The following is a 412,408-nucleotide window of genomic DNA, read 5'->3' on the forward strand; positions in this document are numbered from 1 at the left end:
TCATCCGGTAGAAGATATTAATCATTATTTATGATTGATGTAATCATTGTTCAGGGTGTACATGTGGTCGTGAATGGCCAGGCAGAGACGGGATAAAGATTTCAATAAGTTGGATTTCCCTCCTCAGAATCACTATCGACCTACCATCCATCCAACCAACCAACCACACACTCACCCACTTTTCAATTTATATTACTTAAAAATTCCGGGATTTGGACGACCTTGCGACATTTTTAAACGGGTAGTTACTGTATCAGAATGCATTTTAATAATAACACTCCCAACCCTGTGCTTAATTGACAGTCTTTGTCATTGTTGGTGGTAGGGAGACAACTCCTACAATTTATCTCTTTTTGGTTTTGCCTTGATGCTATTTTTTTTTTTTACATATACTGTATTTTAACATCGGACGTACCCCCTGAAATGGCTTCACATATTTCTACCTTATTGTACAGGTAGACGCTGAGTGTCCACTTGTGTAACGATACAAAACGTAACCATTCCGTTTCATTTTTTTTCCTCCAAGTATTAGACAAGAAATTGCTTTTTCTTCCCCTAACCAATGTGTAACTCCTCTGTTTGTTGTCTACCCGTGTTGAAAAGTCTGCGTTCATAGTAAAGAAAGGGTCAACAGCGCCATCTAACGACGACGTGGGTGACTGCGAATCGAGGGGGCGGAGCTCCTCATCCATTTCCTCAATGTGAAGTTCTTTTAGACATTGCGCATAGTCTTGGAGAAATCGGGAGACGTGATGAATGAGGAACTTGTGGTGCGTCTCAACGACAAAGAATACGCAAACTGGCTGAAAGCGGGACAATGTCTGTACATCCTGAAAGACGCCCTCCATCCCTACACCGATGAGCAGATGCGAGTTTTTCACCGAGCTTTGCTCCGTGACAACCCTCGTCTCGGTGAACAATGCCCACGATCATGTCAGTCCGGGGACGTTAAGGTGTGAAATCACTTTCTTTTTGGCAGTTTAGAGTAAAACGTAACATATGCATGACTTACTTATCGCGGTCTCTGAGGTCACCGTCGTTTGTTGAGTGTATTGTTTACAACAGTCGTGGCAAAAGTACTCGCACGTTATGTGTTTAATATACGCTGATCTCTACAGCTTGAATATTCAGGTAAAGCACAAATAACTGAAAAATCTACCAAGGTACACTAAGCCAATGTTTTTAAATCCTATGAAATGCCTGTGCAGCTTTCCAGGGCATGCGGGCTGTGTTTACAGTGGAAGTCTGAGATCCTCCGGCACCACAGACAACCCGGTTCCACCCTCAACTGGGACAACTGTACTCCTCCTGCGTGGAGGACAAACCACTGGGAGTTGGCCAAGGTACACAAAGCACCGTCGAACCGAAATATTTGATCGGTGACATGTCCCAAAAAGCAGAGTTTTCGGCTCCCTGTAGCTTTCTAGTTGAGAGTTGACTGGGCTGTCCACCAAGGTTGTGATCCTTCAAGGTCTTTCATGTAATTTCTGGTGCAACACCTTCTACGACATTCCGCGTCTGTTTTTTGACTGTTTTTAAAGTGTTCCATTTGAAGTAGAAGCAAGTTCGCTGGCTAAAATTCCATCATAAATTGTCCACTGTTTTTGGTGTTTGTTTCTCCAGGCTTACATGCCACGAGGTCAGGCCCACATCAATGCGGCACATCAGTGCGATCCTTCTGCGCTGCTCAACCTCATCAACTTCTGTGACCTTTTTGCCTCTGTGGGTGTCCATTCGTCTCATGTGAGAGAGGTAAGCATCTGCACGTTGATGTTTTTTTTAAAAATATTTGTTTCATTTCCTGATTCATGAAACCTAATGCAAAGTGTCACTTTTGTATTCAATTGCAAGTAAGATACATGCGTTGATATTATATGTTGATCTGCGCATCCATGATCGGGTGAACATGTTTTTTTGGTCCACTTATGTGCAAAAAAAAAAGTGGGGGGGGGTGACCACATATTGTACATGGCTGTGATATAAAAATTGGAGTTTGGAATTGATCTGCCGTAATCCATGAGTAAGTGTAATGCATTTGTGAGTAATGAAAACTCACAAAAAACATAGCCCCTGGATTGGGCACCAGTGGAAGGGCACGTATAGACAAACAAATATTTGTGCTGTCATTGAGTGGGAAAATTGAAGTGAGGTGAGTAAACCGCTATGCTCATATCATATCTAATCACATATACCGGTAATAACAGAAATGTGTATTTTACAGGTGACATTATTATCCACATTTTGGTAAAGAAAAAAAAGCAAATAAAAGCTGGTGACATACCACCAAATTGTCTTTCTATGTATTTTGATAAGTTTTTTTTTAAATAATAATAATACATTTTATTTATAAGTGCCTTTAAAGCGATTTTTGGTATAGTGGTTCACATAGCAGACACAGGCTTGATTCCATTTCCAATTACAAAATGAATGGGATATGTTTGAAGAAGAAAAAAAACTATATGGATTGTTGAAATTTGTTTATGTACTGTCTAAAGAATCGCTTCTGTCTTGTGTGTGTGTTGCAGCTGATCAGATGCAGGAACGATCTGATGCATTCTCCTGACCTGCGTGTGAAGGAGGCGTGGATGAAAAAATTCAAGGTTGTACTGCGACGTTTTGTGCAGCTGTTCAGCCAAGTACCCAGCATGGCGCAGGTTGAACCAAAGCTTGCTCAGGTGAGCGTGTCCGTCCGTCCGTCTTTGTGCAGCACTTTAGTGGTTGCGGCATAGGACACATTTCGACTCGCGCCTCACACCTTTGTCTTGTAGATGCTGGCAGTCGATTTGTCAATATGTGCTATGGACGCTGTGGATTATCATGGCATGGCACTAGCTGCTGATTCTTTGGATTGCCATATCCATCTGAGGCCTGAATCAATCGGCCAATGGGAAGCTGACTTACTCCAAGAGAGGCTGCGGGAGTTGCGGCATCTGGCTGAAGATGAGACCGTGGTGAGAAAGTGAAATCCAGTCATTTCATTTCTTCATGGCGTTCTTGGCGTCTTGCTCTCCAAAATCTTTGCTTCATATGTGTTTTTAATCCGACAAATCATGTAAATGTTCATCGCCGTCGTCTTTTTACTGGACACCGTTAGACCGGTTTAAGAATTGCTTTTTCTTTTCCCAGGACACCGAGCAGCTGCTGATGCTGGACGGTTTCCTGCAAGAAAACAAAGATCTGGGCCAGAGGTTTTCTGCGGAGCTGCAGGCCATCAGCACACTGGGGACTGGACAAAAGAAGAGCTGACCAACCGTCCAGAGATTTGGGCCAAAAATGAAGGCACGTTTGAAGGTTTGACTGTCAATGATCTCTACATTACGTTTTTATGTACTATGTTCCTACTTCGGACATTTTTTCTTAAGGTTGAGAAGTACCATATGCGACTTTTACAGGTAGAAACTCCCAAAAGGCAGATTCTGAAATGTATTTTGATCCATTTTTAAATGAGAAGTGCTTTGGCTCCTTTCTTTATGTTGCTATCAATATATCTCTTGCACTATTGTTCATATTGTATCGCTATATTTTCTTGACTGTTATAGTACATGTGTATTATGCAACAAATAATGTTCCTCAATACCATCGCTGAAAGCATGAACAACAGTATCCTGGAAAAGTTTCATTTCTGTTAGATGCTGGAATTGTTAAAAAAAAAAAAATTGGGGCGTCAATTGGATGGGAGCCATTACATAGTAATAATGCCTGTGATTGAAATGATTTTGACTTGACTGTGGAAATGGAGGCTCATTCATTTTCAGGTCCCTTTGAGAGAAGCTCAGATTCCTTTTGATGGCTAATTGAGGATGATCCTTTTCATGGATAATTAAAACGTAAGGCTGAAGTTACTGTACCATGACATTTCCGAATCACTTTGTGTGTCATTGATTGTGCAAATGGCGACACTGCGATCCAAAGGAGGAGAATGAGCTCTTGCACATAGATTGCTTGCATCTACAATGTGTATTCAGGCAGTGTTGTTGGCCAACGGCGCGTTCATCAAGCGGACAAACTGAAAATGAGAAGAGTATAACGCAGTAAAGGGACATCCATCACCGGTGTTCTGTCATTTGTGTCAAATTACAAAATCATATCAGGACCCAAAAATAAATAAATAAAATCTCACGGTGTGATCCGCCGACAGGGACATGTTGCAGCTTTAAATCATTTTGACAAATAATATCCCAGGCTGCAGTTTCACCAACCACTTGACCTTGGCAGTGCAGGATAGTATTTCAAAATTCCTAGTCTGACTTGTTTTAGCCAAACAGCACATTTGACAATAAAGTTGTATCCAATCCAATCCAAATGTAAACAAATATGCAATGCCCTCAAATCCCTTTAGCGGTCTTAATCCATTTCTTCAATCCAATTTATTATTACAGATGCAACATTTGACCTGATGCCTTTATTATACGCAGTGTATGTATGAATAACCACAACAATGTGCATTTCAACTCTTACACTAGCGTGCCTTTGCGCCTGACTATAAAACATTTTATATACGTCAGTTGTCGTCAAACATCAAAAAGTCAATAAAGTGAAGTCTTTGGCGATTGCATTACTGAAGCACAAAAGCTGCTTGCTGTTAACAGCCCGCTAACCTCTCAAGGTCACCAGCTAGCTGGATAGCTCACCTGGTAAAAACCCCGATTTTGATGAAAGGATTTATTATTGTGAAAGATTAATTATGACAATGTCATAATAATCCCTTTGTTACAATGATTTCATCAACTGCTTCTCTGTGTCCTCCACCACTGTGATCTCCTCCTCATACTTCACAGATGGAGTGAGATGATAAAACTGCAGAAAAACAAACAAACACGAAAGTCAAAACATGTTTCTTGTTGATCATTCGATATGAGAGGGATTGCTTGTCCAGTGTGAGAACAAGTGTAGTCATGTCCTTACATTGAATACATTATTTTCCTCCAGGAAATATTTGTACTTTAATGGGGGACGAGGAATTGTGGGATACAGAACTTGTGTCACCCTAAAAAAACAAACAAAGAATAAAACACGCAATGCTTTACCAGAGTATGTGAGGGATTTGATTTTGGAACTTGTTTTCAAATGAGTGACATAAAAGAGATACATTCAGTCAGAGTGTGGCGTTTGCATGTTCTCCCCAGGCCTGCGTGGGTTTTCTCCGGGTATTCTGGTTTCCTCCCACATTCCAAAAACATGCACGATTGAACATTCATAATTGTCCCTAGGTGTGGGTGTGAGCGTGGGTGGTTGTTCATCTCTGTGTGGCTGGCGACCGGTTCAGGGTGTCCCCCCTGCCTAGTGCCTAAAGACGGCTGGGATGGGCTCCAGCACGCCCCGCGACCCTTGCGAGGATTAAGCGGATCAGAAAATGTATGGATGGATGGATTCTTAATGATGAATTGATTACGATAGCTATACTGTACCTACAAGGAACCATATTTTAGTTAACTCATTCTTGTCACTCATTTTAGAGTCCCATTTTGAAACCAAGACACAATACCTCTGATTGCGGACAAACAGCAGCAAACTCAGGAGGATCATCGGTATTCCGACTGCAATTGCGACGATCACCGTGATGTTGAGTGTGTAAAATGACTGTTCTATTGCTGTAAAAGAAAGATGCATGTAGTGAGTGCATACTGTACACGGAACTGAGCTGATTGCACTTTAGTAGGATTGATAGTGACAACTAGAAAATACAGGCGTAACCCCAAAATCGGACACCACAAAGTCATCCAATTTGGGAATAAATTGGCAAAATGTTCAGAATTCAGCACACCTCACTTGAGTTCATCGTGCTTGGCAGTTTATACCACTGCATGTGCCATAACCACTTATTGACAAGGGTCATTCAGTGGTTTTATCAAGCGCTAACTCAATGACGAAAAAGACAATTGTTGAAGGTTTGTACGTATTTAAACCCCCTACTCCCATCGTTAGTTGTCAACGCCAAAGCAGTTCTCAACATTGGCCTAGTCATAGGTGTGGTGCAAATCGGTCAGTAAGTTTGGGGCCGTGCTAAAAACAGAATGTTGGTGTTGCATTAACACCACTCAGTAGTAAAATAGCCTGCGTAGTCTCAGATGTAACAGTGATACGTTGTTAACGTATGAAGACATCTCGGAAATATTTCAAATTGGGAAAATGTGTAATGTCTCTTCTTAGGGGTAACAGATTTGACAAGGACATGGTGAGAGACGAAATAAGTCAAGCCAACATGATGCCGTGAAAGAAGCACAATGTCGCCGTGACAATAACAGATCTTATTTTCCTTATTGCATGTGTGGACAGGCAAGAACAAAACGACAACACGAGCGCTGCCGTGATATTTTAGGGTCGAATGACTTCATACTTACTAACAGTGTTACTCCAATCACTCCATAATTTTGGCCCAAAACAACCATCCGTTTTCCTGGTTCTGACCCTCACATTGTAGGTGGACTCTGGATTGGCATTTGGGATTGTATAAAATAGATCGCATCTCTGGATTGGTGATTCTTCCTGTTCACCAATAAATCACAGTCATTTATACCTAAACTGTGTTGTAGATTTTATCTACAGGATAACATTTGGATATACAGTACAGTGAATTCATACAGGATAATACCTGGTGTCCCATATCCAACTGGTATTCAAAGCATGAGGGTTGGTAGTTAGCACGACCGCGGGGCATGTCCCAAGTCACCACGAGGCCTGAATCTTTGACTGAAGCCGAAACGTTTCCAGGTGGAGGCAAGACCTCTGTCAACACAATGCAATAAAAATCGGTTTGATCCAAGAGCGACTTGCACTGTTTTGGTTTTTTTTTTTTTTTTTTTACCCATCATTTCTGTGTCGTATACGTAGTTGTAGACAGCCCATTTACGGTGCAGGGACACATTGAATCGCATGATGACATACAACTTCTCATATTCCCTCAGAACAACAGAAGTTGATCCAGAATGTTCTTCAGATATAAGACTGAGGGAGTGAACTGTGCTGTTATTATCACAAATGCTGCAGGGATAGCAAAAAAAAAAAGTTATGAAATGCAAAGGTGTCAACATTTTGAAAATCTTCATATGCGCCACAGGGTAATGTGCAAGTACTTTAATAAAGACGCTAAAGATATAAACCTGATATAAATAGAGAGCTGAGCCTCCTGAAGTGAAGTGGGGAAGTTCCATGAGCAGTTGAGAAGATTTGTTGGGTAAAGGAAGCAGCGAAAGTTGTCATCCTCGGCAATATTCACAATGTCATACTTTTGTTCTGAGAAACTCGACACTTGGAGCTAGAACATAAATAAATGTCCATTTGAGCAAATTGTATTCACACAGATTAGGAACTTAGAAGTTCAAGCATGTGTTTCATACATTATCAATTGATAGTTCATCTTGGCAGACCTCTCCTTTGGTGGTCTCTGTTGATAAAGAACATACAGTAAATTAGTACGGTATATTTAATGCACACCATATATATAGAGAGAGATGCACCATCAACATTGTTGTTTGCTTGCTTGTTTGTTTGTTTCGGTTTCTGTGCAAAAACATATCCATCAACTGCTTGACAAACAATAGGCCTATTCTCCAAAATGTAACTTGTAAATAAGATCATATGAAAAGCGAAGTGTAAACTACGCCGCCAATTTTTTTACGGAGTGGTGTTGATGAAACTGTTTTTCACGATGTAGAGCCACAGTACCCCCCGTCCCCAAGTTTTACCTCGAAATCAGCTTGAACGTGCCTAATGTTTCATTTGAGCAGAAGTATTCAAATATATGGCTGTCGGGTGTTCATTTTGTAACCGGAGTGTGTACTCTTGACATTGACTATATTCAATCATCTATGCTCATTGGCACCACCTAGTGTAGATAAACGGCCATGTCAGTTTACGTTCATCTGATGACGATATAAACGGAAGACACAGGGTAGTTTCTCATCCCCGCTTTTTATTTCACGTTTCGATGAGCGTTTTTTAGACACAATATGCGTCCATACGGTGACGCAAGATTTTGAGGATTGTATTTGGCTGCCAGGCCCTTTCCGTGTGCGCATGCGTAAAATCTACCTTCGGCTCGGTCTGCGCTCATCGTCTGCGGTCTGTATCGTCCTGTCTGTTTTGACAGCGCCTCCTGTGCGTATAGGTGGCTGTGTTTGTGAGTGATCAATTGTTATTTACCGCTTTGAAAGGCCCACAGAATCAGCAGACTCCAACAAAGTAGTGGATGAGTTGGACACATCTTCATGGGCAACCTGCAACTGCACACGCAGAAATTAAAGCAAGCAAAGAAAGTGAATCGATATTCTTGAGGCCACACTTCTCATTTAATGCAAATGCAAAATACTTGACCGACGTCTGAAACTTCCTCTTTGTCACAGAAAGAAGCGGTCATTCAGGAAGCAACTAAATCCGCACACTTTTTATATATATATGATAGAAAATTGTCCTTCTAACCTTCCAGTTACTTTCAATTGCGGGTGCCATTTACGTAAACGTGTCTAATGTATGAAATTGTTCAGCAACAATACACCTAGGAATGCTTTGTCAACACATCAATTTGACTAATGGCCTCTATTGTCAGGATGTATGATAAATGTCTCTTCTTAAAATTTTAATGTGAAATGTTAGCGTTAAACGATCGTAATTTGAACAAAAAAGTTCTTACCTCCTACTTGGTTGACATTCCTTCGTTCTCTGTCGGAAGAATGTCACATTTCTGGAGAAAGAAGAAGTATGATGTCACATACTGTTATGAGCTTCAGGGAACTGCCAGTTTCTTGTATTCAATATTTTTACAGTAAAGTAAAGTATTGCAATGTGATTTAAGAATAACTACAATGCAAACTTGTGAATTGAAAAGAAAACCGAAGCAAACAACAATTAAATGACACGTTTAAAATAAATTCTTTGTGAATTGGAATGGCTAATGACATCATGCTAAATGCCCACAAGTATTCAGGATTTGAAGAAGGGGTTTTTCAACATGTTTTTTTTCAATGAAACCAAATCGTTTCTTGTGCGACCGTTTCTTTCCAAATCGGCCTGCCCGCTGACACGCAACTTTACGGCACTCGAGCCGCGGTTGCCGTGACAACTCTTGACAACGCGTCTGTCGTCTGATCTCGAAAACGTAAAAGACGATTTACGACCGAGAAGAGGAAAAGACCCGCACATACGTCGTCCGTCGTGTCACACTGTCGACTGTTCCCATCGCGAGTGGGAGGTCTGTTTTCAACGCAGGACAAACATGGAGTCCCCTGAAAGGGTTGAGACTCCACCGCGCTCCCCGGCGGGGGCCAAGGCTGGCAAGGACGTTTCAGAGATGGTGGCCTCCGAAGAAGCGGTCGCGTTCATGTTAAGCATCGGTGAGTCCACTGGCGACCAAGTTTATCGAAGACCCCCCCCCCCCCCCTCCTCCCGAGAACACGACCACCTGTTTTTGGCACGCACCCGTTGAGACGCTCACGCCACCACCAGACACGTTACTGGAGAATTGGAACGAGATTTCAAATAATCCATGCACAATAAATAAATAAAATAATGCCCACATTTAAATTCAATCGCCTTTGGGTGCTACAATGTCCTTTCCCCCCCTTTTCCTTTCTGCTAGACGCCTAACAATAGCAGACAAAATAAATCTGATTTGTTTGGTATGATTTTGTTGATATGTTGTATTGTGAAACATTTTAATGTTAATTGTTGTGATTGTGTCTCAAAGCTGTTTCTCACTGCATATACACAACCCAGTTACTAAATGAAACCTTTTGTCTCGAACATTTTATGCCCAGTATCAGCTAATTACTTAGCTCTCCAAGTACCACCATCATGACCACCATTAAAAATACAGCGGTTGCAGTAAGGGAAAGTGCTGTTTGAAAAGTAAGAATGAGCAGCTGATGTTTTTTTTTTAACTCAAAGGCCTAATCTTGTCTTTGCCAGAGCCCGTGGAGCTGACCAAATGTGTCTTTGCGGACTCTCTGGTGACCATGTCAGAAGGGGGTCGAGACTTGGGGAGGTTCTGCGTGTCAGTGGAGTTTGCTCATAGAGCTCATCAGCCATGCGTGCTGCTGCACGCACAAAGCCAGGGGGCTATCGACGACTCCCCATGTGGAACGACAGTGACAGGTGAGTGGGGGCCCTGCCCAACCTTTCTGCACATGAACATTCTGGCCACACCCGGGCCATGCCTCCACGGGGCTCTCAGTAAAAAAAAAATGTTCTCAATTTCTGCCAATAGTATTAATTATTGATCATTCATACACCTGCTATGAGGTCAGTAACACTGCTGCAACTGTGCAATTCTGGCATGATCCATTTTTGTCAGCCTGAAAACGTCATTACCCCCAAAAACTATTTGCAACATCAGTCTGAACAAGGCCACATTTCTGATGCAGGCATTTGGATGTTATTAATTCTAATGGTCTCTGTGTTTGGTTCACCATGTTAGCTTACCTAACTGCTGACCTGGAGGTGCTGGAGGAGGATCACCACGAGTATGTCAAGGCAGGTCACCCACCCGAATCCGTTCCAGGAAATGCATTCATGGCATGACCCCCCTGATACCGTTAAAAAAGACGTGACTTTCTTTTTAGCTTGATGACCATATTTTGGACAAGCAATGTCACATGGTGCAATGTGATGGAGAGATGATTATTGAAAGAGTCACCACTGATGGAAAGGTGAGTTTCGACCAAAGTGTAACCAAAGAGAGAAAGTGGCAAAAAAAATGTGTACAAATCAATACAAATTTAATTATGTATACATGTGTTAGGTTTAGGCACTCTATTGATGGTTTCTATAATTGTGACATGATAGTATTGCTATTAAGAGGTAGATTAAGTCGGGTAATTCCCCACGAAAGACCAAGGTCCCAAATGCACGACTCAAGCCGGCGCAATATAATAAAACTCAAGTCCTAAGACAGTGTAAGATTTTGTGTGTGTGTGTTTGTGTGTCCAGGAGGTGACAAAGGACAGTGTTACATATTCCATGGCTGCCCTGAGAGGCCTTGTGACTGAGGGTTCCAACTTCTTGCTCATGCGTCTTCTTGCGTTGAGGAAGAAAATCCCAGAGCACATGACTTGCATCTCCTTTGACCAGAAGTTACACATCAGCTGCACGACTTTTGTAAGTGATGATAAAACCACCGAATGTGTTTTTGGTCCGTTCACATAATATAAACATCCTTCCATTCACATACACAAACCCTGTCATGTAATCCTGCCAAAATCCTGTCATGGTCTGTTTGTCCATTCACATATTGTAAACCTCTGTCCATATGTAGACAATGTAAACATCACTTTCTATTCACATGCACACAAATTGAAAGCATCGGTATGAAAGCAATGTACTTCTCTCTGGCGATTCACATATAATGTCATTGTCTGTCCATTTACAGGCAAATACACGGTAATTTAAAAATATGTGGGGGGGGTGGGTTGATTCAAGTGATCATGAGTTCCTGATCCCTTTTTTTAAATTATTCTCTCTACCTTGGGATCTGAAATAAATGATCATGTATAGAATATGTTGGTTAATGAAAAGAACTGTTGTGCAGAACTACTTAAATCGAAAACAAACCTCTTTGACGTTGGGGTAAAAGACGGCGTAAGACAAGGAGCGGATGTGGCGACATGTTCCGTCCATTTTGTAGACTCCTTTGTCCTCTCTATGGGTTGCTCAGATGGAGCCTGGATGACTTTGGGCGAGAGGCAGCTGCCAATAAAGTTTTTTTTTTCATTGCGATCTTATGTTTGTGTGTGCCCAGCGAGGACTGGAACAGGAACAGATGGAGATTGAGGGAGAAACCGTGGAGGTATTTGGAGTGGAGAGGATTGTTCATTCTGTGGATGAAAGCCCGACTACATGGCAGTGCTACTTTTTGGCCGATGGGTAAGAGCCATTCGATCAATGCAGATTAAAACGCTGAAGAAACGTTTCACAGATTCACAGATTAGTATGCCGTGGGGACAGAATACAAAACTGTGGGTCCACACGAGTAAATTGAGGGAACATATTAGCTTCTTTTTTTTTTTTTTATTATAACCTGCCACTCGAGGGGCTCCGTACATTAGCACTACCACATCTATCCTATATTTATGCACGTGTGACTTCTGTGCTCTTCCAGTGACAAAAAGCACCGAATGTCATTGATTATAAAGTACACTGGAGATTCTTGTTTCTTTAGGCATCTTGCTCGCAGATCGCAGATGGGATCTCCGGTTACAATGAGGTTACTGCAACTCCCATCACAGAAAGAAGAAGGTATTAACACCTGCATTATGTATAGAATACTATTCTGTCATGTAATGGGCTTTGTTTATATGTAAGTGTGTTTACATTTTCATAGCTTATGATAAAATCCCTCTGGTTTGGGAAGAAGACATACAGATGCGTTCTAAGTTCTTGGACAGAAAGGTAAGAAAAAAAATGTTCAATTAAAGTACCGTAATGACACCATCACTACACGTCATCAAGTACACAAGTACCAGCTAACTGTATACAAATGCAATAGTTTTATTCAAAAATATATGCCTTTACAATTATGAGTACACCAGTGTTGAACACTGAAACCACAAGTTGCAGGGTATGTTTCTGACCCGACCATAATAGGCTTTCATGGGGCATATTGGCGGCAATGAACTATGTTGAAGTTAATTGAGAAGTCTAATTTATATGAAAGAAGTGCTTTTCTACCACCTTGTGGCTTACATAGGCAATTTTAAACCTTTTGGAGGGGCATTGGTGACTCTGGCATTTTCGCTGGAAGACATGTTTTAGTCCTTATCCCCCGTGACTTGTGGGGGAATGTGAAAGAGCTAAATAAGGAATCCAAGTGATTATAAACGGCGCCATTGTACTGCTATACATCTATTGCTAAATTACTGTACCTTCCTAACTCTCACTATCAAAATGGACTCTTTCAAAAGGTCACAGTATTTTCTACAGATCTTCTGTTGAGACTTACTAAACCGTGACAGCATTCTGGCCGGTATTCTGGATCATTCTGAACATCTGAGTGTGCCTTGTTAATTCCTCCAAATCGATTTGAACATGGTATGTGTTTGTGGCATCGTTGCAGGAGGAGTTGAAAGCTGACCACGCGTCATATTTAAGAGCGCACCCAGAGATCCGCGCACTCATATCTGACTTCCTGCAATTTTTGCTCCTCAAAAAACCAAATGATGTCTTCCAGTTTGCCAAAGAATACTTCCTCCCCTTCACCTCAAACACAAGCCTAGATACCTGATTACGTTGATATCTCACATTTTCACAATCACAAGTTTATATAACAGCTGTTCATTCATCAACACTGGCTACCTTTATTTTATTTTAGTGACATTTGGCATTAGTGTTTGTGATGAAAAGAAAATGTGTTTCTCAGTGTGACGTTGCATGCGATTGGATGGCAACCAATCCAGGATATAGCCTGCTTCTCACACAAAGTCAGATCGGATAGGCCCCAGCACTCCATTCACCCTTATGAAGATAAGTGCTATAACAAATGAATGGATGGATGAATGAAAAGAACACGGAAAAAGAAAGGTGGCCGGGGGGGGTGACTGGACAGGGCGGTTGGTTTTCGGAATTAAGCGAATAATTGGACTTGGATAATTAATTGACTGGACAAGACACCTTTCATAATAGGAACGCATTCAAGAAAATGTCATTGAAGACAAGAAGAATCACCAGAAGGAATTAATTGATAAATGTGCCACGGAAAGGATTACAAATGACAGATCCTTGGAAAGAACGAAGAATAAAAATATCATGTTGTAAAATACTGCAAAATCCAAATTAAATGTAATTAATATGCTGTATTATCCACACTGGAAATTAAGTGTACGACTTTATTGAGCCATCCTTGACGTGTTTTTTCAATGCATGTTGTGTATTGTAAACTGCTGTTGAATAAACATAGCTAAACACTTCTCACTAGTGGGTAGCGATAATTTACCTAAGCACATTTGACAACCACCATTAAACACCGCCAGATCGGTTTTGTGAATGTTGACTGTGTAACTTAGTTTAGGGGTGAATATTAAAGATGAAGTGAGTTTGTTGATTATTTATTGCTTCAGAGTCGTGTACATTTGGTACGTTCGGTCTCGAAACTACACTCCAGGACAGCAGGTGGCGGTAACGCGTTGTTCGTCAGATGCAACCCGACAAAACGAGAAGTAAGAACTTCAGCAATAAACTCTCAGGTCCCAGTATCGATGCCTAATGGATAATGGAAGTTTTTAAAAAGTAACATTTTTTTCTACCGAGTAGCCGCTGTACCTATAAAGAAGTGTGTGGGTTTTCTCTACTGGGCTTCAAAAGACAACCGTCCCAACAGCGGTAAGTTTTGGCCACTGAACTCGATTGGACAGTCTTACTTGAATAAAAGTGTTTAGTTTTTTTTTGTCATTCGGCGTTAATGTTACTTTTGTTGTAGTAACGAGAAAATAATCGTGTATCATTTCATGGTCTCAAACGTAGTTTGGCTTTTGCGATACTTTTTGTTGACTTCACGCCGTTTCGAGAAGACGAAGTCAAACCAGCAACTCCATCGACTGTCATTAATCTGCGTTTATACGCTGTCGGAGTGCGCTGAAAAATAAAACCATGGACATCGATATTTTTTATTTACATTTTTAATGGAAAATAAACTTATCACGCAACCACTACTGGGAGATACCTCGACGAGACGCTGCAAGATCGGGCCACCATCCACGTAGCCCCAAAGGACTTCATCAGTAGCCCGCAGGCCTGCTAAGAATGTAGCTCACCGGAGAAGGGACACTGTAATTTTCTGGGAATGTTATAGGCGTGACCCTCGGTCTATAGACAGAATTTCAAAGTTTAACTTTTGTTTTGTCATATCTTTGTTAAACTTATCAAATCAGTCCGTTTTCTCTCAGACCTTAATGGTAGTTTATGATGTAAGCATTATTTTGGATTTGATCTTTTTCCCTTTTTTTAAATTGTGAAACCTAATCTTTACCTTTCGTGTTTATTATGTTATGCTTTCCCAATTTCTCTTTAACAACGTGTAGAAGTTTCCCTTCAAAGCGGGGTTGGGATGGAGAGGCAGAAGTTGATGGAAATCTCCGAGGCCCTGGCTTCCTCTGAAGTGGCCGCACTCTGCTTCTTGTGCCGTGATGTTCTTAACTGCCAACATCTCGAAGGAGTGAGGATCACATCCAGTATTAGACTGTTTTACACTTATTTGGATCGCAAATATCGTGCAGATTAAACATTGTAATACGTTTCACACTTTAGCGAAGCACAGTATTTTCATTTGTAAACACTTTTCTAACTTTTGCTGAAAATTGTGTAATTTGTCTTTCTAATACAGGTCAAAGACGCAAAGGTTCTGTTCAATAGATTGGAAGAAAGAGATTGCCTGAACCCTGAATTTCTTCATCAGTTACTGCGCACAATCGGACGGAAAGATCTCCTCAGCCTCTTAAAGGGGAGCAGACAGAATGTGGAGGAAACTGATGCCAATCCTGTCGGCAAGCTGTCAAATTACAGGTAAAAGCAGCAAGAATATTTAGTTTTGTTTTTGTTTACCTTGTGCTCTGCACTCATCCCATTTTCCAATCCTCCACCATGCTTTGTGAATAGGGTGATGCTGTATCAGATATATGATGAAACGACGAAAAAAGATCTCCAAAAGATGAAGTTTCTCTTAAACAACACGCTTGGTAGGAGAAAAATGGATGAATGCAATGTAAGAAAACCCACTTGAGATTTGCGCAACCTTATTCACATTCAAATTTTATATTGTGCACTGACAACATAGTGGAACTTTGTTTGTATTACATGCTTGACCACACGTGGGTGTGCTCACTCTTCTATTCACTCCAAACGGTTCATACTTACTGATGTATTTATTTTTCCTGCAAATTTCCAGACGGCGCTGGACGTCTTTGTTGAATTAGAAAAAGTGGGTTTACTGTCTCAATCAGATCTACAAGAGCTGCGTTCAATACTGATGGAAGTGAATCTACAGCTGGCGTCCACTGTCGAGCAATTCACGCAAGGTACTGACTGGGCATTCTCTGAATGACTACTCTAGCTTACAATACCTGTATTTATGTTTGACCGATCACTCGAGTTGAGAAAGCGATACAAAATGTGTGTAGCCTTCACCTGAATTCCGGGGTGCCCGAACAGAGAGTCCTTGTGGAGGGCTGGGGGTGTCCACATCAAACCATAAGACATGCCATCATAGCACTGTGTTCTTTCCAAATTCATCAAATCCTTCTCACTTGTAGGTGCATCTCTGGAGGGAGCCAGTCCACCTCCTGCTCTCCCCCTCAATGGTTTCCAGGTGCGTCTCTGTATGCGTCTGTTTGCTCGGGAATGCCAAGAGTAAAATTAGCCACTCGACTGAGTGTAATTTCTTCCTGCAGCATGTCAACAACTCCCCTCTTGAGTCCATATCTGAGACTGGAGACAGCAGTATGTATTGAAAACTGTATTGTTCACAAGCCATGGCATTTTCATATATAGCCGCTAAGTTATGACCGTTTTGGTAGGTTTTTTTTACATTTTATTTTTTATTTTTTCCTTCGATGAAGGTGGCCATTTTCCCTCCGGTGCAGAAACAAACCCCGAGCCTTCTTCGCTTTCTGATCAGGTATCCGTTTAGATGTGCGCTGGAAAATTGACCAAACAAGTAAAGAAATACTGAAGAGATTTTTGTCTCTAGAAATATGGGGACAGAATCTGCCAATTGAGTTAAGTTTTTTAAAAATAAGATTATTTTCCTGGTGCAACTTGGAGGTTGATTTTGAGTTGTGAGCCACTGGTATTTAGTAACATTCTTTCTTTAAATTAAACTTAATTTTTAATGATTTCTTTTTAAATATTTGATTCAAAAAACTAAGGTCTGACAGATATTATTTTTTTTGCCAATTCTCATTCTATATGGCAGAAAAACAATCCAGGAACTGGCGAGAGTAACAACTCAATTATTTTTAGGCATTTTTTAAAAAATACAATAAAATGGCAACATACTGCACATCCAAACACAGGCAGCACAGCAATGCTTGTGAGAAGTGTCAAAATGAACTCTGGGAGTTGTATTGTTGACAAAATGGCGCCCTTGTGGGGCTGACGCTGGAAAAAAGTCACAACTGTTCAAGTAAGTGCAATCAGATGTTTTCACTGGAAATAAGAACAATTAATTTTTTTAAGAGAGCTTTTTTTTTTTCACTGTGCAGCCGAGAGGTCATTCATCCGGTAACTTTCATGATCATCTCAATTATTTCTATTTGTTTGTGTGCTTGTGCTGCAGACTGAGTACTACGCAATGAATCGCATCCCTCACGGTCTGTGCATAATCATCAACAACGAGGAATTTTCGGGAAACGAGCTGAAAAAAAGGGGTGGAACTCAAGCGGATGAGAGTGCGTATTTTCATCAAGTCACTCAGCTCAACTCGATGAATGAACAATGTGATATTATTGGTGCGAATTGCAGAAATGTTTTACTGTGAGAAATCCTGATCCGGATGGCTCCCTCACCTCCAGTGGTTTTGCGCTTAACGATGAAGCTGTTATCTGCATTGCTGCCCCTCCAAGGAAAAGATTCAAGATAGTCATCAGGCCATTAGAGTCAGCACATTGGATTAGTGGTTTGCACTTTCTCCAGGTACTCCAGCCGGCGCCCACATTCAGAAAGCAGTACGGTGATATTAGCACTCTAAAATGTCGTAGGCGAGTGAGAATGGTTATTTGTCGTTAAATGGCTGGTGACCAGTTGTGGTTGTAGCCCGCCTCTCACCCAAAGTCAATCCTGGTTTGGTTACAGCTCACCTACGACCGTCATAAGGACAAGCTCTGTACAAAATGAAAATAGTTGCCATGACAATCAACACGCCAATTCAGAAAGTGGCGTCAATGCAATCACAAGGCCGTTTGTCCAACATCCAGACAAAGAATGTTCAACTTTGGTCAAAGGTTGGAAAGAGCGCAAGTTATGGGCTTTCATAAGAAATTTAAGCGAGCATCAATCTGTGTTCTTGTTACATTGACATTGATTGTGGGAGGAAACCGGAGTACCTGCAGAAAGTGCGTGCAAGCGCAGAGACAACGAGCCGACTCCAGACAGGAAAAGGCCAATACCACAATTGAAACCTTGAACCTCAGAACTAAACAGGATAAGATTGATAGAAAATGGATAATGACCCAACAAGTCAAAACATTTTTTTTCCCAATTCCACAGGGGCTCTTGACTCACTGTTCTCCAAATTTGGCTTCCAAGTGATTGTCCATAACAACTTGACAGCAGAAGAAATAAGAATGGAGCTAAATACCATTGCTACGAGAAACTTTTCTGAGGATGATGCTCTGGTGAGCAAGATGGCACATTTTTCTTTTTTTTTTTACTCATGCTTTTTGAGGCCAACATTGTTGGTGGAGATACTTTTTTTTAATCTTACATTTACATGTGATGCCAAGATGAACAATTGTCATCAGTATGAAAAGTACACTCTTCATTTTGTTTTTAGGTTGTGTGTTTGCTCTCCCATGGGGACAATGGCTGTGTCTATGGGACCGACGGGAAAGTAGTTTCTTTACGAGAACTGACGCAGCCCTTTACAAGTGGATTTGCCCCCACCTTGGCAGGAAAACCTAAACTGTACTTCATCCAAGCGTGTCAGGGAAAAGCCCTTCAGACTGGATCCTTGCCATGGTCCTCAAAGCCAAGAGGGGTTGCTGAGGACACACTGAGTCAACTGGAAACGGATGCGGGCCCCATCCAGGAAGAGACGGTGGCCTCGGAGGCCGACTTCCTGCTCGGCATGGCCACTGTGCCGGATTGCAAGTCCTTTCGTAATACTACCACGGGTTCCATCTACATCCAGGAGCTGTGCAAGCAACTCAGACGATCTGCTATGAGGTGAGACGAATGGACTGCAATCGCTTTTGCGATTCATTCAAATATATGCTTACATTTGCTCTCTTGGGCATCATGCCAGTAATCCGCAACACTCGTCTCAAGGTGGCAATCGCAGAGTTACTCACAATAAGATATTTTTGCAACATTTATCCTTTGACACCATTATTAATTCACTATACGATAAAAACATTAAGCAGTACTGAAATAAACCTTGGAATTTATCAGACATTGAATTGAATTAAAATTTAATTCTCATTAAATGAGAATAATTTAATGTTTAAATTGAATTGAATATACCTTCATTGTCAAATGTGCTGTATGTGGAACATACAGCACAGATGACATATGGACAGACAGACATATAACACCGTCCCTTTTAAATGGAAAACTTCATTTAAAAAAAATCAAAACACACCTTCACATCAAGCACATGGGGGGAAAAAGTGACATTGTGCACTGGCGTTTCATTTATTTTACTAGTGTTCCTTCAAAACACTGCACTGCTGTGGTATTATGCTTGTTGTCCTCGAAGTATGTCCCTTTTATAAGTTGTCATGTCTTGTGCTTGATGTTTGCAGCCCACAGGGGAAAGATATTCTCACTGTCTTGACACGAGTCAATAGGGAGGTCAGCAGAGGAGTGTTTAAAAACGGCAAGCAAATGCCTCAGCCCAAATACACCCTCACTAAGACATTGATTCTAAGGTTTGTTGATGAGGACCAAGTGAAACTCTCCTAAAGTGCCATATTGCCTGATTTCCAATAAGACTGCATCGTATTATCACTGTGCCTATGAAAATTATGCACTGATGCTGATGTTTACAAAAACCTGAAAACAACTATTGTGATTTTGTCTTTTTTTTTAATTCCTAATCGTGGATGAATTTGAAAGTATTCTTTTTTTTTCATTTGTCACTCAATATGAAATATGTTGTTTGGAGAATTTGCCTGGTGTGGAATATATATTTATTGTCGTGGCCGAAAGAACAAGTTCCCAAATGCAAGCGGCCGAAATGAGTTTCCTCCGCAGGGTGTGTGGGCTCTCCCTGACAGATAAGGTGAGAATCTGGGTCATCTGGGAGGGGTCAGAGTGGAGCTGGAGCCAGATGAGGTAGCTTGGGCATCTGATAAGGATGCCTCCGGGCCGGTGAGGTGTTCTGGGCATGTCCCACTGGCAGGGGGACCGGGGACAATCCAGGACACTGGAGAGACAACAGTATGTCTTCCGGCTGGCCTGGTAGCGCCTTCGTATCACCGGGGAAGAGCTGAAAGAACAATATATTTAAAAAATAAAATAAAATCTGCACGAGTGTTGGAAAGCGATGCAAATAAACCAGATTCATCTTGGGGTTAAATCCTTTAAAATATTTTATCTTTTGATGTATCCAATTTTATGTAACTCGGAATGCACCATTAACTACGGTGTTATCTCAAAATTACCTGTAATATTTTTATTAGGTCGCCATGAAATGAGAAGCTGTTCTCAAATGTATTTCCCTAGGACAAATACAAGTGATAAAAATAAGTGACCGCGGCGCCTGTTATCGCACCACAACAGAGCAAATAAGTTGACCCGTTCGCAACCCCAAATGACGTTATCACCTTAAACCGAGGCCCCGGTTGAGCAAACGTACCCCGTCGACAGACGTCATGAAGGCGGTGTTTGAGTTGGAAGAAACAATGCTTTAATAAGAATAATAAAAAGAAGCAATACATGTACTAGTTTGATTAAAATATTTACTACGTTCAAAGAACAATCTGGGGGAAAATATTTCGCATTTCTGATAATGTTCAGCGAACGTGTTCTAAAGTGACCTCATACAGAGGTGTTTACGCAATAAACTAGGAGCGTGAACTATAGAAAAACGATGACATACGTTACGCGGTCTCGCAATGTCTTTATTTTCACTGTTATCAAGGCCGGGCTAGTCCGCATGAGTGGATAGTGGAGTGGGTGTGGGAGACAGATTCCCGTGGGCTCCACCCAGCTGCTCGGGATCGGCTCTGTTCCGGGAAATGTTCGAGTGCAACGCGGAGTCTCGCGGGGCCCAAGACCCACTCTGAACTAACTCCTCTTTTCCACGACACAAAGGACGGAATTCGCGTTTTGAACTCTCCGTGGGACCCTACACTCGGTACGTCGTGGTCCATGTGTCGTTGGGTTTTGATAAAATGTCGCGTAGCGTTCAAAGACTGACTGTGGATGTATAATGTTTAGCTCTGCGTAGTTTGTAACCCCCCCTTTTTTTGTTCGAGCCTCGCGGATAGTTTTGTGAGTGGACTTTTAAGTAGGAGGATTAAAAATGCATAGATTTCAAGCAACTGCTCCAGTTTGCTCAGATTGAAAGTTACACCGACACTGGGCCATCGGGGAAAATGTTACATAAGGGGGAGGGGGACACGAGTATTTAAAAACAATAAAAAGAGGTTTTGAGAAAATGTAAATGTGTTCTTCGAGACATGTGTTTTAGGGCGTATGTACAGAAAATAGGTCTTTCTTGTCTTTACAACTGTATGATTGACCCGATTGGGGGGAGCGGGGGTACACTCGCATACTGAAAATCGAGGTTCTAATGTTAGCATTAGAAGCACCACTTCCGATTATCCTGTGGTGTGAGGCGTTTAAAGTGACCCCCCACGCCCTTTAGGTTTTGGCAAGGAGGATCACAGTTGTCAGTGGGGATGCAGGGACGATTACCGAGTCTTTTCTCTCCCGGGGCTAAAAGGGGGATTGAACATACAAAGGGGCTTGACAAAGTAATTTAGAAATGTATTTAGAATATCAAATAAAATATTGGACCGTCTTACCTTTGGATACGTAGATTACATAGATGGATTATTATGCACATGTGTGGATGTATACAAGTGTGTGCACAATAGTCTTAGAGTAGTAGTCATTCAAGTCAAATTTACAGTGCTGCCTGCTAATGGCAAATGAACTTCACGTGTTCTCATCTAATGTACATTAAAGACCATCTATTATGGTAGGGCACTTGACGACCACTTCGGCAAACTTTTTTTTTAATGAAAGTTGTTTATTTCTCACTCCACACGATGCAAAACTGGCATGTAAAACAATTAAATGAACAATGAATGTCCACTAGCTAAATGCTATCATTCAGTAAAAGGCAGACATGCTAATCAAAACTAGCACAGAAGCTGTGCTAAATTATAAACCTTTAAACAAAACGCAGGGTCCAGCACAATGTGCTGTATGCTTAGATTTTGTATGATAACTATTAACGAAAACACAAACAAACGGGAATTGGCGATTTCTAGTATGAGTCCAGCCCCTAAGCACTATAAACGACAACAAAAATGATCTGGCGTATCACTCAATAGCAATATGATATTACTTCCGCTAAAACATGGCACCTTGCGTTAAAATTCACCAGGGGTCTTGTTTGGGTAAATACAAGACTAGATTACAAAGATGGAAACACCGGATATTTATCAAAGCTTACATTTTTGTTCCCTTTCACCATCAATACTTTGAAATGGGCCGTCTGTAACAAGTTGGTAAATTGAGTTTTGAAAACTGGGAAATGTCATGAAAAAGATCAACAAAAAAGTACTGTAGTGTTGGCAACACCCAACCTGTTTAACTGTAAATGGCCTTCGAGTATTTTCACAACATGTCACTTGATACGAGTCACTTGGTATGTCACCTAACCTGAGCTGTGCATTTATGGCGGCAAGGCCAGAAATGTACAAACATGATCAAAGAATCTGGTGAGGATGTTCTGAGGTAAACCTTTAACTGGCTCAGTGTCACATGAGTTGGATAGGATGACAAAAATATGCAAACGTTTAACCATTTAGACAGACCGGCAGCTTTAATGTTCTGCCTCTGAGCATGGCGAGCCTTCTTCAGCAGTCGCAGAGAAGTGGTACTCTGTCGGGCTTCTTTTGGGAAGCGCTTGCTCAGATAGGAGGAAGCACTTTTTTTTCCACTCGGAGAGTGTTGTTGCTTGTTAATGGGGATGTGACGTCATGGCAATCCAAGGTGGGGCCTCCTCATGAATTCCTTGACTGTGGATTTCCCTAAAAGTCACAGGCAAAATGGCACGCAGGGATGCCCCCCCCCCCAGATCCCCCACCCTCGAGTAATCCTGAGCAAATTTAGACACAGTTAGCCAGTTATAAAATTACCCGCGTGTCTGGTATCATAACTGCAGGTTTGTAACAAACCAATCTGTGTCAAAATCTGCAAAGAATTTGACGGCGAGAGTCCAAGAGTACTAAGTAATTGTGTAAAATGCAACTTTATCATTTTTATTATTTTTTTTTTTTTTTAATGTATGGGATCGGTATGGGAGTGGGACTCATTCATCATGGGATGAATGAGTTCTCTGAATGTTCTCCTGTTTCAATACAGTGTCATGCTTCACGAAGGACTAGCCATAACAAATGAGTTTGTTTTTTGTTTGGCGAGAAAAATGTATGTACTGCAACATCTGGTGTGTTTTGATGCCGTCAAGCTTCCGTTGACGGGATGTCGGATTTGTGTGTTTTCGCTTGCGCGCATCGGGATGCAGATGAAAAAAAAATAATTTTTTACACATTCTGAAGGGGTCTTCTATCTGTTTTGTTTTCCCTTTACGCTGCCATGACGCAGATTTCAATGGTGCCATTTGAGAGCAAACCGAATTGCCGCTTGAACCAGGCCGTGTAAATCCAGCCTGGATCGATTTTGTCCGTAAAGACGAGTGAACGTTCGCTTCTCCTGACAGGCAACATGTCCAGATCAGACTACCCTCCAGGGTACGATGACTTCCACGGCCCACCGTACGCACCCCAGGGCGGCGGTTACCCAGCACCCCCTGCGTACGGCTTCCCGGGCTTCGGCGGACCTCAGCCGGGCCAGCCTGCTGCTCCCTACCCCACCAGCCCAAACGAGCCTCTTTACCCGGGTCAGCCAGGCTATCCTCCCGGTATGTACCCAGGACACCCTCATCCGGCTGGGCCTCCCGGAGCCGGCTATCCCGGTCAGCCCCCGATGCCTCCCATCGTCCCACGGACCATCCCTGCGGATGTGATCAACTCTGGTAAGACGGGAACTTTTCATGGGTGAAAGCAGCGTACCAACTTACTATATAAATTTTTTTCCTCAATCATCCATCCATCCATTTTCAACACCGCTTATCCTCTCCAGCAAGTGGCCCCCCAACCTTTTTGGTGTCACGGACCAGTTGAGACAAGCATACGCTAGCCAAAACTGAAAATGTAGCGTAGCACAATGTGAGCTTGGGGACAGGAAATGAAAGGTTGTTTGCGCCGAGGCAGAGCAGCAGTGAAGTCGTTTTGTATCACCGCCATGTTTAAAAAAAAAAAGTCACCCCTCAACTACATTTCCTCCCGACTTCTTGGTGCATGCGTTCCTACGCGGCCGTGTTGGCTGTCGGACTTTTATCATCAAGAACGCACACGACGTCATTCGGAACATAACGCCAACCGCCCAGCGCTCATTTCTCCCGCTCTTCACGACAGATGATGATTTTGCCGCCCGGGGGAGCGACTGGGACAGTCTGAGCATTCGGCACGCCTTCATTAGAAAGGTAAAAGCCGAGGCGTCCAAACTGCCGTCCGTACGTGGAGAATCTTTCGTGCCCGCGTCGGATGATCATCTGGTGTGCGGCGATATCTGGATGATCCGTTGATCCAAGTGTGATGTGAAACGTTCTTGTGTTGTTCGTTCAGGTCTATTTGATTCTGGCCTCGCAGCTCCTCGTCACGACGGCCATTGTGGCCGTTTTCACCTTTGTGTGAGTCTTATTTTTTTGTTGCTTTTGATGTTTTGTCTTACCCGTGACTTTGTGCGCCACGTTTCTGTTTCTCACAGCGAACCGGTCCGATATTTTGTACAGCGGAACCAGGCCATCTACTGGGCTTCATAGTGAGTTGCGACACCGTTGAACGTATAAACAAGGATCGAGTGAGTGCGTGAATAAGAATCTTTGCTGCTTGATTTTTGCAGTGCTGTGTATTTCATCACCCACATTGTGTTGGTCTGCTGCAAGGGCCCCCGGTGAGTGCGCCTTCCTTCCACAGCTTTGAAAATCATTTTGACACCAATAACTCCAATGAACCTGCGTGACGTTGTGTCATCTCCACCGTCTCTTTAGGAGGAAGCATCCATGGAACTTGATATTGCTCTCCATCTTTGTAAGTTGAATAGCTGCCATTAAGTTGAATTAGGAAACGCTGCACGCGCGTTTTTTTTTTTTCCTGCATGCAAATGACAAAGTGAATAGAACGGTCTCCGGGAAAGTTTCCATTTGGGTGGCGTCTCTGTGAGACCGCGGCCGGAGGATTGAGTCAGTGCACCTTGGCCCAACGCCCTCAGTGACACACATACACAAACACACACATTCATTGTGGTTTTGGTTGTTGGTTCGCTGTTGTGTTATGACTTGATGTTGCCGTTGGCGCGTCATGGACACGATCGGTTGTTACTCGTGGGTTTTTTTTTTCCCCGTGATCTCTTTGAAATTGCTTTTTTGAAAGAGATCCATGACAAACGGCACGTCAAAACCCCCGACTCCAGACTGATGGTCATTTTTGCACGCTGTTGCACTAGGAAGTGATTGTGCACTTTACTGAAAGTTGAACCAAGAGACGCTTCGTTGCAATGTGCGTGGAAAGGGATCCGCAGTGGAGTGTGTTTAAACGATAGCAGAAGTTTTTTGGTTGTGGTTTTTGAAAAGTTCCGTGTAACAGATGACAACGCTAAAGGGTTGTCTTTTGTTCCGGCTGAATCGTTTGCGGCGGCCCGGTAGTCCAGTGGTTAGCACGTCGGCTTCACAGTGCAGAGGTACCGGGTTCGATTCCAGCTCCGGCCTCCCTGTGTGGAGTTTGCATGTTCTCCCCGGGCCTGCGTGGGTTTTCTCCGGGTGCTCCGGTTTCCTCCCACATTCCAAAAATATGCATGGCAGGCTGATTGAACACTCTGAATTGTCCCTAGGTGTGAGTGTGAGCGTGGATGGTTGTTCGTCTCTGTGTGCCCTGCGATTGGCTGGCAACCGATTCAGGGTGTCCCCCGCCTACTGCCCGGAGACGGCTGGGATAGGCTCCAGCATCCCCCGCGACCCTAGTGAGGATCAAGCGGTACGGAAGATGAATGAATGAATGAATGAATCGTTTGCCTATCGTCCCCATTTCACAGTATAGTCTGTTTTGTCTTACGGTACTTTATAACATGGACAAAAGCGTAAAATATTGGAGTTGGCATTTTTCAAACTACAAATGACACCTTTTCCCGACTGTCTCACCCTCCAAGAGACACCAAACACTTGGCCAGCCCTGAGCGATAGCATTCTAATCAAGTACGCATTTTCCAACGTTGATTACGTCTGGTATTGAGAATGAAGCCTTTCGAACCACAAAATAGAAAAGTTCACCCTGCGGCCGTTTGCCACTTTGCTGTCATTCCCAGATAAAAGACATGTTTTTTTGTGTGTGTTTTCTTATTCCTTATGCAGACTCTGGCGCTCTCTTACATGACTGGCTCCATATCCAGGTTACAAAATAAAATTTGTAAAAACATTGAAAAGTCCAACTTGATAGTCCATTTTGCGTCAATAACTGTTCATTTGTGCTTTCAGTTACTATGATACAAAGGCGGTGTTTCTCGCTTTGGCGATCACTGTTGTCGTCTGCATCGCTGTCACCGTCTTCTGCTTCCAGACCAAGGTAGCTGTGTGTGTGTGTGTGTGTGTGTCTGCGTGTGTAAGCGCCAGAGCTCAGCAGTATCAAACTCTTTTCAGCCTCTGGGCTATTTGCTAGCCATTTCCAGTATGTCAACCTCCTTTCCTTTTTTGGAGCTAGTTTAGCTGTGGTCACACGCAGATGTAATGGCACTTCTGAAGTGGGGGGGAGGGGGATTTTTGTATGATTTTTGTCATGTCCAACTTTAGCTCTTCATCATTAATGTAACATAAAAGTACTTTTGGCTAATCCTAAACTGTTGTTTTTTCTTTTACCAGTTGTGGACAATTTCTTCGAATATTCTTAGTTTCGGGGGGTGTGGGGGGGGGACAATGTTTCATGGGTTACTGCATGACAATGGAGTAACCACCCCTCCCCCCATTTTACACTGCCCATTGCAGAATCCCATTTTGATTTCGAAAGGACGCTCCCTCTGCTAGTTGATTCTGTACAGTACTAAGCAACGTGAGCAGATATACAAACTTACATTTTGAGGTTGATTTACAACCTGCACATTGTGCAAAGTGGGATTAGAAGATGTCATTTTTTAAATTGATATTCAATACGAACGAGCAGAAATGGAAGTAAAACGGAACGAGGCCAAGAGCGTCGGTCTCACATGAACCGATTTTGTCTATGCAGGTGGACTTCACCAAATGCCGCGGCTTCTTCTGCGTGCTCGGCATTGTCGTCTTTGTGACGGGCATCATCACCGTCATCGTGCTCTCTTTCAAATATGTAAGCTTCAACTTCTCCGCCAATCAGAGTTCTGACGCCAACTTCCACGTTGGCCTCATTTGAATGACCCTTTTGCTCTGGCAGATCTACTGGCTTCACATGCTTTACGCCGCTATTGGAGCCATTGCTTTCACTCTGGTGAGTATTATTATTCATGATGACCCCCCCCCCCCCCCCCAAAAAAAAATCAAACTCGTTACAATCTGGAAATGGTTTGTTTGCTTCGCAGTTCCTGGCATATGACACGCAACTCCTCATCGGTAACAGGAAGTACTCCATCAGTCCTGAGGAATACGTGTTTGCCGCACTTAACATCTACGTCGACATCATTCAGATCTTCCTCTTCCTGCTCCAAATTATCGGTTCGAGCAAATAAATCTTTGGGGATGCGCGAGCAGTCATATCGACATAGTTGCTGCAATACCGCCCCGTGCCGTGTAGAAAGCCTTTGCTTTATAGCCACGCGTAACTCTCGAATGTAAATCAGGTAAATCATGCTGCACTCAACGAATATTACTTAAGGGCTGAATTTTGAGAGTTGATGACTGTGCAAGACATTCCGACGCACTCACATATAGTATATTTCTACATTTATACGCCTATTTAAAAAAAAAAGAAGAAAAAAAGTATTCCAGTGTGAAATTGTTGCCATTTTTACTGGCTTGAAGTAAACAACAACTGTATTTTATATCGACTTGTACAGATGTAGAGCTGAAACGTCTCTATGACGTCTGTTGATGTTTCGCCGGGTTGTTTGGAACTGTTACGCGCCAGTTTAACCTGTGCTTGAGGGTCGGTTGAATAGAAGAACCGTTACTGGGTTACCTGCATTAAATACTACTGTATGTTTAGCGCATAGCGTGTTTTTGCCGGTCTCTTATGTCGCTTGTTTCAATACGGAATGACAAGTTTGTCCACGCCTTGCTTTTCCACACTTTTCAGAAAGTCACACCTAAGCACAGTCATGAGTGTGGGGCCTGCAGGGGTCACCAGGATGTTGTAATTGCCGAGGAGTGTTGGTTGGTGGGATCGTTGGAAAATGTGAGCATTTGTGAAAAGTGTTACGAAAATGTACACGCCTCCAGAGATTTGTGAAGTGTTACACTTTGGTGCCCACACACTCACACCATTTTGTCAAATCATTAATTACTGTGAGAAATTAGTAGGGTCTTCACATAGATGAATACAATACCATACGTTAATTACAGGTTATTTAAAAATTGCTCAGATCTTCCGGAAGGTTGGTGATCCCTGTGGTGTAGCTTATAAATATATTGCTCGGCTTTTCATATATAATAAATAATTTTATTTGTGGCCGTTGTGTTTTTCATGGACATTTTACAGAAGTGAAGTCAACATAGAATTCTCTATTACACTGATGAAACACAAAAACATTTACTATAATTCCTTTAAACAAGCAAATTACTTTTACTTGAAGTTCCTTCCCTGTGGGACCAGGGATGTTAGAACAAGGTCTGGAGAATCAGTCTTTGGGCCGAGGGTCCACGGCATCATTGGTCAAGTTTAACAGTCTCGACACTCTGTCGGTACCGGCTTCTTTCATAGTCCCCCTCATTGGACCTTCGCATTCTCTGTCGAACTTTCAGTTGCTTGAGACGGTTTTTGTCCACTTGCCTTTTGGCCAGCAGGAAGCCAATAATTCCAGCGGGGAGGCCGATCATCCTAAACAGGGGCCAGAGAGGAAATGCATGTCGTCATAAGGACATAGTACAATATTAAAGCATGCATCGGCATTGTTACTCGGTCACCGACACGCAAAACTCACCAGGCATACCCAATCTTCATCATCGGATTCTTGGCCTTTTTGAGGGGAATGTACGCGGGACCCTCGCTTTCCCTCTCTTCCTCTGCGTTACTCTTTTGACTCATCTGCGGCTGCGTCCCACGACTGCAAAGCGATGCAGTCTGCAGCCTCAAACAACGGCCAAGTATCGGCGAAAGGTAGCTTGTCACCAACCACTGACCACCAGGAACGAGGGCGGCACCTGGTATGGGACAAATAAGGTGGACTTGTTTTGAGCTAGAGGGGGGGAAAAACCTCAGCACTTGTAGCGTACATTTTAAAGCGGCACAACAATTCTCAAGACATGGATACAGTACAGTGGATATAAAGTCTAGACACCAAGCGATGGATTACGTTTATCCTCATCTTCATCCTTATTTATAGAAAGAAGTCTGCAGACGTTTTGTGCTAGCACTGACAGGTATTTGGAACGTTCGTGATTCCTTTCACGGCAGAGGAAACGTTTCGTAGACGGTTCGATAATAACACAAGTTGTATTCGGCAAATTATAAAGTAACAGATCCTCATTGGTTATTAGTTCTCAACATACAGCATATGTCACATAATTTGTGTTTTAGTGACGACACCTGAAAGCAGCAAATGTACCTTTACATGCTATGCCAGCGACGAATGTGCTGTACGCCGCCATGTTGTTGTGCACATGCGCAGTTGCCGCTGGTTGATACAGTATAAGCCCGACAGCCAGAATTGTATGCTGCCGCCTACTGGACTATGTCTGTCGTGTCACCCATTCGCTCAGTCAAGCGCTTCAAAACCTTTTTTAGGGTTAGTAAACAGGAGTCCGGACGAGAGAATGTTTACTGTAGTAAGGCGTTTAGCGACGAAAAACCCGTCCATGGATAGTAAGGACTTTTTCGATGAAAAAAATGACCATGTATAGAAAGGCGTTTTTAGCCGAAAAAACGACCATGTAGAGTAAGGTGTTTTTCAATGAAAAAAAAACAACCATGTATAGAAAGGCGTTTTTAGCCGAAAAAACGACAATGTATAGTAAGGCGTTTTTAGACGAAAAAAACGACCATGTATAGTAAGGCGTTTTTCAACGAAAAAAAACGACCATGTATAGTAAGGCATTTTTAGCCTAAAAAACTGACCAAACCGACAAAAAAAAGTTTTCAACCGAAAAAAAAACGATGTTTTTTTTGGCTAAAAATGTCTTACTATACATGGTCGTTTTTTTTTCGTTGAAAAACGCCTTACTATACATGGTCGGGTTTTTTTCGTTGAAAAACGCCTTACTATACATGGTCGGGGGGTTTTTTCATTGAAAAACGCCTTACTATACATGGTCGGGGGTTTTTTTCATTGAAAAACGCCTTACTATACATGGTCGGGTTTTTTCATTGAAAAACGCCTTACTATACATGGTCGGGGGGGTTTTTTGTCGAAAAATGCCTTACTATACATGGTGGGTTTTTTTCGTTGAAAAACACCTTACTATACATGGTCGGGTTTTTTTCGTTGAAAAACGCCTTACTATACATGGTCGGGTTTTTTTCATTGAAAAACGCCTTACTATACATGGTCGGGGGTTTTTTTGTCGAAAAACGCCTTACTATACATGGTCGGGGGGGTTTTTGTCGAAAAATGCCTTACTATACATGGTGGGGTTTTTTCGTTGAAAAACACCTTACTATACATGGTCGTTTTTTTCGTCTAAAAACGCCTTACTATAAATGGTCGGTTTTTTTGGTCGAAAAACGCCTTACTATACAAGGTCGTTTTTTTCGTTGAAAAACGCCTTACTATACATGGTCTTTTTTTTTTACAAAAACGCCTAACTATACATGGTCGTTTTTTTTCGGCTAAAAACGCCTTACTATACATGGTCGTTTTTTTTTTTTACAAAAACGCCTTACTATACATGGTCGGGGGTTTTTTTGTCGAAAAATGCCTTACTATACATGGTCTTTTTTTTTTACAAAAACGCCTTACTATACATGGTCAGGGGTTTTTTTTGTCAAAAAATGCCTTACTATACATGGTCGTTTTTTTTTTCGTTGAAAAACGGCTTACAATACATGGTCGTTTTTTTTATCGAAAAACGCCTTGGTCGGTACATGGTCGTTTTTTTCGGCTAAAAATGCCTTACTATACATGGTCGTTTTTTTTGTTGAAAAACCCCTTACTATACATGGTCGTTTTTTTTCGGCTAAAAACGCCTAACTATACATGGACGTTTTTTTTCGCTAGCACATGAAACAATTTTATTGGCGAAAACCTACATAATTCAGTACAGTTGTCTCAGATGCACAGCATATTTACATCAAATGTGACAAGTAAACCTCAATTTTTTTGATGAACAGCACAATCAAATCTTTGTACAAGAGTTGCCACGGTCAATGCTACCGTTCCATAGTCTGACATATAAGCAGATGTTCAACACCAGGGTAACAAACAAAAATTTTCTGTCAGAGCTTGCGGTTGTATAACGGAAACGAAACTGCAGGAGGGCAAATAGGAGTTCAGTCTTCAAGGGTGTAGTTGGGATTGACGACCAGAACCGCCTCTTCTTCTGTGCTTGCCGGCTCGGAGCCCTTCAGGCCGGACTGAGACAGCTCGATGAGGATGTGATCCTGCGGAAATCAAAACACGCTGGATGAAGAGATGGAGCCAGACCCTGCAACCCAAATCATCAATTCCTCGTGCGGCGGGTCGACTCACAAAATGCACCAGCCTGTGGATGACCTTCTCGATCAGTCCCTTCTTGTTGATGAGCTCCTCCTCCGAGTCGATCTCGGACTCGATCTCCTTCAAATACCAATTGATCACTGCGTTTTTCTTCAGTTCCTCCTCTTCCTCGGCTGCGGGGAAGATCGTGCAAAACAACATTCGTTGCTGTAGCAGTTCATAAAACATGGGAGGAGCTCTCACCCGTTTCAAATCCCCTTTGCGGCTACGATGCATTTAACTCATTCACTCCCAATGACGTCTTTAAACGTCTTTTCAGACTTGGTCCAGAATTGGCTGGTACTGAGTGAGTTAACTTTGGAAATGAAAGTCTGCATTTAGAACAGTTGAGATGAAGTACGGCAAGGGCGTTTTTTTCACTTCTCTACATGAAATGCATTCGGCTCAGGTGATTCGGGTAGGCTGAGCAGGTGCAAGTGTGGTGCAAAAGCGCCTTTGGGGTAAAGGGCAAAATACCTTCTTCTGATCTGCGCAGATGCAGGACGAGCAAGTTGGAGATGCGCTGGTACTCGGCGAATGACAGACGCAGGGACGGTTTGGGCTGACTGCCAGCTTCAGCGTGGCCGTTCACACCGTCGACGAGCCCGTTGATGCCATTGACGTGCCCGTTTATTCCGTTGACCTCGCCGTTCACTCCGTTCGGGATGTTTCCTGCATTTGAAGGGGTGAAAATGAGAGCATCTCTTATAAAGGACACAGCGGGGAAATCTATTCTGCTGACTTTAGACCAGGCATGTCCAAAGTCCGGCCCGCGGTCGAATTTCATCCGGTCCTCGGCCCCTGTCATAAAATCAGTGCCGTCTGGCCCGCAGGTTGGGTGCAATGGAACACGTGTTGCATTGACTGAGGTCTCGTAGACTGGTGAGTGATGTTTCAGAGTACTGCTTCCCTCTAGTGGCTAAATGAGTAATAGCATTCACTAAATGAGTAATAGCATTTAGACACTAGAGGGCATCACTCACGAGTTAACAAGACACCACTCCGATTTGTTGAACAATATTGTTGTTCAATGTAAAGAATGTCAGCCAAGGTCGGCCCCCGACATTTTACCACATAAAATGGCCCCCTTGGCAAAAAGTCTGGACACCCCTGCTTTAGACTAAAAGCCGAGACGGCAGGAATCGAGTGCAAACTAAGAATGGATTCCGTGGTCAAGGTCACTCCAATGACATCCGATACAAGAACTTGCCGTATGTACAAATGTCTTTATAATGAAAGACATTTGGAAACAGCTCGTGTTTGAGCTTGATGGCACACGTTTTCCTAATATCACAGGCACACTGAAAACAATTTCGAAAAAGAATATTTTGAAAATCGGCGCCATAGCAGAAGCGCAATTGATATATAGCCCCGGAACACTTAGACTTGGTCTTCAATATGAAGCGAGCGCAATGGAATCCTCCATGAAAGCCATCCATACCTTCCTCTGGGTGCTCCTCCTCTTCCTGTTCGTCATCTTGCTCCAGGTTTATGTCAGGCGTTTCCACTCTGATGATGGACTTATTCAAAAGACGGAACGCTTCCTTCACGTGTTTGGGCTGTACCTGGATTTATGAAAGGGACGACGTTATACTTTCGAGCTCAAGTGCGTCTCCGCTTTGTCCTTTTTACGAGAGGCTTTTTCTCCTCGGACCGACCTCATCGCAACAGTGCATCCTGGCCATGCCCTCCGAAAGGCGGATCATGCTCTCCAACTGGCGCACGGTAATCCTCCAGGCCGACTTGGTCACGCCGCCCGAGCCGTCGCGCTGCCGCAGCCGCTTGTACTGCTCGACGATGAACTCCTCGGATTCGCTGGAAATCTGCGGAAAGGCAGAGCGCCTCGTTTTACTCCGAAGAAATGGCCGGCTCGACAGACGCTACGATTCGGCCGACGCACTTTGGGTTTAAACTGCCTGGCAAACAGCAGGTATCTCCGGATTTCATCCAACGAGTACAGCCGGTCCACCGATTCCTCCACTCGCGAGTGGAGATCGACGATGCGCCTGGCGATGGCGTAATCCGTCACCTGCAACGCAACGCAGAGCGGTCCTCGGTTGAACCGGCGCGCCACCTGACCGAGGTCAGACGGTCACCCCGGGACCAGGAAGGCAGCAACCGACCTCATTGCAGTCATCCACCAGAATGAAGAAGAGGTCGAAGCGGCTCATGATGGGGGCGGTCAGGTTGACGTTCTGTTTCAGACTCTTGCTGCGGTCGTAGCGTCCGTTGACGGGGTTGGCGGCAGCGAGGATGGATGTGCGAGCGTTCAGGGTGGCCTGGAGACGAAATCGGATTTCAGGTTATGTTGTAATGTAGAAAAAAAAAAAAAAAAAGAATTCGAGATCCTGGGTTCGTATCCCTAACCTGAATTACATTTGTCAACGTGTGTTCATCAAATCCCGCTTGGCGTTGGCTTAAACGGCCGCTCTCACCTTGACTCCGGCCTTGGTGATGCTGATGGTCTGTTGCTCCATCGCCTCGTGAATGGCCACTTGGTCTTTCAGGTCCATCTTGTCAAACTCATCAATGCAGCACACGCCCTTAAAACAGGTCAGCACGTATTTAAGATAATTCCATTCAGGAAGTCTACTTGGGTTACAATCGATCCCACTGTAGATCACCTTGCTATAAATTTCAAGGACAGAGTCCCGTATACAGTTGACCGTATTTTCACAACTGCACCTTATAAAAAGGCGCCGTGTCAGTTACGGCTTCTATCTCTGCCTTTCACACACACACACTCGAGACGCATTGTATTAGGGGACGCAGGAGCCCCCCCCCCCCGTGCATTTTGGAGAAAATACAAGACTTTTAAGGGCGTCTTATAGTCGTTAAAATACGGTATTCATTTGTCTCATCTTCCAACAACTTGACAAAAACGTCAAACGCAATGAAGAAATCCAAATGGCGCGCTTTTGACTGAAGTGTCAATTCAAATGTACGTTCCTAGCAGCAGACGAGCGTACTAAATCCAGCGTCTTGATGTCGGAGACAAGAAATCGCGCCGCGGGGGCTCTGCTTGATTTAAAAAAGACGAAAAGAGAGAAACTCACGTTGTCAGCCAGCATCAAAGCTCCGGCCTCAATGACAAACTCGTGAGATTCTTCATCTCGGACGACGGCGGCTGTTAGACCCGCAGCGGTGCTCGCCTTGCCGCTGGTGTACACGGCTCGGGGGCTGAACTCCTCCACATGCCTACAAACACAAGCGCATACAAGCGCTCAGGGCAACGTCTGTCTACAAGGGAAGCCATTTAAAGTTATTGGAAGACACTTTTTGGTTTGTTTTTTTTTTAAACACACAACGTAAAGGTATTTGAACCAGGGTTCAATTCAATTCAAGACTTTTTAATGCCACTTGAAATAAAATTTAAGATCAATTTCACAATGCTCCCAATGTGCCATGTCGTCCAAAGTTGCATAATGAGGTGCAGCTGTTCTTATGAGTCCCAGCTAAAAATTAAAATAAAAAAAGACATCATTTGGTCATCACAAGTACGGTGGAAAATTATTTTTTTGAAGATTGTTCATCTATTTTTGAGATTTGAGACTATATAATGCATATTAAAATAGCGAGACTTTTGAAAGCTGGAATAAAGATCGTTTCATGCCAACTGGGGCGGCCCGGTAGTCCAGTGGTTAGCACGTCGGCCTCACAGTGCAGAGGTACCGGGTTCGATTCCAGGCCTCCCTGTGTGGAGTTTGCGTGTTCTCCCCGGGCCTGCGTGGGTTTTCTCCGGGTGCTCCGGTTTCCTCCCACATTCCAAAAACATGCATGGCAGGCTGATTGGACGCTCTAAATTGTCCCTAGGTGTGAGTGTGAGTGCAAATGGTTGTTCGTCTCTGTGTGCCCTGCGATTGGCTGGCAACCGATTCGGGGGATACCCCCGCCTACTGCCCGGAGACAGCTGGGATAGGCTCCAGCACCCCCCGCGACCCTAATGAGGATCAAGCGGTTAAGAAGATGAATGAATGAATGAATCATGCCAACTGAGAAACCGACGCAGGTCACAAGCTAAACCCATTCACTCCCAAAGACGTTTTTAAATGTCTTTTCAGACTTGGTCTAGAATTGTCTGGTACTGAATGAGTTAAAAAGGTACAGAAAATAGTCAATGTGGCTTTAAGAGGCGGGGCTTGGACAGGGGGCGTGGAGAGGAGTGATTAAGCATCTGTTGCTCGTCTTGTTTATATGAGATGAATAGAGATTCATCTCATATAATGAATATGAGATTCATAAGAAACGATTCTTATGAGATACACCGAGGAAGAGTATTTGAGAATATTAGCGACTATTTGCACTGGACCTGATTGTGCACCTACTTGAGGAACTGGCTCTTGGCAGTACTGGGGTCTCCCACGATACAGACGTTGACGTCTCCTCTCAGCGAGGTTCCCTCCATGGTCGTCTTGGGGACGCCTCCGAACAGCATGAGAAGGATGCCGCGCTTCACCTCGTCATTGCCTGCGTAAATTGCAGCCGCGTTCAAAACGACGCATCTTTTAGCGAGCGCGTTTGTTGTCGGGTTCGTTTGGCGGCGCCGACCATGGATGGTGGGGAAAAGGCTGGTGCACAGGTTATGGTACAGGTTCTTGTCTTGACTCATCTCAAACACCTTCTCCCACTCTCGCTCGGTCATCTGGCTCTTGATGCTCTCGGCCGTTTGCTCCTCCTCCCGCACCTCCTTGCCGCCAAACTACAAATAGAAACGTCACCTTTAGAATCCGGCAACGGCTCAAAAACCTCAACGCCGCTCACGGTCGCGCAAATCGGAACTCAAACGTCGTCATGTTCGAGTTTCACAAAAACTCTTTGACTTCAGTCAAGTGAGACCGTAAAGCGGTCAGGATCGTTATCAAGCTTGCTGACCCAAGAATTTGGGTCTCTTGTTGCGTTTTTTTTTTTTTTTTACTCTTACCCGAGGGTTGGTGGGCGTGACATTACAGGCCAGGAAGGCCAATCTGTAGGACAGCTCTCGAACTCCCAGAGCTTTCAATCCCCTCAGACCCTCCAACTCGGAGCGCTGAGGTCCACCTACCCTGGTACTGGTCTCAGCTCGCAAACCTGGGAAGGGAATCCACACAATTGATTAAAAAAAAAAAAAGTCCAAAAGTAAGATTTGAAACCATACCAGGAGTGCTGAGCTGTGAAACGTCCGGCACCACAATAAGCGTGCCAATGAAGTCGCATCGGTCGCCGGCCTGAGCGGTCTCCACCGCCTCGGCTCTCAGGACGATCTCCAGCGAGCGCGGGATTGAACCGCGGGGCAGCTCGGCCTGCGTCTCCTGGATACGCACCTGAACGTAGCCAAAGACAAACCGCATCATCAAACGACCTTGTGATCTTTCACACACACGCGCCCGTGAACTCCAAGTTACCTTCTGGAAGTCGATGAACTTGGACTTGTGCGTGTCGAGGTGGAAGCGCGAGCGGTTGCTGCAGGCCGGGTTTCGGCAGATGGTGGGTGGCGAGTACTTGAACTGCTGAGGGACGTCTTTGATCACCGCCTGACAGTCCATGCACAGGAAGGTGCCGCTGACCTGAAAACCACAGAGATGGTCAGGACCAAAAACGGCGCCGGTCACCAGCGAACCGTGCGAGCGGATGACTCACCAGTTCAGGGTGGACGGGGTGCGTCCTCACAACCTGACCACTGATCCTCACCAGGGTGCCGATGCGCATGGATGACAGCTCACGAATTCTGAAGTACACGGCAACATTGATCAGTGAATCTTGCAATCACGCAACGGTTTAAACAAAATCACCGCCGGGCCATGGTAAAACAAAAGGACCTTTTGACTTCTATAGCCGTCAATGGCAGTAAATGAGTTAAACAAAACAATGCTGGTTGAATACAAATTGGAAGTAAACCGGGACATGCATCCGTCTATTCATCAACAGTTGAAATCTGTATTGACTCCGTTGTAAAGGTTCTGGTGCATCTTGGACTCATCCTGAAAACTCATCTGAGAGTTTAGTATCGCTAATTTTGTGCGAGTGGTGTAAACGAATCTCACTTGTGTCTAGTTGGCAGATCTTCAAGTGCCACGTAGAACTCTTTTGTGAGAGGAACATTGCCGTGATCCCTCGCAAAGTTGCGGACGGCCCGACAGAGGAAGGGGTACACTCTGAAAACAGGAAGCAGTCAGAATCACTGACACACATGCATACAATTCCTACTTTACAACAAGTCTTCATTTTCAAAACATCCCTAGCAGTGCGCGCTCTTGTGACAAGACTGATCTCTCCCCTGGGCCTTCAGTTCGATAGCGGACTGAGCAGACACAACTTCAACGTGAACAATGCAAATTCAAAGGCTTTGCACCTGTAATATTCCTCTTGGATGGTGGTTGCCAGCTCCTGGTTGAAGACTTCGAGATCAATGAAGCTAACTAGCAGCGTGTTCCTCTCAGGTCGGATCAGCTCCTCTGCCTCACGGACATACTTCACTTCTCCATCCGCAGTCTGGAACCTGAACACGTGTCATTATTATTATTATTATTATTTATTGCAGTGGTTAGAAGTAGTGAAGTCCAAATATTTGAAAACATGCCTTCTACTCTTCTGTCAAATGGCTCGTTACTTTTTCCAGTAACTTCCACTCCATTAAAAAAAAAAACTTTCACTTAAGTAACAAGTGAATAGAACACAATACTTTTACCAGTTTTGTCTTACACTTCAGAGCCCGAGTACTTTTGCTACCTGTTTGAATGCATAATAGAAGCGTACGAGCATACCCTTTCGCGAACAACTATGCATCGAGCGTTTTGCTTGACTTACTCCTCCAAAAAAGCCTGGAACAACTTCTGACACTTGTCCGCCAACTCGTCTTTCACCATCTCCCCGACATTCTCTGCGGCCGCTGTGGCAACATCCATGCTGATGTGATTCAAAACGAGTGTATTAAACTCGAAATACGAAACAATGCACCCACAGCACCGAACAACGACGTCCACCAAGGAGGGCAGAGTTTCGCGCGAAAAGTTACATCACGTGACGTTTGGCGCGCCACTTTCGCCCAGTCAGAACTGGTATGTAAATACGGCAGCGTTTTTAACCAATCAAGAATTACGCTCTCAAAAACGCAGGAAGTCACGTGTCCTATCGAGTCCAATGACGTTTAGGGAAAGATCATTTCGGCCAAATACTTTTGATTGTGTGCTATTTTCTACATTGTATCCACTTGAGAAGTGCATGGAACATTCTCGTTTCATCGCTGTTGTTTTCTGGCAAATACAGTTTAAACTATTAATTAGATTGTCAGAAATTGAGTTTCACATGTGTCCACGAGAGGGCAGTGAAACTCCCAATTTTGTTTTTCACATCATTTCATTTTTTTTTCCAGCAGCCTGACAGCAGTTGGTAGGAACGAGCGGCGACTGCTGTCAGGCTGCTGAATTAAAAAAAAAATATATAATATATATAATTACAACCTAAATTCTGAAATTTTAGACATGAAATTGTATTAAATTCTCCCAACGGACTTATTTCCTCTTCACATAGGCCCAGTTAGCTTCAAAGAGGTTATTTTTTTTTTCACTTAAGAAATAAAATCACTATTAAAAACAAACCTTTATATTTGCAAAGGTTGGGGGTTTACTTCACGTTGTCTAATATTTGCATTTGTTTGATGATCTTAAGTAATAAAGTGAGGAAAGTATGCAAGAAAATAAAACTTTGAGAAGCGGGCAAATACTTTTTCACAGCAAGATTAAATGTATCATCATTATTATTATCATCATTGCTTGAATCCCTTCCGCGTCCACATCAATTGTCCTCAAATATCCCCAACAAAGTTGATACGTCCTACACAACTGCTTTCAGCTGACTACTTGTTTACACAGCAAAACTCCACAATGCGCACAGGAACACAAGGCCCCTGCATATGAAATCGGACCGAGGCAGGGTTCAATCTCAGCACCATCTGCGAGATGAAACACTTTATTATTTCATTCCCTTCTCGCGCCGTTCCCATATCCTTGCCGGCTTTCCATCTGCACAAGGCGCTCATTATGAACACTGTCAGGAGGCAATCGGTTTCACCTGTCACATTGTATTAATCCACAAGGAACAAAGCAGGAAGTTGTTGCACGACATTTGGACGACTTTATTTCTCCTCCTGTCTTGACCTCTGCTTTTCCCACGATTGTTCAGTCACAGGAAGCTCAAGACAAACCGCGTCTGAGTATGAGAGAACCTGACCACCTGTCGGCAAACACTTTGAGACAAAACAGGCAAGCAAGCAAATGCCCCCCCCCCTCCTGCACACCCGTGCGCGCTTACATGCCCCTTAAGAGCATCCTGAAAGTCAGCATTAAGAACATTCAAACATTTAATCCCGAGAGCAGTGCAATTGTTCCGACGCTCTCGGTAGTGAAACCACAAGTGAAAAACCTCGTCCTGCTTGGATGCAAACAGCAAAGCAACCAATTTCGAGCCTGTAAAAGAATTCCTGCAAGCAAAATGGTGCCTTTGTGCTGTGAACCGCGATAACATCACAATAGTACATGTCGTGAAATGAAAATCCGAAGAGTGCGGGATTAATAAAATGATGTTGTTGCTTAGACATCTGTCCATGTCAAAATACAAAACACAAACTCCTGTGACTAAAGTTCCTGAGCGGAAGAAACAACGATAAACAGGATAACTGCCGATGGCCTGTTCTGAGGGGGGGGGGGGGTCATGCATTTCCCACATGATAAAAACGGTTGTGCAAAGCAAAGATGTGATCATTTGGTAGTCACCGCTTGTGAAGAACTTGTCCTTTAAGAAAAAGCGTGTGTGTGTGTGTGTGTGTGTGTGTGTGTGTGTGTGTGTGTGTGTGTGTGTGTTACAGCTGCAATCCAATAAATATATAAACATCACAAATATGAAAACAAAACTCATCTCATCTCCGGTCCAATAAAGTACTTTGGTCTTTAGTTTATTGCTTTAGTTCCCCAACCCCCTCAACATTAGCATTGTGGTTGAATTGAAATAATGTCTAACACGCTTGTGCCTCGTCATGAAGCAAACATTTCTTTGCGCTAAACATTTCATTTAAATTCTCATCGTCCGCAGCAAGAGGAAGCGGAGAGAATTCTATGATGATTGGTTGGTTGATCAAGGAAGCATCATCTGGATTTGTGCCGCTTCCACGTTTGCAGGCGGTTTGTGCGATTTCAGCATCCTTTTCTGTCTCCTTTATTTTATTGGCGTTGTCAAGCGCAGTGCTGCTTGGTTTGCCTGATTGAGCTGCTTGTTTTTCCTAAAATGAGTTGCAGGAAGTCTTTCCTGTTTTGAAGGACCTATGAATAGAATGGGGGGTGAGGTGGGGGGGGGGGGGGGTGCTGGGATGTGAGAAAGAAAGGCCTGCGGGTTGAAGGTGGAATTTTACGTGGTGCCCCACGTTGACACGCGACATTTGGACACAAAACTCTTTTTGGGGGGGGGGGGTGCAACCTTCACCCAAACTTCATCAACCGTCTCCAAACTCTCCTCTTCATCTTCATCTTTTTCTTTGATCCAGGAAACCGGGCACAGTAAACTTCCAGCTTCTGTTTCGCTCGCTTCCGGGTGGAAGTGGTGATGCGGGGAACACTCCGGTTGTGTGTGTGTGTGCTAAAATATTCCCATGAGCACCAAGTAGGATAGCAGATGAATCCACATATTTACCAGCGACAGAGTTGCGGGTTCAAAAGCGTTGACTTGCGGAGCAACGTGCAAAAGTAGAAGCTCACGACGAAGCTCCCGACGAGTTCCGTCTTGCCACTGAAAATCAGATCGAACGACGAAACAAAAGTCAACGGTTGCTTTGAAAAGCACCGTTCGATTTCCAAATACAAAAGACGAAAATCAATACCTACGAAATGGCTTCCGTATCATGCACGCGTAGCTCAACACGTTGCTCGGCCATCATCCATTTGTGAAAAGACGTCAACTACCGTTCGTGTGAAATGCTGAAAAAAAAGGACGCTAACGCTTGACCTTGATGACGTCACCGCTTGACATCCTCAAAACACAAACATTAAAAAAAAATCATCAGATCACCGCCACAAAACTTTTCATTCAGACAACGGCTTTTTTTTTTATGAGCGTGACGTAATTTCTCGATTGAGTGCTTTTTTTTCTTTTCATTCGATGGCCCACAACCTGCTTACGAGAACATATTTGCGTCTTCACCTCCCGACCCCGCGTTGCACCTTTTGCTCACACGCAACAAAACCATCATCGCACTCACACACAAACATGTCCACACACACACACACACCGCCTGGCTGATTCACCTGTTTTCACACGTCACTTCCCACAGCCATTTGATTGTATCCACGCTTTGGATCAGTGGCGACCGAGCGATGTTTGGTTTCAGCTGGTTGATCTTGAAGTCACACTGTACTGCGAAATGATTGCAACATTATTATTTTTTTTTCTGCCGCCCTAAGAAGCAGCGAAGCATAAGCCGATTCACATGACTCCAAAGCATATTGTAAGTACGAAGCGCTTCAGTTCAATTGAAAGGAAAAATGTCGCAGAATCGTTAGCGGCTTTTAGTTCTCTGAAGAAGTCCTTAGGATGGAAGTGATCCAAGAGGAGCCTTGGAAATCAGGGTCGGCCGCTGCGTGAACCTTGGCGGGCTTAAGGGAGCCAAACTCGTTTTTGCAAAGACGGGAGGAGGCGGCCGGCGATAAACTGTGATGAGCGGCGGTTTGGAAACTGAAGACATTATAGCTAAGTGCACGTGCACAGGGCATCTCCGTTGTCCGGAAGTGGAAGAAATCAAGGGCCTTGTCGTGTCAAACAAGATTTTGTTTCGGGAGTAGATCAAACATACAAAAATGTGTGCTTTGGAAGGAAACTTCTAGTTAGACGCCAACTAGTGGGCTTCCGTGCTGTGTTACAAGAATCGTCAGATTCCCGCGTCGCTCGCTTGAGAAAATCGTGAGCCGAATCTTTTCTGTGTTCAAAAAGCGATTTCTTACTCCTGAGACGTGACGTGAAAATCAATTTTTCAAAAACTCAAATGCCCGAGCGAGTGAGAATGAAGAACCAACCGCGGTGTCATTTTCTGCACGGTGGGCACAAAACGCATTTAACACGTCGGCACGCAAATGATGACCTTTCCAGTTTTGAAGCGGGCCGCTCATCGCGCTTCGGTGCTGTCAACTTTCCGACTTCGAGTGGCAATTGCGTTGGAATGAGCTCAGGAAGAAGACAGTGACGCAAGAGTTTTTCTCCATGTTTATTATCCACCGTTCCAGCACAGGGAAAACACAGCAGCACCCACAAGAAATCCGTGAAAAAAATATTTACATGAGAATTGAGAGAAGACTGCCAGCAGACTGATCATTAAATTCTCCGATTATTTCTGTTACACACACACACACGCCCACACACACACACACACAGGATAAGTTAGCCCTAGCTAGAATGCAAACTGGACGACTCGGACTCCGTGGTTGTGGAGGCCCCGTTGCGCCGTCGGGGTAAAACCTTCAAACTGGAGACCCGGCTCAAGGTCAAGGCTCTGCGGGCGGAATTTTTGAACCCCGCCCCCAGGAAAGCGTACAGCAGCGGGTTCAAGCAGCAGTGCGCGAACGCCAAGGGCTCGGCCACCGCCAGCCACACCCCCAAAACGGCCTCCAGGCGGCAGCCGCGGGGCAGAACCTCCAAACGCAGCAAGGCGTCCGCGGAGATGCCGGCGCCGTAGGGAAGCCAGCACACGAAGAAGCAGAGCACCAGGGCGACGGTGGTCCGCACCGCTCGCCGCTTCTGCCTTTGGCCCCCGAGGGGTCCCCGGGTCAGCCTGGTGACGATGACGCAGTAGCACACTAGGAGCACCAGGCCCGGGATCAGCAGGCCCACCAGGACCAGCTGCAGGTGAAAGACCGCCACCCAGAGAGGAGCCTTTTCCGCCGGGTAAAACCTCTGGCACAGGGTGCTTCCATCGCCTCCTTCTTGAGTTCGGGCAAAGATCAAGTCGGGAACGGCCAGCAAGCCGGCGGGCAACCAGGCGCCTGCGAGACAGGCCGGTCAACAAAAGGGAGAAGACCTCGTCAAAACGCCAAAGGGGGCGGGGGAGACACTCACCCGCGTAGACCAGTCGGTGCGCCAGCATCTGCCTCAGGCCCCCCGCGTTGGTGTCCGTGGCTCGGACCACCGCCAGGTAGCGGTCCAGACTGATGAAGGCCAAGATGAGCACGCTGCCGTACAAGTTGACCGTGTAGATGACGTGCACGCCGACGCAGGCGACCGCGCCGAAGCGCCAGTCGGCCAGCGCCGCGTCCGCCGCCCAGAACGGAAGCGCCAGGACAAAGAGGAGATCGGCGGCCGACAGGTGCAGTCGGTAGCGGTCGGTGAGGCTGGATTTGGACCTGAAACCCAAGCGAAGGGCAAAGGGAAGACTCGCTAATTGAAGGAGAACGTTTCCGAAATGGCGCCGCTCACTCACCTACGCTGGCAGCCCAACACGAAGACCACCAAAGCGTTGCCGGTGATGCCCAGGAGGAAGATGAGGGCGTAGACCACGGGTAAAAAGACCTGCTGGAAGTCCGAGGTCATCACGTGCTCCACCTGGCAGGGCTCCTCCAGATCCGCCCCGACGTCGCCGGAACCCGAGCCAGAACTGCTGTCGTTGTATTCGTAATCTAAGAGGAAATGCTGGAGGGCGACAGGGAGGATGATGAGATGCCGCGTGAAGCTGGACGACAAACGCTTCGGACGGGGGCTGACCTACCTCGTAGTACGACATGATGGACTCGTTTCTCCACCCGGTGAGGTTGGGACGCCGGCGGCCGGGGGTTATTTAAGTCCGCCGGCGCTCCTCCCTCAAAAGGTTCCGACCAATCCGCGCTGAAACGCTTTTCCTGTTTTCCGAGGCGTCAGGTGCTGATACCGCTTCTATCGCAGGATGCCGCCCTGCGCTTGAATTGTTTTGGCCCCCGTGACCCCCCCCCCCCCACCCACCCCGGCTTTGTGATCACCGAGGTCTATTGGCAATCGGAAAGAACGCAGAGGAGGTACAGACAATGCGTGTGTGTGCGTGCGTGGGGAAGTGGAGCGAGCCCTCTCTGCGTCACTGATGCTCATGTTCCAAGTTTGCCAAGAGATGGGGGCTGATAATCTGGGGGGCGGGGGGGTGGTGAACGGCTTTCACACGTTATTCGACACCCAAAAATGTGAGTGTTTATCCCGCAATTTATTTTTCTTCCTCCTCCTTCCGCTTTTTCTCCATCCATTCAAACGATTCCATGACATCTTGGCGATGTTTTTCTACATTCCCGGAATGGCATTTTTCCCCAAAGAAATGACCAAATGTGAAAGCCCGCATCAAATAACATTTTGCTCATCTTTCCCTATTTCTTGAATGAAACCATTCCGCACTTAAAAAGCTCATTCAAGATATCACACTCCCCAAATTCCGAAATGAAGAGCTATTTGACACATGCACCTCCTTCCACATTTCTTGATTGATCAAATTTTTCACAGGGCAGATTTCGATGGTTTAAATGTCACGGCCAATCCGCGTGCTACCATACGGAAAGAGTCACCGTTCTCAATTGTTTTCAAACACGGCAGCTTTTTTTTTTTTTTTTGCACCGCGCGGCGTGGAGCGAGTCTGCAGACGTCCTTCCTGTCCCAGCCCTGAATGTCCATCCTCTTCCAGCGCACAAATCCCGTGAACAAACAGTAAAGCAAAGCCCAAAATCCAAAGCGTTCCACTTTCTAAGGAGTGCCGGTAGCTTATCTCAACCTTGCCTTCCTCCAGGTTCGGCACTATCAGCCTCAAAAATCTCAGAAACAACATCACAGAGTAAAACACGTCGATGGACACCCGTCACTGATTTTTGACGGGCTCCAGGGCGGGGCTTTTTCTTCTTATATTATAGCTCAAGCATTGACGCCGTCTTGTCATTCAGTACGCCATTTGTAATGTATTTGCGGTCAGCGCGGAAAGGAGACTCGAATCCAAATTTGAAGAAAAATCATCTCAGGGTGTCCCTCATCAACAAGAGTCAAGCCTTCGGTCTTTGTTGAAGGAATTGGAGCGCAGCTACTCGTGGCACGAAAGCGAAAAGTACAGCCATTTCGAGTAGAATTCTAACTTAGAAAGACATTTATTCTGAAATCTCGCCAACTACGCTTTTGACGGCACTGCTAAGAGAATAAACCGAGTAATTCATTAGCGGTGGCTAAACAATTTGCGAAACTTCCTTCAGCCAACTTGAACAACGCGCCGAGCCGAAAGTGTCTACTGGGTCTCTTTGAAAATCATGCTGCTGTTGCCACGTAACTGGGCGAGCAAGTCTTGGAATGCCATCTTGTTCCTCGGCGCTTTTGGCTTAGGTGGGAGGGCGGCCCCCGCCTCTGTGGTCTCCGAGGTGAACGTACAGGGAATGTTGGCGGTCACGTTTGAGTTGTTTTCATTGCTGCTTTCTACCCCGGAACATCCGTCAACATCAAGACCGGCACGAGTCCAGTCAGAGCTGTTCCTCTCGTGACAGTAGCCGCTGTCGTCCTGCAGGAGGCTGTTGCCGCGGAGATGCTTTTGCTTGACAATTTGAGGATCCTGAGAGTCGTCTCTTGCCCTCTTCCTTTGGCCGCTATTCCTTTCCTTTTTTGCCAGCACTTTGGGAGGCCGCCTGAGGTTCCTGACGCGCAAACACATTCGGCGGATTTTGCGGAAAACAAGTCAATCCAACGGGCTTTTTAGGGAAATGGGCAGTCGGAGGTTTCGAGCGTTACCTCCGAAGGAAAACATGCAGCCTTGAGCACAAGTTTTGATGCTCATCATCCTTTGCTTTTTTCTTCCCCTTCAAACGTTTGTGAACAAGGAGGACACTGCGGGAAAGTTTCCTGACAAAACAAAATCAAGTGTCGTCATTTCTGCTCGCGCGCCACCTTCGGCATTCGGGCCAAAGGTTTGACTCACCCTGAATGAGGTAGCCGACTTGGCTTCCACTTTTTCAGCAGGACCCAGTGGTCGCACGTTAAGGAGGTGGGATCTGAAATACAAACCACAAGAAGGATAGGAAACGCCCTTGCAATAAGCAAGCACAGCGACACTTACCATTATCCAAAAGTTTATCTTTGATGGGAGTTTTCAACCTCTTTGCCCTCTGATAAAGTTTTCGACAGGAGGGGCAGAGGCCACTCGGTGGTCTTCTCTTTTTGTTGGGAGCCTTGACCATCAGTGGGGGAGGAGGAGTGCTGAAGCAACACTGATCATCTGAATCATCTAATCCTCGATCAACCACTTGTACGCTCCTACCCTCTTCAGGCTCCTCCTCCACATGACTTTTGATGACATCCTTGCTCTCGTTCTCATTATTAATGTCGCCGACATCAAATCCCATCCTTCTCCTCCTCCTCTTTGGCCGAACCCGGCGTTGGATGACATCTTCACTTAGGTTGGGATTTTTTTCTTGCTTCCTATTTGCTGTTGTTTTTAACCTGGAAGAGTGTCTAGTCTTCATGGTGACTCTCCAATTCAGATTGTACACGAAAGAGCTGTAACCAAATAAATACAACAGTTTCATCCATCAATGATGTCACACTACGGATACACAAGGTTTCAAGTTAGACCTCACCTATGAAGGAAAACCTCCAGTTGTTTTGATTTGTTGGATGATTCAAAGCAATCGGATTCATATTCGGTGCTACCCGGAGTTCTGTTGAATAGAGGACAAACAAAAACACTCGAACAAAGCCAAATGAAAACAAGCTTATTCTTATATTTAAGACCGAATATTATCAAATTCAAATCACATGTTCATGAACTCTCCTCTCCGCTTGTCTATCGCTAATTAAAACATTCTAAAATGTAGCTAGCTAAGGGCAAGAAGCTTCCCCCCAAGACGCGGGCTATCAAAACTACGAACTGGAAGAAGTAGCGTTCATCTTACTTAATCTCAGACGGCTCACGGCCTGCTTGTGTTGGCGCTTCCATCGCCGGAGTCAACATCAAACATGAAATGTGGAGCCACGTGCCTGCTTCTTAACATTATGCCACATAAGCTCGAAAACTTTCTTGTTTTTCATAACAACCATATCAATTCTTTCGAACCTTACTAGAACTCAAAACCGGCGTCCTTCTTTCTTCTTCGTTCACGCCGTATCAAGCTAACTTTGGTACACACTGCCCCCTCGCGGTCACATTGTCGCTCTATTACAGGAGTGAAGAAAAACAACCCTAAATCATGATGCAACCTTTGTGCTTCACTTTAAGTGGGGTGGGGTTTTTTTGGGTGCTGCGCATTGTTGTTTGTTCCCAAACATACTTGTTTTTCTAAATTATGGCCAAAAACTATTTGGTGTCATTGGACCTGAACACATTTTCTCACATTCGTTTGGGAAACTTCAAGTGTATTTTTGCAAAATGTACAAAGTAAATTAAATTATATCTGGTCCCAGTCTAAACAGAGCAGGATTGAGCAATATAACTTGCATATCTCCGCTGTTAATTTTTACTTCTTGAAAAAACATATTTTTAAATCTTCAAATGAAAATTTGACTTTACTAAAAATGTAATTTTACTATAGATGCATGATTCACTTCCAGCATGGAAACTTCTTGGCAAATTGAATTCATATTCGTAAAATCTCCTTTGCGTTACATGAGAGGATATCAATGGTGCTACATTCCCCACGCTAAACACGGTTGACTAGGCCTTTGCGATAAGCGTGAGAACTCATCCACTTTACTTCATCCAGGGATGATCCTTCCACATTGTAACGTAATTAGTTCACATATTTACAAATGCTCCTTGGTGTGCTAGGTTGTCCAGCATCCCGCAAAAAAAACTTGCGGCATGATGAATCTTTTTAAATTCTAATCATTTGGACCTACTGTAGATTTCTCCTCACACCTCTGTAGAGTAGAGTGCACCTCATAATGTTGACGCCTTGTACTTTAGATTGAAATAGTGAACCATCCATTCGGAAAGTAAATGACTGATCCTGCCTTATCAAACAACTCACTCATCTCACAGGGAGGACTTTGAACACACACAACGCTTGGAATTCAGCAAGCAAAACACAGGAAGCAGACGCCTCGGGGAGAATTTTACTTCCTCATTTTTTTTTTCGCGCAGCGTGCGCTGCCCAGACAGGGAAAGACAACAATGAGGGCGTTAGTAGTGTGGACGCTCTTGCTGCTAAACATGGCTGATATCGTGCATCAGGCCAGAGGATCTGAAGCAAGAGACAACATCCCTGCAGGTCACTCCGGGGCTTACGTGGGGAAACTGCTGGTGGTACCGATGGATGGGAGCCACTGGGTGGGTATGAAGGCCATCGCTCAGGAAATGGGTCGGCGCGGGCACCGGGTTACCGTTGTGATGCCAGAGATCACCATACTGATCGGTCCGGGCGAGCACTACGAGACGCTGACCTACCCACTTCCATTTGACAAGGCTTTTGTTGACTTTGTGATGTCCAAAAACGAAGACGTGCTGGGAAAAGCTTCGCAGCCTTTCCTGGAGAGAATTCAGGAGAAATTCTCGCAGATAAAAAGAATTACAGAATTGCTTCACACCATCGCAGAGAGCCTTCTGTTCAATTCCAGTCTGATCTCGCATCTGGCTCAGCAGGTGAGTGCCTTCCAATACAACCTCATATTGAGTTGTTGTGATTTTGTATTTGTGACGTGTCTGCCAAAACTCATTTTACTGTACTTATTAATACCCTACTCATGAAAGGTTAGCGGTATTGGGTTGTCGGGTGAAATTTCAGGATAAACCTGTACTATTAACTATACAGGTGAATGTAATCTGACCTTTGGTGAACTTTGGAATGTCAAACTGTGCCATTTTGCACTTGACATCTGTTGACATCACTGGCCAAGACAGCGTCTAACATTCGGTCAAAAGCAGCCCGCCACCGCGAAGGGATGATAAGCGAAGTGGCTTAGAGGAGAGAGACTGGAAGAGTCACAGAAAGGTACAGAGGTGGACAAGTGAATGGATTGATTCACGATTCCCGTTGGGAATTTTGCTGTTCTGCCCTTTTGTCAGAGAACAGCAAGTTTTGCAAAAAAAGTACATTAACAATTGACAGTTAGGCACATGCATTCCAACAATTTAGAGAGGGTCAAATTAAGTTCACAAAGGTTAGAGTGAATTTTAGGTTGAAAATTCCAACCTAAATCCGAACATTCCTAACTTTTTGTGAGTAGCATTTTTGTCAGCCATATCAAGTTAAGTACAACGGTGAGGATGGTGGCAAGGATTTTGTCGATAGCGTAACTTTCATGTGGATAACTCTTCAACTCCTCCTTATTCCACAGAGATTTGACGCTGTCCTGACAGACCCCATGGTGCCCACTGGCTCTTTGATAGCTCGGAAATTAGGTGAATGCACTGAGATACGTTCCATCCATTTTCTAGAACGCTTGTCCTCAATTCGGGTCACAACTGGAGCGGACTGCCCGTTCTCAAGCCAAACACGGTGCACGTAAAAACAAGACGATCATTCACACACCTATGAACAATTTAGCTTGTTTTTGCTTTGTGGGAGGACCCGGCGGATCCGCAGAAAAAAAAATTGTTTTTGATTTTTCTCATGACGTTTTTCTGGATCCTTTTCAGGTATTCCCACGGTTAATTTACTGAGGGGAATTCCCTGTTTTTTGGACATGCAGTCTGCAGGGTGTCCTTCGCCGCCTTCCTACGTGCCTCGCTTCTTCACGGGCCTCACAGATAAAATGGACTTCAAACAAAGAGTCATCAACACTCTGGTGAATACTGACGCCGTTTTCAACATGTCTGGTCATATTTGTTTTGGTTAAGAGTGTCTTCTTTCTTTGAAACTACGTCGAGTGAAATGTGGAGCGCCAGCTTGTTTACCATCCGGTGATTTTCAGGTGAGTGCTCTGGAGCCTCTCCTCTGCCGAGTCATCTATTGGCGCTTTGACCAAATTGCTAAAGAGTTCCTGGAAGAGGACGTGGGTGTGGCTGAGGTGCTTTCAGACTCGGCAATCTGGCTGCACAGGTAATGTGCCAGTCATTCCATTCAACCGTTAACAGAATTATGAAAAAATAAAAAATAAAAGGGCCACACCCCTCATTCTGCAAGTCTCTGCTCTAAACAAATGTGTTGGAACAGGATTGACTTCACAATGGAGTTTCCACGCCCATTGATGCCTAACATGGTGCCAGTCGGGGGCATCAACTGCAACGTGAGGAATCCTCTGCCTGAAGTAAGGCCCGAGTATGTTTACAGGCACCTGTAATGCTTGTCAAATGTCAAAGAAATGCCCTCACCGTGTCTTTGTCCAAGGATTTGGAGCCCTGGGTGTCGGGAAAACAGGGATTTGTTGTGTTCACGCTGGGCACTTCGGTGAAGAAAATGCCAGATGAAATAAGCCAAGTCTTTCTTGAAGCATTCAGACAGATTCCACAGAAGGTAGGCCGTCGTCATTTTGGTGATGAATTTCTTCATGATAAATGACAAATTGCAAAAAAAACAAGCTTGAGGAAAAAAAAAACAATTTTCTTTGTTAGGTAATATGGAGATATTCCGGACTTGCTCCTGACAATACACCAGAAAATGTCAAGATGATGAGCTGGGTCCCCCAAAACGACTTACTTGGTAAATAAACTCCTGGCTGTAACGCTATAGTAGGATGGTTATCAATGCACGTTTTCTGATCGAGTCTACGATATGTCATTGCTCAACCAACTTTTTTAGCTCACCCCGGAGCTCGGGCCTTCATCACTCACGCTGGCTCACACGGTCTCTTCGAGGGACTTTGTCATGCCGTTCCGATGGTGATGGTACCGATTGGCGGGGACCAGCCTGACAATGCAGCAAGAATGGCGAGTCGAGGAGTGGGAGTGGTGTTGGATATTTCATCCATCACTGCAGAAGACCTGCTACAGGGACTGAATGAGGTCATAAATGACACTAGGTAGGGATTTCGACACCCCCCCCCCCCCCGCCTCCTCAGTGTGAACACATTGCAATCCAACTAAAGGTCATTGTTTTAGGTACAAAGAGAACATCAAGAGGCTGTCAGCGTTACACAGGGATCGTCCCATTGATCCACTGGACCTTTCGGTGTACTGGACTGAGTTTGTGATGCGGCATAAAGGGGCCAAACACCTTAAAGCAGCCGTCCATGACCTCAACTGGTTCCAGTACTTCTGTCTGGACGTAATAGCACTACTTGCTACAATTGTGCTGGTTTTAATAGTCTTGACAGTGAAATGTTTGAAGTTCTGCTGTCGGAAACTGAGCAGAAAGAGAAAACAAGACTAGAGTGGCAGGTGAGATATCGGATTTATGAATGAAACAAAATAAACCTAACGGTGTGGGAAGAACCGCACGTAATTGTGTAGGAGCAAAAGGTTAAACCATGTGGTTGATCAAAGAGACATTTAATGAATGAATGAATTCAGAATGACAATAGATTCAAGGAGGTGATACAGGGGACAAGAGTGAGGAATATAATGTGCATTAGTGGGAGCCCTTCTTTGGTGGGAACAGGGCATATTCAACAGCTAGGGCAACAGTAAAGGCAGCAAAGCCCCATTTGAATCCTTTCAGCAGCACACCGGAGAGAGTGACAGCACGCGCAAAGCCGCCAGAGTACCTCCATGCTTCGTTACTAAACAATGAGAGATAGACACAATTGAGTTGGCAATCAATGCGCTATTAGCGATTTCTCAAGTACTGTATTAAGACATTAAGTTCTATGTAAACGCTCACCGAGCCCATGGGTCCTTGAGGCCCCTGGCCGCCAGCCTTTGCTGTGTAAACTCCAGTGGAGTGCCCTCAGTCTTCCACTGTCGCCAGTCTGGCATGGACATCTTGCTGTGGCCATGGTCACCTCCCATTCTGACGAGTGTATGAGAACATATTTCACTTCCAAGCCCAAACTCAACATACTGTATTTCCCTCAAAGTCCAGCGACCAAATAAACTGCTCTGCATTTTTTTAAATGAATGCTGTTATAAAGTTAGGGAAACACGTATTTGCATTTTATAAAGCCTCACTGAAGTCATTATTGCTCCCACCCTGAACAGATCTAATTGTCAAACATGCAGGCGAACAAGGATGCATGAATATAGAATATTGTATCTCTCTGACCTCGAGTTCGTTGTACTTGGCCATCTGGCTACGTTTTAACGCCAAAGTACACAATCATAACACGACTAACTGTATGCAGTAATTCTTTAAGGCTCAAAAAATAATTAAGGCACTCAGTTTTACTCCTGTAAAGCACCTGTGACAATAAGCAATAGCCAACACTACCGTCGAGGTGATTTCATAAGTATTGTGACAACTAACACACATGATAATTGATATTAAGTTAATGACACAACATTTTGTGCATAGATACTTGTTTGATTTCAATAATGTAAATAAATAACACCGCAATCCATGGCTTTAAATACACTAAAATAACATTTTGCTGAACCTAGCATAGCTTGTTACTTGTGACTAATCTTTAGCAATAATTGCAACATATTTCCGGGGCACTAAACAATCATGTATCAACAAACCATTCCTGTTTCATGTGGCTGAACAACGATATCGTTTATCAGAAACATCGTTTTATAAAAATAATAAAAACACTGTACCCGGATCCTGTGTCGTGACCTCTGCTTCTGCGCAATTACGACAGTTTCGACTGCAATACGGCAGAAGTATGGCAAGCGGTTCAGGACAAAAACAAACGCCAACAGCAAGTTTGTTATTCGTTTTTATTTAAATTTGGAAAAGTAATAATGCACTGTAGTGTGTCAATCCAACGTATCACAATCAACCACATTGAAAATAATTAGGGAACTTATCACCTGCCATTTTTTTAAAAACATAATTAGGCATACCGGTAGTTTGCGTGCTGAGCAAAACGTTTGATACTGTTGACATAGTAAAATATCAGGCACAGTGTATCACCTAGAAACAGCAATTACATTTATACAACATGTTACACATTATAGTAATTGTCACAGATAATTAGTTATTCACATTCAAACGTTTCCAGCATTACAAGAAACCCCACAATTGTATTTTCATAGCATATCTGTGTCTTGTCTAAATAAGACGGCATTGTATTTGATTATGACATGTTTTTGTGGTATCATCATGGGACGAATGAGTTACAGCTTGCTTTGGGGATTGAGTAGGTCCTTGAGTGCATCCAGGTTCTCCCCATCTGGACTTTCGGGCCACGCACTATGATCTAGACACAGAAACACAGCAGAGCAAAACAAAATTGTATGGAGCGGAACAAACAGTACAGAAGGCATGTTGTGACAAAATTCAACATACTGGGTATCTCCCACATGGAGTGGTACAGACTCTGCCCTGCATCAACCCTCAGTGTGGCTCCAGAAATGTAGGAGGCGGCAGGAGAGAGCAGGAAACAAACTGCAGATGAAATCTGACCACACAAACAAAGTATGGACAAAAACAATGCTTTGTTTATTGTGCTTTGGATATTTGTCAAATATTGCACAAGAAAGCAGCGGTGACTTTGTCGAGCTGTTCTGACAAGACCGCATTACTGAATTTCCATAATCGTAGTCTCTGCCTTATCTTGATATTCAATGAAAAATTTCTACCTGAACCGCGGTTGGAGTGATTTGGGAAGCTTCATTGAGGCAAAAGTAGTGCTCTGTTGCCATTTTGTGCCATATAAAGGAAATTATAAACATATTGAATGATGGCAGACATTTTGACTATTCATTGAAGGGCTTGGTCCCTCCCTCCCTCCCTCCCGTAGATAGTGGGGGAACAAATGAGTGTTATGGTATCTTTAAATTGTCACAACTCACACCTCTTCTGGTACTCCAAGTCTCTTTGCAGGACTAAAAGGGACAGACCTCTTGAAAAGGGTTGGTCCGAGCTCCTTGTAGTTCTCCATTGCCGATTTAGAGAAAATTGTGCCCTGCAACCAAACGTACACCAGCTTGAAACACCAAAATATCAAACATTGATGGAAATGGAACGAGACAAGCGTTGTGCATACCGGGGCAACAGCGTTGACCCGGACACCTGAGGCAGCCCACTCAATGGCCAGGCTCTTTGTTAAGTTATCCACTGCTGCTCTGGCTGCGCCTGTGTGGCTGTCGGTGAGACGACGGCTGTGTTCGGAATTATCCATTCATTCCCTACTCACTATCTAGAATTTTTGGATTAGATGACTAGTGGACCATACACTGTATTATTAGCATTAGTAGTAGTAGTAGACGGAGGGGCGTATCAAATATTATTTGTAGTGTATGCTTTGGGTCATTAAAAATGGACCTTAATTTGAACGTCCCTGATGTCGGGTAAGAACTTGACTCACTGCACATTCAAAGCGTGGTTGGTGAGATGACTAAGTAGTGGATGAAGATGGATTCCAAACACGGTCGAGGACTCTATTTGAGGTTTGGACCAGTCTACATTTCAGGGATGACTACTTACGCCATGCCCGGAAAGCCTTTCCACATGTCAGCAATAATGTTAACGATCACACCTCCATGTTGCTTCATCCATGTCGTGTACACTGTGGAGTGCAACTCAAGGTTATTGGAATGAACAAAAATGAAATGATCAAAATTAACATTAAAAAAAGAAATATTTCCACTAACAAACTAAACGAAGAGCAAAAATGTCCTTTGTTTTTATCTTTGTCAATGAATTTCACACAAGCTTTATTTCTTACTTCTGTACATCCGTCATTACAGAAGAAGGAAGGTCAGTCATAAAACTAACTGCATTTAAAATACAAAAGTCAAAACAAAATAAAAACAAACTACAATGAAAAACCTCAAGCGATGATAACTCTGGTGCAATCCTCAACCCAGTCATGTATTATCTTCAAACACGGAGCGGAAATGCGAGTAAATGCTTCCTCACCCTCCTTGCAACAGTGGAAGGTGCCAGTCAAGTTTGTGTCGATCACAGCTTTCCATCCTTTCGAAGACATGTGCTCTGCTGGACTGCTGAACTGACCACCGCCGTTGTTCACCAAAAAGTCGATGCGACCATACTGCTTCAACACTGAGCGTACGAGGGCCTTCACCTGGAGTGGAATCAAGACAAGCACCGTGGATGACTAATTTCAATTTAATGAGGTCGCTGTCATCAAGGTCAAAAGGAGTGTGCAGTGCACCTCATCCTCGTTACGGATGTTGCAAGGTAGAGGAGTGACACATGCGGGGCTGGAAGCTGGAATTTTTTGTCTCATCTCCTGGGCAGCTGCCTCCAATTTCTCTGCTTTTCTGCTGGAAATCACCACACTGCAACCTGAAGACAAGTTTGGGAGGGATGACCTATGACTTCAAATGTCCAGGCATGGCTCCAGGAGTTTTTCTCTCTCTGGATCTTGACCGATACATGGGGAGGATGGGAGGTGGGGCATGGGGGTTATGAGGGATCTTTAGAAAATCATTTATGATACTTTTGAATATCAAATGAAATGCTGTGGGGGCTAAACTGGGGCTACGCAGATATCTGGTGGAGCTATGACACCCCCGTCCGGTCCCATATGTATTAATCATTAGAGAACGGTATTTACAAAGAAGTACAGTGCAACCGTGATAAGGATATTTTGCCTCGCAGTTCTCAAACTAGGGTTAATTCTCTGCTTTTCTGCGTGGAAGGCTTCAACTCACCCGCAGAAGTCATGAGGCCAAGCACTACAGAAAAACGAACGGATGGATATGGATATTTGAAACACTAAAATGATTCTGTGTATCCTGTTAGCTACCGACGAGTAAACGCTACCAGGCCATATTGAGCATGCAAATACAAAATAATTCTGTACTATGCTTAAATGTATGCCCCTTAAAAACATGCTGACGGCGTCCAGTATTTACTGAGCAGAGCTAGTTTGTCGAACTGGCGTAGACTAAGTCAGTCCGCCAACGTTTCTTTTAACGAGTTGGGACGACTGGAAAGGAAAAAAAAAGACAAAACCACACGACTCACCCAATTCCACTAGCTCAGTAGATATTGCCTTTCCGATGCCAGTCGCTCCACCGGTCACTATTGCAACTTTATGGTGGAATAAACCCGGTCGAAAGACACTGCTGCGCGCAGCCATGATTTTGTCTTTTTTTCCTGGCAGTCAACCCGCGCCACCTACTGTCGAGTAGCAGTATGACAATCATTCTGTACTTTGACCTATGACCAGCAACTGGCGTACCAACTCAGTTATGTTGAATTTATGCAGAATCATTTGTTTTGTGTGTTTTTTTTGGTTCCGTTTTAAGTGCGGTATTTATAAGAATTCCACTCACAAAATTCTACCAACCAGCCCAGTCACAACTATATCTTAACACAAATATGTATATATTTTTTTCAGAAAGTCCCATTCAAGTGACTGTTTGGCAGATTACTCAAATTACAATCCCACTCAAAATAAATGCTAATTCAGTGACCCGATGTAGAAAGAAAATGTAGACCCTGAACAAATTCAAGACATGTCAACCTATCACGTAAAAAATTAATCCACACGTCTCTCAAAAGAGAACGAGATTCCCATGTGATACCAACACTTGACAGTAGCAATGGCTAAACCAGCAGAACATATGTTAAATTATAACTTTGTAGAACCCGTGCTTCAAAATAGAAGCCTAGATCTAGGAATTTCTCCATTGTGAGACAAATAAAGGTTTTGTTATCTTATCTGCAGATGATCCAACCCTGATCTGTCATTAATTGCAGCGTTGGTACATGGTCAAATTTGAAGAGGGGCAACCGCGTAAGACATCTGACACAAGCACATTTTGATTTCATTTATATTGAAAATGATCATGGACACAGAATTCCACTCCAGACAGCTTTATTGTTGGATGTTGAGGCCAAGTCCAGGTTGGTTCATTTTTGAAAACAAAGTCCCAAATCCTCCAGTGATCATCCCACTAGTTTACTGTTCCTTCAACTCCTTCAGCCTCCTGATCGCTGACTTGACTGTGACGGCAGAAGTTGTGCTGTAGGGGAGGGACGGGGGGAGGAGTAAAATAAATTTATGTTACTTGTATTCAGGCCAAAGCATTAAACTTCTTCAAGTTACATGATATGAACAAGTGATACTTCTAATGTCTAAAGATGGTGGCCATTGTCAGTTTCAAATGACATTTTACTATGTTGTATGATACAAGGGTGGAACGATTAATTGCATGTGCAATATAATTGCAATTTAATATAATGTGATGTGGTAATGGCAACCAGTTCAGGGTGTCCCCGCCTACTGCCCGAAGACAGCTCCCCCCGCGACCCTTGTGAAGATGAAAGCGGTTCGGAAGATGAATGAATGCAAATTAATAATTAAAAATAATTGCAAAAGCTGCGATTTAAAAAGTCAATGAGACGCGGAGGAAAAGACTCATACAAGTCTCCTAAATGTTACATGTCTGCAGCACATAGTTCCATTCATACTACATTTTACCTGTGCACGTTCAGCACATTTATTGGGTTGCAAATCAACTTACTTGTAAGTCCAGGCTCCTCCAGCCACTGTTTTCATGCAGGATCCGCAATGCCAGATACCCACAGCCCTCCTCTTCATCTTGGTCTTCATGTAGCATATGGAGGGGAAACGTTAGGATTCCAAACAAGGACAGCCCGAAATCCCATTAATTATGTCATGAAGTAGCCATGGCACTGTACATCAGTTCCATGATAAACCCGGTTTAAAGCTTCACACGGACACGCAGCCTTACCTTCCCACAGAACGAGCAGGTGTATTTAGCGTGCTGGGAGATTTCAATTTTCTTCACCATCTTCCTCAACGATGCACCATAGCGGGTGCCATATTTACCAACGATCCCCACCTTCTTGGTGCGCTTGGCCTGAGTAGGAATATACAACACGTTCACAAATGAAAATTACAAGTATTCATAAATGTGTATTATATACAAGCAGGCAAATGATACGTATGTGTACACCCGAACTGCTTATGGCTATGGAGAGAATCGTGGTGCTAATTTAGCACTAGCCGGGCACTGTGGAGGTTTATCATGGAGGCAGCCATTTGTAATACAAGACACGGTAGCATCGTTTATCTGCCAACAGTGGGTTTAGGAAGCAAAATTATGATGGCATAATGCGGGTTAAATTGGAGGGGCGGCTTCGGATACATTGTTAAGTAATATTGACTCAGGAAAACTTTAGATTGACATGGATTCAGAAGGGAACTTTTCGGCTCACCATCGTTTCAGTTAAGACGTAGATCCAAAGAGGAAGTAGGGAGCGCGCAGGCGCGATTTACCAGCCTCGTTGCGTTGCATTGTGGGAATGGGAGTTTTTCAAGGTGGCGCACAACACACAATGTAGATTTAAATAAAGGAAATTCATTTCACTTTTACATATTTGAACTTTATTTGAGATGTTAATACAATATTTAAACAAACTCAAATATTGTAAATGTTTCTTTGTTATTCTGTAACTAAGGAAGCTGACTATATGCGCATGCGCGTTCCTGTGTCGAGGATGTTTGCGTCCCTTGTGCTGACAAGAAATCTTTGTTTTTCAACGCATCCTTTTCTCCTTGATAGACTATCTGTGTTAATGGGAGGTATTACTCATCAAGATATGTGGCTGAGTCTATGATGAAGCTAACACGTAAGCATGTTCTCACGGAGGCAAAGGCCTCCGACTTGGAGAGCGTGAGGAAACTGAACTGCTGGTGAGTGGTCAAATTTGACCAAACATGCCACAGATGTTTGTCACCTTAGTTAAAATGAGCTTAACTTTATTATTTCAGGGGATGCAAGCTGACTGATGTGAGTACAGACCCTGCATTCTGTCTCAACTTTACTCCTTTGGCCTGTCTGCTTCGTAACTCAATTATAATACGTTGACTTAAAGGTAAAATTATGCCATTCTCCCCAGGTTTCTATTCTATCTCAAATGCCAAACATTGAAGTGCTGACACTAAGGTTGGTTACGGCAACTTTCCCTACAAAGAAAACACAACTTAATTCTCAATTACAAATCACGTGGATTTATAACTTCAAATGCAACATGGGTGTTCCTGTCCAGTACCAACAGCATCTCATCCCTTGCGCCTCTGGCTGGATGCTTGTCTCTGTGTGAGCTCTACCTGAGAAGGAACATGATCGCCTCACTCTCGGAGCTTTGTTACTTGCGTCCGATGACACGGCTCCGAGTATTGTGGTTAGCTGACAACCCTTGTTGTGGGGAGAACTCCAGTCAGTATCGGCTGACAGTCCTGCGCTGCCTACCTGGGCTGCAGAAGCTGGACAACCAAGGTCAATACATATGTTCGTTTTGGAAGCAGCTTTAGCATTATTGTCGCGCATAACTTTGTTTTGTATGCGTGTACAGTAGTGACAGAGGATGAGACTGCATTAGCTCAGTTGGAGGGCAAGGAGATCAGTGCACCACCAAACGCAGCTCAGCAACAGCTTTCTACCAACGGACTTACCAACACAGCGAAAGAGAACACCTCTCGCAGCCGTGAAGTGGAGGAAATCAAGTAAGCCCTGGGTGTCATGACACTCTCTACAACATGAAACCAGAAAAAAAAATCTTTTGATTTTTGTAATGTCAGAGAGGAGTTGCGGGTGAAGCCCCAGTCCAAAGACCAGTTCCCCTGTCTTCATTCTCAATCAACCAGATCATCCATGAAAAAGGTAGCATCTTCTTTTTTTTTTTTTTTAGCAGGACTAATGAAAAAGTTGATATTTCTCATTTGACTTAAACACGTCCTCGCAGACACACACGCTTGATGCAGTGCTGCTTCTCCTGAGGGACTTGGATCACGAGGAGCTCCGCATTGTGCACGCGGAGGCACAGAACCGACTCAGGACTTTCACACTGGACTCATTAGAAACGTTACGAGATTTGCAAGCATCGAAATCCGCTGACATCCAACACTGAAATGATTTTTTTGCATACATTGAGTCCTAAGTCTCACAATTAACTGTTCATGACTTGAAACGGGGTCACAACAGCTGCCCCCGCCCCTCCCTTTTGCACAACTGCATGCATTTACAACATTCACATATGCTCACTTCATGCTCTACTAAACATCTGATGACTTTGTTGTATCATGAATACCTGCCTTACACGAAGAAAATAATATATGTTTTATGAAAGGTTAACCTATTTCTGTATTTAAAGAGATGACCTGCAATTTGCCTGTCCATTTTTTTAATGGTGCTTTCACACATCATATATACACTTCAATATCAGACAACCCATTTTTTTTTTTGTCAGCCAGAAAAAGAAAATCAGTCCAATTCACAGCGATCATCTCAGTCAGCATTTTCATTTTCCAAGTAGTCCAACAATATGCTTGTATTCACGGCAACCATCAGGTACTCCACACCGTCTGCACCCTGGGGAATTAAATAAATAGCCGTAAACATGAATCGCTTGGCCCATCCGTGAAAATTGCTGGAGAAAAGCAGTGGAAGCTCTCATTTTGAAAGACGTAATTTGATGCCAGTTTTGTTTTTTTGAAGTCACGCGAATGATTCTCTTTGCTCAGTGAACGCTTTGTGTTGTCAGAATGCGTTGGACGTAACGGGGCTTCCACAACACGGCAGGACTTTACCTTGCGTGTTCGTATCAGTTTGTGGTCTCTGAACTCGGTCAGCTGAGTCCTCAGAGTGAGGTCAGAGTTCACCAAGAATGACTCCCGACAACGCTGGTAAAAATCTTGGAATGACAATCCTGCACGGAAAAAGAAAAGCAAAAACACATACAGAAAATGCTAAACAAAAAAAAAGTTCTAAACACGTAACGAGCGCCTACCTGCGTATGAAGGATTGTCTTTGTTTTCCAGCTGAAATTTCACCAGCAATTTGAAAATACCTCTGCAAAAAAACAAAAACGTAAACATTCAGAGTTTTGAGACTTGGTTTCCACGGAACTACAACGGAGGCGCGGAAGGTACCGTGCATTTGGGGTCAAGCTGCGGAGAACGTGCGTCAGCGAAGACAGAGCCAGAGCCCCCGTTTGCTGCACCAGCAAAGAGTTTTCATACGACGTCTCTTCTGTGTAGTGCTTGAATGTCACACACTCCCACCACAACCAGTTAAATTGACTCTGCTGAAACTGGTCCCACACTGGGCATATGGAGAAAAACGGCGGTCAACTGGAGAGCAGGTCCCCCCCCCTCCCAATTTTTTTTTTAATTTGACCAAATGTTCACAACCGACCAAGAGGAGCGTTGATGTGGTCAATAGTAGCCACCAAGTGAATGTTGGGGAGGGATGCCAGTTGCCCCAAGGCACTCTGGGTCCTCTCTCCTCGCAGCATTGGTCCATCAATATTATTGATCAACACGTAGATGTGAAGTTGCGGCCCTGCGTCAGGGATTCAAACGTCAACAAATCCTGCAAACATTTTTACTGAAATTGAAAGCAGACGAGGCAAATGGACTCACGGTCTCGAAGGGTTTGGGCGATGTACTGGATCTGGTCGGACGGCGTTCGGAAACTCCCCTGGTGCTCAAGGACCTCGCATGTCAAAGTGTTCAAAATCTGCAATCGCAGCGGTAAAAGAAAGACAATGTCAATCGCGTCAACGTAAATTCAGCAGCCGAGATGATTTGGAGTTTTCTCTCTCGGCGTCGACTCACCGATTTCAGCGTGATGGAAGGGAAGAACCCGTTGATCACGAGGTGGATCTCCTCAGACAAGTGAGAAGACCGAAACTCCTCCAGCAGATCTTTCTTGCTGCCCAAACCGTAGAGCAGCACGCCGAATCCCAACCTTTCGGACACGCACTCGCGTCCTTATACTCCGCTCGAGATGCAAGAACCGCCGGAGAAAAGGCGCTCGCTCACTTACTGTAGCTGCAGCATCCATTTGCTAAAGTGCTTTTTGTGCTTGTCGTGGAGGTTCTGGATCTCTCGAAGGTAGCGGGAAGGTTGTCCTTCTAAAAGCCGGGTCAGCGTCTCCTAGTAAAGCAAGCGACATATCGGGGGATATTCGGACGGCGCCGAAGGCGAGCGTTAACGTGGCCGATATGGACGTACCCTGTCCAATTTAGGTGTGTGTAAACGCTCGAGCGTGCGGTCCGACGTTAAGACTTTTGAGCTGCCGTGGGCCTCAAAATAGTCCTCAACCATGGTAGGCTGGTTTACACGTTCAGGTGTGCCCTTGCCCTTTTTGGCGGGGGTCTTGTAGAGTGCTGCCGATAAAGCTTTGCGAGGCGTTCTTGGAGTCTTGGTCCCTTTGTTGTCTTTCTTGACTTTCCCTTCTTCGTCCACTGCGACTTCATCCCCATCCTCTTCTTCCCCGGAGTCGGAGGGTGAAAACTCACTGTCACTGTCCGATCGAAGGCCGGGATCTGAGCATGGCATCGAGGTTGATAAATTACAGGTGTGAAATTTTGAATACGTCTCCATTTTGTGTTTGTTTAGCTTTACAACAAAAGAAAAAAAAATCTACAAAAGGTAGATCTCGCCGTTTCAACCGTTACGCTTACTTGTCATTCTCTTCCTCAGCCTGTGTGGCGTTGTGGAGACAAACTGCACCCTTTTGTGCTGTCAGAAAAAGAAACAAGTGATCAAAACAAGCAGTGTTTAAAAAAAAGAGAGCGCAAGACTCACCCTCTGTGAAGTTTGTTTTTCATTTCTCTGGGCTGGACAGAGAGAAAAACTGCATTGAAGGGCGAGTGGAAAAATTCTAATCACGAGTCTCGCTACGAGGATTTGCTGAACTTACTGCGCCCTGCCCGAGTGGGTGTTGAGGGCTCGACGCTGGGAGTGGTGCTGAAGCTCACACATTTCCCCGGGGTTCGGGCCAATTCATTTGCTATGTATAACAAACACAATATACGATGTTAATGGGGAGTTCCATTTGACAATAAAGGGATGGATGGAGGAAGCATAAGTAGTCTAAGCTAAACACAGTAATATTTGCAAACAAGACTTGCTATGCAACGCAAACATTACTTGTGTGACTTTCGAAGATTATGCAAGCCAAACCGTGATCGAGGAGGATTAATGGACTCACCAGTCTGGGCCATGCTATGGCTTCGTTTGTTTTTCTGAAAAGTGAAAATGGACGATCCTCCAACTCTGGACATATCTTCGTCATCTTGAACAAGAAAAACACATAATTTAAGAAAAGGGTACCAAAGAAACCAACCACTGCGCCCATTAAGCCAAAAAAAACAACTGTGAGCAGCCAAAGTCAGCTGGCATAGATTCTACCAAGTTACCCCGAAAAGGCTAAAGCACATTGCAAAAAAAAATGGATAGATGCGTTTAGAATTGCTAATCACCGTTCTACAATGTCACAAAGTGTCGTATCCCCTTACCTTCTGTGTTTCCCGCACAAAGAGCTTGAACATAGTTCTGCTCATCAAGGAGGCCACGTTCATCCCCCTCCTTCACTTCTGGTTCGTCGCTGGATCGCCGTCCCATCGGGCTCTTAAAGGTGACCATCTTCTGAACGGTGCCAGGACCGCTTTGCACCTCTTTAAAACGTCAACACAGAACTCAAGAGTCAGACCGTCATGCAGAGAAGGAAATTGACCTTTGCATAACGTCTCAAACTTACCCTCCTGTTTGTCCACGATGTGCTCCAGAACATCTCCATCCCCAATAAACTTCACCTCCAGCACACTCATGGCTTGCAGAAGATCGATCGATTACGTTATAGCACAACACACGGAGACGTACAAACGGTGAAACTCGATGGACATAAACGAGCAAAAATCGGAAGACTTCTTCGGCAGGAGTAAATGAATGATAATGACTCTACCGGTCAAAATCAATTAAAACCGTGTGCTATGACAGGTTTCCGCGCCATCACGCTGAAGTTTTAAACCACGTGACAGGTCAAAGTTCCCATTTTGACCAATGAGAATCTGTATTCTAGTTAAACAGCATGTCCCAGAATGCATCTCGGTATGCTGCATTCACGATTACATGGAAATCGTAATATTCAAACTTCAAATTTAATAAGAACACACTTACAAACGTCGCACTACGAAGAAAAACCAACAAAACACTTCGCTTATGTGGTACTGGCGTTACGTGAGAATGTATAATTAGTGTTTTTCAAAGTGTGGCTAGTAGTACACAGGCTCTCTTGTGGTATGTGAAAGAATCACAAATTAAAAGCTAATCAAAATAACAATATTTTAAAGATGAAATAGAACCAACACATTAGAACAAAACTTGTACCCTTGCATATAGCCCGTTTCAACTTTTAGCTTTATGTTACAGTATTTCTACTTTAGCTTTTGACTTCAAATGGCCTTGCACCCACTAACCTCCTCCGCACCTGCCTCAGGTCTGCCGACCATACACTATTAAATCCATCCCTCTTTTTTTCTACACTGCTTTTCCTGAACAGTGTCGCGGGCAGCTGCTGAAGCCGATCCCAGCTGATGGACACAAGGCAGGCTACACCCAGAATTGGTCGCCAGTCAGTCGCACAGAACACAGAGAGACGAACAAACATTCACACCCACACGCACACCGTCACTGAGTGGAAACCACGCTGCCCGCACACAAGGCTGGCGAGTGTGGCACTACACCATCAGCAACTTACTTAAATACAAAAGTAAAAATAAACGATTACTCTCAATAATTGATAACAATAATTATTTTGTAAATTGGCACAATGAAAAACAGCAGCTTAAATTCACACAAATTGCTAAATTTATTGTCTTGCATAGTGTTTGCACTGAGGAAAATAAAATCTATGGATTGGACTCAATTTTGCTGCAGGCTGAATTCAGTCTATATTTCCATCTTTTCACCATCCACGTGTTGGTATCCACTTGTCCACAAGAATGCCCTCCGAGTGTACATGATACACAGGATGCATCATTGCCGTTGCACATGACTGCAAAAAAAAAAATTAAAAAACTGAGTCAAACAGGAGGAAAATTGACACAGAGATTAAACAGGACACTAGGGACACTAACGTGGTAAGGAATCAGTGTGAGCAGAGAGCCCAGCGGGTACATGCTGTAATCGAGTTTCCCCGAGATAGGCTCCACTCTTCCATGCTCCTGAGTCATGGACAATAGCCTGCGTGAAAACATTGATTGTCACCCACATTCAAGTTTGCAATTGGTAAATCAGAGATTCATTAAATATATATATATATATATATATATATATATATATATATATATATATATATATATATATATATATATATATATATATATATATATATATATGTATATATATATATATCGGCAATTACTTGAGATTGGGGTGGCCTTCAATGACAGCGTATCCTGTTGGAAGTTTTCCAGCCCCATCCAAACTTGAGTGATAGGCAAAAGTAGGGATAGAAACAAAAAGCACAAACGTGAATTTACACTTAAATACTTTCACAACTGTATTTTGATACAATACAAAACATGGCCATCCGACCAAATTGCCCCTCCCCTCTGAAAAAAAAAGGAAGCAAAATCGTATTTATCCAAAATCTGAGTCATGGATATTTAAATGTTTCCATTCCATCTACATTTAAATCTAATTATTGTTTCCATTTGGAGAGCCTAGATCTGGGTCCAATTCAAGCCTGTGTATGAATTTAAGCCCGGATGTAGGATGTACCTTAACCCAGTCCATCCACAGTCAATCAGTAGCTGGTTCCTGTGAGGGCAGTGACCTATGACTCTTGTCAAAACCCGCACAGCCACCTCTTCAACTCCGCATGAGCCAATGAGAGACTGCTGCACATCTAGAAACAAGCACAGGCACAAGATTTCAGAGCGGGCAGTCACACATATTGCGGGTACAACATCTTTTGTACAAGCGCCCACCATAGAAGACAAAATTTCCTGGATGCACCTCACTAAGCTTTGCCATGTCCTGGACTGGGTGACTACAGGAGGGTGTGGAGCCAATGCTGGACTTGCAGGTGATGCCAACAGCCTTTAACCTGACGGAAAATAAAGACTAGTTTCAGACAAAATATCAAATACATTTAAATATAGTCAATTTGTAGACTTGGCACGTTGTCCCAAAATAATGACCAAAAAAAGTTAGCCGAGCATAGCTTTAACTCCATAAATGCGTTCTAGATTCACTTTTCCATGAACTGCAGAGTGAAGCTGGTCGTCTCCTTTGCGACAGCCTGGATTTCCCGGACTCCTTTGCAGTTGTAGGTGTTCCCGCAGTGAGCGTACACTCCCGTGAGCTGCACACCGGCCGCCTCGGCAATGGCCCGCGCCAGTCTGAGCGCTTCGGGTTCCGAGTGCAGGATGCCGGCTTTGACGAAAGAATCAATGCGACCAGCAGCAGTTATAAAAGCAGTACCGTCTGCCCCATTCTGGCATTTTCGCTTTCTTACCTCTACCGTTGCCGCAGTCCAGTTTCATCCAGACATGCCACAGTCGCCCGTCTCTCAACGGTCTCTTTTTAAGCTGTTCTAGAGCATCAGGATGGTCCAGTAAAACTTGAAAGAGTTCCAGTCTCTCTGACAAGATGGCACAACGCTCCACCTAGGGGGAAAAAAAGTGCAGAATTAGTGTGTGGATAGCCAAAAATAAATAAATGAATGAATAAATAAATAAAATCTAATCACATACTACTTTCTCGTGTATGCTGCGACTTTACCAGATTTAGTTCTCACAAATGGACTGATTATTTTGATGTAACATACATTAACACATTTAAATTTGACCAACCCTGTTAAGGTTGCCTATTTACATAACCACAATTACATAATTTGTTAGCACATACAAGCATCGTCTCGGTTTATATCTTGCAGATTTTATTCGAGAGCTCATGTTTGGTTGTTTGTAATAGATCAGGGATGGGCAACTTTAATGATGGAGGCGAGGGGGGGGGCATTGCTGCAATATAGATCATTCTGCTACGTGATCTGTAATATCAAGTGGCTGGTTGAGAGAAAAGGAAGAACCTTATCAAAAGGAAGAGAATAAGCATAGAGGATGTCATCAAATCCGTGGTCAGCATAAAAACAGGCCTCTGCCAGGGTGGAAACCACAATGCACCGTCGTGAACCGCCTGTCATGATGTCAGCACACTCACTAGAGGGGAGCAAACACACACACACACACACACACACACACACACACGCACACACAAGTTAGCATCCGAGCGTACGTGATTGAGCTACTCAGTCATACTAATGCAAAACCAACTTTGTTGGTATCTTTCTGTATTTTAATAAACAAAATATGCTGCCTTACAACCTGTTGTGCTCCATTGTCAGTTGTTCAATATGATTTTGATCATGTCTCTTCAAAAAAAGTCTTGGTTTTTTTTTGTTTGTTTGAGGAAGAGGTTGTGCACTTCGAAATTCCTGCTATGAAACATACAAACACAGATTTGTGCAACACGTGGATAACGTGATAGAGACGAACACCCAATGCATTTAAGCTCAATAAATATGTTCATGGAAACATAATGTTGAAGTCTTTGGTCATGGAAATTAGAAAATGCAAATTGCTGGGCTGTTGACACCTGGGTTAGGATATTAGTCCGAACTAATTCGGCTGTTATGATTTAAAAGGTAAAAAAGCCAAAGTGCTGAGCTGTCGCCGTTCGAGTGTCAAGGGGAGAGCGTCTATAATTGAGTTCATCTGTGTATGTGTGTGGGTTCGTACAGAGTTTTGTGGGTCTTCATGTGAGGGCGAAGCTGCACTCCGAGCTTCTCACAGCGTTCAATCATCCTCTGAGCATTTTTCTTCACTTTGTCCACATCGACCACCAGAGCAGGCGTACACAGGGCTGAGAGGGGCTCCCCATCCATAGTGACAGCACTGAAGACCCCAAGACACAGTGCAATTAAATTCTAATGCATGACTGATTTGAGATCACACACTGGCCCTAAATAAAACTTCGGATTAGATACGTTAAATTACATTTGTGGACTGGCCCTTTATTATGCCGAATTGATGTGAACTAAGAGGAATGAAAACATTTGTCCACATGTTTTTTTAGGTTAACAAACGCGCACAAACAACCACCACAGACTCGGGCGCCCACACCCAAATCATATTAGTGTACTTCACGATCAGTTTGACCCACCTTGAAAAGTCTAATAGAACTTCTGTGCAACGACTGTCTCACTCCGCACAAGCAGCGGACTTTAACCTTACCAGTCAAACAAGCAGTCGAGGGAAAAAAAGCTGCCGAATATTATTTTGACGGGAGGATTGGAAGGCTACGTCTCAATTCAAAATGAATTAATGAGACGAATCCTCATATGTAGCCTAGCCTCAATCGACAGCGGCTAACTAAGAGTTTTCATTAATGGCTCAGTCTCAGTTCTCGTCTTGTCCTGATATCGCCCTACGGTTAGCGTGTATTAGTGTGTATACGTGTAAATATACAATGTCTACTATATACGGTACAGTATACGATAAAAGAGCGGGAGAGAAGGACACAGAGAGAGAAAACAAAAATAAAAAGTTCAATTTCAATGTTTGATTTACTTGTGCTTGTATTTATAATGCTATGTTCTGCCCCTTGTGCTGTTCATATGTCCATAAAGTACTATTGAAAGAAATAAGAAACAAGACAAGATACAGATTCGGTCCCGAGGCCTTGCTGCCCGCATCTGCGAAAGGATGGTGCTCAAGGAAGACAACAATTGTAATTGCTGCACCGTGAATACGGGGGAAAGTAACTTCCTTGACCTCAATACCACGGGTGACAAAATGAGTGAGACGTGCGTTTTAAAACACAAAAGACACAGTAGGAGTTGCCACATGACTTTATTTGAATTTCGCGTTTACAGATGTGGCTGTTTTTGGATTTGTATCAGCGTGTGGTTGATCCTGTGGCACTCATGTGGGATATGACAGATTTTTTTTTGTATTCCCCTGGCAAACGATTGTACAGTTTATTATAATCATGTAAAAAAAAAGTCCTCAGAACTACAAATGGCTTTGTCCTTTTCTCTACTTTAGCACCTTTCACGTAAAAATACTGACTTTGTGATAACTGTGAGTGAGAAAAAGAACAACCTCAAAACAAAACCTACCATTAGCTTCATACAAAAATGCATATCATACAAATCTTTGATGAGTGTTTTTAGGTTGGACAGCTGACCATAGATTTAGAATGAATAGAACAAACTAGTGACAGATAATCGGCCGAACTTACTGTAAATGTTCTTTTTTTTTTGTAGGGGGAGTCAAACAATCTCCACGCATACCAGTGGGATATCAAGCTGCATCAGTGCTTTTACATTCGGTAACGATCATGCTCATAGAGGTTGGGTTGGTGCCTTTGTGTTCACGAGTACCTTGAAGGACAGCGCCTTCTTTCATTCTACGAATTCTAATTCTATGGCGTGGAGCGTCGCAGTTCCTGACTAGCACATCCAGCGGAGGAAACGCTCAAAGAAAGACGGTTTGTTCAACACGGCGTAGTCGTCGCCTCTGAAGATGGACGACATGTCACCTAGCGCCACCTTCCGCAGCACCTCCTCGTCCGTGTCACTTCCCAAGGCGATGACCGTGGGAACGCCCTCGGCTCGCTTCATTGAGGACACGCCCTCCTCCAGCTGGTCGCTGGATGTAATGCCATCGGTGATGAACACGAAGGCCAGCTCGGCGTTGCGGCGAGCCAAGCGGTTGCCCTGCAACCCAAACGAGCAATGGTCAAGATGGAAGTTCAAATGGGGACAATTTTCTACTCCACAGGCATTGTACGCATCATCACATGATAAAAATCGAGAGGCCTTCATTAAAGTCGCAGGAATGACGTGTCCTGATAAAATGCAAGCTCGCGCACGGGAAAAAAACAGAACCAAACGGCTTGCATTCTGTTTTTACTTATTACATGTAAATGATAGGCGAGTTGCTCCAACCAAACAGCAAATCAAAACTACAGCCGAAGCTGAGAGACGCTTCGACTGTGAAACGGAGAAAATGAATACGGCTGCTCTCCAATTGACAGTCAGAAGAGGCCACTCGAAATGCCACTCGTCACGTTAAATATCAACCGATGCGCTCTTGCTCTCCGCTGTTGTCACTTCTACTTTTGTACTGGCTCGTAGTTTCATCTTATGCCCATCAAGTCCTACCCCACAACCTGATGATTGATGTTGGATAAAGTATGTTCAAGCCAAGATGAGTCGGAATCCATTTCATGCTCGGTTTGGCTTCACATGCGAATGAATATCTTGTCTGGTGGGTTTAAGGGGGCAATTTGGACTCCAGGCATTCTGGACTCCAGACACTGTCGTGACCTAACCGCCAATATTGTCAGAGGTTCCCGGCTGAGACGTGAGGTACACGAGGGCCATGAACGCGTCGGCTGCTGTATGAGCAGTTCCCTCAAAGCCAGCGCGTGCGTGCGTGCCGTTTACCTGCGCGCCCGCTCGATAAACCACATTGTTGACAGCGTGGATGATTGCGTTGCCCAGAGCCGAAGAAGAATCCATGAAGGTGACTCTCGCCAACGAATCCGAGATCACCGTCAAGTTGTGCGTGAGCGGGAACTCGACGCGCTGTTCTGTGGGGCTGCCGTACTGCACCAATGCAAAACGGGCGTTCCTCTCATCTGACGGGCCGTTGGCCAGGGTGAGGCGACGAGCCATGTTTTCAATGAACTCCTTGGCCCGGCGGTGGTTCTCCAGTCCCATCCTCTCGGAGCCGTCCAAGAGGAAGACCACGTCGACCGGCCGCTGCACGCAGCTGGCCACGGCGGGCTCTGGAACACACACGTACAAACACGTTAGGTCTTAAACGTCAGCTTCCGTGACCGGCGAGCACTTGTTTCAGGTGTCGTAAAGCCGTTACCAGGAAACCGCCGTTTTTGCTCTCGACTCAAATTTATTTGGTTTCAGTATATAACATCATCAATACATCCGCTTTCTATACAAAATTCACATTTGCAAGACGCGATGAAAGCCTGTCACCGACTGTCTTTGTTATTGGACTACAAGCCAAGCCACGTGCAAAAAAAAAAAAAACATGCACATATAAAAACCATAAGTGGTTCTAACTCTGTTAAAAAAAAAAGATGAAGGCACCATCATGACACCCCAAATTAAAAGAATCAAAACAACATCATACATCTTCTGATTCATACACGACATGATATGTGTAATATGATCTTTGTGGCGGATCGGGGCCAAAAATGAAAGGTTGTAACCACGGATGTGCGCAAAACGCCAAATAATATGAAGTCATTTGGAGTATTTCCGCAAGCCAGTGATTCACTATGGAAAAACGGCATCGTCACCGAGCCACCTTCCTCGGCGCAAGCCTGAATGGAACGGAATCCACGATGCGTCATAATTGAAGTCCGAGGCGAGGTACTTCACCAAGAAAGAAAACTTTGTTTTGCTTCTGGGAAGCTTGACACAAAAGTCATTCGCGCTAAAAGACCGGCGTAACGTCGATGTGACTCTCTCACGTTGGACCACGTGGGATATTGCACGTATGTGGATGAAAAGGTGCGAGTGTTGTTAAGATCTCAAAGGCCAGCATGAAGCAGATCCATGAGGTAGCAGGGTTAGCATATTAGCATTAGCAGAGCCCTATCGCTTTCTCGGGGTCTCCCATGATGTCTCCGTAGACATATTTGAAGGAGTCGATGAACAGCCGGGTCCACTCCTGCCTGTCTGCTCCCTTGGCCAGTTTTGCTCGTTGGGCGGTGTACGCCATGGTTGCCACGCCGACACCATATTGTTCCTTGCCCAGTTGATTCAGAAGGCCGGCCACACCCTCCAAAGAGGTGGGGGCGGCTTCCTCGGCCAGAGGCCTCCACGCGGGAGGGCCTCGCCACGGAGTGAAGCGCCCTCCTGCAACAAGGGGGGGCGGAACGACATTGTGGGCGGGGGTCCCACGAACACCACGCGGAAAAGATGACGCTGAGGGCGCACCGAGTTTCATCTCGTGTGCTCAATTTCCAAGGTTAAAGGTTATTTAAAGGATTTCTGTGTCATCGAGTCATCAGGAAACGTCAAATTTCATAACACTGTTTTCTCAAGGAATTGTGTGTTTTTTGTTCGGTTGCAGATAGTCGGGGTAAAATGGTTGTTTGGGACTTGGGTTGAAAAAAGTTTGGGAAAACTCTTTTTACTTGCGTTTAAGTTCAAATTTTGAAACCAATAGCATGGTAACCTTCCTATAACATTTTTTTTTTAAATATTTTTTTTTAAATTCTTTTTTTATTCATTCTAAAGGGCAGCCCGGTAGTCCAGTGGTTAGCACGTCGGATTCACAGTGCAGAGGTACCGGGTTCGATTCCAGCATCCGGCCTCCCGGTGTGGAGTTTGCATGTTCTCCCCGGGCCTGCGTGGGTTTTCTCCGGGTGCTCCGGTTTCCTCCCACATGCCAAAAATATGCATGGCAGGGTGATTGAACACTCTAAATTGTCCCTAGGTGTGAGTGTGAGAGCGAATGGTTGTTCGTCTCTGTGTGCCCTGCGATTGGCTGGCAACTGATTCAGGGTGTGCCCCGCCTACTGCCCGAAGACGGCTGGGAAAGGCTCCAGCACCCCCCGCGACCCTAGTGAGGATCAAGCGGTTCAGAAAATGGATGGATGGATGGATGGATGTTGTTCTAAAGTTTGTTTCCTTCATACATACGAACTTTGCCATGCAGACAGTTGTTGTGAAATGTAATTGGTGGTACGGGCTCGTGTGGAGTCAACTCAATCAAAGGCAAAGAAGCAAAAAGATGAGTGGAATGCAAGCGTCAAACAAATTTCACAAAAGCTTCAAAAAGCTCACCTGACTTGCACGGCAGGTCGGGGCATACGACAACGGGATCTGAAAGAAAAGACGGACGCGGAATTAGCAAGGATCGACTTTCGAAAGCTCTTGCGCCCCGTCGACGTGCACGCGTACCCGGGCAGAGGACGGTCTCGATCTTGTCAATGAACTCTTCAGCCACCAGGTCGGCAAAGCGCCTCATGCCCAGCACCCTTCCATCCCTCTGGCAGGCGATGCTCTTCAGAATTTCATTCTCCTCAATCTGGTCGAACATGTCCCCAATTCCGATGGCGCTCACGTCTACGCTGGGATCGCTGCCCCCGCCAAGCCCCGCCCCCACAATAAACCATTAGGCTCCATTTCCGTGCGTTGACGTCAATGCTGATATCTCCAAACACATTTCTAGTGTGGGGCACCTGCACAGGTAGGTGAGCAAGGAGTCATCATCTCTGGGGTCGAAACGTCCGTCGGTGATCACCACCACGGTGACGTTGGCTTTGGCTCTGCGGCTGTCCCTGATCAGATTGTCGTAGGCGTACTTCAGAGCGGACGGAGTCCACGTTCCTCCGGCGATCCACTCCATGCGCTTCACTGCATCCTGGATTATAACCCCCCCGCCCCCCAAAAAAATTGACAATACAATTTTCCAAGGAAATCAAACACAGAATATTGCCGACAATACAAATGCAATCTATAGCTTGCCATCTTCTATATCGTGATGAAAATGTTCAAATGCAGAAAACCGTCCAAATTTGGGCCGAGACCTTGAAAGCGGAGAGTGAATCAATTTTGGGATCGTCGAGGCGGATGGCCTGGAAAGTTCCGCTGTGACTGTACTGAACGACTCCCACTCTTGTGCCTGGAAACAAAATGGAGTTGCGAGAGACGAGTTGCGGGACGGATCGGAAGCTTGAGCTGACCCGGGATGACCTGTTTCGGACTCGGGGTCTTTGGCCAGCGATCCCAATCGGTTGATGGTGTTGATGACAAAGTTTTTCTCCAGAGTGAAGTTGGTCAGGCCAACTGACTCGGAGCTGTCAATCACAAACACAATGTCCAGAGCGCCACATCGTTTTTCGCAATCTGCAAACGGAAAGACGACAAAACGATAAGGACGTGACGTTGGCTCGGAGGATTGGAACGAGATGGTGGGCGGCGCCGGAGGCTCACCGCAGCAGCCGCATGTTTCCCTGATGTAATTCATGACATCGCATTCCTACAGAAAGAAGCGATCGTTACGTACCGTCAATCACGTCTTTCACACATTTGAATTGATGTGATCAAAACGAGAGACTTACAGTGAGGCCGGGGTCTCCCTCGGGACCAGAATCTCCCTTAAAAAAAAAAAAAGATTTGAAGGTGTCATCAGATGGGGCCTCCAAATGACTTTGCTGCGGTTTTTGGTTGACTTACATCACGCCCAGCGTCACCTCGGGGTCCTCTGGGTCCAGGCTCACCCTGAGGTCCCGGTTCACCCTTTTGAAAAAGAAACCGTGACTGCGCGTACGACGCCACGATACAAAGACTCCACGCCACCCAAAAGGGAAACTTACGGGCTCTCCCGAGGGCCCTTTATTTCCGGGCTCGCCCTTGGGCCCGCAGTCTCCTCTGCTGCCACGAGGTCCACGATTTCCCTTCTCTCCTCTCTCGCCCTACGAAAAAGCAGTAAAATGTCGTGGCGCCGCTCGCGCGCAAACATACACTCGTGAGAGATTTTGGTACCGAGGATCCTCTTGGTCCGGGATAACTGAAGCCCGGTCTTCCGGGGTCTCCCTGAATCGACGTGAAAGAAACACTCATCACTCATCACGCGTCATCATATGCGATTGAAGACGGAGCGACATTCACCTTTGGCCCAACTTGACCCGGGTCACCTCTCGGTCCAGCATCACCAGGGTCACCTCGCGTACCCTACGATTTAAAACAAACTCTAGCAGATGTCGAAAAGGACAGCTTTGGGCCATATTCCCCAATAGATGATGTGACGTACATTGCGTCCAGGCTCTCCTGGTGTGCCCGGTGGTCCTCTGGGGCCTGGAAGGCCATTGTCCCCCTTGTTGAGATGAAAGATGATCGATAACGGGCACAAACGCCATTGAACCGAATGGCTCCCGTTGAAAACCATTTGAGAAGGTCTTCTTACCTTTGCGCCTTTGTTTCCTGATTCGCCCGCAAGACCCCTCAAGCCCTCTGATCCCATTTCACCCTGAATATAAAGGACGCTACGTTAAGAGTCAAGTAATGTATAACAAAAAACACAATGAATCAGGAAAATTGAACCCGAGTTGGTTTCAAATCAATTTCAAGGGTGCTGTTGTGAAGGCCCACTAAATCATACCTTGTCCCCCCTGACTCCATCTGGTCCTTGAGCACCCTTTGGCCCATAGTCTCCTCGCCTCCCCTAGAACACACCAAAAAAAAGTGCAAAATCCTAAAACGGAGAGAACCCCCCCCTCGCCCCCCCTCCCCAATAACGATTGGATTGTTTGGCCTTACAGGCTCTCCTCTTGATCCAGGAAGTCCTGGAGTGCCCTAAAAAAAAAACAACGCACAGATGAGTAAAGGTGAAACAATAAGAGATTTTTTTTTTGTGGGGTGGGGGGTGATATTTGGGAATCTTACAGCAGATCCTTTCAGTCCAGGCAAGCCGGGCGATCCGGGACTTCCCCTTTCTCCCTGCGAACAACGCGCCACAGTTGTTGAGCATCTTTCAAAGTGCTTTCGTCACTGACGTGAGTCTTGATCATTACCTTCGGTCCGCCTTCACCAGAAATGCCAGGAGGACCAGATCTTCCGGGACGTCCGGGATCTCCCTACGGGCATCCCAACAAGTATTACAAATGATCCATTTGATTTGATCGGAGTGCCGTGTGTTTACCTTGTCTCCGGGAGTTCCGGCAAAACCACGTTCACCGACATCTCCCGGGTGACCGTCGGAACCCTACGGGGACAAAACGTATTTTTTTTAACAGCTCAGAGCACCCGTTTGAAGGCTTCACCGATAAGGTCATCGTACTCTGTCTCCTGGATCTCCTTTGCAGCCGGGAGCGCCGATCCGTCCAATTTTACCCTGTAAGAAAATCACAAGTGGATCAAACACAGTCAAGAAGGGTTCTTTGGGTAGACTGTTGCAAACTGTCGGTGTTTTTTTTCCATTTGCGATGGACAATCCAAAGGTACCGATCCCAGCTGTCTTCGGGCAGTAGGGGGGGGGGGGGGGTTGGGCACCCCGAACGGGTTGCCAGCCAATCGCAGGGCACACAGAGACAAACGGCCATTCGCGCTCACACTCACGCTAAGGGACAATTTGGAGTGCGCAGTCAACCTGTCGTGCAAGTTTTTGGAATGCGGGTGGAAATTGGAGTACCCGGAGAAAAGCCACCCAGGCACGGGAATAACATGCAAACTCTACACAGTTAGCCCGGAGCCGGAATCAAACCCTGCATCTCTGCACTGTGAGGCAAACCACTCGACCGCCGTGCCACCCCGCGGGTATCTTTTTATTCTCACCTTTTGTCCGTCGGTTCCGTTACGTCCCGCGATTCCAGCCACACCCTGATGACAAAAACAAGATTAACACACGATCAGAGCCCAGAATGGCTGAGGGATCGTTCATCTTGATCATCCCAAAGAAGAAAGTCTTACCTTTTTCCCTTGAGCTCCCAGTTCTCCCTGTAGACAACAAACAAGTCATTAATGGTCACTCGGCATGATCCGTCTATGCTCAGCGATCGTGTAACAGGGAAAGACCAAAGCCTCACCTTCTCGCCTTTCAGTCCGGGCTCTCCCTTTACAAAAGTAAAAAAAAAAAATTAAAAATCAGAGATACCGCAAAATCCACAATCTCACCTCGTCAATGCGGACGGACGATGCGTCTTACTTTGATACCGGGCTGACCGATGCGTCCTTCGATACCTGGGTCGCCTGGACGCCCCCTCAGTCCTTTAGGACCTGGATCACCGTTGTCTCCTTTAGCACCCTACCGTGAAAAAGGAGGCGGGGTTAAAGTTGGACAATAACAAGCAGGGCGTGTATGCAAATCTCACTTTCTGTCCTCTGTGACCTTTTGGACCCGGTGGCCCGGCTGTCTCCAGGCAAGACACTTTGTAGCACTGTAGGCGATCGAGAGACGAATCAACAATCATCAAAAATCGAATTGGCAACGTGCAATTCCGGAGAGTCGTTCTCATTCATCCTTTTGACGTTACCTCAACAAACGATTGATGTTTCTGTGAGAAGACAGAAGAAACAAGGTGTTATTAGTTGAGCCTTCTCGCGGCTGCATTTGTCGCTTTTGAGTTTTAGTCACCATGGTCTGAATGATGCGGTCGATGGTGTCCGTCTGGATGACGGCTCTTCCCGAGCTCAGATCAACAGCCAGGAAGTCCCTCCTGTAGACCGACGCCGGAGCGTTGGCGATCTCCCTCAGTCCGGTCTCGTCAACGTTCCTGGATGCCGCCACCACAAAAATACGGATGCCCTCGTCGCGCGCCTTTTCCGCCGCCACTTTGATACCCCCGCAGGGGTTTCCGGTCACGTGACCGTCGGTGATGACCACGGCGAATCTCAGGGAGTTGGGGTATGAGGGCGAGCGCAGCATTTCCATGGTCATGTTGGTGAGGGCGCAGTCCGTGTAGGTGCCTTTTCCCAGGTAACGAATTCCCCTGACACCCTGGAAAACCGGCAAAGGTCTTAGCGCCGATGATCCTTTTGGATTTCTTTCGTGTTTTCATGTCCGACACCAAACTTGTTTCTGGATGAAATGATTTCTCGGGTTTGGAATGAAACGGTTCGGTGGCGTGGACGCATACCGATAATCGAGCCAAATTCGAGCCTGATTCCGCCGTTCCAATCAAAGTCAGCAAAAGACCGATTGTCGCATGTTTGCTAAAATATGATTTTGCCCGTTTATCCCGTGGTTTTGAATATTCATCTTCCGAGCCGCTTGATCCTCACTAGGGTCGCGGGGGGTGCTGGAGCCTATCCCAGCTGTCTTCGGGCAGTAGGCGGGGGACACCCTGAATCGGTTGCCAGCCAATCGCAGGGCACACAGAAACAAACAACCATTCGCACTCACACTCACACCTAGGGACAATTTTAGAGTGTTCAATCAGCCTGCCATGCATGCTTTTGGAATGTGGGAGGAAACCGGAGCACCCGGAGAAAACCCACGCAGGCCCGGGGAGAACATGCAAACTCCACACAGGGAGGCCGGAGCTGGAATCGAACCCGGTACCTCTGCACTGTGAAGCCGACGTGATAACCACTGGACTACCGGGCCGCCGGTTTTGAATATGTTAACATGAAATCCTTTTTCCTGGTCATGGAAAACATTTGTGTGCCTGAGTTCAAAGGCAAAGAAATGGTGTACTCGAGTCCCAATGGAAACTTGTGTCAGGCCATTTAAGGCGATGGTGTTGTAGAACTTTGAACAACAGTCAGACAATAGAGCCTATCAAATTTAAATGCAGTGGATTAATGACATGCATGGAAAAGACAACGCGTCTTTTAACAAATAATTGGTGTCCTGAAAAGAACACGGCCATGTCAGCTGAAGTTGAACGACCCCCGTTTTAGCTAATCCTCACATGTGCTCAATATAACACTGGCATCCAGACAGGAGTTCAGAACCGGTTTTAAATATTTTTTTTTCTTTTTTAATACGGGCGGGAAGTGTGAGCTAACGGCGCTTTTTCCAAAGGAAGCCGTTTTAAACCCCTCTAGTGACCATTAAGATGTCTTCATCCGCCCCTGCGGCTGGATGGAAAACCCAAAAGCAAATGACAGTAAGTACTTGAACTTTCATCAAGATGACACAAATCACGGCGTGTGACTTACAGAGATGAAATCACTCTTGGATCCGATGCGGCTGAACACTAGCTGTCTCTGGGAGAAGTGCAGTCCACCGATATTCCAGTTGATTCGCACAGCGCCTCGGAGTTCGGCCGCTTCCAAACGATCTGCAAATTGCTCACTGAAAAGCTACGGTAGAAAGACGCGGCACAACAACAACAATAAAAAAAATCAATTTGGAAACACAGTGTTGAGGTGGAACCCACTGGACATCATTTGCATGTAAAAAGGTCAGTGGGAGACAACGATCCACTTTCTAAGGTTGAGTTGTCAGTAAAAATGAACCTTAATGCTCTCCACGAGTGATCCCGGGGGAGTCTCCTGCAGGGCGATGGTCTCAGACGTGTCAATGGTGAAGTACACATCAATAGGACATTCTCTCTTTTCTGGAGCAAAAGTACAAGGGCACGACGAGGTTCAAGCTATGCTGCTAATGTGCTGGTTAAACGCGGGGAAGACATTTCGCGATGGGACTTTTTCCCATCGCAAAGCATGCAAGTGTAGCTGCTGAAGGTTTCGATAAACATCCACTTACTGCTGCATTCAGGTATCTGGCCGTTACTCAGGGCACCAAAAAAAAGGCACAGGGCAATGACCTTTAACCCCTCCATCTTCTTGTCCGTTCTGTTGTATAAGAGAAAAACACACACACATACACCCATGAGCCGAGCAATTCAAGATTGTTAACCAAAAACGCGAAGAAGAAATGTTAAAATTAGACACTGATTAAAGTGAGTTTTGATGGTAGACAAAAACCTTTTTTATACTTTGGGCCTTTTCTCCGTGAATGCCAATCAGTGGCAGAACAAGTCCACAAAAAGATGAGTTTGTCATGTTGACACATTGATTATGACATAAAATTATCCATTAATTTTCTGTTGTCCTCCTTATTGCCATGTGTGACATGAGACGTGATACACCCCAGACTGGTCACCAGTCACTCATATCGGGTACATATAGATAAACAACCACTCACACTAACGTTCACACTGATGGAAAATTTCAGTTTCAGTGAACCTCACATGCTTGTCTAGGGAATGTGAGAGACAGTTACTTGTAGAAAACACACACACACTCACACACACAAGCATGGGGAGAACATGCAATCTCCTCTCGGGAAGAGCTGAACCATGAAACTCTCAACTGTGAGGCATATTGGAAGTACCACTTGTTCACCTTCAACGTCGATAGTATATATATTTATTTACTTTGTTATGATCCTATAAGGAGAACATGTCTGTTACTGTGTCGTCAAAGCAAGCAAGAGGGTTATGGAAAGAAATTTGGGCACCACAGCACTTTTCGGGAATAACTCAAATTTTTATTGTTTTGGACCCCCCTGGAAAGTCCTTTGACCCACCAGATAACTGACATGTCACGGCAACCGAGCGGCGCACGTCTTGCAAAATCTTGATCGTTTGCCTCTCTATGGATGCAGTTATATGTCTGTTAGCGGTGGCACCCTCTACTGGTTAAAACTTGAAATAACATCTCATGGAAAATCGTGTGAACGAGCTCAAACTGGAGGTGCCGCCAGCCTCGAGGTAACAACAAAAGGTGGTGGTAAGGGAGTTAAGATGAGTGATTTCTCAAGAGAAACAACATACATTCAAGTTTAATGTATTTCTTTTATATGAGAGCAATTGAAAGTTAATTGTGGTTCCGATATTCTGCCAATGGAAAAAGAGCATTTCAATTCAAGCAATTCAAGAAAGACAAAGCAGAAATCGAGAAATACTGTACATTTGCTCTAGTGGGCAACATAGAGTCCAGCGATTCACCGAATCTGGCAGGCGGGCCTTTGGTTTGACACCTGTGCCTGACAGGCCTGACTGGATCAGCTCTACGAATCCACCGGTTGGGGGTACAAATACTGTAAAGTACTGCTGTACTCTGTGGTTTCAATCTAGAGGATGTGAGGTCAATTTTGGCAAGATGCCTGCCCATCATGACAGCCATCCATCCATGTCTATGCCTACCACTTGGCCTCATTTGGGACATGGGTGAGTTGGAGCCAATTCCATGAGAATTTTTGGTGAGAGTCAGGGTCACCACCCTGGACTGGTTACCCGTCAAAGGCGGGGCACAATCAGTAGACAAACAGCCATTCACACCCAAATTCACAACGATGGACAATTTGGAGTCTTGAATTAATTTAGCGTGGATGCTATTGGTATGTGGGGTGAAGGAAGAGTACTCGTGGAACATGCAATCTCCACATCGCGAGGCCGCAGTTGAGATTTCGTTAAACGTTAAAGAATTAATTTGAAAAAATAATTCCTTCAATCGAAACCCCACATTCAACTAAATACAACTTTTCGTTATTCGTTAAGAATCACGTTTCACGCCTCGTTTTGGGCCTTTGCATTTCTGACGACCGACTAATTGTGTCTCCCTCTAGCGGACAAAAAAAAATAAAAGGATGCGGAGAAGTCGCTCCTGCAGATGTTCCCACTCTATGCACAAACCGGAAAAGTTACGCTTTTTTAAAACTCAACCTGTAAAACCTCGCAAACGTATATGAAGTGATAATTGAGACGAAACAAAGAGTTTTAGATTCTGTGAAATTCAATTAAATTGCATAAACCAATTTTTGTTCTGCCACAATTCCGTTCAATTTTATACATCTAAAAACAAGAGTGAAACAGATGGCGAAAAGGGCAGATGAGTAGAAATAGGAACGTTGTTGTGCATTCAAAAAGTACCACTTACCCGAAATATTTCCAACTTCAAAACTTGTGCACCGCTGGTCCAGTGTGGATTATTCCCTCATTTCAGTTCAGGGGGAACACAGACAAAAAAAGAGGGGCGAAACGGGAAATAAAGTCCTGGACACGCGTTGACTTTCCGCAGAAGAGCCGTCCGTTCGCTCTCCTGTCCCGGTCCAGCCCCAACCGAAATCACTGATCCCTCCTCCCGTACGCGTAGCAGGCGTTTGTAAACATCCACTTGGGGGCGCCCTGGCTCTGCAGGACCCACCGCGCGCGTGCGCGTACGACAGGCCCATTGGAACACCGGCCACTGTGGCAAGGAAAAGTGCCAAAGCTTGAGCTGACTGTAGTGTGATGTAACAATGTACGTTAATCTTACTGTACCTAAAATGATTTTTCAAGTTTTTGCAGTTTCCTTTTATGGCCACTTTTTACTTTTACACCCTATATTTGAAAACAGACATTTGTCCTTTCGATTGCTGACTTTGTGAAAATAGGCGAGTTCCTCTTTACAGGTACGACCGATCTTGACACTACGGAAAAAGACAATAAAAAGCGGTAAAGACAGATCTTGGACAAGAATAAAGTGGGAGGGGAAAACAGGGGCAGCATGGACATGGAGAAAACGGAAACATAAACTACGACCACGGTTCGCGGACCGGTACTGGGCCACGGCCCATTTGGGACCGGGTTGCACAAAGACAGACCAGCGAGCTTTGAGCAAATTGACTCCATCAGACGTGGCGGAAACGAGCGCGATTCGAGCCCATCGCAGTCCCCCGTCTAACATTGGTTTGCCATTTGAATCAAACGGAATCGGCCAATAAATGAAAGAAGAAACAGAAAACAGAAAGTTATCGTAATACATTGACCAAACGTACAGCTAAACGCGCAGCTGATGGGCGGCCATGACTTTCGAAGATGAAGTTATTTGGACAAGAGAACTTCCTCCCGTAGCGGTACTGTATCTCCACGGCGACGTGGAGGAAGAAGTTGTTGAGCGTCGTTTATCGTCAAAAGCAAGACCAAACTAGAACCCATTGAATCGTTTGAACAAGTAGCACCCAACTGGTCAAGTGGAGGGCATGAAAACCGCGAGCAGAGTTTGCACAGTGCCCACGTAAACATTGGAGCAGTTTAGTCGCTAATACCTAGCCGCTACCCAACGGATGAAAACAGCAATCAATCGTGTCATATTTCGATCAATCACATTTGCAAGTGGGAATGACGATTACTTTAATTTATTCAAAATTTGTTGTATAGTAAAAAACGATGTGAATGACATGTTTAATTAGTCTATAATTATCTTTGCTGTCAGTACCCTAAAAAGTGACAATTTAAAAAATGGTCGTCAGTCCGTGAACTGCATGTACTTGTCTCAACTGCTCTGTGGCATAAAAAAGGTTTGGGACCGCTGGTCTAGAGGACCCAAATTGAGGATGCATCCCCTTATTTAAAACAACTTCCAGACGGTTCAGCACAGCACATGTGGTGAGAGAGTGAATAAAAGTAAACAGGATGAAAAGCAGACTAAAGAACTCCCACACTCGTGGTGTCTGTTCGAAATCAGTTTGTGAAGTTGGAGGAGTTTATACACGGCGTAAACAACGTGAGACGCCCCTCGGGCCTTCTCGCCGTCTTTCCGTCCGTGTATCGGTGCTTTGCTCACTCGCCTACGTGTTCGAGACAGACTGAGAAGTTTCCTTTTGTGTCCACGTGAATCCCGATATCCTCTTGACTTTATCGTGGCTGTGGCAGCTGCTGCAGCACATGTTCTATCATGTCAGTTTGTCCAATTTGCTAGAATTTCTCAGGGGTCTTGTGGTGGCTTGTAGCCACTAATGCTTTATCCAAGCTCAAAACACAACGGGTCAGAGGCTTTTAAAATGCTGCTCCACATCTGCTACATGAATAACGGCCAATCGGTTTAGAGCAAGGGACGAAGGTCTCACCGTACGGCGGAACTGGTAAAGTCGAACGCAGCATTTGTTTACTGATCTGAGCTTTCCTCAAGTGCTGACGATGCGTTGATTTGGTATAAGTGCTGTGAAAAAATTCCCAAAGCCGCTTGCTGATGAACAAGATACACGGCGCGGGATTCCCCTCCGTTGCCTAGCAACTTGACTGTTTGACTCGTACGTCGTATGTTGTACGTCCGGAGGCGCGGCGCGCATTATCTCAGAACACGTCTGGTAAACAGAAGCAAACTTTGTGGTCTGCGAAGACCGAAATTGTCCCTCCCTTTCCAAAGGGAGTCTCCCAGACAAAGCTCAACCGTTTTTGACAATCATCTGTAACGGCACCAAAATGGAAGCCAACAGATTGAAAGATGACCATTGACGGCTTCGTGGCGTGGCTCATCCGGAACGGGAGAAGGCACCTTTCATTTGCTGACGGAATCTTTTCAGAGATGAAGTCAGAACACGACAGTTGCTTGTTTCGCGTCTTATAAAATCATTTTGTCTTCATATACACGTATATGCGATTGACACGTTCACACCGTCTTACATATTCATGTTTTGACTTCGACAAACGTTCCTATTGCATTATACATCATCGGCGGCGGCCATTTTGGTGGAAATAGTTACAATGAATCAATTTATAAATGTCAATGATGGGAAAGCAGAGCGCATTATGAGTCTGTATCTAATTGGAGGCGAGGCTTGGCTGCATTTTACCAAGGAAACGGAGGAGGAGAGGGGATGAGGAAAAAAATGGGGGGGGGGGGGTAATGGGTTGGGGTGGGAGCCCATCTGGTCACCAATGAATCTCATCTCTGTCTTAGCCATGGAAAAGTTTTTCCTTAAAAAGAGAAGAAGAGGAGTGGAGCTCTGTGCATGGGATGGCGGAATAAAGTGTTGGAGGGGGTGTTCTGGTCCCTCTTAAGAGCGTGACTCATAAAACAGGAATGGCCCTCTCCCCCAAATAGGAGTAAAGCAGCCTCTCTCTCTCTATCACTACCGCCGTAGTTCTCACAAATGCTCTCTCAGACTTTAATTTTTTTTCCCCCTCCTTCTTAATTTCTTTCACATGGACCCAGAAGACTTTTCAGTCCAGAGGGAGGTGTGGGGGGGGGGGGATTTCTGCATAATCTGTCCCAGAATCCTAAACAGTTCCAGTATCACTGAACATTTTCCAAAGAACTGCAAGTTGGCTTGAAGCCGCAGGCTCCCCGAGCACCGATGAAACATGACAACGAAACACGGATGCGCGCCGTCACGCGCTGATTGACAGTGAAGTGACAGTTTTTTTTTCCTTTTTGGGTCGGGGGGGGGGGGGTAAAGGGGGGTGACAAGATGTTTTCCAGTGCAGCTCCCGTGTGCAAAAGGACCAGTTTTAGCCCGAGCAGACCGTCAATTCTGATAACATCCACTCCACTCTATCGCGTTTCTCTTCGGAATCTCTGATCTCACTTTCTCCAGATGTGCTTTCCGTTGAGGCAAAGCAGCTGAGAGTCGTTACCTCGCCGCTCTTCTCGGCGCGCGCTGAGCTCTGACACTAATCCGAAATGCCTCCTTGCAGCTTTCGAAAACAGGAGGTAGGAGGAAGTGCAGTTTCAGAAAATACTGCTGCCAGCCAAGACAAATTTCAAAGGAACAGCCCTCCATACACCAACACAAATGCAACCAAAACATCACACACAAACTTTGCCGAAAGATGTGATTCGACGCTCCGGGTCATCAAAATATCGAAAACTCAAATGAGTGCCGTTAAACCGGCTCACACGGCAGTGATCCAATCGGTGGCTCGGTATCAAGTCTGAAAACAGAACCCACGCTGTGATGGTTCCACTGGAATTGTTCAGTAGGCCAAGAGTGAACTTTTAATCGAAAACAGGCGTCGAGTTTTTGGATTGACGCGTCAACGCGCGGTTTCTATTTTGTGTATCCATGAACTTGAAGATGACAGAGGCTCTTTTCGAGTTGCGTCTGTTGTCCGCAAGAGAAACTGGTACTCTCTGAGCCTTGCGCGAGGAAGTCAGAGGCCCGCCCGTTGCTCAAGGGCACGTCCGCGGGCAGGAGTTAACTTGAACTGCTGGGAGTTGCCCACAACATTTAGTTTCTATCCAGCGTTTTTTTTTTTAAAAGCGCTTGTCCTCAAAGGGGTCGCGGGTCATTTGGGCGTCACTCAATTGACTTTGGGGAGGGCTAAATCCTCAAATGGTCGTCAGACATTTCCACGGCAAACAAATTCCCTCGTTCGGTTACTGTATAAAAATAAAAAAATAAAAAATCAGTTCCTGCACATTTGAAATGACTGAAATTTCCCATGGAAAAATAACGGTAAGAATGTAAACCAAAAAAAAAGTAGAAACGAATTCAGGGAAAGTTTTAGAAGGAGCTGAGGAAGTCTTGTTTTGACAATGACAAACACGGGAATAAAAATGGCAGGGGAGTGATTATCATTTTCCTTTTTTCAATTGTATCTTTTTTTTTGTCATTTTGGTCTTGAAACCTGATTTTAATATTTTCTTTTTTTTGTTGGTTTCGCGCTCTACAGTATTTGCTGTACTTTGAATGGCAGATAGCAACTAGTATTTTCCGAAGTTGGAATAAATTTAATTTCTGGATTTTAATATTCATCATCACACTTTTATATCAATCTTTACCAACACTGGGGCCATTTTGTGGTCACAAAAAAAAAAAAAAACCCGAGAAGACACAGAGCAAAGCAAAGCACACGTTGAAGACTTCATCCTTGACCTGCTCCCAAAAGATTTGCTGACGTCTTGAGTGATGTAACGCCTCATGACAACTTGAACTTATTCGATGTTTCAGGTCTATTCTGCCGCCATTTTTTTCTTTTCTTTTCTCGAAGACGACTTTTGGGCCGTTTGACTTTGGAGCTGTGGTTCTTAACCTTGTTAGAGGTACCGAATCCAACCAGTCCATGTGCCCATTCACCGAACCCTTCAATACCGAAGAAAAAACTAATATTTTTTTACAAATTCAAGATATAAAATACGCATTTATTAAAAACAGAAAAAGTAAACACAATTTGTGTAAATGTAAAATACAGTTTTTTTTAAAAATCATGCATAAAATGAACCAGCCAGTGATGGCCAAGCGGGCGCGTCATAACTAATTGGCTCTGTCGAACCCCTGAGACTGATTCAACGAACCCTTTGGGGTTCCATCAATCAAACCCAGATTAAGAACCACTGCTTTGGAGACTCCGAAGAAGAATCGGAATGGTTTACAAACGCAGGTTCTCATGCATGTGCGTAAATAAGAGTGAGCAGAGACATTTGTTTTTTTTTGTGTGTTGCAACCTTTATTGAAGAACCACTTTGGACATTCCTGAGGTTGTTGATCCTCAATGAATAATCTTCTTGACACATGTAAAGGCTGACACACAGACTAATAGCACCACAGGGAATGACAACTGTACAGTGACTCGGTGCCACCTGTTGGCAATAACATGAAAGGTGACGGACACTTTTTTTTTAAGGGTTTCTCCTCGGTGGGTGGCTTCGTGGGAGGGCACAGGGGGGGCGTTAACTTTTTTTCCAGCCTTCAAACATGGCAGATGTTTTTCTAGCTCACTAATGAAATATGAAGGAGTGCTTGTGTGTGTGTTTGACGGAGTCATCTCAAGCTGCGCAGAAATTATACAGCAAGTTTGTGTCATTCTGTCATCTGAACCGGTGGGCCGGGACGGAATTGTTTATGGAACAATCATCCAAGGCTACGAGTATAAAGAAAGCACCTGGACAACATGCATTTTACATTTCGAACGCAAACCGAGGGGACAGAAAAAGGCGCGCGGGTGCGTGCACGATGGCACATGTGGCGCCCAGCTGTTGCCATTAGTCACAGGTGAAGCGCTTGATAGGTTTGCGTTCGGAGGCCCCGTGATGTCACCTCCTGTTTTCCGCTTCGGTTAATCCAATGCACGCTTGACGTCATTTGCATTATTCGGCTCAAGAATGAGTTTCATTTTGTCATTTGCGCACTTGCGGCATATGACATTTTCAGTACTCGAAAGGTTAAGTAGCGTGGGTGTGTTTTCAATGGACATCAGGATAGATGACGATAATTTAGAAGCAGATATGCAGACAGAATTAGTATTTTTTTGGGGGGGGGGGCATTTTTGCAAGTTTTTAACGATTTTTATCAAAACCAAGGCCAAACGTCTTCAATGACTCGGGTTAAAATGCCTCACAGGCAACAATTTCCCTACATCTGAAAATCCGACTTGAAGTTATCATTGCTGTTATGGTCTAATGATCCGACCCCATGATGCAGCCCCCATGGTGGTCTACGTTTGAAATTCCTCTCAAAAACAATCATCATTTGCTTTGTGACATTCTTTACAAAAAAAAACAAAACAGTGTATGGTAAATGAGACTGACTATTTCATAATGGGACTAAAAATCGAAAGGGTTGTCAGTCCTGCTATTCTGGGCCCCGCCCGCACTCAGGGCATGGACACTCTTCGGGAGACGGTTTGGTGGAAGACTCCGCGGAGCAGCGAGGGGTAGTCTGCCACGCGGAAGAGATGGCGCTGAGCGTAATTGATGTCGTCACGCTGTCCCCTGCTCACCAGCGTGCGCAGGTTGACCTCGTTGACTTGGCCGCCCACCGCGATGACAAAGAGCTCCAAGCCGGCGTCCGCCAGCTCGCGGACGCGCTTCTGCAGCACGGCCTCGGTGACGGCCTGAGACCTTCCGTCCGAGAACAGGATCACCTTCTTCCTGTAGCCGCTGCCGTCGCCGCGGCTCGGGAGCGACTTGATGGCAAAGTCCATGGCCTCTATGACGTTGGTGCCGTCGTTTTGGAAGGCCATCTCGTGGATGTGATGGGACAGCAGGGTCGCGTTTGTGGTCAGGCCTTGCTCCATGCGGGCGGCGCGGCTGTACTGGCCCACGGCCACTCTCACGTTCACGCCCCTCTCCTTCTGGGCGCTCAGGAAGCGATTGACCAAACGGTGCACGAAGGTCTTACTTGTGTCAAAGTTCTTCTGGCCCACGCTAGCCGAGCTGTCCATCATCAGCAGGAGGTCGTGACTTTGAGAGAAGGAGACTGCAACACGGACGAGAGACCCGATGAATAGGAGAGTGACGATGGGACGAATCTGGACCGACAGTTTTCGCAAAGACCTCTTCCATTATTTTGACGAGAGCTTGAAATGAAGCATCTGCTCAGCTTTATTACTGTGATTCATCGAGGGGGGTTGGGCATTTTCAATGTTTTTTTGCCCCACAAAGGGGAATATCTGGACGGCATCTGAGGACTACTCGGATATGAAAGTCCTTCAATTCTCTTTGATATTTCAAGCTTGGAGACAACATGTCCAGCGTTTGTCCCTTTTCCTGTTCAGGGTCGCCGGGTGCAGGAGCTGCTGCTATCCCAGCTGACTCGGGGTGAAATTTGGACTACGCGGGGCACATCGAGCCACTAACAATCATTCAGATTCTCATTCACACCGGCGACGAGCAGGAAGCAAACCCACGTTGCCCGCGCGCAAGTCAGACCGGCGAACCCCGACGCCATCGGTGACTGTCTCCGTATTATTGTAAAATTTGTAAAATTGTTCTCGAGAGAAAAAAAAAACAAAGAAAACAGACTTACTTGGGCACTTGTAGTCCGGGCACTTCTTATCTGCAGGTGAAAACGACACATTCTAGGTCAGTTTACTCAAAACTGAGAACAAAATAAAATGTTTTATGGAGGGTGGTGGCGTTCTGTGTTTGCATGTGCTCGCCAATCAAAATACCTTGGCAGATTCTGGATGTGAGGTTCTGCAAGAAGGAGTCATCGAGAAGCTCGGCAAAGTTGTCCAGCACGAAGGAGAATCCTGGCTTGGGATCGCTCTTGCACACCAGATCTCCAAGCTGCTCCTGATTGGGCTGACGGCCCGAGTAGTCCTTCACGCCCAAACCTCCCACCTGCAGGCCAACGGATTCCTTGTTAATTTTCCACTGGCACGAGGTCACTCGGGCCGCACCGCACTCGGTGCTCCTTACCCTGATGTTTTTGCCGCAGAGAACATTGAGAGGAACCCTGTCCCTGAGAATGTCAGAGCGTCCGTCGGTGAGAACCAGAACCACGCGGTTCTCCTGCCTCATGAGCTTAATGGTGTTTTCCAGAGCGAAATTCAGGGCCTCGCCGGTGTAAGTGGCCTCAGCCAGCCACTTGAGGTCTTTCACGGCCCTGCGCACAAATACGGACATTTAAGAAGACACAAGTGACAATTAGAGAAGACGATTCGATTTTATTCCCAATTCCAGACAAATGAACCAAATGAGAGTTGTTGTGCAGCCATTTTCTGTTCTTTCTGTTCAACCCTGGTGGGGGGAGGGGCTAAGACTCCAGCGTTTTGTCCAAGTGGAACATTTATTTTATTTATATTTTATTTGTTTTCTCCGCAGGGTGTCCGGGCTCTCCCTTAGAGATAAGGTGAGAAGCTCGGTCATCCGGGAGGGGCTCCGAGTCGAGCCGCTTCTCCTCCATTTCGAGAGGAGCCAGATGAGGTGGCTTGGGCATCTGATTCGGATGCCTCGTGAGCGCCTCCCCGGTGAGGTGTTCCGGTCATGCCCCACCGGGAGGAGACCCCGAGGAAGACCCAGGACACGCTGGAGAGACCATGTCACCCAGCTTGCCTGGGAACGACTCGGGATCCCCTGGGGAGAGCTGGACGAAGTAGCTAGGGAGAGGGAAGTCTGGGCTTCCCTGCTAAAGCTGTTGCCCCCGCGACCGGATAAGCGGTAGATGATGGATGCATGGATGGATGGATATTTTATTTGTTTCAAAATGGAGAAATTCACATTTCTTTGGTTTGTTTTAAGATTGAATGTGTGTGTGTGTGTGTGTGTGTGTGTGTCACTCAACTGTTTAAACTCGGTGAGGGTAGCAACGTTGGTGCCCAGTTGGACCACTTCTTGGGCTTTTGCACCACTGTACTGCACGACGCTCACCCTGGACTCATTACCTGCAAACTGGGGAGGGGAAAAACAAGCTTGTTTTATCAGTTTTGTTGTGCCTCCAATTTTGTTTTCTTCTGTCAGCGTGGCCGCGTTCCCAGCCCTCTTCCTGACTACCTAATTGCGTCCAAACAGGAAGAAGCGAGTCTTTGGAGAGACAAATGAGATCCCGTTCTAAAACCCCCAGATGCAAACTTTTTTTTTCTTTTCCTTCACATCTTTGACGATCATAGCGATCATTATGAAGCATTCAGCCGCACAAATAATATGAAATAAACGCATGAGAGAAGGACATTACCTTGACCTGCTGGTCTTTAATCAATCTGTCTACAACGGTGATGATGAAGTCCTTGGCGAGAGCAAAGTTTGAGGAACCAATACTCTCTGAGCTGTCCACAATGAACGCCAAATCCAGAGCGGCGCATTTACACTCTGATGACACAAAAAGTCACGCAACACTTAATTCTCAAGCCACGGGGGTAAGACGACACGTTCCGGAGCGAAGAGTTTGGAGTTTGAGCATGCACTTACCGCAACAGGCTGCGGCGAATCCACCCCGAATAAAAAGCAGAGAAATAAAAACACATCACAGAAGAAAGTTAGGTCATAAATTGGGAAGAAGAAAAAAAACCCTCCAATTTTAACTCTGTTGGGTTCGATTGCACATTAGCACTGATTAGCGGTACGTTGAAAAGGGTTCAGAGGTTCAACTTGATGAAAAGTTGATGCACGTGTGTGTTTGTGTGTAGCAATGTTACAGTTTACAACTCACAGCAGAGCTTCATGATGATATCCAGAATTTCACATTCCTGAGAAGAAGGGCGGAGTGCACGTTACTGTACAGCAATGCACTCCTCTAAATAGCATCAGATAACCATTGAACACGGCCAAGGCAGCCTTTCAAGTTACTTTAACATTTAAAAAAAGGAAAACATGATGATATTTGACTGTTTGGTGAAAGGTTGCAGGATTTGATGTTCAGGAAATTAGATGTGTGGCTCAAGCCCGAACGCATGGGTGTCATATTCAAATGGAAAAACTCAAAGTCTCTTGGCCAGCGTATGGGATCAGATTCAATCTTTTTTTTGTTTTTGTTTTAATAGACTTACATCAGTTCCTGGTGGTCCGGGAGGCCCAGGAGGTCCCTAGAAGAGAAAAAAAAGAGTGATAGAGACAGGGAGACAGTCATTGTACTAATAGATGCCAACTGGAGAAAAAAAATCAAGTAGACAGCTATAAATTTAAATAAAATATAAGTTCCTGGAATCATTTTTTCTCCCCACCCACCCACTCTCTGGTGATGTTTCTTCAGAAAACCCACCACTATTCGACTGCAACTGCACTGTGGGATATGCTTGAGCAACATGCGAATCCTACAATCGTTCCTCACCACGACATTTTATTCTCTCATTTGGCCGCAGAAACGAAACATCTGTTATCTTTTAACAGATGATAAACTCGGTTTAAGAGCTTTTTTTTCTCTTTTCTTCCTTGCTTGCATGTGTGCACACAGGAACTCAGACAGACAGACAGACAGATGAGAGACGAGAGACAATGGGTCCACACACATGAAGACATGATGCTGGGTCTGGAGGATATGCTGAATACATGCAAATCGGAGGGGAGGCGAAGCCTGGACGGTGTGGAAACTAGCAGGCGTTGGAAGTTTGAGGGTTTTATTTGCGGAACATGCATCCAAACATATGGTTATATTTAGACATTCCTCTTTTGTTTGTTTTTTTGCTCCCACATTGTCGAGTTGGGAAAAGGCGCGGGTGTTACACAGTTTTTCCTATTTAAGATGACTGAAACCAGGGTGGGTATTTTCTGTATGTCTTTGCGTGTGGTTTTATATCGTGCAGAGCGGTGAGAGGAGTTGCGCTTCACTCGGCCACTGAAGCGAGCCCGCAAAGAGAACACCGCAATAAATGCAAGGCCGATGACAATACTTGTGCTCAATCATATATTCATAGCCGAAAGGCAGTTTTTTTTTAAGTGGTCCCAGTCAAGCTGAGATGCAGAGACAGACAGAGGCCACACGCAAAATTGAAACGGGCCCGTCGACAACAAAGTAGAAGCAGACTTAAGTGTTTCCTGCCTGCCTTGCGACATCTTAAGTATTTCCTGCCTGGCATTCACCATCATCTGGCAGCATGCAAGGGAGGAAAATTAAATAGAATTAGAACTCTCTGACATCAGGCTCAAAAAGATGAACAAAGTGCATGTCTGCTGTCTACCTGAAGAGATTCGCGTTAGCATTCATGTCAACAGAATCCCATCTTACTGATGCTGATGACATACAGTCAACATTTCAACTCTGAAAAGAATTATATGGCTTTTTTCTTTGTATATCCTAAAAACAAAGCACCCGCGCGCACACACACACCCATACTCAAGCAAGGTAAGTCACCACTTGCTTGAGTATGGGAGGGGCCTGATGACGTGAGGAAGGGTCGATTGTGCGTGTGAGGAGAGCAAACTACTCAATGTCTCAACTTGTTCACTCAAAAATTCGGACTGTGGCATACTTACCGCATTTCCTTCAGGTCCCCTGTGACCTTTGGCCCCTTTTGGTCCTGGAGGTCCTGGCTGATTGTTCTGTTAAAAAGGAAAAGCAAAGGGTGTTTTTTAAATTTATTTATTTAGCACTAAATTAACCCTTCGTGGTTTAAATGACAAAATATAAAGAGAAAGGGCAGATTTCGTAAATCCGGGAGTCAACATGCAGGGAAACTGAATAGTCTGGCTTCCTTTTTGTTGCCCTTTAAGTCAGAAAGTCGTATTTGTAAACCTGAGCTCACTCGTAACATCACATGTCACATTTTCCCAACAGTTGGTGTCGCAGTGAAACGTTTTCAACAGGTGATGTCACTGTTTTTCCCTAAAGCCTCTTAAATCTTCGGTCAGGTCTCATTGTTCGCGGCCAATCTTTTGCCATAGCGCTGCAGCTGCAGAGAAAGACTGCCTGTGAAACTGCTGATTTCAGTGAGATGATGGCCAAGATTGAGGAAGAGCGACGTCCACGGCGCTTAAATCAATTTCAGGAAATGATGTTCCCACAGATTCCACTTCAAAAGGGATTGTGGGGAATGTTGGCAACACGAGATTGAGTTTCGATGGCTTATTTCCACGATTGGAAACGCAGTTGAAATGATTTGATTGTATAATTTACACCGATGCGCAGTGACAGAAATGCAACCGTTGGCGTAACATGGAACAAAACGACAGAGGCAGCAGCACATGCGGTGCAACGCCACGTTCTGATTTGATCATGAATCTTCATTTGCAGCCCAACACGTCAGACAGAAAAGAGACGTAGCTTTGGGGAAAGGGCGGTCTGGCACTCTGGAGCCACAAATCACACGAAATCGACTCTGCTTCTGGTGACGTTGCAAGATCATTTGGACAACTAGCAGTGCAGCTACATCTACATCGGCACCTGACTTTTACGATGCTCACGCTGACTGGAAATGTGACCAGGGATAGCTCGAAAAGCCGATGTGATACAATGCAAGAGATGTGTACAAGAACACATCTCACAAAAAGAATAATACGGCATTTGTTTATGCGACAGTTCATGCACAAGTACCAGAAACGTTGTTCAGTATAATAATCCAACTATTATGAGTTCACAAAAGTAACAAAATACTCCGATTTGACTGACGTTATGATTAAAGTGCTACCTCTATTTACGAACGCATCGTCATACGAAATGTTCAAGTTGGGAAACGTCTCAACGGGGAAATATTGCGTCTTGTTACGAAAGAAATTTCAAGATACGGAAGATAAAAATGTAGGATGGCTCGCCACTCGCAGCTCCGAGTTCCCTGAACGCACCACCGTTAGAGCTGCTCTGCCATTGGCTATTAGCTGGCATCATCCTGGCAACCCATTGGCTAAGAGGGACCCCCTACCGTACGTGTCGAGTGTCACCGACAAAATTGTGAAATTAAAGAAGCAAGTCAACATTTTGCGTCTGAACGATGCGCTCTCCTGTAACAGCGGGGAGGAAATGACATCATAAGGCTCACCGCCCATGACTTGGGAGCTAGGCTGAGTGAAGCTCCAGGGCCACATTGGAGTAGACGGTCGGAGTACATCAGCCTGACTACTCTGTCCGAAGCAATGTCTCCTTTAAAGCTGGTCTGACGGATGTTTTCCGTCAGCACGTATTGTACAGCGTAAAGCAGCGCATGGATGCCGCAAACAAGGAACCGATTCAAAGTCAAATATTTGCTGGGGAAAAAAAAAATCCGGTGGCTATGGTTACATGTGGAATGTAATAAACAACAATACATAATATGGCGCAGTCTCGAATGAGGCACAAGGACTTCATTATGAATCGAGGACAACAGAAAATTTGGCAAAGCCGGTTGATCAAATGCTCATCAATATGTCAAGAAGACATCCGCGCTTCCAGTAGCTCGCCGTCTCCTTTTTGTTACATCATGAAGCAGAGTTAAAAAGACAGCTTCATTCTCCCTTCCTGTATTTATGCTGAGAAAAGATAACCGGACTCCAGATTTCAGTCAATTATTTAGGGGCATAATTATGTTTACGAAACTTCAAACAAACACAACTAAATTACAGAGTGCAATTTATACAAAGGAAAGCTTGTGTCAAGGCAAACTTTTTTTTTTTTAACAAACCCCAAGTACAATAAACGGATTGCGTTCCTGCCAACTTTTTTTCTTTTAATGAGGAAAACCACATTTTATGTTCTTCATGCATGTTTAGCCTTCATTAGGAGAGACAGTAATCGAATCCACAGCTGTATACATTGGCCCACCGTCACATAATTAAACGCAAACAAATACTAAAACCTGGACCTGATTTTAGTGTGGACGTGAGGCACATGCCAAATCTTAACATGAAGCTCAATTAATCTCAAAGTGTAAATCCCAAACGATCCAAGAATGTGTGGTTTGTGTGTGACCTGTCCTAATGACAACGCGCCTCAGACAGAGCGCTGAGGGAAAGTTACAACGTGCAGAAATTCCACTGAAAACCTGAACAAGTACAACTGGAGGTTCACGTTTTAAGGCTGGCATGCTATATGGACGTACACTACCCCCCCCCCCCCACACACACCCACACAAAGAGTAATGTAGTCCCTTCATCCTCCACACTCATTTCCTGGTATCCTTGACGACGACATATACACAGCTGCATCAGCTCAAAGTTCCCTTCCCCAATGACACACACACACACACAAACTGTTCAGATCTACATTAGAAATTATTTCCAGCTGTAATCCAGAACGACAGTGTGCGAACAAGATGGATGGACAAAGAAACACCAACACGCTGCAGCCTAACGCAAAAGAAAACCGTCAAGACGGCGAATAAAAACCCCCTAAGTATGATTCTATAGAATTCAAGGTGTCAAATGCCATATGTAAGTGGCATCACGTGGCTCACAGCACTGTGACAGGCGACCGGTGTGGAAATAAAAGAAGAATGAGGAGCAAGGCCGACAGACTCACATCAGGGCCCGGGTCACCGGCTTCTCCGTCGTCTCCTTTGGGTCCGGGGGTTCCCTTGCTGCCCTGATGGCGGTGTCACAAGCGAGGTTACACAAGTGAAATGCTTCATTCGCAATTTGACCAAAATAATGTCAAATGAAACTTACAGGTTCACCAGCATCTCCGCGAGGGCCAGGATAACCCTGAGAAGAAGATCTCAATATGACTTTTCTATACGTGTACGGAAGAGCCTTAATGTCACACATTCGTTTGCAGCCCAACAAGTACACACCTGGAAGCCTGGGCAACCTGCAGTACCATTTCCTGGTACGCCGTCCACACCCTGACAACGGCAAGAAGAACATTTGCAGAGTCTTACGCATCAAAAATGTTGTGATGGATGGCAGACATCTTCCTCACTCACCCTGCCTCCCATTGGGCCTCTGTCTCCGGCAGACCCTTTGATTCCTCTTGGTCCTTTGGGTCCCTGCGAGAAACAAGGCACCACAAGATGGCGAAACGCACGCAATATGAAAAGACGTGCTCATGAAAAAAAAACATTCGGATGTACTTAGGATGCTTTTGTGGGCGTGCATGTTCTCACAGTCACAAAATCTAGCTGCTATTCTTGTTTGGGAGAATATTGGCTGGTTAAATAGCACACGATAATACAAAGTGTTGTACGTGCAGCAATTTAACATGCACAATAAACAATAAGACAAATCGGTAATAAAGGTGGTAGAAAGTGTGTATTTTTGTAGAGTGGGACTGACCTCTGGTCCAGGGGGGCCTTCATCACCTCTGTATCCGGGGGAACCATCCCTGCCAGGCTCACCCTGCAAAAAAAAAAGAAAAAAAAAACACAAATTCAGAAACAGAGTTTTTTTTTTAGTTTGTTGAAAATTTGAAAACATGTCTTCAAACTTCAGAAGCGATCGATGCTTTCCAAGTTGTTGTGGTCTAGGAGTTGCCATCAGCTTCACTTCCATTAAAAAATAAAAAAAAGGCGACAATGACCTTTACGTGCCTTTCTGGCAGTATCCACTCCCATAATACGATCCAGATTTATTGATGATATTTTTCCAGTTGCATGTTTGTGGAGAATTGAAGTGACTCTGCTCTTCAGTCTTTTGGCTGACCCTCAAGTAACAACAGAGAAGCTGAACATGGATGAAATGCTTCTCAAGCGTGATTCAAATAAAGTCATAGAATTGATGGCCGTGTTGTGCCATGACCATGAGTGGGAAATCGCGAGTTCTCAGGGAGGCTCATTTAGTTATTACACTTGGAGTGGCGTCAACCAGCAGCTGGCCTCAGCTGCTACACGAGCATTTGGTCCACTTTGGAAAGGATTGCTGCGATATTACACGTTTAGGCATAGAAAATCCAAACTTGACTGCAGGCAGTGATTTATGTAGCCCGACTTGGCTCTAAGGACTAAATACACACCACTAAATATGGGGGGAGGGACATGCGAGGAGTGCTATTGCTTAACTTTCAAACAGTAGGCAGTTTGACGTGGTCAACTTTAAAATGTAGGAAATAGGCGGGCGTAAGCAATGACATCCATTCCATTAAGGTTTTAGAGGCAAGTTGCTCCCCAACATTCGTTATTCAATTGTCTGTGTCTTTGTAATAGTTGACTGTTTCATACAACTGTGGAAATGCTAGTTAGCTAGGATGCTAGGGGCGGGGCAAAGTATGTATATGCTAACAAATATTCATAATGTTACTAAAATAGCTAATCTAGCGGCGACCTTGTATCGTACGGTATTATTTTGACAATATTAGTATTTTAATGACTCATAATTCCAAAAGGATTGGATCATTTCATGTACTTTGCTACTGCGTGTCTCGCTCGCTAAAATAGCGCTATACAGCGGTGACCCAACATGTCCGTTCTCTCGACTTTGAACGGTATTCTTGACACTCCCGTCAGTTCTGATGAGGGAGGAAAAAAAAAAATAGGAGCACAAAGGATTCATTGAAAGCTCTGACATCACACCGGCTACCGCAAGTAATCCATGTCAAGCATTATTTTTGATCCGCTGCCTGGAGCCTTATTAAGAACCGTACTGAGGCTTTGGCTGCAGGAGATGGAGAGAAGAACTGAGTCAGAAGGGAAAGAATGAGCGTCGATGTTTCCCGGGAGGGGTTGAACACTCAAACTGGGAGGGGAAAGCATATGCATGAGTGAGTGGGCAGCACTCTGGGGCCGCGGCCAGGTTCAACACTCTTGAAATGTCCCGTCCCAGTGTGCTCTCCCGCACATGCGCATTGGAAATAAAAAGCGGCTGAAGTGAAAAGTGGCTGTTTTATGGGGCCGCTGGACCAAACAACAAGCTGAAAACAGTCTGCCACTGTATTTCCCCGAGTGTACGTATGATTGTATGCGTGTGCGTGTCGGTCTCACGGGGTCTCCGTTGGGGCCAGCCGAGCCCTCTCGTCCCTGCTCTCCACGGGGTCCTGGCTCCCCCTGGCAAGGAAAAGAACAAATGTAGAAGACAATTTACGGGGGCTTGTCATAATGGACGATAAAGCGGCTGGAGTCAAGCATTTAAAAAAAAAAAAAAAAAGCATGATGCAAGTTGAATGGTGAGGAATTCCGTTGAAGTGCAATAAAATCGTCGCGAAGCTGTTAAGGTTGTGGATTTTGGAATTCAGTCAATATTTTTGGAGATAATACAGTATAGCCTCTTCGGTTGCTCAGTGACAGAAATAAAATAGGACCTAAGATGGGGAAAATGCGACCAACGTGTCTCTCCGAGCTGCTCCGCACAAAAATAATAAAAGAGGAATGAAAAAATACGGGTGCAGTGAAGCAGAGCATCGAGATGAGTTATTGGAGCCAGTTCACTTCCTGGCCCTTGAGCAGGGCACCAAAGCCCCAACTGTTGGGCCTGACAAATTCTGACTTCTGTGGGGGGTTTTTTTGTTTCTTTTTCTGCACGACGTGCAGCTGTGTATTCTGGCCTATGAGCATATAGTCTGTTCGGGGGGAAGAAATCAAATGTTGGTGTCTGTTCACGACGCTGCTGAGAAGTTCCACTGCATTTCCGAATCATCATCATCATCATCATCATCATCGTCATCGTCACTTACTGGCTCTCCTCTTGGTCCTCGGTTGCCACGGGAACCTTGCTCCCCCTTCTCTCCAACTGCTCCCTACAAGAGATTAGCAACCATGAAGACTTTATTGCCCAACGGAGCCACATAGCAGTGATCCGAATCAACATTATTTACGATCTCGCCACGAGGTCCGTCCGGTCCCGGCGCACCCTGAAACACACAGGAAGTGAAATGAAGGCGAGCCATTTTGGGACCAAAGTTGGATATTTCCGTCATACTTACATCATCACCGCGCTCGCCTTTGTCCCCGTTAGCTCCACGAGGTCCGGGATCGCCCTGTCGCAGCAAGCGCGTGATAATGTCAGAACTTTAGATCTCTCGGTTTTGGTGGTGGGGGCGTGGGGGTCTCTCTCTCTCTCTCTGTTGGTTTACCTGAGGTCCTAACGGCCCATAGTTTCCAGGTCTTCCCGGTTCGCCATCTCTTCCACTATCTCCCTGGAATAAGCACCGGGCGACTTCATCCACCGTGTTCGGTTCAAAACCCGAAAAACTCACATTACAATATCATCTCTTACTTTTTCTCCTTTTGGCCCAAAAGGACCAGGGTCTCCCTTTGGCCCAGGCTCACCCTGTAGACCCTGGAAGGAAAAAAAAAACAGCAACAGCTGAAACCACAACACTGAACCGTTGCAACATCCGAGCATGCATGCGCATGTGTGTGTTTGTGTGCAATATGTCTATACGGCTTCATTTAAACAAAGCGACAGCAAGAATGTAAACCTAGCAGTGATTAAAGAGCAAGGGGCCCCCCAGGTTTCGAGGCCCGATAGTGGTCAAGGCCTCTCAAGGAGTAATAACAAAACATACAACTGTAGCTAATGGCTAATTTTGAAACAACATGTTTAAGCCAGGGCGGCCCGGTAGTCCAGTGATTAGCACGTCTGCTTCACAGTGCAGAGGTACCGGGTTCGATTCCAGCTCCGGCCTCCCTGTGTGGAGTTTGCATGTTCTCCCCGGGCCTGCGTGGGTTTTCTCCGGGTGCTCCGGTTTCCTCCCACATTCCAAAAACATGCGTGGCAGGCTGATTGAACACTCTAAATTGTCCCTAGGTGTGAGTGTGAGTGCGAATGGTTGTTCGTTTCTGTGTGCCCTGCGATTGGCTGGCGACCGATTCAGGGTGTCCCCCGCCTACTGCCCGAAGACAGCTGGGATAGGCTCCAGCACCCCCCGCGACCCTAGTGAGGATCAAGCGGCTCGGAAGATGAATGAATGAATGTTTAAGCCACAGGCAGGTAGCAGTGCTCGGCATACATAGTTTATAAAGTTACACTGGATATATAAGACAAAGAAAAATACATAAACACTGCGTGGAAATGCAGCGCCTAAGCCTTGAGTCAGTGTGAAAAAAGATTACGTAAACATCTCATGAGCTACTTCCCTTATAAAGTGATTATTGGTGTCAGCAAAGCGTGAAAGGCCGCACATGCATCAAACGTGACTCAGTAGGACCATTGCGAGAATAAATTACGGCAGGCGACTTTTCGGCTCATACGAAGTCATTGAGCGCTGCATATACCGACACGCTGAAATGAAAAGCCTGCATTAGGCTTTGAGGTGGCATGTAAAGGAGGCTATCCTGTCTTGTATTCTTCTTTGTTATTGAACTCACAAAACATGTCTGCCAATTGGCACTCATCAATCGGCCCATTGACAGTGACAGAGACTCTCCACGCTTTGCTTTCTCGTCAGATACATCTGAAATTATCTATGGACGAATGTAAAATAAGCTCGGGATTTATCAGGTCGGTGTGTATAATTGTGGGTTTTGTTTTCGTTCAAGAATTTACATTAAATATTAGTTGGGCTAAATATGATGCATGCCGGACTGGTTGGAATGACTCGGGCGGCACCAAAGGTCGGGAGATGACGGCTGGGCTCGCCCAAGCGCTCGCAACACGTTGATTGAGATCTTGAACTCACATCTGATCCAGGAGATCCTTTGCAGCCAGAAAGGCCGGGGTAACCAGCCTCACCCTAACAGGAGAAAAAAAAATTGTAATCACTTGAGCGCCCCCCCCCCACCAAAAAATAAAGACTCTCATTCATTTGCTTACATTCTTTTAATTCCTCAAATCTCATTTTTAGTAGACAGTTGTAATCAAATACCGAATATTATTATTTTGAGATTGGTCATAGGTCGGCCACTGTTTCTAACCCACCTTGCGTCCATCGATTCCATCATTTCCCCGTAGACCTTTGTCACCCTGTTGATGAGGCGCAGACACAGAAGAGAAAGTGAAGCGAGCCGCCAAACAATCGAACACAGCGGATGCTGGCAGAGATTGAACAAACAGGGGGCTGGGCATGAAAATCAAACTCACCTTGTAGCCTTTGTGTCCCCTTTCTCCCTGCAAAGAGCACGAAACATCAGTCGGTTGTGTCCAACCCAACAGTTAAGCGGCACACGTGTATCGTATTTGGGATTTTATTTGGACGACTCCTTGATACCTTCACGCCTCGACCACCTCGGTCTCCCTGCAAAGAGAAAAGCACACGTTGTAACACATTCAAATGGATTTTTTTCACATTTTGTATTGCTTTGAGTTGGTTTTTAATTATTTCATGCAAGTGCGCTGCATGAAATTCCAATATGACCCAAGAGGGTCAGTCGGGTCTTGGTGGAGGTTTTACCTTCATTCCGCTGTATCCAACAGGACCGGGATCTCCAACGCTTCCCTGTAACACGGCGGCAACAATGGATAGTTGACGATTAGTATCCTTACTCAAGTCCGAGGAGACGATGTCATGGTAGAGTGAAAGACTGAATGGCAAAGGTCACCTACCATGGCGCCAATGTCTCCTTTCTCTCCTGGCATTCCGGGTCTGCCCGTTTCGCCCTGTGGAAAGATCATACAAGAACATCATCCAAAATGTTGCGGCGAGACTCCTGACGAGTCTTTCATCTTGTTAAAAGGTCTACGATATCATTCTAACAAACGTTGTATCCCAATATTGTGTCAAATGCGCCACACTCGGCGTCCATCACAGCTCGGTCATGCTGGAAGGGGGATTCTCCCATCTGCGGCCCCTCCTCAAGGTTTCTCATTTTTCCCCGGATGGGCTTTTGGGAGTTTTTCGTTGCCCTCCTGGGAATGACGGTCAGGCGATGTCGTGAATACTTTTTAACTGTGGGCCTGCTGTGAAGCCCTTTGAGACTGTTTGTGATTTACGACAATAGAAATAAATGTGACTTGACCTGACTGTGATTCAAAAGAAGTTTGCCGCACACTTGTGTTTTTTTAACAATTTGCCACAGATTCATTCTTCTGGGTCAAAGTGATTTTTCGCATTGATAAACCTAGAGCGTAAACTTGTATCATCGTACCATGCCGCCAGCATCTCCATCTGGTCCTTTGGGGCCTCCTGGAGCCTGTAGCAAAGCAAAATGACAGGTGATGACATTGTTCACCGAAAATGAAACAGCAAATATGCGAGGAGATCTTCAGAAAGTGTCACACTGGCTACTTACATTGCAGTCAAATGAGCAGCACTGTGGGGGGTGGGGGGGGGCGAAGAGACACAGCATGTCAAATAAACACTACGCCATTTAAAGTGTAGTTTGAGGTACAAAAACAGATGATCAGACATACCACGTCCTTGGTCTCATTTGTCTGAAAAAGGAAGACAAAATGTCAATAAGATCCAAATACAAAATTCTGTGAAGTACAAAAAGTGGACAATAACGAAAGAGAAGACAACACATACGATCATATCGATGATGGTTCGGATGGTTCCCATCTTGGTGGCTCTGGAGTCATCTGCGGCTGTGAAGTTCTGCCTGTAGTTCTGGTCAGTGGCGATGATGGAGAGTCGAGTATCCTAAAAAGACAAACGCAAAACGGGAAATCTTTAACGCACATCTCACACTAGATGTCATGTGACATTCGCAAAGTGAGCATGACAGCAAGTGGCAAAATGGCCGCCCCCACCCCTGAGATGGACACAAACAAAGTGGATTTTTTGCATCAGAATAATATCATCACAATAATTATGTGCAGGCTGAAGTAGCAATATATTTGATAATATTTATGAATTAAGGAGATGGTTCAGCAACAGGTGGATTTTTTTTTCCTGAAATGTCATCGCTATAAATTCTAGCGCAATAAATAAAGTCTGAAAAATCTGATGTGCTTGAAAAAAGTCAGTGTCAAAATAATGATGGTCACATGATGCTATCTCTGCTCAAAAAAATGCTGTTGAGCAGACCCTCCCAAAATTAATGAATAATAATAAAAATACTTTACACTCACATTACCACTAATGGGAATTTTTTCAGTCTTCAATTACCAAACGTCCATGTTTTGGGATAAGGGAGGAAGCATTGGCAAAGAATGCTGAGACATGATGCAAATGAAGTGGTTGCCAACCAATCAAAAGTGGTGCACGTACCTCCTGATCAGGTGAGATGGCGACGGCGAACACCTTGACGCCATGTAGCCTAGCTTCATTCGCAGCCTCCTGCACACCTCCGCATGGCTCCTTGTAGCCAGTAATGGGATGGCCGTCAGTCACCACCACGATGTACTTGTTCTCGTGGTAGTGAGAACCTCTGGGGAGAGCACAAGACGGTAAACGGGTGAGCTTTTCAGCAAAAACACGAGGATAGGTTGCCCTCCAAAAAAAAAGTACATAGGTCAGTGCCAAACTCAAATAGGCCCGGTTCACCGTATTATTCTTAGGAGTGATTATTACGCAATGAGCAGCTCGGCAAGTCCCCTCTTGATGGCGCAGTCCGTGTAGGTCCCTTTGCCGATGTATCTGATGGTGTCAATGTCATTCTTCAGGGCCTGCCGATCGGTGCTCATGTCACTCAGTTCGCGCACCAGGATGACGTCGTCACTGTAGTGCAGCGCCCCCGAGTTCCATGTCAGGTAGCGATCGCATCGATGGCGCCTATGGGGAGTAAAGCTATTGATGAGACTGTCCCTCGAACAGGCCACCTAAAGAAATTTCAAGCTCCGGTTCCCTGTGCGTGTTCTTACATGTCCTGCAGTTCATCTATGAAGCGTTTGGTGAATTCTTTGATCTGGTCAATGTAAAAGTTGGGAGGTTTCTGCCGGAGGGCCACACTCTCGGATGTATCCAATACGAAGAAAAGGTCAACCGGACATTCTGTTCACATAACAAAGAAATAGGCAATGATCATGTACACCACTGCGCCACATGTGCCCCCAAAGTGCTCTCAATTTTTTAAAAAATGCAAGCTGCAAAAAAAAAATAAAAATGTGTCTAAGCATTGCATGAAAAAAGAGGCCCGTGGTGCAGCACTGCAGGCCTCAGGTGTGACACCCAAGGGTGTCATGTTGTCTGTTAGCAGACTCCTGCAGGCCTGCGGTATAAGCAACGAGGCTCGACCACTTGTACGAACACCGCAAAATGGGAACAATTCCGCAGTGCCATCTTCTTTCGGTTTCACCAATCTCAGTCAGTTAGTGCATTAAACTCTTCATCTCAAATTCACCAACATGCACTGAAAGGCCTTCAAGTTCACACATTCAGTCTTGTAGATTTTTTTTAGTGTGTGTCGAATCTAATATCATTGGACATGTCCATCCATTTCGTGAGCCTTCTTGAATTTGGCAACAGCGCACATCTGGATCATCGCTTACGGGAAACGTCACTTCGGCATGCACCACGACGAAGATGAAATTGAAGACTTTATATGCGATACAGTTCGTTGCACGGAGAAGGAGCACAGCCTTCCCTTCGAAGAAATTAAGAATCTGAAACTTACCCGCGGACCTGGGTCTTTGGATCTGCGTTTGCGCTCTGGCCAGGAGGACGCACAGCAGCACAAGGAGCCCTCTCAAAGTCTCCATGGCTGAACTGCTAAATATGAAGTCAAACAAATAATTCCCCGGAAGAAACAAACGCGAACGCTGCCCGATTCCCCAAAGGCGGCTCCCGTTTGACTAAATTCAGGCAAAACCTTTGGAGTTCCACCGCCCCGCCGCAGTTCGTCCAGGCGAGACCCAGAGCGCGCACAGGAGGAGGACGCGCGCGACGAGAGAAGAGGGGGCGTGCACGTGCCCTTTTTTTTCAGTGCACGAGAGGCACGTTTGGCGAGAACGCGCATAGACTCAAAGTTTACACAAAATCTCAGATGGAGCCGTTTCCATATAAGGCCGGTCGAGAGAATTATGGACGTACGAAAAACGCGATGCAGACAACAAAACCTGCCAGCGCCCTCATACCGTTTGTCCCCACCCCCTTTTTTTTAAGAACTAAACCATCACTCGAATCTTTGATTTTTAGGACTTGAATAAATAAAACCAGGTCTCACATTTAATAACAAAGAATGGCTGTACGAAATCATTTGTCATTAAAAATCACGAAATTGATGGGCGGTGGCGTCATTTGTGTCGCAAACGACGAATTGAATACAAACTTTGGGGGCTACTTTTCACTTTTGTCAAATGTTCCCTGGGTGAATACATCTGGTTCAACTTTCCAGACCAGATATGAACTTTCAGAGAGAAAATGGGGAGATGCAAAAGGAGGAGGGAATTCTTGGCGCCCCTCAACCAGCGCAGCAGAAAGAAACACAGTGCCACCTAGCGGACGTTGTGGGCATAACTTGGAGAGGCCGCACGTTCACTCCCCTGGAAGAGCGGAAAACGTGGAAGGCTCCACTTGGCCAGGTGATGAGTGATGTTTCATGGTTGCTGTGGACATACGTGTGGTGGGACTGTTCTGCACTCACTTTTTCCACTGAGCTCACTTTTCTTGGAGACGCCGTCGCTCACAGTGAGCAGATGCACGGCGGGAGCAGGGAAGATGAGTTGGGGTGGGCGCGGGGGGAGAGAGAGAGAGACATCTGGTAATGATCTGTGTTTACGATCCAGTCCTCATCATAAATCAGTTTAGTTCCATGGCAGCCTGTTTAAATGGTGATGCCTGTGTTTCGGGATGTCTCCGTATAGAATTTCTCTCGAATCCACATCAAACTCCATTTTAAGAAGGAAATTGGAAGTTGGCTTTGTTTTCAGTTATATAAGAATTTGTGCTCCGAGGGAGAAAGCTGTGCACTTTTTTTTGAAAACTTCTTTACAAGCATGAGGGCGACAGACAGTTTTAAGATCGCACAATGAGCTCACTCATGTTGTCATCATCACCCCAAGGGAACTAAGAACACGGTGCACCCACAAAGCACATGGAGGCCGACATGCAATGAATAGTCGCGTCTGGCCAGCATATTTGGCAAAGAAAATGAGTTTCCACAAACTCGACGTTAAGTAGGCAGGACTAGTAGCAAATCTGAGTCAGAGAAACTGAGCATGATGGGCTGAACACAGAACCGCTTTTTTTTTTTAATGGCGTTTAAGTTAGAAAACGATGATGAAGAAATGATTCCAAAGTAAATACCGCTCTGTGGAACATTTACATCAAACTAATGAGGGGGAGGGGGGGAACCTTACCAAAAAAAAGGCCACATCTGGAAGAGATTAATCACCACGACCGGGATATAATTCCAGCGAAGGCTTCATTTTCATGCGAGTCAATGTACAAATAACAAAAAGTGATTGGTCATCCCGAGAGTTTACTCCGCTAGCAGATGCCACAAGGCGCCGGGTCGGAACTGCAGGAAATTGCAGCGCGATCAAGATTCCGATGTGTGCCAAATAAATGAAAATGACAGGAAATGGGCCAGATGAAACCTGCACAATATCAGCACCCCACCGAGCAGTCGTCTCCCTCGTGTCTATCGGTGAATATTTCAAAACAAGCGAGTCATTCAAGGATAAACAGTCCGCTCTTCCTGATTGCAGCTGGTGGACGCCAGCTGCACGAGTGTCAAATGAGGCTGCTGCCATCTTTTTTTCTTTTTTTCTCCGAAGGACAGCAAATTCACACCACATTGTAACCAATGTCATTTAATTTGAAGTTGTCAAACTCAGAAAACCATAAAGGGTAAAAAGAGACAGCTGCTGACTTGACATGGTTGCCTTTCAGGAAAGGTTACGGAACCCAATGTCAATACTTGTCCTTCAAAATGGAGGTTTGGGGGTTTAGTAGCGCAGTCATTTCAACCGTGCTTGACAATAAAAAAAATTTAAAAAAGAAGAAGATGCAGTCCTTAGGATGAAATTTGAGGACGAGAGGGTTTACATGATCGCAAATATTGATGACTTTGCGGAGTAACACTTCACCTTTTTTGCGTGGCGCGGGGGTAGCCGCTCCATGTCAGTTCACGGCCGAGTGACTTTTGAGGTGCCTCCTCAGGTGGTTTAGACAGGTGTACGTCTTGGGGCAGATCTGACAGTGGAAAGGTCGCACCCCCGAGTGGTTGAGCATGTGCTGCTTGAGCACGCTTCCGTCCGAGAAGGCCTTTCCGCACTGGGAGCACACGTAGGGCCGTTCGCCGGTGTGGACGCGCATGTGCACCGTCACCTTGTGCGCCATGGTGAAACCTTTGCCGCACACCGTGCACTTGAAGGGCCTCTCGCCGGTGTGGGTGAGCCTGTGGGTGCGCATGGCGCCCATCTGCGAGAAGGCCTTGCCGCAATCCGGGCACACGTGAGGCTTCTCGCCGGTGTGAACCCGCGTGTGGCTCCTCAGGCCGCCGGCCGTGGAGAAGCACTGCGAGCAGCGCGTGCATTGGTAGGGACGCTCGCCCGTATGCGTGCGCATGTGCTGCTTCAGGTCGTAGCGGTTTCGGAAGCCGCGGCCGCAGACCGGGCAGCTCTCCGGCCGGTCGTCGTTGTGGCGCAGCTCGTGATTGGACAAGCACTTTTCCGACAAGAAGCATTTGCCGCACTCGCGGCACTGGTAGGGTTTCTCGTGGTCGACCCGCTGATGATACTTGAGCTCGCTGATCCCGGGGAAGGTCTCGTCGCAGTAGCGGCACCTGAAGCGATGGTTGGGGCTGTAGGGCAGCTGATGCTCAGTCATCTGATGGTTCCTCAGCAGGTGGGCCATCTTGAAGGTCTTGCCGCAGTGCGAGCACTCGTATTTGGTCAGCAGCTGCACGCACTGGTGCCGGACGCACTCGTGCACGGACCTGAACTGACAGCCGCACTTGGTGCAGATGTGGGCGGCGTTCTTGCACTTCCTTTTCCGGTGGCCGGACAGGTGGGCCTCGGTGCGGAAGGCTTTGCCGCACTGGGAGCATTTGTACGGCTTGACGGCCGTGTGGAAGCGCTGGTGCTCCAGAAACTCGAAGCGGTACTTGAAACTCCTTCCGCACAGCGGGCAGTTGTGGGCGACCCGTCCCCGAGGGTAGGCGGATTTGACGGCCAGTTTCCTCAAGGCCAAAGAGGAAACCCGGTTAGCCGCGCCGCATTTCTTGCGCTTGCCTCCGCCCAGCAATTTGGAGGCCTCCATCGCGCCGACCTCGTCGTGGCGCTGCTGATGCTTCACCAGACACTTGGAGGAGATGAAGCTCTTGCCGCACTCTTTGCACCGGTACGGCTTGTCGTGATCCACCTGCTGGTGATACTTCAGATCGCCGATGCCGGAGAACCCTTCGCCGCAATGGCTGCACTTGAACAGGCGGCTGGGAACGTGAGTGAGCAGGTGTTCCTTCAGGCTGCTCGATTTTTGGAATGTCTTTCGGCAGTGCCCGCAATCGTAGTTCCGTCCTCGCTTGGGGCAGTGGTGTCGGAATTTGTCCAGGGACGAGGGAAAACTGTTCCCGCATTTGATGCACAGGTAGGCCGCGTTTTTGCATTTGCGCAGCCGGTGGCCGGCCAGCAGAGTGGCCGTCCTGAAAGCCCTCCCGCACTCGGAGCAGTTGTAAGGCTGCTGGCCGCTGTGGACGCGCCGGTGCTCCACCAGCGCGGAATGATGCTTGAAGCATTTGCCGCATTCGGAACATTTGTGCGTCGCCGCCTGCGCTCGGTGACAAGGGGACGAGGACAGGTCCGTTCTTTTCGGAGAGTCGGCAAAGTCAGTCGAGGTGGAGGGGTTGGTGGACAGTTCTTCGTCAAACATGACGATCTGGGGAACGTTGTGGTCATCGTCACAGGCGCTCGGGTGGGAGGCGATGGCCACTTCCAAAGAGGGGGGCAGCGACAAGGACGGGATGAGGAGATCGTCCGAGTGAAAAGGAGCTGCGTGTGGGCAAAATGGCTGGTGTCACTCAATCTCGCACGACACGCAACATTTACTGAGAATATGCAGAGACCATACCGACGGTACTTTTTGCCAATTTTCCATGACATTCTTTGCTTTGGAGGAGAAATTTGAGGTCTTCTCCAGTTGACACACACTGGATGTACTCCTCGAGGACAGAGGGGGAGGCATTAAGCCAAGACGCGGTCTTAAAAAAAAAAAAAAAAAAAGACGACATTATTTCAACGGAAGAAGAACAACTTCAAACTTGCAGAGCAACCTTCAAGGGCGATGAGGACACTTTGGTCATTTTTGCTGGCGCACCTGCTTGAAATCTGGGATTGGCAGCAGCTCCTCGAGCCTGGTGAAGAATTCGCAAACAAGCGTCTCCAGCGCTGTGTCGAAATCAGGGCCGTACTCCACCGGGAACACGTTCTGTGTGGTCAGAGAATAAAAGGTTGCCACTGTGACGCTCGAAAAAACTGGAAAAATTGGACGATAGGTTGAAGGAAATCACTTGTGTTGTCAGGTGAGAACATGATGCCAAAGTATGAATGATGGTTGTCCTTGATTTGTGTGCGCCTTTAATGTCCAGATTTTTAAAAGTAACTATAAGGGTAATTTTTTTTTAATTCAAATTTAAGATTAAGGATCAACACACACGCTGGAATGATGAAATGTAGCTCAATATCCGGTCAATTTGTCATAAATGCAAACATTTAACAACACCGGTCTTAACGTATAAATGTATAGAAACGGCGCGGTCCAATCTACCTTGAGGAAATGTTCCCTGCCGTCGGTATCTTCAATCAGGCCTTGAACCAGCTTCATAAAGTTGGCCTCTGGTGCTTCAATCGCAGGATCATTTGTCTAGACATCAGAACACAGAATGGCAGTAAGCGACGGCGTGTCACACTCTCTCTGGAAGCATGAAACTGACATCGCTCACCTCTTCAATGCAAGACGATCGGATCCTGTTGAGGTGAGTTTCCACAGCTTTAAGATCGTCCGGATGCTCAGAATGTAACAATTCAAGAGTGGTCTGGTGGAAATCATACAAGAAGCGGATCACACCAGTTTCACACAGGCAGGCTATATTTACACAAGCGTGAATTGCAACACAATACAGCACAGGCCCAGAGTAATATCGCTAACTTTTTGGGTGTAGTGGAACCAGCCACGTCAGTCACACATTGCAAAGTTTTTTGTTTTTTTTCCCCCAGAAACCTAACGACTAATCAAACACATTACATCGTCCAGTGAAGTAATCTGACAACAGAAGAAGACCATAAAACGACAAATCAACTGACCTCAGAGATTTACTTTTCACCACCAAGGGAAAATACAGTCAACTGCCTCTTGGGTGCAGCAGTGAGAAACATTTGACAAGCCTTACATAGTTAATTACGAACGGTGTCGATTCCAGGCAGGTTAACCATGGTCTTCAATTCAGGCGCTTCATCTACTCTTTTCATCTTTTCCCTTCCTCAATGTCACAACAAGTGATCAAATGGAGTGGTTTTCACTTACCCTGGCCCTCAGGCCGAGTGACAAAAGTCTGCCCTCTCTTTTACTCATGAGCTCGGGAACAGCATCTGTCACCATGGTTACGAACTCCTCCAGCTTCCCATAATGCTTAATGTTCCTCTGGCGAACCACTTCCCACATCACCGCTGACATCAGCCTCAGTGGTGGCACCAGGAGGGCCAGTGATGACAGAGGAACGTTGAATTCTTTCAAACACACAGTAGGAAGCGCAAAATGTCATTCAACCTGGCCACCTTGAACACTTTAATGACGATGTGCAATGCATCTACTTTCACTGGAGACAATGGGTCCGTTAAGCGTTTATCAATTGGAGCTCCATGTTATATCCAGACCAAAATAAAACTGAAAAAGAAAGGATCGCGTACGATGTAGTCCGCACAAACCGCACACGTCTGGCATTAACCGTGCATTTAGTGAGTCCAGCTTGAAAAAAAGCCCCGTTTGTCCTGTGGCATAGCCAATGTAGCAAAACAGACGTTCGCGGTATGCTACAATTTAATCAGGATGCCACTAAATACTCAACAATTGCACTTTGTTTTCAACAAATGTGTTCGATTAAATATCGACGATGTTCGCGAATAAAGAACCAACGTGCTAGCTCTTAGGCCACTAATGTCAGCAAGCTAACCTACTGGTGAGCAAAACAAGGCTCGCTCCAGGGATTAGTCGAGGCCTGTAGAGCCGATGGTACATATTTGCATTTTCTGAAACATAAAAACATTTAGGTACATATTCATCGGGTTCGTCGATCGAATGCATACCCATGTCACTCATTTTCGATTTCTTCAACTGCGACGAAGGGCAAAATTTCTACATGGACGAATTTTCACTGCTTTCCCAGTTAGCCTTCAAGCTAACTGTTTATGTAGCAAGGGCGCCAACTTCTTCCTGAAACATGCTCTTCGTAAATCAGTTGGCTCAGTTTGCGTCACTCTGTAGTTAGGGCGTTCGTTTTGGTTTACATGGCGGCCCGATTTTAACCTTGCACGGAATTTACATCGACCGCTCACCCGAACGCCGGAAAAAGAAGCGTAGTGACTAAAAGTGACATCGCAACCACTCCCGATTTGCTTAATTTTATAATAATTTACAGTAATACAAAATGGGAGTCGTTTACATTTTTCCCAAACACTCCGATATTTCTGACCACATATGTACAGCCATTCCATGCAATGAATAATTTTAAAACAATTTGGCATTTAGTAGACCTTACACGTAAAACAAAGAGCCGATTATTTGTCGGTTTCATATTGAGTGGTGGAATGTAACAAAGTACAAATACTTAATAACCGGAGGTTAGTTAAATTGATTTTTCAGGAGTCTGTAATTTATGTTTAATTTTTCGGAAGTTTTTTAACTTTTATTTTACACTTTGGCTCACTACATTAGTGCAGAAGCCTCTCGTCTAAACTCTATTATTTAGTCAAACTAGGCTTTTACTTTTTTCATCCTCCGCAGATGATCACCAACTGTGGGGAAAAAACTGATGAGTAAAATCTACAGCGGTTGAGATTATGGGGATTTATAGATGGAAATAAACAGCAGTCACATGGAGGATATTAACGAAGGAGCATGAACGGCAACATTTGAAGACGCAAGATATTCCACATCGATGGACTTATTTAAAAGAAGTGGTCGCTCAAAGAGTGATTGGGCAGGAAAGGATTGTCTTGTCCAGTCCCAAAAACCACCAGCTTCTGGCATTCCAAAATTCTGTTGAATCTGGACAAAACATTTCAAGAAAGAACACACACAATGTTATATTTTTTTTCCAGTTAGCATTCAACATTTAGCAGTTCATAACAAGAGCAAAGATATGGGAACACATTCTTTTAATAGTATACAAGTGGAACCAGCCTAAACTAGGTCTGTAAAAAAAATGGAACATGTATGTATAATGGAACTTTGTTTTATTTCTCAGCAGAACAAAGTAGTCGTAGCAAGTATTTACACAATTTAACGCAGGAAAAATAAACTGTTCAACCTCCATGGCGGCAGCCCGGTTAAGTACAGGCAAAACAAAAGCCATTTGACGCGATGGGCAAAAGATCAATAAAGCATGGATGTACATTCGTTAAGGACCGTAAACTTCCCGTGAGTAGTTGAGTAGGGTGAGTAGTTGTGTCTGCAATGCCTGTAACTGACTGAGAACCGGTCCTTGGTGTACCTCGCCCAAAATGGCCCGAGATAAACTCCATCTCATCTGTGAGCCGAACGGGGACAGCAGCAGAGGAAATGGGTGGATCGTATCAGACTGACGGTTCTTGGATGCCGTGAGATTTCAAATGCCTCTTCAGGTGATTGAGGACCTTGTAGCCTTTCGGGCACAACTGACAGGGGTAGGGTCGGACTCCCGTGTGGCTCATGTTATGAATTTTCAACTGGCCACTACTCGAAAAGCCTTTTCCGCAGTCGGCGCAGACGTAAGGGCGTTCCCCGGTGTGAACGCGCATGTGGCATGTTAGTTTGGCGGCCATAGTGAATCCTTTATCACACACGTTGCATTTGTAAGGCCTTTCCCCTGTGTGGATGCGTCCGTGTATCTGCAGCTCGCCGGCCGACGCGAAAGCTTTGCCGCAGTCGGGGCACAGGTATGGTTTTTCCCCGGTATGGGTGCGTATGTGGACAGTGAGGTTCGCCGACATGTAGAAACGTTTCTCGCAGTACGGGCATTGGTATGGCCTCTCGCCTGTGTGCATGCGCTTGTGGCGAGTCAGTTCGTGTTTGTTCCTGAAGGATTTGGCACAAACCGCACAAGCATGCGTTTTCTGTTTTTCGTGGCGCTCCTCGTGAGCTGCCAGAGACGCCGCGGAAGGGAGCATTTTGCCACAACGCGTGCACTGATTGGACAGCCCCGCCGGATGAGTCTTCCGATGAAATTTCAGCTCGCTCATACTGGAGAACTTCTCCCCACACTGCCTGCATGTGAAGAGCCGCTTCCGAGTGTGAATCAGCTGATGCTTTTCCAACTGGCACGTCTTCTTGAAGCTTTTTCTGCACTGAGAACACTCCAGCTTTTGTGTATTGTGAAGACAGCGGTGTTTAAATTTCTCCTGTATGGACTGGAAGCTGTTGCCACATTTGAGGCAAATGTAGGCCGCTTTCCTGCACCGTGACCGCCGATGACACGACAGATCTGAGCTTCTCCTAAAGGCCTTCCCGCATTGAGTACACTTGTAAGGCAGCTCTCCAGTGTGGATGCGCTGATGTTCCAGGAGTTCGTAACGATAAATGTAGCACTTATTACAGTGAGTGCATTTGTGTGCAACCCTTTGCCGCCGACGGCCGCCGGATGTGACGGGATGGGGGGCCGGTGCGTCGGGAACTGACGTGGCGGCTGAAGGTTGGTCATCCAAAACGAGCTCAACTGTTACTTCGTCTTTGTTATTGTTCAAAGTGGTGAGAACGGTTTCTTCCTGAGAGCAAATCTCAAGGTCCTGTTGGATGACGTACGTCCAAGTGATTTCTTCGGCATCGGTGGTGCTCTGCCGAAAGCATTCCCGACTGTTATCGATCACGCTCTGACAGGATGAGTTGTTCTCCTTCGTGGAGACGGGGACAGTCAGTGATGAGAGGAGCTGTTGTTCTGAGGAAGACGTGTCTGTTCATAAAGAGAATGGAGACAAATCGTTTCATTATGTCCGTATTGAAGGGCTCTTAAGTGGCTCCATTTTTATTAACCTTTACAGTTTCCTTTTATTTCCATTATTCTCCATGGAGAAAAAAATGCCGATTTTGTGATAAATTATTCTTGCTGAAAGTGTACGCGCTTGACTCATGTTCCCTGTGGGGCAGGGAGAAATCAATTCGGAAAACAAACAAAAAAAAAAACTGTCGTATCACATCCAATCAGATTTACCGTTGGTGTTTATCTTGGCCAATTTTCCTCTTTGGATTGTGCGTCTGAGCAGTGCTGGGAAGTCTTCGGCTTCACAAGCGTATTGCTGGTATGCTTCCAGCAGGGTTGACGCATCATTGCCAACCCACAGTGAGGTCTGTTAAAAAAAAAAAAAAAAAAAGAAATATGAATTTGCAGGGCTGAAACTCTTTTCCTGTACAACACCTGTGATGATCGTACCTGTTTAAAATCCGGAATAAGCAGCAGCCCATCCAATCTGTTGAAGAAGTCAGACACCAACGTTTCCAGTGCGGTGTCAAAGTCTGGCCCATAATGCACCGGGAACTCATTCTGTGAGTTCATGAGAAGAGTTAAATGTCGTGTCTGCTGTTTGAAAAGTAAATTCCTTTGGAAAATGGCATAATCGCACCTTTAGGAAATGTTCTCTCCATTCATGGTCATCCACAAGTCTTAGAACAAGTGTGGATAAGTTGCTCTCAAAAGGATCGTTTGTTGGATGAGCCTGCCATGAAAAACACATCCTTCAGTGAGCACCGGCTTGGCAATCCGTGATGTTCATTAATGAAGACCCGACAACGTACCTGCTCTGAACTTCTTAGAAGAATGCTCTCCAGGACAGTTTTAACACATTTGACATCCGGCTCGCAACTTAACATCTGCAAAGACATTTGCAATACAGTGCCCTCAAACAATATTCATGCACCTTCACCGTTTGCTGATGAGTCATTAGAATTTCTCGAAACGGATCAAGCACATTTCCATCACTGTCCAGACATGATCACCGTTACCTTGAGTTTCAATCCCAGCATAATCAGTGTCCACTGTCTGTGAGTCAAGATATCAGGGATGGCTTCATTCACCAAGGTGATAAACTCCACCACTCTCCCATAATGCTTTGTGCTCCGCAAGTGAACCACCTTCCACATGATGGCTGACATTACCCGCAAAGGTGGGGCCAGGAGCCTCAGCGAAGGCAAAGACAGGGAACCTTCTGAAAGGCCAAAGATGTATCGTTTACATGCAAGGTGCAGTTATGAAAACTACTTCCATAAAGTTTGGTATATTCACTTGCAGGATGGACCTAAAGTGCGCGATAACCTTTACGAGTGAATTAGTCATCCTTTAATTTTTTTTTAAAGGACTTGTTGACGTTCAGAGTATCAGTTTTTTTGCACACGTTGCTGTTCTCCAAGGAGCTGACCAGAACAATTCACGTAAATGTGTGTTGATCCAGAAATTGTGCAATGTATTTGCAGAGGTTTCAAACATGTTCTCAGAGGGAAGAGGCCACTGACCTTAGTGTCACAAAGATGTCATCTGCAGGTTGCAGTGATAACGGGGAGAATCGACATCTCTGGATTGAAGGGGGCGTCCTTGGAATTTTGACGCCGGTTGTTAATTTTGAGGTTCAGTTCCTTGTAAATGAACAATACATTGTGCAAAAACTACTGAAACAGCTGGACACGGGTAGTCAATTTTTTTTAGGTTAAATTGAGTTGAAGTGTAAAGGCATTTGAGGCCATTCTGAAATTTCACCAGAGGCAAATAGTCCTATTTTTTGTAAGTACTGAAAGAACAACACGAAATAGACAGATGTCAGTATGACAGCCTAAATTAATCACCACTGTGTTTATCCGTCAACTGCAGTGATTCCCAACCCGGATGTTGAGAGATCATCAGGAGTTCTGGGGTAATTTATCCCATTTCACTCAATTTCGCCCAAAGTTGTAAAATCCGGCTACTTTGAATCAGTGTTGGGTAACATCGGTCTAGTTCTATTACGTGACATAATCAGAATTAACACAGTTGAAGTCAAACGATATTGTCACATGTGTAATATGCTAATATCGATCTTCACTCTTACAGTTTACGTTTAGACATTAGGGCATACTTCCAAAACTTTGTGTCGCTTTCATCTCGCTCATCTTTCATGAATTTGACTAGAAGCGTCTGTCACTAAAGAGTTAGCAACGTGTACAAACACCTTCAAAGCAAGCGCCACGCAAACTTTACCCATTTAATTCCAGCGAAGGTACACGACGTTTTGAAGTGGCTCTATTTAAATTGTTTCACCCGATAATATCGTGAGCCTTTCTGACTCAAAACCACATCCCATGCCTCCGAGTAGCAAAAACTACGAGGAAAAAAAAAGACCATCTTCTTCTTTTCTTCCCTTCGCGTTTAATGGTAGTTGGCAAATAACGTTTAGGTACAATATCGCCAACTATCGGTATGGATCGGGCAGTACAGTATTAAAAAAGAATCCACAAAGTACATATCTTACTCACCACATATAACATGTTGACGATAATTTACTATTTTGCATCTAAATTAGATAAGATAACCTTTATTAGTCTCACAATGCGTGGGTAAAGTTGGATCATTTCAACAGCAATTACTGAAGAAACGAAATAAACAAAAGGCATTCAAAGAGAAGGGGGAATATTTTCTGAAGTGATTTTCTTCTGAAGATGAATAGTAAAATTGCCAAAAACAAGATTGAAAACCCAGAAGACTAAATAGACGTCCGTACAAAAATAAGCAAATTGGCCTGCGCAGACACACGCATTCGATGAAAAAAAACCCCAAAAAATCTAAATCTAAAAATAACAGACGATTTCAGCTCCTTATAACATTCAGATTATTTTCTCTCTTCAACGGGGTGACACACCCATCTCATTCTTAATTCCACAAACATTATGTATCAAGACTGGAAATAAAAGAGTACAGTACAAACAATACTTCCCGGAGGCGTTCCACGATGTATCATATAGTTATTTAATATCTCTTTCGTATTCAGTTGCCTATCCTCGCTCTATATAGTCCCACAGTGTGTCAAGCTATTAGTTTTTCTGAACGTCCCAAAATAAATCTGTAGGGAAATAAATGTCCTGGTGGTGGCAGTCGACTCCTTTATCCAGTGCAGTACAGCAAGGGCTTGGATTCGTTGATGCAACATGATTTGAATGTACAGTACTGTACTGTAGCTTTACCGCTTGTCCAATACTTAATTATAAACATTTATTGTATAGTCTAATAAAAAAAATCTCACGTATCATTGTATCATGATTGCACAATATATTTGAGTTTTTAGAGCACATCCTATTAAAAGTGGGCATGACTAAAATAATTCGACAAAAACAAACAAACAACGAAACAAAAAGATTAACTACAGTTTTAACATGCTTGGGAAACAATTGACTTATCCAATATTACATTTGCCCACTATCACATTTTAGAGTACAAACTAAAATTGTCAGACAGAAGACTGCATCTCAAATATCATGTACTGTACACGTCAGTGGCAGTCGAGCACTGTGAATGCAGATGATCTTTAACGTATTAAATTGGGCCCATGTCCGTGTAATTAAACATAGTGCATTTTTAATCTCTGCCACATGTCTAAACAGCAAAAAAAAATCACATCAATTGCAGTCACATTCATTCACGTTAAAATTCTCCGGCACTTCACTTAAAAACACAATTTAAAATAATCTGAAAAGATGAACGACACAACAGGATAGCACGTCTTTGTATATACTACATGCATGTGTGCACGTGCTTGTGTGTGTGTGTGTGTGTGTGTGTGTGTGTGAGTATGAGAGAGGGGGCATTTATGTCACCATTTGTATGCTGAATGTTTGTGTAGGAGACAAGGAACAGAGAGAGAGAGAGAGAGAGAGATTGCATTAGTGTGCCTGTCCTGTGAGTGTGTAATTAAAAAAGTGTCTTTTTTTTTACACAGATTATCCTTCCATCCCAGCTGGTCAGAGTTGGATTTGACCACCCGGAGAACCAGAGAGAGGAAATCTGTTTGGGACTAAATCCAAATTGGCACCCTTGTTGATCGCCCCCCCTACCCACCCCAAACTCATAAATGTGGGAGCACCATCCGGATTTATTACAAAAAGACGTGACTGAATATTCTTTGTGACCTAAGTAACACAAGAAATCAATCGGCGAAGACCGAAAATAAATACAGTAACAGACATGCACAGTAAAATAATCTGTGCATTCAAATTAGCACATGGCGATGCTAAACACTTTCTTCGCAAATAATTGAACAGTACATGTAATACTATTTTGTATCCTTAGTGGAAGTTTTAACAGTTAAGCATCCGTCTGCACCATCGTGTGAATTCTGTTCAATCTCGAGAAAGATTGAACTCCATGAATTATAGATACAGATAATTTCAGCGATCGTTCCGAGAGATGATGGCACTGCAGTTGTTGAGGCACAATAAACGAATGTAAGCTTTAAAGAGGCAACAGGCTCACAAGGACATAAAGCAGGAGTGACTCAGAGGCTTGTGCGCATCTGTCTTGTTTTTTTCTCCCCGAGACGGCTTTGCAGCCTTAGAATGAGGTCAAATAAGATAGCTGCAGGTTTCTCATGGGAAATTCTCCCCAAGCGTCGTGTCAGAAAATGTGCACACCAACGCATGGCGTGGCAATACCGAGCGATTACCTCGTTCAACGAGTAATCCAACGCGCCAGAATGAACAAAAGGACGGCGGTGAGAGTTTGAAAATGCACAACTGTGGAAAAGATGTTTTATTACATTTAGTCGATACAACCTAAATGCAATACAAACAAGCAAGTTCTTAAGGAAAATATAGAAAAATTAGCATATGAACAGAATGTATGCATATAATTTGATGTTATGTGACAGCCATGCATGTCAATTAAGTGTTATTTATATATACATAGTACACATTAGTTTAATTACAAAATTATTACAAATGTCCTTTATATGTACAACTGCTATATATATTTTTTTTTACATGATTAATATTACAAAATTCGCTCTTAATGTCATCCATGCTTCTCCTGCAGCTGCATCCAACGGTCCAATAAAACGGCCTCAAAGAGATTCAGAGAAGTGTGCGGACAACAGTCAAAATCAGGCACATGCTTTTGGATTTTTTTACACCCTGATCTTTGTATTGGGCACATGAACTGAGCTTGTGATGTGCATAGCGAGAGAAAATCTAACTGCTTTAGGAGACAAAAATTCTGATGAAGACCATTTCATTGAATTTCTGTTTTGGTTGTTCATGGAATCCATTTGAAAAACATTGTCTTTGGAGTCTATTTATGCAGTAGACAGTACAAAGCGTGTCATTTGACAAAGGGCTCTGTAAAATACACACCCAGGTTTTTTATGAAGTAATTAATCATCAATCAACAGTTTAGGTGTTTTTTTTTTTTTACATTGCAACGAGGGGCAGGAAAAAACTGACTTCAAAACAAATTCCATTTTGTATTAAATTGAGGTGGCCGCGTAGCCACAATGTCCGCATTTGTCCTTTTTTTTTTTTTGGTGCTTGTTCCTCGGCCCATTGCTTGCTGCAATGCTGCATGCGCTGCCTGGGTGAGAATTCCAAAGTTTGGCGAATAAAGAAAGAACACATCCATTAAAAGAATGAAAAATAACGACAAAGTACAACATTCTCTATATTGCTCAATTGGCAGCATTTGATTCAATCAGCTTTTAGCTAGTCGCTAATTACTCTACAAAGCATTGTGATCTCTAAAATAGACTAGCGGATAAAATAAGACTAACTAATAAACAAACAGTGCTGCACCGCATGGTCAAAGCAGTAGAAAAAAAAAAAAGAAATGAAAATATTATCACAAACCAAACGATTGTCTTGAGTCTCAACCTGTACTTTTTCCTACTGAGAGGTGTTTGTACTATTTCGGTGAGCAACTTGACCTCATGACCTATCAGTATGATGCACATCGACAGTGTTTCCCAACCTTCGTTGAGCCAAGGCACCCATTTACAAAAGAGAAATGTCACCGCACGCCACCAAACACAAATGTCACAACATGTATGAACATGGAAATAATTTTGTAATCTCAATTCAATCAGTTGCTCCCAGGCATTGTTTAAACCAAGGAACATTTCGGCAGTATTTCTAGGAGTAAGGCCCTCAAACTCCCCACCACGGTTTCAATATGACAATATACTCATTTCAAACACAGTCTAAACTTGTGCATGATTCAGATTAAAACAGGCAAATCTCCTTGGACCTGAATGGCTTGAAGCGTATTTTTGCGGGGGAAAAAAACCCTAATAATATCCCTGCAAACATACCCGACTTAAACTGACCTCAAAGAAAAGTTTCTTCGTAGTTTTCATGCGGATCCCCCAGTTCAGAGTCCGCGGCTAATAATCCGATGACATCCGAAAGGTCACCGGCCGCCCTGGTCACGCTGTCATAAGAAGGTGGCGAGGACATTAGCGAGCCGTCTGTAGTCTCTAAAAATTGCCCTCCCGGGGGCCCGTAGTGATGGATCATAGTTGCTATGAGCCCCTCTGTCTCAGGAGCGTTTTCCACATCTACGACCGACTCATAGTTGATTTGTCTGTAAAGGTAAGAGGCCTGCTTCATCTGCCGGCGCACCAGATGCCTCCTGTAACACCTCTGAATGATGACGGCCGACACCTCCTCCAGCTTGTGCCGCAGCGTGGAAGTGATGGGCTCGTGGGAAACCTTGGAAGGGTTGGTCATCATGAACTTCTCCTCCATTTGCTGTTTGAGGGCATCCATCTCCCCCGACTCTCCCAGCACTCGCTTGGTGAAGGCAAACAAGATATCCAGGCAGTGGATTCTATTGCCACTGACCATGGGGAGGTCCATGGAGATCAGTTTGAGCTTATTGGGCTTGGCGATGCGCAGCGGCTCCGACAGAGTGTCCGCAAAGCTGCACAGCGCGGAGAACTCGATGAACTGCGTGGCCTCCGAGTCGAACTTCTCCCAGACCTCGTAAAACATCTCAAAGTCATCTTCGCTCAGCGGATCTGTACTCTCCTCCGTGGCGACGCTGAAGTTCTCCAGAATGATGGCGATGTACATATTGACCACAATCAGGAAAGAGATGATGATGTAGCTTACAAAGAAAGCGATGCCCACGGAGGGGCTGCCGCAGTTCCCTCGGGTGTTTGTGCCCGTATTGACAAAATCAACGTTGCATTCCTCCGGGGAGCTGGACATGATCGGGCTCAGGAGGTTGTCCCAGCCGGCCGAGGTGCTGATCTGGAAAAGGCAGATCATGCTATTCCCAAAGGTCTCGAAGTTGAACATGTCGTCGATTCCGTCTTGTTTTTTTACGTAGGCGAAGTTTGCCATGCCAAAGATAGCGTAGATGAACATGACGAGGAAAAGCAGGAGGCCGATGTTAAACAGGGCCGGCATGGACATCATTAAGGCAAACAATAAAGTCCTGATTCCTTTGGCCGCGCGTATCAGCCGAAGTACACGTCCGATCCTCGCCAGGCGGATGACTCGAAATAGGGTTGGAGATACAAAATACTTTTCAATAATGTCGGCCAGAACGATCCCTGTAACGAGAGGTCGGGATACAGAATGCTTGGTTTGGCGGAACTTCAGCGTATTCTGCCAAATGAGCGCCTCTCTACTCACCCACGATGGAGAGGATGATCACCACAAAATCAAAGATGTTCCATGCAACCGTAAAGAAATAACAGCGCAGGGCAAAGATCTTGATCAGGCATTCCGCCGTGAAGATCACAATGAAGACCAAATTGATCTTGTTGAGAATGGACTCCATGCGCTCCGACTGCTCGTCCGTCTCCACCATCATCGTGAGCATGTTGACAATGATCAGCATCATGATCATGATATCGAAGGCTTGCTTGGACACCAGATCGAAGAAGAAGGCTTGGAGAATGTTCTGATTTGCGGAAAGTCAAAAAATATCGGTCATTTATCAACAGTCCTTACATTGATAAAAATAATGGGCCCTATTTTCATGTCCAGTCAAACGCAAAGTCCAGTCTGACTGTGTGCTTGAGTGGATCTTGCTTTCGTTAAAATGAGCGTTTGCGCAGTTGTGGGAGTGAACACAAACGACTTGATTCCCGGCCAACCGAAGTGGCTCCCCTTGTTCCCTTTAAATTCAGCGTGGGAGAGGCATGCGATCGACATTGTGGAAGCACAGATTCGCCGGAGACCATGCGGGAGACCGTCCTATGCAAAGTACGTTTCTAAGGATCTACAGGAAGATATACACTGCAAAGGGGGCACTTGGAGACCACCTCCCAACCCTGACGGAGTGTCTGTTTGTGATGCTACGAGCGCACACACATCTGCTGTCCCCTAATTGATTTCTACGATGATTCAGAGGGCTCGATGCATGCCGATGTCATCGTTATGAATGAAATACGATGACATCCAACACACATATCAAAGCAACCATGTTAGACTGGATGGGAAGATGTGCCAGTTTTTGCGCCTTTTCATGAAAATAGGGCACACTAAACAAATTTGTGATCGACACTGTCATGAAGAATGATGACGGAAGAATGATGGCTACTTTACCGTCGGTCTCGGTATTGGCTTTTGTGGCTTCTTACTTCCTAACTTCTTCATAGCATTGTAGTATTTCTTCTGTTCCTCAGTCATAAAAATATCCTGTCCACCTAAGTATAATCAGAGTTACCTGATATTATTTTTGAAAGGCAGCAATATTCAAAACATCAAAGTCCAATACAGTAGAACTTTTGTTAGACAACAGCTCAGAGCTGTATACAGTTGTGTATACGCGTCTGTCCTGCTGAGTACACAACTAGCAGAGTTAAGAATGATAAAATCTTTAAATTGTCTCAACAGTTAAGAATGTGTACGTGGGTGTTGTGATGCCCGATTTCAAATCCCATACGAGTCCCAATAATACTCATCTTTCTTTTCTGCTGATTGAAATTGTCAATAATCACTCCGATGAAGAGGTTGAGGGTGAAGAAGGAACCAAATATGATGAAGACGACAAAGTAAATGTACATGTAGAGGTTGATTTCTCTGATGGGTTGCTCCTCCACCTGAACAACAAATTCTTCAAGTCAGACACTTCCTGTTGACTTTTAGCCCGCCCAAGTTCAGAGACACACTTACCCCTCTTGAATCAACAGCCGCGTGCATTATTTCCATCCAACCTTTAAATGTTGCCTGTAACGCCATAAGAGACAACATTCATGTCGGGATGGGTCAATACGTTTGAGAATTATCCAAACGGACACAGTACAACCAGAAAGGACGCTGCACGGGAAACCTACCACTTGTAGAAGAGAAAGGTAGCCCAGTCCCACGTTGTCAAAGTTGACCTTCACCTTTGTCCAGTAGTACTGAGTGTCATTCATGGCCAAGCAGTCCGATTTGTTGTTGATCACAAGGAAACTGTGGATGAAGCCGGTTCTGTTGACGCACTTTCCAAACTTGCCCGCAAACAGGTTGACTCCCATGATGCTGAAGATGAGCCAAAAGATGAGGCACACGAGCAGCACATTCATGATGGAGGGGATGGCTCCAATCAGAGCATTCACGACCACCTGGTGAGCCACACAAAGAAGTCAGTGCAGTCAAAACGGGGATGGCTGTTTTCATTTCTGGTGATTACGGTCAAATATGCCTCAAACGCACAGCGTAAAGTATGTAGCGCTGCCTCTGATTTGATTGTCAACTCCCACAGACAGACTTTATACTTGAGTAGAAAACTTCAATGATGTCACAGAAGAATTAAGGCGCAGATTGTGCATACCGTCTCCCCAGTACATGCCAAAAAGCTTCAGTGACAAACTGGGGCCCCGTCCACACCAATCTACCAACCAGAATGAATTTTTGGGGCTGCATGGCCGCTGGCGATCATGTATTTGCGGGCATGGTGAAGTGGCATCCGCATTGGATTTAGGGTCGTTGAATTGTCTAAAGATTCATTGCTTTCAAATACAAGTAAGTTTTCCAATTGAACACACTTTCCCAGCTTTCCCTGCCATGCCTTCAGGCATTCCTGGCGGGATTCCAGTGGGATGCTCCACGGCTCTGTCAATGACCCCCTTAAGATTGGGGAGAGTGAAATAACATGCAGCTAGGTTGGATGAGTAAGGACTGTTGTGACAGCGACACAATGTTTTTTTGGCAAGGAACTGTCAGATGCGCAGAGCACCGTGGCCGATTCATTAATAAATACATAGAAGTGTTTTTACTCTGCGTACGAGTTCAGAAATAAATAAATGAATGAATATATAAATACATACAAAATGACCGTCGGAATGATGACACAAGCGCATTGGCCAATCCTCTCACCACCGTGCGTGTTGTTATTATGACTGACTTCTTGAATCGTTACAGAATGTGTCACTCAAAACATGCATTGATAAAAAAAAAAACCCAAACCGTTTGAGTCGAGAATGAGCAAACACGAAACAAGTTGTTAAATTCTGTATAGAGTAAGGAATAAAAAAGAGATTTGTTCCGCGGTTGATCAAATTCATGAAATTAGCATTGGTTAGCGTGACATCACAAGAAATCCGTAGCAAATCAGTAGCAGGTCAACAATGACTGAATCAATCAATTTTCAACACATTTTGGAGAATCGTAGAAAAGTATCACGGAAACGGATGATCCCGATGACCGTTGCGTCGGATATAGATAGACCATGTACGGACAGTCTTGCTTTTGTTCTCACCCGCATGCCCTCAAATCTGGATAGAGCTCTGAGGGGCCGCAAAGCCCGGAGCGTCCTCAGGGATTTGATTGCAGAAAAGTCGGAATAACCCAGTGAGTTTGCCACCAGGCTTATCAGGGACACCTACGACAGATAAGAAGGCAAATATATATTGGACTGTGATTCTTAGAGGGAAGAAATGTGGCGGAAAAAAGGCAGCCAAGCCCTTGCAAGTAAAGCTAGACAAAAAAAGCAGTCTCTCTTTAAAAGAACTGAGTGAGAAAAAAAATGACGAGGAATCATTTTCGAGTTTCTGTGATTTTTGGGACATTCCACAGTTAGGAAAATACACAAAGAATTTGTGAGGTTTAGATTTGGTTTGGTCGCTGCAGCAACTTTTGCAACATTTGGACTTCCACTCTATTCTACATCCAAAAACAGACAAAACAAAATGACGCTCCGCTGTTGAATGGCCCTTGAATGAGTGCGATTAAACGGAAGGATGCCAATGAGAGCGACGATGACAAAACACAGACAAGTGTGCACGCATGCACGCCACGTGTCCATGCGTGCAGACTCAACTATATATGCATATAATACATACATGCATATATATCAAATAGAGTGAGTTTTATAAAGAACGTTTAACAAATCGGCCAAATTTTTTGCCAGTTTCAGTCAGTGACTCCTTCGAAACAATTTAGAACTCAGAAGGTCCCGGCGGTGTGAATTTCTTTATAAAAGTCTATTCACGGATGTGTTTGTCCAACATATCTAAAGAAGATACTGATGGTTAATAGTTGATACACAACAAGGTTGGTATTTGCCTGACTCCCAATTTCAACTGTAAAAAAAATATCAAAGCACTGACAGATGTCATCAAGAAAAGAAGATAGACCGTTTCATCAAGTAAAAAAGTTGACTTGGCCAATGTACAAATAAAAAAAAAAGCAGAATGAACAGAATAGAATAGCAGTTAAACGTGCATCTCTTATCATTAAGCAGAATGAATAGGCCGAGTGAGTAGATTTGATCTTCTATAGATAAACCTTAAGAGTATGTGGCACTGAAATTGTTTTGATACAAAAGCCAAAGTCCTGAAATGTCATCAAATGAAAAATTGAAGAGGGCTTAGTTTGTTCGGGGTTTTTTTTTTTTTGCCATGAGAAAAGGCTTCTTGGAAACAATGGCTTTTGACATCATAACAAACTGCAACGTGGAAATAAAACAAAAACATTTATGAAGCAGATGCAAGTTTTAGTCCTCGAGCTCATACTCACCTGGGATCTGCTAACTACAACTTACCCTAACAATAGAGTGGTCTGTTGCGATCTGTGTAACGGTAGGTAAAATCACAGGAAGTCAAGTCAGGCCACGGGCCGCACGCGTCGGGCAGCGTGGGTGCCATCACGACTTTTATTCATTTACTCACAAACTCACAATCTGCACACTCAAAGAAAGTCTCAAATGACGGAATCTCAGTTGGAGAAATATTTATATTATGCGCCAAATCCTGCTGTAGGAGCAAAACTTTTAAAACACGAAGAACAGAAGCATTTCGGTATGGCAATTGAGGCCCTCAAAATCCCTGAAAAGTAGTCAGAGTTCACAATCTGACAAGTGCCACTGTGTCAAAGCCGAAAAACATGAAAATCAGTCAGCCCGGGACGGGGTTTGATTTCAATTCCATTTCATATCGCGCCTTTTTTGTTCACTTACATCCACAATGAGAAAGTCAAGCCAGCACCAGTAGTTGGTGAAATACTTCTTGAAGCCGTAAGCAATCCATTTAAGAAACATCTCCAGCACAAAGATGTAGGAGAACACCTTGTCCGAATACTCCAAAATCACTTTGATGACTTTTCTCTTCTCAATGTAGATGTCCTCGAAGGCCTGCGGTCAAGAAACAGCAGCGTGAGATATTGTCAAGAGCTACAATGTTAGCATCAGATATTATTTTAAAAAAATAATAATAATCATAATGTCTTGCCGTTAGAAGTCTGTCCTTTTTTTTTAATGCTTTCCACACGGACGGGGAGAGTGCAGTTTAATAACACGCCCTACAGCGTGAATGTAGTCATAGTTAGATTTATTTATTTTTGTACATTATTTTGTGACGTGATGGCATTATTAAGAGGTGGATTAGCTCATGAAATACCCACTGAAGTCCGGAAATGACCGCCGGCCATTGCAGCCCACACAACACTTGTGACAGAGCATCTGCGTTTCCAGTTAAGAATTTCTCATCTTTGAAAATGTACTCATGTTATCCAAAAACTGACAATGCTAGAATTCCACTCTACTGTATCACTATTTGGACCAACACATCCAATTGCAATTGTATTCCACCTTTGATGGTGCGGGCAGGAAACAAAGGAGTCAAAATGCCGTACCAGAGCTCCACTGCTGAGCAGGATCATGAAAATGATGAAGGTCTCAAACCAGCTGTGTTCCACAATCTGGTAGCAGGTCTTTCTCAGTGTCCACCACGCCTGGCCGAGACCTTGGCTGATATTGATATCGCAGCACTGGCAGTGTTTGACACACACTGGGTGAAAAGGTGAAAGCGTGACAAAAACAGACTGTGAAACATGCTGTGACAAAAACAATCAAATAAATCTGGAGAAATGTCACACGGAACGGTGAAAGAGTTCAATTGGTCAGATTGGAACGGAGAGGAAGTTCTCTACAAACTTTCTGGGAAGCATTCCTCCGGCTCCATGCACTCTTCGGCCAGCTCCGATAAATTATCCAGTTCCTCACCCGGCTTCCTCAGATCGACCGTGCTTCCTTCTGAAAGGCTTATCTTATCCTGAGAGGTAGGAAGTCTCAAGGTTAGAATTTCACAGCTAAACTGTAAATACGGGCTGACAAAGTAACTCTAGTCCAACCAAGTTATTTGACCTTCACAATCAAATGTAATCTAATCCGAAAGCCGGATCAAATCATTCACCAAGATGAAAGTGTTTAGTTCTGATTTGCATTGTTAGGTTCCTAAGGTCTGCCGTTGTCTGTCAGCGTCTGGTTAAATGGTCCGTGTGGGATTTATTTGCAGTCTCGTAGCACAAGGGTGATCATGTCCTGCTCTTCAGGGAGTCTCGGAATCCACATGAGTCCCCATTAAAACTGCAAAGCTTCTCAAACTGTTTTGGTTATTATTATTTATTTTTAGGAGGGGGGGGGGGCTGTGGTTAGAAAAGATACCTTCGCATCAAAAGGCGACAAGTTGAAGCAACGTGTCTCTCGTGATGCTGCCATTCTTTCTCCCTTCTGTCATTTGACCGTCGAATCTCAGAGACCTATTATGGTGACACCTGTAACTGGATGCAGTCGTGTTTGGTGCCATGACATTGCACAGATGCCATGAAAGAAGCTTCCACATGTGTGCATACTGCTGCATGACAGTTATATCACATATAATCTGCAAGTCATTATCATGTCTTTTCCCAAGGAGAGTGGCTGCAGGATTTTCAATCCACCGTCGGGCATGATACCTCCCTCACCTACGTGCCCTTTCAATCTCCTTTATACCTTAATGCTTTTTTGACAAGATTTGACATTGTTGTAAAAGCAAAGCATATTCAACATAATTGGTGGGCCAGAGGTCAGTCTCTATCCTATAAAGAGGTTGAAAGTGGTCATCATGGGTACCATCTAGGGCCTCCTAGATTCTAGGCGGTAGATTATCAGAATACACAGGAATATTAACTCGACGGGGATACCAATGCATACACTGGAGACCCGCTTCAAAGGCTTCTCCGTCATAGGTGGGCCGTGCAAAAATAAACTGTGTAATAATGGATGAAAGTATGGAAAAGGTCATAGGGAAACCCCTCTGAGCCAAGCATTTTCAAGTACGGACCCTGAAAGCAAAGCTAGCGATTTCATTGACCTCATTGGAGGGAGAAAGGAATTAACTGTATTCTCTAAATACAGTGATGTGTCAAAGGTCTACTGTCGGCTTGATTTCTCGAATGACTGTGGTAGGACAGATACAGCTACTGTAGGTGTCCTATATGTTGTGCGCATATGTACAAATTTAAAAACAAAAGAAATAAGGAAATAAAACAGCTGGATTTTCTCGACGGGACAATAGTCTCCATGATAATTTATTTTGTCTGATCTACAGATTAACAGATTATGAGAGCATCAACATGGCTCATGCGCATCCCCTCCCCCCTTCTCGAGCTGTCAAGCCGACGCTGTATGTCACTTCTGAATGATATTGCCGTCGTGAAACGGAGCCTCACCAAACCGTAGATGGAGTGCTTTAATAATAAGTGGACGTTTGGTTGAACCGCGTCATGAAACCTCTGGGCATGAAAATAAAGCCCCTGGTGTACTTTTTTTTTTTTTAATGAGTATTTGCCGACCCCAGTTCGAGAGAATCCGTACAAAGACATCACATGAAGTGTGGCTGCGCAAGCCAATGAGATATTTTTCAGAAGCCCTTTCAATAAAACCTTCATTAAAAAGATAACTGTGCTCATTTTTGATGATGACGGACTTTTCTTCTCTCATGTTGCTCAATATAATTAAAATATGAGTCAGTTAAAATGATAACTATGACATCATTGAATACATCTCTTGTATTAGATCCAGCGATGGATCTGGAGGCTAGCAAAGCCTTTTCTGCTGAAAAAAATACGATCAGAAGGCAAAAGCAATAACTTAGATTGACAACATTTGTTTCATTAAATTTCATTAATATATCCCTTCACTACGTATGTTGTTTCTCTCGGTTGCATTATGTATAATATGTGTGTTCGACTTTTTTGGGGGGGAGGTGGGGTGGGATAATTAGATTTCAGCCTTTATGTACGGCCATATAAATCTAATTTGACCAGGGCCTTCAGAATAAATCGTGCTGGCCAATGTAACGAAAACTACATTAGCAATCGGAAAAATTTCTTTAACCAATCATCGGACTTTGATGTCGTAGACAATTTTCCGACCTTTGGACATTGATACAGCCAACTTTACTTATAACTTTATCGTATAAGACGGGAAAATAAATTGCTTCAAACTTACTTTGTGGTCTTCATCCTCCGATGACTCCGATATGTCCTCCTCCTCCATAAATTCCACATCGGATTCTCCCGGTGCGATTGGAACGATAACAGTCAGGTTTGGGTTCGTCATGTAAGTGTCCTCCTCCGGTATGACGTACTTCTCTCCGTAGCGTCCATAAATTCCGCCGTTGCTTTCCAGGTGATTGGAAACCAGCGCCATGGCCTGACAGTTCTCTTTGGCTTTCTTGCGTCCGCATTTGGAAGTGCGGTTGAAGAGGCGGACGATGCTTGTGGCAAGCCAAGAGAGACCAGAGTGGATGCGAGCGATGGCAATCTGGATGTTATTCAAATCACCGTCCTCATCCGGAGCGGAGAGGTTGTCAGAGCTGAAAGAGCTGAGCAGCAAGGCGAGGAAGAGATTCAGTACCTGTTGACGCACACAAAATATGGACAATGTGTTTGGAAGCCTCAGGAAGCAAGGAGATGAACTTTTCAGCTCGCTGGATTCTGAATCTTTTAGCTCATTATTTATTCGTGCTTTCGACCACGTTATACTTTTTCTTTGCCAGCCGATCACAGGGCATCATTCGCACTTGCATTCTTTGATGAGCATGGCATCGATGTTTTTGCAAGATCACCAAGACCTATTCCAGTTCATATATGATGCAGTATATACTGTAGATGGACAGTATGAGATGTCATGGTCAGAAACTATTTTATACTGCTCCTGCTCACTGTACTCATTTGTCCGCCTGTATGTGTGTGTGTCTGTGTGTTTTAGCTCGGTTGTTTTCTCGAAAGCCATCGACTGGCAAACTCCCCTGTTGCACAGAAAAACTGTTAGGGCACAATCTCGCAATACAGGATATTCGACAGCAAAACACCGCGACACATACAGCGCGACTTTGTGCGCTTTCAGCTAGTCTAAACTCAAGTTTCTGAGCATCCAACTTCCAAGTAATCTGTCTACAAGCTTAGAGATCATCAGTAGGAAACACACACACACACACACACACGTCGTGCTGTATGTACAAGTTCATGTGCGCATATGTGACGCGCGCATTTGGTGCACACGGCTCTTCTCGAGCCAGTCAGAGATGGAGAGCATGAGCAGTTGATTAGTGATGAACGATCTTTGACTTTATCGTCCCTTAAGCACCGCGGATAATCTCTTGGATAACCAGCTTTCCCACGATTCGTGTGCTGAAGACGTTTTTGTTCACTAAACAAGACATACCATAGTCATAAGTTTTTTGTCGTAACAAGGTTACTTGTGCAGTCCCGTGGGTGAACAACAGAGTGGTGCACACGTATTTTAAAATCCCAAACTTGAATTGGTGTGACTTTGCGATGAATTTGACAATAAAGTTTCGGAAGGCAGAGCAGACAGTTGTTGATTTACAGTATTGTGATGCCTACGAATTAAAATACATGCCCTGCGTCTTGCCCAAAGTCAGCTGGGATCGGCTCCAGTTGACCCGAATGAGGATAAGCAGTATTGAAAATGGACGGATGGCTTTAAAATACAAGACTCGCCTGATCTCTGGTTGACAATTTAGGGCTTCATTCACTTGCAGTGACTAAAACATTCAGTTCTGCTGGACATGAGCCACGACGGTATCGAACGTGTTTATGTTGTGACTACATTTTGCATGACGTGCGAATAATATACATACAGTACGCGTTATACAACTCAGAGAGGACAACAGATGGTTGAGGTCATCCAGACTTTTGAATCTATCAAACTATCCCACGGTGCTGGCGATTTTTACCACGGCTTATACCGTACAGAGTCGCGAGGGGGTGGGGAGATGTGGGGGCTAACTTGGCATCCTGAACTGGATGCCAGTCAGTCATAGGACACGGGAGGGGGAGGTTGGGTGGGGGGGGGGGTGTTATTTTATTGCAGTGTTAGAAATGTAGATTGAAAACTGTAACATATCAGGTTCTCTGTTTCCTGTCACATTAAAAAAAATAATAATCCTGAAACTAGTGATCGGTCCTCTGCCTCTGGTTCCTGATTCCCTCACAGGCTAAATGCTACGTGGGCTGGTATTCCGAAAACATCAAAGCTGATGTACTCACCACTAAGTTCCCAATGACCATGACCAGCATGAAAACCAGGATGCAGAGAGGTTGCCCAGCTACTTGCATACAATCCCACATGGTCTCAATCCACTCGCCACACAGCACCCTGAACACAATCAGGAAGGAGTGAAAGAAGTCCTTCATGTGCCAGCGAGGAAGCTGACAGTCATGAGAGATCTTGCACACACAGTCCTGGTAGTTCTTGCCAAACAGCTGCATGCCCACTACAGCGAAGATGAAGACGATGATGGCCAACACCAGCGTCAGGTTTCCCAGAGCGCCGACTGAGTTACCAATGATTTTTATTAGAGTATTGAGGGTGGGCCAAGACTTTGCCAGTTTGAAGACGCGCAACTGATGGCGAGAACAAGGTGGGGGAAAACGTGACATTAGAACAACCGACTGAGCGTGAATGTAAAGCGCGACCGCAACCTATCAATGTTGTGGCAGTCAAAGACAAGAATTACCAGTCTGAAGGAGCGAAGAACAGATAGCCCCTCAACATTGGAAAGCCCCAGCTCCATCAGACTAAGGCAAACAATAATGCCATCAAAAATGTTCCAGCCCTGTTGGAAGTAATAATAAGGGTCCAGGGCGATCAGCTTCAGGACCATCTCCGCAGTGAAGATCCCGGTGAACACCTGACGGCACATATAAAAATAGCATAGCATCGTCAGAAAAAAAGGAAGAAAATATTGATTTTTAGCACCACCTGATTGCTAAGTGATGGTCTGTATATCTCATTATTTCACGATAGACCTGGGTTGTCAAACATACGGCTCGCGGGCCGGGAGCGACCCCCAAGGAGGTTCAGTCAGGCCCGCAGGATCATTTAAAAGTGAAAACATGCATAAAAAACACGGAATGAATATTTTGAATAAGGTACAATTCATTGAGTATCCGCTAGGCGGACACACAGTTTTGAGTACAGACAACATTGTTCTGATCAGAGAAGAAGACAACCGCTGTCTCAATCTGTCACTGAGACAGACCCAAAACAGCAGACGTTATCAAGGACATGTGAATCCTTTATTATTTACGCTTTTAATAGCACTCTCCTTAGTTTGTATGATGTAGGCAGGGATTACATTTAGATTTTTATGCACATGTTTAAATGGTTTGTTAAAACAGTTTGAATGAAGGTACAATGCCCGTTGATCCTCACCAAATTTCCCACTGAGAGCATGGTGTTGAACTCTTCGGTCATGGGGTAGTGTTCCAGGGCCATGAAGAGGGTGTTCAACACAATACATATGGTGATGCCAAGGTCAAGGAAAGGATCCATCACCATCAACTTCACCCACTCCTTTAGTTTCAGCCACCAGTTGCAGCAGTCCCATATCAGGTACTTCTTGGCAAAGGTGTACCAACCGGGGTTGCACTTTTGTCGGGACTCCTCCAGCTCTGCAAAGGCAGACCCGAGTCAATCCTGAGTCATTTTTGTCATGATACCGTGGCCAACATTGGAGCTTTTTTATTTTTTTGTGGCCCTGGAGAAAATGCTTCCTCAAAACTAACCATCCATGGCATCGCTGAAAAAGCTGACAGAGCTCAGTCCTCTTTTTCTGTGCACGGGAGGACGCTCCGTCACTGTCGGGGACGGCTGTAGGAGAGGCTTTTGGACAATACCCCCTTCATTGGTGGGCTTCTGTGGGACACATACTGACAGTAAAAATCTTTTCTAATCCTGCCGATGAAGAAACATTAGACGCTCACTGTGTCCTCCTTGATCCCCTCCATGCTGTAAGCAGGGAGATAGCTGAGGGTGTGCGGCCCCGCTGCTGTGACTCCGTTGTGGTCTAATAACACGTTGAGCCGTCCGTTTACTGTGAGACTTGGGGTGAAGACTTGGGAGCAGTGGCTCCTCACACTGCCCGCTCTCCTCTTCCAGTGTGTTGCGGTTGAACTGGCGCGGCTTCGGAAAGCATCCCCGTGGATGCTGTACTCATCATCCCCGAAGTCAGCCTCCGAGTTGTTGCGCACCCGAAATGAGCTGAAGATGCTGTTCTGGCTTCCTCTTCTGGTGCTGAGCGGGTGAGAGGAGAGCGTGGCCAGAAGGGGGTGGGCTGGCAGGGGAGACAAAGTAGGCTACACATACACACACACACAGACGTTTGTTGTCATTAGGAATGGGCATGATAATCAATTGCTGATCGTCAGGAATTCTGTCCGGCAATTGATGCACCGCTTGGTTGCGTGAGGTACCTTTGGCTCGTCGAGAGGGTCAAGCTTTTCTTCGGCTTCCACTGCAGTTTCTTCTGATAACGTCCTGTGAGATCGTCTTCGCTTAGTGCTACATCGCCTCAAACTTCCTATCTTTGTACAGAACGGAGACAACTCGGGCGATAAGATGGAGTCCGTCTCCTGCGCTTGCCTTTTTGCTGCCAGCTTCATACGGAGAAGAACGATGTTAAATCGCAATTACGTGCAAATCCTCTGTCACGCTTTGCACGGGACGTACTCTTTGCTCCCGACGAAGGTGCTCCATGGCCATTTGAAACTCCCTCTCCTTCTGCCAGGCCTCGGCAATGGTGGCCTGATTCTGCTCCTCATAGGCCATGGCGACAACAGCCAGGATCAAATTTACCAAGTAGAAAGAGCCCAGGAAGATAACCAGCACAAAGAACACCATGTAGGTCTTTCCAGCTGAGCGCAGAGTCTTGAAGATAGAAAAACACAAATGCATTAGAAGCAAAGGATCAGGTCTGATTTTTTTATTGTCATTCATAACAATGAGAACGTAATGATAGACGTTTCTAAATTGTCTATGTATAAATCAAATAAACAAAACATTGTGTACAGAATCTGTAATTCATTGTTTGGCAAGATCAAATTAGTATTTTTATTATTATATTATTATTTTAGTCATTTAAAATTGGTCAACAAGAGTCTTATTGTAAACCATGACTCCATATTGTCACGGAACAAGATATTACTGCAAGTTATTGCTCGAAAAAGAGTAAGTCTCGCATTTTTTTAAAGACGAATGACAATTGAGCAACATCAGTACATGCGCAATTGTGCTGCTAAGCCTGAACAAATGACACAATGAATTGAACAATTAATTTGGCTGCGCAATGTCTAATTAGAGAACAATGATGAATTGAAACGTGAGATTGAACCTGGTGAAATAGTTTCTCCCAGTAGTCTTGGGTCATGAGCCGGAAAAGTGCCAGAAAAGCCCAGCCAAAAGTATCAAAGCTGGTGTAGCCATAGTTTGGATTTCTTCCAATTTTCAGGCAGTCGAATCCTTCCGGACACTTCCTGTAACGGCAAGTGCACATGATGACTTTAGGACAGTCTGGATCGGCGGCGGCATGGCACAATTCAATCAAACGCATCTGACATTGAGCGAGCTGTGATGGCGTGTGTGCCTCCGCAGCAGGGTTCAAAACATCTCGAGCGTCAACGTTTAGCCTTGTGACCTTTGACTCGGCAGCACAGAGGAGCGGGCGACTCAATAAGTCCATGTGGCCGCTATCATCGCCATTATTTGCACTGAGAAGGGCACTTGAAATTCATCCCACTCTGCCGCACTAAAATGCACCGCAGCAAAAGGGGATTATACGCCAAGCCAGATGGACGCCAAACAGAGGTTCAAACATTTAGCACTTGGTCGCCTCCATTGCTGATCTTCATTGTCAGCGCGGCGGCATTACAGCAAATATTTAGATCTGGCAGCGGAGAACAAGCCGGCCTGTCATGTCAATCTGAGTGCAGAATAATTTCATAATGACAGGGAAACAGCTGGGCACAGAGTGCTGCTGCGAGAACAGCTGGACCCTCTCACCGACAACCAGCCGGCTGGGGAGGGATACTCACTAATATGCGGGCGGTAAGGACGGAAGAGCCTTCATCCTCATCGCCGTCATCATCATCGTCGTATATCCACAGTACCTTTGCTTCAATGCTCAACACGTGAAGCGCAAATAAGCTGAGCCTTAGATGGCATGGGGAAAATTCAACCACAAGCCTGCCTGCCGCTTACATCTCCCCACGAAATGTTTCGGACGTAAGCAGGCGTGGCACAAGATACTGTATTAAGATATCTCACGGTCAACCTGCAGTCTAACGGTTACACGATCTGTATCAAACAAAGATAATCGTGATTAGCTTTGAATTACATCATCAGAGGAGTATTCATGGTGCCTAAGTTGGCTTTTCTTTTTTTGTCGTTTATTGATTATCGGTCTGCGAAATAAATGACTAAATGTTTCCACGCAGCCCATGCGTTCTGCTCCTATAAGCCTGGTTGGGAAACAATGTAAGACACCGGATCACAAAACAAAGAGTCTTTCTGCTAGACACCTGTACAGCAGTAACTACCATGGAGACCAGCCGTACATATATTTAGTGGTACACCCGTGTCAGGTATACATCGCAAGGGATTTGATTTGCTGCCATACGAACAGGAGCTAAGCCCATGCTGAAGTTTGACACCAGAGCCTTGTTTATATCATAAAACAATCATCCTTAACGTATCTAATGAGTAAATCCAAACAAATTCTCTCAACCTTTTTTTTCGTCTTTTTGGAGATATCATGACACTGTGGAAAATTTGGATGGAAAGTTCTCACACACACGCACACACCATAGCTATCTATCTATGAAATGTATATTTTTGTCATGCACACTTGGGCCTTGTGGTGTCTCTGCAGCAAGCTTGGCTGCGTGTGTTTGTGTCATCATACCCTATCCAAAGCTTTAATTTGGAAATCTACTCAGGGATTACTTGTTGGAATACACTCAAAAGATTAAGCATCCTCTATGTTTTACGTCCTCCATCCTGACCTGCTTAATATCTTGTCTCCGCAGCCAGCCTTAGGAAGTCCCATCAAAACCTACAATAGCTGATGATCGTTAAGGTCAATTAAGTAGTTTAGCTAGAGGAGAAAAAAATCTAAATAAACAAACGAACAGAAAAACATGATGCTTTCACTACTTTTTTTGTAGGGGTCAAAACTTGAAATACATTGAAAAAATAGTATGCAATCAATAACTTGCCTGTGACAAATGAGACGCATCCATTTTATTTTCCCACACAGTGTTAAAGATATGCAAGCAAAATGGAATAGCGGTAAAAGGTCAAAACTATGATGTGCCTGCCAGATGAGGCGTAAACACACTAAACAAGAAGGGCACAGTGGTAACTTGTAGGTAAAACTGTCGAGCATCTGGATGGCTCTGATCTTACTGACCTAAAATGATGTCGTTTCCCCTTTAATGCCCTTAAGCATATCTGCTTTTCCCTCTGAAATGAACACAAGTCACTGAGTCAGATTTGACTTCTTAGGGGATTAAAGTCCCTGTGCTTTTTTGGAGGTTAGGTGAGTGTGGGGCCGGGGGGATTAAAAACAACAACATTCAAGCCTGACTGATCCCCAAGAAAACGCGGTAATAACCTCGGATGCCGCCATGCCTTCAATAATCATTGATCGAAACCTCTCTACTATTGTTCATATCGGCTCTCAATGAGTTTAGAATGTTCAACGAGGCCCTTATCCAGGGTGTCGAATATCAAATACAGTTCTTCGGATAATAGCACAATTTTTATCCTTCCGCTTGTGCCTGTCACATACAATGCATGTGATGCCCAGTACTCAAACTTAATGGACGAAACTAAAACCAGTTGCATCATTCATTTTAAAACATGGGCTAGTTCAAGATCAACAACCACGAAGTAAGGGAAATACAGTACAGTCGCCTACGAAAGAAAAAGCTTCCTCTTTTTTTGTTCTTGGTCCTTTCTCCGATCGCGAATAAAAACACCTTCCATCACAGAAGGCATTTGTTCAAGCGGGAATTCAGATTGCCGCAGATGGGTATTTAGTTCACTATAACCCCTGAACTGGGCCTGGCGTGGGTCGAACTCATCCTGTTGTGCTTGTTTCAAAAGCATTTGCAGATTTATAGGATTATTCCGTATGTAGGCTGAGTAGCAATATTTGGATTTTCTGTGACAGGCCCTGTGTGATACCAATGAGAAAGTCCCGCACTGCAAGCAAGATCTTTGTATATTTGAACTGATCACTCATCCAATAGCCACACGTTTGTACTTATGCATCGCTTTGATTTGATAAAAATCTTTTGATTGCGTGTCTGCAATCGGGTCCGACGCACTTGACAGAAATCCGAGGGCAGGACGTGTCTTTTCTCAATCATAGTGGCAGAGTATCAATCAATCCAGTGATCAGTCCACTCTGGTTCAACCTCATCACAATGTGGAGCTTTTGAGATGATGAAAGACCCCGCTGCCCTCAACCCCCACCCCCCCTCACTGTCTCTCTCTCTCTCCGTCCAGCTGGCAACTGCATGCCTCTCAGTGCAGGGTGCCAGTGGCACTAGAGTGATAATCCACACTGCATGCCGTCTTGTCTACTGCCTCCCTCACGCTACAACACACCCTCGCAACCCGCCCCCTCCTGTGGAATCTCTCTATACATTATGTCACGGACAAAAATATAGCGCCGCATCCTCTTGTCTTTGTTTCTCTTTGGGCCGGGTCTGTAAAGACTATTTGCACCAAGCCCGGGGCCCGTAAACATGACACGCATGTGATCAAAAGCCGCTCGATTTTTTGATAATTATATAACGGCATGCAGATGAGTTACAAGTCGCAACTTACCCTGCATCACTGCCATATCCACATATTAAAGCATCCTTTGCTCCTTCAACTTTGTAAAAATTATCTAAAGGAAATGGAAACAAGAAGAGTATTCATGTAATGTCATATTCTATATTGAGAAATAACTATTGCGTGTCCCAACATAATGATTTGGACTGACCTTCACTGGTGAGAAAATCATCCATGGAGTTCCAGCTTCTGTTGTTGCAGGTGAATGACATATTCGGACTATAGGAGGAGTCGACGCAGTGCGTGAGGCTGCGAATGCACTTTTGTCGCAAAAGCCCCATGAAGAGCTGCAGCCCAATCAGTGCAAACACGCTGAGGCAAAAGACGGTCAAGATCATCACATCTGCTAGCTTCTTCACAGATTGGATCAGAGCTCCTACAATGGTCTTCAGACCTGCATGGTGAGGAGATTCGACATCAGGGGAGTTGGCGCACATCTACTTTTGTTCTTTGATTGAGACTTTACCGGGTATAACTGAGATGGTTTTCAGGGCTCGGAGCACTCTGAAGGTTCTAAGTGCCGAGACGTTTCCAAGGTCTATAAATTCTGTCACATATCTGGAATTGGATGAAAAGAGCAGAGAGATAGGTTGCTGATTTCTATGTCAATTACAACAGCTGAAATCAGAGGATTTCGACGATTTCAAGTTCAAGAATCGCTCAAAACGATTACTCCATCTGTCACTGCATGTGATGATCGATTAGTTGTCTATGACTTGATTTCTTTGGACAGCTCTGATTTGTAGACATAATTTGCAAACTGATGGGTTCGGTTATGTTTAACTTGGAAACATTTTTGTGGAGTGCATGGTGTATATCACTTCAGGTAGAGCTGTCAACGTGAAAGGAATTACGTAACCGAGATTTGAGGTTTGCTTCTATGACGTTCCCTTAGAATTTCCAAATGTAATCTTCTCAAAAAACTTTCCAAAGCCATGACAGCACCAAACGAATTATTCACAGATTATATATACCCTTTCACATGAGCATGACATCTTCAAAAGATCTGATCTGCAACCTGTACCATAGAAAGTCAAAACATGGCCACTGACATGGAACCGTAAAAATGATTTTTGTTGTTACTTACGCCATAACAATGACGCTGAAGTCCAGCCAATTCCATGGGTCCCTCAAAAAGGTGAAAGGAACTGTGCAGAATCCTCGAGCGAATATCTTTATTAGTGACTCGAAAGTGTAAATGGCGGTGAAAGTGTATCTGCAAAATCAGTGAACAGGAATAAACAGAGAAGGCGGTTTCATGAATGAATGCCGTGCTGCACCAAAATAGAAATATCACACACTAGGTCACGCGTTGCTGCACACTGACAATTGGCTGAAAAAAATGATGAAAACACAAAATTAATAACAATCTTGCGCAGCAACTAAAATGGTGTGGCGAATGGGGAAACGTTAGCTATTTCATTTGGAATATTATGAATAAAACATACATAAAACCTTGAAACTCTCGTCTTTACTTTTACTTTGCCGCAGAGTACAGTCGAGCCTCGTTTCAACATACCCCGTTGACAACGTTTTCACCGCTATAACGTTCCCATTTCTACATCCCAATTTCACGTCATTCATTTTCCGTTTGCCGATTTTGCTGACGACAAACACCTGCATAGCGTAAACTTCATTATAACTCCCAGATTTTACCCACGAAAAAAGTGAAAACGCCGTCGGTACGACGAACGAACGGTCAGAAGCTAACTGCCAGAGAACCGCGGGAAGCTAACTGACGCCGCAACCTCGTTTACGAACAAAATGGACAGCGTGGAATTCCCCTCCGTTGCCTAGCAACACTACTGCTCGACTCAGTACGTTTTGTTCAGAAACAAGGTCGCAGCTAAAGATACACGAGTAAACAGTCACAGTTCGTATTTAGTAAACAGATGAGAGTTGGCCGCCTTGTTTCGGCAAACTCAACAAATAGCGATGGAATAGAATGGAAACGGATATTATCTTTGGCAGGCAAAGCTGCATGCAAAACATGCTCGTTAACAGTTCAACAACACCTGCTGCCTCAGGCATAGCCTAGCAAGAAATTGACCACTTGCATTCCATATTGCAATGTGACAAATTGCATGTGGGGTACGGCATGCACTATACTGTACATCATATATTGTACATACGTACATTCTTCCGTTACGTCTGGACACAGCTGTATATTAGAACATACAACATCTGAGTTTAAATTTTGCGCTTTCAGCCCAAGGATGGAATTTATAAATCTGTGGGGACTTACTCCAGGTGCTTGGTCCACGGTGCTGGGTCCGACATGGCCATGAAAAAACAGTTGGTCAGAATGGTGAACATGATGAACAGGCTGAACAATGTGGAAAAGAAGTTCAGGAAAGTCTAAAATAGGAATTGACACACACACAGGTTCAGGACTACACAAACAACATAGAAACAAGGAAACAATGTCATAATCCTATAGGCTATCCATCTATCCATGAGGACAAAAGGACAAACAATGGTGTGTGCCAATGGCATTAACACAATACTGTAAACGCAGCTTTGAGGAAGTAAACTACCTTTCATTTCAAAACCATGGATTGATGTTATTTTCCCTTGTGAGTAAAAAATACGGTTACAAAAAAAAAAATGCAGACTGACCAGGTTCAACGATGAAGTTATATATTTTGAAGGCACTCTCAAAATGTTTTTAAATTTGATTTTGGTATATACTGCAAAAAGCGGAAGATTCCTCGACACAAAGTTCTCTTTTCTGACCGATGAATAATAGGCAACGGTCATGATGCAAAAATCTTGCTCTTTTTCTATATCAGGGATTAAAAGAGGGATCTCGGAGGGGATTTAGTTTGTGATGCTATTACAAAGCTGTATCAAAAATGTAACTTTCGGGAAAAGCAATCGCTAACATTCACAGAACAGTTGGAATTATTTGGAGCTGGCTTATTCACAATAATAAATGGGATATTGGGCTCCCTGACATTTTATTACTTTGCACTTTTATTGCATAGCATGTTATTAGCACCAAGTTACTATTCTACGTATGCCACTGTTACTATGATGATAACAATAACAATAGGATTGTATCACTAAATTAAGTGTAAGACTAGTTTGGAAATCAAATTGCTGCCATGTCTGATAAGAAGTCTTCCGTTACTTATTATTTGAACCCCTAATTAGTTTTATTTGATCATAATTATAATTCAGTATAATTATTCATATAAGAATTTAAGTGCAGTGTAACACAAGGCATTTTCACACAACACAAAAAGGATATGAATGGACCAAAATTTTGATGGCGATCGATCTGATGAAGTGGAACGGACTGAATATGTAAAGAGCGGACGTGGCACTGAATCTGAAGATAGCCTTCCCTTTGTTAAGTACGATAAAAGTCTGGGGAGGAAAAAAAGACACAAATCATTATTGATTTGTTAATAACATGAAGTAAACAGTAAGACATGGATCATCTGCATGCATTTTGAGTGTATTTGAAGTACAAAAAACCCCCGAGGAGTTCAGTCTACCGTCTGTATAAACTTCCATGCGAACCACATTTGCTTCCAAGAAAGCATCATCCAGCACATAAAAGCAAAACCAGTCGAGATAATGGAGGCAACTCCAAAGCAAAGCAACCTGAAACCTTTCCCCCAGCAGATGTGGCATTTATTTCAACATTTTGTCATCTGTGGATAATCCATAAGAAGCCCATTAATGGCTCAGATTTGCCAACAAAGCAAGTCAAAATCTAAAAAAAAAATAATAATAATGAATTTAACAAACTGCAGAATGAGATTCAGACACTAGTTTTGATGGAACGTCTGTAAAATACTTCCCAGAGAAGAACCATAACTCATTATCATGGTCATTTTGTTTTTGTTGACATCTGATTTCAACGGCATGAAGTGAGCACTCTAAAATTGTCCATAGGTGTGATTGTGAGTGTGAATGGTTGTTCATCGACGTGTGCCCTGCGATTGGCTAACAACCAGTTCAGGCTGCACCCCGCCTACTGCCCGAAGTCAGCTGGGATAGGCTCCAGAACACCAGCGACCAACAAATAGTTGGGGCCCACTACAAATCTGGTTCCTATAAGGACAGAATTGCCACGCACGGTACTCACCCTCTTGTTCTTGAAATAAAACGGGTCGATGTCTTCCAGTGGCACCCCAACAAGTTCCGAAGGGATGTCCCCGAAGATGCGCGGCAGTTGCTTGCCTGCCTCCAGGTCGAGCCTGGGTTTGGATGAGTCCAAGTTTTTGTGGGCCTCCTTGCAAACTTTGGCATTCTTGGCCTGCTCCTCTGCGATCCGCCGCTCCAAGGCAGCCAAGGATTCACGAGTAAACAGCCGCAAGCCATCAGGACCCGTTGGTAACAGCATGGCTGCCATCTTTTCATCCTGATTTTTCTGTACTAGAAGTGACTTACAGCTAGAGGTAGGCAGGAAAAAAAAACACATCCACACCAAAACAGCATAAGTGTGTTTTGTTAGAAAATTTATAAGCACTTAGTGAAGCAGTTGGGAAAAAAGAAGACAAGCAGGTGGCTGAGAGGGGAGACCAAAAGGTGACACCATGGGCTGGGAGGGGAAGGGGGGCGGGGGGCGGGGGGCACCTCCCCGGCTCGTGCCATTAACATTATAATTCACCACCTCCGAGCTATTTGATATTGGCACCATCTCCACATTTGGAATAAATGTCCATGCACCCTGAACACACTCAGTGCGATGCATTCTACAAAAGAAACTTTGGCTGGATTTCGGGCCAGGCTGCGTTAACACGTGTTGGCTAAACACAGGCTTAAAATCTCATCCCGACATCTTTCAAGAGGCCATCTGTAGTCCGATTTCGTTTCCCTGCTTCTGTGTTAACAAAGTTGTTGTTTGTGAAGCACTTCTTTCTTCCACTGCCTGAATGAAATGTAAAGAGCACAGCGTAGCAAACTCTAAAGACTCAACTATACTGCTGCATTTTCCTGGTGGAACTTTTTAAGCCTGTTGATGTGTTAGTGCTCAGGTGACCAAACAATGTCTAGAGGTAAGGTAGTTTGAAGATTTGATAACCTTCACACTTTATTTGATGCCTTATATACTATAAGTGTAACTGTCACACCACTTTAATTACCGTGGACTTATACAGAGTTTTAAACGGGAGGTCAAATCAAAAATGTTCTTTAGAATATGTTCACTACCATCCAAACACAACATTCGGATTAATATTGGTGTTGTGGAATATTAATAATTTGTGCGTCACGGTGGACAACTGGTTAGCTCGTCTGCCTAACAGCGTAATATTCATGAGGATAACTGAACAAGCCAAGAGCACAAACAACATTCAAATCTTTCTGAGCAATGTTGAATAAGAACGACTTTCTGACCTGCCAAATGATGACCCACTTCCTCATCAAATCCTTTCAACGTAACTGTAGTACATATGCTTACAGAGAGTCAAAAAAGTTATATATAATCAGACCGTATTTAAAGTCAGGATATAAGACAAATATACAGTATATATATATATTTTTTTAGAATATGAGACATGCCATGAAAGTGAGTTCACATGATTCACAGTACATCATCACTCTTGTACAGTAATTAATGAATTAGATTAAAACTATGTTTTTAAACCATGCTTGAAAATATGCATGATTTCTTGTACTTTTACCAACATTAGAAATCAGATTATGCATGAATATCATCAATATGTAAATGTTGATGTCCAATGGGGGGGGGGGGGGACGCATAGTTCTGTGTACTTTTTCGAATAAAATAACATACTGTCTTAATAAATATTACTTTGTATTAATCAGTCAATCATTTTATTGTAAATTATTTTTCAAAGTGTCAAAATGAAAGTAGACAAAGGGAACAAAGAGGCATTTTACTTACCAATGAAACTCTGAGATTTAAAGCATAATTTCCAGAGTCAAGTTGGAGCGTTTTCAGAAGAGGTAGCATCCAAACCCTCCGTGAAAAATCCATGTCTTGTTTTTTAGGGTTTATTCCGCTTGATGCGCAGCAAAACTCCAGAAAGCAGGACGGAGGAGTGCGTGTGCAATCCACAGTTTGGCGGTCGAAAGTAACTTTCTAGACTGCCAGTGCACTAATCACCTTATGATTGGCATATTAAAAGCGGCCACGTGCGTAATGCCAATGTTGTCATGTTCCGTTCCATTCGACTGCTCCTTCCACAGCAGTCATCACAAGTTTGTCTCTCCACACAACGTGGGCAGGATGCGCGGCTGTAAAATGCCCTTGAGCGTGGGAGACTGGGGGTGGGGTGGGGGATGCTGCTGGGACACAGAAGATTACTGCATCTATAGGCAGGGTGATTAGGCGGACGATTCCAGGTCAATATAATAACTGACAGTGCCAGGGGCCGCAGAAAATTGTGTTTTCACTTTGCAGTACTGCATTCACACGGAGGCCGCAAAACCGATTCAAGTTACGTTCATGCAAGGTTATTTTGAGTGGCGCTGCCGTACTGCGCTCTCTAGTGGACAATACAAACATAGTCGCACAGTGTAAAACCAAAATCACTCAAAGACCCCGGCGAAAAATTCGATAGTTTAACCTGCAACGCGTGTTTTGGGAAAGTGGGAGGACACCGGAGTACCAAGAGAAAACCCACGCCAGGGGGGAACATGCAGACTCTACACAAGAAGGCAGGGGTCGGAATTAAAGTCATGATCTCTGCACTGTGAGGCTGGGTGCTAACCAGTCGACCACTGTGCCGCCCAATCTTTTTGTATAATTAATTATTTCTTTCTGTCTTTTAATTTTCAAATAGTTCTAGAGATACCGCTACATGTTTCATCCATCAATTTCACCGCTTATCCTCACTTAATAAATCAAACACTGATAGCACAGCACTCTGATTTAAATATATATTTTTTCAAACCCGAAATGCGTTGCGCTGGTAAAAGTCTGGAAAAAAAAATTTCACATGGCGTAAATAACTCAACAGACGTTGAGACGCATTACTGCCATAAACACGTTACCCATAGATCTTAGCGGCACGCTTTCTTTTTTTTGTGTCCCGGATGTAGCATCACATGAATTGACTGTCAACAAGCAAGATGGCCACACATCACAGGCAAAATGCTGCTGGGCGGAGAAAAGTACAGGTAAATTCGAATAGTTGCTTCATCATCACGCGCTTGGCAGCGCCTCCAGCATGGCGGCCCGTTTAAACGAGTCTTTCGCGGATAATAGACGACCATTAATAAGAGACATGAAATTGCAGCATCGCTGATCTGACTCTTCAAAGTCGAGCCGGCTAATTTGGCTAGCTTAGCTTAGTATAGAGCATTTTTGTGCTAACGTCGCCTCCAAAATCGATATACTTTTGCCTGCTTTTCTACGTGTCAGATATTTGCACACTGTACTACCGCCCCTGTCAACTATTACCCGTGATGTGTGAGCTGTATTAGTTTCGTTATTTTTAATAGCCTGGCGTCACTCTCACTAGGCTCGGTCTAATTGCTGGGAGAACTGACGTTAGGTTGCCTCGATGTACATTAAGTGCCTCCCATCAGTATAGTTTAATTAAGTGAAAGTATGCTGTCGATCCCCTGTAGGTATCGTTTCGTATCGGATGACTTACATTTATTTCTCATTGTACGAGTCGCTCAAATAAGCCACAATTCCCCCTTCTTGCTACCTCCTGGTACGGGACATCTCATGTAACGTAAATTATTTTTTAGACGTCTTCTTGAGAAGTCGCGGAAATCAAAGGTCACGGCACGAGCAGCGTGACCTCGGCCCTCACCTCCCTCTGCTTACTGCTTCAGGTATCTTACGTCATTAGAGATGAGGTGGAGAAATACAACAGAAATGGGGTGAATGCTCTCCAACTCGACCCTGCGCTAAATCGGCTCTTCACAGCTGGAAGAGACTCAATCATCCGGATATGGAGTGTGTACCAGCATAAGGTATTGAATCCCACTCTGTTGTCACACATGACAATGCGAATTTCTAGGTAAAGGCCTGCGTTTATTTATTTTGTCCTCTTGTCATTGTAGCAGGACCCGTATATTGCTTCGATGGAGCATCATACAGACTGGGTCAATGACATAGTTCTTTGTTGCAATGGGAAAACATGTAAGTTTGATCATCAACATCTTAATACTTTAGCCTGGTGCTGGCTGATGTGGGGGAAAAAATCAAATTAAAAAAAAATCAAATGATGAGCTCTATTGTAAGGTTTATTATTTTTCAGATGTCAAAATCAATACTCGGGGCATAATTGTAAAAACAAATCACATGAGTGATATTATATGTATTCAGCATCCTATATATGTATTCAATAACCTATATACATCGATTTTTTTTTTAATTGCCCCATATGCAGTTACGGGTTCGTTGTTGTAAATTAATTAGATGAGATTCAATTTTGCACCGTAAATCAGGGAAGTACGGTTACCCTGCAATATGATTCACTTCCTTGTGTTGCTACTTAGTCTGCGGCCGTGTGGCAGCCGTCTTGCATAATATTGATGGGAAAGATTTTATCAACCCAAGTTTCCGCTGACGTTCTTGCAACTCTCATTTTACTGCCGTTAACAGTGCAGGCGATAGATGACGATAGGCACAGTAGTACAAAAGTAACACAGCAAACACTATGAGATGTATATCGTCATATCGACCAGCTCCGTTTTGGCCTTCATCGATAGGCTCCACTTTCAGCTTTTCTCTCCAAGACAGACTGACTTGTTGGTTATGTTTGTTTTCAGTGATATCTGCTTCCTCGGATACTACTGTCAAAGTATGGAATGCACATAAAGGGTTCTGTATGTCAACGTTACGAACACACAAGGACTATGTGAAAGCCCTAGCCTATGCTAAGGACAAGGAGTTGGTGGCATCTGCAGGGCTTGACCGGCAGATTTTTCTCTGGGATGTCAATACTCTTACAGCGCTCACTGCTTCCAACAACACTGTAACAAGTAAGTTGCGGCTTTGCCCTCTCAAACGCGGACCATCGGTTTCGTGTGTCGTATTTTGTTTGATTAACGACGCACGATGACGTACATTTTGTGTGCATCAGCTTCATCCCTCAGTGGGAACAAGGATTCCATCTACAGTCTGGCCATGAACCAGATGGGTACGGTGATAGTGTCTGGATCCACAGAAAAGGTGAGGCTCGTCTTGCCTCTTTCACACTGTCTGTCTTCAGATTTTTCACACTAAATTATGATGACCTTCGTCCGTTTACATCCATCACCTCGGTGGCACAGTTAGGCTTGCACGAGTCGGATTTCATCTCCTCTTGGATTGCAATGTGTGAGAAATACCATGGGTTTTTCAGCTGGACACAAATTGTTATGTCAGGCCCACTGAGAGAGTGCAGTGAAACTGGTTGATGACATTGAACATTTTGGATGATTTCCTGGATAATGTCATGAATTGTATTGACAAGCATTCCTGCATTTAAGTGCTAATTGTCTTTCCCAGGTGCTGAGAGTGTGGGATCCACGAACATGTGCAAAACTGATGAAGCTGAAAGGCCACACGGATAACGTAAAGTCGCTGCTTTTGAATCGAGATGGTACTCAAGTGAGTTACGCTGTTAAAAATTAGATATAGATTTTTTTCTTTTTTTTTTTCCTGGGCCGATACCCTCAAAAACGTATCTCAAAAACCTGAAGTGCGAAGAAAAAAAGTAACGAGATTTTTTAAATCAGTGCCATCTCCGCATGGGTTTTCTTTGGGTACTTCTTTCACATTAAAAAAACAAACAAAACAAAAACAAGAAAAAAATACATGCACGGTGTACGTTAAAAAAAACACCCTGAATTGTTCCTCGGTGTGATTGTGAGTGTGACCGGTTGATCTGTGCCCTACGATTGACTGGCCACTGGTTCAGGGTGTACCTCACCTACGAGAAAGCTGGGATGGGCTCCAGCACGCTTGCCACCCTTCGTGAGGCTAAGCAGCTCAGATAATGGATGGATGGTTGATATTTGACGAATGTGCTTTGCCACCCTGCAGTGTCTGTCAGGCAGTTCGGATGGAACAATCCGTCTGTGGTCCCTCGGTCAACAGCGATGCATTGCCACGTACCGTGTGCACGATGAAGGCGTCTGGGCCCTGCAGGTCAACGAGGCTTTCACGCACGTCTATTCTGGCGGTCGAGACAAGAAGATTTATTGCACGGACCTGCGCAACCCAGACATCCGTGTTCTCATCTGTGAAGAGAAAGCCCCAGTGCTGAAAGTAAGAAGACACTTACCTGCACTTTGTGAAAAAGCAAGGAATCCTAACAATAGTGTCACAGAAACGCTGGCGAGTACGCTACACGCTGGATCAGCGAATGCCATGAAATTAACACATCTTTATAAAATACTTACATCTGTCTGTCACTTGCACAGATGGAACTGGACAGATCTGCTGACCCACCTCCTGCCATCTGGGTCTCCACCACCAAGTCATCTGTTAATAAATGGGTAAGCATGCGGAATGCAACGCCCCTGTGAGCATAACGACTTTCAAATACAGCATGGTCAAATTCAACGTCCACCTAGTTTTTGGGTTAGAAATATTCTGTCTCATGGTAATGTGGTCAATACAAAGAAAATTTCATATGCTACAGTGCTTAATAATGTGTCGTGTATATTTGATAATGACTAACGTGCATGTCTGTACAGTCTCTCAAGGGAATGCACAACTTCAGATCATCAGGAGAATACGATAATGACTGCAGCACGCCTCTAACACCACTGTGCACGCAGCCAGAACAAGTCATCAAGGGTGAGTAAACATGTTGGTGTCGTAAGCTTGAGGTCCTTCCGAGGCTTTCTTTCCCGGTGTAATGGTGGGGGTAACATCTCCACTGCCTTTGCAGGAGGGGCAAGCATTATCCAGTGTCACATTCTGAATGACAAGAGGCACATACTTACCAAAGATACCAACAACAACGTGGCTTTCTGGGATGTCCTAAAGGTATAAATAAAATTTATTATTATTACACAAGAGCGGTCAAATATGTTCAACAAATCACATCCGAAACATATTCCAATCAGTCTTTTGGGTTTGACCGGGGCCTTTGTGTGATCTACAGGCTTGCAAAGGTGAAGACCTGGGCAAAGTGGAGTTTGACGAGGAGATTAAAAAGCGCTTCAAGATGGTCTATGTGCCAAACTGGTTCTCAGTTGATTTGAAAACTGGGGTAAGTCAAAATCTTGAGTGGACACATCTCGCTACTTCTTGACGCAAACTGCTGTTTCAGAACTTGTATGGTAAATGTGCTTTCACTGGAGTAGTTTTACTCTCTGGCTGCCGTACTTGGAGCTGCTCAACGGACGTCATTTCATAAAATCTTATCACGCCGGTTGTGTTCACGGGAAATAACAAGCTACAATTCTTGCGCCATTTCTTTTGAATATGGGCCATGATGATGAGATCAAAGTATCGCTCTGGCGCCAACTAGTGGCATCTTTGTGCCATGAAACTATGTTGAAGTGAGTTCCGCTTTGGCGTCATCTTGTGCTAACCGCGTGAAACCTATTCAGGAGGTCATCGATTACTTCAGATTTCCGATCCCCTGTGAATCGATGGGCAGCGCTGTAGTCGAATAAAAAGTCACAAGTCAAAGGGGTGCTTTAAAAGCGGTGTTGTTGAACAGATGCTCACCATCACACTGGATGAGAGCGACTGCTTCGCCGCCTGGGTGTCTGCAAAGGATGCCGGTTTCTCCAGCTCCGACGGATCCGACCCAAAATGTAGGAAAGGCCCTTTCTGCGACAATCATCGCAAGTCGGATGGTTTGTGTCATGTTCCTCTTTGTCTCCGCAGTAAACTTGGGCGGACTGCTGCTTCAGGCTCTGCTGGAGTTCTGGCCCAGAACTCGCATCAATTCTGTGGACGAGGAAGAGAATGAAGTCAACCACGGTGAGACGGTCTGACAGCATTGATTATCAACAGTTAGCCTACAGTATAACTACTTTCCCTCTTCCTCGATATGCACAAATATTTTTTTGCTGCATTTAAGTAGCTTGTGTTGGGATTGACTAAATGTAGCCGGATTGGTTGAGTAAACATGTTGTATGCGATATCCGCCTACAGTGAATGGAGAGCAGGAGTCCCGTATCCAGAAAGGAAACGGATACTTCCAGGTGCCGCCACATACACCGGTTATCTTCGGGGAAGCAGGTGGCAGAACGCTTTTCAGGTAACGTTTGCGAACAAAGGCCCTTTTAGTCGAATTTTGTTTTAAGCATACAGCCTTTTCTCCTTTTTATAAAGTAACAGAAATATTTTTGAGCTTGTGCATAAGTCCAGTTGTCTTGAAAAATGATGTAAAAAGTACTTTACAATCTGACTTTGGAAAAGGAGAATGGCAGCTGCAGACGGTTTAAAAGTGAGCAAACTTCATTGCCGGTGTGGTTTCGCTTCAGGTTGCTTTGTCGAGATTCAGGCGGAGAGACCGAGTCCATGTTGCTGAACGAGACCGTTCCTCAATGGGTCATTGATATAACTGTAGATGTGAGTACTGTGGTCATTTTCAGTTAGGAAGTCATTGACATTGATTTGATATACATCTAGTTTTTCCACATATCATTTGACATTATTTTCAGAACTGAACACTTTGCAGAATTTGGTTATTTTCTTGTCTGCAGTTGCCGAAATTGAATCCATGTGTAACATTAACGGTATTCAAAAATATTAGCCATTTAAAAATAAGTATACATTTCAAAGCGTTATTAGTCAGGATTTTTTTTTTTTTAAGAAGCATTTCACGTGGTGCCTTTTCTTCTTTTTGCCAGAAAAATATGCCCAAGTTCAACAAAATTCCATTCTACCTCCAGCCTCATTCATCCTCCGGTGCAAAAACTCTGAAGAAGTGAGTTTTACCTGCACTCTCTTGGCTCCCGGGGAAGGCAAACGCCTTCTCTTTGTTGAACGTATGTGCCCCTTCGAACAACGCAGGGACCGTCTGTCGGCCAGTGACATGCTGCAGGTGAGGAAGGTGATGGAGCACGTCTACGAGAAGATAATCAACCTGGACAACGAGTCTCAGACCACCAGTTCCTCTGCCAACGACAAGCCCGGGGAGCAGGAAAAGGAGGAGGACATGGCCATGCTGGCTGAGGAGAAGATAGAACTCATGTGTCAAGACCAGGTACATGTAATCACTTGAGTTTTACACGCACACACCCCAAATGCATTGATCACCCAATAAGCAATGCCTGATTGAAATAAATGTTCAAACGCCAAATTATGTTTCAATAGCCTAAAAATTTTCATCCTGTACAGCAATACATTTGCATTGAATCTTTTCCAAAATCTTCATTGCGATACAATTTAATTTAATGTGCCGCACATTGAATTGAATCATGATATAAGTACGGGTTTTCATTTTCTCAGATTTAAGCACAATGTGAAGACAATTAAAGCTGTGCTAGTGTTTGAACACTAAAATCATAATTAGGATTTTTTTTTTTTTTTGGCAGTAGTTGGTGTAAAAAAAGTTTCCGAACCACTCTTCTAATAACTGGTCTTCCTCTCCTCTCAAGGTTCTGGATCCCAACATGGACCTGCGAACAGTTAAACATTTTATTTGGAAAAGTGGTGGGGACTTGACACTTCACTATAGGCAGAAGTCCACGTGAAATTTAGATTTGGAAAAACAAGAACTTTTTTTTTTTTTTTGTCGTTTGCCAATCGCCACTCATTGACATGTAACATCCCGAAGTCCGTTCATGGTCAAATGGTTTGTAGTATCCGCAGGAATGCAGTGAGCTCTTTCCAAGGACGAGTCATAGGGAACATACCAGGCCGGCACAGCCAAGAGACTAGATGATTTTTTTTTTTTTTTTTTACAGTTTGAAGAATGAACTCAATTTTATTCTGCAGGACTGAAACCATTTTTGTTTGTCTTTCTTTTTTTTTTTACATCTTTGACTGCTATGTTTATGATGAACTGCTGTACATGTTTGTGGGCGTGTGTGTGTGTGTGTGTGTGTGTGTGTGTGTGTGTGTGCGTGTGCGCAGAATGTTTAGTACATTCCAGACCTGTCCTTGTTCTAAAAACACTCCACAGTCAACAGTATCTCCGGTTTGGAGCACCCGCGCTTTCTGGAAGCGTCACAGTCGCCCATCCTCACTTGAACATAACCTCCACTTCTAATTATGAGAGCGCTTGAACATCATCATACTTGTCTTCGTCTGTTTTAACTGTGCTATTCTCAGTGAGCAGAATGTTTTCATGTTAACCTTGTGTACAATATTTTTGATTTTAAGTGACTTTTTGGGGGGAGGGGCGGGCGGATTTCATCTGTTTTGTTGTAAAGTTTACCTAATACCAACAGTTATTTTTCCAATTCCTTAGAGCACATTCATGGCTGTAATTTTTCATGGATGATACAAATGGCATTTGTTGTATTCATTACAACCTGGAAATTGCAGTTTACTCTTTAAGAATGTTTGTAGTTGTCTAAATCAACTTATAAATTTGAAATTATATATATATATATATATACAGTATATATAAATATAAATATATTAAATCTCACTGTGCTTTGGTAATCAGCAATGACCTTGGTCAAAGTGAGAGCTGTTCCTAATGTATAGTTTATTTAAATAGCTCAATGACATATGATATAGTACATGATTTGTCTTTACCGAAACGAAACAGTGGGAAAAGTTTTTTTTCCCCCCCCTTGGTATCACCAAGCAGAACAGATCTTTTTATTGCAAACTTGATGGTATTCATTTGGCCAGAAGGACTGGCTGATGTGAGCACATCAAGCGAGCTCTCGTTGGCCAAAACAGGATGGTTACCCCCCAATTAGGTGATGAACTGTAATATCAATTGTTGTAAGAATTTGTGAAATATGTATATTTTAGGCTTCCAAAGAAATAAATTGGAATGGTTTAACAATGACACTTTTGTGGAGATCGTGCAAGTACATGGTTTGACGTCAACGTTTGGCAACTAAGTTTGAAAGTGTGAATGAGGGGCTCATGCTATGTTTGTGGCAAATATTCAACCATCTGAGAAAACATTTGTGTTCATTCCCCACAAAAAAAAAGACTTCAGTGATATCTGTAAAAGTACTTTTACTGAACTATTTAGACATCTCCCAGAAAAAGAAAAAATCAACGCCATAACTATAATTACAACTACAAACGTCACCTCTTCTATTGTCTTGTTCTTCAAGTAACATTGCATAGATCACAAAACTGAAGGAGGTGGTGTCTAGCCGACTGGGTGAATGAATATTTCGCTTCCCAAACAAGAAAGTAAAACAAGAGGCAGGGGTAAAACATGTTAAAATGATCTTGTCAAAGCTTTTGTCAAACTAAAGCCAGAAGTGAACAGCATCAACAGCACAGGCGGCTACATACAAACTATTGCAACGGTTAGCCTGTCGTTTTATCAAGCAACGTTGATTGTTTTCAACTGTTGTGATATACCCGATGAGATTTCTGTCATCTTTGAAAGAGTCCCCTATAACATCTGGGATGTCAGAATCAAGTTTTGCAACATGTATCCACTTGCACTGGGTGACAATAACATGATCAAATCAGTAGTAACTTGTTCTCACATATAAAAGCAACGTTAAGGGATTATAGTACATTTCCAGGTGTATCACTCAACTTTGTACAAACCCAATTCCAATGAAGTTGGGATGTTCTCTTAAACATGAATAAAAACAGAATACAATGATTTGCAAATCATGGCCCACCTATATTTAATTGAATCCACTTCAAAGACAATGTATTTCATGTTCAAACTGACACAATTTGTTTTTAGCAAATGATCATTAACTTGGGATTTTATGGCCGCAACACCTTCCAAAAACACAAGTGGCAAAAGAAACGGAGAAAGTTGATGAAAGGTCAGCAAACACCTGTTTGGAACATGTCATAGGTGAACAGGCTAACCGGGAACAGGCGGGTGCCGTGACCGCATCTAAAAAGGAGCTACCTGAAACAACCTCAGTTGTTCCCAAGTAGAGATGGGATGAGGTCCACCTCTTTGTGAACGGCCCAGGAATCTGGGATTGCGTCATCTACGGTCCATATAGCGTCAAAAGATTCAGATAATCTGGAAACATCACTGCATGTCAGCGGCATGACCGGAAATCAACATTGATTGCCTTTGCCATTCGATCCCTCAGACGGCACTGCCTGAAAAACCGACATCAATGTGGAAAGGATATCACCAGATGGGCTCAGAAAAAAAAAACTTTAGAAAGCTAAAGCATCTCTGGACAAAGTGGAAAAGGGTGCTGTGGTCTGACGAGTCCACTTTGCAATTTTTGGGGGGAATGTTGAGTAACTGTTATGGATACAAAGCTCAAAATCGTCTGTGATGGTCTTGGGCTGTCTTAGTGCCAATGGCATGGGTACCTTACACTTCTGTGAAGGCACCATTAATGCCGAAAGGGACATGAAAGTTTTGGAGAAACATATGCTGCCATCCAAGTCACATCTTTTTTAAGGACACCTTTGATTATTTCAGCAAGACAATGCCAAATCACCTTTCCACACGTGTTACAAGAGCGCGGCTTCATAGTAAGAGTGCGGGTACTAGACTGGCCCGCCTGCAGTCCAGACCTGTCTCCCAATGAAAACGCATGGCTGATATATGAACCACAAAATACACAAACGGAGGCCCCGGACTGTTGAACAGATGAAGTTGAACATCAAGCAAGAATGGGAAAGAATTCCACCTACAAAGCTTCAACAATGAGTGTCCTCGATTGCCAAACGTTCATTGAATGTTGTGAAAAGAAAAGGTGATGTAACGCAGTGGTAAACATGACCCTGTCCCAACTTGATGGGAATGTGTTGCAGCCATAAAATTCAAAGTTAATTATTATTTACTAAAAATATAAATATAAAAATATTTGCTAGATTATATCTCAATGGCCCACATTTGTGGGAGTACCAGTACTTTTTTTTTTTGGTATTGCGTGCTATAGGAATATAGATTGTCTTTATTGCCTGTCTTTAAAAACAAAAGTGATTGGGGATTGTTGGTGGCTTTTTTTTTTTTTGCTTTGTTCACTCTCCATCTGGCCTGAAGCAGTTTTAGTCCAACTTAGGCTCTTGCGGTTGATGATCCTCAGCGTCCCCATGCTCGCATTGATGAGCATGAGTCTCCTCTCTGGACTGATCTTCAGTTTCCTGAAAGGGTGACTCATGGATTTGGGACTCACCTGGATGCCCATCAGTCGCAGGCAGACATGGTTGTTGTTCATCGTACTGCTCCAATGGGTCTATGCAGTGAGATAGCGCACCTAGTGGTGGACTGTGGCTATGACGGGACTCGCAGAGGGAGCCTGCGATGTCAGTGGCGTTGAGGTCACAATGCTCTTTGACTGAAACGGCGGAATCGGACTGACTGCTCCTGAGAGCAGAAGTGAGATCCACGGAGGCCGGGGAGTTGTGCTCTTGATCGATAATCCCTTTGGAAGAATGCAGTTCACTTCCATCTAGCGCCTCTGCAGAATCAGAATTCAAATAGTTACTGGAAAAGTACTGTTAACACATATTCCAACAGTTTCTTAGCTTCATTTACTACATTTTGCCATTTTCTTTGCTGTGGATTTGCTTTGGTGTGTCTCACAGGCTACTCCTATCTCATGTAAATATTACTTCAATCATACTTTGTTCTTCTTACACACTGCATCAAACAATCCTTCAGCCATATCTTCGGTTTGCATACGCTACCCTCAAGACCCCGCCCGACAATAACAGTTTGTTGCATCCTAACTTACCAACACCGAAGATCTCGTCCTCTTTGTCACAGTTCATTGCAAGGGAAGTGTTGTCCATGTCGACAGACGACATGGACAGATCCAGCTTGTCTATCAAATCAGCAGTTACGGGACTCGTGGCGGCCATTTCAGAATCAGGCGAGCCTGTAAAGACGATTGCAACTACTCGAACATTCGAAAGAAGTCTCACACGAGGGTTTCTTGACTCAACTCACTGTGATCCCTGACACTCTCCATTGGTGGAGGAAGAGAAACATCCTGGAAGGTGACCTGTCTCGAGTCTAACAATTCATCGCTTTGGCTTGAAGGTGCCATCAAGGGTGCCTAACATCACACAAAGAGGTTCTAGTATCGATCACGACCACGTCATACGACTTTGTATTGAGCATGAATGAACCAAGCAGTTCATGTATTGGAGAGAAGCTCGTTTTCTTGTCGGTGGTCTGTCTACCTCTGTGAAGCCGTGGTTCGGCACCTCTGGGGGTGGCCTCTCATCGGGAGCAGGGGCCTCGGGGCTCTTTGGCATCGATATGTCAGAACGTGCAGGGATTCGGTGCAGGTAACCATATCCAATGCCGCAACCTAAACTAAAAGTCGGAATCAGTAAAAGCAACAAAGTCATGATGAACTAGTGCTCATCAAGGAGATGTTGCATCAAGGAACCAAATGAGCGTTGCTTCCATGGAGAATTAAGTTATAAATCTTTTGTGAAACTTCGGATTCAGGTGAGATACAGAGTTCATAAAGCCCTCTCAATGGATGAAATGATAGAATAAACATTTTGCAAAATACCTTCCTTCGCCTCCCCATGCGCCATTGGGTGTGACCACCACTTCTCTGCAGTTGTCCGTGAGGGCGCTGTACACCAGCAACTTCACTTGCTTCCCTTCATTGGCCTCAATCAGCGAGAAGAAGTCTTCTGACTGGCAGTCAAGATGTTTTTCATGAAGAACCTCGTCTCGTTATGCTCATTTGGCTCATGGCCACTTTAGGTTGAACATGATTTGCAAATCAAACTATCGATATTTTTTGAATAGTTCTATCTCTACTTACATCTTGCAACAAATGATCTGCTCCAACAATGTAGTCGGTGTGGGGATGGAGGCCAGCCTGTGCAGCAGGTGAACTGGCTTCCACATCCTTGGGGAAAAAAAACAAATGTCATCTTTATTGAATGAGAGACAAAATTTGGACATTTAAGCTAACCGCAGGCAAGTGTGCTGTCATCCTCACCAGGACATGCCAAACATTTTCATTGGCTCCTTGGAAGCTGCAGAAGCGAACACTGGCACCCAGCAGGCCTTGTCCGTTCCACATGTTGCTGGGCGTCACCTCCAACTCACGAATCATCATGCTCTTGGTGCTGTACACTTCCATGCTCACCACTTTCTCCATATTGGCTTTCAGGACCTCCTTCAGCAGGTCATTTTCTACATTCTGATGCAGAGCAAGGATAATTCAAATGATGTTCCAAGGTGTTATATTTTGTCTGGCACATATACATATATAAACACAAGTGTGCCATTTACATACAAGTCTTTTGTGGTCCAGAGACAAAATGAAGTCAAAGAACGGTTGCAGTCCACATTTTTCCGCAGGAGAATTCGGTTGCACCTGCCAAAACCCAGGTTAATTTGTATAAAAATGAAATGTATAAAAATAAAAAAGTCAAAGACAGGAACTGCATGACAAATACAGACACCACTAGCACAATATTGAAGTAACAGTATGTTTATTTACAACGTGGCAGGAAACCTTTGGTTCAGTATTACTATTTTAACATTCTTGTGAAACGGAATGACCATCTGTCCATCAATTTTGTATTCCGCCTATCCTCACTTGACAGCCCAGACGTCTCAGTTACTGGACACACTTGACCAGTCGCCGCCCAATCGCAGGGCACATCTATAACGACAAACAATCACATTCACATCCATAGACTATTTATAAGATTGTCTCGGCATATGAATCATGTTTTTGCAATGTGGGAGACGGCCGGAGTCGCTGGATAATACCCATGCAAGCAGCGGAAGAACATGCACACTGTACAGGAGGGTTAGAGCTTAGATTCAAACTCCACCGACCTCAGAAAATGTGACGAAGACGAGACTGCCCCCTTGCAACAATTACAGCAGCGATGCAAACTACAGCCACAACAATAAATAACTACCCCGCGACAGTGTCAATAAAAACGTGAAAATGTTAATTTACAAAAGGTGGTTGCGTATTTAAAATAGGACGCTTGGGGAAAATCTAAATACGACCACAGTATATTATTTGACACGAATGCTTAGTTACATTTAAAAAATAAGTGCTATTTCAAGCGCCAACTCGACATGTTCGACCGGTACAACTACTTAGTTAGCGATAGCAAAGAGAGATAAGCTGCGATTCCTTCGCCAACCACAAATAACTCAAAGCAAAACGACTGGGTCACTCAAATCTTACACCGTGGACGTGATATCCATAAGTTCCTCCGTCGGACACCTCCGAACTCTGTGTCAAACCCATCTGACGAGGAGATTTAACAAATAAATGTAAACACAAATTAGACACGTAATAGATCACACTTGACAGTGCGTGGCCATATTGTCAGCAGACAAAAACAATCGAGCGGAGCTGCCATCGACCGATCGAACGCTCTTCGCGTCTTCAACGTTGTATCTGTGGCGATTTGCCGCCCTCCTCAGTCCGATCTTCTCACTGCGAGTCGCTTTTTGTGAGGTCCCCGCCTAAGGTGGCCAATAAGTGATCAATCACTCTTTCTTTTGAGCTTTTCGTGAATATTTGGAGCACTGTTCCCCATCTTTCCACCTGGTCTTCTTATACTTGTTTTAATTGGGTCTCTAATGGTTTGCCCTCTTGTCATGCTTGACCAAACTAAATAAAATCCATCTTTGGTGAAGACATTATCCAAGGCAGAATAGGACTACAGTATTCTGAATTTCCTACACAGTCGCGCTCGGTCCAAGGTTTGTTGACCTTGCCTGTACCCTCAGTCTGGTGGCTTAAATAGGCTCCACCTCAGCTGCAACCCTGATGATAATCGGTATTGCGAAATAATGGATGGATAATGTCTCTCAAGGTCTCTGGACTAATTCTTGTTGGCAAAAAATTGAGCACCCTTGAGATCAGTGATTTAATAAATAAACAGTTCCATTTATTATGACAGTACATAAATATATTGGAAGGCATGTAAAGAGCAATTCATTTCCGGGCATGACATTGACTAACCTAATCGACACAACGTTTTTTTTCCATAGCTTCATATATAAAGTGGTGATGTGGCCAGTTACCAAAATATTTATAATAATTTGTTTATATTTTAAGACAGATGCTCATGCTCCAAGTGGTTCATAAACATATGGCCTAATTTCCAGAATGGGAATCATGTATTTTCTGGCCATAGTATACCTGTAAATGGAAAGTAAGTAAGTCAAACTTAAAAAAAAAAGTATTAGAAATACAAGTGTATGAACTTCACTGAAAGATTACAGTAATAGATAAAAAGAAAATGGAAATTTTACCATTGTTGAAATCATAACAACTCTATCAATTGCTCTCCAACACAATCATTTCAATTCAAAGTTGGTGATCATAAACCTGCTCTGGGCTCGGCTCAGTCAGGCCAATCAGAGACTCCAGGAGGGAGGTGCTTGATTCACACTGTGGCAAATAAACAGAGCTCATCAGCTGGGGGTGATGAAAGCTGTCTGCGTGTCTGTGCTCTTTGAACGAGCTGCGAAATGGCCCAGAGGGATAGTCGCTGTCAAAGAACTCCAGGTCAGACTCCGAAGAGAGACTCAGGTCCATGTACCTGCTGGAAGAAAAGTCCACAGTAGGGGAGGGAGTGTTTGGATAGTCTTCAAGGGAATCCTCATTGTCAATGGGGTTTCGTGCTTGGTTTGCATTTTCATCGAGATAATCTGTCGCTGCGACTGAGCTTTGATTGTCTGCGAAGGACTTGGCCGAAAGTGCTCCCATTCTGTCAGTTGTCCCGTTTGACTCACAAGAACTGCTGCTGCTGCTGCTGCTGCTCAGGGTCAGCGGTGCTGCCATAAGTCTCAGTTGGTGACACATCGAGTAGTTCTTATTTTCAGAATCACAGATGCTGAGGCTGCAAGGCGCACCTCCATAATTGGCAGGAAGTTGCCCACCATTGCAATCTGTAGAAGAGCTGGAGGACTCGGTCATGTCACTACTGCAGCTGTTCTCTTCCACCACTGTTCGCGCCGGAAGGAAATTAAACGTCGGACCGGTGGCAATGCTGAGTGCAAGATCATCTTCTTCCAAGGAAAAACCAAAAGGGTATGTCTTGAATGGTTCATTGTTCACAGGATGAGTCTCACTCAGATCCGGAGGCTCCACAAGCTCTTCTGAAAGTATCAGCTGGTCTGCGAGGCTTGTAGTTTCAGCTCGCAGTCGCCGCTCTAAATCGAGTCGCATGACGGTGTGGATGTAATGTGTCCGCACACGTTTGGAGTCAAACTCCACGTATCCCTCGATGTTTCCGCAGCCGTCCTTAGTGCAGCCACATGGAAAGCTGAAGCGGTCCACCTGATGGTGAAAGAGATCAAGAGTGATGAACCCAAAATGGACTCAATGTTGTCTCTGGTGGACTCTGCCATTAATTTGTTCCAGCCTCATCATAAAAAAAACAAAACAAACAAACAACAAAAAAAACAGCAACACTTTTTTCGGTTTGTGTTTTAGTAAAGACAAACTAGCACTGTACAGAGAATGAAAAAAAAAATTTTTCATAAAATGATATTACTGTAGGAATTGTGCCATTTGTAAGTTGGATGTGTGCCTTTAAGGGGCGTGGCCTAGCGTGTGGTGCCGGGGAGCTGCAGTCGAGTTGGCCCGTTTGTCTCAGGGACTGGAGTCATCTGGAGTACGGCCGAGGGTTTTCATTTTGTATTTGTGCGTTTGTTCTGTTCAATGACGAGCTAAAAATGCAGTGCCGACTGCTGCAATCCTTGCCCGCATTCATTGCAGTACCCTAATCACTTTTTTTTTGAGTGAAGATTGTTCCTTCCTCAAATATTGCTTCACCAAAGAAAGCGGAAAAATGTCAGTGGGTCTTTACCTGACACTTGATGCCCGCCAAGCTGCAGGCGCAAGTCTCGGGCTCACAAAAGCCTCGGCAGTCACATCCGCACGCTTCCCTGGACAAACGCAAAGAATGAAGCTGCTTCTTCTCCTCCTTGTCGATGCGCTTCACCCCAGATGCCAGGAGGAGAGCCTGTCGCTGCCTGGACGAATATGGCTGCACGTAGCCTTTTTCGTAAAGCTCCACCTCGCCGATGTGGACGTCACCGTCATCAGCGGAAACTTGGGGGTCTCTTGCGAGTGGACCCGCTTCATCCTGGCCGACAGCCTCATTGGCGATCTGCTATAAGCAAAGAAGACAAAGTAAGCTGAACTACAGGGTACAAGTTGAGCTCAATCGCGGCTAATTTAGATGAACTCACATTTTGTTTGGATGCATCAAATCTCTCCTCTCCTAATCTGAGCAGGTGCCTTTGCTGACGCCGGCGCCTTTGCTCCGATGCGTGCTCTGCTACCGTGTACTTGTGGAGGCTGCTGTGCTGCCGCATCATGCCCAAGGTGGCACCGCCGTGACTGGGCACGCTGGTGAAGCCCTGACAGCGAGGGAAACTGAAAACAGCGACTTGGTCGAAGCGCACACGACACTGCCTCTTGACCAGCCTCGGCTTCTTCACAATGGACCCGACTGAGAGAGGAATGGAGAGAAAAGCAAGGATAATAATAATAATAATAATAATAATAATAATAATAATAATAATAATAATAATAATAATAATAATAATAATAATGTATTAATGTATGTAAATAATAATAATAAAATGTATTATTATTATTATTTGTAATTAATGTATTAATGTATGTAAATAATAATAATAAAATGTATTATTATTATAATTATAAAATAAAAGAGAACTAATGGAAATCTTTGGAATGGAAATCGGTGAGGTCATGCTCCCGTTGACTGCCTCATTTAACAGTTTGGTTTCAAAGAGGTCTTCTGACCTTCACACATAACTGAGGATGAATTCTTCTCCCACCAGTCAGTAAACAGGCGAAGCCAGCTGACTAAGCTAATCTCAGGCCGTGTGTCCGCGTGTCTAAAAAGCGTGCTCTGCACTCAGCCTCTGCTTGCAGCGTGACTCTGTTGTGCAACTTCAAATCAGGAATGAAACTGTTTTGCACGGCATCGTTTTCACTGACGGACACAAAAGTCAGTTAATCATTCGGTAAAGTCCACAGCATCCTACTGCTCAAACGAATCATCGTCTGCCACAGAGAGGACAGGCAGTTGAGGGAAACATTTCTCCCCGCATTGTCAAAAAACAGCCCCGAGGTCAGCGTTTTCATATCAGTAAGTCATAATAGGGCTGCTGCGGTCCGATAAAAGACGCTCCTGCAAACCATCAATGGGACGTGGTCCGATAAGGAAGGGGCTCGAGACGGCTCATCGGCTCGGCTACTCACCGGGTAAGCTGGTGGGCGCGGAGGGGCTGTAGGGCGTAAAATCCTGCGTCTCGGAGGAGCTGCTCTCCCCGTCGGACTCGCACTCTGAAGATGTGGGTGAAGAGGATGGTGGAGAGGAGGAAGAGCCCGAGTAGCTGGGGCTTTCCTCAACCGCTGCAAATTTCCGCTTCAGGACACCTGCCATTGTTTTGGCGAGGGTGGTTATACATTCTGCAGGAAAAAATAAAAACAACAACAAACAGACGATTAAAACACGCACTCTAGTCATAAACAAGAACAAATTCTCCATTGAAGCGAATTGAATTGCCATGAATCCAATCCAATATAATACATTTTTTATTTATATAGTGCTTGAGGTTCCCTGGACTGATCACCAGCCAATTGCAGGGCACAGGCAGCGGACCTCGAGGAGGCGAGGTTGACACCCATGCTCCTTGTCAGTGTTTTCATTTCGTGTGTTGACTCTTTGCCCCAAACAAGAAATGGCTTCAAGTGCATTAGCGGCTGTTGCTCTTCTTTAATTTCACTTCACTCAAGTAGTCTTGTATCTGAAGCTAAGCTGTATAAATTTGGGCTCACAACATGAAGCAAAAAATGACCACGCAGCAGTTCATAATTCCAATTTGTGTGTGTGTGGGGGGGGGGGGGCGTTGTGCAAGGAAGAACAGGAAGCTCACTAGCACACAAATGAAAAACGGCTAAATACAAAATACAACCCTTACCTTTCACTTTAACTAACAGTTTGCCATTCCATTTTAGATATTGTACTGTTCTTAAAATAATGGCCTTAGTCAAGTTTGACAGAAACAGAAAAAACATCTCAGGATGCATCTTCCGAGCCGCTTGATCCTCACTAGGGTCGCGGGGGGTGCTGGAGCCTATCCCAGCTGTCTTCGGGCAGTAGGCGTGGGACACCCTGAATCGGTTGCCAGCCAATCGCAGGGCACACAGAAACGAACAACCATCCGCACTCACACTCACACCTAGGGACAATTTAGAGTGTTCAATCAGCCTGCCATGCATGTTTTTGGAATGTGGGAGGAAACCGGAGCACCCGGAGAAAACCCACGCAGGCCCGGGGAGAACATGCAAACTCCACACAGGGAGGCCGGAGCTGGAATCGAACCCGGTACCTCTGCACTGTGAAGCCGACGTGCTAACCACTGGACTACCGGGCCGCCCTATCTCAGGATGCCTCTACTAAAATTGGCTACATCCTTAGTTAAACACATCATTTAATTCAATCCATAAAATGGAATGAGTAATCATTAAAATAATCTGTATGAGTTATTAGTTAATCGGTTATTATTTTAGGAAGGTGAAGAAAGGGCCATTAAAACCGAATTCTAATCATCTAATTTGGGAGCAAGCGTTCTCCACAATATACCGTGTATACTTTACCTCATTTTCATAAAGTTCAAGTACAAGGCGTTGTTTAAATGAAAGAGAGCAGCGTCGGCACTGGCCAAGCCGGTTTGAAGCAACTGGTTTGTTTAAGCTAATTGCATATCGATAGCACTCATCCTTCAAATTAACGTTGAAAAGGTGTTCAAATTTGAACTGAAATTATGCCCGCTAAACAGCTGAGCAGTTGATTTCAGTCAGTTTGATGTCAAAGAAAATTAACATCTCTTTTTCCTAACTTCCACCAGGCTAATTAACATTCCACTGATTCCTCATGTTTGTGGTGAATCCAGTAAGCAAAGACGAAACCGAAGTGGGGTTTATAAGAAGCTGCTATTTTGGGGACGTGAATAAGGAAGACTTATCCAAACGTTGATGAATGAAGTTACAAGTATATCGGGGCTTTTTCAAAGCTACTTGGTGAAAGTTGAGCATAACGGAATCCCAGCGCTTTTAATTTGAAGAAAGCTGTTACTGTACACAAGCAGTGAGTAGGATATGTTAACATTTGGAAAGAATGAAAGGCATGCGTGATGTCTTGGGTGTATGCCAGGAAAGGAAGCATGCGACTGATTTGAAGTGGTCAAAGAATTTCAAACGTCCACAAATAGTTTCACGGCAAAATGTCCGCATTAAAATGTCATTGCCATTAGAAATGGACAGTGATAGGGAAGAAACATTTACAGTCTGTGATGACCTTCAAAACATGAGCTGAGTCACCCGCTGCTGATCAGCAAGTCAGTTAATCATTACAATTCCTGCTTTTATCGTCAATGTGGTATAAAACATATACAAGATTCAGGAAGATGAAACTTCCTCCAACCATAAAATACAGCAAGTAAACAACAGCACCCCTCTTGGTTGATCTGAACTGAGAGGCTGCTTTTCCCCACCATCCTCAATTAACAGAGCCATTCAGTGTGTGTGTGTGTCTGGCTCAATCACCAAAATATGTAATAAAACGAGAGGCCCCCTTCAGACAGCATCTAGATGCCACGGTAAACGACTGCATTTCTAATGACTCACTGCCCCATTCCATCCATTTATGTTTACTGTATTTAGTACAGTATCTTACATCAGAAACATACTGTGCTCTCCACTGAGAGCCCATCTATTATTTAAAGGCCCAAGCACAAGCCAAGCCGGAGGGGACACACACACTTGTATTGATGTTAATGAAAGTGTCTGTGAAACGGCCATTGGTCCATCATCTTATGTGATACTTACTGGAACATTGTGAGTTTTGACTGGAGGGGTTTTTTCCTGATACCCTGTAATAACCGTCATGCGGCTGACCCCTTCACCTCTTGCAGACACGTCAGTTACAATGACAACACTGTTCTGGCTTTCTTTACTGCACACTCAAAGATCAACTCCTCTCAGAATTTGTGCCTTTGAAAATAAGGTCGCCGGTGCAAAAACTGTAGGGCAACAGTTGAGCAATGACCCAAAATCCTACAGTGGAATAATAGTGACGTCATATTTTAAAAGCGTAATGACAAAGTCAAAACTACAAGCAGTTTTATACACACAACAATATACCAACATAGGGAACTCACAATCGTGTTTGTGTGTGTGTGTGTGTGTGCGTGCGCGTGCGTGTGCGTGTGTGTGTGTGTGTTGAACAATGTACTCACCACGACTTCAGAGGCAGCATAATGACGGGGAAATAAGTGTGGATTTGTGGCAGAGTTGACGGTCTCTTGCAGCCAGCTGCGCCTCTCGTCAGTGTTTGTGTGAAGCTAATGTTTCACTATTGTAGCAGGCATTGGCAGACAGCGTAAACGCCTCGGGACTGCTGGCACCAATCAAAGAGTATACACAAGACAACAAGAGATAAACCCCGCGTTTGTTAACCTAACGCGTAACACACGTCGCATGATTAAAATACAACGACGGACGATATGACCAAATAAAACGCTATCACAGCAGTTGTAAATATGAGCTAAATAGATCAAGTCATAAAATACAACGACTTACCGCAAGTGTATCAAAATTGTGTACTAAATCGTGACAAACGACACCAAGCGTCGTGCAGTGGTATTCATCTTGCTGCACGAGTCAAACTCGTGATTAGGATCGTTCCTCTTCGATTCCAGTCACATTCTGCCAGAGTAGTGACGTAACGGGAGAAAATAAACTTTAAAACTCCAGCTGGTGGTTATGGATCACTTTAAAAAATAATTTCTTGCAGCTATTGGTACCTAAAAGCGAATTTATACATATAATAATAATAATTATTACATAATGCCCATTATTATTATTATTATTAATTATTATTATTATTATTACTAGTAGTAGTAGTAGTAGTAGTAGTAGTAGTAGTAGTATTAGTATTAGTATTAGTATTAGTATTATTAGTATTAGTATTAGTATTAGTATTAGTATTAGTATTAGTATTAATGCCTATTATTATTGTTAAAAAGGTGTTCAGACTGCTATATCAGCTACAACTAGGCTGTATACTGTATGTGTATATTATATTATAAAATACCTCTATACTACTACATACATGTTAGGACAGACTTGCTAACCACTAAATCACCATGCTTCTGTAGTATAATTCATGCATACATTCCCCTTCTACATTTGTGTGTTGGAGGTAAATTTGCAAATGAACAACTTGCAGCCTGTATTGCATGTACTATGTGTAATTTGTAAGTTTTCTTAAATGTGGAAAAGCTCTTTGGTGCTTCTCTCCAGCGATAAAGTAACACCTCCACCAGCAGACTTCATTTGTTTTAAAAGACACAACACATTTTAGATTATGCTAATAATCTTTTGTGGTTCTGAGCTATCTATTTCTTATCAACCAGATACGAGAGTCATTTTTAGTCCAATCCGTTAAATGTCTGCATGCTTTGTCTGAATTCCAGTGTTTTTTCGTATATGACTGATTAGACGGTCAAATCTAGGAGGGATTAACATTCCAGTGCCTGCTTTAAAGATAATCACAGGCTGCTCGCTGTCCCTGGCTGGGAGGAAAATGAAGCTCATTGCTCAGAGTGCGTGGCAGATTAACAGATGGAAAGACAGATGAACAGAAAGACAAAATACCCTTGAGCTTGAGCTTTGACTCCATGTTGACACGGTACTTGATTTGTTGATTCAAACTCAAAAACAGCGCTGACACCTGCTGGGTCAAGTGCTCTGGCTGAGAGAAGGATGTGCTGACCCAATTTGGCTGGAGGGGGGACGCTTTCACTCAAAGAGCAACTAAGTCACACATATTTGTCTTTGCAGAAGTACAGTAAGTGTTCGACTCACCCATTCATTTACCCCCCCCCCCAAAAAAAAAGTTCTGCGATATGAACAGAAAAATGTACCTATTTGCTGCTTTTTGTGCTGTGGCGCCATATTGAGATATATGTTGAAATGAGTTGAGGTGCATCATTAAAGCAAAAGTAGTGCTTTGTTGCCATTTTGTGGCATCTTGTTGCCAATGAACCGTAGATGCTGAAGTGAGTTGAGGTGCTTCTTTAGACAAAAGTAGACCTAGATTCCCAATTGGATTTCTATTCATTTTGTTCCAGATTGACTGCCGTTCAAGGGTCAAATGAACACAAAGGCAACGTTGCAGCAAGTTTCCCTCCTGGAAAATCCGTCTGTTTTCCTCAATTTTGTCATCAAGATACAGTCTGCATCTGGCGAGCTTGGCTGAGTTTAGCCCCAAACCTGCTCGTCTTGTATCGATGTGCTGTCAGTTTCTCGCGTTATGTAACTTATAGTTGCCCTACATTGTGGTGGCCACTCAGGTTGCTCTTGTGGCCTCATTTCGGGCTCAGTCAGAACAACGCCACGGATGGCCCACATACCGTACGTTGACATTCTGATGAAGTCTGACAAAGATTTGACAATGTGAAATCCTCCCATAGTTCTTCATGGGTTTCTAATCGCAGGGATATATTTTAGCACCTCGAAATGTTACTTTTGGCTTCCCAAACAAAATGTTTTCAAATCATGTTAAATTGTGTGTGGTTTGGTTTCCTCCGAACAGGAAACCAAAAAAAAAAAACATCCAGGGTGAACTTGACGAATTGTATTAAAACAGAGAAAACTAAATTCCAAAACAAACATAGTCCAAAGTAGCAAACAAAAATCACAACTGAAGATAAAACGGAACCGTGACCAAAACATGACCGAAACAAACCTGACAGCAGCAAACAAACATGACAGTAGCCAAGAGCAAACAATGACCCGACAATGAGTGGTCGGGCTGGGAGCACTAATTACCTAATGACCAACAGGTGTGCAGCTACAGGGGAAGCCCTACAGTGCCACCTATTGGTCCCAAACCGAATCATGACACGCACACACACACACACACACACACACACACACAAAACGTTCTGGCCAATGACATGGCAAAAAAAAGTGGACAACACACTAACAATAAGTAGGGGCCCGCAAAATATCATCCTGTGTCCACAAATGGCCCTCAGGCGAGTTTGAGACCCTGTGAATTCTATCGAATTTCAGAAGTGTAATTAATTCCTGATGACGTTTCTTATATACCGTATGTAGCGTTGTCTCAAAATTGTGAATCATTCACATTGTTTACTTTGTTTACTTACAGGAAGTATCACTGGGACTTGTGTAAAAGGAGAACATTGACTATTTGTTTCCTTCGAAGGCATCATCCATCACTCCGATTGAAAGCCAGTCAAGCTGCAGCCGAGGGAGGAAAGTAGGTCAGTTACACAGTTTACCAGACAAGGGGTCTTATCTGTTGCTGCGTGTGTTACAGAAAAGCAGCTGCGGCTGCATTCGACATCCCCCGTTTCACATTGTCAGGTAGACAAACAGTGAGCAACTGTGGTGACCTTTCTGACAAATGCAAAAAAAAAAAGTTTCCCGTGTCACGCGTTGTGGACTCAGCAGGAGTGTTCGCCGAAGGAATGTGTCACTGATCAAAGATGTACTGCGCTCTTCGCTGGTTCCATACGAGTCCATAATTACAGACAAATGTGTTTGTGTGTGTCATTTGAGCACTGAGAGCTTGTGTGTTCTTAGAATGCCAGCCCAGTTTTGTGCTGTTGGTGTCTGCTGTCACGTGTGGTTCCATGTGAGTACTGGTCGGAGCGGGCGGCAGGAAGGAGGACTTAACCTGCTCTGCTCTCAGCTGTTCGCATCAGCTCTGACTGGTCTGTGGCGCTGAGTGGGTGTGATTGCGCCCCCATGCACCAGGCCCAACCCATCCACACACTCTCTCAAATGCTTCCTTTGCAAAACACATGCATCACTGACTGGAACGATCATGCGTTATTCAGTAGGAAATACTGCACAAGGGAGAGCTGAGTACTGCATTGTGCCGTTTTCCAGCAACGTGATCAAAACTTACAACTTGTGGGGGACTCATCAATTATTGCACTTGTGTTGCTGACATACTGACCCCGAGTAATGGATACAGTATTATCATTATTATTTTTATGCCACTATTACTATTACCACAACAACAACTACTACTACTACTATCACGTCTGATCCCATGACGTTTTAATGAGCGTTCTAAAAGAAGAACAGATGATTAAATAATAAAAACGCTTTCACCACGTTGAACGTGAAAGAAGGGCGTTACTCTGGCGCCACCCGTTGGCCACAAAAGGATAACGTTTAAACGTTGTCCTGCACCGGATCCGTCACGGCCGCTCGTCTCCACTAGAGGTCAGTAGAGTCCCTGCTCGTGTCGAGTAATTCGAGGAGGTCACGAGGCCTTCGGGGAGGGAAACCTTCGTTCTCTTGTTACATTAGAATTCATTTACCAATTATATAATGCAATAAATAACTATTTAAAAGTACATGTGAAATTATCTCATGTTTCCTGTTTATAATAGCTGAATGAATCTTTTGTTATTATTATTATTCTATTGAGGCAGACCGGAAATGGGACTGCAAAGCGGCTAATCGGAACTCCCGTTGGAGTCATTAAACAAGTATGGCAAGTATGTTTAGCGCAGAAAAAAAAATGCTGTCACTTGGTGTTTTGTCATGAGATACAGAACCAGAGCGCCTGTGCCAGGAATTTCAACCCCCACCGAGTTTGACTGGGGCAGCTGTCGTCGTAGGGCACGCAAGTCTCTGATTTCACAGCTTTTCATGATCATGTACACAAATCCAATCCAGTTATAGAAAGACACTTATTTGTAAATCAACCATCTGGTAGCTCATTGTCACATCCTTTGTTATATGGGGCAATCAAAAGGCTTTATTGTATTGTATCGGTGATTTTTATGATGGCCAATATCACCCCTGTATGACTGCAATCACAAGGTTTTAAGAGGACTTTGGACAAACGAAGGAGTCTCTGTCTTCTGAAAGGTGCTCCTGACGCATACTTCTCCTGGACGGGCACCGATGCACATGTCACTTCACCTTCTCTGGAGGTATGCGATTCATGATTTTCTTTACATTGTGTCGCATTACATTAGCTTTATGCTGTGATGGACTTTGAGTTGGGGTGTCTGGGAATGCTCTCCTTTGATGATAAAGAACACACATTTGCCAATTTCCAACAAAAAACAGATTCTTATTCAGAACAATGATCTTTCATTTAGAATAATTTGCTTCTGCAACAACTACTTTTGGAATGTTTCTTTTTCATGTGATCTAATGCTACACGTTTACATTCAAATGGCTTCGGTGGGTTTGTGGAACGCCATAAACATTAACCGAGTCACATGATTGTCTGTGTGACTACCTGCTATATAATAACCAAGCCCGGCTACTTGCTTAGATTCTAGCACAATTCTCGGCACAAGCACATATAAGTTGTAAATGTAATATTTGTGCCTCAGCAAAAAAAATTAAAACAAAACTGGTATGAGCTACTGGGCGCCGCTGTTTTTAAAGATGTTCATTTATTTGCATTTAAAATTTCACACTTCATTTCTTCACAGACAAACATTGCCTTAATTCTACCTGCTTCCGGATGGAGACGATTGTTCTGAGAAGGACGCAATCCTTGAAGAGCCTCTCGTGGGTTCAGGACAGCTCACGGGGCATGCCAGCTCCCACCCGCTGCGACAGAAAGTCTGTATTGCAGCTGGTTCATCAGTAAGTCCCGCAATGTGCACCTTGAACTCATTGGCAGCCAATCGCAGGCAGTGCCACTCTCCAAACTTGAAATAGTGACAATTCGTTTATAAATGAAATGTATTATTATTATTATTATAAATCACAGGACAAATCCTCAACTCCTTCAGAGGATCATATGAGCATTTTGGTGCTCAGTATATCTTGGTTATTCTGAAGGACACGCTCGATAACAGTCTTTATGATGTGAAGCTTTGAGGGCAACTGATGCAGCTCTTGTTTTTGGATTCAACGTTGTGTTTCAAAGGGATCCACAATTTCTAATAGTAACATCATTACAAATGTGAGAATCTCAGTTTTTTTTCTTTCCTCAGTTACCAAAGCTGTGGTGAACAAAGGAGTCAAGAATATATAACACATAAATTCCAGGTAAAACACATGGAATAATAATACCCGTCCACACAATGTATTACAGTATTCCCCTACATAGCCACAATCCCCCTAAATAAATTTCTAGGTCGGTGACGATTTCTCGCAGATTAGCGCTATTTTTGGCAGGGCTCTGACGTGAATAGTGGGGGAATACTGTATTTTATTAATACAATTTGAAAATAAAAAACACCTCAAATACATTTTTCAGGCATCGGACCGATTTTCAGGAGGATGGAGAGGCCCAGAGAACAGAGAAAATGTGGCCCTCGCCGGATCTTTACAAAGCGCAGGATTGTCAAGAAGTCGCTCCATGGACTTCATCCCTCAGAGGGGGAACTCGGGTACCAGAGCTCTGTGTGAGCTCTTCGAGTCCAAGGCCAAGCTGCAGCAGAAGTCCGGCAGCTCATCGTCGTCTGCAAGAAATGGCAAGACAGGAGGAGACCGCCCCCTGCAGGATCGGAGTAGTAACAACACCAGTGCTCAGGTGCGCTAATTCTGTGCGTTTGTAAGAGACTCGGGTGCAACTGAAGGCCTCGTACTGGCAGCAGTAAACTTCAACACAGTCCGAATTAATGTATTGCTCATGTTTCTCACCTCACACCTATTTTTCTGTAGGCTTAGTGTTGAAGCACAGTTATCGCAGCGCTCGCCGTATAAATCTGTATAATACTCAAGAAAGTGGATGAATGGGGCCATTTCTTGTTTGCTCATGTTACTATTCTAGAGGCTGACCCCATTGGAGGGAGGAAGGACCACAAATGGCCTCCCAAAGTCTGACAACAAAGTTTCCAGATACTCATACGGTGAGGCGTGGTGCTTATTTTCATGTTCATAGGCACATGTGTAAAGGCCCACAGGCCACCGCGTAAGTTCTATATTCGAGTACCGTGTAGTGACCCAGAAGCCCTCCTGCCCCTCAAGGTCTCAAAAAAGTGCACGTCACCCTTGGCTCAGCAGTGTTCGGTTGCCCTTGGCATGAATCAACTAAAAAAAGATGAGGATGTCGTGGTGTACATACATAACTATGCGCGTGGCACAGCCGCTTAATATAGGAGTGAGACCCATGCTGATGGATTATGACGCAGCCTTTGGCCCTGTGACCGCACCATCTCTGGGCACTCTTGGTGTTTTGACACTGGGTTGCGTCAACTTTGACCTGGTGTAAGACGAGGAGATACAAATGAATTGTCTGTGGATGACAACAAAAGCTCTGGTAAAGTGATACAACATTTAATAGTTATTTTTAATCCACTTTATCACAAAATATTTGTCCTTCTTTGTTTCATTGTCCTCAAACCACCCAATGACACATATCGAGGTGGTGGGGGGATTTTATAGGGAAGGACAACATATTGGTGGGAATGGGAGATGGAGGGGTGCCCCAGTACTCTGGTGACGAACAGAGGTGACTGACTCAGTCGAGTAGCAACCGCCAGCCACCCACCCAAAATAGACGCTCTTAGGTTGGGGTGGGGGCGGCGGCCCTGATAAAAATCATCCGTCGCCGGCCGAGGCCAGTGGAGTGCAGAGAGTCAGTGTGGGGTGAAACGCAGAGAGAGGCGCATATCGCTGAGGCATCGGGAGCGAGCGCTCGCGACACAGCACAAATACGGCCATTGGATAAAACTTTCGTGAGTATTTTATTATTCTTGTGAGTAAGCCTCCTTTTATATTCAAATTAGTTGGTGATTTCCAACAGGAAAAATAATTCAGCAGTATTAATTAATAGCAATGAATATGTGACAAGTTATGTCAGCATGTGAAGCGTAACATTGAATTGGATTCATCATTAAACAAATGTATATTTTCTTTAAATGTTCCATCACTAGACACTTCATTACATAGTCATGCGGACACGAAAACAACAGATGAAACGACAGGCTCTGATTTGAAAACATAACACAACTCGGTTTTGACTGCCACCCTCAAAAAAGTTGGAATTGAACAATGAGTCTAGAATGGTTATGCTATCTACTGTAGCATACAGAGGGCCAAATTATTGGAAACACGCCTCAGTATGATACAGTGCTGCGTATGTACACTTTAGCGCATCAATAAATTGCTAATCAAATTCACGACCAGTGAAAAACGAGCATTATATTTTCAAATCTAATACTTTATGAAAACAGCTCTGGTATTGAATGTCAGACTATGCTAGTGGAGCTCATGTTTTGAGCAACCACTCTTAGGCGTGTCGCTTTTTAAAGTCGCTTTTCAAAGTGTGATATAATAATGTACCAAGAAGAAGAAGAAGAAGAATCATGCGACATGACGTTAAAGAACCAGATAGCGTTAGCTTAGCAACAGGCTATCAAAACAATCTGTTCTTATTGCTTTGCTAACGTTATGAACTGTGTGTCAAAAAAAATGCTAAATTAGCTAATGTTAACCATGTACTGACCATTTACAGCTCATTTTTATTTTTTATTTTTTCCAAAGACAACACATTCGCCTTAATTAGCAAAAATGCTCCCTGGTTGACATCGTCCATGTCTCAGCTTTTGCTGTGCTCCCCCCCCCCCCCACTTAATAAGACTCGTAGACCAAAACCAAAATCTCAACCAAGACTTTATCGTCTCTACTTACATCAGCGTCCGCAGAGGTTGAAAAAAGTAATGGGCCCATTTTGATCAAGGAGTTGAAAGGACAGATCGGTTTCCAGGTGTGGGACGTAAAAGTGAAAAGTCACGAGTCGAATAAATAGCATTAATTTCGCACCACTGCGAGTTTAACACACTATGGCAGTGTTATTTAGGTGTTATATGGGTGGCCTCTTGAGCAAAGCGGTGTTCATTACAGTCTGCGAATGTGGAAACAATCACCAACAGCTGATGGTCGAGAAGGCAGCGCCCAAGAGAGAATTCCAACCACATTTTCACCATCATTCGGACAGCTGATATTGGGCCACAACACCCTGACATTACTAAACTGCTAATAGCTTCTCCCAATTCCTTGGGAAGAAATGGCTTCAACTTCAACCCTGGCAAATCATTCAGATGAACAACATACATTGGAAAAAAAACTTTGCTGTCCAGAACTTTGAAATTAGTGACGACTACACTTTGCAAATGAGTGTTTCGCCAGTCTGTAGCAGAGGTGTGAGTAATTATACAAGGGACCAAGTTGACCTCTCGGTGCCTCATTCTGTCTGCTCACCCAGCGATGAAAATGTTTTAAATCCGGACTAGTGAGAGGCGTCAGCTTGCTGCTCAGGCCTTTTGTCCTGCTCGGGCTTACTGCGTGAAAAGAGGAGGCATGTCCAAATGTGTCCATGATTTACAGCTGGAAAGAATGTCATTCATAGCATGAGCTGTTGACGCCCAATATATGTATAGATAGAGATATAGTTATATCTATCTGTGTATCTTTAAATATCCCATCTCCACAAGTGCTGCAGTGAAATTCTCCCTCTGGTTAAAAGTAGGATCCGTTTGGTGCTTTTCCTGGGGTCGGTTGGTGGCATTCTTTCAGGCCAGGTGTTGATCATTGAATGGCATGGAGCTCACATGAACAATGTGCAAACAATCTCTGGCACTACAGCTGAGATAGCAGTTGCTGTTGTTTTTGTTTTTTTTTAATTCTCGTCTTGGGCATGAGTCAATTGTTGCTGTTGACTCCAGGCATGCACGTCTGAGTCTTTTCTGTCATGTCAGTTGATACGAGCACAATGATCTTCGGATGTCTGTGTCACAACGAGTCTGTCAGATTTTGTAAGTTGCTTCAAACCTCAGCTGAACTCTCAGGGAGCGCGACCTTAATGTTTTCCACTAATTGTGCGGAATCATGGTAAACTGATGGACGTGATTCCACTTGTCACTATAAATACATGCACGGTGAACAGTACCATAAATGGGCACACGGTGTTTCTGCCACCAAACACATTATACGATCTTTTTTTGTTTTGAGAATGGGGTAAACTGTATGACTCATTATTCACGACCGTTTTCCCTCATTTGTCCCTTTTTTAATTTCGCAGATGACAAATATCGTACATTTACACCAGTGATCAAGAGGGCTATCCTAACAACACAAGGCAGCGATAGCATACCAACTCGCTCCTCTGTTCGAGACAAGTCAGCTCTCTATCTGTCAAGAGCAGCACCCACTGACTCCATTGGAGGTTCCACACAATCGGTGAGTTCCTAAAATACCTCGCATTCCTCCCCGCACGGCAGACCCGCTGGTTTCAATAGGAACTGAACGCTATTTTCTTTCAAATGGAACTGTTGGACATTGTCAATACATCTGCTGTATCATCTACAGCATTAATCACTGCCATTGACGACAGAAGTCGAAGGTCCTTTATTTTAACTAGGCTGGCACTGAATGAGTGAAAAATGTAAAAACAAAAAAACGTTTTGTTCATAATGTGATTTGACATCGCACCTAAGATACATTTCTGTTTCTCAGCAGGAATTGACTGGTGTATCAGGAGCAAGGACGAAAAGCAGCAAGGTACATCTTGAGTGTCTTTTTGTGTGTTTCTGAACGAGTGGATTACAACTGACCCTGCGCTTGCTTGACTAAAGAGACGCTTACCTCCAAATTTCCTTCGTTGTCATTAAATAAAATACACGAATGATGTTGATGAGTATTATCAAAACAAATGAATAAAAATAAAAAAAAAACATTTACTTATTGTGAGTGTCACAGTCATAGACTAGTAACTTGTGACATTTATATGACTACATTTTAGATGTTTGCATGATAAATGCCGACATTTCTGACGGGGGAAAAAAATGCTTCATGGTCCTTGGTATGCAAAGTTATTGAATTTGATGTCAAATGGATATGTTACATGATGCCCTGAACAATGTAAAGTGAGATGATACGACTACAGGTCGTCCACAGTAATACACAGACACTCTTCTCAGACCTTTAAAGGTGAACTAAATGTTCAATTCATTTTTGCACAACTTATCTCTTCACTAACAAGGAGTCGAACAGCAAAATTCACAAGACGTTTGACACGTGAATCAATCAAATCAATCCATTTAACATTTGGTATTTAAACACGCTGTTCACATTTCACCCAAATGAGACCAAGAAAATAATGAACCATTGATTTACATTAGGTTTGCCTCGGAGATAAAGAGAGACTGGAAGCGTCACAAAAAGGCATAGATGTGGAAATCTGTGGGGTGGGAGTTGACTATTGCGACCCCCCCCACCCCCTCACACACACACCCCTCCTTGTTAGAGAACCGAAAGTTGTGGGAAAAAAAAGTACTAAACCAGCAAACAGTTGCACATATGCATGCAAAAGTTCTGAGAAGATCCAATGGAGCACACACGTAAGGGTTACAGTGCATTCTAAGTTCATCCTAAAAATTCCCTCAAAAGATCAGCGTTTCAAACACTTTTTATGTCGTGTATGCGGAAGAGAACAAAGACGGGTTGTTTTGGAAGAAGACCTTTGCTCCGCTAACAGCTGTGTGTAGTGTTTTCCTTAACCTTGGTGTGACGAGGATGCTTTGCCGTGACAAACATCAAGTGATCATACAGGAAGGTAATGTATGACTTGACTTACGTACTAATTGCATGCAATTTTAAACATACGCGTCACGTCTAATATCGGTTCTTCTGAATGAGTACTGACATGATTGCATGTTCTGTTTTTGTGTTTTTGTTTTTTTTAATTTCCATTTTAAGATGGCTGAGGCAGCCCGGAAAGTCACAGTTTCGGAATCATCTCATGATGAAGACGAACTTCCCCTCCCACCACCACCTCCTCCTCCTCCTGTACCGGCAAGGCCCCATGACTATGAAGGGTCCTCACCACTAATGAGCCTGCCCGTCCCTCCACCTAAAGAAACCTTTTCCACTTACTATCAACAAAGGCAGAAGAGTGAACTGAAGAGGCTCTTTAAACACATCCACCCAGATATCAGACATCTTGGCGATGCTGTTGATGATGACATCATGAAGGCCGTGCGGTCAGACGACACCGAGGCAACAGCGGCGTATCCGGCTGAAGTGCAGTCAATGAGGTGGATCTTTGAAAACTGGAATCTGGATAGCATTGGGGATCCTCATGCAACCAGGAAAATGCTGGATGAAGAAAACCTCACCGGAGGAAATGTCAGAGGCACCTCCTCCATGTTTGAGCACTGCGATAACAGACCTCTGGTTTCAGAGGCATTTACTCAAAGGCAGACTTCAGTAAGAGGGGATGTGAGAACGTCTACCTGGCTCTTTGAGACACAGCCCTTAGATTCCCTGAACAAAAAAGATGGAGACCTGGTTGAAGCCGTGTTGAAAGAGCCCATCCAGCCAGGAGATGTAAGTGGGGCACGTTTGCTTTTTGAGACCAAACCGCTAAGTGACTTTGGGCGCTGTAACTCCATAGAGGACAATGACTTCTTGAAACTGATGTCCGAGCTACAGGAGCAAAAAGGCGATGTCCAAAAGACTGTGAAACTCTTTCAGGCAGAACCTAGCTGTGCCATTCGAGACAAAAGTGGCAATATCCATACAATCAAATCCATCTGCCGGGAGGAGATCAAGAATGGAAATACGAGCAGTGCCCGTTGGTTGTTCGAAACCCAGCCTTTGGACCTGATTAACAAAGAAAGCGATGGCGTGAAAATAATTCGGGGCATATCTCTGGAGGAGGGACACCGAGGAGGAGTGGACAGAAAGAGGTGGATGTTTGAAACTCAGTCATTTGATGATATAAAAGAGGTCGCGGGAGCGGACGAGTTCAAGGGCACGCTGGCTGACTGCACGAGAGAGGCTGATGTGACCAACAAGGCAAAGCTCTTTGAGACACAACCGCTGTCAACGCTGAGAGGAAATACAGAGGAAAAGACGCTGGAAAAGGACACAATTATCGGAGGGGATGTCAAGACATCTCTTTGGCTGTTTGAAACTCAACCCATGGAGACTCTGAACGATAGCTATGAAGTTGGGCGTTTGAAGAAAATTACCCTTTCAGCTGATGAACAAGGTGCGATTAAAGACAAAAAGATCATATTTGAGAGTCGTGGCACAGAAAAGAGCTTCTCGGCAAAACAACAAGCCAGTGAAAGGGGTGATGTTATGGGGTTCAAGCGACTTTTTGAAACGATTCCGTTAAGTAAAATTTCTCAGTGCAGTGAGGAGAACAACGCATCAGAAAATCACAGGGCTGAGAATTCTCCTCTGTATGCTATAAAAGACAGTTCTGGAAATTTCCACAAGATAACAACCGTCAGCCGTGAGGAATTCATCAAGGGAAAGGTCCAAAACTACAAGTGGATGTTTGAGACCAAGCCTCTACATGAACTGACGGAAGGAAAGGAAAACGTTGAGGTAATCAAAGGCATTACAAGGGAAGAAGATACCGCGGGTGACGTCAAGTTGGCAAAGTGGCTTTTTGAAACCCAGACGATCGATGGAATTCATTCCAAGTTCAACCGGATGGAGCCAAGCGATTCCGTTGGAGCCACGCCTTGCAAAGGGGATGTCAAGGCATGCAAATGGCTCTTTGAGACCCAACCAATGGACGTTTTGTATGACAAATCAGAGAAAGTGAATGACAAAGAGATCATTGACAATGCTAGCGTTAAATCAATTACGTGGCTTTTTGAATCACAGCCATTAGACAGCATAAAAGATGGCGAGGAGTACAATTTGAACCTCTGCGGCACCATACGGGATTCTGGAAAACTTAAGACGGGTGGTCAAACAATCAAACACCTCTTTGAAACAGAGACCCTGGACAGAACAAGAACTGACCAGACGGAACAAGATGTAAGATGCGTCAGCCAAGTTAACTTTCAGTCAGGAGACGTCTCACGAGTGAAAGAGCTTTTTGAATCCCAGTCCCTTGATGAAATCGGATCAGAAATGGCGACGGTATGCAGTGAACACGATGACGACGATCACATCCGGAAAGGATCGGTCCACAAATTCACTTGGCTGTTTGAGAACTGTCCCATGAACACAATCAACAAGGACGACGATGGCGCAAAGATTCAGGAGTTTAGTGAAGCTGTAAGCGGGGATGTGAAGAGCAAAAAGTTTATATTTGAAACCTCATCGCTGGACAAAATCCACGAGCAATCTTTTGAGCAGAAGTCGGTCGGTTCGGAACAACCGGAGAGTGATGTTGATGTGAAGTCCAGCACGATGATGTTTGAGTCCCTGCCACTATACGCCATTCGGGACAAAGAGGGACAGTTTCATGAAGTGACAACTGTGAAAAAGGATGAGGTCTTAAGTGGGGATGTGAGAGGCGCCAGGTGGATGTTTGAGACGAAGCCCCTCGAGGCCATCAAGGCAGAAAATGACGTTTATGTGATCCGAGCTGTCACTCAAGAGGATGTAGAGAAAGGAGATGTCAAATCAGCCAGATGGAAGTTCGAGACACAACCACTGGACTCCTTTGCCAGCAGAGAAGAACCTTCTGTTAAGGTTGCTGAAGACTTTGGGAGCTGTAATGTGCAGGTCAATAAAAAGATATTTGAATCTGAGGAATCAAACAACAAGTTTGTAAGAATGGTTAGCGTCACCGACGTTCAGCGCGGAGATGTTCGGACCTCCACCTGGCTCTTTGAAAATCAAACCATTGACAGTCTCAGAGGAGAGCCTCAAGAGCAAGGTCCGGTCAAAACAGTTCACAGAGAAGACAGCCAGAAAGGAGACGTGAAACGATGCACTTGGCTGTTTGAATCACAGCCGTTGGATAAAATCAAGGAGCCTGAAGAGACGACTTTCCAAGGCTCTGAGGAAATCATCCCGAAAGCTGACGTCAAGTGCACAACCTGGCTTTTTGAGACAACTCCACTGGACAAAATCACCTCCAGCAGTGTCACTGACACCATGTCCTTCTTAAGTGAATCGAATGTGGTGGTCTCAAGTGGCATAATAATTGAAGCAAAAGAAGGGCAAAATGTTACCATGGCAAAATTCACTCTGGGAAGCACTCGTGAAGTCCAAATTCAGAAAGAAGAAGTCGTTGAGGGCAATCTGCGAAACATCATTTTACAGCTCTTACTTAAACCAAGCAACACACAAGTTACACTTCTTAGAGAAGTGGAAAAGGGAAAAGTGAATAGCACTGTGGTCCATCTTCCAGTCTGTCAGTCATCTACGGATACAGCCATTGATCGGGATCAAATATTACAAAACACAGTTCGGATGATTGATGAATTACTTACACAAGGTAAGAACTTCAAGAAAGGAATCCTAATGCAAGAGGCCGCCGACGGACAACCGGATATGTCCGTCTATTCGCTCATCAGCGATGGTGAATGCGATACTGAAAGTCATGTCATTGAAAAGGGGGATGTGAAGTCTGCCATTGGAAATCTGTTAGCAACAGCCAGCAGTCCGAGGGCTGCAGCGACGTGTCGAATCGATGAAAATGAGAAGGGGAATGTCAACTTGTACAAAAGTTGCATTGAGAAAGGGAATCTGCAGTACCTGAAAAGCCTTCATTCCGAGGCGTCAGAAGACGACGGTTATCATGGAACTGTTGACCAGGAGCAAACTGAAATTATACAGGGGGATGTGAGGGAGGCAAAAAGAAGTCTCTGCCGGCATAAGGAAACAGTGGAACGGACTATTTCGGATGTTCTGCCAGGGGACGTGAAGAACACCAAAAAAGTCTTTTCAACAGAGTGCTCATTCACCGCTGAAAACTGCGTCCCGCGCGATGAAATCATTCCCGGGGATGTTTTGACGGCAAAGCAGCAACTTGCAGCAAAGCAATCCGTGGCGGTTGAGAAAAAGGAAATCGTGGCTGGAGACATTAAGGCGTCAATACAGTCATTGGAACGCGCAAAGCAACAGAGTATGAATGTGGAACGGGAGAACATTACACCCGGAACTATTTATGATATGGACATGTCATCTAAGGGCCTTGAACCAGAAGGAAGTCAAGTACAAAAGGAGACCATCGTATCCGGAGATGTGAAGGCAGCTAAAAAGTCCCTGCAGCTGGCCAAGCAGCAAAGCATGCAAGTCGAACGGGAGGCGATTGCCCCCGGGAAAATATACAACCTGGATGTCTCTGCACAAGAAGGAAGCTCGAAGGCAGTTACGCAGTCAGCTTCGTCCTCCGGAAGCCACCGAATCAAGACTTGCCCACAGGTCAGTGATGGGGTCAAAGATTTGGAAAGCCATGTTTCCTTAGACGTTTGCCAACACGGAGACATATCCAATAGTGCGGGGCTAATCAATGGTAGTGCTTCAGAACCACATTTTGTAAGTTATGAGTGTAACGGTCTGATAACGGAAGACGAGCCAGAAGGAGATGTGAAGTCAGCAATTAGATGTCTGCAGAGTGCAGCAATGACGCAGAAGCTCCCAGATAAAGAAGCTGTCGTAAGAGGTAATGTCCACCTAGCGTTGCAATCGCTTGAGAGGTCTCATGTAAATGTCTCCAAGGGAGACTTTAAATCAGCAATGCTTTACAGGAATTCAGGGAAAGCTTGTTCGGAAAGGAGCAAAGCCGTTCACGAGCGGAGCGTTGTGGTGTCCATGCCGCCATCTGACACAACATTGTTTCCTTCAATTTCAGTAACGCGCGAAGGGCAACCGTCGATCACAGCACAGAACTCAACAAGCTACCTGGAACAAAATGGAGGCTTTAAATTGTCCACTTCTGAGCTTGTAACCGCTCCGTCACACCCGCGAAAGAAACCACAGAGCCCGAAGCCAGCTTTGCCACCAAAGCCACAATGGATGAAAGCGGCGGTCGTAGATGAACCAAAGTTGTCGCCTCTAAATAAAAGCAATCCGGTGCCTCATCAAAATGCTCAACGTTACGCACAGCTTCCCACCGACAAGTTGATTGAAGACACAAGCTCCACGCCTGCACCGAGGGACGAAAAATCAAACCGCCACCCGACAAAGTCAAATTCCACTGGATCGGAGACGGGGAGAAAAGTCATCCGGAAAATGAATGCGGCGAAGGAGATGCACGACGAGTACGCGAAAGATCATGAGAACAATTCCAAGCATGAACTGAACATAAGCTTGCAGGCTGCGTTCACTGATTTTGATCAAACGGGCGGTGGGACCCTGAACAAAAACGCCAAGAGCCCCCAAAATGTCGTGAATGTCAAAGGTGAGGTGAAGAAACCATCGAAACACACAGGCACCGCTCAACACTGCAGTTCAAACCTCTCGCCTCCGGATAAACAACACTTCAAGAGGGATGAGTCCGAGACAAACAGTCCAGCGAGCGCGTGCCAAACAGCAAAAAACACCAATGACAATGAGAACAAAGTCGTTTTACGACAGAAGAAAGGCGGCGAGACGGAGAGCCAGAGACGACAGAGGCTTTCCTTGCACATGGAAGAGATCATGAAAGGAAACGTGAAGGCCGCCATGGAAATCTTTGAAAGTATGAGGAAACGAGAGGAACTCAAGGGAATCTTGTCTCAGGTGCAGGAGATTGAAGGACAAAACAGGAACGCAGAGGTGAGCTCGTTTAAGACATTTTGCAACAACGTCCCCGGTCGGACGGTGCCATCCGGCGACGATTCAAAGCAAAGCAAAATGGAAACACGGGACGACGACCTCGAAAGTGTTTCTTCGGTGGAAACCGCATTTGAGGATTTGGAGAAGGCAAGCAAGGAAATCATAAACCTGAAGGAGCAAACTTTGGCCAAGCTCCTTGACATCGAGGAGGCCATTAAAAAGGCGCTGTACTCCGTTTCCAACCTGAAATCTGAGGCGGACATCGCAGGCTTGTCAGGACTCTTTGATGAATCCTTGAAGTCAGAGCAACACGTTCAACCCGCCAGCAATATCCGGAAAATCAGCATCGTGTCAAGCAAGGCCAAATCGGGTCAAGGAAACACACGCACAAAGAGTCACCCCGGTGACTCAAGTCTGCCCACGCAAGAAGCAACCAGGCAAGCAAACAACAAAGTTCCTAGCCAGTCATATTCCCAGTCGTCGCCGTCGTTTATATCCATTCATTCGGCTGCCCGAAAGCCCGTCGAACCACCATTGAAGGACACCATGACAACAATCAAACTAGCAGCGGAGAGGAATGGGCAAGAGGGCCTCACCCAAGGGTCCGTTCACAGCCCAGCAGAACGGAAGGTCAGCGTGCTGGAGGTGCAAACAGCTCCGGAGGAACCGGCGGGAATCTTTGGCACAAAGACCGTCAGTGAAACATACAAAGAGACGGACGGCTTTGGCAACGTGTTTGTATCTTCCGTCACGTCGACATTTGTCACCAAACAGTCCACCGACGAATCGGCCGCTGTGTTTGAGGTGGGAGGGGCCCCAAATGCATTTGAAGTCGTGACATCCCCGTTACCGCAAACGTCTCGTCGCCCTTCTGAGGACGAGGCGCCGAGTCATACCAATGAGAAAGGGAAAGTGTTTGTCACATTTAGCCAACCCAAGGAAAAACGGTGAACGGATGCATCTCGCCAAGGAATTGCATTTGTGTTTTCGGGTTTTGTTTAGCCCCCCCCCCCCCCCTCCCTAGAATGGCTTTTTATTGAAGAAACTTTTGTCTTAGAGCTTTTTATACTGTAACCATAAAATGTTGAATTCTTTTGAATGAAGCAAGCAGCTGAGACTGTACGGCTTTGTGTAACATGTTCAATAAATTGCAGTTTGGGGGATGGGGGTGGGTGGGGGGGGGACTATGCTCAGTGTCTTGTGTTTATCACAAAAGGGATGGACATTCAGAATTGACAAATGGGGATTAAAGTGACTTTTTTAAAAATAAAATATTACAACATGTATCTATGTATTTTAAGTTGACGTCATTTGTCAGAACGCGCCACGCGACGGTATATTGATTTTTTTTTTTTTAATTTATGCTGTGAGTATATGGAGCAGGCGAGTGGTTAGCGCGTTGACCTCACAAGTGCAGGTCGTGGGTTCAATCCCGGCTGCGGCATTCCTGTGTGGAGTTTGCATGTTCTCCCCAGGCCTACGTAGGTTTTCTCCGGGTACTCAGGTTTCCTCCCACATTCCCAAAACATGCATGGCAGGGTGACTGAAACTCAAAATTGTCACACGGTGTGAGTGTGAGTGCGGATGGTTGTTCGTCTCTGTGTGCCCTGCGATTCGCTGGCAACCGGTCCAGGGTGTTGTTCCCCGCCTACTGCCTGAAGACAGCTAGGATAGGCTCCAGTCCCCCATGCATTCGGTTGCCAAAGCATTCTGCGCATTCTCGATGGCACTTGGCCATCTCCTCTGACTCGCTCGACATATCGGCAAACAAAAAACGCAACACAGCTTCGACAAGTTCATCAAGAGATAGTGCTGCTTATCGGAAGCAAAAGTGGCGAGCGAATCCGTGCGGCCAACAAAATCCAATGCAACGCTACTGACACCGTACAAAGCCACCTGAGGCTAACTTGGGTTTATTTCAGACTTAAATGGGTGGACAACCACTCCACAGACAGCCATTTGTATAAAAACAACATTCATATACTGTGGCTTTAGGTCTCTGTGGGACTGAAAACAGAACATTTGGGTCCTAAAATGTTCCATTTGTTGCTACTTTGTTTCCATCGTTATAGTTCTTCTCACCTGTCAAGGAAATGTGTTCAGCCTGTTTGACGCCGGTGTATCCAGTGGAAAAAATGGTGGCCAATAAACTTATCCTGCACAACAGCTGTTTTTGCTGCAAACACTGTCAGAAGAAGCTCAGGTGAGACAAATTCAAGACCATATTTTAAATCGGTTAGCATTTCGAGTGATTTTTTCTTTTTTTTCCCCCAATTGCAGCATTCACAACTATTCCTCTCTTTATGGCGAGTTCTACTGCATGTCTCACTACCAACAGCTTTTTAAAAGAAAGGGAAATTATGATGAGGGATTCGGGCGCACGCAGCACAAAGACCGCTGGCTTCAAAAAGATAAACGCATGGATGAACCTGACGCCGCACCTGCAGCAAAAATGACAAAAAGCAACTCGGGCGCTTCCACGAGCGCCAGAGAGGAGTCGGCTGAAGTATTTGTCGCAAAGACGCGTGAAACTGAGATCACACGCGGCAGCCGTGCCGATGTCAGGGGCAAACTGAAAGTTAATTGGCCACCCGAGAAGACGAAGCGTCCTCTCGATATAAACGCAGCGGATTTGAAACAAAAAGATCACCTCGTGACGTGCGTGCATGACAACGTGTCGGAAATGAGGGAGAAATATCGGGCAAAGGACAGCACCTCGGAGGACAAAGCTCGCTTCGAGGAACTGAAATTAAGGAGTGGTGCCACAAACAGGAAACATTTTCAAAACAACAATTCCCCGACAAAAGTTGACGTGCCTTTTCATCTGCTAGGAAAAGGAAGCAGATTCTCAGACGCGAATAAGAAGCAGATAGCAACTGCGCCTACCAACGATACCAAATTGAGTCAAGCATCTAACAGAGTGGATGCTACTTCGGAAAAAAAAAGGAAATCTGTCTGGTTTGCACCAAATGTTGACATTTCTCCCGATGATAAGACTCGTCAGCTAGCCTCAGACGATACAGAGGAGCATGTCAGTGGGCTCCAAGTTAAAACCTGCAAGAGCGCAAATGATAATTTGGGCAAAAATGAAACCGAGCAATCGAGTGACCTTGAAAAAATACAGCATGAACATAAGCCCGCTGTCGAGGCCAATGTTGAGCAAAGTCCAGGCATGCTACATCGCGAGGGCAAAAAAGATGCACTTCTTGGTGACACAGGCGATGATGTCAAAGACAATTCGACTCGTGTGACACAAGAGTCATCTGATAAACTGGACGTAGAGTTGGAAAAAGCAAATCCTCTCACAAAACTAACTGAAACGCTCTCGGAAAGTGTCGGAAGTAAGGACGATAGTACCGCGAAACGGGTTCTTGCAAAAACAAATGCTCCTGTGAGTTCTGCGAAACAGACCGACAGGTCAAAGGTCAGACTAGGATCTTGGTCGAAAGGAAGAAGCGCTTTGTCAAAGTTCTTTGCTGCCCGGGACACTGAAAAAAATAGCAAGATCGAAGCAAAAAGTGTCCAGAAAGCAGATGAGAAGCCCGATGTTGAACTCCCGGGAAAAGTCTTCCAGTCATCCTCAGACCAGAATGAAGACACCACAAAAATGAGTACTGAGGATGAGAATACCCGTGCAGTCGATACCATCCGAGTCAAACCTCAGGACGGTGACTCAAACACGCTCGAGGGGACGATTCGCACAGAGCCAGATCTCCCAACGAGCCAAGCAATCGAGGACCGAACTGATCTGGTCCAAACAGACACCAGCGAGCAAGATTCAAATGCCACAGATGACAGGAGCAGAGAGACGAGATCCCCAGCGCTGGCCGAGCCTGAGACGGCGGACGGCATCGGTCTTTCATCCACGGACAGGCACGACTCTCTGGAGTCGACGGATGAACTGCCCGTTGAACCCAACGGAGTTCTCGCTGCCAGTTCTGCCGCTGCTGATCCGCCACTTCCTGGGAACAATCAAGATAAAGATGAGCTTGAAGATGCGACAAAACCAAAAGACAGAAACATTCAGCACGACTCTCTGGAGTCAACGGATGAACTGCCCGTTGAACCCAACAGAGTTCTCGCTGCCAGTTCTGCCACTGCTGATCCGCCACTTCCTGGGAACAATCAAGATAAAGATGAGCTAGATGATGCGACAAAACCAAAAGACAGAAATATTCAGCACAAGGCATTTTTGAACGGTATTCAAGAAGCTTCGCGAACCAGTCCGAATCCTCTTGATCAGTTCATTTCCCAGGAGTGTTTGGAGGAGAACCCCGGGGAGGTGATGCTTCCGGTCGCCAACAATGCATCCTCCGAGACGTTTAGCCTGCTTGACACTCAAACGGAATCAAACCACATTGAAGTACTTGAGCGGGTCGAGCAGCAAGCGGCCGCCATCGGTCGGGATGACAATCAAGGCCTCGCAACTTTGACCTCCAGCAGCCTGACGTGCACTCAAGAGTCGGATTTTGACTTGTTCAGCCCAAACAGCCGTTTGCTTAGCGACCAACAACCTGTTTGCGGCCCACCGGTCCTTGATGATATCTTTGCAGTGGGCGAAATGCCAGCGAGTGCTGAGCTTTTCGATGCCGGTCCGCCGAATGGGCTGTTAGAGTCGGCGACAAAACCCGCCGCTGTTCCGTCAGATCTTTTCTCTCTTGACGTCTTTGCGTCGGGGACACAGTTGCTACCAATGTGTCACGACCCAAGTGATTTATCTTCACCTTTGAAGTGCGTTACGGAAAAAAACAACGCCGAACAAACTGAAGAGAATGATGTGAACAACAGGAAGTGGATGGATGACTTGTTCGGATAAGAGCGGCGCTCAAACGGGATCACTCATGTCCATCTCTTTTTTTTTCAAGTTTTCTTTTATTTTTTTTAAACAAGGGGTTTCTCAAGAGAAACAAACCATTACGATTTACATCTTCAATTACGTTGTGAAATATAAACTGCACTTTGGAAGAAAATGATTCACAATTTGTTCCCTTTCCAGTCTTTTAGATACTGCTTATCATGATTTCGTTTGAACAAATGCAGTTGAGCTCAGTGCAGTTTGGGATTCTAGTTGCGTGCAAGGGACGACAAATTTAGAACATTTTGTGAAAATTACTTGTCTTGAATGTACCGTATCATTCCCGTTTGTAATAATCTAGCTACCATATGCTTAAGCGTCCCAACATTTCAATCAAACCTTTTTTTCGACCCTTGTGCAGGGTTTATGATGTCCTCGTGGTCAGGTCACTTCAATATGTGATTTCAACTTGAAGTCACTCTTTGTTAATTGTCGTACCACAATGGAAATAAACAAAGGGCGGATCATCTGAACAAAGATATGTTGCCATTGTTGGGGAAAATAATTTTGAGTATTATCATAAATTTAAAAAATGTGTGCCGGGCTCCAGGCTGCAATTACATGTGTGACTAATGAATAAATTTGCTTCTTCAATATTCGTGTTACTGTTGCTGACCAACTTCTGCTCCACACATATGCACATTTATCTGTAGTATCATAAAAATGAGTGAAAATATGAATATTTACTCGACAACTGAACATATGATTTATTTGCGCCCCTAAAATTTCAAGTTAGGACCCACATAAAATGAAGGTAGCCCACAGCCGTGACTTAATCTTTGGTTCGAAGACTGTACCATTGAAAAAACAGATTCTAATGTAACACTGTAGTCATCGTATACTGTTTTGATTTATTTGTTTCGTTTTTACTTGTGTTTTTCTCTCTGTTTCCATTTCTGTCTCTGTCTCTCCGCTATAATACCGCATTCTGTCTGCCAGCGATTTCTATCAATAGCCATCACAACACAAATTACCATAGCGGCAGGCAGAATATAACTCCCCTGTTGCAGAGAAAACTGATCCAGCATTAAAAGCTACACGATCCTCCATTTTGCATGACCGAGAGGCCGAGCAGGACGAATTAAAAAAAATAAATAAAAGAAAGAAGAACAGCAGACACGGTTACAACATGAACCACTCTGCATTTAATGATTGACATAAACAGTAACTTCACATAAACACGAGAATATAAACGCATTGAAGTATTAAATAAAATATAATTGACTATGACACATTGTAGGTCCCCTAAAGGGAAAATGTCCATGCAAAAAGCGGAACTGATCACATTAGTTTGCAACAAGGAATTCTACTCTTGTCCGTGAATCAACGCCCTCCAAGTTGTAAAAGCCGTAAGGGTGTTTAGTACATTGGCCTGACATCCTTGTGTATACGGGTAATGTGTGCGTGTGTGAGTGTGTGTGTGTGAGCGTGCATATTGACAGGCATATGTAGCCTGTGTATGCGTCACCTTGCCCTCATCATGGTAAATATCGCAGCTGTTATATTTGACATTTGAATGAATTGAAATAAATCGAAGTGAATAAATTACAGTTTACTTGATTTGATGTGGATAATAGTTGAGTCACTCTCTTTGTTGCCTTCTTCCTCCTGCAAAAAAAAAAAAAGGAATGAAACAAGCATTAGTGGTTGTAATACGTCAGTGTTGTGGAGTCCATTCAAATCCCGTGACTATGAATATACCGTAGACTACGTTTTGTAGTCGGTCGATAGCAAACAAGGACATAACATAGCTATCGGATCATATTTTCTTGAAATTGTTGACCTGTTGCTTTCAGCCTCATCAAACGAATCTGGCAGCTCTTTCCCCCGTGTCTCAGGAAGTACGAAGCAGAGACCCCCACTGAGCAGTGTGAGGCCACTGAAACTTATGATGGGTATGGACCAGTGGTACATAGCCAACATGTTGACCAATGGAGCAATAAGACCACCGGCTCGACTTGCGATGGAGCCCAAACCAGAAGCCGTTTGTCTGAAGCCAAAAAAACAGAAATTCGGTCTTACAAATGTCCATCACGGTTTTCGCTGGAGTCACTACTCATCACTCAACAAGACATTTCCCCCTCAATATATTAATTTTAATATGTGTATTGTATGAGGTGTGAGAGTACGACATAACTGTAGAGAGAAAGTCTTACCGACAGGATGTTGGGAATAACTCTTGAACATAAACATTGCATATGGTTGCAGACCAATTGATAATAAAGCGTCCTGAGGTGGCCAATATGGTAACAGCAACATTGTTTCCTAAAACAGAAGAAGTCAAAATCAGTTTATCGGGAATAGGCAGAATCAAACATAAAACAACAACAACAACAATAATAATATTAACACATAAATACATCCAATTAACGAAAATGAAAAATTGGTTATTTAAATTGAAAATGTATTCTACTTAATGACATAGCAGACATATTATTCCATTTGGGCCTAAACTGTTCCAATTAATATTGTTATTTTTAATAAGAACGCAACTTCTGCCTCACCCTGATTAGAAGTGAGTATCAACATACACAAGACGCCTCCAACCAGAAGTGTTGAAATGAAAGATACTCTTCTGCCCAGCGCTTCCAATAGCCAGACGCAAACCAGATGAACCGGTATTTCAGTCAATCCAAATATAAGCTGTGTCAGAAAGACGTCCAAGCCAAAATTGCCCACATTGAATGAAATGCAGTAGTATGCAACATTCACTGAGAACCTGGAGAAAAGAAAACAATCATAAATTACCGTACTTGATGTTGTTAAATAATGTCGGCGCGGTGGTGCAGGGTTCGAACCCTGCACCTCTGCGCTGCGAGGCGGACATGCTCTCCAGATGCCCAACAAATGACTTTTTTATGGTTAAATCGTAAAGTCGGGTCTTAATCAGTGTTAAATGTTCAGTATTACTTACCATGCAAATAAGATGGCAAATAAATATTTTCGAAGCACCGGTGATTGGATAAGCTTTAAAATGTTGTTCTTTTTCTCCGTTTCTTTTACAGCAATCTGTAACACACACAAAAATATTTTTTTTCCCTCTTTGACAACGTAACAAGACATCAGTTTGACACATTTTTGGTTGCTTTAACAAACGAGTTGCTAGGGAGGGGCCAGCCAGGCAGCCTCCTCAGCCAGGGTGCACCTCTGCACCTCTCACATTGGGGTCACATCCAAACCCTAATAGCACGACAAGCCAACACTTAGTGTAGTTTATTGAAGAGTCTTCGCAATATTCAATCAGGGGGAAGCACAAGGAACAAGACGCTGCAGGAAATGGCAACAGAGTCCACTGGCGTGGTGACGGTACAAACTTGCGCTGAGGAACGGTCTGTGAGTCAATTTGTACCTGTCCAAACGAGCAGATAGGCAACAGGTGGGTGATGAGCTGACGAGTCTCAGGTGTGAGGTGCCGAGCACCCTGGCTGAGGAGGCTGCCTGGCTGGCCCTGGGCCTTCGCTAACACGAGTACCGGTAATTCTTTGTGGATGTCATTTTATCATTGTGCATGTGTGTGGGAGACCGGGGCTTGTTGTCACATCGCAATTATCTTCTTAATATCTTTTGATAAAGATAGGTCCAATCAGTTGACGTCACTTCCGCAGTGACTTGACCGCATGTGGTCTCAAATGCGTTATAGGATTTGTAACCATAATAGCTTTGTCAAAATAACTTAGCTTACATGAATTTCATGTTGCCTCAATGTAGTGTTACAAAGTAACGTTTTACATCGGCAAAGTGTTGTTCCCAACACTTTTAATGGCATACTTGCCATGTTATTTATTTGCTCTTGACTGTGCTTACCACAACGCAGAATTTTTCAATCGGGATAGTTCAATTTCTTCACAGCATTCTGCAAAGCAGCATTGAATAGTACCGAATAACCACACAGACTATAATTGAGCCAGTGTCGAAAAAGTCCCCCCACGAGTCATCTTGGAAAAGAGTCGGGCCAATAAATATGATCAGAATTTCTTGTCTGTGTGGTCAGACCAAGTTTAGCCCAGCTATGAACTCTAACTGACCTGAAGCTCACGCCATTTCTGGGCTTTGTGTTGGGTGTTTGTGTAATGCGTCGGCACGGTGAAATGAGTCTCCCACGTTTTTCACCCCAAGAAAAATGAGAGTTTGCAGCCAAAGCCTCAGTACCTTTTCCAGGAGAGTTTCTGAAAATCTGCGTTTATTGATAGATGCCACCTTGAAAAGCAATTCTTTCGCCTCCTCTGTCCTGCCTCTCTCCAACAACCACCTGGCTGACTCTGGAAGGAACCTGATTGTTACGTTAGAATATTATGTTCATTATCATAACGTATTCAAAGTGTTGTAGAAATGTTTGACGCTCACCATATGTAAACAACAATGACCGCAAGTAGACCCGCAGTGATCCATTGAGCTACTCTCCAGTCTCTGACAACGTAAATCAGGCCGGCAAGGACGGCCTGTCCAACTGCGCCACATAGTTGAGTTGCGCACGCCCCCCATGACCTCTTGGATGCACCGATCCACTCTGTGGCTGTCAGAACAGAGAAACAAAGTGGATTCATTACGTGTGGTGTATTAACCATCATAGATTTGTATGTTGTTTGGACGCATTGATTTCCCGTACTTTGTATTGCCATCTACTGCGCATGTGTGAAATGTTACCTGGGAGGTTTAGGCCACAATCCCCCACGAGGTTAATGGTGCAACTCGACGGTCGAATACATTATAGAAAACGCGTGTGTGTGCCTCGTCATTTCAAGACACAACATTACGTTTGCCAGGCATCTTCATCGGAAGACCGGTGAGGCAAGAATGAAGGCTCCGAAAAAGAAAAAGCATCTTCCAATCACTGATCACAACATGCGTTGGACTTGCTACTCAACAATACAATGTACACTATAGTACAATATGATGCAAAACATCGCTTTCAAAAGTCCCCAAATAATCGTCTTTTTGGGAGATGGATGCATGAATATAACTTCCATAACGTCTTTAGCTCACTTCATACACATATTGGTGGTGTACATCAACGTGCGTCTGGACGTAAATGAAAAGTGGAATGATGCAAGCATATACGGTATGTATGATCTGACTGAATACCTGACCTCAAATTCACATCAATCGAGAAATGGGTGATGATCACAAAAAATCGCAATACTTCACCCAGTATGAGGCCATTTAGCCGAAAACCTCCATAGCCCATGCCCATCAGAAACTGGGATATCAGAAACAAGAGGTAGTTGGGGCACAGTGCAGTGGTGACAGTAAAAATGAGGACTACGACCAATGGAATTTGAGCAGCTCGTTTGCGGCCGAATCTGGAAAACACAAAACCCATTCAGGATAGAACGTCATGGCATTTGGGAGAGCGATTTTTTTTCTTCTTCTTATACATACTTACGATTCAGCAAAAGGTCCGAATAAGAGGCAGCCAAGCAAAATGCCAGACATCATCACTGTTTGTGCTACTTGGAGTAAATTTGCCTTGTCACATACGAGATCAAACTGTAACAACAACAAAAGTTATTAAAAAATACATACAGTATATAGATATATACTGTGTGTCCTTGGGTGGCATGAAAGGCGCTTTTAAATCAAATGCATTATTATTATTCATTCATTCATTCATTCATTCATCTTCCGAGCCGCTTGATCCTCACTAGGGTCGCGGGGGGTGCTGGAGCCCATCCCAGCCGTCTCCGGGCAGTAGGCGGGGGACACCCTGAATCGGTTGTCAGCCAATCGCAGGGCACACAGAAACGAACAACCATCCGCGCTCACACTCACACCTAGGGACAATTTAGAGCGTTCAATCAGCCTGCCATGCATGTTTTTGGAATGTGGGAGGAAACCGGAGCACCCGGAGAAAACCCACGCAGGCCCGGGGAGAACATGCAAACTCCACACAGGGAGGCCGGAGCTGGAATCGAACCCGGTACCTCTGCACTGTGAAGCCGACGTGCTAACCACTGGACTACCGGGCCGCCCTATTATTATTATTATTATTATATACCGTAGAAATGTGGTGAATGGTCGACATCAGCAATCATCACTTACATCAGTGACTATAGTGGCGGTGTAAAGCGAACTGGAGTAAACCCAACCATTCTGGCACGCCGCGGTCTCATTGAGCCCGCGCTCCCTGATGGTCCCGATGTCCCAGTCCACTGGCGCAAACATGCGACATCGGCTGAAAGAACCATCGCGCTCGCGAGGAACTGTCAAGTTGAGCTGCTCCTCCGATGTCAGGTTCGAGTCTGCCTCGAGGATCCAATCCGTGTTGCAATGTCGCTCCGGATCAGACTGGATAAAAAAGACGCAGGCAAACTCAAAGCCTAAAATCACATTCGGGAAGCTCAGTGCACAAATGATGAGCTTCTGGAAAATTCCAAACTCCCCGATGTTCTTCAGAATATCTCCAAAGGTGGTCATGTTGATGGAATGTGTAGCTGAAGACACAGAACTCAACTCAAGTGTGATCAGTGTCCCTTTGTCTGCTGAGCTGCACCTAAAGCACCCAGTCAAAGCGAAATGGACTTCATTCCACAAGGGTCATATTACAAAACATTTGGTGCTGCTACCGCATTTCTCCAGACTTTGGATCCCGAAGCGGTGGCTTGTGCATTGCATCGCACCCTCCGCTGCGCGCTATTTATGAAAGCAACATGTGCGATATGTGATTACCGCAGTAGAATGAGGCTGTACTATGACACCAGGTTACGTAACAGAAAGTATTGTCGATCCTTCAGTAAGTTTTACTCTGAGACCTCCTTGGTGTCAAAATGCATTGTTACATAACGTTTGGGAGAAATCTGCAGTGGGCGTGTCATGAATTGTGTTTTCTTGATTTTGTTTGGATGGGATCTTTTGTTTTGTTTTTTTCCTGTCTATGTCATTGTGTCTACGTGTCAGCTCCCTTCAGCTACTCGTGTCTTGTCCAGGGGTACCGCCGTTGTCTTGTCAATTATTTTGTATTTCATTCCCTGCTTTCTCTCAGTCAGTTTCTGTTCATTGTTCCTGTTGTTGTTGTCGTCGACAGTCCCGCTCTCTGGGGTGGCTGGCAAGGGGCAAACACGACACCTGCTGCAACCACGCTCCAATTCCGCAAAAACAGGAATGAGGCCCAACCCCCCCCCCCCCAAAAAAACAAACAAACAAAAACATAAATGCAAATATGTGTGTGTATGAAAATATGAAATATCATGACAGCCTCTGAGTCAACTTTTACCTTGCTTGGCCTTGGCTCTTATAGCAGCTGGCCAGAAGACCTCATCAAAATTTGTATCCACCCATCCATAATCTGATTGGCTTCTCATGAATTTATTTATTTAGGAACAGAGTACAGGATTGTGTAAATAAAATCATTTGCTCATGCTCTTAATCTTGTAACCTTGTCGACACCGGACGGAGCACACAAGAGAGACTAAAGTTTGGTGGATTTGCTTCTCTTTTGTTGAGTCAGCCCGAAGTCAGTTCCTGTCTTCTTTGTGAAGTTTCTGTCAGGACAAGGGAGAAAGTCAACCTCCTTTTCTCTTAAAACAATAATCGGGTTCCCATAAAGGAGACCAAACACACTTATTTCACATTATGTGTTTCTGTCGTATTCTATAATATGACCTGGGTGCTATTTTTGGCACCACTTCACTTTCTTTTACAGTACCGTGAATACAAGCGAGAACCTCATCTCTGATCATGTGCGTCGTCTGTTTTGTCCGTTGGGGTTTGACAGAATTATAAATTGACTGAACATTGTTATCGGTCCTCAACATGGCCTCTGCTTGTTGTTAATCCAGCTCATCAAATCCAAATTCATCAACGAAAACAGTAATTGTTTTACTAGAGGTTGGCTCAAACCGGCAAGGTTCGTCCAGAGCTCGGGTCCGCGGACGAACAATCATCTACAGAACATCAGAAATCACGCCACCACACAGCAACAGCTGCTTGGTCGGCTTACCGATTGTTTTGGACCTGACTGGTAGAATCGGGCAGTTCTGTTCTCCTCGTTTCAGGAAGAAGGAAAGCGAGAGCCGCGCTGAACACCGTCAGGCTGCTGAAAATGATGATGGGTACGGACATGTGGTACACGGCCAACATGTTGACCAGCGGAGCCAACAGTCCGGCTGCTCTCATCGCTATGGCCCCAAAGCCAACCGCGGTTTGCCTGTCGAGAATGAAAACTGTCATTGTGTCGCAATCCACATTATTTTCAAACTTCCCGTTTTCCCCACTCAAATAATTCTTTGCGACACAAAAGCGCGCCATGGCTGCACTCCCGTCGAGCGGACGCCTACGACGGTCACTGTGCACTTTTTTTTCTTCCAATCAACAGACATCGTTTAATATAGAATATGGTGGGGGTGGGGGGATTTGTTACTGAAACATTCATGCCAAATATTGTGAGCTGACTTTCCAAAAACAGTTTAGCACCCCACAGCGGCCAGTGGTTAGCACGTCGGCTTCATAGTGCAGAGGTACCGGGTTCGATTCCAGCTCCAGCCTCCCTGTGTGGAGTTTGCATGTTCTCCCCGGGCCTGCGTGGGTTTTCTCCGGGTGCTCCGGTTTCCTCCCACATTCCAAAAACATGCGTGGTAGGCTGATTGGACGCTCTAAATTGTCCCTAGGTGTGAGTGTGAGTGCGAATGGTTGTTCGTTTCTGTGTGCCCTGCGATTGGCTGGCAACCGATTCAGGGTGTCCCCCGCCTACTGCCCGATGACAGCTGGGATAGGCTCCAAGCACCCCCCGCGACCCTAGTGAGGATCAAGCGGTATGGAAGATGAATGAATGAATGAATGAATGAATGAGTTTAGCACCCCAATGAATGAGGACTAAAAAGAGGTCCGGTTTGCGTGTGATGTTTTTCAGACCCTGAACAATGGAAATGTGCAGCTAACTCAATTATCTTTTTGCCCTACACGTACGAATACAGAAATAAATGCAGACTTTCATAGGGTGACACCTTATTATAAATAAAAATAGATCATATCCATCCCGCATCGAACTCAATTTCCCTGCGACCTTGCAAAGGATAAAGAGCCCTCATATGTTTACCTGACTGAAGTGGGAAAGAGCTCTTGAGAGTAGACCATGCATACGGACGTAGCCCCATTCAAAAAGAACTTCCCCGTCGTGACAAGAGCCGTAGTAACCACAGGATTGTCTGCAAAGAGGGTTCGAGTACAGAACAGTGGAAATCAAACAGTCCTGGGTGCGAAAACAATACCCGGGCTGCAAAAGCATGCGAGGGAAGAGCAAAATTCTGTACCTTGTGAGAAAGCCAGGGTCAAGAAGCAAACAAAGCCGCCAGTCAGCAGGGTCACAATCAGGGAGATTTTTCTCCCCAGCAATTCCAAAACCCATATGCAGAGGATGTGTACGGGTATTTCCGCGATGCCAAAGATGAACTGAACCAGAAAGATGTCCAAACCGAACTTACCCACGTTGAGAATAAGACTGAAGTAGCCTAGATTCACCGAAAACCTAAAAGGGGCAAATAAAATGAAAGGTCCGAAATTGAAACTAAAACGTTATGCCACCATTCATATTCATGTGTGTGTGTGTGTATGCTGTCTCTCTCTCTTTCTATAATTATTATTAATAAATAATTCATTCATTCATTCATCTTCCAAACCGCTTGATCCTCACTAGGGTTGCGGGGGGGTGCTGGAGCCTATCCCAGCTGTCTTCGGGCAGTAGGCGGGGGACACCCTGAATCGGTTGCCAGCCAACCGCAGGGCACACAGAAACGAACAACCATTCGCTCTCACACTCACACCTAGGGACAATTTAGAGCGTTCAATCAGCCTGCCACGCATGTTTTTGGAATGTGGGAGGAAACCGGAGCACCCGGAGAAAACCCACGCAGGCCCGGGGAGAACATGCAAACTCCACACAGGGAGGCCGGAGCTGGAATCGAACCCGGTACGTCCGCACTGTGAAGCCGACGTGCTAACCACTGGACTACCGGGCCGCCCATTATTTATTAATAATAATTATTAATAAATAATTATTACATATATATATAGAGAGAGAGAGAGAGAGAGAGAGAGAGAGAGAGAGAGAGAGAGAGAGAGAGAGAGAGAGAGAGAGATGTCAAAATGGTAAATTGCGGTTTCCCTACCATGTAAAACACACAATGACCAAATATTTCAGTAAGACCGCCGTGGTAAAAAAGATTTTCATTGTTCCAGCTTGTGGCTCTTCTTTCTCATGTCCCTGTAAATGTGTGATGGAGGCGTGGAACAAATCATTAAACTCTGGGGTTAGAAGTCAAACGTTTGCTGAAACGTGATTGTAATTGTAAAAAAAAGTTACCATGCATTCCAGCATGTTCTCCGGGATTTGCTTTTTATTGATCGCCGCAACTTTCCTGATCAACCTCTTTGCTTCCTCGAGTCTCCCTCGACTCAACAACCATCTCACAGATTCTGGAATCCACCTTGAAGAATGTCAAATATTAGAGGAACTTGGCAGCCAAGAGGTTGAATCACACCGCATTGTTTCACATTTCGGTACATACCAAATGTAGAGCGCGACAATAGCATAGACCGCTGCCAGCCCGTATTGTATTATTCTCCAATTCCGAATTTCATACACCAGTCCGGCCAGGACACACTGTCCCAGAGCAGCAAACATTTGGCACAAACAGGAGGCATAGGATCTTTTGGTGATCCCTAACCACTCGGTAGCTACAAATACATTTTTAAACACACTTGATTCGAGAGAAAACAAACAAACAAACATCTTGTATATTCAGAGCAGTGGTCCCCAACCTTTTTTGAGTCACGTACTGTACATGCAGTTCTAGCATGTACTAGCGACCTTTTTTTTTTTTCATTGCCGGTTTTAAAGCACTAGTATTGACAACGACGACAATTATAGAGTAATTCCACAGTTTATTCACGTTAGTTCCTATCAAAAGTCTTATTCTACTGCGCAGCAAATGTAGATTAAATGACACAGTGACGCACGGTGGTTGGGGACCACTGATTTAGAGGGCATGTGCGGTTTGATGTAAAAAGGAACACTCGCACCCGTTTCGTTTGCCATACCTAATACGGTCGAGTTAACTCGATATCCTGCAAGACCAACTCCAACCAGGAACTGTGCAACAATGTAAACGTAGACATTTGGAGATGCACCGGACACAATATTGCATATGAACAGGATCACTGCTGGTATCTGTGTGGTTCTCAAACGGCCACATCTAAAATTGAGAAGCAAAAGAAGGCTTAGCGGCTCTTTCTATTCTACACACACGTAGTCAAAGCTTATGCATGACATTTGTTTTCATCAACAGTATTCCTGGTCTGAAAGTCTCAGAAGAATCGTAAGCATTGAAAGCGAATCCAACTTCTATATCCGGACCTCAGTTAAAATTCTGCCCCGGCTGCAGCCGAGCCCACAAAGGTGCTGGAAGCGTCGAGTTGATCGTTGTGTGATTGAGTCGGAACGGAGATGTGCAATTGAAATGAAGTATGTTCCGGTTCTTTTGTCTAAAGCAGACATGTCCAAAGTCCGACCCGCGGGCCAAATCCGGCCCGCGGTCGAATTTCATCCGACCCTCGGCCCGTGTCATAAAATCAGTGCCGTCTGGCCCGCAGGTTGGGCGCAATGGAACACGTGTTGCATTGACTGAGGTCTCGTAGACTGGTGAGTGATGTTTCATAGAGTACTGCTTCCCTCTAGTGGCTAAATGAGTAATAGCATTCACTAAATGAGTAATAGCATTTAGACACTAGGGGGCATCACTCACGAGTTAACAAGACATCACTCCGTGTTTATATTGACTGATATGTCATATTTCAAATGATCCTTGCAGTTGTGGATATGTGTATTGCTTGTTCATTTCCCTGCTGTTCGAGTCAAAGGTTTTGTGACTATTGAAAAGTCATGGTGATGCATTTTATGTTTCAAATCAATCAATTTGCACTCAGGAGACTTCTGTTTAAGAAAAAGTCAAGTGAATAAGCAGTTGCATGTGATATACCTGTTTCAAATGAACCAAAAGAAATTCTTAAGATTGTTGAAATTAAAATAAAAATGGAAATGTGAAACAGACTGGCTTACTAAAATTTGTTGAACAATATTGTTGTTCAATGTAAAGAATGTCAGCCAAGGTCGGCCCCCCGACATTTTACCACATAAAATCTGGCCCCCTTGGCAAAAAGTTTGGACACCCCTGGTCTAAAGAGTGTATGTGGAACTTACGGTTCAAGGATAGGGCCAAAAAGAATGGAACCCGAGAGTATGCCAGCCATGAAGATTGTCTGCACAACAGAAGGCATACTGGACCTGTCACAGACGAGATCAAACTGCAAAGCAAAAGTCACCGAATCAGCATGACGTGAGACGCGGTAAGAGCACAATCACGCACGGTCACTTACATCGGTGACTATCGTGGCTTCATACATTGTGTCCGAGGACACCCAACCATTCTGGCACGTCGTCGTCTCGTTGAGTCCGCGCTCCCTGATGGTTGCGATGTCCCATTCCACTGGAACAAACATGAGACACTTGCTGAAAGAACCATTCTGCTCCTGAGGAATGGTCAGATTCAGCTGCTCATCCGACGTCAGGTTGGGAGCAATCTTGCGAATCCAGTCTGTGTTACAATGTCCGTCTGGATCTGACTGGATGAATAGAAAACTGGAAAAACATATAGGCAGTAAAAAATTGGGAAATGTTAGCGCTAAGAGAATGACTTTCTGAAAAATTCCAAATCCTCCAATGGTCCTCAGAATCTCTCCGAACTCCATTGTTTTGACATGTGATACAAAGTGGAAGATCGCTCTGTTACGGTTCAGGCAACGGAATATTTAACACTCAATGAGTTAATGTTTAATGGCCATGACTGTACATATTTGTGGGTTTAAGGATGAAATCTACAAGGTTGACATGATTCTATTAGTCAATTCCTCATTATTTTTTGCGGGGGGGCTTTTCATTTAGCAGATGAAGGGTGAGCATCACAAAAAAAAAGGTTAGCATGTCGCTCTCACAGTGCAGAGGTCGTGGGTTCGATCCCGGCTCCGGCCTTCCTGTGTGGAGTTGTGTGGAGCATGTTTTCTCCGTGCCTGTGTGGGTTTTCTGTGGGTATTTTGGTTTCCTCCGGCTGGTTGAACACTCTAAATTGTCCCTAGGTGTGATTGTGAGCGTAGATGTTTGTTCTTCTCTGTGTACCCTGCTGTTGCCGGCTGGCAACTGGTTCAGGGTTCATGCTGTGTCATCCAAGTTATCAAATCACGCACCTTTCGGTTACACCAAGGGTGTCAAACAATTTTTTTTACCTGGGTAACTTCGGAGGTACGGCTTCCCTCGGAGGGCCGATGCAAAATCTCAACGTTATTTATTACCCTTGAGAATTTGACATTCCGGTACAGATTTCAGCAAGGATCATGAAAGTTCACACACATGACCCCAAGTTGAGTCGCAGGTCAATTGGCTCAAATTTCCGAAATGAATTTTTAAAGTGTAACTGTGGTGGTCAGAAGGATAAAAATACATTGAGTATCAAAAAATACTGCACCCAAACGCTTTTTTGGTTACACGGGTGCATTAAAGCTATCTTTCAATGGCATGCGGAACCTGCTTGTGTTGACGACCTCGGCCGTCGGCACGGCTGTCTCCTTAATTCAATGCCGGATATTCTTGGTCATATTCTGACGACTGTGTCGCGATTTTACAGGGTCAATACTGACAGACGGTCCACAAATTCGTTCATGACGGCGTCTGATTTGCTGACTCTGGTAGGATACTCTGGTGCTGCAGCGTTCGCAAATTTGTCCTGTCTCAGCCACCGTCGCTTCATCCGACTCCATCGTTGAGTCAGTGACAAGTTAAACATTAGAGCATGGCAGGCAGAGGAGGAAAACAGAGAATTTCAAGTAGAAAAGGTGGTTGTGAGCAAGATGAAGAAGAGCCTCAGCTACAGGCCGTTTTGGTCGCTGATAGTTTTAACCGAAAGTTTTTCCCGGTGACCAAAGACCAGCCACGGGTAAGGCATTGCGCTGAGCTAACAGGATTGCTACCATCAGCTAACCATGCTGCGAACAGTACATTGCTTCTCTCTTTTACCGCAGCTGTGTTCATGTTTACATTAGTGGCATTAAGACTGAATATCGAATTGCTGTGTTGGTTGATTTTAATAACATTTTCCATAGTTGGTCACGTTATTGTTCACTGATGTAACCGTCAAAGTTTGTTGACAGGCTTTGTTGCCACTGGGTAATGTTGCTATGATCGACTACGTTCTGGAATTCCTAACTTCCACGGGGGTCCAGGAAACATTCGTGTTTTGCTGTTGGATGGCAAGCAAGATTAAGGAACACCTGCTGTAAGTATCATTCGAAGCACCGCTTTGGATCTGAGAAAGGTCAGCTCTTATGTTGATTGAGTCTTGCTTTATATCTGAAGGAAGTCTAAATGGTGTCGATCGACCTCTCCGAACACAGTCCACATCCTCACATCAGACCTGTACAGATCCCTGGGAGATGTCCTCAGAGATGTTGATGCAAAGTCGCTTGTTCGCTCAGACTTTTTGTTAGTCTATGGAGATGTGGTGTCTAATATTGACATCAGCCAGGCACTGTTGGAGCACAGGTAAGACTTTGCTCTACTTGAAAATGCTAATACGATTGTCCCGAAGTGTTGCTGATCTGTAAAGTGTTGCACTCAACTTTCTAATATTGTCCACTGAAGTGTACTTGGGCAGTGATACTTTTGCCTACTGCAAAAAAGACGTAGTGATATGCGTGCATGCATAGAGAATCACTGTTCTCCAGTCATAAAATGATGGCGGTGTACCTAATGAGTGACTTTTATGTGCTTTAGGCATCGTCGAAAGATTGATAAGAACATCTCGGTGATGACGATGCTCTTTAAGCAATCATCGCCGGGTCACAAGTCTCGCTGTGAGGAAGATGATGTAATCGTTGCCATGGACAGTAAGAGTCAGCGAGTTTTACACTACCACAAGACACAAAACTTAAAGAAGCTTCATTTCCCCATGGTAAGTGATCTTTTCACATCGTGTTGCTCGGTACAATAGCTGTCTGTCTGTCTGCATATGTTATATGCGTGTGTACGTATAGTGACTGAATTACTGCTGCGTCTCCAGAATATATTCCACAATGGAAGTGACGAGTTTGAAATTAGACATGACCTCCTCGACTGCCACATCAGTATCTGCTCACCACAGGTAAGAACCTTTCCAATAATCTGTGCAATTGAAAGTATTGTTTTATGTATAAAAAACACAACATCCACAACAACAAAATAAAGTACTCTGCATTTCTTCGTCTCATAATTTAGGTTGCGGAGCTCTTCACTGACAATTTTGACTACCAATCAAGGAATGACTTTGTCCGGGGTATTTTGGTCAATGAAGAGGTAATTAACAGCAATTGATATTTGATATAAAGAATCAGTGTGGATGATTTGGCGATATCTTGTGGTGCTTTAAAAACATCGCATGTCATTTCGAGAGCGGTTATCCTTGTACTTTTTTCAACCTTCCCTCAGATTCTGGGGAATCAGATACATATGCACGTCACCACAGACGGTTATGGTGCCCGCGTGTCCAACTTGCTGATGTACGATTCGGTGTCATCTGATGTGGTGAGACGGTGGGTCTATCCTCTCACCCCCGAGGCAAATTTTACGGACCAGAAAGGATGGAGCTGCACTTACTCGCGCCACAACGTCTACCGTGGGTCGGGGGTCACCCTTGGCCAGGGCAGCCAGATGGAGGAGAACGTTCTCATTGGCTGGGACACCAGCATAGGGGCCAATTGTTACATCTCCAACAGCGTCATTGGTAACAACTGCACCATCGGTGAGTTCACCGGGAAGATTTGGAAGTGCTCACAAACAGGTTGCAACATACAGAACTCCAGAACGCGTTTGTGCCTCAGGTGACAATGTCGTTCTGGACCACGCCTACATCTGGAACAACGTTGAACTCGGCGCGAATGTGGTCATCAGTCATTCTGTGGTCTGTGACAAGGCTGAAGTCAAAGAAGGCGTCAAGCTGAATAAACAGTGCGTCCTGGCCTACAATGTAAGCAGCAAATACCGTCCCGATTGTAAATATTTTCCCCGTAAGCAACCCTGGGCTTTTTGTGTTTCCTACTACATGATGTCAACTGTTCGTGGGCATGCGTGAGGAGAAAACGCCGTCACTCTTGCACTTGTGTACCAGGTGGTGATTGGACCACACATTTCTGTGCCAGAGGGCACAGTGGTGTCCATGCATTACCCAGCAGAAGAGGAGGAAGATGACGACGAATTCCTCAGCGATGACGCCGCGGTGGGACAGAGCAAGGACAAAGTCAAACAGAAAGGTGCGGCGTGAAAAATCCCTCAATTCCGGCCGGAGCAGAAGTGAGCCATAATCGATGACCTCTGCAGCTTTTAACCCTGCCGAGGTCGGGGCAGAAGGAAAAGGCTACGTGTGGAAAGCCTGCGGTCTGGACGACACGGATGATGAAGAGATGTCACATTGTCTCTGGGGTAGGAGAACAACCGAGATCTGATTGTTTTCTCACGCGTGCCCATGAAGTGAACATCTCCCCGCCGTCTCCAATATGTTCTTGTTGTCCAAGGTTTGACGTTAAAGCCCGAACTGGAGAGTGAGAGTGACGACAGTGAGCCTGATGGTCCTGATGATCCAGTGATTCCTTCCCCTGAGATGGATGATGCTAAAGGTGAATCTGGGTGTCAAAGCTTCTCAAAGGGAGAAGGACTCAATTACTGTGGTGTTTTTGCGACTTGTGATTGATCTTTTATTTATTTAAATTTTTGGGCCCATGTTACTTATGCAAATATAACGGAACTTCCCATGGGTGCTAATTATGTTCAAATAATTTTATTTTCAATTTGAGCACTATAGTGCTCGTACTATAAGTATATTATTAATCTGCATGCTGTCCATCAAAATATTGTTGGCTCTTTCGAGGTCACTTTTGGCAAACTGGCAGAGACATGACAACTGCATTTTGTAATTCCTTGAAATTGTTAAGTGCTTGTTTTAATTCAGATTCCATTCTATTTAAAACTGGAAATGAATGATCCCGTAGTGGTTGTTATGGAATCGCTGTAACTACTCAAATGCACTTAACACTCCCGCAGTGTTCCAGAAGGAGGTGCTGGGCACCCTGCAAAGAGGCTTGGACGAGAACATCAGCTGCGACCACCTGGTGCTTGAGATCAACTCACTCAAGTAAGTTGGAGCATCCAGTGGAAAGGCTCGCTCTCAAAGAGGTCAAGTGTGACAAGTGTGTGACTTGTGACAGGTACGCCTACAACATCACACTGCAGGAAGTGATGCAGATACTGACCGGGGTGCTGTTGGATCTCCCATTGCAGGATCACAGCTCGCAGCTCACAGCGTCCCGATATGTTGCCGGACTTCTGCCGGTAATGCTGCTTCTCTTCGTGAGGCAATTTGTCTGTCTGGACAAAAGTAGTGAAAGCCTAGCTAACCAGCATGCTTGCATGTGGCAGCCATGTTGGTAGGGGCGACGGTGAAGTCACTCAAGACAAAGCATTGAACTGAAGTCGGAACTTTGTCAGTTTTCATCCGGTTTATGTTTTTGTCAGTGCAAAACCATCTGCTAATCGTTGATCTCATTGTTGACCAAATTCATGGCAAATTGCAGGTATTTGTGGGTCATGAAATCTAAGGGATGACAAACTTTTGCTTGGTTCTTCTGCCAGCTCCTGGAGAAATGGGCACCGGTGTTTAAGAATTATGTGAAGAGATCACAGGATCAACTAGACTGTCTATCTGCTTTCGAAGAGCACTTCCTGGAGCAGGTCAATCACTGGCCTGCCATGTGCAAGGTAAGGCTCATCTGCATGACAACATCCATGCTCACAAGGGCCTGGAGTACCCGCAGATGGAAAGTTTCCAGTTTCCTCCCCCCATCTAGATTCTTATGACCATGTACCAACTGGAGATCCTCGAGGAGGAGATGATCCTGCACTGGTTTTCTCAAAGTGTCACATCTGACGCCAGCAGGCAGCTCCGTAAGAACCAAGGGGTGAGTGCACACATAACACCAAGTTGGAAACGGCTGGAAAATTTCGGAATAGTTTGTACTAGAAAATCTCCATGGGACTTGAAGATGGTGAAATTTGGAATTAAGGACGCATGTAAACATGTATTTATTTTTTTGCCAAAAGATCACTTTGACAGATTTCTTTGCAAGTAAACTTTGAATTAACTCTTGGAACAGTCATTTGACTGACGCACCTTGTCGCCCCCAACCCCAATCCAACTAATTTGAAAAATTCCCCAAAATTGGGGACAGGGTACTCTTGCATCCCAACACACATCCCATTAAAATAAATTGACAGTGTGGTTGTGATGTGAAAAAAAGTGGGGAAAAATTCCAAATGCAACTTTTCGAAACGTCCGCTTGCTTTCCTCTACTCTCCCTAAAGCTTCAGAAGTTCATCCAGTGGCTGAGGGAAGCTGAGGAATCGTCGGAGGAGGACGGAGAATAGTCGTCTGATTCGCACTGACGCTTCCGTTGTTGTTAACGCAACTGACATACAACTGACATCCATCATCATGAGTCGATGCTGCGACGGGAATTATCCGAAGGGAGGAGGCTCTCGGACTGCTTGACAAAAGGTGGAAGCATCCATTCGTTCCAGTAAGAGAATTTCAGGTTTTGAAAAGTGTGTGGATAAATAATGAATTCCAACTGCCAAGCCATTGTTTGACACTATTTTAATTTAAAAGCAACTACACGTCAGCAAATTATACAGTCGAAACATAATCTAAGTGGTAAACATGGATTTCATTCTCGCCTCTATAAAATAGGACAAGCAAAAATAAAATTGGTCATACATTCCACGTTAAGTAGTTTTCATCCCTTCTCACTTGATGAAAATTTCATCGGCAATCCATTCATAGCTGCACACTTCTCACGTTTTTTTTTTTTTTTTTGGAATGGCAAAATATCAATTTGTTGGCTGAGATGAGATCTGAGATGACAGACACGGACGGTCATAAGGCTAGCGACAGATTTTACTTCTTGTTAGTGAACTACAGTCAAAGAGCATGGTTTCGGTTTTCGAACAGCCTTCTGAACGGATTATGGTCGAAAACCAAGGTATGACTGACAGGAGTGATCGTGAATGAAACCCACAAAATCCCACATGGAGGTCATAAAATTTATCAACGGTATCGGGACACCTGGCTGTGGAGCCGACCATACGCACAGAAATACTACATTGGGCCACAGCTATAATTGCTTCCAATTTCAGATTTTGTGGAGTGTTTCAGGACTATATCCCCCATCCCTGATAAATTCATTAAGAGCTGCATCTGACACATTTTCATCCAACCAGTAGAAATAAGCCATGTCGCAAAGAAAAAAAATTCAAAAAATGCGAAACAAACCTGAGACAAAATTGCAATCACTCTCATGGTACATCTATTTGGATCTATCGTCTTTTCCCACCGTGTCATATATCACACCAGCGAGTACGGAGGCTCCAATCATGCCCGTCAGGGCCGTCAGCATCTTCCACATGTCGGCCGATCTCTCGTGCCGCTCGATGAAGCTCTTGTAGTCAGTTGGAACCAGGAGGTACTCTCGGCCATCTTTCGGGGCCTGCACCTTCCCGTGCCCCCGCTCCAGGACCACCTCCCCAAACACAGTCAGGTTGCTCCCCACGCGCAGCATCTCTTCGCTCTCCTCCATCGCCACCGCTCGCTCCCCGCTGATGCCTTGCAAGACCACGTTCACCAAGCCCTCCTCGGCTTGTCTCACTCGGTGGTAAACCCTCTCCAGTAAATAACCTGAGCCCTCTACGGGGTCTTGAACACGCACATGAAAGTCAGAGACGTAGGAGCCGGGACAGATGAGAGAGAAGGGCACAGAGTTGTTGGTTTCTTTCCTGCTCGTCGGCCGAGAGCTCCTGGAAGTGTTCACGGTATCACTGGACAATGCTTTTGTAGAGATCTATTTTTAAATAAGGACTCTGAATGAATCGGAATGTACCATGTTTTAGAGAGAGAATTCCAGTATTCTGCATGTTCCACGACTTTGATCTTCTGTAGTACACCATAGCACCTTGGGACAAATTTGCTGGAAAGAGGCTTCTCATCTGCCTCAACCAGGCCTTGAAAACATAAAACGGTCAGTTACCACACTTTTAACCCCTCATTAGCATTTCCCTAAAATTCCCAGTACAATGTTTATGATACAGATTCATAACATTCTGACATGAATGATTTGCCCCTATTTCAATATGCTATGGAACAAAAAGTATGAAAGATGTCTTAAATATGGTGAAAAGTGAGACGGCCTCAAACAACATGGATTGAAGCCACACTTGATATGTCGATTACTGCTGAATTGTATTTAAATGGCCCCCAAAATGTAAACCACTTTATCAACAACTGTCAATTCAGCAAACTGGTCACTTGTTTTCCTTGGCCTCGGGGAGGCGACGTCTCCGTTCTTGCGAATGTAACAAATGGGCACAGTTGGAATTTCATAAAGAAGGCTAATCATTTTAGCATTTCCCATCCGTAATGTATTTTTGCACCTTCTACTGCGACATATTGGAGCCTCCCGCGAGGAGATGATTTCAGCAGTGTGGCCAAATGCTGATCTGGCCGGAATACTGGGATTTCCTACAAGGAAACGACCTTGAATAGACGAACGAGTCAAAAGAAAGAATGCTTTCAAGAGTGGGTGGGGTTCACTTACCTTCAGCTTGATCAGCTCCTTTTTCTTCTCTTTGTATAAATGATAGAACAGCCCTGAACATGCAAAACTGGATCCTATTCCCCCAAAAATCAGGAAGCTTTTAAAGTCACTCATTTGTGAACTCTGAAAAGGCACACTCGGCGAAGACACATCAGCGGGTAAACACACACCGGGTTCGTTTACTAAATGTAGCTGAAAATTAGAAACATTCGTTGGAAAAGAAAATAACACTAGTAAAACTTACAACGTACGCGTAGATGCGATCTACGATTGTTTTTCTTCATTTCCTCATTCACGCGTATTACGCCATGCTTGGAGCAGCCAATGAAAAAAAATTCCAGTTTCACAGCAAATATGAATGACCGCAAGATGGCATCATATCTGCGTTTCATTAAATCGACAAGTGTTCGGAAGTTTAGAAAGTCCGAATTACTGTACCTAAAAAAAAAAAGATGTATCCTGAACGTGTACGTAAGTCGGGGAGCGTTGGCGACGATCACTGCGCCAACGCAGTAATAAAGACACAATAACAGTTAAACGAGTGTGTGTATGTGTGTGTGTGCGCACGCGCGAGTTGCAGGTGTCATTGCTGTCCACTTGGCGTCGCTAACCCCTCACGCGACCGTCGAGTACTACAGTTTTATTGAAAGTGTTAGGCAATTATTGAAAGTGTCGGGTAAAGCACTTCTCTCTCACGCTGATAGATGAAGCCTGTCGTATGTGTTTATATCTCTGGCGTCCATATAATGAGATATTCACATTGTATTGATCACGGAGACAGTAACCTGCAGTGTTGATCGCTTTGCCAGCAGGTTACGGACCCAAGACTCACTGCAACAGCCCCGATTGAACAGGCAGATTGAAATTCTATTATTAAAAAGATGTCCTTATTTCCTGCTCTGTTTCTGCAAATACAAAAATACAATATACCTTTGCATAAAAATTGTCCAGGATTATTCATCCTCGCCCCAAAAAAAAGTTCCAATGAACCCTTTTCAACTTTGATCCCCTGCCCCTCCTAAGGCCCTGCAGGGCCTTGTTATTCGTATCTATGACTGTTTACTCAGGCTCTAGTCCCGTACACATCTTTGATACAGAACTTTGTTGTTGTTTTTAAAAACCCTTATCGGTGGCATCTAATTGCAATTGAGGTGAAAAAGGAAGCGCTAACATCGTGGTTCAATAATGCAACCAGATTATCCTCCCCAGGCAGCAACTCTGGATAACACTTAAAACTTTTACAAAACAGTTACACTTTTTTTTCCTTTTAAAGAATTGTTAATTAACAATTGTGTACTGTACCGGGGATTTTTGACTCTCGAAAAGTACAAAACAATTATTTTGCAATGTATACGGTGTTTTTAGACCACCAAAAAAGATGACCCCTTATCTGTTAAATTTAGGTACCACTATATTTTATCTGACCTGGTTAATTGTGCTTTTTAAACGCCGGCCTACAGCTTAATTTGTAGCCATATAAGGTTCAATAAATATCTAACATGCATATTTATCCCATCCTATTTATTGTGCATTTTATTGACAATGTATCGAAATTTAAACCTAGAAACAAAAAATGGTAAAAATTAAAGCTAATCTTTTTTGGAATGTTATCAGTATTTTTTCTGAATAATAGTCTCAAGTTGCTGTTTTACAAGCGTTAGCGCCCGCGCCAGATCAAGCCGATTAGTCAAGTTAGGCATATATTTACCTGGCCCAAACGGCACTGTTTGTACAACGTGTCAATATCGTCAGACTGGCAGCATGTACTGTAGGGCACTTGGACAAAAAGCCTGGAGCCTCTGCCAAATGTTCTCAGGTCACCCACGTTAAACAAAAAGGGAGGCCTGATCGACGGCAGCTCAACCTCAAATATGTTTGATGAGTTGGAGGCCAGGACTCTCACGTGCGTCCACATCAAACTCACCTAATCATACCTTTGCCGATGTTGCTTTGTGTACCACGTAGAGCAACGGTCCCCAACCACCGGGCCTTGGCCCGTTTGGGGCCCGGCCGCACTGAGATAATTATATTCTATTTCTTCTTCTACTGATCTTCTTTTTTGTATTTCTTTAGGTCTGATTGCGCCGTGACAGCCAAGCGGGTGATTTGTTCAATGAAGATCATAGCGTTGCGTTTACGTAGCTTTGTCGTTACATTTAGTTTCAGAATGCAGGATTGAGGCTAACTCGAACTAATCTCAGCCGGGATTGGGCAAAAAGACTTGCCCAGGTTGAATGCAAGTCAAAATGCCCTGAGTTCTATCAGTCCTTTTCATGTACCGTGTGACAAGTCTTTGTGGCTGGTTCCCCCCACTGTGAGTTCAGGAACCATTTATGTGCAGGAACGCGCTTGTCACGCCGAGCTGCATCACCGCAGTGATGAATTAGTGAAAGATTGCCGACTTCCCTTTTTTTTTTACTCCTCTGCTTTCTGTGTACCGACTGCCAGTGTGTGATGTCTTTGCAAACACGGCGACGCAGGCCAAAATTGAACATACCCATATCCCCTTTTCGTCCGTTGCTTATTGCTCTTTTTGTTCCTCAAAGCGTGAAAGTTCATTAGTGGAAAAAGAAATATCTGCCCGTTTGGAAGCGGCCCGGTAGTCCAGCGGTTAGCACGTCGGCTTCACAGTGCAGAGGTACCGGGTTCGATTCCAGCTCCGACCTCCCTGTGTGGAGTTTGCATGTTCTCCCCGGGCCTGCTTGGGTTTTCTCCGGGTGCTCCGGTTTCCTCCCACATTCCGAAAACATGCATGGCAGGCTGATTGGACGCTCTAAATTGTCACTAGGTGTGAGTGTGAGTGCGGATGGTTGTTCGTTTCTGTGTGCCCTGCGATTGGCTGGCATCTGATTCAGGGTGTCCCCCGCCTACTGCCCGAAGACAGCTGGGATAGGCTCCAGCACCCCCCGCGACCCTCGTGAGGATCAAGCGGCTCGGAAGATGAATGAATGCACGTTTGGATACGCAGCAATTTTTCTATCGGTCTTCCAACGAATGACCATCATGACAGCGCCTCTTTCCACACGTGCATACTTGACCTTGCGTTTAAGTATGTTTTCATGATCCATACCCATTTGACAATGATAACGATGGCAATGATGTTGCCCAGCAATTCAATATTAGTCACGGCGCCTCAACTGAAGTCCTTGGACTTGTCTGGGCAAAGTGAGGTTCAGAAAACCAAAAGTCTGATGAGCAGACGTTGACCCCGGCGAGTGGAGCGCTGCAAACAAATTCCTCCAACTTACCCAGAACAACAGCGCATATGATTTCCAATCCCATTAGGATTCTGACATTCATCAAAGCATTTATAAGCCGCGGTGAGTCCATCCACTGTGCGTAAAAGCGGGCGAGTGAAAACCACACGTCAAAGCACATGCGTTCAACACAACTCAGCAAGTCTGCGGTTGGAAATAAGTGACAAAAATATTCACCCCTGACGAGCTTGGCCATCTGTATGTCAAGATTTCCAAACAACAAGAGCAATTTCCAAATTCTGTAGAAACGCCTAATAGAAGCGATGCAGTGAATCTAATTTTGCAACAGCTGTATGGGATCTCATTCAAGTGGTCATAGTGTTGCAGTCAATTTACGGAGCTCATGTGTACCGACGTCATACAACTCTTGAATAAAGTACATTTGCGTTGCCCTCGAAAATCACTAAGCGTTATCTTATCTACTGTACAGCTTTGTATGCATTAGGCTCAGCGGTGTACGTGGGAACCAAATTTCACAGTTTATCTACGTCCGGTCTTGGAAGTGCGATGCTCATATAAAGTAGCAGTCAGGCACAATGTTTGCTCTGCAGGTGTACCTAATGTTGTGGCCGCTGCAAGTGCAATCGTGACCCACGAGCTTCCCCTCAGCGGCCGTATATTATCCCGTAACACAAACAGCGGATTCGAAGAATACATTTAAAGCAACAAACGATGGAGGAAGTGAAATGGAAGGTGTGCGGAAGGTGTGCCCTGCCGCCCAGAGGGCGACTTCCATTGGTTACTTGTCACTTGGGCGCACTTAGTGGGAGGAGGAGAAGCGCTTCGCCGAAACGCACTCGTGCATTCGCGCTGCTCTCCGTGCGCAAGAACGCACAAGTCAGCCAGGAGGAATCGTCCTAATCCAGTCCTGCCGTATATATATTTTGACCAAATATATGCATATATTTTTTTTCTTTTTTAGCTGAGCGATATTCATCTAAAGGGATATGTTCACGGAACTTTCGAGGAGCTTTTTCATCCTTGTGTCTTGCATGCTGCCGCAGCCCGTGAGTACAACTAAACACACCGCTGACCTCCTTTCGGGAACGCTCACCGCGCCCGCCAAATAACGTTCGTCTATATGGAACTTTGCAGCTGTGATATGCGCACACGAAGCAGGCGATTAGTGAACAGTTTGTTTTGGATGCATTGCGCGCCATTGTGACCTCAGGAGAAGAAAAAGGGAACAGCGCAGTCATCCACTCCGACAATGTTTTGTTTTAATAACTTCTTGATTTTTTTTTTTTAAAGCCGAACAAAATAAAAAATATCCGCCCGATGGTGTTTTTCTAAACTTTTTTGACCTGAGGGATTCTGTTGTTTTGCTCCGTTATTTGTAACATGCACACGGACTCAGTCGGCCTTTGTGATGGGCATCGACAACCCCAAACAGTCTAATGGTCTGTCGCTGACACTCATGTGTTTTTATGCCCGGTTCGGATCAGGGATGTAATGGCCCGCTCGACACGACACCATGGCAACAGCCTCCTTTTCGTCTTGTCTCCTCTCACTTAGTGGTTTCCAGCGTCCTTAGCTACATCGGTCTCCTGTGGAGAAGCATGTATGATTTATGTGCGGATTCAACATCCAAAGCCCAAACATAGCGCTTTGCTTTGACTGTACACAAGTCCAAGACAACATTCGATTTATTTGTCAACAGCGCAATGACCGTAATTATCTTTCCGTGTATTTATTGGAGGAAAAAAAACAAAACAAAACCCCCGAATATTGTGACCTCCGCTCAAAAAGACGCTCAATTAATTCCATATTGTGTTATTGGGCAGCCCGGTAGTCCAGTGGTTAGCACGTCGGCTTCACAGTGCAGAGGTTCTCCGGGTTCGATTCCAGCTCCGGCCTCCCTGTGTGGAGTTTGCATGTTCTCCCCGGGCCTGCGTGGGTTTTCTCCGGGTGCTCCGGTTTCCTCCCACATTCCAAAAACATGCATGGCAGGCTGATTGAACACTCTAAATTGTCCCTAGGTGTGAGTGTGAGTGCGAATGGTTGTTCGTTTCTTTGTGCCCTGCGATTGGCTGGCAACCGATTCAGGGTGTCCCCCGCCTACTGCCCGGAGACGGCTGGGATGGGCCCCAGCACCCCCCCGCGACCCTAGTGAGGATCAAGCGGTACGGAAGATGAATGAATGAATGAATGAATGAATGTTATTGAATCAATAAAAGCGTTATACTTCAAATCGGTCTCTTGATGAACATTATGAAATGCACTCGTGCAAACGAAGCCTCCCAGTAAATCCCGTATCATTAATTGATGCCTGGTACTCTGACCAGACGATACGGTTGTCATGTTTGTATGTATGTAGAGTTGAATTTCATTGTATTCCCCCCCCCCCCAATATATAATAATAATTCATTCATTCATTCATTCATCTTCCGAGACGCTTGATCCTCACTAGGGTCGCGGGGGGTGCTGGAGCCTATCCCAGCTGTCTTCGGGCAATAGGCGGGGGACACCCTGAACCGGTTGCCAGCCAATCGCAGGGCACACAGAGACGAACAACCATCCGCGCTCACACTCACACCTAGGGACAATTTAGAGTGTTCAATCAGCCTGCCACGCATGTTTTGGAATGTGGGAGGAAACCGGAGCACCCGGAGAAAACCCACGCAGGCCCGGGGAGAACATGCAAACTCCACACAGGGAGGCCGGAGCTGGAATCGAACCCGGTACCTCTGCATTGTGACGCCAACGTGCTAACCACTGGGCTACCGGGCCGCCCTATAATAATAATTATTAATAATAATGCCTCGTTCTGCCCCTTATTGTTTCTCAATTGTCCATTCAAAACAGCATCCACACAGTATTGTAAGTACATTCACAGAAAAAGATACACTACACACCATATTCATTTCTGCCCGCAAAGGGAATTCTAGAAAATCAACCCCCAAGTTATTCAGAGTACACTGACCCGATAGATTTCTCACTTGGACTCGGATTGCTATAAGGAGTGCCGCGTATCAAAGTATGGTGTTACTGTCAGTGACTAAGAAATGAGGATGAGGAAATTCACAGCTGCTTCGCGTCTGGATCATTTTCGGGAAACAATCAATGAGATTTCACCTCGATATGAAAAGCACTCAAGAAAGAATTTTTCATCTCCTCCCCTGCACTTGAGGTATCGCGCCGAGAACGATGTGCCGTCTGTTTACTTTGCAGGTGTTCCCCATGCAGAATCAGATGTGCGACGTGATGACGGAGCTCGACAATGAGAAAGAGTTGTGCCAGGCTCAAATTGAGAACAAAACATCAGGTATGTCGCCTGATGGAACGCCGACTTTTATGAGGTTCTTGCCCCATTCTTATTTGCTAATACACACAGAATGTCAGGATGGAAGTGACAAAACAGGCTCAAAAGACAACAAACATTGTTCAAACCTCCCCTGGCATTGTATCTTGCATGGTTGCACACGCTTTTGCTCCTGCTGCCAGAACCTCATCATGTGGGCTTAGCTCAAATCCCTAAATAAACAAACTCCGCTTATCACAGTTTTTATCTTAATGAAGTGTCCCTTCAAGAAACAAAATGGCGCGATGGTACTTCCAAACAATTGTGTTTGATTATAATAAAGAGAAAACAATATAGAAATACCCGGATCATCAGCGGCACAGCCATGTTTACTCGAAATGTACATTTTGGAGACAAAGTGAAGGAAACCCGACTTGGATGTTTTAATACCATTCGGAGGACCCTTCTCACAAGACATTTATGGACATATCACCTTCTTGAATGCGCGTCCTTCTGTTCCATTGGTTGAGTATTTTTTGCACAACTTCTCTGACAGGGAACTGAACAACAAAATTGATCATTCGTCGAACCGTGTATTTTTTTCTGCCTTTCTGTGACTCCTCCAGTCCGTCTGTTGCGACGGTCGATGGCTGTGATTGGCTTGCAATCAGTTCGGGGGGGTAACCTCGCCTCTCAGCTGCGACCGGCTCCAGCTCGCCCTTGACCTTAATGAGGACAAGCAAAATAGAAATTGATAGATGTATGCATGGGCACTATTCACGGTTCCAATGAGCAGCATACTGAATTGTTTCTTCGTGGACTTCTCCACCAATGCTGAACTGGCTTCAGAGCCAGTTCACGGTCTACTGGAAACCGGAAGAAATGACTCAACGAACAGCTTGGTACTATTTTCATTCTGGGGAAGAAACTCGAAACACCGTCGTGACTCAAAAGAGCTCAAACTCCAAATGTAATCTTGCTCACTAAATTAGCCCATTAAAAATAAAAAAATTAAAAAAATAATCCAAACCTGTACAGGAGGCTATACGTTGAATTCTCTTTTGAGAATTTGTGACGAGAATAATTATGATAGCATTTTAAAATAAAATTACATAAAACAAAGAATGTTCCTTCACCGTCCCAGAGGTGCAGTGCCACCTGTTGGATAGGATGTGTCACTGCAGCACTTGTCCCCAATGCGCACAGACTGTACCATGAAACACATTTTTCAATCTAACTAATGGAGGGACACAGGGATGGACTAACCGATCAGTGATCAAAGCACGACCTCTCATCCAATGCTGTTGGTAGGCGTACGTATTTTATTTTTCAATAACAACTGAATCCCTACCGGCAACATAGTGGAATAGCCGCTAGCATATCAACTACGCTTGTCATCTCGGTTTATGCTCCCCAAAACATGCCAGGCATTCATTTTCTCAACGTCCTGAACCTGTCCATGGTAGCGTTGATTCATTTGTTGTTTCATCTGCAGCTCATTTTTCCTTTTCTTGATTCCTTCAAGCGTTCACGCCACTATATCACCAGAGCAACACCGCTCACGTCAACCAGGCGAACGCTAAACATTTCACCGATAAAATAATGAGCAGATGTAAGTTGATGTGCGGTGACCCACTTCTGTATCCTGACATCAAATGCTCCGTGGAACGTCCCGGCCAACTGATGAATTCAAATCAGAGTGTGTAACAAAGGACGTGGGGGGGGGGTGGGGGGGGGGCTTTTGCATTAGTCATGGTGACAGCTTAGTGTTTACTCCTGTGATGAATCTGACATTGGGGCTGCCATGGGAACACTAATTCTGATGCTGAACAACTTTGACGGTGCAAACGTTTCCATATCTCACAAAAGGATTTTTACTTTGATTGTGTGCGTGTCAACCAGGCTGCAGCGGGATGTGGGACAAGATCACCTGCTGGCCAAATGCTGACGTTGGGGAGGTGGTCACCATCCCGTGCCCCAAATATCTCTTCTATTTCTCCAGGGAGATTCCAACACGTAAGAATCGCATGAGGCTACGTAATATTACCCTTGAAGGGAAGGTCCAGTCAAAAATGTGTTGTTGTTTTTTTACAATTTCTTCAATGAATCGATCTCTACGATGATTCAGTGGGATAGTCCCGCACCGTTGTCATATTTATGAATGAAATACGATGACATCCACCACACATGTCCGCGGAGCACCAAATCTGTCTGTCTGCACCGAAATCAAATCCACCAAAATCACCGTAAACCACCCGCGCCAACATTTAGACCTGCTTTTCGGTCGTCTAAAAATGGTGTCTACTTTTTTCCACCAAATTGGCACGTATGTTGAAGTAGTGTAATGGAAAACGCCAAACTTACACTTTCCCTGACATGAAAATGAACATGTGACCATTTTATACTCCGCGTACAGTCTACTTTTTGCCACCGAATTGTCAGATGCATCAGGGGCACGGCAGCTTCGTGCGTCGGAACACCCAATGAGGCACCAAACACGGAAGACTACAATTGCACCGGCACAAAAAAATGAAGTTGCGGCAGGCGAAGATAGGGCCCTTAGTGTTACAAATCATCAAGCCATAAAAAGTCGTATACTGTATTGGACTTCAGCATAAAGCGTGCAAGTTGATGGAGATGCAATTCACAGTATTTATTAGAGGTCAGCGATCTGCATCTCATTTTTTTTCTGGACTCACAACCTTCCTTTTTTAGGTGTTTCGAATGTTTACCATAGTTGACCTCATCACATCAAACAGCATAGATGATAACAAGTATATTTTATCTTTCTGCTTGCTGATATATCCCGCCCAATAGAGCACAGCATTAAATCACCCGGTATGATGGCACCAAGTCAAAAAGAGAGAAAAAAAATGTCTCAACTTAATTATGTACATCACCCTGTCTCACGAGAGACGCGCTGTGTGTTTATTTATCCATTTGCGCTGCTGTAATCCAAGCTTCAGCCTCATGGGAACACAGCTAATTATGTGGAAGTGACACCGCAGAGATTTCAATGCTTTGTAGAGCAGCGCGTTTGAGATTATGTATTGCAATTCGTCATGAAGCATCGTGCCAACTTTCTTCCGTGCAATTATGCTCAAATTATGCTTTTCATCCGCATGGGAGTGTACCGGTAGTTCATTACCCTTGAGAAATTAGCATGTTCGAAACATGAAGCTGTACAGCTTTAATTTGGCGTTTTAGAAGGCCTTGTTGGTTGTTTTTATGATGCATTTATGAAAAGTCTTTCCGTAATTATGGCTCGAACATTATTGATCCAAGAATGATTGCATCTTTGTGTAGCTATTTGATGACATGTGAATTCATTTCAAATGAAGCATAACCATAGATGGACTTGGTTTCACCCTTTATCTTGTAGAAAATTATATCTGATGACTCGGATTTAGATGTTGACGGTGTTTCTTTGTCGACAGTCATCAGAAAAAAATAATCAGAATAATGAAAAATTCTCTTAGAATTGACGCACATTAGAAATGCATTGAGAAATGCATTGAAGAAAGCGTTCAAAGGTTCTGCATTTCAAATGTCCACTCGTAAAACGCCCATTTCGATTAAATAAGGAGCAATATCTTTCGGAAAAAAACTCCAGGCATGTCAAGTTGAAGGTTTGAATTAAATGGTGACCCGAGCAGAGACTGTCAACTTGGGGAGGGAGTCCTTGGATCCCGCAGCGCATCACGCGCTGCTTATGACGGGGAACGTGCAGGTAAGCCACGCCCACTGAGGATTAATCACCAGCAAGTGAAACGTTGGCGGCCTCAAAGAGGAGTTTCCCAGGTCGCGAGAGGGACCTGAGAATGAAGGGAGCTCCGGGAAAATGGGAAAAAAAAGAAGAATCCCGAGTTTGGATGAGAAAAAAAATATTTTAGGCATATGTCAAAAGAGCAGAGACCGGCATGAGATAAGGGGGGCCTGAAAAGAGAGGAGGGGCCGGCCAAGGGAAGTCAACTCACTTCTGCTTAAATCAACAAATCATTGCAGGTCTCTGCTGGAGGAACCTGCTGTGCTCAGGTTATTTTGGGAGGACTTGGATTCGATACATTCTGTGGCAGCTGGGTGACAACCTCGTGCATTTTATTCAACACACCCGAATGCATCCAGTTGAATGTTCCCAAATGTCAGTTGCACTTGGACAAAGCTCGCTGTTATTGACACTTTCCGCGAGTCAGCCCTCTAATTACAGTAAGCATTACACAACACGGCACCGTTGACATTTTGGGGTCAATTCATAAATGTAGCTGAGATAGAAAGGTAAGATAAAATAAGGTAAGATAAGATAAGATAACCGTTAAATGACCCACACTGGGAAAATTTGCAATGTATTCAGAAATGTAGTCGGAACGCTCCCGTTGTTTGTTTCCTGTCTTATAAAATCACCCTTTTCATCATGTGTATACTTAATTGACACGTTTACACTGTATTACACGTTCATGTTTTTTTCGCCTATAAATGTTCGTACTGTATTATACATCGTCGTTGGCGGCCATTTTATGAGAAACGCTTCTGACAAACTACCGTTAGAACGTGCAGATTTGTTCCGTCCCTCGAGGTACGTTGTAAGCAGGTTCGACTGTATTGTAGTTATAACACAAAGTTACAGTGTTTACTCTCTTTTGAAAAGATTGTACTTCAGCGTCAACAACCTCATTATTTTGTGCGGCATTAGAAATGAGCTGCGGCTAATCATTCGGATGCCTACGGAACCTTCCTGCATGAGAGGTGAGGTTATTTAAAAGAAAAAAAAGAAATGAAATCAAAACGATACCGGGTGATTAACTCGTTTGAGCTCGCCTAGTTGTCGTATATGGCACAGACTTGGGGGATGATGAAAGCATTCTTCTGGCAGCCCCTCAAACATGCCAAATCCAGCGGGTGCACGAGCTAGAACAGCAAGGGGCTTATCATCTCCTTTGTGTCCTGTCATGTTGTTTGAGTGAGCTAAAGCTCCCTCATCTCAGGTATTTGGGAGTCCAACATATTCTAATGCCAACAATTTCGAAGAATTGGATTGTTGGTCCATTCCCATCTTGGCCTGCCTTTGATGAAGGCTGTGGTGCGATAAGATTAGCAAATAACTGGAATGTAAAGTTGCAATCAGTACATGGATTCTTTGAAGACGTGTGGGGGGGGGGGGGGGGGGTCGTTTTAACAAGCTGCATATGTTTAAGACACAGCAAACAACACAAATGTCATTGTTTGCTTGTTATCCCAGTTTGAAGAATAAGATATACCAGTACCTCATTTGTATTTGATGTAGACATACGAGAAAGAGATATCTTGAGGCTTTTGTGAAGATGGCTCAATCCCTCAAATGTGCACATCAAGATAAATGTGATATGGCAAAGGCCCCATCACAAACTTTACATAGCGGTCAAAGGAGAGAAAAAAAAAAAACAAACAAAAAAAAAAGCAAGTGAGGAAACGCTGCATTGAATGCTGCAGTTTTGTGCTTGGTGCCATTTCAGCAACCCGGAAGATGACTGTGCTTACCGTTTAGGCCTTTTTACAAGAAAGGTCTTGTGGCAACATGTGAGCGATTGTGGGCTTAAACCTGGATCAGTCACCCTACAAGGCAGGAAATGATCGCGTCCAGGCACTGTGTACAAACACAAGGCCGAAGTCGGCAACTTGGGATGTCATCAGTGCCGTGAATGACTCAATCGCACATCTCATAAAAAAATCATCACCCAGCGGCCCCAAATACATGTCCTGCTTGTTTTATTCTCAGCTGTCTTCCACCACTAGTTCAATTCCAAGTTCACGTCGAGGAACTACTGTACATATTCCCCTCATGGGACTAATAAAGGACTTATTTCTCGATTCCGGGATCTTGGCTAGCATGCTTTCTGAGCTTCGGTTTCCTGTCTGAAGACTATCGGTGTATTCTGAGCTCTCGTCTTTAGTGCCGTACCTCAGTGAGCTCTTCCTCAGATCCGACGGCAACGGGCCGACTCTTCTCTTTCAGATGTGCGGCGTCGACCTTTGCCTTGTACCCCCCGCGGGCTGGGCAGAGTAAAAAATACCTCATTGCCCGACTGACTTCCTGGGCTTTTCTTCCAGTCGGAGTAATTAAGAGACCGATAAAGGCAAATGCATGTGGGAACTGGCCTGGTATCTCTGAGCCGCCGGGACTGCTGATCCCCCTCCAGTCATATTTCCTTTTAGCATTTGGAGGCATTCCAGTGAGAATCCATCCCCGCGCCACATAATTAAGTGTGAGCGAACGCAACGGTTGCTTTTCTCGGGACTCACGCAGCTGCAACTCCTGTCTGTCATTCCGCCCATTAGGTAACCTGTCCAAGACCTGCACGGAAGACGGCTGGACTCCGATGAGCAGTGACTCCTATGTAATTGATTGCGGCTATAATCCCAACAGCACGGTGGATGATGATGATACGGTCGGTACGGCAAACCCGAGCCGGCGTCAGCCCACATTCTTGGCGACTCACTATATGCGTCTTCTTGCAGGGAGACTTCTTTGATGCCGTCAAAGTTGGTTACACCATCGGTCACAGTGTGTCGCTTAGTTCGCTCACCGTCGCCATCGTCATACTGTGCCTCTTCCGGTAAGGAGATTTGTCGAGACGTTTCGACCTTTCTTCCCTTCCCACCATTGGATGTAATAAAGCCCACCTCATTTCACATCTTACTCCCATGAAGTTTTACGCGGTGTTTTTCACGTCGCGTGACTTACACCCGAATGCTGTTGCAACCTTTGACAAACAAAGAAGTGCGCTGAAAGCACCTATAAAGTCCAAGCACTTAGCGAGGGAGCCGGCGTTGTTCACAGCATGTTTCCCCTTGACCTTCTGTTTGCACACAGAGAGTATGCATGTGCACGGATAAATGACACAAGCTCGAATCGTTAGAGTAAATGGTGAAGGGGGGGGGGGGGGGGGGTGGCCACTAATAAACACATCATTCTTCTCAGCCGTGTGTGTACGGCTGCGCAGGGTTGGACAGCAAAGCTTGTGTTTACGTCTCACTGTTCTAAAATGCCAATGGTTTGGACTATGGAGGACAAATACAGGATGTGTTTTCTGTTAATATTGGGCAGCTGGATAATGTTGCACCCGACCGGCAGTGAGGACTCGCGCAACAGTTTATATACTTCACCCCCCACCGTCCCCCTCACCTTACTACCTTCTTACCTTACTACCTTACTATTTGACATTCCGGGAACTGGTGCAATACATTGGGCATGATACATTTTAATTTATTATTCCCACGGATATGCTTTATCTTTGGAGTCCTGAGATGTATATTGCATGAGGAATGAAGTTTTCGAGATACAAGCTGTCATTCGTTAGATTTGGGGTTGTTTTGTTTTGTTTGGTTTTTTTTTGGATAATGTTTTAACTTTTAGCGCCACCTTGAGATACAAGAGCTGTATGGTTGCAGTGAACTATGCTTACTGCACAACGAGCAGCAGTTTGGCGCCCGCACAGCTTGGTCCTAAAATTCTCACATAACGGGAAATACCATAGACTAAAAATCTGCATATTTGTGGCAGTGTTTTAACACTTTAAGCAATGCATGTTTGAACTACTCGCAGGCATGTATTCTTTATCCTCAGTGATGACCAACCAATAATGCTGAGGATGTGTGACATCATTTCACAAGAAAAAAAATATGCTTGCATGTATTCTTTATCCTCAGTAATGACCAACCAATAATGCTGAGGAGTTGTGACATCATTTCACAAGGATAAAAAAATATGCTTGCATGTTTGGACACACACACACACACACACACTAAACCAAAGTGTACATCGACGTTGTGTTGTGTTCCAGGAAGCTTCACTGCACAAGGAACTACATCCACATGCATCTCTTTGTGTCATTCATTCTGAAAGCCGTCGCAGTCTTCATCAAGGACGTCGTTCTGTATGACGTTGGCGAGACGGACAGTTGCCATTCATCTGTGAGTAAAATATCGAGGCACTATTTAAAGTCTGACTCAATTGACCCGATCCTGAGAGTAGTTCCGCTTTGTCGTTAACTGCATTTCTCGGACTCGATTATTCCCTCGCATGAAAGCGTTGTCTAGAAGTTTGCTTAACCTGACACTGGGTGTAGCAATGTTTGTCAAATCCTCTCCACTCCTCCGAGTGTTCCCCATTCATTTGTCCAGCAGGATGTTGTGAGAGTTCCTGTTTGCTGAACTTTACGCCTGAACTTTTGTCAATAAATCACCTTCGCTTCTGCTCTGTTTTTTTTTTTTTTCACTTTATGCGGCGCTCCGATTAGAAAGACAAACCATGCAAGAGGACGGTCGGAATAAGCGGTTGAAGCTCCTCGTTTTTGAACTGTTTAATGTCGGGAGGCGACTATTTAATCTTTATAAATAAAGTTACCGTCGTCAGATGTGCGTGTCTCGGATCTTGCCCCGGTAGAATCCATTGCTTGATTACCTGAGTTGATGAGATCTGCTGCCTATAAATCACCTTTGCAAGCCTTAATGTCATAGCTGAGATATTTCCTTCTCGGATTTTCCCACTTCAAACACAGCTGTTCCATGTCTCCGCCATTTGTGAGCATTCCAAGTGGAATGCACAACATTTTCGAGATCAATTTACAGTTTACAATTCAGCCTGTCAAAACACCCTGAAAAAAAATCACAGGGAAAAAAAAAAAGGAAAAGTTCTGACAGTGAGCAAATTCTGAATTAAAAGTTGCTTTTAAAACAACCGCAATTGAAATAATGCACCGTCTGTGTCGCGACACTCACACTAAGTGCGCTTGACCAAAAAAACGACCAACTCTGAATGGTTTTCAGGTGGGCTGCAAGGCAGTGATGGTCTTCTTCCAATACGCCATCATGGCCAGTTACTTCTGGCTGCTGGTGGAAGGCCTTTATCTCCACGCTCTCCTCGCTGTCTCCTTCTTCTCGGAGAGGAAATACTTCTGGTGGTACATCCTGATTGGCTGGGGTATGTCAACGTACGCCGATGTCTCGCATTTCAAAGCTCACTCAATGCCTGTGTCAACGCTTTTCGGGCAAAGGTGCGCACCGAATGCTTGTTTTGAGGTAAAACAACCACCGCCGTGCGTTCGGCGAATGATGCGGCGGCGACGCTGCGGTATAATAACCGTGCCTTCATTTGCATATGGATCAGTATTGCTTTCGTTTGGTCTGCAGCAGGCAGCTGCGGATGAAAACAGCCCACTTAAGTCATCCCATCTCGCCGTGGCACGCCACAATCATGAATAGCCATCAAAGCAATCGAGCCCTCTGCGTGCATTTGTAATGTCGGCAATAGGAACCCTGAATGGGAAAAGGATGAAATTTTGCGGGTTTAAATACGGCCGCGGGTCTTTCTCACTGGAATTTTCATATGTGTGTTAATAGGAGAATCTCAATTGCTAATTGGTGTTTATGTGAGTGGGAATGCTGGGTTGTTTGTGTCTCGGGATTGGCTGGCACCCGTCTCCGTTGTCGGTTTGCCTTGACTCGTCACCCGAGACCCCGAATAGAAGTTAAGCGGGAGCAACCGGAGCGTCGCTTTTTCCTTTTGAGCCAAATATTTTCTTTGCCAGCCATTTTCACTCCACCACCAAAATAGCTCATAAATATACTCATAAATATGCCAGAATTGTAGCATGCGCAAAGAGGAATCGTGCTGTGACGATCCAAAACGCAGTATTTCATTCCGTCTCATTCACAACCTCAAAAAGGTCATTGCCGTATTTTTGGTTCTTTCGATACATTTGTCCAATGGGACAAATCTAATGATCTATTCATATTTGTCGTTTGCAGTGGCTCCAACCATCTTTATCTCAGCGTGGGTGATCACAAAGGCTTATTTAAATGATCCTGGGTGAGAATAACCGTGGTCTTTTTTTTCCATTCTCTTTGTCACCGTTTGTTGGCGAAAGCATTAGCACCCACAGAGTCTCTCATCGGGACAAAAAATGATGGCATTTTTACCGTGTATTTTACAGAGCAAGCCATTGTGTTTTTGTTGTCGTTGTTGCCATGCTCAATTAGCATCTACCGTTCCTAAAAAAACGAGATACATGGAAATATATATATATTTATATTTTTTGCATGCTCCTGAAATGACGAATGTCGATTGCCCGCCTTTGACGTAAGTGCCCCCACAGCACCTGCGGACTCGCGTCTTCCTGCCAAACTATTAGCGGTATTTTGTGTTTGATTGTCTGTAAACTGTTAGCATGCATATAAAGATGACTTACATTGCTGATGTTAAGACAAGATAAGATAAGATAAGATATCCTTTATTCGTCCCACACTGAGGAAATTTACAGCCTCCAGCAGCAAGAATGTATGTAGAAAGAAGAAAGAAGAAAGAGAAAAAACAACAAACATCTTTCAATTAAATGCAATATGAACACAAAATGGATAAATCGCAGTACTATTTACAATTTTCCTTCACATCATTTAATTATTATTATTATGATTGTTATTTTTTATTCATCAGCATTAGCAGGATTAGCAACATTCAGTTCCTGACGATGTCGTCTTTTCCGCCAGATGCTGGGAAATCATAGATGACAAACCTTGGTGGATCATCAAAACGCCCATTCTCGTCACCATTCTTGTGAGTGACATTTACCGCGCAAGCTCGAGAGAATGGCCTTGTATTTAGTTGTCTGCTACTTTCTTGGCAGGTCAACTTTTTCCTCTTCATCTGTATCATTCGGATTTTACGGCAGAAGATGAATTGTCCCGACATCGGCAGAAAGGAATCCAATCAGTACTCGTAGGTTTTGAGGGCACGTGAAATATCTTTCATGCACAACGCCGTTTCTTTCATTCGAAATGAGTTTGACCAGGACGTAAACACGTTGTCAAGTCATACTGTATAGTTTTTCAGAATCGATGCAGTTTTCAATTTTCATGTTGATTGAAAATTTATATATTACCCCCCCCCCCCCACTAACCTTACTTTTTGAGTGAAAGAAAAGGTGTGTTGGCGTTATGTAGTTTGCTGCTTCGTGACCACTGTTTTCCCAGCTCAGTAAAGCGCCTCTTCATCTGAACCCTCGGTCCCCCCCCCCCTCCCCCCCCAGGAGACTGGCTAAATCCACACTGCTCTTGATACCTCTCTTTGGGATCAACTACATCATCTTTGCCGTCATCCCGGACCATATTCACCCACAGCTGAGGATGGTGTTTGATCTTATCCTGGGGTCCTTTCAGGTAAAGATTCCTACGAGCGACGACACACGAGACGAGAGATGAGGCGCGACCCGTCGAGACTGTGACTGGTCTCTCGGCTGATGACTTAAAAGAAATGGCAAACTAAATATCTGGTCCGTTACTCAAACAAAAGAATGCAGCAGAAGACGGTTTCATTTGGTAAGATTTAAAGGGAACTCCAAAAAAATGCAGATTTAGGCATTAGTGAATTGATGGCGAGAGCAAAAGACATGATGGAGCGCCGAAGATGGAAACACTCAGTGATGAATGGGAGCTTTAAGAAAAAGAATGTTATCCCCCTGGGAAATGTTCCCAGAGATCCAACTTTCTGTGATCCGAGCCTCAAATTGGTCCTGGTCCCAAAAACATTATTCATTCTAAAAAATGTGTGTGCACTCAGAATGCTGGCAACATATTCTCTCTCCGTCAGGGTTTCGTCGTTGCCGTCTTGTACTGTTTCCTTAACGGAGAGGTAAGCAAAGACCCAAAATAGCTGCCTTCAAATGTTTACCCGGCCTATTATATCACTGGCTCTCCACTTTGCGAGCGCCGCCATCTCTCCACCGTGTTTTCTCTACCTCCCCGGCCTCCCCCTTGCAGGTGCAGGCGGAGATTAAGCGTAAGTGGCGCAGATGGATGTTACAGCGCTTCCTGGGCGCAGACACAAAGTACCAGCAGCCCTCCATAGGCAGCAACGGCAACAACTTTAGCACCCAGATCACCATGCTAACCAAATGCAGCCCCACCGCGCGGCGAGCGTCCGCTTGTCAGGAGCACTTCTCCGCCATCTGACACGTAAGGGCGACCGCTCGGCTCCGCGCGTACCCAACGTGACATTACGTACGCGGTCCAATGAGATGCGGGTGTCCCTTCAGGTCCGGAGGACCTTTCAAGTTTGGTGTCATTCCTTCAACTCGCCGTGAAAGTGCGTCACTTGTGTCTTATAAAGTCATGCGCGCCCATAATGGAAGACGGGATAGTACAAGTACAAGTCATAGTACTGTATAAAGATATTTTGAGAGAATTTTGATATTGAATCGTAAGCGGATGGGGAGCAAGTCCTAAAAAAAAGGATGTGTATTTAAGACCACTTGGGCTAATGTGTGCATGAACTTTAACCTTACAGCCCATGTTGTTTTGTTTATCGAGAAAATCCAACGTACTGGATTTTCATATCCATCCCAAGGCTTTTTTTTTTTAATGTGACTTTATTGCTGGATGACATTCCTCAGCATAGAGAACGATAAAGCTTCTCGGATTACTAAAGCTTTTACGTATTTCGCAAAAGCTTACATATAAAGGGCTTCCATTATGGGTCCATGACATGTTGCGCTCTCAGTGACAGTATTTTGTGGTCACACTGATTGATGTCTGTTATTTTCACCAAGTGGTTCGGTCCAGAAGTATTTGGGACAGCCTTTATATACGCCTCTAGGAGGCAGCCTCCCGAGTGCTTCTCACATCCGATCACGGTTCTGAGATTGGGGGGTTTTCGCCGGGTACTCTTGGCATCCGCCCGCATTCCAAAATCGTGCACGTTAGGTTGATTGAAGACTCAAAATCGGCCATTGGTGGGAATGTGAATGACTGTCGTGTCTCTATGGCCTGCTATTGGCCAGTGACCAGTCTGGTGGCGTGTCCTCGCCCAATGTCAGACGGGAAAGGCTCAAGCCCACTCATGGCCAGGGTTCTAAATCACTAGCCAAATCTATACTGCTGTCCTGCAATCTTAGGCTTGGAGCTGGGGCGAGCACCAAGCTCATCAGACAGACTGTTCATAGAAATATGTCCTGCATCCTCCTCTGCACACTACGTTGTCATTGTAAGTGTTGCGCTGAGGCGACTCTTCATTTAGTTGAACAAAGTTAAGGCACACTTGCGATCGGCGCGTAAGCGTGTGCGGTTGTTCTTTGTGGCGCTCTGCTTCTTCCTGTCGGCGGATGTGGCGCCATCACGGGGAAGCAGAAATTTAAAATGCAAATAATTGCGGGAGAATTGGAATGTTCATCCAAGCGATTCTCAATGACTCGATTGCCTCGTGCATCACAAGCTATAATGAGGGGTTTTTAGAAAAAAAAAAAGAATTAATTTAGAACACTGCTCATGACCACAATGAGCACGGAAAGTTGATCGAAATGCACGCCGAGATGGATAGACTGTTGCAGCGTAACCCCCGCATGGGCTTGACCTATAAAACAATCAACGCGAGTCGACCTACCGTCGACTTTCAATTTCAAGATGTTTCACAAAAACAAGGCTTTTATTCATGATTTAGTGATTACAATTCAAGTGACTGAGAGTCACTCGGTGAGCGTATGTGACAACGGACTTGTTTTCGCATTTTGCAGGTCTATTTTGCAGCCTTCTCGGAAAATTTGCTGTGGCTTTTTTTTTTTTAATTGGTTTTCCCGCATCTATTTTCAGACACGATGTGCAGCGCAATCTCTTCTGTCGCCTTATTTACGATTTTGCATGCCCTATTTTTGGTACACATACACGGCAGCATCGCCCCCCCCCCCCCTTTTTAACCCACCAAAAAGTGTTGAAAGCTAGCTGCGACTACTCGTGAGGTTTTTGCCCTGTTCTTTGGTGCTGTCAATTTCATAAGAACTGCTATTGGATTCATAAAAATTAACTATTGTATAAATGCTGTCAATGTCGAGGTAAAAAAAATAATAATAATAATAAAAATGTATCACTTCACATCCCCAGGTCAGCATTTCCCCTGTTTGGATAATCTGATGAATTTGGTTGAGTCTATCAGCAAAATATCGATGCATTAGCAGTTTGGTTGTGGCCGTCGGGGTCAACGTAATTAAAGAGTATGAGGACGCTTCTGCAGCTGCTTCTTGGCTCCGGGCTTGTTTGATAAGATCTAAAGAGGACATTTAATGCCACATCCTGCTCCATTTACGTGAACTCACTGAAAGTACCTCAGACGAAACGTCTCTCTCGCTCGCACGCGCACACACATTGTGAACCGAGGCTACTTGTAAATAAGGGGAAAGTGTCCGTTTATGGCTCGTTTTATCGCGACGACTTCTATGCTCAGGTGTCAACTGGAAATCAATGTTTACTTTTAAGGCTACGTATTGTTCACTCCTGGTGTTTGCATGATGTCAACAGTTGAGTGTGTCGTCTACGGGGTGCCCTGTAAATATTGTGTCAAAACTGCTTCCTGTATAGTATTTGGAAATTTAGTCGAGAAAATGCCTGTGCAAGATGAATAAAATTTCAACCGTTTGCACTTTGGATCTGTTTTTCAAGCTCATCGCTCAACACTCTTTTGTTTTATTTCCATTGTGAATGTAGAACACAACATGGACGGTCGGATGTGTAAATTTCCTTTTATGAAATCCATCTGGCATTTCATTTCCATTCTCTGACTCATCCCCCAGTGACAAACACGCGTGATTACGCTTAATCGGTACACCGTCCTTGCTCGCGGCGCATTGTCACCATTGCGTTATAATTTGGTGAGGCGCAGAGTGTTGAGACGGACTGGAACGATGGTGGCTCCCCCCGCGTAGATAATTTCACGTAGAATCCCGCTCCAGCACTTCTCCGTCTCATCATATCTGTGGGAAAGATTGGCCTTTTAAAAAAATGTCGCCGCACACAGTGCAAGGATCATTCCTTTCATCGTAAAACGGAGCGGACGCACTCAATGAAGATCGCAAGCTTTAGTTTGTTACACGCGTCACTTTTCATATCAAACGAAAAGAAATCATTCGTAGTCGAATTCCAAACACTCCTTTGACAATAACCGTTCGATTTGATTGGCTGGTGCAAGCTCAGAATGTCCAACGTGATTTTGTACGAAGAATTTACGATCCACACAAGGGGTCTTTGTGTGTTGTCACACGTGTTTTTCATCGTTTTTGGAGCAAGCCTGCAGCAAAGGGGATGAAGTCGGGATGTTTTAATAACTCCTCTCCTCTGCTTTACTGATACTCTCCTGCTTTATTTTTCATATCTTTAATCAAATGATGATGACTAGTGAAGGGAGCGTGACCCTTGTGCGGTGAGGTCTTCCTACCTCCAGATGTCAGTCATTTCTGTCGGGGCGGGCTCCTCGCCGGCTTCGTCGGCCATCATGGCAAAGCCCCCCACAGCGTACAGGGAGCCCCCCGCGGACATCAGACTGAGGGAGCTGCGCTCCTGAGGGAACTCGGGAAAGTCAGACCACCTATAGGCGACACACACGCAAAGAGAAGATGGTGCGCGATTGCATTTTATTGATGGTGGCGACAAATCGCACAAAAATTCATTAGACCACACATCTGACTTCTTTTAAAAGATGACTTGAGCCCCAACTGAACTAAACCCCGCCTCAAAGCAGTTGCCGCGTTCCCCGTGACACGCTCATGCAGTCATCTTCTCTTTTACGGGATGATCATTTGCTCCTATTCCCGTTTTACGAGTCATTTCGTCCCACGCGGACAGATAGCTTGGCCTCACACTAAAAGCTGTCGTCCTTACTTGTTGCCGGCTATGTCGTAGACCTCCACAGAGCTGGTGAGACCCGTTTCCGTAACTCCCGTCACAACAAAAATCTGATCCTTGTGGACTACAACACCGAACAGGGAGCGGGCTGTTTTCAGGGGGGCCAAGTCCTTCCACTCAAACTTGGTGGGGTTGTAGACACAGACTCTCCTCATGCACTTCCTGCATCAAAACATCCATGATGAGCAATCATGATGTGAAATGAAATGTTACAATTCCACATAATGGCTCCAGATTACGAGTGCCACTTACTTGCTTTCCGATTTCCCACCAATCACATAGACCAGCCCTTTGTGTGATACAGTCCCATGGCCGTACACAGCATATGGAAGCGGGTCTGACTCCCCCCATTTGAATGATCTGAGGGGGGGGGGGGGTGAGAAAGCAGTCAAAGGATCAACTTTAACAAAATTAAGAGTAGTAAACACAGTTGATGATTCATTTTTGTAAGGACACACATTCCACTAAATATAGTGGTAGCCTTTCTTTGACCCTGCGCATTGAGGAACCTTTTTTTTTTTATGCCGGTGAGTGGGTAGCAGTGGCGGCATACAGGAAGAATTGGTTCAAGACTACGACTGTACGGTAAATATTACAAAACAAGGCCATTGACCCATTTATTTAAGATAGCGCTTATCCATGTTTGGGGTCATGGGTGAGCTGTAGCTTATCCTAGTCGACTTTGGGCGAGGGGCAGGGAATAGTTTGGACTTCACGGCAACCGTTCTCGGGGCCAGAATAAATCCATAGGAATCAAAAATAGTCACAATGAGCCGGCAGCTCAGCATGAATAAGTGAAATTTAAAAAAAAACAAAAAAAAGCCCAGTTCCAAAAACCATCACGAATTAAGATTTCTCACATCACTGCCTGTACTTACTGTCTGTCATAGATCATGACTGAGTCCAGAACATGCTCGCCTTCCTTCAGTTCCTTGCCTCCAACAACAAAGATGGAGTTCTCCACTTCTGCCATCCCAAACAAGCAGCGAGGGTTGGGCTGGGAGGGCATCCCTAACCACTCGGAACTTACGGGGTCAAACTGGGAATGACATTAACCGTGCCAAAGTAGGAAATCGACTGGAGACGTGCGCACATTGTTCAGATTTCAAACGGCCGAGAGGTCCCTCGGTTGAAACGTTACCTGTAAGAAGTAAGAGCTGAAGGGTTCGTCTTGGTTCTCCTCATTGTAGAGAAGCCCGCCCACGACAAAAACCTGGTTCTCCTTGGTCACCAGGCTGCAGTGGTTTTTCGGAATCTCTCTCGAGTCCGACACCACGAAGCACTCATTTGCAACGGGTTCATAGGCCACAGTCCCCGTTTCGCTGATCATGAGCAGCAAGTCCATCTCAAACATCCCGAAACGGGGGTTGTTGTTGAGTATTCCCGGCAGATAACCCTCTTCATCCTCCTCACTTCCTTCTCCCCTAGTCCTTTCCAACTTGGGTTTCGGCAGACGACCTCTGTGAGCGTCCTTAACCAGATCCAAGTCTTTCTTGATGCCCTGGTCCAACCGGATGTATTGATGTCGTTCCACTTTTTCTTTAAAGTAGTCCAAGGGCATCAACCTAAAGCGAACGCAGTGCAACAATTTGGGCAGTTCCTCAAGCCTTTTTTTCTCGTCGTGCGCGACCCAGTCCATCAACGATTCAAACACCAGTTCTTCCCGCTCCACGTTAAGCGCATCCGAGTTGATGATGAGCGCCAGCTCAGTCGCGGCGAGCTGCAGAAAATCCTGGTCCCTGATTACGACCTGATAGCGTTCACAGATGAACTCCTGAGCGGTCCGGGCGAGCCTGGGACAGTTCAGCAGCAGCCCCAACCTAAAGATAGCCAAGCAGTTGCCTAGCACCAGCTTTTCTTGAAGGTAGGACACACAAACAGAGAAGATGGACGGGATCTGGTACATGTTAGCAACTATGAAGATGTCCTGGACGTTCTGTTCTGTCAAATTAATGTCGGAGGTGTAGAGGTAGCGCAAAATCTTCCCCATCGTGCCGGGCTCGACATCTTTGAGGATGATGTCACGTGTCTTGCTCTCCTCCAGGTCGGACAGGAACATAGCCTTGAAGAAGGGACTACTGGCTGCCAAAACCAAGCGGTGGCAGGGGAACTCCTTGTCCTTGACTTTGAGGACGCAGTCCACAAACTTGTCATTCTCCAAGAGGTCACACAGTCCGTCTTGAAGGAGGATTTGCTGGTACATCCGAGGCTGCTCTGTCGGGTCTACGGTCAGAGCGGCCATTTTGTTCTGCTACCTTATCCCGGTTTTGCAGTAAGGAGAAAAGAGCGTCTGATCATTGCCTACAACTGAACACGACTGTCAGCGCTCGCATCCCAGATCGTTCTGCTCGGCCTTCGCTGGTTGGCTGCAGCTGTCAGTGGCTGTCACTCACCGTGGTTATTTATAGATGGGATACTCTCAAGGCTGAGGAATCCGTTTGGTGGATCGAAAGGGGGCGGGGCGGGGAGGGGCAGGGGTAGGGGCAGGGGCCCCACCCAACCTTTCACCACGTGGAGCCCACAAACAGCTGAATGCCCAACAGTGTGGACACGGTTTTATATACGGCACAATAGCTCATCAGGAAATTCCTCTGTTCCGTCACAGGCCGTTTATTTCAATGCAATTCATACAGCTAACTCTGGCTCGAAAAGAGAATCCCGTCAGATACTAAATCAGCTCTTGGAAGACCATCGTTTCAAAATAATATACACAAATGAAAGCGCTGAGTGAAGGTTTGAATAGCGTTCAGGGTTTTCCCTAGTGCATATATAAGCCACAGGTCCACCGGGGTTTTCTTGCCTCGCTGCCAAGTTATGCCAGCGCTCTATGGTGTACCCAATTTAAGTGCGTAGGTGCCCAAATTTTACATTGTGGCAAGAGAAAAGAATTATAGGTTATGATGATGACCTACTGAAATCAGTCCGAAGATTCCAGGCAGCACAACACAAACGCAACAGGAAAAAAATTTGTTCTTTCATCAGTTAAGTTAATCAAACATAAAAAAAAACAGTAGGAAGAGGCGTGCATGGATGGCTAAGACAGAGTGCTTTGATCGGATTTAATGTGTGAGGGGTGCGATGTTGATGTATGATTGCATGAATGCCCCTTGCTCTATGACAAATTTCTCCTCAGAGAGGCCAATAAAGAGAAACCTGAGCTGCCCCATTACCCCGACGTGGCTCCCTTGCCTGCAAGTGTGTGAAATGATTGCTTGTGTAGTGTGATGCAAACAACTTGAGCATTACACAGCAGAGTGTCAAATGAGTTTCCCTTCAGGGATCAACAAAGAACAATGATGGTGATTCTAAACGGCATTTTCAATTTGCAGCATTGGCATGGGAGGACAAGGTTTAATGTTCAAAAAAAGAAATACCAATCAATATGAGATTGTTGTAGACCTTTGCTTACTGTCAATAATTCCAATCTAAATTTGACTGTGAACAACTAAACGGGTGAAGGACAATTGTTGTTTTGAGAAATTTTAAATAAATACACAAAACACAAATTCGTGGCAAAGGTGTCATCTTTCACAGCAAACTGGAAAAGGAGGTTGTGGTAATCGGGTTCAGAGTCACCGGAAGAGAAGGATAGATTCAATAAGCGGCGGATTTGTCTGGCCTTTAAAGGTTTCGTTTAATGTCATTGGGTGAGTGCAACGACGGTAATCAAATTTGCCTAAACGACGCCATCTTGTGGTCAGAGAGGGCAACGCCGGATTCTGTGACAACAACGTCACTCGATCGAATTCGAAAACAATCGCTGTTGCTGTCCGTCTGAACAACACGGGTAACTGCATCTCATTTTAACTCTTTGTGCTCCAAGAAACAGATGATTTCGAGATGGAACAAAACTTTATTTTTCCTTTGTTCTAAAGGCCGATCGAGAAAAGGCAATGTAAACGTGGTGGTAACACCCCAGGGCTTTGGGTACAAATCGAATTAGCTTATTGCCCTTCATTGCTACGTGTGCAAAAAAAAGAGGTTTGAAGAAAAGTGACTCCTGCAATCAACTCCCATTGTCAAGACAGTGGCTCTCATTTTCCAGTGGGGACAGTACATATTCAAAAAGATCCAACACATTCTTGGTCGACATAACTAAGCATGCTTTGAGTCTCTGGAACAGATGTGAATAAATACAATTAGCTGCATGCAACGTGGAGGACTCCACAGCACCTCTTGTGTTTATCTTGCTTCATTGCACTCTGTCAGTGGCAACTCGGTTTCATGTTTTAGCCCTTTAAAAAACGTTGTGTGAATTACCGTGGAAGACATTCGCACTTGGAGTTGAATAAAATCAAAGGGTCTTTGTGGCAAACACTGTGATGATTATCACCAGAAAGTGCACTTACGGAAACGCCAGACTAACGATAGCAAAACACTACAGCCTGGCTCTTAAAGTCCGGTTGTGTTCTGAAGGCCGCAAGATGGAACAAACGTTGGGAGGCCTTGACTTTGGCATCTGATTATTCTGCCTTTTCTTTGTCGCCATCAAGTGGCTTGACGGGCTGCGCGTCTTCCAGCAGCGCTTGCCGTCTTTCGTGCTCTTTGACCAGCTGCACGCCACAGTAGGTCACCAAGAGCACAGAGATGGTAGACAGGGGAAAGCCTGAGTAGAAAGGGGGGGGGGGGGGCGTACATTATCTTTTGGAGCAATGTGAACCAGGGAGCATTAACACAGATGGAAACAGATTCAGAGAAGCAAGATATTCCCTGTCCATATATTATACCTTCATATATTTAATGTTGTCAGCAAAAAGATTGAAAATGACGCAACAATTAATTTACTTACTTTAGCTACTTTTGTGCGTTCATTTAGAATCGGTAATTCCACTTTTACCAGAGTCATCGTCTTCTTTTTTAAGTATCTTCTACTTAAGAGCACAGAGTGTAAATATTTTCCCCACCACTAAAATTTACTAAATTACTAAAGGGATTTCATTGGGATTTTTCCCCTACCTTTGAAAATCAGTCTTCTTCCAACCAACTTGGCAAATTCCAAACTGTTCAAGGAAAGAACATTGTAGAGGATAATGGCCCAGAAATTGGCAGCGTTGAACAGACCCCGAATTCTACGTGACATGGCTTCACCCATCAAGCCCTACATGACGATAGGAAAAAAATGCTTAGTCCACACAAACGTTGTGGCCAGTAAGGGGAACTTGATTGTGGTTGTGAAGAGTTTCTCGGTTTCCTTTTCTCACCTCTATGGTAGAAAATGGCGAAATAGAGAAAAACTTGGCCACCCAAAGCTCAAAGTTGAGGCCGAAGCAGTTGAAAAAGGACCAGATATAAACCAGTTCACACGGGCCGAGCCATAGCGCGGTGATCGCAAAGGTGCTCACGGTGGCCAGGAGCTCCTTGAGGATTTTATCGTGATCTCCGCCAATGTAGTCGTAAACATACCTGAGAGACATTCAATGATGATAAGACGTAATCTGTGTTAGGTCCAGAAATCCGATCACAATACTCACTTGCAGAGCCAGTCGTTGATGCCTCTGTCAAAGTGCCTAAAAAAAACAAATCCAAATGGTGTTTGACGACGGTCCAGTCTCCAATATGAAACGCATAAGTGTGTTGATACTCACGTCTCGGCAAAGACGTATAGCATTGTGATGCATTTAGGAGGCTGAGGGGGGTCGAGGTGGTCCAGTCTTGCCACCGTGTTAATGACGCCAAACATCACGGCCGCTTTTAACCAGTCGTACACCAGGTTGAAGTAAGCCAGTCCGGCTGCAAAGGTCAACACGAGTGAATTCCCCACCAAAATCAGATTGCTCTTTCTTGTGAAATTACGCAAGAATCAAAAGCAATCAACCGTCAATCAAAAGTGACGGACTCCCAAGAGTTGAATAAATATCAACAGCAGAAGTCGGTCGTTTACATCTTGATCACAATGAAAACGCTAAAACCGAAGAACCTCTTGCCAAAGATGTCCGAGCATTCTGATCAGCGGTATAGCTCAGGACACACGCGACCAATCACGCAGGCAGTCACGGAATGGGAATTGATCCCCACGCCGGCTGCCTCATCCATTCATCCTTTCATTTTTCCATACCACTTCATCCCCGTGATGGACTTTGATGCGGCGTGATGGCTGAAACGTACCAACAAACAACATTCGAAAAGAAAAGCTCGTCTCCAACCCCGTAGACGGCACGCTCACCTAGACACCAGTCAGAAAGTCGGGAGACCAACTTCATGTCACCGGGGATTGTCAAAATGTAGAGATAGTGGAATGCAGCATCCACCGTCAGGATCGCCGCCAGGTGCAACACGGCCTTGGCGGTGATGTTCCACATCTCCCTCTCTTTGCGGGTCAGCTTGGTGTCGTTGGCCTGGAGAGGCAAACAAAATCTAACGTTAATATTGTCTCTGATGATACTTCCTCGCAGTTGTCACAAAAGGGCGCCGTTCAAGATGGGATCAGCGGCACAACGCGGATCTTTGGAGCAGAGGAAGTGCCGTCTCGTCTGCAGGGTATTCATCGCCATTCATTCATTACCTGTGCGTGATACTTGTCAAAGGTCATGACGGGCCCAAAGAAGAAGAAGGGCAGGTAGAAGTTGTATTTCAGCAGGTCACAGAACGTGTAGTTGCCCTCTTTCTTCTCACAGTTCTCCAAAGCAAAGCTCATACAACGCATGATGGTGAAGCCGCAGCCGCCGTAAAAGAGGACGTCTTGCAGGTGAAAAGAGCCGCTCACCAATGTTTCCTGTAGGTGTCATTTGAACGATTGATTTTGTACCTCAAAGGCTCTCGTATCAAAACAGCCGGCAAATGAGAATACTCGACCTGCCAAGAGTTGTAGGGCTCCAGCTTGATGGAGGCGAGTGTGGCCAGGCCTGCGGCCAAGCACATCCATTTGGTCTTGAACACAGCGACGCCGTACAGTACGGTGCAGTGAGACAGAACTAAAGCCGTGAAAGTCCAGCCCATCGTGACCAGGACCGCCGAAATACCGTACGCGCAGAAGACGAGCGATCTGTGCTGTAAGGGGAAAGACGAGCCACTATTACCTGGAAGCTGTGACTTAAGATTTATATTTTGAATGACTTGCGTTGACAAGAAAAAGACTGTTAAGTGCCATAAGAAAGCGTTATACACCACAACGGATAATTGTTTGATCAGTGAGACAACAACAAAAAAAAACTCGGATCTACAATGAGTGGAAATGAAACAACGCGAGTGTTATGATGGCAAACACTCACAAGTATAGTAAGGTTACCTTACATCCATCCATACCAATCTTCATCGTCGGCATGAAACAAGACAGAAAATAGGTTTAAAACACGTTGAAATGTTTTAAACATGACGGATTTCACGGAACATCTGAACGTCATCACGCTCAACCCACGCACATGCAAATGAGCGGCTCCCGCTAAATTGAGAGCCCGCCCCCTTGTGGTAAAACCAGAATCAATCAACTGGCCCACCCGGCGGGCATCTGCCTTGCAGGTCACATGGCCAGTCTAGCCTACGGGAGCCATTTTTAAGTATGAAGTGTAAATGAATCCGTTTCAAATACATTGCAATACAATCCGAGTGCACCACGCACAAATATTTCACACACGTGTAAATCGAGAGTTTACACAAAGAAGCAAATATATACCTTCTTGCGCAGCTACGCCATGACAATCCTCATGGTCTATTGCCGCGACACACACACACACACACACACAGAGTACAGTACACACATGCATGCACCTTTGGGGCCAGCAAGGTGAAGATTTTGGCAAAAATCACGTGGCCGCTGAGAGCAAAAAGAATGTGATTGCGGAATGTCGAGAACCACATCACCCATTCAAAGTCGGCAACGTCCTGCGCGGAAAAAGAGAAAAAAAAATTAGCACGTACGAACAAGCAAAAACGATCAAGATCGTGAATGATTTAAAAAAATAATAATAATAATAATAAACAATCGGTAAGTTACCATTTTCCTGCCAAAGTAATACCATCCTGGTTTTACACTTCCCCTGAATGCCTTTCTGCTGACATTTTCTGAATAAAGAGCGCAAATGTGCAGAATTAGTACAGGGACGCATGAGGTGGACATTGTCAACGATCGCCTTGAATAGTTTTGCCGATTAAGACTGTCCGACGATCACAAACCAAAGTGTGACGAACTTTTGCTTTGCTATCAGGTAGCCACTGTTTGCAGAGTTCAATGGCGACCGAGCGAGAGACTGAGATTTGAAAGATCGGCAAAGGGAAAAGCGCGACATATATTAGGAAATTGTTGCATAGAATTCGGAGCGTGAAAGCACTTGAGTCATTCATTCATTCATTCATTCATTCATTCATTCATCTTCCGAGCCGCTTGATTCTCACTAGGGTCGCGGGGGGTGCTGGAGCCTATCCCAGCTGTCTTCGGGCAGTAGGCGGGGGACACCCTGAATCGGTTGCCAGCCAATCGCAGGGCACACATAGATGAACAACCATCCACGCTCACACTCACACCTGGGGACAATTTAGAGTGTTCAATCAGCCTGCCATCCACATTTTTGGAATGTGGGAGGAAACCGGAGCACCCAGAGAAAACCCACGCAGGCCCGGGGAGAACATGCAAACTCCACACAGGGAGGCCGGAGCTGGAATCGAACCTGGTACCTCTGCACTGTGAAGCCGACATTCTAACCACTGGACTACTGGGCCGCCCTAGCACTTGAGTCAAAGTGACAAAATAAGATGTGACGTAACGGGATCGCCGTGATCTTCTGGGCTCTTAATGCAAATGTTACATGTTGTTGGACCCAGAGAAAACCCACGCAGGCCCGGGGAGAACATGCAAACTCCACACAGGGAGGCCGGAGCTGGAATCGAACCCGGTACCTCTGCACTGTGAAGCCGACATGCTAACCACTGGACTACCGGGCCACCCTAGCACTTGAGTCAAAGTGACAAAATAAGATGTGACGTAACGGGATCGCCGTGATCTGGGCTCTTAACGCAAATGTTACATGTTGTTGGAACCTTTGGTAAATACTCTGCTGGCGTGGGCGGCAGGACGCCCTCAGCTTTTTAACTCCTCTCGGAAGGAGCGGCCATATATGAGCATTTCGAGATTCAAATAGGAAAGCGGACAGAATTGTATCTTCTAAGTGCTGTGGAAAAGCTCACCGCACTTTCTGTACCATTCCCCCCCGCATTACACTCGGGCCATTCAAGTCTGTGTGATGAGTTTACCGTTGTGCAAAAACAACCGGCATTGTTTCCGTCTTAACTCTGTGGAAATGGTCAGCCGAGTGGAACTGTGGATGTGATATCTGACAGAATTTCATCCAGAGAGTACCGGTAATCGCTTTATCCTTTCATTCTCCTCATATTAATCGAAAGGTGTTGGGGAGCGGCGGTGCCTAAATCTCCCAACCGTTGGACGCAGTTGAACTGAACGCCGGTCAAAAATGGTGCCGTTTGCAATGATACGGTTTGTTTTCAGCCACTCACCGCTTGAAGCCTCAACTATCCAACTGGCAGCCCATGCCAAAGCCCCGGCGAGTACGGCAATGTAGAGATACAGCTCATATCTGGGGAGGCCAGCCTTGATCCCCATGCTTGATCTTCGCAGAAGTGGCCCCAGTCAGACAAACATCAAACGTTATGAGGGGGTGAGTCACAAAAAGGAAAATACACAGCTGGGGACATATAAGAGGGTGTTTTGGGGTATTTATTGCGTCACTGTGACCACTTCCAGATAACACCTCAAACTGAACAGGACTGTTTCCAGCAACATTTAATCAATACAACTTTGTATAACAACAAATAACATGTCAGGCTACAAACACATGACGGTGTTTAAAGGGTGCACTTGTTAAGGTCACATCCAGACATTTTACAAGTTGGCATTGCACTGTTAAGCCTTTAAGAGGGACAGGACGGTGACTTAAATAGGATTGCGGGGCTCCGGCTCCTTGGAATCAGCACGGTCAGCCGCGCAACCTTACCTCTCGCTCCTATTATAGCCCGAGCAGTTGGTGTGCAGCTGCAGTGCTATGTGATCTGAGCAGGGGCTTCTCTTCACTCCACTTGCTCATGACAGCAATGACCAAGAGCGGCGCATCCATTTGCAGCATTGAGTTATGCGTTATTTTTTGATCTATTATTGTACTTTGTGTTTATGTTAAAGAGCGTTGGACCAAAAAAAAAAAAGTATCCTGCTTGCACAATGCCAAGTAACCATGGTAAAGCAGCAGGAGTGCCGCAAAGTCTCCTGCATACAAACTGTGAGTAAGTGTTTTACTGCTGTATGCAGAACTGAGAGCGCCCCGGCTTTGATTTCATCTTTACTGTACAAGACTTCACTCACCTTGTGTCCGCTTCACACAGCCAATAGTCTCCTCGAAATGGAGAAGAAATAAAAGTAAAGGGGGTGGAGGAAGGCGGCTAGATCATCCGTCTTGAGGGGGCTTGCTGCTTGCTGCCTGCATTTGTCAGCCTAGGCCAGTCAGGATGTTGCAGAACTCAACGAACGGAGGAGGGAGGGGGGGGGAGTGAAGGGGAGGGGGGGTTATATTTATCCACCACTACTGCTCCACAGAGGGGTGGTCCACTGTCACTCGAGAGCAACCAAACACTCAGGGACATTGACGGTGGTTAAAATGAGGGAGCGAGCAGGTGTATCGGTCAGTTGCATCGTTTCAAAGATGCATCACTTGTCTTTTTATCTTCAGTTGCACAAATTTATAGTGGAAATACACATTGTGTATGACGTAAAACGTAACACTTTCGTGCTATGTTAAACCACTTTTGAAGTATTTTTAATCATTAAATAATCTATCTGTTATGATTCTACATGGAAAAGACAATGCGGTGTTATATAAAATTAAAATGACATGTCCATTGCAGGGCGGCCCGGTAGTCCAGTGGTTAGCACGTCGACTTCACAGTGCTGAGGTACGGGTTCGAATCCCCTGTCCGGCCTCCCTGCGTGGAGTTTGCATGTTCTCCCCGGGCCTGCGTGGGTTTTCTACAGGTGCTCCAGTTTCCTCCCACATTCCAAAAACATGCAAGGCAGGCTGATTTGACGAGTTTGCATGTTCTCCCCGGGGCCTGCGTGGGTTTTCTACGGGTGCTCCAGTTTCCTCCCACATTCCAAAAACATGCAAGGCAGGCTGATTTGACGCTCTAAATTGGCCATCTAGGTGTGAGTGTGGGTGTGGATGGTTGTTCGTCTCTGGCTGGCAACTGATTCAGGGTGTCCCCCTTCCTACTGTCCGAAGACGGCTGGGATAGGCTCCAGCACCTCCCGCGACCCTAGTGAGGACCAAGCTGTTCGGAAAATGAATGGATTAATGTCCAATACACTGGAAAGCTGATTTTTACTTCATAGAATTTGTGGGAATTTATGACAATTTCCGATAATAAAGAATAATTCCGTATGTATATCATTTCACAATTACATTGGGAAAATATATAAGTAAATACTTGTGAAGATTTGTTTGGGTGAGGATGTGACGAATGGTCGGTATTGTAAAATGTTTTCACAATAAAGCAATGTCAACTTTACGACACTACGTGGCGCTCTCTGTCCTGTTAATATGCACAAAACTGGTAACTCGCACATCTGCTTGACATACGCGCTGAAAACGTCAACTTGGAGTCGCTTTTCGGTGCACGCCGCAAACATTTATTTGTTAAGCGCGCTTTATGCGTTGGAGCACAGTTGACTTCGCCAGTCAACTTTAGGAAGTGATGTATGTCAAACACAAGGTCGAAAGGAGGCCTGGAATTCGTTTATGCAATAATAACAGGGGAACGAACGAGCGGCGTGAGTTTCTGCGAGGTCGTTCGGCGAGTGCGAGCCGCTCGGAGAAGTCGCTCACAGCATCTATGACAGATGCAAAGCGTCCCCTCCCACTCGATTCTGTGCGGCCCCACTTCAGATCCAATTCCAAATACATGCATAGCCTCAATGGTGCACGGGGGGAATGAAGGGCCAGCGCGTCAGGCTACAAGTTAGCTCCTCAACTTTATAGCGTCTTGGTGTATGGTTGGGAAGAAGAGCTTCGACGGCCATCAAAGTGTTTTGGACACCGCAACAGACGCGGACGCTTGCGCATCGTTTTGGGGGTGGAGGGGTGATCGGAGCTTCGCGGCTAACCGAGCCAAGCTAGTTGTTAACTTCAGCTAGCGGTTGTTTCAACGTCGTTTTGTTTTACTTTTAAGCTAGTTTGCACTGTCGGGCTTATCCGGCAAAAGAACGTTGTTTTGCGCGGAGTTATAGATGACATTCCTCGGGAGGCTTTTACTGAGCACCGAACTAGCTGACTGGCTACCCGCGCTGCAACAACGCTTCCCTCGGACGCTTGTGTGTCTTTTGTGGGCTCCCTGCTCTCCCTCGGCTGAAACAGCTAGCTCACGTTAGCTAGCATACCCGCCCGAGCAAGCGGGCTAATATTGCGGGAGTCGAAAAGCGGAATAACCAGCCGGCTCGATGGACCATATGTCCATAATAACCCAAGTTTCCAACCCGAAGGAGGAAGAAATAATATCCTTCAACCAGGAAAAAGGTAAGAACAGTGGGTGGGCGAATGGACGTAACGGTAGCTAGCTTCGCTAACTACTTCGAGTGTTGGCGCAGCTATTTGCGCCCGACTGTACGTGAACATCATATCGCTTGCAAACACAAGTTGTATTTGGATACAAACTCTTTCAGCAACAGGTTTATCGGACCGTTTCGCCCGCTTTAGGTTTCATAGCAAGTCCGACATATCTTCACTGCATAAGTCACTAGCATTGATATTAAGAGTATTTGAGACTTCTTGTTGATCAAATTTGTCCCATTTAAAAGGTGGTTTGGTAACGCTGGAAGTCCACGCCACTCGCGAAGAATTGCTTTGACACCAAATACATGTTCCGGTATCTGCATGTCCCACCATCGCCCTGTCATTTTAATCTTCTTTGCCCTGCATCCTATACTTTAATGCTGAAGTATCGCAAACGAGAATAAAGGTGGGCGATGGATGGATGGTTCTGTCAAGTCATTACTCAGTTTTCACTTGTAAACGGGGATGCAAGAATTGTTGAGTTCCCGTGGAATAAAAAGAGAAGAAAAATATCTATTACCCAGAACTAAAGCGTGGAATCTGAAAATCAAAATCGTTTTAGATTTGCCTTGGTCATTCCAGCTGTTCTCTGTACTCCTTATGCTCATTTGGGCCTGTGGAAAACCACGAAACGCAATCTTAGCACCTTGGGATGTTTCAATACTTTTTTGTCATATATTGAAAACATTTGTTTGACCGTACAGCAAGCAACATTAGAAGTTATATGCCATAGTCACGTTTTATATGCATGCATGATTTTAAAAAAAAAGCTAACCTTAACCATGAGTACAGTATTTGTAGTAAATTCTTTGACATCACTTAATACAAAAAAATCCTCTACTCCAAGTTTTACGTCGTATAAGTTAAGTTAAGATTAATTTCCTCTTTTATTAACTGTTTTGAATTTTAACCTGGAGTCTCATCTCTTAACTTGTGTTTTTAGACTTATGTATGACTCATAGTTGAGGTCAAAACACAGCATTGATTTGTGCCCCTTCCTCAGACCACAGGCACAGTTTACAGGTCACTTGTCACCGGAGGGCCCATATCAATGTTAAAGCTCACCCTTCCCTTTTCAACTTCAGTAGTAATATGAGGACTCTCTTTCTATCTTTCTAGTTTTTTTTTAACCTAAGCACAACAATGTACTCTCCTCTAAGGCCAAAAGTGTAACAAAGACGAGACATGGCCGTGATAGCAAATTATCTTTGTATATTTGTGGTGGGTGCCGACCGATGTGGATTTTTTTAGGCCCACTCTGAAATTTGGTGGAGCCAAATTTTGATAACTCATTAATGGCTTGATTAATTAAAACCCACAAAATAAGTACTGAATAAAATAAATGTTTTGGTCCTCGAATGTTGTCAGCAACAACTGCTAGTTGCGGCCATGTAGTTCTCGCCATTTTTGCCCCCATGGATTCAAAATGCGATGAAGCAACAGTCAGTCGCAGACAATCAACTGAATTGTTTGTGATCTCAAAACCAGCCTTTTTGGAAAAGGTGGAACAGGGAAAATTGTCCCTAGCAAACATCCAGTGTCAGTTCTGTCACACATTGCACATGAGATGGCTGAGGTTTATGGTGGTTTACTGTGCACTCAGTCACTGATTTGTCTTGGCCGATCTCCTGCGACTCACATGACTAGCAGCCCATCTGTTCCAGAGGAATGTGACAGGTAGACCTGCTCCTTCAATTGAACAGGCTCCAGTGTGTCTGGACAAAATCTGAGCACCTCTGCTTCGCTACTGAATGTTATATAACATGCGGCTGTAGTTACTCACTACATTGCTGTCGTTGCTCAACAGCAGCCTAAAGATAGACTCCCAGCCCGGCTGGCTCGTGCAACACTCTGACCTCAGGTCCAAGCTTAGCTACTTGGTTCATGCGTACAAAGAATGACGGTTTCTTCAAATCGTTTTTTTTGGTTCCACGTTTTCAGCAAACGGTGTCGATTGAAGTTGCCGATCACTTGGGTGTTTTTCGGGGTCTCCTTTTGTCTTTGTTAAAATGTTGAAGTGAGGATGAAATTGGAGGAGGGTCGGCTATTTCAAGTTGAGACTCGACTCTCGTCGTGGTTCACGAGGCTCCAAATGTGTCTGTGACATGGAATGCTACTTACATCATGCCTTCACTCTCATGATACAGTATTGATACAGCATACACGCGCACATCTCCTTCAAAGTAGCAGGATCAAAGGAGGATTGTGACAATAGTCCAGGGTTGCTAGCGCCCCCCCCCCTTTTCTTTTTTTTTTTTTTTTGCTTGCTTGTCCAACATCTTCATCAAATGTGATGGGACCTCCGAATCTGAACGCATTCTGGACTGCTTTGCCGGTCAACTTTCAGTGTTTTTTTTTCACAATTTAAAATCATTTCTCATCATTAGGAAATAATGAAATTGGTGCCAACAAAACATACATTTGTATTTGAAAGGGGGGCCGTGGCCATTTTTCTACTTGCTGTCGACTGAAAATGACTTCACAGCACCTCAGGGCTCAACTTGTGAATGTCACATGACCAAACCCAGAAAGCAGGTAAATGATCGGTCGTCGCTTGAGTCCTTCAGCACCGTGATGTCATTTTCAGTGGACAGCAAGGTGCAAAATGGCCGTCCACAGAAATGAATAAAAACGTCTGCATTTTCCCGCTTAACTCATACTCGCCTGAATGCCGTGTTTTGACTTGTGGGGCTGTGTATAACATACTGTTGTTTTTTTAAAAAAAAATCCTTTTGGACCTGACCTCTCCTTGAAGTATTTTGTGGACGCTACTGCCACACAAGTCCACTTGAAGATTTGTAGTGTTGTTCAGACAAGTGGCAAACTCCACTAGAAAGCTCCATGATTGCTATGCCGTTCTGCAGCTGGCTGCGTGGGAGTAATTACATTTCTCTTGTTGCCAAAGTGTTGAACTGCATACAACATGTAGTTGATTTTTTTTCCTGCCCCCCCCCCCATTCTCAATGTGAGGCGAAAAATGACTCCTTAACAGATCTAAATGAGTTAGTTTATAAATTATTTTTAAAATATACACAGTATATATTAAATATTATTTTAATATTTCTACTTATTTCTTTTGACGTCAACGTGCTTAAAACGTGACTTGCTGCATGAGTGAGGTGACTCCCCCGGACGATTGGCCGCATCCCATAATGCTTCACTGTTTAAGATTCAATTTTTTCCCATTTATTTCATGTTCCAAAACAAAGAGTTGCTTGTTGCGCGGATGAGATATTTTCTTTGAAAGTGACTTTCAAACAAACTTTGCATAAAATGTTGTCTTTGCGCAAATCTTGTTCGGCCTTTTCTACTCTGTCACCGAGTGACTTCGTCTTTGGCATTTTGTGGGGGGTCCCAGTGCAGTGTTCAATTGCATTGATTTATCACAGCTTGTTTTCCATTCTCTTCACTCAACAGCCTCTTCTATTCTCTTCTCTCTTCTGTGTTGACAGCATCGCAGACCAACGGCAGTCTCAAGAAGCAGAGGAGCAGGAGCATCTTCAGCACATTCTTCTGCTGCTTCCGCAACTACAATGTGGAACCGCCCACAACCAATAGCAACACAGCTCCCCTGCCTCCCCCTCAAACCGAGGAGAACGGATCGCCGCCCAAGGTGAGCTCTCTAGACGCCGACTCCTTGTACATATTAACACTCCCATTTCTGTCTCCGAATTTTTTTTTTTCATTTATATGTGTGACTGTCTTTCCTTCATCTTCATGAACCTTTCCCACCCCCTTTTTTTTTGGTCCCTTTACCCCACGCCCTTATTTTGTACACGTGTTGGAGTGTGACAAGGTCGAGGTCCTCCCTGTCCCGAGTGTATGTATGACCGTCTTTCCTTTGCATGTAGCCTTGTGTGGGCCGCTGCTGGCACGTTGGGCCTGTGTGGGCTCCACAGTGCTCCTTGGACAGCTTTGCTGCTACACTGCAGTTCATTTTCAGCCTACTGAAGCTGCAACTGCCTTAAGGCAGCTGCGGGTTTCAATGGTGTCTCGGTTGCTTGATCTGCACGAACATTTGAACGCCAAAATTGCTCTCATCCATCCAGGTGTTGAAGGGAATCCATTTGTGCTTGAGGTTTATCAGTTGAGAGGCGTCAAGTATGCTATTTTGGCGTGATGGTACGCTTATTGGTGTACCAATAAATGTGCACGCAAGCAGCTGTTTGAAACTCCAAACCTCCAGACAGTCTCTTGTTCAAGAGTACTGGCTCTCTTTTCGAGTAGCATCAATGATCTTAGAAATTCTCCTCGGGCTCAGCTAACACATGCATGGCCTTGTCCTGTGATCATTTTTGTACATTTTCATGAAATCTCCATTGACCTAAACACAGATTTAACCTCCTCAAAGATGTCTTAAGAATGAGGTTCACTCACCTAATGTGTACTTGCTGTGTGTCAGACCAATTTCAGACACGTTGGAGGCTCAATAAAAATGATGCTGGTGGCATTTCTGCTCAGGGGGTGCACATTAAATAATTGATGCAAGTTATATTTATTGTGCCTGTTTTTCATCTGCTCGTCTCTCCCTCGTTCTGGGTCGCTCACATCTCCCACCGATCTCTGTGAGTAAATCGGATGTTGTCGGTCTTGTCTTCCACACAGCCGCCAGCCAAATACCTCCTACCAGAGATGAAAATTTCGGACTACGGTAAAAAGTGTGTTGTGATCGACTTGGATGAAACTCTCGTCCACAGCTCATTTAAGGTAACACCGAGCAGACACGCAACTGGTCATCACCGCTGCATTACTTTTGGAAATGCTTCTGGACTCATGTGGTGTTGTTTTGTTCTGCCCACAGCCAATCAGCAATGCAGATTTTATTGTTCCAGTGGAGATCGATGGCACAGTTCATCAGGTAATCTGCTCCCTTGTGGATACATATGCTTTGATTTGGGTTCGAGACAAGACGACCATTTGTGCACCCACGAGAGGATCCCGAGGAAATGGTTGTTATCTGATTCAAGTAATCCAGGATAGGCTGTGATTATCCTGGTTGGCCTATTCATGATTACTTGCGCCAGGTGGCAGCCTCAAATTCAAAAAGCAGTGGTTTGACACCGCAACCGTGAATGACAGCGGGATCGGTGACCTCGGATGCTCCCCGAAAAGCGCTCGAGTTGTTGCGGTAGCTGCGAGCGCCTTATCTCAGACTAACTTTTTGCCTTCGTGCAGGTTTATGTGCTGAAACGACCACACGTGGACGAGTTCCTTCAAAAGATGGGAGAGTTGTTTGAATGTGTGCTCTTCACAGCCAGTCTTGCAAAGGTGCGTGAAGACCAAGCTGCGACTGCCTTGGCGTTCATTTGCAAGACAATGATGGTCATTTTCTTTTGCCCTCTCAACCTTTTTTACAATCATCTTGCTTTTCTGTTTGCCGGTTATAAGTCGGTAAGTGATATGCGGAGGGGTTTGGCTGACGGGGGACAAATGTGAAACTCTAGATGTGTTCCAGAATATTACAGATGTCGTGAACCCTCTCCTGTGAAGACATAGACAAAGTCTGCTTTGTATCCTCTAGCTATAATGTGTGTGTGTGTGTGGGAGGGGGGGGTGTAGACTTTCAGGCACACTGCTTCGTGAAGCCGTGTTTTAATTTTTTTTTTTTTTTTTTAAGTTCGTCGACTTCAGGACACGGTTAATATTTGTCTTCCGAGCATACTAACAGCATGTTTGTTTTGATGTGGCTTGGCCAGTACGCAGACCCCGTGGCAGACCTGCTGGACCAGTGGGGCGTGTTCAGGGCGCGACTCTTCAGAGAGTCCTGCGTGTTCCACAGGGGCAACTATGTTAAGGACCTCAGCCGGCTCGGGCGAGAGCTCAGCAACGTCATCATTGTTGACAACTCACCCGCCTCGTACATTTTTCACCCAGAAAATGCTGTGAGTTGTCCCGCCCCCCCGATATGACTTAATGTGTCCGACCCAAAAACGTACTTAAAAATACATCGGCAAACAGTAATTTGTGGCTGTAACCATGCCACAAAAAAGAGGATCAGTCAAGCAGCAGCAACATGCTGATTTTTCAGCCAAGACCAATGAAGTAGTTGTGTGCACCGGAAAAAAAATACATTTTGCTGCATTCGACACGTCGTTATTTAAAAAAAAAAAAAAAAAAAAAACACTCACACACGCACCATAGTTCTACCACATTGAGGGATGAAACATCTTTGAACATCTTGGGCCTTGTTCACACTTGTAATTTGTTTTTTTGCTTTAGACCAAAGCATTTGAGATCAGACTTTTTTTTTTTTTTAAACTGTCACAGAATATCGTCAATGTGCCAGGTGTTCTTCCTTGGTTACCATGGAAGATATGGTTAACGGTGTTTCCAAGCATAGCACACATGACAGCCTGTGCCAAAATCTGTTTGTGGTCAGCCTCAGTTAATGATGGTATTTGGAGAGAAAATATGTTATGATTTGAGATGGCACTTGGTGTCGGAACATTTGAAACCACGACAACAATTGTGTCCGTAGGTGCCGGTCCAATCTTGGTTTGACGACATGAATGACACGGAGCTGCTGGACCTGCTGCCTGTCTTTGAGGGACTTAGCAAAGAAGAGGAGGTTTACGGGGTCCTCCAGAATTTGAGAAGCAGGTAGCATCTGCACTCGCCATCCTCCTCTTTCGACCTATACACCCCCCCCCCCCCACCCAACTTGCTCTCTCCAATACATCTCACGACTGAGGTGACGCGGGGTCCCGCCACAATAGTCTCATCTCCTGGAGACTGGCTGCATTCGGAGTGCCATCTCATATGAGAAGAAATGCACTTAATTCACCCAACAACAAAAATACTCACGTGAAGATCTGCAGTTGCCACCATTGGGGACAAAATGCTATGAGGAAAGAACTCTGGTCTTTATTTTCAAACCAACAAAGTTTTACTATTTGGTTAAGTCCTTCAACCTCCCCCCCCCTCCAAAAAACAAAACAAAACAAAAAACAACTTTTTGGTCTGAAACTTTTAATGTGGTACGACACAGGTCGGAAAAGATTTTGTCCTTGTGTTGTTGCTATGCAGGCAGTTTGTGGTCACGGGAAGGACCGTGACTCTTTTCTTACTGTGAATGAAGTGCCTTGTGTGTGAGTATTGTTTCTACAGGGAGCTCTTTTCTACATGGCATATTTCTTCAGTGCTCCAGGTTTTTCACACCGTATGCTTTTGAGTGGACACACAAGTATCTTTACATCGCATATTTCCTGAAATTTGGAATCATCAGATGTCTCTGTGGTGTTTTTTTTTTTTATGCCTGTGCCATCATACAGACGTGACTTTTGTCTTTCTGCGTTCATTGTATTACATAAAGCGAGTGGATTTATTTTAGGCAAAGCTTGTGACCGTAATCCTCATTTCTCCCTGCTGCAAGTTCTTCTTTTTTGTCGTGGTTTTAATCTTGAAACTAAAATGTGCCATTTATTCTTTTGGTTGCTCCCTTTTGTTTTAGTTGCCAAACTATGGACTATTTTTAATGGGCTTATGTTAAAACGGTGTTCATGTGATAGGTAGTATTTGCGTCATAGGTTTTATTCATTTCATAGCTGTTGAATGAATCCATATACTTTTAATATTCTACACTTTGTTATTGTTTTGTGTTGGTCATTGTCAGCTTTGGAGCCCACATTTGTATTTTGCACATCGGTGCAGCTTCATCCACGGGTGTTTTTGGCGCCCCTTCCCTCCTTCCTCTAGAATTGTACAGTTGAGGACAGTGCCATGCTTCGACTCCCCCCTGCCCTCACCACGAGGTTCGCATCTTCTAGCATAGAGTCAAGCCTGGACTGATCGCACCCTTTCCTCCTGGTCAAGTTACAGTGAGGTGCATCACTTGGAGGAGGTGTGCGTGTTTGTACATGCGTGTGGCATTTACCTTCAGAGACTCTTTTTGAACTGTTCTTCACCTCAGTGCCTGTTTGAGAGGAGCCACGCACGCCGAATGCCGCAACATTTGCGACCATGGCAATAACATTTTCATTTGGGAAGGAGCGTCTTTGGGGCGTAAATCATAATCCTGATTGATGGGCTTGTGTGCGGAGAACTTTATAAGACTCGGTACAAGTTTGGTTGGGCTGGCCCATGCACTTCTCACAGTTCTGTTATCATGAGCGACTTTTAGTATGACCACGTGGTCATACCTATAAATTACTGGAATGTTTTTAAGAAAAACAAAAAAGGTTTCCAAAATATTGCAGACATGACTTGAATGATCATTTGTGCTGTTCGGCAACAGTAGCCGAACAAAGGTTGTCATTCATTGCCATGGTAACTGGCCTTGGAAAACCTAAAGATGGCCGCCCAGTCCTCCCGGACCAGCTAAAACACTAATAGGTCACTGGCAGAACCTCAACCTGGCATTGCTGCCTTCTGTCTTGGGACATGTAACGCAATGTTTGACTACATCGACACGTCATCAAGCGTTTATGTCCATTGTACATCGATCGGGTGTATCAATATTCTGAAAAATGGGAGGTCTGTGGCATCGTCTTCTATTAGACCCAACAGGAAATGACATTTATCTATGTTGCTCATTTTATGGGTCATGGCAAAATCAAAACGTCCACATTTTCAAGGTAAAAATCTGCTCCTTTCGCAACATGTATGTGATGTGAGTGAGCAATTTTTTTCAAGTGGTTTCAGTGCCATGTCCTTTTTATAAGTCTCTTCTCAACCTGCGGATGATTTACTTGCTCCAGGAAAAAAAAAAGAGTTTGTATCATTATGATATTTTTCTAGCTTTTATTGTCAGTATTTGGTCAAAAAAAAGTTGCATCGTTTTCATAAATCCTTCACTGCAACCTTTCTTGATCCTACTTGCCAGTGATGGAGACTTCTCAGTCAGGTCTTTTCTTTCCTATTCAGGGGACGCGTGTGTGAGTGTGCGCATATTGGTTTTCTTTCGGGCATCACCTCACTTAAAATATTCATCATTGGGTTTATGAGTTTAACACCAAAGTTCTAAAACACTTGGGTTCACTGTGCTTATGTTCTTTGGTTGGTGTACATCTGGAGGGGTTGTCGAATTCTCACTATTTTAACACTTTTCAGTTCTTGGGTATGCGTGTGTACTGGCACCCTGAGCATCTTGTTTTGTTTTGTTTTTTCCCCCGGTCTCATTTCTTTCCATAATAAAAGGATTCATTGGGACAAGTTTCACTTGTCTGAATGTTGAGACAACTTCCAAATTGTAATCATTCTAAGTTACAATTACACCATTTATTCAAAATAGGGATGGAACGTTTGGGTTTTCAACTGTAGTTTCTCCATCTGAACACTCGGTGGTACCCACGTTATTTTGACCAATTCTGACGTGACGTCATATCATGGTGCCGTGCTACACTATAAATATGCGAATAAATGAATATAGGATGACATTTTGACATAACTGCAGTGATCAAACTTGAAAGCCAACAAGTCCAGACAGCAACCGGCGTCCATTCCCGAAACGCTTTGCGGCAATTCGATGTTTGCTTGTGGCAAGACGCCACAAGCTAATGCTAATGTTAGCCCTCTGTCGGCAGTGACGCTCGTTGCTATAATAGGCGAGGTCAATGCATGTGCATTAAAATAAGCCGTAGCTTGGTCAATTCTCAAACGCTGACAAAAATTATGGATTTTAAGGACAGTAGCGTTATGTATACTTCACTTATTACTTTAAAATAGACAGATACAAGTATATATAAAGGGTGGCCGATCGGCCTATAGAGGCTTTAATCAAATTCACCGATAACGTATATTCCCCCCCCCCCCCCCCGAATGGCGATCGATAATCATCGGCCATCGATCGATCCCTAATTCAAACCATTCCAACTTTTTTTCAGCTGACTCAACTATCACATTCCCCCTTTTTTCCTCAATATAGCTCCCAAATACGTCTTCTACCTTCCTTGACCAATTCGACCCCTACCCGCTTCAGGTCTCACATTCTTTTCAACAATTCACTTAATTCTACATAATTTCAGTTAAACGCGCGACCAGCATTCATACGCAATTGCATTCTCCATTGGCAAATGCTGTTTCACCGCCACCTGCTGGTCACGTGTCCAGATTCCAATAAACATGTTCGATAACGTTAAAACAAAAAAAAACTCCTTCGATGTGATGTGAATGTTTTAATGGACTCCCAACAAAGTGACAAGCTACAATAAATACTTCCGTAGACAGGTATTCATGTTGAAAACTTGCTCTTTAAAAAAAAAAAGTTGTGATCCAGGAAAAATGAATCATACATAACAATGTACCCATGACAGAGCATTGTTTTGTTTACCTTGAAATGCTAGTATAGTGAGAATGCTTTGTGAACCTAGTGTAGTCCTATTGAGGAAAACAAGTCTCCGCAAAGATTCAGCATTCGCTTGCATATTTGCACTGTACAGTATTTCCATGAAGGCTCATGGCTCCTAAAAAAAATAACTGTCTAACTTGCAGTATTGTTCTCAATCAACAAGTATAAAGTTACTCAAATAGGGTGATCGGCAAAGCAATATGCACTTTTATCAACGGTATTGAAAAAAAAAACAAGTCATGGCTATGGAATGGAGATTCACAAACAGGCCCGTTGGCGGATTTTTATTCAGCATCGATGACCATGATGTGAACAAAGAGTGCAGCTGCATGGACAACGTAACCACTTTTATCGAGCAGAGGCACGTGTCTGTATCCTGTGTGTGAACACACAAAATGAGTTAGCCGGATAGGAGGAGAAGGGCAGCGGCTTCACTGCGTTGAACCAGCTAGTCTGGTCATTTCTAAAATAAGGCAGCTGTTTCATGACTTTAAGTGTGAGGAAGAGAAAAACTATGGATGTGAACTTACCCATCTTTAAACTGTTGAGCGGAAGCGTGTACTGCGCAACAAATTCATTACCGGATGTGGAATCATGGTCTTCGATCAGGAAGCGCACCAAGGCAAGCTCCGGCACGTACACGTCAAACTGGAAGTTTTCATTCCATTCTGGATTGAAACCTAAAAGAACAATGAAGAATAAGTATAGTCATGCCCCGTGTGCACACTACATTCCAAGAGTTACTTTGGGAGCCAAAAATCAGGAACAATTCCCCCTTGAAATATCAAGGCCACTGCTGTTGTTTCCAAAGACATGGTCAGAAGTACAAGTCAAGTGAGTTGGGTTCTGAAATAAACTGATTTATTTCATCCATCAATTAAACTTATTTATTTTAGAGTGTGACCAAAGCGTGCATCAAAACATTTGTTGCCCGGGGTTATTTTGTCAGTCATTGGGTTACGTTTAATTTTCAAAGTAACTCTGGCATTAACACAACATTTAGTGTATCGTTGAATTGAACCTAAGTTGTGTTCATTAAATGCGACGGGGCCTTTTAAATTGGATGCAATGAGATGAGGCAGATGACCGTTCGATGTCATGACCGTAGCATCTAAAATGAGCTTGACGACGTCACATACAGAAAAAGTGCGTTACCGTTGTTGTCAACAGCGCGGGTCTCTTTCACAGCCATGTCAGCCGGCACCCCATGCACCTCCACCTTAACCAGTGGGTCAACAATGGAGGATTTCTTCCTGTTGACTTTCGGGAGCTGCTGAGCCGATATAACCTGGTGACCAGAACACGTTTCACATCAGCTCATCCATCCTTCTCTTACGGGATGTCAGGCAGAAGTTGGAATGACTTTTCTTGAAGTTGAAGCGCACACCATGACGTGGAGCGTCTTGTGCTTCAGCCACTCTCCTCGGGTCAGCGTGATCGGATCAAAATCGGTGAGCGCTTTCCTCATGTAGGCCGGTTTTAGGATGTAGCCGCTCTTCCCGTTCACGAGGAATTTGCCTTGGTTTAAATCCATATCCTCGCAGGTCGTCTGAAAGTTTAGGGCCACTGAGACACACACACACATGAGACGGCGGGTTCTCAAACACGGCCGAAAACGTTGCAAACGTCAACCCCCCCCACCCCCGCCAGATCGTGTACCAATTTGGCAGCCGGCGTTCCACAGAGGCACCGGGTTGTAGTTGGACGAGTCGGTCCTGGAGCCGGCTGGATAGACGCGGCTCAGCTTGTCCACATTATGATTGATGAAGGCGTTCGCTGCGCGGAACAAACAACGGCAGAAAATCTTTTTTCTTTTTCTCGGACTGCCACCTCCGCACGAGCGCTTCCAAAATGCAACGAGATCACGTCGGCCGTACAATGTTGTTTTTAGCAGTACGCCGCCCTTTCGTTTTACTGGCAGGTATTTCTTTCATTTGGTTGACTTCATTTAACTCGGTGACACCCCCCCCCCCCCCCCCAAAAAAAAAGAGGCCACTTTTTCTCAATGATACACTGCCACCGGACACGGCTGCAATCTCCAACCACAATGAAAGAAATATGGAATCCAAACCTCTTCTGAAAGTGACGCAAAGGCCTAAGCGTTACCTTGATGAAGTTGCGGCCCGCGTTCAAGACTTCCTCACCTGACTCTTCCGCAAGCGCGATGGCCTTTTTTTCCTTAAAGGACGACATCTCGTTAAAGCTCAGGTTTTTCTTGGCATCCTCAAAGCCGTTGAAGTGGACGCTCTTACAGTAGATCACCATGTTGGACAGCTCCTTCGAGAGCTTCAGTTTCCTTTTTTTCTGCAGTTAATTCAAAGGTAAGATAAGCCGCAAATGTCGATGTCGTCTTTTTTTTTTTCTCTTCCTCTTTCTACGTACGTTTTCCTCCTCCGCTTCATCCTCATCGTCCGACTCTTCTTCTTCTGTTACTTCAGACTCATCGGCAGCCGCCGCATCCGGAGCAAAGGTGGCCTGGAGTTTGTTTAAACTCTTGCCTTTGATCAGGAACTTTCCCTTCAGCTCCTGGACAACAACATGGCCGTAAGCTTTGAAAGGGCAGCGCGACTTTAAAGACTAAAGGAGCGGCGGCGGTTGGGAAATGGCACCTCGGGAGATGGGAAGTTTGCGGGGATGCCGTCCCCGAGGGGAGACGTGACCAGCGCGCTGCCCAAGATGGAGCTCATGTGCCGGGCCATGACTTCCTGCTGCTCCACACTGCAGTGGTTCTCCAGGGAGAGGATCACCGGGTAGTCCGATGCCTGCGGTAGGTACGTCGAGTGACTTTCCTGAAACCATCTGAGAAGTTACAACGAGCGCACCTTAAAGGCAAACTCCTTGATGGCTTTAATGACATCTTTGAACAAGATCTTCGACGTTAGCGTGTAGCCGTGGTAGACGACCGGTTCGTCGTCTGAGCCGTCCCAGCAGTCCAACTCCACGCAGCGACAGCCCTTCAGCAGAGCCCTGAAAAAGCCATCGCTCGCTTAGAGATCTCGTGAAAAGCACAAAAAATGTAATATTACCTAAAGGCAAAACGAAGATGCACTGCGGCACATTACGCGGTCAACGCTTCCAAGATTCTATTTGTTTGCATATCGTCGCATATTCATTCAACAATACGTTTAATGATGTCACTTATAGCAACTGCATCACGTGGAGGCATTTCTAATATTTTGCATCTTGCATATACTGTCGAACCCCCCCCCCCCCCCAAAAAAAATGACTGTGGCCTGTATGCTATGCTGTACATACTGTTAAGTGAACCCCCACCCCCCTCCCCGAAGCTAGAATCAGACTGGCCTGATGCCATTCAGATACTGCACGCAGGGGATCGATTCTTGTGATATGACGCATGCTTATGTTCCCCCCCCCCTCCCCCCCGTCTTTCGAATTTTGTCTTACACCTGTCATTGGAAATTGCAAGTTTTCCGACCACCAAATTTTAATCCTGCAATGACAAAGTAACCAAATTATCAATGCCGGCTGCACATAAGACGATAAGCAGCAACAGGAGCACCACGGCTGAATTGGACTCATGCGCATTAACATTTGAAACTTTCCAATCACAACTGAGCGCTAGCTTGTTTAAATTTTTTTTTTTTTAAATAAATGGACATAATGCATGCATAGAGACCCGTAAAATGCGTTCACCTGATGTAGGCCTCTGTGCTGCTCGGTCCTTTGAGTTGATCCTCCAGGAGGTAAGTGTTGTGTGAGGACGAGATGAAATAGTGGTTGAGCGGCTGGCTCATGTCCTGGTACACCTCCTTGTGCTCCGGATTGAGGAGCAAGGAATCAGGATGGTGCAGATATATGAGGAAGCCGTCCTTAGTTAACACCTCCTTCTCCTTGGCTGCAAAACAAACGACAACAAAGCACGCAGATGACAATACGGAAATCCATTTTAGACATATCGCGCACAATGTAATTGCAGTTCGTCAAGGTCAATGATCAACAACTATTCCGGCGGAAAGATAAATGCTCCCTTTGGATTGACCCTCACTGAGAACCGCCGATACGCACGCTAGCTAAACTGCCAAAGGTGTGAATGGAACAACCCACGCCACACGGGGCATCTCTCACCTTTTTCATCCGGCTCAAACTTCTCAATAATCTTGCGCGCTTCAGCCAGCGTTATCATCTCTCGCTGTTCCTGCAGCAGGAACTCCACCAGGTTTTCGCAACTCATGACGCCCGCAGACCGGGCGTACTCCCGGTAGATCACGTCAATTTCTTCCCGGTACGTCAGCAGGTTGTAGAAATCTTTGATCTCCTCCCCAAACAGGTATCCGGACTTTGATTTGTCGCATTTCTATTTCAGGTTAACGTGACAGTACGTTAGTCTTTATATTGCGGGATACCTTAAAATGACATGCTAGCTGTCGATTCAATTTGTCTTTTACAGACGAGTGGGAAGCATAGGAAGAAAAATATCCGGTCAACGCAAAGAACCTCGAAGAGCATGTCTGCGTAGCCGTCATCCACGTCGATGTTGATGAGATGGAGGAAGTTCTTGACCTCGGACACACTCAGCTTGTGGTCTTTGTTCTCGTCCGCTTTCCTCAGGCAGCTGAAGATCCAGCTGGCAAGTTCATTGTCAGGAAAAGTATCGGTTGGCCATGCGCTTTCCTTTAAACTCTGGACTAACAAATCAAGTACATTAAAAATCAATCTCGCTCATATTTGGTCGCGATGAGATCAGCTTTCATTGGACTGATGCAGACGTCATTTCACTCCCGACAGGTGTATCAATATTTGAACTGCCTGGCGCATGGACGGTACAAAGCCGTCGAGTCGCGGTACAAAACATTTTGCGCCACTGATCCCTCCAGACTTTCTTAGCATTCCAACAAAATGGAAGAAACTCTCATATAAGCACACTAATATGATGATGCGAGACAGATGTATCCTATGTCGTATCGAATAGGGGTGTTCTGTTTGCTGTTCATTATATTTGTCGGAACTGTATGTCTGCAAGGGCGGCCCGGTAGTCCAGTGGTTAGCACGTCGACTTCGCAGTGCAGAGGTACCGGGTTCGATTCCAGCTCCGGCCTCCCTGTGTGGAGTTTCCATGTTCTCCCCGGGCCTGCGTGGGTTTTCTCCGGGTACTCCGGTTTCCTCCCACATTCCAAAAACATGCGTGGCAGGCTGATTGAACTCTCTGAAATTGTCCCTAGGTGTGATTGTGAGTGTGGATGTCTCTGTGTGCCCTGCAATTGGCTGGCAACCGATTCAGGGTGTCCCCCGCCTACTGCCCGAAGACAGCTGGCCCCCAGCACCCCCCCGCGACCCTAGTGAGGATATTTAAAATTCCATGACATTGCCTAACCCACCGTGGGCACTGACTAGTCACTTTTGACTTCGATCTGAAAGGCAGCAAGAAGGATACTGTTCTGTCCTTTGCTGCTGGTTGAGGTTGTTTCTTCTGTCGATCAGTTTCTGAAGGCTGCCGACCCATTGCTTGGCTTCCTCCTCAGAGCTGGCGATGAGGTCCAAGTTCTTACGCTGCTCCTTGAAGATGATGGAAAAACAGCAATTCCCCATTTGCTGATCCGTGTACTTTTTCAAACCCTCCGTGTGACGACCCAGCCGCACCACCGAGATGTCGTCGATGGAAACTGTGCACACGGGTAAAGCCTTTGTGTCATTTGGAGCACGGCATTTTGTTCGGCGCACGAAAACCGAGACAAAGAAAAGCAAACTTTGCGTTCCATTCTACAGTGCGGTTGGTATCTTGTTGAATGAGCCGTTTGGGAGCAAGAACCTATTTCAGGTATCACGCGGAGAATTTATAGATGTAAACTCGGCACAAAGTTCACCCGGGTGAACTTTTATACTACGCTACTTATCAGAGTTATTTATCACCGGCTAGAACAGAAATGATCTATTGCAGCTCTGGGATAAGGTCGTCTTCTTTATGATCCGTGATGGAAAATTCCACTCGACGATGGTTTAAACATCTCAGACTGGAGAGTTCCTCAAAGTTAGGACAGCACTCACATGTCCGGTGCCTCCTGAAGGTTCTTTTGGATTCCCGCCACATCGTCTTGCAGTCTTCTTGGAGTCTGAAATATCGGTTTTTCTTCCAGGAGGAGGAGCGGACCTTGAGAAGATCTCCGCCCTGCAGGAGGAACTGGACATCGGTGTCGCCGTCCATACCTGAGAAAAAGATACGTATATTCTTCGGCGCTGTAAATTCCACATAAAATCACACCATCGCCAGCATCTCATTACTCTTCCTGCGATTGCATGGCTTAAAGCCCCGTGCCATGCTTAAGACCACATCCATCGTTTTGTTACCGCAAATCTATATTGTGCAGCCTACCTAGGAGCTTCACATTCTTTTCAATCACCCCCGGGTCTCTAGCAAAGCTCCGTAAGTCCTGCGATGTGCTGCGTTTGTGTTGTTTACGCAGGCATGCCATGCTTGGTGCTGCCCCACCGTCTGCTAAAACGCTATCTGAGCGTGTCAAAGGCATCCGTGGGCAAGAAACGGGCCCAAAAGGGGCGTGTCCAAGCACCACTCAAAGTCCACCTTTTTCATTCGATCAGAGGACCCGAGCATGTTGTAAAATGCGCCAGACCTGGCGACACGTTTTGTTCACGGAACTCTGCTTGCCTCAATACTTACAAAAATTGTTGTGGTACTATTACTTTTTTTTGTGCAATCTTTTGAAAGTAATTCACATTGAAGTGAATCACAAAAGTCGGAAGGTGAAGTCAATGTTTTAAAGAAATAGTCAACGTTTATTTCGCGGTAATTAACGTTTAACTCAATAACTAAAGTTAGACGGTGGAGTCAATGTTTCCTAATATTAGTCAACGTTCACTTTTTTTTTTTAACTTTTTTTTGGGGGGGAGGGCAGCAATATGGTGCTGTAGATCGTTTACCAGCCGGCTCCCCCAACATGTTTCCTGTGCCGTTATCCACCGCGCCTGTTTAGAAAGATTACATTCAACGTTTAAAGTCAAACGCGGAACATGTGAAGCTTCTTTCACAAATCCCAGTTACAGTTCTTGTACCAACAAATGTTTAACTGCGACTTTGCAACACGCGCTAGCTGTCCGTAAAAGGTGAAACTACAGCGAAGGTGAAGGGGGCACGCCCTTTGCACACAAAGGACGACCAAATACTGTATCAAGAAACTCCAACATTTCAACAATGTTCCGAACGCATTCAGAAGGAAAAATGGAAGGATGACACAGCGAACGTGCATTCGGACGGGAAGGGAATTTGCATTTGACATCATTCGTACTGTTCAGCAACATATGGGCCAAAAAAAATAATCATGTAAAAACTGGCCTACCGTATTTTGGTTCGATTCCATTTGTTTCCATGTTCTTCGCTGTTCCTTCCTCAATTCTAATTTCAAATGGGTCTTCAGTCCATGTGTGATGTTGGGGGGGAAAAAAACTGACGTTTGCGTGTGCTGGGAGCGTCGTAGGCTCCAGGACTTGGACGGCACACTCGAAGGCAATAAGTGACACAGGTGGGTGTCAAATGGCCCCCTCCTCCCGTGTGTGGCTACGTAATCAGAACTCGGCTTTGCAGCCAGTCGGCCACCGTCTTGACGAACCTGCTATGCAAGTGGATCGGTGACGTCACAAATTACCTGTGCGGTGTGCACCTTCACGCCAGTATATTAAGTTGCTTTTCAAGAAGGTTAAAAGGAGGTGGGGGGAGCTTCACGCCAGCTGAGAATTGATTTATATTTTTTACTGGATTGTATAACATGAAATGTCAGCGACATGTTTAAAAAAAGTTACAAAGACAATGGCCATCTAAACAAAGGGACAATAAGCTTGTGTTCTGATGCACAAATTCATTGGGCGAGCCCTTCCATTATTTCATGAGTCTTAAGAGAGGTACACTTTGCTCACTGCATATGGTCGACCAGGGAAAAAAAAGGTTTGAAACTTGTGCCGTGCACAACTTTTTGTCTTTACTATATTGTGAAAACATGCAGAAGTCAACACGCCTGTGGGCCTAAAAGGTCAATTGCTGAAAAAGTCTTCATTAACCAGCCCGGATGAAGGCTTTGCTTTCTTTTTCATGCGAAGCTTTGCCTTGGTAGAGAAATAGTGCTGCAATCACATGGAGTCTCTTGTGGCTTTCAGCACTTCCCTTTCAGGCCAGGCTTACCCTCTGTGCATTGTCAGCATCAGGATGAGTGGACTTTAATGCACCATCAGGAGAGAGCCTCCAGTCTGTGGTTGACCGTTTGCAAAATCTACAAAATTCAGGGACACTGGACAGGCCGTGGCCATCAAACTTGGTGACAGGTTTTATTGATGGTGACAAAATGCATTCTTAAGAAAGGACAAATTGAATGCTGAGGGGAAGAGGAGAAAGAAAATAACATTTCGCCATGTCTTGTTCTCTGTGTGTAATCAGCAAGCAGGAACAAGCCCTGCTGCTTCCTCACATACCAGAGACCATCCATTGTTTGCCCCTAAATTTCTCCATCTATCAACCGACGGTTCAAGGAAAGGGTAATGTAATTTGTGAGAATAAAATAAAGGGCATTATATTACTCCACAGAGCAGACATGAAGCAAGCTGTGAATGTGTGAATTATGTGATGGGGTTGTACCTGGGGGCAGTCGGGGTGACAGTGATAGCAGGTGAAGTGAGGGTGTCCGTCCCAGACACACCCAACGGCCATCACATAATTTGAGTTTGAGACCACCACTCTTAATTTGTCAGTAGGTGTGAATGTAAGTGTAAATGGTTATTGGTCAATATAGAAAAGAAAATGACCGGATGGGTGATTTTGATCTTTGATATTACCTCAGCATATTCACTCAAGCAGTCATTTAATATATTCGGTACGTATCACTAATGAACCGAGAAAGACTCGGGGAAAAAATCCCTAAATTTAGCCCTAAAATCTAGTTTCTTGCAAACAAATAGATGAATACTTGGCCTATGTAGCTCACTGCCTCTCTCTAGTGGTGAAAGTGTTGTGACGATGAGACTGTGGTGTGCACTTCGCCTGGTTATGCCGATCAGTTAGAGAAAAAATAACAAACGTGTGGCAAGTGGTTTGAAGTACCCCAAATGTAGTGTCGCAGTACGTGTACAGTACTGTAATTTTACACGGACTGGTACTCAGTCACGTGGTACCAGCGTCCTACCTCTGTACACTCAAGATGGCGGCATCTCTCGTCCTTCGTATGGATGTGACGTCATACTATGCGTCAGTCGCACGTAAAGTTGTGTTGACAGCAGCGACCGCATTTGTCGCCCAAGAGCTGTAGTCGGTACCATTGGTGCCAAATGGAGTAGCCTCAAAGCGATCATTTCAGCAAACGCATTTGAAACAAGTCGGACGTACGACTCGCCCGGCCTAACAACGACACGATGGCAGACGACCAGTCCACACAATCGTGGTCAATCGACAAGGATGACTACGTTCTCAACGAGGTGATCGGTGAGTACCCTAGCTTGCTAATGTTTGCCAGCTAGCCTCCACTGTTTAATCAACGCGATGCTAACTGCGACTAGCCAAGTAGTGTTGCGTGTAACACAAGGCCAGTTAGGACACGTTGTCACATTGGGTTGAGGTTATAAAACTCCCAGTCTATTTGCGAACTGACCACAAGTAGTTTGATCGGATGGCTAAAGACAGCTTCCAGAAATTCGCCGTAAAGCTAAAAGGCTTGTTCACGTCGCCCTCAATATGGTCGAGAGGAGTGGGTGGGTGGTGCTCTGTAGCAGACGCTACACTTCTACCTCCAACTTTTGCCGTGTCATCAAACTGAAATGCAGCTGTAATTTCACGACCATATTAGAATTGAATTCAAAATCCAAGGTTGTTGCAGTGCGGCCATACGTCACCCAATTCAAACGAGTCAAAACGTCCCGTAATACCATCCCAACATTGTGTACCCCAACGGATTGATGTCATCTTTGCAAGCGCATGTTTTCCGATCCAACTCTTGCATTAATATAATATGATCCGATTACTGACTGTATGAAACCTGTCCTTTCATGGAGAGGTTTGCTTGAAACCTTTTAATGTTCTCCTCAGGCAGTGGAGCAACTGCAGTGGTCCAGGCCGCCACCTGCAAACCCAGAAAGGAAAAGGTGGCCATTAAACGCATCAACCTTGAAAAATGCCAGACTAGCATGGATGAGCTCCTGGTAAGAAAGTGTCATAGAGTGTGAGATATTTGCAGTGTATTCTGTTTGGTGAGAGGTGTGGTGTGAAATACTTTGGGCCAGACCTCACCCGGCACACCAAGAGCATGTAAAACTGTGGGTATGATAAAAAATGATATCTTAAAGGCTACTTCAATTGGTCATGTTTCTCAGAACAACTACTTTAGTCATTTCTTACACAGCATTTCGTGATTTTAGGGCATTCATTTGTCACAACACAGAGTTCTTACTATAGTCAAGTCTTCTTTTGACTAGCAGATAAAAATACAGATGCCAATTGTTGAAGCTTAGCGGGTGGAACTCTTTCCTATTCTTGCTTGGTGTGCAGCTTGAGCTGTTCAACAGTCCAGAGTCTCCGTTGCCATATTTTACACTTCATAGTGTGGCACATGTTTTCAGTGCCAGACAGTTACCCATGCCATTGGCACTAGCACTAGACTTGTCGTCCACAAAATGTGTTGAAGACTTTGACCTTCCTAGCTTCGTGCCGCCGTAGCCGCTCACCTCGGAAGGGGCGTGTTGTCGCCTTCCTAGTTTGGAAATCAGAAGTCTGGGATAATAGTTGGTTGAATTATTGTTCAAGTTGTGGTCAAAAGAGGAACAAAAATAGGATTTCACGTGACAATTTGGAAGTTGATCCCCAATTCAATCACAAGATGAGATGCAGCGCACAGGAAATAACACGAACTTTTTCCTCCAGGTCTAATCTACTATTTTAATTGTTGTCATGCATTAAAAACTAAAGCAACGACCCTTTTTTGAAAACGCACCAAGTGAAAAGTAAAAATGCTGGTGTTAAAATGTAACCAAAGTAAAAGTGTATTCAAAAGTACTGTATAAAAAAAAAAAACTCAAATACAGTCCATGAAGTACGTTTTCTTCATGACTTCTCATCGCCGGATTGAAAATGCACACGACCGTTCCGTTGAGGACGATGTAGAACAGCGTTGTCGTTTTTGTAACTTTGCAGAAAGAGATCCAAGCAATGAGCCAGTGCCACCATCCCAACATTGTGTCATACTACACCTCCTTTGTGGTGAAGGACGAACTTTGGCTGGTCATGAAACTTCTCAGCGGTGGTGAGTACACCGCAATCTGTAATTCAAATTCAAACCCCACACCCTGAGCGCAACCTTTTAATCACGCGTGTTTGCTCTTTCGCTAAATGGGTAGTTCTTGGGAGAGAGGCACAAACACGATATTAGCTGAGCTGAATATTCAAGTGAATAAGGAAGGGGCATGATGTTATCATGTGTGCAATCCTTTTTTTTTTTTTTCCCGTGTTTGCTGTTCTCTTTTTTGGGGGTGGGGGACAACCACCATTCCTCCCACCCCCTCTCTCTCTCTCTGTCCCCCAGGCTCAGTCTTGGACATCATCAAACACATCATCTCACGTGGGGAGCACAAGTCCGGAGTGTTAGACGAGGCCTGCATTGCCACCATTTTAAAGGAAGTATTGGAGGGCCTGGAATATCTTCACAAAAACGGGCAAATTCATCGGTGAGAAGTCCTCCTGGTGTGATCACGTTACATCGACCACGTGCCGTTCACCCAGACGGGCAGCCTTTTGCGTATATGTGACCGTGCAGGTTCAACTCGACCTCGGTTCTTAAATCATTCATATAATGAAGGATGCATAATTGAGAAGGCTTGATTCACACGGCTACTTTGCCTTCAGAAATTAAATGTTTTCAGAGTTGATCACTTCATCATTGAGCAAACTAGTTTGATTCCGTCTCTTCATTTCACTCACAGTGATCTCAAGGCTGGAAATATCCTTCTTGGGGACGATGGCTCAGTTCAAATTGCTGGTACGGTTCTCCTATTTCTCCTTGTCAGGTAGTCATGAATTTGTGCACAATCTTTCTGAACCGTATTGCGGCTCATCTACCGCGTCACTGTCATATCGTGCAATTGTTGTTTTTATCCCCTTGTGGAAAGTTCCGCCACGTCATTGTAATCTGCAATGCCCTCAGATGTGGCAAGGTAGAGCTGCAGTTGTCAGGCCACGCCCCTTAAAGGCATAGACTTATTTTTGGACTGCATGTAAACGTAGCCACGGTGGTATTGTGTAGAAATTGATCTTGTGAAACAAATTTACACGTTGAATTTCTTGGGCAAAGTTTGAACGTGTATCCTACCCCACCCCCCCTTTTCAACCTTGCATACTTGTGGCCCCTCAGATTTCGGTGTGAGTGCCTTTCTAGCCGCAGGCGGGGATATGACCAGGAATAAAGTTCGAAAAACGTTTGTGGGGACGCCTTGCTGGATGGCCCCTGAGGTCATGGAGCAGGTGGGCTTCTTCTTTCATGGATTGATTGATTCTTTTTGGCGGGGCGGGGGGGTGTTCTGGTTGTTCCATTGTGCTTACTGTGCTTCTTCGTCCAGGTCCGCGGCTATGACTTTAAGGCTGACATTTGGAGTTTTGGGATCACTGCCATCGAGCTGGCGACGGGAGCTGCACCATATCATAAATATCCACCAATGAAGGTAACGTTGGATTTGTTTTGCTGCGTGTTTGAGTTTTCTCATTTGACTGCAGTGAAACGCATCATCTGATAGTTGCGCGCGTGTGTGCTTGTAGGTGCTGATGCTGACTCTACAGAACGACCCCCCCTGTCTGGAAACCGGTATCACAGACAAAGAGATGGTGAAGAAATATGGCAAATCCTTTCGAAAGATGATCACCTTGTGTTTACAGAAGGATCCCGAGAAAAGGTCTGGCCGGGAATCTTTTTGCGTTGGCCGCTGCCCTGACAGTAATTTCCCTTCCCGTTTCTTATTATTTGGTCCTCTTTAGGCCCACCGCAGCTGAGTTGCTCAAGCACAAATTCTTCACAAAAGCAAAGGCAAGTTTCTCTCTGACAAAAGCCACTCTATTTTCACACACCGCAGTGTATTTTTATGAAAGTGTAATAAGCGTGTCTTTACAGAATAACGACTACCTGCAGGAGAAGCTGCTTCATAAAGGTCCATCAATAACGGATCGCTCCAAAAAGGTGCTTCTCTGAATGACATCTTACGTGTTGCGGGGCACTGACAATTATTAAACAGGGCGTTTGTTTGTTTTTTTTAACCGATCTTGAAAAGGTGAGGCGTGTTCCGGGATCCAGCGGGCGTCTACACAAGACTGAGGACGGCGGTTGGGAATGGAGTGACGATGAACTGGACGAAGAGAGCGAGGAAGGCAAAGCTGCAGTGGCAGCTCTGCGGGTGAGATGTCGGCAATCTTCAAATAAGCGGCGGTCGTAATTATGTGACCAGTAGGCGGCCGCACGGCATTATTTAAGGTGTTCCGCCGCGGGTGCGATTAATTCATCGTCATGGGCTGCAACTTGGAGCGCCATCAGTCAGATGAGATTGAAGGTCGGGTAAAGTTTGCTTTGTTTAGAGTTTGCTCTTCTCAAGATGCACTGTCTGATGTGAGCCATACCTCGCACAAAAGGGGTTCACATCCTTTTTCTTGCAACCGCATACATAAAAGTAATGAGCTCAAATGCTTTCTTTAGTGCGGATGTTGTAGCATGTGCATGCCTGACCTGTGTTTACAAATCCTTGTTTTTACTCATGCATGCAGCTCAAATTGAGTGGACAAATACGATGCACCGCTAGTTGGGGAAGACTTGAGTTACGGTGGGGGGGGGGGGGTGTTCTCTGTGTTTTTGTGTTTGTTTATTGAATTTGTATGTCGGAGCCCCTCGATAATGAGCTGATTCATCTCAAAGGGGAAATCCAAAATGAAAAGGGTTCGGTTCAGAAGGTGGGTCAGGATCTTTCTTCCGGCAACATACGAGTGCTGAAGTGATTTGAGAACAATCTGGAAAATCGAAACCATGACGAACGAATTGTGAATGAGCACCAACTCGTCTTCTTCCTGAAGACGTTCCAAACTAAAGCACACGTAAGGTTTCATGAACTGAAGCCACGCTGGTCCCCGCCCCGTCTTCCAATGTCAGTCAAACGTCATGTCCTGCCGTGGGATGATACTCTCCCGTCTTCTCCACTGTGATGTCACCAAGTCTTGTTTTTGGAGTGTGGGATCCTTGAAATTCTGTCCGCGAGTATAAAGATTGGGTGTCGAAAAGAATTGCATGTTTTTAATCTTGACAATCTGTCATGTCCATTCTGCAGTCGCCCAGAGTGAGGGACGGGTCTCAGACTTTGGAGGTGAGTCTGTGGATGGCGGGCATGACATCTTGATGAAGTGATCTGCATGAACGTCTCATTTGTTTGTCTCCCCCTTTTTTAGTACGTCGCTCTTGTCGCGCCGTGCCACTCGGACTAAATTGTGTGTCGTACCTCTTAGATTTTCCCGCCAGCAGAGGGCGCCGGTGCGCACCTGAAGCCGCCCACCGCAGTCAATGCCAACGTTACGCCCGTGGGACAAAGTGGCGAAGAAATTCCACCGCAGGTTGTCGTTCCAACAGGGAGCCCCTCGCACGAACCCTCCGCTCAAGTAATCGCACTGCGGAAAATATACACGTTGAGCGGTTGAAGGCGGCGGCGCAGAGCCTCAATTCGCACGGGTCTCTGTTTCAGGATCCCGTTGTGTCCGACGCCAGCGTTCCCATCAGTCTCGTCCTGAGGCTGAGGAATCCAAAAAAGGAACTCAACGACATCAGATTTGAGTTCATGTCCGGGAGAGGTATGATGAAGCTCAGCTAACCTCGTGTGGAATGCAATGTTTGCCTTGTGCCAATGCTTCTCTACATCCTCAGACTCTGCCGATGGAGTATCTCAGGAGTTGGTTTCCGCCGGACTGGTTGACGGCAGGGATTTAGTCATTGGTAAGTACCCACAGCCAAACTCGATAAAAAGGCAACAAAAAAAAGGCAGAGCTCTTGCAGACGGCTGCCAACTAAAGCGACGTCTTGAAATATAATTGGAACAAAACTTCTGATTTACTTTTTCGACTTCATTCCAGTTGCTGCTAATCTACAAAAGATTGTGGATGATCCCCAGAATCACAAAAATGTCACCTTCAAGCTGGTTAGTACATTCTTCTAATTTATTTTTTCCACAACGTGGCCGTGGGACATATCATTTCTCAACTAACGGAGAGTGGTCAACTCTTTATTTTCTTGTGGTGGGGGGGGATTGTGTCATTTTTTAATATACAGTTTATCAAGTCTCTCTTGTCCTTAAACTTTTGACCATTTTATTCCAAAATACAATTGAAATCTTTTTTTTTTAAATACATAAAATTAATATGGAACAGAATTGAAGTTAGCATGAACTCACAAGGCACCTTTGGGAACCATACGTCTGTTCTTTTGTCCCCCCCCAGGCATCTGGTGTGGAGGAGTCGGAAATTCCCGATGACATCAAACTCGTCGGCTTTGCGCAGCTCAGCATCAGCTAAGTCAAAGGGCGTGCAGCAAAAGACCGCAACGACGGGCAACGCGCTGCTGCTGCATGCTCGCAAATTCAATGACGCCACAATGCTGCCAAAGAGAGGAGGATGGCGAGACATGAAGCTGGCTAAAAGTGTGACACTACGGCAGGATGCACGAGGACCACGCGGCGAGGAGGTTCAAGTACATCACAGGGAACACACTTGAAACGTTTACAGTGCGCTTATTCACGAGAGAGGACATCGCAATCAATTATTTACCAATCTTGCCCCCGAGCCCCGCCCTCTTCATTCTTAAGTACAACCCAACCCAAATGTCACTACTGGAAATGATGCCTTCCTCTTTTTTCTTTTTTTTCTTTTCTTCAAACTGTGCCACAAAAGTGAAATCTCACCTGATGCTACACTGAATTGGACCAGTGAAATTAAGCCTTAGTTAATTGTTAACTCTACATATCCCTTGTCCAATTGATAAACGTAATACCGATTATTAGCTGAATAGTTGTGTGCATTTCTAAGATCTCCACAAAAATCTTTCTGGAGCAAAACTTTGTCCCCCTTACAGTTTAAAACACAACCAAAGACAGCAATCAGGCTCTGACTGCACCAATAAACTCCTTCAAATGTGCTTAAATCATCCCTTTTAGCTGCTTTGGGTCATAATTTCAGTTACAGCAGTTTTCCTCAAGTATTAAAAAAAAAAAAAGTAGACTGGTCTGATATTCTTATCCTATGCAATATTTGTTTTCAGCGGCTGTGACGCTCTTGGCTACAAGCACTTCTCTTTGGCCGAGTTGATTGTCTCGCTGTACCTCAATCGTTCACGTGTCAAGCGGCAAGGTAGCGACTGATTTCCACCAAGCATTCTCGCAATGTGAATTCTTGACACGCCTACACGGGTCACGCTTGCTTTATTTTTGTTCACGATTGTCAGCGTTCAAGTGGTTATGTTGGGATTTCCACTTGGGTGGGTCGAATAGCTTTTTTTTTTGGGAAATCCTTAATGCATCTAGTTTGGCTTGCAAAAGTAGGCGGGTTTTCAGCTGAAAAGTGAAAATGTTTCACCACCAGAAAGGGGCACTTCACCAGCCAACAGTGATGCTACGCAGCCATGCTAATTACTTGACCCAAATGGTCAGTGGCTAGCCACCGTCAACTATGAATTCATCCAATACACGGCTTTCCAGAATCATTGTATCAATTTAGCTTTCACCCAAATTCAGCTTGGAATCGGCTTCAGCTCGCCTTACCCCAAACAGAATATGGACGGATTGAACACTCTTTACAAATATTTTGTCAATTGGCCTGTGCCAACATCTTAATGTTTTATTTTTGAGGAGAAAAGGTTTTGACCATGAATGAACCTTTTTTTTTCTTTCTTTTAAACCTGTTAGCATGCTAACACCTATGCTAGCATGACTGCGGAACACTCATTGAAAATGTTTTCAATGTTGATAGTCCTGCAAACTATAAAATTCCAAGACAGAATTGCTTGGAAATGTATTTACAACGCCGACCACAAATAACTTCAGGTGGGGTGAACCTTGCCCGAAAAAAAATGATAGTTGCCCAACAAGTTGTGTGTGTTTGGCCATATAAAAAAAAAATGTTGTCTTGCTTTCTTCGCACCACATATAAGGGCTGCCTTGAAGCTGCTTGTTCAGGTACCGGAGTAAACAGTGTGGAAAGAATGATTTACGTGGACGTATGTTGCGACTCCAAGCACTGTCACCTGCGTTTACCCCCCCCCCCCCCCCCCATCACTCCCATCTGTGACGTTGATGCATTTGACTGTTTAATGTGTACATGCCATATAAAGACACTTGTAAATATTGATTTTGGAAACCAAGTGGTAAATCTGATGACTCATCTTGAGCCGAAAGGAGTTGGTTGGGGTTTTTTTTTGTTTTGTTTTGTTTTCTGCCATTTGCCTTTGTCATTTGCGTCATTAATCATGCACAACTTAGTTTAATTGGCACCTTATTGATGTGTTAACATGCCAATTGTACCTGTTCTCATACGTGGAAGTTTTCTTTCACGTAAACTTGTGCAAGCCCGATGGCGTTTGAGAAGTTGTCACATGACACAGGATACAATTGTGCGCGTGTGTGTTTGAGCTGGTGCGTGTGTGTTTTTTCTGGTTTTATCATCTAAATGCCCTGATTTATTACATATATATATATTTCTTTTTTACCAAAAAGGAAAGCATGACCTTTCCTCATCACAGTAAAATCATGAGTATTATTTGAATCAAATGATGGCAAACTCGCGTTGCATTTTTACAAATATGCTTATTGGGTTGTACACATGTATACTTTTGTCAAATGCCTATTTGAACTGGAACATTTGTTATTTCAAGACAAATTGTATCCATTGATGTAATATGTCACCACAAGCGGAATGATTTTTGATTGATGAATAAAGTCACAGTGGAGTAGGGAAAAAAAAAAGTTCCTCTCATGCTGTTGTATTTTCAAAACAAAAAGATATTTACATTTTACGAGTCAAACTAGTGTGCAGAAATCGTGACCAGGCTGTGGCCAAGTACAATTTAAAAAAAAAAAAAAGTTGAGCCAGACTGATGAAGTGACTGAAATTGACTGTTTCTATGATCAAATTTAGGCATACAATCTTTGTCACAGATACCAGGGAATCTAATATATATATATACAGTATATACATGTATTTCAAAAATATTTCTAAATGAATTGCTTACAATTAAAGTTCAATTTTATTTTAAAATTGACATGTCCCATCAGACATTTGGATCTATTTTAGTAAGTTTTGTGGTGGTTCAGAGAATGGACGGACGTAGCAAAATAATGTGTGTAATTCAAATTGACAGGCCACCATGCATACAAAGTCCAGCCTATCCCGATTGCAGAAGCACTTTAGATTCTGACACGTTCATCAATTATAGTCTCGTTGAGGTTTGCTTTCACTGCTCCTCTTTCAAAAGGTCAAATTTGCCACGAGCAACGCCACCGTCAGTCGACAAATGTAACGGTCACCATCCATTAGCTATCCTATTAAAACAGCTGATGACACCCGGCTAATCTGCATATGAAGTGTCACCGCGTCACAATCTTCAACTCGTCGATGTAGAACAGCAGCTGCGGTGGAAATGATCAGTCGTCAAGCAGCGACACTGAACTATCTGGAGCATGTCATAGGATGATATTCAAGCGGGACCCCTTCTGGTATCACTGCAAAATGTTCACAGTTCCGGTGAATTACTTTGATTCGACATTATCGGTGACAACACACATTGCTGGTTTCAGGTGACACGTGCACCACACGTGGAGTACATCTTCCAACGGTTTTCTTCCAACTCCGACCTGTAATACTGTATGCTTGCATATCTTGCCACACATAAGACGGACTGGGTCGCTTGCCGACATTTATTTATAGTTTACGTCTTCCATTTCAATTTGTAAAGTAATAGCATAGGTGACCATCTTATGCCAAAGGGCACACAAAAAGAAGTACTCGGTCTGAAGTGAAAATCTCTTTGCGGGATTGTACGATGTTATTCGAACGGCTTATTAGCAGGTGCCACAAGCGCTCGTCTTCGCTGCTCACGTCGGTGTCCTGAGGTGACCTCGTGCAACATTCTGGTCTTGATTGCAGGTGCCAACTCCAGCAAATAAGACACCGGCAGCGCCTCCCGATATGTCATTCCCCGTAGCTCATCCATTATTTTTAGCTGGGATCAAATCCTTACAACTTCACTTAATATGGGAAAAACAGTGCCGCATCCCTGAATTTATTTCATTTCCACACGTGCACGAGTGGCACCATTTGCCCCCACACCTCGTGCCAGCTTTCATTTGCCTTCTCAACCAAATTTGACGTGTATGAAACGTATGCGCGCGTGCACAAAGCCGTCCCCGCCAGCAACCACGCAGGCCCCGCCTCCTCTTACCCCACATAGACGCACACTAACACCAACTTAGCTCAGCCCCCCACCCCCCAGATCCCCTCTGCGCCCCAATACCAGCGGCCCATGGGGGGGTTTTATTAAGGTGGATGTAGCAGTTGGTCTTGCTCTCTTCTGGGTGACGCGGATTGGAAAGGGTTGCTCATACTTACACCAAAGTTCTTCGGGGGGTGTTTTTGTGTGTGTGTGTGTGTGTACATTCTGAAATTGCAACTACGTTTCATCCACTCCAGAGAGGAGCCATGAAGTGGACCTTGGTGTTTGCGGCAGTTTTGCTGTCCTTTGCGGGCCTCTCACTGGGTAAAGACAGCTTGGATTTCCCCGAGTACGACGGCAAGGACAGAGTCCACGACCTCCACCTCAAGAACTACAAGTCTGTGATGAAGAAGTATGATGTTATGGTGGTGTACTACCATGACCATCCCGCATCCAGCCGCGTCGCCCAGAAACAGTTTGAAATCGAGGAGTTGTCCCTTGAGGTAAGTTGAGTTGGAAATGATTGGCAGAGTGATGCGCATGGGACAGCGTTTAGAATAGAACGTAGGACTCGTATCTTCAATCATGACGTCAATGCAAGACAATGTTCACTGCGATATTGCTGGAATCGATATCAACCAATCAAGGTGTGTGGAAATGAAGGCGGGGACTTGGACCAGGTGGGAAATCGTTTCTGAGAAATGCTGGTCGGTGCCAGCGGCGCTTTGACAATGTGGTCCACCTAAAGCTGAGGACTTGTGTATGTCGAATAACAAATGTGCACGCGCCGATGCCGTCCCGTCAGTCTTTGTGCCATTCCGTGGGCGGTCTGTCAACAGCAGACTCGGATATTTCGACACATTCCGAAGAGCCCAGCAGGAAATCGTCACTCCGCTTAAAGTCTCAGCATGCGGTCCGCACCTATCAAATAGTACCAAAGAGGATTTGTAGTTTATTTTTGAAACAATTTGTTGACTTTGAAGTGCCTTTAAATGTCACGGTGCTTTTGGATCCTAAACGGTGGTGATGTAACATGTACAAATACTGCATGGATGTAGTTTGAGCCCTCTCATCAAATGCTTTTGGTCCAACTTGACGTGAGAGCATGATGTGACTAATGCACATCAACTATCAGTCAATACGTGTTTGCATCCATATTCTCGATGAATCAACTATCTCGTCAGCCACTTAGCATAATTGCATTGCATTTTTCAATATTTGGGGAGAGAGAAACAAGAAGAAAACACAATTTTTAAAAAACGGACCTCGCTATTTGTTACTGGGTCTTTTTCCTTTCGCTTACTTGAAGTTGTTGTTAGAATATCAAGTTTAAAAAATACTCATGTGTGAACTAAAAATTGTGTTTTTTCTTGTTTTCCCCCCCAGAATTGAAAAATGATGATGCCATGCGGCAGACGATATATAGTGTACCTTTAAGTAATGTATATACTGTATACTGTGTGTGTGTGTATCAATAGACAGACATACATACAGTATATTCCAATGAAAGTAGATCCTTGCAAATAAAAAAGAGCTAAAAGCGCAAAGGTTGAGCATCTCACTTCCTGCTGACAAGCAAGCCAGCACCAGAGCTTCTGGCTCCGCTTGTGCCTGCTCAGCTCTGTGCTATGATTGACACTTGCAGTACTGGATTTGTCAGCGGATCTCGGATCTCGGTGCACTAAGCATCACTGCCAGCTCACCAAAATAGTCCCCAGAGCTGCTGTGGCTCTTTGGATATATTTATCCCGAACTGTTTTTGTGGTCGGTTGTGTACTCCAAAGGTTTGTGTTTCGAAGTATTCATCTAGATATATATATATATTTACTTTTAACCATCAAGATGTTATTATTAGTAACAAGTTATGGCAAAGGTGCAAAACTTTAGGCATCGGATGCTCTGTGGGGTTTAAAATGTCAATGGTTTCAGGAAAGTCGTCCCTCTGTGAGTTTGTGTACCATGGGATGGAAATCTCACAAGGCGGTCAATTCTCAAGCATCGCAATCACATCAAGTACAAACGGATCCTTATAAAACCATCGGCGTTGCGAAGCTCATTTGTTTTTCCTGTTTTTATTTTTTTGTATTGGCGGTGCGCACGCTCCAAACAAACTGTAACAGCGCCTCGAACCACTTCCTGGTTGAATGTAACGATCCCATTGGTGAACGTAACTGTCAGTCAAAAGGTTCAAGTTTCAGACAGATTTAGAAAGTGCCTGAGTAGCGCACGGCTAAACAAGGCTTTTATGGTCATGGAACAACCAGTGGAGAAACCACTCAAAATGAAGCGCCCCCCCCCATCCCCGCCCCCCCAAAAACGATTTTTTTCGAGATTTAAAAAAAAACTTAAAAAAAAAATCTCGATTTATATTTCTACTTATGTGGCTCTGTTAAGCATAAATCATAAATTGTACTGAGGATTCCAATTTGAGTTTGGTTTGTTTTTACAGCTCGCAGCCCAGGTCCTAGAGGAGTTTGATGATGAGGACATCGGAGTTGGTCTCATTGATGCGAAGATTGACAAGGCTTTAGCGAAGAAACTGGGTAAGTGCTTCATCCCGTATATGCTAAAAACATCAGTGTTATATGGAAACCACCTGATTCCTTGACAATCAATCCAGTAGCGGTGGTTCCGCGGGGCCACGCCTTAACCTTCTGTTTTGGTTCTGCCCTCGCAGGCCTTGAAGAGTCGGACAGCATCTTCATCTTCACAGATGACGAGGTCATCGAGTATGATGGCGAGCTTGCGGCAGACACTCTTGTGGAGTTCATCTTTGATGTTCGTGAGGATATAATCTCCCAGTTAATATCTGATGATTTCTAAGGGGGGGGGAGTCACTTAGTGTGTACTCTTTCTTTCTTTGAGGACAGTCTCTTACGCCGATTGCCTCTTTTCTCTCCCCTCCGCGCCTTCGCATTTCCTTCACAGCTCCTCGAGGATCCCGTGGAAATCATTGACAACAGTCGGGAACTGAAGGGCTTTGAAAACATCGACGAGGACATCAAATTGGTGGGCTACTTTAAGAGTCACAAGTCAGAACGTAAGAATCTGTGCTGAAACAATAAATGGATCGTTGCACCGCACACATTTGCCAAGACACGAAGAAACTTTGGTGGTTGCATGTTAAATTTCAGATTTTGGGGCTTTTGCCGATGCTGCCGAAGAGTTCCACCCTCACATCAAGTTCTATGCAACATTCAATGCTAAGGTAGGTTCCCCCTTCCCCTCCCCGCCTCTATTATTATTGTATTAATTTCACTACCAGCCAATTCTGGACCAAGTCTGAAAAGACGTTTAAAAACGTCTTTGGGAGTGAATGAGTTAATAGGAAGAGCTTAGATTTGCTCTCTTTTTTTTGGGGGGGGGGGTATTGTGGGATAAAATTGTGTGCCTGTATCTAATTTTTTTTTCACAATGGGCAATAGATTGCCAAGGCTTTGGACCTCAAGCTTAATGAGGTGGACTTCTATGAACCCTTCATGAACAATCCAGTTGTTATCCCGGGAAAACCCTACACCGAGGAAGAGCTGGTGAAGTTCATTGAAGACAATGACAGGTGTGTCCAGTTTCTACGAGAAATGCATCATTTCAGTTTTTTAAACAATTAATGTGCTTTTTTTTTGGTGCTTCTGAAGGCCAACTCTCAGGAAGTTGCAGCCCCACAACATGTATGAAATCTGGGTAAGAGCAACAAGAGCCATTTTTGTCTTCACTATTCAATCGGTGTTTGGAAATGGACTTGAGAGTTGTTGTTTTTTTTTTTTTTTAATGTGCAATATGTCTGCATTCTTTCCAAAGGATGACCCTGTTGATGGCGAACACATCGTCGCTTTTGCCGAGGAGTCTGATCCAGGTAAGGGAACATCACCTGAACAAATCAGCTCAAAAGACAAGTAGAACAATGCTACATTGTCTTCATTTTTGCGCTGCTTCACCCCTTCAGATGGCTTTGAGTTCTTGGAGATCCTGAAGGAAGTTGCGGAGGACAACACAGAACATCCTCACCTCAGTATTGTCTGGATTGATCCTGATGACTTCCCGCTGGTACGATTAGTAGACTAAACTCAACATTGACTAATAAGTTCAATGGTGGAGACTCAATGTGCTGCCGCCGACTTGCGACCAGCTCGGTCGGTCCTGCTTTTCCTCCAAGTCATCTGGGATAAGGATCCTGAATAACCAAAGTGGTTTTGAAAGTAAATGCCACATTCCCTTCCTTATTTGTAGCTTGTACCCCACTGGGAGAAGATTTTTGGAATCGACCTGTCCACCCCACAGATCGGTGTCGTGGAAGCTGATGATGTAAGTCGCCCCTTGATCAAGTGTCTCTTTTGTCTCTGCGGACGTCCGCAAGTTATGATGTGTGTCTCCGATTGACATGTTGCTCCACACCAGGCTGACAGCGTGTGGATGGACATGGGCGATGGCGATGATGATGACATGCCATCTGTGGACGAACTGGAGGACTGGATTGAGGACGTTCTATCCGGAAAGATTGATCCTGACAATGATGATGATGACGACGATGATGATGATGATGATGATGATGATGACGATGATGATGATGACGACGATGATGATGATGACGACGACGACGATGACGATGATGATGATGATGATGATGACAACGACGATGATGATGACGACGACGACGACGAAGATGCTTCTTAATAAATCCAACAAAAAGATCTAAATCTGACCAATGCAGTTTGAAGTGCAAATATGAACAGCAAGTACATCATTTGTTTTCATCTCATATCTTTGTCATCTTTACTAAATTCCAATATTGCTCCCCAGTCTATTGGCCTGCATAATTCTAACATTTGAACGGGACTGCTAGTACTTTTATATGATGAAGGTTGGTGGTGTTCGACTCGGTGCTGGAAGGTGTGCCCTATTGTACTGAAAGGTATTTAAAACATGTTGACTCTTTTTCTTGTTTTCCTCGGGGTGAAAACGCCAAGTCAAATCCAAAGGTGCTAGCAGCTTTTTAATGATGGCTGTGTATAAAGTATCATCAGCCTACTCTGCTAAATCATTGTAACACTGTACATCGACAGATGTTTTCTATGACAATGAAGTAAAACAGCAGCCATATTTTATTTTTGTAACAAGAGAAATTACTGAACTGTGAAGTCTTAAATAAATGACAGATTTGGACAGAAACACCAACGACTTTGTGTTTGTACACTTCGTTTCACAATTTATTGGTACATGACACTGCAGCTTGGTTTCACACAAATGAAATAACCCACCGAAAACATGAATGTGATTCTAGAATCCAGTGTGACAACTTCCGTGCAAGAAAATTCTAAGATTTTACTCTGTTGAATCAATTGATATCTCTACGTCATTTCCTGTGGTAAATTGCGTCCCACCCCCTTTGATTCGCGTTCACCTTGATGCACATGCGCGTGCTGCGGTTACTAGTGATGGGATTTTCGGCTCTTTTCGGTGATCCGGTTCATTTGGATCGGTGTGAAAAGAGCCGACTCTTCTTGGCCCCCAAACGGCTCTTTTAACTTTAGCGTTTCTTTTAAATATTTATGACAAATTTAGCATAAATTTTGATAAATGACTCGGTGAACAATATTGCACCCTACCGACTGAAAATAGCAACAATTATCAAGCAAAGAAATGTTTTTAGATGTACTGTACATGATTTGATGAGTTAAAAAAAAAACTTAACAAATATGGGCAAAATGTACATTGTGGCTAACTGTCTTCTGGCAGCTGAGCCACTGCCAAACCTCGCTTTAGACACGTGAAAACGAGAGAGCGAGAGAGAGAGAGAGAGAGGGGGAGAGAACGAGAGCGAGAGAGAGACACAGGGAGAGAGAGAGAGAGAGAATGAAAATGACAGAGCTGGCTCTCTCGAGGGAGGGTTCCGGCTCTCATCGTTCACGTCTAAGAGTCGGCTCTTTATACCGGCTCGTTCGCGACCGACACATCACTAGCGGTTACACTCGCTCCTGAAGCAAGCCATGTGATTGTTGATATTTTGATTTTCGCGAATAATTGTCGTTTTAACTTTCTTACGCAGACGTTGACGTGAAAACGCGGCTTAAAATGTCGATGGAAGCCGTAAACATCCACGCGCAAGTGGAGTCTGTGCTAGGTGCCCTCGTGAAAGTGGCCACGGCGGAGTTGACCAAACTGTTCGAGAACAGTTACAGAGCTTCGGCTGCTTCGGTGGAAGTGGGCCGCGCCGACGGCGGCAAGGGGAGCGAGTCCCCGGATAGTTTGTCGTCTGCAGAGAGAACGCGCAGCATCGGGGTGCAAGTGGACGACGACAGCAACTCTCCTCTCACGCTGGCGTGTATGTTGCTCACTGAAATGCGGCTCTAAGATTTTTAGTCGGCGGTTAGTTATTCTGCAGCCAGCGACACTTTTTGGGCCAATGTCGCCGTTCCGTGGCCCCATGGCGGCTAAAAACAGCCGTAGTTACTTGCATGCACCGTCGAAATGACTATTAATACGAATAGGTTTGTTTTTGTCTGCACTTAACGCAGAGCTACTCGTTAGAAAGGAATGTGACCCTGAATTGTTGCCTTTTGCAGATGGCGATTGTTGCCGAGAGTCCGGAAAGGAGCAGGAGGCGCAAGGTTGTCTCCACGTTCTTTTTGCTGGAGATATAGCACGAGTCAAGGTGAAGACATTGGGAGGGAAAGTTTTGAGCTGTTGTTAATGAACCCAACTCAGCTATATTTCTTTATTACTTTAAAACAACCGCTGCTGTATACAAATATATTTCCAACAATAAATTAAGAACGAAGACAGTATAAAGCACAAAAATATTAAAACTAAGAAAAAGTCTGAGTCATGCTGAGTCAAAAGCCAAATAATCCAAATGAGTTTTGAGACGAGTTTTAATTAAAGACGGGCAGCGAGGGGTCTTGCCGAACGTTCAGTGGGACGTCAGTCCAAAGAGAGGGACCAGCGACGGAAAAGGCTCGGTCCCCTCTTAGCCTCTGTTTAGTTCTTGGTATCTCTAAAGATGTTTGGTCCGCAGACCAGGTGGGATGCCAGAGTAGCAGTTATGTGCTCCCTCTTACAAGTAGCAGTCATAAGGCGAGCAGCAGCATTCTGGCCCAACTGGAGAAGCTTCATGGAGGATTGACTGACTCCAAAGTAAAGTGCATTACAGTAATCCAGCCGGGAAGTGACAAAGGCGTGAATTTCTGTTTCAAAGTGCTCATTAGAAAGGAAAGGCTTGAATTGAATGAAGATCTTGGCAACGTTTTTTTTTTTTTTTTAAACTTTGGACTGCTAACTATCAGTCGATCATTGTTTTGTTTTTCGTTTCGTGAAGCAGGCAGAACCTTTGAATGAGGCAGAGTTCAGCATCCTTGAAACAGACGGCGGGCCACAGACGGACGCTACTTTGGATGGTAAGTCCTCTGATTGTAATTTCCCCATTGCGGGACAAATAAAGGATATCTTAATCTTAAGTGGAGTACAAGTACACTCGTGTTAGAGGAATCTATGAGCAAAATTGTATCATGTTTAAAGTTTCATTTAAACTGGGCACATCTAAACGTTTGGGTGCGTATCCAGCACCCCCAAAGGCGCTGGCCGGAGGGCTGTTGAAGTCCGCAATTAGCACGTCAATGCAGGTGGGCGATGGCGGGGGAGAGGGCGAAACTCGGTCACAAAAGGGGAATGAATAATTCAGGAACAGCGGTTGAACAACACTTTTTTTTTTAACTTTGTCCGAGAAAATCTCTGACAGCTAGTTACCTTTTTGTATGTTTAGATGTGAAGTTGGTACGATCGAAACCATCCACTTTTGTTTCTGCAGCTCAAAGATGCGAGGCGAGGCGAAGCCCACCAGCTAAGAAGCAGCCTCCTGCGGCGCAACCCCACCCGAGCAATAAAGTCTCGTTTGCGTGTCCGCTAAGCCCGAAGCCCGAGTTTCCCGCGCCTCAGCCCGACAGCTCCGAGTCGCCCGTAAAGGCGGAGCCCCATCAAGCTCGCGCCAGCGCAGTCAATGGCACGGCTGACAGCCTGCGCCTCGGTGAAGTGGCCCTGACTCCGGTGCCAGTTGGCCTTTGGGAACATGTGCCCGCGCCAAAGGAGACCAAAAACCTCCTCCAGATGAAGCTGAAACTCGCCTCGCAGGATCGAAAGCTGAGGAGCGCGTGCGTGGTTCAACTCGTCAACGTGCTGTCCGCAGCGGAGTTGCGAGCCAAAATTCAGAAGAGCGGCGGCGGCGGCGGTAAAAAGAAGCGGCCCGTGCCGAAAGATTTGCGGCGCCATCAGGGCGCGCACACGGGCCGCCGCCTGTGCTGCTTCACGGCCTGCGAACAAGGCGTATGGCGACTGCAGAAAGCCGTCGGCCGCTCCCGCGACGGCCACGCCTGCGGCACCTGCGGCAAAACGTTCAAGCGGCGCAAGCACCTGCGGCGCCACCAGCGCTTCCACACGGGCGAAAAGCCTTACTCGTGCGCCAAGTGTTCCAAGACGTTTGCGCTCAGGAAGAGCCTCCGCCGCCACGAGAGATTCCACACGGGCGAGAGGCCGCACAAATGCACGCACTGCGACAAAAGCTTCCGCCTGCGAGTCAATCTGAAAACGCACCTGAGATTTCACACCGGGGAGAAGCCGTACCAATGCGGCCAGTGCGGAAAGATGTTCCGGATCCTGGGGAATCTGGACAGACACAAACTCAACCCGTGCGGATTCTTCGCGCCGTCATTCCGGACCATCGCCGGCTTGTAGCCGAGACTCGCGCGCGACGCCTTTCGCACCGCGCTTTGCCCGAATGTCACTCGAGGCTAAGTCATGTTTGTTTTTTATAAATTTCAAGGGAAAGTTGTCACCTTTGAAATCATAATCCTGCATATTCCTGACGTCGATAAGGAAGAGCGACGCTCCAAGACTGCGATGTGACGTTGAACGCAGCGGCGTTTCCTCTCCGACGTGACAATTTTACAGAAGTGTGTGTGAAAAGGGCTTTTCAAGAACGAGAGTAACGTTCGCTACCTCAAACCCAGTGAAGGTTCCATGAAAATGCTGCAGGGTTTTCTTTTGGATGTTTTTTTTTTTTTTTTTTTCAGAAAAAACACTAATGTTCTCTTCTTTTTTATTGAGCTTGTACTACTGTTTAGTTCTACGACTGGCTAAAGTTCTCTCAGGTTCTACAACCGGTACAAGGAGATGACGAGGTTGTGGATGACGTGTCCAACGTTTCGGCTGATTCCGAATTTGCATTTACGGGTAAGGAGAACAAATGCGGACCTTTTGACTTGACGGCTTGTTACTGACCAAACTAATTGATCTTTGTATTGATCCATAAGAAACACTGTAGTGAACAATTGTGGTGTTGTTGCAGTCCGAGAGATGATGCAGTGACAATCACGAGAAACATTTTTGGATTTTCCTCTTTTGCAGCCCTTGGACTAGGGGATGTGTTCTTTGCGGTATCCGATTTATTTTTTTTAAATGTTTTTGTAGTTTAAAGGCCCCTAATTTTTAACTCTGTCTTAACACGTTAAAGCCTGTCTTTGTGATACTTGAAATGCTATTCGTTTTACTTTTTGTTTCAGTTACATCACGATTACAGAATGAACTAATTGTCTGTCCATACTGAAGAGTTTAGCGTTAAGGAACTACTGACTTTGTATTTTTATATTTCATATCTTCTGGAATCAGTATGGAAGTGGCAGAAGACTTGAGATTATTTTATTTTTTTTAATCCGTTGTTTCCGTCCGTGCAGGTGCACCCATAATTATACGCCAACAAGGATGAGTTCAAGATTCTTTATTTTCATGTTTCCTGTACATTTGACTACATGGACCTGTAAAAGCAGCATGAATAGAACACGTCTGCTTTCACAGCTCCTCTTTCCACTTTGAGCCATTTTCGAACATCCTGCTCTTATGTGGCTATACGAAGTCCAAACTACGGCACGACAGCCGGTACTTGTCACATTTATCAAACTTTGAAGCAAACGTCCTTGTTCAAAACATGGTTTCCATTTGTATTTATATTGTGGCAGCTTCTTGATTGTAAAAAATGTACGGCTGGCAATAATTGGCACCGAATGTCGGACTGTAGTAAGAGCACAGCGAAACTTCCTTATTCAGGGGGAGGCATTTCCAGCTAAACAACTACACCATCTGTTGCCTTACGGACAGAACAGACCTAAAAAAAAAAAGACCGAGGGGTAATTTCTTCAATAAACTCCATCTTCGATACTGCTTCCAGCCTATCGCGGCTGACTTCAGGCAAGAGGAGGACAACGCCCTGTGAATGACCGCCAGTCAATCAATCGCAGGGCACGGACACAAACTGCCAACCGTTCACATTGTCAGTAAGCGGGCAACCAAATGACACTGCCGAGTAAAACACGAGTAACTTTCATCACCTTCTGATAGCAAAATGTTTTCGCATCTTGGGAGCGAGACTTTACAATTGCTTTTCAAGACATTATTAAAGTAACACAAAAACTTCTACTGAACAACATTGGATGCTTCCAAGAAATCCCGGTGCCTGACTATAGGCCGTATTCCTATTTACGAGTATAAAGACCGAAAAAAAAAATGCCAGGCTTTAACAGTAACAATGTTCGAGTCGCAGTACAACAATAGTTGATCATCTTGCAGGGCTGCCATTTATTTCACCGTTCCCATGGTCTGGTTTCTGATGGAGCACCATGCTTTGAAAATATCACTGGACAAAAGAGAAAAAAATAGTATTTTTTAGTGTCGTATGCATTATATGCTCGCAACAACAGCGCACCCGTTTTGTGGCTATTGTGTGGGTGAATCGCAAACTCACCTGCAGTGAGAGGCCACGCACTCATTACTGCAATATTCTTTGTCCCAATCCTCGCTCTCTACTGCTGGGTTTGTGCAGCCGGACCTCACGCACACACACGGCACAGCCGAACCCTCGCATGGCTCGCTCACCTCCATCTCATCCTGAAATATGGGATGGCAAAGCATTACCCTGGGGATGCAGAGCCAACAATTGCGCCTATCACCGCGATAACTGACGCGCAACAGGTTGGCGGTACCACGGCTAAGGGTGACTTTTCGGGATAAACCGAAAATGCGCTACACTTTAAAAGGTGAGCCCATTTTGATCTTGTCTATACTTGGTCTCCAGACGTTGCAATTAACAAACATCTCAATCGAGGCAAAAGGAAGACGCACCTCTTCTGAAGGCAGCACCTCCGAGACGACCTCGTCGTCATGCTGGCCAGCCGACCCGGCAGAATTCACCACCTGCACTCCTGCCGCAAGCGCGGATGCCGAAACCGTCGGCGCCGCCGCAGCCGCGGTGGAGATGATAATGGGCTGCGCGTCTTTTCTCTGCAAAGAGGCGGGAACTATTTTGATCTGAAGCGGCGGCGGCGGGGCGGCCGTGATGGTCACGGGGAGTCCCGTGGCGCTTCCTCCCTCCCGAGGCTTGGCCTGGAGTAAGCGCGGCGGCGCCGGCGCCATTTGTTGGAGTGGCGGCGGTGGGGGCGCGTTCTGCATCTGCTGCAGGGGTGGCGGCTGGCGAGGGGAGCTGGACACCACGAAGGTGGGCTGCAAGGTGTGGAGGCCACCGGGCAGCAGGGTGACAATCCGCCCCCCAGTCTGAAGCATGTGTTTGGGGATTAGGATCTTGGTGATGGTCTGGGGAGGTGGGACTGCAGCGGCGGGGGCTGCTGCTGCTGGGGCGGCTACAGGGGCTGCTGCTGGGGCCGCCGCTGTTTTAGTTGCACCCGTGCGGGAACGAGTTGCCCTCTCTGGGATATCCAGAATGATGTTGGAGGCACAGATGTTGGTGATGGTGTTTTCTTCGACATTAATTGCCGGACGGACAACCTGGTGACTAACAGGCGGGGCAGCTGCAGGAGCTTGGCTGACATCAGGCGGAGGTGGCGAAGGTGCGGCCGCAACCACCTCGCAGGCGGACTGAGGCGTGAGAGGAGACGGAAAAATGAGCTAAAAAAAAAAATCTGGGAATTCTCCGACTGCTGAATCAATCTTACCTGTGAGAGTTGACTGGCTCGATAAGCTGCCAGAGCTTTTAAATACTCCTTTTTGGCAGCATCAGTCTTTTTCTTGTACACCTAAAAGAAACGTAGCGAGTGAGTTAGGTCCATCCATACAATTGGCCTTCATTAGTACAATTCGTTTTTGTGTTCTTTTGTTATATCGTCACAGAATAGTCGACCTCATTCAGACAACTGATAAGAATGTGAAAATGTTACTTGAAATTTGGCTGCGCAGTTAAAGGAGTTAAAGGGAAACTTGGATTTTTTCCCCCCACTAAAACGTTGTTTGTTATGTTTGCTAAAAGACTCATGATGACTTAACAGATTGAAATCATAAATGTGATCTGTGGGGGGTGGAGGCAGTTCCGCCTTCTCCACCCCCCCCGCCCCCATCTCATGCAAGCATGCGCGCACCTGTTTCTGCTCCTCGGCCAGGCTGTCCCACATGGAAGCCACAATTTTGGACACCTCTCCAAAAGAAGCATTTGGATTCTGGCCCTTGATGGCTGCCTGGGTGTCTCGGAAAAAAAGAGCATACGCAGAAACTGGCTTTTGCGGCTCGTTGGGATCTTTCTTCGGCCGGCCTGTTTTGGTGGCCGTCGCTGATGGGGGTGGTGTCCCCGAGGCCCTTTTGGAAGTTGTGAGGGAGACAGAAGACTGGACAGCTGGATGGGAGAGGACCGAGGGTGAGGGCAGAGACATGGGGGAGTCGACCAGCACACTCCGCTGTGACAAAGACACATTAGAGAGCGTCATTTAGTTGCAGGGCAGGTGAGACAGAGCATGGAACATCAAGGTGATATTGAAAGAGTCACAGAATACAAATATGCGGGTCGCCTGTCAACATACAGTTAAAACTCAGACACGTAAGCAACGTTTTCTTTTTTTTTTTTAAAGGAAAGTGATGCAATTCGTTTCAATGGGGAAATATGATTTGGGCCATGAAATAAATTAAACTCGTATCGCAAGGTACCCCTTGAATTCTTGAAAAGACTCAAATGAGGGCTTTCCTCAATGTTCAGCGAAAACGTAAAAGGTGTGAATTGGCGGCAATGTCTGCGTGTAAAACACCTTTCACCTTAAAGTCATCCATGTCCTCATCTTGTAAGGAGCCACCCGGGGAAGGTGTCGCCGACAGCGACAGTTCCGAGGTCGCAGCGGGAGGTCCCATGCAATCTCCTCCGAGACCCAGTGCCAACTCCGTCTGGTTAATGGTAGACAGCTGACCGCTTCCTAATAGCCCATGAGCAATATCGGCGAGTTGAACATCGATAGTCATTGGGGATGAGCTGCCAAAATGGGAGCCGCCGCTGTTACCCAGCTCCTGAGGATTGATTATATGAAAACAAAGTAGAAAAGCGCAGAGTTAGACAAAGCAATACTCACTCAAAAAACCCAGGGGCCATACTTCACATTTATGTGAGCAAAACACATCTGTAGTGATCCGCATTTTTGGTGTGTCTCATGTGTTTTATTTAGATTCTTGCCATGTTTTTTATTAGAGAAATGTTAGTTCCAAACTGCCGCAGACAATATTCGTGGGACAGATACGCATCTGAAATATTGCATTTAGTATTGATGGTGTCTATAACCGTGACGTGACAGTAGGCGGTATTAAGAGTCAAAGTCAGTTGGTTAACGTCCCATTAAAAGGCCAGGTACCATAACACATAGTCCACCGCCGCCCAATAGACAACGGGTACAATCCGCACCTCAAGTAAATAGCCATGTGAGGAAATAGCATTTTTAGGAAGTGTAGTACATACCAATGATGAGGAACTGAGAAGGGCTCCTCCATTTGCCTGAGCCATGGCCCCCATGTTCAGATGCTCCAGGCCTTGGGAGCCGTTATTCACAAAAGCGGATGCAAAAGACGGATCATTAGCTTGCACCACCAAGTTGTTAACCAGGTTACGAGAACCCGAAGGTCCCACGGTGCCACCTGACCCATTTGACATCTCAAAGTGAGACACTGCTTCAGCAATACCTAGGGACGTATCTGGGTCGAGTGAGATAGGGGGAATCTCAAAAACCTCATCTCCGAGGCTGGGTGTGTGGAAAGTCTGCTGTTGGGTGGGAAGAAAACAGTTTTTTGGCGGTCAGAAATTGTGCCCATTTTGGAAAGCCGTTTGAGCTTTAGTTGTTGCCCTTAATATCAAGCTTTAGGTCCAGGCTTCACTCGTAACTAGTAGAATGACTGTGTCTCAATAGTAATGTCCACTGCGGCACTAGTAGCACTATTAGGCCCAACGAAATGACATTTCAGGCTCAAATAGAATTAAAACGCCCACTTGTAGTTTTGCCGATCGTCTATTTGTCCAGCTAGTGAGGCCAATGAGCAGACTAGGTCCATGGACCTTAATATGGTTATTAGGGGCATCGAATGCTGAAACGGCTTTCCATAGCGCTATATTATCTTGTATCATTCAAAGGCGGAATGAGTGAAATATTTGAATTCAGTTACCTCAGAGGACAAAAAGTGATGAGCGCCACCACCTATAGTTAGATAACTATCGCTGCCCTCTGAAAACTGAAACACATGGTTGGCATTAAATGACAAATTTCGTTTTCCCCCCTTACTTGTTTTAACAAAAAAAAAATGTGTTTGGGTTACCTTATTTCCTTCGGTGTATCCACCATATGTTTGGTTGCCCAAAAACTCAGAATCAACATTTTGAGCACAACCGTCGGGAAGTCCAGAATAAAAATTAAGGTCCATTTTGCAAAGGTACTTTAAATTTTTTGTCTAAAAATATTTGTATTTATTTAACCAATAGATCAAATTAAACCATGGATAACCAAACAATTACGAAAATGCTAGTAGCTATCTGGCTAGGTAGCTAGCTAACTAGCCGACTAACATAACCTTGTGCTATTATATTAACACCAGGAAACGTTTGTGGCGTTAGGCTGACATCATCCAGTCATAAATATCATTCGATGTTACCGCGATTTTGAGTTCACGTCAAAATAACGTCTCGTGAGCGGAAAAGCTTTGATCAAACTGAAAAGCCATTCATCAGGACAGTACGACGTTACAACAGAGAACGGACAGTTCAGGGACCATCGGAAAATAGAAAGCCCCTATGTCCTCATTAATCCAACATGGAACACGTGCGCCAGAAAGAATTGAACCGGCATAATAAAACGTAATTCGTTGAAAAAACAAAAGTATATTCCTGAATGTCACCCCGCACCCCACCAAGAGTCAAATACAACATAGCTATGTTTTAAGATGTCGTGCCCGTTTCGTTTCCTGAACGATCAACAGCACAAAAACCTAATTTATCTGACGTCAAAACAACGTCCTATTACGCGCTTTGGCCGGAGTAGGCGGTATTAAACCAATGGTGGGTCTTCGCTATATTCTGCGTCATCAAGGAAACTCCGCACTACAGCAGTATGACAAATAAGTACCCCCCCCATCCCCCCGATGTTTTTCCCTTTAAAAAATCAGTTTCCAGAAACAAAAGTAAAAACTAATTCAAATAGATAAACCAACTGTCTGATGTTGTCAAACATCGGTGATAGCTGAGGAGTTTTCAATAGAGAGAGAGAAAGAGAAGCGAATCTTCGCTGTTGAGGGGACAACCTTGACCTTGAACCCGCATCCGAGGTTGTGTCCAAATTCACAGGCTGCTTCCTCAGATTTTTTTCCACCTACGTGACGTCACCACTCGCGCAAAAATGTTCAATTTGCATCAATTAGACAGAAGCAAAGCCTTCGTATCTTATACAGTACGGTTACCTCTCGAGAAATGGGTGTGGGCTACATCATGACCCACAACACATGGCTGTATTCCATATTGGAATGCAAGATAACAGCTGCTTGGTGAAAAGGACAATAATACACACGGATTTGCTGCCACTGTAGTTTTGCTGTAATTCAGGTCACAGATAGATCATAAAACAAGAATAGCAACTCAATTGTCACCTTTGCACCATAGGACACAATTTACCTGATCTACATAATACAATACAACCATTCTTTATTCACTGCCTCAGTAACTAATGCAGCACACTCCCTCTCCTTCACACAGTTAAAACATTAACAGTACACCCACACATTGGAACCCCTCATATGTCCTTTACAGACTTGTGTGGACTCAGGTGACAGGAGCACACAAGGCTTTGAGATGTCACTTCATTCATTATGCGTAGTCCGTTGAAGACCCTACTTGAGGTTCCTTGATAAGAAAAAGTTATCTACAGCAGGAGGCCGCCCCCGTTTTGGTCACAGCTGGGAATGTGATGGGAACTTGTCAATTCGGGAGTGACTGGAGCAGGATGGTGGGCCACAAAGAATGAGTATTGCCATTTGCTGCGGCTACAGTGGAGGACTGAGGAGAGGCGGGTTGAAATTGTCGCTGATGAAAGGGAAAACATGGGTGCAAACCTGGTCTTTCTCCAAAAAAAAAAACATCCAGATAGAAAATAAATTCATAATGCATAAAAGCAGCAACATAATTCCAAGTATAATTTGATACATAAAGTAAAAATAAATGAGGGGTAACAACGCACTTTCAGACAGGGACTAAGTCAAACGGATTGCGGGGAGTGAGTCAATCCTCTGAGCTAGATGACGAGTCAGAGTCCTTCTGTGTGAGGATGACATCATCTAATAGGGCCTCCTGATCTGAGCTCTCATAGTCTCCTTGGGAAAGGCTGTCACCAGCCTCAATTTTAACATCGAAGTCCGGACTGGTGAGGAAGTGTTGGGAGGTCTCCAGGTCCTCCTCGTCCATCATGTAAGCCCCATCCGAGACCAGAGTCTCCTCTTCCACTCCTTCCAGGTACGGATTTTCTGGCGCTGGCTCTGGAGTGTGGTGGTGTTGGTAATGGTGATGGTGGTGATGATGATGGTGGCGGTGGCGGTGACGACTTTTCTTGGGGATCTCTGAGTATTCAGTCAGCAGTCGATGGAAGAGCGTCTCAGGCAAAAAGCCCTGCAAGAACGCAACGTAGAGTGTACAGCTGAATGATTCTTGGAAGCTTTGCGGTATATATGATGTCACAAAAAAGGTTTGCAAAAGTTGGGTTTCGTACGCGTGTACATTAGAAATCAAGAAGGTCGTACGTACGGAGTTTCGAACTGTTTCCGACCAATCGGGCGCGACAACGAAATCGGCATTTTCTTCTAGATATTCTCTCAAGTCTTGCAGCATCGGACAGAATGCAGCTCCGATCTTAAATGGAGGAACAAAACGTGTTGGAAGAAAATGTTAACAGGTCTGAAAGAAGAATGTTCCACCTAAGCGAATAGGATGTCTAACCTTCTTTCCCGTCCTCATGTTAATAAGCTTGACCTTCTCATTGCCTGTTAGGGCTTTATCCGCCTTCCTCCTCCTCTTCCTCTTGCTCCTGTTCACAAGAAGCTGACGGAACAAGGAAAAGGATTGGACTCCATTTTGCTTCTCACGTTGATCTTTTCAGACCAGGTAACAACAAAACGTCATAGACATTGACAAGTGCCTGTACCTCTAGCATGTCTCCTTCCACCTCATAATCTGGATTCTCTTTCAGCCAGGTGGGAGGGTCTCGGCGGCGAGGAATACGCTCCAGTGGATCAAGGAGGCCCTCTGGGTCTGATAACTACAAGATAGCAGGAATTCAGCGGACAAAATGCGGCGTGCTGGTCGCACCCAACGGCTTTCTTCATCAAGGTGATCATTGTACCTCGAGTTCTTTGCGACGCTTACGGCTGCTTTCGCCACCTGACCCGTTGGGCATCAGTGCCTGCTTTGAGAATGTCAGCTTCAACCCCTCCTCCTGGTAGGTAGAGAGAGAAAGAAAGAAAGAAAGAGAGAGAGAGAAAGAAAGAAAGAGAGAGAGAGAGAGAGATGTATTAAAGCCATAATCAACACAGCTGCTGACCGACAAAGAAAATAAATTATACTAGCAGTAAAATTTCAGCAGCTTTGCTTTGAATTCTCAATTTGAAAACTCAATAGATGTGTATTTCCGCCAGCTTTAGTGTATTTAGCTGTTTGCCATTTTGAAAACTGGAAGGGATGGGAGTTTTGGGGCCAAGTGGACCATTTCAACATACAAACGTGGACAAAAAAAACAACAACAACAACTGTAAAGTCTTTTTCAACAAACAGAGTTGACCAGGATGACACAGGTTTGGTGTACAAATACCTTGAGGAGTTTGACAGTGAATTCTCCATCCTCTCCTTCTCCAGGAACGCCGATGGCTTTGCGGCCGGCCCGAGCGTAGGCCATCTCGTCTCCCTGCAGCTCGGCGCTTTGGTTGACGTTAGCCTCAGACACGTAGCGCCGCCCAGATGGCCACTGACCAGTAAGCACCAGTGTACACAAACTATCCAAACGGTTGATCAACACACGGTCCTGAGTTGAAATCAGAGGCATTAATTAAACATGAACCATGCACAAATCACAAAGAAACCGTTTCCCTGACAAAAAGATCCATATTACCTTGGGCCAGTCGACTCGAACAGGATCCGTGGGTGCAATGCCATCCTGAGACAAGGCCATCGAGAGGAAACTATTGTCTTCATCAACATCACACGCCTTCACACCTGACAAAAAAAAAACAATACAGAAAAATCTTTTGTGTTGACGTCTTATTTTATACAACCGTGCATTGTTCTTCTCAAATAGCAACTGACCTCCATCCACTTCTTCTTCACTATCCCCACTCTCGTCACTGCTGCCTGAATGATCAGATGAAGACGAACCCGAATCCGAATCGGACTCGGAGTCAGAACCACCCTCTTCGCCTTCTTTTGTTCCTCCCTTGTTTTTGTTCTTCTTGAAGCTCCAGCTTGGCCCTCTTGCCTTGCCATCATGGTGAGTCACAGGTGTACTTTGCAGGTGAGCACTGATTTCACCACCGAGTAAACTAATGTCCATTTCTTGTCCGTCCTCCTTCACCCCCGACACCTCCGAAATGGACTTTGGCTGGTTGAGATGCATGATAGGCGGCGGCAGGGGCGGAGGCGGGGCTTGCTGATTCTGAATGAATTCATCTCGGGCCGCACTGAAGGTGAACTGTGGGTCAGAGAAGACGGAGAGCTCGGTGCGGCTGACGCCGTGCAGCGCTGCGCCGAGCATCAGTTGACGGTCGTGGTCCGGGATACTCCACCAGGTGGGCAGCTCGGAGGTGCGGGGGGCCAGGAGCAGACGCTCTTCCAGGGAGGGGTGCGGAAGGACTCGCTCACGCAGGCGGCGGAGGAGGCTAATGCGATAAAGTGTGCGGGACGCTCGCTCCTCTGTGATGGGGGCCACAGTCTGGGGAAGTGGCGACGGATCTAGGGAAAGTACAAAGAGTTGAGGTTTTTGATCAACCTTCATGAAATCAGACAAAACGAAACCCAGGCAATGCATGAATCTAATTTTATCTGTGCAAACTTTTTTTTTTTTTAAATGTCAGCAATATGAATCCAAGTTAGAACAAGCAGTGTTGGGCAGCAGCGGTGCTACAAATAGCAACCATATTAGGTTAACTACATTTCCCCATGTTGTCAATTCAATAGTAGCCAGTTAAGTTCGTCTGATTAGAATAAGTTGGAAGGCTAATTATGTGAGTGTACAGTATATTTTGTTTAGGTATTGATAGGGACAAGTTTCACAAACAGCTGAATTCAAGTGAGAGCCCCACATTTTAATAGACCACGCTAGCACGCTAGCTAATAACCTAGCTCACTATATTTTCCCAGTAAGTTGCCCAAACATGGACGACATGCTTCGGCAGCTGCTTGACGGCGTTGAATGCTACATTTTGGGGGTGCCTCTGCGATAAATGTGTGTAGAGGAGTATTGGGTGGCTGCAGTTACCGTCATCCCGGCCAGGGCGCAGGTGGCACACTCTCCGGCACATTGCTACAAAAGAGCGGAAGTAGCGGCTAAGGCTTTCATCAGTTTTTTTATCCAGGCGTGCAAAGGTACGGAATCGCGTCCATTCATAGTCTTGTTCTTCTCCCTCAACAAGGCCAGACTCCTTTTTCATTCTTTCAACACCAAAAGTTGAGACAACTCGGTAGAAGTCACATTCTTCCCGGCGTGTCCACCTGCAGACAGATATAAATCAGAATTGGTGACTTTGTCATCAAAGTGAAATGCACCTCTGTAGTTCAATTGAAAATCAAAATGCCCCCCCCCCCAAAAAAGTCATACCTTTGTTGTCGCTCCTGGCGCGCTATCTCCTTCAGCTTGCTGGCTTGCTCACATCTCCGGCGTCTGCGGTCGCCCTTTGCCTCCGCTTCAATTTTCAGCTGCTCCTGCCTGTAGCTACGCTGGTACGCTGTGACCAACCGCCGTAAGCGAGCGGTAAGCGATGAACTCGAAGGCCAATCGCATCCGCTCTGGTTCTGGTTAGAAACGCTTTCTGTGATCACTGGAGCCGCCTTGTCTTCAACAGACATGTCCTCCTCCATCTTCATACCGTCAGACTGGAGGACGGAAGCGTTACATGACAAGGTGAGAGACTTATTTGTGAAAAGCTTTGTGAGCGATGATGATGTAAATTCTCAGAGGTATACCTCATCGTAAGAATCTTTGGGGAGTCTTGATGCTGGCTTGAACTCTGGGTCCTCAGAGTATTTATCATAATCACCCCTGTGTAAGATAATAAATACGGAATAAATAAATAAACTGTGTGTGTGAGACATCACCTGAGTCAGCAGCAGAAACTCTCAGAGAAATCTAGACTTCAATGTTGATAGAAGTGAATCATAAACGACTGCACGCTGACTTCTGAGTGGAATTTGAATGGTGACCAAGCTTGTAACTTGGAGTACTCATATTGTACATAAAATTGATTTTTTTTCCATTGAGATGACCCCAAATAGCATGAACTCTGCTCCAGTGCCCCCAAAGCCTAATTTTAGAATAGAAATAGAAAATATATCACTAGAGGTGAATTGATCAAATCAATCGCTTTTCTTTATCAATTAATCGTGAAGAGACCTTGTTCAGTTTAAAATTTTCCAAACCCTTGGAATTTCAGCCTCTCAACAGGAAGTACTCACAGATTTCTGTCTTTCATGAAAGCAGACGGGTTAGCTTTGTGTCTTTTTAAATAAGACACTTGCAAATATTTAATTTTTTTTAAAATTTATATAAAAAAATATTTTATTTGGGAAAAACAATGCTTTTTATGACAAATGCACCAAATTTAATAATGTCTCATTTTTGGGGGAAAAAAAATAAACATGTACATATATACACCTCTAGAGCTAGTAACTTACAAGGGCACTGGTACTTCGGGTACCAGTGCACTTTGTGCGAATACATATTACGCCACTAGAATTTAGAATTTACAAACAGGTACAAGAGTGTCAGCATGACTCACTCATCTCCCAGCTCGCCATCAGCAGTGTGCTGCTCGGCATCGATAGCCTTGTCGTCTGGGCGGCCCACCCTCTCCAGGAAACAAAGACGTGGATCAGCTCGCATGGTTGTATACATCTCATAACCTAGTAACAGAGAGATGGACATTGAGTAGTTGGGCTGGGGGAAAAAAAAAAAAAGTCAACTTCAACAACTGGTTGACGCTTTTTTTTTTTTTGGAACCGATATAACCATATAAGCAGAGAAAAGCCTTGCCGTTCCCCAGAATATTCTTACCATGTTTAAACACACCAGCCAGCAGGGAGCGGTCCGCCTCGCCATCCCACCAACCTGCAGGTACCTCTTGCTGCTCCATTTCTGGCATCCAAATATCAACAGCTCTGAAAGCAAAGACGTTAGTCCATTGTGTGTCTCTGGTCGCTTCATACGAAGAGAGTGTGCATTGGTAGGAGGCATGGGCCGATATAAGATTCTGACAGTACAATAACAATCAGGAAAAATATTACCGGTTCACAGTGTTACACATTACAGCTCAAAAAATATCCCTTTTGGAAATATTTGGGATTTGTAAAAACAGCAACCCTTAGTGGAAACAGTTTTATTTTTAAACAAAATATGGAATATTTGGTAAATAAAAAATGCATTCCATGTTAAGTTTAAATACTGTAACATGTTAACATTCTTGTTCCGCTTTAATTCCTAGTTAGTTTGTGCCATCACCGGTGAGCTATTTTTAGAACAGACCCATGGGCAACCTTATCATACCATGGCAGAGTGTCAAACTGCCTATTTGGTAACACGTCACCTTTGTACAATAACGGCCCAAAGTTTTTTTTTCCATCTTCTTCCTTTTTAATAATGTGGTAGAATAGGATGATCTGTTAAACTCAGGATGTATGCCATTTCAGCATTTTCTTCTTGGGTCAAAATGTGACTTTGGACCGTTATTTCACAAAAGAGATACAGGAACCGCTGAAATTTATACCTGATGTCAGCCCCCTTTAGGACAGACTCGGCATGTTCCCCAATCACTTCCTGTTTCAGATAGTACAGCATACGCACCCTGAGCAACACCCTATGAGAGAAGAGACATCAGCACAATAATACGTACATATATACACACCAAAAGAACCTTTATGTTCCACTAACTTGTTGCACTGGTGTTTGAGATGTTTGCGGTAACTGTCATCGAGCAGCAGTGTGTCTGGGTTGTACTTGCGGATCCACTCCACCTTCTGCACATCAAATGTGCTCTGAGCTTTTACCCTCTTTCCCTTTCTGCCTCTGGGGACTGGGATGGAAAGGCCTGGGGAGAAAAAAAAGTCAACTCAACCGAGGCAAGAAATTCTCAAACAAAGCTTCTGAGCTTGCATTCCACGCAAGTTGAGACCTTGAGCAATGAACATTTTTCCTACCAGAGTGGTTGAGCAGTGTTTGGGGTTCACGTCCGTTCTCTGGTGGTGTGATGAGTTCCCAGATGAAACTCTTGATGTTCTCATCTCCACGATAGTGAAGGAGACAAAATACCAGGATGACACGGCAGATTGTCTCCACGTCGCGCTCGCTCAGGCGACGCTTACATCTGGCGTGAGACAGGATGTCCCTCCAGCGGCCCCAACTGGAAAAGAGTGACAAAAAAAAGGGGGGTGGTGGTGGTGAAGGAGGTCACCATGAAAATGAATGCTATTGTTTGAACAAAAACTAATATAATCCTATTTGCTCGCAAGTCATATGTTGATGGCTGCGATCAGAAGAACAACCAAATGAACAACATTAAGCTTGAGAGAACTAGTTTATTATCCAATTGTACGCACCCATAGACCAGGAGATGTTTTTCCACACGGAAACAGTCGGTGCGACCGTAACCCACTCCGGTGTGCCGATCAGCACGTCGGGAAGAACGAGAGTGTCTGGAATTTGCCGGTGGGTACTCTTCGTCACTGTCCGCATCAGATAGTTCTGCCCCTTCTCCCCGCAAAGTGGAATACTGGCGGGTCTGCTTACGCACTCTGGGAGTGTCAATAACGAGTGTATTCTAAGGGCGTAAGAAACAATTCCCAACAAATGGAGACAAAATGCAAGTACACAAGAAGCGCAAAAGAACCTTTTTAAAAGTGACAATCGGTTTACCTTTCTGTTGATCGTGTCCATGTCTATGTCGGCTTTCTTAGCCCATTTTTCCCAGAATTCCGGGTCATCAAGGGCAATGTCGTTGCGGTTCTCAGAAGCCACAAAGCTGGCCTTGGAGAAGGTGGAGCCCTTGCCTTCGCTCTCTATGGTGATGGTGGTGGCTCTGCGCTGGAGGATCTGGTCAATGTCTTCCTCGCAAAAGCGACTGCCCTCATCGTTCTCGTCCATGATGGCGGCGTAAGCACCTTTCCTCAGCAAGTCCTCAATCTCCTTCTTCGAAAACTGCTGGATCTGACACGACAACATTTTGATGGGTTGAAAAGTAAAACGTGTAACAAACAAACAAACACAAATCCATAACATAAATTGTAGGCGACTGTTTTCCTACCCCATTAACATTGCTCTCTTTATTGCCGCTCATGCTTTGCAGGACGGCACGGTCGAGACCAAGCTTCAGACTTGCTTTGTCCAGCATCTCTCTCTCGTAGGAATTCCGTGTGATCAGACGGTAGACTTTGACTGCTTTTGACTGGCCAATACGATGACATCGGGCTTGTGCCTGTGGGAGTTGTTAGAATAAATAAGTAAATGTATCTTCGTGGTGGGATGTCGAAGTATGAATCGGCGAAAGGAGAGAACTCCAAAGACAAGACATGTTGGCTCGAGCAGCAAATCGAAGATGTACCTGCAGGTCATTCTGAGGGTTCCAGTCCGAGTCAAATATGACGCAGGTGTCAGCAGCAGTGAGGTTGATTCCCAAGCCGCCGGCTCGGGTGCACAGCAGAAAGACAAAACGGTCCGAGTCAGGCTTGCTGAAGCGATCGATGGCAGCCTGCCGTAAATTGCCACGGACTCTGCCATCAATCCGTTCGTAAAGGTATCTAGGAAAATTATGGAAAGAAAGAAGAACTTGTAAAGAGACACACAACAGCCGGCCCAGGAAAGTAAGAGAAAATGCGTCCCACCTCTTGTTGATGAGGTAGTCCTCCAGAATGTCCAAGCAGCGCACCATTTGTGAGAAAATGAGGACTTTGTGACCCCCAGCCTTGAGACGCGGCAGCAGCTTGTCCAGCAAGACCAGCTTTCCGGCAGACCGAATTAAGGCCTGCAAATGGAAATCTGGCGCCAGGGGGTCATACACCTGCCGTAACTCTGCTACAATCTTCTCCTCCGCACCTTGTTAAGAAAGACGAGACACAGCACCACTAAATTAAGACTCGTTAGCAAAGAAAACAACATCTCAAGTGATGCGGACTTGCATAAAAGAGCCAACCGAGTGTGAGTTGCAATACCATTGATGAGGTAAGGGTGGTTGCAGCACTTGCGCAGTTCCATCATAGTGTTGAGCAGGTTGGGGACGTTGCTGTTACTGTTTGCACCTAAACTGAGAAAACTGAAGTTCCTTTCCAGGATGGCCCGGTAGTACTTCTTTTGGACATCCGTCAACTCAACCTTAGAGAAGGAATACAAGAGTCGTTTCAAATTTCAACTCTTCACAACAAAGATATAATGACGACGCCGCTGCAAAATGTTTTATCATGTAAAATCATCATCATGCATTTAGGGACCTCAATGATTGTTTCCTGTTTGGGCGCCAAATTCTTCTCAACATCCTCCTTGAGCCTTCGCAACATCATCGGCTTCAATATAGCCTGCAACTTCTGAACCTGAAGGACAGGAAAAAAAAAAAGATGCTCGGTCACTACCAAGTTTCAAATATCACGACAATGATAATTTATCATTTTATTGTCACAAGGTAAAGAATGGTACAGTCTGTTTGTGCCAGATTATGATACAGTCATGTATTTTGCACCTGTTCCTCTGTTTTGAGGTCTCCAAACTCCCTGAGGAATTCAATTTCAGAGGGGAATTGGGCAGGCTCCAGGAAATGAAGCAAACTGAAGAGTTCCTCCACAGTATTTTGGAGAGGAGTGCCAGTCAACAAAACCTTGTGCTCCTGGATGGGGGGAGGCAACAATCAATCAATCAATCAATCAATAAATAACATGAAGTGACACCCAAATCAAAGTGATTGCTCTGTTTTGTACGAAAGGGTTTTGTTTTTTTCTGAAATAGTCTACTTGGGTCAACACACCAGATCCAACATTTTCAAGCTGTCCAACAGCTTGCAATTACGATTCTTGAGGCGATGCGCTTCATCAATGATCACACAACGCCAGGATATCTCCCTCAGCTCAGGGCAGTCGGACAGCACCATCTCAAAAGTTGTAATCAGAGCATCAAATTTGTACGCGCCTGGGATTAAATGTTCCTGCGCACAAGGAAAAAAAAAAAGTAACATAAATTAGAAATGATCAATTTGAGTTTCAAATCTGTTACCATCAAGCCTACCTTGTCATCTTTGCAGTACATCTCGTACTGTTGGATCATCTGCCTGCTGGCCAGGCTGCCGTGGTAGACGATGGCATTCATGTTGGTCCATGTGGAGAACTCCCTCTCCCAGTTGGTGATGGTGGAAAGCGGAGCAATGACCAAGAAGGGGCCCTGGATCCCAGTCGCATAAATCTCAGACAACAGAGTGATGGACTGGATGGTCTTCCCAAGACCCATTTCATCTGCTAGGATACAGTTTTGCCTGAAACACAAGGTGTGAGCAAATGAAGAAAGAAAGAAGAAAAAAAGTTGAAGATATTTCCCAATTTCCTTCCCTTACAGTGCCGGAATCATTCAATATAATTTCCCTTAGGAATGCTCCCTGTTGATACAAGTTAAATGGTGTGGATTTTTGCAATTGCGCACTGCTTTCACCCTCTCGGCGCACAGCAAATGTATTTAGCTCACCCATTTCATTAAAAAAAATAATAATAATGAGCCGTATTTGCATTTTGTATTTTTATATTTTCCTCACATAAAGTGAAACGTTTGTTGGAGTCGGAAAGGACATGCGACAGAAAAAGACCGAAATTCAAGGCGAGCACATGTAATCCCTGTCAATCATTGCTCTCCGCCGAAGCCACCCCTACGATCAAACATGGCGTTGTCCACCATTGGAGTTGTCCCACCTCACCGAGGGAAGGAGCCTCGATGCTTTGTGAGTCAGTCAATGGTCATGTGTTGCCAATTCCGGAGTTCGGGTGACATAAATGATTACACTTGGGCTCTCCCAGTCTCTATTTTGGTATACAAGTGGTTTGCCTATTTCTTGGTAACATACATACATCATGTAATGTGTTATGATGATTTTGGACAGGTGTGATATTGGTTTGGCTGCAGTGTGCACGTCTCAGGTTGCTCACCGTTGCCGAAAGAACGCTCAGGGACTTTGCATAAATGCTCAGACACATGGAAAATTACAGGTTACATTGCATGTAAGTGTTGCAGTGAATTAAAAATATAAATAAATAATTTAGAGGGAGTGAGAGAGGGATAAAAAAACAACAACTTGAACATACTCAATGTGTGACTGACTTTTTGTTGCATTTTGCAGAACACGCCAGGTGAATGGGTGTGATGCATACCTGTTGTACCAGTTAAAGAGCAGCCAGTTGACACCCTCCAACTGATATTCTCTAAGAGTGTTGCCATTCTTGTACTCTCTCGTCTCCTCCAACTTCTTCCATGAACCAGCCTGTGGTCGCGTCTACAGAAGAGCACAGAGTTTAGTTTAGTCCTTTTGACGTTCAGCGAATGACTGGAATCGAGAAGTAAATGAGACGCATTTGGCAAACTTTCCTGAACGTTACTGACGGTCAACAAGCGGAACATACAGTACGTCAATTAAATTCTCAACACGTAGCACTTACAGTTTTCTTGAGGCGAGGTTGTCGGGTTTGGATTTTGTTAAACTCTTCCACCTTGCCTTCGTCCACATCCTCATTCAGCTCCCAGGTTGCGTCTTCGTAAGGCAGAGAACACCACTTCACCAAGTAGTAAATCACAGGCTAAGGGGATGGAGGAAAAGTGTCAAACAATTTGCTTTCTTTTAGATCGGAATATCCACATGTATCCCGTTTTTGTGTTCTTTCTTCCAATCTACCTCGCCATTGTCTTTGTCTGTACTGTGAGACACATCCAGGATCCTGTCCACTTCCACATAGTCTGGATTAAAGAGCTCCTCCTCCTAAAAAGTACCACAGAGCCAAATACAGTCAAGTTATTTCGATGCAACAACGGCACCGGACGTGCTTCGGAAATCATTGTCTTCTGTTTTTATTTACGTTTAACACAATGTCGCAACTTCATTGGAATTGGACTCGAGACATTCGGAGGGGGCAAATTAGCAGCTGATCATTTTCTGAGCCAATCGGACTGGAGGATTTATTGAAACTATGGTATGACATGGCATGCTCTCAAACAAACATCGTAACTGCTCTTCCAAAAACAAAGTTTTCATTTTCCACACTTTTTCCAAGCCTTGAAATTTATCAAGTCAAAATCCAAACTTTTTCTATACTGTGATAACAAACCTGGACTTTCAATTAAAAAAATTATTCGTTTGTGTGGTATTAGTTGAATTGGATTGTTCATTTTGTGATTTTGACCACAGTCAGACCAATTTAGGCTGAAATGTAATACATTCCAAAGGGTTCGTTTACTTTTTCGTTACAATGTGTGTGGCTGACAAGCTGCAACAAAAAAATTACGTTTGTCCTCTCACCTCATGGAAAAAATGCCTCATCTGCGCATGTTTGGTCTTAAACCTTTTGATCTTTTGATGGATTCTCTTGTCTTTCTCCAGCTGCCCCAGAGTGGCCCATTCGCAGTGTAAGTATGAACTGGAAACAAGAACGTGAAGTCCTCCATGTATTGTAATCAAGACGCATACTCAAAGTAAAGGCTGCATTTTGCTTGTCAAGATTGGGAGACTTACTAGTTCTTGTATTTTACAAAGAATTCCTCCAGATTGGTATACTGGCCTGGGGACACCTACAAGAAATGTTTGTTTTTTTTAAACAAAATTTCAATAAAAGTAGAAAATGATAAATGCAACCATGAACAAGAAATACATAAAGGCATACTTCTTTCTTTGTTACGCGCATGGAAAGGATTTTATCTACAATGGCAGCATCTTCTTCACTTGGATTTTCCTGAACAGATAAACAAATGTGACATTTCAATGAAGAGTAATGCTCTCAACAATCCTTTTTTTTCGGTTGAGTCCAAAAAAGGAATGATTCAACACACCACAAAGAACTGCATGCCAGGCAGTCCGTCACCATGTAAGTCAATTTCCTGGCGGACGTGTGCCGCTGCGGGTGCTGCGCTGATGGAGGCCACGGCCGCCGTGGTCGTCGTAACGTCGACATCCTCCTGCTCGTCCTCGTCATCTGTTATCTTAATATCCAGGTCCTCTGTGTACTTCTTCCTGTTCACTACGCGATTAGAGCGCCTCTTCTAGACAGAAAAGGTTTTTGTGTGTATTAGGAGTCACTCGAATATTAGTCACAACACCTTCATTAAGCGCGTAAAAGTTGTGTGATATGACTGGAAAGTATAGCATGACAGAATTATTTCATGTTGGTCGATATCGATTTATTACGCTTCTCCTACTTGTTTGGAGTCGACTGCACGTTGCCTACAAGACGTGCAATACCAGTGTCGGGATTTGCGTCCAAATTTTTTTTTTCAATTTCTATTTTGATCATTTTATCAGAAGCATTTTCTATTGATATCGATCCCGTGTCTCTATCGCGATACAGACTGATATTGAATTATCGACCAGCCCGAATATAACTCAAAGCCGCAGAGACACCTCAGGAAACTCTTCTGAGGCCCTACTAAGTGTATATAAACAGCTGATTGAAACATAAAGGTCAACAAATTCTACACCACAGTGGAAGTAAACGAAAGCCATTTCTAACAGAATATTGATCCAGCATTTATTACACTTACGCAATGACCTAAGAAATTTTGTGGTGACAATTAATCCCCGGGGCCATTCTAGCGACCTTTCCAAGGAGTTCCGCTCCAAAAGGACACTCTGCCATACTGTGGCACTCTGAAGTAAACTAAATTAGCCTTGGCAGCATGATGGAAGAGACCGTGTTCCTTCGCTGTATTTGAAGGAACTGCGGGCAAGCATCGAATGTGTGAACATGTCTTTTTACCATGATCAAATCTTCTTCCAGCGCAGCAGGGGAGGCTGGACTCAACTCCCCGTCCGAATGATCAGAGGAGGAATTTCTTTTTCTTTTCTTCGCCCCCACAAGAGTGATAGTGCTAAGAGAGGAACAAGAAATCAAAACACATCCGTGACTGTTATCCAAAAATCAAATGAGTGTTAGGAAAAGACATTTTGCAACATGCGTCTCTTACTTTGTCTTGATTTTGCTTTTGCCCTTCATGCCACCAGCGGGCACGGTGGTGCCTCCCATATCTACAACCGCCCCTCCTGCTGGTCTGGCTTTGCCTTTTTTGTCAGCTCCTCCTGCACTTTTAGATGGCATTCCTGCAACGACAGGACTTTTCTTCTTGCTCCCTCCCCCACTCGGCTTTTTCTTTGCAGCAGACGTGACCACGGTCACGGTGCCTCCAATTTCTGGTGAGATCTGCGTGGATGGGAGTTCGTCCTGGTTGAGTACTCGAGGCAAGTTCTTCTCCCCGCGGGCTTTCGCCCTCGCGATGGCTTCAGCCACAATACGATTTGCCTTCTCCTGCTTGCAGAGGATCTCCACCCGTCGCACGGAGGAAGAATCGCCAGGAGCCTTGGTGATGCGGATAGCCTGCGATACCGCGGTGGTCGTGCTGGAGGGGCCTGCTGTTGAGGAGTTGACCACCTTCACCACTGAGACAGCCCCGCCGCCTGTAGCTGCTGAGCTTGTCTGTATTGACAAAAAAAATTATACTGTAGTTCCCGTCGCATCACAAACACCAAACTACAAGGTGCATAAGAAAATGATGATACCTGTGGCTGCAGAAGCATTTTGAGAGGCACTGCAACTCTCTGCCCCCCTTGGCCTTGAGAAATCTGCAATACCTGCGGGCTGCCGGTACCGCCTGCTCCTGAGACCAACTGGTACTGAAAAGTTACAAAAGTAAGGCACAAACGGCTTGTCAACTGTCACAATAAAATAAATAAATATTTTGCACGCATTTAATCATTGAAGAACGATCTTACCTTAACTCCTCCTTGCTGGTTTGGCTGCTGTTGCACCTGCAGCTGGATTGTAAGAACTTTGGGCTGCCCTCCTGCAGCCCGGGCCTGGGTCAAGGCTGCAAGCTGGCTTCCTTGGAGGACCAGCTTACCCCCAGGGAGCTGACCCAGCACCAGTCGAGCCGGAGCTTGGACCTGTTGCTGACCTCCTTGGCTTGCTTGAACCTGCGTGACCTGGGGTTGGGCAACAATAGTTTGACCCATTGACGAAGCGGCGGCAGCCTGCGAGGGCTGCTGGAGAACCAGAGTGATTCGTTTTGCTTCACTCCCCTAGAGCCACAAACAGAATGCATTAAGTCTCATTGCGATCATGAGCTAACAGCCTATATACACAGAAAGCAAAGCAATTCTAGTCTCATTCGACAGTCTGACTGCAAGGAACCACTTACAGGGGTTTGGGCCTGCATGGCCGGCTGGAGTTGCACCTGGTTTTGCGCTTGGATTTGGATCTGAGCAGGCTGGCTCTGGGGCTGGACTTGCACTTGAGCTTGGACTTGTGGCATCTGTGTTTGAGTTGGAATCTGCACTTGGACCTGCTGGCCTTGCTGGGGCATGGAGGTGAGCAGCAACTGTTTAACTGGCCCGTTGGGGGACTGCAGCAGCCGCTGCACGCCCGCAGCACCAACTTTTAATTGAGTTTGCCCTGTGGTGGTTTGGTTCAAGACGGCTCCTCCTTGTAGTATGGGCATGCCTGGTTTAAGCGGTGAGCCAGACACCAAGCGGATGACCTTGCTGCCTGTCTGGCCTGTGGCTCCTGGTACAGTCTGTAGCACCTGGGCTTGCCCCTGAGAACCTTTCAGGATGACAATCTTCCCTCCCGCCTGCTGTGTGATGGCAGATAGCTGCTGGGGAGTGAGTTGCTGAGCGATCTGTGCGAGCTGCTGGGCGGCGGTGGTGGTGGCTGGAGGACTGGAAACGGTTAGCGGGGAGTTAAGCAGGACAGCGCTACTGCTGGCCACGCTGGCATTGCTAGCAATGGGTACTGTGGCATGGGCTTGAGCTTGAGGTACGGCATCAACAGCAGCAGGAGCCTGGGCTACAGTGGAAACCGCAGATAGAGAAACAGTCTGAGCAGCCGCCACTGTTGCTGTCTGCTGTGCGGGAACTGGAATGGAGGCCTGTTCAGGTACGGTGGCGTCTGCGACGGGAACACAAAGGCCAGCGTTGACTGGAAGCTCAGGCGTGGGCGATGACTCAACTGGTGCGTCCACCTGACCTAAAGCCAGCTTAAGAGCCTCTTCCACTGGGTCTGATGAACCCTGAGAAAAGGAGTCATCCGGGAGGGCATCCAGGTTAAACAGGGGCGTGTCCTCAAAGAGGTCCATTATGGGATCTGCCATCTTGCCCCCTCCACACAGGGAGATGGGCACAATGTTAGAGACGCTCCGAGATGAAAGCTAAATTGTACTCATCCGGTTTTTCAAAATGTCAAAGGAAACAGCTGGAGATCAGAAAGAAAACAGACATTAACAACACAAATTCGGCATGATTTAATCGATGCTGTATGATTCCAGACTATCGGCATTCAGTAAGAATAAATAACAGAGGCTGAAAGGCCGTATCTCACTGAGCTGCAAAGGTTTGTGTGCGTGCATGTCGCAAAGGTTTTTTCTTGAGGATTTGGTCAGGGTCGCAAACGATCGCAAAGTTATTTTAATGGTCTCAATCATTTTTTCTTTTTGCAAAGAACATTTGAACATGCTCAAAATTGTATGCCGGTGTGAAAAACTGTTTCCATTCACTGTCTGGCAATGTCTGGTGGATGTCTCTTGAAACTGGTAGCGACACTGAACAAACCCAAAACATCCCACCGCCTCCCTGCGCAAAGAATTAAAAAAAACACGTGCTGTGTGTGCCTTGCAAACCTTCGCTGCTCAGTGAAATAGGGTCTTGATAAACAAGAAGTAATAGTCAGCCCTTGCTTTCAGCATGTTAGACTTCCAGATCTCCCAATACAACATATACACACATTTAATTCAGATGTATTCAATATATGAGAACGAATGAACATCTCACACTACCAGCCTATTTTATATACCATGGAATATTTATAAACAGTTGGGAAAATGGATGGATGGCCACTCTACAAGTAAACGATGATCAGGAAAAACAGTGTTATTTTAATTGGGATTCTAATTAAATTATTTAAGTATTGGATAAACAGTAAGCAACAAATAGGTCTAACGATGTTCAGGGTGTAGTTGACTGTTGAGTGATAACAAGTAGCTTCCCCCCCTACAAAGCCAATATTTCTCATATGCTGCCAGGATATGGGCACATCTGTGATAATTAGCTGCTGTAGTTGTAATAATATAAAACAACACTGGCAAATATTTAATAATTGGGAAGAGTTGGCATTAAAGTAAGTCGAGGAGGCAGTGATGGAGAGGTAGGATGCTTCCCTCTGCTCACATTGCAGTCTGCCTCACAAAACCGTCGGTTAGCATTAGCATCTACCGTCAAGATGTGCCTATTGCCAAAGCGTGTATGCAAGCACTGCATATATTCACTCGTAATCACGCCGGGTTGCATGTTTGGGGCAGTTAACTGGCTTCTGGGTCCATTACAACCGAGCATCAAGTCAAGCGGACTCCTTCAATCTCATCAACAAACCCGACCAAACCAAAGCAACGTGCCACAATAACCATTACCCGTCAACGTTCTGACACGGGTTAGGCCGCAATACTCTTTCAGTTGGTCTGCGTCCATTTTTCGGTAAAATACGCAAAAATAACAATCAAGTCAGCTGCCCGAAGGCTCCCAGTAATAATTCGGGGCGCTAAATTTACCTTTGCATCGACACACATGGCTTTCTCCGTCTCACAACACAGTACGATTACAGGAAACGGCTAGGGAAGAGCAGGAACTAACATTTTTCCTAGAGAGCCCGTACAAAGCCTGCCTCGCGGACGCTGACAAGCTCCAATTGGTCCTTTTTCTTCCTAGCCGGAAGCACGCGGCAATGCCATTGGCTGTTGTGGGCGTCATTCAAACTTTGGCCGCCGTTAGGCGGGATGAGATCGTGTTCGGTTGCGGAACAATAAATGCGGCCTAGCCGAGCTCATTTGACTGAGTGATCGTCGGTCCTGCCGGACTACGGTCCTCGATCCTAATGTGAGAAGCCGCTACTAGAGAGGCGAGATCAATTTAAACATACTGTGTTTTAGAAATATCAAAGTTAGAAATAGGGAGTAATAACGGAAGCCCATTTTAATAACACGTCGTCTCTTTTGCAGCATTTTTATATAAGATGCTTACTTTGATCGTTTAATGAAGACTCCGTGTGATTTTTTAAAAAAATGTAACATATATTATCGACCCTGACTCTGATGAACTCTTACTACGAAATTATTGAATTTTACCTTTCGTTTTTCGGCGTACCAGTCAACGAAATAATGGTACTCTTGCATCGCACCGTGCTTGATTGAGGGATCAGCGCCTCCCAGTGACGTAATGCAGACACTGACATTATTGGCGGGATGAATGAGTAGCCTCAATTATGCGCAAGGAAATGCTGTTAAAGAATAACGTGACTCAGATAAAAGGAAAAAGTAGTCCTGCAGATAATTACGCGAGCAAGAGTAAGTAAGTCGTCCGTGAAAAACAAAAAATATTCGAGTACAGGTGTTGTGTTAAATCTGGTTATTTTTCCCTTATTGTTTAATCAGAAAATTCACGTCAAAAAGAGAACAGCGTCTTGCCCAACAATGTCACCTTAACTATAACAATAATAAATCAAATCTTTATTTAGGTAATGTAGAGTAAGGCAAATTCAGCCACAAGAAACGAGCCCAAATAACGATGCCATTTAAAGTTAATTTCCGAACCTATTTTCAGTCAACCAGTGAGATAGAGCTGTGAAGTGACCCCATTTCAATTAATTGGTCTGAAACTTATTATATGTTTAATTCGCCTCTCAATAAAATACTTGTGTCAATACTAAAAAGGCTTCTCCTGAAACGGGACCGCGTCTCAAATTAAATCTGAGTGTATCGGCAATGGATGAGAGGGATGCAACGAGTGTGATGATAAACCAGGCAAGCGCAAGTGACGGCTGCCCTGCAGAGACGAACCTTGCTGCTCGCCAACGGCTCCATCTGTCTACGGCCCTGCAAGGAGTATATTTGCGTTTCATCATGCTCATTCTCTGCCCCATGCCGCACTGCAAGGTCCACGCCAACGCCGGCTCTGCTGGTGGGAGCTATATTTACAAACAGCTGCCGTGGCAATGGCTACAGCACCGTGAGAGGGAGGCAAAATAACATCTCTGTGATTTGTTTAGAACAAACATATCGACGCACAGATCAAATTCGATAACTATTGGCAAAACACGCGGCAGATTAAAAGGACCCACAACTAGTTTAACATCATATATTTTAATGAGTTCGGAATTTCTGTGTGAATAAACATCGGATGCAGGCATAAATAGGTTTAACAATACGAGAACTTCATGACAGCACTTGTTCAAACATTTAAGAATTAGCCAGGGAGAAAAATCGGCACAATTTCAAAGAAGCCAACGATGCACAGGGTGACTTTATAATTTTACTGTTCACAACTGCAATGTCGGTCACACAAACAAAATAAATAGTCATCCACATAAGCAAAACAAATTTAGCTGACCAATTCTGATCCACCCATTCCGCTTTCCCTCCACTAAGGAATAGTTTTGGCTTCTGAAACTTTGCATGAAAAGTTTTTTTGTTTGTTTGTTTTTCTCAACTCCCAACATTTCCTCTACCACCATCACCACAATTCAGCTTCCTGCTCACTCACAAGGGGAAGACCAGGAACCCAGAGAAGGTGGAGTATTTCCAGCCTCCCATCAGGTTCCCCCTCTCGAGTCGGAGATAGGCCTTGTCCCCCTTCTCCATGATCACCAGACCGGCATTGGTGGCTGCTTCCCTGGTCACATCCTGGTCCCCGGCGAAAGCGGAAATCATCGGCCAGCCGTTCACCATCAAGCTGACCTGCAACAGAGATCACGATATGCTTTTACATCCTCAACCTCAGCGGTCACATAGAAGAGTACAGTCAATTCCATGGCCGAGGGACTTACCTGAATTGTCTGTCTGTTGTAGGCTTTCACAACGTGGAAGTTGAAGCTGTAAACGCCTCTTCTTGGTGCCAGGAAGACGCTGCTCTCCTGATCAAAATGACTGCCCACATTCACCAAGATCTGCAATTGACAGCATGGAGGCAGCAAGGATAAGACCGCAAGGTGTCAACGGTTTCCCAAATCAAACACAAATTCGGTGTTAAACTCAACTCATGTGATTTTATATATTCGCCTTCATCCATCATCCGTTTTCTAATCCGCTTCTCCTCACGCGGGCCGGGCAGTAAGCGGGGACGCCCTCATCTGGTTGCCAACTAAAACAGTTACTCGGAACGGACATACGAATTCAACACCTTTTGGTAGAGATTTTAGCAAGCATCATGGAAGTTGATATGTTTGGCTTGCTTTTGCGTGACACATAAAATGATGTGGCGGGCCAGATCTGGCCCCTGAGCCTTGGGTTTGACACCTGTGATTTACACCACAGGACAATTTGGAGTTATCAAATAACCTAAAAAGCAAGTGGAGATCATGCAAACTCCATCCAGGAGTCCGGATTTAAACTCCTATCTGCAGAACTGGCAGTCAGACGTGCACACCGCCGCACAGTATACATACTATACATTAAAAAAAATAAAAATAAAAAAAAGGCACACAAATAGGTGCTGAATGCAATGTAGAAACTCTCCCAAATTCGCTTTAAAGCTGGTTTTTACAGCCAAGACAATATGCATTTTTTAAAAATTGAAGTTAACACTAACCAGCAAATTCTCACTTTATCCCCCCCCCCCCTCCCCCGCCCAAATTTCCAACCTTGTACATTTTGCGTGCACACTTACATTATCAAAATAGATGATCATTGTGCGATTGCTCATATCCGTAGGCTCGTGGTTGGTCTGGCGGCTTGCGGAGAAAGCCACTCGGCCGCTGCCCGAGCGGACAGACATGCCCAGAGCGTTGCCGGCAGGTTCCGATGAAGGTGTGGAGTCACAGACCACCAAGCATTTTCCCTCAAGAATGATGGGCTCGGTGTCATTCTGCCCGTCGGCTCTCGGTGGCCCCCACAACAGCGGCAGAGCCAACAGTAGGGTAACATCACAAATACGCATGACTGATTCTTGAACGGTTAGCCAATAATTGTAGATTCTCCGACAGGGGGGTCAAACAATGGTGTTCCCGTCACTGTTCAGAGTTGTCCATTCCTCGTTGCGGTTCAAGTTTCTTGTGTGTCAGTTCAAAGTCCCAAATCGCCCCGTCGCCGTCTCACTCGGCCTCAGCAGAAGAATGACAATTCGACCTCTGGTCCCTTCAAGTTGACTTCCTCAGCAAAAAAAAAAGAAGAAAAAAAACTGACAAGGCAGCTGAAAAGTATCTGGGGACGGGAAGAATTTGACAAGATGAGCCCAGGATGGTTGTGAAAGATGCATAGATTTGATATAACACTAGCAGAAGGATGCAAGACTGAGGTGAGGTGGTTGGGGGTGGGGGGGGGGCAGAAAAAGAGAGGGGGTGGAGGAACAACTCCACTGAGTGACCATCTGGTCTTGTACACGTTGCTCCTTCCCACCTAATGCCGTTCGCTCAACGTGCGTTTCCTCACATGGTGCGCGCACTTTCTCACTCCGGCACTTGTTTCACGCCGCAAAGCTAAACATGGAGCACGCCTTGCGAATTTCTCTCCGAGCTCTAGCGTTAAACCAGTTGACTGTTAAAGAGGTGTTTCGAAAGTTCAGAGAGACGCTCCGCCTTTCATAATTGAGACATATTAGCAACAGATGATCAAACTTAAGTGGTGCAATGAATGCTCAAAATGGCTGTCACCTGTATCCCTTTGAGAATCTTGTATGCGACACTCCAAGCTCTGGGAAATCAGGGATAAATACATTTAGTCTTCCTCCTCGTTCCTCGCATAATTCCGCACACCAACCAGATTTGAGCCAAGGCAGATATGTGATCATCTCTCACTTTTGGTTCTCCCTCTCTACCTCGCACTGCCACCCCCACTTTACCTCCGCCTCTCTCATTCTCGATGCTACGTCCACCCACGACCACAGTGCAAATTCATAAATATCAAAGTCATTGAGCATCGAAGCCGTTTCAAGAGAAGAAACTTGAGTGGCAGAGTAAATGTAATGATGTCAATGCGTTCATTTTTATTTCTTTTTTCTTCTTCTTTGATTTACTTTATTGACAGACAGTCATACACAATGCAGGCTCTTGCCTTTTTTTTTTTTTTACCTTTTTTACCATCGGCCAACTCCAAAGGTTCGGTAATGGGTTTTAAATTCTGCAGTCATTCATTTTTACTGATGCATGTAGGGAAAAATAATGTATAAGAAATCAATGTTTGATGATGGCAACGTACGACTGAATTTGCTGATATTACTTCCAATGTGATTTTTCTTTCAATACAATGACAATAATCAATCCAATCGGGGTTTTGGAAGATTTCGTTCAATTTCAATTCTGTTCAAGAGCTGATGAGGGGAGGCTCGCAAAAAACTCTCCAGCACGTTTCCCTCCATCTTGTCATAACATCTGCACTATTTCCCAATCCGTCAGCAGGGTAACATTGCACCGTACCTTCCCACGGTCACGTCAGACTTCCATCCGTCTGTTTTCCGATTCGTTTATCCTCACAAGGGCGAGGGACACCCTCAACCGGTCGCCAGCCAATCGCAGGGCACACAGAGACACACAACCGTCCGCGCTCACATTCACACCTTGGGACAATTTAGAGTGTTCAATCTGCCTGCCATGCATGTTTTTGGAATGTGGGAGAAAACCGAAATACCCGGAGAAAACCCACGCAGACCCCGCGAAAACACGCAAACTCCTCACTGGGAGGCCGGAGCTGGAATCGAACCCGGTACCTCTGCACTGTGGTCGACGCACTAACTACCGGGCCGGCCACATCAGACTTTGACAATTGAAATATGGCTGTTGAGCTCCGATTTATAAAGTCCGAAGCCCAAGGACAGCGGTTCCGTGAAGGTGGTGCAGAAAGTGTGGACATGAGTGAGGTTGTTCGATGGTCCCACGTCAGAGAAGGTGACGGTGCCCGCACCGTAGTCCACAGTGACCGCAACTCGTTTGCCAGTCATTTTGTACGCCAGGCGCGTTTTCTTGCCGTCGTGCCAAGCGGCCAGTTTGCTGTCATGTTGCTGGGTCAAACTCCAGGAAAACTGGAGTTGAAAAAACAAACAAACAAAAAACACATTTGGTTCAACAAAAAAAAAATTGTAAAAAGTATACTATTGTTTTTTTTGATGGATGAATTCATATATAATTGAGTTCTAATTTCATGTATTCGATGGATTTTATTTACTTATAGAGAACAAGACCAGAATTTAGGAATCTATTAGCAAATTGTGAATATTCCAGAAACTGCTACACAGCGGAACCTCTGGACTGGAAAGCTTCAATGTCCAACTCCAAATGTCAACAAAAATCCTGAACTCAAATGCACAGCGGCCGAGACAGGTCGGAGGTGTGTTCAAAATGAAAACGAATGCAAAGCAACAATGGAACGTAACGCTGACTTCTTTCCGCGCTTTCTTGACAAGTGCCGAAGCAATAACGTGACTCCGATTCCTCCGCATCCGATGCAAAACGCACGTACCTCGTTGTTACCAAAGGCATTTCTTTCCTTCCCCTTCCTTCCGATATTCCTGTAGCAGATAGCGATATCCCAGAATCCTTCGGCTTCGAGCTCCCAGTAATGTGTCCCGGCCGAGAAACTCTGAACTGTGAGGACCTGCGGCCAGTGGTCGAAGCGTTCCGGGTGAGCTGCGCAGGGCAGACGTGTTTTGACCCTGGTGACCGATCGCAGGTCATCGGAGATGCTCAGAAGAGGATGAGATGTGTTGGTGTCCAGAGTCAGATGACTTGTCACTGCGGTCAGGAGGAGAAAAACGGTTTACCTTTGGCTCTCGGCCAATACTGTTAACTGCGTTTGTTTGTTTTGTTTTTCGTGGCCTTCCTCCCACATTCCAAAACCGTGCTACATGTTAGGCTCGTTGAAATCATCGATATGCATACTTGCACATGTTTGTTTGTTGTTTTTTTTTACGCCCAAGAACAATATTGCGGCGCATTTACTCACGGAGCTCCCTCTTGAGCTCGCTGAGGCAGCGGAAGGTGGCGGTGATAAACTCTCGATACTTGCCCTCCATCTCCTCCAAAATGTGCTTCCTGTCCAAGCAGACAGGTTCTGGTGTGAAAAGGGGACTGCTAAGGTCAGCGAGTAACCTACAAAGCAAGAACACACACGTCTCATTGGAAGGACATAAGACACCTGGACTGGTATTACATTATCAATGCTGTTCTGTAGTTTTTTTTTTTTTTGGGGGGGGGGGGGGTTGAATTGCTGAATGTTGGATCAAAACACAGCATCGGTATCTTTGCAAAGACCTTTTTTTAAAAAATAATATCGAATTGGCCCGAATATAAGACGGTATTTTTTGCATTGAAATAATACTGAAAAAGTGGGGGTCGTCTTATATTCGGGGTCTAGACATTATACCCATTCACGAAGCTAGATGGCGCCAGATATCATTGAAGCGAATGCTGAACTTGACCACCCAGGCCAAAGTGAACCCCTGTCACGAAGAATACAAATAAAAATAGCGGTAGCACGAAGAAGAGAGATTAAAAAAATAGTGGTAAGAAAGAAAAGAGAAGAAAATAATAGAAGATATTACAGAAAATGGAGAAACGTAGCGATAATCTGGAGAAAAGTGGGTCGAAGGTCGGCCAGGTTAACCGGCAGCTGAAGTTATGATGTAATTTACATTTCAAAATCCAGAAGCCATTCATTTACGAATGTGATTGCACCTTAGTTTACATATTTAAATGTTCAAATATCAAGTTTTGAATGAGGCAAAATAACATGCTTTTTCTCTCAAATATATTATTATAATCATTTGTTTCAGATGCACTGTAATTATTTTGTGTATGAAAATTAATTTGGTGTTCAAAAAGTCTTTTTTTCAAACATGAGTCTTGAAAAAGAGGGGGTCGTCTTATAATCAGGGCCGTCTTATATTCGGGCCAATACGGTAGCATGTTGGATCTCTAATCTTGTGGTTGTTACGAGTACATACAAAGAAAAGAAGACCCGAGACACTTTGGTGCCATTGACTTACTTTGTGTCGTCAGACTGAAAAGCCTGCGGAAAGTGGAATACACACAATCAAAGTAACACTGCGATTAGTACTGTGGCCAAGCGGGACATTTCGACACAACTGACAGCATTCGAACGATATTTTGCACATCATGCCACTGGGGAAATATTTGACTGCGTGAGTAGGATCGTTTGTAGCACCGTGCATTCTTACGTTAATCGGGCAAAACCTCTTTTTGCTGTCTACTTGTTTAATTGTATTTATTCAAAGAGGAGAAAACAAAGTTCCACCATTTTGAAAACTGCAACACGGACGTCTTACGATTGCGATTGTGATCTTACCCAGATGAGCACGAAGGGGTCGGTTTCTGCGAGCAGCGAGGTCAAGTAGTGCTGGATGCTCATCGTCTGGCTCACGTCCTCTCTCACTTTGGAACAGTCTTCGTGCACACGCTCGATGATGTGCTGTCTGTCCTTCTTGGTGAGCTCCATGAGCCCCGCCACCAGTTTCTCCACTTGGACCTGCAGCTCCGAGCCCAGGCGCTCCACTTGGGTATTTTCCTCCATCAGACAGTCCTAGTTAAGAACGTGGATCTGAACTTTTACGTCAAGAATGACGATGACATCGGAGCAATCTGACTTGGTGCAAAGTGTGCGGTCAGAACCTCAATTAAATTGTCATATTATTTTACAAAGAAAACAAAGAATTATCTTTTTACTTGATGAAAGGTGAGAGGACGTAAGTGGCCCTTCTAGTCCAAAATTTAACATTATAGTCTTGAAATTGTGCAAAGCCCACCTCCAAGTTGGGTGGCTTTCAGTCTGATCTGTAATCGTCATTTTTTTGTCACCGATGCACTCCAACTCGGGTCGTTGTGTCATTATGACTCACCGCAACGGTGGAATCAACGTTGGCATACTCTTGGAGGATTTGCTCTCCATTCTTGACTTTCTCCTCGGACTTTCCGAGCAGCGTCTGGAGAATCACCTAAGAAAAAAAAAAAAAAGACGCATTTGAGCGACATGATTTCCGAAGCAAAGTGGTAACGCCAACAAAACCAACCTTCAGATCCTCTTCCACCTGTCTCAGGCCCTTGATGTTATGCTGGACGTGGCCCCCCTCCAGCAGACAGTCGCAGCACACGTAAACTCTCTCGTCTGCGCAGTAGTAGCGCAATAGCTCCATGTGCGCGGGACACTTTCGCTGAGACAGTTGTCCCAGCGGATTCACCAACAAGTGGGTGCTAAACGCGGGTCTTTCCAGGTGGTGCCGGAGGTGGTCCGCACATAGGGACACTTCGCATCGCAGGCACGTTTTGACAGCCAAGTGCACCAGCCCTTCGTCCGCTTCCGGGGAGCAGCAGTCGCACAGCACTTCGCCGTGCTCCTCCACGCACTGAGGGCAGGTGAAATGACCTTTGCCCTCACCGTGGCTGGTCCAGGCCTCGTGGACGCAGGCAGGACAGAAGCTGTGACCGCAGGGGAGCGGGTGGCACTGGCTGAAGTTATCTTTGCAGACAGAGCAGGTCAACTCTTCCGTGGCGGACGCCATTGGTGAGGGATGCTTGTCGAGTTCCTAAAGTGAACTAAGTTGGTTCAAAAAGTTCAATACAAAGTGGCCAGAAAATGATTTCCTCGTAATTCTCGTAAACATGATCAGAAATCTGTGGGTGTGCCCTTTTCTTCCGGACGCCTTTTGCCATGCGTCCTTATCCACTTCGTTCTACTTCAAGATTTGTAATACTTGAAACTCAAAACTCACTTTTATTCTTTGGCGTTCGATTCAGCATGACTTAGATTTGTTCTTGATTTTACTGTTTGGTGCTTTCTACCGCCTTTTATTACCCATTTTTCTTACTGTTTATTGTGCATGTTAAATCGCTCCATGTACAGCACTTTGTATGCAGCGATGGCTGTTTGAAAGTGCTCGAGAAATACTCTTGACTTGACTTGAAACGTTATGAATGAAGGTAAATATTAGAAAGTGGAGACAGCCATGAGATAACATCAAATTAGCCTGCCCCAGATATTTTCATAACTACTACTTTCATATTTCTTTTATATATGAATAAAAACATCATTGAACATCGTATTTAAGCCTCCTTCTGTCCATAAAACAAAACCTAGTGATGTCTCGACACCAATCCGTCTTTTGTTTCGCTTCATTAGATGCAAAGATTCCAATCGGGATCTCAGCCGTGATTGACTTTTTCCTCTCTGTTTTCGTACAGGACCATCTTTGACGAAAGTACAGCGCAGAAAGCACCAATGTCAGTTTTCAAATGTAAAAGTTAAAAAAAAATCATTTCATGACTTGACACCGATGCCGAGAGCTCACGTGGCCATTCATAAGCCAGAGTTGAGCTGGCTTTTCGCTGCAACGGTGAACTCCGAGAATCATTTTTCAACAACGTGCTATAACTACCAAGGAAAATACTTCACTAAACCTCTGCCCTGAAACACAAAATTCAGTCAAGTATGGGAAGAAAGGGCATCGTCGGCATGCATTTTATAAAACAAGGGTTGAAACACTGACAGACAGACTCTTAAGTGGTTGACTGCAACGGAGGGATCAAGAGATCATCCTTGACAGCTTGGAGACCCGATTTACTGTCAGCTGTTGCATGCCCAACCGCAAACACAATCAGTCACACGTTATACCAACGGCAGTTGATAAAACGTGCAAGTATGTGGAAACATTTTTTAAAAAGACATCGGAAACGGAGAGGTTCTCACCTGTAGGTGTGTCGGTGTTTGCAGTGGGTGGCCATCCATCTGCTCCAGGTGCGAACTACGCTGACCCCGTGGCTAATCCCGACGGATTCACCCCGACCTCCTTTCGTGTCTCGTTTCACCACTGCCCTGGGTTCCCTGCGGTCACGTGACAGCGAGATGGGAGGAGGCCCCGAAACGGTTCAGAAAGTATAATGTTGATTTGTACCGTTTTACAAAGTATACAGTGCTCACAAAAGGTTGTTGGGCTTTTGGGTGAAAATGCCAAGGCCCTTTGTTGGAAAAACTGAAACGCTGAACAGTTGTAAATGTGCATTCAAAGGTTTGGGGAAGGTCAAATGACTTCGCAAGTTTACTGGGTAAGGGTTGTCATAAATGTCTTTTCGTTCCAGCCAATGGTCTCACACTTTTTCAGTTGTATGTAGTTAGAGGCAGCTCCAGCAACCTCTCGTCAAAACCGAATTTATTTAAATCGTTGTTTTTGAGCGACATCTAGCGGCATTTTAGGTCCAAGAGACATCCCCCCCCCCCTCCAACCCCCTTTTAGTCCTACTGAGTTCACGCATCACACTTGTTTCCTCTTTATGCGTACACAAACGCAGAACGGATTCGTGAATCTAAATATTTTGAAACAGGTAACAAGTCTAAGAAGAAATATAAATATATAATATAATATAAATACTGTATTATACTTTCAAACACGTTTACGCGATGATTTGGAATCTCAACCCAGTCCGAATCTTTTCCAAGTGACCTGTTCACTCCATTTTTTTGAAGGGCGCGTGCACGTGCGCTTGCCCGTGAGACGCACTCTGAGAGCCAATAAGGAGGTAACCGCGGTCACTGTTTCTCAGAGGACCGTCTGGCGTTGAGGGTCATTAATTATAACGGACAGACAGACAGACAGACAGACAGTCAGACAGACAAGCCGGTACCGCAGAGAGCGCAGACAGGCTGCGAGACGTACAAAGACAAACAAGAAAACAAGCCCCCCCCCCCCTCTTTATCGAGTCCATCCGCACCGCCCATGTGTCACCGCAGCACACTCAGGAATGACTGTTTATTTGTCAGTAAATAAAGAAAAGCGATTAGTGAGGGAGATAAATAATTGAGGGGGAAATGCGGCTGTCCTAGTGCGCATCCCCATGTGGTGAATAGGGAAATAGTGCGCCAGTGTCCCGCCTGAGAGGAGGCGCCGATCATCCGAGCTCCGGAGTCTCTTCTCCATTTTTTTTATTATTCCGCAACCAAAATCATCCTTTCAAACGTGGTAAGTTATTTTTTTGCATCGCGAACAAAAAGATGCGTCGGCTGCTGTGGCCTATATGGTGAGGGGGTTGGGGTGTACATCCGGGATCTTTTTTTTTCCTCCCCCGGTCATAATATTTTATGAATCATAACTTGTTATGATGTGGGGGCGCGCGCGCGGCGTGCAACAAGTGCTCGTACAGTAGCGGGAGCGCGCATTTCGCCGCCATACATATTTTGTGTGCGTGTCGACGACGGACGTTGCACGCCCGCTGCCGTGCCGTCGTGGGGTCGGCGAGACGGCACGACGGGATGTCGCTGGCATCGTGGACGGACGGACTCGTTGTTTCTTTTTTAACAAATTGCGCAACGGTTTATGTCCTGCGGTACTTAAATTATCGGCTGGTGTGGCTCGGCGCGATCACGTAGCCTGGATCGGAGAGATGAGCTCGGCGGCTTTGACTTGGTCGGAATAAAAATAAAAAAAATACATCGGGGTTCCATTCGTAAAAGCCGTGTTCATTGTGACCTTGTTTGCGAATAACTCGACTCCTCGTCATGCGGGTTTTCTTTCTTCCGCCTGTGTACCTCTGTCCACGTGTTAAACATGTCGGCGTGAGGGTGAAAGGGGAGCATTGTGCCTCCACTCGCTGGCATCATGTGCCGGAGGAGGAGGCGATGCTCATTCAGCTGTGCTCTCTCTCTCAACGCCATTGTTGCAAATTCCACCTCGTTTCAAGCGCCTTGTTTCCCAGGTTCTCCCTTGGAAAACGATTGCGCCGAATCGTGACAATCGCCACACTCTTTTCGATCGGCGTCCCCAAAGACCTTTGTTACAATTGCACTGGCATGAACGAACAATTTATTCGCGCCCACCTGAGCAAGTGGTTCTCTTAGGTCAAACTAAACTCGCACTGAAAATCCAGGCTCGGTTTATGTGCGTCCATTTTAAACACGCATTTTGATTTATTTATTTTTTTTGTCGTCTGGATCATCCACGAGTATAATTTACTCAAGAGAGGGCAATGAGAGTCTCGGCTCACCTTTTGAATGCCAAGTAGAAAATGAACAAGCAAGATGTGTGTGCATGTGTGTGTGTGTGTGTGTGTGAAAGGATTCTCAGCTGGGTGAAACAACAATAAGATGGATAGATAGGTACATTTGCTAACCACTTCTCCTGATGAGGGAAGGACTAGGTCATGTTTTCTATAACTGTGTGTGTGTTGATATATATATATATATATATATATATATATATATATATATATATATATATATCAACATATATATATATATATCACCTTTTGCCAGGTGATTATATATATATATATATATATATATATATATATATATATATATATATATATATATATATATTATATATATGGCGGCCCGGTAGTCCAGCGGTTAGCACGTCGGCTTCACAGTGCAGAGGTACCGGGTTCGATTCCAGCTCCGGCCTCCCTGTGTGGAGTTTGCATGTTCTCCCCGGGCCTGCGTGGGTTTTCTCCGGGTGCTCCGGTTTCCTCCCACATTCCAAAAACATGCATGGCAGGCTGATTGGCCGCTCTAAATTGTCCCTAGGTGTGAATGTGAGCGTGGATGGTTGTTCGTCTCTGTGTGCCCTGCGATTGGCTGGCAACCGATTCAGGGTGTCCCCAGCCTACTGCCCGAAGACAGCTGGGATAGGCTCCAGCACCCCCCGCGATCCTAGTGAGGAGCAAGCGGCTCGGAAGATGAATGAATGAATGAATATATATTAGGACAAGCTAATTCATATTTACTCACCACCATCTCTGCTGGTTGCCGCATGTTAATGTGCTATAATAATGCAAACAATTCCACACTTAAGGAAGACTGACGATAAAAACTATCCCTTACATCAGGGCGGTCAAATAGTTCCGGGTTCACCCAGGTGGGGCCATGATTATGTTAAAACCAAATAAATGTTTTAAATCGTCTCATCATATTATTACATACGCACAATAGCTTGATGGATTTGGGGGAATCAGAAGTTGAGGATAATGTTTTGTTGAATTATTGTTGAAGCGAATGCAAAAAGGAATGCGAGAATCTTTTTAACCAATGTGTTATGTGAGCTTAAAATTGTCTTTTCAGATTATGGTGGTGTTGGAACTACATTCCTATCAAAGCTCCTTAATTTTTTTTTTTTGTGCTCAAAAATAAGGGACACTGAAGCACAAACATGCTCATGAAGAAGTGCGTGTAGAATTTTTTTTGGGTGCAGCAACACAAGTGCTCCACTTGCATGCAAAGTGCTTTTTGCATCAACAGTCGACTTCTGTGGTCGTGTGTCTTCACATCTGCCTCTTGAGTCTTTTTGGGCGATGTAAGATTCCTGTTAGTGTGTGAGTCATTTGTCCGCAGGGAAGTTGTTGTTTTCTTTGCATGCCAACTCCTCTTTTTAGGCCTTTCTGCTCGTCCTTAAACTACATCAGGAATGCGACTGTAGTCTGTAGGGTAGTGGAACAAAACATTTGACAAAAAAATACGGCGGCCCAACGACCCCTTTGAACTTACAAGGCATACAGCAAAGACAGCTTGTGTGTGTGTGTAAGTGTGTTTATGTGTGTGTGTTTTCTAAGATTGTAAACTGTGCAAAGTCTGACATCTTGTTTTACTTTTGCCAGGTGACTCTTTGGCAGCAAAGTCATTTCCATTCCACCCAGATCCTCCCTATTGCTCGTCGTCTTTTCTTCTCTCAAGGCACCCAGCAGGTGGTTCACATTCCCACTCCCCTCCCAAGAAGGCCTCCCGGATCGACTCTCTCGACGGACAGGAACCAGAATATTCATTCTCCTCAAACCGGTCCGTCTAGCAGGCCCTCAAATACCACCCGTCCCCCCCGCGCGCTTGACTTCGCATACTTAGACCCGTCTTCTTCAAATCGACACCCACCCGCCCCCGGACTCGTGGCTTGTAAACCCAAATCTTCTGCAAGTGGTCTCTGAGAACCTGTCAGGGGGGCGTCCCCATGGCCTCTCCCAAATTGGGCTTGTCTGCCACGACCACGTCCTCATCCACATCATCCTCTGCCTCCATGTGCCCTCCACAACCCGGAAGCCCCAGCCGTGTGCCCGAGGGTCCCCCGAGTCCCGTTACTCCCACACCGAGTCCAGGAGCGGCGTCCGCCTCGGCTGCGCCAACGCGTGCCCAGTTGAGTCTGGCGCTGATATTGGAGGAGCTTCGGGTGCTTCAGCAGAGGCAGATCAACCAGATGCAAATAACAGAGGAGATCTGCAGACAGGTACTCCGTTTGGGCGGGGCGTCTTACTCGATAGACGCGCCAACTCAACATCTTCTCCCATCCTTACCTCAACTGTGTCTGGAAGATAAAAGGGCCAGCAGCCCAACGACCCAAACCACCGCTACCCAGCCTTCCACAACCGTCGCTCCTCTCCTGGCGTGTTTTTCGACCTTGCTTCCCTCTCAGGTGGCCAACAAAACGTCCAAATCAAACAATGCCTTGTCTCAAATCCTGCAAACATGCAAGCCCCAGATGGAAAGCGCGGGCGCCGGTCCGGGGGACAATAGTTACCTGAGAGCGAGCACGCAATCTTCGGAGCAATCCGCATCTTCGACCGCCGCCATGACTTCCTCCGCCTATCCACTCGCTTTATCCTTGGCTCTACCGAACCGCTATTTCAACGAGAAATCCCCAAACGACATCTCAACGAGTGAGCACTGCGGCAAGTCCTACCTAAATGCGTCCCTCTCGTCGGTATCCCCAAATGCCCAATATGCTTTGCAATCTCTCTCCGGAGCAGCGAATCCTTCATCGACCTCTTCCGCTAGCGGCGCGGGCCGGCTCCAGCACGCTTGCCGTTTTTGTGGCAAGATCTTTAGTGGGGACTCGGCCCTGCAGATACATCTGCGTTCGCATACCGGGGAGCGGCCCTATCAGTGTCCCGTGTGCCTCAGTCGCTTCACCACCAGGGGAAACCTCAAAGTGCATTTCTTACGCCACCGCGAGCAAAACCCGGAGCTCTCGCTTTCACTCCTTCCGCCGTCTTTGTTTGGCGTAGCTTTGCGGTCCGCCGACATGAGTCAGACGAGTAGCGTCGGTTGCGGCAATGGCGCTTTGAAGATGTCGGAGAAGAAGCCGAAAAACAGGCCCGACGAGGACGTATGTGGCAATGACATGGAGGTCAGCGGTGCCAATACCGGGTTCCCATTAGGGTCATCGGGGGGGTCCGCCCCTTGCACGCTCCCCCTGCCCCCGAGTGTGGATCTCGCCTTGATTTCGCATTCCTTGCTTCAACTTAATAGGGCGGCAGCTGTAGCAGCCGCAGTCTCCATTGCCTCCGGCTCATCTTACTCATCCCCTGCCACCTCCTCAGCCCCGTCATCTTCACTAGCCACCTCCTTACTCTCAAATCCGACGTCATCTTCACCGTCCGCCATTCCAGGCTTGCCCAAGGGTTCAAAGCACTCAAATAACGCCGATGAAAACACCCCCCCTCGAGCTCCCATGCTTTCTCCCGCCACTTACTCCCAACTGGCCCACCTGCCTAAGCTTCTTTTCCCATCCGGTTCCTCCAGCTCTACCTCAAGTGTCACACACTCCACCCTGCACCCAGCTTTGGGCTTGCTCTGCAACCCGTTACCCTCGAATCCGGGCTCCCACCAACCGGTTCCTTCCAGTTTTCCGCAAATCACTTTCCCTTTCGCTCCATTTCATAAACCCGCGGCCAGTGGACCGTCCTCCATAGCTGTCTCGATCCCGACATCGGAAACTTCCAAGTTGCAGAGGCTGGTGGAGAAGCTGGAAAAGACACCTCCGTTGACCTCTCCGTGGACTTCTTCTTCCTCTATTTCCACCTCCATGATGGAGGTGCAGTCAAGCAATACCGCCGCCTCTCTCGCAGGGTTGACGAACAGTAACTGCACAAATAGCGGCACTTCCACCACCTACATGGTGGCGGCTCCACCCTCCTCGACCCCGGTTTCCGCATCCGTTTCAAACTTCACCCGGCAGATGGTGGCTGCCCTCGGCATGGGTGTCACAAATGCAAACGCCATCGCAGGAGGGCTGCTGCCGGCACTGAGCATGACGGGCGCGGCCGACAATTTGGCAAGCAATCAATGCGGCGTGTGTCTTCGGGTTCTGAGCTGCCCCAGGGCGCTGCGCCTCCACCAAGCCACGCACCTTGGAGAACGCCCTTTCCCGTGCAAGTCGTGCGGAAGATCCTTCTCAACCAAAGGCAGCCTCCGCTCACATCTGGCAACCCATCATGCTCGGCCCCCCAACGCTCGCGTCCACAACTCTTGCCCACTTTGCCAACGCAAATTCACCAACGCCCTCGTTCTTCAACACCACATCCGTATGCATCTTGGCGGTCAACTGCCTGCGGTAGGCGCTGACGATTCTACCTGCGAGATGACGGCTCAATCCAACGCTGAGACTTTGCCGCGACCAGAATCCGACACCGCCGAACAAAACAATGACTCCAGTAAAACCTCTCAACCGGGCGACTCAACGAGCCCATCTCCAAGTTCGCAATTTCAAAACGTAGAAACTCACTCGTGTCCGATTTCTGACAGTAAACTTGTACCACACACCGCACCTGCTACATCCGTGTCCTCCAGCCCAGACCTCAACCCCCCCACTGATCTTAGCCCCGACCCCTTCATGAATACTACAACACGAACTCCACCAGCGACCACGGATGACCCTCCTTTCCTCTGTGCAAGCGCCCAACCGCCAATCACCCGACAAAAAACCAAATTGGATGACTTTTCCCCGGTTGACAAAGACGACCGAATTGAGCAAGCCGCCAGGGACCCCTTCTCCAAATCTCTTTCACCCGTTGCCCAAACCACCGCATCACGCGATGTCATGGCCGTTGACTGCGCCGAAACATCCTCATTTTCTGATGCGGCCGTTATCCCCAGATCAAATCCGCAGGATCTACAAAGCACACCTGCTAATTGTGCCCCCTTTGCTTATAACTGTCCAAGTACAATTTCTTCTTCAACGCAGAACCAAGAGCTTCTCACCTCTGTCGACACTCCAGCCCCGGATTCAGGCTTGGCCTCCACCGGGGTCCACTCGCCTGAACCTAGGGAAGAAGACGGAGATCAGTTTTGTACGCCGGCAAAAATGCCCGAGGAGCACCCCAAAATGATGTCAGCCTCGGAAAGCGCAAACGGTAGTCAAGGAAATGATGTAAATAAGCCTCCCACTTTCGCAAGGGAGGCAAGTCAGAATTTTGATTTCGATTTATACGAGAGAGACACCCCAATAGATGGTGCGAAGAAGATGATCGGATCCATCCCGAGTGAAGCAGCGGAGGTTTGCGTTCCTCTCAGCCTCGCCCCAACTCTCCCGTCTCCGATAGCTCGCCCCGAGAAGAAGACCTACTGCTGTGCCGAATGTGGAAAAGCATACGCTAGTCGCAGCGGACTAAAGGTAGGAAAACGCTTTTCAGAGCATCGACACGGTATGGCGAATGATTCGATCAACACGTATGGGCGCCGAGCCAAAAGAAGAAATTGAAAGAGTGACATCCGTGCAAATATAAGGATTACTTCAGTTACATTTCCATTAACATGAAAGTCGGTAAGCGCATACTCTCGCAAACTATCGATTGTACTGTACGTTGTTATGTCTGTAATGTCAATTCCATTTTTTTTGTACTGTGGCATCTTGGCTGGCGGTTTGGCTCCAGCTCGCTCTTATGAGGACAAGCGGTGCAGAACATGAATGGATAGATGATGAGTTATCATTGTAATTGCTGTAATACCTCCATGGGAGGCGTGCAGAGTGCATTTTGATCACCCCTTCAAGATCCCCCTAAAATGGTTGCGTGCCCACTAAATTGGAAAGAATCCCATTTGATTTCCTGTTTCATGATTGCAGTCCAGTCCATGTTTTTTTTTTTAAAGTGAGGCTGATGCTATCGTTTTATTTTTTTATGCACAGGGGCACATGAAGCACCATGGTGTCGTAACCAAAGCGACGCGCCCTTTAGCCCGAAGTAGTCGATCATGTGCTGACAAAGCTCAGTCTTCGACATCAATAGGTTCCTTGACCATTCCGGCCTCCACAAGTGCTGCGGGTTTCTGGAACCAGTACCAAGCTTTCCTCAACGCCAGTCCTGGGTCAACTGATGATACCGCTCCTGCCAGCCAGGAAACGAACGAGTCTGCAAAATCTCCTTTACAGACGGAGCTGGAAAAAGACGCTCCCAATGAAGCGGTAGATGAATGAGCTCGACTCCCTTTGAATGACCGAATACCGCTTCCTTACTGCATTTCATGTAGCCTGTCAATTTGATAGTCACAGTCATGTTTGTATGTGAAAGTTGTGAGTCGGTGGGTTTGGTCTTCTTGCGAAAAACAGACTTACTTATATGTCCCACAAGTCCAATTATTCAAGTAAATCTGTTGTCAGTAATTGCCGTGACAAGACTTGTTAACTAAGCGTGTTTCAATGTTGTACGTCAAATCTGGTTCCGCTTTCTACTCGCCACTGAAAGGTAACGTCTACCTCAGGTATGGTATTAAAATCTGACCTATGACCAAGAGGCTCAAGCAAAAGAGACTTCCTTCAGAAAGAGCGTCACTTTGCAATAACAAACCGAACCAACAATATCCATGCATCTCTGTGTGGTATATTATGTCAATTGTCTCCGATGTTCTGATTCATACACGGTACAAGAATGCATTGTGATGTAACCCGAAGCACATCTGCGGCGTCTGTGAATCTACTGAGGACATGAACAATATGAATGTTGTTTGGTGCAAAAGTAACCTGTGGCACAAGCTAATAAGAGGATAAACGTTTATGTTTGTTGTAAACCCTGCACTCATTATCTCTGTATTAAAAAGAAAAAAATAGATGGGAACAGAAGGAAAAAGAACAATGTTTATTTTTGATGATCTCACACTTGAATACACATATTGATTAAGTTCAATCCATCGCCGTGAAAAACCATCGTTGTGTAAAACCTAAACAAAGACATAATATAATGATACACAAACTATTTTCATTTTGTGGGTTATGAAGAGAAAATATTTTGTGTGCAGTTTTTTGTGGCAAGTTATTAAACGAGTATTGTATATTAGTAATAATTAAATGTATTTTTTCATGATTACTTTTGGATTTAAGTACATTTCATAGGCAGTTATGTGTACTTCTAGGTAAAAGAGTTCAATCATATTTTTACATAAAACACTATGTATAAAACGCGAGTACTTTTACAACGTATTTTCTTAATGTAAAGGAATTCATTGTTGTGGTTTTATGTGTTTTTAAGCGGTGAAGATTTTCCCGTAAAAAGTTCAAATTGCAGTTTTACAAGACTGGTTGTCGGGGCGGCACTCTAGCACAATGCGAGCGTTAGATGGCGCAAATGTTCCCTTTAAGTCAACTGTAAAGTGCGTCTCAATAATAAAGTACAGTATTCATGTTCAGTCTAATAATCGGGTGAGCTCAAAGGGCCGTGCATTGTCGACAATGTGGATTTGAAACAGATTGCGTGTACCAAACTCTAAAAACATCAAACCGAATGTATATGCTATAAATTCAACAGAGCTGGAAAACTGGTCACGTCCGTCTGTCATAATTGTTTCGGTACACACTTCCAGGACAAAATAAGGCGTAGGAACGATGATATTTAGGGTACAAGTTCGTTGAACGTGTTGTGCAATTATTTCATGACGTTCGGCGAGCTCGTGGGCGGCCATTTTCTAAACGGGCTGTGGGGGGCGTTGCAAACTACCACCACGTCTACGTGGGGAAGACTGCAAAAGGGGACGCGGCTAAAAAGAGCGGACACAAGCTAAGCATTTCTACCAAAACAGCTGACTATTTCCCCCCTCCTGTAGTATCTGAAAGCTTCGGTTAAAACTGGAGAAGAATGCCCGTCGTTGTTAACTAACTTTAAATAATTGGAGAAGTAACAGGCGCTGGTAGCCGTCCGGATTCCTCCAGCTTTCTTTTTTTTTCCTTTGTTACTCCGTTTCTTTTTGAAGAATGTTTTGACAACGTGAAGACTTTGTCCAATTGAAAGACAAAACGACCTTTTTCTAATAGTTTGACTCGAGAGTCCCGAGATGGCACCGCGGAGGCTAAAACTGGTGGTCCGACTGCTGCTGCTGGCGGTGCTGTTGGACGCGAGCACGCAGGCGGGGACGGCCAAAAACATCAATCCCGAGGTGAGTTTGGATCGAGGTGAGAAGGTGAAAAAAAAAACAGATTGGGCGGACATTGCAAAGTAACTCAAAATGGAAGGAAATTACGACAAGACTGTACTAAAGAAACGTATTTAATCAAATGTGCAGACATTTTCAGGAAACTTCCGTTGTCGTGTAAGTGTAAAAAGAAGTTAACCACAAACGCTCTTCAAGTGATGATGCGTATGGTGATGCTGAACTCCAATTTCTCTTTTTTACATCCCCGTGTTGGGGCTTACTCTTGTTTTGAAATAAGTGTTGCATTAAAGCTCAAGAAAAAGAACAAATAGCCTGCAGTTCATTGGTGATCCCCGAGCAGCGTAGTTATAAGTATACTGAGGATTTGTGTGAAAACATTTCTAATGGTCCTTCACTGAAATTTTTGTGAAATACTGAAAATTAAATTCCAAATCCAACATCAGCCATGACGGCATCATTATTATTTATTTTTTGTCTCTAATGTTGCTGTGTAAAAAGTCAAATCTTTTAGGAACCACAAGATATTTAGAATCTGAAACTACTGGCTTTATCGAGCAAAACAAGATTTCATTGCTTTCTTGAAGTTTGCGCTTCGATACGCTGAAAAAGGTCAGAACTTGTGTCCTTGTTGATCAGCGTTTTGCTGCTAGACTCTTTTAGCATGCACCCAAAGGCACACTTTTGAGAATGAAAAGATGATAAAATGAGAGAAACTAATGAGAAGGAGACTGTAAGTTGTTTGAATGTATGAGAATTAATTGTTTTTGTGGTCCTTGTGAAGACCGCATCCGCCAAGGATGCTAATGTCAACAAAAGTCACAAGACGGGAAGGGCTTCGACCGGGGTTAGCGGAAGCAGCCCATAATGATGATCGCGCTCGTGAAAACGCTGAGGAGTGCTGAGGAGGCAAAAGCAAGAAAGCATGAGAAGGCAAATGGGGAGAAATCTGAGTTTGTATTGTGGTCGGGGCAGAGTCAGAGGCAATTTTTGTGGGCGCGGGAGGGGGTTTTGAGAGCTGCGGGTCCGTTAATATCGAGGGGGATGGGGAAATGTAATTGATGACATCTGTCTCAAGTTATGGCTCGGCAGACTGCGAGGCGTTCTTCAAACCTCTCGGAGAACGAGTCCGTCGCGGAAAAATGCGGCTTGTTGATAAGAAGTAGCAGCTTCTCAGGTTTTTTGGGGGTCTTTTACAGCATGACATCAGCGGCCCGCATGATTGCTTTGATCAACCGCTGGTGCCAAATTTCTTCTTTATTATTATTATTCCAGCTATCCTTCGTGGAAGAATGTTACATTGGGCTCTGCTGACCTACATTCAAGTGCCCAACGAAAAGGGACAACTTAGAGGAGTCAAATGTAAACAAAGGAACTGGCTCAGCACCAAATTCAAAATCTAGGGTGGAAACCAAAGATGAGTTTGGAGTTTGCATACAGTATGTTTGCAATATGTGAAATGAAGGCCACCGGGACACTCCCTCGCAAAACTTCTCATCGTCAGAAGATAGCAGTCTGTATTCCAAGTTTCAAGGGGTCTTGCCTGTTCATTTGGGGCACAGCTTTAAAATTCTTGAATATGCCAAAAGTACTGCAAGTACAAGGGGTTACTGTTGCAGAACGTGCACACTCCACACAGGAAGGTCGGAGCTGGAATCGAACCCCGCACCTCTGCGCTGTGGGCCGACACACTAACCAGTACCGGCCCCACTAAAATAGTGATTAAAAAAAAAAATAGTGGCAGTTTTTGAAAACCGTAAAAAAACGTTTTTGACGTGGAAGCCACCCAAAACGCTTGAGACAGGTCTGTGTGCAGTAGCGCAAAAAGACAGTGAAGTCATTGCATTTCATTAAAAGCTAACATCCTGCAATTCAACATTGATATGGCTAACTTAATAGATGCCATTTTGGATTCTGGGGATCAGTCAACCTTTTCCCTTGAGAATCAACGGCAAAAATACTATCCCTGCTTTTTCTGGATTTGCACCAAAATGTCAGAAATCCCAAAAAGGTTAACTGGTTGTTGTTGCGGCCGATTTCCCGGTGGCTGCTGGGTTGTTGCAATAATCCTAACAAGGATTTTGTCGCGAGAATGTTTAGGTGATAACTTTGCGAGCGGTCAGCAGGTTTGCGTGAAGTGTTATTAACGCTGACGGCCACCGGATACGGTGCATGAAGTCATTTCCTTTTGTGTGACTAATTCAAGTGGACGGGAAGCACGCCTTTGGTTTTTTTTTTTTTGCTCAGCCAACAAAACACCTTCAAGTGTTAACAAGCTTGGATGACATCTGCACGGATACGAGCAGAACTCTGTCCCTCTACACATAAAACATATCGAAGGGAATGGCTACCATATGAGGTCATTTCATGGAAGCGAGATGGAACCGGGGGGGAATATCCGCTGAGGACAGTGAGGGGCCTGTTGCAGACCACAAAAGAAGGCATTGTGGCCGTGCGAATGACGCCATTTTTCAAGAAAGATAGAAAAGGAATCATGACCTAGATGAATCGGAATGGGTGGAAGTCCGAGGATCCATTCGTACGTCCTCTATGAAAGATAACACAATGCGTAATAAAGGAGACATTTAAAAAAACATTGGGGGGGGGCAAATATCATGATGCCTAAATAATAGGCTTTGATAACTCATGATATATTATTTGTGAGGGAGGGATTTGTCATTATTCACTGATTGTATATCGTTGTATGTTCGCGGTACAACCCCGTCCGTTTGTTGACATCTGATTTGTTGTTTTTGGGCGGGGTGGGTGGAGGCAGTTTTCCCGCACAAGTGATTTATTACGCGACGTCATATTTTGTAGCCATCTCCATAAAATGAGATGAGGAACGTCGCCTCCCAAATATTTATATCTCCTCACACCTTGCGACTCTGTGAATATGGGATGATTAAAAAAAAAAAAAAGAGCCCCTACACACGGGACATAAACACTGTGCCAGTAGATCTCATTTTTTGATGGGGCAGGGGTGGGGGGGTGCATGTACGTCACATTTGGACACGCTGCATTCACGTTAGAAGTCACAAAAGATCAGATTGACAACAAATCTGAATTGGGAATCGTGACCCGCCGTGTGCATGTCGTCTTTTTTTTCCACATTTGTGTAAAACTTGAGTGGAGAGTTTCCACTATACTTTATATTACTTTACATCGACATTATACATACACACTCAGATGTATATACACATTTTTGTGTGGGATATATGGTTTATTTTTACCGCTGACAAAGAAGAAAGACAGGATGTAAGGAAGGACTACCCCCCCCCCCCACGTCCCTCTCCATTTTGTTATACACAAAGACCCACCCCAGTCATAAAGGACGGGTGGCCCAAGCAGGGATTGATATCGTTCCAGGAAATGAGGTCATATCCAAAGCGGTCACCTCGACGAGAGGAATCGTTGCCATGAAAATGACAACTTGCAGTGACGTCCACGCGTTACGTGAGGTCGCGTTGGACTTGGCCGTCGAAAGCTTTGCTAACGTCTCCCCGGGGATGACATGCCGTGTGTCCACTTGAGGCTCACTTTCAGGCAGCCTGTAACAAAGTTTGACCACTCCAGTGTAATCCCATCGAAGGGATAGCAGAGCAGGGTGAGGAGCATCCGCTACCTCCGGGCGACCGCCATCCCAGTTGATCACCCCGCCCCTTTTTTTTTTTTCCATTGGCTTGGCCTGAATGGAACAACTGACTCCCCGGTTCTGCACCGACACACTCTCCCTCATGCAAACTCACCACCTATACAAAGCGGACATGCTCCCCTTTTCTTCTTGACCGTTGCCACGAAGTCTTCCACGTGGGCGGCTGCGACTGTAAATTTGAAACCGCTGACTAAATTGCACGTTTGATCTGACAGGATAAAAGAAAATAAAGTTGTCGACCGTTACGTAAAAACGGTTTCCAAGCGGCAGTTTCGCATATTCGACTTGAAAGGGGCCTCGTTAGTGCCGAGAGTCATCGTCTGCGTAAATACGGAGCGTTTCCACTTCATGCCACCTCTAAGGTGACTCGGCCTATTAATGGTGTAAAAATAGCCTCGCTCAAAAGTGAATAAGACTTTGTCAAGTCGGAGACCGAAGCCCTTATAAGGACGGATGGAAGAATGCGAGGAGCTCGAAAGTTCAAACAAGCGCCTAGTGTCATACAACAGCAGTCTTTGGAGTGAGCTGGAGAGGAAACCAAAAAAAAACAACAAAAAAAAAACAAGCGTGTGACAATGTCCCAAATATCAGTCAAACCGGACCTGAACCAACGGAAACGATGAGGTCGAACACGATCACTTGTGATTTGTGATTTGTTTTTGGGAATCTAAACTGGTCCACAAACACGGACACCCTGATTAGGAAAGGACAGAGCCGACTCTTCCTACTCAGGAAACTGAGGTCTTTTGGGGTTCAGGGGTCACTCCTTAAGACGTTCTATAACTCGGTGGTGGCCTCGGCCATCTATTATGGCATTGTCTGCTGGTCAGGCAGCATCTCGGCCCGGGACAGAAAGAGACTGGAGCGACTGGTCAGGAAGGCCAGTTCTGTCCTGGGTTGCTCCCTTGACACTCTGGAGGAGGTGGGCAACAGACGGATGCTAACTAAGCTAAAAGCTATGATGGCCAGTCCCTCCCACCCCCTCCAGCCCGCCCTGACAGCACTTGGTAGCTCCTTCAGCCAGAGACTGTTACACCCACGCTGCAAGAAGGAGAGATACCGACGCTCGTTCCTACCAACTGCTGTCAGGCTGATGAATAAAAAATAACAATCATAATAATAATAATAATTAAATGATGTGAAGGTAAATTGTAAATAGTACTGCGATTTATCCATTTGTGTTCATATTTAATTGAATTTATTTATTTATTTAATTGAAAGATGTTTGTTGTTGTTTTTTTTTTCTCTTCTTCTTTCTACATACATTCTTGCTGCTGGAGGCTGTAAATTTCCCCATTGTGGGACAAATAAAGGATATCTTATTACCCCCCCCCCCCCCCCCAATAGCAAAATCTGGAATGAAAGGGTTCCCTTGACAAATCATATTTACTGGCCTATCACAGAAATCGGCACTATATAGCAGAATTGAGCGTTGTATTCTTAGTCTTTCAAAATATGTTTCATACTTGAAGGTGACAGTAGATACATGGCAAATTTTACACACATCGTACGTAACTTTATTCCATTTTTTTCCTCACCCTAATTGTTTGGGTTAGCACGTCGGCTTCACAGTGCAGAGGTACCGGGTTCGATTCCAGCTCCGGCCTCCCTGTGTGGAGTTTGCATGTTCTCCCCGGGCCCGCGTGGGTTTTCTCCGGGTGCTCCGGTTTCCTCCCACATTCCAAAAACATGCGTGGCAGGCTGATTTTTTCACTCTAAATTGTCCCTAGGTGTGAGTGTGAGTGAGAATGGTTGTTCGTTTCTGTGTGCCCTGCGATTGGCTGGCAACCGATTCAGGGTGTCCCCCGCCTACTGCCCGGAGACGGCTGGGATAGGCTCCAGCACCCCCCGCGACCCTAGTGAGGATCAAGCGGTATGGAAGATGAATGAATAATTGTTTGGACATTTTAGCAAAATAATGAAACTTGGTTCTTGTTTTGACCCCAAATCAGACCCGAGACTGAATCGGCAAGTACCAATTGGACTCTGCTTCAAGACCCAATTAATCAGCAATCCTTTACACGCATCTTTTAAGAATCAATTCATCCGCTATTGGATTCTCCTCCACCACTGCCACCGACGACGCTCCAATCCGCCATGTTCCCTCTTCTTTCCGCCGCCGGTGCGCAAGGCGCTACACGAGGAGACAGCGAGTCTTTCTGTGTGTCCACTTGCGCCCAGTTGTCGCAGCCAGAAAGGGCTCATTGAAAGGTAAAGTCGTGTAAACACTCCAACCGCCGCGTCTCCCCGAGAGTGAGGAACAAAACCTTTTTCATGCCAAACTCGCTCACATCGGACCGGAATCCGTCCTCTCCATACCGGCGAACTGTAAACCAACCATGTTGAGGCGTCGCTGTACTTGGAAGAATGATTGACAGGCTCTGGGTGTGGGCTGACTTTTTTTTTCCCATGAGAGGGCAGAGAGGAGAAGGGGGTGGAGCGAGGAGGCAACGAGAGGAGACACTTTGAGGTTTGGATGCGAGGCGGCATGCGCAATTCTTCGTTTTAATGAGTGACTGAGGCTGGAGCGCCACGGCGGACATCTGCTGAGGTTTGCCCGAGTCTCGCCCCGGGCCGCTCCCCTCTCGCGCGCCAGCAGATGTGTCCTCTTACTTCGAAGGCCTGCGATTCGAATCTCGCAGCTCGTTTTTGCGCTCGCGTGGGTTTCCGCCGGGTTTTTCTCCGGCTTCCACACACGTCAGGGCAATCGAAGACTTTGTTGGTTGGTTGAGTGTGAATTGCTGCTCGTTGTTTGTGCCCTGTGATTGGTGTCAAGCAGTCCAGGGCGTACCCCCCCACCCCCCGTTGCCTCTCGCCCCGAGTTGGCAGTATTTGTTTGCAATATTTGTTGAAAAGAGAGACACAAATACTACAAATAGCCAATTTGGGGCTTCTAAACAACACGTACTGCATCTACGCTCAAAGGATGGTTCATGAGGTACATCTGCACAATCGAAAGAGACTGTTTGTGCTGCACCTGTGCTCCGTGCGAGGGTGGGAGAGGCCGGGGGAGTCTTTTTTTTTAAATTTTTAACTCTACTCTAACTTGCGGCCTGGTAGGTCCAGCGGTTAGCACGTCGGCTTCACAGTGCAGAGGTACCGGGTTCGATTCCAGCTCCGGCCTCCCTGCGTGGAGTTTGCATGTTCTCCCCGGGCCTGTGTGGGTTTTCTGCGGGTGCTCCAGTTTCCTCCCACATTCCAAAAACATGCGTGGCAGGCTGATTGGCCGCTCTAAATTGTCCCTAGGTGTGAATGTGAGCGTGGATGGTTGTTCGTCTCTGTGTGCCCTGTGATTGGCTGGCAACTGATTCAGGGTGTGCCCCGCCTACTGCCCGAAGACGGCTGGGATAGGCTCCAGCACCCCCCGCGACCCTGGTGAGGATTAAGCGGTTCGGAAAATGGATGGATGGATGGATGGACTCACTCTAACTTTTTGGGTTAAAAAAAATTGCTGTTGCTCTATGGTCATTTCACTTTTTTTATATTCTTTGCCCCAAATAAGTTGCAATTGCTCTTCTATAGCACATGTTGTGCGTGACGCTTTAAAAAAACGAGAAAAATTTTAGCAAAGTGATGAAAACCTAGGTGAAGGGTTGGAAACAAAAAGTGCCACGACACCATGAACGAGGCATTCATTGAATGCATTCATTCCTGTAGTTTTAGCTCGCGTTGGGACATAAATTTTAGAATCCAATCAGCATGCCGCATCGGAATTCAATAACAATAAATTGTCAAATCTCAGCTAGGATCAAAACTGGGCGGCACGGCAAGATCCCGTCATGTGACATTGCAGCAATTGACTCCACATTTACTCTCACTGAGTGACTTTTTAAAAGCGGGGTTCGTTTTGCCTTTCCAATAGCCTCAGTGTTGGTTTTTTTCCCCCCTCCCCCAACGTTTGGCCACAGAGGGAAAAAAGCCGCGCGGGCCGTGCGCCGAGCAAAGCCGCTGGCATCCGTCCAGGTGACAAGCCAGCGCCGCGGCGAAATGCTTTTTCCAGGGGGAAAGTAAGGTCAAGTTCAGCCTGAGAATTCTTGAAGAACCCGATGACCATTGCGGCACTGACACCAAATCAAAAGACTGACTCGCCTGCGACTGAAGTGAAAAAGTCACACGTTACGCAAAAGAGGGAATTTCCTCAGGCTTGCTGGAGTTTTGTCGAAACTTGAGCCATGTTTGTCGGTTGGTGCGGCGCTTTGGACCCGTTTCGCCTTTGAGTCAGTTTCGGTCCTTCGTTGGCACCGACGCAGCAAAACAACTCCTGGTCCGCATCAGTGTGGAATTGGTTCTTTTCGCAACAGCTGCACTTAATATTTCAACATGAGGTTGTTGTGATTTTCCAACATCCAAACACATTCTGTTCTACGATCTTGGTCGAGGTTCAAAAGGTCCAGCGCGTGTCACGTCAAGTGTTGTTGAGCGTCTGTTTGAAGTTGAGCAATCGTCTTCTTTGGTTTTGTCACGGGTTGTGTGAGTAACAAAACATGTTGTCTCTTTGTGCGCAGTCTTGGCTGCAACAATACGGTTACCTCCCGCCGGGGGACTTGCGGACCCACACGCAGCGTTCCCCTCACTCCGTCTCCTCGGCCATCGCCGCCATGCAGCGGTTCTATGGCCTCACCGTCACCGGCTCCTTTGACACCAACACCATCGAGTGAGAAACCATCCATTGTTTTACAGCGAGCAGAGTTCCGTTCCGTCCTACGTTACGAAATCCGTGACGAATGCGAATGTCCGACAGGGCGATGCAACGACCTCGCTGCGGTGTGCCGGACAAGTTCGGCGCCGAGTTGAAAACCAACCTGCGGAGAAAGCGTTACGCCGTCCAGGGCCTGAAGTGGACCAAGAACCAAATCACATTTTCGTAAGTGATGAATGAACATCCATCCGGTTTAGCGAATAACAAGCACGCCGTCGATTCATCGCCATCGCAATGAACAAGATCAGATCGATTGCACATAACTACTCAGATTCAGATTTTCCTTTCCTTTCATTTACTGGACGCCACTCATGTCCAATTTGCCGTCTCCTTGGCAACTCGAGGAGACATGACGATCCACCAAGACCCATCTCCACATGACCGTCTTTAACAAAAATAAATAAAAGGGCTATCGCAATGTTAAAATACTTCCCACAGTACAACGCCAAAATTCCCCTCCTACAAAATGTCCGGTACTGCGCAACTTTCAAAACGACAAAATGTGCCCATCCTCAGAATACAGAACTACACACCCAAGGTGGGCGAGTACGAGACCCACGAGGCCATCAGGAGGGCCTTCAAGGTGTGGGAGGGCGTCACCCCACTGCGATTCCGCGAGATCCCCTACCACTACATCCGGGACAAAGTGGAGGAGTTTGCGGACATCATGATATTCTTCGCCGAGGGCTTCCACGGCGACAGCAGCCCTTTCGACGGCGAGGGAGGCTTCCTGGCCCACGCTTACTTCCCCGGGAATGGCATCGGGGGGGACACCCACTTTGACGCGGCTGAGCCTTGGACCATTGGAAACCGGGATCTGATGGGTAAGGCGCCGCAAAGCGAGGCCTGATGATCAACAGAGGGAGTTGCCTCTGTCATTCACAAGCTCGAGTCCTGGGAAATGTGCAAATGTGGCGCACGTCCTACCAGCGCCGACGTGTCCCATCTCGTGTCGGCACGAGGAAGTTCATTCCCGGAGTCTTTTTGTAAAGATGGGGAAGTGCTTATTTCTGGATTAGCTTGAGTCAGTTCGCACGACCTGCGCGTGTTTGCACTCTTTGCCCTGGTTTTGATTTGCAGACCGGTCGACTATTTGCGTCCACATTAGTCACCGCCCCCCAAAAAATAAAAATGTGTTTGAGCATTTCACATGTTATCTTCATGTCCCTTCCCCTTCCTATTTGGTCACGTTGCGTCATGTTTGGATGCTTCCAGGCAATGATATCTTCCTGGTTGCGGTGCACGAGTTGGGCCACGCTCTCGGTTTGGAGCATTCCAACGACCCCTCGGCCATTATGGCCCCTTTTTACCAATGGATGGACACCGAGAACTTCCAACTTCCCGAAGACGACCTCAGAGGCATTCAACAACTTTATGGTACGGTGGGTCATCATTTCTGAACATATCGCTGGAGACTATTTGCTGAAGTTTTCCCAAACTGACCTCTAACTCGGTGCCATTTTCCTTTGCGATTTTCCCATTGCAGGCTCCGGATCGGGCCCCCCCCAGCCGCCATTTGCGACACCTCAAATTCCAACAGACACAACTCCCAGCTATACACCAGACAAACCTCGTTTTGGCCCAAACATTTGCGAGGGACACTTTGACACCATCGCGATCCTCAGAGGCGAAATGTTTGTGTTCAAGGTAAAGCCGCGAGATCTCGTTTTGACAAGATTAGGGGCCGTTAGGAAATGAGTTGTCTCCCCGCCCCCTCAGGATAAGTGGTTCTGGCGTGTGCGGAACAACCAAGTGATGGATGGATACCCCATGCCTATCGGTCATTTCTGGAGGGGGCTGCCTACTCTCGTCAACGCTGCTTTTGAAAGGGAGGATGGGACGTTTGCCTTCTTTAAAGGTCAAATTTACCTTCGCGTTTGACAGAAAAAGATTCCGCTGGTTCCTCACTTTAAGGAAATAATATTCACCGTGGGCGCTTGTATTTCCTCTCCCCAATTAGGTGATCGATACTGGGTGTTTAGTGAATCCATCCTCGATGCCGGTTACCCCAAGAAGCTCAGGGAGATGGGCAGCGGCCTCCCGAAAGATCGGATAGACGCCGCGCTTTATTACACCCCCACTGGGCAGACCTACTTCTTCCGAGGAGACAAGTCAGTCTGACATTTTGAATCACAATTGGCCAATGAGACCCGCGGCGGAGGAACGCAACCTTGCAACCAGCGGCAGCTCAGAATTTGGTGGCAAGTCTCGACCCGTCCGAAATGACGTGCCTTCCCTTTTCCTGTCCTTTGTGTAGGTACTACCGTTTTAACGAAGCATCGCGGAGTGTTGACGCTGGTTATCCAAGGCCCGTCAGCGTCTGGCAAGGAGTGCCCGACAATATCAAGGCAGCCTTCATGAGCAAAGATCAAGGTATGTCCGCCCCAGAAGTACGCGGGGTTAAATGACGTAAATGCGTGCAATAGCAGCAGACGAAGCTAAAGGAGCCAAAACGAGAACCCCAACCTCCAAACGCAACAACTGACAGTAAAAACGCAAATCAAGTCCCAAGAAGTAATGGCTGTTCATCTTTCTCCTCCTCCTCAGCGTACACCTACTTTTATAAAGCCAACAAGTACTGGAAGTTCAACAATCAGATGATGCGCGTGGAGCCCGGCTACCCGAAATCAGCTCTGCGCGATTGGATGGGATGTCCCAACGAAGACCCCAAGACGGACGGAGGAAGAGGCGGCCACGACAAAGACAAGGAGAGGGACCACAACGACGACGACAAGGACAGAAGTCGAGACAGGGAGACAGACAAAGAGAGGGAGAGAGAGAGAGAAACCGAGACAACGGTGGATCGGGAAGAGGAAGCGGACGATACGGAGGTGATCATTATCGAGGTGGACGAGAAAGGAGGGGCGGGAAGTGGCGGGGGCGCGGCCGCCGTGGTCATTCCATTGTTCCTGCTGGTGTGCGTGATTGCAACGCTGGCGGCTTTAGTGTTTCTCCGTCGCTACGGGACTCCTCGCCGACTCCTCTACTGCCAACGTTCCTTACTGGACAAAGTGTAGTCGGAACAGGAGGGCAGGACAGAAAGAGAAACAAATGGAAGGCGACGTTCTCCAAAATAAGATCGAATGTGAGGACGGGGCGGGCACGCTTCACTCTTGAAACCACCGGCAGGTTCTTTTCGCTCCGTCACCTCGAGCGCTCGGTCGGGCCTTCCATTTGGTTCTCTGTCCTTGTGGGGACTGACGCCAGCTCACAGCTGTTGCTTTGTTTGTTTTAGCCTTTTTTCAATGTCTTCTTGTCAAGTTGACGCCATCGCTCAGCGTTTGTTGCCTCTACGCGGCATACCGTGTTCCTCGTGTAAGCAAATTGTGTCTTTGACCCCCCCCCCCCCCCCCCCGCAATGTACTGCACACCCCACACACGCCCGGTTCCCTCTGCACACACACCGAGACACTCATGCAAACGTTTTTCCTCAAACCACAAAGTCATTGTGTTTTTGATCCTTCCAGTAAAAAAAGAACGGAGCCAGCGCGAACCATAAAAGGGAAAGAAACCATCAGCATGAGCAATAAACTGTGTTTCCCCTTTTTATATAAATGCTGATGTTGTCATTATTATTATGACTATTACTATTATTGTTGTTGTCTGTGTTATGAATGTGTTTTTGTACATTGTCATTAAAAAGTCCTGCTGGACAGTGACATTCCGTTTTGAAAGTGGCCTTAATTTTATATGTGGGAATAGTGAACGGGGGACGCGGGTTATTATTTGTGATTGAAACTTGATATGTTTTGATTTTATGGTCAAATGAAAATAAATCTGAAATCTGAAAAAAATGGCGTCCATTTTTCATTGTACATGTTTAGCATTTTAAAGTTTGGTGCTAACTTTGCTCGTCAGGGTTTAGGGGAAATTTCACAGCAATGATAATGATACTAGTGATGATGATAATAATGAAAGATTGATCTCGTTTCCGCAATGAGATTGTGTCTGTGCTCTTGACGTTTTTGGACATTTCCTACAAAATAAAAGACATTTCAAAAGTATTCATGTGGTGTGTTTCTTGCATGAGGCATTTCACGTACAATTGCTTGGACCTACGGTACATGTATTACTGCATCCATGACCTAAAAAACTAACTAACTCAACAGGCCCTGCAGGGAGAATTGACCCCCCCCCCCAAAAAATAATAAATATATATCACCAGCCACATACTAGAAGGAGTGCAACACACTATATCAAATATAGCCCGAAGAAATAAGAGAAGTTGGGTTTAAATGTGGGTCAGTCACATGGAGGCTACACACACCAACAATTGTCATTTTGAAGAGCTTACAAAAGCTGTACAAATGTTTCATTCGCATTTGTGGATTGGACGGCACGGTGACCAACCGGTTAACACGTCCGCCTCACAGTGCAGAGGTGGCGGGGTTTGATTCCGGCCTTCCTGTGTGGAGTTTGCATGTTCTCCCAGTGCCTGCGTGGGTTTTCTCCGGGTACTCCGGTTTCCTCCCACATTTCAAAATCATGCACGGCGGGTTAATCGAACGCTCGAAATTGTAATTGTCAGCGCGAATGGTTGTTCATTTCTGTGCGATTGGCTGGCAACCAGTTGAGGGTGTCCCCCGCCTGCTGACCAAAGACGGCTGGGACGGACTCTGGCAAGCCCGCGACCCTCCTGAGCGTCAGCAGATTAGAAAATGGATGGATAGATTTGTGGATTTTGAATCCAGTCCTCAAAAGGTTCGAGGGATTTTGTTTTTAGCTACGACATCAATTTAAAATCTGGAACGTGAGAAGGAAGGCTTCCCTTACTTTTCAGCCTGTTGTACATTCCTGTAATACAGTTCTTACCTGCCATTTAAAACCCAGCCGCCTTCCGAATTTTGCCCTCCTTCTGGTCTCCGACTGTCCTCCTGGACCTCCAGCTTTCTTGCTCCCCAGCCACTCCACTCTCCATTAGCTCGGCTTGGAAAATCAGGCCCAGGAATTGGGTTGGAAACTGGGGAATGCGTCCAAATCCTAAGTAGAAACAGGGATAAAGACGATCAACCCCTTGCACAGCAGGAAAACATATCTCAGCTGTATGGCTGTGCGTGTGTGCGCGCGTTTGTGCGTTTTCCAGGTTCTCAGTGTGGATTTTTTTTTCTCTTTAATGCAGCAATGAATGCCATTGGTAAATATTTGACCCCGGTCTGATGAACTCAACGTGGTCATGCATACGTGAATGTCTCATATGCACTCAGCATTTGTATGCGTGTTCGACGACAGTGCCTTCCATCGTGAGGCAAAAAAAAAGTTCAAAGTTCACTACCAAATGATCCAAAAGTCCCACATGGGCGTCGCCTTAAACGTGAGGGGAAAGCAGATTGATGATGTGTAATGACAACAATACAGCGTTCGTTCGGTAAAAGTCATTAGTTATTTTCTTCCTCTGGAAATAAATATATAAAAATAAATAAAGAAGGCGCCCAGTTGTCTCCACTTGGCTGTAGTGTTTTGAAGTGTCGGGGCTGGGGAGGGAGTGCGAATCACGAGACTGTTTGCAGGATGGAGTAGCATTGTGGATGTGCGTGTGTGTGTGTGTGTGTGTCTCGGGGTGGATTAAGTCACATTTGGAGACCAGAAATGGTGCAGAATTCCGTGAGCTACATCTGGAATTGCAACTGCATCACGTGCACGGCAGGACATGGCAATGTGGCCGCAGATGCGGATTTCAAGAAGACTTCCAACAATGTTGTGTTGTGACACACAAACAAGAAATGGAGCAGTGGCCCTCAAGTGTCCTTTCCTGCCGAGTCTGCGAAGCGAAGTCAAGGATGGGCACAACTCTTTGCATAGTTTCTCCGAACACCTCCACCCCCCCCCCCCCACACACACACACAACACATTTTTTGTGTAACCTGAGAAGCTTTTCCTTTTTTCTCTCAACAAAACCAGCCGCCACTTTTCCGACCAAGATAAAACAGAAAATGTTGCCAGATTATACTCTGCCGTCTGGGAAGTGAAAAGGTGGCCGCGTCTCATGTCCCAAACCTCATTAAGTGTTTGAGAGTTTTTTTTTTCATGGCAGGACACTTCCTGTTCCACTTTTATGTATTTGTCCTGCTGGTTGATGAGTGGAAATTTCCTATTGGAGGAGGTTCCGCTCGGTGCGTTGTGCCTCATATAATGGCCAAGCCATATATCATAGTGCAATGGCGGGACAAAGCTCACGGCGAGAAGCCCGGGGAACTTCCCTGTTAAAACGAGAAAGACTGTTGAAATCTGCCTGGCAACAAGGACATCGGGTGAAGTAGCTCATTAGGGGATACTGGCGAGCGGCCTCATGCGCAACACCGGGATTTCATTTGCACTATAAATGTTCCTTATGCTGACTCACTGCTCGAATGGTCGGTCAAGGGGGACAATTGACATGAAATAGTAGCGAGAAATAGTCTTTTGGGGTGCTTATTGAGGCTCCACAGCAGCGCTTTCTAGCTGATGCCGAAGTATTCTGCGCGTTTACAGTCTGTAACATTTTTCTGTAAGTTTGACTGATATAATGGTTGCTAGACTTTTTGTTTTTTTAAGAAAGCGCCTGGCATTGAATCTGATATTCCGGTTGTTGTATACAACGATTTCAAATGTCATGGTGAGTGTTCTGTGTGCGGCTCACATGGCTCCTGATTTATTTCCTGGTTTACCGTAGTAGAATATAGATTGTTTTCAACATTGCACTTTCTCACCACTGGCCCCTCAGAGATCTTCACCGTCAAAACCCAAAAAGCAGTTTTTTGTGGGCTGCGGTGCAGTGGGCGCAGTCGCCCAGAGGGAGGTATTGTGTGGGTGAAACAAAAATTGCAGGTGCAAGGAAGTTGACCGATCAACAGTTGACTTTTTCTTTCCCTAAAAGCGTCTGCCCTATGCGGCCTGTTTTTTCCCCCCAAGCCTGGCAGGAAAACACCTCTGACATGAGATGCTGATTCAGGCTCTCCTTCCTGGTTTTGCTCCAAGGTCAACTGTCCTCATCGTGACCTAGTCATATCCACAAGGAAACAAGGAAACCCCCTCCGAATGGGGAACTAGTCAGGAGAGCGGACTCATTTCATGTCTGAGCTCTTTGCCCTGCATTCTGATCAAGAACTATCCTACAACCTGATGCACTTTTTTCTCTCTCTCCACAACTCTTCTTTTACTGCCACATCTGGTTTCCATACGTGCAAAAAAGTCATCGGAAAGAAGAGAGGTGGTGGGAGATCGGAGGGGTTTGCAATCGCAGGGAGTGGCAAGATGGCTTTGATCGTATCTCCTCTTGTGTTTCCTTCCCGCTTTGCCTAGCGATGAGAGGGAATCTATAAGATGTGTCAGAAGGGGCGACCGTGTGCTAACAGAGAAACACATTGAACGCAGAGGAAAGTCGTGCTGAGATCAGAGAGGCCACCGGAGAGGTTGTCTTTGAAAGAGGAGCTTAGCGGGACTGTGTGTTGAGCGCTGGATGCAAAGACCTATGCGGTTTGACTGTGGAAGGGGAGGCATGCGTGGGAGGGGACTGCTTACAGGAGGAAAGAAAATTGCTTCTACAGCATACTTCTTACCGGGAGTGGTCTTGCTCAGCTGACTGCTCTGTACCATTAACCCCAGCACTGGACAAGACGCAGGTGGTGCTCCAGCTGCTATTATGAGTTCTGAAGAGAAAAGGGAAAAATATTGCACTTTATTACATCAGTTGGGGGAGTTTGGGTCAGTGGTGTGCAACGTGAGTTGCTGACTCCTTCTAACTTGTGGACCTGCAAACTCAGCAGACACACATTTGAAGAAAAAAAAAAGAACGTTTGCAGTTGCAAACTGTATTCGTCATTTTTAGTACATGCTGTCAGGGGGGTTCACAGTGACGTTAGCGGCAGGTGCTGAAGTCCCCAAAAAGGCCACCTAGAGGGTCTATTTTTTTGCCCGAAGATAAGATAAAACAGTATAAAAATCGAAAACATGTAAAGTGAAGAGCCTGAGAAACATCGCCCGGGCAGAATTCAAGCCATAATATGGGTCCGTGTGTGCAGCGATCACTTTTTGAGCAGTAAATTTGTTTACTTTTGAAATCAGAATAAAGACTGAAATGTGAGATTATTTATTTAATAATAGATTTTAAATTTGTCAGTAAATAATACTAAACTACAAGCCGTTAATGTTTGGGATTCGCGAGCAAAAGCTAGCTAGTCCAACATTAGCCGAAAGCTAACATCTTGAGGCTAACTCTGATCGCCGCAATTCATACGGCGATCGAACATTTTATCCCACGACCAAAGCGCCATGGCAATTTAGCCCCAGTTGAACAACTAGCAATACAAATGTCCTGTTTATTCGTCTGTCGCCGATGCTGGTAAAGTCACGGGGCCGAGCGGTGCGTTACCAGCACAACGAGCCAAATACATTCAAGTTGACAAAACCCGAAAGAGTTCTGATTCTGAGAATCATCCTAAATTACCTTACGTAGCTTCAACCACGACCGCTATCTAGACAACATTCTGAACACCCGGTGCTGTACTTACCGTGCACCGGACAGGACTCCTCCTTCAGATAAGATTTTGAAGTTTACACTCTGTATCCATCTGCTTACAAAGTGTAAGCCTCCAGTGATTTGTAAACTTTCACCTGGCGGTGTGTCACATGCACGTTGACGCCACCGGGCAGTGGAAGCATCGACTTGACGGAGCCCAGACACACTCGTCAACGATTGTTGATGTGGGGCCTAAAACAATCTAGAAGGACATTCGCCTGTGATTGATGGCTGTGGAGGCGATTAGAGAGCTGCAATAAATTTAATTTAAAAAAATATATATTTTCTTGGGGAGTCAGCACAAACTCTTAAGGACTGGCATAATATCTTCCTTCGGATCTCTCCTGGTCAGTGCCAATCTACAGTTTGTGGACTCCAAGTGTTCCTTGACCCCAATGTTAGAAGTACTGCAGTATACAGTACTTTGCTTCAATGCCAAAGACATAGGACAGATGCTTGCGTGCCATTTACCTTAATTCTATCTATAAAGGAATCTACTATTGCATGAAAGTAAACCACTGCAATAAACAGTACGCTGCTTGGTTCTTCTAAATGTACTGTAAACACATGCGGCAGTACGGATGTCCTTCTCTCTAAACTGTCTTTCTTCATTAATGTCTGGGAGAACTCGTGTCATTATGAAAATCGACTGCCAATAAAGCACCCTCTCATTTTTGCTTCGACATCTGAACTGCCCCAGTTGTCAGCCGGATAAGATGGCAGGCAAAGGATTCATCAGTCCAGACGCGTGGACTTGCATCAGGGCACAAAAATGTCATGCTCAGCGACCAATGGGCTGTAATTACACAGGAGCTCAGCTGTGGTCTGCAGGATGCACGTCAAGAGCAGAAAAAATGGAGCAAAGGGGACAGAGAAAGGGGAAAGCTCGTGATTTATACCGAGGGGAACGGTGGCGAGGAAACGAGCGGATTAAATATGAGGATTTCAAAGAATACCTTCAGCCATCTCTGCTGTGGCAACAAACTGCAGAAAGTGTCGGTCTTGGATTTGGTCACCATCACTTGGCTGGCATGGCAGGACTGGATATATTTTGAAGGGGTCACGACTCGAGAAACGGAGCATGTGGTGAACGCCATCTTGTGGACTATTGGTGTAACGGCATAGGCACAACGGACCATCGCACAACCACTAGAGTTGGAATTGCAGTAGTTTTGCATTTAAAAGACTAAGCGTAGTATACTGTACTTCATCTGGACTAAAAAAGATAAAGTTTGACACACAACCTTAAATCGGGAAAAGGAAACAAAGTCAGACCAATACTTTCAAACTTTATCAATTTTTTATTTGTACATTCACCACTGATAGGCGTAATCAAAGAAATTAAAAAAATCAAAAACAAAGCATTTGTACTAAAATGGTAAAATAAAAACAATATTAAAACCCATTGGCGAAAAAACTGAAATAGTACAACCTCCCCTCAACGGCCCGTATAAGCCCAACCACGGTGAGAGCGTCCGAGGACGCCAAGGGAAGGGAACAAACGTAGATGAGATAATAATAAAGGAATCTGGTGCGACAGAAAAAGCGTCGCCTCCAGTCTCCAAGTACAATTTTCTTTTTTTTTTTCTTCTCCAAACAGCTGGAGAGAGGAACACTGCATTGCCTAAGATCAAAATACTCCAAAGCTGCCTCAGTTAAAAAGGTATGATTAAAGATGTCTGTACAGAATGCCACACGTTGGCCACATTTCAGCACACCTCTGCAAAGAGACGAGCTTTCTCTTCCTCTGTCTCTCGAGGCAGGTTGGCTGAAAAGATTGTTGGTTTCCATGCAGCAAAAAGTCCGCCTCATCCAAAGTGCAAGCCTGTTAAATGCGGAGGCAAAGAGCAAATGATGGCACCAATACTTTCGGTCAGAAGGGGGATGGGGATGATAAGGAATTACCCGGCATGCAGTATTTGCTATACTGCATGGAGGAGAGTCCCAAAAACAGTGATGCAAATGCATGAAGACAATATACATCAAACCCTGACAACACTTGCACTTTTCTGGTCCCCTTTCAGCACGTCTGCGCGTGTATGTGTGCGTGTGTGTGTGTGTGTTTGTGTTTGTGTGCTTTGAGGTGAGATCTGAAAGAGGGGGTGACGAACAACATCGGGGTTGGTCCTTTGCTGGGTCTCAGTTGGAACGAAGTACACAAAGTGGAAGGCAAACGGAGGAGGGCGGGTTTCTCGAGACAGTTCCATCAGCTGATTAGCGCCGCCTGTCTCGCGGGTCGCTGCGGCTTCGGGAGCGTCTGCCGCCCCCTTCCCCGCTCGTCCCCGGCCTTCGGTAGCCATCCCTGTGTTTGTCAGTGTCCCTCTCCCTCTCCCTGTCCCTCTCTTTACCTCTGTCCCTGTCCCGCTCTCTCTCTCGGTCTTTGTCTTTGGCCCCCTCGCTCCGGTCTCCCGCTGCAAGCCCTCCTCCGCCTTTGCTTTTCTCCTTGCGCTCTTCTTTCCTTTTTTTCTCCTCCTCCTCCTGCTCCTGCTGTAGCTGTTTCAGTCGATTCTCGCGCTCCTTCATCCGCTCGGCTCTGGCGGCTTCCCTCTCGACAAACTGAAACGCAGACCAATGAGTGAGGCTCTCTGAGCATTGCTCCGTCCAAGTGTACGCGTGAGCCGAGACTGAGCGCTTCGTACCTGCTCATCGGTAAGTGGAAGCCAGTAGATGCAAGGGACTGCTTTCGTTTTCCGAAAAAGATCATCAAGAAGTTTTGCGGGGGGTTCTTCGGCGGCTTTCTCTACACAAACGGACAATCGTGCAAACAGTCAGGCTTGCACGTCGCGTCAATATGGCGTGCCGGCGTTACCTTTCTTTTCCGTCTTCTTCTCTTTGCTCTTTCCCCTCTCCTTGCGCCGTCTCTCCCTGGAGCGTGACCTCCGGGGTCCTCCCTCTCCGTCATTTCCGGGTTTCCCAAACTCCCGGACCTTGTCGCGGTCCCACTCGCGCTCTGAGCGCGCCTTTTCCCTGCGCTCCATTTCCCGCTCGCGTTCGGCCCACTGGTCTCGCTTGGGAAGGAGAGGAGGCAGGGCCGCCGCTTGGAAACGGTTGGAAGTCAGCCACTGCTCTTCCGTTGCAGGTTTCTCTGCTGCACCCAATCCTTTGTGGAAGTCCAGCTAGAAAGCACAGACATACTCAGGCGAACACGGATTTATGTATGGTCCACCAAAAAAAAAAAAAAAAAAAGACAAACCTCATCTTGCTGACAGAAGTCTACGTTAAGGACTTTTGGGTTGCTCTGAGGCCACTTGACTCCATGAAGAGCTTCTCGTGTTGCGATTGCCTCTTCTGAACTTGAGTACTAGACAGAGCAAGGTGCCTACGTTTACTCTCATTTCAGCCATGGAGTGAAAAATCACACACGCCATTAAAAATGCCTCACAGTGACGTAGCAGTGAGATTTGATTTTGTCGATCCAGAAGCCGTCCTCCACCAGGGTGCCAGTTCTGCCCAGCAGTTCCTTCAGCTGCCCGAGAGTAAACGGCCTCACCTAAACAACATGAATGCACAACAAAGTCGGCCATACATTGCGATTCAAAACCAAGACTTAAACAGTCATCGCGCACAGACCTCTGTCAACACTCAAACGTTTGAAAAAGCACAAAGTGCCATCTCGTTCCACCGAGACATTTTATGTCATTTCTGAAATTTGGAGGGGGTCCAATTAAACAAAATAAAAATACACAAGAGCGCATAAATATGTTTATAAGTTTAGACTAAACTAAGCATTTGTTTTCTCACCAGATTACTGATGTGAACAATGCTGGAAACTTTGCCACGTGGGGGAGACGGGTGCCGGGCGGTGCGGACGGGGTCGTCAATGGTGATGGAAACGCCCGTTCTTTGCTGGCTGAAGGAGCGACGAATGAGGGTGTCACCTGCGGCCACTAATGAAGGGAAAGGCAGAGGGTCTGGGTAGTGGTAGAAATCCATCACCATCACACAATTTGAGGACAATTCAGAGGGCTAAATGGCACAGAGAAGTCGCTTCCTGATGCGCTCTGCTCTCAGCCACTGTTATAGTTGTTCAAACTAGGTGTGTGAACCTAGTTTTTGTTTGTTTACGTGGCTCTTGAAATGGAGAGAAAGAAAAGAGAAAAAGAAATAAAGGAAGGAAGGAAGGAAAGATGGATTACCATGACCAGGGTTGATTTCTCCATCTTGACATCTTGACTGTGTTTGCGCGTCTTCCATGGCTTTCTCTTCATGAGATTCGATCCTACTGTAGTCTCCCTGAATGTCATTTTGCGCCACATTCTCACACCTCCTCCTCTTGGTCTGCTTCTGCCCATTCTCTTGGATGTCCAAAGCCACCTCCTACAATCGAGAGAGCCAGTCAACTCGTTGTTCACTCGGCGAAGCGGCACGAGGCACACATTCAAGTCGCCGAATACCCTACTTGGGTGACAGTGCGTCGAATCTGAAGGTCCTGCTCGGACGGCTCTTGATCTTCTTCCTCGGCTCCAGACAGAACAACTTCTTCAGGATGCAGGTCCACAACGGCGTCTTGGCCTACGCCCGGTCGGACGTCTGGGATCAGTGACTGGGAACAAAACACTTGATCAGCGTTTTTCGGCCCGGAAGAAGCGTCGGTCACGGTCTGCTGTTTGTACCTTGAGTGAATCTGTGGTGATGCTGATGGAAGGTTTCTTGGAAGTGACCACAGTGCTGGAACCCCACCTCCTCTTGCGACTACCTCCAGTTCCACCTTCCTGATCGCCATCGGTACTGCCCGGGCCCGGAGAAGTCTTACTACCTGCCAACGCAACAATAAATGGAGTCATACTTAAATCCGTTTTAGACGTAGCTCTTCATTTGCATAGGGAAGGAGGGAGCACAGCAAGCTCTCGTGTGCAGCAGATCAACCATTTGGGGACCTGTTCTTGTCGGGGACACTTCAAAATGCAATAACTCCAAGGTTTGCTCCAGCCTGCATATGAGTTTCACCCCACACGGAAGTCAAGGTAGCATATGTTTAGACAGTGGATCTAATGTCAATATCTTTACTCGAGCATGTTTGCAGTTACTGTATGAGTCATTCAGACGTGCAATATTTGTTGCCTTTTGTTTAGATCGCAGCACATGTTCCCAACAGACATATGAAGACAACATTCTCAAGTGGTGCTTTTAAAGTGCACCCGGCGAATTGCTTGTGCATTGGCACCTGTCTGCTCCTCATATAATTACGGCGTTTACGAACACAAGCAGAAAATCAAAGGTTAAGATGCAAGTCTAACTAGTTGTTTGGAGAAATGCTAGTGTGTGTTCTGCCTGGGGCACGAATGACACTTCAACATTTTTTCTTTGGGGGGAGGAGGAGGGGGGGGGACACGTGATATTGTAAAAGGCAGACTTTCAATCATAAACAGAGAGACTTGTCAAGTACTTCAGTGAAGTCTTGTAAGTTTTACCACTAGAGCGAATCTGTGCAATAGCAACAAATCAACACAGTAAAAAGAGATAAACAGACAATGTACGTACTGCTAAGAGAGATCTTCCGAGCTGAGAAGGCCTTGTGTGCCTGAAACACAGCAAGAAAGGTTGCACACATAGAGTTAATGACAGGTTTCATTAAAAGCACACGCAGATGATAACAGGAAGTAAAAATACAGTAAATGAACAGTGTTAAGCAAATTTTGTGATAAAAATGTATTGGCTGTGTTGGTTGTTCGGAGTCGTCATAAAAATTGTGTTTACTGCACGTGTTGTACAAAGAAGCCAGTTTGATAGATCGCATACAATAACGTGCATCTTTTGGCAGGGAAAGTGTTTCGTGGTTCACTCCGTGTTTGAAATTAGAATCTTTTGTCATTCTACCCTATGATAGACAATGTGGATAAATGGAATTCCATCGCTCTCTTACCTCCTCGCTGGACTCCACAAGCTTCTCTGACTCTTGCATAGCAGACTCGGCTCCCTGCCTTCATTCACATCAGCAGAAAATGAGAAGACACATGATTACATAGCTAGTAATTCAGCAGAATTACACGGTCGACGAGGGAACTACAGAAAATTGTGGCGAATATATGAGCTCCTTCTGACTTGTATTACTGTACAAGTTTAATTATATTCAACAGGTTACGTGGTAGATGTTCTATAAACCTAGTGAATAACCTGCAGTACCACGATTTGACACTACAGCAAATGTTCCCGATGCCCGCCCTCCGGACGACTCAACGTTGGCTAGAACTGAGACACACGAACTGAACGCCAGCGACGAAACGTTGTCCTAGAAAGGCAGCTAATACCTACGCACAAGCGTGAAAATGCGAGCCGATGTAATGCGTCCGCAGTCCGCCTCGCGCCCGGCTGCGTCTACCCGGGCCGAGACGAAAGGTTGCAAGGCGGTGACGCACGATGAGCAGAATGCTCCCATCTGCTAGTGTCACCTCAAGCGAGCACAGCAACAGCAGCACTCTGCTGCGGCGGCGACTGATCCAACTTTGCGACGCACACACACACGACCGAATGCGGCGTCAAACGCGGCACACAAGCGGGGTGCCGCAGCGAGCGCTCCCTCCGCCGTACCTTCCTCCCACCACAGGTTACTCCTTTCCGAACGCGTTTATGGCTGCTTCGGCGGCCGGGATGACCCGTCGGAGCCAACGACTTCGCCTGCCATTTGGCCGATCGAATTTGATCTTCAAAATATTTCCATCTTACACCGCCGATCGAGAAGCATCGAAGGTGCTATACGACTGGTATGTCGCAAAGGGAAGAAAATGATTATTATGAATCAGGACCCACGTGTTGGCTTGAAGGCCGCCACGACTATTGCCTGATAGGAAATCTTTCAGCGGGGAAGTCAACATTTGTAGATGAGCGAATGTGCCTTCCCACAAAATCACTGGTGGAAATCTCCCCAAAAGTGACTCGTTGCTAGGGTAACTAACTATAGCGTTACTTTCAGGTACATTTTAAATGCTTAGGACCTCAACCCCTCCGGAACAGAAGGTAAAATTCACGTCTATGTTCATTCAGGAGAAATTTCAACGAATTTGCAATTCAACAGCGTGCAGTATACAAATCTATTAATAAATAATTGTCGATATGCTTACTATTTTAATTCTATCAACAAAAAATAATGTATGATTTAGAGCTTTCTTAATTATTGCACCTTCACGAGTGCCGATATACAAACCCAATTCCAATGATGTTGGGGCGTGAATAAAAACAGAATGATTTACTAATCCTCTTCAACCTGCATTTAATTGAATCAGCGACAAAGACAAGATATCTAATGTTTCAACTGACAAACCTGATTGTTTCGGGCAAATAATCAATAACTGAGAATATGATGGCAGAAGTAAGTTCCAAAAACACCACGTTTCATCACCTTTCCTTTTACAACACTCAATAAACATTTGGGAACCGAGAACACTAATTATTGAAGCTTTATACGGGGAATACTTTCCCATTTTCGCTTGATGTAAAACTTGGTTGATCAACAAACGAGTCCTATCTTTCATTTCATAAGCGACCACACGTTTTCAAAGGGGGACAGGTCTGGACTTTTGGCAGGCCAATCCAGTAATGCCCATCTTTTACTACGAAGCCATGGCGACACTGTTCTAAAGACAAGCAAAAAAGACATTGCTTGAATGGCAACATATGTTTACCCCAAACCTGTATGTACCTTTCAGCATTAATCGTGCCTTTACAGACGTGCGAGGGCACTAAGAGACCCCCGTGACATCACAGATACTGGCTTTTGAACAACGCACTGACGACAATCTAGATGGTCTTTTTCCTCATCGGCCTGAAGGACACAACGCCATGGTCGTTGAGTCCAAAATGTGCACTCATCAGACCACAGCACACTTTTCCACTTTGCCTCATTCCATCCCAGATGAGCAGTGCTTCCGAGTCTTGTTGATAACTGGCTTTTGCTTGAGCTGGTAGTTTTAAACTTGCATTGAAAGACATACTGGAGCACCAAAATGTTTTAACTGACAATGGTTTTCTCAGTCTCTGATGTTGAGCACAATATCCTTTACACCGTAATGCTGCTTTTTTTTTTTTTATCACTGTGCCGCCTGTGGTATCGAAAGTCCCTTGCATTCAATGTTAGATTCTGGCATCAAATCCAAAATGTGGGAATATTTGCACAAAAACATCACAACCATTATCTGTCACATTAAATATCCTGTCTTTGTAATGTACACTGTTCTCCTCATCGTCCCGGTTGTTGTTTCTGCATGCCAGTCACTCATCCTGCTTAGTTTCTTTTCAGCCACAGATTTTTCTCTCTCTCTCTCTTTTTTTTTTTTTTTTTTGCTGGGGGGAAATCCGAAGATGTTTAGCACAATTTGAGGTCAATGGAGCTGATTTTTGGTGCATAAACCGGAGTTAAATTGGTGGAGCCGAGGATGAGGAGAGACGCCGACATGCATTTGGAAGTGAGAGTCGCCGCTTCGAACTGAAGCCGATCTAAAATTGACAGAAGTTGAAAACCAATTTCTTTCTCACCCGCAGACGTAATCAATGCAGCATTGGATCGACAGGCGTTTTTCTTTTTATACTTCATTTGACAAGCGGTATTCATACATGAACCGATCACATAAAAATTGTGTTATTATTCACCTTATTTGGTATGAACATTTGTGCTTGTTTTTATTAATGATAATAAATCAAATGAACTAATTAGAAGAACAAGAGGAGGGTGAGCATAAAAGTGAGGGTGGCATCTGTGGCGGGGCTGTCCAACGCAGCGGAACGCAGACAGCCACGTCTCCTTTGGGAGATTATTTACTCATGATTATGATTTTAGATGACTCCCGTGGGGGAGATCTTTCGAAAGATTACTTTCAATAAACTGATGTACACTAAAACAGACACACGTGCATTACATTCATTTGACGCTTCACTGATCTCACTATACCAAGACATAAAAGCAAACCTTTGTTCATCCTTTTCCTCCGGTCCTTTGGCATCTTTCCTTTTCATCTCGTCTCCGGCGGTTGTTTCAATAAATGGTTTCTGGGATGTTAAGGGACACCAGCATGTTTAAATTATGAAACAAGGGGAATGTAAAGGCACCAATTAGATATGGAGAACGGTTAATCGGAGGGAGAATGTCATCAAGAAAAATGAATGACTTTAGGAATTAGACCCACTGACCTTGGCCTGACTCGTTTCATCATCTCCTGCGCTGGTCTTCTCGACAGACCTCTCTCTTTTGTGAGGGGAAGCCTTTTGCGTTTCTTCAGCCACAGCGGTCACTTTACACTGTGGTAAAGCACTTCTGTCAAGTTTTCCTTCCTAAAAGCAAACGGAAGATAAATGACATCGGGGCAACATTTCCCACCTGTGCATTCCTGTACCGGCATTGAAAACTTATTTTATGCTTTAAACTGAATCCAAAACCAAAATTGGGTTATTTGGTTTTGAGAGGGTCCAGAGCGCCAACATCGTATCTGCAAACTAATGGCTGTTAAAAATCTAAATTGGATCTGCTTATTAGTTTCCCGAAGCACTCAAAATGACTTGAACAAGCAAGCGTCGCGTTCAAGATCTTGCTCCCAGGAGATCTTCAAAAAATGACCGGACCAAGACAACATTTTAAGACAGCCATATTGTGTTTCTGTGTAACGTCTGTAGTTTATACACAACCGCACTGAAATTGGTAAGTGTAAACTAATACCCGACTCAAGGGACCATGGCGCGGAATGCCTACCCTTCTATTTCTTGAAGTGGAGATTTTCTCAAGAGACGAGGAGGATGAGGAAGAAGAGTGAGATGATGAGGACCCAGAATCCGATTCAGAGGAAGCAGACTCATGAGAGGATGACCGTTTTCCTCTTCTCTGTACAGCATTTACTGGGCCTGCAGGAACCATGACTTGATCCGCATCTTTTAATTTCTTGGTCATTTCCTTGGCAGGCTCATTAAGCCTCACCGAATCCTCTTTGACGTTGTCCTCTAATACTTGATTCGTAAAACCTTCTTTGGAACTTGTTTTTTGGTGCAAAGCAGACTCTTCCTCAGACTGGCTGCCCACCTGACCCAGTGCCTTAACACTAACTTCCTGTTCCTGTTCTGCGGAGGTTTCACTTTCTTGCCGTTCTCCAACACCGGTCGGGGTGGAAGAAAGTGACACCTGAGATGGCGGGGGTGTATCGGAGAAGGTACGATGCCGCTTGATGACCATGGCGGTAGGAGAGCGGGCCTGAATCGGGGAGTCTCTTGCAAACGGGAATTTCTTCAATGATGACTGCGGAGATGACAGCGTTGACCTTGATTCTGCTGCATGGGATTCACTCGGTGTCATTGGAGCTTTGGCATCTTCCTGGACTCCTGCCTCTGTTTCTTTAGCTGGTCCTGTGAAAAGGGGAGCAGTGGAAAGGGCAAAACCAGGCTCACTACCGCATATAGCTGGAGGGAATTTAATGTCTAACTCCTTGGCAGGTTTCTTCTCTAGAATGTCCTGTTCACTAGGTCTTTCCGTGACTATTTTGTCCTCAATCCTGTTTTCAAAAGTTGCATTTGACGCCTCTCTCTCGTCCTTCCTATCAAGATTTAATCTTCCTTGTTCCTTTGCTCTATCACTCTCCAATTTTTGCGCTATGCGCTCTTGCTCTACACGGGTTCTCTCTAGATGCTCTTTCTCGAGGCGCTCTTGCTCTACACGTGCTAGGCGCTCCTGCTCCAGACGCTCCTGCTCCAGGCGCGCTTGCTCTAATTGTACTCTCTCAAGATGTTCTTGCAATAGACGTGCTTTTGCTAGACATTCTTTCTCTCGACGTTCTTGCTCTAAGGCTCTCTGTTTTTCTGTACGCTCAAGCTCCAAGGCCTTTTCTTTTTCTAGTCGCTCAAGCTCTAGAGCTCTCTCTCGTTCTTTCTGCTCTTTCAAGGCTTCCTCCCTCTCCTTTCTCTCTTTCTCTAAAGTTTTTTCCTTCTCTAGCCTCTCTTGCTCTATTTTTTTCCTTTCCAAACGTTCCTGCTCCAATATCCTTTCTCTCTCAATCCGTTCTTTTTCTTTTCTCTCTGCCTCCAAAGCCTTTTCTTTTTCTAACTTTTCTTTCTCAAGAGCCTTTTCTCTTTCCTCTCGTTCCCGCTCCAAAGCCTGTATTCTTTCTAACTCCGCTTGTCTCTCTCGCTTTTCCCTCGCCTCTGTTTCCCGCTGGAGACGTTCTTGCTCTAAGGCCCTTTGCTTTTCAAGTTCCCTTTGCCGCTCTAGCTCTAGCGCTCGCTCTCTTGCCATGGTTTGCTCTCTCTCTTCCTGCTCCTCAGCCAAAGCTTGTTCCCTCTCCAGCCTCTCTCTTTCTGCTGCTAGTTTCTTTTCCAACCGCAAAGCTTCTTCTTCCTTTCTTTCTAAGGCTTGCTGATGCTCAAATCTCTCGATTTCCTTTCGTTCCTGCTCAAGAGCGTTTTTGCGCTCGTCCTCCAAAGCTCGTTCTTGCTCAAGACTTCTTAGCCTTTCTTGTCTTTGTAGCTCAAGGGCCTTTTCTGCCATGTCTTCCGTTGTGGAAGTCTTAAGCACACTCACAGGAATATGACTATGAGCCGAATGTGTTCCGATGACGCCCTGGTTGACGGCCATTATCATGGAAATTGGCACATGGCCTGCAGCGGTAGCCGAAGAGAGACCCTCGATATGTTCTGTGCCACAAAATGAGGTGGCCATTGGCAAATTGCTCTCTTTGCGACCTCCTTCCCCATGATTATCAGGCCAACTGGTCCCAGAGAAAGCGCCTTCTGATTCCATTTTACGGGCCAAAAGAGTTAATGGGCCAGGTTTACGATCCACGTGTCCACTCCTCTGCGGCTCTGGGCTGCTACTGGGGCTATCGCTGCTCGAAGAACCAGAGCTGGAGGTACTGGGTGAGTGCCTTGCTGGGGGTGCATCTGGACTAGGGGGGCTCTGTTTCGGGGTGTCGGGCAAGGAGAAGGATAACTCTGGAGGTGGCGATGGAGGAGGGGTCGGCTGGCGGAGTTGAGGAGATAAAAGGGAAGGCATGTGCTGCGGCTGCTGGGGTTGACGAGATGCTCCACACCTCTCCCGAGTGGAGGACCCTCTGGCTGGTTGTCTCGGAGTTCGTCTGCGAATGTTACTGCCCCAGTCATCATCATTGTCACCATCCTCCTCGCCAGCCTCACTATCATCATCGTCACTTTCAGCTGGGAAGTCACTGGCCGCAGAACTCTTCTCCGGTTGGTGCTCATTGCCAGGAATGTGCATCGTGATTGACCCAGAAGCAGGAGGAGTGGAATCGTGAGCTTCCTGTTTGCTATTAGCTTCTCCCTCGTTTACGGCAGCAAACCGGGTCTCTCCGTCAGAGGGGCCGGGTGGTTTGCACTGCTCAGCCGAGGCTTGGGTCACATCCTAATAAGAAAAAAATGTTGTGCAGTGACATCATTACAATCTTTAAGCTCGATTTCCACTGGCAGTCTTTTTCTTTTTTTAATCACATTTTAGAGAACAATAACCACATGTTTTGAAACAGATTCAATTGACAACAATATGGTGGAAAAAATGTCTGACCTGGTCTTGCGGAGGACACGCAACACTGTTATTAACATCTTTGTGTTCCTCTTGCTCTGTTGACAAAAGGTAACTAAATTAAAACTGGCATCATCATTAACATATCTGCCCTGAGAAATTGCAATTTCACCTACCGTTAGTGTCATTGGCTTCCCGAGCCTCTCTCTCAAGACGTTGCCGCAAGAGCTCCTGTTGTTTAGCCAGATACTGTTTGATGAAGCTATTCTGGCTCATTTCCTCACCAATCTAAATGTGCACGGGTTAATGACAATAGGCCGAAAGTCATTTGAAATCTCATCATATACATATGACAAATATACACTTGTTAAAGGGGGGAGTGGGGGGGGGGGGGGCGGGTGAAAAACAAAGTAACAACTTTAACTCAATGCAACTCTTCCACCGACGTACAAGTTTGGTTATTTTTGGTTTGAGTGGTTATCCTGGAGATAACCTAAGACTGGAGAGGGACGGAGGGAAATTGACGTCGACCACATGATTTTCAGGTGATCCGGCATCGGGTGAAAAAGATGGCTAACATTTTCAGAACATTGAAATGTCACAAGGCTAAAAAAAATAATCAAATATCTTTCCAAATACAACAGTAGTAGCTAAGTTTTATATGTGACAATGGTACTTTTTTTTGGTAGCGATGCAGGAGTATGACACGCACACACATCTCATCCCCAACGCACAGCAGCCAAAGATCGAGCGGCAAGGCTCTCTCTCCCTATACAGTGCTCTTTTTGTTTTGAAAAAAACATGGCAAAAACTAGTAGGCTAGATGAGTGTACTTCTGTGACCTCACATAATTTTGCATGTGAATCTGTTGATACTCTGTTGTGGAATGACACTGTAAATTCGCATAACACTTGCCTGAGAGTTTGGTTGCAGTCCACCATGAGAGGTGGAGGTCTTCTGCAGATTCTCCAACATGAGAGCCTGTCATTGAAAAGAGATACATATTGGTTGGGTATTCTTGAGATGCTTTGCACAGTAACGAGCAAAAAAGACAAACCAGAGTTTTACCAAGCCTAACGCTCTCTGTGAAGAGTTAGAATTACAAGCGGTAATTTGTTTGTCAAGTCTGGAAACAGCTATGGTATCTAAGGCTGGAGAAAAACAATAAAACAACTAACTTGGCCACAAAAAAGTCGCCACAAAATAAACTAATAATTTTTAACACATACAGTATTTGCCATGCTCTGAACCATGTTGAGCGGCTCAGTCCTTCACTCAGTGAGGGGTTGCTTGAAATATTACTGGAAGATGCTAAAATTTGTGGTCACTTCAAACTAAAAAAAAGGACGAAAGTTTCATGTCATTACAGCAGGCTGGATCTGGGGTCGCTTTGAGGCGGGAACACAAGCAGTTATACGTGATTACAACCAGGCTGGCTAGCGCATTCTATAATAGCAAAGAAATTCTTTTTTTTAATCATTAAATCATTATTCTTATAGTTTGAGGGGATTTCCTGAATAAATAAAAAAGATTTGTTAGTAACAGCCCTGATCATGTCCATCTCATTTTTCAAATGATAAGTCAGAGTCACTATTGTGACCGGCCTATCCTCATTATAAAACTATCTGATGTTCACCCATAGACACTTCCAAGAAGTGCAAGACAAGTTTGTACTTATCAAAGAAATGGTTAATGGTTTTAAAGATCAGTGGGTAGCACCCCTGACTTGGGACTTGCGGGTCAGGGTGAATGGTGGCATTCAGTTGGGTCCTCAGCAAGACCTTTATCCTATCCACCGTCCTGGGTGTGTTGTATCGGGAGGGCATTAAGCATAAAAACTGTTTGTACCAAATATATCATGCGACTAACTCGCTGTGGAGAGCCCTGACTAAGCCAAAAAAGGCGGTATTTGCCACAGGAAATCAACATCTGGCACCACAAAGATATTCTAGAATGAAAATCAAAGAATTGATGTAAATTACGTCGGGTTTTATTGTCTATGAGACAAATAATGCTATTGCATTGTTCAACTCCCACAAGGTATTTCCAAAATGAAAAAAGCCAACAGTGCAGAGAAACGTAAAAGCAGAAGCAACCACCATGGGATAATTTGTAGGCGCAATTATGATGTCAGTTGAATTGCCAACCCGTTTTATGAAAAAGAAAATCATGGGAACGATAAGATTTGGGTGGTTGATGACCAGGAGAAAAGTAAACAAACCAGCTCGTCAAAGACCTACGGCAGCTCAAACGCCTCAAACAGATTTAAAAAATGCACAGACCTTAAGTCGTCAGTACATAGCGAGAAGTAACAATTCAAAACGACGACTTCGAACAGAACTTAATAGTCTTTATTTACGTGTTAAAATGTCTTAAGTTGGGAAATTAGCCTAGCTGCAAAATATTAGCCTGGCTCTCCGATGCTTCAGACACTGTAAACAGCAGAAATCCAGAGGCCACTGCTAAACTCACGACGTTAGCCAAAATAGCTAATGAGCTAACAGGGAAACATCACCCTCAACACACATTTCGAGATGTGCATTCAAGTTGACTTAACTATTTCTTCCAATGACTAGTACGCTCACCGACACGGAACGCACTCCTAAGAAACAGCACAGACAAAATAGAGGCAAAACGCAATCTAGTGGAAATGATTGAACGTCAAACTCCAGCTACTACGCTGTTCAACAGTAACGATACTCGGATGTCGGCCCTCGAGAAAGCATCAGCCCGTCTCATCGTTATCCTGAACTCGCAGCAACGGTGGCCGCAAAACTCGCAGTGGAACTCACCCCTTTGAGTCTTTTGACAAGAGCATTCTTTTGTCCGCTTTTAGACAGTCCCCTTTCCTCAAGAGCAGCTTTTAAATCTGCAACACGAAGAGACTGGAGCGGTCTCCCGTCCAGGGTTACGTCTTCGAGGTCCGCCATTTTCCGTTCCTCTGGACCGATTCCAGCGAGAGCGTCGAGCAACGCCCTCCGACAGACGACGTCAACGCCGACAACTTCCTCCATTCGATATAAGAAGTACATTTGTCCCTTTTGATTTCATTACACATTTTAAACACACTTTTCTGTTTTGTTTTTTAAAAAATCGGTTTATAACATAATAGTACATGAAGCCAACGAGCGTCTGTGCGTAATTTCTTCGCAGTTCTGATACTTTTGAAGGTCAACGTCGGTTTACAACTTCCACGTTAGTTTGAATTTCCTCTCAATTACGTAAGTACTTCACAGGACTATTAATTACAATTTGCAAAATTTATGCGTGAATATTTACTCCCAAATTTGTGCAATTCAGTCCATCTATTTTCTTTACCACAAATAATATATTTCAAAGTCACTGCTGGGCCGGTATCAAATCATGGATGGATGGGTGATGGCGAGTGCGAGAGAGAAAGAGCATAGGTTATTATTAAGTGTAGTATGTGAGAGAAATGGACTAAACAAAAGAGAAATAGAATTATATAATATATATTATTAATTATGTTTAATACAAGAAGAATTTTAAGATATATATATATGTGTGTGTGTGTGTGTGTGTTGTCAGTCACATATATGTATATGTGATATACGTATGTGTATATGAGTGTATATATATATATATATGATTTAGGATTTTGAAAATCCTTCGCAGCAAATCCAAGCTCTTACTTTTGTTCATTTGTTTATTTTCAAATGACCAGTTTCGATTGCAAGAGAAAGCAGTAATCATTGGAGATCAATGGGTGGCGGTAACGCACCGTTACAGTTTGAAAAATTCCGTTAAACACAGTGAAGAAGAACGGCCGACGAATCTCGCAGACGGCTTCTCTTTAAATATGACAATTAGGCCATCAAAGGTGGGTAATATAGATGCGTTCTGGAAAAAAGGTACTTCCTATTCATGGTTGCCTGTTAAACGTACAGTACAGCTTATGTTATACAAAACCAAAGATTTCCCCAGTCGGCTGGCACTGCCGATTAATTTTAAGTAGATAAGTCGCTTCTTGCTCTTCTCATGTTGAACCCAAACAGCCTGTTCAAAGATGTCATGGTTCAATTGCGTCAGTCAAAACTCGGACCACCAGCTGCAGTTTTCCACCGACAGCCGTACAATGTCGGCCACAGAGGGCTTGTGTGCTTCTTCCCGCTCCCGGCTCAGGGGGGCTCCGACGGCTGCGGCGTCACCCACCGTGGCAACACAAGACTGTCCTGGCCTCTCGTCTCGCGGGCCGGGGGGCTTTCCCTCGACACCCGGAGGTGTCGCTGGGCCTCCCACCCTTGAGAATCTGACATGCGGGTCTCCGAGCGGAGGCCAGATCGGAGAGCCGGTTCCCATCTCTTATGTGAGCCTCCAGGAGCAGAGGTGCGTCCTAAGTTGGTTCCAGGGCTGGACTCCCTTTCAGCGGGAGAGATTTTTGCAGGACCTTGTGGCCAAAGCCGTGCCTGGGAAGGTTTGCACCCTTCTCGACTCTCTCAGTACTCTTCAGGTAACAGCACTGCCACGCGATGTACATCCAGTCGCCTTTACTGTACAAATGCATCTCAGGATGACTCTAATTTATTCAATAAATGCATGTTTTTATGTTTGTTGGCTGGATTATTTGTAATTTAATGGAGGAAAAAGAAAATGTCCTCCGATTCCTGAATGACCCACAACTATTCTTTAACTTCTTCTCCTTTTTTCACTTTGTCAAGGTCAAGGACAGACTACCAAACATATTTGAATGCCAGCTACGCCTGTGGACACAGTGGTTTGAGTCTTGGGGAGAAGAAGAGCGCAATCATTTCTTACACGTACTGGAAGAGAGGAACGCCACATTTGTTGCCCACTTTTACAACTGTGTAGCGGCTACAGCAGGCAGAGACTGAGTCATGATTGCATCTTGAAACTCATACAGGGACAATAAGCAAAAATGAATGTGCATTGGTATCATGGCCACTTCACCGGAAAGAGAAATACATGTTGGTGTGAAGTGTATCCGTTATCTTGAATAGATTCCTGAGCATTGTGACCAACTTTTAAAAAGTCTTTCGTAAACCAATTCTTCAGGGAAACTTCACACGCACACCAAAAAATGTATTTATTATACCCCCACCCTTTTTTTCCAAACTAATGAGCATTTTGTCAAATATTGTACTTCATACTGGATGATTGGAGCTCTAGCTATAACCGCTGCGTGATAATGTTATGTTTTGACTACCCTGATTTATGTACTGGATATGGGGTGGACATTTTTTGTAAAGTTGCACAAATAAACAACATACTTCATTGTACCAGTGAGTTTTATGTTTGAGCCTGCTATAAAAATATGATGCGTAGGTTCAAAATGCCTTCAAGACTTTTTTTTATTTAAGCTTTAGTTTCTGATTTTTGTTTTTCAAAGAATCTTTTTTAAAAACGTCAAATGTATTAGTTTATATTTCCCAGCAATGAGTTTTGCCATCGCAAGTTCGCAACCCACAGTTGATTATAGGAAATACTCTGCAAAATTAACAGTGTGCACAGTCTAGCTCAGGGGTGGGCAAGCTGTGGGATGTGTGCACACATTCTGAGAGGCGACTCAGTTTATTTTCCCAAATATATATTTTTTCAATCATTTGTGATCGGAGGAAATTCTAAACATGTTTCTACAACTCCAGCGGAGCCCCACATTCTTACCAGAATTCTGTATAGGGCAGGGGTGGTAATTAATTTTGCAAAGGGGCCACGTGAGAAACTGAAATGCTTGCCACGGGGCAACATTAACATTTAAGAACTTAAATGTTGTGCACCAAAAGACAACTCATTAAACGTTCCTTGCCAGGAGTCCCAAATGGGAAATATAATATTGAGAGTGATGTACATATAATGACACCGTGGTGATTTATAATACACCCAAAATGTACAGTATATGAAACTGCAACTTTACACACAATATTATCATGCCAAATCTGGGTTCAGTGTTTCCACTTTTTAAATGTTACTTAAGTGAGAGAGTTGAATGAAAACGTATCCTTTGGCCAGAGAGTTTTTTAAAATTTATTTAATTTATTATAAACGTATCTACAGAGTCTAAGGACATTTGCTCCCTCTAAATTAGGTCAATTCTTATAACAACCAATAAACAACACAACAGTTGTAGACTGTTCATTGGCATGCACTGTAAATGAACAAACCCACATATTTAAAATACTTAGCCATGGTGTATACTTGTAGAATCGAGTATGTTTATCGGTAAAAGATTTTCAAAATTCAAAAAACAAACAACTACACGACAGCGTACCGTTGTACTGTCGAGGTATTGTAAGATGTAAGATCCACCATAGGAGGGCAGTAAAGCAACATCATCTAGAGCAGCTACGGAAAAGTTAAGAAAAGAAGAAATGACGTTCATATCAGCTGCAAACGCCTTGCAGATGGTTAACCAGATAATTGCGAAGACTTCGCAGGGGGAGAAAGTATCCGACGCCACTCGCTGTAAGTTGCTCTTGTCTCTTGCTGTCGTTATTCGTTTTCAAATAGTTATTGATTTTCTAGCACAGTAAGTTAAATAACGTTTCCGATAACTCTAAATGGCAACTCAGTCTCTTTTATTTATTTATATGACATTTGCATAACATTTCTATTTTTCATGTCTGCTTAAACAATGAACCCTGAGTCTTTTTTTTTCTTACGTTGTGGTCATTTGTCGTAACAAATGTTTTATTTTTTTAAAGCATTAAAAGTATTTTATAGTCCAACTGCAACTCCGACCCGTTTTAGAGCCTTGCTGATCACCCTTGCCCTTCCTGTACTATGTACCCATCGTGAGTGCAACGGCGTTCCCATTTCAATGTTGAAAAAAACGGTCCGTTAAACGCCCAAACGAGCCCCGTAACGACTTACAGATTCTTGCCAAAAGAAGTGAGTCACGGGGGGACGTTCTTCCTTCAAGTGGCGTCGTGTCTCTCCCCGCGCTGTTCATCAGCTCTCCCTGTTGATCATAATCAGCTGCCCAAGGACCCACATTGAAATTCGAGCTGAAAACGGCACGAGGAAAGCCTGAATCTTTGAGGAAACAGACTGCTTTTTGTACAGTCGGCTACATAAGGATTTGGACATGCATATCACTCAATATTCAGCATTCCGTCGCCACAATGGATTTGAAATGAAATAAATGAAGATGTGCTTTAAGTGCAGACTGATTTTTTTCAATTTGAGGGTACAGTATTTACATCCAAATCAGGTGAAGGGTGTCGGAATTACAAGACATTTTATTAGTGACGCTACCTTTTTAAGGGATCAATTGTCAATGGCTACTTATCCCTGGCCAGGTATGTGTCATTCCATCATTATTTCACTTTCAAGGAACAGAGACAAGGCCTGGAGTTGGTGCGTGTGTGTTAAAGGCTTCGTGGAAGAGACTTCTTTTCTTTGCTCTTTTTCAATCTGCATTATTTATGACACATGTTGATTGACTGTTATCCATCTGTCGTTTGCCCCCCCACGTCCGCACAGAACATGTCCCTGTCCGGCTGGATCTGTGTGGTCACAGGTGCCTCCAGAGGCATTGGAAAAGGAATAGCGCTGCAGCTTTCTGATGCAGGCGCCACCGTCTACATCACCGGACGCCAGGAAAAGACTCTCAAAGAAACGGCAGCACAGGTGAAATGTTAAGCTGGATGGGGAAATAATTACTTGGGCAGCTCATCAAGAAGTTACTATCATGCCAGCTGTGGTACTTTTGTTTACTTCCTCTTTCTTTTATGGAAGGTCTTTGTGGTTTATTGTAACTATGACACTTTCTTTGTTACTGCGAAAGACCTGGCAACGTTCCCCGACATTCATTTATTTGCACCTGCGCGCGATGCACGCAACTGTCACCCCTCCCCAACCCCCACTTGTTGTGCGTCGAGCTCCCCTGGCCGTCAGGCCCCACCCCTGACAGACTGTCGATAATTGGTTGATGGAACATTGACACGTTGGGCGTCGGATGCTGCATTTTTCATTTGAGATGCTAATTATGAATGATACCGTTTCAAAATGAGTCACTTGTCGTCTTGTTCAAAATTATCCTCCAAACAGCTTTCTGGGAAAACCGCTTGCTCTAGTTACTGCAGTCCACATGCTCGCTTTGCTCTCCACTCAGGTGAGCGAGCGGGGTGGAAAGTGTGTGCCCGTCATCTGTGACTCGACCAATGATGGCGACATTGAGAAACTGTTTGAACGCATAAAAACGGAAGAGAGTGGCCGACTGGACCTTCTGGTCAACAATGCATACGCTGGAGTCCAGGTTGGTGGCATTTCAGTACTATTTCACATATCGCAATGCAATCTGTTTTGGAATGCCAGGTGACTTCCATGTATCGAACTCTTCAAAACAATGGCTCAATTCTCATAATAATGTCACGTGCGATGTTCTGTCGCAGCCCCCAACCGATGTCAGTTAAGCGCTTTGTTACAGCTGCCGCTGTTGTGAAAGCGCTCTATAAATCGGCATGTATTGTATCATAATGTTAACAATACAGGAAATGTTTGACTGTTTTTTGGTATGATTGCACTTGGGTGTCGATGTTCCCCTTCTGTACGAGCGTGACAAAAAATACAAAACACACAGGAGTTGAATCTTTCGATGCTTACGAAACCAAAGTGTCATGGGGTTTGTGAAAGTCTCTCGTAATGTGACTCATGATAATGGATTGAACTCCGGTGATCTTGAGACTTAAAAAAAAAAATTGGAACGCGTTTAGGCTCGGAACTGTAGACTAAAATCCATCCTGTTATTTACTTGCATGACAAATATGCCGTGTCATTGCAGGCCATCTTTGAGAACCAGGGGAAAAAGTTCTGGGAGACCGATCCGTCTTTTTGGGACACCATCAACCACACTGGCCTGAGGTAGTAGGCCTGAGTTGCATGTCACGACTTTACAGACGCCTTTGGCCATCATTTGATGAGTTTTTTTTCTTTCTTTAATGCCGTCATGACCAACTAGAAAACTAAAATGCAGTCAAAGTATTATGTTTACAAAAAAGTGCGGAATTTGTTTTTGTTTGTTAATTAGCACTCCATTTCCTAGATCATGGAGGATGATCGGTTAAAAACCATTAAAGGGAAGTCAAAAGTTGTCGTGACAAGTAGTCTAAATACAGCATTGTAATTAAGACTGGAATATGAATGAAGCGGCAAAAATCCTTTTTTTTATCCTTCTACTCGGGTGGCCATTTTACCGCTTGCTGTCGATGGAAAATGACATCACAGTGGCTCAGGTTGCATTCCAGGAAAGTGGGAAGTCTGAGTTTTTCAATCACCGATCCGGAAAAGTGCACTCAAATCCCACTCAAGCCGGGAGTTCCAAGTCACAGAATCTACCCGACCTCACGGAGTTGCTTTAGTCTGACGCCACCAGACAACGGCGACCCTTCATTCTTGAAAACACAAGAGTGGTCATTTCCTGAAGCACTGCAACGTCATTTTCAGTACATCGTGGCAAAATGGCCACCCCCTGACGTGGATGAATACGGGTGGATTTTGTTGCTTAATTACCATCCAGTGATGAAGACTCTCTTGTCGGTTTGTTGTGGTGAAGGAGCTGATGTGTAGCTGTAAATTACCTCGTTCATGCTGGATCTTTTCAGCAAAAGTGATTCATTGAACCTTCTTTGTTTTATTTCCTCGTTCTGGTAGAAGCCACTATATCGCTTCAGTGTACGCCTCCCGTTTGATGGTGGCTCGAGGTCAGGGCTTGATCGTCACCATTTCATCCATGGGAGGCCTGCGATATCTCTTCAATGTGCCATACGGTGTTGGGAAAGCTGCGGTAAGTCGGCGCTTCGTAAGGTCCCCCGGTTTTATGGATGGAGTAACCCAACCATTTCTTGACAGTGCGACCGCATGGCCGTGGACATGGCTATGGAGCTTCGGAGCAGGGGGGTTGCATCTGTCAGTCTCTGGCCTGGACCTGTCAAGACCGAGCAAATAACTCAGTTCGTGCTTTCAGATGATGCGACGCGGGAAGTAGATTCCAAGGTAGGCTTCTCCAGCAGCTGACCGCACGTGTAGTGTTGTTGTTTTCGCTGAATGTCTGCATCGTTTCACCCTCAGACGAAGGAATTGTTTGCTCATGGAGAAAGCACCGAATTTAGTGGCCTGTGCATTGCCAACCTTGCTCAAGGTAGGCCTATTCTAGATTGGCTGACATGTTTTAACTCTAGTTCAACGCAGAAGTGGGGGGGGGGGGGGAGTTCATTACAATATCTTCCCTTTTGACCCACTAGTCTGTATTTGTGGAATAAGTGATTAATAATCCACCCGTTTTCGAATAGGAGAGTGATGTCATGTGGAACCGCCCAGTCCTGGCTATTGAAACTGATGTCAGAGTAGCCGCGGGCTTGCCTTGTGAGCATCGCATGGCCAAACCCAGAAAACTGGTTGAACCGTGGCATTAAGAAAATAAGCCCGTGGGCATTTTGATGTCAGTTTTCAATCACCAGTAGGGGGTGGTGCCACCTCGGATGGCAATAAAAACTCAGGGGATTATGATGCTTTGTCCTTATTCCAAAAACCCAATCTCAGAAATATTGTCTTGAAGGTAATGGGGGGCACCCGGATCATATTGTAGCAAATATAATCTTTGACTCTAATTCTGTTCTAAGCTTAAATGAGAAATGTTTCTTCAGCTTCAACTAACGAATTCCTTTCACTGCTTTAAAGATAAAAACCTGATGTCACTGAGCGGGAAAATTCTCATGACCTGTGACCTGGCGAGGCGTTACGGGATCCGAGATGTTGACGGTAACTCACTTTTGGAGAAGAACGAAACTGAAAAAGTGAGTCGATGGTGTTTGTTTATTTTTTTTTCCTTTTCCAGGGCGGTGTGTGAACGACTTTACCTCCCTTAAGTTCCTGCTGACCCAAGTTCCGTATGTCTCCTGGCTCTCATCTTTTGTCCCGTCTTTTATAAGACTGCCCCGCTTTCTGCTCCCCTTGACAAGCAACCATTTCTAACCACAAGCTAGCGTGGCATTGAAAACCTCTTTGTGGCTACTTTTGAATCCAATCACGACAAGTGTCTATTTAAATGAAAGACTCCGGGAATTGTGAATGCCGACTACAGTGAAACCTCTTTATTTGAATTTGATCAGTGTTACCACGACCACTACAAAGTCACAATTATAAAATAGAGCACATCAATTCTACACAAAAAACTCAACATGACAGCATGCAACCGTACCACTTGCATCCTCAGTCGAATTTGAAATCAAACTGGTTAAAGATCCCATTGCTAAAACGCAAATGATACTGTAAATGCGTAGAGACTGCAGGAAAACTAAATTCTCGCTTTGCAATCAAAATGTTGAGTTAAGCCATACTGTACCGGACAGAGAAAACATCCAACTTACCTGAATGCTCATCTTGTATTTCTCCTCTTTGACATCAGCGTTAAACGTCTGTGGTAGCACAACAACAAAGAAAAGACAAAGAAAATTGAGCGTTTTTCAGAAATTTTACAGCAGTATTTTTCCTCTGCAAGTCAAATTCAGAGGTTTCACGGTTGCTTATTATCATAACTATATTACTGTTTGAGCTTGAGAATGTGAAATTGTATTTGGTATCAATATGAAGCTGGTTTGTCTCTATTTGATGTAGATGCAGCCAAAATGTATAACCAAGTATTTTGGATTAAAATGTTGAAGCATTATACATATATTTTTGTATTGATAGAAGTTGGTGCTGCGATACAATGCTGCTGGTATGTTACCGATCTATCTTGATAAATAAAGAACTGGGCTAAAACACTGCGGTTTGTCTTATTCAAAACAAGGGAAGTATCATTGACTCGGACTGTTCCAAATCCCACAAAACACTTTTGGTTGATTAAAAACTCAAATCTCGGCTTTGCATGTTCTCACTGTGCTTACACCATTCCGAAAACATGCGCGTTGGGTGAATTTACTTTAAATTGTCCGAGGGTGTGAGTGTTTTTTTTAGTGTCTTTGCGCCCTTTAATTGACTGGCGACCGGTTCAAGGTTGATGCCCCCTATCATTCGGGTTTAGTTTGGTTAGACTCCAGCTGCCCCACAATCCTCATGTGGACAAGCAGTATAGATAAGCAAACGGATAGATATATCATGGGAAATAAGGGATAAGAGATCACCACTTTGTGACAGAGGATACATCTTTTTGATGAACTAATCATTTGGTCTTGAGTTACTGTAATGAAACTCGTTTGATGCAATGCCTGTCCATGAGGTTGTAGCCCCCCCACCAATTTATTTGAGCTTGGTACAAGAAAAGGTTGCTTAACTTCGAACGGAGATCCAGTCAACTGCTACCATTGCTCACCAAACCAGCATCACCCGATCAAGTATGCGTGTAATTACAGTATATTGACTCAGATGTTGTAGATGACGAAGTGAGAAATACAGACTTTCCTGTGCTACTTGGAAAGTTTTTCATAAACGAGAGATCTGATGGTCTCTGTGCTCACGCCACAGTGTTGTGTGAATCCATGTTTGTTTCTGGGAGCGATGAGCCTTGAGATTCTTTACAATAACCCATTAATTTTTAAACTCCAATTTTATTTGATATACTTGACTCGTCCTATACACAGTCTTATTTTAACTAATCATCACAAGAACAGTAAACTTTTTTGGGGGGGGGGTTGCAAGAGACATACAGTACACAGTGATGCGTTTCCTCAAATAGTGGTTTCCACTGTAAATGGATTCCTCCTTATTTCCGTCTATCCATAGCACTGGTTCTCCACACAGGAATGCCGGAGCCCGGATTTAAACCCCCAACCAATGAACTGTATGTGGTCGCTGTCCATCCTTATTTCCCCTCAGGAGAAGAAACTGTGTTACTCAGTTGTAGCCCATTCGATGCCTCCCCTCAAATAGAATCTTAGGCTTTATGAAAAGAGTGTTTTTTTCAGCTTTGTGCTCACTCCATTCTTATATGCGTCATTTTTTTCTTTAATGTCGGAGGTGGACGCACTGAATTAATTTTCAGCATAAGCACCATCGTTATAATGGTGAATACATTTAGATATTTCAAATAATTTGGACAAAAAAGATGCCCCCCCCCCTCCAGCCCCGCTTAGAAATGCCCGATAAACACACCCTATGTCAGAGGGAAACAGGACTGTGCTGCCGGTTGGTGGTGAAATTAGATGATTTTGTAGGCAAATAAATCTCCTCGTAAATAGTATGTGGCCCAGATCCGATGGGGGCGCGCAACGTGGTTGACGTAAAAAAAAATAAAAAGTGTTTAGCTCACTGGTCGGGATTTGTTGTACAGACGCTTTCTCCCACCAATGTGAAGCCTTCCCCGGCTGACTGGCACACCCACTCCGCCGAGGCCGTGACAGTCAGTTGGGCCTTGTTGGGCTTCCTGGTCCGCAGCTCCGCCTCGCCTCGATCTGGCCGGACAGTGGAAACACTTCTCAACAGAACAAAAGCGGCCGCGGACCAAGCAGCGATCGCGACCGAACGCCAGCTCGCAGTTGGGAATAAAAGACGCCTAAGCGAGGGGGCGAGCGAAACCAAGTCTGACGAAAGGGCGACAAACTTGGTCGCCGTCGCATCTTGCCTTCCTTGGCCGTTAATCCGACGAGGTGCTCGGTGAAATAAACCAAGGGTCAAGCCGCCAGACGGACGGGCATTGTGTCCACAGTCTTCTTCCAAACTTCGCCCATTTAGAGCTGCCTCTCACGAAACGGAAACCGGGGCTTTTCTTCTCGTTGTCTTTTCGCTCGCACGGAACCTCGGGACGAGGGATTCTTTTTGTGGTAAGTTTATTTTCCACCTTCAATCGAAGTGTGTCTGGCGGCGAAGTGCGCCAGCTCAGTCAAGCGTTTTTACTTGGTACGCCATAAAGGGGCACAGACACGACTACCATTGTTAGTGGCACCACGGGCAACTTTTTAAGCGGTATAGACCCTCATTTCAACCAGCATGTTACATTTCAATGATTTATGTGTCTTCATAAAACCCCAAAATAAAAAAACATGGGCGGTTACTTAAATTACCGCCCCTATTTGTTCCGATAGGTCACGAATGACGAACGTTGTGGCGCTAGAGTTGGCTCGTGGTTTGGTTACACATTTCTTGCGTAGCTAAAGCGACCTAAATCTTCGGCCATGACGTAGTCGCAAAACAAGATGCGCACGGTCTCCTCATTTCTAATTTAAAATGTTCCCTTTGAAGTAAAATTTGTTATTTTGTTTCCCAATAATTTAGCACGCAGCCTTTTAGGACTCGCCACTCATTCATGAAATCCAATGGGGAAAAAATGGTAGTGTTTGGACTTAATACTGTTTATCCACAGTAGTTCCACAAAAAGTTGCATTGTAAGGTTGGTTTGTTTAATGGATACTTGTTGCTTAACATTTAACAAAGTACCCCAAACTGCTCTGAGCTGTTTTATAGTTGAGTTCTTTTTAATTTGAGTAAAACCTCATGAAAGCCTGACTAATGCTGATCATCTTCTCCATTTACAAGTTCTCAGGCTTCTGCTCTGCTGTTTGCCTTCGCGAAGGGGCTCTACTTGTCTTTGGAGACTTGAAGTGGAACAAAGCCCAACAAGAAAAGGGTGAGAACGTAACCGTGAAGAGTTTTCTCATGGATGTCCGTTCTCCACGCTCCCACCCTTTGCAACCAGTGCCCCCCCCCCGACCCCCCTACTCACCCCCCACCCCTGCTCACACAAAACAAAAGTCACCCACCACACTTTGGGGGAGGGGAACCCAGTCTGGACCGGGTATACGACTCGTTTCAGTGGGAGTTCAGAATAAGGAGTTCAAAGTAGAGGGGGGAGGGGAAACAGCTGTCCGATAACCGACTTCGACAATGAGGGCAAAACAAAAGTTCTATATCATTAGCATATAAACTCTGCTGGTCTGACATGTTCAAAACTATCCAACGTGTGTAAAATAAGCCCCTTTTTCTTGCAGGTGAAACGCCCTACTTATAAGGCCCAGATGGCGACCTATGACGAACAAAATGGCAGAGTGGGACCACATGCGGCCAAGTTCCTGGATAGCAGAATGACGAAGACTCATTGTAAAGTAAAGCAAGAAGATGAACAGGCTGCAAAAGAATTTCATCTTCCTCCCAGTTCACCCGAAAGCAACCCGGGCTCTGCGTCCAGTTTCACCACCAATCACAATTCTGTTGTGTGCTTGCCCCTTGTGTCAGAAGAACTCAAATTGGTGTGGACGCATTCTGACCAGACGCGCGAACTTGACTCCATTCCGGAGCTCGTCCAAGCTTTTAATTTGTTTCCGTACCCATCGTCACTTGAGGTCAACACCCTAGCCCGGGCTTGCTCTTTGCCCTTGGACAAAGTTAAGGTTTGGTTTATGGTGCAGAGAATTAAATATGGAATCAGTTGGTCGTCAGAGGAGATAGAGGAGACGCGACGGAAACTATCGGTGCCATATTCTTTTGACGACTCCAGTGAAACCAGCGAGGAAGCCAAAGTCATTGAGGATAAAGATTCCGAAGCGGAGCCCGTTTTCCCAAGTGTGACTCCCAAGAAGAAAAAACCAAAATGTGAATCGCCGGATTCTTACAAACCAACCAAATCCACGTCCCCGTGTTTCAGTTCTACCTTGCCGCCACCTCAGGATTCCTACTTCTACCGCCCACCAAGCGACATCCCATCAAGTGCGAATGCGGCTGCGGCCACCGCCGCCTCTGCTGAGGTCTCCTTAGACCTTTCGGGGTCCTCGCCACAACAACACCGTCACGGACGCTATAAAAAGTCAAAAGTCCAACTTGCTGCACTTCGCAAGAGCTTTTTGAGAGAGAACTGGCCCGCAGAGGTGGAGCTTAGGCGCTTGCAGGAAGAGACGGGTTTGAGCCGCAATGACATCCGAAAATGGTTCAGCGACAGCCGTTACCAGCTTAGGGTCGGACGAGGAAGCCTGGCAGCAGCCCAGGGCTTTTCGACCCTACTTCCAGCTGTAGGAGGTAAACACGAACAACAAAGCGAACCTCTTTCGCTCACGACTCAAAAGAGTCGTCTTTTTAATCCGGCGGGGAAGGGCCAGGAGGGAGCCCGGAGCAACCTGATCAGGAATTCCCATTTCTTTCAGACCTTCTTGTCTCACAGCCTCGAGGCTTTCGGGGAACGGGACCTTGAGGCAGAGGGCTACGAAGCGACGGAAGATCTGTCAGGTGACGGGGACAGTCTCAAAGACGGCGAGCAAAGCGAAGAAGAACCGCTCCAGTTGGTCAAGCCCGGCAAGCTTGACCAACAGGCTCCCCCGCAGGATCCGCCCGACGCATTCAAATCCTCTCCCTGCTCCTCCCCCTCTGGAACGCCGCCACTTGCGGCGTCGCCATACAAGCAGCCCCCAAACAACATCAGCACATCAAAGAAGTCGCTCCACTCAGCCAGGGGCAATAATCTACACCTCTCAACGGCATCGACTTCCCGGACATCTGGTGGCAGACCGAGGAAGACCAAGGAGCAGTTAGCTTTACTCAAGCAGCACTTCCTCCGCTGCCAGTGGCCGAAGAGTGAAGATTACACAGAACTTGTTAAGGTTACAGGGTTACCCCGCGCTGATGTGATCCAGTGGTTTGGGGACACGCGTTACGCGGTCAAAAACGGCCAGCTGCGATGGGTTAAAGGGGTACGCGACAAATTCCTGGCGGAGCTCGCCGCCCAGCAGAGTAATGCCGTTTTTCCCAACGGTTCGGGAACATCTCCACGGGTCGGAGGTGGCCGCAAACGGAAATCTCCGGTGAACGGAATGAGTGCAGGTTCCCCAAATGTGCAGCCATTAGTAAACTATTTCCTTTCGACGGGCTCACTCAACGAAAAAGACCTTGACATATTATGCAAGAAGTCCAAAATGAGTTACCAACAAGTGCGAGATTGGTTTTCAGCTCAGGTTGTTGGGGAGAGCGACCGAGAACCCGTGGCTACGGGTTAAGGTGTTGCATCATACCGAAGGGTTCCACTTGACTGAGTTACCGCTACTCGCGCCTCCACCAGCAAGCTGAGTTGTCACTTGGTATCAACCGTTTTGCTTGACCTGAAGCATGACGTTTAGTCTTCCGAGCACAAGCCCAAATCAATGTTTGAGGCCTGGATAGTTACTTCGTTTTCTGCTTATCCTAATATATTTGAAACTGAACAAGTTTGCTGCCCGTGTTGCTGTAAATATAGGAAAAGAAAATTGTACAATGGGTTGCTCTATTTTTTTTCCTGATTTGTTTAGCTATAAATGGCAGAATAGCTCATTGTAGCAGTAATTTAAACCGGTGGTTCTTTTGGTACCCGAGTACAGTGGACGAGACGAGATTTCTGTTGACTTTGCCACTGACGTTTTGTGTTCTCATTCCTTTATAGCCCATTATTCCTGATAAGGAATGCACACTGGACATTTTCCCCTTTAATTTGACATCTTGCACTTTGGATTTGGAGCCTGCTGCCGTTATGTTAAAAAAAAAGTCCAATTAGTTCATGTACTAAACACTGTCTTGCTTTAACCTGCTGTTGTTTGTTAACTTATACAAGGTTAGATTAAAAAAAAAGTTTCAAACATTTGCCATTCACTTCTGCCCTGTGTATCCAAAACAAGCCGAGATTCACTTGGCTAATCTGTCGAAATGTTTCAATGTCACTCACTGTACCAAGAAAAAAAAAAACATAGTCCTGGTTTCTTAATTCGATTTTTTTTTTTTAATCATCCGATCAGGTAACGGGGATACTTTGTACATTTAACAATATGGAGAATTAGATTGAGCTGGTGTTCACAGCACGTACCCTAAGAAATATCTTGCACATTTTAAGATGAACAGCACAATATTTAAATTCTTTTAATCTTCATTTGCATACATGGGCCAAGTCACCTCACTTAGTTCAGTTTTATAGCAATGTCTGAAGCCACTTGTTTACATTTGTTTGAAATGTAGTTGTTCCAAAAATATCTTTTCAAGTTGCCAGGAACACATTCAACGACGTATTTGTGTCAGAACACCGCTTCATAGAAATGCATGTGATTTGGATTGAATATTTTGCAAGCAATCGTGTCATCAATGCGAATGCCCCTCGCAATTCACTTAGTGGACGTGTCGCATCGAAGTCTAACCCAGGAAAAAAAAACGAGCACCACGAAGAAACGAGAGCAGTGAGATCATATGACTGCTAAATTACTCAACGGAAAACAACGCAGTGCAACAACTCAAGTGTGTTTTTAAAAAAAGGGGAAAAAAATCCTACTTTTGTTTTTGACGAGTCTTTACAAAGAGAACCGGTCTGATTAACGCCTGGGTGAGGCGATTGATAAGCCAGTCAACAGATGGTACTGGAAGATTTCTGGCATTCTGCGGAAGACACAAATGGAAGAGCAAAATGTGCAAGTGAGACAAAAGAGAAGTGTTCAGGTTGGTATTTCTCACCTTGTAGGTGGGCTGCTGGATGTGGGGGTCCCTTTAAAAACAGAAAGGAACATTTTCAGATTCTGAGACCGTCAGAGCTAACCGTGCCCAAAATGAAGGAAGGGAAGCGACTTACTGTGGCCACGTTCAAGAAGGCTTTGGCTAGACAAAGAAGTGGTCGATCCAGGCGTCTGAGTAACATCATACCAGACACATGAGAAACTGTTTTTTTACATCCTCTTCAAATCGTTAAAAAAAATAAGACGACTACACAATGAGTCTTGAACATGCCCCGACTCCATGATCAGCGCAATATTGCAAATGCGCACAATAAAGTGTTTTGTTCATTTCATTTGATCAAAAATTGTCATAGATTAACGCTGGCACTTAACTGTACGGGACACAAGACCTCGGTCTCGGGTCCACAGTGGGGAATTTGCTGGATCCAGGTGACTGAAAACCACACAACACAGATGTAAGGCCTTTTTTTTTTAAGGCTATTAAACAAAATGGCTGTGGCAGACATACCTCATAGTTCTTAAATGAGGGGTCACTGGAGATAGAAAACAAGTTCAGCGTGAGGATAAAAAATATTCGGTTGATCAATAAAAAATGGTGGTGTTCCAGTAACAAACGCATCTCTGCAACGGTGGAAAATGCCCAACTTTTGCTCGTCGGAATTTCATAATGAGGAGTCGTGCGGAATTATAAAATGTTGATACACGATCTGTAACTGGATGTCGATTCGCACAGGTCATGTAACAGCGCTTTTCAAACACACCATTCTGCAGAGTTTCAATTGGTTGGTATAATCCATCTTAATCACAAACACAATCTAAAAACATTGTTTTAAGACACCGGTGTCAAACTCTAGGCCCGGGGACCAGATCTGGCCCGCCACTTCATTTTCTGTGGCCCTTGAAAGCAAATCAAAGATGTCAACTTTCACGATGCTTGCTAAAATCTCAATGTAATAAATAAGAATGATACATTACAGTAACTTAATAGGTGAATAAACGGTTATTCTTGACTTCTTTATATGGTTTTAGTCATAACGGCCCTCCAAGGGGGAAAAAAATCAGACCCGTGACGAAAATGAGTTTGACACCCCTGTTTTAAGACATAAGAAAAGGTCATTGGATTACCAGGAGAAGCGACAGCCACAGGGAGCGAGATCCTTTGAACACTGTATGAGACTCAAGTTTCAGTCACAGCCTCAACACGAGACACTTGAGTGCGAGAAATACATTTGCCTTTACCCATTTGTCTGGAATTGTCCCGGAGAAGCCTAAAGAGAGCAGATAGTGGGACTCTTATTTAACGATTCCAAAAGCAGTTTGGAAACCTAACATTGAGGCACCCACATACCCTCCTCTGTGAAAGAGGCTTTTTCAGCTCGGCCATCTCTTGTTTCAGCTCCATATTTCGGCTTTTTAAATCAGCATTCTCTCTTTTCAATTCAGCGATTTGCCTTATGACCAAAGAAGCAACCGTGACATATATCTGTCTCAGTTACGGTAGCGATGGAGACCTCCTTTGCGTCACCTGTAACTCTGTTGAGTGACTTCTTTCAGACGCTTTTCCAGTTCAACTGACTTGTGCTTGAAGTATGCCGTGGCTCGCTCCATTTGTGTCCGCTGAAAATCTGCAATCTGAGAGGGTACGCACCTTGAGACCGCGTTCACGAGATCAAGCAGCGGCTTTCTTAAGATCATCGATCAGGTGAAATATAATGACAGCGCTATTAAAAAAAGGGGTGGAGGTGAACAAACCTGTGTAATGTGCTCGAGACGTGACTGGAAGAGCTTCATGGGATCCATGAAAAACACCCTTTCCTGTGTTTTCATCTAAAACACAAAGTCTTTGTTTTTTAGGAAGACCACTATCACACCTGATAAACATCAAAAAGTTCTGATTTGTCTTTTAGTCAGGGTAAGATTTGAACAGTGTGTGTATATGTACAGTTTAAGAACAATACCGCTTTTTATTTATTCCCCAACTTTCTATTTCCAGTCAACCATGTCATCTTCTGCTATAAGACAACTGAAGATGAGGACGACGCGTGGACCCCGAAAACGACTTTGCATCCAACATAATCACCATCTGCCTCACACAGTGCAACACTTACACTCACAACATTTATTGCACTGCACAAGTGCCACTTAGGCAGCTCACAATAAACGGTCACGTAAAACTGCAGTTTTACTGCATTAAGGGAGGACGGCTCGGAATTGAGAAAACCAGTCAGGATCTAGTCTGAGCACCATTTGCCGAAAAAAAAACAAATACATCAACTAATTTTTTTGTATCTTCTGCAAAATCGTTTTGATGTCAACTCACCCTACCTTCTGTCTGTAAGTAAATATGGACCAATTTGGCTCTTACTGTAATCGTGCAAACTAAATTGTGCATGATGCCTTAAAATCCAACTCTAGCAGGTGGAAGAATAATTTGGGTCACCACAACACAAGATCCAAAACGTAACAATCACCAACCTTATCTGTAATGGGCAGGTAACTGCAGCTGGTTCCGCATATGACACATTGCTCTGAGGGGAAAGGCACAATCCCAAGAGTGATTCAAACCATTTTGTCAATCACTTATTACAATGAATTAGAATATTATCTAAACAGACAAGCCTTGCCAGGTTTAATGCAGGCCTCACAGCAGATGTGTCCACAGCTGGACACTGCAAATTTGGAACCTGTTCTTAAGAAACACTTGTTACAATGGAACCACTCCATAACCTAGTTTAGCTGCAAAAACAAAAACAAAACTATTCAGACTCTGTAAAATGGTAGTTAAACTTTACGTGTTTTTAATAAGGTATTTTGTACTTCTATTTATGTAATCGCATTATCTTAAAATATAAGGGGAAAAAGTGTCCACCACGCAAGCATGATTCTTAAACCAACAACATGCTATTAAACGCCTTCGTGAGTTGTAGCTTCTTCACATTTTCAAATCAGATTCTCGCGTTCCAACAGCAGCCAAAAAATACTTAACATGCTGTCAAATGGAAAAGTTATTTTGGTAATCTTACCAGCCGCAAAATGGCCAACCGCTAGCAGCAGTTAGCCTGCTAAATGTTGCTCATGAGGCAGTTAGTCGACTCATGTTGAAACACTCACTGAATTTGGGGATTCACCAAAATAACACACGCTTTAGAATTGTGAAAACTGAACGTGTCACAATTTTTAAAAATAACCGTCACTCCACTACAACACAATATTCAACTTCTCAACGTTCTGCGTGTCTTGGCGCCCCAAACCACTAGATGGAGCCATGACAAAAGCAATACGCTTCGATACAGATCATTTACTACGAAACAAAGCACTCGGCGAGTTTGGCCTGGTTTAAAAATTAAAAAAAGGAACGTGGTCAAGTTTACATTTTGAAACTGTGGAAATTCAACCAAGGCCTCCATGTTCCGAGGAGGACCGCTTTTATATGCTCTGCTGAGAAGCCAACACGACTATTGAGCTTTATGTTGGCATTGGCCATCTATGCTGTTAAACCAATTTTCACAACAGCAGACAATCGGTTGAATTGACGAACAAATGTGTTGCCCAACTCTGACACCGCTAGAAAATTGATCCAGATTGTAAACACCCAAAAGAAAAAGTCTCAGGTTACATTAAGCCACAATACACAGTAAACTGAAAAACAACGTTCTGTTCCAGGCGTTTATTGAAGTACAATTTGAAGCTAGAAAATGAATTGCTTGTGAAAAAAACTTTACACCAGCCGATTTATTCCAATAGGAATAAATCTTATGCAAGGAAATTCCACACATCAAAGTAGGAAGTGGCCAGCTCAGGGACCAACTTGGGTGATAGTCAGGGGTCCAAGGACGGCATTCTGGACCACTCCACGTTTCCCTGCAAGCACAGTATTTTCAGACCAGCACGCGAACTCCGGTCGAGCAGTGGAATAAATACCTGATACACTCCTTGACCACCTGGACTTGCAGCTCGTTTCACAGCAGTCACACAGGTTGCTATGTACGGGGTTGTCCACCAACACCCAACTAAAACGGTAAAAGTTATTTGTCAAGCCTGTAAATTTCTCCCAAAACTGAATTTAACTCAATTCCCCTGGGGGATTAAACCAACAGTGGCTAGTTTAAAAATAGGGAGGGGCGGTGGGGCTCAATACTGATGACAAGTTTTGACTTACCCCTGCCCTTTGACAAAGTTGCATGCCTTCTTTGTCATGTCAATACCATCTGGATCCCAAGCTACAAGTTTACAGTGGATAAACACCTGTTGAGCACAGACACGCAAAGTCAATATCAGCTTAATTAAAAATAGCAATTACAAAGTTACCTCCTCTTCGACAGCAAATCGAAACGCTTGAAGAGAGAGTTTGACTTCTGATGACCTCTCCCTTGGTTCAAATCTGGAACGTGACATCTTACTATCCAAAAGGCATCTATTATAGGAGAAAGATTTAAAATATTGCCACAGGTTTACCCATTAATCCTGCTTTTTGACTGTACCCCTTATTGCCAATAATGTTGTAAAAATGGTCAGTCTGGGGCTCTGGTGTAGTCGTAGCTATACACTCCTCCATCAACAGAAGCAATGGCTGATGTGTATCCTGTTCCACACGCGCCATAATCGGAATGAATGAACCGAGAGCAAAGCGGGTTGATTCGGCGAGAGCGGTGAAGTCATCTTAAATAGAAATTGAAGTAATTAGGTCAACCACACAAAACGCTGTCATTTTAGCCGTGAACTCACCATTCATGAGTGCCATATGGAACACTAAACCAGACTGGCCATAGGTTGTGAACGTCGGGTCGTATCTGATCGGGGCCCACCCTTTCGGCCTGCAAAAGGTTTCGTGCAACACATTAAACGCCGACTTCAAATAGTTACATGTGAAGTGAGTGCTTTTAGAGGTTGTTGACAAGAGCAGCAGCACTTCATACCAACCAACCTGTCAAATACGCAAATAACAGGGTGGACGAAGGTTTGAACTTGAGAGCCAGGAGACAAATAAACCAGGTCATTGCTGTGCACGACCTTGTCCCCAGTCACCTAAACGAAAGAGGGAGTTGGTAAAGGCATCCAAACCACAAGGCGGTGGCATCGAGAGGTGCTCACCATTGTTCTGAAGTGACAGTCTATATACTCCACATTGAAAGTTGCCTCCCGAGCAGACGTGCTGGTGGGAACGCAGGTTCCCAAACGGAAACGTGACATGTCAGCTTGGTGTCTGCTTTCCGTCCATACCAGTGACACAAAATCAGGCCTACAGTCCAGCTTGACATCTGGAGAAGAGGAAGACAGACACGACATAATGCAAATTAGAAGCAAGCAACACAACACCAAGTTGATTTACAACAAATAAATGCTTTCAACATTTGTAAATCAACATTACCTGCATACACTGTAACATCAGCGGCTAAGATCAGGAGTAATGCACTATGCCAAATGAACACCATCATGACTGAATATGCTCCGAGTAAGCGCATCCTGTTTTTATTGACTCGGACAAGAAGGTGACAATCGAGTCAAACTCTTTCACCTGGTGTGTGCGCCAACCTGCACAGGTGCACCTGATTACGGTGAGCTCTTTCCATGGTCCATGTTAGTGCAATGCAGCAAGGGGCCGTGCATTTTGGACCTGCGCTTATCAACCCCACTTACTCGAGCTCTTAATACCAACCTGATCACACCACAATTGGAGAAATTTGAGATATTTTTTTAGATATTAGAGATATTTTTTAGATATACTTTGCCATGTATATAGGCTATTGAATAGACGGTCCTGAAAACCTGAACTCAACCCCACTCATCCATTTTTAATATGCTTATATTTTATATTTGTGTATATATAGTTTTTGTCTTCTACTTTCTCCCTTTTATAATTTTGCTGCTGTAAGTTGGGAATTTCTCCATTGTGAGCCAAAGGTTTTCTTATAACATTCAATTCATCCATATCAATTATGACTCCAAACAAATAAAATGTACATCTAAGAAATAAAACTGAAGAAACAACCATCTGGATTTGAATTTAATTTTTCAAGGAGGAAACTTTGCATTTAAAAACAAAAACAAAAACATGCTGTTTTGCGAATCTTCTGTCACTGTCGGTGCCTTGCTTGTAGCATGCAACAAGCTTCGAAAATTGTCAGTGTGTCTCAATGCATTTGAAGTAAATTCACAACGAATCCTTTGTCCCTGCACATTCAAATTATATCTGCATTTTGGAAACTTATTGTGTGGAAACACCTTTTGCTGTGGAAAATTACCTTTTACTACGGTCATTTTTTTAATGAGCAAGTTATTATTGTGAAAGTCAAACGCCTACATGTAATCGGTCACCTTCTGCAGTTTCCTATTGCTTTAAATGTTGCTGCCCTAAATTGTGGGTAGTATACTTTTGCAAAATCTGCTCAGGAGTAGTCGATGCTTATAGGTTGCATCCAGGTACCTTTCCTAAGCATTTGTGGAATCTACATGTTCCCATCCTTCAAATACCACTGGGTCATCTCACCCGGATACGAACTAGCTTATTGCTACACCGAGAGCCTTTGCCAGAAACTGGTTGCATGACTTTTGGTGTAGCTAAACCGGTGAAACGGGGCAAGTCCACTTTCTATGACCATTACAGAGTGTTTTCCGAACACCGTCACTTTAAATGTGAGGCAATGAGCAATCTGGAAAGCGTTCCATCAGGAATAAGGTGGATAAGAAATGAAATTTCCTAGTGTAAGACAGGAATTATAATAGGCTCCCCATGGCACTGCTGCATTACAGGTCAATCTTCGCACATTAGACTCCTGGGAGGAGACTCACTGAAGGACCACAGCGCAAAAATAAAGATTTTGAAGCCCCACACAGTACGGATGGAATTCAATGAAAGTCACATTTGGTCCAAGACAGCATTTTATTCTCTGTGCAACTGTACATCCACATGCATGCTTATTAGAAGCAAAGAGCTCCATCCGTTTTAGGCGGTCAGACTTGTGTCCGACATATCCATGATGACTAAAGGTCCCAACACTGAAAGTTGACTCAGGCCATGGGATTCTAAAGAGAGTTGGAAAAAAAATTTGTCAAGTGGAAGGTCAACTCTTGGTTTTTTTTTTTTTGGTACCCCATTCAGTTCCTCTTCTGGGCCGGGATCTGCAGGAGTTATCACAGCAGCTACACAGCTTGTTCTGGGATGGGTCGTCTAGTAATTCCCATCTAGGTACAAGACATCAAGAAAGTCTGTACTGGTGCTTTAAAAATAAATACAAATAAAAAGGCAACACTTGCCCGCCATTCTGCTTTGAATATTGACAAGCTTTCTTGCTTTCGTCAAGGACTTCCGGATCCCACGCCACAAGCTTACAGTGGATATACACCTGAAGCCAAAGTCAGTTTCCAAATCAATCTCCATTAAGAGTGGCGGCGTTTTCCTCCAGCCTCACCTTTCCGACACCAAACATTAACGACTGCAAGGAAAGGACAAGTGCAGATGAATGGTATCGAGGAAGGAACACCGAATTTCCCTCGACACTTTCTGAAAGACACCTGTAGAAGGGACGACGTTACAAATCCAACTTTTAGACGAGTAACTGTAAAGGCAATGCGAAACCGACCCTTTGTTGTCAATGATGGGGTAAAGCTGCTGCTGTTCTGGCTGCAGCTCCGCAGTTGGGGCGGCAACACATTCCTCCATGAACAGACGTAACGGTTGATGGGCTTTCTGCTCCACGGCTGCCCAGATAGGCATGAACGAGCCCAGCGGGATTACATTCGATTTTGCTACGCCTGACAGTTGTTCTGGAACGGAGGATATGTTGGTTGTCAGTATATGGAGGTCTTATAAAAAGGATCTGTAGGGCAGAGAGGAATCACCATTTAGGAGCGCCAGATGGAAGACGAGGCCACCACGCCCTGTAGAAACACTGGCGGCCGGGTTGAGGAATGGAGGAGTCCACCCTTCTGGCCTAAAAGATTTAGAGAACGCTTTAAAAGGGATCAGGAAAATGGTGGACATCCAAATATACTGCACCTTCTCTGGACACATTCAAAGAAATACTCATAAGCTGGCGGTTTGGACTTTGCCCCAGGCCTGTAGGTCAATACATTTTGATGGATTAGATGTTTTCCTTTCATCTGTGAAGGACAGGCTGGTCATCAACATGCTTCTGAGAATTTGGGTGATCTCCTGCTTCACCCATTTACCTTTCTTTTAAATTTACAGTCTTTGAATTTGTAGTCAAAATGTAGTTCCCAATCTCCCAACGGCAAAGTAGTCACACTCGACCGTATGCAGTTTCCAAGGAAAAGACGGGTTGAGTATGGAGTCAGTTCCTGACTGATCCTCCATGTGATGTTTACGGAGTCTGTCCAACAGTTTATTGTGATAGCTGTAGAAAAGGAATCTGATGTGAAAAGCTGAACACTGCGGTCACAAACGAAGCATCTGCGATTCAGTACCTTCATCACCAGCTGTTGCAAAAGCAGTCAAGAGGGTCACACCGAAGAAGAGATGGAGAAGCATGGCTGAAAGAGCCAGAGTACTTTGCAAGTGGAATTATATACACACTTCCTGTCCAATCACACAAATGACAAACACCTGTACAGCAGCAGGAAAAGCCCTATAGACCGCCTACTGTGTACAGTGTACACATATCCTAGCAAGTGGGAAAACGTTTGTACAGGTCATTTGTAGAAAGGTTATGTAGGTGAAAAAAATGCACATGTAAAATAGTTATACATGTATTGTGAATGCAAAATCTAATTAAAAAATATATGAACTAATCATTTAATACGACATTGGTAATTCATGCATATGTAAAACGTTTTAATTTACTCAGAATTTATGATACATGAATACAAATGCATCCATAAATCAAATTTATAAAAACATAGGATGGTGTTTAAGTAATAAAAAATGTGCAACATGAATACAACAATTCTCAGAGGAGTTTGAATACTTAAGTGTTTACATTGTTCATCAATAATATAGATCTGTATTTTTAATGTATTCATTTTTCTATAAATATTCGTTTTGGGTTGTATGTGGCCTGTCTGAGCATTTTTACTTAAAAAAAAGGCTGAATCCTATTAAATATGTTAAGTTGTGTCCAGCACTTAAAAACGTAATTTTGCTGTACGTTCTAAATAATTATTATAATGATGATAATTTTGTGATTGCCTGTTTTTAACCTGTACGCAATTAATGTGAAATTACCATTCAATAGGACCTACTTTGTTTTGAAACGAGTAGCAAACGGTTACAAAAGACGCTGAATCTTAACTCGGTAACGTGAAACGATCATGAAAAACGGACCTGAGGAGAAAGCGTTCATGTAAACGTCACTTCCGGAACGTTGAGTGTGTTACACAGGAAGTAGTCCTGAATCATCCCGGCGACCTGTTTAGAAGTACTCGCACTACCAAATCATTACATGTTCACATAATTTAAAATTGTGTCATATACCTCGTTCATAATGCTGATCAAAGTGAAGGTAAGGCGTTTGTCATTTTCAATAAAACTGAAAGTTCGCTCTTTGGGGGAGGGGGATCCTTTCAAATAAGATGACCGTTTCATTGGTAGCTATATTGTGTAGCTTCCACTTTGGCGGCTGTAGTTATAAGAAAATATATTTGTTGTTTGACTTTTATATGGGTGAAGCAACTGAATATTGCCATTTCAGGTTTCGATGTGACGGAACATTGTTTACGCTCTACTTTGTAGAGTTTAAACCTGAAAAGTGAGAGACTTCCAGTTGAGTGGATGCGATGGCCCCCTCCCAGTTGTGCTATCGTGTGGTTAAAATAAAAGATCCTGTTCTACATGGCAATCACAGTAATAGATAACAAGATTTCTTGCACACAAACTAAAAAGATGCCAGTTTAGCTTGTGTTCCATAACCATATCAGACCGTACAGTGTGTTCATTCTATTTCAGACTCTGACTGGAAAAGAAATAGAAATTGACATTGAGCCCACAGACAAGGTAACAGCATTTAAAAACTTGTCATGAATTAAATTCAAGACACAGAAGCATGTGTCAGATTGTTGCTTGGCTTTCTAGGTGGAGCGAATCAAAGAAAGGGTGGAAGAAAAGGAAGGCATACCCCCTCAGCAACAAAGACTCATCTACAGTGGAAAACAGATGTGAGTTCCTTTACTGTGTTCAATTGTTTTTCTTCAACTGTACTCATGTGAAGCACATTCTAATTTTCTCAGGAACGATGAGAAGACGGCAGCAGATTACAAAATCCAGGGTGGCTCGGTGCTCCATCTGGTGTTGGCGCTAAGGGGAGGGAATGCGCACCACACACCTGACGTACAACTCGCCTCGTCATGAACGGCGCTCAATGCGATGCCAGCCGTGTGCCAACGCTTTTGGTGTCCTGACATCCTTTAACCGTGTTACGATAAAAACAAATTCGCCTCTCCCACACACATAAAAGAGAAAAGCTATTGTGTTCCCTTTGTGATTGTTTTTTGTTACCCACATTGGCTTTCTGAGTGGGACCTGTTCACGACAGGCACTCTTGCAGAAAGTTTTAACAATTCTGTGGTAATTGCTTGTGAATAAATGCTCAAGTTGAGTTTTGTACCTTCCTCCAGTGCAGACACTGGTCAAATAAATGTAGAACACCAAGTCGCATCGCTGTTTAGGGTGCTGACACCGACCTATCTTTATTAGAAAATGATGAGTGTGAATCCAAACACTTGAAATAGTTTTCTTAGATCTGCAACAGTATGAATAACTAACACCACAACAGACATTCAGGATTTCCAGAACTTTAAGGACTACCAAACGTACTCTAGCCCTCTTTTCTTTTAAAAAGAGATGTGCGTTGATCTTTAAAACAAAATATATTGTTTACAGTTTATACAATACGGTCGCTTAAAACGTATTGAAAGTGTGTGTCAACAAAGGGCTATTGTTCAAAGGTTTTGCATGATTGATAAAGTAATTGAATTTCCGATTGTACTGTCATGACATGATTCCAAAATAGGGGGAAAAAAATGGGGGAACAAATAGAATGAAAGGCACAGGAGAAGATAGGAGCTGGGAGTTGCTTGTCAATACGGTGGTATAGTGACGGTTCATCTGGGAGTGGTTTAGTGTTTACCATTTCATTTAAGAGCGATATGGAGTGAGTGCAAATGGAGTGCTACAAGACATTCGACATCTTTAAGTCAAAGAAACAAAAAACAAAATCACCTTGGAAGATAAAATCAACGACAGTCTTGGTAAAAACCCTGAACAGTACACCGAAGGTAACATTTGATAGCCAGTCAACATTGGGAAACACCAACACTTTGGATTGTTTCTCAGTATTCCAAAGTGGAGAGTGCAATATCAAATCGGTGATGAGGATGTGCTCTTGATCAAATTTCAACCAAATCAGGAATGTGAGGAATGGTAGTGTGGAGGTCTGATGGTTGAATGACAGGCGCCAATCAGGAAAGCCCAGGAAAGGAATCAATCTGAACTGTGTCCTGAATGGAAGATCCTCCACTTGAGTAAGATATCCGAATCCTCATTTTAAGGTTGACCTGGAGGGAATGGGTGACATGACACTTGCCTGACATACAGTATTTCCTCCATGGTTGAGCTTGAGAAAATCGCCTATTAGAATGGAGAAAGCCGATGCCGGGGAGCCGTGTGTCTCACCTTGCTTGGATTGTCGAGAAGTACCAACTGGGTCACATGAGCTAAACCTCCTGCAGGAAGAGTGTCTCCGCTGGGGGCCTTCATGTGCAAGTGGACACTCTGAAAATAGTCACATTTACACATGCGGACACTAAACACGGGTTGATATCGCTCATGTCGTGTGGATGGAGCAAAAGACGATTTGTCGAAGGTCGTCTTTGCTTTTCGGGTAACGGCCGAAAACCGCTTCCATCTGCTCTTATTCCGTCAGTGTTTAAAGTTTTCCGCCAGTCTGCCAGCAAAACGGGAGTCGGGAACTAGCGTGAATGAATATTAAAGTCGTTTCGGGTTCTTAGAAAATTCATAGAAAAGGCAACATACCTTTGGCACAGCTGCTTGGAGAGCAAAGCTAGTGACGTCCGAGTCAGAGGAGTTGCAGCCTTTCAGGGTCACTGTCACGCCGGAGTCGGAGTGTTTCTCACAGCCGAGAGTCAAAGTGACACCGTTCTTCTCGTACACTGTTACTGCAGGCGCTGTCAAGCAAAAGCAAAAACATGACACCTTACGCCACATATATTGCGACTATTTGCGCACAATTTTAATCTTGCGCCTCATCAAAACACATTGAATGGGAAAACTGAGACTCAACCATCCAGACGGTTCCAAAAAGCACCTCATCATCAACTACGGCGCCATTATATGAAGAGCATGCATTCTGAATACTGTCCAGGTGCCTTTAAAATTCCAACACACCCAGGCAGGATTCAACTCATGTTTAAAGAATTATTTTTTTCCTTTGTTGGTGTCGGAGACCTGGAAAGCCCGAGCGTATGTTGGACTCAAACCTGGCGCCAGAGGGGTGGGCTCAAAGCCTCCCAACAGATCCAGAAGGTCCTCTCCAGCAGGCTTGGCTGTGTTTGTGGACTGGACGGTTACGGTTCCACCCTGAGCCGGACCGGCCTGAACGGATTCCTCGGAGTCCCCGAGCAGGTCCAAAAGGTTACATACCTTCAGAAAAGACAAAGACGAGGACAGAAAAACTCCATGCGTCATGACTCATTCCAAACGCACGTTCACAAGAATATAAAATATGACATGAGACGGAACTGTGTTTGTTTTACAGATATGCACATGAAAGCAGGCGGATACAAAACAAAGGCAGCCATGGTGCCAAACGAAATACACAAGTAATGATTTACCAAGTGATCTCACACAAGGCAAAACATGACATAGCAACTGGTTAGCTGAGTTTCATTGAGATTAGTTTTCAGGAGAGATGCTTTCCGTAATTAAACGCCATTCACGTTGTTTTGCTCAATAAGCACAAACTCACAGCTCGTACAGACAACTCGCGCTTCTCCGGTGCGCTCATAATCTTCAGAATGAGAAGTGCATTGGTATCACGTGCTCTGAAAGCGTCCGAACGTCACCTGGTTAGCTGGCGATTGTGGCAGCGGGGGCTCTCTCCGCTTCACCTTGTCCACCTCCACCTCTGTGATGACGTCCCCCATCGAGTCCCCATTGCGATGGCCCGGAGAGTTCCTCTCAATCACAGGCATTCTCTCCAGCACTGCTGCCCTGTAGAAAATCTCAGTGTAAGTTTCAACACTTCAAGGAAAACTCTACTCCCCCTCCCCCACATTAAATTCTTCACGAACCTCATGTGGTCATATTTTTTGAAGAGCGCATTGTATTCCACTGCCCTCTGCTGGAGCTCCACGTCGATACAGCTGCCGTAAATGCTTACAATGCTTCTGATTCGACTAAAAACAAAAAACAAACAAACCCAAAAAAACTTTAAAAAAATTGAAATGGAGTTACAATGTTCATTAGGGTTTTCTCAATTTGAATGGAAATATTTCAATCTGTAATGTGACTCAATTACACTACCAAGGAAAGTAAATGATTTAAAAAAACAGTTGTGTTCACGTTGTTGGGACAGCATGGAATAATTAAAAGTGTGTCTTACTCGACGTTGTCATTGATACGAGTGCTCAGTTTCATGGTGGCGGTGAGAGCAAAGCCCCTTGTCGTCGGGGTGGACATGTGAGACTGGAGAACGGTTTCCAAGGCATCCAGTACGCTGTCTGCAGTCACCTAATTGCAATAATTAAAAGTGAACTTTAAAAAAAAGGGGTTTGCATTTAAATAAATGGGACGAAAAATAAAACCGTGTGCTCCAGTGACCTCAATGGGCTCCATCTCTTGACACTCTCCTCTGAGTAGCAGGTCCCCATACTCTCCAACGCACCAGCAGGCCACCTGAACCAGCGGTTGCTGCAGACATCCATAAAAACGTAGACACACGGTCATGGTTCAACAAAGGTGCAAGATGTCTGTATGCAATATAGAGATAGTGGCCAATAACCAATGACTCTAACCAATCACTGATCGCTTGATGATTAGGAAAAAAAAAAGACCACAGAAACACACACCTGAGAGATGTCAGTGAGCAGCGCTCGGTAAAGCTTGTGGACGGTGTAACAGTGAAGCTCAGAAGCGTTGGTGATAAGCAGAATCAGGTTGGGGACGGTTTCGTCTCTTACATCACCTCCAGCCTGGCAGTTTAGGAACGCGTTATAAATACGAGCGCATCAACGCACGCTTTCACACACATGAATTAAACTTGCTCCACATTAAATACAAGACCTGCGCTGTAAACACACGTGTGACGTCGTGTCAGTATTTACCGTGGTGAGGACATGCAGGATGGTGTCAATGTGCCAGCGCTGGGAGGGTGCGTACCTGACACAGACACAAACAACGGCGCTTTAGAGCATGTCCGAAACACACCGAGGAATCCGTCTGTGTCTTCATAGCCATGGACACACACACACACACACGCAGAAGTGACACAGTGATGACGAGATTGTCAAACTGCCAGTGACGCATACCATGCAGTTGTGCCTTTGAGATTAGAAAATGTCAGACGGTGAGGCGTGTGCCACACAATGGGAGTCAAGCAATCCCTGCTTGGCGTGAAGAGAGCGCTCAAGAATCACATGCCTTGGTGAGTATTTGGATGCCTGCTTAAATAGCACGAGCATGTAACGCATGCGTAATTCTCTCACCTCTCTGCGGCGTGGAATATACCGCTGGTAGCTTCAGCTCTGAGTTCAGGCGGGCAGCAGGAGAGGAACACAAGCAGCTCTTTCATCATGGAGCGGATGTTGCTGGCGGACACCAACGCTAAGGAGAGGTCTAACGCGCGGCTGAACAAATGAACAGTTTTGCACATGAGCCCACGTTTGAATCGGGTTCTTTTCAAAGAGAAAAAGAAACAGATGTGCGGGTGGAAAGTGACCGTTTGACGGAAGCATCCGGGTCCTTCAAGCAGTCCACGATGGTTCCTCTGTGACGCTGCACAGCAATGTGATCTGTCCCAACAATTTTTTGGAGGGAGGTCATGGCAATGTATCTGGACAAAGACAAAACAACAAAATTAAGATGAAAAATCACATTTGTGCCTAATTTTGCTGAATGCCACAGAATGGAGGAAATAGATATAAATTCAATGACGCCATTAAACTTGACTAAAATTGAGAGAAACATTTTTCAACATGGGCGGCCCGGTAGTCCAGTGGTTAGCACGTCGGCTTCACAGTGCAGAGGTACCGGGTTCGATTCCAGCTGCGGCCTCCCTGTGTGGAGTTTGCATGTTCTCCCCGGGCCTGCGTGGGTTTTCTCCGGGTGCTCCGGTTTCCTCCCACATTCCAAAAATATGCATGGCAGGCTGATTGGCCGCTCTAAATTGTCCCTAGGTGTGAGTGTGAGAGCGAATGGTTGTTTGTCTCTGTGTGCCCTGCGATTGGCTGGCAACCGATTCAGGGTGTCCCCCGCCTACTGCCCGGAGACAGCTGGTATAGGCTCCAGCACCCCCCGCGACCCTAGTGAGGATCAAGCGGTTAGGAAGATGAATGGATGAATGAATGAATTTTTCAACATTTTCAGCACAGCGGTGGAAGAAGGAGCTTGAACGGCTGCTGGCAGTACTGAGGTTCAGGGTTCGACTCTCAGCTTCAGCTGATTGAAAATTTTCTATTGCCTTTCGTTCTGATAAAACAACATCGATCCCGAAACTTGACGCCTTATCACCTGGGCTGTCACTCTCGTGCTAAAAACAAAACAACACAAAAACTGTCCCAATGTCGTCACTAAGCAATAAAGTCCCCCGCAGCTAAGAAGCAGATGACCCCGTCAAGGGAGCTCATGTCCCTTAAAGATAAGCGCTGGGAAATATATTACATGAGCGAAGCCCAGAGGAACAATTGATGAGCCTTCACCATGCCTAGCAGATAGAAAGTGACCTTCTCGCGTGGCTCCAAACTGATAATGTACTGGGGGCGAAGTGATGAGATAGCTCAGACTGATGAAAACCTGTCAAGAAGTTGCCAGTGGCCTTGAGGAACGAAAATGAACAGAAGGAGCAGAGGATAGGGGGAAGAGATGAGATGAAGGAACGGGAATTTCAGGCCCAACGGCGTCAGGCTGCACTGACCGAATGTTCCTGTCGTTATTCAGGAGGAAGCGGCCAAGGATGTTCACAGCCAGGATCTGCGGAATTGGGCATCCATCAATACATTTCACCACAGGAACCATATTTAATGAGAGTAACTACGAAGTATTGCGGATGAGGTGCACCCCCACGGGAAAGTGTCGCTCACCCTGAGGCCACTTTCTGACTTGATGTCCAGCACGGTGAGAACGGTCTCATACAGAACAGCATTGCCCACAGTTTTTGTGCTATCTGTGTTGGTAGCTACCTGTGCACACACCAAATCATCCGAAAGGTTACCGCTTGTAAACAATGAAATTCAACAGCTGGCGTCGAGGCAAAGATGCATGCGAGCATGAACGAAACCTGAGCTAGCAGATCATTCATGGTGTCGCTTGATGCCTCGTTGTTGCGCCCGAGGATTCTCAGCAGTCTCAGGATGCGGACCTGCGGACGGAAGGCGTGCGTCTTTGTAAAATGGCACGGGTTTGTTTGCGTTTAAAATTTTATCTATTACTGCGAGGCAGGAAATGGTAGCTAGCAGGAAACGGTGGCAATAAACAGGCGGGCGGGTGTGAGCCGCCCACCATCATTTTTTTGCATTAAAGTGGAGACAAACCTGTAGGAAAGGATCACTGATCCCTGCCACGTCATGCTCTGGAGAGTAACCGGAAGTTACCAAGCTCTTCATAATGCGAACCAGATCTGGAACGGCCTGCAACACACACACACAGACACCGTCTTAAGTCGACATGCTGAACTCAAACAGTCAAGGGCCTGAAGCAGAACCCTGAAGATGTTTTCACAGCATTTCACTACACAAGCAGGAGGAATGCAGAGTGGCGTAGGCCAGTATGTAAATACTCGGTTGCCAAGGTCTGAAGGATCTTGAATGGGTTTTGGTTCGTACCTTTGAGTGAACTTACTCTGCGTTAGAAGCCCCAAAGTGTGCGCGCGTGCGCATGTGTGCATGGGCTTGTTTGTCATCGTTGTACCTTTCTGAAGCGCTCCAGGGTCTCTGGATTACACTCACACAGCACAGTGATGAGCACGACAGCACCATGGAGCACACCTTGAGACAAGCAGAGCCGACGCCTTGAACGAAAAGAATCCGGTACGTGTTTGTCTCGGACGAGCGTCAAAGGTCAACTGACCGTGGTGCTTCTCTGACAGGAGAGAGCGAGCTGTCGGAATAAAGAGCTCCCCGAGATCTGGAACCTTTCTAACAATGTGGATGGCACACAATGCGGCCTGGGGAAACAGAACAAGAGCATCAGGAGCAATATTTCAAAAATCACCATCAAACTGCTTGTTTCATCCAAATGAAGTTCATTTCCGAAAGAACATTACTTGGCGCGTGTCATCGAGTGCCTCATAATGAAGAGCACATTTTTCATTTTTCTCAACTGAACAGACGGCTATCGCGTTCATTCCGGCGGATCCCAGGAAAGGGTTGGCAATCAAGCAATTCTTACAAAAACAAGGATGCACAAACCAGCATGATCAGATCACCGTTTTTGGTTTTCTTCTCCACACAGGGGACAGTGTGTAGAAATGTTTAGATTTATCAAGGTTCATTAATTTAAAAAAACACACTATTAATTTCAATAATATTCCAAAAATATGTTCTATCGCAACAACGTATTTTTTTTTTTTTTTTTACATAATCGTAAGCCTGGCAATCACTAATTCCATTACATAGGTCGGGCCTCACCTTACACGAGGCTGACATGTTTCGCAGCCATCTTTCTGCTACGGATACCCCAGGGAGACAAACTTAGCGAACTTGAGTTCCCCAACGCGTTTTGAATGACCTTTTGCTGAGTTTCTTGCTTCTTAGTGACTAAAAATAGCTTTTTGCTAGCCGCCTAGATAATGAGCACACCTTTACCTTCTTCTTAATGTAAGAATTGGATGCCCGAAGCAGCCTGTCAATCTCAGGGGCAAGATCTTTGCACATCTCAGAGGAGCCAATACAGGCGAGTGTGCACAGAGCCAGTGACTGAACGTACTGGCTGCTGTGAGACAGGTCACTGAAAGGCAAGCACACGCACAAGACTGCTGTATTATATGATGAAGGAAGTTCTCAAAATGTTGTCATTTCTCATTTCTACTCCTTATATAAATTGCGCCAACCTTTTTCTCCCGGAATAACTGCAGGGTACATTTGCTTCAAGTTTCATGTCATTCAGCAGTCACATTTATACACAATCAAATGGTAATATTTTACAAAAATAATATTCAGCTTTGAGACAGATTCCATCACAATCGTAGCGTTTCAATTTAATCTCATTTGACAGCTACGCCTAAGAAATGAATCGCAAACCACTTCGTGAATGTCATTGAGTTATTTTTCAGACGCTCAATGTGTTTTGGATCGGGCTCCTTACTTTTTTATGGAATTGGTGATGAGTAAACTGGCATCCTGCTTCTCATCCAGCAGCATCATGGCCCCAAGGTATCCGACACGCTTTTCACTGTAGCGAGGGCTGGCGATCATCCGAACACACTCCATCTAACGGAGAGCATCACAATGCGGAGTAGATGAGGAAAAAAAAGTGCCTCAAGGAGGATTCTCATCTTTTTGCATAGTCCAAGTGTAAATCAGGCATAGCTCCAAAACTTAAATTTGCAAACATCGGCTTTTACTTTGGAAGACATTCATTCTTGAGCCTGAAAAAAGGTTCAATCTTTGGTTTACCGGTAATTCAATACAGTATTGTACTACATACGTAATGGTTGTAAAAAATAAAGATGGGTATTTCACAGATTTCACTTATCACGGGTTGCTTTTGGAACGTAACACCCGAGATAAACGAGGGTAAGTAATGCAATCTTACATCTCCTGTATAGCTTGACAGACATGCGACGTATTCCTCTTGGTTCATTCTTTTTTAGTTTTCCATGGCGGAGCTACTCAGATGCACCTGACATGATAGTTTCTCATCGCACTGAAATTCCAGATTCTCTCACCTGACCAAAATGTGCGGGGTAGCCAAGCATGTGCACATAGAGAAGCTTGGCAAGGTTATGAGACCGACCGTCGTTGTCAGATTGTCTGAATTGTGCCCGGATGGCAGCGCATTCCCTCTGGATGACACCCCGCTCTTCGCACTGAGTCCTGGCTGACCTAATGGCCCGGATCATCTCCTGCAGTGGAATTGATGGAGACATGGCTGTGCGCGTGCATGTGTGTGACTGTGAGCGTGAGAGAGAGAAAGTGAGCAATAGAAAAAAATACATTAACAAGAGCTAGAATGGAGTCAGTTGACCTCTGAGTCTGAAACATTCCATCTAAGAGTCATAACAAAGTGGGACTCTTTTATACCAACTTAAACGTTGCATTCAAACACAGCATATCGGCCCCTTTTAAAGACAATTTAGTCTCGTGCTCAATATGCTGATTGGACGCAATACATTTGTAGATGTATTCAAGTTAGTATCACTTCCGGCGTATTGCGTCACTTTTCAATGTGGGGAAAAGACACATCAACATTTTGATGTTAGCACAAAAAGTTATTTTAATAATACAGGTGACTCAGGTGGTGTACAGTACCCGGTGGCTAACCTTTAGATAGCACCAAGCTAACCGTGGGGTGTGGGGTCAAGGTAAAGCGCTGGACAAATTAGCATGACAGTAGACTTGTGTGGAAAGCTATTTCTGGAATTATAAATAACATACTCAACAATGCGTAGAGTTAACGGCTTACGACCATATCACCATCATACACATCCGTAGTCTGCCTGCTTGACACCAGTCCTCGTGAATGACTATCGCGAATATTTGTTCGGGGCCATTTCCTTGTACCGTTTTTCAAAATAAACGTCGATTTTAAATAAAAGCGGTGCTTTATCCTTTCATGTTTGATAGGTATCAATGACTAAGAACATGTGTAATAATGATCAAAGTCGAACTACCCAGTTTATAGAATCAAAACATGATAGAAACAACGTTACAAATTAAAACTTTTATTTTGAATACAATATATCCCTTTTCCGAATTCACGCCAACTACCGCAACCTCAAAAGCTTTTCCCCATGACTTCCGCAATTCCACACTGCATGTCTCCCGTTCAAGCAGGTGGATTAGAAATTGCTCAGAGCTGGACTGGTTCATCATACAATTCTGCATTGGATTAATTTGCTCATAACAGGTTTACTATCAAATTTTGACCAAACTCCTCAAAATGTTCCTTGTCCACGTCATCACACTTTCATACGGCAGTTATAAGTGGGGTGAACATTTTCAGATTTTTTTTTTTTAAGTTAAGTATTGTTACAGTCCAACAGTCATAAATGAGTGGAAAAAACCTTCACATGTATTTAAAAACAAGTTTAAAACAAGAACATTACAATGTCTTTATTGAGCATACAAATACAGAACAATGGGGGAACATATGTAATCTCAGTGCCATAGGAGTCCAATATTCTTCAGTTGAGTAGAGAGGTCTTTCATCCATATCTTGATGGAATGTCTTCAATAAGGCATACTTTGTGCTGAATTTAATGTTTGCGGTGCTTGTCAGCTCTATTGAAAAATGAACAAAACAAGTACACTGGACATTTATTTAATTTTTTTATATTGCGTTAGGATAATCTGACTTCTGATATAACTGATGAGGCACAACTGCCACAAATGTTACTAAAAAACAAACAAATAAAAAAAAAAAGACATAGGGAGTTGTGCATAGATAACGTGGATGTTTACAGCCCGATTGTGTAGGAGCGTCCAGCGGGGTTGTGGATTGCAGAGCACGCTGGCTCTGTCACAGCCCATTCGTACCACACTTTCTTCCCATTGTTGCAGCGCCAGAATCGCACCGTGACATCATCATCACGCGATATGGACATGGGTTGCTGTTCGAGGAAGCGCGTGGATTTATTTTTGTTGATCACATCTATGAGTTTAATATTTCAACGTAACAAAAGTACTTACTTTGAGGGGGAAGAGAATGGGGAACCATGAAAACATTCCAGGTGAATGTGTATCAGGTTTTATACCTTTAAAGCACAAAGATTTGCATTATGACCTCACTATAACACGTGATCTTACTTTTCGAAGTCTACTTACTGAGCGTGACATCTTTGTAGAGCGTGGTCTCAAAGTACCCAGCAAAGCCATGGAGTACAGAGTTACAACCCACTGAGAATTTGAGGCACTGGTAACGATTATTGTTCATATCTAGAGGCAGAAAAAGCCAACATGATCAGTGCCTTAAAATACAAGTATATTACATGACATGAAGTGGGACAAAATCGGTTGGTGTTTTGTCTACCTTTTGTGGGGTGTGTGAAGGTGAAGCATGGTTTGGGGTCAGCAAGCTGGTGGAAGTTGTGGAGGCGTACGACATACGGCATTTCGAAATGGCACTCGGGGTCCTTGTCGCGTTCCCTGCAGCCTCGGACTTCGTTATACAGCTTGGAGGAGGACAGCGGCGCCAGGAAGGAGGTGTAGGAGCAGGGGATGCTCACGCCATCGTCTGGCATGATGAGATGCGAGACGAGTAAAAAGAAGCTCATTTCAGATGCACCGAAAGGGAAGAAAACGAAGCAATAGCAATTTTGGTGACACTCAGATTCACCAACTGATTTGTGCTTCAGAATGCAGGTGCGCCTAACGTTGGGCGTAAGTGACGGATACTGCATCAAACCGGGCTCGTCAAGAGAAAACAGATGACTGCAAGGAAGCACCTTTGAGAAAGTGCTGCGCTCCATCCAAGCACTCCGGGGAAAGCTCATTGTCGCCAAAGGATCCAAGCAACTCGCTCACAATAATGTCAGCCTTCTCAGGCGAGGTCCAGTCTCGCATGTCAGATGACACCACCGTCACCTGATCCCCCCACTCCTCAAAACGCCAGTTTTCCAGCCTGCGGAAAAAGTAAGATGCAATTCATACAAACAGGTGTTATGGCTCAGGACAAAAAATATTATCGTTCAATATCTTTGACGGACAAGTCGAGCATGAGCATGTCCTTGTAGGGGTCACTCACGTGATGACGGCGTTGGGATTTTTTTCAACGGCGTACACTTTCAGCTTCCGGTCTGCTTGTTTGGCAGCACGCAGAGATGCATTGACCAGGGGACCCCTGCCTGCCCCCAACACCATCAACACTCTGTGGGGAAGAGTAGCAAATAATTCACCCCATTTTTTAACTGTCATCACAAGTTAGTTTTTTTCTTTTTAAGAGAATATGCACTCTTCAAAGGTCAGCAACAGTTAAAGGCAAATTGAACATAAAATTACATTTTTAGTGATGCCCGAATATAGTATTTGACTTTTAAGTAAAACACTCGCTTTCGTGATGCAACTCACTGAACATTGGTGTCTTTCTGTTCCTCGGGGACTCGATCAAGAAGGCATTTGTACACTGCCTGAAGACACAAGACAACAGCTATTTTGATAAGAAGCTTTGGCTTTTAGGTTATACTATACAACAACAACAAACAAGACACATCATGGCATCACTTAGCAGCGTGGATCTTACCTGTTGGTACTGTGAATATTTAATAGGATCCTTCTCAAAGACTTCATATGTCTGCGATTCCAGGTTATCCATGAGAGGCTAAATGGAAGAGGAAAATGTGAATGAAGGAAGGAAAAGTTTAGTTTGCACAAGTGCTGTCTACGGAAATTCTAAATAGGAGCGTCAATTGCTGTCAACAGGTTTTGACATTTTTAGGGGGCCAAATGATTGTTAAGGTGTAAGTTAAATAAATGAATAAAGAATAACGATAGCCAGGATGGCATCATTTGGACTCTTGGGTGACATCACTGTATGAAAGCAACGCAAATGCTTGTGAACAAGTTGAATCTCAGAAAATTCGACTGTTACAAACACAAAAAAAGTATTGAATTGAATACAACTTTATTGTCAAATGTGCTGTACGTATGTGTAACATACAGCACGGATGAAATTTCTTCCCTCTCAAGACAAAACAAGTATGACAGAATCTGTCGGAAAAAAAATTCTGTACCTGTAGGGGAGACTGAAGGTAGTCTTCATAACCCTTGGCAAAGAGCTCATAGGAATTGGGTGCGGGCCGGTTCTGGCTGAGGTATTCCAGGTACTGCAGGTATGAACGAAAGTCTTTCTCGGTGTGGCGACTCGTACCCGTGAAGATGAACTGTGCCTCCAACTGTGAAAGAACACACATTTTTATTAAACCTACACTTGAGAAGCCTTTAAGTCAAATTGCACACCATTTTGCTCTGGGATGCCAGAGGTTAAAACCAAGTCATAATTTTGTGTTTATACAGCCATAATGTTGGAAAATCCCATTTCATAAATACATCAACTAACTTTTCCCTACCTTGAAAAGACGGACAATTAATCGTTGGTGTGCTTTCGATAAAACAGGAAATCCCTTCTTATTGGTTAGGAAGATGCTGGTGGGAAGTATGGCTGCTTTGATTGGTTCCCCAAGCCACTTATCAATCACAGTTTCTGAGGGCATGTCTGCTCCAACTTCAATGGCTTTAGGAGTACAAAACAGGAAATGTTGATGAAAAGTTCTTTTTTTTAAAAATCAGAACAAACTGGAATGCCCTCAAACAGGCACATCGTGGCATGATGTTCTTACCAAGATAGACCCTCTTGTTGTAATCACAAAGGGTCCTAAATGAGTGCCACCTAAATGGACAGATGAGAATAGATTTGTCAAGGAACTAATGATTCAGGTAAAAAAAAAAAAAAACACCAACATAAAACAACAGATCGATGGCATGTCGTCGCTTTAAACCGACCAGTTCCATGTCCTCTCATCTATAGTTGTCTCATCAATACATGTGACTGGCTCATTCTCAATCAGGTCTTCCCGCATGTCTTCTGGAGCCATCAGTGGGACTCGAATCCAGAACTAATCACATAAAGTGGGCAGCTGGTGTTACGCGATTCATCGGGTAAATCCGGTGGCTTGCTTGTGCTCTTATTCTACAGGCGGTCTCATGTCTTACATTTGTGGTGTGGTGTCCAGACTGGATATGGTTAAGCAGCACACGTGCAAGATTTGCTTTATGAGGTCCATTCATAGGCATCATGAAGACAGGCAGACCCAAGTAGGCCGAGAAATGCAATTCCTGTGCCAGAGCCTGGAGACAAAGCCAAAATAATTCATGAACATGGACGGCGTTAGAAGGAAGCAGCAAAACCCCAAAAGGGGAAAGATGGGAAGAGATGACGCTTATAAATAAAATATTCATTCATTCATTCATGAATGAAAGGACCGTTTCCAGCATCGACATCTGTGACTGTTCATTCCAACTTACAGCTTCTGAGCTTCTGCGTACTGTCTCAATTTCTGAATCAGTGTCAATCCATGGAGACTGCTTCCCAACAATCAGGGTGTTCCAATCTAAAATAGAAACATATATATATGTCATAATAATATGTGTGTGTGTGTGTATAACTTGACTTTTTTATTGACTGTAGTTTACAAAGTATAGTAATAGTAAGAAAGGGTAATCGTCTATGCCTTGTTCTTTTGCACAGACGTGCACATTTACGGACAAAACCGTGGCCAACATTCACGAGAATGCGCTCTAACCTCTTCCACACAGCAGCAGATCAGACCGCGTCTGGGCACCGGGTCGAGATTTTGCGGGTTCCAACTCGAATTCCCTCCTGAACCTCGGGTGGAACAGGGGCATGCATACGAAGTCAAACCTGAGAAACGAAGACAAAGACAAACTATTTTATATAGTTACATATTACGTTTGGCAACAAACTGCACCGCACTGGGGTTGGCACGTGCAGATAATTCGCCGGCTAGCTTAGCATCCATCGTTGACATTTACTCATTAATTTCCGCGTCGTCCTCTAGGTTCAACACTAAGCAGCACTCTTCTTACCCGAGTTTTGCGACCGCCGTTAGTGTCTCGGCAACTTCTGGAACGCAATTTAGATCCCTTCCGCAGGACACCCTGCTACCCGAACCGACGGACGCCATGACTTGGCATGCAGGGTACGAACTAGGACCACCTCGTTGGTCCCTGTTTGGAGAAAATTGATGCCATTTTGGATCTACACACGACGAGATAGGCCAGTCAGTCGAGGGAAGGAGGAGTCAAAATGGCTTCGCAAGTCTGCCAGTTTCACATCTCGTGCAATATCGCGGCACAAAAATGTAACAGCACTGATTCTTTTATTAAAAAATAAGACTGGAAAAGGTGAAGCACTGATCGAACTCTTGAAGTAAAAGTAAAAACAAACATCTTTTATTGCACACACACACACACACACACACACACACACACAAACGCACGCACGCACGCACACACACACTCTCAAAAGCTTTGCTCACTTCATGTAAATAAAATAAAGAAAATTAAAATCTAATAATTACCTTTAGAGTGATTGCAGTTTCCATATACAATTTATAAAGAAAACATCGTAACATTTGCCAAATGATGACTGAATCATAATAAAAGATGCAACTGAACTATAAATTTATTTTGCATCGACAGAGTTATCACCATTTCAATTATTTTTTGTCCCATCAGATCGTATTTTAGAAGCAGTCAGCTTAGTTTGTACGTGTTGTACCTGTACTATCTCATTAGCAAACAGAAAGTGAGGGAAATAAATGTGAAAAGGTTTGCAGAAAGAGGCTTCACTTCATATCATTTTCACTTCACGCAAGATCAAATTACATGAACATTTTCTGCAAGCTGTCACATTTATAAGTGTTGCGACTAGGTCTGAGTGTTGAGTTGCAAAAAGACAGCGAGATTAGTTGTCCTGGATGGCAAATGACAGCATCTCTCTGAACAAAGGAATACGAGATATGCAAGTTTATGAGTGTTTCCATATTTCCTGGATTCAGTTAAATCTTTGTCTGAGGAGTGTTTTTTTCTGCCTGTCGAGAAAGACATTTTTGAACAAGGAATACATCTATTTCTACTCCACTTTTGACTTTGGATAATATATTTTTGGAGCTTCAAGGACACCACTGTGCATCACAAGCAGTTCGCTGTAACGTTGAAGGTAAAGCGAGATCTGAAACTGTTACGACCTTTGGTGTAGCCTAATTCCACCGGAAAGAAAAGTGGAAATCTATAGAATTTTTGCATGGCAGCACTGACCTCAAATTACCCTCACAAACTGTCTCCACATCTATCCATTTGGTGACAGTCTACAGACAGTTTTCACTAACTCATAGAACAGCGACGAGGATTTATCTTTCAAGGTGGGACAAGCTGAATGTTCTTTTGCTCAGAAAGTAGCGCAAACTATCTCTGATTTGGTGGCCAATTAAATGAATTAAATGAAAGACTCCCATACAACGTGTGGTACCTGCTCCCACCCTCAAACTGGTCAATTTAAAAAAATAGTCATACAGTTGAATGGTTTTTTGGATTGTTGTTCCCGCTAATAATTTTACACTTTTTTTTAAACAAATAAAAAATATATAACCTACAAATGACCCATCGCATATGTCCGTTTCAAAATTCAAACGTGGCCATTGAGCAGAAAAGTTGGTCCACTGAATTAGCCAAGTTTTTCAATATTTATTGGACACCCGCAACTACAGGGGGCGCTATATGGGTTTATTCGTTCACAAAAATGTGCAAATAAGAAACCACGGAAGTTGCTTGCTCATCGCGTCGTTTCAAAGATGGCTCTCGCTAGTGTGTTGAATCAGAATTGTGCTGCTTTTTCCTTTGGCAGTCGTCAAACGACTGCTTTCGATTGTGGACCCGGGCTTAGTGGTGTGGGGCTCGAAAGTACATCGGGAGACAACTTTAGGTTTGCCATCAGAAATCCAATGCGTCCGGTGGTAGACGATGGTGACGTCGAGAGCAAAATACAGTTTCTGCATGGGACCACTACCTTAGCGTTCAAAGTAAGTAATCGACTCCGGTGGTTGGCTGGGAATTCTTCATAATATACGAGGGTTAATAATTTTTATCAAAAGATTCGTCTCTTTTGGTCGCACGCTATTGTTGTTTGATACATCAGGCTGAAATTCATAGAACCGACGCTCTCAATTAGCATGTTGGCATATCCCAACCACCGCTTTTGTGATCGGTCATGTTCACGAGTGTTGTACAGTTAACGAGTATTATACTTGAATAATACACATTTCAGTCGGTGTGCTCAGTGAGGTTACTCTAAATTGACAATATCGTTCAATGTTGTGAAAGTGAAAGTACATTTTCTACTATTTCCCAGCATATCTTGACGTATGACAAGCGTTCAAATTAAGGCAGGGGTGCTAATTGGCTCAGTTTAATTTATAGCACAACAGCCGATATAAAGAAAGGTTGTAGTGGAAAGAGAATGTCAAACGTGAAGCTTTTGCACATCATGTAGTGCAGTGAACCCCAGTTTTATTTCCAGGGGACATTTCTAAACCTACCTGCGATTGGTACAATTATACGATTTAGAGAATTTTTTTTAAGTAGTGTTAAGCTTCAAATTGCTATAAACCTATTAGAATACACGTTTAAATCTAGTAATACGAGACTGTCGCAAAACATCACAGAGGATATGAAAAGGCACTTGCCTCGCACAGTTCTTCAATTAAGAATGTATCTATGAAAGTCTGCTATCGTAACGCTAACGTAGAATGCCAAACACTGCAGAAGGGCTCTTGGAAAGGAGTGTAGATGATAAATAATTAAAAACTTTCCAAAAACGTTACTTAATCACACATTTATCACTAAAAAACAAAAAGCGCAATCAACCACTCACAAGCCTTTGTTTTCTCTGCTCTGCTCGGTGGAAATGGAAACTCGACTCAATTTTCTGAAATCTGCCTGAGTAAAACGGTCTTTCCCTTGTCATATCAGTTCCAGCATGGTGTCATTGTGGCGGTGGACTCTCGGGCCACGGCGGGCTCCTACATCTCCTCGCAGACAGTCAAGAAGGTTATTGAGATTAATCCCTTCCTGCTGGGCACCATGGCTGGAGGAGCAGCAGATTGTAGCTTCTGGGAGCGTATGCTGGCCCGCCAGTGCCGCGTCTACGAGCTCCGCAACAAAGAGCGCATCTCGGTGGCGGCGGCATCCAAGTTACTTGCCAACATGGTGTACCAGTACAAGGGCATGGGACTCAGCATGGCAACCATGGTCTGTGGCTGGGACAAGAGAGGTCCAGGTAAATGCATTTTACACTACATCAAATTGTTGGTACAACAGCGATCTTTATCACAGGCAACTATAAAATCAATCTTAACAGGATTTTTATATCGCACATCTTTTTAGAAGAATCAATGATTGAAATGGCAAATGCAGTTGCCAGAGATGCCCACTGGATGGCACTACAACCTGCGTTCTTTCCGTTTGAGCGTTTACCACTTAAAAGTGGTAAATGCAGCCGCTTTTGATGCCGGAGTGAGGCTGTGCATCACGGAAGGTGTACATAAAGAGTCGGATAAAGTGACACAATGATGGCAAATCGATACAGCCGAGTTTGTTGCCCTGTGAGAGAGGCAGAATGGACGTTGAATGCCAGCCCTGTACAACTGTTGATCGTAGCGCACATACGCAGGCTGAGATTGATGTCTTGTTTGGAGAACAGCGGTGTCTGTGTGCACAGCTCGTATTTGCGTGTTGTTTGCCATCAGAGGTAAATGACATGCGTTTAAGTCCCATGCATTCAAATGAGAAAATAATGATGTTTGTATTTGTTCAATTGCCACGGGAGCTTTGGAAGGCCAGTGATTGAAGGGTCAGATAAATGGCATGTTGATTAAATCTCCCACGATGAAGTAGGAAGCCGTTAGCTGACGATAATACAAACAGCACTGTGAAATGGAAGGGTGCTATAAACTCTCCATGGGTGTAAAAGTGAGTGTGAGTGGTTGGTTGTACTGCGATTCTCTGAAACATGCACTTGTTCACTCCCTGACATCGTCGCAATTTGGAAAGGGATGAGTGCCGTGTCAATCTCGCAGCTCCCGCACGCTGCTCGTCACCGAATCATGCAGCCAGCTGTGCAATCTGCGGAAACAAGTCTCCTGTCAGGTTGCCTAATCCGCATGGAAGGATCGTCTCATCTGCCTACGAATTACCCATCTACTGCTTTCCACCTTTTAGCGTTGCCTCAGAGTCTAAACAACATGAATGTGTCAAGCTGCATTGCTGTTGTTGCTACACTTCATGGTATCGCGTGTACCGTGGTGAAGATCACAGGGGTGTTTGGAAGGGATTGAATGGGGATAGTGCTCCCGCCCCCCCTTTTTTTTGGGGGGGGGGCTACGCTGATGCTATTCGTAGGCCTCCTCATCCTCTGTCACGTGTGGTGCTCAACACAAGAGGCGGCCATTCTAACTGTCCGCCTGCACCATCGGTTGTAACAAGTCCTTCACAGTTTTCAATTGGAACAGGCAGGTGTCAGAGTGGCAATTTTACCCCATGCATAGGCAGCGGATGATTATCAAGGCACGCTAACGACAGGCTGAGGAAGCTGCAATTTGTCAGATAAAATAAATGGTAAGCTCTTTTTCCATGTGAAAAGTGGCTCTCCGTAGCGCTAATAGTCTGTCACTGGTTTAGCACTGAATATGCAATCTGGGGATGTTTTGTTTCAAGTGTTTTTTTGTTTTTTAGCAATACCAATGAATATTTGGCAGAATACAGTACAGTATACATTTTACACGTTTTGATTGTTGACAATGTGATGCTTTGGATTTACGCCTCTCACGTGAGTGTGCTCCACGTCGAAGTTTCCACGCCTTAAGTACTAAAATGGATATTGGTAAAAAGAAAAGCTGCACAAGTAAAATGTCCCCTGGATGCGCTTGCAGTGTTCGCCCTCCCCGCATCTCGGTGTGCTGCTTGCATTTCTGGTCGATAGTTAATTTTTGGCAGGTTTGCGGGGATCAATAAAGCCCCGAGCAGGGCCCTCCACCGGCGGAAAACGACGTCGTCAGCAGGTTCCGCGGTCTGCTTCATTTTACTTGAAGTGGATGCAGCTGTTCTGTCTGCCAGCTCGTCTTCACTTGGAAAGGTTGCAGCTGCTCAGATTATCACCGGAGGATGCGGCGGGCACGCTTAGAATTCCGGGTGAAAGCGGAACAATTTAACCCGTGAGCTAGAACTGTCGATGCTTTATCCTGTAAATATCCGCTGACGGTTAGGCCTTCTAGCACCTTTCTGACCAACCTGCTCTCTCCTCAGGGCTCTACTACGTCGACTCAGATGGGAGCAGAGTTTGCGGTGACCTGTTTTCGCTGGGCTCCGGCTCGGTCTACGCCTACGGTGTGATGGACAGCGGCTTTCGTCAGGATCTGACCGTGGAGGAAGCCTGCGATCTGGGCCGCCGCGCCATCTACCAGGCCACATATCGCGACGCCTACAGCGGAGGGCAGGTCAACTTGTACCATGTCCATAGCGAAGGCTGGACCAGGGTCTCCCAGGATGATGTGCTTGAGCTGCATCACAGATACAAGGATCAGGCATAATTTTTCAAGTTAAATGCTCAGGAGGGGGGACTGACGGGTTTGGAAACACATTTTTTTTTCTGTATCCAAAATTGAAGATCTGAAATGTCTGTTGGGTTGATATGAATAAAAAAAATTAAATGAAACACTCATTTATGACCTGGTCCCTTTTTTTTATATTAAAACCATCAATCGACGATCACGAGTGAGTTCCAACATAAATGAGGGATTGAAAAGAGCAGACGACTCAAACCTTTTCAGTTTTGTTGGAGCGGGAGTATGTCGTATTTCTATCGATGGGAAAAATCCAGATGGAAATGAAACCTTTCTTATTTTAGAGTTGCATGGCAATTTTTTTAACAGTTGGGTACCTTTTGGCCACTTGCGTCTCACGCTGAGAAAGTAAACTGAACAACTTCATTTGAATTTATAGTGTCATCTGTTTTCCGTTTGTGTTTGCAGTCGACTGCGGCTATTAGGCAAAAGAGGTACATCCAAATCTTCGATGTCCTGGCTTTATTTTTCTGCATTTATTAGCAGAACATGCGCTGCCTAAATAATGCCATCCAATTGCGTAGCCTTGGTTATTGTGCCCCCTCAGTTTTTCTGCCAGCCCCCTAATAAAATTAATCTCCTCCCCTCATATTGCACAAATACGTATTTTAATTGAAAGGGAGGATGTATACTTAAATTCCACACCCTCCCCGCACTTAGACTGAATACACAACCTCGCGCCAGCCTGCCAAGTTGTTTTACAATATAACGACCCGCAATGGCAGTGTGTGCCCCTTCAGTGGTTTTTATGGCTGGGAATAAACTGGATGAGATAAATCCAAAGCCAAACCCTATCAAGCCGTGGTTAAAAACTAGTTTCACAGGTGACTCGTTAGCAGATGGAATGAGAACTGGATTTCCATATATGGAAATGAGAGGCCCCTCATCAGTGATTTGTAACTGGAATGATGGCAGTATGATGAAGCATCAGTGTGACGGGTAAATGCGTGTGGGTGGAGGTGGGGATAAAATGGAACAATTGTAGCTACAGCAAAGATACGAGAGGAAGGCGGAAAATATTCCCAGAGAAAAAGTTGACGGGGCTCGACAGTACAGAACGGATAAATGTTGGCGGCCATTTTATTGCAAGTGGTTAAAATGAACAACCGTCATAACGCGCAGATTCGGGATGTCCATCAAGATATGATTGAGTCAGGTTCGACTGTACGTCCTAATAATACAGCTCGAACTATAATGTCGCCTCTGTTATATGAGATGCCGCTTTGTCAGTTAACGGAGAGCATTAAAGATGGTTATTCTATCCACGGGTTCTTGAGAATACATCTTTAAACATTTTTCTTTTTCCTAGGCTTGATTCAGCCAACTAATAATAATAAAAATAATTGGACCTAATTTAAAATTAGATTCAGTGTGTTGTGAAACAGCATTCAGACCTTCCAAATCCCTTGTGTTGCAACCTGTGCAAAGCAAAGCTTTTGTCATGGAAGAAAAGTCAAGTCACTTTTGTTGAAAACCCCCCGATTGAAAACAAAAATTATTACAAGTTACATTGAGCTAGTCAAGAACCACGCTTTTCATTCTTTACCCCACATCTTTTTCCTCGATCTCTCTCCTACTCCCATTGATTCCCCTCTTTTTTTTCTTCCCTGTCCTCCGGATAGTTTTGGTCATTTTGTCACGTTTGCAAAGTTCTCTGGGGGTCGCATAAAAAAAGTCACCCATCTTCCTGCCTGAGACCGAGCAGGTACAGATACACGCAAACAATTTTGTGGAGGCCACGGCACCCCCGGGCATTTGCCGCTGTTACCGAATGCGTCAACCATTCTCCGGGCTAGATTACCATAAAAATACAATTGCCTCGTTACAGTATATGCTCAAAATACCATGGAATGTTTTTAAATGGTAGTGATTTTATTTACTTATTCTTTTATGCCGCCGGGATTATTTTTACTTGCTGTGAAAGCCTGCATTATACCATCTGTCAGGTGGTTAGATAAGACACGTTATTTCCAAACATAATTTAAAAGGTGTCATTCTCACACACATGCACGCACACATGCACGGACACACACACACACGCGCAGGTTTTCATGTGGGATGAGGACCGAGTTCTCTCATCACCACTTTGCATTGGCAAGGGCACTGGCGAAGACACAGAGCGGGGAGCGGAAGGCAGAAATCTGCCGAGGCCCCCAAAAAGGTCCCACTCCAGATAACTAAAATGTCACGGCAACAGAGCAGCGTGCGTCTTCTCTTGAGAACTGTTCGATTTGATTCTACCTCTTTGGCGCATATATACAGTGATTTGTCTGTTAGCACCCTCAACTGCTAAAAAGTTCAAATAACGGCTTTTCAAAGATTACTTCCACGGCCTTTCAACTGGCTGAAAAATAATCTTAAACTCATCATCAACAGTGTTTTTGTTGTTGTTTTTTTTAGGCTGAAAGTGGAGATTTGCGAACATATTTTTTTAATTGCCACGTCTCACACACGCACCGTGCCCACATTTACTCACACACACAGCGCATTATTGAATGCTCATATCTGATGACTGAGTCACATAGAAAGAAAGCAAGAGAAAAATGTAAATCGCCAATGATTGATGCTTCCGCTGTTGTTTACTCACACCGATGCTGTACCCCGAAGGAAGAACAAATGAGAACTCTATTTACCCGAGTTAATGACTCCCAACTGGCTGCCTGTTGTCCAGCCCGAATATTCTCTGGGTGTCGTCTAATCAGCTCACCCTAGTCCTTGAACGCGTGCGGTTCTGACAACCAACAAAGCTGGCACACCCATAATTACATTTGCGGTCCCTGCGCATCCTCTTCCTCACTGGCACAAGAGGCGGCCGCAGCCTCGCCTCATTTGAGAGGTGCTGTTTTTCATCCCTTGTGATGACAGCCACTCTGTTGCCATTCCCGCCACGTGCTTGCTACCGCCGCCATCTCCCTCCTCGAGACTGTTCTTTTCTCCCCCAAGCTGGAAGGCTGCGCATTTGTTGCACATTTTTTAGGACGTGATTAATTCAGTGACACCAAAGCAGACTGCTCTGCAAAGAGTCACCAGCCATTGACTTCTGCTCAGTTTCAGTGCTCGGTGTTCTTCTGCCAGGCACTCAGACGCTTTATTCAACGCATCCTTTTGCTGCCCTTGATGATGATGATGATGATCATGAGGGCGGCGGCCAGGATGAGGACGATATCCCGTACGATTAATGCAGACTGCGAGTCAGGAAGCCCGAGGCAGCTGGCTGTTTATCCCTCGTCATGACACCTGACTGCGTAAATGGTGCCTGTCGGTTTGTTTTATTATCAAGCACGGCTGGCCTTGCCCTCTGGGTAGCCAAGACGCGGTCCGGGAACGACAGCACTCGGGGCGTCGGTAGCCGAGACCGTCACTCAGCTTCCTCCCGTGTTACTGTCTGCTGGCCATATTCGTTGATATTGCGTTGCCACTTCTTCTTTGGGGCAACTGAAGTCCCTTGGGGGGGGGGTGCAAAAAGGAATTGTGAGCTCTGTTGTTTTATAGTACCAATGTGCGTTTTCCCGTTTGTATTTTTGTTGTTCAGTCGTGGTTATTTGTTTGATTCTTGTCTGACCTATTTGATTTACTGTACACTAATATTTGGTGATATTTGGAATTGAAATGCTTTTGGATTTCCATCAGCTACTGACTAATATGGTGGAGTTTTTCAAGGTACGACCCATCACTTGGTCACCTTTCTCCATCCATCCATCCATCCACCCATCCATCCATCCATCCATCCATCCATTCATCCATTCATCCATTCATCCATTCATCCATCCGTCCATCCATCCATCCATCCATCCATCCATCCATCCATTCATCCATTCATCCATTCATCCATTCATCCATTCATCCATCCGTCCATCCATCCATCCATCCATCCATCCATCCATCCATCCATCCATCCATCCATCCATCCATCCATCCATCCATCCATCCATCCATCCATCCCCCACTTCCCCCAGGCCTGATCCTGGTTTGATCCACACGACCCCACAGCCCCTCAACGGAGCCAAAGGGTAATTAGAACCATTAATTACCCACCCCAGAGCTCATTACCCTGGCTCAGCCCTTCCATCTGACCGGTTCGTACTGACTTCACAGTTGTAATTCAGCCAGAGGGTGACAGTAATAATAGAGGGTACCCATCCAAATGGATGATCGGTCACCGAGATATGAGCTGGACGGGACAGAAGTGATGATAAGGCTGTCCAGAACGATCAGTAAGTACGCTTTGGTTACTGGGATTATGTGTGAAAAATATCATTTTCAACTCCCTTTTGTAGGACTGAGGCAAATACCAGAAATGAGTAACGACCTCTTGGAAGTTCACTTTGCTCCTAATGTAAACAAGAGCCCAGATTTTTACTGCTGTGGAAATGACCAAACCGATGGCGTCACGGGAGTGAGTTGCTCATGAATTCAGTCGTGGCAACGGCGGCTTAATTAAATCCCAAGACTTTGCTAAATCACAACATTCCCCCATTAGAGACACCATGACTGATCAATATATTTTCTTGTGCTGAAGAGTGAAGATTTAGGCAAATTGCTGTTTGCTAATTACCCCCCTTTTGTTTATCCCACAGTATAATTGTCTGCATCATAAAATTCTAACTTGTTGCTTCAGTGTGTCCAGGAGACAAACACCGTTTTATTATTCGGCGGCACCTGATGTTTTCACTGCACTATGGTCGAAAATTGCACTTTTGTGTCAAACATTTTTTACTTCACCCCTCAGTTGATTACCAGACCAAAGTACTATTGACAGCAGCTAAAGGTGCAATAACCGACCATCTGGCCTAAATGTGGAGTGGGATTCCAGTGAAGGTAAGCCATTTTCAACAAAAAAGAAAAACTTTTCCGGAGTGAGAAGCAGATGTACTACTGATTATGTAATCAATTCATTGAATGGATTATTATCATCATCTTTAAAATGTTTTGAATGAGTTTTTAAAAGAATGGGGACAGTTTCTCTTGATTCAACGAACCCAAAAGTGATCTGATATATAAAAAAAATTGTTGTCAGACAAAAGCCTTGCAGTGGACTTCTGATTCTTCTGGTTTGTTCTCTCAGGCATAAGAATCAGCGGCACTCTAATTTGATTGAGAACCTGACAACAGATGGCTAGTTCTTTCGTCATACCTTGTAAAACATATCAGAGTAAGCTCGTCGTCTTAGCTCTGCTGTAGCCTCTAATCCCGAAAGTGCTTCTTCCAACCATAATCTTAATAATCAGTTGCTGTTTTTGCGCTGGTCTTCAACTTTTTTTTATTTTTATTTTTTTTTTACGACTGCTTCGTGCTACAGTTTGTTGCGGGTGATTTTGTAATACAATGTTTCTTCCACTGAAAAGAAAGTCACCGTGCTTAAAAACCGTAGCTGATTTTGTTCAACCCAGCGCAATCGCTTTGTTTTTCTTTTTTTTTGGACAAATTTGAAAAATTGCACCCATTTTAATGGCACATAATCCTCTCCTGTACGAATCCTTTATCTTCTACAGTTGTGCAACTGGGCTCATAACTGTGCTCATAGGTATACGTACGCCTCAGGGTATGCAAAGTGATGAGCGCAAATGTATTATTGCACTCTGCTTCCTTGCTCGAAATAAATATTGATCTGTGTTTAACGTGTATGGAAAAGAAAGAGGACACGAGTGGAGGATATTCGCAGCAGTTGCCATTGCTTCGCCACATATCATCTCATAATGATGTGCGGGGTGAAATGTGTTTTATTGCTCGCTCGCCTTGGTCTCTCTCGTCTGTCCTGGAATGGCGTTCATCATGCCTAATTACCTCTGCGGGGGAATTTGTGGAGATGCAGCCGCGCTCACTCTGCTCCGATGACAACGGGGTTAAAAACCGCACCGCGTGGGATTAATGAAGGGTTAGAGCAGCTAAAAAGAGGTGAGGACATGAGGTCTAACTCGTGTGTGTGAGGCTGCATAAAACCAAGTGTTTCTCACTAAAGCTGCGACAGGCCAATGAGAAATTTTACATGTGGTATTCTCCCCCAATGATCCTTTTGCGTGGCAAACTCGAAACTGGTTGTGACATAGCTCGGGATAAAGAGTCAACCTTGCCAGTGAATTTTCTCGTTGTAGTGTGAAGCCCCAGAGCATAATTTCTTCTCTCTTCAGGTTCATTGTGTTTAGAGTCGTATTTAAAAAAAAAAAAAGAAAAGCGTTCTTACCCACTTCCTGTTCTATTTGTCTTGCATTTCACAACAGGCACCATTTTGAGTTTGATTCTCATCTACGTCGAATTGGAAACAGCACTTTTTGCCAGTTGGGTCTTTTTTTGTTGTTTTGAGTGAAAAGTAACAAATGAAAAATGGCCTGTGCCGTAACCCACTTCATTTGTGGCACTTTTAATATTTGTGGTTTAGTACCCCTGTTATAGAACTATCAAGCAAGGTAAAAATGGATGCGGGGGTCTTCCATACGGGTGCAACTCTTCTCTATGTGTGCGGTGAACGCTTGATGGAATAACGTGCAACTAACGCACGACGGTACCGTTCGGTGGTGAACCGCTGCAAAGCACTCTGCAATATTTTGTCTTCAATCTAAATGAAAACAATGTCGCTGCCACTTCTGGTCTGCATCAATGCTTACGTCTTCCCATCGGGACGTCTTTTGATCTTGTGTCTTCGTCTGTGGTATTAGTTTATATCCGGTGGATTAT

The 412,408-nt window shown here is 44.9% G+C and overlaps 56 protein-coding genes and 3 long non-coding RNA genes across 85 annotated transcripts; 23 read left to right on the top strand and 36 right to left on the bottom strand.

Annotated features, from left to right (window-relative positions):
• The first annotated feature begins 647 nt into the window (after positions 1-647).
• Positions 648-4,101, top strand: LOC127587636 (uncharacterized protein CXorf38 homolog). Of its 2 annotated transcripts, none has more exons than XM_052046106.1 (6): positions 648-953; positions 1,209-1,343; positions 1,624-1,752; positions 2,526-2,675; positions 2,769-2,951; positions 3,127-4,101. In XM_052046106.1, the coding sequence occupies exons 1-6, from the start codon at positions 753-755 to the stop codon at positions 3,244-3,246; spliced, it is 918 nt and encodes a 305-aa protein (XP_051902066.1). In that variant the 5' UTR covers positions 648-752; the 3' UTR covers positions 3,247-4,101. The 2 variants fall into 2 exon arrangements, with proteins under 2 accessions (XP_051902066.1, XP_051902067.1); XM_052046107.1 differs by lacking the exon at positions 648-953 and adding an exon at positions 960-1,131.
• Positions 3,939-9,246, bottom strand: LOC127587633 (granulocyte-macrophage colony-stimulating factor receptor subunit alpha-like). The gene is made up of 11 exons (XM_052046103.1): positions 9,141-9,246; positions 8,630-8,680; positions 8,143-8,222; positions 7,338-7,384; positions 7,101-7,255; positions 6,806-6,981; positions 6,593-6,726; positions 6,342-6,486; positions 5,486-5,591; positions 4,906-4,987; positions 3,939-4,797 (listed from the first exon to the last, which is right to left on the bottom strand). The coding sequence occupies exons 1-11, from the start codon at positions 9,173-9,175 to the stop codon at positions 4,711-4,713; spliced, it is 1,098 nt and encodes a 365-aa protein (XP_051902063.1). The 5' UTR covers positions 9,176-9,246; the 3' UTR covers positions 3,939-4,710.
• catip (ciliogenesis associated TTC17 interacting protein) lies at positions 8,677-13,899 on the top strand. The gene is made up of 9 exons (XM_052046104.1): positions 8,677-9,329; positions 9,904-10,089; positions 10,412-10,467; positions 10,557-10,643; positions 10,924-11,091; positions 11,732-11,856; positions 12,152-12,228; positions 12,314-12,381; positions 13,046-13,899. Exons 1-9 carry the CDS (start codon positions 9,212-9,214, stop codon positions 13,211-13,213), a joined length of 1,053 nt encoding a protein of 350 aa, XP_051902064.1. The 5' UTR covers positions 8,677-9,211; the 3' UTR covers positions 13,214-13,899.
• A 230-nt stretch (positions 13,900-14,129) lies between these two features.
• casp8 (caspase 8, apoptosis-related cysteine peptidase) lies at positions 14,130-19,808 on the top strand. Its single transcript, XM_052046102.1, has 12 exons — positions 14,130-14,307; positions 15,006-15,139; positions 15,308-15,486; positions 15,580-15,685; positions 15,869-15,998; positions 16,233-16,288; positions 16,371-16,419; positions 16,539-16,597; positions 17,258-17,369; positions 18,187-18,314; positions 18,473-18,864; positions 19,443-19,808. Exons 2-12 carry the CDS (start codon positions 15,032-15,034, stop codon positions 19,600-19,602), a joined length of 1,479 nt encoding a protein of 492 aa, XP_051902062.1. The 5' UTR covers positions 14,130-14,307; positions 15,006-15,031; the 3' UTR covers positions 19,603-19,808.
• On the bottom strand, positions 19,712-20,877 carry LOC127587639 (uncharacterized). The gene is made up of 2 exons (XR_007958815.1): positions 20,741-20,877; positions 19,712-20,128 (listed from the first exon to the last, which is right to left on the bottom strand). It is a non-coding gene; the product is annotated as an uncharacterized LOC127587639 (long non-coding RNA).
• LOC127587635 (protein lifeguard 3-like) lies at positions 20,830-28,622 on the top strand. Its single transcript, XM_052046105.1, has 12 exons — positions 20,830-20,998; positions 23,597-23,911; positions 24,354-24,421; positions 24,564-24,628; positions 24,706-24,759; positions 24,841-24,891; positions 24,989-25,028; positions 26,345-26,382; positions 26,468-26,555; positions 27,213-27,308; positions 27,393-27,446; positions 27,538-28,622. The coding sequence occupies exons 2-12, from the start codon at positions 23,602-23,604 to the stop codon at positions 27,682-27,684; spliced, it is 1,011 nt and encodes a 336-aa protein (XP_051902065.1). The 5' UTR covers positions 20,830-20,998; positions 23,597-23,601; the 3' UTR covers positions 27,685-28,622.
• Positions 27,768-29,816, bottom strand: si:ch73-71c20.5 (DUF4748 domain-containing protein). The gene is made up of 3 exons (XM_052046108.1): positions 29,719-29,816; positions 29,095-29,314; positions 27,768-28,991 (listed from the first exon to the last, which is right to left on the bottom strand). The coding sequence occupies exons 1-3, from the start codon at positions 29,759-29,761 to the stop codon at positions 28,820-28,822; spliced, it is 435 nt and encodes a 144-aa protein (XP_051902068.1). The 5' UTR covers positions 29,762-29,816; the 3' UTR covers positions 27,768-28,819.
• Positions 29,817-31,380: 1,564 nt separating this feature from the next.
• On the bottom strand, positions 31,381-38,801 carry mcm6 (minichromosome maintenance complex component 6). Its single transcript, XM_052087489.1, has 18 exons — positions 38,587-38,801; positions 38,132-38,278; positions 37,824-37,934; positions 37,420-37,507; positions 37,185-37,346; positions 36,938-37,103; positions 36,725-36,870; positions 36,352-36,502; positions 36,129-36,270; positions 34,860-35,001; positions 34,239-34,346; positions 33,927-34,082; positions 33,704-33,832; positions 33,462-33,626; positions 33,245-33,368; positions 32,281-32,475; positions 31,798-31,937; positions 31,381-31,709 (listed from the first exon to the last, which is right to left on the bottom strand). Exons 1-18 carry the CDS (start codon positions 38,682-38,684, stop codon positions 31,599-31,601), a joined length of 2,481 nt encoding a protein of 826 aa, XP_051943449.1. The 5' UTR covers positions 38,685-38,801; the 3' UTR covers positions 31,381-31,598.
• A 4,210-nt stretch (positions 38,802-43,011) lies between these two features.
• LOC127587679 (C-X-C chemokine receptor type 4-like) lies at positions 43,012-44,673 on the bottom strand. The gene is made up of 4 exons (XM_052046160.1): positions 44,519-44,673; positions 44,234-44,442; positions 43,873-44,156; positions 43,012-43,799 (listed from the first exon to the last, which is right to left on the bottom strand). Exons 1-4 carry the CDS (start codon positions 44,531-44,533, stop codon positions 43,204-43,206), a joined length of 1,104 nt encoding a protein of 367 aa, XP_051902120.1. The 5' UTR covers positions 44,534-44,673; the 3' UTR covers positions 43,012-43,203.
• Positions 44,674-45,868: 1,195 nt separating this feature from the next.
• Positions 45,869-48,612, bottom strand: si:ch211-227n13.3 (uncharacterized). Its single transcript, XM_052046159.1, has 6 exons — positions 47,688-48,612; positions 47,373-47,453; positions 46,853-47,292; positions 46,715-46,787; positions 46,528-46,638; positions 45,869-46,433 (listed from the first exon to the last, which is right to left on the bottom strand). The coding sequence occupies exons 1-6, from the start codon at positions 47,744-47,746 to the stop codon at positions 46,034-46,036; spliced, it is 1,164 nt and encodes a 387-aa protein (XP_051902119.1). The 5' UTR covers positions 47,747-48,612; the 3' UTR covers positions 45,869-46,033.
• Positions 48,613-48,760: 148 nt separating this feature from the next.
• Positions 48,761-52,102, top strand: LOC127587676 (UDP-glucuronosyltransferase 1A1-like). The gene is made up of 9 exons (XM_052046158.1): positions 48,761-49,372; positions 50,068-50,131; positions 50,369-50,517; positions 50,644-50,771; positions 50,886-50,979; positions 51,060-51,185; positions 51,284-51,371; positions 51,471-51,690; positions 51,770-52,102. Exons 1-9 carry the CDS (start codon positions 48,905-48,907, stop codon positions 52,038-52,040), a joined length of 1,608 nt encoding a protein of 535 aa, XP_051902118.1. The 5' UTR covers positions 48,761-48,904; the 3' UTR covers positions 52,041-52,102.
• Positions 52,103-52,143: 41 nt separating this feature from the next.
• On the bottom strand, positions 52,144-53,450 carry ndufb3 (NADH:ubiquinone oxidoreductase subunit B3). The gene is made up of 3 exons (XM_052046162.1): positions 53,366-53,450; positions 52,491-52,619; positions 52,144-52,389 (listed from the first exon to the last, which is right to left on the bottom strand). The coding sequence occupies exons 2-3, from the start codon at positions 52,616-52,618 to the stop codon at positions 52,239-52,241; spliced, it is 279 nt and encodes a 92-aa protein (XP_051902122.1). The 5' UTR covers position 52,619; positions 53,366-53,450; the 3' UTR covers positions 52,144-52,238.
• A 24-nt stretch (positions 53,451-53,474) lies between these two features.
• pecr (peroxisomal trans-2-enoyl-CoA reductase) lies at positions 53,475-56,878 on the bottom strand. The gene is made up of 8 exons (XM_052046161.1): positions 56,709-56,878; positions 55,891-56,024; positions 55,635-55,800; positions 55,200-55,281; positions 54,760-54,856; positions 54,568-54,678; positions 54,060-54,171; positions 53,475-53,970 (listed from the first exon to the last, which is right to left on the bottom strand). The coding sequence occupies exons 1-8, from the start codon at positions 56,821-56,823 to the stop codon at positions 53,888-53,890; spliced, it is 900 nt and encodes a 299-aa protein (XP_051902121.1). The 5' UTR covers positions 56,824-56,878; the 3' UTR covers positions 53,475-53,887.
• Positions 56,879-57,547: 669 nt separating this feature from the next.
• On the bottom strand, positions 57,548-59,005 carry rpl37a (ribosomal protein L37a). The gene is made up of 4 exons (XM_052087500.1): positions 58,932-59,005; positions 58,445-58,573; positions 58,214-58,296; positions 57,548-57,712 (listed from the first exon to the last, which is right to left on the bottom strand). Exons 1-4 carry the CDS (start codon positions 58,932-58,934, stop codon positions 57,649-57,651), a joined length of 279 nt encoding a protein of 92 aa, XP_051943460.1. The 5' UTR covers positions 58,935-59,005; the 3' UTR covers positions 57,548-57,648.
• Positions 59,006-59,172: 167 nt separating this feature from the next.
• cfap410 (cilia and flagella associated protein 410) lies at positions 59,173-60,882 on the top strand. The gene is made up of 7 exons (XM_052087166.1): positions 59,173-59,409; positions 59,488-59,506; positions 59,616-59,662; positions 59,766-59,995; positions 60,072-60,222; positions 60,298-60,379; positions 60,462-60,882. Exons 1-7 carry the CDS (start codon positions 59,330-59,332, stop codon positions 60,624-60,626), a joined length of 774 nt encoding a protein of 257 aa, XP_051943126.1. The 5' UTR covers positions 59,173-59,329; the 3' UTR covers positions 60,627-60,882.
• On the bottom strand, positions 60,880-64,559 carry orc2 (origin recognition complex, subunit 2). The gene is made up of 15 exons (XM_052087164.1): positions 64,265-64,559; positions 64,023-64,181; positions 63,716-63,799; positions 63,425-63,514; positions 63,310-63,341; positions 63,186-63,243; positions 62,734-63,047; positions 62,546-62,655; positions 62,335-62,467; positions 62,140-62,236; positions 61,913-62,059; positions 61,648-61,819; positions 61,506-61,567; positions 61,306-61,424; positions 60,880-61,087 (listed from the first exon to the last, which is right to left on the bottom strand). Exons 1-15 carry the CDS (start codon positions 64,332-64,334, stop codon positions 61,004-61,006), a joined length of 1,731 nt encoding a protein of 576 aa, XP_051943124.1. The 5' UTR covers positions 64,335-64,559; the 3' UTR covers positions 60,880-61,003.
• Positions 64,560-65,350: 791 nt separating this feature from the next.
• zgc:162816 (uncharacterized protein LOC571260 homolog) lies at positions 65,351-68,895 on the bottom strand. Its single transcript, XM_052087165.1, has 10 exons — positions 68,734-68,895; positions 68,310-68,465; positions 67,601-67,730; positions 67,028-67,178; positions 66,765-66,945; positions 66,498-66,616; positions 66,289-66,415; positions 65,930-65,992; positions 65,643-65,748; positions 65,351-65,560 (listed from the first exon to the last, which is right to left on the bottom strand). The coding sequence occupies exons 2-10, from the start codon at positions 68,453-68,455 to the stop codon at positions 65,471-65,473; spliced, it is 1,113 nt and encodes a 370-aa protein (XP_051943125.1). The 5' UTR covers positions 68,456-68,465; positions 68,734-68,895; the 3' UTR covers positions 65,351-65,470.
• A 510-nt stretch (positions 68,896-69,405) lies between these two features.
• col6a2 (collagen, type VI, alpha 2) lies at positions 69,406-82,140 on the bottom strand. Its single transcript, XM_052087112.1, has 32 exons — positions 81,944-82,140; positions 79,767-79,855; positions 79,517-79,617; positions 79,217-79,360; positions 77,688-78,050; positions 77,587-77,607; positions 77,425-77,490; positions 77,259-77,357; positions 77,140-77,166; positions 77,024-77,050; positions 76,889-76,933; positions 76,395-76,448; positions 76,257-76,319; positions 76,129-76,191; positions 76,001-76,054; positions 75,875-75,910; positions 75,717-75,779; positions 75,522-75,584; positions 75,369-75,431; positions 75,227-75,289; positions 75,101-75,151; positions 74,932-75,030; positions 74,792-74,854; positions 74,677-74,712; positions 74,549-74,594; positions 74,309-74,461; positions 74,143-74,237; positions 73,795-73,976; positions 73,514-73,692; positions 73,397-73,435; positions 71,024-71,367; positions 69,406-70,291 (listed from the first exon to the last, which is right to left on the bottom strand). The coding sequence occupies exons 2-32, from the start codon at positions 79,840-79,842 to the stop codon at positions 70,025-70,027; spliced, it is 3,045 nt and encodes a 1,014-aa protein (XP_051943072.1). The 5' UTR covers positions 79,843-79,855; positions 81,944-82,140; the 3' UTR covers positions 69,406-70,024.
• A 5,886-nt stretch (positions 82,141-88,026) lies between these two features.
• On the bottom strand, positions 88,027-105,537 carry col6a1 (collagen, type VI, alpha 1). Its single transcript, XM_052046117.1, has 35 exons — positions 105,196-105,537; positions 104,444-104,573; positions 104,154-104,354; positions 103,851-104,010; positions 103,167-103,280; positions 103,052-103,072; positions 102,931-102,951; positions 102,787-102,831; positions 102,245-102,298; positions 102,093-102,137; positions 101,910-101,936; positions 101,783-101,809; positions 101,621-101,665; positions 101,382-101,435; positions 99,977-100,039; positions 99,834-99,896; positions 99,684-99,737; positions 99,576-99,611; positions 99,435-99,497; positions 98,746-98,808; positions 97,106-97,168; positions 96,757-96,819; positions 96,625-96,675; positions 96,500-96,535; positions 96,354-96,416; positions 93,401-93,466; positions 91,978-92,013; positions 91,641-91,677; positions 91,400-91,408; positions 91,167-91,300; positions 90,777-90,883; positions 89,912-90,098; positions 89,662-89,833; positions 89,517-89,546; positions 88,027-88,967 (listed from the first exon to the last, which is right to left on the bottom strand). Exons 1-35 carry the CDS (start codon positions 105,278-105,280, stop codon positions 88,363-88,365), a joined length of 3,030 nt encoding a protein of 1,009 aa, XP_051902077.1. The 5' UTR covers positions 105,281-105,537; the 3' UTR covers positions 88,027-88,362.
• A 1,782-nt stretch (positions 105,538-107,319) lies between these two features.
• On the bottom strand, positions 107,320-112,006 carry LOC127587642 (zinc finger protein 345-like). Of its 2 annotated transcripts, none has more exons than XM_052046115.1 (7): positions 111,824-112,006; positions 111,045-111,247; positions 110,464-110,556; positions 110,289-110,384; positions 109,839-109,949; positions 109,602-109,722; positions 107,320-109,513 (listed from the first exon to the last, which is right to left on the bottom strand). In XM_052046115.1, the coding sequence occupies exons 1-7, from the start codon at positions 111,834-111,836 to the stop codon at positions 107,646-107,648; spliced, it is 2,505 nt and encodes an 834-aa protein (XP_051902075.1). In that variant the 5' UTR covers positions 111,837-112,006; the 3' UTR covers positions 107,320-107,645. The 2 variants fall into 2 exon arrangements, with proteins under 2 accessions (XP_051902075.1, XP_051902074.1); XM_052046114.1 differs by having other exon boundaries at positions 109,593-109,722; positions 111,824-112,003.
• A 798-nt stretch (positions 112,007-112,804) lies between these two features.
• LOC127587643 (zinc finger protein ZFMSA12A-like) lies at positions 112,805-117,095 on the bottom strand. Its single transcript, XM_052046116.1, has 7 exons — positions 116,935-117,095; positions 115,710-115,912; positions 115,503-115,577; positions 115,331-115,423; positions 115,141-115,251; positions 114,922-115,057; positions 112,805-114,663 (listed from the first exon to the last, which is right to left on the bottom strand). Exons 1-7 carry the CDS (start codon positions 116,936-116,938, stop codon positions 113,312-113,314), a joined length of 1,974 nt encoding a protein of 657 aa, XP_051902076.1. The 5' UTR covers positions 116,939-117,095; the 3' UTR covers positions 112,805-113,311.
• Positions 117,096-119,460: 2,365 nt separating this feature from the next.
• LOC127616895 (sodium channel protein type 4 subunit alpha-like) lies at positions 119,461-143,709 on the bottom strand. Of its 3 annotated transcripts, XM_052088711.1 has the most exons (26): positions 143,225-143,709; positions 142,379-142,497; positions 141,371-141,460; positions 140,213-140,341; positions 139,592-139,683; positions 139,277-139,519; positions 139,117-139,180; positions 135,614-135,755; positions 134,953-135,150; positions 134,697-134,879; positions 134,208-134,579; positions 134,010-134,139; positions 133,657-133,895; positions 132,959-133,132; positions 132,489-132,845; positions 130,423-130,830; positions 128,086-128,203; positions 127,785-127,939; positions 127,111-127,284; positions 125,413-125,535; positions 124,004-124,276; positions 123,843-123,896; positions 123,628-123,769; positions 123,273-123,373; positions 122,355-122,625; positions 119,461-122,272 (listed from the first exon to the last, which is right to left on the bottom strand). In XM_052088711.1, the coding sequence occupies exons 1-26, from the start codon at positions 143,558-143,560 to the stop codon at positions 121,041-121,043; spliced, it is 5,919 nt and encodes a 1,972-aa protein (XP_051944671.1). In that variant the 5' UTR covers positions 143,561-143,709; the 3' UTR covers positions 119,461-121,040. The 3 variants fall into 3 exon arrangements, with proteins under 3 accessions (XP_051944671.1, XP_051944670.1, XP_051944669.1); XM_052088710.1 differs by lacking the exons at positions 142,379-142,497; positions 143,225-143,709 and adding an exon at positions 126,697-126,723 and having other exon boundaries at positions 123,273-123,377; positions 123,632-123,769; positions 141,371-141,455; XM_052088709.1 differs by lacking the exons at positions 141,371-141,460; positions 142,379-142,497; positions 143,225-143,709 and adding exons at positions 126,697-126,723; positions 140,645-141,060.
• Positions 143,710-146,136: 2,427 nt separating this feature from the next.
• On the top strand, positions 146,137-153,986 carry LOC127616896 (WD repeat-containing protein 48). Of its 2 annotated transcripts, none has more exons than XM_052088712.1 (18): positions 146,137-146,226; positions 146,893-147,033; positions 147,124-147,202; positions 147,835-148,047; positions 148,149-148,237; positions 148,556-148,657; positions 149,093-149,317; positions 149,473-149,547; positions 149,749-149,851; positions 149,946-150,043; positions 150,162-150,269; positions 150,726-150,822; positions 150,896-150,991; positions 151,166-151,271; positions 151,498-151,585; positions 151,867-151,943; positions 152,030-152,222; positions 152,617-153,986. In XM_052088712.1, the coding sequence occupies exons 1-18, from the start codon at positions 146,179-146,181 to the stop codon at positions 152,710-152,712; spliced, it is 2,034 nt and encodes a 677-aa protein (XP_051944672.1). In that variant the 5' UTR covers positions 146,137-146,178; the 3' UTR covers positions 152,713-153,986. The 2 variants fall into 2 exon arrangements, with proteins under 2 accessions (XP_051944672.1, XP_051944673.1); XM_052088713.1 differs by having other exon boundaries at positions 147,127-147,202.
• Positions 152,968-159,471, bottom strand: LOC127616898 (Golgi reassembly-stacking protein 1-like). The gene is made up of 10 exons (XM_052088714.1): positions 159,280-159,471; positions 158,365-158,445; positions 158,065-158,268; positions 157,885-157,971; positions 157,624-157,754; positions 157,283-157,418; positions 157,047-157,155; positions 156,832-156,975; positions 155,250-156,555; positions 152,968-155,205 (listed from the first exon to the last, which is right to left on the bottom strand). The coding sequence occupies exons 1-9, from the start codon at positions 159,340-159,342 to the stop codon at positions 156,143-156,145; spliced, it is 1,368 nt and encodes a 455-aa protein (XP_051944674.1). The 5' UTR covers positions 159,343-159,471; the 3' UTR covers positions 152,968-155,205; positions 155,250-156,142.
• A 485-nt stretch (positions 159,472-159,956) lies between these two features.
• LOC127616904 (cysteine/serine-rich nuclear protein 1-like) lies at positions 159,957-166,574 on the bottom strand. 2 transcript variants are annotated; one of them, XM_052088721.1, is made up of 5 exons: positions 166,389-166,574; positions 163,348-163,557; positions 162,306-162,568; positions 161,921-162,226; positions 159,957-161,388 (listed from the first exon to the last, which is right to left on the bottom strand). In XM_052088721.1, the coding sequence occupies exons 2-5, from the start codon at positions 163,529-163,531 to the stop codon at positions 160,414-160,416; spliced, it is 1,728 nt and encodes a 575-aa protein (XP_051944681.1). In that variant the 5' UTR covers positions 163,532-163,557; positions 166,389-166,574; the 3' UTR covers positions 159,957-160,413. The 2 variants fall into 2 exon arrangements, with proteins under 2 accessions (XP_051944681.1, XP_051944682.1); XM_052088722.1 differs by having other exon boundaries at positions 161,921-162,223; positions 166,389-166,573.
• Positions 166,575-171,028: 4,454 nt separating this feature from the next.
• On the top strand, positions 171,029-182,864 carry xirp1 (xin actin binding repeat containing 1). 3 transcript variants are annotated; one of them, XM_052088715.1, is made up of 9 exons: positions 171,029-171,134; positions 171,648-171,804; positions 172,158-172,212; positions 172,424-172,699; positions 172,940-173,018; positions 176,192-176,349; positions 176,626-176,670; positions 177,868-182,292; positions 182,723-182,864. In XM_052088715.1, the coding sequence occupies exons 2-9, from the start codon at positions 171,680-171,682 to the stop codon at positions 182,723-182,725; spliced, it is 5,166 nt and encodes a 1,721-aa protein (XP_051944675.1). In that variant the 5' UTR covers positions 171,029-171,134; positions 171,648-171,679; the 3' UTR covers positions 182,726-182,864. The 3 variants fall into 3 exon arrangements, with proteins under 3 accessions (XP_051944675.1, XP_051944676.1, XP_051944677.1); XM_052088716.1 differs by having other exon boundaries at positions 176,629-176,670; XM_052088717.1 differs by lacking the exons at positions 171,029-171,134; positions 171,648-171,804; positions 172,158-172,212; ... (2 more) ...; positions 176,192-176,349; positions 176,626-176,670 and adding an exon at positions 177,435-177,724.
• On the top strand, positions 182,745-184,637 carry LOC127616905 (xin actin-binding repeat-containing protein 1-like). The gene has a single exon (XM_052088723.1). The coding sequence runs from the start codon at positions 182,887-182,889 to the stop codon at positions 184,576-184,578; it is 1,692 nt and encodes a 563-aa protein (XP_051944683.1). The 5' UTR covers positions 182,745-182,886; the 3' UTR covers positions 184,579-184,637.
• A 791-nt stretch (positions 184,638-185,428) lies between these two features.
• On the top strand, positions 185,429-189,076 carry LOC127616900 (uncharacterized). Its single transcript, XM_052088718.1, has 2 exons — positions 185,429-185,830; positions 185,908-189,076. Exons 1-2 carry the CDS (start codon positions 185,721-185,723, stop codon positions 188,441-188,443), a joined length of 2,646 nt encoding a protein of 881 aa, XP_051944678.1. The 5' UTR covers positions 185,429-185,720; the 3' UTR covers positions 188,444-189,076.
• Positions 189,077-189,604: 528 nt separating this feature from the next.
• LOC127616906 (solute carrier family 22 member 13-like) lies at positions 189,605-194,937 on the bottom strand. Its single transcript, XM_052088724.1, has 10 exons — positions 194,522-194,937; positions 193,866-193,969; positions 193,628-193,782; positions 192,827-192,995; positions 192,632-192,752; positions 191,397-191,491; positions 190,987-191,201; positions 190,639-190,747; positions 190,266-190,472; positions 189,605-190,090 (listed from the first exon to the last, which is right to left on the bottom strand). Exons 1-10 carry the CDS (start codon positions 194,894-194,896, stop codon positions 189,982-189,984), a joined length of 1,659 nt encoding a protein of 552 aa, XP_051944684.1. The 5' UTR covers positions 194,897-194,937; the 3' UTR covers positions 189,605-189,981.
• An 826-nt stretch (positions 194,938-195,763) lies between these two features.
• On the bottom strand, positions 195,764-201,282 carry LOC127616907 (solute carrier family 22 member 13-like). Its single transcript, XM_052088725.1, has 10 exons — positions 200,849-201,282; positions 200,673-200,776; positions 199,514-199,668; positions 198,982-199,150; positions 198,777-198,900; positions 198,583-198,677; positions 197,728-197,942; positions 197,514-197,622; positions 196,419-196,625; positions 195,764-195,960 (listed from the first exon to the last, which is right to left on the bottom strand). Exons 1-10 carry the CDS (start codon positions 201,218-201,220, stop codon positions 195,888-195,890), a joined length of 1,623 nt encoding a protein of 540 aa, XP_051944685.1. The 5' UTR covers positions 201,221-201,282; the 3' UTR covers positions 195,764-195,887.
• A 965-nt stretch (positions 201,283-202,247) lies between these two features.
• Positions 202,248-207,327, top strand: eif2b5 (eukaryotic translation initiation factor 2B, subunit 5 epsilon). The gene is made up of 16 exons (XM_052088719.1): positions 202,248-202,458; positions 202,673-202,797; positions 202,878-203,063; positions 203,295-203,472; positions 203,581-203,661; positions 203,775-203,852; positions 203,985-204,297; positions 204,377-204,522; positions 204,664-204,805; positions 204,873-204,974; positions 205,067-205,168; positions 205,593-205,683; positions 205,757-205,880; positions 206,181-206,306; positions 206,396-206,506; positions 206,910-207,327. The coding sequence occupies exons 1-16, from the start codon at positions 202,315-202,317 to the stop codon at positions 206,970-206,972; spliced, it is 2,112 nt and encodes a 703-aa protein (XP_051944679.1). The 5' UTR covers positions 202,248-202,314; the 3' UTR covers positions 206,973-207,327.
• A 200-nt stretch (positions 207,328-207,527) lies between these two features.
• Positions 207,528-209,699, bottom strand: LOC127616911 (mitochondrial ubiquitin ligase activator of nfkb 1-A). Its single transcript, XM_052088732.1, has 4 exons — positions 209,195-209,699; positions 209,031-209,118; positions 208,481-208,601; positions 207,528-208,397 (listed from the first exon to the last, which is right to left on the bottom strand). Exons 1-4 carry the CDS (start codon positions 209,306-209,308, stop codon positions 207,911-207,913), a joined length of 810 nt encoding a protein of 269 aa, XP_051944692.1. The 5' UTR covers positions 209,309-209,699; the 3' UTR covers positions 207,528-207,910.
• Positions 209,700-212,932: 3,233 nt separating this feature from the next.
• LOC127616910 (vasoactive intestinal polypeptide receptor-like) lies at positions 212,933-230,129 on the top strand. Of its 2 annotated transcripts, XM_052088730.1 has the most exons (13): positions 212,933-213,458; positions 215,623-215,716; positions 217,595-217,708; positions 222,005-222,114; positions 222,185-222,282; positions 223,510-223,639; positions 224,495-224,648; positions 225,476-225,536; positions 226,214-226,280; positions 226,351-226,442; positions 226,753-226,882; positions 227,313-227,354; positions 227,483-230,129. In XM_052088730.1, the coding sequence occupies exons 1-13, from the start codon at positions 213,399-213,401 to the stop codon at positions 227,672-227,674; spliced, it is 1,344 nt and encodes a 447-aa protein (XP_051944690.1). In that variant the 5' UTR covers positions 212,933-213,398; the 3' UTR covers positions 227,675-230,129. The 2 variants fall into 2 exon arrangements, with proteins under 2 accessions (XP_051944690.1, XP_051944691.1); XM_052088731.1 differs by lacking the exons at positions 212,933-213,458; positions 215,623-215,716 and adding an exon at positions 216,857-217,391.
• Positions 230,130-230,213: 84 nt separating this feature from the next.
• LOC127616902 (kelch-like protein 40a) lies at positions 230,214-233,706 on the bottom strand. Its single transcript, XM_052088720.1, has 6 exons — positions 232,530-233,706; positions 232,267-232,427; positions 231,641-231,748; positions 231,365-231,550; positions 230,922-231,071; positions 230,214-230,460 (listed from the first exon to the last, which is right to left on the bottom strand). Exons 1-6 carry the CDS (start codon positions 233,628-233,630, stop codon positions 230,349-230,351), a joined length of 1,818 nt encoding a protein of 605 aa, XP_051944680.1. The 5' UTR covers positions 233,631-233,706; the 3' UTR covers positions 230,214-230,348.
• Positions 233,707-234,415: 709 nt separating this feature from the next.
• On the bottom strand, positions 234,416-241,864 carry hhatla (hedgehog acyltransferase like, a). Of its 4 annotated transcripts, XM_052088726.1 has the most exons (13): positions 241,692-241,864; positions 240,833-240,945; positions 239,319-239,386; positions 239,093-239,206; positions 238,614-238,634; positions 238,181-238,375; positions 237,891-238,100; positions 237,552-237,723; positions 236,974-237,118; positions 236,860-236,895; positions 236,590-236,791; positions 236,345-236,486; positions 234,416-235,994 (listed from the first exon to the last, which is right to left on the bottom strand). In XM_052088726.1, the coding sequence occupies exons 2-13, from the start codon at positions 240,936-240,938 to the stop codon at positions 235,852-235,854; spliced, it is 1,554 nt and encodes a 517-aa protein (XP_051944686.1). In that variant the 5' UTR covers positions 240,939-240,945; positions 241,692-241,864; the 3' UTR covers positions 234,416-235,851. The 4 variants fall into 4 exon arrangements, with proteins under 4 accessions (XP_051944686.1, XP_051944687.1, XP_051944689.1 ...); XM_052088727.1 differs by lacking the exon at positions 238,614-238,634; XM_052088729.1 differs by lacking the exons at positions 239,319-239,386; positions 240,833-240,945; positions 241,692-241,864 and having other exon boundaries at positions 238,619-238,634; positions 239,093-239,207.
• A 1,086-nt stretch (positions 241,865-242,950) lies between these two features.
• Positions 242,951-250,840, top strand: LOC127587629 (CTD small phosphatase-like protein). Of its 3 annotated transcripts, none has more exons than XM_052046099.1 (8): positions 242,951-243,894; positions 247,383-247,552; positions 247,724-247,750; positions 248,536-248,637; positions 248,732-248,788; positions 249,106-249,198; positions 249,627-249,812; positions 250,409-250,840. In XM_052046099.1, exons 1-8 carry the CDS (start codon positions 243,819-243,821, stop codon positions 250,532-250,534), a joined length of 837 nt encoding a protein of 278 aa, XP_051902059.1. In that variant the 5' UTR covers positions 242,951-243,818; the 3' UTR covers positions 250,535-250,840. The 3 variants fall into 3 exon arrangements, with proteins under 3 accessions (XP_051902059.1, XP_051902060.1, XP_051902061.1); XM_052046100.1 differs by having other exon boundaries at positions 247,383-247,543; positions 247,718-247,750; XM_052046101.1 differs by lacking the exon at positions 247,724-247,750 and having other exon boundaries at positions 242,952-243,894; positions 247,383-247,543.
• Positions 247,471-247,809, bottom strand: LOC127587630 (uncharacterized). Its single transcript, XR_007958813.1, has 2 exons — positions 247,724-247,809; positions 247,471-247,552 (listed from the first exon to the last, which is right to left on the bottom strand). It is a non-coding gene; the product is annotated as an uncharacterized LOC127587630 (long non-coding RNA).
• A 3,187-nt stretch (positions 250,841-254,027) lies between the features above and the next one.
• Positions 254,028-260,670, bottom strand: LOC127587627 (1-phosphatidylinositol 4,5-bisphosphate phosphodiesterase delta-1-like). The gene is made up of 15 exons (XM_052046097.1): positions 260,544-260,670; positions 260,219-260,377; positions 259,608-259,836; positions 258,671-258,800; positions 258,302-258,530; positions 257,870-258,071; positions 257,038-257,182; positions 256,825-256,977; positions 256,598-256,741; positions 256,360-256,519; positions 255,875-255,991; positions 255,603-255,781; positions 255,371-255,503; positions 254,746-254,895; positions 254,028-254,591 (listed from the first exon to the last, which is right to left on the bottom strand). The coding sequence occupies exons 1-15, from the start codon at positions 260,641-260,643 to the stop codon at positions 254,500-254,502; spliced, it is 2,322 nt and encodes a 773-aa protein (XP_051902057.1). The 5' UTR covers positions 260,644-260,670; the 3' UTR covers positions 254,028-254,499.
• Positions 260,671-263,426: 2,756 nt separating this feature from the next.
• On the top strand, positions 263,427-272,185 carry LOC127587628 (serine/threonine-protein kinase OSR1-like). The gene is made up of 17 exons (XM_052046098.1): positions 263,427-263,651; positions 264,252-264,364; positions 265,353-265,461; positions 265,741-265,882; positions 266,138-266,193; positions 266,566-266,675; positions 266,771-266,872; positions 266,967-267,100; positions 267,183-267,231; positions 267,316-267,381; positions 267,473-267,595; positions 268,514-268,549; positions 268,689-268,838; positions 268,922-269,027; positions 269,101-269,169; positions 269,307-269,371; positions 269,670-272,185. Exons 1-17 carry the CDS (start codon positions 263,582-263,584, stop codon positions 269,742-269,744), a joined length of 1,575 nt encoding a protein of 524 aa, XP_051902058.1. The 5' UTR covers positions 263,427-263,581; the 3' UTR covers positions 269,745-272,185.
• Positions 272,186-273,736: 1,551 nt separating this feature from the next.
• On the top strand, positions 273,737-278,819 carry casq1a (calsequestrin 1a). The gene is made up of 11 exons (XM_052087487.1): positions 273,737-274,154; positions 276,101-276,194; positions 276,329-276,429; positions 276,580-276,691; positions 276,786-276,859; positions 277,077-277,207; positions 277,287-277,332; positions 277,450-277,504; positions 277,595-277,695; positions 277,879-277,953; positions 278,047-278,819. Exons 1-11 carry the CDS (start codon positions 273,918-273,920, stop codon positions 278,320-278,322), a joined length of 1,302 nt encoding a protein of 433 aa, XP_051943447.1. The 5' UTR covers positions 273,737-273,917; the 3' UTR covers positions 278,323-278,819.
• Positions 278,820-279,511: 692 nt separating this feature from the next.
• On the top strand, positions 279,512-283,346 carry si:rp71-1g18.1 (uncharacterized protein LOC559922 homolog). 2 transcript variants are annotated; one of them, XM_052088775.1, is made up of 4 exons: positions 279,512-279,970; positions 280,212-280,300; positions 280,964-281,042; positions 281,453-283,346. In XM_052088775.1, the coding sequence occupies exons 1-4, from the start codon at positions 279,721-279,723 to the stop codon at positions 282,370-282,372; spliced, it is 1,338 nt and encodes a 445-aa protein (XP_051944735.1). In that variant the 5' UTR covers positions 279,512-279,720; the 3' UTR covers positions 282,373-283,346. The 2 variants fall into 2 exon arrangements, with proteins under 2 accessions (XP_051944735.1, XP_051944736.1); XM_052088776.1 differs by having other exon boundaries at positions 280,967-281,042.
• A 53-nt stretch (positions 283,347-283,399) lies between these two features.
• Positions 283,400-289,053, bottom strand: tox4a (TOX high mobility group box family member 4 a). The gene is made up of 9 exons (XM_052088763.1): positions 288,259-289,053; positions 288,109-288,174; positions 287,411-287,710; positions 286,723-286,968; positions 286,059-286,370; positions 285,639-285,719; positions 284,812-285,561; positions 284,435-284,577; positions 283,400-284,326 (listed from the first exon to the last, which is right to left on the bottom strand). Exons 1-9 carry the CDS (start codon positions 288,361-288,363, stop codon positions 284,269-284,271), a joined length of 2,061 nt encoding a protein of 686 aa, XP_051944723.1. The 5' UTR covers positions 288,364-289,053; the 3' UTR covers positions 283,400-284,268.
• A 449-nt stretch (positions 289,054-289,502) lies between these two features.
• chd8 (chromodomain helicase DNA binding protein 8) lies at positions 289,503-307,140 on the bottom strand. 4 transcript variants are annotated; one of them, XM_052088735.1, is made up of 40 exons: positions 306,993-307,140; positions 304,830-305,644; positions 304,593-304,748; positions 304,168-304,473; positions 303,955-304,068; positions 303,366-303,871; positions 303,158-303,269; positions 302,235-302,444; positions 302,069-302,137; positions 301,921-301,976; positions 301,708-301,825; positions 301,087-301,170; positions 300,854-300,991; positions 300,569-300,690; positions 299,442-299,685; positions 299,185-299,361; positions 298,903-299,046; positions 298,658-298,756; positions 298,382-298,541; positions 298,055-298,265; positions 297,775-297,970; positions 297,478-297,648; positions 297,090-297,380; positions 296,774-296,994; positions 296,375-296,577; positions 296,109-296,265; positions 295,945-296,034; positions 295,236-295,339; positions 294,961-295,084; positions 294,149-294,224; positions 293,784-294,058; positions 293,445-293,677; positions 292,277-292,918; positions 292,083-292,186; positions 291,786-291,995; positions 291,321-291,413; positions 291,123-291,236; positions 290,918-291,019; positions 290,726-290,830; positions 289,503-290,590 (listed from the first exon to the last, which is right to left on the bottom strand). In XM_052088735.1, exons 2-40 carry the CDS (start codon positions 305,541-305,543, stop codon positions 290,207-290,209), a joined length of 7,635 nt encoding a protein of 2,544 aa, XP_051944695.1. In that variant the 5' UTR covers positions 305,544-305,644; positions 306,993-307,140; the 3' UTR covers positions 289,503-290,206. The 4 variants fall into 4 exon arrangements, with proteins under 4 accessions (XP_051944695.1, XP_051944696.1, XP_051944694.1 ...); XM_052088736.1 differs by having other exon boundaries at positions 303,366-303,598; positions 303,698-303,871; positions 304,593-305,644; XM_052088734.1 differs by having other exon boundaries at positions 302,235-302,441; positions 304,593-305,644.
• Positions 307,141-308,560: 1,420 nt separating this feature from the next.
• cbln12 (cerebellin 12) lies at positions 308,561-310,371 on the bottom strand. Its single transcript, XM_052088802.1, has 3 exons — positions 310,102-310,371; positions 309,263-309,382; positions 308,561-309,173 (listed from the first exon to the last, which is right to left on the bottom strand). Exons 1-3 carry the CDS (start codon positions 310,369-310,371, stop codon positions 308,976-308,978), a joined length of 588 nt encoding a protein of 195 aa, XP_051944762.1. The 3' UTR covers positions 308,561-308,975.
• A 59-nt stretch (positions 310,372-310,430) lies between these two features.
• trim110 (tripartite motif containing 110) lies at positions 310,431-317,399 on the bottom strand. Its single transcript, XM_052088773.1, has 9 exons — positions 317,124-317,399; positions 315,451-315,973; positions 315,280-315,375; positions 314,730-314,963; positions 314,410-314,432; positions 313,368-313,513; positions 312,885-313,156; positions 311,084-312,447; positions 310,431-310,634 (listed from the first exon to the last, which is right to left on the bottom strand). The coding sequence occupies exons 2-8, from the start codon at positions 315,937-315,939 to the stop codon at positions 312,178-312,180; spliced, it is 1,530 nt and encodes a 509-aa protein (XP_051944733.1). The 5' UTR covers positions 315,940-315,973; positions 317,124-317,399; the 3' UTR covers positions 310,431-310,634; positions 311,084-312,177.
• Positions 317,400-317,903: 504 nt separating this feature from the next.
• Positions 317,904-326,563, top strand: sall2 (spalt-like transcription factor 2). The gene is made up of 3 exons (XM_052088752.1): positions 317,904-318,390; positions 321,020-324,801; positions 325,315-326,563. Exons 2-3 carry the CDS (start codon positions 321,364-321,366, stop codon positions 325,600-325,602), a joined length of 3,726 nt encoding a protein of 1,241 aa, XP_051944712.1. The 5' UTR covers positions 317,904-318,390; positions 321,020-321,363; the 3' UTR covers positions 325,603-326,563.
• A 534-nt stretch (positions 326,564-327,097) lies between these two features.
• Positions 327,098-339,693, top strand: mmp14b (matrix metallopeptidase 14b (membrane-inserted)). Its single transcript, XM_052088805.1, has 10 exons — positions 327,098-327,551; positions 335,706-335,854; positions 335,942-336,064; positions 336,416-336,723; positions 337,115-337,276; positions 337,386-337,546; positions 337,619-337,757; positions 337,860-338,010; positions 338,157-338,272; positions 338,447-339,693. Exons 1-10 carry the CDS (start codon positions 327,450-327,452, stop codon positions 338,914-338,916), a joined length of 1,881 nt encoding a protein of 626 aa, XP_051944765.1. The 5' UTR covers positions 327,098-327,449; the 3' UTR covers positions 338,917-339,693.
• LOC127616956 (uncharacterized) lies at positions 328,303-344,876 on the bottom strand. Its single transcript, XR_007967250.1, has 4 exons — positions 344,386-344,876; positions 343,435-343,524; positions 340,712-340,879; positions 328,303-328,446 (listed from the first exon to the last, which is right to left on the bottom strand). It is a non-coding gene; the product is annotated as an uncharacterized LOC127616956 (long non-coding RNA).
• A 798-nt stretch (positions 344,877-345,674) lies between these two features.
• acin1a (apoptotic chromatin condensation inducer 1a) lies at positions 345,675-359,803 on the bottom strand. Its single transcript, XM_052088737.1, has 18 exons — positions 359,628-359,803; positions 357,751-357,816; positions 357,012-357,123; positions 356,878-356,933; positions 354,070-356,718; positions 353,514-353,654; positions 353,293-353,372; positions 350,257-350,314; positions 349,875-349,914; positions 349,007-349,149; positions 348,793-348,936; positions 348,530-348,710; positions 348,135-348,280; positions 347,776-347,883; positions 347,587-347,694; positions 347,203-347,509; positions 347,033-347,133; positions 345,675-346,949 (listed from the first exon to the last, which is right to left on the bottom strand). The coding sequence occupies exons 1-18, from the start codon at positions 359,763-359,765 to the stop codon at positions 346,608-346,610; spliced, it is 4,920 nt and encodes a 1,639-aa protein (XP_051944697.1). The 5' UTR covers positions 359,766-359,803; the 3' UTR covers positions 345,675-346,607.
• A 665-nt stretch (positions 359,804-360,468) lies between these two features.
• On the top strand, positions 360,469-362,093 carry c15h14orf119 (chromosome 15 C14orf119 homolog). The gene is made up of 2 exons (XM_052088795.1): positions 360,469-361,306; positions 361,515-362,093. Exons 1-2 carry the CDS (start codon positions 360,863-360,865, stop codon positions 361,686-361,688), a joined length of 618 nt encoding a protein of 205 aa, XP_051944755.1. The 5' UTR covers positions 360,469-360,862; the 3' UTR covers positions 361,689-362,093.
• Positions 362,094-363,161: 1,068 nt separating this feature from the next.
• Positions 363,162-368,576, top strand: dhrs1 (dehydrogenase/reductase (SDR family) member 1). Its single transcript, XM_052088785.1, has 9 exons — positions 363,162-363,276; positions 364,297-364,443; positions 364,928-365,071; positions 365,597-365,676; positions 366,466-366,598; positions 366,664-366,807; positions 366,883-366,952; positions 367,492-367,572; positions 367,649-368,576. The coding sequence occupies exons 2-9, from the start codon at positions 364,300-364,302 to the stop codon at positions 367,783-367,785; spliced, it is 933 nt and encodes a 310-aa protein (XP_051944745.1). The 5' UTR covers positions 363,162-363,276; positions 364,297-364,299; the 3' UTR covers positions 367,786-368,576.
• A 182-nt stretch (positions 368,577-368,758) lies between these two features.
• On the bottom strand, positions 368,759-378,486 carry LOC127616949 (RING finger protein 212B-like). 8 transcript variants are annotated; one of them, XM_052088800.1, is made up of 13 exons: positions 378,221-378,482; positions 377,673-377,933; positions 376,950-377,024; positions 376,723-376,829; positions 376,546-376,648; positions 376,437-376,465; positions 376,323-376,363; positions 375,706-375,730; positions 375,570-375,630; positions 375,314-375,368; positions 375,199-375,229; positions 375,020-375,123; positions 368,759-370,202 (listed from the first exon to the last, which is right to left on the bottom strand). In XM_052088800.1, the coding sequence occupies exons 3-12, from the start codon at positions 377,022-377,024 to the stop codon at positions 375,060-375,062; spliced, it is 591 nt and encodes a 196-aa protein (XP_051944760.1). In that variant the 5' UTR covers positions 377,673-377,933; positions 378,221-378,482; the 3' UTR covers positions 368,759-370,202; positions 375,020-375,059. The 8 variants fall into 8 exon arrangements, 6 of the variants coding, with proteins under 6 accessions (XP_051944760.1, XP_051944759.1, XP_051944761.1 ...); XR_007967247.1 differs by lacking the exon at positions 375,706-375,730 and having other exon boundaries at positions 378,221-378,483; XM_052088799.1 differs by lacking the exon at positions 368,759-370,202 and having other exon boundaries at positions 374,612-375,123.
• On the top strand, positions 370,177-374,341 carry homeza (homeobox and leucine zipper encoding a). Its single transcript, XM_052088764.1, has 3 exons — positions 370,177-370,571; positions 371,284-371,374; positions 371,736-374,341. Exon 3 carries the CDS (start codon positions 371,763-371,765, stop codon positions 373,725-373,727), a length of 1,965 nt encoding a protein of 654 aa, XP_051944724.1. The 5' UTR covers positions 370,177-370,571; positions 371,284-371,374; positions 371,736-371,762; the 3' UTR covers positions 373,728-374,341.
• Positions 378,487-378,849: 363 nt separating the features above from the next.
• On the bottom strand, positions 378,850-380,687 carry LOC127616938 (zona pellucida sperm-binding protein 3-like). The gene is made up of 9 exons (XM_052088784.1): positions 380,566-380,687; positions 380,289-380,455; positions 380,122-380,222; positions 379,923-380,011; positions 379,679-379,856; positions 379,506-379,611; positions 379,357-379,442; positions 379,119-379,207; positions 378,850-379,058 (listed from the first exon to the last, which is right to left on the bottom strand). Exons 1-9 carry the CDS (start codon positions 380,657-380,659, stop codon positions 378,994-378,996), a joined length of 975 nt encoding a protein of 324 aa, XP_051944744.1. The 5' UTR covers positions 380,660-380,687; the 3' UTR covers positions 378,850-378,993.
• Positions 380,688-382,058: 1,371 nt separating this feature from the next.
• On the bottom strand, positions 382,059-384,497 carry zp3f.2 (zona pellucida glycoprotein 3f, tandem duplicate 2). Of its 2 annotated transcripts, none has more exons than XM_052088783.1 (10): positions 384,396-384,497; positions 383,622-383,687; positions 383,367-383,551; positions 383,194-383,297; positions 383,037-383,128; positions 382,778-382,961; positions 382,607-382,709; positions 382,452-382,540; positions 382,288-382,379; positions 382,059-382,220 (listed from the first exon to the last, which is right to left on the bottom strand). In XM_052088783.1, exons 2-10 carry the CDS (start codon positions 383,683-383,685, stop codon positions 382,141-382,143), a joined length of 993 nt encoding a protein of 330 aa, XP_051944743.1. In that variant the 5' UTR covers positions 383,686-383,687; positions 384,396-384,497; the 3' UTR covers positions 382,059-382,140. The 2 variants fall into 2 exon arrangements, with proteins under 2 accessions (XP_051944743.1, XP_051944742.1); XM_052088782.1 differs by having other exon boundaries at positions 383,622-383,733; positions 384,396-384,478.
• Positions 384,498-384,513: 16 nt separating this feature from the next.
• Positions 384,514-385,747, top strand: nedd8l (NEDD8 ubiquitin like modifier, like). Its single transcript, XM_052088804.1, has 4 exons — positions 384,514-384,655; positions 385,099-385,146; positions 385,225-385,307; positions 385,380-385,747. Exons 1-4 carry the CDS (start codon positions 384,638-384,640, stop codon positions 385,498-385,500), a joined length of 270 nt encoding a protein of 89 aa, XP_051944764.1. The 5' UTR covers positions 384,514-384,637; the 3' UTR covers positions 385,501-385,747.
• A 122-nt stretch (positions 385,748-385,869) lies between these two features.
• ap1g2 (adaptor related protein complex 1 subunit gamma 2) lies at positions 385,870-395,125 on the bottom strand. The gene is made up of 22 exons (XM_052088753.1): positions 394,980-395,125; positions 394,271-394,473; positions 393,688-393,812; positions 393,189-393,330; positions 392,452-392,548; positions 392,293-392,369; positions 391,917-392,012; positions 391,664-391,744; positions 391,467-391,565; positions 391,301-391,356; positions 390,107-390,220; positions 389,874-390,014; positions 389,493-389,547; positions 389,238-389,360; positions 388,990-389,079; positions 388,772-388,899; positions 388,461-388,565; positions 388,233-388,380; positions 387,648-387,810; positions 387,184-387,335; positions 386,824-386,922; positions 385,870-386,705 (listed from the first exon to the last, which is right to left on the bottom strand). Exons 2-22 carry the CDS (start codon positions 394,469-394,471, stop codon positions 386,610-386,612), a joined length of 2,388 nt encoding a protein of 795 aa, XP_051944713.1. The 5' UTR covers positions 394,472-394,473; positions 394,980-395,125; the 3' UTR covers positions 385,870-386,609.
• A 517-nt stretch (positions 395,126-395,642) lies between these two features.
• Positions 395,643-400,489, bottom strand: prmt5 (protein arginine methyltransferase 5). The gene is made up of 16 exons (XM_052088770.1): positions 400,146-400,489; positions 399,842-399,960; positions 399,564-399,649; positions 399,252-399,386; positions 399,042-399,154; positions 398,879-398,928; positions 398,609-398,772; positions 398,273-398,434; positions 397,783-397,860; positions 397,611-397,669; positions 397,288-397,410; positions 396,989-397,164; positions 396,574-396,777; positions 396,369-396,479; positions 396,234-396,298; positions 395,643-396,154 (listed from the first exon to the last, which is right to left on the bottom strand). Exons 1-16 carry the CDS (start codon positions 400,241-400,243, stop codon positions 396,002-396,004), a joined length of 1,896 nt encoding a protein of 631 aa, XP_051944730.1. The 5' UTR covers positions 400,244-400,489; the 3' UTR covers positions 395,643-396,001.
• Positions 400,490-401,859: 1,370 nt separating this feature from the next.
• Positions 401,860-405,834, top strand: psmb5 (proteasome 20S subunit beta 5). Its single transcript, XM_052088794.1, has 3 exons — positions 401,860-402,139; positions 403,089-403,395; positions 405,420-405,834. The coding sequence occupies exons 1-3, from the start codon at positions 401,912-401,914 to the stop codon at positions 405,701-405,703; spliced, it is 819 nt and encodes a 272-aa protein (XP_051944754.1). The 5' UTR covers positions 401,860-401,911; the 3' UTR covers positions 405,704-405,834.
• The last annotated feature ends 6,574 nt before the right edge of the window (positions 405,835-412,408 follow it).

This window comes from Hippocampus zosterae, chromosome 15 (assembly GCF_025434085.1).
Source record: "Hippocampus zosterae strain Florida chromosome 15, ASM2543408v3, whole genome shotgun sequence".
Classification (NCBI taxonomy): domain Eukaryota; kingdom Metazoa; phylum Chordata; class Actinopteri; order Syngnathiformes; family Syngnathidae; genus Hippocampus; species Hippocampus zosterae.

What these genes read in the sequence shown, in the direction of transcription:
- LOC127587629 (XM_052046099.1), top strand. Translation starts at nt 243,819, where the DNA reads ATGGACCATATGTCCATAATAACCCAAGTTTCCAACCCGAAGGAGGAA. An exon ending in CGCCGCCCAAGGTGAGCTCT is followed by an intron (nt 247,553 to 247,723) that starts CTAGACGCCGAC and finishes TTGGAGTGTGAC; the next exon opens with AAGGTCGAGGTCCTCCCTGT. An exon ending in TCACAGCCAGTCTTGCAAAG is followed by an intron (nt 249,199 to 249,626) that starts GTGCGTGAAGAC and finishes TGGCTTGGCCAG; the next exon opens with TACGCAGACCCCGTGGCAGA.
- orc2 (XM_052087164.1), bottom strand. Translation starts at nt 64,334, where the DNA reads ATGAGTGTGCTGGAGGTGAAGTTTATTGGGGATGGAGATGTTCTGGAG. An exon ending in AAATGGATGCTGCAGCTACA is followed by an intron (nt 62,468 to 62,545) that starts GTAAGTGAGCGA and finishes CGTGTCCGAAAG; the next exon opens with GTTGGGATTCGGCGTGCTGC. An exon ending in CCACATCAACGCTCCTCTTG is followed by an intron (nt 61,820 to 61,912) that starts GTCGGTTGTGAA and finishes CCATATGCCCAG; the next exon opens with TGTGGGACCAGTTTCAGCAG.
- zgc:162816 (XM_052087165.1), bottom strand. Translation starts at nt 68,455, where the DNA reads ATGGATGGGGAGCCCCTCTCAGCCCTGTGTACGCCTGCTCTGGTGGTC. An exon ending in ATGAAGACCCACAAAACTCT is followed by an intron (nt 67,731 to 68,309) that starts GTACGAACCCAC and finishes GCTCCCCTCTAG; the next exon opens with TGAGTGTGCTGACATCATGA. An exon ending in TGTGGATGGACTGGGTTAAG is followed by an intron (nt 65,993 to 66,288) that starts GTACATCCTACA and finishes CTATCACTCAAG; the next exon opens with TTTGGATGGGGCTGGAAAAC.
- eif2b5 (XM_052088719.1), top strand. Translation starts at nt 202,315, where the DNA reads ATGGCAGGCAGAGGAGGAAAACAGAGAATTTCAAGTAGAAAAGGTGGT. An exon ending in TGACCAAAGACCAGCCACGG is followed by an intron (nt 202,459 to 202,672) that starts GTAAGGCATTGC and finishes GTTTGTTGACAG; the next exon opens with GCTTTGTTGCCACTGGGTAA. An exon ending in CAGGCACTGTTGGAGCACAG is followed by an intron (nt 203,064 to 203,294) that starts GTAAGACTTTGC and finishes TATGTGCTTTAG; the next exon opens with GCATCGTCGAAAGATTGATA.
- LOC127616907 (XM_052088725.1), bottom strand. Translation starts at nt 201,220, where the DNA reads ATGGAGTTCGGAGAGATTCTGAGGACCATTGGAGGATTTGGAATTTTT. An exon ending in TTTGGCCCTATCCTTGAACC is followed by an intron (nt 199,669 to 200,672) that starts GTAAGTTCCACA and finishes TCTCAATTTTAG; the next exon opens with ATGTGGCCGTTTGAGAACCA. An exon ending in GTCATTGTGTGTTTTACATG is followed by an intron (nt 197,943 to 198,582) that starts GTAGGGAAACCG and finishes TGCCCCTTTTAG; the next exon opens with GTTTTCGGTGAATCTAGGCT.
- col6a2 (XM_052087112.1), bottom strand. Translation starts at nt 79,842, where the DNA reads ATGGAGGGGTTAAAGGTCATTGCCCTGTGCCTTTTTTTTGGTGCCCTG. An exon ending in ACGGAACCGACGGACAAAAG is followed by an intron (nt 76,449 to 76,888) that starts GTGAGAATAAAA and finishes ATTTTCTTACAG; the next exon opens with GGTAAAATTGGACGGATCGG. An exon ending in ATGGAGTCAGGGGGGACAAG is followed by an intron (nt 75,585 to 75,716) that starts GTATGATTTAGT and finishes CTTTATATTCAG; the next exon opens with GGTGAAATGGGATCAGAGGG.
- si:rp71-1g18.1 (XM_052088775.1), top strand. Translation starts at nt 279,721, where the DNA reads ATGTCGATGGAAGCCGTAAACATCCACGCGCAAGTGGAGTCTGTGCTA. An exon ending in CTCTCCTCTCACGCTGGCGT is followed by an intron (nt 279,971 to 280,211) that starts GTATGTTGCTCA and finishes TGCCTTTTGCAG; the next exon opens with ATGGCGATTGTTGCCGAGAG. An exon ending in GACGGACGCTACTTTGGATG is followed by an intron (nt 281,043 to 281,452) that starts GTAAGTCCTCTG and finishes TTGTTTCTGCAG; the next exon opens with CTCAAAGATGCGAGGCGAGG.
- LOC127587636 (XM_052046106.1), top strand. Translation starts at nt 753, where the DNA reads ATGAATGAGGAACTTGTGGTGCGTCTCAACGACAAAGAATACGCAAAC. An exon ending in GTCAGTCCGGGGACGTTAAG is followed by an intron (nt 954 to 1,208) that starts GTGTGAAATCAC and finishes ATGCCTGTGCAG; the next exon opens with CTTTCCAGGGCATGCGGGCT. An exon ending in ACCACTGGGAGTTGGCCAAG is followed by an intron (nt 1,344 to 1,623) that starts GTACACAAAGCA and finishes TTGTTTCTCCAG; the next exon opens with GCTTACATGCCACGAGGTCA.
- LOC127587635 (XM_052046105.1), top strand. Translation starts at nt 23,602, where the DNA reads ATGTCCAGATCAGACTACCCTCCAGGGTACGATGACTTCCACGGCCCA. An exon ending in TGCGGATGTGATCAACTCTG is followed by an intron (nt 23,912 to 24,353) that starts GTAAGACGGGAA and finishes TCTTCACGACAG; the next exon opens with ATGATGATTTTGCCGCCCGG. An exon ending in TCGTGCTCTCTTTCAAATAT is followed by an intron (nt 27,309 to 27,392) that starts GTAAGCTTCAAC and finishes TTGCTCTGGCAG; the next exon opens with ATCTACTGGCTTCACATGCT.
- col6a1 (XM_052046117.1), bottom strand. Translation starts at nt 105,280, where the DNA reads ATGGAGACTTTGAGAGGGCTCCTTGTGCTGCTGTGCGTCCTCCTGGCC. An exon ending in AAGGCGAGCGCGGTGATGAT is followed by an intron (nt 99,612 to 99,683) that starts GTAAGTATGACG and finishes TGTGTGTTTCAG; the next exon opens with GGTGCGCCGGGACCGGACGG. An exon ending in ACCCTCACCGAGTTTAAACA is followed by an intron (nt 90,099 to 90,776) that starts GTTGAGTGACAC and finishes ATTTGTGCGCAG; the next exon opens with GGCCGTGAAAGACCTCAAGT.
- nedd8l (XM_052088804.1), top strand. An exon ending in ACATTGAGCCCACAGACAAG is followed by an intron (nt 385,147 to 385,224) that starts GTAACAGCATTT and finishes TTGGCTTTCTAG; the next exon opens with GTGGAGCGAATCAAAGAAAG. An exon ending in ATCTACAGTGGAAAACAGAT is followed by an intron (nt 385,308 to 385,379) that starts GTGAGTTCCTTT and finishes TAATTTTCTCAG; the next exon opens with GAACGATGAGAAGACGGCAG.
- rpl37a (XM_052087500.1), bottom strand. An exon ending in CCTGCTCGTTCTGTGGGAAG is followed by an intron (nt 58,297 to 58,444) that starts GTAAGGCTGCGT and finishes TGCTACATGAAG; the next exon opens with ACCAAGATGAAGAGGAGGGC. An exon ending in GGAGGAGCCTGGACTTACAA is followed by an intron (nt 57,713 to 58,213) that starts GTAAGTTGATTT and finishes CCTCCCCTACAG; the next exon opens with CACAACTTCTGCCGTCACAG.
- dhrs1 (XM_052088785.1), top strand. Translation starts at nt 364,300, where the DNA reads ATGTCCCTGTCCGGCTGGATCTGTGTGGTCACAGGTGCCTCCAGAGGC. An exon ending in TCAAAGAAACGGCAGCACAG is followed by an intron (nt 364,444 to 364,927) that starts GTGAAATGTTAA and finishes CTCTCCACTCAG; the next exon opens with GTGAGCGAGCGGGGTGGAAA. An exon ending in CGGGATCCGAGATGTTGACG is followed by an intron (nt 367,573 to 367,648) that starts GTAACTCACTTT and finishes TTCCTTTTCCAG; the next exon opens with GGCGGTGTGTGAACGACTTT.
- sall2 (XM_052088752.1), top strand. Translation starts at nt 321,364, where the DNA reads ATGGCCTCTCCCAAATTGGGCTTGTCTGCCACGACCACGTCCTCATCC. An exon ending in CTAGTCGCAGCGGACTAAAG is followed by an intron (nt 324,802 to 325,314) that starts GTAGGAAAACGC and finishes TTTTATGCACAG; the next exon opens with GGGCACATGAAGCACCATGG.
- casq1a (XM_052087487.1), top strand. Translation starts at nt 273,918, where the DNA reads ATGAAGTGGACCTTGGTGTTTGCGGCAGTTTTGCTGTCCTTTGCGGGC. An exon ending in TTGTGGAGTTCATCTTTGAT is followed by an intron (nt 276,430 to 276,579) that starts GTTCGTGAGGAT and finishes TTTCCTTCACAG; the next exon opens with CTCCTCGAGGATCCCGTGGA. An exon ending in TAAGAGTCACAAGTCAGAAC is followed by an intron (nt 276,692 to 276,785) that starts GTAAGAATCTGT and finishes GTTAAATTTCAG; the next exon opens with ATTTTGGGGCTTTTGCCGAT.
- acin1a (XM_052088737.1), bottom strand. Translation starts at nt 359,765, where the DNA reads ATGGCGGACCTCGAAGACGTAACCCTGGACGGGAGACCGCTCCAGTCT. An exon ending in GACTGCAACCAAACTCTCAG is followed by an intron (nt 357,124 to 357,750) that starts GCAAGTGTTATG and finishes GTGCACATTTAG; the next exon opens with ATTGGTGAGGAAATGAGCCA. An exon ending in AGAAATCAACCCTGGTCATG is followed by an intron (nt 348,281 to 348,529) that starts GTAATCCATCTT and finishes TCCCTTCATTAG; the next exon opens with TGGCCGCAGGTGACACCCTC.
- mcm6 (XM_052087489.1), bottom strand. Translation starts at nt 38,684, where the DNA reads ATGGATGTTGCCACAGCGGCCGCAGAGAATGTCGGGGAGATGGTGAAA. An exon ending in ACCCCGTCCACCCTGAACTG is followed by an intron (nt 37,347 to 37,419) that starts GTGAGTCATCCG and finishes TGTGGTTTTCAG; the next exon opens with GTCAGCGGCACCTTCCTGTG. An exon ending in TCACGCCCACCAACCCTCGG is followed by an intron (nt 36,503 to 36,724) that starts GTAAGAGTAAAA and finishes TTCTATTTGTAG; the next exon opens with TTTGGCGGCAAGGAGGTGCG.
- zp3f.2 (XM_052088783.1), bottom strand. Translation starts at nt 383,685, where the DNA reads ATGCTTCTCCATCTCTTCTTCGGTGTGACCCTCTTGACTGCTTTTGCA. An exon ending in CCATCTGGCGCTCCTAAATG is followed by an intron (nt 382,962 to 383,036) that starts GTGATTCCTCTC and finishes CCTCCGTTCCAG; the next exon opens with AACAACTGTCAGGCGTAGCA. An exon ending in TAATGTTTGGTGTCGGAAAG is followed by an intron (nt 382,541 to 382,606) that starts GTGAGGCTGGAG and finishes CTTTGGCTTCAG; the next exon opens with GTGTATATCCACTGTAAGCT.
- c15h14orf119 (XM_052088795.1), top strand. Translation starts at nt 360,863, where the DNA reads ATGTCATGGTTCAATTGCGTCAGTCAAAACTCGGACCACCAGCTGCAG. An exon ending in ACTCTCTCAGTACTCTTCAG is followed by an intron (nt 361,307 to 361,514) that starts GTAACAGCACTG and finishes CACTTTGTCAAG; the next exon opens with GTCAAGGACAGACTACCAAA.
- homeza (XM_052088764.1), top strand. Translation starts at nt 371,763, where the DNA reads ATGGCGACCTATGACGAACAAAATGGCAGAGTGGGACCACATGCGGCC.
- catip (XM_052046104.1), top strand. Translation starts at nt 9,212, where the DNA reads ATGGAGTCCCCTGAAAGGGTTGAGACTCCACCGCGCTCCCCGGCGGGG. An exon ending in ATCACCACGAGTATGTCAAG is followed by an intron (nt 10,468 to 10,556) that starts GCAGGTCACCCA and finishes CTTTCTTTTTAG; the next exon opens with CTTGATGACCATATTTTGGA. An exon ending in ACATCAGCTGCACGACTTTT is followed by an intron (nt 11,092 to 11,731) that starts GTAAGTGATGAT and finishes GTGTGTGCCCAG; the next exon opens with CGAGGACTGGAACAGGAACA.
- si:ch73-71c20.5 (XM_052046108.1), bottom strand. Translation starts at nt 29,761, where the DNA reads ATGGCGGCGTACAGCACATTCGTCGCTGGCATAGCATGTAAAG. An exon ending in CGCTGGCATAGCATGTAAAG is followed by an intron (nt 29,315 to 29,718) that starts GTACATTTGCTG and finishes GTCCCATACCAG; the next exon opens with GTGCCGCCCTCGTTCCTGGT. An exon ending in ATGAAGATTGGGTATGCCTG is followed by an intron (nt 28,992 to 29,094) that starts GTGAGTTTTGCG and finishes GCCCCTGTTTAG; the next exon opens with GATGATCGGCCTCCCCGCTG.
- LOC127587627 (XM_052046097.1), bottom strand. Translation starts at nt 260,643, where the DNA reads ATGGCATGCCTGCGTAAACAACACAAACGCAGCACATCGCAGGACTTA. An exon ending in CTTCAGGAGGCACCGGACAT is followed by an intron (nt 259,837 to 260,218) that starts GTGAGTGCTGTC and finishes CCGTGTGCACAG; the next exon opens with TTTCCATCGACGACATCTCG. An exon ending in TCAAGGAGTTTGCCTTTAAG is followed by an intron (nt 256,978 to 257,037) that starts GTGCGCTCGTTG and finishes TACCTACCGCAG; the next exon opens with GCATCGGACTACCCGGTGAT.
- tox4a (XM_052088763.1), bottom strand. Translation starts at nt 288,363, where the DNA reads ATGGACCTTAATTTTTATTCTGGACTTCCCGACGGTTGTGCTCAAAAT. An exon ending in ATCACTTTTTGTCCTCTGAG is followed by an intron (nt 287,711 to 288,108) that starts GTAACTGAATTC and finishes CCCACCCAACAG; the next exon opens with CAGACTTTCCACACACCCAG. An exon ending in GAGCCAGTCAACTCTCACAG is followed by an intron (nt 285,562 to 285,638) that starts GTAAGATTGATT and finishes CTCACGCCTCAG; the next exon opens with TCCGCCTGCGAGGTGGTTGC.
- pecr (XM_052046161.1), bottom strand. Translation starts at nt 56,823, where the DNA reads ATGGCTGCGCGCAGCAGTGTCTTTCGACCGGGTTTATTCCACCATAAA. An exon ending in CTTCCACTGTTGCAAGGAGG is followed by an intron (nt 55,282 to 55,634) that starts GTGAGGAAGCAT and finishes TGCACTCCACAG; the next exon opens with TGTACACGACATGGATGAAG. An exon ending in AAAGGCTTTCCGGGCATGGC is followed by an intron (nt 54,857 to 55,199) that starts GTAAGTAGTCAT and finishes TCTCACCGACAG; the next exon opens with CCACACAGGCGCAGCCAGAG.
- ndufb3 (XM_052046162.1), bottom strand. Translation starts at nt 52,618, where the DNA reads ATGGGAGGTGACCATGGCCACAGCAAGATGTCCATGCCAGACTGGCGA. An exon ending in CTCAAGGACCCATGGGCTCG is followed by an intron (nt 52,390 to 52,490) that starts GTGAGCGTTTAC and finishes CTCATTGTTTAG; the next exon opens with TAACGAAGCATGGAGGTACT.
- LOC127616938 (XM_052088784.1), bottom strand. Translation starts at nt 380,659, where the DNA reads ATGCGCTTACTCGGAGCATATTCAGTCATGATGGTGTTCATTTGGCAT. An exon ending in GTTATTTGCGTATTTGACAG is followed by an intron (nt 380,012 to 380,121) that starts GTTGGTTGGTAT and finishes AACCTTTTGCAG; the next exon opens with GCCGAAAGGGTGGGCCCCGA. An exon ending in AACTTTGTCAAAGGGCAGGG is followed by an intron (nt 379,208 to 379,356) that starts GTAAGTCAAAAC and finishes TTACCGTTTTAG; the next exon opens with TTGGGTGTTGGTGGACAACC.
- prmt5 (XM_052088770.1), bottom strand. Translation starts at nt 400,243, where the DNA reads ATGGCGTCCGTCGGTTCGGGTAGCAGGGTGTCCTGCGGAAGGGATCTA. An exon ending in TCTGCTGCTGTGTGGAAGAG is followed by an intron (nt 399,650 to 399,841) that starts GTTAGAGCGCAT and finishes TTTCTATTTTAG; the next exon opens with ATTGGAACACCCTGATTGTT. An exon ending in AGCGCAGCACTTTCTCAAAG is followed by an intron (nt 396,778 to 396,988) that starts GTGCTTCCTTGC and finishes TCATCATGCCAG; the next exon opens with ACGATGGCGTGAGCATCCCC.
- LOC127587633 (XM_052046103.1), bottom strand. Translation starts at nt 9,175, where the DNA reads ATGGGAACAGTCGACAGTGTGACACGACGGACGAC. An exon ending in AGTGTGACACGACGGACGAC is followed by an intron (nt 8,681 to 9,140) that starts GTATGTGCGGGT and finishes TTCTTTCTCCAG; the next exon opens with AAATGTGACATTCTTCCGAC. An exon ending in ATGAACTATCAATTGATAAT is followed by an intron (nt 7,256 to 7,337) that starts GTATGAAACACA and finishes TTTATGTTCTAG; the next exon opens with CTCCAAGTGTCGAGTTTCTC.
- LOC127587642 (XM_052046114.1), bottom strand. An exon ending in CACTCGGCCTGAGGGCCAGG is followed by an intron (nt 110,557 to 111,044) that starts GTAAGTGAAAAC and finishes GATTTCCACCAG; the next exon opens with ACCACTCTTGAATTGTTACA. An exon ending in CAATCCCAGATTTCAAGCAG is followed by an intron (nt 109,723 to 109,838) that starts GTGCGCCAGCAA and finishes TTTTTTTTTAAG; the next exon opens with ACCGCGTCTTGGCTTAATGC.
- LOC127616898 (XM_052088714.1), bottom strand. Translation starts at nt 159,342, where the DNA reads ATGGGTTTGACACAGAGTTCGGAGGTGTCCGACGGAGGAACTTATGGA. An exon ending in CTCTGGACCACAAAAGACTT is followed by an intron (nt 158,269 to 158,364) that starts GTATGTAAATGG and finishes GCTCTGCATCAG; the next exon opens with AATGTAGAAAATGACCTGCT. An exon ending in GCATGGGGAGGCGAAGGAAG is followed by an intron (nt 157,419 to 157,623) that starts GTATTTTGCAAA and finishes TCCGACTTTTAG; the next exon opens with TTTAGGTTGCGGCATTGGAT.
- LOC127616949 (XM_052088798.1), bottom strand. Translation starts at nt 377,024, where the DNA reads ATGAAAACACAGGAAAGGGTGTTTTTCATGGATCCCATGAAGCTCTTC. An exon ending in TGTGGCTGTCGCTTCTCCTG is followed by an intron (nt 375,631 to 376,322) that starts GTAATCCAATGA and finishes TGTGGTTTTCAG; the next exon opens with TCACCTGGATCCAGCAAATT. An exon ending in GAGGTCTTGTGTCCCGTACA is followed by an intron (nt 375,369 to 375,569) that starts GTTAAGTGCCAG and finishes GATGTTACTCAG; the next exon opens with ACGCCTGGATCGACCACTTC.
- casp8 (XM_052046102.1), top strand. Translation starts at nt 15,032, where the DNA reads ATGGAGAGGCAGAAGTTGATGGAAATCTCCGAGGCCCTGGCTTCCTCT. An exon ending in TGGAACTCAAGCGGATGAGA is followed by an intron (nt 17,370 to 18,186) that starts GTGCGTATTTTC and finishes CCAATTCCACAG; the next exon opens with GGGCTCTTGACTCACTGTTC. An exon ending in TTTCTGAGGATGATGCTCTG is followed by an intron (nt 18,315 to 18,472) that starts GTGAGCAAGATG and finishes TTTTGTTTTTAG; the next exon opens with GTTGTGTGTTTGCTCTCCCA.
- LOC127616905 (XM_052088723.1), top strand. Translation starts at nt 182,887, where the DNA reads ATGAAAGCGGCGGTCGTAGATGAACCAAAGTTGTCGCCTCTAAATAAA.
- LOC127587643 (XM_052046116.1), bottom strand. An exon ending in TGCTGGGATTGAAACTCAAG is followed by an intron (nt 115,578 to 115,709) that starts GTAACGGTGATC and finishes ATGTCTTTGCAG; the next exon opens with ATGTTAAGTTGCGAGCCGGA. An exon ending in GGCCAAGATAAACACCAACG is followed by an intron (nt 114,664 to 114,921) that starts GTAAATCTGATT and finishes CTTTATGAACAG; the next exon opens with ACACGTCTTCCTCAGAACAA.
- LOC127616902 (XM_052088720.1), bottom strand. Translation starts at nt 233,630, where the DNA reads ATGGCCGCTCTGACCGTAGACCCGACAGAGCAGCCTCGGATGTACCAG. An exon ending in GTCATGATCTATGACAGACA is followed by an intron (nt 231,749 to 232,266) that starts GTAAGTACAGGC and finishes CCCCCCCCTCAG; the next exon opens with ATCATTCAAATGGGGGGAGT. An exon ending in GAAATGACTGACATCTGGAG is followed by an intron (nt 230,461 to 230,921) that starts GTAGGAAGACCT and finishes TCTTTCCCACAG; the next exon opens with ATATGATGAGACGGAGAAGT.
- LOC127616904 (XM_052088721.1), bottom strand. Translation starts at nt 163,531, where the DNA reads ATGGCAGGTGTCCTGAAGCGGAAATTTGCAGCGGTTGAGGAAAGCCCC. An exon ending in TTGATGCATCCAAACAAAAT is followed by an intron (nt 162,227 to 162,305) that starts GTGAGTTCATCT and finishes CTTTGCTTATAG; the next exon opens with CAGATCGCCAATGAGGCTGT. An exon ending in TGGCGGGCATCAAGTGTCAG is followed by an intron (nt 161,389 to 161,920) that starts GTAAAGACCCAC and finishes TTTCACCATCAG; the next exon opens with GTGGACCGCTTCAGCTTTCC.
- LOC127616910 (XM_052088730.1), top strand. Translation starts at nt 213,399, where the DNA reads ATGTTCACGGAACTTTCGAGGAGCTTTTTCATCCTTGTGTCTTGCATG. An exon ending in CTTGCATGCTGCCGCAGCCC is followed by an intron (nt 213,459 to 215,622) that starts GTGAGTACAACT and finishes TTTACTTTGCAG; the next exon opens with GTGTTCCCCATGCAGAATCA. An exon ending in GCTTATTTAAATGATCCTGG is followed by an intron (nt 225,537 to 226,213) that starts GTGAGAATAACC and finishes CTTTTCCGCCAG; the next exon opens with ATGCTGGGAAATCATAGATG.
- LOC127587679 (XM_052046160.1), bottom strand. An exon ending in GTGTTGGGCTGCCAGCGTAG is followed by an intron (nt 44,157 to 44,233) that starts GTGAGTGAGCGG and finishes CTTGGGTTTCAG; the next exon opens with GTCCAAATCCAGCCTCACCG. An exon ending in GCACCGACTGGTCTACGCGG is followed by an intron (nt 43,800 to 43,872) that starts GTGAGTGTCTCC and finishes CCTGTCTCGCAG; the next exon opens with GCGCCTGGTTGCCCGCCGGC.
- chd8 (XM_052088733.1), bottom strand. Translation starts at nt 305,543, where the DNA reads ATGGCAGATCCCATAATGGACCTCTTTGAGGACACGCCCCTGTTTAAC. An exon ending in AAATGCTTCTGCAGCCACAG is followed by an intron (nt 303,872 to 303,954) that starts GTATCATCATTT and finishes TTGTCAATACAG; the next exon opens with ACAAGCTCAGCAGCTACAGG. An exon ending in AACACTGCTCAACCACTCTG is followed by an intron (nt 296,266 to 296,374) that starts GTAGGAAAAATG and finishes TTTTCTCCCCAG; the next exon opens with GCCTTTCCATCCCAGTCCCC.
- LOC127616896 (XM_052088712.1), top strand. Translation starts at nt 146,179, where the DNA reads ATGGCCACACATCACAGGCAAAATGCTGCTGGGCGGAGAAAAGTACAG. An exon ending in TCATTGATATAACTGTAGAT is followed by an intron (nt 151,586 to 151,866) that starts GTGAGTACTGTG and finishes TCTTTTTGCCAG; the next exon opens with AAAAATATGCCCAAGTTCAA. An exon ending in AACTCATGTGTCAAGACCAG is followed by an intron (nt 152,223 to 152,616) that starts GTACATGTAATC and finishes TCTCCTCTCAAG; the next exon opens with GTTCTGGATCCCAACATGGA.
- LOC127616906 (XM_052088724.1), bottom strand. Translation starts at nt 194,896, where the DNA reads ATGACCACCTTTGGAGATATTCTGAAGAACATCGGGGAGTTTGGAATT. An exon ending in GTCATTGTTGTTTACATATG is followed by an intron (nt 192,753 to 192,826) that starts GTGAGCGTCAAA and finishes CGTAACAATCAG; the next exon opens with GTTCCTTCCAGAGTCAGCCA. An exon ending in TTTGCCATCTTATTTGCATG is followed by an intron (nt 191,202 to 191,396) that starts GTAAGTAATACT and finishes TCTTTTCTCCAG; the next exon opens with GTTCTCAGTGAATGTTGCAT.
- xirp1 (XM_052088715.1), top strand. Translation starts at nt 171,680, where the DNA reads ATGGAGACGATTGTTCTGAGAAGGACGCAATCCTTGAAGAGCCTCTCG. An exon ending in TTGGAGGTTCCACACAATCG is followed by an intron (nt 176,350 to 176,625) that starts GTGAGTTCCTAA and finishes TCTGTTTCTCAG; the next exon opens with CAGGAATTGACTGGTGTATC. An exon ending in CAAGGACGAAAAGCAGCAAG is followed by an intron (nt 176,671 to 177,867) that starts GTACATCTTGAG and finishes TTCCATTTTAAG; the next exon opens with ATGGCTGAGGCAGCCCGGAA.
- psmb5 (XM_052088794.1), top strand. Translation starts at nt 401,912, where the DNA reads ATGGCTCTCGCTAGTGTGTTGAATCAGAATTGTGCTGCTTTTTCCTTT. An exon ending in CCACTACCTTAGCGTTCAAA is followed by an intron (nt 402,140 to 403,088) that starts GTAAGTAATCGA and finishes TTGTCATATCAG; the next exon opens with TTCCAGCATGGTGTCATTGT. An exon ending in CTGGGACAAGAGAGGTCCAG is followed by an intron (nt 403,396 to 405,419) that starts GTAAATGCATTT and finishes CTCTCTCCTCAG; the next exon opens with GGCTCTACTACGTCGACTCA.
- LOC127616911 (XM_052088732.1), bottom strand. Translation starts at nt 209,308, where the DNA reads ATGAGTGACTTTAAAAGCTTCCTGATTTTTGGGGGAATAGGATCCAGT. An exon ending in AGGAGCTGATCAAGCTGAAG is followed by an intron (nt 209,119 to 209,194) that starts GTAAGTGAACCC and finishes GTTTCCTTGTAG; the next exon opens with GAAATCCCAGTATTCCGGCC. An exon ending in CCAATATGTCGCAGTAGAAG is followed by an intron (nt 208,602 to 209,030) that starts GTGCAAAAATAC and finishes TATGTTTTCAAG; the next exon opens with GCCTGGTTGAGGCAGATGAG.
- ap1g2 (XM_052088753.1), bottom strand. Translation starts at nt 394,471, where the DNA reads ATGTCTCCATCAATTCCACTGCAGGAGATGATCCGGGCCATTAGGTCA. An exon ending in TCAGTGATCCTTTCCTACAG is followed by an intron (nt 391,745 to 391,916) that starts GTTTGTCTCCAC and finishes TTCCGTCCGCAG; the next exon opens with GTCCGCATCCTGAGACTGCT. An exon ending in AGTCAGAAAGTGGCCTCAGG is followed by an intron (nt 391,357 to 391,466) that starts GTGAGCGACACT and finishes CCAATTCCGCAG; the next exon opens with ATCCTGGCTGTGAACATCCT.
- trim110 (XM_052088773.1), bottom strand. Translation starts at nt 315,939, where the DNA reads ATGGCGTCCGCCACGGAAGAGTTGACCTGCTCTGTCTGCAAAGATAAC. An exon ending in AGGTGGAAGAGGATCTGAAG is followed by an intron (nt 315,376 to 315,450) that starts GTTGGTTTTGTT and finishes TTTTTTTCTTAG; the next exon opens with GTGATTCTCCAGACGCTGCT. An exon ending in TTTCAGTCTGACGACACAAA is followed by an intron (nt 313,514 to 314,409) that starts GTAAGTCAATGG and finishes CTTGCTTTGTAG; the next exon opens with GTTACTCGCTGACCTTAGCA.
- LOC127616895 (XM_052088711.1), bottom strand. Translation starts at nt 143,560, where the DNA reads ATGTGTTTTTTTTTCCTGCCTACCTCTAGCTGTAAGTCACTTCTAGTA. An exon ending in TTTATTTCAAGAACAAGAGG is followed by an intron (nt 142,498 to 143,224) that starts GTGAGTACCGTG and finishes TTTCCTCCCCAG; the next exon opens with ACTTTTATCGTACTTAACAA. An exon ending in TGATTTTCTCACCAGTGAAG is followed by an intron (nt 139,181 to 139,276) that starts GTCAGTCCAAAT and finishes CATTTCCTTTAG; the next exon opens with ATAATTTTTACAAAGTTGAA.
- hhatla (XM_052088726.1), bottom strand. Translation starts at nt 240,938, where the DNA reads ATGGGGATCAAGGCTGGCCTCCCCAGATATGAGCTGTATCTCTACATT. An exon ending in GATAGTTGAGGCTTCAAGCG is followed by an intron (nt 239,387 to 240,832) that starts GTGAGTGGCTGA and finishes CTCTTTATTCAG; the next exon opens with AAAATGTCAGCAGAAAGGCA. An exon ending in ATTACTTTGGCAGGAAAATG is followed by an intron (nt 239,207 to 239,318) that starts GTAACTTACCGA and finishes TTTTCCGCGCAG; the next exon opens with GACGTTGCCGACTTTGAATG.
- LOC127587676 (XM_052046158.1), top strand. Translation starts at nt 48,905, where the DNA reads ATGAGGGCGTTAGTAGTGTGGACGCTCTTGCTGCTAAACATGGCTGAT. An exon ending in TCAGACAGATTCCACAGAAG is followed by an intron (nt 51,186 to 51,283) that starts GTAGGCCGTCGT and finishes TTTCTTTGTTAG; the next exon opens with GTAATATGGAGATATTCCGG. An exon ending in CCCCCAAAACGACTTACTTG is followed by an intron (nt 51,372 to 51,470) that starts GTAAATAAACTC and finishes CAACTTTTTTAG; the next exon opens with CTCACCCCGGAGCTCGGGCC.
- cbln12 (XM_052088802.1), bottom strand. Translation starts at nt 310,371, where the DNA reads ATGCGTATTTGTGATGTTACCCTACTGTTGGCTCTGCCGCTGTTGTGG. An exon ending in TGATCATCTATTTTGATAAT is followed by an intron (nt 309,383 to 310,101) that starts GTAAGTGTGCAC and finishes TGTCAATTGCAG; the next exon opens with ATCTTGGTGAATGTGGGCAG. An exon ending in ACAACAGACAGACAATTCAG is followed by an intron (nt 309,174 to 309,262) that starts GTAAGTCCCTCG and finishes TCTCTGTTGCAG; the next exon opens with GTCAGCTTGATGGTGAACGG.
- LOC127616900 (XM_052088718.1), top strand. Translation starts at nt 185,721, where the DNA reads ATGTGTTCAGCCTGTTTGACGCCGGTGTATCCAGTGGAAAAAATGGTG. An exon ending in CACTGTCAGAAGAAGCTCAG is followed by an intron (nt 185,831 to 185,907) that starts GTGAGACAAATT and finishes CCCCAATTGCAG; the next exon opens with CATTCACAACTATTCCTCTC.
- si:ch211-227n13.3 (XM_052046159.1), bottom strand. Translation starts at nt 47,746, where the DNA reads ATGTTGACTCCGGCGATGGAAGCGCCAACACAAGCAGGCCGTGAGCCG. An exon ending in CGTGAGCCGTCTGAGATTAA is followed by an intron (nt 47,454 to 47,687) that starts GTAAGATGAACG and finishes TCTATTCAACAG; the next exon opens with AACTCCGGGTAGCACCGAAT. An exon ending in AGATAAACTTTTGGATAATG is followed by an intron (nt 46,788 to 46,852) that starts GTAAGTGTCGCT and finishes TTTGTATTTCAG; the next exon opens with ATCCCACCTCCTTAACGTGC.
- mmp14b (XM_052088805.1), top strand. Translation starts at nt 327,450, where the DNA reads ATGGCACCGCGGAGGCTAAAACTGGTGGTCCGACTGCTGCTGCTGGCG. An exon ending in CCAAAAACATCAATCCCGAG is followed by an intron (nt 327,552 to 335,705) that starts GTGAGTTTGGAT and finishes CTTTGTGCGCAG; the next exon opens with TCTTGGCTGCAACAATACGG. An exon ending in GCGAAATGTTTGTGTTCAAG is followed by an intron (nt 337,547 to 337,618) that starts GTAAAGCCGCGA and finishes CCGCCCCCTCAG; the next exon opens with GATAAGTGGTTCTGGCGTGT.
- LOC127587628 (XM_052046098.1), top strand. Translation starts at nt 263,582, where the DNA reads ATGGCAGACGACCAGTCCACACAATCGTGGTCAATCGACAAGGATGAC. An exon ending in CGTTCTCAACGAGGTGATCG is followed by an intron (nt 263,652 to 264,251) that starts GTGAGTACCCTA and finishes TGTTCTCCTCAG; the next exon opens with GCAGTGGAGCAACTGCAGTG. An exon ending in TGAGTTCATGTCCGGGAGAG is followed by an intron (nt 269,028 to 269,100) that starts GTATGATGAAGC and finishes CTACATCCTCAG; the next exon opens with ACTCTGCCGATGGAGTATCT.
- cfap410 (XM_052087166.1), top strand. Translation starts at nt 59,330, where the DNA reads ATGATGAAGCTAACACGTAAGCATGTTCTCACGGAGGCAAAGGCCTCC. An exon ending in GCAGAAGCTGGACAACCAAG is followed by an intron (nt 59,996 to 60,071) that starts GTCAATACATAT and finishes ATGCGTGTACAG; the next exon opens with TAGTGACAGAGGATGAGACT. An exon ending in CCAGATCATCCATGAAAAAG is followed by an intron (nt 60,380 to 60,461) that starts GTAGCATCTTCT and finishes ACGTCCTCGCAG; the next exon opens with ACACACACGCTTGATGCAGT.